Source organism: Lissotriton vulgaris, chromosome 5, assembly GCF_964263255.1.
Source record: "Lissotriton vulgaris chromosome 5, aLisVul1.2, whole genome shotgun sequence".
Taxonomy (NCBI): domain Eukaryota; kingdom Metazoa; phylum Chordata; class Amphibia; order Caudata; family Salamandridae; genus Lissotriton; species Lissotriton vulgaris.
The window spans coordinates 547,525,816-548,102,531 of NC_141693.1; the positions used below are offsets into that span (position 1 = coordinate 547,525,816).

At 46.5% G+C, this 576,716-nt stretch overlaps 1 protein-coding gene across 3 annotated transcripts; it reads right to left on the reverse strand.

Annotated features, from left to right (window-relative positions):
• Positions 1-111,104: 111,104 nt before the first annotated feature.
• PRXL2A (peroxiredoxin like 2A) lies at positions 111,105-415,429 on the reverse strand. 3 transcript variants are annotated; one of them, XM_086921994.1, is made up of 6 exons: positions 415,176-415,429; positions 205,381-205,560; positions 193,202-193,299; positions 147,588-147,728; positions 145,179-145,343; positions 111,105-111,551 (listed from the first exon to the last, which is right to left on the reverse strand). In XM_086921994.1, exons 2-6 carry the CDS (start codon positions 205,550-205,552, stop codon positions 111,441-111,443), a joined length of 687 nt encoding a protein of 228 aa, XP_086778120.1. In that variant the 5' UTR covers positions 205,553-205,560; positions 415,176-415,429; the 3' UTR covers positions 111,105-111,440. The 3 variants fall into 3 exon arrangements, with proteins under 3 accessions (XP_086778120.1, XP_086778121.1, XP_086778119.1); XM_086921995.1 differs by lacking the exon at positions 415,176-415,429 and adding an exon at positions 412,031-412,133; XM_086921993.1 differs by lacking the exon at positions 415,176-415,429 and adding an exon at positions 234,529-234,655.
• Positions 415,430-576,716: the final 161,287 nt, after the last annotated feature.

The window sequence follows — 576,716 nt, forward strand, 5'->3', positions numbered from 1 at the left end:
TGGGATGCTTTTAAAGCTGCAGCAAGGGATTTCATAATTGGATATGTGGCGAAAAAACGAAGGGCCGCCCGCACATTTACGGCAGATCTCCTCCAAGATATCAAGAGATTGGAACACGCCTATTTTACATCTCACTCACAAGATAGTCTGACATCTCTTGTAAACGCCAAAATGAAATTTAACAAAAAGTCTACAGGGGATGCTTCTTTGTATTCATTGAAATCTAGTGCAAAGTTTTATGGGGGCAGAAATAAAGCGGGGAAAATTCTAGCTAACTATTTAAAAGTTAAGCATAATAAGTTGAATATTGAGTCTATCTATGACACCAATTTGAATCTCAAACATAAAGACGCTGATATTCTCATTGAATTCTCCCTTTTCTACAAAATCCTTTACTCCTCTGAAACTCAACCCTCCCCACAATCCTTAGATCATTTCTTCTATACCATACGCCGGCCTGATCATTTTCTCCTTGATTTTTCACACCTAGAATCTAACATCTCCCAACAAGAGCTGCTTACGGCACTCCAACACCTCAAAAAAGACAAGGCCCCTGGACCGGATGGTTTTACTGTTGAATTTTTCCTCCACTTTTCAAAGCTGCTCATTCCGAAACTGCACTCTCTCATAGACACATTTGTTCATCTAGGGGCTTACTCTGGCTCTTTTTCTGACGCCCACATTTGCCTCATACCTAAAGAAGAGAAAGATGCTCAACACTGCAAAAATTACAGACCCATCTCCTTGGTTAACATTGATTATAAAATATTTGCTAAGTCACTTGCAGCACGTCTGGACCTTCTACTTCCTGAACTCTTAGGTGAGGAACAGTCTGGCTTCGTCAAGGGTCGAGTTATCACAGACAACACAAGACTTTTGTTTAATGTCCTATCGAAATCCCCCAGCTCCCTCATTCCCTTGCAGCGATCGCATTAGATGCCGAGAAAGCGTTTGATAGGGTTGAATAGACCTATCTCTTTCACACCCTTAAATGGTTTGGTTTTGGTCCTAGATTCATTTCCTTAATCTCCTTATTATATTCCAGCCCACGTGCGGCAGTTTGCGCCAATGGCTTGGTTTCCTAATTTTTTTATCTCGGCAGAGGTGTTCGTCAGGGAGGTCCCCTATCCCCTTTCCTTTTTAACCTAGCTTTGGTACCTTTCCTGTCCAAGCTCCATCAAAATCCTCACATTCATGGTTTTAAGACCGCACACTCCCAAGTCAAGCTCGCAGCTTACGCTGACTATGTATTACTTTTCATATCTAATCCAACCGAATCAATCCCTGCTTTCCTCGAGGAGGTAGGAAACTATTCCTTGATATCTGGCTATAAATTGAATAATGACAAATGTGAGATTCTACCCTTGACGAAGTTTACTTTCAAACCTGATTTTAGTGCTTCCAATTTTACAAGGAGCTCCACACACATCAGGCACCTTGGCCTACATATTACCCCCTCTATTTCTGACACAGTCTCGTTATGCTTGAACAAATGCACCCAAAAAATATCGGACTTAACAACTAAATGCATCCCCTTTATTTATATTGGTGGGGCCGTCTCGACACCATTAAGATGATATTATCCCCTATTGTCCTTTACATGATCTCCAATATCCCAGTACCCGTTCCTTCCAAATTTTTTAAGAAAATCAACTCTGTTTTATCATCCTTCCTTTGGAACAACAAAAAACCTAGGATGTCCCTTGCCCGACGCATACGAAGGTGGAGTCAACTTCCCAGATTTCCTGGCCTATCATAAGGCGGTCCTCTTACGACAGGCTTCCTTTTGGTTGCAGGATCCTACCTCTCCCTGCCCTTTGTGGGCTACCGTTGAGCGCCTCTTTCTCACTTCTTTCTCTCTTGCTGAATATCTTTCTTTTTCTCGCAAACCCTCTTCTACTCCCACTCCTATTCACAAATTCACCACCAAATTGCTCCTCTCGTCGACACCCACCCCACCCACTACCGTTGCTGATTTTCTCACCTCCACTATTTGGCACAACAAGTCCTTATTGATTCATAACAAACCTTTTTACTGGAGAACCTGGAGGCAAAAAGGATTAATCTGGATTTCACAGTTCTTCTCATTTTCCACTTTCATTCCCTTTTCCACCCTATGCTCCACCTATGATCTACCTCCTTCATTTGCTCACAAATATCTCTTACTTAAAGAGGCTGCGATAGCGGCCTATACTCGTCTTTTGCAACTACACACTCCTCCCATGGCCCCCACCTCCATTTCGCGTCTTCATTCCTTCCTGCGCACCACCCCAAAGCCTCTTCTATTTACAATTACCTTTATGCTACAGCCTCTATCAGAATTAAATCTAAAATAGAGGAACAATGGGAACATGCTGCCAGATTCATGAAGGTACCATTCTGCGATTAGCAAATTGTGAAAAATTGCGAATCGCAGTTTGAGAATCGCAGAATGGCATTCATGTAGAAATGCGATGAAAAAAAGCGATTCGCAATCTATTGCAATTGCTGATTGCGATCTTGCCGCAATCGCATATCAATCGCAGAATCGGCAATTTTCAATGTAGAAATTGCGACCTCGCGAATAGCGAAATCGCTATTTGCGATCTCGCTAACTGCGAGATCGCAAAAACGGGAAGTCGCATTTCGAGCCCACTGATGACATCACAACCAGGAAGTAGGCTCACCACACCCACAAACAGAACACAGAGCCAGGGAGTGGCAGCAGGATACTGAGGAGCAGCAAAGCTTACACTGTGCAGCACCCCAGCTTGCAAAAACTTTTCCAAGATGTCCCAGGATGCAGCAGGGAGCAGTGGCAGGAGGGAAAGCAGAAAATTAAGTTTTCTGAACTTGAGCTGGAGCATCTAATTGAGGGGGTCTGCAAGGATTATGCCCGGCTCTTCGGAAAAGACTCCCAGAGGGTGCCAGAGGCAGATAAGCGCAGGATCTGGCAGCGCATCTGCACTAAGGTCAATTCGGTTGGTGTGACCCAGCGGTCAATTGATGACCTAAAAAAGCGCTGGTACGACCTGAGCGTATTGCGGAGAGGCTTGGGGAGCGACTGGCCACCGGTGGAGGGGAACCTGTAGCTACACCGAACACCCCATTGGAGGACCTGATAGAGGACACCATTGAAGCCTGCGTGGGGGTCATTCAGCTGGACTCGTCTCGACCCAGCCATCAATCTGAAGGTAAGTGCCATGCGACTGCGAACCTGTCCCCCAACAATGCCCTTAACTCCTGAGCTAGCAATATGACATCCCCAACAATGCAGTCCATGCACACCAAAAAAGCCCCATTGCATTGTGGTAGTTGTAGTGTAATCATGTACCCCCAGTTAGCCCAACACTGACAGAGCAGGTAATGCAAAGTAAATCCAAAAGCCAGTCAGGGAAAGCAAGGCTGCATGCATGTATCAACATTGCTTGTGCAAGATACATAACATTAATCATGCACCCTTTCACATTACAGGTGCAGGTGAGCAAGCCAGCACAGACAGCGAGGCCCTGCACATCGCCGAGAGCCAGGAGGACACTGAGGGTGAGGGCCAGTCCTCCCAACAACCCAGCCCATCACAGCCACCAGCAGTGCTCCCACCACCACCACCCCGTGCGGACAGGGCCACCCCTGCAGCCACAGCCGTGCAGCCAACACCCCAGCAAACAGCCACACCAGTGGTACAGGCTCCACCACCAGCGCCTAGGAGGCAGACGAGGCGTACAGCTGGTGCCAGATCACACACCAGCGCACTGAGGCGCCAGCAGCGTCAGGGCCCAGCAGGCACCGGTAGGGCACTTCAAATACCGGATCCAGGCCTGGCCATCGAACGCCGCATGCTGGCGGTGCATCGAACACAGGCGCGTCACATGGCAGCAATGCTCACCGAGATGCAGGCGGCAGGCCAAAACATAGCCCAGATGACCGCTGCAGTCCGGGAGAACAACCAGCTGCTGGTAGCCCAGCAGGACATAACCCGCCGACGTCACCGCCAACTACTGGCCCGCCTATCGGCCTACGCAAGATCCAATCATGTAGTTGGGAATGCTACATCAGAGCTGGCACGCAGGTCACTCGCCATGCAGGGCCAGATGGTGCAGTGTTGCCAGGATGTGGCCAGGTCACTAGATCTACTTACCGCAGCAGTGCTCGGCAGCCAGGCCACTGGCCATGGAGAAGCAGAGGGGGCTGACGACGCAAGTGGGGCTGCATCAACCAACAGCAGTGCATCCTTGCCACCGATGCCTGCACGTCGCCGCAGCAGCAGCAGAACAGCAGCAACTAGGGCCAACACCGTCCCTCAGGACACAGAGAGACGACTTGGGGCGTCACGTCGTAACCGACAGTGAGGACTCAGACACTCTGAGGGAGGCCATCCAGTAAACCCCTGCAAACGCACTACCCCAGCATGGGGAGGTATGGAGCAATACACTCTTCATGAGACAGTAGAACAAGTTAAGGCCAATTTATTGTGCATAAACAATAAAGATTAATGGTCAAACTTGAATCACACTCATGTCATTATTACATTTGTCATGCATGGGTGCAGTGTTTTGAGAGGGGAATGGGTGCACTAGAAACAGTTAATAGTGATGCGGTTGCGGCGCCTGTGTCCTTCAGCAGGATTTTCTCCGCGTGCATGACGTACATGTGGAGGCGGCCGGCTGTCACCTTCAGACTCACTGCCAGATATCTCCACTGGTATCCTGCGCTTGGTAGCAATGTTGTGGAGTATTGCACACATGGCCACGATGCAGCAGCAGACGTCAGGTGTGTATTTGATGGCCCCACCAGTCTTGCGCAGTATGCGGAAACGGCTCTTCAATAGCCCAAATGTCCTCTCAATGCAATTTCTTGTTCGTATGTGTGCAGCATTGTAACGGCGTTGCTGTGGTGTGGCAGGGTTCAGGTATAGGGTGAGGGGGTACTCACGTAGGCCGTAGGCGCTGTCACCTGAGGGTAATAAGCACAGGGTGAGTGCCTATTCTGCGCAGATACATGCTCAAAGTGTAGTATTTGGGGACATGTGTACTTACCTAGTAGGTGTCCTTCGCCAAAGTCTCCCCTTGCCATTCGTGTGTGAATGCCGCTGTGCCGGAAGATGAAGGAGTCATGTGTGCTGCCCGGATATTGTGCCACTATGTCCGTGATGTAATTCTTTGCGTTGCACACCATCTGGATATTGAGGGAGTGGTAGGACTTGCGGTTGCGGTACATGTATTCCGTTTGTGCTGGTGGGCAGATGTGGATATGGGTACAGTCAATGCATCCAATTACATGCGGAAAATGTGCAATGTTGTAGAATTTCAGCTTGGTGTCATTTATGTCCTGTTGGGTGGTGGGGAATGAAATGTAGCGGTGTAGCCGGGTCAGCATTGCATCCAGGAAACTCCTTAGGCAGCGGGACATGGTGGGCTGGGATATCCCCCCTGCGACGGCAACTATCCCCTGGAAGCTTCCGGAGGCCAGTAGGTGCAGGCTGCACAATACCTGCACATGGGTGGGAACGGCATTGGTTCTCCTTGTTGGATGCTGCAGCAGGGGGTCTAGATCCTGGATCAGCTTAATGATCATTGGGCCATTTAGGCGGTACTTAGCATAGATTTTCTCCCTGGTTTGGCCCAGAAGGGTGACCCGCTGACGGAATATCCGCTCCTGGATCCTATACCTGTTCTGTGCTGCTCGCTGTAGCCTACGCCGCCTGACCACCATGTAGAGTCCACAGCATCCTCCTGCATCGGCTTGAGGAGACTGGCATTGGCGGTCAGGTGTTGCAATGGTTCCGCTCCTTTCTAGATGACCGCTCCTTCTGTGTTGCCATCCCTCCCTTCAAGTCCAATTTCCAACCGCTGGCCATGGGGGTTCCGCAAGGGTCCTCGCTGAGTCCCACGTTGTTCAACCTTTACGTGAGACCGCTGGCTGATGTCACTAGGCAGTGGGGCCTAACTTTGGTCTCATATGCCGACGACACACAGCTGGCGGTTACTCTCAGTGGGGACGCGGAGATTGAGGCCCCTAGGTTTCAGTCTGGACTGAAGGCGGTGGCTAGCTGGTTGACAGGCAACTGTCTCCAGCTAAATGCCACAAAAACGGAGGTGATGGTTGTCGGTAAGGGAGTGGAGTTGTGGGGTGACCAATGGTGGCCCTCAGAGCTGGGACCCACTCCGACCCCGGTATCGGAGGTGAAAAATCTTGGGGGTTTGGCTGGATGCGGGCCTTTCCTTTGTAGGGCACACTAAAAAAACTGCGGCCTGCTGTTTTGGACTGCTAAGGGGCCTGAGACCTGTTCTCAAGTTCTTTGACGCCCCGACCAGGCAGCTAGTGATCCAGGCAACTATCATCTCTCGCCTGGATTATGCTAGCTCCCTTCTGGCCGGGGCCAACCAGGCCGAGTTGACCCGTCTGCAGCGGGTTCAGAATGCTGCGGCGAGGGCGATTGTTGGCTTGCCCAGATTCAGCTCGGTGGCAAATGTCCTTCGCTCCCTACATTGGCTCCCTGTAAGGAAGCGCATCCTTTTTAAGGTTCTGTGTCTTGCCTTTAAGATTCTGAGAGGTATAGGCCCGGAAATCTTATCTAGCTGTCTCTCCTTTTACGTTCCCACCCGTACCCTCCGTTCCCAGGGCTTGGCCCTTGCTGTGGTCCCCAGATTCAGACTCAGTCGCATGGGAGGCCGCTCGTTTAGTGTTAAAGCCGCGTCAGCATGGAACTCCCTTCCTGTTGAAATCCGCTTGCTGGAGGACCTCTTGACTTTCCGGAGGGCTATAAAAACATTCCTGTTTTAGCTGCTTTTATGTTTTTCCTTTGTCCTGTTGTGTTATGTTCTACCTTGTCTCTGCGCCGGGACGCTCCTTGGCTGGAGTATCTGTGCGCATAATAAATTAATATAACATAACATAACATAACATTGTGAGAGTCCTCAGTCTCCAGCTGCATGTCCTTTAGTGTGTTTATTCAGGCCTGCACCTGTTTGCAGTTAACTTTAATCAACTTTTTTTCTTTTCTTTGCTGGTTACCACCTGGTTTGGGTTCTCCTTAAATAGTGCCTCGCAAATAGCGATTTTCGTGTTTTTCGCAATCTGTGATTTTTCATGAATGGCTATTGCGATTATTTAGCGATTTCGCAATTGATTTTGCAGAATCCATGGTTTCTCGCTATTTCTAATTCGCACATGGGCTGGTTTCAGGATTCTGCGATTTTCTTAGCGAAATCGCTATTTTTATTTTGCGATTTCGCAATTTTTCTACTTTCACTGTCATGAATTGCTTTTACTACATTTGCGATCGCAATTGCTATTTCGCAGCAATTGCGATCGCAATTTGGCTTCATGAATCTGGCTGGTGATCTTGCTACATCTTGGCCGATACCTTTATGGGACAAAATCTGGACTAAGACTCGCAAATCATCTAGAGCGGCGACATTAACTCAATCTTTGTTCTTCATATATAATAGACTCCTTTTTACACCATTTGATCTTAATAAGCGGTTTCCAGCTTCTCCAGATGTTTGCTGGTCCTGCTACTCCTCGCAAGCAACTTTATTCCACATGCTGTTCCTCCGTATATCTGTTCATGACTTGTTGCATTTCAGCAGATTACAAGTAATTGAAAAAACTTCTCTAATATTTCCTTCAAAGCATGGTGGTACAATGTCTGCCACAATCACAGGCTGGATTCTGCTTTCGTCTTTCCTATTCATTTGGCAACGAAACGTATGGCCTTATGGCTTCCAGTCACACTTTACCTCAACGCATCTGCCACGTTTCATCCATCACTTATCCAACAGGGAGTTCCCAAGCCCTCTTAATTGCCCTTCACATTTCACATTTCTTTCATTATCAATTGTGCACATTTATTTTTGCATAGCCATATATTGGAATCACTACTTTCCCCTTGTTTGGTTCTATTGCCCATGATTAACTCTTATTATCGATATTGCTGTATTGTTTTCATTGATTACTATTGCCACACTTTTATGCTATTTTGTACTATGTATTGACACCTTGTTTTCTCTACCTTTACCCAATAAAATTCTTCTTTGAACTCAAAAAAACCAAGTTAAAATAAGTAAAGTAGTCACTATTGTTCCGATCAATGGTTATTTGTTGAATGGCTGCCAGTTCCAATAGTTCTTTCAGTTCCTTCCTTCTCCGTGATACACTTGTGTCAATTCTTGTTTCTTCACTTTTTTTTTAATAAACTTGCAAAGATGCACGCTCAAGCCTATTGTCACTTCCCGTTTGTTGACTAAATCAGCAGTAGCCGTAGTTAGCGCAGACACTTTGTCAAATGCTGTGTCCACGTAGCCTGGTACCGCAATGACGAGACATCATAGTTGTGTCATCACACTGTTTGTTCCTTGCGCACACGCTCACAACGTCTTTGCGGTGCATGTCACACTGGCATCGAATGGAAAGGCAGAGAACACGCCAGTCTCCGATCTAAAGTGTCCAGTAAGCCTTTGTTTTGTTTTTAACATTAACAACCTGCTAGTTGTTGATCGCACCTCAAGTTCCTTCGAGTTAAATGTACAGCGTACTTCGTTTACACCGATCACACACCAAGTCCGATGCACTTCAGACACACAGTCGCTTTCAATAAACGTGCACGGCTACCTCCTTAGTAAAATGCTCTACCCCAACAAAACTACCAGGTCCCTTAGTAAAATGAAATTCACACACTTACACCGTCTCAGTCAACACATGACTGGTTACAATCACCAGACGGTCGCTTGCACTAGTGCACCAAGGTTTCCAGTCTCAGTCGAGAACACTTACCGGACGGTCGCTTCGCATTAGTGCACACCAAGGCTTCCAGGCTCCATCGTGGTAATTCAGTCCATTTGCATCCATGTAGCTAATTCAGCTGGACTTGACCACCGTTATTGTTCTCCACCCAATGCAGCCGGTAGTTTGTTTTTTTTTCAAGCAATTAAAACACAAGGTAGTTCAGGGGTTGTAATGTTAACGCAAATTCCAGATCAGGATTCTCTTATTCAGTCTGCCCTCTTGGGAATAACATCCCATCCTCGTTGCCACTTTTAAGAGGCGCAGACAAAGGTATGGAACAAGTGTCTTTATTAAGTTGATAGGAACAACCCCTGGACAAGTGCACTCATCAGCAATCCCCTCCAACTCAGCCCAGCTTCAGAAACTCTGGAAGCTGGTTCCCAAGATTGGAATGTACAGACAGTCACTAGGATACAACACAGCACACTGATGAAATCAGAATGTTACAACCTCTTTAGATTTTTTCAAATCGACATTTCAACTATCTTACAACAGTAGCTGTAGTCAATTCCTTGAATGGCTTCACAAAAGAAATCATTAATTGATTCACTCTATCCGAACGATACTTCTCCATTCTAGAATCATACTCTTTCATACAATCTCTCACACACAGCTTCTTACATGCTTCAAACTTCGGAAAATAAATAGTCTCTGACATTGTTTTAGTACTTTTTGTAATATCAAATGTCACCCCAAAGGCGTCCTAAACTCTCTTACTTACTTCCAAAGCTTTAACATCTGAAACTCTGTGACAAGAAACGAAACAGAACAAAGATGCCAACATCATAGTTAACTCTTCAACTCCAAATACCTATTACTTGGCCATGAGGTTAAAAGGCTAAAAACATATTCACATCCCACAAGACCTCATATCTCTCCCTAGGGGGTTTCTGCAATATGATACTTTTTAAGACCCTACAAAGCACCACATTCTTACCCACACTTCTACCATCAACCTGACTGTGTCTGGCAGCCACTGCTGATCTGTAGCAATTTATTGTTCTATAGCTAAGGCCTTTTTCAAATTGTTCGACCAGAAAGTTAACCACCTCTTCTATAGGTGCCTTCACAGGATCCAAACTCCTTAACAAGCACCAACGTACCCATAATTTCCAAATTCCTTTGTATCTACGAAGAGTACCTAGTGCCCAAGATTCCTAAAGTAATTCCTCTGCCTTTCCCAGAAGTCCTGACAACCCTGAAGATCTCCTGATCTTTCCAGACAAGAAGGTTCAAAGACCCTGTCTGAACCAAAGGATGTTCCTCTCCATCTATGTCTCTCTACAGACCCTCCATCGCAGGAAGATAAAATGGTATTTCGCTAGTGAGTTCCAAAAGATTTGGAAACCACGCCTGCAACAACCAAAATAGAGCTACCAGCACTAGAACACATTCCTCTCTCCTCACTTTCTGGCGGACCCTTTGAATCATAGTGAAGGAGGGAAATGCATAAGCATATGTCCCTCCCCCCCCCAAACTCTGTAGAAAGGCATCCACTGCTAGGTCCACTGGATCTGGCATCCAGCTGTAATAATTCTTTACCTGAAATGGCAACCTGCTCGCAAAAAGATCTATCCCCAGAGGACCCCATAATCAATCTATCTTTTTAAAGCACTCCTGATTCAGCTTCCGAATTGCTGTAATCCATCGAAAACCTTGAATTCCAAAATACAGTTATATTTTCCTTCCCAGGCAATAATATTCTACCCTCTAACTGATCTTGTGCTCTAAACAAAATAACCAAAGCTCTTTTGCCAACTCTGACAGTTCATGGGACCTTGTGCCCATTAATTGATTTATAAAGGACACTGCAGAAACATTGTCCATTTTCAACAATACTGTACTACCTGGCAACGTTTGTCTGAAACTCATGGGAGCGTGGAGCCCTGCTGTTAACTATAAACAGTTTATGTATTGCTCTCTCTCCATGTCTGACCACAATCCACCAGTCTCTTGTACATCCAAACGTGCACTCCAACCAGTCAGACTCGCATCTGACTCCAATACGTCTACATTTTATAGCCACTAACCCAATATCACCATTACTTCCTGATCTAGGTATGTTTTGTCTCTAAACCATAAGCCTGCCCAAGAGGCTCTCGCTTTCACTCTTTGCAGTGCCCGATAGTGTAACGGACTAGGAAAAACAGCCTGAATTTAAGAGGATAACAGACCTATTAGCCTTGCTAATTCCCTTAGAGTCAAAAACTCTATTCTCAACAAACAGCAAATCTTTCATTATCTTGGTCACCTTCTTAACTGGTAGTAAGAAAACCACATTGATCAGGTCTATTATGAATCCTAAAATTTACAGGGTGTGAGTTGGAGTCAAAACTGACTTCGCCTTATTCACAATAAAGCCTAGACCTTCCAGTAAAATCTTGACCATATCCAATTCCTTCAGAAGTTGATTCCAACATTGAGACATTACCAAAATGTCGTCTAGACAAATGATCATTCGAATACCCTTCTCTCTCAGGTTAGCTACCACTGCCCTCATTACCTTGGTGAAACCCTATTGAACTGAAAAGGAACAAAAATGATAAATTTGATCCTGCCAAATGAACTGAAGGTAAGGCTGGCTGCTCTTTGCAATAGGGAATCGTAAAATAAGCATCCTTCAGATCCAACTTTACCAACCAATCATTCTTCAAAAGTATGCACCTTAATGATAGATACCTTCCTTAGTGAAGTGCCTGTAAACTACAGTAAGTCTCTCACGTTTATTACAGGTCTCCAACCCTTGTCCTTTTTTCTCTACCAGTAAGAGAGTACTCCCCAAAATGTTGTTCTCTTTGCTCACCTCTACAATTGCACCCTCTCTAACATAGTCCTTATCTCTTCCTCTACTACACTCTGTTGGTACAAGTTCAAAAGCAATTTTCTTGGAGGGTTGTACTGACTGGATATTCCTGTAAAGTCTATTTTAAAACCCTGAATTGTTTCCAAAACCCATGGGTCCAGTGTTATAACTTCCCAAACCTTGGCAAAATATTTTAGTTGACCACCTACTCTTCTTTGGAAAGAAGTCACTGTACTCACCCTGGAATCCAGCCGACCCCTGACCATGGAACTTATTTTCTCTTGCATGCAAGGATAGAACCTTCCAGGTGTGTGAAGGGAATGTGCACTCCAAGCCTTTCCCCCTCCAGTGTGGGGTACCTCAGGGCTCTTCATTGAGCCCTACCTTATTTAACATTTATATGCCCCCCCTGGAGGATGTTGTCACCCCCTTTGAGATTAAAGTTGTCACATACGCTGACGACACCCAAATGGTCATCTCACTCTCCCTCGAAAAGGACAACTTTAAAAAGTTGCATAACTGCCTTTCAGGAATCTATAATTGGATGTGTGACTTGCGACTTAAACTAAATGGCACAAAAACAGAGCTCATGCTGCTGGGCCAGCGAATGACATCCCTTCCCACCTCCATATGGCCCCTGTGTCTAAGGGATCTCCTGCAACCAAAGAAAGAACTTAAAAGCCTAGGGTTCTGGCTAGAGCAAGACCTCTCCCTGAAAACACAGGCTAAAAAGACGGCTGGCACCTGTGTGGGCCTACTTCGCTCAGCCCGGAAGATTCACTCCCTACTTCCGACACAATCCCAAAAGCTGCTCATTCAGGGTCTTATCTTATCTAGATTAGACTACAGTAATGCCCTTTTTATGGCCGCGCCAGAATCCACCATTAATATCCTTCAGCGCATCCAGAATGCAGCAGGTAGGCTGCTGACAGGCACCTCCCTGAGAACATCGACTAAACCAGCACTTAGAGCTCTTCATTGGTTGCCTATCCGGGAAAGGATACAATTTAAGGCCCTGTGTATCACCCACAGATCTCTTCAGGGCAAAGGGCCCCCTATGCTTGCGAAAATGCTCTACCCTAACAAAACTACCAGGTCCCTGCGCTCATCCCAAGGTAACCTGGCCACTGTTCACAGAGTTAGGAAGGCCCGCACTGGAGGTCGACGTTTTTCGGTCACCGCAGCATCCTCATGGAATTCTTTGCCAATCTGTCTTCGATCCGAACCGACCTACATGAAGTTTCGTAAACTCCTGAAGACACATCTCTTCCCACAAAAGCCATAAGTTCACCCGTCATCCCCCTTGAGCTTCCCTTCAGACTTCCACTGCATCCTCAGCACTGGGACGCTCCCGGGCAGCCATGCACTTTATAAATCTTTTTTCATTTCATTCATTCATTTCATTCATGCTGAAAGTGGCTCTCTGAGAGTAGAAGGATGCACCTCCACCAGCTTGGTATCCTCTAGCGTAGACTCTTTGCCTGTAAGTGTTGTATTTGGACTTTTAGAAACCCCCCAGCCAATAGAAAGTCACCTTCTGCCTGCCAAAAACACCTCCACTAAATACACTGCATATGTTATTTTGAGTCTTGTCCAGGGCCCTGAAGGTGGCAATTTATTTTTCTAGGCTCTTTTTCATGTCTTCATCAAACAATAGTCCATTTGGATTTTTACTAGCTTCCTTTCCCGCTAAGTCACCTAATTTAGGGTTTATTTTCATTAAGATGGCCTTCCTTTTGTCAGTGATAAGGCCTGCATTAGCATTGCCCAAAAATACAAGTCTTTAGCACCAACCTCTCAAAAGGTTGTGATCTAACGGAAGGCCTTTAATGTATGCCTTCTCAATCATACCATTTATTCACGCTAGAGGATCAACCACATCCAGGAGCATATCATGGCTCTGTTTTAAGGATCTTTCAAGTCCTTTTCGGGGGTCTCTGCCATTATGAAATAGAAAGGTAATCAGCTCAGGGTCGACGTTAGGGGTGAGACAGACCTTATCATGGATAACATGTCTTGAACACTCTGTTATCAACACATTCCTCACCACCTGCTCAAGTGGGTTTCTAATCCACGTTTTGATAAACTTGCCCACATACTCCAAGGGCCACCATTCTGCACTCCTCTGGTACTTTATATCATTGGGTAAAAACATTTCTGCCCCTAAGGGATTTTTAATACTATCCTTCAATGTGGAAGGAATTACATCCTCAGGAAAGAGGTCATCACCCCCATCATCCACTTGCTGGAGATCTTAAACATATTCATCAATAAATTTATCATCTTTCAGATATTCACTCTTCAAAAACTCATCATCCTGAGTCTCAATCTCTAGCATGCCTCTTAGGACACTCTTTCCTTGTGCAGTACACCTTTCTGTTTAGACTACATGCCACTTAGGGCACCTCTCTCTTTTAAGGTGCTAAGATCTACCACTCTTTTAAAGGGCAGGTGCCTTTTTTCAATGTGCTTAGTCTTCCTTTTCTTTTGATCTTTCATATCATCATTATCAGAGTCTCCCTCTGATAAGGTCCAATATTTATTATCTGACCCCTTTTATTTTATATTTTCTCCATTACCTTATTAATGGTCGCTTGAACACAACTTCTGATTTTGAATTAAATTCATCTCTTTATAATTTCTTCATTAATCTTCCCCTCAGGAATTTCAGGTAAATGTTTTGAGTTCTCTGCCATACTAGCACAATCACCTTACTATCAGTGATATAAAAGTAATAATATTTGTATACATTATCTTAATCTCCTTTTTTTCCTACCCAAACTATAACTCACCTGACCTACAGAGCCCTCCTACAGTTGTTTCTCCTCAAATGCTGATACAGTTATTGTCAATTGACAGATAACAAAGTACAACATACTTCCAAAAAAAAGGACAGCGTATTTGATATGTTCATCACCGAGCCAAGCTCAAAGCAAGATGTCCCTCAAATCACACAATTGCATTTCTCTAATTAATGGAGACTTGCTGCTGTGCCAGGACAGCTGACTAGTGTGGGGGTAGGCTTCAGAAATAAGGCATCATAATCATGTGAGGCTGGTGTGCAGGACTCTATTTTTGGGCTACTATGTGATCCCAATTTTATTTGTTCTATGTTGTATTTTATTAGGCTGTATTTATATGTTTATTCACTGCCCTGAAGAAGTCTTGTTTGTTAGGATGGAATGCATTGGCTGGGCTGAGAAGCTTGATTTAAAGAATAAAACTGGACTGAACACCACTGGCTCCAGTGTATTAATGGACTGAATGAAGAAATAACACATAAATGGATAATTACACTACCCAGATAGAAATTGTTAAAACATTTAGGGGGTTTTAAGATAGTTGGAACACTCCCCTTGTTATTTTGTATATTTTCTAAATTCGAGTGAGGGTTCATGAGTGGCAGGACCCTGAGGGTTGAAGTGAAACTATTGCATACTGTTTTTGTGATTAGCACTTGTGCTGTCTTGTTGTGCTATTACTGCTCTTCTTTCTGTTGTTCTTTTCAAGTGGCCTTACATGCACAGGTTTGTGAGAATATTAATAGAACATGTCCTGTACTGAGGATAATCGAGAAAAATTGACATAGGATCTGTTTAAACAGAGTATAGATAAACAATCAATACAAACCTGAACACCAGTAAAAGATAGTTTGAAAATGAAATTGATAAAATTGGAGAAATTAAAAAAGACACAACTGTCCAAACGCTGGGAAGGGGTAACCTTAAAGAGTTTTATTGATAATAAGCATATTCCTGGGGGCTTACAGATCTTAATATATCCCACTTTTGATGATCTTGAAGAGGACCTTCTCACGAATGGGAGGAGAATCTCTATACAGCTTCTTTTAATATGGTGCACATTTTAATTAAGAGCCTGCTGCAAGTGGCATTCTTCACGGAGGACGGGCCGGGGACGGACTGCAACTCCCATACTCTCCGATCCCCTGCAGTGCCATCTTCAGGAAAAGGAAGGTTGTAGCCCCCCCCCCCCGAGTATCATATAGCCCCTGTAAGACCCAATGGGGTAAGTATTAAGTGGGATAGAGACGACCCTGTTAATATCATACAAAAAATTGTCTTAACGTGTGGGGAAGAGATCTCTCATTATCTTAATGAAGATGCCAGTCCTAATCAATTATTAACTAATTTTTATCAAGATAAATGATGTAATTAATGGAATACTGACCCATCCCTACCAGGCGAGACATGGGCTACGCAGAGGCCTGTTCGATTATACATGTACCACACTTTCCAACCAATTGAAACAGGTCCTGCACTGCCAACCTAGAGATAATGATTTGATCAAGACCCTTTGGTTTAATTATAAAAAGCCCTTAGTGTCAGGAAAAAGGAGCTACAAGAGGCAGCATGGGACAAGTTGTCTGTGGCAGTGGACATTGCTGACAATAAACTGTTCTGGGAAACAGTTAATTCACTGTTCATATAGCCTATTTCTCAAAATTTTTAATACATCGGTTGAGGAAGCGGGGCGTACACAGAGGGAAACACAAAGTGATTCCCCCCACCATTATACATCACAATTGAAGAGGTACAGATGGGTTTGAAGGGAAGTGCAGGGGGAAAGCACCAGGCCCAGAATGGTTTCCAGTTGACATTTATAAAGCTGCTATTGATTTGTGGGGACCAATTTTAACTAGGATTTTTAAGATTGCTGCGATAGAAGGGATACCCCTTCCGTGGGTATTATTTGTGATTGTTTGTTCTAAGCTATATATTGGTAATACCAAAAGAAGTTTGAAGCTCAGGATTCAGGAACATTGTAGAGCTATCAAGAACCAGGATGTACACTCTCCTCTGGCCCAGCATATGAAAGAGTATCATTCTGATAGGCGTGACTTCAGATTCCATGGATTAGAAGGAATTAACCCATCCACGGAGTGGTGATATGGAGTTGATTCTTCACCAAATGGAGGTGAGGTGGATTAGTAGGTTGAACGACTTGGAGAAAGGCTTGAACATTAAGAGAGAATTGCATTCTTTTTTGTAAATGTGTGGAGAAATGCTCCTAGGTATGGTTGCCCAGATAGTGACTGAACTGGTTGGATCTGCTCAAGGCTCGCAATGGCTATGGTGTTTGTGAGTCTCTTCAATATAAAGAGAGGAATCTGTTTGTGACTCACAATGAATAAGAAGTTTGTGAGTCTTGTAGTATAAAAGAGATGTTTTGTGACAGAGATTTTTATATTTTGGTGCTTGAATAAGGCTTGTTGCCTGGTAAGCTTTTTATTAATCTTATGCGAAATTAGGCATTTTAAGGTGGCGACAACTTAAATAAGGATGCTGGCTCAGACATGGAAGTTTTCAGTGTGGGTGCCTTTGTTAATGCGTATACCTGCACAGACTCTGAAGGCAATGACAGAGATTAGTCTTTCATGCAAGCACTATTTAATTGAGATCACCCTGATTGTTTGATATACTAATTATCCTTGGTTTTGAGCAAAGTTTTGAAATGCACCGCTCCAACAGTCAAATTTACACCATATATCGGTGATCAAGTCTTTTTTCAAAATGAATATTCCAAATGAGTTGACGCTGAGTCCGCAGTTGCAAACAGTGTTCAGATTCTTTAATGTTCCAATTGAAAAAAGAAAACCAGCCAACGCGTTTCGTTCCATCAGGCGGAACTTCTTCAGGGCTGTAGATCATAGATAAAACATACAAGAAATCCACGTGTGAATACCTTCAAAGGCATAGATTTACAACATACATAAAGGACAAACAATATTAGCTTAACCATGTCAAGCTAAAGTTAAAAACATGCCACCATTAAAAATGCAGCAAATACATCCTACCACAAAAGGGAAATTATCCTGTCTTTTTCATTCAGTTTTTCTGCTACATGAAAAGTTTTTTTTAAAAGTGAAAGAGAAACGGTGCTTAAGTTTCACATTCCGGAATGGCCTCCGGTTTAAATCATCATCAACAATCCAAATTGTATAATGTAAGTCAATATTATCTGTCAGGAAAAAACATTTTGTTGATTTTGTAGTATTCTTCGCACCCATTCCATTTGCATATAATGATGCTAAAGTTTGCAATTGACAGAAACAGCGTCCTCATTGTTTGATCTTTATATCAGAATATATGACTGCAACACATTTCTACGTAAAGCACTTAAATAATCCATCAGATTAGGTTTACTGTTCCTCAAAGCTGTTTGTTTGTGGACTCAAGAAGACACACACAGCACTATTACAATGAAGAGAAAATACCCCTACACCTGTAATCAAACATACCGGTCCAAAAAAACGCGATCAGCGATATTGCAATATCTCAATAGAAAACTCCAAATCCAATTCAATTTAATTAAATTAAATAGCCAGTCTATATAGTATTGACCCTTTGTGTATAACCTATTTATGCAGATATGAAAAAATCTCTCCTACCGTAATGGTAGTTGGTGAGTATAAGTGTTTCGTGAGCCGAGATCCCGAGGAAAGGTTGATGTCTGTATCCTTTTTCTGGATTTTGGTAACCAAAGTCAATCACAAGATGCAAGTTACGGATATGGTAGTCACCTGAAGTAAATATATATAAGAAACATAGACATGTATGTCCAGACAAAGCAAACTTTCAACGGTTCTTCAATTTTAAATACATTAAATAACCAAAAACCATGTCATGACCCTATCTGCAGAGTCAATGAATACCTTATATCTCCAAAGAGAAGTGCTCCTTGAGGAGGCTCTCCTGCTTTCTCATCCACAGTCACGGTACGCTGTGTTGTTTATTGCAGGCTGTTATCCTGAAATAATATTCACTGAGTAACTAATTCGGTTACAGAAATGCATACGAACGGCTTAACTCATACTTTATTTTTGAAAACATCTAAGTTTCATGTGAGGTATGGGAAATTGCTATCACATACCTTAAAAACGCATGGTGTGCATGTTGTTTAATGTCGCTTGCTTAGGCTTGTGGATCTCTAGTCAGCTCCATAGACACAGTCTCATTAAGGTAGTTACCTAAAAGATCAATGCAATTATAACCATTCCTGCACTTGGTGGTTCTTTGCATTACTACAGGCATAGTGCTCACAAAGATAAAAACCACAGTTCAATGATAAACCCCTATATAATCATACCGTAACGAAATTGGACAAGGACTTAGTTGTAAAAGCTTATCGCGTGCTCTCGGGTGTAATCGAGAGTAACCATGTGTGGGCCCATATTATAGACGGATGTGCGCTAATTACGTGCCAATCGGTATCGCAAGCGAGGCACAGGACATTTAAGGAACTGAAAAGATGCCCCCACAGTGAAAGCCGGGACCACCATTCCACTTCCAAAATGTAATGGGAGATAAACACACTCGACCCTCAAAGTCCATGCCACCATTAAACAAGACCAGGGCCTACCAAGCGACAGCTGCAGTATGCAAGGAAAGGCCGTATGTATCAAAAATTATAATCGCCATCATAAGTAGGAATGCACCATAACATTTTCGCCATAGTTGTAAAAAGGCGTGCGTGCCAAGAACAAAGCCAAGGGGTCGGGTAAGTGTCCTACCTGTCAGGGTCCCATTCAGTGCCCTCAGTCGGCGTCTCGGTGTTTCACGCGCCCTGTCCGTGGGATAGGTTTAAAAGGTCACTCCTACTCCACGTGTCTGTGGTGCATAGATCCACCAGCCCAAACCACTACTTCTGAGTCGAAAACGGCCGCCATATTAAGCTAGTCAGAGAGACAGCTTCAAAGATAGTAATTATATGAGTAGACCGACACGAGAGTCGTGGTCACAACAAATATAGTGCGACAAGATATTTGATCTGGATAGATTATATATATAAACAGAATATATATTAGCAAATGGTTCGAAAGGGTCCGTTTGAAATGATAAATATTTAGATATGGAGATAAGCAGTAACAAAGGTGAGATTATCGCTAGCGTTCCACACGAGCCCGGACCGGCACCTTGACAACAGGGAAAGTACAATTCTAGTCAGAGATTACAAACCATTATAGGAGGCACTCTGGAAAGAAATGAAGAAACACAATATATATATTAGGTCTAATTAGTACTACATCGGTTCTGTATGGTCCATATCGAAATTATTAGAAACCTTGATTAAAGACGGACAAAGTGATAAGACAAGTGGAGTAATAGAAGGATTTGAAAAGGGGGTTATATAAGAGAGATGCGGATAGGCACAGGGACAGATAAAGCAAATGACAAAAAAACATACTCCATAGTTTGTTAATTTTCATCTCTGCAATACTGGTCAGTAAGTTTCAGTCATAATAGAAATAAGCAATATCTAATTTAAATAATAATGCATTTCGTCCTCTGTATTATGTCCCATCTCCACACCCCGTAAGCGACATATCCAAGACGCTTCCCTTTTCCTGAGGGTCAGTTCGCGATTTCCCCCTCTTGGATGCGGTGGTATATAGTCAATGCCCTGGAACCATAGTACCTTGCTATCTTTATGATGTTCTTGCATATGATAGGTCAAGGGGTACTTAAGATCATAGTTTTTTATGGCACGGGTATGTTCCTGTATCCTTAGTTTCAAAGGTCGTATGGTGCTTCCAACATATATTATTTCGCAACTACAACCAATCACATAAATCACGTGGCTAGTGTTGCAGTTGATATAATGCCTTATTTCATATTCTCTGTCAGTGTTATATCTGAATTTTTTGGTTTTATTCTTACCAAACGGGCAGACATTGCACCCTCCACAAGTATAAAAACCCTTAGGTTTTGTCTGCAACCAGGTGCCTGTCTTTTTCTTGATGGGATAACTCGGACACAAAAAGTTCCGTAAGGTTTTTCCTCGCCTGAAGGTGACACTGGGTTTTTCAGTGATATCTTCCTTTAGGTTAGGAACTTCACATAAAAGTTTCCAATGCTTTCCAAGCACTTTGAATACCTCTGTGCTATTCTGAGTATATTGGGTGGTGAAAGCTATCTTTGGTTTGTTCTTTCTTTTGTTGTTCTTAGCTTTTTTGATAAGAGTATTGCTGCGTGTGACAGTCAATATTCTCTTTTCCGCCTTGTCCAAGGTTTTCTTATTGTACCCCCTATTGATGAATCTATTTTTACAATCCTGTATGGCATCTCTGAAGTTTTCTTCTTTGCTACAATTTCGCCGAATGCGCACCATTTCGCCATATGGTATATTGCGAATGGTGGAACTAGGGTGCGCACTCGAGGCGTGCAATAAGCTATTACAAGAAGTGCTTTTGCAAAATAAATTGCTTTGAATGGAGTCGTTCTCAATGAAAAACAATATATCCAAAAATTCTATCTGTTTGTAATCAGATTTGATTGTAAGCTGTATGTTGTAGGGATTGTCATTTAGAAAGTTGAAATACTCATGTAATTGCATCTCGCTCCCTTTCCAAAGCATGATGATATCATCGATATACCTCCCCCAGAATATGATCATATCAATCCAGGGGGAGGCATATTTGCCCCAGGCATGTTCACGCTCCCACCACCCCATAAACAGCCCCGCGTACGAAGGAGCAAATTTGCTCCCCATCGCGGTGCCCCTTATTTGGTGGTACCAGTGATCTTTATGTAGGAAGAAATTTCTTGACAAAATAAGTTCCGTCATTTCAATCAGCATGTCATTATGCTCAATATGATCTGCCGTCCTCATGGAAAGAAATGACGAGAGCTCTCTGATGCCAAAGTGTTGCGGTATACACGTATAAAGTCCCGGCACATCTAGTGTAACAAACATAAGGTCAGCTGACCATTCCAGGCCATCCAATTTCCTCAAGATGTCACCTGAATCCTGTATATGAGATGGTAAGTTTACAACCAAAGGTTGCAAGAATCCATCGACATATTGTGAGATGCGTTCTGTTGGGGAATCGATCCCCGATATAATCGGGCGCCCCGGTGGAAAATGGCCTCCCTTGTGTATTTTGGGCAATATGTAAATGCAGGGTGCCATTGGGTGGGTTACCTTCAGATAACGGCATTCCTCTTCTGAAAGGAGGCCAATCTCACCCCAGTCATGTATTCGGTTATTAATGTGGTTTACAAGGGAAGGCATGGGATCGTCCAGAAGTCTCTTATAACAGGTAGTGTCACTTAGCTGTCTATTGATCTCACTTTCATAATCTGCAGTATTCATCACAACTACATTGCCACCCTTGTCGGCCTCCTTTATTGTGATGTTGTTGTCTTGAGCTAAGCTTTCAAGGGCCAGTCTTTCTGTCTTGGTGAGGTTATTTTGTTTCATTGAGTATTTATTGGGTGAATCAATCATTTTATAAAAGTCTTGTGAGACTCTTTCCTTGAACACATCAATGTTCACATGTGTATTATTAGGAGTGTATTTGGAACGAGACTTTAAGCCACTATTAATGGTGGTGTCTTCCTCAATGTTTAGATCAGAACGGATTTCTTGTAATGAAGGATTATCACCAGTCTCGATAGATAGCAAAAGATGTGCATTCTGGAGATCAGTAATAGTGGTGGTACAAACAGATTTCATACTTGAATCACAGACAACGGATCTTGGATGGTTGTGAAAATGATCTTTTAATTTCAGAAGACGTATGAATTTGAACAGATCTACCATCAGTAAGGTTGGATCCCCGACCTGTGATGGACAAAAACTTAGGCCTCTCTTTAAGATGTTATTCTCCACATCTGTGAGGTTGCGGTCTGACAAGTTGACTATAGACAGGGCGTTTTCAGTGCGCAGTTGAAGTTCTTTTTCTACATCAGTTTCGAAAGGGGGAGTCAAAATATCTAGGTTCTCTTTGACCTGGTGTCCATTGGGTGTGCAGTTACCCCCTTTGGTTGTGCTGTTTTTCCACCTTTTCCCTCCCCTTATGGTTTTGGGTCTGGGTTGGTATTGGGTTTCTTTGCCCCTTGGCGGATGCGTTCCATCTCCAATAAAAAATTACGTCTTGGAGAGACGGCCTGGCATGCCCCACCATCTTTGGAGGACGAGCTTCCCATAGAGGAGATAGAGCTGCTGCTCGCGCTCATTGATTCCTCTCTACGTCGTTTACCTTCTCCTCCCTGTTTTAAATTGTCAAATTTATGGGCAAACGTGTAGATACGCCCTGTCTACGCCCTGGGTACAATAAGAAAACCTTGGACAAGGCGGAAAAGAGAATATTGACTGTCACATGCAGCAATACTCTTATCAAAAAAGCTAAGAACAACAAAAGAAAGAACAAACCAAAGATAGCTTTCACCACCCAATATACTCAGAATAGCACAGAGGTTTTCAAAGTGCTTAGAAAGCATTGGAAACTTTTGTGTGAAGTTCCTAACCTAAAGGAAGATATCACTGAAAAACCCAGTGTCACCTTCAGGCGAGGAAAAACCTTACGGAACTTTTTGTGTCCGAGTTATCCCATCAAGAAAAAGACAGGCACCTGGTTGCAGACAAAACCTAAGGGTTTTTATACTTGTGGAGGGTGCAATGTCTGCCCGTTTGGTAAGAATAAAACCAAAAAATTCAGATATAACACTGACAGAGAATATGAAATAAGGCATTATATCAACTGCAACACTAGCCACGTGATTTATGTGATTGGTTGTAGTTGCGAAATAATATATGTTGGAAGCACCATACGACCTTTGAAACTAAGGATACAGGAACATACCCGTGCCATAAAAAACTATGATCTTAAGTACCCCTTGACCTATCATATGCAAGAACATCATAAAGATAGCAAGGTACTATGGTTCCAGGGCATTGACTATATACCACCGCATCCAAGAGGGGGAAATCGTGAACTGACCCTCAGGAAAAGGGAAGCGTCTTGGATATGTCGCTTACGGGGTGTGGAGATGGGACATAATACAGAGGACAAAATGCATTATTATTTAAATTAGATATTGCTTATTTCTATTATGACTGAAACTTACTGACCAGTATTGCAGAGATGAAAATTAACAAACTATGGAGTATGTTTTTTTGTCATTTGCTTTATCTGTCCCTGTGCCTATCCGCATCTCTCTTATATAACCCCCTTTTCAAATCCTTCTATTACTCCACTTGTCTTATCACTTTGTCCGTCTTTAATCAAGGTTTCTAATAATTTCGATATGGACCATACAGAACCGATGTAGTACTAATTAGACCTAATATATATATTGTGTTTCTTCATTTCTTTCCAGAGTGCCTCCTATAATGGTTTGTAATCTCTGACTAGAATTGTACTTTCCCTGTTGTCAAGGTGCCGGTCCGGGCTCGTGTGGAACGCTAGCGATAATCTCACCTTTGTTACTGCTTATCTCCATATCTAAATATTTATCATTTCAAACGGACCCTTTCGAACCATTTGCTAATATATATTCTGTTTATATATATAATCTATCCAGATCAAATATCTTGTCGCACTATATTTGTTGTGACCACGACTCTCGTGTCGGTCTACTCATATAATTACTATCTTTGAAGCTGTCTCTCTGACTAGCTTAATATGGCGGCCGTTTTCGACTCAGAAGTAGTGGTTTGGGCTGGTGGATCTATGCACCACAGACACGTGGAGTAGGAGTGACCTTTTAAACCTATCCCACGGACAGGGCGCCGGTATAACGTTCGGAGAGGCTTTGGCGCGTGAAACACCGAGACGCCGACTGAGGGCACTGAATGGGACCCTGACAGGTAGGACACTTACCCGACCCCTTGGCTTTGTTCTTGGCACGCACGCCTTTTTACAACTATGGCGAAAATGTTATGGTGCATTCCTACTTATGATGGCGATTATAATTTTTGATACATACGGCCTTTCCTTGCATACTGCAGCTGTCGCTTGGCAGGCCCGGGTCTTGTTTAATGGTGGCATGGACTTAGAGGGTCGAGTGTGTTTATCTCCCATTACATTTTGGACGTGGAATGGTGGTCCCGGCTTTCACTGTGGGGGCATCTTTTCAGTTCCTTAAATGTCCTGTGCCTCGCTTGCGATACCGATTGACACGTAATTAGCGCACATCCGTCTATAATATGGGCCCACACATGGTTACTCTCGATTACACCCGAGAGCACGCGATAAGCTTTTACAACTAAGTCCTTGTCCAATTTCGTTACGGTATGATTATATAGGGGTTTATCATTGAACTGTGGTTTTTATCTTTGTGAGCACTATGCCTGTAGTAATGCAAAGAACCACCAAGTGCAGGAATGGTTATAATTGCATTGATCTTTTAGGTAACTACCTTAATGAGACTGTGTCTATGGAGCTGACTAGAGATCCACGAGCCTAAGCAAGCGACATTAAACAACATGCACACCATGCGTTTTTAAGGTATGTGATAGCAATTTCCCATACCTCACATGAAACTTAGATGTTTTCAAAAATAAAGTATGAGTTAAGCCGTTCGTATGCATTTCTGTAACCGAATTAGTTACTCAGTGAATATTATTTCAGGATAACAGCCTGCAATAAACAACACAGCGTACCGTGACTGTGGATGAGAAAGCAGGAGAGCCTCCTCAAGGAGCACTTCTCTTTGGAGATATAAGGTATTCATTGACTCTGCAGATAGGGTCATGACATGGTTTTTGGTTATTTAATGTATTTAAAATTGAAGAACCGTTGAAAGTTTGCTTTGTCTGGACATACATGTCTATGTTTCTTATATATATTTACTTCAGGTGACTACCATATCCGTAACTTGCATCTTGTGATTGACTTTGGTTACCAAAATCCAGAAAAAGGATACAGACATCAACCTTTCCTCGGGATCTCGGCTCACGAAACACTTATACTCACCAACTACCATTACGGTAGGAGAGATTTTTTCATATCTGCATAAATAGGTTATACACAAAGGGTCAATACTATATAGACTGGCTATTTAATTTAATTAAATTGAATTGGATTTGGAGTTTTCTATTGAGATATTGCAATATCGCTGATCGCGTTTTTTTGGACCGGTATGTTTGATTACAGGGGTAGGGGTATTTTCTCTTCATTGTAATAGTGCTGTGTGTGTCTTCTTGAGTCCACAAACAAACAGCTTTGAGGAACACTAAACCTAATCTGATGGATTATTTAAGTGCTTTACGTAGAAATGTGTTGCAGTCATATATTCTGATATAAAGATCAAACAATGAGGACGCTGTTTCTGTCAATTGCAAACTTTAGCATCATTATATGCAAATGGAATGGGTGCGAAGAATACTACAAAATCAACAAAATGTTTTTTCCTGACAGATAATATTGACTTACATTATACAATTTGGATTGTTGATGATGATTTAAACCGGAGGCCATTCCGCAATGTGAAACTTAAGAACCGTTTCTCTTTCACTTTTTAAAAAAACTTTTCATGTAGCAGAAAAACTGAATGAAAAAGACAGGATAATTTCCCTTTTGTGGTAGGATGTACTTGCTGCATTTTTAATGGTGGCATGTTTTTAACTTTAGCTTGACATGGTTAAGCTAATATTGTTTGTCCTTTATGTATGTTGTAAATCTATGCCTTTGAAGGTATTCACACGTGGATTTCTTGTATGTTTTATCTATGATCTACAGCCCTGAAGAAGTTCCGCCTGACGGAACGAAACGCGTTGGCTGGTTTTCTTTTTTCAATTGGAACATTAAAGAATCTGAACACTGTTTGCAACTGCGGACTCAGCGTCAACTCATTTGGAATATTCATTTTGAAAACAGACTTGATCACCGATATATGGTGTAAATTTGACTGTTGGAGCGGTGCATTTCAAAACTTTGCTCAATATTGACCTTTCCCAAAAGTTGTTGGGATATACTCTTCGGACAGGGAGTATTTTGAAAACTGCACGCCATCTGAAAGATAACTGTAATATATACATTGGTGACAGCTGGATTGGTGCTTATAGGTTGTCAAAAGTGGTCCACTGTCCATACTTTGCTTTAGGAAATTTCTAATTATCCTTGGCTTTGGTGTTTGAACATACATTGTTTTCTTGATAATTTGATGTTGTTCTTATGTGGTATTAGTCGTTCTAAGATGGCGACTGCTAAACCAGGAAAGTTGATTCAGATATGTGCGATCATGGTGTGTGTGTCTTGGTGGATTTATGTTGTAAATAGAGATTTGTGATTGGTGAATTTGAGGCAGTGGTCCGTTGTGATGCAATCAATGTAAGTAGGAAAGTTATATCAGACATGGGAGATTTTGGTGCACATGCTTTCGTCTTTTAGTGTTTTTTGATAGACACTGTGTGATTTGTGTTGGTTAGCCAAGGATATGTTGTGGTTGGTTAATGTTTTGTTTTAAATATGGTCAAATTTGTGTTATTGATAGTCATTGTGTGATTGGTGTTGTTAAGACACTGATTGGTTTATGTTTTTTTAAATACAGCAGAATTTATGATGGCCGCATTCACGCACATGCCAAGGCTTTGAAGAACATCTTGGTGCAGGAAAAGTAAGGTGAGTTGGTAATTGACATTCATTCCTATGGGCCTCGAGGCCCATAGGAATGAATGGCAATTACCGAATCGGTAAATACCGATTTGGTAATTACCCAAACTTACCGATTCGGTAATTGTTTCGGAAAAATTCCCTACATCCCATTTGCCTGTTCTTAAATACCGAATCGGTATGATTCGCTATTTAAGAATCGGTAATCTGGGATTACCTACATCTGGCCCTTAGTGTTTTGGCAAAGATGGATACATTTAATATTTATGATGTTTCTGTTCATATCTGATATGTTAGTGGTGTGAATTTGTCTATCTGTAATAGTGGAATCTATTAGTTGAATATGTGTTATATGTATGCTTTCAAGATATCTTGCATATCGAATAAAAGCTTTCAACCAATATGTGTTATGAAGATCTTGCTGTGACTGGTAGGAGTGGTAAAAATTGGATTGTTTGGAATGGGGAGTGTAACAAGAACATAGAGTTCAGTGATTCTATAAGTTTATTTGCAGGATTGGGTAATGTATGACACATGGATTGTGCGATACTTCTGAGATTGATATTTTGATTGGTTGCCAGTTATTATAATGTAAGAAGTTTTGGAAAATTATGTTGATTTTAGGATGCAGTTTATAGTTGCATCAGTGACTGCATACAATAATAATTCGAAGAAATATTTTATTTGAATTTTGCATATTTTGAGTTTGTAGATGCACTACATATATCAATTTGTTTTTCTCAGAATTACTTTTTGTTCTGTTATAACAATGTAATTCATAAGTGAGAAATTGTATATTTCTTATTTTGAGAATATACATTTAGAATGTGAGGTCCTTTATCAAATATATGGCATATTTGTATAGTCTGACTCGTGTTGATTATGAAAATATGAAGTTTAGATTTTATGACATAGGTAGTGTATTAGATATGATTTTTATATGCAAGGATTTGGTGACTAAGATATATTTGCATTTATGATATAGTCTCAGTGGGAGTTCAGTCCATTTATTGCTTTGATATAAAGAGATAAAAAACTTTAGGCTGTTTTAAGATGTTTAGAGCACTCCCCTTGTCATTTTGTATTTTTACATAAATGATTGTACATAGAGTAGTATTTATGTTGCCATGTTGCATTTTTTGATAAAGAAAATAACTTATATGAATAAATAACAGTAAAATGCTGTACCTTCCTTGCGTTCATTGAATGATAGATCACTGCTGTGACAAATCAAGAATTTATGAAAACTATTTAAGTAATTCCTACGGGGACAATTTGTAATTTTGTTATTAATCATACCCAGTCCTCACAGGATTATTGGGTGGCTCTGTGTTAGAAATGGGATCCTGGCTGGCCAAGACTCGCGTCGAGGTCAGTCAGGGTTCACCATTCCTAAGGTCAGGGCAAGGGAGTTACACGCCAAGATAACCCCTACTCGCCCTCTAGGTAACGTGGCGCGAGCAGTCAAGGCTAAACTTGGATCCGATATGAGTTAAGTATTTGCGCACGCACCCCAGCAACAACACCCAAGGCCCACCACAAAGGAAACTCCACACAAGGTTATATATAAAAATAGCCTTTGTATTACACCAAAACACATTAGATAAAACACACACTTTACATTGTGCCAGGGGCACGGGCAGAATTTACAGGGGATATTTACAAGACAGGGCCACCTGGACCACTGTCAGGAATCAGAAGTAACACTTTCAGAAATAGCACTTTTTAGATCATAGAATTATTACTGTAGCGCAAAAATAACATACAACCAGTCACTACTGGTACCAGGTGAGCACCACCTATGCAACCCTCACTATCTTAGGAGATTACACTAGGGAACCTGGGCTCTGCTAGCACCTCCTGTGCTAGCAAGAAGGAAACAACCACCTACATATCACACTACCTGTAGGGGTGTAAGAACATAACACATGATGCAATGCATAACATTCATTCAGAGGTGTAAGGAGGGAAAACACATGATGCATCAACAATACATTCAGAGGTGTAGCAATCACAATTGCGCCAAATCCACATTAGCCACCACCTGTGGCAGTCCCTGTGTCCCAAGGTCAGGGCCTAAACGTGGCAGTTGCCCACAAAGTGCTGGGCAACTGGTGCAACATCAAAAATGGGCCAACGCTGGAGCCTCGCAGGCTCTGCCCAACTGACTGTCTCTCAAGAGCCTCACTGGGCTCTGAATACAACTGTGGCCCCTTTTTGTGGCTCGAGAACAATGGGCGCCCAGAGCCTCTCAGGGCTCTAAATAGAGATATGCCCCTTGGGCCCTTCGTGGGCTCTTTGCAACAAAGAATACCCCTTCGTTGGAGCCTCCGTGGGCTCAGGATCAACACTACCCCCGGAGCCTCTCGGGGCTCTTGAAGCAAGTGATGCCCCAGGTAGTCGGGGCGGCCCTCTGCCAACCGGGGCCGCCCAAAGTGTTCTAACTCCGTTGGAGTCCCTCTCGGGGGACTCTGAACACCAAGCGCTGCCCTGCTGGGGCAGCAGAAAGGGAGGACATGGCCCAGGTCACGGGGGCGGCACCGAAAGCGTGCCCGACACACACCCCCAACCGCCTCGATCAGAGCCCCACTCACCGGTCTCTTTCCTCTGGTGGGGGCTCCTCCGGACAGCAGCATCTTTTTCACCGGCGGCTGGCAGAGGTCCGGGGCTCTCCTCTCACTCGGTAGCCTCGGCAGGACGTGCAGGCTGCTTCCTGCTTCTCCGCCTGGCCCCGTCACGCTGCAGCTTGCCTGGCTTCCTGCCTCGGGTGTCCGCCAATGACAGCGCGGCCCCGAGCAGGGAGGCGGGCACTTCCGGGTCGCACTTGGCAGCGGCCCGGCAACGTTTTCAAAACACTCCGGGCTGTGGCGGTGAACCTTCTATTTTAAATATAAGGCGAGGTGGGCTCTCTCTATGGCCATGACAATAGCGGCACGGTCCCTGGCGAGGTGGGCACTCGCCAGGGGCTTCGAAATCGGCAGATCAGACGGGCAAATGCCGGGTGGGCACCGGCTGTGCAAAAAGTGCTCCCAAGCGCTACCATGGCAAATACAGCGCTCCCAGCACTAGAGGGGCAACAAAGCGCTCCCAAGCGCTACAGGGGAAATCCAAAGCGCTCCCAGGTGCCCTCAGCAGGACAGAGTTCCAGCAAGTCCTTGTGGGGTCCATCAGCAAGCCTGGGGCTGGGCAGGACCCAGGGAGGGGCAAGCCTTCCCCTGGGCCCAAGCAGCAGCATGCCCCTGGTAGATCCAAGTCAGAAACAAGAACCTTTTCATGGGGTCACAGCCCCTCTTTTATACACCTTTTCCTTTGTCTGTAGGTGCAGGGTGGGGGGCAGAACCAGTCGCAGCTGGTCTGTGAGCACTGTTGATGACTCAACCACCCATTCATCAGGCAGGCTAGGGTCATCAGTCGCACCACAGGGGGCGGAGCCAGCATTGTGTGGGGGAAACCCAGCCTCATTCAGGACACAGGCGCAGCCCCTCCCTCACATCAGCATGCTAATCTCTCCATTCACCACCAGGGCAGACCCACACAGACTTCCTGGAGCCTGGCATCCCAGCCAGCTCCAGCCAATCACACGCCAGCACCTTCACAGCACATACACAGTCATGTCTAGAAGTAGCACTTCCGCACAAGACACAACCATGTCACATACATCGTTGCGAAGCATTTAATCACACGAGTGTGCACATACCAAACTTGACCATGCACGCCTCACACATCAGGAACTACCAGGGACACAGACATTCCCCATGCATTCCTATGGGAGAGCAGGCCAATCTCACACACGCACTCAGGGAGAGCACGCACTTTACACTGCGCCACCGTGTCAAAGTGCGCAAAGACCAGAAATCACAAGGCAAAAAGTTCAGGGGGGAACCTGCCAGAAGGGCCAAGTCCAACACAACCCCCTTCCAGCCAAAACGCAGGGGAGAACAATCACCACCGTGATGGACTTCCCTGCTTGGGGCGATAGAACACGGACGCGGGCCCGCACTGCAGGGACACCCTCCGGTTCTACGCCACGTTGATCCATAAGACAAGCACATACTTAAAATAAAAACAGGCCCAACTAGGCTACCCCACTGGTACTCCTTAGTTGTCCACGGCTAGGACCAGGCCCTAGGCCACCCAGATACCACTGGTCCTTGCCAATCCACAGAGTGGGGGGTAGTAACCCCTGGCCTACACTAGCCATTCTCCACTCCCTTTCTCAGTGTAGTTCCAAACTACCACTGATCTTCAACCTAGGGTCCACACCCTCAGGCTGACCAGAGGTCACGGGCAAGAATGCCCCACCCTACCTCTACTTCTGAAGCACCCTCCAGAACACACTCTCCCACCTGGGATTCAAATTCACCGGATGCACAGGGGTCAGACTTCCTCTGACCCCCTTCCAGAGTTCAGCACCCTCCCACTGTAGAACAGGGTCCCTCCACTTAAGGTAGGCCCCACCTGCTCTCAGGGTAGTACCACAACACTCAGCCAAGAACCCTAAGAATCCCTGCTAGGCCTGTACCACCCCTTCTGGGAAACACAGGGTCTCTTCACTTAAGATGAGCCCCACCTGTGTTCACAGGGGTACCCCTAGAAGACAAACCGGCCAGGACACTGGCTACAGTCGCCCTGCCGTCCAGGACAGGCAACCACCTGAACCTGGCTCCCCAACCTAGGGACGCTACCCTTTGGTTAGATGCCTGGCGCACCAGGACTCCTACAAGTTGAAAACAAAAATCTAAGACTTTCTCTCCTCCTTCAGCAGCAAGGCAACCACTGCAGGTCAATCCCCCATACAGCTTACCCGGTTCCTTCTCTTCAGGCAGGAGTTCCTTCTTGTAACTCCAGGACACTACGTACAGTTGCCCTTACGTCCAGATCCGGACACACCGGCTACTGGCTCCCCAACTGATGGACGTACCCCTTTGGTCAGATGCCTGGCGCACCAGAACTTCCTTGAGGGTGACACATAACTAATGTGTCATGTACAAGTCTGCCTGACACTCAGGACAGAAGTGGCATCACCCTGGTCACTCCTTGGCGACACAACCCTTCTGGTTGGCCCCTGACCCACTGGTTACTCCACTGGGGAACCTATCCCCCTCGCACCCCTACATCTGGACTTCTGCACCCTCCCAACTGGAGCGGTACTGCCAGATAACAGAACTACTAGAGCCCTGCTTACAGGCGCTCCACGTTCTCTCCACACTGGGAGATCTCCCTAGAAGGACGCTCCATACGGACATGCTAGGCTCCCTCAACTGGTGTTCCTAAGAAAAAAAACACCCAGACTACGAAGACCAGGCTTGTGCTCCTCTGAGCCACTTCCACCACACTGGGCTGGAAGACCAGAACCTTTCCTTAGGGTCGCTCCCCAACAATTAACACAATGGCACAGGGGCAGGGGAAACTCCCATGAGCTTCAGGCCCACCCATGAAATCCTGTTCACTGATGTTCTACATTCTTCAAATACTATGGGAGATCTTCCTCAAATGACCTATTGGTACAGCCTAGGCCCCCGACCTGATGTTCCCTTCAGAAACATTCTAGGCCCTGACACTGGGTTTCGGGCACCTGGAGACATGCAGTCCCACCCACTCCTTCTCCTCTTGAGACAGGACGTGAGCCCCTACACCGAGACCTAGCTGGGCTACACTTAACCTCTTCCACCACACTGGGCTGGAAGGCACCTCAGCCACTCCTTTTGGAATCACTCCATCCCCTATGCCTCTCTCCTCCCAGAACATTACCAACTCCAAACATCTGTCTCTAAATAGACCACAGAAAATCAAAAGCAGGCTCCACTGTCTGCAGACGTTCTTGGGAAAAGTTTAACACACGGAACTTTGGTATCTGAGCAAAACAAGAGTACACAAGCATTCAGCAAGCTCCCCATCCAGAGAACTCACACACATGTCCAGTGCCACAAACCATTCATCCACACACACCCCTCCCCAGACTGGTAAGGCAATTTCCACCACCCCTGATTTCTCAACCTGACCACACGTGACACAGGTACCATAACTCCAGGGCAGGGACGGGGGACACATGCACTGAACACACTTATGCTGCCACCACTGGATCCCACCCTCATGGTGAATCCAGAAAACACACTGCACTTAGGGGGATGATCTACCCTCCCGAGCTAGGGGCACCTAACTCAAAGTGCACAAGAAACACATTTCCACAGAAATGACATTCTTAGCAAACTCCATACAATAATCCCCAAAATGTGATTTATCTAAAATGCAGAGTTTTGTAGTGTGGCCTGTCGCCACTGTGGTACAGCGCAAACACAAATCTTTATCCTCACCGCTGCGTCCAATGTTAGAAATGGGATCCTGGCTGGCCAAGACTCGCGTCGAGGTCAGTCAGGGATCACCATTCCTAAGGTCAGGGCAAGGGAGTTACACGCCAAGATAACCCCTACTCGCCCTCTAGGTAACGTGGCGCGAGCAGTCAAGGCTAAACTTGGAGGCGATATGAGTTAAGTATTTGCGCACGCACCCCAGCAACAACACCCAAGGCCCACCACAAAGGAAACTCCACACAAGGTTATATATAAAAATAGCCTTTGTATTACACCAAAACACATTAGATAAAACACACACTTTACATTGTGCCAGGGGCACGGGCAGAATTTACAGGGGATATTTACAAGACAGGGCCACCTGGACCACTGTCAGGAATCAGAAGTAACACTTTCAGAAATAGCACTTTTTAGATCATAGAATTATTACTGTAGCACAAAAATAACATACAACCAGTCACTACTGGTACCAGGTGAGCACCACCTATGCAACCCTCACTATTTTAGGAGATTACACTAGGAAACCTGGGCTCTGCTAGCACCACCTGTACTAGCAAGAAGGAAACAACCACCTACATATCACACTACCTGTAGGGGTGTAAGAACATAACACATGATGCAATGCATAACATTCATTCAGAGGTGTAAGGAGGGAAAACACATGATGCATCAACAATACATTCAGAGGTGTAGCAATCACAATTGCGCCAAATCCACATTAGCCACCACCTGTGGCAGTCCCTGTGTCCCAAGGTCAGGGCCTAAACGTGGCAGTTGCCCACAAAGTGCTGGGCAACTGGTGCAACATCAAAAATGGGCCAACGCTGGAGCCTCGCAGGCTCTGCCCAACTGACTGTCTCTCAAGAGCCTCACTGGGCTCTGAATACAACTGTGGCCCCTTTTTGTGGCTCGAGAACAATGGGCGCCCAGAGCCTCTCAGGGCTCTAAATAGAGATATGCCCCTTGGGCCCTTCGTGGGCTCTTTGCAACAAAGAATGCCCCTTCGTTGGAGCCTCCGTGGGCTCAGGATCAACACTACCCCCGGAGCCTCTCGGGGCTCTTGAAGCAAGTAATGCCCCAGGTAGTCGGGGCGGCCCTCTGCCAACCGGGGCCGCCCAAAGTGTTCTAACTCCGTTGGAGTCCCTCTCGGGGGACTCTGAACACCAAGCGCTGCCCTGCTGGGGCAGCAGAAAGGGAGGACATGGACCAGGTCACGGGGGCGGCACCGAAAGCGTGCCCGACACACACCCCCAACCGCCTCAATCAGAGCCCCACTCACCGGTCTCTTTCCTCTGGTGGGGGCTCCTCCGGACAGCAGCATCTTTTTCACCGGCGGCTGGCAGAGGTCCGGGACTCTCCTCTCACTCGGTAGCCTCGGCAGGACGTGCAGGCTGCTTCCTGCTTCTCCGCCTGGCCCCGTCACGCTGCAGCTTGCCTGGCTTCCTGCCTCGGGTGTCCGCCAATGACAGCGCGGCCCCGAGCAGGGAGGCGGGCACTTCCGGGTCGCACTTGGCAGCGGCCCGGCAACGTTTTCAAAACACTCCGGGCTGCGGCGGTGAACCTTCTATTTTAAATATAAGGCGAGGTGGGCTCTCGCTATGGCCATGACAATAGCGGCACGGTCTCTGGCGAGGTGGGCACTCGCCAGGGGCTTCGAAATCGGCAGATCAGACGGGCAAATGCCGGGTGGGCACCGGCTGTGCAAAAAGCGCTCCCAAGCGCTACCATGGCAAATACAGCGCTCCCAGCGCTAGAGGGGCAACAAAGCGCTCCCAAGCGCTACAGGGGAAATCCAAAGCGCTCCCAGGTGCCCTCAGCAGGACAGAGTTCCAGCAAGTCCTTGTGGGGTCCATCAGCAAGCCAGGGGCTGGGCAGGACCCAGGGGGGGGCAAGCCTTCCCCTGGGCCCAAGCAGCAGCATGCCCCTGGTAGATCCAAGTCAGAAACAAGAACCTTTTCATGGGGTCACAGCCCCTCTTTTATACACCTTTTCCTTTGTCTGTAGGTGCAGGGTGGGGGGCAGAACCAGTCGCAGCTGGTCTGTGAGCACTGTTGATGACTCAACCACCCCTTTCATTCATCAGGCAGGCTAGGGTCATCAGTCGCACCACAGGGGGCGGAGCCAGCATTGTGTGGGGGAAACCCAGCCTCATTCAGGACACAGGCAAGCCCCTCCCTCACATCAGCATGCTAATCTCTCCATTCACCACCAGGGCAGACCCACACAGACTTCCTGGAGCCTGGCATCCCAGCCAGCTCCAGCCAATCACACGCCAGCACCTTCACAGCACATACACAGTCATGTCTAGAAGTAGCACTTCCGCACAAGACACAACCATGTCACATACATCGTTGCGAAGCATTTAATCACACGAGTGTGCACATACCAAACCTGACCATGCACGCCTCACATATCAGGAACTACCAGGGATACAGACATTCCCCATGCATTCCTATGGGAGAGCAGGCCAATCTCACACACGCACTCAGGGAGAGCACGCACTTTACACTGCGCCACAGTGTCAAAGTGCGCAAAGACCAGAAATCACAAGGCAAAAAGTTCAGGGGGGAACCTGCCAGAAGGGCCAAGTCCAACACAACCCCCTTCCAGCCAAAACGCAGGGGAGAACAATCACCACCGTGATGGACTTCCCTGCTTGGGGCGATAGAACACGGACGCGGGCCCGCACTGCAGGGACACCCTCCGGTTCTACGCCACGTTGATCCATAAGACAAGCACATACTTAAAATAAAAACAGGCCCAACTAGGCTACCCCACTGGTACTCCTTAGTTGTCCACGGCTAGGACCAGGCCCTAGGCCACCCAGATACCACTGGTCCTTGCCAATCCACAGAGTGGGGGGTAGTAACCCCTGGCCTACACTAGCCATTCTCCACTCCCTTTCTCAGTGTAGTTCCAAACTACCACTGATCTTCAACCTAGGGTCCACACCCTCAGGCTGACCAGAGGTCACGGGCAAGAATGCCCCACCCTACCTCTACTTCTGAAGCACCCTCCAGAACACACTCTCCCACCTGGGATTCAAATTCACCGGATGCACAGGGGTCAGACTTCCTCTGACCCCCTTCCAGAGTTCAGCACCCTCCCACTGTAGAACAGGGTCCCTCCACCTAAGGTAGGCCCCACCTGCTCTCAGGGTAGTACCACAACACTCAGCCAAGAACCCTAAGAATCCCTGCTAGGCCTGTACCACCCCTTCTGGGAAACACAGGGTCTCTTCACTTAAGATGAGCCCCACCTGTGTTCACAGGGGTACCCCTAGAAGACAAACCGGCCAGGACACTGGCTACAGTCGCCCTGCCGTCCAGGACAGGCAACCACCTGAACCTGGCTCCCCAACCTAGGGACGCTACCCTTTGGTTAGATGCCTGGCGCACCAGGACTTCTACAAGTTGAAAACAAAAATCTAAGACTTTCTCTCCTCCTTCAGCAGCAAGGCAACCACTGCAGGTCAATCCCCCATACAGCTTACCCGGTTCCTTCTCTTCAGGCAGGAGTTCCTTCTTGTAACTCCAGGACACTACGTACAGTTGCCCTTACGTCCAGATCCGGACACACCGGCTACTGGCTCCCCAACTGAGGGACGTACCCCTTTGGTCAGATGCCTGGCGCACCAGAACTTCCTTGAGGGTGACACATAACTAATGTGTCATGTACAAGTCTGCCTGACACTCAGGACAGAAGTGGCATCACCCTGGTCACTCCTTGGCGACACAACCCTTCTGGTTGGCCCCTGACCCACTGGTTACTCCACTGGGGAACCTATCCCCCTCGCACCCCTACATCTGGACTTCTGCACCCTCCCAACTGGAGCGGTACTGCCAGATAACAGAACTACTAGAGCCCTGCTTACAGGCGCTCCACGTTCTCTCCACACTGAGAGATCTCCCTAGAAGGACGCTCCATACGGACATGCTAGGCTCCCTCAACTGGTGTTCCTAAGAAAAAAAACACCCAGACTACGAAGACCAGGCTTGTGCTCCTCTGAGCCACTTCCACCACACTGGGCTGGAAGACCAGAACCTTTCCTTAGGGTCGCTCCCCAACAATTAACACAATGGCACAGGGGCAGGGGAAACTCCCATGAGCTTCAGGCCCACCCATGAAATCCTGTTCACTGATGTTCTACATTCTTCAAATACTATGGGAGATCTTCCTCAAATGACCTATTGGTACAGCCTAGGCCCCCGACCTGATGTTTCCTTCAGAAACATTCTAGGCCCTGACACTGGGTTTCGGGCACCTGGAGACATGCAGTCCCACCCACTCCTTCTCCTCTTGAGACAGGACGTGAGCCCCTACACCGAGACCTAGCTGGGCTACACTTAACCTCTTCCACCACACTGGGCTGGAAGACACCTCAGCCACTCCTTTTGGAATCACTCCATCCCCTATGCCTCTCTCCTCCCAGAACATTACCAACTCCAAACATCTGTCTCTAAATAGACCACAGAAAATCAAAAGCAGGCTCCACTGTCTGCAGACGTTCTTGGGAAAAGTTTAACACACGGAACTTTGGTATCTGAGCAAAACAAGAGTACACAAGCATTCAGCAAGCTCCCCATCCAGAGAACTCACACACATGTCCAGTGCCACAAACCATTCATCCACACACACCCCTCCCCAGACTGGTAAGGCAATTTCCACCACCCCTGATTTCTCAACCTGACCACACGTGACACAGGTACCATAACTCCAGGGCAGGGACGGGGGACACATGCACTGAACACACTTATGCTGCCACCACTGGATCCCACCCTCATGGTGAATCCAGAAAACACACTGCACTTAGGGGGATGATCTACCCTCCCGAGCTAGGGGCACCTAACTCAAAGTGCACAAGAAACACATTTCCACAGAAATGACATTCTTAGCAAACTCCATACAATAATCCCCAAAATGTGTTTATCTAAAATGCAGAGTTTTGTAGTGTGGCCTGTCGCCACTGTGGTACAGCGCAAACACAAATCCTTATCCTCACCGCTGCGTCCAATGTTAGAAATGGGATCCTGGCTGGCCAAGACTCGCGTCGAGGTCAGTCAGGGATCACCATTCCTAAGGTCAGGGCAAGGGAGTTACACGCCAAGATAACCCCTACTCGCCCTCTAGGTAACGTGGCGCGAGCAGTCAAGGCTAAACTTGGAGGCGATATGAGTTAAGTATTTGCGCACGCACCCCAGCAACAACACCCAAGGCCCACCACAAAGGAAACTCCACACAAGGTTATATATAAAAATAGCCTTTGTATTACACCAAAACACATTAGATAAAACACACACTTTACATTGTGCCAGGGGCACGGGCAGAATTTACAGGGGATATTTACAAGACAGGGCCACCTGGACCACTGTCAGGAATCAGAAGTAACACTTTCAGAAATAGCACTTTTTAGATCATAGAATTATTACTGTAGCGCAAAAATAACATACAACCAGTCACTACTGGTACCAGGTGAGCACCACCTATGCAACCCTCACTATCTTAGGAGATTACACTAGGGAACCTGGGCTCTGCTAGCACCACCTGTGCTAGCAAGAAGGAAACAACCACCTACATATCACACTACCTGTAGGGGTGTAAGAACATAACACATGATGCAATGCATAACATTCATTCAGAGGTGTAAGGAGGGAAAACACATGATGCATCAACAATACATTCAGAGGTGTAGCAATCACAATTGCGCCAAATCCACATTAGCCACCACCTGTGGCAGTCCCTGTGTCCCAAGGTCAGGGCCTAAACGTGGCAGTTGCCCACAAAGTGCTGGGCAACTGGTGCAACATCAAAAATGGGCCAACGCTGGAGCCTCACACGCTCTGCCCAACTGACTGTCTCTCAAGAGCCTCACTGGGCTCTGAATACAACTGTGGCCCCTTTTTGTGGCTTGAGAACAATGGGCGCCCAGAGCCTCTCAGGGCTCTAAATAGAGATATGCCCCTTGGGCCCTTCGTGGGCTCTTTGCAACAAAGAATGCCCCTTCGTTGGAGCCTCCGTGGGCTCAGGATCAACACTACCCCCGGAGCCTCTCGGGGCTCTTGAAGCAAGTAATGCCCCAGGTAGTCGGGGCGGCCCTCTGCCAACCGGGGCCGCCCAAAGTGTTCTAACTCCGTTGGAGTCCCTCTCGGGGGACTCTGAACACCAAGCGCTGCCCTGCTGGGGCAGCAGAAAGGGAGGACATGGCCCAGGTCACGGGGGCGGCACCGAAAGCGTGCCCGACACACACCCCCAACCGCCTCGATCAGAGCCCCACTCACCGGTCTCTTTCCTCTGGTGGGGGCTCCTCCGGACAGCAGCATCTTTTTCACCGGCGGCTGGCAGAGGTCCGGGGCTCTCCTCTCACTCGGGAGCCTCGGCAGGACGTGCAGGCTGCTTCCTGCTTCTCCGCCTGGCCCCGTCACGCTGCAGCTTGCCTGGCTTCCTGCCTCGGGTGTCCGCCAATGACAGCGCGGCCCCGAACAGGGAGGCGGGCACTTCCGGGTCGCACTTGGCAGCGGCCCGGCAACGTTTTCAAAACACTCCGGGCTGCGGCGGTGAACCTTCTATTTTAAATATAAGGCGAGGTGGGCTCTCGCTATGGCCATGACAATAGCGGCACGGTCCCTGGCGAGGTGGGCACTCGCCAGGGGCTTCGAAATCGGCAGATCAGACGGGCAAATGCCGGGTGGGCACCGGCTGTGCAAAAAGCGCTCCCAAGCGCTACCATGGCAAATACAGCGCTCCCAGCGCTAGAGGGGCAACAAAGTGCTCCCAAGCGCTACAGGGGAAATCCAAAGCGCTCCCAGGTTCCCTCAGCAGGACAGAGTTCCAGCAAGTCCTTGTGGGGTCCATCAGCAAGCCAGGGGCTGGGCAGGACCCAGGGGGGGGGGGCAAGCCTTCCCCTGGGCCCAAGCAGCAGCATGCCCCTGGTAGATCCAAGTCAGAAACGAGAACCTTTTCATGGGGTCACAGCCCCTCTTTTATACACCTTTTCCTTTGTCTGTAGGTGCAGGGTGGGGGGCAGAACCAGTCGCAGCTTGTCTGTGAGCACTGTTGATGACTCAACCACCCCTTTCATTCATCAGGCAGGCTAGGGTCATCAGTCGCACCACAGGGGGCGGAGCCAGCATTGTGTGGGGGAAACCCAGCCTCATACAGGACACAGGCGCAGCCCCTCCCTCACATCAGCATGCTAATCTCTCCATTCACCACCAGGGCAGACCCACACAGACTTCCTGGAGCCTGGCATCCCAGCCAGCTCCAGCCAATCACACGCCAGCACCTTCACAGCACATACACAGTCATGTCTAGAAGTAGCACTTCCGCACAAGACACAACCATGTCACATACATCGTTGCGAAGCATTTAATCACACGAGTGTGCACATACCAAACTTGACCATGCACGCCTCACGCATCAGGAACTACCAGGAACACAGACATTCCCCATGCATTCCTATGGGAGAGCAGGCCAATCTCACACACGCACTCAGGGAGAGCACGCACTTTACACTGCGCCACAGTGTCAAAGTGCGCAAAGACCAGAAATCACTAGGCAAAAAGTTCAGGGGGGAACCTGCCAGAAGGGCCAATTCCAACACTCTGTCTAGTTCAACAATATTGTAAATGTGGCGCATCCATGGTGTCGTAAGGATGGTGCTATGAAAAGTGACGCATCACTGTTTTTGCCCAGTGATGCAACACTTTTAATAAATGAGGCACTGTACCGTTATGGTTCAGTTGGTTTTGCCCTGAGATTACAGTTGACCCTTGAGCTGGTTGCTGGTTGCGTGGAGTGATTGCAGTTGCCAAGGGGTTCCTGAAGCAGTTTTGAGTATAAATAGGGAAAGCCATTGCACATGTGCTACGGTGTAAGTGAACATAAACCAAAGTGATGCCTTTTGGGACTTGGAGTTCAAAAGAGAGCGAGGTGTGTCATGAATTGGCCTAAATTCGAGGCATGACAAAGAAGGTTTGCATTGTGTGATTTTGTTCATGCTTGCTTCTTTTAATGTAATTGTGATATCAAGTTGTAGTTTAAGTTGTTGAATCCATCGAAGTCTTTAATCTCAAGATCTAGTTAAAGAGCGAGATTGTTTGCTAAAAGGGCAGTGTGTACTATGAAGTGCTACAGACACATCAGGATAGGGACGTATTTATTTATTTTGAAAGTTTTATATAGCGAGTATCAGAGCGCCTTACAATAGTTTAGAGACAAATAGAATCAATCATATCAAAGTCGATAACAAACAAGCATTTGCAATGCAATAGGTCTCGAATTTACGCAAGTTTGAGCTATTGGCATTGTAAATGGCAAAGCCTTTGATTTATGTTTTGGTTTTTAAAACATAAATAAAAGGCATTGTCATTTACAATGCTAATAGCTTAAATGCAAGACCTATTGCATTGCAAATGCTTGTTTTGTATGTAAGAAGGTGCACATCTGAATTCGTGATGTGCTGGGCTTCAGACAAACTACTATTATAAACGAAGGCCTTTCACTTATGCATGCACGGCAAGCTTCTCTTTTACACCCTCTCTGCCATTTTGAAGTGTATGAATGGTAAGTGCATACCAGGATTTTGACACATAATAATCCGATGTCACTTCACAAACACCAAAAAGAGGGTGCGGTAAGGATGCACAGTCCCCATTGCAGACGTCTGCAAACAGCTAAAGGCCCACAAAACTACATATGTACACTTGTTTAACATGTAGCTATATAGCATAGCTCAGTCAACTAAATGGATGTCAAATGCATTCTGCCTAAGTTATAGGCTAAAACCATAGATGAAGGCCTGTAAGAAGTGAGAATGCTTAAAGGACAAGTAAAACCTAGGTCTGCAAGGTTACAAGAACACGTCACCCACTGTGAGCACAAGGTTTTAAATTGAAAAGAGAAAGAATACAACAGCTTCTGCCTACAGTGAGTCACCCTCTCCCAAACCAAGGTCTTCAAAGAAGCTCCCTGCGTTCCAATGTGCTAATATAAATTACCATTTACGGGGATGTGAGGGGGGCAATAACAGAAGCTGTTTACATATATAAGAGTGCAGTCCATTGGAGCAAAACTTGCAACAACCACAGAGAATCAACCAAACATTAAGAGACTGGTGTAACCGAATGTAGCAATCAAAACACTCAGCCTTATTAATTGTACATATGGGAACTATTTAGGAAAAAAAATGCAGACGCCAACCTGCAGCAACCCAGCTCGGGTCACAAAGAAATATGCCAGGCTAATGAGTGCATATTACGGTGTAGAAAGCGGGTACTTGTGCCCACCCAATATGGAATGGCAGCTATCAGTGAACGTGTAGTGCTGTTAGTGCCCATTATTAATGCAGCTTGCAGTGTGTTATCACTGTGGTAGACACAGCTGTGCGGTTACAGTAGCACGCTGCTCCTAGTTAGTGCTGTGCTGGTAGTGTTCACTGTTTATGTATTATTGGCAGCTGTTGACCCCTTAAATAGCATGTAGAGCAGATAGGTAGGAGGCAGCACGGCCAAGTGAGGTAGGTAAAAGTAGCTGCTGGCACCATTAGTTCCCTGGCTGTCCTGCTCTATGAATCGATCTGCACTGGATCCCAGACTTGGAGCGCGAACTGGAGAGCTGCAGGAGGCCAGGCACCTCCTGGATTAGCAGTTGGAGTAGGACATTACTGGCTGGGATATTTCGAACCGGGCGTGGAGCGACAGAAAGTGGGAGGGATGGGAGAGGAAAACAAAATTGAAAAAGGCCTATGGAAACGCAGTGAAATGAAAGGGGGAAGCCACCTAGGAAGAGCCTAGGTAAGCGGAGTAGGAAAGCCTGTATTTTTGCTGGTGCTTTGCTATTTATTTTCGTATTATGTTTCACTCTGGATTTTTATATCTGTTCACAACGAAATGTCCTTTTGGGTGTGTAATCAGTTGATTCATTTCCTGCAGCGCAGCATTTTGTTCTTTATGTAAGGGAGTGAGGGTTTTTTCACAAAATGGGTGTAGTGGCAAAATTACGAACAATCCTACTGATAAATAACTAGCCGTAAGGGGCGGTAGGTGTTGTTTGGGGAAGATATACGGGAGAGTAACTTAACTGCAAGCAGTGCCGTGTGTCAGTGAGTCGCTGTAAAGCCTTGAATACATAAACAGCTAGACTAACCTTCTAAACACTTTTAGTTTGCTAAAACTGAATTTATTTTCACATAAAAAAGGAATTTTTGTTCTAAACAGGAACATAAAGCAGATAATAATTTGCGAAAGCTATATTTTGCATATTTACAATACCATCACACATTTACATGGACGCGCAGGAACACACACTTAAAGCGCCTGTTGGTTTTAGAAACAATAGCAACTTTTGTTTTGCAGGAATGTGGGATATGCGCCTGGGGGAGAGGGAAGGAGGCACGAAAAGCGAACACTGCTCACTGCATTTGCATTAATGCAGCGCATTATTTCCGGATCGTGGCGTTGAAGCAGATTAACGCCAGAATTACTCGGACTTGCCCAATGTGCATCCATGTGACACTGCCTTCTAGTCTCAGCAACGCACAGGGATTGTGGGACATGTAGTTTCAGGTTTTACATTAATCAGGACCTACAAGTCAGGCCAGTCTAGAATATAAATGACAGTTTGAAACAAATATAGTTAAGGTGGGCTGAAGCGGTTATATACGAAGCGGGTCATCTGTCTGTGACTGGTTGAACTACGATGCTTAATCCGCCCAGCTTTCTCTCGTTATTCAGTTACCCCCGGGAAGTGAAGTCAGCTTAATAACTACTAAGTGGAGCCCTGCAACGTGCTATTGTTACTTAGTACGTAACTGTGCAATGGTACAATCACCATGCTTTAAGAACAGAAGATTGCCTAACGAGATGTATATGGCCTTATTTGTAATGGTAAAACCTGAAACTACTAGTCCTAGACTGGAAAGCGTCCTCTCCTAAAACGTTAGAATCATTTAAAGGGGGAGAACAAAACTGCATGGTCCAGTAGGTGACTGTATTCACATTAGTTCCCCGGACTTGTCACGGCTTTCCCCAACATGCAACATCTTTATTCCCACAGGGTCAGGGGAATCATACAGTATGTGAATGTACTCCACCAAAACGCTCACCTGAATTTCCTCGCGCAATTGTTCAGTTGGAGGCGAGCAATACCTCCGCCTACAGTGTAGCCAGGTGTGCAAAGTAAAAGCCCCACTTTTGCGCCCAGCAGCAATATCGCGTGGCCTGGGATTAGCGCCCCCACACACACGCATCAGTGTAGCCCACACTCACCATGGTTGAAGCTCTGCAGCAGCAGCCTCTCTGCCCACCTGACCACTGCCTCCATGCGCTCCCTGGAGGCCTGGCAAATGCGGGCTGTGGGTCAGCCGGACCACAGTAACTTGCAGCGCTTTGTTCAACCGATGCGCCGGGAGCTTACTCTAAGAAATGTGGCATCCCTAGGCAAGGAAAGGAAAGTGCAGGAAGGAAATGAGAGGCTGTAGCGAAACCAGGAAGAGAGCACGTCATCGCGTGCACGATATCGGAGGGCTAGAAAAATGTACCAAAGCTGACGAAACAAGCCGTGAGCGTGCACTCTCCCGAACTTCCGGTTTCGGGATGTGCACGCTCACGGCTGTCGTGGGGCGGGACTTCCGTCTTTGCGCCCGCGCCCATGGAGTGGATGGCCAGAGGACCGGTGGCGTCAGGAGTGGCGGCTGAAGCCACTGATGCGGTAAGTGGGGCTTGGTGTGTGTGTGTGTGTGCGTGTGCGTGTGCGTGTGCGTGTGCGTGTGCGTGCGTGTGTGTGTGTGTGTGTGTGTGTGTGTGTGTGTTTCGTGAGTGTGAAAGTGGAGCAAGAGATGTGCGTATGCCTGTACGTGCGCATTCACGTTCCTGAATCGCCGCGCGTGCACCCCTCTGCGTCCCTTGAGGAGGAACTCAATCACAATAGGTCGAGATTCTCGACCTAAAAAGGATAAGGCAGCACCCCTGATAAGGGAGGGTACAACACAATATCAGGATCAATAGATCAAACACAATAACATAAAAGGAGAGCAATGGTCATGATTGTAATTGATGTGTCATGAATGAACCGAAGAGAGGAGAACCTAGGATCTAGGAAAGAAATGTGTTCATAAGAAGTACTTTAACTTATTTCTTGAAAGCTATTGTAGAAGGATTTAGTTTGATTTCAGGGAGCAAGGTGTTCCAACTTCTCCGGGCGATACCCAAGAAAGCTTGGTTGTAGGTTTTCTTTTTTAGGAATCTCTGTGGTTTCATCAGTAAGGTGCTCAAGCTGCTGCAGCCACCAGACAGCTCCAGCTTCTGAGTGAGGTATCTCAGGGTATTGTAGTGTGGGGCTTTATGGGTCATGCAGAATTTGTTTTGCTGAATTCTTGCTTCGTAAGGTAGCCAGTTGAGGGATTTCAAATCGGGGGTGATGTGGTTGTTTCTTTTTGATCCAGTGATGCGCTTTGCAGCAGATTTAAGAGAAACCCTTAGAGGATCTGTTTTAGATCTCAGGAAGCCGCACAGGGTTGCGCTTCCATAGTCCAACCTGGGAATCACTAGGGCCTACACAGCAGACTTGAAATCATTGGGTGGGAGGAATGTTTTTAATTTTCTTAAGATATTCACTCCTTTGGTGGTCGCAGTGATGTGTTTCTGCATATTAAGGAACTTGCTAAGAGTTATTCCCAGTTGACAGGTGACTGATTGGGTTGGGCAATTAGGAGGAATTCGGTTTTTAGAGTGTTTAGCTTGAGGTGGTTGCATGTCAGCCAATGTTTGGTTTTCTGAAGAGTTAAGTTGAGGGATCTGATGTCTTCGGGGAGGAGACTTTCATGTATAACTGGGTTTTGCTGGCGTACATGTGGTAGTGAATGTTGGATGAACTCAGGATTTCCGTTAGAGGTGCCATGACCAAGTTAAAGAGAGTGGGTGGGAGGGAGGAACCCTCTGGGGTCCCTAATGTGACTGGAGTGGTCCGAGATAAGGAATGATTGACCTTGAATATTTGAGCTATAAACTATTGTGCATGTATTCACCTTGATAGTTTTTCATTCATTCTAACATGCTCAGGAGATCATCTATTGGTTTGACTTAAGCTCCCGCAGGTCGAGAGTTTACTGCGGAGTGATTGTGGGTGCCATAAGAAGCACAATCTGCATCTTTTAATTGTGATTTCCTGATCACTTAAGTGAAGCAGACAATAATTCTTTACATACGTTTTGTTATTGAAAACCTGCTGTACACACTGCAGTTTCCTAATCAGGTGTGATTCTGGGATAGATCTGTTGACGTCAAGAGCCACATTGCGATTGGTTGACTTTTGCACTAGTTGCGCTGTGATTGTCAGGAAGGTTGTAGAGGCGGCATTGCTATTGCGTCACTGTTGGAGAAGTTTGCATGTGTATTGGTTGACTATAGTGTTTACGCTAGAAGATAGAAAACATGGGGAATCTTTCTATGAAACCCAGGAAGGTTATATGCAAGAAAGAGAAGCGGTCTCCAGAGACACGGCTGCACAGAAAGGGATTTATATGCGTTCATGTGGCTCAAACAAGTGCATAAATACACTGTAAAGGAGAAGAATATGCAATTCCCTTTACAAAACTCTTTTCATATACAGAGGCTTGAGAATTTGATGAAAAGAGTGTATGAGATGATACCCCAACCTAGACCCACACTATTTGAGACTCTAAATATATCTAGAACCAGGTTGCAATAATGAAGGAGTGTGAGAGATAGAAGTCAGACAAGAAATAAAATTAACAATTGGTTATAAACACAATGTAATGAGAGGCAAATTATCTAGTGTGAAGATGTGATAAATGCCAAGGGTGCTTACCTTGCAGTGGTGAGTGAAAATTCAGAACAGGAGAAATCTATTATTAAGGAAAAGCAGGAGAATAAGGCAGGGACTGAAACAGATGAGGATGATGAGTTTATGGATGAGTTGCTGAGGTCAAGTCCGTCCCCTCACAATTAAGTTCACCTCACATGGCAACCCCAACATGTGCATGCCAGTGCTCCGCAAACATCAGTAGTGCAAAGCATTACCCAGACACCAGCACTTCAAAGCACTCCCCAATGGCACACCTCAGATTTTAGCAAGCACAAGCATTCCACTGATGCAAATAGTTATGAACACTCCCCAGGTACTAGAAATTGCTATCTAAGTGATCAACCCACACTAGGGATCACAGAGAGAGAGTCCACTGATGCACTCGGCACAGAAGGGCCCACTTCAGAATGCAGAAACAGAGATACCTTAGACCAAATGTGTCCCAAATCCCTATAGTACAATCCCAGATGCAAAATATGGGGGTTAACTTCCAGCCCCACACCAGGGTTCAGCAGAATCCGTTCATGACTGACGACCATGATTCCCAGGTCCCTATGATGATAGAGAGTCCTATTGGACTCTATCAGTCGCAATAACAGTGCCTGATGGCCGATGAGGATTGTGTGCTAGGTGCAATTCTAGAGGTAGGCCAGAGTTCCCCATCGGTAGAAGGTGAGGTCACCAAAGGATTTTTGACCAAACAGTGAATTACGAGCACCTATTCTCAATGCCTCCTTCATCTCATTCACATTTCCGGGCACCTGGAAACATGCCACCATCACGCACCTGCTCAAGAACCCATCCGCTGACCCAGCCATGCTTTCCAACTAGAGACTCATCTCCCTTCTACCATACCTGGCAAGGTACTTAAAAAACCTAATCAGTTGATGCCAAACCAACCAGATCAGCAACCACCAGCTCCTCAACACCACGCAGTCCGGTTTCAGGCCCAACCAGAGTACAGAAGTAGCACTCATCGCTGACACAAACAACATCCAAATCAACCTTCACATAGGAGGTGTGGCAGCATTCAATCTACTATGACCCCTTGGCAGCAATTGATATGATCTCACACTACATTGTCACCAGGTACCTGCACAAGATTGGCATCCAAAGACCTGCTCTCTGCTGGGTCTGCTCCTTCTTAACGGATAGTACAGAAGCTGTCAGTGAAGCACATTACTCTTCCCACAAAACACATCTGCCGAGTGCCTCAAGGATCATCGCTCAGCTCCACATACATGATCCCTTTGGACACCATCATCCGTGGACACAACATCAAGATTCTCTCCTATGCTGATGACACACAACTCATACTTGCCCTCTTGGACCAGAACCCTAACACAGCATACAAGTTCACCACCGGAATGACCAAAGTCGCTATCTGAATAAAAGGCAACTATCCCAAGCTCTACACCGACAAGACAGAAGTATTGCTCTTCAACAAGACTGCAGAACTCAACGCCATCACTCTATCGTTCTTCGAGACTGAGGAAAATCTTCAAATGGCTACCAAGCAGCACTAGAAAAACTGTCACTCACACTCTGTCACCAGCAAGTTGGACTAAGGAAACACCCTCTATGACAGAATCACTAAGCAACTCACTAGCAGACTACAAACCATCCAGAACTAGGCAGCCAAAAAACATCCTCAACCTCCCACACAGAACTCACATCACACCACATCTCAGGGAGCTCCACTTGCTCCCTATACACATTCGAGCTCATTGCAAACTTCTCACACACACATTCAAGGCTCTTCACATATTAGGGCTCATCCATCTGAACAGTTGCATCTCCTTCCGCCAAACGCCCAGACACCTCCGCTTCGCGGGATTCCTTCTTGTACACATCCTACGCCTACACAGAACCAGATCAGGAGGACAGGCATTCTGTTACATTTCTCCTAAAGTGTGGAATGGCCTCCCACTCTACATGCGAGCCTCCTCTTTCCTTTTTAAATTAACCTTCCATTGGCAGAGCTAGGCACACACATCTGCTCCCTGCCAGTATACCCTTGTGGGTGACAGAGCAATTTATAAATACACATAACGTAATAACATGACAATGGCAATCCAATATAATTCTTGAATTATACAGGAGCTGCCCACTCGAACTATTAGAAAGGTTATCACCCCAAAACTACCCCTCTGCGGAAAAGAGATTCAAGTTGTAGGCATCATGAATAGGCAGAGCAAAAACCAAGTCTCAGCCCCAGTTCTGGTAATATAAAGTTTGATTAGAGATAATCATCAATTTTAGTTTTGCTATTCAAGTCCCATGAACATACTGGGAAGGGACTTACTTTGTAAATTAAATTCCATGATTTACTGCACCCTGAAAGGTGTGGGTGAAGATTTGGCCAGTTGATGCAGAATTCAAAATAAAGTCCACGAGTCTGTAGTTAGACTGTACCCCATCATCATGAAGGAGGATTGACCCCTTGATTTAAAAGAGTGTGAAGGAAGAAGTGTGGGAATTTACAGGAAAATACATTGGGCTGATCAAAAATGCAAAACCCTTCAAAATCACATTGAGGCAAGATAGTATTTCCACAGTCACCCGAATACAAACTCTCGTCAGAAGCAATAGCTGGTATCTTGGCTATCATTGACAGCATATTAGAATAGGGCATTCTAAAGAAAGTCATTGAAAGTCGATGTAAGTCTCCAATAATGGCCCTTCAGAAAGTAAATAAAAAATGGAGGAGTGCTCAGGATCTCCAAAGAATTGATCAAATTGGCATTCCTGAGACCAAAGAGGCAGGTAGATAGAACACAATTGCCCTGATCAATCGTCATGCTGAGAATAGGCACAGAGTTTTGTAGTAAAATTATACTCCTCGCAATATGGTCGTCTTTGGTAATTAGACCTTTCTCTATGTTCACACCTCTTAAGCCTCCCAGTATACCTATGTGCATTCTACTTTGTGCTGAAGGTTCCACACTTGTAAGTTGATGGTCTGGTCAGCTGGCGAGGTACTTCTCTGCTGTGTCTTAATAAACCTATCCTGTAACTTAATCAGAAGTATCCTGTGATCCATCTACACTTATTTACATCATTTTGTCGATGATTTAGCTGACCAGACCAGAGAAGCCGGCCAAGAAGAACAGCACAACTCAGAGCAACACCTCGCACTAAGAACCGAAGAAGGCTTCTCACCCAACTGCGGCAAGAAGTAAGGAGTAAAGAAACCAGAAACCTGTGAAACGCCAGATAAGAAGAAACAAGCCACAAGTAACAGAATAAAACAAACATGACAACGTGTCACCCAACTGCATCAAGAAGCAAGTAGAAAAGAAACTGTTAACCTTAGTAACTGAGGAAAAGAACCTGTCAACCCCAGCTGCTGCCAGAAACTAATTTAACGAGAGAAGCTTGAGGAAAACTAAACCAATTGACAGGAAACGTGTCACAACTTTCCCATCGTCTATCAACCGTGACTCAAGACGATCTGCTAAGTATGAAGCACAGCTGCGGTTGAAGGCACACCCTAAGGTGACAGGTTAGAGAAGTGGTTCGCATGAGTGAAATGTGTACATATGATTGAAACAGACTCAACTTGAAGCAAGCGTATGTCTGTACTGTGAAAGTCATCGCATAGGTTTGCGCATCGATAATAACTTGTGAGAGCGATCGTGAATAGATCGTGTGACAACCTGAAATGTGCAGTAAATAATTAAAGCAATCGTTAGGCGTAGTGCTTGTTTGCTTTAAATTAATTAACTGGCCTCCCTTACCAGCCGAGTGACTCTTCTGCAGCGTTGTCATCCTCACACTGATGACGTAGTGGAATCTCCGTTGGTGCTAGGGGAGAGTCAGTGTGTCCTATGTCATATTTTTATTTTATTTTATTTTATTTTATTTTATTTAATGCGATTTTATATAGCGCACACTTTACCCGAAGGTGTCAGAGCGCTTTACATAGGAACCAGTTGCAAAACATAAGGACTTAGGATTACATGCGTTACATAAAAGATACAAACAGAAAAAATTGCAAATGTACAAGATGTAAAGTCACACATGGAAGAGATACAAATGGATATACTCTAAGAGTCACATAGGAATGGTAGAGAGTACAAAGGTCTACTGCATATACTAGTGATTAGAGTTATCTCTATATACATATATATACAAATAGTAGAATTGGGTGGGAGTAGGGAGGGTGGGAGGGATACTGGGGCATGGAAAAAGGCAAATCAGAAACATTTGGGGATCGTCAATGGGGAAACAAGGGAGAAGGGTAAAGGCCGAGGAACGGACAAGATGGTGGGCCAGGGTCAGGAGAAAGAAGCGGCTGGGAGCAGCAGTGTTAGAAATGGCGATTTCTGGTTGGCTATGGCTTGCGCCAAAGCCAGGCAGAAACCACCACTCTAGTCAGGGCAAGGAAGTCACCCACCAAAGATAACCCCTGCTCACCCCCTTGGTAGCTTGGCACGAGCAGTCAGGCTTATCCTGGAGGCGATGTGTAAAGCATTTGCGCACGCACCCACCAGCAACAACATCCAAGGCCCCCCGCAAAAGGAACTCCACACAAGGTTAAATATAAAAATAGCCTTTGTATTATACCAAACACATTAGAATAGTAATCACATTATGTACGCTGTGCCAACTGGCACTGGGCAATATTTACAAGGGATTATGTACACCTGACAGGGCCACCTGGACCACTGTCAGGAATAGGCACTTTTAGAACTAGCACTTTTAGAACATATAATACTTGTAGCACCAAATAGCAAATGTAGCACACACCAGTTACCACTGGTAAAAGGTAAGTACCTCCTATGCAATCCTAACCACCTTAGGCATATAACACGCACGGAACCATGAACTCACTAGTATAACCCATACTAGATAAAACAACCTCCTAAGCCTAAACATATGTCTAGAGGTATCAGAACTCAGGGTGCGCAAAACATATTACACACAGTACATTTCATAACACTCAAAAAGCAATAGCACATGAATCATAACAGCACATAAATCACATTAAGGGTCCAGGTTGCGCCACTGCGCCAAAACCTAAACGTAGCAGCTGCCCACTACTTGCTGGGCAGCTGAGGACAAGAACAGGGCCTAAACGCTGCAGCTGGCACTAAGTGCTGCGCAGCTGGGGAAGGCCAAAGTAGGGGCGAAGGAGTGCGTCCCACTCCTGAGTCCATAGAGCAAGTCCCTAGGAAGCAAAACCAAAACGGTGCAGCTGCCCACTAATTGCTGGGCAGCTGGGATAAAACTGCGACATGGGCTCTCCCTGGAACTAGGACAAAGACTGCGCCAAATGTTGGAGCCATGTAGGCTCTGGAACAATACTGCGGCATAGGCTGGAGCCATCTAGGCTATGGACACAGCTGTGCCCCAAATTACGTGGGAGCCTCGCAGGCTTTGATTACCACAAATACTGCTACCACTGGGGGGAACAGGCCGCTGCCAACCGGGGCCACTCTACCATCTGAAATGCCCCCAAAACGACGTTGGAGCAACGGGCTCGAACAAACAATGCCCCCAATATCGTAACAGTCCCTCTCTGGGGACTCGAAAGACAATGGCCACGGACGTTGGAGCCTCGGGGCTCTCACTTGCAAAGAAATGCCCCTGCACGTTGGAGCAGCCCACTGGGCAAACAGGGCCACTCTGACTCGGTGCCTGCACTGGCACCACCACCATTTGCTTCCTTGGGGGAGTGGGAAGGTCCCCATTGCCCCCCCCTGCTCAGCCCTACTCACCGGGCTGCTCCGGACTCAGCTTCCTTGGGCGGCGGTAGCGCTTGGCGGGGCTCTCTCTCCTCATGGGTGCCCCACCTTCACCATGCGCCCGCTTCGCCCGCTCTTCACTCGGTCCCCCATCTCGGGACCAGACTTGATGTGGAGCTTTCGTGGCTCCGGGGCAGCAGTCCCCTCTTCCGGCCGGGCGCCGGCCTATCACAGCGCGGCGGTGGGCGGGAATTCCTTCGCAAACCGGAAGTCCCGCCCCTCGTCAGGGACTAAGGTGCCTGACTTCCTGTTTGCGGCGCGAGGGCAGCGCCGGTGACTTCTCAGGGACAATATGAGGGATGGGCACCTTCGAGGCAAGAAATAAAAGTAGAAACGGGATGAGCACCCTTAACCCCTTGCATGCTGATGACGGCCCCCATCCGTCATGCACTACGGCGCTCGTGTGCTGATGACGGCTGGGGGCCGTCATGAACGCGCCCACTTGCGATTTTGCCGCACAGGCGCAGAATCGCGGCAGCATGCAAGGGGTTAATAAGGGTGCCCACCAAAAGGGGTGGCACCCTTAATTATTCTCCACACGAAAACGAAGACGCAGGGTGGGCACCTGCGCACTCGGGGGCATCAAAACAAGCGGGGTGGCACCCGCGCTGCCAGTAAGAATTGCAGCCATCCCTAAATGATAGGGCACCTTAAAACAAAGCGCCTCCCAGGCGCCAGGGGTGAAAGAGCTCCAGCTCAACAGAGCAACTGGGGATAAACAAGGGAAAGTCCTGGGCACAAAGACATGGAGCAACCAGCTCCTCACCACAGGGAAGTCCTCCAGTCCCCCAGACAAGGCAGAGGGGCCCCAGCACAAGGTCCATAGGGCATCCAGGGGCAGGGCAGGGCCCAGGGAGGCAAGCCTTCCCCTGGGCCCTAGCAGCAGCACGTCCCTGGTAGATATTAAATTAGGAACACAAGAACATTTAACATGAGGTCACAACCTCTTTTTATACACCAAATCCCTTTGTCTCTAGGGTGCAGGGTGGGGGAAAACCAGACGCAGCTGGTTCTGGAGCACTTTGTTTTGCTCAGCCCCTCTCCCTATTCACAGGACAGGCTAGGGTCATCAGTCGCACCACAGGGGGCGGAGCCAGCATTCTGGAGGGAAAGCCCAGCCCTATTCAGGTCCCAGGTGCAGCCCCTCCCTGCCATCAACAGCCAGATCTCCCCATTCACCACCGGGGCAGACCCATCCTGACATCTGGAGCCAGGCACACCAGCCAGCTCCAGCCAATCACAAGCCAGACAGTCAATTCACATTTACTTCACAGGCAGGCCAACTTCTAGAAGTGGCACTTTCACGCTAGACACATTAAAGCCGCACACATCATCGCGCAGCATTCAATCTCACGAGTTCGCACATACCAAACTCAACCTTGCACCCCCCATGCATCAGGAATTACCATGAACTCACATATTCCCCATGCATTCCTTTGGGAGGGGAGGCCACTCTCACACACGCACTCAGAGAGCGCACGCACTTCACACTGCGCCACAGTGCTAAAGTGCGCAAAGACCAGAAATCACTATACTTATGTAACATTACAAAGCCAAAAAGTTCAGGGGTGAACCTGCCAGAAGGGCCAAGTCCAACACAACCCCCTTCCAGCAAAAACGCAGGGCGATAGAACATGGACGCGGTCCCGCACTGCAGTGACACCCTCCGGTTCTACGCCCCGTTGTTCCACAAAACATGCATACATAAAAATAAAAAAAATTCAGGCCAAACCAGGCTACCCCACCGGTACTCCTTAGTTGTCCATGGCTAGGACCAGGCCCTAGGCCACCCAGATACCACTGGTCCTTGCCAATCCACAGAGTGGGGGGTAGTAACCTCTGGCATACAATAGCCATTCTCCACCCTCCTTCTCAGTGTAGTTCCAAACTACCACTGATCCTTCAACCTAGGGTCCGCACCCTCAGGCTGACCAGAGGTCACAGGCAAGAATGCCCCACCCTACCTCGACTTCTGGGGTTGCGCACTCTCCCAGGAGAAGCACCCTCCAGAACACAACTCTCCCACCAGTTCGGGACCTTACTCCCTCAGCAGCAGTGACCGCGGTCAGACCAGCACAAGATGGTGTAGCGAGGCGTTGCACGTCGCGGTGCCCTGCCAGTCGCGGCGCAGGCTACGGCTCGCGGACAGCGTTGAGTCATAGTCGGCAAGTGGCAGAGGCTGTGCGGCTCGAGGCTAACGTTGCTCAGTGCAGTGCCTACAGGACACCAGGCTGGTCATGACGGATAGGTCACCGCTCCCTTAACTGGTCTATCACCTGGGATCCAAATTCACCGGATGCACAGGGGTCAGACTCCCTCTGACCCCCTTCCAGAGTTCTGCACCCTCCCAACTGGAGTGGTACCCTTAGAAGACAAACCGGCCAGGACACTGGCTACAGTCGCCCTGCCGTCCAGGACAGGCAAACACCTGAACCTGGCTCTCCAACCTAGGGACGCTACCCTTTGGTTAGATGCCTGGCGCACCAGGACTTCTACAAGTTGAAAACAGAGTCTAAGGCTTTCCCTTCTCCTTCAGCAGCAAGGCAACCACTGCAGGCCAATCCCCTAGGTCAGGGACAGTACTCCTCCATACAGCTTACCTGGTTCCTTCTCTTCAGGAAAGAGTTTCTTCTTGTATCTTCAGGACACTACAAGCGGGGTGGCACCCGCGCTGCCAGTAAGAATTGCAGCCATCCCTAAATGACAGGGCACCTAAAAAAAAGCGCCTCCTAGGCGCCAAGGGACAAAGAGCTCCAGCTCAACAGAGCACCTGGGGAAAAACAAGGGAAAGTCCTGGGCACAAAGACATGGAGCAATCAGCTCCTCAGCACAGGGAAGTCCTCCAGTCCCCCAGGCAAGGCAGAGGGCCTCCAGCGGCTGGGCAGGGCCCAGGGAGGCAAGCCTTCCCCTGGGCCCCATCAGCAGCACGCCCCTGGTAGATTCAAGTGGGAACACAAGAACATTTAACATGAGGTCACAGCCTCTTTTTATACACCAAATCCCTTTGTCTCTAGGGTGCAGGGTGGGGGAAAACCAGACGCAGCTGGTTCTGGAGCACTTTGTTTTGCTCAGCCCCTCTCCCTATTCACAGGACAGGCTAGGGTCATCAGTCGCACCATAGGGGGCGGAGCCAGCATAGTGGAGGGAAAGCCCAGCCCTATTCAGGTCCCAGGTGCAGCCCCTCCCTGCCATCAACATGCAGATCTCCCCATTCACCACAGGGGCAGACCCATCCTGACATCTGGAGCCAGGCACACCAGCCAGCTCCAGCCAATCACAAGCCAGACAGTCAATTCACATTTACTGCACAGGCAGGCCAACTTCTAGAAGTGGCACTTCCACGCTAGACACATTAAAGCCGCACACATCATCGCGCAGCATTCAATCTCACGAGTTCGCACATACCAAACTCAACCTTGCACTCCCCACGCATCAGGAATTACCATGGACACACATATTCCCCATGGATTCCAATGGGAGGGCAGGCCACTCTCACACACGCACTCAGAGAGCGGACGCACTTTACACTGCCCCACAGTGCTAAAGTGCGCAAAGACCAGAAATCGCAATACTTATGTAACATTAAATAGGCAAAAAGTTTAGGGGTGAACCTGCCAGAAGGGCCAAGTCCAACAAGCAGCAAAATGGCTGCCATAGAGGAGCAGAGCAGAGGGGGCAGCCACAGGAGCAAGGAGGGAAAGGGATTGGGGGACCACCGAAGCCAAAACAAGTCAATTAGATGGGCAAACGCTCAGGGGCCACTGGGCAGCAGAGTCGTCGAGGATGTTCAAAGGCACAGTCTCTGGGTCGCAAGGGCAGCAGTGCCCCTCAGGCTGCACGCAGCACGCCAAATGTCTATGGAAGTCTGCAAGGGTGCCAGAGACGCAGTCCAGGAAGGCGCGCACCCCTAGGTTAAGACAGCAAAGAAAAGGCCTGGGGCGTCACACTGTAGTGTCGAGATTCTCCCCGAAACTGCACCCCTGTACCTGGCAATACAGAAAGGCAACAGCAGCAGAGTGGCTGTAAGATGAAGCGTCCTCATATCACCTCTTGGTTATTTGGCATCCCTATGCTTAGGGCGAGACGGCTGGAAGTAAAAGTAGTAGAAGGGTGAATGCTGCAATACAGAGCCCTCCAGTTGATGCAAAGGTTCAGCAGTGCGCAGATTGATCTGGCAGAGTCAGTGGTACCGGTGGTCTGTAGTCGCCGCCATCTTGGAACCAGGCAGGCAACCATGTTTCTTGGTTACCAGCGCACACTCTTAGAATATCTTTCAGCGCGTCATCGCACAACGTCACGTAAGGTCAAGCATCCATCTTGTGCCTTCGTGGCTATGGTTATGGGAACAAGCATCGGAGCGCAATTAAGTGAAAATAAGTATTTATATGTTTTGTTCCCCTGGTTAAGGGCGTGTGTTTTAGATAAAAGAATACAGGTGCGCTAGTGGCCACACACACAGTATCAACAGTTTCCGTCATGCTGCTTTTTGAAATGCCCTTCGAGAATAAGTTTAAGCGTCACATTGAAGCATAAACGAGTTGATGTTAATGCTATACATTCTTTTACGTGACTGCCATCTAGTGGATTTTTGTAACAACAACAAGCCAATGCTGTTCTTGAGTATAAATATGCCTGCCACCGATCCAAAATCCTCAAAGCAGATCGTTTAGCACTTTTAGGACGGTTTCTAGTCAATAGACACTGCCATTGTGCGTTTGGATGCCACTTTTTGTCAACGCTTTGAGTATGGCACCAGATTAACTAAAGCAAAGAAGTAAGAGGGAAACACAGCACTTATAGAAAGAAATTAGATCTTTTGAAGTTTGAAAAAGCACATAAAGCAATTGAAGACTGTACTAATGTCATAAATTTGGACTCTACTTACCTAAATCATATTTAACGAGGGCTCAAAGTTACACTGACATAGTGGATGAAATAGCCCAGTACCAAGGACGGAGAGTCCAGAACCAGAAAAGTCAAGAACTGGAACAGTGATGGTTTTGATGGTAATGTTCAAAAGCACATAAATAGTAAAGTCACTGAAGAAGCGCAAAAAGGAGTATCTTGTTTCTGTATTGCAAAAAGAAATCGGAAAAGACTGTTAGGCAGCAACCATTATCTTCTGGAGAGAGTATTTCATCTGGTTCCAGCGTTTGACTGAGAGCAGTTCGGAAGCAAGTGAGGCAGATGAAAAAAAAATCTGACAAAGTCATAAGAAGAGATGCCACTGTTCAAAAGTATAGAAAGACTGTGTATCTCATCAGAAGAAATGCAACTTGAAAATTGGAAAGTGGTAATTAGTATTTCAATATTGACCTGGAGAAAACTATTGTGACTCTAACTCCAAATCAGGGAAAACAAAGGACTGAGGGAGTGAGCCCTGAACAGGGACCTGGAGAGGACAAAGCAAGTCCCAGGACCGGCAGAACCAGATCCGGGAGAGGACTAAGGAAGTCCCAGGACTGGCAGAATCAGTACCAGGAGACGACAAAGGAGGTCCCTGGACCGAAAAGGGATAAAGGCCCCAGAATAAGTACTGGGAGAGGACAAACGAGGTCCCAGGACTGGGAGGGGACGAAGGCCCCAGAACCAGAAGGGGACACAACAGAGATTTGTGACAGAGCGGTTCCAAGAACCAGGACATAAGTTCCAGTACCACAACAGAAAATCGTGACAGGGATGTTTCCAGAACCTGGACTAATGTTCCACGACTAGAACTGGGTCTTATAGCCCACAATACTGAGACAGATAGTCCACAAAAAAGTATAAGAAGATTTTTTTTTTAACTTAGAGGCCTGAACCAGAGCAAGAGGCCCATAACCCGAGAAAGAGAACCAGAACGGAGATACCTGGTCCTGAACTTCAACTTGGACTGTATGAGTACTGGCTTCAACTTTTTCTTCGGGAACATCCTTCTAGAACTTTTTGAGCATTGGAGGTACTTGTTGAACTGTTCAATATTCAACTATGAGCGAGAAGCCACGTCGGACAAGGACTGTTTGGAGAAAATACACTGTCTCTCTTTCTGTTTTTGCTGGTCAACGACGGATTGCAGAGAGAAGACTGTCTCTTCCTGTTTTGTCAATCGAAGGGGAGTAGGTGGTCATGATAATCCCGTTTCTTTCTTCACCCTTGACCCGAAACTAAATGCTTCTTCGCCTTCACCATCTGGAAGTCCATGAGGTCGCTGACCTCCTATTTTGTCTTGATGTTAATTGTTGTTGTCTTCCATGGTTTATGCTTTCTTTTTATGTTTTGTGTGTTTATTTTCTTTTCCATGTAAAGGAGGAAGTTGTGTAGTAAATTTATACTCACAATATGGCTGCCTTTGGTCATTAGACCTCTCTCTATGTTCACACCTCTTAAGCCTCCCAGTATACCTATGTGCATTCTACTTTGTACTTGAAGTTTCCACACTTGTCAGTTGATGGCCTGATCAGCTGGGGCTGTGTACTGCTCTGCTGTGTCTTAATACACCTATCCTGTAACTTAATCGGAGGTATCCTGTAAATATCTACATTTATTTACATAATTTTTCTACTTTAAAATTGCAGTACAGACATTACCTAGGACACCAAATTGAGAAATGAGCAGGGAGAGTGTTGCATGAGTGCATTTCCACAGTCTTGAAGATGAAGTGCCCTTCCACTCAGAAGTAAGTGAGGATGTTTTTGGAAATCATGGGCTGGTGTAGTAAACTTTTCCCTAGTGATATAGGCCCTACATAGGCTCATGTACAATAACTTCAGTGATTGCGAACCATATAAAGAGTAATGCATAGAAGCCTTCCTAGAGCTCAGAAAATTACTTTGCCCCACACGCACTCTAGGAATGCCAGGTTATATGATTTTTTTTTTACTTTGTACTACCATGAACGTGATGAGCGTGCACCGTCTTTGTTGGCATAGACCCATAGGGAGGCTAAGCAGCCATTGCCATACTTTTCAGCTACGCCTGATCCAGTGGCTGCGGCACTTCCTGTTAGAAATCTCACCTGGATTTTCCATGGGAGTGTATAGAGTTCACGCTGTAAGGTTTCAGCTTCCCTATCGAACAGAAGTGCCCAACAAAGTCAAAGCCAATCCCGACCGACGGGGAAAAGGGGAAGGGAAGATAAAAAAAAATATATGACGTCCACAAAAGACTGCGCTACAGGAGATGCGACTATCTAAGCCCGTCTGTAAGCAAATTGATACTTAGAATTATACTCCATAGCTTCTTTCTAAAGGCGTGTGGCCGATAATTTCTATTGGTACCTGTTAATTCCCCTTTTCTGTTTAATGTGGTATAGGAGGATAAATGGCACTGCAGCATATCTATTGCTGAAGAGAGAACAATTGCCGGATTGTGAATAAGCACGGTGATTAGTAATTACTAACACATATAGGTACAAATCCCGGTGGCCTACCTTGCAGTGTCTCTGTTTCTTTTGGGCCAAGTTCTTACTGGATTGCAGCATAAAACACAATCAAACAAGAGAACAATACAATATATACAGATTGAATGCAGTACATCATGCGTATACATTTAAGCAATCCTTATTCATGACCTCAGTAATGCCCTCCAATGCAAAAGCCTAATGTGGTTAGGCATTTACTGTATTGTGTGATATAAGGCTAAAAGCTCAATTATGCAACTTAGAAAATGTTAACATGTAGAATTATGTCCCCACAGAATAAACAGACTACGGTTTGATCCGACACACACAGGAGAGGAGCAGCAGAAGCCTACAATTCAGAAAAGTAGTTAGGTACTTTAGTCCCCAATGTGAACAGAAGCACGCCAAGTACGTTACCCAACAAGGTATATATCCAACTTAAAAGGTCTTCCTTTGTCTTGGTGTGCAGGTTGCCGATGAAGGAATCTCCCCCAATACCATTGAGCGAGCGGAGAAACCGGACCAAATGTTTGACAGTCAAGGAATCCAGACAGCGTCCCATCCAACAAAAAACATTGCCAGGAGGTCGCGAAGACGCCGGGGAACCAGGTGAGTGAGTGATAGGATGACAGGAAGCTGTGGGGGAAAAAGACTAGACCAGCAAGCAGCTTCCTGTGGGGCAGCGCTCAACTTATAGACTGCGCGCTCTGTACCTGCACACGCGGAGTTCAAAGTCAAGCTTGAGCAAGCCTGACGCTTCCTGGTCGTTTGAAACCAGTTGTTGCTGTTAATCTCAGCAAGAACAGATTGAGGGTATTGTGATGGGTTACCAACTCATTGTGAAGACTCTGCATTCAACTGAAATATTCTTAACCCACACTCAAACTCAACACAAGACAAGCACTCGCCTTACTAGATACAAACTGGTGATTTTGGCTGCCGAGAACGTATCTATAAGGTGTTGCACCATGCTCAATCCTGATACCCTCTTGCACAATCCTGATAGTGATTCTGAAGAGGATGTGTTGGACCATAGTTGAGTCAATGTGGAGTAAGCCAAGTAAGTATGGGCGGAAAATCCGTTCCGCTCGCGGATTTTGCGGATTTTCGGGAAATTCGCAATCCGCGAGATTCGCGAATCTCCCGCAAAATCCGCAAATCCGCGAGCAGCGGATTTTGCTCGCACTGCTCGCACTGTTCGCGTGAGTTCGCGCCCCGCGAATAAGTGCAAAATTGCAGAAATACGATCTTAGCAAAACTGAAAGTAACTACTTACCAGGTTCAAAAGTTCAGGCTCATCATTAGTAGCCATTTCCTGTAGTGCTTCCTGAGGGGCCCCTCCAGAGTTCAGTTGCCAGTTGAAACTATTATGTGACCCTGCTCTGAACCTCAGAATAGTTACACATATGCCACAAAGGTCCTGAATTACAGCTAAGGGAGACAAGCAGGAGCCAGGCTGGAAGTTAAAATCCATTAATCAGCCCCTAATTCATTATTGTCAGTTGGGGCAGGGCAGGTGTTGCAACTAATTTTGCAACAATGAAAGCACTTAGCAAGTGCAAAAGATCACTAATCAGGGCGCACTAAGGAAGCAGGTGCCAGCTAAAAAAATATTCTGTGACACATTAATCAGCCCCAAATTAATTCAGGTCACTTGAGGCAGGGAAGGTGTGCTTTGCTTTGCCGAAAATAATGTACACTGGACAACCAGAGGGTGTGGTGATGAAACAGAGGGTGGCATGGGTGGGCCAGAGGGTGGCATGAGTAGTCAGAGAGTGGCAGTGGTGACAGAGAGTGGCAGTGATGAAGAAGAGTGTCCCAAACAGGCTGGACACGTAGAAACAACAAGTTCGCAAAACTTGCGACCCGACAGGTAAGTTCGCAAATTGCGAAATTGTAAAAACCCTCGCGAACTGGCAGAAACACGGGCGAACACAAAAAAAAAAAATCCGCAAATTCGCGGGAATTCGCGGATTTTGCGGATTGCGAATCCGCAAATCCGCAAAATTTGCGAACGCGAGATCCGCAAAATTCGCCCATGGCTAAAGCCAAGGCCAGACATTCTGGATGTACCATTTGAAGAGTCAGAGCCCATACTACTTGTAGATGGCTCTTATGTGAGAGACAGACACAGTATTTTGAGAGTAGCATATGCTGTTTGCAGTATGAATGGTGCTGTGGAACGGTTGGACTAGGCCCTCTTTGCAGGGTCATGCCCAATCTTTTTTCCTTCACAACTCCTGTTTTCTGAATCCGTTTTAGTAGGCTTTTAACTACTAACCAGCGCTAAAGGTCTTGTGCTCTCTCCCTAAAACATTATCCGATTGGCTTACACCTGAGTGGTACATTTAAATGTCCTCTAGGTCCTTCATATATGGTACCAAGGGTACCCAGGGCCAGTAAATGGAAAGCTAGTAGAGGACAGAAGCGCGCGCTCATAGTGCCACTGTGAAAGGGCTGGGGACCGCAGCACTCACTTACCTGATAAGCCACAGGAGTTCAGGCTGATGGAACGGTCTGACATTATGTACTCTGGGCCTCCTGTAAGTGAGACAGAAAGCAGAGACAACAGCCTGAATCAGAGCAGTGGGCAGTACGAAAAGAGATGGAGGAGGAGGTCACCTGGTCAGAGGATTGGTGGTTGACATCTATAGAGGCTGACTCACCCGCCACAGCTCAGGATAGCTGTGGCTGCCCAGGTGCGTAAAAAGGGACCAATTTGGAGGAAATGCAAAGACGGGTGTAATAACCAATGTGCCTAATGTTTCTCTGCTTTCCTTTTACAGTATTCCAGCTTTCAGATGGGCATTACACTGATAAATTGGGTGAAGTTGTATCTGACCTCTCCACATGATAGGTTTCACTTTTACCAGGTGGTCGATGACTCGTTCTGGCTCTCCCACGGCACACCCACATTACTCCTTACCTCAAAGATCTCCACTTCCTGAAAATACACAAATACTGCCAATTCAAACTCCTCACACACATATACAAGGCACTGACAACTTTGCACCAGCCTACCACAACTGTGCTTTCACTTCCACCAGCCCACCGGAAACATACGCTCTGCTTCATGCTCTCTCGTACACACTCCTCGCATACGCAAAAGCAGAACAGAAGGCCTAACCTTATCCTACCTCACACACAAAACTTTTAACGACCTCCCTCTACACATAAGGACCCCCTTCTTGCTTCTGAAAGAAGCTGAACACCTGGCTCTTTAACTAAACACCCAGTAGACGACCTACGTACCTAATCCAGTGCCTGGATGGCACACAGTTGATAATTTGTGCTTTAAAAATCCAGATAGTATAACGCTTTTGTTGTGCATTTGTTATTTTTCCACATACTTACTTGGGCATTAATTTCTTTCTTTTTTAAGGTTGTCGATGGCACAGTCCCGCCAGACCAAGAAAGAAGAAAAGGGGAATGGTGAAGAGTTTGCTACTAAAAAGACTCTTCTTTGCGCTCTTACCACCAGATGATGTCATACATGGTGAAAGGTCTTACGTTGGTCTATTCCTCGCTGTCTACACTGTAGAACTTTTAGTTGTGAAGCACTACCCTTCTATGTTTAATGTCAATGTACCAAATAAACGTCACAATTGGCAAACACGATCCGCCTCCTATTCCTGATTTCTGTCTATCCCTCTACAGCCAGGCTAAAAGAAGCCTTTTTAAAACATGTCGGCCTGTAGGGTAGTTTTAAATTGCTAATTCGACCTAGAGAAAAACCTTTTGCTAGGCCAAAACCTTCCTTTTTAATACATACATATAAGCCACCCCAAAAGTAGGCTCTAAACAGCCCACAGCAGATTGTATTAAAAAAGTAGGACATGTGTTTTTAAGTTTTACATGTCCTGGTAGTGAGAAACTCCTGAATTCATTATTCAGTACTTAGTGTTGCCTTAAACTGAACAGGTTTGCCCAAACATGGGTACTATGCACAGTGTATCACTGAAACCAAGCTGTACAAAGCTCATAACTTGGGCAACACAACTCCTGGGTTCCTTGTGTTCTGATTCAGGGAGGATCTGCCTTGGACTGGACTTTTCCAATTGGTGCTGAGTCAAGAATTATTTGCGTATAGCTGGGTCCAAACTGAGGTGAGATGGTGCGCATATCGACGGATTGGGATACGGCCCAAATATTTACCAGTGGTTGAGATTAATTCAAGCATTCCATCCATCACTTTTTGTGACCACTGTTTTACCTTCTATGTGGTTAGTGATGGCAGCAGGGGACCACTTTTGTGTAAAAGCGTACAATCAAAGATACTTTGAAATCGGTTTTGTGAGAGGTGACACAGGCTCGTTTGGGGGAAGACGTGGAATGACCAGGAGAGTTTCTCTTTTACTTTAATAAAATCATTTAGGCTGTAAGAGTTCATAAAAAATTAATATGTTAAAAGGATCATTCTATAAATACTTGAAAACTGTCAAACTTGGTGTAAATAAAAGACAATATTTGTTTCATGAGCTGCCAAATGGATTCACATTTCCATAAAAACCTCTGAACTAAAAAAAAAACAAGACATCTTAATGTACATGTACTAAGGGAGACAACCTATCAATCAAGTATGAGTACCCATGCACCAAACTCTAATGCATGCCTACAGTCTTTCAAAAGGTGAATTCATGATGCTTATAAATGACATATTAAGTTTATCACCTCACCTCCATGTGATCTACAGATTGCTCCCTCTTATTAAGACCCATGCTCATTATGCTTCGAGTGTCCCCAAAAAACCATTGTAGGCGGACACATGTCCCTACGACATGTGATAGGGTTGTGATGTTCCTTGAAACAGTGCTTAATTCTGCATAAGTGGAGAGGGCTGCTCCAATAATGAAGGGTGTTCCATGAAAACCTATTGTTTGTTACCCATGAGAATAAGCTCCCCAACTCTGAATTACACTAACCCCTTTTAGTATTTAGGTAGAGCCTAGAAGCGCACTTGCGCTATCTACGAGACATGCAGTATTCACTCTATAGGCTTTCAACACACCCAGCACTTTTCATTGGATGTTTCCTCTGGCTTTCAAAATTCCTTTGCGGTCGCAGGTAAATCTTTACATTTGTCCCACCTGTTGGCTGTTTTGTTCCCGCCCTGGAGGTTGCCCCTGCAACATGAATCCTTTCACTATCGCCCATATGTTTAGTTTCTGCATTTTTTTCTTTTATTTAGCCATGGTTGCAACTTTGGCTGTCGTCCATCTGAAGTCTTCGAGTTTCCCATGATTAACGGGCACGCCACGTTTTATCTTTAACATGAATCCTTTCACTATCGGCCATATGTTTAGTTTTGGCAATTCTTTTTTATTTAGCCATGGTTGCAACTTTGGCTGTCGTCCATCTGAAGTCTTCGTGTTTCCCATGATTAATGCGGCACGCCACGTTTTATCTTTAAGTATGGCGGCCACATCTTTCTTTTGTTGTGCGCAGCTCGCCCACCTCTATTTTTAATTTTGAAGAACCTTTAACATATTTTCATACCAGGCTTTTTGCACGATTTACAAGGCTACATATTTTCTCGGCTCTCCTTGTGCACCACAGGTTCTTAAAGCCAGAGATAAGCTCTGGCTCGTTTAGCAAACCATCTGTATGATTACACTTAAAATTCTTGAATAGAACTAGTAGTTTGTTCTTTGTTAATAATAGATTCTGGTTGCCACCTGCACCCTGCTTTCGCGCTTCCCCGTCATTACGACTGAGATGTACATGACGCATTGTCAATGGCTGCTTCGGATGTCTCTGCTGGTGGTTATTAGGTGCTAAGGGACAGTTTAGCACGGATGGTTTGAAATCTGCTCATTTGGCAGCATGTACAGTGTGGAAGGAAGCTATGTTTTTCAGGTAATACTAATGTATATCTTTCAGCATGTGTGATAAAGGCGGACTGTAAAGTGCTTCAGAGCTGCCAGTGCAGGGTACAGGTAGTGGGCCTTTTGCAAAGGTTAGGGAATGCTGGATGCACCCACTCTGCCTCCTCAAAGAGCCAGTTGTGGGCGGCCTCTAAATGTGGTGGTGTCTGCCCTTTACATACACTGTGTTCCATGGCCTAGATGAAGGTGCTGCTGCTTTGCGATCAGACTAGTCTCTAAAGATGTTTTCTCGCTGTAATTTTCTTGCATTATAAAAAATAATGTTGCCCCATCCATATTAAGTCCATTGTAATATAGAACATTGTTCACACCGGTTAACTGAAGTCAACTTACAATTACACTTTCCATAATGCAATTGGTTGCCAAGATTCGTGTATGGTGTCCCTGATAACCTCAAGTTACGTGGGACATTATTTGAGCATGTCACTAGTTTCTAATAGTCGCTGCTTCGTGCACATGCTCGGTTTGCTGTTTGTCGCATTAGACTCTTGTTTATTGATGCAATGACTATACCTTAAGGGCAGCTTTCCATGCAACTGTCCATGCCATAAATGTGATTAATATAAGCGTGCACTGTGCTGTATTCATTGTGTACGGGGGAAATTATCATGTTTCTGAATGAATTATCAAAAAATAAATCGTATATTTTATTGTCGCGTTGGGCTGGTCCGTTTTAGATATCTTATTAGTTATGTATTTTAAATACAACAGGCGTATGATTACTGTGCAAATATGTACATCTCAGATAGCTGTTTTTTGTACAATATGAATAGTGTTTTTGTTCTATAAATGCTGGCTAGCAAAATAACTGAATTTTAACTTAATAAAAGGATAGTATATTTATTTTTTTACTGCCAGGCATCTCGTTAATGTCATGGGAAAACAGTTTTGTTGTACTGAGAGGAGCATTTGTAAAAATGTGTACATGTTAGAATCTGTGTGAGCCTGAGAGAAAGCCTAGAGATACAAAAGGGGGTGGTGATGGACGGAGCAACTGAATCAATCAAACACTCACACCCAGTCAAAAGATCTGGGTTTAATCCATCACCGTTCATTAGCCCACTCTGCCACCCCAGTTCAGACATGGCTATATGCAAATCCTGACCCTGTGCCTCATGGGAACAGTCTAGCCCGAACTGCCAAGCCATGTCTTCCCTGGACCGGAAACAAGCTTCCGAGGACCGGTTTCTGGCATTCCAGCCGTCTTCAGCCCGGCTTGCTTGAATCCAGTGGCAAAGTGAGCAAGGGACTCACGTCTGAGCATACCCTGCCACACTTATGGCGGCCAAAAGAGGTAAAAAAGGGTGTGGTGATGGACGGAGCATCTGAATCAATCAAACACTCACACCCAGTCAAAAGATCTGAGTTTAATCCATCACCGTTCTTTAGCCCACTCTGCCACCCCAGTTCAGACATGGCTATATGCAAATCAGTCTGACCCTGTGCGTTATGGGAACAGTCCAGCCCGAACTGCCAAGCCATGTCTTCCCTGGACCGGAAACAAGCTTCCGAGGACCGGTTTCTGGCATTCCAGCCGTCTTCAGCCCGGCTTGCTTGAATCCAGTGGCAAAGTGGGCAAGGGACTCACGTCTGAGCATACCCTGCCACACTTATGGCGGCCAAAAGAGGTAGAAAAGGGGGTGGTGATGGATGGAGCATCTGAATCAATCAAACACTCACAGAGAAAGCCTAGTCATGATTTAAACATCAACAACCTCCATGTTGTGCCATTACAGACGCTTGCGCTGTCAAATTAAGAAGAGCAGAGCAGGATGTACTGGCAGAGATGATTTGTAAACCCTATGGGAACTTATCAAGGAAGTCTTGCTGCGAGGTGTGGTGGCCCATGATGAAAACAGCTACATATTATGAACTCCAAACACATAGAAGCACTGATAACAACAGGGTTCAGCGGATCAAAGTATACATCTTATTCTTAAACGAGGTAACAAACGACAACTTTGATCAAGTTGGGGTGCATGGAAAGCATCAAAGGTCTTGCTACGAAAACATCAGTTAATATCAGACTACGAAAGGCAAGCAGATTAGCACTGCCCTGACAACCTCTGCCCGTGTTGCTATATAACATGTTAAAGCAAAAAAGAATGGGCTATGGAGGGAGCAGCAGTCAAGGGTTTTTCTAACAACCTAAAGCACTGTGGGAGTTGTGGTCTTGGTTTTGAGAGCCAATAGGAGAGGCCAGTATTAGAACACATTGCCCTGTCCCTCAATCCCATGCTCTTCTCTTTTTGGGGTGTCTTCTCGGCACACAAGCGCTCCCTCTTTATGCATCTGTTGCCTGCTCACCCCTTCTTTCATTCTTCATCACACACTCTTTCTGCTCCTCTTACTGGAGTTCATTCACCACTTTGTGCACAAACTACCTATCCCTCTCTGTCTTCCTATCTATTCTGTGCAGCTCTAGCCCCTATTTATTCACCATGCCAAATAATTCCACTACACAAATTCTCTACATACCACACAACTAACAATTCCAATTCAACACACATAATTCCACTGCACATCACATACATCCACTCCACTCCAAACCAATACACATGGATAAAAGACATTGTCATTTACAACACTAATAGCTATAACTTTCACAAATGCGAGACCTATTGGCATTGCCAATACTTGTTATTCTCGGACGCCCAGTACAAATTCAGTTACAATGGGATCCAGTAATTTGTCTTTTTAGTTCAAAGCCTACCAGACAGCTCAACTATCTGTATTTCTAACTACTTCTGTGGGCTTTCCTAAAGCTTACCTGGGGAATGCATTCTGCCTATTACTGACCCTTGGCTTTGTTGTTTGTCACTCACATTTGTGTGATTTATAGTTGCTTGCTTTATTTTTTAGGCCAAGCCTAGAGGCATGCTGAATTGGAGTATGCACTGGAAGCCCTGCCCACTCTCCGCCCATATTTGTCATTGGCTTGTGTCATTATCCTAAATAAATGCTGGCTTCTGATTTGTAAATTGGCTTGTTAGTCCCTCCTTGGTACCACCTTGTCTGCAGTTGTTACCTCCCATAACGATTGGACCTTTTACTTGGCTTGATACACAGTCTGTGTTATAATTCGGTGAGCACTATTTTGTTTATTGACTAATGGGGACAATGGCGGCTGCTTTTTGTATTTTCAGCACGCCCACACAGGACAATAACGGCTGCTCTTCGTATGGAGCACTATGCCACGCTAACTTTAAAAATGGCTAGATCCAACATCATGCGACTCGCATCGCCCATTTCCCCTAATAAACATAGATAATAAAATATTCACCAAGCTACTAGCTAATAGGCTGCAGCTACTACTCCCCTCATTGTGAGACCGGACCAGTCCGGCTTTGTACCAGGCCTCTCCACTTCGCACAACCTCAGGACACTATTCACACTGCTACATTATCTTGCTCCCCAAGTCTCGGCAATCGCTGCAATGCTTGATGCTACAAAAGCGTTCAACTCGCTGGAGTGGAAATGTATTTTTGCGCTGATCACAAGGCTGGACCTCAGCACTATTTATGCAGCTGATTAGTCTTTTATACACTGAAACCACAGCCAGACTACAAGTGAATGGGCTCATATCAGAGCCAATTCTGATCTCTTGTGGCACCCGACAGGGCTGCCCGCTGTCTCCTTTACTATTTGCTATTGCCACTGAACCCCTAGCAGCGAGGCTATGGCAAAACCATGCACAAAGGGGCCTTGGATTTACAACTAGAGGCTTGATACTATCCATGTACACAAGTGACCTAACTCTATACATAATAGACCCAGAGACTAACTATAACCCACTAACTAGAGAACTAGTCCGATATGAGGGACTAGCTTGTATCCAAATTAATTGGGCAAAATCTACTATTCTCCCACTAATGGACACCACGCCACCATTTGACACAGAATACCAAGTGGATTGTGCTGAGGGCCCGGTGCAATGCCTGGTAATATGGATAAGTAGGAATCTGAAGGAGCCCTGGACAGCAAACTACGGCCAGATGATGACCTGGATAGAGAGAATCCCAAGGTGGAAACGCCTGCCACTATCACTCACAGATCGCATAGCAATAACGAAAATGATATTCCTCCCTAAATTATTATATTTGTTTGTGAACCTGCTGATACCCCTCACTATACTGTTAAGGGTAGTGAGGGGTATCACTTTTAATCTTAAATCCATTATGAATGAATTAGTATGGGCAGGCAAACAAAAGCCAGAGCGTCTTGGAACCTACTCACACTGCCCCTAATGCAGGGAGGGCTAGCAGCTCCTGATTTCGTATTGTATGCATACTACACCCAGGTGCAATACCTCCACTTCGGGCAGCATCCTACGTCATTCCAACCACACGTAGCTATAGAAACAGATAGAGTGGCTCCACTACCCCCGTCAACCGCTTTGTACCAGGAGTACAAACACCCTCAACAGGAGATTGACGAAACAGAAACAATAAGATGAGCATGAGCGGGTATTCGCAAGAGGGCTAAAAAAGAAGTACTATATGCACCAACTATGCCATTAGCAAACAACCCTCTGATTCCTCCTCTAATGGAGTAACATATGGAATGGGCTCAGCAGAAAAGATTAACTACATTTAATGACCTCTACTTTAACGGTCAGTTCATTACAATGCAACAGATATGCGCAGCGACACGGCATTCGCCACTAGACACGCTATTATACTTCCAACTCAGAGCCGCATGCCACATATGTTTTGTCTCATTTCCTGATGCCCCATCATTGCTGGCAGGACTAGAGCATGTGCTAAAAGAACCCTCGGCATGGAAGCTAGCCACACGAAATTACACTACCACACAACGGGAATCACCTATCATCACACTGTAACCTTGTGGGTATACAAGGAGGGAAGGAGCCACTGTTAAGGTCTTCGTAAACCGGTTTATTTAGGGTTTCTACGCAAGACAGCTCATTAAAGTCAATATACAGTTCCAGGGGACTTGGGGTAATTACCTGCTTTATCTTCGGGTGGAGTCTCCACAGCTCGGTCTTTGCGGCTTGCCCGGTGTACACAGGAAAACAAAAGAAAGGTGGCAATTACTTCATTGCCTGGCTTCAAGTACTTAAAGGGGAAGGGAGTGAGGACAACTAACGTCGGAAGATAAGAGACCGAACCACCGTCACCGACAACGACCTCACAAGTATAGAACCCGAAGTGCTGTGAAGTGCACAAAGCAACTGGTGTGTCCTGGTCCCTCCCGCTCCCTCCGTTACCCGGTTCCCCCTTTCTTAAAATGTACAAGGTTGCAGAAACGACCCAGTACCTGACTGAGCCACGCGTCATCCTGCGCGTGGCTGGGCAGTGCGTGGGACCGGTGGCCTCCTGGCTTCTCCCTCGGCGGGGACTCTGACTCCCTCTCTTGCTCCGACGTTCCGTTGTCGGCTTGCTTCGTCCCAGGTCCTCTGCTTCTCCCGTCCGACTCGGCGTCCTCCGTTACTCGTTCTCCACGTCTGCTTCTTCTCCGGGTCTCGATTTCTCCTCGGCACAGCAGCAAGTCCACGTCTTCCGGGTCCTCCTTTTCTTCGACATCTTCTCCTGGTGATAGGCTGATCTCCGCTGACGTCAGAGGGGCGGATTCACGGCCAAGGGAATCCAGGCTTCCCTTAAAGGGCCCGGACCAATCCTGCAGGGAGACGGAAAGTCAGTCACGGGGAACGATCCTGTTGCTTTCGTGACCCGGTGACACACACCAAGCGCAGCTTTGGAAATTGACATAGAAGAAGATATATCTGACGAAACATGGGCATTCTGTTGCGGCCAACTAGAAAATCTGTCAGCAAACTACCGCCTTCGACTAATACATTTCAAGTATTTACTCCATCTATATTGCACCCCCACGCAATTGCACCGCATGGGTCTACGATCTGACACATGATGCTGGAGATGCGGAATGCCACAGGCCACTTTTATCCACTTGGCTTGGGAATGTCACACTATAGCTACCTACTGGGTAGAGATCTTTAGACACATAACAGACTATAGCCTGCCACATACTCCTCTGGTTTTCTTTATACAAACAAGGGGACCCAATGGATATACTAGGACCATGGGAAGTCAATTATTATAAATAAACAAAGGTCCTAGTTGTGGTTTGGATAAACATGCAATTCATTTATAGACTAGAATCCGTACTATAAATTCAACTCCTATGACCAGCCGGGTAAGGAAAATGTATTAGATCAGGAATATAGTGACCCTAGAGGGGTCATACACACACATTAGATGGGGCACAATCCTGTACCTATCCAAGGAGGAGGAAACATAAATTGAGGAAAGAATGGGAATTAGAGAAAAGAATATCAGGCAAGAACGTTGGAGCCAATTACTGCTTGCAGAAGGTTACATAATATGGCAAGCTTTCACACACAGTATCTACAATTAAGTGAACACAATGGTACTATTGCAGAACTGTTTAACGGTCGACGTTTCGATCCCCTGGCTCCTAATAAACCGGGATCATCATTAGGACTATTAGATTAATTGCCTGCTTGTGAAATTAAGCCTGTTGGATTTAAAAGGAAAAGAAAAATAAAGTAAGGCAAGTGCCCAAGGAATCACAAGACATTAAAATAGCCCGCATGTGAAGGACAATTGCAACCACTCTTGCTCAGACTCTGGAAGCAGCCAATAATTTACCATGATCATGTAACAGGTGATTACAATGAAGACGTGGTGACACTCTAATCTTTCTTAATTGTCGTGCATACAGTCCATTCCTTTGCTGTGTTTTCTACGGCGCAGTGATAGATGAAATTGTAGATCTAAAACCGAGTATGAAAACCGGGGCGGCACTTAACCCCTATGTTGTTTTCCTGGTCAGGTGTGTAGGTTTTTAAAATATTTTTCCCAGAGTGAGCCTGATAATTATGTGTGGCCTAAAGGGCTCAGCCTGTTGCATGAAGTGAGACCCCAAAGCCTAGATCGGTGATCGAAGGGACAAAGTGGACCCCTTGGTTTTACTATTAAGGAGGTGGGGAAATAACAGGAATAATGAATTTTTGAGGAATAACATGTGGAAAGCAGAATTACTCTGCTCATGTCCACATATGTTTCGGAAGTATTCCACATCAAGACTTCGCCTGCTTGAAGGAGGTGAAAGTTCAGGATGGAATACCACTTAGAAGAGGTGTCCCCAAGGAACGCATAATTCTGATGGGCCTGTAATCTGCGTTGCAGCCTCATCAGAATCAATGGGCCGTTTGTAATGAGAATCACAGCACCACTGCTGTCCTCTCTGCTCACGATTTGTGGGACTGTCAGTGGTGGCAACCTGGATTACAGTGAAGAACCGTTTTTACATGTGTACTTCAGGAAGATAAAGCAGTTGGCTTACTGAGTCTAAATGGTCTGACAGTTTTTCTTTACCCCAATTTTTTGTTTTCCTTTGGACCCCCAGTAACGTTACACAAGGACACATTCATTTTTTTTGTTTGGCACAGGCAGGGACGTAGCTAGAGCTTGTGGCTATCGCTCAGATTGCCGCCCCTAGGGGGTGCTGGGGAAAAAGGACGGTGAACACTTGAAAGATGTCCGAGAGACACGTAGTATTGCTGCTAATAGTTATCTCGATCATGCAAGTTACATGCACATACATGACACGGTCAAAGGCTACACAGTTGAATACACCTGTGACTGGCAGTACAAAAGAGAACACACAGACTGCATGATCTATCTCGTACCTCTTCAGTGAATAACAAGGGTGCACGCAGGCCATCCATGTATCTCATACATCTTCATGGAATAACAAGGATGCCGACAGGCCATATGTGTATATTGTACCTCTTCATTGAATAACAAGGGCGCAAACAGGCCATCTGTGTATCTCGTCATACATCTTCATTGAATAACAAGGGAGCAGACAACCCATCCGTGTATCTCATAACTCTTCATCGAATAACAAGGGTGCAGACAGGTCATAGGTGTATCTCATACCTCTTTATTCAATAACACCGGTGCAGACAGGCTATCCATGTATCTCATACCTCTTCATTGATTAACAAGGGTGCAGACAAGCCACCCACATATCTCATACCTCTTCATTGAATAACAAACACGCTCACAGGCCACCCATGTCCCTCATAACTCTTCAATGAATAACAAGGGCGCAGACAGGCCACCAGTGTCTCTCATACCTCTTCTTTGAATAAAAAGGGCGTACATAGGCACCCATGTATCTCATACCTCTTAATTGAATAACATGGGCACACACCAAGGCCACCCATGTATCTCACTCATCTTCATTGAACAACAAGGGTGCCATCAGGCCCCCCAAGTGCCTCATACCCACTCAGTCCATCCAACTATCTCATATCTCTTTACTGAATATCAAGGGTGCAGACAGGCAATCCATGTATTTCATACCTTTTCATGGAATAAGAAGGAAGCATACAAGCCAGCCATGTATCTCTTATCTTTTCATTGAATAACAAGGGCACGGACAGGCCATCTATCTATCTCATACATCTTCACTGAATAGCAAGGGTGCAGACAGGATGATGGATTGTCTGATGGGTGTAAAAGCCCCTGCTAGATAGTTACTTGTCTAGTAGCAGTTTTGACTCTCCATAAAATTGTGCATATAGGGTTAAAATGCGTACTGCAAAGATCAGCTGCTTTGCACCCGTTTCAAAAAGTTAAGAGTTTCCCCATAATCAAATGGGTGTAATTTCTGGTATTCATATGTTTCCTTCATCTTTATTGAGGGATTTAAATGTTTCCCCCCGAGAAAGTGTGACTTCTAGACGTTGAAATATCACTCATAATTACAATGAAATTCTGACAGTGCCACACATAGCAATCTGAAACCTTGGCAGCTATCATGGATGAGCCACAGACTCAGCCACCCACCCCTCTGAATCTGTTGCTGCTCTCCTCTTACCTCACTCGCTCCAGGCAGGGTCTATGGCAGGCAGGGGTGGTTCGGTTTCAACTTTGCTCTTCTGTTAGTACTGAGTCTTCAGTGCAGCATACTCACAGTCCAGAGAGCCAGCCAGGCCAGCAAAATGCCCAAAGCTGCCTGCAAGTATAATCACTGCCCCAGGCCAGAATTGACTCCTCACGACGAGAGCGTAGCGGTGAAGCGCGTAACGCGCCACTGCTACGTTCTGATCGCGAGGCGAGGGCTGGCCAAAAATGTAATTACAGGGCCGCCATTGGTAGCGCTCGCGGGCGCCGTGCACGCTACAACTGATTGACGGCCCTGGACTCTGAGGCTGGGACGGGGGGGGGGCCAAAAACGGTCGAGGAGTCCGAGCCTAGGACACACTAACTTGCCAAACGCAGGACTTCGTTAAGCCGGACTGCAGCCTGCACTCCTTTTGACCTGCTTTCGGTAACTGCTGCACAGTGCAAATGCGGGACTTAGTTTTTGGCAATTTAATTGAAAGCACTGTTGTTGCAGGCGGCCACGATGCTTTCAATTAAATTGCCAAAAAGTTAGTCCCGCGTTTGTGTGCACTGTGCAGCAGTTACCGAAAGCGAAAGCAGGTCAGAAGGAGTGCAGGCTGCAGCACGGCTTTGCCGCTTTGCACTTTTAAACTGCTAAGCTGCGTGCCACGGGCACCACAAGCTCTAGCTACGCCCCTGATTTGCCCATAATCTCAGGATGTTGAGCGCCATTGCCGAGACTCGAACCCGGTTCCCCAGATTAGAGATCGCCCAGCCCTAGGCCTAGTGCAGCTTATGTGCAGAAGTGCATGTAGGTGCAGAAGGTGCATGTCAGGTGAATGTATGGGCTGTGTGAGTGCATGTACTAAAGCAGGGTGGAACTGATAGTACTAAAGCAGGGTGGATTTGATTTTGAGACTCCATATTTACGTTGCAACTTGTGAGGCTGGAAGGCTCTGTACATTCCATTGCTGGCCTAGCTCCTACTGTCAGAATGGACAGTAATACTGTGGCTCCGAGGGCCTATTGCCCTTTTAAGGCTGCCACTCTGTCTTTAGTAGAGCATTATAACAAAACACAAAGGGAGAAATGGTATGATGGAACTACTACTGGTCCCCTTTTAGATTAACACAGTCAACAAAGAATTCCCGAAAAAGGTTACTGCTTACTGTGGTGAAAAAAAGGAAGCATTTCCTTAAAAAAAAAAAAACTCTCACCCATCAACCTAGTTGGTGGCATGGTTCCCCATAGTGTTCCCACCAGAGGGGCCGAATGCCTCCCGGGTGTGCTTCGACCCCTGAGTTACAGCGGAGCGTTTTTTTTTTGGACAGTGCAAAATGAGCGACAAGTCAAAGTGGTTAAAAATGCCTCTATGACACCTTGAAATGTATTAGTGGAGTCATAGGATTTGATTTAAAACAAAGTAGAGGGATGTTCATTGTGATGTAATTGGTCATAAACATCCGTGGTAAGGTTGTGATTATGTCTACATGTTTCAGCCTTTCAATACTTAATAGCAAGGCTTTCTTCAGGACCAGTGAAACGATGTGTGCACTCTCTAAGGTGCACACACTCAGTGAAAGGTGAACCGCAAACTTACGGTTCTGCTATTAACTATTTGTTTGGAAGACAAAATAACACATGAGGTTAAAATTCTACATTAGGCAAATCATGCCTCCAACAGCAGTAATATGCTTATTAGGTTCATTTGGGGTGAAAAAACAAGCTCCACATACCTGGATCTGCACTCATTTATTCCACCTGTGTCGCCTGATGTGTGTTGTGGACAACCAATCAATCAATCCTACATTTGTAGAGCACGCCCGTGAGGGTCTCAAGGCGTGTGGGGAGCAGCTACTGATCAAACAGCCAGTTCTTGAGGAGTCTCCGGAAGGTCAGCAGGTCCTGGGTCCGACGCAGGTGGATGGGGAGGGTGTTACAAGTCTTGGCGGTGAGGTTGGAGAAGGATCTGCCATGTTTAAAGGTGGCAATCACTGGTTATACAACATGCGCATGCTTCCAACCACACTTGTGACACTAGATGTGTAGTCTATTCGGAGGGAAAATACCTGCGATTTGCCGAAATTCCCCTTTCAAGCGAGAGAGGCCGAATAATATGGACTCTCCACCTTGCCGGATTTAAGAAGACAAAGTGATCATTAACTTGAGATTGTAGGTACAAAAACAAATTAAAAGACTCAATCTTTTGTCGCAGTGATAATCAGGCCAAAACGGCAGAGAAAAGGAACTATCTTCATATCTTACATAAATCGCAAGTGTGCGATACCCCTTGGATTCTGGCTGGGGGCGTTGCCTATAGTCAAACCCTAGGAATGAGTAAGTGAAGAATATTGAGAAGGAGTAGTTTCTGTCCTGTAACTCCAGTTCTGTAGTAGGGGTATCTCTGTTATAGTCATAATCTAGTGAATAGTCCCGCCCATGTGCGTGGACCCCGGCAATCAAAAATAATCTTTTAAGTTGTCAAAATCATGCAGAAACTGCAAAGACACTTAAGAGAGAATTTAAAGACAAATAATGCAGCCTATATCCACAGGCTACACTGTCCAGTACTTCAACTAGAAATTCCACCAAAAATCACCACACACAGCCCAGCCTGCCAGTTTCTACCATAGAGAAACCTGCCTCCCCCAGTCCAAGACTCAGGAATGATAGAGAGGAAGGTAGGGACAGACAAGCCCCATAGGCTGCCATTATGTGGCTTAAATAGGATACTGTGCCTTTAAGAGAACTTTCCAGACTTCTCCCAGTATCCCAGAATGCATAGCAGGTCCAACTTACTTTCAGTTCTTTTTGAAGGCGTATAAAACGCCAGACCTGCAGCATTGTTCACATGAAGAATTCTCCACCGGGGAGGAGGGAGGGCGCTTATGACTATAACAGAGATACCCCTACTACAGAACTGGAGTTACAGGACAGAAACTACTCCTTCTGTAGTAGGGGATCTCTGTGTATAGTCATAATCTAGTGAATAGAATGGCAAGCCCATCCCCACAACTAAGCGGCGGTGGAGAATAAATACATAATGCCACTATTGTGCGAACAAATTCCGCAGCGAAGCCTGTCCAACCTGAGCGTCTGCCCTGGCGTCAGTGTCCAGGCAGTAATGCTTAGCAAAGGTATGAACCGACTTCCAAGTGGCTGACTTGCAGATCTCAGCAATCGGCACGTTACGGAGCAGAGCCGTCGTGGCAGCTTTGCCCCTGGTGGAATGAGCCTTAGGCTTACCCCCTAAGGTCTTATTAGCTTTCTGATAACACAATTGTATGCAGGACACAATCCACCTAGAGATGGACTGCTTAGAGGTCGCAAGACCTGTCCTGACCGATCCATAATTGATAAACAACTGGTCAGACCTACGGATATCTTTGGTTTTATCCAGATAAAATTTCAACACCCTCCTAACATCCAGAGAATGGAGAGACCTCTCCGCTGGGGATGAAGGGTTCTGAAAGAACGCAGGTAAAGTTATAGTCTGGTTGACATGAAAGTCAGAAATAACCTTGGGAAGAAATTTAGGGTGAGTACGCATAACAACCTTAGCAGCATGAAATACAGTATAAGGTTCATTACAACACAACGCCTGAATTTCACTCACCCTGCGGGCCGATGTAATGGCCACGAGGAACGCCGCCTTCCAGGACAGGTGCTGCAACGAAGCCTTATGAATAGGTTCAAAAGGTTCCTTCATCAATCTGGACAGCACCACATTCAATTCCCATGAAGGCGAGGGAAGCCTGACAGGAGGGAATACTTTCTTCAATCCTTCCAGAAAATCTTTGATCACGGGGATCTGGAAAAAGGAAGTCTGTGAAGGGCATTTCCTGTAGGCAGTCAATGCAGCCAGATGAACCTTAATGGAATGCACATTAAGGCCAGACTGCGCCAAATATAAAAGGTAGGGAAGGATGACATCTTCCTTACAGGTCGTAGGATCATGGTTCTTAGACTGGCACCAGATACAAAACCTCTTCCACTTGTAAGCGTATGAAGTCCGAGTGGAAGGTCTCTTGGACTCCTTCAGTATGTCCATGCAATCGTCGGGCAGATTCAGATGGCCATATTGCACTATCTCAGGAGCCATGCCGCCAAACTCAAAGACGAGAGGTTGGGGTGTAACATCCGTCCCCCGAACTTCGTGAGAAGGTCCGGCCTGCACGGCAACCGGATGTGAGGAAGGAGAGACCGGTGAAGTAGGTCCGTGAACCACCACTGCCTGGGCCACTCCGGGGCGATGAGTATCATCCGAGCCCTGGACCGGGCCAGCTTGATGAGCACCGCCGGAATCAGGGGAAGGGGAGGAAAGGCGTACAGAAAGCTGTTTGTCCAGTCGATCCATAACGCATTCCCCAGCGTCCCTTGCTGGAAGTACCTGGAGGCGAAGTCTCTGCATTTGCTGTTTTCGGCGGTGGCGAACAAATCTACGTCTGGAGTTCCCCACCTTGCGAAGACTTCTCCTAGTACTTCGTCGTTTATGACCCATTCGTGGTTTTCCTGAAGCAGTCTGCTCAGTGCGTCTGCCTGAACATTCTGCACACCTGGTAGATGGGTGGCCGTTATCGTCAGTCCTCTGGCTAGGAGCCAGTGCCAGATCGCTTGCGCCTCCTGCGACAGAGTGCGCGATCTCGAGCCCCCCTGCTTGTTGAGGTAATACATCGTGGTGGTATTGTCCGTCTGTACAAGCAGAGAGTTGGTCTGGAAGGACGGAAGAAAGGCCTTCAGCGCCAAGTGAACAGCCCTGAGTTCCAGGAAATTGATGTGATACGTGGCCTCCATCGGTGACCACGTGCCTTGAATCTGTAGAGTCCCGGAGTGCGCTCCCCATCCCAGAAGAGACGCATCCGTCACGACAGTCTGCGTGGGAATGTCCTTGTGAAAGGGAACCCCTCTGAGGAGATTCTCCGCCGAACACCACCACTTCAGGGACTGAAGAGCATGCAGCGACAGGCGAATCTTGTCGTCCCAAGATCCTTTCCTCTGATCCCACTGATCCTCCAAGCACTCCTGCAACGGTCTCATGTGCAGCCGTGCGTGCGGCGTCAGGAAGATACAAGAGGCCATCGATCCCAGTAGAGAAGACACCGTCCTCACTGTTGTAGATGGAGTCGTCATAAGAGCCTGAGCCTTCCGAAGGAGTGATAATCGTCGCTCTTCCGAAGGAGACACGCTTGCTGACAGCGTATTGATGGAGGCTCCCAAGTACTGTATGCATTGGACCGGAGTCGGGACAGACTTGGCCATGTTGATGTGCAACCCCAGCTTGTTCAAGAGAACGCACGTCTTCTGGAAGTGTGCTCGCGCTTCCGAGAAGGAGGATGCCTTGATCAGCCAATCGTCCAAGTACGGGTAGACGAACACCTTGTTCTTCCTCAGGTGTGCCGCTACCACCGCCATGCACTTCGAGAATGTCCTTGGCGCAGACTTCAGTCCGAATGGGAGTACTGTGTATTGATAGTGATTGGTGCCGACTTGGAACCGCAGGAACTTCCTGTGTTTGTGTGCAATGGGCACATGGAAGTAAGCATCCTGTAGGTCTATAGCGCAAAGCCAGTCTCCCTGTTGCAACTGAGGGTAGATCTGGTGCAACGACAGCATGCGGAACTTTTCTCTGCGAATCCACTTGTTTGCCTGTCGCAAATCCAGAATGGGCCTGAACTCGTTCCTGTCCTTCTTGCGAACCAGAAAGAACCGGGAGTACAGACCTCTTCCTCTCTGAGACAGAGGTACGTCCTCTATCGCCCTTTTCCTCAACAGGATATCCGCCTCCGCCTGAAGCTCGCGCAGCTGAAACTGCGAGCTGACCGGGGGAATCGCTGGAGGAGGGCTGGTGAACCGAAGACTGTATCCATTGCAAACAATATTCAGCACCCACTTGTCCTGAGTAATTTTTCTCCACTCTGCCAGAAAAAGTTGGATGCTTCCCCCTACCGGAGTGGGTAACGGATCCGGGGGAAGTAAGTTCCTAGGGCCTAGGCCCCGCCTGGCCCTTGGGCGCCGAAGCCGACTGCTGGCCTCCTCTGCCCTTCTGCCGCTTCTGGAACGGCTTACGGAACGGCTGCTGCTGTTGTGAGTGCCCCGAAGCCTGTCCCCGGCCTCGGCCTTGCCCTCCGAACCGCCGTTGGAAAGGGCGGTACTGCTTCTTGGTTTCCTTGGGCTTTTCCAGGCCCACCGCCTTCAGTGTTTCGGCCTCCGCCTTCATGCGGGCCATTTCATCATCTGCGTGCTTCCCGAAGAGGGTCTCCCCGGAAAACGGCAGATTGGCCACCCTCTGCTGCGCGTCCGGTTTCAGGGACGTCAGTCGGAGCCAGGCGTGGCGCCGTTGGTTGATCCCGTGGCAGAACCCGTGAGCAGCCAACAGGGAAGAGTCCGCAGCCGCGCTGATTATCTGGTTGGCCACCAGCATCCCCTCACTCAGGACCTCCATGAAGTCTTCACGCTGCTCCCGAGGTAGATGCTCCGCAAAGCGCTCGAGGGAGTCCCAGAGGGCGCGGTCGTAACGCCCCAACAGAGCCGTGGCACTTGCCGCTTTCATGGATGTCGCGGAAGTCCCACAGATTTTTCGCCCCGCCGAGTCCATCCACCTAGACTCCTTGTCCGGGGGAACCGTGGAGGTCGGGGTGGTGGAGTGCTGCTTGCGGGCCGCCGTGACGATGACGGAGTCAGGCGGAGGCTCCGCTCTCAAGAAGGCCGGATCCGAGTCGGGAGCCCAGTATTTCTTTAGTAGCCTGGACGGGGCCGCTCTCGTCACAGCCGGGGTGAGAAACAGCGCCATAGCCGGTTCTTCCAAGCCCGGCACCAAGGGCAGGAGGGGACGAGACATGTGCCTCTGATGTAGAGTCTCGAAGATGACGGACGTCTTCGGAGTAGGCACTGTCAGTGTAATGCCTAGCTTCGCCGCGCCCCTCAACAGGACGTCTTGAAAGGCAACCAGGTCATCTATCGGGGACACTCTGGTGTCCGGTGACCCCGACAGCGTAGGTGAATAGTCCCTGGTCCCAGACGATCTCGTGCGAGAGCGAGATTCGCGCCTCCTATGGCGGTGTCTCGACCTCATGGAAGATCTACGCCTAGAGCGAGAACGAGACCTGCCAGCTCTAGGGCGCTCCTTCGGTTTGCGAGGAGGGGTCTTCCGTGGCTTCTCACGGGGACTCTTCGGATCCTCCCGGGGCTTCGGTTTCGGGGTCCCCTTGGGAGGAACAGGCAGTGACGGCAGTGAAGTGGACCTCGGCGGAGGAACCACCGGCTGCGGGGTGGGCCCATGCGGTGGGACCGGAGGTGGAGCAGGATCCCCCGTGGGAAGTGGTGGCACGGGCGGAGGGTCCTCTTTCGGTACGGGTGGAGGAGCAGGAGTCCCGGGTCGAGATGGAGTGTATATGAAACAACAAGAGAGTAAGGGTATGTCAAAGAACACTCTTTTACCCCTTCTGAAATATATAATAATCAACAGAAGAGTGTCAAAGTAAGTTATATAACACGGAACAAGACTCAAAACTCATTGATGTCAGATAGGCAGAAAAAGAAGATACCACCGTCTAAAGAAACAAAAATTAAGTCAAGAAATCAGGAATTAGGTGCATGTGCTCAGTGAAGAAAAAGAACCCTCAGGCACTGCCTGTGAAGGTCAGTAGCCAATTGTCTTCATTGGGTTCAAAAAAGTAGGAAAAACGAAATAGTGAAAAGGTAGTGCTTTAAAAAGAGCGTGGGCTACTCATCACACATTAAATTTTATTAAGAGGGTAGCTCTAACTCTAGTAAAAACAGTGCAAATTAAAGGACTGGTAGATGGTTGGGTTAGTTTGAACCAACAAGTCCTTACTAAAGTGACAGAAAAACAAAAATGGTCAACATGTTTCTGCTTTGAAGCCAAGGATCGGCTCAGCATTCGTCAGGACCAAGGAACTCTATCTTGTACCTAGATGGGCACTCACTAGGGTGTCCAAAACTAAGGTGTAGAGAAAGTAATATAAAAGACTAATACAACCTGATATGAGATGGAGTGTACACTTCCGAGTACACCGAGCCCGGTGACCCTTTAGGGGACGGGTGCGGAGATCCATCCCCATCCGCAGGTGACCTCTTCCTCTTGCGTCCACTGGAAGCGGCGTGACTCCCGGGGCTAGAGCCCCCTCTGCGTCGTTTGGGAGAGGGAGACCTACTCCTCGACGCTGACCGCTGTCTGCTGGACGCAGAACGACGCTTTTCCGGCGTTGAACGGCGCTTCCTGGACTCCGGCGTCGAACGTCGTCCCCTCGACGTCGACCCTCTCATCCTCGGCGTCGAACGTCGACCCCCCTCTTGCGCGACCTCTCACGTCGCCCTCTCGACGTCGGGCGGTCCGCCCTCGACGTCGGTCGTCGTCTTGATGTCCCCGACGTCGAGGAGCCCCTCGACGTCGATCGGCGGTGTCGCCTCGACGACGATCGGCGGTGTCGCCTCGACGACGACCGACGGTGTCGCCTCGACGGCGAGCGTCGGTGCCGCTTCGACGTCGAGCGCCGATGCACGTCCCTGCGCCTTCGGCGTCGGTATGAAGACCTCGACGTCGACGAAGACGATGACGTCGACGGCGGCTTCGACGTCGGCTTCTCCTTCGCCGTCGAGCCGTCACGCCGTCTCGACCCGGAGCCCCGGGGAGACGGGGAGCACGCCGTCGTCATCCCTCTCGACGCCGTCGTCGAAGCCCTCGACGTCGACGGAGAATGGGATCGTTGGCTGGACTTCCTGCCCCCGGGGAGCCCCCCAGGGGCCTCAGCAGAGGCAGAGGGATCCCTCCCAGGCTGCCCAGACCCACCTGCAGCACGTTGGCGCCTATCCTCCAGGCCAGCCAGCCTGATCTTCAATCTGTCCCTGAGTGTCCTAGCAGAAAGTTGCTGGCAGATCACACACTCCTCAGGGCCATGATCTTCTGGAAGGCACACGATGCAGACATCATGGGGGTCGCTTTTGGCCTTCTTCCTCTCACATGCTGGGCACTTAACAAAAAGGCCAGGCATTTCGGAGCCCCAAAACGCCCAAAAAACAGCACAAAAGTGAGAAGAGAACACCAAGCAGTAATTACAGCACTTTTAAAAGTCAAAAAGTGCAAAAACGAATTCAATAACCCCTTGAAAAAGGGAGAGCTCAATGCCAGGGTCCTGTAAGCAGGAGCCGGAAAAAAGAACTGAAAGTAAGTTGGACCTGCTATGCATTCTGGGATACTGGGAGAAGTCTGGAAAGTTCTCTTAAAGGCACAGTATCCTATTTAAGCCACATAATGGCAGCCTATGGGGCTTGTCTGTCCCTACCTTCCTCTCTATCATTCCTGAGTCTTGGACTGGGGGAGGCAGGTTTCTCTATGGTAGAAACTGGCAGGCTGGGCTGTGTGTGGTGATTTTTGGTGGAATTTCTAGTTGAAGTACTGGACAGTGTAGCCTGTGGATATAGGCTGCATTATTTGTCTTTAAATTCTCTCTTAAGTGTCTTTGCAGTTTCTGCATGATTTTGACAACTTAAGAGATTATTTTTGATTGCCGGGGTCCACGCACATGGGCGGGACTATTCACTAGATTATGACTATACACAGAGATCCCCTACTACAGAACCGTCCATGTCTATCAGTGGGCTGGCATCTGTTAGGCTAGTGCCCTATTTACTTCTTCAAGGCCAGCGCTTGCATCTGGCACCTACTTTAGTCCTGAGGATGGTTTGTCTCCCAGGCCGGCCGTGTTATATCTGCTGATCTCTGAGGCTGCTTCCGTGTGCGTCATCATGCCAAGCATGGTGACGTCAGCAAGCTAGCCTCATTCCTGGCAGGGTTAACTCTTACTTGCCTGACCTTGCTCTTGTCAAGCTTTATTGAGGAAATGTCTTTTAGCAAATTCTGGTTTACCAAACTCAACCAGGCCAATCTTTTTCATGTATTTTTACAATTCCATGTTTGTCAAACTCGAGTGGGCCAATAAATTTCATGTTTGTTGAGCTCAACTGGTCCAAACGTTTATAAATATGTTCTTGAGGAATAATGAGTACCTGCATTACATTGAAAAATAAGTTACCCACACTTAAGTATTAACTGGGCGGGTTTCCCCTGGTATTCAAGCATATCATAATTCCCTGGGACATAAGGGAAATCAGGCATCATGCACCCCATTGTGCATGATGTGCATTGGTCCTCCTGCCCCATAGAAATGAATGGGAAATTATTCCTTATTTGCGAATTCGCAAACAAGGAATAATTGGAAATCGCTAAAAAATACCGATTTTGTACATACATACCATTTAGCGATTTCTAAATAGCGATTCCTTAAAATTCGCTATTTAGAAATCGCAAATGGTGATGATGAAACATATGGCCCATTATCTTTTGGGAGCACATCATGTGATCGAGATCTACACAGACCACAGAAACTTGTTCTTGAAGACAGCAAAAGCCTTGACTCCTCGACAATTGAGATGGACTCTTTTCTTTTCAGACTATGATTTTGTTGTAAAATACAGACCAGGACCACAGAAAGGAAAGGCCGATGCGTTGTCCCGCATCTATGATCCCGAAGTCCTGTCATCGCCAGAGGAACTAGAACCCCCTTCTATCCTCCCCGAAACTTGTTTTCCTACCACAACAGTAGCTTTGATTACATCACCAGAGTTTTTGGAGGATTTGAAGGTGTCTCTAGCACATACAGATATTCAGGCCTGGATACAAGAGCAACCAGAAGACCGAACCTCAAAAGACAATTTGCTCTATCATCGCCAAGCATTGTATCTCCCCAGTGAAGATCTACGGCAGCTGGCCTTAGCATGGGCACACAACTCCACTTTAGGTGGACACATGGGAAGGTATAAAACCATTGCCAATGTTGAGCGGTCTTTTTGTTGGCCCACCTTCAGGAAGGATGTCACTACGTATCTCCAGACGTGCACTGTATGTGCACAAGGTAAATCCCACCAAAGCAGACCTACAGGCCTTCTCCAACCGTTACCGATACCTCCTAAACCGTGGCATACGCTGTCAATGGATTTCATCGTAGAAATGCTGCCCTGCGAAGGATATACATCCGTGCTAGTGGTCATCGATCACTTATCAAAGATGGGCCACTTTATACCCCTCAAACGGTTACCAACATCATCCGAACTGGCCCTAGTGTTCCTGTAAAATGTGATTAGATTACATGGTATTCCTAACGTTCTTATCACTGACTGAGGGTCACAATTCATTTCTCGGTTTTGGAAGGCTTTGTGTAAAACCATGCGTATCGATGCTAGACTATCAAGTAGTTACCACCCCCTAACCAACGGAAAAACAGAACACCTGAATCAGACTCTGGAGCAGTACCTACGTTGTTTCACTCTCCAAAACTCTACCGATTGGTATAATTTGTTATGTTCAGCGGAATTCACGTACAATAACGCTGAACACTTAACACTAGGATGCTCCCCTTTCTTTTGTTTACATGGATTTCATCCCAACATGCTTCCGTTTGAATGGCCAGTCCAAACCCAACTCCCGAGTATACATGAACATCATGCTCACCTCAAGGCTGTATTATTGGATGCCAAAAGACATCTCAGAGCAGCACAACAAACACAGAAACAGTACGCTTATAAAAGAAGGGCTCCTGAACCTGAATACCAAGTAGGGGACAAGGTGTGGTTGGCCACAAAAAATATACATCTAAAGGGAGTGAATAAACTGAAACCTAGATACACCGGTCCCTATGGAATAGAGGAGGTAATTAACCCTGTGGCCATGAGGTTATCCTTGCCTCCATCATGGCGCATCCATCCTGTTTTCATATCTCTTTACTACAGCCTTGCCTCCCCAATGTAAGAGTCCCTGAACGTCCCCTTCCTATAGAGATTGAGGGCCAGGAAGAATATGAAGTGCAAGCTATCCTAGATTCCCGAATAGTCAGAGGTACTGTGCAATATCCCATTGAGTGGAAAGGGTATGGGGTCGAGGAAAGGACATAGGAACCTGTGCATAACCTTAACTGTCCTGATTTAGTGGAGCAATTCCACGCTCTTCACCCAGGGAAGCCTGGACGACCACCGAGTTGGCGGTCCTTGAGAGGGGGTTCTGTCGCGATCACAGGCTTACGAGGGCAGAAAAGGATTAAGACAGGGAAAATACACACAACACACTTCCCTGTTTTGAATGTGCCCTTTACATCTCATACCAATAATCACTGTACTACAACTCCCAGAAGGCCTAGGGGCGCTGTGTCAGGGAAGCGAGTCATGTGATTCCCATGCCATTCACTATTTAGCACCACCCCTGGAAGAAAATGGTGCTTGACAACTGACCCTGAAAGACGTGAGCAAAGGGAGCTCACCGCTGAAGGATTTTGCTGTAACTTCGTCGCCGATCTTCACCGTTACCGGAGAGAGATTCAAGAAAGGAGTGTTTGGGCCGCATAATTTCCAGGTATTCTGTGAAGCGTCTTTGAGAGTGGAAGACAGCTCTCGGAGGAGCTCTCCTCTCGAAGCGCGCAGAGTGCTTCTCCTGTTTTATGCCGGCCGTCACTCTTAAGACTCATCCTGCCTTCAGAGCCTGGCCACATTGTTCCCAGGTAATACGGAGGCGCGTCTTCGAGAGTGGAAGACGGCTCCCGGAGGAGCTCTCCTCTCGAAGTGCGCCGAGTACTTCCGATTGTTTAGCCTGCCATAGGTCTTGGAAATCAGCGTTCGCAGAGTAACAGCTGCGCTCTGGACACTTCAGTTTTTTGTTTTCCTTATTGGCAATTCCCGCTGTGGTGATAATAATTGCTGCAGATTATGTGCTATGCTTTTGGATAACGTAATTTTTTCCCAGATTCTTGTTGTCTTTTATCCCAGACTTTACCTCGTGATAGGAGGCAGGTATTATTTTGGAACCCGTTTTATGTTGGAATTATCAACAAGTGTTTCTTAGGGGTTCGAAGGATTATGAATTACCTATGCTGGAATAGGGGTTCTTTATTTCATTCTGAATACTGACATTGCCTACCTACTTGAATTGCTCCTTTGGTGCTTCTCTAGATATTCTCATAGTGCAGAAGGTCATGTGCTGATAACAGAACCTAGAAATCTCCCAATAATATTACCTGATTATTTGCCTGATCATGTTAGTGTGACATATGAAGAATTACTTGTGGTTGAATGCATGTTCTCTGTGTATTTGACTGTCTTCTTACTTGTCTATCTATACAGAATACCCAACAGAGGAAGGCGCTCCAGACCAGACCTGTGAGGCAACAGGATCTTTGTTTATTATTTTATCCCTTTCCCTTTTCCCTTGGGTACTCCCATTCCCTACATTGTAGTCATAGCAGTGTGGAGGTGGTAGTGTTCGGGGTAGGAGGGAGGCTACTCTCCACGACATCGTTCCTGCTGGCTGAAACAGAAAGGTTAGTGGCACACCTCTTACCTGGAGCTGCTGAATTCCTTGACACAGACACCCGACCGGTTAATACTTAAGTGTGGGTAACGCATTGTTCAATGTAAAGCAGGTACTAATTCCTTAAGAACACATTTATAAACGTTTGGCCCAGTCAAGCTCGACAAACATGAAATTGATTGGCCCACTAGGGTTTGACAAACATGGAATTGTAAAAAGACTTTAAAAAGATTGGTCCATTCGAGTTCAGTAAACCTGAATTTGTTAAAAGACATTGCCTCAATAAAGTTTGAAAAGAGCCAGATCAGGCCGGTAAGAGTTAACCCTACTGGGAATGAGGCTAGCGTGCTGACGTCGCCACGCTTGGCGCGATGACGCACACGGAAGCAGCCTCAGATATCGGCCGATCTAACACGCCCGACCCGGGAGACAACCATCCTTGGGATCCTGGGCGGGGAGTAAAGTTGGTGCCAGATGTGGGCGCTGACCTTGAAGAAGAAAGTAGGGCACTTGCCTAACAGCACGCCAGCCCACTGATAGACGTGGGCTTTTCTCATTATTCTTAAATTACTCGTTCCTTTGCTTTGACTATAGGCAACGCCTCGGCCAGGATCCATGGGGTATCGCACACTTCCTTTTCTCTGCTGTGTTTGGCCCAATTATCACTGCGACAAAAGATTGAGTTTTTTTATTCGGTTTTTACCCACAATCCCAAGTTAATAATCACTTTGACTCCTTAAATTTGGCAAGCTGGAGAGCCCGCATTATTCGGCCTCTCTCCCTTGATAGGGGAATTTCAGCAAATCGCACGTATTTTCCCTCAGAATAGACCACACATCTAAACCCACAAGTGTGGTTGGAAGCATGCGCATGTTGGATAACCAGTGATGGTCACCTTTAAACAGGATAGTCCGCAACGCACATCAGGGGGCACAGGTGGAATAAATGAGTGCAGATCCAGGCATGTAGATCTTGTTCTATCACACCTGATCAACGTAATAATCATATTATTGCTGTTGGATACATGAATTGCCTGAATGTAGGATTTTTAACCTCATGTGTTATTTTGTCTTTCAGAACAAATCGTTGATAGCGAAACCGTAAATGGGCGCACCTTAGTGAGTGCACACATCGTTCCACTGGTTCTGAAGAAAGCCTGGCTATTAGGCATTGAAAGGCTGAAACATGTAGACCTAATCACAACCTTACCACATATGTTTATGACCAATTAAGTCACAGAGAACATCCCTCTACTTGGTTTTAAATCATGTCCTATGACCACACTAATACAATTCAAGTTGTCATAGAGGCAATTTTAACCACTTTCACTTGGCACTCAATTTGCACTGTTAAAAAAAACCCTGCTCCGCTGTAACTAAGGCTTCGAAGCACACCCAGGAGACATTTGGCCACTTGGGTGGAAACCCTATGATGAAGCATGCCACAAACTAGGTTGGTGGGTGAGGGTTCTTTTAAAAAAAGGAATTGCTTCCTTTTTCCACCACATTAAGCAGTAATCCTTTTCGGGAATTACTCCTTTGTTGGCTGGGTTTAGTAGAGCATTCACAGCTCAATCTCCTCTTACCGTCACATATGCCTGCACAAAGGATTTGGCCAACTGCTTTGACCCAAATAACACCTAATCCTGAGCTATTTGGCGCTAAGGCGGTGGACAATAGAAGTCTCCTGTGATTAACAGACATAAAGTAAACAAGTCGAGCCCATGCAGCCTATAGCTGGACGAGCTTGCGTGGTTGTCTTAGGTGCTCTTGGGCTGATTGGTAAGCTTGAAATACAAGTACTGACACACAAGACTATTAAAATGTTCCATGTCACTTCATAAACACAAGGTTGTCCAGATACTTCCTAGGAGGAAGTCTTCATCTGTTTTCATCACTCAGGAGTCCTGGGGAAGAGCCATCAACCTCAGGGACCACTGGTGAGCATACTTTGTCCCTGACACACCCATGCTGAAGGGTAGGTTGTGTACACTCTTAATTTGTCTCTGTGTTACACTGATTGGCACCTTGGCTCTCTCTTTTTGTTTGGAAATTAAGAGAGGTAGCTATAGCTGAAGGCACCATTAATATCAGAGTCAGACATAAGGATTTGAACCCCTGGTCTCTACACCAAAGAATGATCATTATCTAGCCATACCAAAAGTTGACCATGGCAAAAGGTTGTAAACTGCACCAGCCACAAAGATTCCAATTAACCGCATCAGAACCACCTGGTCCTGAGATGTGGTGGACGCCTTGGACTGTTTCATGACCTGACCAATGCTTACTTCCTCTCCTGGGTGACTGTTTTGCTGCCAAAGCTATGAGTAGGCGCCTTTTGGCATTTCTGGAAGTTGTGACCAAGGCTTTGTGTAATGTCTCTTTGAGCTGAAAAAGAAATCTCAACATCAGCAGGTATATATTTTCTTCTAAGTACAGCAGTTGACTACTGGCCACGCAAAAATTATGCAGCAAGGGATACTTTTGTGCTTTGTAGTTCAGCTCGCCTACTCAAACTGTATCCTTAAATAAATCCTAAAAGAACTGTGTCCTGTCTGTTGAGTATTGCCTGTGTAGGTCCAGAATTGCCACCCCAGCTTACCATCAACATAGTTTATGTAGACTTTGTCCAGAACTCACTTTTAAACATTAATGCTATAATTAAACCCTGGACTCAAATCTCAGACAGGAAAGGGGCTAGATTTTCTGTTCATTAACAAGCTTATTTTTCTGGGCAATATTTAATTTTGTTTGTAATAAAGTATTTTTCTGTTTTTAAAGTAAGTAATGGCATGACATTTAGCTGTAAGGACTGATTAGTCTTACTTCTGGACATCAAAGCTTCTGGGAATTTGTAAACAGACTCTTTTTTTACTGACTACGCAGCTTAACGGACGGAGTTCTATATTCCTGTTGATTCATGGATATACTGTTTTGCAGGGGGTTTTGACAGAGATAGCAAAACAGGTGACCCAGCTGACGAAGCAGGTGAGTTAATTGATTTTGAAGCCACCCACGCTTTAAAACATCAAGGAAGTGATATCTACTACTATGAATAACTCATCGGGAAAACGCCAGACCCTGGACGGTGTCGCTATGGAGATATTTAGTACTAACCTACCACTTGGGCACCAATCATTACGAACATTCTGCGTGCTGCCATTGAGGGCACTTTGTTAGAGTCATGGAGGGAGGCAATTATAGTTCCCATCTTTAAGAAAGGCAACAGAAATGTCTGGACCGGTTCTTCTCTCTAGATTAGAGGAATGAGCGGAAAGAAACAGTTTATCAGATGTCCGATTTGAGTTTAGACCTAACATTCGGTCAGTGGAGCAGTCTCTAAATGTGTCCCCATTAGTAGGGAAGCATGTCAAAGCCAAGAGAGGTTCCCTGCATATGACCTTTATTGCATTGTAATTGCATTTATATAGCGCCTACTACCCCTGACGAGGCGTCAAAGCGCTTTTCCAGCGAGTAGCACGCTACTCCGAAACCCATAAAGGTTTAGTGGTGAATTAGTACAGTGAAATATTAGAGTAATTTAAGTGGTGGATATGTTAGTTAGTTATTTGGATTCAGAAGGATTGAGGAGGGATAAAAGAGGGAAAAGGTTTGCATTTATATAATGCTAGCTACCCTTTATGGACCTCTCTTGTGCTTTTCACAATGTTAATTGCTCCAAATTTGGGGTTATGCTGGAAAACACGAAAGCGGAAGAGGCACTAGTACCTTTACTTAAATTACATACTGACACATCAGTCAGGATATGGTACGGACCAAATGGAGTGTGTAAAGCCTCTATGCGTTCTAAACAAGGCGTGGGGCAGGGATGTTATGTAGCCCCATTTTTGGCTGGAGTTACCTCGTCAAACGAGGTGTCTCAAGCTGGAAAACATCTTATACCAACTTTGCTCTATGCTGATGATACAGTTCTCCTTGCGAGAATTGTGAACGGTCTCCAAACCCTGTCAGATGCATTCTCTGCCTTTACGAGCAGCCTAGATTTAAAAGGTAACCTTTAGAAATAATGTATTATGATTAGCAGCTCAAAAAATGTTAAAACTAAATCACAGTTTTTTGGGAGGGGCTGGCAGTGAGTAAGGCCAAAACCTTCAATCACTTGGGTTTTACTTTAGACACATCTTTAAACTGGGGTAATTTCTTAAATGGTAGATCAAAGCAATTCTCCGGAACGATTGAGGACATTTTCCGCTTTGCAGCAAGGTTAGACCACAGACCGGTGAAGGGGTTGTTGCAGCTGTACATGAGTAAATGATTACCCGTGAGACTGTATGGCATTGGTGTCCGGTGATATACAAACTCAGAAGCACTCCAAAGAGAAGAGAATGGCATCATCCAAGGTAGACTCCTTTCCGTACCAAAGGGTGTCACCACGTACATTTACCACATAGAATTAGGGATGGACTATATGTTGGATACCATAGGAATAGCCCCTTTTTAGGTTTCGCCTGGCGTCCGCTGCGCAGTAGCGTGTGCGCAGGCGAAAACTTTTGTTAAACCAGTACGGGGGCTTTGTCCCGCCTGGTCTTCCATTGGCTAGCTCCATAAATGGAGGCTAGCCATTGGAAGAGAGATCTGTCCGTCATTGCCGGAGCAGATTCGTGGGCGTTCCGGCGATTTTTTCGCTCTCCGCCCCTTTGTAAACGTCGTTCTGGCGGTGGGCGGATTTTTTTTTTTTTGGGACGGCATGATTTGGTCGTTTTCAATGTGTGTTTTGCAGGGGTGGGTTGCAGTCACCGGATCGCAATTCAACACCACGTTTTTGAACGTTTTCTCAGAATCCGCTTTTGCCCCGTATGCTGCATACACTGTGGAAGATTATTCTGGTGGGAGCCGCTGCATCCACGGAGTAAAACGGATTGATAAAAGGCGCCCTTCTATATGAGGTAAGCGGACCGTGTGTGCGAGCGGAGCCCAGGGATTGCGCTGCCGGTCTGCCCGCGGACTGCTGCGGGGAACTTGTGCAGGACGGTGCTGGCCGGGGCGCTTGAGTACTCCTGGACAGAGGGGCTTTCGTCCTTGCACGGTCGGCGCTTGACCTGGCTTGGACCCGCGCCGGGCAGCAGAGGTGGAAGTTGCAGTCAGAGTTTTGGCACCGATCCTACTGCATCAGTGTTTGCAGAGGGGAAGGGGGGCTGGGTGGAGAGGTCCTGTAAGATGACATTTGTGGGGTGTGTTGGGGTTTTTAGGGTAGGAGGAAATTAATTAATGGTCGACGGTAGAATGAGGGCAAAGTAATTAGGTGGGGAAGGAGGGTGGATGGAATTGGGTGTTTGGGGAGCATGTGACTAAGAGAACAGCAGAGACTGGTGTGTAAGCGGGCAGTGTTTGGTCAGTTTCTTAAAGAGAAAGGGGGCGAGTATGGGCTGTGTGTTCAGAAGGGGCGCGCGAGTAAAATTCGGGGCTTGAGTTGTTCATTCATGTAAATTAGGGTCGGGTGAGTGGGGTTAGACGTGCTCTGTGTTTATTACTTGGTAGGATGAGTAGGTGAGTGAAGGGACTGTGGAGGAGGGGTTGGATGGGCGAAGGTAGGACCTTGTGTTAGGAGGAGCTGGGGCTGTAGGGGTCGGAGGAGGGGGGTGCGTGTTGTGTCTCCTCCTGTCTCGGGGCTTTGCCATTTGATCGCGCCGGAGGCTTTGAAGATCTCAAAGCTGATTGCAGCTGGGCCCCTCAGGACAGAGCTTGTGTCTGTGCTGGGCTCGGACCCCTCTCCCTGGACTGCTGTTGTGATCAGACTCTCGGATGAAAGCTGTGCGCCCCCGGCCGCCCATGACTGCCCGAGGAGGGGACGCTGGACTTTCAAGTTAACAAAGACTGCGCGGAGGGGCTGGCCAGGCGCCTCCGCCTGTGAACGGTGATAGCCACAGAGCCCAGTTGGGCCGCTGCACTCCCATGCCTTGCCCCCAGCGCATACGAGGTCAGACGGGTGACGCACCCCCTGGCTCAGTGGTGTGCGGGCACCAAGCGTGTGCGTGCAGCAGTGCCCCGGGCACAACTGAGCCTAGACGGGCCACGGCGGAGCCTAGACGGGCAACCGTGCCCCGGGCACAACTGAGCCTAGATGGGTGACTGCGCCCCGGGCACAACTGAGCCTAGACGGGCGACCGTGCCCCCGGCACAACTGAGCCTAGACGGGCGACCGTGCCCCCAGCACAACTGAGCCTAGACGGGCGACCGTGCCCCGGGCACAACTGAGCCTAGACGGGTGACTGCGCCCCAGGCACAACTGAGCCTAGACGGGCGACCGTGCCCTGGGCACAACTGAGCCTAGACGGGTGACTGCGCCCCAGGCACAACTGAGCCTAGACGGGCAACTGCGCCCGGGGCACACAGCTGCCAAGACACTGATCCTATTGGGCGACTGGGCTACAGCGGCACTAGCCAGGGAACCAGGACAGTGGCCAGCCCAGAGTAGCCAGCGCTATACCAGCTCTTTGTTTAGAGCAGCTTAGAGTGAGAAACACGAATCATGAACTGTAGCTTCATTCAGACCCCCCCTAATGATGGGCGAGCTGCCCCCCCTCACCCCTTTTAATGTGTGGTAATGGGTAGAGCGGCATATTGCTCCCCGTAACAGCCTAGATATGGAATATTCCCCCCATGCCTCATTGCCCGGTGGCAGGGCTGCACTCTGTACATAAATCATGTGATAAAGATAAATATCCTGACGCAGCATTGCTGTGTTTTCTTTATAAGATTTGCCACTTTTACATGTTAAGACACGGATTGTCTGCTGCTAGATCAGTAGGCTGGTATCCTTCTAGTAGTGATTGTATTTTCGACCCATGAGCTAGGCTGTCGTCTTCCCACAGTCGATATTGCAGCCCATTTTCTGTGTTACATCTTAAACCCATCGGCCGGGCTGCCGACAGCCAACAGGCTGCGTTGTGGGTTCTTGGTCTCAGTTTGGGTGCAGGACTCAAAGGCTGGGCGGGCATCTTACAAACGCCTTCTGTTGCACTTTAAAGGTACAGACAGGTCGGATTTTGTCCTTCCATTTACCTGTTAGATATTGACCCAAAGTGTATGACCGAAAAATTGCCGCTCTCTGCGATATGTTAACCGCCCCGATTTCCCACACCCTGTGTTACACATTATTGGCTTCGCTCTTTTCCACAGCCTGTGTTGCATGTTAGACCCATATATTGGCAGGTGTCTTTCCCACAACCTGTGTTACACATTGTTGGCTGGGCTCTTTCCTACAGCTTGTGTTGCATTTTAGACCCAAATTATTGGCCAGTGTCTTTCCCAAATCCTGTGCTATACATTATTGGCTACGCGCATACCCACAGCCTGTGTTGCATTATAGACCCACAGGTTGTCCAATTTCTATCCTACACCCTGTGTTGCACATTATTGGCTGCACTCTTTCCCACAGCTTGTGTTGCATTTTAGACCCACAGGTTGGTCGATGTCTTTCTCACACCCTGTGTTATACATCATTGGATGTGCACATACCTACAGCCTGTGTTGCAGTTTAGACCCACAGGTTGGCCGATATCTTTCCCACACCCTGCGTTATACATTACTGGCTGCGCGCATACCCAGAGTCTGTGTTGCATTTTAGACCCACAGGTTGGCCAATGTCTTTTCCACACCCTGTGTTATACATTTTTGGCTGTGCTCTTTCCCACACCCTGTGTTATACATTGTTGGTTTGCGTTTAAGAACTCTGCACTTTCTATAAGCCTTCCCAGTAAAGACTGGATGGTTTGCAAATCTGCCAAATTGCCCTTTTGATAACGTGTCTCACAATGCATCATGCACCTTATGTTATTTTGCTTTTTATATAGTGCACAACGTAAACAGTTTTTAATTCCAATTTTGCATGCTTCTGCTATTAGAAACCATAAATCAACCATGTTATATTTACGGTGCCCTGAGTCTTCGCAAATTTGTTTTGTTGTTATCAATTTCATACATGGTACATTAACAAGTAGGAAAAGATAGGAATTTGTGTGATTTTAATTTACTATTGTATTTTATTTATTACTTTAGACCCAAGGATATTCAGAACAAATAAATTAAGCAAGCCTTTTGGATGTTAAGTATAATGTGATTGGAGAAAACGGCAATTGTATGTGTCTGAAACTGGTTTAGATACGCACATTAGAGTGTATTGTTTTGACTTTGCAAAATGTATGATCTTACTGTGCTTTTAAGGCACTTTTGACAAATAAAGTTATAATGAGGATGATGACTTTTGGACGTTTGTCACAGAGCCCCAATACAGCAGCAATGGTCCTTGATCTTTTGTTTTCTAGACAGAACGCCTCTGATAATGCAGGAGGCATTGCGGCTTGAGGGAAGCAACTTCCAGTGCCTGATGGGCGCAATCTAAGCCTGGGAGAAATGGGACTGGTCTAGTGAGTATTGGGACTGGCAGTGTCATCTGGCTGTGGCGCATCAGGGCAGCCGACACCGTCATGAGAGCTGTGGCTCCGAGGCTGGGGTAAGGGTGTGGCCATGGCAGGGAGGTCCTGGTGAAAGCAAGGTGGCCTTCAAACGCCCATGACCGAATGGATAATGGAAACTTTGGGAGCAAGAATGGGGTGTGGAATTGCTCCTGGGAGAAAAGGCTTTACATCCTTGTTTCTATTATTCCAGGTAAGTAAATTCCTAGGGGTTTAGACTAGGGTGAAGTAGAAAATCTAATTCAATCAAAGTGAGGAGAAATGGGGTGGAAGATCCACTGGCAGAAGGAAGCTTGAAGCCCTGTTAGTAATTTCAAGTTATTCCAAAGTAGGATACTTCACGCACTACGAATACCTGAGTGCATAGGTGCGATCCGGAGGGGGGGCTAGCGGTGTGCGATCCATCGTTGTTTTCTACTTAAGGGCTCCCATGAGCCTACAAGCTGACGAGCATTTGGAGACGCACCTGCGTACCGGAAAAGGCAACAAGGCCCGTGATGGTTACTTGGCGACCTTCTCATCCACCCCAAATACTTTCTCGATTGATGAGGGAAACTATCCCGAAACCCGGGCCATGCCTCGGGTCTAGAGATCTTGGGAACAATAAGTACTTACTTACACCAACCTTGGTGTACCACTTATGAACTTTGTGTCAACTCTTTATACTTCACGCACTACGAATACCAGAGTGCATAGGGGCGATCCGGAGGAGGGGCTAGCAGTGTGCGATCCATCGTTGTTTTCTACTTAAGGGCTCCCATGAGCCTCCAAGCGGACGAGCTTTTGGAGACGCACCTGCGCGCCGGAAAAGGCAACGAGGCCTGTGACGGTTACTTGGCGGCTTTCTCATCCACCCCAAATACTTTCTCTACTGATGCCAAGATACTCTCCTTGAGACTGCAGCTGCGTTCTTCATTACACTGGTTTTAATTCACTACACACTAGTCACGCACATAGTGTGTAAGAGTGTTCACTATACACTGCACCCGACAACAACACTGGCATGTTTTTGGGTCGTGTGATATTCCACACACTACCGCTAATTCACTGCACCTTGTTGTTGTATTGGCTGTTACCGTTGATACATTTGCTAGAGAACGTGACATCTGTTTAACCATGTTCCTTTTCTTTATTATTCAGGCATAGGATTATCCCCTGAGGTAAACCACACGAGACACATGACACTAGCATGGTTTCTTTTAATTCTCCTTTTTTAAATTTCACCTTCACTAGGTCCTGACGAATCGCGGGAACTTCCCATGCGAGAAACATGTTGACCAACCCTCACTTTAGTCTCGTTTTGGGTTACGCTACCTAACCTGCCGTCACCCAACGAGCTAATTTCACCTTTTAACTGCAGTAGGGGGACCCCCAGAATAAAGTGGTTTTCCGGCACCCCCTGCTACATTTTAAATCACTCCTTCTCTTCAGGATACTGATTGCCCTGACCCGCATACCCGCACTTCACCAATAGGCAGTTGGACAAAAAGATCTCCGCCAAAGAGCCCCTCTCTGAGGTGAGCCCGTCGGGGATTGCACCGCCTCCCCGGCGAGGAGCAACGCCTATGATGAAGCATGACATCCCTCGGGGTGTGTGAGGCAAACACGTCCAACAAAATGGATGCCCAACGGTGTAACATACACACCTCCGGTCAAGCCAATCTGTCTAATCTCCTTTAATGCTCTTTAGGAACAGTTCAGCAACCCCCTCTTTTTGTAACGTGTATTCTACACGAGCACATGCTGGTACTGGACCTTCCACCCTCCCCCTGGGTGGTAATTGGTGCCCGTCTGATCAACTGATCTTCCTCCCTCCTTCTTGACGACTGCTTATGCACGGTGCGAACCGTGGGAGCTCAATACTGGCGGGTTAGATTGTTCATATCCCCTACCTAGTGACTGGTAAACCACATTGGTGAGTCACGCACCTTACCCCTAGTGGGTAACTTACCTTCTTCTCATTCTTCTCTACCACCCTTCAATTTTGAAGGATTCCTCTTCAACCAGGAACGCGTCCCGTGACTCCACCATAATGGAAGGTCAGGGACTGAGTTTCGGGGAAGAGGACGCAGCTGCTATTATGAGAACTCCGTCACTCTTTGGTATAGACGTAGAAACAGCCTCAGTGAGCAACACTACTGAGTGGCAATCTTTGGCAGATCTTAAACGGGAATGGATAAGGATTACAATACATGGAACGATGATGGCGCAATATTTCAAAGCCAAAATTGCTCCCAATGGCCTAATAGTAAAGAACTTCCCCAGGATCTTCTGGGAAGATGGACAGTTTAAAATTGAGTGGTCTCAAGTAGCATGGAAATGCACCCATGACCTTTTGATCCTCATCGTGAATACTGCAAAACGACTAGCAGATGCCCTCTTAGTCCGCATTCAGGAGGCCGAGGCAGCCCTCAAAACTACGGCCCAAAACACGGGTTTCAAAACCAAATTAGCCGAACTAAACAAGGAAATGGCAGAGCATAAGGAATACCTCATGAACCAGAAAGTGGCCAAACTCCAAAAGGACATCAAAAGGTTCTCAAAGGAAAAAGTCTATCCTTACCTCAAAGAAGATTATGTCCCCCCAGGAACCAACTATAACTCAGACTCTAGCACAACATCATCCAGAAGAGGTTCTAATAGTGGATCTGAGAACAGCGATGAAAATGAAATGCCAAGCATACCTCCTAGGGCCAAAAGGGGCAGGGGTCGAGGACAACAGAACTTCAATAACTACCCTAACTTTCCCCAACAAGGGCAACCCATGGGTCCCCCGTTTTGGCAGTACCCTCAATTTCCGCAGTTCCAACCACCCTTCGCTCCACAATACCCACCATTTTTCGCACCCCAAGGGTCTGCGCGCCCCCCTTTTTTAGGCAGAGGTTGGGGCAGAGGGCGCGGGCGAAAGCGAGGCAACGCCACAGAGAAGAGAGTGCAATGGGAGGACACACGCCCCCACGGGATGGACACACGGAGCACGAACAGGTCAGGACCAAAATGAGCCTTGTAGTCAACCTTTCGGATCGTCCCCTGACTGAGAGTGAGGAGAAAGTCCTCCAAAAGGGACTTGGCTTTGTTCCAACGCCCAGAATTGATCTGTTCAACCAGACCAGAGAAATTCAATCATTCTTTAGAAAGGTCAGACTAAAGGCCTTCTTTGATGGTAAGCCCTGTGAACCAACAGAAGACTCAGGTTTACATAACCCATCTACTTTCACACCCCACAATGGGATGGTTCCTAATGAGGTTCTAACCTTTGAGCAAGCAGTACTCAAAGACATTAATGCTCTTGACCTACAAACCAGACACTCCAATATTTCCCGCAATGAGATGGAGGTGTTAAAATCACTGGCAGACGACCCCCTTGTCACCATAAAACAAGCTGACAAAGGAGGCGCCACGGTTCTGATGAACACCAGAGACTATGAACTTGAATGTTCTAGGCAACTGAATGACCAACGGTACTACACTCCCATTCCCAGTGATCCTACCCCACGCCTACAAACTGCCATTACAGGCCTAGTGGAAACTGCAGAATGCGAACAATGGATAAGCAAGAAGGAGGCAGAATTTCTGAATAAAAAAGATCCAAGGGTTCCATATTTTTACATACTGCCCAAAATTCATTAGGGAACGAGACCAGTCCCTGGGAGACCCATAGTCTCAGGTATTGACTCGGTACTGGAACCACTCTCGCAGTTCTGCGATCACTTTTTGCAACCTCTAGTAAAACGCATTCCCTCCTACATTCAGGACACCAGCGATGTCTTACGACTTCTTAACTCACTCCAAGATGTGGGGCACATTGATCTCCTGATTACTTTAGATGTTGAGGCCCTCTATACCAACATCCCCCAGAGGGCCACACTAGAGGTAATTGAGTCACGTCTGAGATTGGAGGAATGGAACTCAAACACCCCACCTTCATTCATCATGGAATGTGCCACCCTAGCGCTCACCGAAAATTTCTTCGAGTTCAAGGGCAAATATTTTCACCAGACCCAAGGGACTTCGATGGGCAGCACCTTTGCCCCGTCGGTGGCATGAATGTACATGGCCGATTTCGAAGATAAACACATTCACCATCAATCTAACCCTTTCTCAGACAATATCAGAATGTGGAAACGCTTCATTGACTACATTCTCATCTTATGGACAGGCCCTCCCAGCTCGCATGAGGCTTTCTTTGAATGGGTCAACACACTCAACCCATACCTGCACTTTACCATGTCTTCCTCACCAAATGAGATTGCCTTCCTTGACTTGACGATTAAATAGCTGGAGGGCAGACTCCATACCACTATGTTCAGGAAGCCCACAGATCGTAACAGCTTGCTACACTACGATAGCCACCACCCTAAAGCTTTACGTTCAAATTTACCCTTCGGGCAATTCCTCCGAATCAGGCGTAACTGCAGTGACATCGCAGATTACAAAAAAGAATCCACCATCCTATCTAGGAATTTACTCGACAGAGGCTACCCAAAAAGAGAGGTCGCTAAAGCTAACAAACGGGCCAGAAATAATAACAGAGAAGCCCTACTGGAGAGACGGGAAAAAACACCCACTGAGAACCAGCCAATCACCTGCGTCACAACTTTCACCCCCGTATCTAACAGAATTAAGAACACAATCAAACGTCATTGGGGGATCCTCAACACAGGTGACATAAACTTCGAACAACCAAGGTTCGCGTTTAAAAGGTCACAAAACGTGAAAGACATTCTTATCAACACCAGACCCAAAACAACCAAGAAGTGCTCCCAACAGACCCTATGGAATTTACCCCCGGTCACCGGCCATTACCCATGTGGCAACTGCGGGGTTTGTAAATACACTACCCCCCAAAAAACAATACAACTTACTGATACCTGTAAATTGGGAAATCCGGGGCCACACTAATTGTAATACCACCAACTGCATCTATATGCTCACATTTCCATGTGGTCTCAAATACATTGGGATGACAACCCGACCCATCAAGACACGGATCACTGAACACCGCAGCAATTTTCGGTGTAAGAAAACACACACCAAAATGTGTAAACATTATCTGGAAAACCAACACAGCGCTGACTCTATCCGGTGGGTGGTCCTTGAATCCAGTCCCAATTGTCCAAAGAATGCACTGTTCCGTAAAGAACAAAGATGGGTCCACCGCCTCTCCACAGACAAACAAGGGCTGAATGAAGATATTCCCTGGCACTCGTTATAAACTAGCTATTGTCTATCACATTCACTAGCTGGCTTGTAATAACCCAGTACTAACCAGACTGTACACTATAATACCCTTTTCCAGTTCCTATGAGTTTTGCCAATATGAACCACCTCGATACTACTGCCCTCCCCTTTTTTAACAGGAGCACATAGTTCAACTCTGTTTACACCACTCAACTATGGCTGCCCCTGCCTCACCAGTTAACACGTGATCCACGCAGTGGGCGTCTACTGACGCAACCCTATGACGAGGTCGCCTATAATTCTTCCACTGGTTTGGGAGCTGGGAGTTTGGGAGGTGCTGGCCAGTCGACCCCTGCAGGGGGTTTCTCACCCCTGTTTGGAAGCTCCGGCCTCATCTGCCAGTCGACCCCGACCAGAGGATCAGGCCCTCAGCCTGGGAGCTCCGGCGATTGAGGCCAGTCGACCCCAGCTGAGTAGCTTTCCCCTCTCCCCCGTGGACCAGGCCCTCAGTTTGGGAGCTCCGGCGATGGAGGCCAGTCGACCCCAGCTGAGTAGCCTCTCCCTGCCCCTTTCGGACCAGGTCCTCAGTCTGGGAGCTCCGGCAAGTGTGGCCAGTCGACCTCAGCTGAGTAGCTCTCCCCCGCCCCCCTTGGTCCGGGCCCTCAGTTTGGGAGCTCCGGCGATTGAGGCCAGTCGACCCCTGCTGAGTAGCCTCCCCCTCTCTCCCGTGGACCAGGCCCTCAGTCTGGGAGCTCCGGCGATTGAGGCCAGTCGACCCCAGCTGAGTAGCCTTACCCTCTCCCCCGTGGACCAGGCCCTCAGTATGGGAGCTCCGGCGATAGAGGCCAGTCGACCCCAACTGAGTAGTTTTCCTCTGCCTTCCTTGGAGGAGTTTGGCAACCTAGCCCTTACGATCTCCTCTGGCTCGCCTCTTGACCCTCTGCCGCCAAAACTCTGGAGGTTGTTTCAGGAGGAACTTTTCCAGCCTTTACATTCCATCTGCTGTCAGTCGTTTGAAACAGGGACTGTGCCGGGTTGTTGGAAGAAGGCAGTGGTATCTCCGCTTCTAAAAAAACCCACGCTTGACCCTGCCTGTCTCTCCAATTACCGGCCAATTTCGCTGCTTCCTTTTCCAGTCAAGATCATGGAAAAGTTGGTCACCCGCACTCTATCCGGCTTTTTAGAAGGGAACACCTGGCTGGATGAGACGCAATTTGGCTTTCGCCCAGCTCATGGGACGGAATCCGCGTTAGTGACCGTGCTGGACAATCTGCGGGCGCGAGTCGACAGTGGTCGGGCAGCCTTTTTGGTGCTGCTCGACATGTTGGCCGCGTTCGACACGGTCAGCCATCCGACTTTGATAGCGAGGCTGGAAGAGTGTGGCGTCAAAGACAAGGCCAGGGATTGGTTAATTTCCTATCTGGACAATCGTCAACAACAGGTGTCGCTCCCTCCTTTCAGCTCAGAGGAGCGGAGAGTGGGACAAGGAGTACCTCAGGGCTCAGCCATCAGCCCTATACTCTTTAATATTAACCTCCGCCCTCTAGTCCAGCTTATTAAATCATTTGGGATCTCTGCATTTAATTATGCAGACGATACCCAGCTGGTCTTTTCACTGGAAGGACAGGATTCGGTCCCACTGGAGACTTTCCACCGGTGCATGCAGGCCACATCGGATTGGCTCCACCTGAACTCGTTACAGTTCAATGGTACTAAAACAGAGGTGCTACACTGCTCCAGTGACCGAGTCCCCAGGGACCTCCCAACTGACTTTTGGCCCCCGTCCTTCTCTGAGACGGTGTCAGCCACACATACGGCGCGTAATCTGGGGGTCATCTTTGGGCCTAACCTGCAGCTGGATCTGCACGTAAATAAGACCACCTCAACGTGCATGATGCTTATCCGTATGCTGCGTAAGGTCCTACCCCTCCTCCCTGAGCAAGCCAGATCCGAAGTAGTGCGGAGTACCATCCTAAGTCGACTCGACTACTGTAACGCACTACTGTTGGATGCCCCTGCAACACTACTGGGCAAGCTTCAAAGGGTACAAAATCTGGCGGCCAAGCTCGCCCTTTCCCGCCCCTACTACAGTTCTTCCACAGCAGCGCTAAAGGAACTCCACTGGCTGCCGGTCCACCTTCGCGTTCGTTACAAAGCAGCATGTATTGTGTTTAGAGCTATTCACGGCTTGGGACCGGTCCCGCTGCGGAGAATGTTTGCTTGGTATCTTCCATCTCGAGCCTTACGTTCCTCGTCTTCCAAGCTGTTAATAGTCCCGCGCTTCCAGAGAGTGAGGATGGGTGGCCGATCGTTCAGAGTAGCGGCGGCCAAACTCTGGAACTCCCTGCCACTGTCTCTTAGGAGTCTGGAGGCTCTTTCAGCCTTTAGAAAGGCGTTGAAAACCTACCTCTTTCCGAGGACAGGCTAGCCGCTGAAATGCTTGATCAGGGTTCAAAGCGCCAGGATGCCCTTGGTGGTGACAGGTTGCGCTATACAAGAATACCACAATACAATACAATATAAATAGTCCACGCCCCCGAGCTCCTTTACCTATTCGAGCTCGGCGGTGATGGGTAGGTGACTCCGCACGGACACGGGTAACTTGAGGCAATCCCCTCCCATCCTACACCTGGTAACACTGTGTACCGTATTCACCAACTCCTCAACCTCCACCAGAGGTTTCACTCACCTATACCTCCCATAGCTAACAGTTCCTTTCCCTCCCCCAGCCAGAACTATAGGCAAACCCTGTTGTACCGACCCGCCGACTACTCAGGTGGCCAATAGTCCAAGACCTTTAGGTGAGTTCACATCAAACCATCAACACTGTTGACGTTTACTACTCTATGGCCAAGATACTCTCCTTGAGACTGCAGCTGCGTTCTTCATTACACTGGTTTTAATTCACTACACACTAGTCACGCACATAGTGTGTAAGAGTGTTCACTATACACTGCACCCAACAACAACACTGGCATGTTTTTGGGTCGTGTGATATTCCACACACTACCGCTAATTCACTGCACCTTGTTGTTGTATTGGCTGTTACCGTTGATACATTTGCTAGAGAACGTGACATCTGTTTAACCATGTTCCTTTTCTTTATTATTCAGGCATAAGATTATCCCCTGAGGTAAACCACACGAGACACATGACACTAGCATGGTTTCTTTTAATTCTCCTTTTTTAAATTTCACCTTCACTAGGTCCTGACGAATCGCGGGAACTTCCCATGTGAGAAACATGTTGACCAACCCTCACTGTAGTCTCGTTTTGGGTTACGCTACCTAACCTGCCGTCACCCAACGAGCTAATTTCACCTTTTAACTGCAGTAGGGGGACCCCCAGAATAAAGTGGTTTTCCGGCACCCCCTGCTACATTTTAAATCACTCCTTCTCGTCAGGATACTGATTGCCCTGACCCGCATACCGCACTTCAGCAATAGGCAGTTGGACAAAAAGATCTCCGCCAAAGAGCCCCTCTCTGAGGTGAGCCCGTCGGGGATTGCACCGCCTCCCCGACGAGGAGCAACGCCTATGATGAAGCATGACATCCCTCGGGGTGTGTGAGGCAAACACGTCCAACAAAATGGATGCCCAACGGTGTAACATACACACCTCCGGTCAAGCCAATCTGTCTAATCTCCTTTAATGCTCTTTAGGAACAATTCAGCAACCCCCTCTTGTTGTAACGTGTATTCTACACGGGCACACGCTGGTACTGGACCTTCCACCCTCCCCATGGGTGGTAATTGGTGCCCGTCTGATCAACTGATCTTCCTCCCTCCTTCTTGACGACTACTTGGCGGCCTTCTCATCCACCCCAAATACTTTCTCTACTGATGAGGGAAACTATGCCGAAACCCGGGCCATGCCTCAGGTCTAGAGATCTTGGGAACAATAAGTACTTACTTACACCAACCTTGGTGTACCACTTACGAACTTTGAGTCAACTCTTCATACTTCACGCACTACGAATACCAGAGTGCATAGGGGCGATCCGGAGGAGGGGCTAGCGGTGTGCGATCCATCGTTGTTTTCTACTTAAGGGCTCCCATGAGCCTCCAAGCTGGCGAGCTTTTGGAGACGCACCTGCGAGCCGGAAAAGGCAATGAGGCCTGTGACGGTTACTTGGCGGCCTTCTCATCCACCCCAAATACTTTCTCGATTGATGAGGGAAACTATCCCGAAACCCGGGCCATGCCTCGGGTCTAGAGATCTTGGGAACAATAAGTACTTACTTACACCAACCTTGGTGTACCACTTACGAACTTTGTGTCAACTCTTTATACTTCACGCACTACGAATACCAGAGTGCATAGGGGCGATCCGGAGGAGGGGCTAGCAGTGTGCGATCCATCGTTGTTTTCTACTTAAGGGCTCCCATGAGCCTCCAAGCGGACGAGCTTTTGGAGACGCACCTGCGCGCCGGAAAAGGCAACGAGGCCTGTGACGGTTACTTGGCGGCCTTCTCATCCACCCCAAATACTTTCTCTACTGATGAGGGAAACTATCCCGAAACCCGGGCCATGCCTCGGGTCTAGAGATCTTGGGAACAATAAGTACTTACTTACACCAACCTTGGTGTACCACTTACGAACTTTGTGTCAACTCTTCATACTTCACGCACTACGAATACCAGAGTGCATAGGGGCGATCCGGAGGAGGGGCTAGCTGTGTGCGATCCATCGTGGTTTTCGACTTAAGGGCTCCCATGAGCCTCCAAGCTGACGAGCTTTTGGAGACGCACCTGCGCGCCGGAAAAGGCAACGAGGCCTGTGACGGTTACTTGGTGGCCTTCTCATCCACCCCAAATACTTTCTCTACTGATGAGGGAAACTATCCCGAAACCTGGGCCATGCCTCGGGTCTAGAGATCTTGGGAACAATAAGCACTTACTTACACCAACCTTGGTGTACCATTAACGAACTTTGTGGCAACTCTTCATACTTCACGCACTACGAATACCAGAGTGCATGGTGGCGATCCGGAGGAGGGGCTAGCGGTGTCCGATCCATAGTTGTTTTCTGACTGCAAGGTTGTCGGGGGTCTTCAAGAAATGTTCCTCATCATTACCTGACTGCTACCTATAAGAATGAACCTTAGAACGGGAACATGCCGTAATGATTCCCAGTATTTTACCCTACAACAAACCATTCTTCAGCAAAAAGAACCATGTGTCCGGAAGTGCTTATTACAGGCTTCGAACCCTCAACACTTGCCCTCTTGCCTTCTGTGACACTCGTTTTTCCTGTATGTCTGTGCCCTTTTTGCCTTCTGTGCCACTCGTTTTTTTCCATTTATTTCTGTACCCTCTTGCCTTCTGTGACACTCTTTTCCCTCGTTTTTGTGCCCTTTTGCCTTCTGTTCCCTTCATCGTCCCTTCCCACCCCCGCCGCTGCGTCCCCGCCCCGACTGCTCACTCGCTGCCCCCGCCCGACTGCTCACTCGCTGCCCCCGCCCCCTCCTCCCAGCTGCTCCTCCATCCCACCTCCCCATGTATGCGCGGCGCTGGCACGCCTAAGACAAGCCCGACTGCCCCTGTCCGCGCCTGGACCGCACCCAGCGCCAAAACCCCTGGCCCCTGCACCAACCACAACGACCGCCGCCACTACGACACCAGCACTCTGCACGCTCTCAACTCCGGACAGACCCACACCTGCTTCAAGGCCGCCCCGAAACGCACACACGTTCCTTCACATGCCGGAACTGCAGCTACACCAGCCTCAGAGCCGACGAACCACCTGCGAAGAAAGGCCCAAACCACCTCCGATGCATACTTCTGAACACCCGCTCCGCACGCAAACACGCCGTTGAGCTCTGGGACCTGCTCGACACAACATCCCCGGACGTCGCCTTCCTGACAGAGACCTGGTTGAACAACTCCTTCGCACCCAACATCGCCATAACCATCCCAGAAGACAAGATCACCCGCAGAGACCGCACCAACGGAGTCGGAGGAGGAATCGCCATTGTCCACAAGAACAGCATCAGGCTCTCGACTAGAACCGACGAAGCGCGCAGCACTGCCGAACACATGCACTTCCAGATCCACACAGATCCTAACTCCATCCTCAGAGGCACCCTCGTCTACCGACCCCCCGGACCCCGTCCCCAGTTCAGTGACTCCATCGCCGACTTCATCAACACGCACCCCCTGACCTCCACCGACTACATCCTCATCGGAGACCTGAACTTTCACCTTGAGAACAACAATGACAACAACTCCACAATCCTGAACGATAACCTCGCCAACCTCGGACAGAAGCAACTTATCACAACACCCACCCACTCCGCCGGCCACACGCTTGACCCAGTCTTCACAGACTACGCTGCCCACAGCCTCAGATGCTGGATTGAAGACTGTGCCAAAACCCTCCCCCCGCTGAAGAAATACCCCCACAGAGCCACCAGCAAGAGGGCCAGCTGGTTCAACCTAGAACTCCTTGCCTGCAAGCAAGCGTGCCGGAAACTAGAGAAGGAATGGCACAGTGAACAAACTCCGGACAGCCAAGAAGTACACAAAGAGGCCATCCGCAACCACCACCACCTCATCAGGGAGGCCAAGAGGACCTCCTTCAAAGACCGCCTCGACAACAATGCACACAATAGCAAGGAGCTCTTCAACACTGTGAAGGAACTCTCCAACCCCGGTTCCAACACCAACGACATCCTGCCGTTGCAAGCCCTGTGCGACTCCCTCGCCACTTTCTTCCACCGCAAGATAGCCGACATCCACGACAGCTTCAACACCCATACAGCCCCAACAGACAGCAACACAACAGACCCTCTGCGCACCATCAACCACGACCCCCCGCTTGCCTGGGCCAACGTGAGCGTCAATAACACCATCAAGACCATGAGAACAATCCAATCCGGCTCTCCATCAGACCCACTCCCGCACCACATCTTCAATAAACCAAGCAGCTCCATCGCACCCCACCTGCACAACGTCACCAATCTCTCCATCGAGACCACAACCTTCCAAGAGAGCTGGAAACACGTTGAGATCCACGCCCTACTCAAAAAACCTAAGGCAGACCCAAGAGACATCAAGAACTTCCGGCCCATATCTCTGCTCCCCTTCCCGGCCAAGGTCATTGAGAAAATCGTCAACAGACAGCTAACCTGATACCTAGAAGAAAACAAAATCCTGGACCCTTCCCAGTCAGGGTTCCGCAGCAACCACAGCACCGAGACTGCCCTCATCGCCACCACCGACGACATCAAGACCCTGCTGGACAACGGTGAGACCGCAGCACTCATCCTCCTAGACCTCTCCGCTGCCTTCAACACCGTCTGCCACTGCACTCTAAGCGCACGCCTCCACGCCGCAGGGATCCAAGACAAGGCTCTGGAATGGACCACCTCCTTCCTCTCCAACAGAACACAGAGCGTCCACCTCCATTCATTCCGTGCCAAAGCCTCCGAGATCATCTGCGGTGTCCCCCAGGCATCCTCCCTCAGCCTGACACTGTTCAACATTTACATGGCCCCGCTCGCACACGTCGCCCGACAGCACAACCTCAACATAATCTCCTACGCCGACGACACAACTGATCCTCTCCCTCACCTAAGACCCCATCACCGCCAAAGCCAAACTCCACGAAGGAATGAAGGCAGTCACCGACTGGATGAAGATCAGCCATCTGAAGCTGAACTCAGACAAGACGGAGGTTCTCATCCTCGGCTCCAACCCTTCAGCCTGGGACAACTCCTGGTGGCCGACGGCACTGGGGGCGGCCCGACACCCACCAACCACGCACGCAACTTAGGAATCATCCTCAACTCAATGCTCTCAATGACCAAGCAAGTCAACACCGTCTACTCCTCCGACTTCAACACCCTCTGCATGCTCCGCAATATCTACAGATGGATCCCAACAGATACAAGAAAGACAGTCACCCAGTCCCTTGTCAGCAGCAGACTCGACTACGGAAACTACCTCTACGCGGCCAACCACGCCCCGACCAAGTTCAAACGACTACAACGCATCCAAAACGCCTTGGCACGATTGATCCGCGATGTACCACGACACGGCCACATCACCCCCCACTTGAGAAACCTGCACTGGCTCCCCGTCAACAATAGGATATCCTTCAAGCTCCTCATCCACGCACACAAAGCACTCCACAAGACCGGCCCAGCCTACCTCAATAGACAACTCTCCTTCTACATCCCCAACCGCCAGCAACGCTCCGCCGACCTCTCACTCACCACCGTCCAGCACATCTGAAGACCAACTACCGGCGGGAGATCCTTCTCCCACCTCACAGCCAAGACATGGAACACCCTCCCACTGAGCCTACGATAGACCCAAGACCTGCTGACCTTCAGGAGGATACTCAAGACCCCCTCCCCCCCTCCCCAGCGCCTTGAGACCCTCACAGGTATGTAGTGCGCTTTACAAATGATTGATTGAACTTCCTTGAGTATGCCTTGGCTTGCACGTTCTAATGTTACAGTTAGGAACAAGCATGGTAAGTACTAAATATTCGGTTTGGGATTCAACTGTAAAGTGGCACAGGACACTAGCATTACACCACTTTAAGTGTCATAACTGGAGCCCAGTACCATCTGTATTCTCTAGGACACCTGAACCTGTTCTCCCAGGAGGCCTAATTCCCATTCATTGACACCACCCCAATTTGAATGTCTCCTCAAAATTAGCTCCTCCCCAGAAAAGACCCACTTGTACAGTAATTCACTGAAATTATAGCAAAGATTGGGGTATATAAAGACCTATTCTGTTCGCACTTGGGGTATTTGCATATCACAAACATCGCCAAAGGCCCAGCAGATATGAGGGCTACTGCATCCAGTACAGGTAAAGCAGATTTTTTAGGGTATAGAAAATGTAGTGTTATTTGATGAGGGAAGTCTTTAGCTCTTGTCAGAATCAGAGTAGGGTTTGGAGGATTCTGGCGGTAATGGTGATGTCCATTTCCTAGGTGCGGAGATGGAGGTCAGATAATGTCAAAAGAGACCACTAGAAACAGAGCTAACTGTAAAAGTTGGGAAAATTCCAAGCCTTGAACAATGTAGGATTCTAGTTTTACTGCAATATTTCAACTGGGGAAAGATGACCTTTAATTGGTTTTATTACATTTCCATAAAAGGACAACAAATTATTAGAACGATATTTAAAAGTACAATCTTTATTTGCATTCATTGATTTCCGAAGCCTTGCATTGAGTCGACCATGCACCAGCATCCCTTTCAACCTTTCTCGTTCACTCTGTGATCATCCAGCCGAAGTCCTCAAGCTTTTAGACTTCGGCTTTCATTAGTACAGTGGGAAGAGAACCGGCATCTAGGGAAAGAAGTACCTGGAAGACCCTCAGCACCAACATACTTCTCCATAAACAAGTTACTTCTCCAGCCTACTGCGATTTATCATTAACTGCTAAACTATACAGGATTTGATTAGAAGAGCAGTACTGCACAGACTGAGTTTCCTAATGTTAGACATAAGGATTTACAATTTGGGAGTTCCCGGCTGTTGTTGTATCTTGCCAGCAGCTTCAAGGACGGCGGTGACGTTGACTTTGTCTCCGGCTTCCATTTCACGATGCTCCAACAGGATGCCCTGGAGAGAGTGGGAAAAGTTGAGATTAAGCAGCAACCAAAGGGGCCAGGTTCAGTGTGATTACATTTGTGACGGCTGTAGGTAGAAAAGTGATTATGCAATTAACATTTAAATTCCATTTTGCCTAGTCAAAAACTTTTATCCGGTCTCTTTAGTAAAACCCCAACCCCACCTTTACTCTCAGGCTTGCTGCAACACTCCTATGTCTTCCTACCTATAAGTATTAAAAGTAAAGTCAATTCCTGTGACTGAGTTTCAGACCAGCGGCCTTTGGGTGAAACAGAGTAGATTCATTACCCTCCTTAGGGATGTTACAGAGATGTAGAACTACGTCCCAAAAAAAACAACCTCTTTCAAAGCCAACTTCATTGCTTAAACAGTGGTCGATGGATGGTATCTGTAGAATGAACAACAAGCATTGGTAAAGTCCTTCCGTGAGGCTTCACCTACAGATGAGACTAGTACCTCACGGAAGGGGCAGTGCCAGTTCTTAATTTGTCAAAAAATTTGTGCCAGGGCCCTCACCAGAAGGACACTGCAGCTTGCATTAGCCGTTGCCCCTGTCAGTGCTGCCAATGTCAGAGCGAACACATAAACTAAGGTGGAGCTCCAATTAGGGAATCAACTAAACCCAGTCTAGGACTAAGGCAGTCCTTAGAAATGACATGACCCAGATAATCTACCTCATTGCAGAGAAATTAAAATGTTTCCTTTCTCAATACCACAACTTGATTCTCACTCGTCGTCAGGTTAGATTTGGTCAAACAGTATTATGAACTCTATTTCAGTCATCCGCATCATCCACTGACCAACCACAGGTTAGGGAAGTACAGCTTTATAGCCGAAGCATGTGTATCTATAGCCACACATGCTATGAACTGGATATGTTACTTACCCTGTGAGCATCTGGTTATGTATTGTATGTATTGGCATTTATATAGCACACTACTTACCCGTAGGGTCCCAAGGCGCTTCGACCGCTGCGAAACCCTTCCTGGCTTCCCTGAGAGATGGTCCCTTAATGGGTATCTCCAGGGTGAGACCAGGCATCCCCGGCGGTCTGGTGGGGCCGTTAGTGAAGATGAGGCAAGCTAATGCCCAGAGTTGCCGAGTGTGATCGCTGATCAGAGTGGGCACCGAGGCGAGAGAATTATCGAGTCCGCTGACCCTGGTACATGCCCCCACTCTTTTACACACAAGTCAATGTCTAGTTTGCACATCTCCATAATATTAAGTAAACATTTCACCTTAAAAATATTGCATGGTAACCACTTTCTTGTTATCACCTGTGTGACAATTCATACTTTTTTCAGGTCCCCATAGCTATAAGATTGGCTTGGGAGGGAGGTATTAGTAAATGTAACTTGAATGAATAAACAACTGATGTTTTGCTCCTCCCTAAATTAGGCAGACAGCACCACTATGCAGCAGACTGTCATAAGCGAAGGTGCTGGCCATTAAGTGCCAGTGCTGAGCACCGGCTCAAATTAAGCACTGCGTAGTGCAGTCTTCACTAATAGAAAGTAAAGGCAATTTGTATAGGCAAAAACGTCAGCGCTGAAAAGTACCCACTATCAACAGGCACAACACAAGCAGCAGCAGTATACAATTCTTCACACATACCAGACCGGTAGTCTGTGCAGCTTTAATACAACCTTCCTTCACAAATAAGAAGGAATATGCTACTTACCAGTATGCATCTGTTCTTGGCATGTAGGGCTGCTGACATTCATATCTGTGCATAGATCGCCGCCTAGTGTTGGGTCCGGATGATTGCACATTGTTGTCCTGGAAGAGTCTTCGAAGTATCACGAGATAGGTGGCTCCTCCCCCGGACTACAGTGCGCATGGGCATCCTTTCCATCCTCAGATTGTTTTTCGCCATTGTGGCAGGGATGGAGTATGATACAGTAAGATATGTCCATGCTATAGAATAATGTTACAGCTGTGACAGGCACCGGGGAGGAGGGAGAGCGGTATGAATGTCAGCAGCCCTACATGCCAAGAACAGATGCATACTGGTAAGTAGCATATTCCGTTCGAGGCATGTGGGCGGCTGAATTCATATCTGTGCATAGAATGTATAGCAGTCTCCCCCTTAGCGGTGGTTGCCCGTGCCAGCTGCAGCAGCCTGAAAAAGAGCATGTCCTACAGCTGCTTGCTGTTTGGAGTGTACATCTACGCAGTAGTGTTTGGCAAATGTATGTATGGTAGTCCATGTGGCTGCTCTACATATGTCTTCTAGAGGAATGTTTCCCAGGAAAGCCATGGATGCCCCTAACTTGCATGTGGAATGCGCTCTTGGGGGAACTGTTAATGTGCGTTTAGCTTTCTGATAACAAATTTGTATGCACTTAACAATCCATCTGGCTATACCTGATTTTGAAATGGGGTTGCCTTTGTGCTGTGGTGAAAAGGCAACAAACAGTTGCTTAGTTTTCCTGAAAGGTTTTGTTCTGTCTATATAGTACAGGAGAGCTCTTTTAACATCCAGGGTATGTAGAGCTCTTTCTGTCACTGAATCTGGATTTGGGAAGAACACTGGCAGTTCGATAGTCTGATTGATGTGAAACTGGGATACCACCTTTGGCATAAATTTAGGGTTTGTACGTAGCACTACCCTATTTGCATGAATTTGTATGAATGGCTCCTGAATAGTTAGGGCTTGTAGCTCACTAACTCTCCTAAGTGATGTAATCGCCACTAAGAAAGCCACTTTCCACGTTAGGAATTGAATCTCACATGAGTGTAGAGGTTCAAAAGGTGGTCCCATCAGTCTGGTTAGAACCACGTTGAGGTTCCAGACAGGTGAAGGTGGGTGTCTTGGAGGAATAACTCGTTTGAGTCCCTCCATAAAAGCTTTAATAGCAGGTACTCTGAAGAGTGAAAGGTGTTGCCTGCTCTGAAGATAAGCTGCCACCGCAGCTAAATGTATACGTATGGAACTGTAGGCTAGATTGCATCTATGTAAATGTAACAGGTAACATATGATGTTTTGAGTAGATGCATCTAGCGGATTTATGTCATTATTGGTACAATTGATGAAAAATCGTTTCCACTTCGCCGCATAGCATGCTCTGGTTGTAGGTCTTCTTGCCTCTTTGATAATATTCATACAGTCAGGAGGCAAGTTCAGGTAACCAAACTCAATGACTTCAGGAGCCAGATCGCAAGGTTCAACTGTTGCGGATCTGGGTGCTGAATGTCTGCATGGCTCTGCGTTAAAAGACTGGGTGTTAATCGCAGCCTTTGATGAGGCACCACGGAAAGTTCTAGAAATGTGGTGTACCATGGTTGCCTCGCCCACGTTGGAGCAACTAGGATGAGTGTCATGGAGTGTTGTCGCAGTTTGCGTGCCACTAGTGGTATGAGCAGGGCTGGGGGAAAAGCGTACGCAAACCTGCCTGACCAGTTCATCCATATCGCATTGCCCTGAGACTGCGGATGTGGAAACCTGGCGGCGAAGCTTTGTCATTTTGCGTTTTCCCTTGTGGCGAACAGGTCTATCTCTGGGTGACCCCACTGCTGGAAGTACGGTTGTATCACTGAGGGATGTATCTCCCACTCGTGCATCTGGTGGCTGTGTCTGCTGAGCAGATCCGCCATCTGGTTGTCCCTGCCTGGGAGGTGTTCCGCCATGAGGAATATGTTCCTCTGAATGGCCCACTTCCACATGCTTTGCGCTAGATGTGACAACTGTGGAGAGTGTGTCCCTCCCTGCTTCTGTATGTAGTACATGGCAGTCATGTTGTCCGTCCGGATCAACACGACTTTGTTGCACAAATGTACCTTGAACGCCTTCATTGCCATGAAGATTGCCATCAGTTCCAGCAGGTTGATGTGCATCTTCTTTTGCTGTGTCGTCCATAGTCCCTGTACTGTGTAATGGAGGACATGCGCTCCCCAGCCCAGGAGAGATGCGTCCGTCGTCAGCACTATTTGTGGTACAGGCTCTTGGAATAGTCTGCCCCTGCAAAGGTTTTGTGGGTTCCACCAATGCAGAGAGTGGTATGCGCGACCGGTCACCAACACTAGGTCTTTTAATTGTCCTTGAGCCTGGTTCCACTACCGTGCTAAGCACTCCTGAAGCGGACGCATGTGTCTTGCGTGAGGGACTATGAAGATGCAGGAGACCATCATGCCTATCAACTGCATAAACACCCGTGCTGGGAGCGAGTGTTGGGGTCTGAATTTCTGAATCAGTAATTGAATACTGTTGATTCTTGCCGAGTTTGGCTGTGCCTTTGCTACCAGAGTGTCTATCGTAGCTCCTAGGTACCGTTGCACGTGAGCGGGTTGGAGATGAGACTGCGTAGTTTAATGAGAATCCGAGGCTGTGCAGGAGGTGAATAGTGCGAGACATGTGGCAGGCACATTGCTGGACTGACTTTGCTTGGATGAGCCAGTCGTCCAGATAGGGGTAGACGTGGACATGGTTTCTCCTCAGGTGCGCCGCTACCGTCGCTAGGCACTTGGTAAACACCCTGGGGGCTGTTGTCACCCCGAAAGGTAGTACCTTGAACTGGTAGTGCTGATTTTGTATGGTAAACCTGATTCTACATCGACTCCGATGGGTTCGAGCTTTTCAATCCGAAGACTGTTTTCAGCAGTTTCGGTTTCGCTTTCGACTCAATGGCTTTCGGTTTTGTTTTAAGTAGTTGGACCGATGGCTCATGTGATATCTTCTTAGCCGGGCCTAGACGCGGGGCTATAGAATGTTCTTCATGATCTTGGCTAAGGCCTTCTGGCGATGCCTCGACTTGAGCCCTTGGAAGTCTTTGAGTGTCTGTTTCGGGCCTGGTACCCACTGTTGGGCCTGGTTCATCGCTTGAGTGGTCATCAACGGCTCCGATGGGGGATACGTCGTCCCTTACCTCGATGACGTTTTCATCTTCAACGTTCTCTTCGTCGTCTTCATAATAGTTGGAGTCATGCTCCGAACCAGGATCCGACCGCTGTTCTGGATCCTCAGTCTCGACGACCTCATTGTCCTCTTCGTCGAAGATATTCACCGGGTCGGCGCTGGCTTTGACATAGTTTGCCTCGCTGCACGTCGGAGTCTAGGCGTCTTCTTCGACCTGAATCGAGCACAAGCTAGACAGTTGTCCTCATTGTGCTCTGGTGATAAGCACTTGTTGCACACCGGGTGTACATCGATGTGCGGGTACTTAGAGTTACAAAGGGGGCATCATTTGAACGGGCTCCGTTCCATCGACGATCGGCCTCCGGTGTCGAAAAGGCCACGCGGCTCTCTTCGACATCCTGCTTAAGAATAACTGGAACAAGAACTCGGCACCGATCGAAACAATACCGACGACCCCGAAGGCCTTTTGGCCTTTAGAAAAGTTTCCGAACTTGAGTAAAGAAAAGTACATCCGAACCCAATGGCGGTAAAAAACAATCTGAGGATGGAGAGGATGCCCATGCGCACTGTAGTCCGGGGGAGGAGCCACCTATCTCGTGATACTTCGAAGACTCTTCCAGGACAACAATGTGCAATCATCCGGACCCAACACTAGGCGGCGATTTATGAACAGATATGAATTCAGCAGCCCACATGCCTCGAACATTGGTTACTTGCCTGTAACAATAGTCTTGCAGCTTGACGTTCTTTGACAGTCACATGCAGTACATTACTCAGCCATTCAGTATGGAATTGTTATCCTGTAATTTAAATCTTTTTTACTTTGGGGATCGACCATAGGTGGAATCATCATGATCAACTCCTCCCCCTTGCCTGGGAGGGTCACAGGCAAAACAAGAGGAACACTAAGCAGCACTATTGTTACATGTGATAAATCCATTTCTTTTGCAGTATTATTCCTCTCTGGAGAAGAGTTTGAAGAATGAGTAGTGCCAACTAGATGCTTTAATATGGTCTGACCAAGTTGAGCTTGTTTGTGTGACTTTATATCCACATATCAATGTTTTGTAAAAGGGCAATTAGGAGTCTAAAAATGGTGTTAATGAAACATTGCTCATGAACACTAGTGTGGCCAATTTTGTCAACATGAAGGAACTTGCTTACTAAATCATCATATAGTTGGATGGTTTGCACAATCCACCTTGCTACAGTCACTTCTGCTACTGGTGAACCTGTGGAGCATGTGCTACAATACATTGCTTTGACTTGAGTATATCTTTTGGTTCTTGTAAGTAACACGTTATTGTTCTTCTTACATCTAATGTGTGCAGAGACCTTTCTCTTTATTTGGAAGGGTTTTGGAAAAAGTCTAATAGCTGAATTATATTTGATTAATATGAAACTGCGAATCTACTTTAAGCATGAAACTTGGGTTCATTATCATTCCAGTCTTCTTTGTATATAATTAAATAGGCTTTCTCAGCTTTATGGGAGAAATTCTAACCACAGATTCCTCACCTTGTGATTTTCCCTAGGCGCCAGACTGGATCCAGAAATGTTTCATAGCAACTCCCTCACATGTCGTACGACTCTGCATCAGTTCTGTCCTGCCCTAGCTGTGACACAGAGGCACTATGGCTGCGCCACCACCAAGCACGACATCAGTTTTCTTCGCATCTCTCTCAGCGCCGTCTGAGCCCATAGAAATTTGAATATGTTGGTGCATGGATCTCTAGATTGTTGTTTTTTGCATTTGTCACCCCGAGTGGTACGGGTATGCTCAGACGTGAGTCCCGTGCTCTCCACACCACTGGAGTCAAGCTATACTGGCTGATGACGGCTGATAGCCAGAAACCGGTCCTAGGATGCTTGATTCCGGTCCAGGGAAGACATGGCTTGGCAGTTCGGGCTGGACTGTTCCCATGAGGCACAGGGTCAAGGCTCATTTGCACATGGCCATGTCTGAACTGGGGTGGTGTGGAGTGCAAAAAAACGATGGATTCAGGCCCAGATCTCTGTACTAGGGTGAATGTATGACATTGTTCTGCATTCTGTCCATTAACGGTTGTTTTTGCATTTGTCACCCCGAGTGGGACGGGTATGCTGAGACGTGAGTCCCGTGCTCTCCACATCACTGGAGTCAAGCTATCCTGGCTGATGACGGCTGAGAGCCAGAAACCGGTCCTAGGATGCTTGATTCCGGTCCAGGGAAGACATGGCTTGGCAGTTCGGGCTGGACTGTTCCCATGAGGCACAGGGTCAAGGCTGATTTGCATATGGCCATGTCTGAACTCGGATGGTGTGGAGTGCAAAAAAAACGATGGATTTAGGCCAAGATCTCTGTACTGGGGTGAATGTATGACATTGTTCTGCATTCTGTCCATCTACTGTTGTTTTTGCATGGATCTCTAGATTGGCATCTAGTTAATGGACTGTAAAAGTCCAATCCACAGAACATGGAGCTGAGTGGGTTGGTGAGGAGTCTGCGGTTAGACAGACTCTCTACCAAAAAAGGTACTGATACCAAAGCAGTGTCTATCCAGGTAGAGAGTCTGTGGATTGGCTCAAACCAGTAATCCTGCAGGACAGATCAGGTAAAGTTACCATCCCACAGGACATGGCTGTCCAGGCAGTAGGGCTTTGAAAAGGTGTGGAGGGACTCCCACATGGCAGCTTGCAGATGTACAGCACTAGCACACATGTTGCATCAGCACACTAACAGCACCTTCTGCTCTGGTGGAATATGTTTGCAAGCCTTTCGGGATGCTTTTTGGCTTTCAGGAGATGGTTCTCTTGTGCAACGCTATCTCCTTTTTTGCTTCAAAGAAGGTCACAAAGAGTTGCTAGCATCCAATCAATGGTCTTTGGTCCAAACAATGTAAAAACTGAGGGCACTCTTAGACGTCAAATCAGTTCCTCCTCCTTAGAGCGGTAAGTTGGAGTATAAAAAGCCGGCAAGGTGATGAATTGCACTGTGTGGAATGGCTTGACTACCTTTGGCAGGAATTCTGCTTTGGTCTGGAGGACCAGCTTGTCCAGGAGGAAGGAAATCCATTACTGCTGGATGGAAAATGCTGAAGTTCACTCACTCGCTGGGTAGAAGTAATGGCAATGAGGAATACAGTAGATAGAAGCTGTGCATGGGTTCATTATTGGTATTGTCTTGCTTGGGTGACATATTGTCCTGCAATCTCCCGTATGACCCCATATTGTTCTGATTACATAGCACTGATGGGATCAGAGGGCAAATCAGGAATTGCGTATTTCTAGGCTCGTGGTTGTACCCTGAAACACAGGAAAATATGGTCCCAATGGGCTACATATCGGGGCATCGATCTTCCTGCTTCTCAGGCCCCCTGATGTGGGAACCCACCCTTTTGTTCTTAATCATGGCATGTCAGACTAACTATCCCATCACTTCCGAGGTGGGCACTCGTATATACACACACTCACATACATGGATTAGGGGATTGTCGGTGCAAAGTTGTTGTTGCTATATATGCGTATTGTTATTAATTCTGTATACAAAGGCGGGACTTTTGCTTTATCCTTAATTTTAAATGTATATTCACCGCTGTAGCCAAGATGGTACCATATAAAGCCAATAAAATGTGTTTTCAAAAAAAAGAAAAGGGACAGGTCATTAGTCAACCGTAGAAAGGCTGAAAGATAGCTCTTAACTGCAAGGCCTTACTGGGCTTGACAGAGATACAACAATAAAAGTTCAGACAACTGTGCCTGTTACTGCTCAATGTTATGGGAGGAACACTCGACTACGAACTTCCTAGGGCCCTGAGTATACAGTTTTGGTTGTGGGACTCCTGGCTGCTAGGATGACACTAACCATTTCTGGAAGACGATCGAAAGCGGTTGCTGCTTAATCACCATGCATGAAGGAGTAGATTGAACAGACTTGGGTGGTGAACTCAGGCCTACTGCTGCGACAGGAGGTCCTCCTTAACGGGTAGCCAAATCAGACGACATTTGTACAAATGTTCTGGGTACCACACTCTCCTCACCCGGTCCAGAGCCATCACGAGGATTTGTGCCCGGTCTTTTTTGATCTTTTTCAAAACACTGGGATGGAGAAGTAGGGCCTGAAAGGTGTACAGGAGTTCCAAGCCCCAATCCAGGGGAAAGGAGTTTCCAAGGCAGAACAGATTTGGGCACTCCAGTGTGCAAAAGCTTTAACTCTGTATGTTCTGTGGTAGTGAATAGGTTGAGCCAGGGTTCTCAGCATTGGTGTATGATGCCCTGTGCCACACCAGAGTGTAAATGCCATTCTTGATTCATCAGGCAACGTCAACTGACATTTAAAATCCTCCAAGTGCTGAGCAGTCAGAAAGATACCCTTAAAGTTCAGTCACTACCGAAGATGTAGAGTCACCTGGCACAAGACCCATGACCCCACGCTACTCAATATTTTGTTGTACCACATGGCAGTCATGGTATTGGTTAGAATGTGTACCCGTTCCGCTTTGATGGTCAGGAGAAACAATTTCAGTTCCAAGTGACTCCCCTTTATCTCACAACAAGTTGATGTGGAGGCTGGTATCCATCTTAGACCAGAGACCTCTGATCTCCTCCTTTCTCAGAGGACCTACCCAACCCGGACACCAAGCATTCATTACAACCATTAGTTCTATGTGGGGTAGAGACAGAGGTCTGTCGCTGATCCAATTGTGGTCACAGCCACCACTGCAGATCTTTTTCAATCTCCTCTGATACCTGGATGGAATCCGAAAGTACCCTTGGTGCTGAGCCCACTGAGACTTCAGATCCCCTGAGGCGCCCACATGTGCCACCTAGGATGTATGACGTTACAACGCATACTTTTACTCCGCATACCATTACAACGCGGTATTTACAACGCATACCGTTACAACGCATAGCGCTTTGAGGTGCTGGATAGTGGTAAGTATAATTTACTATTCTAACTCCAGTCCCCGTGGACCCTAGGGAAGGTGTTGGATAGTAAATTATACTTATTCCCTATCCTAGAGCGCCCCCCAGCGCAATGCGTTGTAATGGTATGCGTTGTAATGCCTGCGTTGTAGTGGTAGTGCGTTGTAAAAAATGCGTTGTAACAGGTGAATACCGCCACCTAGTGTGGTCCACTAGCAGGATGCAGGAGGCCAAGAAGCCTCAGAGCCTCTCTCTCTCGGACCCAGGTCAAAGGTTAAAACATCTGGATCATAGCTCAAATGTCCCGGACTCATTCAGGCGGAATGAAGGCTCGAAAGAGAACTGTATTCACGATGACTCTGATGAAGTGGAGCTGTTGTGAACACGTAAGGTGTGACTTTGGCAAGTTGATAATAAAGCCCAACAATCTCAACAGGCCTGCCTTGTCTGGAGGTGCGTTAAGACTTTTAGAGGCTAGCCTGCCTTCAACAGCAACCAGTCCATTGAGTTATGGGACAACTGGTATGCCCAACAACTGCAGATGAACTGCGAACATATGTTTGTCAACGCCTGACGTGCACTGGGTAAGGCTGAAAGTGAGAGGGCTCTAGGCCTACCTGAAACCATAGGTTACATCTGTGAGACTGCAGAATGAGGATATGGACACAGGTGTCCTGCAAATCCATCCCCACCATCCAGACTCCTGGATTAAAGGCGAACAGAACTTTAAACAGGGTGAGCATTTTGAAATTGTCCTTCGTGAAGAAGTAGTACAGGGGTGCAGATCTAGGGTGGGATAAAGCTCTATCATTTTTCAGCACCAGGAAACAAAAGAGGCAACGCAAGAAAATGCTGCTTCTGAGTCCGCAAGGATTATTGCCTCTCTCTCTGGAGTCAACAAAAAATGCTTGGGGCTGAGGTGTGGAAAGTGGTACCGTAGAAGGAATTGGCATCAAACCGGAATTGGTCCGCAACAAGGTAGAGTGGTACAATTGGCACAGAGGGCAGACTAATCTGTGGTAACCAGAATGGACGCAACCTAGGGTTCTTGCGGCCTGCAGGCATGCCAGAGCAATAAGAGGGATACCAAAAAATATGGTCCAAACTCTATCTGAATATCTCAATCTGTTCAAGCGTGATCCAGGACCTGGGAAATCTGATCAAATACGGAGGTGGTTTGGAACCTATTTTGGAGACTGTGTTTTCAACATTGAGATACTAAGACATCAAGCGACTGAGTGGTGGTAGCGTTGAAACAAATGGGAGCTGTGTCTGGACCTCCTATGATTTGTTTTGCTTGCCTCTGATTTACCTGAATGAGCCGGACTAGGATGATAAACAGCACCGGGAGTAGTGGGAGGTCTGTGCTCTAGTCTCCAACCGGGAACAGGCCTTCTTGGACTTCCGACGATGCACCGCATGTAGAGTTTAGCTTTGTGGGCACGGATGGCCTTAGGGGCAATCTTGGCACACTTGTCGTAGAACACAGAGTCGTGTTTGGAGCCCAGACACTGGGAATCCGTCACCAACATCTGTGTGTGGCAATCTTTACACTGCTTGAATCCTGTGGCCTTCGGACATTGCACCCAGGATAAATTGTAACAGAAAATTCTGTCAATTTCCGTCCAGTTTGATAAACTCAAGGGAGCGTGCTCTGGGTCAGTCAGACAGAAAGCGCATAAAGAAAAGAACCAACGTCAGTGATTGGATGTGGAAGATATAGTGGCCCTCGACATCACACCTGGGGCGGAAGAGAACCAACCGATGTGCAAGGGAGTTGCTATGAAAATTTTCTTTATCCAGTATGAAGCTTAGGAAAATTCACAAGGTGCGGAATATGTGGTTAGAAGTCTCTATTAGGAATGTGTTTATGCATAGCTTGAAAAGGCAGTTTGGTGAAACCTTCTAGAACTAGGTTTAAATTCCACTTTGGTGCTGGCACCCCATGTGGTGGATAATATTTTTAGCTCCTGTCGGAAATCGTGTAAAAACTGGTAAAGAGAAGCAATGTTTTTGGCTCATCACCTCATTGTTTGCAACTTTAGCTGGCAAATGCATTTTTTAATGAAGCACAGTTTAGTCTGCACATACATAAATCCATTATTTATTATAATATGACGGTCTATTATTAACCTTGAAATTATTGCACCAGTTAATAAATGTTGCCCATTTCGCATCATAACGCTTTCTAGTTGAAGGCTTTTTGGTACCCCTTTAAACACTCATACATGTTTTGGGTACCTGTAAGTGAAGACATTTTAACAACCCAGGAGCCACTCTGCTAACGTCAAATATTTTGGATGTGCGTGTCAATATCAGCATGTCTTTGGAAAGTGATCGCTTCTGCCATCTAGTGTTGGGCTTCGACATTGTAAATTGTTTTTCTTCGAAAACGTTCTTTCGAGTGACCAGGTATGCCGAGACTCCTCCCTTACAAGAATGGCAACACACTCCATTGTTGGATTGTTTTCTGAACAGCAGGTGAGTGTAAGTATAGAATAGGTGATAACAAGAAAGTTGTTACCATGCAATATTTTTTAAAGATGAAATATATACTTTATATTAGAGAGATGTGCAAACAAGACATTGACCCGGGTACAAGGGTGGGCACATGTGAATCTACAGAACTACAAGCTATGAACAGATGCTCACAGAGTAAGTAACTTATTCTGTTCATAGCAGGTGTGGATGTAGATACGCATGCTCTACATAGACTATGAAGCACTACTTCCCTAACCTGTGGTGGGTCAGTGGATGATATAGCTGCCTGAAACAGAGTTCATAATACTGTTTGACCAAATCTAGCCTGCTGACGAGTGAGAATTAAGGCGTGGCATTGAAGAAGGAAAAATGCAACTTTCTATGCAATGAGGTGGAGTATCTGGGTCAGGTCATTTCTAAGGACTGCCAGGGTTCTAGACCGGGTTTAGTTAATTCCATATTTGGAGTTCCACCTCCCTCTAACAGGGCAGGGGTAAAATCTTTTTTGGGCGTGTGCGAGTTTTATTCATGTTTAATTTCTAATGTTGCTTCCAATGTAAGAACCATAGGTGATCTTCTAAAAAGGCACCAAATGTGTGTGGTTTAAGAAGTGTGATCTGGCGTTTCAACAGATTATGATTTTATTGAGACAAAGTGAAGCTCTCAAACCCTATAAACCGAGTTTTCTTGTTGCATAACGGTTGATGCCAGTCAAGTTGGGCTTGGGGCTACGCTTACACAGATTTAATGGAAACAAGGAATTCACTATCGCTTTTGCTTCTAGGGCTCTTAGGAAGAACACAAGTTACTTACCTGTAACTTTGGTTCCCCAGTATTGGTAACTTTTATAGATTACCATAGCTTGTATCATTCCCCGTCGTCAGAATGGGAGCCTCTGTAAATAGAAAATACCATAGCAGTAGGTACAAAAGAGAAATAAAGGCCTAGGCCTCATCTCATTTTGTAATGAACAACAAAGTGCCAATGCCGTCACAATTTTCCTCCCTAAATCATATACCCATACAAATTATTCACTATGGTAGAATGCCATACTGGTGTCAAGAATCAATCTTTTTATTTTTCTTTTGAATTTTTCTTTTTCAAGGATTATTGGTTATTATTTCACCAATTTGTCAAAACATCACAAGACCTCAACATATACATATATATACAATATTCACAAAACTCTTTTATACAATATCAATAATGTACCAATTAGCATAAATTATTCATAAACACTCATACCCTCATTCATTCACATCCATACATGTCATCATATATTTACACAATAACCTGGAATCAAAAATATTCACAGTAAGCCATATACAAAAATTGTTATAAATGATAAGACTTTTTCAAAAGTTTTTAACTACTCCTCCTTTTTTAATGGCAAAAAGTTGTCTACACATTTCGAACTCACACCATTCGCGGAGTTCTCATCAGGACAAATAACTCTAAGTTTTTGGAGTTAACTGGGGTTAGAAAAAATCACCCATCGAAGACACTTAATCCAATATAACCATCAATTTTTATCTATAGTGGAGGTCAAGTGTTAGATGTACCCCGGATACGCAGTTCCCTTGGGGTGTTTCACAGGATGTGGGTTTTCTCTGGTAGCAACGTGTTTGCAGAAATCACCCGCTTGGTTGGTCGGTGCTGTGTTAAATGCCAGCGCTGGTTCCGTGATCTCTACGGACGCCGGAGGGGACCACCGGTCTCCGTGTTAATCGGAGCGTGTTGCTGTTGTCCGTTTCAGCGTCGGGAATCAATTTCCGCCATACTTCCGGTTCCGCCAAGGTTCCTGGGAGTGACTCAGAGTTATTTGTCCTGATGAGAACTCCGCGAATGGTGTGAGTTCGAAACGTGTAGACAACTTTTTGCCATCAAAAAAGGAGGAGTAGTTAAAAACTTTTGAAAAAGTCTCATCATTTATAACAATTTTTGTATATGGCTTACTGTGAATATTTTTGATTCCAGGTTTTTGTGTAAATATATGATGACATGTATGGATGTGAATGAATGAGGGTATGAGTGTTTATGAATAATTTATGCTAATTGGTACATTATTGATATTGTATAAAAGAGTTTTGTGAATATTGTATATATATGTATATGTTGAGGTCTTGTGATGTTTTGACAAATTGGTGAAATAATAACCAATAATCCTTGAAAAAGAAAAATTCAAAAGAAAATAAAAAGATTGATTCTTGACACCAGTATGGCATTCTACCATAGTGAATAATTCGTATGGGTATATGATTTAGGAAGGAAAATTGTGACGGCATTGGCACTTTGTTGTTCATTGGTATTTCGTGGCTCAGCCTTGCTGTTGGGGGCCCAGACCCAGTGGTGGTTTTTGATCATCTCATTTTGTAGCATATCCACCTCTTTTTGTAAAAGAGACCAAAAACTTGCAACAACCAATCAGATTAGCATCACCCCATAGAACCCTCCTCAGAGAACCTCAGAGCCTCAGATTTTCATAGCCGCTGTGTAACAGTAACCACCTCTGCTGAAGGCTGAGCTTTCCCAGGGGAGGAGGGTGGGCGCATGGGAATCTATGAAAGTTACCAATAGTGGGGAACCAAAGTTACAGGTAAGTAACTTGTTTTCTTGCCCCAGTATTGGAACTTTTATAGATTCCCAGAGCTTGTATCAGAATAGCTAGCAGTAAGCAATAAAAGCACATTTTGTGACATAAGCATCGAAATACCTTTAGTATCTGTACTGTTATAAGAAGCAAATAGCCATTGAAACAGTAGTCAGTAAACATTATCAGATATGTCTTTCTAGCGGCTTACCCGCCGCCTGGTGGCATTAATGAATTGCACTGGAAATCCAACGTGAGATCCCTCGTTTTGAAAGAGGAAAACCTTTCCACTGAGCACTATAAGCAACAAACAGTTGTGAAGATCCCCTGAAATCCTTTGTGCGTTCAAGATAAAATTTCAGACATCTTTGGACATCCAAGTAATGCAGAGACCTTTCTGCTGGAGATGTAGGTCGAGGGAAAAAAGACTTCAGAACTACAGGCTCGTTAAAATGGAAATCCAAAGGGACCTGTGGAATGAATTTCGGATTTGTTCGTCGGATTAGAGTGTCTTTTTTGAACTGTAAAAAGGGTTCCATAATGATAAGAGCTTGCAGCTCCCCAACTCTTCTAGCCGACGTCAGGGCTAAAAGGAGAGCCACCTTCCATGATAGAAACTTTAGATCCGCTCTGAATAGACTCAATGGAGGTCTCATGAGATGAGCCAGAACCAAATTGAGTTGCCACATTGGAGGAGGAGGCCGAACTGGAGGGAAAACCCTGAAAAGACCTTTCAGGAATTGTTTGACGATCCTAGCGGACCAGAGAGAAGGACCTGAGGCTGTCCGCCGGAATCTAGAGATAGCCGCCAGGTGTACCTTGCTGGAGGAATGTGCCAGGCCTGACTTGGCTAGAGAAAGAATGTAAGGCAATATCTGGTGAGGAGCAGAAGAGAACGGATGGAGGTTCTGTTGGTGGCACCATAAGCAGAAATGTTTCCATTTCGCGCAATAGGTCTTATTTGTACTTGGTGTGCAGGCATGAGATAATATCTCTTTACACCCCTGAGGGATATTTAAATTCTGGAATTTCCAGTGCTCAGGAGCCACGCTGTCAACTTGAGAGCTCGGGTCTGGATGCAACACTTGGCCCTGGGACATTGTCAATAGAGATGGAATGGGCGGTAGGTGAATTGGCTGATCTTGAGAGAGCAGGAGAAGCTCTGTGAACCAGAATTGATGGGGCCACGCTGGTGCGATCAAAATCATTCTGCAGGGTTCCGTCTTGAGTTTCCGGAGTAGCCTCGGAATCAGGGGAATTGGAGGAAAGGCGTAAACAAATGCGCCTGACCAGGGTATCGAAAGAGCATTCCCCAAAGAGCTGCAATGGTGATCCCTGCTTGCATAGAACCAGCATTTCCTGTTGTCTGGGGTTGCGAATAGGTCTATGGACGGAGTGACCCAACATGCGAAGACCCCGTAGAGAGTGTCCTGATCTAGTTCCCACTTGTTTCCTATCGGCGTTATCTCAGCTCCATCGGATGTCTGCCACATCAAGTACGGAGCTGCGAATACCTTTTTAGTTCATCGGAATTGTATCCTATTTTAACTTGAAGGACTTGCAGCGCGTACGCCCCGTCTTGGATACTTGCTATCCAGCAGAGCCTTCTTCTTTGAGGAATCGGTTACCATATTAATCATTTCGTTCTGTGAAATGTCACCTTTACACAAGCTTTAGAAACAAATAGAAACCGTCTGGGTGACTAATATAAATCCTTGACGATTTAAGATCTTCCTTGGACCTGTATTATTGAAAACAGCACACTGATCTGCGCATATATATGCTGGACAGATTTGAATATTCATTCTGGAGATCACTTTTTATCCATCTTCTATTCAGGGACATTAACTGTCCTTTCTATGAGCACCACATTCTGAGGTGGAACTCCTGATGAAGACAGTGTTTCTGTCAAAACGTGCATAGTCAGTTTTGAAACCACCTAAAAGAGCTCATCATTCATCAAGATGCTGCTACTGTTTTTTCATTACATCCTAAACAAATTCCATCAAATCTGATACAAAGACCATATATACATATCAATATGAGTATGTGTATGTAGTATGTGTGTGGTTGAGAATGAATGTGATCAGAATGTTGTGTACAATGTTTAGTCTCTGTATGAATTTTTTCTGTTTCTAATATATTTTTTCATAATGAACCAAAAAAAGACAAAAAGCTAACTAATAAATAAATCTTGTTATATTTTTCTAACTCTTTAGTGTCACTATTGTTTTTTTCTTTTCCTCATAATGGTTTGAGGGATTTAATGATCTGAAGTAGCCCTAGAGTATTTACATTATTACACCAGTTCCCACTCGTGACAGAATGATTTCAGATGACTCAAAGTATCCGCTATTGTGTTAAGGGTACCTGGGAGATGTTCTGCTGAGAGAAAAACCCGGTGCAGAATTGCCCATTCCCATATCTCTTGGGACTCCTTTGAAAGAACGAGATCTGGTTCTGCCTTGTTTGTTCACGTAGTGCATGGCCATTGTGTCCACCAAATGGCTGCTTTCCTCATGAGAGGTGTGACCACTATTTTGTCGTCGAACGCGCCCTCCGCCTGGCGCAATTGCCTGTCTAGTTGCTCCTGTAACGGGCGCATACGCAGTCTGCAATGTGGAATTAAGGGTATGCAGGATGAAATCGATCCTAGGAGCGACATGTATAGACGGACCGATAGAGATAGTCTTCTTTGCAATTGACGAGCAGAGAGAATGAGCCTTTTTTGTCTTTCTTCCGATGGGGAAGCCTTGCAGCATCTTGTATCCAGAATGGACCCTTGGAATTTGGCCGATCTGGATGGGAGAAGGACCGATTTGTCCTTGTTGAGTTGACTACTCAGATGAAAGTCGAATGCAACTTTTGACTGCTCTTGAAGTTGCTTGAGAAGATGGAGCCTTTATCAACCAATCGTCTAGGTATGGAAAAACCTGTAGAGACTGCTTTCTGAAAAACGCTGCCATAGGGGCCAAAACCTTTGTGAATATCTGCGGAGCAGATCTGAGCCCGAAAAGCAGGACTTTGAATTGAAAATGGCTCTTGGCTACTGTGAAGCATAAAAATAGTCTGAGCTGGGTGGATCGGGACGTGAAAGTATGCGTCTTCGAGATCCAGAGTTGCAATGTAATCTCCTGGATTGAGAAGGTGCGAAATATCGTGAAGAGATATCATCCAGAACGATAATTTCATGAGATAAGTGTTGAGCTCCCTCAGGTCTAAAATTGGGCGCCATTTCTCTTCTGTCTTGCGAACCAGGAAAAACCTGGAATAGAACCCTTCTCCTCGTTGAGATAGAGGTACAGGCACTATCGCTCCCTTGATGAGCAGTTGATGAGCTTCAAGACGTAGAAGATGTAGATGTTTTGATTCAGTGGCGTGATGGGCTCTGGAAGGTGGGAGGTGTGGAAACTCCAATGTGTGGCCAAACTGAATGATATTGAGGACCCACTGATCTGATCTTATGATCTTCCAGCTGCATAGACAGTGTGGAATCCTGCCCCCCACTGATGTTACCGGGGGTGGAGGACAGTAGGCAGAGCCGAGAAGCTGCTATTGGTGTTTAGAAGAATCTCTCCCCTGACGCCCCTGTAGACCTCTTGTAGGTTGGCGAGAGAAAGACGGCGACTGGCCTTGGCGCTGAGAGTATTGAGGTTTGTAAGACTGCCAGGATTGTGAGTAGGAAGAGTAACGTTGTTGGTATCCTCCTCTGTAGGTAGAAAAACCTTTACCTTTTGCTCCTCAGAAAGGCACCTTGCGATACTGTAACGTGCCCAAGGACCTTGCCGTTTCTGTGTCCTTCTTGATGTCTCGTGAAGCGTCATCTATATGCTTACCAAAAAGTATGTCTCCATCAAACGGTAAATCCAAAATGTAAATGTAAATGTAAATGTATAGGCATTTATATAGCGCACTACTTACCCGGAGGGTCCCAAGACGCTTCGACCGCTGCGAAACCCTTCCTGGCTTCCCTGAGAGATGGTCCCTTAATGGGTATCTCCAGGGTGAGACCAGGCATCCCCGGCAGTCTGGTGGGGCCGTTAGTGAAGATGAGGCAAGCTAATGCCCGGAGTTGCCGAGTGTGAACGCTGATCAGAGTGGGCACGAGGCGAGAGAATTATCGAGTCCGCTGACCCTGGTCCAGAAACCTGCCGCACCGGGAATCGAGCCCTGGTCCCGGGCCGTCCTCTGCTCTCGGGTCTGCCGCCTCTAACCAGTGAGCCAGGGCGAAACCAGGTAGCCCGAAGCCAGCCTTGTCTCCGACGGACAGCCGAACCTGCCAAGGCACAAAAAGCAGTTGTGGCAATGTCCATGGCACAATCAATAATCTCTGAGGAGGATCGCTCCCCCTCCTCAAGGATCTTCTTAGCATTAGCTTTGGAACTGTCCGGCAGCTGAGCCACAAAAGGAGACAAATCCGACCACATTTGGCGATCATATCGTCCCAAAATTGCAAGTGCATCGGAGGCTCGAACCAGGAGGCTGGACATAGAGGAGAATCTCTTGCCCACTTTGTCCAGGCGTCTGCCCTCTCTATCTGGCGGTGTTGTAAGAGGGGCCGATGGGTTCTTTGATTTTCTTAGAGCCGCCTGGGAGATGACGGAGTCCGGCCTCGGTTGGCCAACCAGGCAAGTGGGACTACCATCAGGAGCCTTATATTTCTTCTCCAGTCGCGGTAGAACAGGGATAACAGTTGCTGAAGACTGCATTACATTCATTCCTTCACTCCATAGGTGCTCTATAATGGGAATAGAGCAGATGGATTTTCTGTAAGGCTCTTTGAAATCCTAGAGAAAACAGTCCGATTGAACTACCGGAAAGGGAAGACCAAATCTCCTTGAAGCTCTCTCCATAGGATTATGGAAACCTCCAATGTCTGCTGGAGGAGAATCCACAGGATCCGGTAAAGGCGAAGAGGGATATGGTATGATATAGTCGTCCCATTCTCTATCCGGATTTGGGGCATTTCTCACATTCCGTTCATCATCTGAGGAATCATCATTCTCCTTCCCTGTGAAGACATTCTGTCGTTCCTCCAAAGGTTCTGGTTCTGGTGGTTGAACCGTAGAAGTTGACGGAGGAGGCAGTGGCAGTGGTGGTGGAGGTGGTTGCATGGTTTCAGAGGGTTGCAATGGAAATCTCCTCCTACAATCCATCAACATGATCTGAAAGTCACTTATCAGGAAGGAAGGCACAGAAACCATGCCCTGATGTGATTGTTCCTGAGGTCTCTCCCGAGGGGGGAGTTCCTGCTGTTCTTCATAATAGTCATCAGAATCTGAGTCCTGGTACGTCACCTGGAGCTGAGAAGGGCTGTATGCATCTCCATAAGGACTATCATCCTCATCTGAGTATTCCTGGTCTAAAAGTAATGCAGGAGGTATGGTGTTTACCCTCCGCTGTGATGTCATCTCCAGTGTTATTTGGCGACTTAATAGAGATTTTGACTTTTTGCACCGTCCACGGAGTCCTCGTCGTCGAAGGAATTATCATTGTAGAATGCGTCGTCATCGGTGGAAGGATCATCGTCGACAGTCGAGTGTTCGTTGATGGAACCGTCGACGAACTAGACGTCAGCACCATCATCGCCATCACCTTCGGCGTCGTCGAGGTTAGCATCGTCAACGCCACTGTCGACGCCGAAGCTCTCGACGATGGAACCGTCGACGGAGCCGAAGTCGACGTCTGGTGGCTTTAAGTTGTCGTCGTCCAGGTACCTGGAATGATCGTCGTTGACGAACGGGTTTTCTTCTCCGATTTACCCTCCTGAGGTACAGATGCAGGTTTCTTGAAAAGTTTAGCCTTTTCAGTTGGTGGAGAGGCAATAGAAGGTCCAAGAATCACCTTCTGAGATGGAAGTACCTCAGGAACAAGTCCCTCCCTCTCCTTTACACCTCGGTGAGGAGATTTCTTGGGACTGGGCATGCTAGACCTATCAGAGGTCTTTTGAGAGGCTTTAGCAGGAGGTTCAGTTGAAGTGGACGGGGAAGACCTACCCCTCTTCTTAGACCTACTTGAAGATGTTGCGGAGGAGGAATCTTCACTGTCACTTGATATTACTTCTTTCCTTGACTTCATCTTCTGTAACCAGGTCAAAAGTCGTCCTTCCCTGTCTCTCAGGATCTTAGTAGAAAAGGTCCTGCAAATCTTACAATCCGTGGCCTTGTGATCCGGGTACAAGCAATAAATACAATCCTTATGCTTGTCTTCAACATAAAGTTTTTTTTTAGAGCAAGTAGCACAGGCCTTAAATAAAACTTTCTTTTCTTTATCAGACATTCTGAAGAGAATATAGTAGAAACCCAAGGGTTGTTGAGAAATCTGACAGGAAACTCAGTGGAGACTCCCTAAGCACAACGTGCGGTAGAAAATCTGAGGCTCTGAGGTTCTCTCAGGAGAGTTCTATGGGGTGAGGCTAATCTGATTGGTTGTTGCAAGTTTTTGGTCTCTTTCACAAAAAGAGGTGGATAAGCTACAAAATGAGATGAGGGAGGCCTAGGCCTTTCTTTCTCTTTTGTACCTACTGCTATGGTATTTTCTATTTACGGAGGCTCCCATTCCGACGACGGGGAAGGATACAAGCTATGGGAATCTATGAAAGTTCCAATACTGGGGTAAGAAGGAATTGCAATATTCTATGATTAAGAGAGAACTGTTGGCCTGTTGCTGTGCAATTGCGAAGTTTTGCACCTACATGTGGCGAAGACACTTTAAGTTCCAAACAGATCATAAGCGTTTAGTAAACATTGTGGTGGTGGTAGCAAGTGTTGCTCTCCACATTTTTTAAGGTTGTCTTCTAAATTGATGCAATACTATTTTTTTTGCCCATATTCCTGGGGGGAAGGAACAGAAGAGCAGATTTTCTTTCTCATTTTCCTTGTAAATGTGAAGAGGATACTGATGTAGATGTGAAACTGTCCAATTTTTTAGATGAAGATTTTGAGGGTTGTCTAGTAGCTTCACTTGAAATTCCAGAGTAGATGATTCTGCTTCGAGGAAGCCTGGAAGGAAGTCATGCCAGGAAACAAAGTTTGCAACAAATCATAGACCTAGTCAAGGAAGGTTGGCCTAGGGAGAAAGTTCTCTCACCATTGTTACAGCCATATTGCAACGTGAGTGATGAAATATATGTTGAGGATGGTCTTGTATTAAGGTCAGACAAGTTGATTCCTCCACACACCATGAGAGGTAGTATTATTGCAAATGCTCACATGGGTCATCTGGTTTCTTTACTTATCAAAAGACGGATTTGTCAATCATGCTCAAGAATGGGCACTGAGGTGGATGAAGTTGAGATAAGATATGCAAGTCTGCTGACAAAAGCCTGATGGTCTCTAACCCTCCACGTATGCCTACTGATTTTCCAGATAGACCATGGATTAAGCTGGGCATAAATATTACGGCAGCATATGCTTTTTTACCTAAAGGGTCCATATTTAAAGGGGTTTTGGTTGACTACTGTTCAAAGTGGCCAGAGTTAAAAATGGTCAGAGATCCAAATACTAGTTTCATTGTTGATTTTCTTAGAGAAAATATTTGTAATGGAGGGATTTCCTGAGTACATTGCATCTGATAATGGTACACAATTTGGGTGTAAAGAAATGGAGAGTTTTCTATGGGACTGTGGAGTCAAATATCTCAAAAGTTCATTTGATCACCCTCAAACCAATCAGCTTATAGTGAGGATGAACACGTTCGTGGGGGAGTGCATCAGGTGGGCCAAAAGCTCAAAACATGATGTGGTAAAAGCTGTGCATAGTATGTTATGGTGTTATAGGACCACACCACACTCCACCACCAAAATGTTTCTATTTGAACTTCTGAGGGGCAGGAAAACTAATACTAGTTTCCAACCTGTGTGGATGTCGAGTTGGAGCAAATGTGAATCTGATAGAGTTGGTAAAGAGAAATGTGGAGCTCACTCAAGAGAAGCAGAAAACATGGCAGGACAATAGGACGAATGCCAAATTGGTTCAAGTCAAGATTAGGGACTAGGTCCGGATAATATCTCCTGTTCATGTCCAGAAGGAAAGCGTAAATTCAGCAATCCTGTCAGTGTGGAGAAACTTTGTGGCAATGCCATTACAGTTAGCGGCAAACACTGGTGGAATCTGGCAAAGGTGGTTAAAGCTGGAAAGGAGCCAGAAGACTGTGATGGGGATGGAAATAATTATATGAATAGGTACAAAAAGAAATGCATCAACCACTCGATAGTGATAAAAATGTTGTTGATCCCGGTTTGATTCCCAGTAAGAAAAATGGAGTTCAACATGTTGATGATCTGTCTCAAGATAGTAATAGACAAAAAAGTGTTAGAACAATTTTAAAGCCAAGCAGTTTTCGCACCTGTTAAATGAGTTAATGTATTTATTTACTAAGGCTTAATTGTCTGTGGTCGTGCATTCTTGGGTTTCTAGGGTTTTGTGTTTTCATTTGTGTTAATCTAGGAGAAAGAAATATGTGTAATACCTGCTATGTATAGTATGCTTGTACCTATCTTCTGGAACAAGCTTTAGTAAGTATTCTTGTTTAGAATCTTGTAATGTAAGTGGTCATAGAATGTTGGAGTATTGGTTTTGACAGTTGAATGGTGGTTGGCAATGGAGGAGCTCCTGCAGGGTGGAAGGGAGAGACCAACTTTAGGAGAAATTCTGGATGAGTTCCGAGGACAACCCTGTCCTGATGTACCTAGATCAAGGGTTCCTACAAAGTGAGGGCTTGCAGCTCACATATACACATTAAGGAAGTGACAGCTATAATGAAAGTGACTTTCTGAGAAAGGAACTGCAAGGAACATAAATGAAATGTCAAGAATGGGAGACCCATAAGCCTAGTGAGTACTATGTTGAGTTTCCACAGCTGGACAGGTGTCACTCTAGGTAGAATTACTCTTTAAAGGCCTTCCATAGAAGCCTTAATGATGAGAATTTTGAACAGAGAAGAATGTTCTCTAATTTTCTTAAATGGAGAAACGGCTGTGAGATGCAGGTGTATGGAACTGTATACTTATTCTGATATTTGAAGGTGGTGTAAATAACAATGCCATGGACCGCAAGTTTAAGAGGTTTAAACTCTAGGAATTAAAAAAAGTTGTCAAGAAAAGTTAAAGAGTCGAGCGACGGCGTCAATTTAGCACCGACGCTGTTGCACGACTAACTTTACTCGGCAGATCCCACTAGGGAGTGACCGGTCGCTTTTAAACTGACAAGGACTAACCTTTCTGGACCACTACATGCACAAGTACAAAATTGCTTTAGAGAGTGACGGATTGCTATCAAATATACAAGAACTAGTCAATTCTGGATTACTCTATGCTCAACTGCAAACCCTGATGAAACACATTGGGTGGGCTGACTGGAAGTGTACAGTATTGGTGAAAATTAATTAAAGATGTTCTTTTTGAAAAATCAAATACTGGCTCCCTCCTCATACATAGATCAGAAGAGGAAAATTATGTTTTGAATTTGTACAAAAGGACAATTACTAATCCTGGGTGTTCTCTCTACAACTAAGCTTTAAACATTTGTGGAAAACCTCACCTCAGAAAATAAAGGAGTAGGACTGGAGAGTGGAGTTCCAACCCTTTGACTTGTTGGTGCATCCTGCTGAGCAGGTCGCAAAGTCATTGTCCGCTCCGGGATGCATTCAGCTAAAAGGTCTATGTAATGGTGAATGACCCAAAGCCAAGTGATGACAGCTGTGGTGAGTGCCCCCCTGTTTCTGATGTAATACATGGTGTTCATGTTGTTAGTCCTCATCAATACTACTTACCTTGAATGTTCCTTTGAGAACAAAGTAGATAGAAAGGTGCTCGAGGTAGTTAACGTGAAACTCCTGTTGCTGGGGTGACCATCGGAACTGTCGGGTCGAGTAGATGCACCCCTCCCAGAGAGAGAGGTGTCCTCTGTGACTGTAATTTCTGGAATGGAGCCCATAAAAGGCCTCCATTGCAGCAGATGATGCTGTTCCATCACTGCAGAGTGATGAGTACTCGCCTTCACCAACACATGATCCTGTAGATGACCGTCTGTCTGTAACCAGTGTGTCTGGAGACGCTGCTGTAGCGGACGCATTTGTAACCTGGAATGAGGGACTATGCAGGATGCCATCTACCCTAGAAGATGCTGACTATTCTCCTGAAAAAGAGCCTGTCGCTGGAAGGCTACCACTCTTTGTAGATTGGGGTAAACTTTGCTGGTGACTGCATTTAGAATTGACCCGAAGAAAGGTTGGAGTTGTAGAGTCTGGAGATGGGATTTGGTGTCATGTATGATGAATCCCAATTTCAGAAGACGGGAGATAGGTGCTTCAGTGTGTGGCAAGCATTACAGTCCGCCCGCTTGCAATTGATCAGCCAATCGTCTAAGCAGACAAAGGCATATAAGTCTCCCCTTCTGAGATGGCCCACTACTGTGGCTAAACATTTTGTGAATACCACTGGATCTGTAGTGTCCCTGAAGGCTAACACCTTGAACTAGTAGGGTTCTCCACTTACTAGGTAGGGCGATGAGCAGGATGTATGGGTATATAGAGGAAGGTCTCCTTCAGATCAAGGCTGATCATAAAATCACCTTGCCGTAGTAGTGGAATAACATCCTGGAGAGTGGTCATATGGAAATGTTAAGACAGGAAGTATTTGTTGGTCTTAGTGAGCAATCCTGTACAGGCAAAACACCACTTGCGCTGGTGTATGGCTCTGTAGCCCTCTTGCAAAAGAGCACTTGAATCTCTCCATAATAAATATGGAGATGTTTCTTGCCCAGATTGTGTGAGCTGGATGGAATGTTTGGTGGGGTTGAAACAAGTTCTAAATAACAGTCATGCTGTATTATGATTTGAGTCAAAGGTCTAACATGATCACTGCCTGTGAGAAAGATGCCACTGAAGCCTTCCTATGGGAAAGGTGGGGATGCAAGGCAAGTTAGTGTTTTGCGGCAGAGACTCCTTTATTGAAAGTAACTTTGCCTTTACCTCGGGTGGTATTGCCCCTGTATTAGTCCAGTGAGCACCGCTTGTCTACTTGCTGTTAGAAAGACTGCAGGTGTTGGTATGACTGGGAGTGTTCTGAGGAAATTTTGCTGCAGTCCTGTACTGATGCCTCTTAAAGAAGTCCCTGATGGATGGTGTTTGGAGGCCAGCCATGCTCTTGGCAGTCTCTGTATTGGTCTTTCATTTTTTCTAACATTTGGTCCACTTGTGGATCAAAGTTGTTCCCCATCAAATGGGAGACCAACCAATTATTGCTGTGCTACTGGCTTGACAAAGTATACAAAGAGCCAGGAGTGTCTGCATAAATTGACCAAATTGTTAACTTCTCTGGCTTTGTATATTCCGCGTCCCACGCGCACCTCATTGTTGTACTGGAAATGAATAGACGTTCCTATTTTTGGTTTCTATTTGTTGTGAATTAAGGAGAAGTTTTCTCCCTGTGTTCGGATGCTTTCAAAAACTAAAAATCTGTGGTTAACAGTTTACTCTTTTCTTTTTGCTCCCTTAAAAAAATCACAATCAAACAGGGATGGTCTTTTTCCAAAGCTTATAAAGTGTTTGGATTTAGTTTTCTTACTTTCCTAATTTATTCCTATTACTTTTTCCCTCCTTCTTTCCTGCTCCTAATTCTCTCATCTCGACCTTTTCTTTTATTTGCTCTCCAAGTAATGTTTCATTATTTCCTAAACCTTCCTGCCTGTATAATTCCCCAGAACTCAAACTCCTCTTTTCAGCAGTCCAGACCTACATTAAGTCCAGGATGCACATGGATGGGGATATCTTTGCACCCATTAATATTTGAATTCAGCAGATAAAATGTTAAAGATGACAATTCAACACTACTCTATCCTGCGCTATTCTTCAGATAAATGACACAGACTAAACTGAATGAAGATTTTTTATTTGAGACATAGAATATATATATTGTGGGGTGCTCCGTGCTCCATCACTGCTAACTAGTGTGGCACTGCTCTGTTCTTTGTCTCAAGATGGAAAATAAGGAGATGATGGACGGAGTGCTGAAACTTTTCAGAAACTCACCTCGAGTCACAGATCTGGGTTGAATCCATCACTGTTCTTTTGCTCACTTCGCCATCCCAGTTCAGACCCAGCTATATGCAAATCAGTCATGACCCTGTGCCTCATGGGAACAGTCCAGCCAGAACTGCCAAGCCAGGTCTTCCCTGGACCAGAAACAAGCATCCTGGGACTGGTTTGAGGTAACACCCCATATCTGGCAGGCTATCTTGAATACAGTGGCAAAGTGATCAAGGGACCCACGTCTGGGCATTCCCTGCCAACTTAGGGCAAACAAAGCAAAAACAAGGAGATGATGGACGGAGCGCTGAGACTTTTCAGATACTCACCCCAAGTCACAGATCTTGTCTTGTGCTCGCTACACCACCGGTTTCAAGCTTGCCTGGCTGATTTGGGGTGATGCCCCGAAACCGGCCCCAGGACAATTCTTTTTCCAGTCCAGGGAGGACCTGGCCTTGTAGTTCGGGCTGGACTGTTCCCATGGGGCACAGGGTCGAGGCTAATTTGCATATGGCTGGGTCCAAACTGAAATGGCATGACGAGCAAAATAATGTTGTAATAAACCCAGATCTGTGAATGGGGGTGAATGTTTGACTATGTTCAACATTCTGTCCATCATCTTTTTGTGTTGCTTTGTCTCAAAATAGCAGGAAAGTTAATGAATGTCATAATACTGTATATTCTCTGCACAATTGTGCTCTACCTGGTCATAGGGGGGTTATCCACTAAGAAATTGATATCAAGACTTAGCTATACAGTCTTCGGTGATAGCAAACTCTGCTGATGTGTGAAAGTTGTTTATAGCGCTGGCGAGGCCCGGAGGTATCAGAGCGCTTTACACGAGAACAGTTTCAACATAGTTAACATTAGTTCTGGAGCATCATATAATAAAGAAGACAAAAAGTCCCCAGAGGGGATAGAAGGTAATGGGTGAGGGGGGCAGAGTCAAGGGGCTTGGAACGTCAGGTCTGGCGGACAATGGAAGAAAGTACATCATGGAAAAAAAAAAACTGCAAAAAGTCCAACACATTGGGAAAGTGCAACAGAACCAGGGAAAACACATGTACACGTAGATAAGAGACGATGGGGATGGGGATAATGCAGATGGTATATAAAAGAAAATAAGTGAGTCCGGAAAAACTGCACCAGCTAGGGTAGTCTCCAGGGTCAGTTCTTCCCTACGGGACCAAACAAAGGCAGACCAAATTGCGTTGGGTGAAAAAAACCACAGGAGGATTGATGTGGCACAGCAACGTAGCGGGACAGCTTCACTCACGATTAGTAGGCCACAGAGAAAGGCCATTGGATGGGGGTAAAATGACCCCTCGCCCCACCATCACTACCCACCATAAGTGGACGAAGGAGCGATGGGGGAGCAAGAGAGGATCTCTACGGTCAATCCCTAGACTACGACCAAGCAGCTGAAACAATATCCATGAACGATACAAGCCACAAGCGGAGCACCCGTCGAAGACCTCCCACCTCCAAGAAGGAGGACTCAGTCTGTGGTTGCCCGTTTAGTGGAGGAAGGCTAACCCGACTCCTGGAACTCCAGAGGGGCCGTCAGGGGGATGAGAGGACCGGAGACAGGAACACTGTGCTCTCTCCCCGCTCAGACTGGTGGTAATCATCTCACTGGGATTGCGGCAGACACAGCGGAAAAACGTGCAGGGCCACCGTCACAAAGAGACTCCAAGTGCGCAGCAGCTGCAGCGGGATGCAGAGTCGTAATGGTCGAGACCGGAAGGTAGGTGATAGCCCAGGAATGAGACCCAAAAGGTGATCCCGAGCCAGACTCCTCAACAGCTGCAAAGACTAGCTCAGCCGTGCAGTCGGCCATTATCCTAGGATTCCGCTGGATGAGTTGTTTCGGAAAAGGCTTCCTCCATATTGACGATCAGATCGTCCTGGGGGCATGAAGAAAAGTTATAGCTTGAAAATCCCCAGGGTGGAGGGAGTTCACGGGGGGCAATTTCCAGGATAATCGCCAAAAAGGCGATCCCTCACCCGTGAGCTCCCGACCGGAGCTACTACCCATCGGCCATCGATGCAGCTTCTATAGGAAGGTATTTCAGACTATTACCATGTAAATCTCAGAATAGAAGTGGTAGGTACAGCACCTTGTGTGAGGACATTAATTCCAGAGGTTTCACAGTGATCTTTGTTGCCACAATCTTGATAGCTGAGCTTTAAGAAAGCAAAGTTCAGTTCCACTCTCAGTGAAGGAGGATGACATCATGGTGGTGCATCTTCCCCAGCACTGATACCCTGCTCTTAAGTGCAGCTGTCAGCATGCTGGCTTTTACACAGCGATGTTCAGTTAACAGTGAGCTGAATCCATAGCAGTTGAACCATGCTCCCAACATAAATGTGCAATAGTTCCAGGGAGTCCTGGGACCGTGCTGGTGGCCAATAGCATACCGATTGGCTTACGATGGTCCAAGTGGGTCATAGCAGGAGCCTCTATCGCATAAAAGGGCTTAGAGACTGCAGCAAACCAGTAAAAATGCTGCAAAATCTGGTGTTTTCTAGTTCAAACTGAAAACCAACCATTATCTTTATTAGTGTTTTATATCGGTGTTCGCTGAAAACAGAAAACCTGAGAAAAGATTTTAACCCAGGAGACAAACTTCTAACCCATCTTTCTGTACTGTTCGCAAATATATGTTGTAAGAGGCAATCCACCACCTCCCATTGTGCCCTATCATACCTAGAGAACAGACCCACAGAGTTGGCAATTCGCAAATGAGAGCCAGCCCCTACCACCACTCTTTTTCCTGCAGGATCAATCCCCTGATTCTCCTTATCCAGTGGAGGATCCCCCCTGTTGATTGAGAAGAGGTCTATTTATAGTCAGGGTACACCACAATGGAGCCTGGAAAGACAAGAGCTTTAATGTAAATGAGATCTGAGGCAGAAGCTATGTAATTCTTTGCCATTCTAGTAGTAACCACGAGTGTCCTGAATGGATCTTTAGGAATTGTTCTGTTTATTAAGCATGTCTAATGTGGTACACAGCTGTTCCCTACAACCAGGGGCCAGCAGGGGAATGAAATATATAATCCAATGAAAACAGCCCTGGGTAGGGCAGCTTAAGTCAGGCAGAAAATCACCTAAAAACTGTGAAGAAATAAAACAACCCCTGGCCACCTCCTACCCAGCCCCGCTCGTCCATACTAAGTATTTATAGACTATATTTCATAAGATGCGAAATGATTATTTTTGTAAATGAAGGGGATAACCATCCAAGCATCAACAGTATTTAGGCAATATCGGGAGACTCCTGAGGAATCAGACGGAGTAGCTGCTTGTAAGAGGGACATGTCAGTTCTTTAAATTCAGAGGAAATAATTTGAAGGGGCCCACATGTCGAAGAAGGAGCTAGTTTTGGGGTCCAACACTAAGGAGAGTTTCTCCATCCCTAGATAAACCACATTTTGTGTAACAAAGAGGTGTTGTCAGGTATTCTGTCAATTCCCTATAGGGACAAGATGACTTGGTGAGCAGCTTCTATTTGTCTAACCCGGTTGGAAAGTAGGAGATGGGTCAGAGGGTTTGAGAACCCTAAGAACGTGGCATGCCCAAAACCTAGGGATGAAAGTGTGAAAAGCAGTGTCGATGTCAGAGAGGATTTGGTCCCAGTATGTGCTAAGTTTTGGACAGTGCCATTGGAGATGCAGTAGTGTTCCCGTATTTTCTCATCCTCACCAGCAATTCTGGAGTCCCCTGAATTCCATTTGTGGATTCGCGCCAGCATCAGGTACCAAAGAGACAATTAATAAGCAGTTTCGGTACTAGGCATATTATGCGCTGTGTGGTGAGCTCTATATAAAATAACTTCCTATTCTTTAGTGGTTAGTGCCTGCTCAATCTCTGCCTCCCAGCAAATCTTTCCATTGTTTTTTGCAGGTGAATCTTCCCTGGCTAGCAAGGTGTACAGTTGAGATACAAGATGTTCATTATCTGTTTTAAGAAGCAGCCATTTCTAAAATGGGGTCTTAGGATACCCCGCTCCCGCCCTGTATCCCGGGGAGGCCACCCAGTGCCGGAGCTACAGATATTGAATATACTCAACCACAGACAAAGAATAGTCAGCTTTTAATTGGTCAAAGGAAATGAGTCCATTCTGGTCAAAGAAAGATCCTATTCTCTTGCAGCCCCCTTCCTGACACCGTTAAAACATCCCCAGTGGCTGCCCCGGAGGGAAATCAGGTTTGGCTAAGATGGGAGTCATTGGAGAAGGGAATATAGTAAGGCCAGATTGAACAGCCACAGTACCCCACACTTTAAGCGTTCAGCTGATCACTGGTGAGGAGTATAAGCCTAAAGCTCTATGTTTACGCGGTACCTAGATCTCTTCCCAAATGCTGGAGCCCGCAGCAGCTTGGTCCATAAAGGGCCAATGCTTTTCCGAAAGTCGGTGGTTCCAACAAATACTGATCAATTCAAAATGGCAAGAGACCATGCATCCACTTGTACTTGTTCTTTATCATAGAATAAGTAACATGTTGCGAGCAAACTGCTCACATTATTGTGCTCAATCTCGCCGTAACAACAACCTCACTCAAAAATGTAAACCTGAAGGATATTATTACCAGATTATATATGGAAATCAATGAATAATTAGGAGCTAGGAGTTAATTGAAGGCCGTTTTGAGAGAGGAGTTGCTTTATGCACATTGGAGGTAGTGCTGTGACCACACACAGGCAGTTTCACTGAATAGTAAACACTGACTCCAACATTTCAAACTTATACTGCACATATACTGCACACCAGCTTACCTGCACAATTTTGGTCTGTAGCTGAGGAAGGTCCATGGATTCTAGGACGGATTTTTAACACTTGGCATGGCATTGGTTCAGAATAGCAACCTATCGGCATACCATATTTGCCAAACTTAATGCAGAGACGAGTTGCACACTAACGCCGTCCCCATTAATTGCATTACTGGGTTATGCTGAGAGACGTCATAGCCATGCTCAGATTTTTTACCAACAGCGCATTTCTGATGGCGAAATGCGCGGTGGCCTTGTGCTGTGAGAAGGCCCTGTTGCACTTTGTCAAAATATAGTTTAAGATATGATCTTTCTGTAATGAAAAAACGAAACTTTCCCCGACTAATATGGACTCTATAAAGACAAGTTTCCAAGCAAGGAAAAATGCAATCAGAAAAGATACACTAGCAGATATGAACGAGACTGTTCAGGCACCAGGCAACAAAACTGCAAAGCATTAAGGTGGATTATGTAGCATGTAGAACACTGCGAAACTGATGCCTCAAACACGAGCTAGAAAAGTTATTACGGAATGTAATTAATAAATGACCATTTTGGGAATACCAGTAAGCATGCCACTTGAAGATCAGACGTGTATTCCATAAATGGCAAGCTCCTGGGGAATAACTTGTAATTAGATTGTGACTGAAGAAATGCAATTATCAAACTGTTCCCTATTATTTATAATATGAAAACAAAAATAAACTTTGGTACAAATGCTGAGACAAGAATATGCACACAAAAAAGGGTAGGTAGTCAGAACACTACAAAGCTCAATGACTACAAAAGGGAAGCTTGTTTAAAAGGCGTAAGCCTCTGTTTACCATATGTTCTATATAAAGAACCCTGTTATTTATTTGGTTCAGCTGTGCTATAAAAATTGTCAAACAAAAATAAAACCATGTAATTGCCCACTTTGGCAGTGCAGAAGTTCGTTTAGCTTAGGCTGGTTATGGGCACTGGGGCACCGTAAAGCACTGGAACAAAGCCAAAGATGGTAGACGACACACAGGACAGATGTCAGTCAACCACTGCTGCAAAAATGGTGATTGTCAGCTCCAAGATGGAGTCTTGACAAGAGGCAGGACCTTTCTGGGAGGGAGAGTAGCTAGTAGCTGCTAGCGTATCTCCTCCCAATGCATGTCAATATATTTACAGTTGTTTGCTAACACAGGAATGATAAGAAGAAGGCTTCTGGTAGTCAACTGGTAGTACTTGAGGGTAGGGCTTTCTTTGAACATTTGTTGGAACCATCAACTTCCACTGTGAGGAGCACAAACTGAATGCAAATAAAACACAGATGGTTTGAACTCTATACCGGTGCAGTGTGTTCAACGGTGTACACAGAGAGCCTTCAGCCTCGACAAAGGAAAGCTTGGTCAGATATAACACTTCCCGGTACGAGTTTCAGACTCAGATTCAGGGACCACATGGAATCAATTTTGGGTACATAATGGCCTTGATGTTAGACCACAGGTACATGCAGGTTCACCATTCGGTTGTTAAAATGGGCCTGCATCTCTTGGTTGCTCTGGCGGAGTGATGAAAGAACAGATCACTAGGCCATGACGCTGTACAAAAGGCACTTTAGCTTCCTACTTCTTGTTTCCTCACAACGAAACACAGTCTCTCCAAGGAAGTGCAAACTTCAAAGTAAGCTACTCACTGGCACAAATATTTTCTCAAAGTTCTGGGCATGGGAACTATTCAGTGGGTCTTTACTTCTCATAGGGGGTAAAGCCACGGCAACCCAACACTGACAGAAATACACAAAAATATTGATGTCTTATGCAGAGAAAACCTGCCAGGATACATTCCCCAAAGAAGACAACTTATTAATAATGTAGAGGAAGGGGTTTTCTGGACATCGGTGTACCCTAATATAGAACTATTTACTATAGCAAACTGCTAGACTTTGCAGACCGTTCTTCAGTATATGATATAACATTTTAATTAGAGAAGGAAGAAAATTATGAACCAGTACCTGCTTTTCGTTGCCAATGACAAAGACTCCACCAAGGATAAAGCCTTCTCCATCCAAATTGCCTGTGAATCCATTCTTCCACGCCCGACGGAAGTTTTTCAACACACTCAGGCGAACAAAGCCTGAAAAGGCCATTTTCCGCATGAAAGGGCCATAGAAACATCTCTAAAGGGGAAACAAAGAATTTTGCATTAGATGTAAAAAAAAAAAAAAAATTAATTATGAACTGATACATTTGTTTGTTATATTACTTCATTAGCTTTATAATTCATCACCATGCATCAGAATAATAGAGGAACAGACCACTGTTGGAATCAAACCTATCTTGCAATGCTATATTTGACTTATAATTAGTGCTCTTGTCTTGTAGCATTTTTATTAATCCATATTTACGGTGTGCTCTTGTTATTCACTTTGATTCATATTTGTTGTACTGTATTAAAAAATCTAGTCCCTACAAGTTTTTTAACGTTTTTTTTAACCGATAAATATGAACACATACTTGGATGCTTGTGGGGTTTTTCCACTAGAAGCACCCGAATATAACAATACAAAACTACACTAATATGAACATGTTAGCAATACACTGCAAACACCAGCCCATCTGCAGCTCTTTCTTGAAAGCTCATCTTTCTATAGAATTCACCATGCTGTCTGTCTGCGTAGATAGCGTCCTGCATGGAGACAGTTGAACACAATACTTGTTCAAGTATGAATGTGTAAAAACGTACAATGAAAAGCCATGTGACAAGTAGCCAGGAACATAGCATGAAATGGCTTTATGTTTGAACACCCCTGGATATTGCATCACTGGATTTAACTACAGCCGATGCAGTAAAGGAGTTTTACTGAGGGCAAGCAATATGCACCTGCACAGTAAGCACATTAAAGACAACCCCAGCCAGAATTGTTTTGGGATTTTAAGTCTGAGCACTCTGCGCCCTCTCACCTCCAATCTGCTCTCACCACCCGTTTAGGGCCAATCATTATATTTTGAGTCTCAGAACTCACCTGCGGGTATCTGCCATTTTTTTGGGTGGTGGGGGGTTTCCTGGTGTCACAGTTCACCGGCAGTGTCTGAAGAATACCAGGCTACAGCCAAAGAATACCAGGCTACAGCCATACCTCAATGGAAGCGATATACTGTATGTCGTCATGTAACGTGTCCCGGGTTGGCAACAGGAAAACCCAGTTAAAGTAGAAGCTAACATTCACAATTACTTTTGAAATTTATCTTATGGAAAATAGCTGCTAAAGGGGTGCAGAACTCACGCAAAAAAAGCTTTGCCGATTTGCATTTGATTGCAAAGTTAAAGACGTAAAGCAGTAGCTTTAGGCCAGTGTCCTGGTTTGGATTAGGTTAAAGCCAACCATAAACTCTATGAAGGATGGATGCCATGGCGCCCAACAACATATTCAATTTCCTTCACCCGCCAACTTGATTTGCAAGCAAACAGGACCTCGACAAGATGGGCACTTAAAATTCTGCGCAACTTCACAAGTGATCACGATTAATGCAAAGTGATGTTTTCAAGGGAAGTAGAATGAACAGGTCCTCAATTTGCACCACTTCTAACCAACAGGCACAGGTTTATCTCGTGATCAGCTCTGTGTACGCATTCTCTGGTTGACAGAAATCTCGTCCACACATGGCAATTCCTAAGAATCCTTTTGAGCAAAGTGGATTTTATACTCCAGGTTGGTAAAGAATGTCATTTTTTAGAGACGAAAAATGATGTATATTCCAAATAGCGAGATTTCACACATGTTCACGAGCTACATACTATGTAGTTCCGGGTTTACCATAGGATTTGATCCAGTGGCCATTTGGTGCTTCCATTCAAGCTTCTTGGCATCATACAGAATAACCTAAATCTTCTCTTTGAAAAGATACTCGAGACTCCAACTGCGACATGGTTTCTCTTGAACCTTTCTGTGTGACTCAGTTGTAACGCTGGTTAGAGGGCTTGGAAAATCTATTTATTATAGGCTGGTTGTAGAAGATTTGGCTTTCATTAGTGCAGAAATCGCAGGAGCATTGAGGCTCATGTTAGGCCTGGGCGGAGTCCAACTTAACATTGGCGAGAGTACTACGCGGAGCGAGGCGCAGGGAAAACTGTGCCAACTCCGCGAGCGGAGCAGAATCTCACACCCAGGCCTACTCATGGTGAGGGAGACCCACAGCTTTTTTGCCACTCTGACAGAATGACTATTACCAACACTGAAGAAGGACTTGTGAACTAGAGTCTTCTGAAGCTACCAAATGCTCTCAACCCCTGTGCCAAGCGTTTGCCAAGCCTTTATCCATCAGAGAAAGGTATCGTAGCATCTATAGGTGGGACGCCGAGTCTAATTGTTACATAAGCACGCACACAGAAAAATAAATTAGAGTGTGAGAGAGGAACACACTTTTTCATCGAGGTAGACTTCCCCCTTGAAATACTTCTTAAAGTCCGTGACTTCGGTCCCAATATTCTCCTTCACAACAGCATAGAGAGGGACGCCCAGCCGGTCCAGCTGGGGCTTGACAGAGGACAGCTCAGAGGCCTCCTGCAAAGCAAAGAACATTTATTATTCATCGTATTTAAAAGTCCCTTAAACATTGGGAGATTCTTAGGAACGGTCGAACAGACTTGTTATGTGCATGTGGCATTTTATTTACAAAAATCCAAATTAAATAATTTAGGTGGACAATTTTCTCCATGGCCAGTGCAACCATTTTTAAGAAAGCAGAGTTTAATCTGTGCCAGTGCCTGCAGGTGGTGGACACTGGCTCTTATTTTTTACGAACTAAGGCTTATTTTTCCACACTTGACCCAAAGCAACAGAGAGCAAGTCAGCACATGGAGAAATCAGGATAAAAACACACATGGTAAAACACAACAAAAGGAAACAAACATTGGCATAGCTAATAAGTCTCCACCTTAGGGCCGTATAATTGTTTAGCCATTTTGTAGAGCATACTGTGCAGTATGCTGAAACATTACATTGTTTGTTATAGGGGCTATAAACAACGGCAGGGTGGAGGATAGGAAATAGTACCTGAATATCAAGATGAGCAGTGGACAGACACTAGGGGAGAATCAACAGACGCCATGGTGTAGAGGTGATGCAGAGTGATACTGAGGTGATGCTAAGTGAGTGATGCTTTGGTGGTACTGAGGTGGTGTTATGCTGGTGCTCAGGTGGCTCTGAGTGATGCAAAGCTGGTGCTGCACTGGTGCTGCACTAATGCTGAAGTTGTGCTTTGTTGCTGCTGAGGTTGTGCTGCGCTTGTGCAGAGGAGGTGCCTTGACGGGGCTGCACTGGTGGTGGTACACTGATGCAGAAGTGGTACTGTGCTCATGCTGAGGTGGCGCTGTTGTGGTGAGTGATGCTGGAGATGCTGAGTTGGTGTTTGATGTACTGTGTCATGCTGAGTTGGTGCTGTGCTGAAGTGATGCTGCGCTGATCCTGAGGTGGTGCTGTGCTGAAGTGGTGCCGCATTGGTGCCAAGTTGCTGCTGAGGTAGGGCTGAGCTGGTGCTGGTGGTGCACTGATGAGGAGGTGGTGCTGAGTGATGCTGAGGTGGTGCTGAATATGTTGAAGTGGTTCTGAGCCATGCTGAAGTGGTGGTGCTGTGCTGGTGCTCAGGTGGTGCTGAGCTGGTGCTCAGTTCGCGCTCAGGTGGTGCCGCGCTGATGCTGAAGTGGTGCTGAATTGTCACAACTGCTGCTGAGGTGGGGTTGTGCTGGTGCTGAGGTGGAGTTGTGCTGGTGCTGAGGTAGTGCTGTGCTGAAGCGGAGGTAGTGCTGTGCTGAAGCTGAGATGCTGCTGTGCTGATGTTGAGGTGGTGCTGAGTAGGTGGTGCAGTGGTGTTGTGGGTCAGTGGTGGTGCAGTGCTGATGCTGAGGTGGGTCTGCAGTTATGCTGTGTTGGTGCTGCACTGGTGCTGACTGGTACTGAGTTGGAGCTAAGGAGGTGGAATGCTTCTGCGGAGGTGTTGCTGAGTGATACTGAGGTGGTGCTGAATGGTGCTCCGGTGGTGCTAAGTGCTGCTCTGGTGGTGCTGAGTTGGTGATTAGGTGATACTGCAATGATTCTGAGGTAGTGCTGCGCTAATGTTGAAGTGGCGCTGCGTTGCTGCTGCGCTGATGCTGTGGTGGGATTACGCTAGTGCTAAGTTGGTGCTGCGCTAGTGGTGGTGTACTGATTCAGAGGTATTGCTTTGGTGGTGCTGAGTGATTCTGGTGCTGAGGTGGTGGCGCTGAGTAATGCTGTGCAGGTGCTGAGTCTAGCGTGGTGGTGCTGAGTCATGTAAACGTGGTGGTGCTCAGGTGGTGCTAAGTGATGCTGAGTTAGTGCTGTGCTGAGGTGATGCTACGCTGAGGTGGTGCTGATGCGGAGCTGGTGCTGAGGTGAGGCTGCTCTGGAGGTGGTGCACTGATGCACAGGTGGTGCTGTGCTGATGCAGAGATGGTACTATGCTGATGCAGAGATGGTGCTGCGCTGATGCTGAGTTGGTGGTGGAGAACTGCAGAGGAAGTGGTCCTTTGCTGATGTTGAGCTGATGCTGAGGTGGTGGTGTGGTGGTACTGTGGTGGTGCTCAGGTGGTGCTGCGCTGAAGCTGAAGTGGTGCTGAGTGATGCTGTGGTCTGCCTGAGATGGTGGTGTTCAGGTGGTGCTGAGTGATACTGAGTTGGTGCTAGGCTGTTGCTGAGATGGTGCTGCGTTGGTGCTGAATTGCTGCTACGGTGTGGTTGCACTGGTGCTGAGATGGACTTGCGCTGATGGTGGTGGTGCACAGATGCGGAGGTGGTGCTGATGCTGAGATGGTTCTGTGCTGAAGTTGAGGTGGTACTGTGCTGATGTTGAGGTGGTGCTGTGCTGGTGCCAAGGTGGTGCTGCGCAGGTGCTGAGGTGGTGCTGCGCAGGTGCTGAGGTGGTGCTGCGCAGAGTTGGTGCCGTACTGGTGGTGGTGAACTGATAAGGAGGTGGTGGTATGCTGATGCCGAGATGATGCTGTGAAGAGGTGGTGCTGTGGTGGTGGTGCTCAGGTGATGATGTGCTGGGGTGCTGGTGCTCTGGTGGCACTGCACTGGTGGAGTTGCACTGATGCGGAGGTGGTGTGCTGATGCTGAGATGTTCTTGAGTGATGCGGAGTAAATGCGGAGGTGGTGCTGAGTGATGCTGGGGTGGCGCGGCGCCGATGAGGAGGTGTTGGTAGTGCTGCACTGATGCTCAGTTAGTACTACCCTGGTAGTGAGGTTGTGCTTAACTGGTTTAGAAGTAGTACTTCACTGGTGCTGGGGTGGTGCTGAGGTGATGCTGTGCTGGTGTTTTGGTAGTGCTCAGGTGCTGCGGAGTGACGCTCAGGGGGGGTGCTGCTGAAGTGGTTCCGAGTGACGCTGACTGGTTCTGAAGTGGTGCTGCGGTGGTGCTAAGGTGCTGGTGCACTGTCTACTTGCTTGACACATTGTTAAGTAATATCACATAACATGCTGTGTTTGGAGAGCACAAGGAAACACCCCTTGAAATTGGTTTTATTTCATCATCAATCGAAACCTAAAAAAAACATTAAAAAGTGTGCAACTTAAGCTGCCTCCATTTTCATAAAATGGCGCAATAACAGCATGTTTACCTCTTTAATTGTATCCGAATAATCATGCTGTCAAAAGCACAATGTAAATTACACTTTCATTAAATAAGTATATTATTTAAGGTTTGGACATTTGAGCTTAAGAAAGGTTAAAATTTTCTAGGATGAAAAACAACAGAGCCTCTGGCTGAAAAAGCGTTTGTGAAACCAAAGACAGTGGAAAACAAGATAAGGACATGATTTGCAGCCCTTGGCTCAGCGTGTTCGGACAGCCAACCAAGCCGAGGGAAAAGAAAAAGTAGTGCGCAGAAACTAACCTATATGGCCCAGATTAAAAGGATCCATGTAACAGTGTCAGTCTCCAGGGCGTGACCAAAACCAAGAAAGGAAGGACTATTCACAAACGAAAACAAAGGACTTTCGAAAGGCATATGAAGGAACGAATGAAAATGGATGAGCGTGCTGAAAACCCATACAGTAGATACAGCACGTCTTGAGTTTTTTATTCTGCATGCGGCTACGCGACAAGGGGAAGGAAGGCTGGATATCATCAGACTTTCCGTGGTTAAAGTGGGCTGTGTGTAGCCAACGTCGCGCATTTGGGAAGTAATGACTTGGCCTAGCTAGGGTGAGAAGACGTATTTGAACTTATTCTCTATGACATATGTTTGCTTGCAAGTAACTTACCGTAGGCTCATAATAGAAAGGTCCAACATGGTCCTGAGATTGAATTGGAGAGGTGATAAATCAGTCAGGACCCTCAACGAGTATGCAAAAAACGTTAAACAGGAAAGTTGGTAGGTTGTGGAACACAGCTATTTTATCATTTATATCTCACGGATGCATTGAGGAGGAGCGTTTTTTATTACAGGATGTGGGGCACTCACCAAAAGAAGTTAACACACTGATTCTGGAGAACTTGCTGCCCTGGCTACGCCAACACACACAGTACAGTGGGGGGTTGGGATGGCAGAGAACAGGGGAATAATGCTGGCCAGTGGGGGGTGAGGTCTTGATTGGTATGGACAGTTTGGGTCCCTTTACAGCATCCTTTTATACCAAAATAACACCTGCATCACTGGATCCTCAAAGGGGTGCTGGTAGCAAGTCAAAAGGAGGTTGTAGTAGGCAGGAGGTGGTTGCTGACATGCGGTCATTACCTGTCAAGCACCCGCGCAGGCGGCGCAAGCTAGCACAGACTCTTGGAGGACGTGGAACATGGGTTTAGGAGGGTGCCCAAGGGAGTTATCCTTAGGGCAGCCTTGCCCTCTGCACAAGATTTCCCGGTACATGAGAGGGAAGGTTTGGTCTTCCTATAAGGAGGAACCCAACCCATCTTCTGGAAAAGAGGGGATTTAGAGGAAGGGCCACGGAACCAGTCATGATCTCACTCTGAATGGCTAGGTTTTTGTTGGTTGCACAGGAACAAAAACTATAGTTATGGTTAGATGACTTTCATGTACTAGAGTATCTGTTAAAGCTAGGCATTGTAAACACACTTAAACAATGATGTCTAAAATGTTTTGTATGTGTGTGAGATAAATACGGCTAGGGTCTTACGGCTCCTAACCCAAATATCTGGTCTTAGACCTTGTAACTGACATTGATGGTGGGGAGGGGTAGCTACCCATGGCTCATTGGCGACTCCTGGCCATACCATGAAATGTTTTATTACAGTAATCAGCCAGTACCAGTTTGAAGCAAGAGACTTTGCAGACCCATTCAAAAACGACATTGTTTTTATTTAATGGAGTAAAATCAGAATGTAAACTTCCGCAGCAGTTAAAAAATCTGAGTCCACAGTATTAGGTACAAAAATGCTTTGTGCTAATCGATTTGTTTATGCGCTATGCGCACATGTGAAAATTCTTAACAAGAAGCAATGACAAAAAAAATGTAATTACTTTTTCATGCACCTCCTGCCGTTATTTTGAAATTTCATGCCGCTTTAAAGAACAAGCATTTGCAATGCAATAGGTCTCGCATTATTTAAGTTTGAGCTATTAGCATTGTAAATGGCAATTGTTTTTTGCTTTATGCTATAGTTTTTTTTTACATAAAAAGCTACATTTAAAATATGTTTTATTAAAGTTATTTATGCAGTATCTAAATTTTGTTTGCATAAAACAGTATAATAATATCTTAGTAAAAAAGTCAAATATTTTAATGGAAATTCACCAAATCTTCATTTATGTGTTGGTTTTGAAAATAGCTAAATTAATAGCTTTGTCATTTACAATGCCAATAGTTATAACTTTCGCAAATGTGACACCTATAGCATTTGTAATGCAACATTTGTATTTACGTGACTTAGATGTATTGATATTACAAATAACAATGGCTTTTAATTTTTTTTAATACTTAATAAAAGTGATTGTAATTTATAATGGCAATAGCTTAAACTTTTGTAAATAACTTTTGTGAAGATTATGTTCAGTGTATTTTATTGTAACAAAATCCAAGAACAGAAGTGAAATATTAACATCTTTTTGTGACATTTGTAATAAAGCTTGAAACATTGAGAGAACATATTTGTGCTGTGGTGGTGCTGAGTGATGCTGTGGTGGTGCTGAATGGGGCTGTGGTGATGCTGTGGTGGTGCTGAGTGGTGCTATGGTGGTGTTGTGGTGGTGCTGAGTGATGCTGTGGTGGTGCTGAGTGGTGCTGTGGTGGTTCTGAGTGATGCTGTGGTGGTTCTGAGTGATAATGTGGTGGTGCTGAGTGACTGTACTCACTGTCACTCTGCACTCACTGTCACTCTGCACTCACTGTCACTCTGCACGCACTCTGCACTCACTGTCACTCTGCACTCACTCTGCACTCACTGTCACTCTGCACTCACTCTGCACTCACTGTCACTCTGCACTCACTGTCACTCTGCACTCACTGTCACTCTGCACTCACTGTCACTCTGCACGCACTCTACACTCACTGTCACTCTGCACTCACTGTCACTCTGCACTCACTGTCACTCTGCACTCACTGTCACTCTGCACTCACTGTCACTCCGCACTCACTGTCACTCTGCACTCACTCTGCACTCACTGTCACTCCGCACTCACTGTCACTCTGCACTCACTGTTTCTGCACGCACTCTGCACTCACTGTCACTCTGCACTCACTGTCACTCTGCACTCACTCTGCACTCACTCTGCACTCACTGTCACTCTGCACGCACTCTGCACTCACTGTCACTCTGCACGCACTCTGCACTCACTGTCACTCTGCACTCACTGTCACTCTGCACTCACTGTCACTCTGCACGCACTCTGCACTCACTGTCACTCTGCACTCACTGTCACTCTGCACTCACTGTCACTCTGCACTCACTGTCACTCTGCACTCACTGTCACTCTGCACTCACTGTCACTCTGCACTCACTCTGCACTCACTCTGCACTCACTGTCACTCTGCACGCACTCTGCACTCACTGTCACTCTGCACGCACTCTGCACTCACTGTCACTCTGCACTCACTGTCACTCTGCACTCACTGTCACTCTGCACTCACTGTCACTCTGCACTCACTGTCACTCTGCACTCACTGTCACTCCGCACTCACTGTCACTCCGCACTCACTGTCACTCCGCACTCACTGTCACTCTGCACTCACTCTGCACTCACTGTCACTCCGCACTCACTGTCACTCCGCACTCACTGTCACTCCGCACTCACTGTCACTCAGCACTCACTGTCACTCCGCACTCACTGTCACTCTGCACTCACTGTCACTCCGCACTCACTGTCACTCCGCACTCACTGTCACTCCGCACTCACTGTCACTCCGCACTCACTGTCACTCTGCACTCACTCTGCATGCACTCTGCACTCACTGTTTCTGCACGCACTCTGCACTCACTGTTAGTCTAAAGGCGAAACTCAGACTGTTGAATTGTCGATAAGGCAGCTTCTTCACACTGCATGCAATCTCCTGGCCTGGAGAAGCCGGAATGCCGGCGGGACCGCTTGCCGGCTCTGCCACTACCCAAAGATAGATATTTGCCATATCTGCACTTGCCCCGTCCGAGAAGAGAGTGTTCTTGAAACAGCCGGAACCCGCACATGTACGAAGGTATTATAGCCTCACTTCAAGAAGATCTTATGCTTTGGGAAATTCCCAAAATGTATGACCTTTGCTGAATCAAAATTGACCTTGCTGGCATCACAGAATAGGGGTACCTGATAACTGTGCCCTGACCGCGCTGGCACCGCAGAGCACGCACGCCAAGTCACTGTCCACGTTTGCCGTATTCCGAGTGCATAACGGTTCTGGGCCTTTTATGACGGTGGTTCAGTTTTCTCTTCATTATTCATGCCTTTCCTCGCCAACAAGCAACTTCATTATTCTACAAACCACGGCCACGGTCCAACAGCTCTCATGTGTTTAACTTCTGATGTTATAACATGCACTTTTCGTCGTCTCTGAGCCCTATTTAATGATCAGTCCTGTTCCTGCCCCAGCCCTATTTCTGCTCATTTTAAAACATGCACCACACACTTTTTCCGCACTCTACTTCATGTTCTTATTGGCATGGAACAATGCACCTAGCACGCTCCTCTTGACTGAGCACGGATTCAGCAATAATGCTATCGAATTAGCATTGTGTTTAAACAGGGAACGATGTCTGCTATGTGATCTTAACACGAGACTAAATAGCTCTTTTACTGTGTTTTTTATTGTAACGAGCATTATTTTATTGTAAGTTTTAATAAACTGTAGTTACAATCAATATGCATTCACTTTCGGTCCTTGCGGCTCAAGCATGTCGATGGGTCTCATATTCTGAAGATATGGACCCACAATCTCTGCTTATACCTTGGTTAAGAGCCGAAATCTCTCGGATTTGCGATCAGTAGGGTATGATGGAAAGGATTTTCCAAGGGCAGTTGGACTTGTTTACAAAAATGGTATGTGTGCGCATAATACTGTTGAAAAGTACAGACCCACTCAGGTATTCGGCCCCAACAAAAAAGAAAGAGGAGCGACTTTGGTTGGGGGGTGGGGGGTTAATACCAAACGCTGTGTACATGGAAACGAGTGGCGGGAGAGGAAAATAAATTCCAGGAAGCAATCCGCTCTTCAGCTTTCCTGTCGGGTTTTGTAAACGGACGCTTAAATTGTGGAGCGTGAGCAACCGGTTTGCGTGATCAAGATGAAAAAAAAAACCACAATCCTAATTCCTGGCCCCCGGTGCCTATAGCAACGGACATCCGTCTCCTTGGAAACTAATCTCGTGGTATTCGAACAATGCACCGGGGGCCTTTAATCTGCCGAACACTGGAAATCTGTATTCGAGGCTGCTTCTGCTTCTCCCTCACCGTCAGGAACTCGAACCGACCTAAAAAACACGCAGTTTCCCAGAACACGGGGGCGGGGGCTTATTCTAAATCCAAACAAGCACTCTTCAGCGTTTTGCGCCGGCCTGCGACCAGGAAGTCAGGCAGGCCGGGCGGGACAACCGGAAGTAGGAGGGCGGGAGCCTACCCCGCCTCCCACGGAAGAGCCGCGATTGTTTGGAGCACCGGAGCAGGCAGGAGCCTACCCTGCGCCCCGGTGCCGAAGAAGAGTCTTGCTGCCGGTGGGAGCCGCTGCACTGAGGAAGCCGGTGAGTGGGGCTTCGCCTTGTGTGGGGGGGGGGGGCATCTGTGTGCGCGCGCGCACGCGGCGGCGGGCTGTGTATGTGTGTGAGCGTGCATGTGTGTGTGTATGTGTCCTGGAGTCTGTGTGTATGCGTGTGTGTGAGGGGGGGGGGGGGGTTGCCTGTCTGGGTGCCTGCGTGTCTGTGTAAGTGTAAATGCGTGTGCGTGTGTGTGGAGCCGAGAGGAGAGGGGCTGGTGTGTGTGGAGGGGTCTCTGTGTATGCGTGTAGGTGACGGGGGTGTGCCTGTGTATGCGTGTGTATGTGCGCATGCGTGAGTGCTGTGTATGCGTGTGGCTGTGATGTGCGCATGCGTGAATGTTGACGCGCGTGCACGCAGCTCAATCCACCCGCTCGTCACAGTTTTGTGTCCCTCATTCCCCCGTGTCAGACGACTATAAGTCTCCGACCCTGGACGCATCCTTCGGATGCGAATTCCAGGGCGAGACCTAAAAAGGGCATGGAAGAATCAGTGCACTGCAACTCATTAACACTCCTGCCATACGCATACAGCTTGTGATGTTCTTATGTATGTATCTGTGTTGGTTATCTAAGTTGCTATGGGTTGAGATAGGCCTTTAGAATGTAAGTGTTGCCAGGTTGGAATGTTTAAGATTGAAGAGTGGCAGTTTGTTGGAGCCACTTGGTGGATGAGGTCTCTTCCAAGGATTGTACAATAAAACCTTTTCCAGCCACCTATCCTGAGAGTTGAATCCTGATTCAAGGAAGGAACAATACCTCATTATGTGACGAGCGGAAACTGAAGATAGTACATCAGTACTAAAGACACCTCAACACCAGTCAGCAACATTCTTGGTGAAATTCATGACAGCTCACACACCTCAAGAACAAGAAACTGGTGTATCATCCTGCTCTCTTGCTGAGACTTACCGGAGCATTTTTCTCTACCACCACGAACATAGAGGGTAATTACAAGGTCTATTGCGGTAGGGGTAAGCGGAGGACATTTCCTTTCTGGTGAGGAGTGTTCCTAGTCATCCATCCAAACTGCGGACCCCAGTTTAGCCTCGAGCTGCACCTGTGGACGCACAAGCAGGAAATGCTTGCGCTGAGCCAGGTATTTAAATTTTGTCTCGAGCTGTACCAGAGGAGACTCACGCGTAGGAGAGTCTTCCATAAGAGCTACAGGTGTGGATCTTCTCGCGCTGGAATTGCCTGATCTCTATGCATGGTTTGCACTATGCGATGCGCACCTCAGGAGCGCGTGTACTACACATTGCGTGACATACATGGCGGCCATACTGGATAAAGCCAGTTTCTTATTTTGCTGCTTCTTTTAAACGCTGATGCGCACTGCTGATGCTTCTCCCCATTGGAAGAAGCAATCTCTTCTACTGCTTCATTTTTGGAGCAACCTTAGCGGAAAGACTTGGGGATCAACTTATGTCGGCTGTATTATTGAAAAAGCTAAGATAGTATATGGCAAAAGGACAATCCGTCACTACAAGAGGTTATCACAATACTAAAAACGCAGAGCATTCAAAAACCTGTGTAGACACTATTCGCAGAGAAAGTTCTTTGGGGAAAAGTGAGGGGGGATGTAGTAAAGGAAGTGAGCGACAAGTCTCCTGACAAGTCTACCAAAAGTAAATCTGATAAAACCATTGTTGTGACTAAAATGTCCAACTTCAAAACCTTTCAAGGTAAATGTTAAAGATGTGGGCACTCTGGTCATATGGCAAATTTCAAAGAGTGTCCAGGGTGGAAGGCCACGTGTATATGCTGTGGGAAGAAGGGTCACGTCTAGGGTGTTGCAGATCAAGCAAGGAGCAAAAGAAAGTCAGGGAAGTGGACATTTATGAGCAATCTGTTGAAGATGTCAATATTCTTCAGGTTAAGGAACATGTGAATGAAGGCCCGTTTGAAAGTGTGTTAATCAATGATGAGCCGGTAAACATGCTTTTTGACTAAGGGTCTAAGATCACGCTCATTCCAAAGGAATTTTATGAGCCAGACATCAAGCCAAAGGGTTATGGGGGAGAGACCATTGAACTTTTGGGTAATTTTTGGGGTACGATTGATTTCAAGCCTTGGAAGATCTGGAGAGAGTTAGTGCCCTAAAAGACTCTAAAAGCTTTAGGGACATAATTAACCTCTGTTGCTTTGTGGGCGAGGTTAGGAACACAGATTCTCTGATTCTTCGGGATGCCTGGGAATCAATTTCTCAGCCATATTTAACCCAAATTGCATCCAGTTAGAGAAGAAAAGTGAGGATTTGCCATTAGACTCAACCTCGCCCCTTAAATTAAGGGTATCTCTCTCAGTAGCCAAGGTTGAGGAGGCTTTAGCAAAGGGTATCTGTATGAAAGCCCCAATGGTGTTCCATTAGATTTATTTAAAAGGAACCCCAATCTTTGGGCACCTTTGCTGACCAATGTTTTCAAAGCAGTGTAGATTGGTCCAATCCTGGGAACCTGGAAAGAGGCCATTGTGGTTTCTATGTTTAAAACGGGCAATAAGAGTGACCCTGCCTGTTATAGGCTAATCTCCCTTATCAACGCGACGGCTAAGGATTTAGGGAGGGTCGTCCTCGCAAAACTTGAGACCTGGGCGACTATTGCAGGGATCCTGTTGAAAACTCAATATGGCTTCAGGAAGGGGATGGGCACCATGGAGCAGTGCCTCAATCTGTCCCTGATCATGGGCAAGTACATGAAGGCCAGGAGGTGTTCTATCCACCTGTCCTCTATTGACTTGTCCAGTGCCATCGATACAGTTAATCGGGCGAAGTTGTGGGCTCTAATGGGGAGAATGGGTGTTGAAAAAGCTCTGATTTCCTTCTTGTGTAGGCTTTATGCTTCCACCACTGTTGCCATAAGGTATGGCCCCCAACAAGGAAAAGACTGGCCCTCTTGACTCCATAGAAGGTGTACAGCAGTTGTGCATTTTAGGTCCTTTCCCTTTTTAATTTAGAAGAATGCCTCGAGGCCATTAGTATTAGAGAAAGAAATCGATTTTCCCTGAATTGGAGGTAATTCAGTCCCGCTACTATCGTACGCAGATGACACAGTGCGAACGGCTATGACAGCAAACAGTCTCCAAAAATCACTTAATGCTTTTACAAATTTGGTGGTGGTGCTGAGTGATGCTGGGGTGGCGTTGAGTGATGCTGGTGCTGAGTGGTGCTGCTGAGTGATGCTGTAGTGGTGCTGAGTGGTGCTGTGGTGGTGCTGAGTGATGCTGTTGTGGTGCTGAGTGGTGCTGTGGTGGTGCTGAGTGGTGCTGAGTGATGCTGTGGTGGTGCTGAGTGGGGCTGAGTGATGCTGTGGTGGTGCTGAGTGGGGCTGAGTGATGCTGTGGTGGTGCTGAGTGGTGCTGTGGTGGTGCTGAGTGATAATGTGGTGGTGCTGAGTGATGCTGTGGTGGTGCTGAGTGATACTGTGGTGGTGCTGAGTGATGCTGGGGTGGTGCTGAGTGGTGCTGTGGTGGTGCTGAGTGGTGCTGTGGTCGTGCTGAGTGATGCTGTGGTGGTGCTGAGTGATAATGTGGTGGTGCTGAGCGATAATGTGGTGGTTCTGAGTGATGCTGTGGTGGCGCTGAGTGATGCTGGGGTGGCGCTGAGTGATGCTGTGGTGGTGCTGAGTGGTGCTGTGGTGGTGCTGAGTGATGCTGTGGTGGTACTGCTGTCAGCGAAGAGGAATTAGTGGGCACTGGTTAGTAACGCAAATTCCCCAGTTGACTAAATTGCACAATTTACACACAGCTCACAAATTGAAAATGGCAGCCGACGTGCTACGAGAAAGGGAACAGGCGGCGGCTATGTTTAACGATGAGATACACGTCTCCAAAAATGGACAGAAGTATTCAAATCACACAATAATAGAAATAATTATTCATAATTGCGTGAAGTTGATAAAAGTCAAACTGCAATGACACTTACAGATGATGTAGGCCCCAATTTAAAACCACCATTGGGCACTGGTTAGTAACGCAAATTCCCCAGTTGACTAAATTGCACAATTTACACACAGCTCACAAATTGAAAATGGCAGCCGACGTGCTACGAGAAAGGGAACAGGCGGCGGCTATGTTTAACGATGAGATACACGTCTCCAAAAATGGACAGAAGTATTCAAATCACACAATAATAGAAATAATTATTCATAATTGTGTGAAGTTGATAAAAGTCAAACTGCAATGACACTTACAGATGATGTAGGCCCCAATTTAAAACCACCATTGGAAAATCCTATAGGTCTCTTCTCTCACCTGTTGGTTTTGCCAGTGCTTTTTTGCCAGTGTTAATTAGCATCGGAAAAAAGGCAAAATCCTGTGAACGTGCTTCCTTGCCTAATCAGATACATGCCCACATACATCATAACACTACAACTGCTGCAACTTCACATGCACCCATTTGCATCGCAATGTGGTACCATTTTGTTGTTTGCTTTTATTTATCATTCTCTGCGTGGAAAAGTAAATAAAACAAACATAAAAAGTGTTACAAAATAACGAATATCAGCTTTTATAGCGCACACCACACGGAGAGTTCTCTCCAGGCGCTTGAAGGATCGGTGCCACGTGGTGTTCAAGGCTGAAGTTTACTTCAGTGTTTGACATGCTGTGCCCCGTGAACACATCCTGTACCTGTGAGCGAGGCAGAAATGTGAATGGGCTGGGTAGGGTTTGCTCTTCCCCCCCAGTGTGCTAGTCTGATTTTGGAAATACAGGAACTGCCATTAATCTTATCAAGGAAGATGCGCATGACAGCGCAGGTCACTGTGGATCCCGATACAACGGGTGAAAGCGCTATAAAGCACAGTGAAAGGGTGTGACGTGCCATTGTAATGACACCTATTGCACGAACCAAAATCAGCTCACTAGTATCAATAAACTAGCGTGGAAAGGGGTGTTCACTGCCTACCATCAATAATGTGTACAGCGAGAATAAAAATGTGCAAGAACTACATAGCACAGTGATACATTGTATCGACTGGGGAATGGGCTCCCAGGACAGCGATAAATATTATTAACTTGAGGAAATGGGACAAAACTGAGGGATTGGAGAAAATAAGAAACAAAATGAAAAAAAAAAAGATTAAACCGCGGCCGCGAAATGAAATGAAAAGCGGCAGCGAAATGAAATTAAAAGCGGACGGGAAATGCTCTCGGCATTGCGGGGGGCGCATTCCTTTGAAGTGTGAAGCAGGGGGCGGGGGAGCGTATCCCTCTGAAGTGAAGTTCTCGGCATAATGAGCTAGAGCACGGCCTCGCGGCCGTGAAAGTGAAACAGCAGGGGTGAATTAGGGGGGAGGAGAAGTGAGGCCGAGCACGTGCTGGGGTGAATGCCTGAGGCCGAGCGCTAGCTGGGGAAGCTTCAGATGCCTGTGGGAGCGAGGCTGATGGGTTTGATGTGGACGCGCGTTTCACACGAGTGTACCACATGAACTGTACTAAATCCGCAATGGTTTCAGAGCTTGTTTTGCCTACTATACTCTCGTCTATTTATCCCTGCGGGATAGAATAGTCGAGACCTAAGAAGGGAGTGAATTTGAGTTGAGTCAGATGTGCAATGAAGATTTTGAAATGTTTAAGAAACATTTGAATGAGGCACCAAATCTGGTAAGATTTGATCCCTCCAGTGGCTTGCATGTGATGACCGATGCGAGCTCAAATGGGTTGGTGCTGTCTTGTTACAGAAACTGGAAGGGATAGAGAAAACAATCTTGTTCATATCCAGACCTTTGAGAGGAGCTGAATGCAATTACTACATTGTAGAGAAAGAAGCCCTTGGTGTCTACTGGGCGGTACGCAAACTAAAAATAATTCGGCGTGGTAAGAGTTTTAATGTATTATCTGATCACAAGCCTTCTAGAGAAGTTTTCACCAAGAAAGGCACCTACTTTGTATCTCATCACATAAGAAAGTGGGCGGTAGCCTTACAGGAATTTGAGTTTAAAGTTTCTTATTTACCTGTTTCTAAGAACGTTTTGGCTGATTGTCTTTCCAGACTATGTGGGGACGAGAAGAAAATAGCTGAGGATCCTGGTGTGTCTGGGGACTGTGATTTCTTTACTGATGAGAAGTTTGAAGAGGAGGTCAATGTCTGAGTGATTACTGAAGGTTTGGTTTCAGAGACTGAATGGAGAGAAAGTTTAGATAATGATCAGACATTACAGCAGGTAATGACTAAAGTACAGGGTGAGAAATGTACTTGTGAACAGAAGCTTAGAGGGTTTTGACAGGTCAGGGATGAATTGGCAGTGATTGATGATCTACTCATGCGGGGCAGCAAGCTGGTTGTCCCCGATTCTTTGAGAAACAGATTAGTGGGTAACGCTCATGCTAGTCACATGGGTATTGCTAAAACCAAGGAAAAAGTAAGAGAGGCATACTGGTGGCCAGCTATGGATATGCACATAGAGAGGTTAGTTCTTGATTGCTCACAATGTGTGTGTAGTGATAGGATCCGGAAGTGTAGGACCCAGACGATGGTAATCAGAGACCAAGATAGTGGTTCGTGGGTGGACATTACAGTGGATAGTTTAGGACTACTCAAATTGAAGTCTCAGGACCTATCTCTATTAGTTTGCCTTGATATGTTTTCAAGATGGCCTGAGATAAAGGTAGTGAACTCAGTTGAATCTGGAGTAGTAATTGGCTTGCTGGGTGAACTTTTGAACGAGAGGGATTTCCTATATCAATTTTATCAGATAATGGGGTCCAATTTACCTCCCAGGTCGAAGAGACATTTTTGAGAGAGAGAGGGTTCAAGCATAAGAAGGCAGCATTGTATCATCCCGAAAGCAATAGTGCAGTGGAAAGATTTGTAAAGGTGCTTAAATAGACTGGCTGTGGTCTCTGGAGATGACTAGGAAGGTGCCGTAAAAAAAGAGGTACGAGAGTACTGGTTTACACCGCACTCTTCTACGGGCCTGGCTTCCTTTCGGTTGTTCAAAGGCACGGTAGCCAACACAGAGGTAATTCCCTTGTGGGTCGCTACCAAGAAAGGGGAGAGAAAGTCAAAGTTTGGTCAACCAGTGAAGATTATTAATTTGTTTAGGAATGCAGTGAAACTGATGATCATAAGATATGGAATCTTAATAGAACTGCTAAATGTCAACCAAATGAAACTGGTCGTGCAAACATACCCATTGTGCAAGAGAAAGAGAGAAGGCCTCTTTGTGCAAGAAAGATAACTTCTTGCTTACAAGATGGTGTTTGCTAACTGGTTTCTGATATTGTGGTTTCTTTTGTGTTGCTAGCACTTACTTTTCTTTTATTGTATTAATAAGGGAGAGGGGAAGTGGTATTCTTATGTATATATCTGTGTTGGGTATCTAAATTGCTAAGGGATGATGTAGGCATTTTGAATAAAAATGTTGCCAGGATGGAGTGTTTAGGATAGAAGAGTGGCAGTTTGTTGGAGCCACTTGGTGTATGAGGTCTCTTCTACAGATTGTACAATAAAACCTTTTCCAGCCACCTATCCAGATAGTTGAATCCTGGGTTAAGGAAGGAACAATACCTCACAACTCCACTCTATTCAGCCAACTAACACTTCCTCCACAAGTAAGTATTTTCACTATTAAACTACCCAAAAAAGTATAACGTATGAAAAGTAATGAAACAAGCGTTCACTATTTAGCAAACATTCAGAACTTATAAAAAACGACCACATTAAGTTTAAACAATTTAATCCCCAATTAAAATAAAAAAGGCAGGCTAATTTAGTTTAAATTCAAAACAGTTTCAGTTATTTGCGTTTTCTAAACCACTGTATATATTTGATGTGTCAAAAGTGCGGAAGGGAAATGGTGGGGGGGTGCATGGTAATTGAGCTATTAAGATATTTCAGTTGCTATCATGTTGCCCTCAAAAGTGTGCACCCCAACTCCACATCTTACAGGACATGTGTGAGAAAAGTTGTATATTAGCGTTCTCACAACAGCACTCACCACTAGGAAACAACAATCAAGAGAAAATTAAACACAACCCATTAGTCAGGACATGTAAACACATTAAACACAGATGTACCATTTACACTGTTTTCAACCTGATCACAGCTGCGCAAACCACTTAGAAAAGCAACACAGAAAACATTCAACATATTAGACAGACGGCATGACAGACATGCAACATGTCCATGATACACCATGCTGTTGGGTACTACTATGTTCACAACATATAACCTACCCAATAATCCACACACTGAGCAACACGACAAGACATTAACAAGACATTAACCAGAACATCATTCACCATACTCAACACATCCTAAGAAAGCAAGTAGATGGTCATCGTGTCTCCATATCAGTACTTTATTTGTATGGCACTGCAGCCTGCACCACCCATTGTCCTTCCCAACGCTGTCAATGACAGTATCAACACAACTAATAACCATCACAATCCTCCAAGTTTGACAATCCAGACTTTTAATACACATTAAAGAGTACTTATACCTTTGACCAAGCTATTCTTATAGCTTTGGGTGGCAGATATTAGTTGTTTGTGTTTATATTGAATTTTAAAAAGAACTGCTGTGCTCATCACAAAATTCGTCAAACAGCACCACTATGTGTCGGCTGGCATAAGTGCCAGTGCTGACAAAGTGCCGGTGCTGAGCCCAGCGAAAGCAAAAGCTCAAATTAAGCACTGTTTAACATCACAAATAACTCCAGTTAACACACCCACTTGACAACATGCCGTGTAATGAACAAGTCACATAACCAACAGAGCACCTGGCATTGCCACCATCATCAAACGTCATAATTCATCAATTAATAAGACAAACTTATCATAAACAACGACAGAACCACAAATACACTACTGCTATTACAGCTTATAACACTCAGAAAGATCAAGTCTTTGTCAGAATCCTCAAAATTAGGGTGAGAAAGGACTGGACACAAACAGCACTCTGAGGCCATACAATTGACGCTATACATTTACGTCAAAGTAACATAGGGAATCGCAGGACAACCAGTCATTTAGAATACCACTTCTGCTTTATTCTATGACACCAAAAGGATGAAATCACACTGGTCTATTCATATCCACAAATACTTCTAGACCCTCCACCACTGTCAACAAAGGCCATTCCTCTATCGGAGAGGCCCACCACATCAACCCAAAGCCCTACTTGTACACCCATCTACAGTATATGGTTTCCCTGCAGTGTGTCTGGAAAAATCTCTTGCAAACAGCACACAGTAAGTAGTTACGTATAATATGCTCTACAAGTGTTTTCATTAAATTCAATTTGGAGCGTGAGGTGCCTGTGTAATGTCATGATTGCTTTTCTCCCAGAAACTTCTCAAGCTCGTTTTAAACAAGTGTGTCCTTGCCCTTGACTAGACTATCAGGGACAGATAGACGACAAGGACTGGATAAGTGTACTGATAAAGCACTGATAAAGAACAATCTATGCGGGGCAATTAGAAGAGCTTAAACTCTGACGCGCCAAGTGGCGAAGATGGACAGCCAACCCACGGCCCAAGCCCCACGGACGTACTCGATGGTACTGATGAGCCTTGAGGGACCAACACCACCCATATGTCCTGCAGCGCAGGCAAGACCCTGATGACGGCGGTCCGTGAAAGGGACCATCTGTTGACAGAGGAGATCAGTGCCGGGCAAATGAGAGGGGCCGCTGTCCTGCCCTTACCACAGTGCCAGGCTACACTTTGGAACCCCATGAGAACTTGTGGCACCCCCTGCACAGATGAGACAAACCACTTCCACGAGGGAGACCCCTGGCTCTGGAGTGTGGGGCTGGATACAAAGGAGATCAGGGCTTTGCCCTGCCTGATTGCCTATAGTTGAGAGACTGTACAGTGCGTCAGCGCCACTGGCCTGTGGGAGACCTTGCAGGTATTGATGGCGGTGGAGCGGTGGGTGCCTATGGGGAGACCCGGCAGACCTGACGAGCATCTAGTCCGGTTGGGGACACTATCTGCAGAGGTGCCTGGGCATGGAGGACTTGACACCAGGGCCCTCCACACCCCCGCCTTCTGTGATCCTTTTGCACTACTGGCCTGTGGCCACGGTGAAGTCTCCAAGCGGAGGTGGCTGTGTGGCACCACTACGGCTCCTACCTAGGCAGCTGGACCACATACAGACCTGGGACTGTAGCGCAGCCACAGAATGGGCTGCACCAGATCTACCAGAAGTGGGGTGGGAATTCTTAGTCCGTTCCTGGCACTACACCACCTTATGTGGGGGAGATGCAGATGGACGATAAGGGGCCCATGCACTTGTAGGTCCCCGACAAACTGGATCACATACTAGAGACTTTCACTGCCACAAGGCCTACCCTGGAGTTCAAGATAGACAGAGTGGCGATAGATATGACCATCCTTAGAGACGATCACCGCAAACTTGTAGACAAAGTGAAATCCAAAGAAAACACTTTCCTAACTTAACTATGCATCCCAAAGTAGATAAGCTACAGAAGCAGGTAGTAGCTCTCACTGTAAAGGTTGCAGTGTTGGATCAACCGGTGGAGGATGTGGATGGGTGCAACAGACATAACAACGTTCAGGTGGGGGGGGGGGACTCCTTGAGGAGACAGAGGACCAGACATGGTGATATACCTCGAGAAGTGGTTTCGCACTGAGGTGGCCCCCAGAGGATTGTCTCAATTTATAGTCCTGATAAGGGTGCACCCTGTGCTGGTGAGACCCCATCATCTGGTGTGCAACCCTTTCCAGTGGTGGCGCGGCTTCAAAACTACAGAGACTGGGAAACTTTGTTGCATGCAGCCTGCTTGACTACCCTCTAGAGAGTTGGTAACAACAAAATTGCTATCTTTCAGGACTATACACTGGCGGTCCAGGGCCAGAAGACTTCGTATTTAGAGGTGAAGCATGCACTTCAGGAGATGGACCTCCAGTACATGCTGTTGTTCCTTGCCTATCCTAAAATCGTGGTTGATGGTCAACAGGAACGTCTGACACAATGAAGAGGACGTGTGGTGAGTGGATCACATGCTGCTCCTAGAGAAGCGGGAGCAGAATGCCAACACACTGCATTGACTGGGATTCTTCTCCCACATGGAGCATGCAACCAAGTTACATACGGCGGGGGGTAAAGAGGGGAGGCTGTTGGCGTGGCATGTCTCCTCTGAAAGTAAGGCTCTCATGATCCACACACTTCAGGTGCCGACGGCATACTCATTCACACATGGTCTGACATTCAAGATGGGTTTGTGCATTACTGCAAAACCCAATTTGGTGGCTCCCACCTAGCTGATTAAGTCACCATCGACAGGCTGTAACCCTTCCCAGTCTCCCTGTTTTTGATTATGCTCATTGATGCTTTTTAACGCCATGTATAAGTAAGCATTCGCTACACCATTTTCTTCTTTAGGCGCCATTTCATGTACTATTCAAAACTAATCCTGCTCGATTCTGAGAAATGCTGCTTGCTAAGTTTTGTTTCTGCAACGAAGATCTGTTTGTGCCAGAGCATAGCTTTCTCTCGGCAAAGGCCCTCTCCCACCTGTCTGGCAGTTTGATCGCAACCCAGGGTGTAACAGCATTGAAAGTGTTCTGAGCTATGCAAGATACAAGAGTAGAAACCTTTTTTTTTGTCTGTTCACTGTTCGCCCACATCTGTTCTGTGTCAAATGGGGAAATTCTACTGTGGGTGTGTTATTCATGTAACATGTCTTTATGCTTCCTGTTCCTCAGTTCTCTCTGTAGTACTCTCGAGACTGTGCAGACGGAGCACCACTCAAAGCGTGTACAATAAAGGATTATTGGTGTATATTCTCCACTGTTTCTCTTACACTTTATTTAGCATGGAAGGCTGTTAGGTGGTTTGTTGTGACCCGGGTGCCCCTACGGGATCGCTTCCTGGAATTGGCGCCCGAACAGGTACTCCATCAGGGCATGACCCATCCAATTCCCACAGATGGAAGGGAGGAAGAGGACATCATCAGGTCTGCCTCTGTCCCACCAGAGGGTGCCTCGCCCAGCGGTCATCCCAACTTGAGTCCTAAACAGTCAACCAGTGATCTGACTGTTTGGTCCAAAGAGTCAGCAGTGGAGAAGGGATCTATCTGGGTGCCTGACACCAGGTGAGTGTTTCAGTTTATGTGGTACCACCGTAAATAGGTTTTTGTTTCGTGAAAAGTGTTTGTAAATACTTTGCCAGGTAAAATAAGGACTTTGTGTTTTTTTTCTTTGCAATGCCTGGTTTCAGTAAAATTCTGAGTTTGCGCTGTTTTTGTTGTTCTAAAGACGCACGGTTGGAAGAATCCCAGCCTGCACCTCCTGAAGGTAGTCCGGATTTTGATATGTATGTAAAACATGTTCTTGGCCCTATTATGTTTGGTATGTTATGGCACAAATATACGAGGGACAATGCAGTGTTAAAGTGAACCTTGACAGGCTCCTGTGATGTACAAAAGATAGGATTTCTTCAGGAACAGCTGTTTAAAAGATGCAGTAGACAGTCCATGTTTGACTCCCTTCGTTCTTGGCAGAAGGAGGCCAAACGGAGGCCATTAAAAATGGATAAAGATGCCAGAAAACGAAACATGCAGACCATCACACAAAAGGCTGTTGCTTACGATGAGGACAAGCAGGAAAAAGGAATAGAACGCGAAGATAGGAGATTTCGGTGCAAATGTATAAGTCCTATATGGCTCAGAAAGATGGGGATCCTTTTATGGAGCCTTTATTAGATACCCAACCCCGCCACCATATGCCCCAGAACGAATGTACCCTGTTCTTCCCCATCAGCAACAACCACTCACACAAGGTGCATCAGTCACTAAAACTGTTGCAACTACTGCTCCAGTCAATTTATCCCCTACTCCTCCCCTTCCATCAAAATCTATGACTGCAGCAATTCCTGTTACTTCCGTTACAGTCACTCATCCTGCATTAACACTGATTACGGACACACCAGCGCGTGGGCCGGAAGATAGAGATTTGACTGGATTCAGGGAAAGGATCGGTTCTTTAGTGAGATCTGACATGGGGGAAAAGTAATAGAGGGACAGGCAATAAAGTGGGCTCGCAACCTAGTTTACAGTCTTGGGGATATATGGCAATGAATGCAAGATTTCGCATTTTATACAGCAACATGCCCTTAAACATTTGTCTGCCACCCTAACGGACCTCTGGCACACACATATCGAAACTGAAGTACCCCAAATACTATTTGATATTAATGAAGGCGCTTAAATAATTAACATTTAGCCAGTGCAAGTGTTCTAGAATCTTTCAACTCTAATGACTTATAGAGGTAGACTACATGATAAGAATCCCAATCAAATAAGTCAGTTCCCAATGCGAGAAGTTCACCCCTTATATCACCAGAAAATTCCTGCAGTGTTGGATCAACATGACCATTACCAGACCGGCTGTGGCTGCCCGCTTTCAGGATCAATGGGTTTATACTCCATGGAAAAGAAGTGAAGTTCTGGCCCTGAAGGCTACGTTGCCCAATCATAGAAAAAATCCTACTGCTTACTATAAAGAATTGACAGAAGCTGCCTCTTCTAATGTGATGACCCTTGCGGATATTGAAATGTTTTCCGTCTACTAGTCCCGGTTGATATTTGGCGACGGGTACATACCCAAGACCTTATTGCAGAGTTGAGCGGAACGTGGGTCGCGATTAAGGGTTGGGACCAAGACAGAAAGCCAGGAGACAAACCAGGTGCTGAGTTGCTTGCCTTGCCCGGTCGCATAATAACATACATGCAAACACTCATTCCTCCCAAGAAAGTTAGTTGGGACAGACAGTCTGCCTCCCAGCAGAAAAATGACAAAAGTGTTTCTGATTTCTTCACCAGGTTTGAAGAGTCGTTCATGGATTACAGTGGGCAGAATATGTCTACAGAGGGAGGAATCCACATATTCGTTGACAGGTTTGTCACAAATCGTCTTCCCGAAATAATGTCTAAAGTTCAAGCAGCTGAAAGTACTTGATCCACGGCTTTCCCCGCCATGATTCTAAATATGGCCCAATATTACGAGCATGGGGATAATGAAGAGAAAGACAAAACTGATAAAAGAAACAATGATCTGAAGACGAAGGTACTATTGCAAAAGGCATATCAAGGTAACACTAGAGGACGGGGACCCAAACAACAACTCTTACGCAAAAGACAGCGACCCATGACACCTTTGGGACAGACTCCGTGCGCTTCCTGCAAGGAAGAAGATCACTGGCATAGCCAGTGTCCTCTACTTTTGTGCAATGCTTCATCCACTAGAAGAAGGTCCTGGAAACAGGTGCCGTTGGACCAATAGACAGCAACACACTACTGCCTCTGTAGGCCGTCCCAACAATTATTTCGACGACACCAGGGATGGACAGTACTACAACAACGATTATGACATTGGTGATGTGATAGGGATGTCTTTCAACTAGGACGGACAGGGTAAGGGACCAGTTCACATACCTGTAGGCCAGCGAGACCCTTATGTCAAAGTGGATCTAAAAGGATCTACTAAGGAATTCTTGGTTGATACAGAAACCACAAAAAGCTCTATTTCCGGAAACCTGGTCCCTGGGGCACCCCGGTCTCGCCATAATAATGTTTCAGTGGGTTCTTCAGAAGTACCGGTTGTAAGCCCCATCTTGCGGCCTCTTGCCCTTATTGTTGGCCCTTTTACCGTGGATTCCCCATTGCTTCTAACATGAAATTGTGGTGAAAATGTAATGGGATTGGACTAACTTAAGAAGTTGCACGCTACCATATATTGTATGCCAGAGGGTGTTTATATTACCATGGGTCCTGACGTGGATACTAGACACTGCCTATCTAAAGATGTTCCCCTTCCACCTGAATTTGATCAAGTACCACCCACATTACGGGCTGCCGGTGACACTGATGTAGGCTTATTGCACATACCCCCAGTTTCTATACAAGTGAAGGACAATGCCATATTACCCTGCATTCTCCAGGATAGAATTCCAAAGGAAGTAGAACAAGCTCTCCTTAATATTATTCAGGACCTTATATACAAGGGAGTTGTCAAAGAGACCGCCGGTAACATATGCAATGGCCCTATTCTCCCGGTCCTAAAAAGGGCACCTCCAGGCTCTCCTAACAGTGTATATTGTTTTGTGATTGATTTGCGCGAGGTCAATAAAATAGTAGTCTCGCAATTCCCAGTGGTTCCTGATATCATCACACTTTTAACTATGATTCCATCTACTGCTAAGTTCTTCTCTGTCGTTGATTTAAAAAATGCATTCTTTAAGCATTCTCATACACCCAGACAGCAGGTATTTGTTCAGATTTCCGCTAGCTGGCAAACGTTTACAATTCTGTAGAGCTCCTCAAAGCTATAGTGAAAATCCTAACATTTATAGTCCAGCATTGAAAGGTCAGTTGGATTCACTCTCACTTTCTCCAGGCAATGCATTGGTATACTATGTTGACGATTTGCTAATTGCTTCTGATACCGAACAAGGTTGCAAAGATAGTACCGTCAAATTATTGTTATACCTGGCACACCATGGTCATAAAGTTTCCCTTACGAAGTTTCAGTACTGTTGACAGGAGGTCACCTCCTGTCGAAGGAGGGTAGAAGGTGAATGCCAGAACGCATCAGTACCATTAATAAAATGCCCTGTCCACAAACTCAAAAGGACGTGCGTGCTTTTATAGGTAACACTTTCTACTGTCGACAGTGGATCCCTAACTATTCCTTACTGAAACAACCCCTGCTTGCATTAACAACAAAAGAAGTCCATGAGCCTTTACCTTGGATGCCAGATTGTCAGGAATCTTTTGAAGAAATAATAATTGTGCTTTGCTCTGCTCCAGTATTATGCCCGCCTGAGTATACCAAGCCTTTTGTGTTAAATGTCCACGAGATGGCTGGTTGTGCTCTCTCTGTCTTGACACAAAAATGTGGCGATAGAGACCTTGTGCTTATTTCTCTGCTTTGTTCGATCCTGTTGCAAGGGCCCTCCGAAGTGGTCTGCGAACGGTGGCAGCCGCGGCCATTTCTATCAGACACTCGGCTGGACTCATACTCGATATTGACATCACACTCATGGTGCCACCTGCCGAGGACACACTTTTGAATAAAACAATGACACAGCACCTCATCAGTGCACGCCTTACTGGCTACGAATTGACATTGTTTGCCAAGCATATTACAATTAAAAGATGTGCCACTCTGAATCCAGCCACATTACTACCCCTCCCTTCCGAGAATGATGCAGTTGACAAACATGACTGTATTTTCTGAACAGAGGAAGAGACGAAAGGACGGTAGACCTGACGGATGTTACCTTATCTGATCCCCAAAGAGAACTATATTTCGATGGCTCTTGTTTCAAATTACCAGATGGCACCACGACGCAACTTATGCTATCACTACATTACGCACAGTGGTAGAGACATCACAGGTCCCCTATCAATCTGCCCAGGCAGCAGACCTTGTTGCCCTTAAACGAGATTGTGAATTGAACAAAGGGTTAGTTGTCAATATTTACATGAACAGTCAGTATGCATGGGGGCGTGGCCACGGAGGCGACCAAGATGGCTGCCTCCGCTTGAAGCTCCGCCGGTCGAGCTTCCCAATATCCACTTTTTCATGCATTAAAGCTATCCGGCACCCAGCGAACTTTCACCATCCTGATGCGGTCCCCAGATGCAGCCTTCCGGTGTCCTGAGGATCTTCTGTGAGAACGTGAGGCTCGAGAACGGCGGAGGGGATTGAGGGGTCCCCTGCCCTCTCCCTGTGAGATCCAGACTGCGCCCGGCTCCGTGGTGAGTGCCGCGACTGCGGGGTCTGCGCCACCTGCTGCGGCTGCATCGTGGTCCCCGGGGCTTCTCCCCCCTCCCCTCCCGTCTTTTGTGTAGCTGGGCCTTCCTGGATTCCGGTCTCCTGGACGCGCTTTCGGGCCTGCTGCGCGGCCCGAGCCGGGGCCTGGAGTTGTGGTCCGCTCCGTTTGGTGGGAGGGGCTGGGGGTGGGGGCCCTGCGCGCCGAGGTAGGACGCGTCGGCGGGCCCTGCGGGGGTGTGCGCTCTCCCTTGCCCTGTGGCGGCCCGACAGGTTATCAATGCCCTTACCTCTGCTGCATTACAGCCTAATGCCTCTGGCCTGATACCTACACACTGGCTGCCTCCGCCCTGCTCACCTGTGATAATCGGCATCCAGTGCTGCCTCCCTGATCTCCTGTGCCCCCTGCCTCAGATCTTGGCGCCTACACTTGCCAACTGCCATGCGCTAAGAGGGGCATCATAGTTGGACTGATTGGCGTTCTGGGGAGGACCTGCAATCATCGACTTCGGCGCCAACTAGGGGCACGCCACGTTCGCCTTATATGTAGGCGAGGCCAGCTGCCATCACTCCTAAGTTATTGGCGACACAGTTGGGTGTCCTCGACATCACTTTGCTGGACTTGGCCATCCACACTCACCTTGTTATCGGTGTCCACCTGCCACACCACGAGCACTCCTGCTGCACCAGTCTGGCTGCTTGCCGTTGTTGCGCTCACTCTGCCTGTCATTCGTTCGTGTCCTTGAGTGCTCCTTCGCTGGGCCTGGGCACTTGCCCCGCGTGGGTGGACTCTTGGCATTGCCATTTTACCTCTCTTGTCACCGCCTGTCGCCTTCTGATTTGCACTATGGGGAAGAGGGACCCGAACCAACGCAAGCTCAGTTTCGACAAAGCTTCCCTCCCCTCCCCTGATGCCCCCCACCCCCAGCTCATCCAAAGGCGCTGTTGATCCTACTTACAGAGACGACGCAAGTTCTTTGGTCACTGCCATGATGAGCGAGATGAGAGCCGGCCAGGTTCAAGTCGCTTGACAGCTGCTTCGCCAGCCTTGACAAAAAGCTGGCTGAGATAGGGTCTAGGGTGCAAGCTCATGACAGGCGTTTAGATGTGGTAGAGTCCAGAATCTCGGATATTGAAGATGGCGCCTCTAGTTCATTGAAACCTCTCGAGAGAGTGGAGAAAATCCTCAAAGATGTGGCCATCAAGAATGAGGACCTTGAGGCCCGGAGCCGACTTAATAACATCCGAATCCTTGGCGTGGCGGAGACAACCTCCACTGGGCGCATGGACGTCTTTGTGGAAAAGCTTTTCATCGATCTGTTTGGAAGAGAGGTGTTCACGCAGGCGTTTGTTGTTGAACAAGCCCACAGATCTCTGGGACCCCGTCCTTGCCCTGGCCTGCTTTTTCGCCCCATCATTGCAAGACTCCTGAATTTCAGTGATCGCGATGCGGCTCTGCGTGCAGCTCGCGAGAAGGGTGAGGTCCAATGGCAAGGCAGCAACCTGTCTTTTTTTCCTGATTTCACCTTCATGGTCCAGGAGGCGCGGAGTAAGTACAATGGCGTCAAGGCTACCTTGAGAAACCTGGGCCTCAAGTATGGAATGCTCTATCCAGCAAGACTGAAGGTGGACGTCGCCGGCCGGTTTCGCATTTTTGACTCCCCCACAGAGGCACAGGAGTTGTGCCAGAATTATAGGAAAAATGGCTCAGGCACTGGTGTTGATCCTGGTTCGATTTCTCCAGTTCAGGATGACTCTCAGAACAGCGTCGACCTCTTCACGAACTCTGGGCCTGGCTGATTATTCGTTACTTCATGTTATCTTCGTTCTGCTGTGTTGCTTATTATTGTGCATTTACACCGCTCATCCATGATTTGTAATATGGGTCTGCTTGACCGTCGTGGCGTTGCTGCCCCCCATGGCGGATGCCTTTGCTTTCCTGATTCTTATGGGTTTTTTGGGAATTGTTTATTCTTGTCCCATTTGGTTGTTACATTGGTGCGTTAATTTGGTTCAGTGGGTTTACCTCTTGAGGGTTGGCAAGAGGTTGGGTGGCGGGTTTTTATTTGCTTTTTTTGACTATGATCGTTGCATTGTTTGTCATGCTATTTGGGTTGAATGGAGAAGCGTGCATTTCAGATTGCTTTTGATATTGATTCTCCTACGGCCAAGCTAGGCTTTCAGCCCGGACCTTCCGGGCTTTCACTGATGTCTTGGAACGTTCGGGGGCTGAATAACATTAAAAAATGCAAACAGGTTTTAAATTACATCGCTAGACACAGCATCAATATCACCTTTCTGCAAGAGACACACTTGTCCCCTTCTTACTCCTCCCACGTCACTAGAAGCTGGGGTTCTCACCGTTTCTTTTCTAACTATAGTCGGTATTCCAGAGGAGTAGCCATATTGATACACAAGCGAGTACCATTTGTGCTGTCCAACCTCATGACTGATGGGGAGGGCTGCTACCTGATTGTCACTGGGACCCTTATGGGACATAAAATCACGCTGGTTGGGATCTATGGCCCCAACGTTGACTCCCCTTCCTTTTTCCAAGATCTACAGGTGCAGCTTCTCACACTTGAGCCTGGGTTGTTGATTGTCGGGGGTAACTTTAATTTATTAATGAACCCCAATAGAGACAGTACATCCTCTTTCCCTAATGCTAAAGCTAGATCGCATTCGGTTCTTCTTGACCTGTGCACTCACTTTTCATTAATTGACATTGAGGAGAGGTTACACCCACATCTTCCTGCCTTTACCCATCACTCAGGGTGCCACAATACTTGGACCAGACTAGACTATTGTCTCCTTTCTCCTAGGGTCACCAGTTGGGTGGTGGGCATCCTCACACTCCCGCGCACACTATCAGACTATTCTCCAATTGTTCTTAAATTAAATATCCCCAGATTGGGTAGGTATGAAAGGCAATGACGGTTTCCCGGTAAGGCGCTTCTTGATCCTGTGTTTACTGATGAGGTCCGGCAGGCAATCGAGGACTATTTCGACCTCAACACCGGGTCGGTGGATTCCTGGGCGGTTCTGTGGGAGGGGTTTAAGGCGTATATCCATGGAGTCTGCATAGCCAAGCATGCTGGAGTGTTGAGGGACATCCATTCCACACTGGCCCGTGTCGAAAGGGACATAGATGATTTAGATAGAGAATTATTGCTGATTCCCTCCAGTGAGAAGGAAGCCAGACGCTTGGCTCTACTTGTGGAATTTCGTGATGAAGCAGACAGGGAACTGAGATTCCTTAATAAACAATTTGTGGAGCGTCAATGTGGCGAGGGCGACAGACCCGGCAGACTACTGGCTCAACTGCTTCGCCCCCCCTTATAACTCGTCATTCATCACCGAAATTGTGGAACCACAAGGGGTTCCGCTCCATACTACTCCAGAAATTTGCAACACCTTCCTGTCCTATTACAAAAATCTATATACGTCCAAGCTGACGGGCGACCTGCTGGATCAGGGTGACTACCTCAAGCAGATAGCCATGGTCTATCTGGAAAAACACATGCAAGAATTTCTAGTTCTACCCATTACTCAAGACAGCATAGTTGAAGCTATTGACGCGTTGCGGGGTTCTTCGGTGCACGGATTATACGGTTTCTCTGCCGAGTTTTATAAGGCCTACAAAGAGATCTTAGTTCCACGACTAGTAGAAGTATATGCCGAGGCACTTGAGGTGGGCCGTTTGCCCCCCACATTTAGAGAAGCGGTCATTATTCTACTTCCTAAACCGGTCAGAGACTCTAAATTATGCGGCTCGTACAGACCTCTCTCTTTATTGAATTTCGACTACAAGATTCTGGCTAAAGTTATCGCTATCCGCCTCTCATTATTGATGGAGGCTATCATCTCCCCGGCACAGTCTGGTTTTGTGCTGCATCACTCCACTTCTCTGAACTTGAGGACCCTGTTTGCGGTTATACATAGAATCGACCCCTCCACTCCGGCTGCTGCGGTCCTACTCGAAGCTGAGAAGGCATTTGACTCTCGAGTGTCCCTGCTTCTTATCCATCATGAGACGCATGGGCATGCCGGAATGTTTTGTCTCCACAGTGGCTCTATTATATACTGCGCCTACGGCTAGGCTACGTCTTAATGGCACCATTGTCTCGCGGCACACGCCAGGGGTGCCTTTTATCCCCACTACTTTTCATTCTGGCGCTGGATCCTCTGGTCCGTCATTTCCAAGAGAAGCATCTACACTGAGGGCTCCAGTTCCGTGTTGGCACTCTCCTGATCTCATTATATGTGGACAATACGATTTTATATGTCAGGTTGCCCCAAATTAATCTTGAGCCTCTTATCTTGGAAATAACCCGCTTTGGCAAATTCTCTTGCCTTCACATCAATTGGCATAAATCTGTGATTTTTCCGCTTACCCCTTGCACATCTGCTTAGAATTGCCCCTTCCCCGTTGAGTGGAGTCAGGAATCGGTCAAATATTTGGGTGTTCATATTTATCCTGATACCGCCACCATGTTCAGATTGAATTATGGCAGCGCAGTCAGTTTGCTGGAGGGCCAGATTGAGAGGTGGATTCGCCTCACATTATCTATGGCAGGGCGTATTGCTATAATTAAAATGGTTGTCCTTCCTCGATTTTTATATCTTTTCAATAATATTCCGATCCCTCTCACCAAAGTCTTTTTTTCTCAGAGGTGCTCTTTGTTGTTGCGCCTAGTTTGGGGAGACAAATCTCCACGTGTCAGCTGGTGTGTAATGACTCTTCCATATGAAAGGGGCGGATTTGGTGTCCCTGATTTTTATCTCTATTTTTTAATTGCACAATGTTCCTACGCAAACCCCTGGTTCCTCCCAGACGCTCGCATCTTGTATCGGAAACTTGAAGCGGATTTGGTTCTTCCTGGACTTCTTTCTACTGTGCTCCCCAAGGGCTTCCCACGCGATCCTCGGGACATACAGACTGTCTCGACTACCTGCTGGGCCTGGGACAGACTGCGCAGACTACTGGGCCTGGCCAAGTTGTATTCACCGGCCCTTCCACTGCCCAATGCTACTTGGTTCCTGATTACCAGGGAATTAGTTGTCAGGAACACATTGGAGAAATTCCGCATTCATAACATTGGTGACCTCTTCACTGAGGGGCACGCTTTTTCAATTTCTGACGATTCACGATTCATTGAACGCTCGTTCATGGACTCCTTTGTTTTGACTCGGTTGCGATCCATGTTGCGCGCCTCGTTTACCCACATTTCCTCTGGCTCCTGACCCAGCACCTCCGCTTACGCTGCTCATCCAGCATCCTTCGGGAGCACACTTGGTTTCTAAATTATACAAAACGGGTAGTGTCGCACTCCCCGCTTTTGACTCCAAAGTTCATATCGCGTGGGAGGAGGATCTGGGGAACCCATCTCGGACGATCAATGGGAACAATGCTGTAAAGCTCCGAAAGAAGTTTCCCTAAACAGTAGGCATAAGCTCGTCCATTTCAAATTACTCCGCAGGTTGTATCACACACCAACACGTTCACACAGAATAGACCCTAGTCGTCCCCACTATTGCCCTAAGTGCAAGGCCCCCTTTGAATATTTCGCCCACCTCTTTTGGACTTGCCCCCTTCTTCATGACTATTCCCAGGTACACAAGACTCTCGGTGACATTTTAGGCATGGACCTGATTCCTACTCCAGAAATTGCGTTGCTGGGCTATGTATCCAACTTTCCTCGCACTGTCAGAAAGCTTGCTGCACTGGGGTTTTTGTTAGCCAAAAGGGAAATCGCATTGTTATGGGGGGATAGGCGCCCTCCGAAATTGAAGTCATGGCTTGGGAGCATGGCCTTTTGTAACGCTAATTGTGTGGAATACTCTGTACAGGTCCCTAATATGTCCAGACCAGTGGATATCTGGGGGCCTTATCGTTCCTACATTTCCAAGATCAAAGCTGAATGCCAATCCCAGCCAGCGAGTGGCATAGTTCCTGAGGGAATTGGCTGAGGTGTCTTTATATCCCTAATGACTTGCATCTGTTTTTATTTGATTGATGTCTTGACCTCTGATGTCTTCTTTGCAAAATTGATTGTTATGCCATCACATATATATTGAAGTGTCGGCAATGTTTTTTTTCTTCCTTTTCTTTCTCCATTTCCTATTTTGTGTAGGATATTGCATGCATTCCTCCATATGTGCAGCTTCCTGCATCATTGTGGCCCCAACGGTGAACCATGTATTTATTTGTATCTGTATGCACGCTCTCTATTTTGACATCATTTATTCGCTCCATTATGTAGCAAATGACACAGCACTGGATTCATATATGGAAAAAGGAAAATAAAGTTTTTTTTAAAAAACAGTCAGTATGCATTTGGGGTTGCGCACAACATTTGGCGTCTTTGGGCCTTACCTAGCATGGTACTAAGATACAATATGGACACTTGATATCAAGATTGCCATCTAAGAAAATGGCTATTATAAAGTGTAGTGCCCACAAGAAAGTGGCAGATGATGTAAGTAGAGGGAATGCGTTTGCTGATCAGACAGCCAAGGAGATGGCTCAGAGCAAGATGAAAAGAATGTTTGTTGCAGGCCCAGCAAAATGGGTTCCCGAGAACGCTATGTTTGAAAACACAGTTGAGAGTGTGAAAGAGATACAAAGCGAGGTCACGATTAGCTGTGTGGCAAGAAAGTACAGCACGTTTAGATGAAGAAGGATGTTGGATTGATTTGTCCGGAAAATAGATATGGATGTTACCTGATGCATATGTACTCCCTGTGGTTACCATGGCTCAAGGCCCACTGCTCATATCAGTGCAAAAGGCAATTGTAAACTATTGGCCCAAGTTTGGTGTAATGACAATATTTCTAAAACAGCTGCACACTTGAACAATTGTATGATTTGTTTGATGCAGAATCCAGGAAAAGGTACCCCACACCATCCAGTAGTTTTGCATCACCTACATTCCCCTTCAAAGTCCTTCAAATTGATTTCATTGAGCTAGAACGTCGTAACAATCTCGAGTATGCCTTAGTGGTCATATGTGCGTTTAGTAAATGGGCTGAGGCTTACCCCACTAAAGACAATAAGGCTACCACAACTGCGAAGGTGCTCTTCAAAGAGCTCTTTCCACGTTTTGGAATACCTAGAGTTATTTGGAATGGCAATGGCTCTCATTTTAATGGGAAAGTGATTAGGCTTATATGTGAAGGTCTACACATTAAACAGAAATTCCATGCAGCCAATCACCCACAGTCAGCAGGGTTGGTTGAGAAATAGAACAGCATACTGAAATTGAAATTCTAATACATACAGGAGATGACAGATTATAATGGCCAGATACTCTTCCTTTAGCTCTTTTGCCCACTAGGACTACAGCACATTCTATTACAGGCTTGTCCCCTTATAAGATTGTCTTCGGCCGCTCAGCAAATATCTGGGAGGTCCCAAGAGCAAAGAAGTTTTCAGATATTGAATATCCTGTATTGCTTGATTACCTTAGGCAGTTAATGGAAAGTTTGCATTCTATTCACCAACAGGCGCAAGACTCGTTACTTCCTTAGCCAGAGGGTCCAGGCCACAGTATTCAGCTTGGTGACTTTGACCTAATCCATAACTTCCAGAGGAAGAAAAATCTGGAACCCAGTTGGAAAGGTTCTGAGCAAGTCCTTCTGGCCACACAGACAGCTGTAAAGGTTGCTGGTCGAAAAAACTGGGTCCATGCGACCCACTGCTAAAGAATACCTTTGCATTTGAGTTACGACCTGTGGGTCAAGGAGGGAATAGGAGACGTTGAATTTGAGCAGGTGTCTAGATTCATGCCTTTCAGTGAGGCAAAGTTGGTGTGGACCCAAAAGACTAAGAGAAGTTTTGAATGAGGCTGTCCCACCAGAAATACGAGCTATCCAGACAGTGCCTGGAGCTGCCAGGTACACTTACGTCCTTGGCTGAGGATCACCGAGTCCAGGAAAAAGAAAGACTAGGGATGGACTGCACAAGGTAGGAAAGTACTGAGTAGCACTACCAACGAGGGAGTGAAATAAACAAAAACGCTGCATCTGCTTTGCTCTTGTTGCTTGAACATTAGTCAGGAAAGTATACTTTCAAAAGTATACCACCATTATCGACATGGGATAGAGTAGTAAAGAGCTTAGGACAGAGCAAGCTCCACCACCGGTGCCCCACAGCGCCAAATGATGGACGATAGGAGCCTGTACCAGTGAGGCTCAGACGGACACTGGGAACACTTACATTTCTTATCATTTTTGCATTTCTTCTCTTGTTTCACTATGCATCCTTTTGGTAGACAAATTAATTAGGAAGATCAGCCAATTGTCCCTAGACAACGCAATGCGATTTGGTCTACAGAAAGTAATATTGCGTGTGTCATTGTTCTGGTAACGGTGGTAATAATAGTATGTGGGGTATCATGGTTCTTGGAAGATTCTTTGGGACAGGATCAGCCTACTATCCTTTCCAATCTGTCCCTAGCCTTTGGACTGCATACCCATTGTCACTTTTTAACTACACATACATTCGGCCACCACAGTTTGCGGAGGTAAAGGGAATGTTCGGATTTGGTTACCCTGGATCAATTCTTTACCACCGAAAACCGCAGGGTGAGGGTTACCCTGGCTGTGATAACAGCACATACTGTGATAATCGTTATATGGAAGAACAGAAAATAGCACTCGTGGGTTGGCATTACAACAATTGCCAGTACCCAGAGGCTGGTTACTACGCTGCTTTTTGCCTCATAGTGAACGTTACAGATACTTCTTTATACAGCAATTGTTCAGGGATAATACTGTATAAAAGCACCCTTTCCCTAGTAAATGAAACAGATCCAAGTACTTCTGGAATTAATTTCAGATATGCTGCAGTGAATTATAAGGGGCCTATATATCTATATACCAACTCAAGGTTTTTCATGGTCCAATGGGACTTATTCAAATGTCTACAATGGTTCTGGTGACGTGGCACTCGGAATGGTGCTGCCTTTAGGGGTTCCATATAAACATGTCAGACCTAGAACAAGATGGGTAAAAAGGACGCTAACAAAATAAATAATTTTGTGAAGGGGTAGCACAGTTGGAAGTGAACAGCCATAGCAACAGTATACCATTTGGATACATCCTATCCTCCATATTTACCTTGGGTGGCACTGCCATGGCCATGGGTGAGAAATCTAGAGATTATTTTGGATGTAAATTGCAGAGTCTATCCAACACTACACCTTACAGAAGCGGTATATGCAGGGTTTGATGCACCACCTGAATCCAGGCCCTGACTGTACTAAATTTGACAGTGCTACTTTACAGCAGGGTGCAGGCTCGAGTGAAGCCTGGTCAAAACATCTCAGAGCCCTTGAGATACGCAGGGGCATGAGCCAGGGGTGTCCACTATCCCCCCTGCTGTTCGCTAGGCTATTGATCCTTTGCTGGTGTTATTCAACAGAAGGAATGGGGTAAGGGCATACTGCTACACAACAGGGAACACAATATCTCCCTCTACACAGATGACATACTTTTATTTTTATGAGATGCTGAGACTGGCATAACCTGGGGGGTCCTGAAGCTGCTTCAGCAGGGCAAAGCGACAGGCTTGTGTACTAACTGGGAGAAGTCTTGTGTCTTCGTTGTGTGTGGGGCCCATGAGGTTCTGCGAGTGTTTTGGGACTATGGTATCCCCTGGAACCCTAAGATGTTCCATTACCTCAGGGTAAATATTTTTGACAGGGATAGTGTGGCTTTTTGGCATGTGAGGCAGCTCCCTTTGATGGCACGGGTAGCACTTTCAAAAATGAACATCTTGCCAAGATTGCTCTATTATTTTGTGTACCTTCCTCTTCGGATCCCCAGGTCCTGTTCCTGGTCGTTAAACACATTGATGCAAGAACCCATTTGGGATAGCAGGGGGATATGTAGGGTGTCTCTGTGTACCTTTTAGGGTCCGATCAGGCAGAGGGGCCTGGGAGCCTGACCTTCGAGTTGTACCACATCGTAGCGCAGATGCGGTGGCTGCCCCATTTGCTCGCAGGCTGCCATTGTGAGGAGCTGGGGTAATATGGCGCTAAGCCAGATGGTGGATAGTTGAAGCCCTCCTGCAGGACGAGTGACCCACCCAGGTGCCACGTCCGCAGCGGATGCAGATCACACTATGGTGTTGGGAAAAATACAACAAGTTATCAGGTCCCAAGAGACCCTATTCCCCGGCATTGACACTGGTTGGCATCCCATGTCTAGACGAGGCACTCACACAGCCCACAGACTGTGTGCCTGCTCTGCCGCAGAAATTCTCATGGTGGGGGACTGTCATGCAGAGGGCAAACTGAGAAACCTGGACAAACTCACGGCAGACACTGGCTTGCCTACCTCACAGTTCCTTAAGTATGCAGCTGTTACCCAGGTAGTCCAGGTTTTGTGACAACGGGGCTAATCGAAGCTGCCGTTGAATGAGGTTCTGCAGATTGTCCTTACTTTTGGGGATGATCATAGGATAGTCTCCTGGTATTATAAATCTGCGCTACTCCAGACACGATTACATTTTAACAACGTTGTTAGAAGGCAGCCCTTGACCGAGGGCTGCGAGTCTGGGTGTGGTGGCAGGCCTTGGAACATATTCACACTGCATTTCACAATACCCAATTCTCTTACACTCAGTTCATCTTCATACACATGACGTACCTTACGCCCCACCACCTTAACATACTGCAGGGTACACCAAACCAGATATGCCCCAATGTAGTGAAACAGATGTCGAGTTCTTACATATGACATGGTCATGCCCATTGGCTACCCCGTTCTGGCAGAAGGTGGTGTCAGACTTGGAGACTATACTGGGTAGGACAGACCTGTGGTGGATGCGGGATATATATCTTGGCATTGTCCCCAACTCCAAGACTGTCGAAGGGGAGAACCAGATTTTGGAACTTGGCTCTGGTGCTGGCCCGACGAGCACTAGCCATGCACTGGAAATCCCCTGGTGGACCCTCCCACTGTAGATGGAAGACAGAGGTTGAACAATGGGCATATGCGGAGGATTACACTCTGCAGGAGGAAGGTGGTAGAGGGCAACAATGCAGTCCAATTGCAAACGGCTGGGCATCTCTGCTGGCGGTTTTTGAGGGGATGGAGTGGGAGGACCGGGGTTGTGCATCGATGGATAGGTCTGGGCTGGAATAGACAGTCTGGAGAAACATTGCGCCTACACCCATGGGCACCAAAGGAGGGAGAGAGTGTCTCCATATGTGGATTGGACCAACTGATGTTTTATTGGGCTCACAATGGCTCCTACTGCCTAGGATTAAGTTGCAGGGGGGGTGAGGGGTGGCGGGTGGATGGGAGTTTTAAAAATGGCTGTGAGCTAGCATGATGGCGAGGCCAGCAGGGCTTCAGGATGGGTTGGAGACTGGAGGGATTTTACAGAATGTTACCATGTCTCTCAGGCTACTGATCTAATACTGTACAGCGCAGTAATGTTGTTGTACAAAATGTCTGTATTATTATGTATATATAAGTTTGAAGTTGCTGATACGCAAAGTCTACATCCACTAATAAATAAAGTTTTTTTCTTTTTAAAGTCAGTGAAGCTAGATGTGGAGGGAGCATAGGAGCAATATGCGAGTTGCTTGGCCTTTAGTAGCTCACACTACAGAAAAGGTTGGAGACCTCTGCTTTAGGGTACTTGCCCGCCAATTGCAGACTGTATCTCATGATGGAAGCTGATATTTCCTCATAAAGGACACGCTTGCCTCTGAAGTCAAGGGCCTGCTGAATTGTGTTCATGTCTGAACCCCACTAAACCCCTTGTAGAAACAAAGTTAATTTGTTTGGAATATCAGAACAAAATGCAATCGAACCCCATACCAATCATAATAGTGATTTAAGAGTGATTGGTGAGCTAGTATAACTCGTTTGGTCTCCACTCCAAATTAATGCCTTGGAACTGAGAATGCAAAGTATTATTTTTACCTATTTATCTGAGGTTGTGTATAGTATGGAACACATGATTGCCACCATGAGAGCTGTTCATACAGTGGCAAACTTATTAACAAACATCACTATATATACATAAATAAAATATGTCACAGTAACATCTGAATAGAAGGCTTCATCAGAATGTTTCTTAATATCAAGAGGAGTAAAGATGTTGTTCTTAGCTGTGACTATTGTTATCCTGGCTGAGGTTATTTTGAGTCAGCCAGTGCTAGAGATGTGTTACTTCATTGGTAAATAAGACTGTTTAACAGAACTTGGCTCTTACCATTCTTGAAGGCAATGTGTGAAGTTATTGATCTGAGTGCCAGGAAAATGTTATTTTAGATTTTTTGTGCTGCACTTCAGATTGAGAGTAAGTTATTTTTTCTGATTCTTGCATTTTGGCATCTCTAAAGCACACACCTCTTTATTACCCGATTTTCTATTTTATCAAAGACATTTAATAAGGGTACTAGATATGAGGGAGTGCTATGCTATATTTAAGCTTTGCGGGTGATGCATGCTGTTCTTAGTTAGGCTTTTCTATCCACTGATATTCAGTTTAGGGGCTTCAGAAAAGGAGAGGTTTGATCGGTCAGTTTAGTGTTTGAGGATAGCTCGTCAAAGTGTTCAGGGTGGCCCTTTAGTGGCATAAGACTAATTGCAAGCATGCCTGTGAGCAGTGAAGTTCTGTAGTCAGCCTAGATAGAACAGAAGCTTGGACTAGGGACTGAAGCTCTTGGACTGAGACCAAGTGCTTGGTACATATAGCTGCCATTGAGCATTCGTGGCTATGTAGTTTATAAATCAGTGAAGTGAGAGATTGTAGTCCAGTATGAAACCCACAGAAAGTGCTTTATTAACAATTACAGGGTTGTTTCCGAGTAGATCTGTCAAAGATCAGATGGTGAGCAATGGTGCTTTCGTTCTGTGGTGTGATGAGTAGGAAACCTGTCTTGCGTGGATTTCGTTTTAGGAAGCAGCTAGAAAGCCGTAGCCGAGTCCTCCCAAGGCCTTTCTTTTAGTGTTTATGCTTCTTTTTCAGATCTTATTTTTAGATACAGTTTAGTGCATAGCTGCGTATTATATCCAGATCCCACAAATCTACACGGACTAGTTCTCTGTATAGATTGAAAAGTGTTGGGCCTGTAAGGGAGCATGTGGGAAGCACTGAGAATAGAGGGAAGGGGAGGAGTGGTCACCCATCATTACTGTAATGCACTTGTCTATCAGGTAAAAATTGAACCATTTTAAGACACTGTTGTTTAAGAGGAGCGTTGATGAGGAATTTGTGGCCCACCACATCAAAGCCTGCTGCAAGATTGAAAACGACTAGAATGCAAGCTTCTCTCTTCTTCACCTTCTTATGAACATTATTAATCAATGCTAGTTTTGCTATTGCAGAGTTGCATTCCTCTCTCTATCTTATACTATGAACTTAAACTTACCTCAATTCTAACACAAACAATGGCGTCAGGATCCATAATATTTCATTGCTTCCCACAGGGGCATTCAATCCTGCAGTGCTGGCCACACTTAACACACATCATGAGTCAAGGGGGGCAGAATTTCTTATTGGCCACTGACTAAAGCTGGAGCCTGTTCTCAAGGTTTTTCAGATGTTTGATCGGTAAACCTTGTATCCATGACAATACAGTCTAAAAGAAGCTACAAATCCATAGCCGTGAACCAAGAATAGGGTCCTAAGAGAATCTGGTCCAACAGCTAACTCACCAAACAAGAAAAGAGATTTACACAAAGGTGCCCTAGCTAAGAAATCTGGAAAGCTGCATGGGCATTCACCCGGACTCTAACTCCATCCAAACATTTTTACTAAGGGGCTGTTGTATGAATATGCAAAATTACTTCCTGTAGAGGTTCCCTCTGGAATCCTGTACTACAGTGCCTCCCTCTGGGCTATTCACACCGAGTCTGGATATATAGGTCTGAACACTAGTCTTTAAGATAAATCTTAGGCGGTGATGCCAGGGAACAAATCTCCAGAGTAATTTTACCTAGGTCTCTGATAATGTAACTGAGTCTAAAATGCACTGCCATTGATATAGGCTATCACAAAATAAACAAGTGATTGGCTAAATGCAAGTCACATGAAATACGCAAGTCAATTCTCCTCGTCCTCTTAAGAAATGTCACACAGAACGTAAGCTGATTCAGCCCAGACACTTTTTCAGGGGCCGTGTGATTTGGCTAGGGCGCTGCGTATTATCCTAAACATCCGTCAACTCAGACCAGTCAATAATAGAGCTGTGCAACTTTTCCTGTCAAGCAATTCAAATGATATTTTAGACACTGGCCACCCACACACTCATTAAGTCACATCCAAAACGGGCTTGCACTCATGTTTAAACTGCTGCTTTAATACATCCACAATGTTTTTGCTGGGATACAATCGTATCTGTATGTGAACTAATATCTTCTTTTTTTTGGCGATACAAATTTTACTTGTAGAATCTCATTATTTCCACAGAAGAGGAGTCAGTGGCTGTATATTTATACTAATGCACTTAATCATTTTATTAGATGTTTAGCTATTGTTTTCACACAAATCCAAGTGACTTTAATACGCAGATGTCACTGTAAATGTAATTCTCGTAAAATGTTTTTCATGAAGTATGGTAGTTTCATTATTTGTGTAAAATATGGTCTACAGGGTGACAAGACGTTTAGTTCCTCAATCCGATTTCCTTTTCATCAATGACATGGGGTCTAAAAATAATGTATAGAATAATCAAAACACAGGTCATCTTAACCTTTGGTCTGTTTAGTCGATATTCTCTTCACTAAACGCAATTAAAATCGAAATGCCTTATGCAAACTCTCACACGTCTGCAGACAAATGTGCTTGAACATTTTTTACTACAAATTGCAGTATTTAAATTACTGCTTTTAATGAACATTTTGTTTGTAAAAACATTTTTTTTATTCTGGTTAAATAAAACTACCTCTAATATAAATACAAAATCACAATGAGTGTCATATGACAGCCAAATAAAGTAATCTTGTTCTGCTGGCTGTTTTTACATAGAGCTTCGCACCACAGTGTCTGCAGTTTTCGTCCATTTGAGTGGAGGAGTGTCACCCCACATGCCCCAGAGCAGAAAAATAAAACGGTAATAAAGTTGATTTATTACCGTTTTATTTTTCAGCACCCCGTCCCGAACAAAGGGGCAATTATGATGTTGGGCGGATAGCCACCACCTGACTGGCGGTGGCGATCCGCCCGACATCTTTCCCCAACCACCAGCCATTTACCCCCGCCCTAATAGAATGGCGGGGGTCACAGCGGCAGACGGAAACACCGTCCGCCGCTTTACCGCAGGTAGGCAATTGTTACGATTGCCTGCCATGCGGCCCTGGAACATAATATGGTGGTGGTGCCTAGCAGGCAGCGCCCGCCATATTATGATATGTGCGGCTATGTGCCTTTCCATGGCGGAAAGGCATGTAGTCTTTATTAATGGGGGCCCGTTGTGGGCCCCCAGGGCGTTGGTGTTGGGGGGCTGCACATGGGGGGGACCCATTTGCATGCACAAGGTGGCAGGCACCGCACAGTGCCTGTCACGTTGTGCATGCAAATGCACAACATGCATTTTTAGGGCTCTGGCCTGCCGTACACTGCGCAGCAGTGTCGCGCAGCGAGTCCTTTTCCGAGGGGAATTGAAAATGGACCTGGAAATTCCACGCATTTCTGCGTGTTATTTCCAAGGTCCATTCTCATTGGCCTTGGCGTGCGTGCTGTTTTTAAAGAGAACACGCAATAGACCATGGGCGGTCGCGTAGCTCCGCCTATGGCCTATTGGTGATTGTTACGCGCAAGCCCATATGTCTTCAATTATCCCGCCCAGACAAGGGATGGATAATTAAAGACATATGCTGGCGCGCGTGTGCACCATTCACGGCCGTTTTTCTTTTCACAGGACCTTTCCCCAGCGCCTGCCCTCCTCCCCTCCGTCCTATCCTTCGGTCCACGGGCAAAACAGCCGACAGGGCACTCCGGCGCTCCAGCCCGGAACCCAGGAGCCGAGGAGGCGGCCCCTTCCTTTTCTGCCTCTGAGAGCCACGCAGTATAATTAGAGTGGCCATAGGTCAGACGTGCAGCTTTCGGATTTTGTCACCGATGACGTGCAGCCATTGAGCACTACTTTCAAGGGCAGGCTGCTTGAGCGGACGGTATGCACTGGTTCAGCTCACTGCAACTTGGAATGAACTACCTATCATGCTCTTTGGTATAGACATAACACTCACTGCTCTCTCCTATTGTGTTGCTGTTTTATATAGCGCGGACTCGCCGCAAAGGTATTGGAGCGCTATATATGAGCACCAATTACATTACAGAAGGGCGCGTTCGTTTTTTAGGCACAATGAGATTATGGGATTTGCTCAGAATCACAGCATGGTGAGCGGGCGCAGAGACTTGAACCCGGTTCCCCAGCTTCAAAGTCGGCAGCTCTGGTCGTTAGGCCACGTCCCCAGCACAGACTGCAAGCAGACTACTCTCCGGCGCTCCAGCCCGGAGCCCAGGAGCTGAGGAGGCGGCCCCTTCCTTTTCTGCATCTGAGAGCCACGCAGTATAATTAGAGTGGCCATAGGTCAGACGTGCAGCTTTCGGATTTTGTCACCGATGACGTGCAGCCATTGAGCACTACTTTCAAGGGCAGGCTGCTTGAGCGGACGGTATGCACTGGTTCAGCTCACTGCTTCTTGGAATGAGCTACCTATCATGCTCTTTGGTATAGACCTAGCACCCACTGTTCTCTCCTATTGCGTTGCTGTTTTATATAGCGCGGACTCGACGCAAAGGTATCGGAGCGCTATATATGAGCACCAATTACATTACAGAAGGGCGTGTTCCTTTTTCAGGCACAATGAGATTATGGGATTTGCTCAGAATTACAGGATGGTGAGCGGGCGCAGAGACTTGAACCCAGTTCCCCAGCTTCAAAGTCGGCAGCTCTGGCCGTTAGGCCTCATCCCCAGTACAGACTGCAAGCAGACTGCTCTCAGGACCTAACACTTGCACGGTTGTCTTTCTGCACTGCTCTCTAGAAGACTGCTGGCAGCTCCCCCAGACAGCTGGGAACACTGCTCCCAAGGCAGACTGCTCCCCAGTACAGTCTCCTCGCACTGCTCCCCAGTACAGACTGCTCACACTGCTCCCAGTACAGACAGTTCCCCGGAAGAGACTGCTAGTGCTCTGGTGATGTAAGAGCCCACCTCCCCCAGCTGCCCCCATTGTACCTGGCCTCACCCGCTTCCCCCTTCCTTCCAGTGTTACCCCTCCCTCATGCTCTGGTGACGTCAGAGCCCCCCTTCTGCCGCGACGGCAGGGCCTAGCCCGCTCCCTAGGCTCACACCTCTGCCTCCACGCCAGTTCATGTCCTCCGTCGCCTTCTGTTTATGACTATTGCCTCCTGGACTTTGAACCCACCACAGTGACTGTGAATATGCGCAAGTGCCCGGGAGAGGTGCTCAAAAACCTTTGAGAGTATCTATGGTCTAAACGGTCAGAGACAGACAGACAGACACACACACACACACACACACACCCCCCACCCACCCACCCACCCCACCTCCACCCCATAAAAATATTTCTGGTGAGACAGTGATTAGACACAGGGCAAACTGTATACAGTTCATCTCTATGCGTGTATATGAGAACTGCAATAGTTAATTCGTCACTCATGCATGTACTTATCCACCGATCCGTATGCTTCAAGGCGTAGAATGTGCCTCCGAAGGGTTAATGCTTAAAGTATATATGTACACAAGCCCTTGGAGGCACCGCGTGCCTAGAAGTGTGTGTGGGCTGCTGGGTTTACCCATGTGCTGTGAGCACACATCGGAGTGGCAGGGGCGTACCTATGCAGAGTGAGAGTGACAGCAGAGTGAGAGTGACAGCAGAGCGAGAGTGACAGCAGAGTGAGAGAGACTCAGCAGTGTGAGTGTTCCAGGGAGAGCAGGGTATGCTTGTGCGCTTACACGGTGCACTGACACATAGGAGCTAAAACAAAGAACAGCTGAACACGTGCCTTGGGAGCTTCATGGAGGCAGCCGGACCTCTGTGAGGGAAGCAGCAAGGAGGGGACGCCCCAACCACTCAAATGCAACTACTCACAACATACTGTACGATTACAACACAGGCCAAAGGGCAGAGTTAGGTCTTTTCGCATTACGTAGGGTGAGCAGTGTGTGTGTGTGTGCAGGGTGAGCAGTGTGTGAGCGTGCAGGGTGAGCAGTGTGTGAGCATGCAGGGTGAGCTGTGTGTGAGTATGCAGGGTTAACAGTGTGTGAGCGTGCAGGGTGAACATGGTGTGAGTGTGTAGGGTGAGCAGTGTGAGTGTGCAGGGTGAACATTGTGTGAGTAGTGTAAGAGTGTGTAGGGTGAGCAGTGTGTGTGTAGGGTGTGCAGGGTCAACATTGTGTGAGTGTGTAGGGTGAGCAGTGTGTGAGTGTGTAGGGTGAGCAGTGTGTCAGGGTGAGCAGTGTGTGAGTGTGCAGGGTGAACATTGTGTGAGTGTGTAGGGGCAGTGTGTGAGTGTGCAGGGTACGAAAACTCAAACTAAGTCCACCACACACATAACACCACACACATAACACCATACACATAAGACCACACACACACCACACACATACCACCACACACACACACAACACCACACACTCACTACCACACACGCAACCACACACACACAACCACACCGCCAGTGCACGCTTTCACCGGGCACAAACATCACCAGCCGTCAGTTCATGCTTTCACAGGGCACAAACACCACTAGCCGTCAGTGCAGGTTTCCACCAGGCACACACTACCAGACGTCAGTGCACACTTTCACCAAACACACACACACACACACCACCAGCCATCAGTGCACACTATCACCAGGCACACACAACACCAGCCGTCAGTGCACGGTTTCACCAGGCACACACACCACCAGCCGTCAGTGCACGCTTTCACCAGGCACACACACCACCAGCCGTCTGTGCACGCTTTTACCAGGCACACACACCACAAGCTGTCAGTGCACAATTTCTACAGGCACACACACCACCAGCCATCAGTGCACACATCAATTGTTAACGCATCCACAATTAACTATTGTAGCAATCGCAGTATGGTGCACTTTACTTTTAAACATATTAATCTAAAGCCCAGCATGGCACCATTGCTACAATTCCAATTCAACCCACACAATTCCACTACATACCACATGCATACACTCCATAACACATGGCTAAAAGACATTGCCTTTTACAAAGCCATTAGCTTTAACTCAAATAAATCCGAGACCTATTGCATTTCCAATGCTTGTTTACATTGTGGCGGGTGCTGCTTTAAGCACCGCCCGCCGCAATGTAAAAAATACGGGATGCGACCGCCATGGTTGCGGTCGCATCCTGATTGGCAAGGTGGGACCACCGCACCTATGGCGGGCAGTCCAGTTTGCTGTTGCGGTGGCGGGCGGACTTTAATTGTCCCCTAAGTGTCAAGACGGAGTGGGGTCAGCGCTGCAGAGTGGCGGCAGCAGCAGGGTACTACTGTGTGCTTTAAAATGCTCATGTCTGTTTGGCTGGCTATCTTAGGACGGACAGCCAAAGATGCGCATTTTAAGGTTTTCTAACCTAGCTGTCTTAGACAGCTGAGTTCGAGAAAGCGCAGGCCTCCAGGGCTCCTAGGAGAGCTAAGAGAGCCTACTGTATCCAATCCTGGAGCTTCTTTCATGCTGGGAAAGCAGCGCCAGGATTAATAGTACAGTTTGCTGAATCGGGAGCTACCAGGAAGACACCCGAGGGAGGAGGCCATCACGCTGCGGAGGTAGTGCATTTATATATTTATTTTTGTGCCCCCAACCCACCACCCACGGTACAAGCTTGCCACCACTGATTATTACCCAATAACATGATACTAACTTGTTTTTATATATCTGAAGGATAAAAGGCTTACTTGAGGTTCCCGAGTTTCAAATTCGAGACCTGCTGGTCACTAAGTCAGTAACGAGTGTCAACATATTTATTTTGAATTAAAATGATATATTTCATGTTGTTGATTATGCAATACATTAGCATTGTCAGTGTGGATTGCTTGAACGATTTCCAAAAGATAACCACACTTTACCTCTCTGCACAAGAATCATCCGGGCCTCCGTACAGCCATGATGACAGCACCCGTTTTCTGCCACAGTTCCCCGGCTCTGAAGGACCGTGGATTCATTTCTAGAAGGAAACCGACAATAAAAGTCACATGAAGCATGCATATACGCTATGTGGAAGATGTGCTTCAATGGCTGTGGAACCATAAGACCTGGGTTTTATTTTGCCCTTTCCAATCTTGCCAGGGCACAAGTCCTCCCAAAAATTGGGGGGACTAACCAAGTTAGACAGTATGCAAATGACATCATGACACACAACATCATAGTGCGTGACATCCCATGTGTCATCGCAGGAAGTGGCATCGCAACCTATTACCTCACAAGCCGTGACACCAGATATCAAGACTTCACATGTATGTTTACCATATCTATCATGCGTACATTTGAGCACATTACAATATTTAACAAATGAGATTTTGTGTCAGGGATGTGCCAAAAAAGTGATGCAACACAGACACAGAATCTGTGCCTCAACTTATACATGTATTTTTTTAAAAACATCCACAAAGAAATTGGCAACAAGGAGAAACTTGTCAGTACATCTGTTTTTCTTAATTGGTTGAAAAGTCTGCGTTTTAAAATATCTTATGGGGTTAAGGCACCTGCGGCACAGATCTTTGTGTGCCCAGTAAATCTCAGAAAAATAATAATGGTGAGATAACTATTGCTGGAAAGGTCTGTGTTTGTCTAGTGCCAGTTTTTAATCAAAGGAGCAAGGAGGGTTATTAGTTCTCCTGCAAAGCACATTATGTGATACGCAGATGACAGATTTTAATTTTATGTACAAGGGTAAGTGGGTTACTGCTTTGAACACAGAGAAACTTTAATTACTTGCAGTTCATAAACTGTAACCCTTCTAATATAGCACAATAGGCTATCAAGGACATGTGGCTCCTACACCTTGTAACCCTCACTATCTTATGTAACACACCCTGTACATTGAGTTACACACACACATGGTGTATTGCCGGTGTGACGTAAAGTGCTCTGACACCCTGCAATGGGATGATGAGTAGCATAATAGCGCTATGAAAGAAATAAAACAAAACAGTGGTATTTATATTGTTATTTATGTAAATACTGGGACAGACCAACACACCTGACATTTTAACACTGCATACATATCTCATATAAAGGAACTGAACAACGTTAAAAACGTGCCTCTCTTAAAGTACCTGTGAACGATAAACTGTGAGCCTTTGCTTCCCTGTCATTGCATTTAGGTATGAGGCTACAGATAGCTAACCAGCAAGGATTTTCCAACATAATGAAGCTTGATTGCCACTTAACTTCGGCCTTTGTTATGTGCCCAGCTGGAATTTGATAAGTCCCCCTGACTGCCTGCAGGCTGCTGCTCTGAAGGAAAGCAGACAACATGCTGCAGGCGCTGTTGAATGCGTCTGAAAATTACACCAGGACAAGTTTAGCATATTTCGGGGGGGGGGGGGGGGGGGGTGAGGGGGGGATGCAACCTCTTGACAGGGTAAATGGACGTGTCTACCCTCGTGTACCCTCGACTGGGTGAAAGTGCTCTGGGACATGGGTGCTGTGTTGCTACCAGCAGTTGTCACTGCAGAGTCTGGAATCTCGGGGATGGGAATAACCAACCTGTACATCAGCCTCCTGTCACACAGCACCAACACTGGGTCGGTCCCAATAGATAAGGTTTTTTCAGCAACTAAAGTCCACTCCAAGTGGACAACTAGTGCTCTTCTGATATCCAAGGCTGCATCCAACAAGAACATTGGTACCTTTAGTGATACCAACTGAACCACAGTCATTAGCCCAGCAGAAGTGCGCACTACAGGAGTTACCCTCAGTAAATCACTTGCAGGATCTCGGTAAATGTAGTACAACGTGTGGTAACAGTGCTAATGCACATTATTTCACATTTACGGGTGGAAAAACAACAACATATGGGTTATCCTGGAACTCATGACCACAGTAAAGTCATCGGCCTGGTAACCTGGATGTTAGTGACTTTCTGCATATATAGTTGCTTTCTACATAAGGAACAGACAAGGTGAGCTGCTGGACATTGCTTCTATTTTTCTAACACAAGAAAAAGAACACCCTGTTTGGGTCTGCTTACCACAAACTTTTGACAATAAAAGATTTCATCCAGTGCCAGAAACCCCACCCCATACATTTTTTGCATGAGGTGCTAAGAAGAAGAGCAAATTGCTGCTACCAGCAAGGAAGAGCAACATTATTAGACTTAGGGCTGGATCGGCAACATTAGAAAAGCACAATTTTTCAAATACATTGTCTAAGTGCTTTCCAGGCTTGATAACAGAAACCCACCTTGACCTAAAAACAATCCCCCGACTTGTTCTCCCCTGGTGAATGTCAATACCCGTGAACTAGCAGTCATGTATTTGACCACCTAGTTTTGCATAATTGTACATAAACATTTTACACTGCTTTTTTATGTATTCCTTTTTTACTTACACTATCAGTATTTCTTCGCATTCACTTTTTAAAAAAATGTTTAAGCACCAATCAGTTTTTATCCACAAATTCATTTTTGTATTTGTTTAGAAAAATGTGAACTAAGACCAACCGGGTTACCCACACTTGTGTGTAATTTACATGTGTACGTTTGAGTGAATTTACACCTCAGATTTTGTGACTAGCCAAAAGTGGTAAAGTAACTTAAAAGCAAAAGGCTTACACTTTTCCACAACCTGAAAAAGGCAGTGGAGGCAGATTTACTAGTGTAATTTACTAATGCTAAAAATAAACCGTTTTCCGTCCAGCACCACACACGGCCAACCACTGATACTACAACATCATCCCCCAGAAAATAATGGCGTCACAGACTTAAGACTCACCCATAGAAAATAATGTATCTTTAAATTGTTTAAAATAGTTTAAAATGTAAATACATATAATTTAATGTTAAAAAATAGTAACAATTTTTGCTTTGAATTGATAAATTAATGTGACATTCATTTTTATTACAATAGTTCAAGTTCAAAAGACCTTTATTCGAATTTCATAAAATTCATAAAAGTACCACATTAAAAACAATTCAATTACATAACAAATACAGGTTTACAAAGTTCATAATTATTAAAAAACCTAATACAGTTCTCATAAGACTATATTCAGGGGTTTTCCATCATTTTACGTACACGTGTTAGAAGTCTCAAAAAAGTGCCAGTGCGATAAATTAGTTCATCTGTGTCCAGGGAAAGTAACACTGAATAAGACTCCCCTAACGAAAGGGGTCTTTGTTTTCTAAAATAAGGAGTTAAAAACCAGTTAATATATTTTAAGTAAAATTTACAGAAAAATAGAAAGTGATTTGAGGGTTTCCCTTTCCATTCGTTCGGAGTTATAAAGTGCATACAGTGCTTGTTTGACCTCAATTTTATCTTTAGGTTCAATCCTACTTGGGTCGGAGAAGAGATCTTCCCTGTTCACGGTACTCAGTGTTTTTAGGACTCCCGCAAGCCAGGGGATCGACATGCTATGGTCACATTTAAGACAGTCTTTTAGGATGTTTTGCGTTAAAGTGGCTGAGTTATTCCTCCGGATCCAAATCCAGAAAAGAACTGGTGTAGATCTAATAAAATCACATACATAAGGTAGGTTTAGTTCCTCGTGGCAAATGAATTCGGAGGATGAAATTGGGGCACCCAGTATTTTCCTGCAAAATCGACCACCATCTCGCTGGGTACTAGGGTTTTTCCTCAATCCCCAAACCTCCGCCCGTATGTGGCTACTGGTAGGCAATGTAACCTAAACATTTTTAAAATGGCTCTAGTGGCACCTATTTTCTTTGGGCGGGAAACACTCAAAATAGAATTGGTGGCTTTCGAGAACTTGCCCATGGCGTGGGCTGTATGCCCACTCCATGAGCCGTTCGCAGCGAAAACCAAACCTAAATACGGGAATGTAGTTACAGATTCTAATTTATCGGTCCCTATATGTATAGTGTTGAGCTTTCGTTTCCCGGGTCCACATGGCATAATAAAAGATTTTTTTAAATTGACGCGCAGGTCTAAGCCCTCCATGTGTTGGACAAAACCTTTAACAAGTAAGCGAAGGGCATTTGGTGTTCGTCCCATAAGGACCGCATCGTCTGCGTATAATAAAACTGGCAATGGTTGCCCCTGGATTATTGGTACATCACTAGTCACTTGTTTTAGGGTTTTGGCCAAACCATTAATGTAAATAATAAACAACAGGGGTGCTAAAACGCACCCCTGTCTTACCCCTCTACCGATGTTGATGGGTCCAGAAACTTCTCTACCCATGCCAATCCTAACTTGTGCTTTGAGATCGGTATGGAGGTACGCCAGGAAATTAACAAGAGCCTCGTCCAGTCCATAATTCAAAACAATTGCCCATAGTTTAGATCTATTCACTAGATCGAAGGCGGATGAAAGATCCATGAACGCAAGGTAGATAGGGGACGATCGAGCAACGCTATACTTCTCAATAATCAGTTTCAGGTTCAAGCATTGCTCAACCGTCCCCACCTTGCTCCTGAATCCCATCTGACACGGATCCAATAGACCCGTATCTTCAGTCCACTCTACAACCCTATTATAGATTATTCGCCCCAAACTTTTTAAGGTGTTATCCAAAAGAGAAATCGGACGGTAATTCACTGGACCCGACCTCTCGCCCTTTTTAAAAATTGGAACTATGGTGCTGGTAGCCCAAGTAGTGGGCATGGGTACTGTTGGGAGGCTATTAAAAACATTGAGGAGGATTGGTGCCCATAGATCCGGACTGTGTTTAATTATATCTATGGGCAGTCCATCGGGACCTGGAGCCTTGTTTCCAAGGCTCTCTTTGATGGCTATCTCCACCTCATAGAGATTTATCTCTAAGCCGCGGAGCTGACCAGGGGAAAAGCTAGTTAATTCCTCAAGTGGAGCAGCATAGATTTTGGAAAAATGGGCCCCCCAAGAGTTGCTGGTTATGTTGCAGCTAATTAGGGTTAGTTGTTTGCCCATTTCTCGCATTTTTCTAACGGCTGACCAAAAGGGGTCGCTGCTTTTCAAATTGGCGCTCCCAACCAGTTCTGTTAATAATGCAGCCTTCCTTTCAGCTATTTTAAGTTTATAAAATTTCCTGGCTGCCTTTACCTCCATTAAGCGCCTTTGTTTAGTAGTTAATGCCCTGCGCAATTCCCTGTTTGCTAATGAGCAGGCAGAATCGAACCACCTTGGTTCTTTCCCTTCTTTTGGATGTGGAACTGACAAAGAAGTTTTCACTGCTAAGCACAGTTTACCGAAACCATCAATTATCCTATGACAGTTCCCATCCATTGTTAGGCAAGAACTAATTAACTGGGGATATTCCCTATTTATACTTTCCAGTATTGCCCCGCTGTCAACTCCCCTCCATTTTAGACACAAGCCGTCACCCGTGGGTGTGATATCTCTTGCGCCATTTAAGTTGGCGTTTACCTGGCTAGGGCCTAATTTTAAGGTCATAATGAGGGGGTTGTGATCACCAAACGATGTTACTACCACTGTAGATTTTATCACACGGTCTAATAAGTGGGGAGACATAAAGATAAAATCAATTGTGGAGGAGCAATCCCGGCCTCTGAACGTAGGGGCGTGAAGTATACTAGGAGTGTGGCTTGTGTCCATAGCGTTGCTGAGAGTATACTCCGTTAGTATATTAGCTAATTCAATGCCCCTTCGTTCAGCTTGATCTAAGTGATTTCTATCCTCAGTCCTGCAATTCTTAAGGGATTTTCGCATTAAAGTCCCCCCCAATTAGAATCCCTGTTTCCTCCCCAGTTTCTGAACTGGTTTCAAGATTCCGTAAAGTCTTAGAGAGTGCTTCAAAGTTTTTGTTAGGTACAGAATAAAAATCATTGTTATAAAAATTGATTAGATAGATCCGGGTCTTTCGCTTGAACTCTAAAATTTGTATATTCGGGTTTCCTCTTGAGAGGTCTCTGATTGTACCACCGGCCAGTATCCTGATGCCAATGAACAGGTGTCCCACTGCGCGTCCTGAGTCAGGCTTGGGTGCTGTCACGCTAAAGCAATGGTAACCCTCAATATATAAATTCTCAACAGCCCATGTCTCCTGGAACATAATAATGTCTTTACCATCCAGTAACTGAACCCATTGTGGGTTTGACAATCTTGGTTCTAGCCCTGCTACATTCCAGCTAAGAATGGACAAGTCACAGTGATTGGTATGTCTAATTGACTTGCTTCTGACATTCATAACTGTACTCCGCTTAGGGTTAGTTGGTATAGGTGATACAACCTCTTGTATAGTTACAGGTGTGGTAGTATGATGTTGTGTTGCTGTTTCCTGAGTTGTGTTGGTTAGTATTGGGGGAAAGTGTTCCTCATTATCATTGCTTTCATCTTGACATCCGATGTTACTTCCCCTTATCCCCGGTCAGTCCTGATCTTCTAAATTTGAGAAGGCATGTTCAAACCGGTTGTAGGTTGGGATGTTATATAGGGGCCTCAACTCATTCTGACGTAAATTCAAGTTTGAATTCGAAATTAAGTATGGCCTCTCACTATGGTTGAGCGGAGGCATAGTGGGAAAGTATGGGTGTGGCATCGGGTGTCCCAGGAATGAAGCCTGATAGCGCTGAGGTGGGCCATTCATTAAACCAAAATCTTGATTCAGTTGGTGAAATGGGAATAAATCCATGATTCCAAGATTTGGATCCTGATGACGCACAGCGTCATGGGGTTGGAGTTTGGGGCTAGATGTCTATAAAAGTAACCCAGGGGAAGCAAGGTTGTATTAAATTCCCACGGTGAGGGTAGTGGCGGATTAGCAAGGGGTTTTTGAGCCCATTGAGGGGACCTAAAGTTTATAACTATACAGTCCCCATCAAACTTTTTTCTCAGTGGGCCCACCCACCCAACTCTTTGTGTTTGAATAATCTCCCTTGCTCTTTCCATTGGGAAATTACAATTTATAGATAACCAATGGAGAATCCTGTTTTTAAGAGTGGTATGGTTTTACTCTTGGTCATTCTTTAATTTGGGCACATTGACTAAAACAAGCACGTATGCCCCGCATTCAGGCGGCAGGCTGATGCGGGTGGGGATCCTCCTCGTGTTGGTTGCCATGTTAAGTTCGGATTGAACTGTGGGGCGGTTTTGGACATCATTCTTAGATTGATGGGTTAGGACCCTTTTGCTTTTATCAGCGTTAAGATCCGTCCCTTCCAAACTAGCTGCCTTAGTCGTATTTGGATTAGGGGCATGTTTAGCTAGGGGTTGGCTTTTACTTGTGCTAGGTACGGGCATCGTTGGAGTTGATTTATTATGGCCAACTGTATTTGTGTTAGTGTTAGCACCGCTATTTTGGGCCTTGGTTCCACCTAGTGTCCCCATGTTGGGTTTGTTTATTAAAGTCTGCCCTATGCCCAATTTTGTTACATGGTCGTCCAACACTCTCAGCCTCTTATCCATATTTAGGATTTGTTGATTAATTGGACCTAAAAGGGTGGACAATAATGTCTCCATCCTCCCCCAGAATCCTTCGTTCCCCGATGCTACACTGGCTTCTATGGCAAGGGTATGAGTTCCGATAAGTTGGTCTTCCCCCTTATCCCTTTTCCGCTGTACAGGGGCAGGAATCCTCCGGCTTCGCTTGCGCCCACCCTTGTTTCTATGTGTTTTTGACGATAACTCAGTGTCTAGGTGCTTCAATTTTCTTTTAGCTTTTTGGCCCCGGGTTCGCACAGGGATGCTATCACTTTTGTCCCCCTCAGCGTTTGATGTGTCATGATCCGCGCATAGATCATTACCATCTAAATGTACCTGATCGTTTACCAGTGGTGCGCAGGAGTCTTGACTAATGTTCATATCAGGCCTGAGAATAGTGGGGGTTGATGATAACCTACTACCTGGGGTAAATTGTGCCGGTGGGGCCGTGTCCACAATTATGCAGTTCTCATTAGAGTCTGTGCCTGGGAGCCCTGCATAGGATGCGGCAAGTAAGGAGTCCACTGAGTGAATCTTGATTCAGAAGAAGAGGGGGCAGGCTTGATGGGAGCGAAAAAGCGCCTTTCAGGGTTCTGAATGGCAGTAGCAACAACATCGATGGTCTTCTGGAGCATTTTGTCAATGGCGGTCAAACTTGGCCGCTGGGTGTTGGTGATTGGCAGGGCCAATTTGTGCACGTCTTTTGGCCTGGGTACTGCCGGTGTCCTTTTCCCCATGATTGCGTTTAGTCTAAAGCTGTTATGTGACAAATATTTAAGCAGTAAAGTGTGCTTTTATCACTGACCTGGTAGAAATCCCAGGAGGCAATGGGAAAGATGGAGAGGCCTGCCAAGGGGGGTGGCCCAGCCCAGCCTCTTCTGGCCACAGAGGGCCCGCCCTTAGCCCGGGCGCTCCCGCGCGCGACTCGCGGGGCGAGAGGCACTCCGCTGTTCAATCGCGCCTCCGGGCGCTGGCGATGACGCTCCAGGTGGGCCGCTTGCCTCCGGGGCACCTGGGATGTGTAGTCCCTCACCGCAAGTGGGAGAGCCTCACTAGCCCGGCCGTTGCCCTCACGGCGCTTGAAGGGTAGAAATGGTGCCACGAACTGCCGTTTCCCTCACGGCGTGTGTCTCTGACAAGAGATGAGCCCCCACTGAGCGCTCGGCGCTCCGCTGTTAAATCGCGCCTCCGGGCGCTGGCGATGACGCTCCAGGTGGGCCGCTTGCCTCGGGGGCACCTGGGATGTGTAGTCCCTCACCGCAAGGGGGAGTGCCTCTCTGGCCCGGCCGTTGCCCTCACGGCGCTTGAAGGGTGGAAATGGCGCCACGAACTGCCGTTTCCCTCACGGCTTGTGTCTCTGACAAGAGCTGAGCCCCCACTGAGCGCTCGGCCCTCCGCTGTTAAATCGCGCCTCCGGGCGTTGTCGATGACGCTCCAGGTGCGCCGCTTGCCTCCGGGGCACATGGGATGTGTAGTCCCTCACCGCAAGTGGGAGAGCCTCGCTAGCCCGGCCGTTGCCCTCACGGCGCTTGAAGGGTGGAAATGGCGCCACGAACTGCCGTTTCCCTCACGGCATGTGTCTCTGACAAGAGATGAGCCCCCACTGAGCGCTCGGCGCTCCGCTATTAAATCGTGCCTCCGGGCGCTGGCAATGACGCTCCAGGTGCGCTGCTTGCCTCCGGGGCACCTGGGATGTGTAGTCCCTCACCGCAAGTGGGAGAGCCTCGCTAGCCTGGCCGTTGCCCTCACGGCGCTTGAAGGGTGGAAATGGCGCCACAAACTGCCGTTTCCCTCACGGCGTGTGTCTCTGACAAGAGATGAGCCCCCACTGAGCGCTCGGCGCTCCGCTGTTAAATCGCGCCTCCGGGCGCTGGCGATGACACTCCAGGTGTGCCGCTTGCCTCCGGGGCACCTGGGATGTGTAGTCCCTCACCGCAAGTGGGAGAGCCTCGCTAGCCCGGCCGTTGCCCTCACGGCGCTTGAAGGGTGGAAATGGCGCCACAAACTGCCGTTTCCCTCACGGCGTGTGTCTCTGACAAGAGATGAGCCCCTACTGAGCGCTCGGCGCTCCACTTTTAAATCGCGCCTCCGGGCGCTGGCGATGACGCTCCAGGTGCGCCGCTTGCCTCCGGGGCACCTGGGATGTGTAGTCCCTCACCGCAAGTGGGAGAGCCTCGCTAGCCCGGCCGTTGCCCTCACGGCGCTTGAAGGGTGGAAATGGCGCCACAAACTGACGTTTCCCTCACGGCGTGTGTCTCTGACAAGAGACGAGCCCCCACTGAGCGCTCGGCGCTCCGCTGTTAAATCGCGCCTCCGGGCGCTGGCGATGACACTCCAGGTGTGCCGCTTGCCTCCGGGGCACCTGGGATGTGTAGTCCCTCACCGCAAGTGGGAGAGCCTCGCTAGCCCGGCCGTTGCCCTCACGGCGCTTGAAGGGTGGAAATGGCGCCACGAACTGGCGTTTCCCTCACGGCGTGTGTCTCTGACAAGAGATGAGCCCCCACTGAGCGCTCGGCGCTCCACTTTTAAATCGCGCCTCCGGGCGCTGGCGATGACGCTCCAGGTGCGCCGCTTGCCTCCGGGGCACCTGGGATGTGTAGTCCCTCACCGCAAGTGGGAGAGCCTCGCTAGCCCGGCCGTTGCCCTCACGGCGCTTGAAGGGTGGAAATGGCGCCACGAACTGCCGTTTCCCTCACGGCGTGTGTCTCTGACAAGAGATGAGCCCCCACTGAGCGCTCGGCGCTCCGCTATTAAATCGCGCCTCCGGGCGCTGGCAATGACACTCCAGGTGCGCCACTTGCCTCCGGGGCACCTGGGATGTGTAGTCCCTCACCGCAAGTGGGAGAGCCTCGCTAGCCCGGCCGTTGCCCTCATGGCGCTTGAAGGGTGGAAATGGCACCACGAACTGCTGTTTCCCTCACGGCGTGTGTCTCTGACAAGAGATGAGCCACAATCAATACAGCTACAATATAATTAAACTAATTTCAAATATTTCCTTTACACCACTTTTAAAAAATATTAATGTATAATATTTTGTTTACTTAATGGGGAATTTCTTTTTTAATTTAGTAATTCAGAAAAATAACTAATTTAACGTATTTGAATTCATTAAAGAAAAGATGTAATTCAAAATTAAGTTAATGGAGCTGTTGCTTTTTTTTCTTTTGCTCTACATATAAAATAATTATATGCCGTTACTTTACAATAATATTGAACCTACAAATAGTTTTACTAATTTATAATAACGTTTAATAAACTTTTTTGTTTTTTTATATTTTTCCTTATTTTTATCACAGGGAGATCTCCACCCCCACTGTGGAGTTTCCCTACAGTAAAGTATAGGGAAAAGTAAAAAAACAATAATAATAATTACCAAGTAGTAAGATGACAGGGATGTAGACCTTCTCTCAAAAGAGTGAAAAACCTAGCGGTATAATTGGACTGTTAGTCAATCCTAATTTGATATTTCAACATTTATCATGCTCTATCAGTTATTTAGCCAATTATATCCAAAAAGTAATTTTGAAATCAACTACGTGCCAAACAGTTATTTTTCCAATAAATTATTTAATTAATAAGCAAGCCACAATCTAAGGCATCCACTATATATACATTTTTACATAATTCATCTAGTTTGAGAGAAAAAACTAAAGTAGAAACATTATGGGAAAGAGATTTGTAATCTTCCTGGTCTGTTGACTTTTGGGATAGCATATGGCTCAAAATCAGGAAGTCCTCTAGGGCTGCTAATACCACACAGACACTCTTCTTTATTCATAATAGGCTCTTACTTTCTCCATTAATTCTTAATGCACGACACTCATCTTCCGGATACTTGTTGGTCCTGCTCGTCACAACGCGCTGACCTTTGTCACTTGCATTTCCAATGCAAACTTGTTAAAAAAAAATTGGGAAAAGGTATGGTCTCAAATTAATTCTATTGTTCACTCCAATCACCCTCTTTCTTTATCACATATCTTTTTGGGAAGCTTGTCCCCTATTTGGGAAGGCAGTAACTCTAATGTCAAGATAATAGATGTATTATTAGCAGTGGCCTTTCAACAAGTGACCATAAATTGGAAAGACTTCACTAAATTATCTTATCAAACATGGTAGTATGCTGTTTGTTACTATCACAGACTAGATACGACATTTGTATACCCATTACACATGGCAACAAAACGTATAGATTTATGGTCACCTGTCACGACATTCATTGACATGAGTGCCAGACGTTCTCTGTCTCATACTCCTCGCCAACAAAAAGTACCTAAACCTCCATGACTTACTTCATGTTAATATTTTGTAGTTTATCGTAGACTATATTTTGTACTGCAAATTTTTGTATATCATATAAGTTTCCTTTCTATACCGAAGTTCCATATAATACTGTTCTTTTATTTGTACATGCTATAGCTGACTGTATTTCATTCAAGTTTCTCTTCTTTATTCATTCTAAAAGTAATATGTTGTATGTAACTCTTTTCTTTTCGCTGTTATCATATCTTTTGAGTTAATGTAATCCTTTCCCTCAATAAAATCATTTTTTGAACTTAAAAAATAAGCAAGCCACAACAGTGACAATGTTTGCTAAGCTCAACACAACTGATGATCCATCTAAAGTTGTGCGTATGTGTCCAATGAGAGTTAAAACTGTGATCTTAAGCAAATTTAGACATGAACTATTTGTGGCTGATTCCTACCTCCATCAATATATTTCAGCTCTGCGTTCTGCAGATACTCCAGTGTAGCCTTCTCTGGTTTGGACAGGAACCAGTCGGTGTTAGCAACCATTATACCAGCTGCAGCAGCTCCCAGGGCCCCTAAGCCGATCGTCCAGAGGACCATGGTGATTAATTCCAGGTCCAAGAACATACATGCGTCTATGAAAAATGAAAAGAGGTAGAAGGTGATGAATGCAACTGCAAGGCAGCTTAAAGACTTACCAGATAAATGGTACACACTGGCAAACAGTATGCAAATCAATTTTACATGATTTTTTTCATCCCAACTGAATTTTCATTCTAACTTAGAATTTACATTACTTGAATTTAAAATGAAAATGATTACAGAATGATTATAGATAGTAGAAGGTTATCAATTTCAGAGATACTTGGAAAATGTTCTTCATTCAAGGGCCAAGGGCCAAATCACAAACAAATCTAATATATAGTGAATCAGAGGGGTATGCAAATGACCTGCGCAGATTTATGCATTTCTAACAATTCACAAATTACGATATTCACCATGACTGAATTAATATCTACTCGTGCTGTGATTTACGGCGATAAATCTTTTTAACAAGCGTTTTTTAAAATTTCTTAAAGTACAATTCAGTTGTGTAATTTCAAACGCTGTAGGTTTCGGATATTTCTTAAATGTCACAAAAATCCTTTTCTGTTGGTCCTCCCATACAAACAAATTCATGTTAAGACTTGTGTTAGCCCTGGCATCCTTGGTGTGTTCCCCCCGCCCCCCCCCCCCCCCCCCAATTTTTGGCCTTCAACCCTCCTGTTTTGTTCACTTTGTTTTTGCTTGCATTAGGACTCTGTGCACCCTACCACTGCTAACCAATGCTAAAGTACTTTTGCTCTTTCACTAAAACGTGGTAGTAATGGCTTACAACCAATTGGCATATTTAATTTACTTATAAGTCCCTAGTAACGATGTACTACATGTGCCAGGGCCTGAAAATTAAATGCTACTAGTGGGCTTGCAGCACTGATTTGCCCCCCACTTAAGTAGCCCTTTAAACTGCCATGTCGACCTGCCACAATAAATCTTTTACCAGGCCCAAACCTCCCTTCATGATAGTAGGCCCTGAACAGCCAACAGAGCAGGGTCCGGTGTATTTAAAAAGTAGGACGTGTACTTTTAAGTTTTGAGCTGTCATGAAGAGCTTTTCATCTAGGATGATACCTTGATTTTTTGCGTGGTCTATAGGCGTTGGTTCTAGCTCTGACGGCCACCAGGTGGAGTCCCATGGGAAGGTCTTGTTGCTGAAGACCAGTACTTATGTCTTGTCAAAGGTGAGCTGCAGGCAGTTGGTTCGTATCCAGTCTGCTACTGTGGTCATGCAGTTGGTGAAGTTGGTTCTGGCGGTGGTTGTTTTGTTCATCGGGGAGAGGGTGAGTTGGGTGTCATTGGCGTAGGAGATAACAGTGATATCTTGTGATTGGATGATGGGGGCGAGCTGTATCATGTATAAGTTGAAAAGGGTGGGGCTGAGGGACGATCCCTGTGAGACTCCGCATATCAATGTCTTGGTCTCTGATGTGAAGGGTGGCGGCCTGACGCTTTACATTCTTCCAGTGAGGAAGGAACAGATGCATTTGAGAGCAGGCCCTTGTATGGCAATCTCGTGGAGTATTCTGACGAGGGTGTTATAGCAGACAGTTTTGAAGGCTGCAGAGAAATCAAGCAGGAGGAGGGACACTGTTTCTCCTCGGTCCAGGATGAGTCGAATGTCTTCAGTGGCCACAATGAGTGATGTTTTGACGCTGTGGTCCTTTCTGAATCCTGTTTGAGTGTTGTCTAGAAGATGCTGAAGTTCGAGGTTGAAACCCAATGAGTAACTTGGTGGCCATCAACTCCATTTTGTGTGCACAACTTCATTTTGTGCTTTCGTGCAGCTACAGGATGGGAATGCTTTCATTCTCCACAGCACAGAGTAAAACAGTTTCTGAAACATGTAGTGTAGGATGTGCAGTTGATATCATTCACTAGCATGAGAGTGGAATGGACTGTCCAGCCTCAGAGCAAACACTGAAGCCTGGCCAGCTCCTGTGGGTGAGCTCGACGCAGACTGGTGCGGCCAGCTTCGATTCCTAAACCAAAGAAAAGGGGGAGAGGTTTCTAGAAATCTTTCCTGGACTTGAGTAAAGGTATTAAAGACAGTCGTGCTGGCCAGAATGTTGAGGACAGAAGTAAATATATTTTGTCTTTCACTTAAAGGTGCTGCATTAATAAAGGCATTTGATTCATTTGATGGTGCATTGATAAATCCATTTGCATCATTTAGAGAGTGCATTGACAAATTCATTTGACTCATTTTGAGAGTGCTAAGTTTTTTTTCTAAGTGTGTCCTATTGTTTCAAGTCTGAAGGAACACAGCAGTGGGTTGGGAGTTGCTTGTTGATTGCTTTCTCAATTACTTTGGCTGAATAGGGGAGCACGGAGATGGGTCGGAAGTGACACAGTTGATTTGGATCAGCTGCAGACTGCTTAAGAATAGCATTGATTTCTACAATTTCCCATTCATCCGGGAGAGGGAGGTGTTGATGATGTGGGTTAGGGTGGGGCAGATTGGTGATGTTTCCAGGTTGTAGATGCGGTCAGAGCATGGGTCAGTTGGGGCCACTGAGTGGATGGTCTGCATGATTGCAGCTGTGTTGATTCTGGTGAGGGTTGTCCAATCAGTAAGTTTGTCATCTTGGTTGGTGGTAGGTAGGTTAGCAAGGAGTCCTCAGGGGTTGGGTTGGTGTGCGAAGCTGCTGTTGATGTATGCGATTTTATGGGGGAAGAAGTTGGATAGGTTAACGCAGACTAGCTGGGAGGCAGCAATGTTAGGGACAGTGGTTGAGAGCTAGGTAAAATCCTTAACAATCAAGAAGATCTTCTTGCACCTGTTGGAGCTTCCTTCGGTGCAGTCCACTACAGCTTTTTAGGTCGAGCCTAGAGAAGCGCATGCACTGCTTGCTCGACTTTTAGTAAGGGGTTTTTCAAAGTGCTGCCCACAAGCTTTTGCTGGCCTCAAGCTCGCCTGCACGCTCGTGTGCAAGCGCGCAGCCGCCATCTGCCTTTCTTATCCTTTTCTCCGCATCGCTGGCCATTACTTTCACTTTCGCGGCCGCATCTGCCTTTCTTATCTCTGCTTGTTCCTTTTGCAATATCGACGTGTTTGATTAAATCTTTTTATTGCTTATATTTAAATAGCCCCTTACGCACACACTGACATAAACTGTTCCGCCCGCTGTGCCTGATCATCACTTCTTCGGTTGGCGCTTGCCACAATGACAAGCAGCCTTGACCAAAAAATAAGAATGTCATAGATGTATCTACCACATACCCGGTCAACAATGACATTCTTGTTCTTGTTATAGGGGACTACAGCCCCTGACTGAACTTGTGTATTTTCCTGCCACTATGTAGAGCGCTTCGGAGTCTGTGGCCATTAAATTCTGCGGGTTAACGTAGGTTATCGGGTTTCTGTGACTGCTTTTCTGACCTCAGTTACGAGTGTACCTCTAAATTATGCTAACAGATTGCTGTGCGTTCTTCTTTACATGCCATAATGCCGATGTGACCTGGCAGGCCACGCCGTGAAACCAAATGAAGAATTCTTTTTTTTAAATGAAAAAGTGGAAGTGTAATGTTTGAGCGCCAAGTCGCAAGATACAAGAACTGAATTAGGCGCATCGTTTTGGATCATGGCAACAAATTGCAGTTAGAACGGTTTGAAAACTACTGGAAGAGCGAGCTATATAAAATATATGGCTATGCCACCAAACAGACGGGCATCCGTGAGCAGCCTCGTCCGGGTTTTTGTAATGCCAGACCCCCTCCTCGCCCGATCTGTTAAATGACAGAGGCCGGCCAGCTTTTGTGCTCAGCATAGCTTAGGAGAGTGTGCCCCTGCTGTGGGCTAATGGACGTCGCCTTTGATAAGAAAGCAGCCTACGCCAGACCACTTATTTTTTGGAGCCAAAGCAACAGGAGTGCTTTCAGTGTTTTGCTATGCACATAAGAAGAGCCTGTGTCCCCCCAGAGTACAGAAGATGTTCGCTAGTCTTCAAATCGAAGATATAGACCAACTAGCAAGGCTTTCCCATCAAGTAAGTATAAACCAGCATATTTTTTTAATCACTTTCCATTTTAATCATTTCAGCCTACTTGTGTTCACATGTACTTTGATTTATTTTCTCTGTCAGAAGAGTTAGGAAAGAGAATGTAAAGTCTTGCGGGGGACCGAGATGGCCATCAGACATCCACAATGTAGAAGGGGCTTCATTCGGGTTCCAGGGAAGTGGACCTCAAAAGTGGGTGTAGGTGGCCAGGGACTCAGATACCTACCACCAGTACACCACATGCACTTTGATATATTTTCTCTGTCAGAAGAGTTTGGAACCAGAACAGGTAACTAGAAGTATTGCCTGGATCTGAGATGGGCATATGTGAAAGGGGCCTCATTCGGGCTCAGGGGAAGGGTCTGAACCTACATATCCTTTGTCTATTTTAAGCAATTCTTCAGGTGGAGGACATAGGGACCTCTTAAAATGCATGTAGGTGGCCTGGGACTCAGACTACTCACCACCATTGCAGATACGTAAAGAGCAGAAGGTCATTTGAACTGCCCATTGCTACCCAACCTGCAAAAAAGTGTAGAACAGGAGGCCTGCTTAACTGACCTCCCACTTTCAAATGTGAAAATCGACAGAGGAGTAGGAAGCTGCTTTTGCTATCAGACTGCAGACTGCAAGCACTGGCAAAGCAAATAGGTTTGATGTTTCAGCTGCATGGTATTGGCTTTGCTAATGCTGGTTTGTATATTGGCAAGTCAGTGAACACAGATCATCTAAAAACAATCATTGGCATAGCCAACAGGTCTCACCTTTGGGACCTTATACGTTTTTAGCCATGCAACAGTTGATTTTATAGCACCAAGAATATTGTGCTGCAAAATTAAATACTTATAAGGTCCCAAAAGCGAGACCTATTGGCTATGCCAATGCTTGTTTCTTAGTGTCTCTTATTTATTGAGGAGTCTGAGTGCAGCCTAGTGGGTAAATGTGTCTGTGTTGCTGCAGCTGTCTCTCCCTTTCCTTTCAGCTGTTTACAGTGTCGTTTGGTGTCTCGGAGGTTTGTATACCATTTGGCCTGCTTGTATGATCTACTATGCTTGTTGGGTTTGATGGGTGTGAGAGATATCCGCACAGTTCTTGATCCGGTGGTTGATGTTCTTGTCGAGGCTACCTGTGGTGCTAGGTTGATGCATGCTGAGGGGGCTGAGCCCGTCTGTTTCTGAGACTTTGCCCCAGCTATGGCTTGAAAAGCTGAACCTGGTAGGAGTGTTGAAATTGGGGCTTGTTGATTTTGAAGTGGATGATGGAGCTGTCGGTCCACATGAGCAGTGTGGTGGAGTTGTACTTGATGATGTTTCTTGTGGTGAAGATGGGGTCCAGTGTGTGTTGGTTCAGGGACGAGCTGGGTGAGTCCAGTGTTGCTCAAGTTTTCGAGGAGTGCTGTGGAGCAGGGGTCATTTTGGTCTTCCTGGTGAAAGTTGAGGTCAATGAGGAGAATGTAGGCGCTGGAGTGGATGATGATCGGAGCAATGAGGTTGGTGAAGGTGGCTCATGGCTTGGGTGATTGGTAAGCAAGGGCAGCGTTCAGGGTGAGGTTTTCTGAGATTTGTGCCTTGAAGTGCAGATGTTCCATGAATGGGGTAGCATTCTCTGTGGGTGTTGTGTATTTGATGGAATCCTTGTAGATGATATTGAGCCCTTCTACCGGCTTGTGAAGGCAGTCCTGTCGAGCAATCTTGTAGTATGCTGGGATTGTCGTGGGAATGTCGAGAGTCAATAAAGCGTTGAACCACGTCTCTGTGTTAAAGAGGAGTCAGGTGCATCCATACTCAGCAGATCCCATATTTTGGTTGTATGTTTGCTGAGTGATTGTGTGCTGAGAAGCATGCATGCGGGTAGGTGCTGATTTGTTGATTTTGCTGTGGTGTGTTTTGTAGGGTGAGAGTGTAAGCACTGCTGGCACTTGTGTTGTGTGTATTTGGAGGGGTGTTGAGGGCATTATTAGTTTTTGAGTGGGGGGTGGGAATGTTGCTGCTTGAGAACCAGCAGTGGGTGCAGGTAAAAGCTCCTATGTAAATGTAATGTAAATGTATGTGTATGTAAATGTATTTGAGCTTATATAGCGCACAGCTACCCACAAAGGGTTTCCCGGCGCTTGCTTAGGGAACCCGTCCTGGTATTCCCCTGTGAGATAACCCCGGCAGGGTATCCACAAGGTGAAAGCCAGGCATCCCGCCGCGAGGGGCCGTTGTGGAGATTAAGCAAGCTATTGCCCAGAGTCGCAGAGTGTGAACCCGTGAGTTGAGAAGGCACCGGAGTGAGAATTATCGAGTCCGTGGAATATTTTGAGCCCAAGTCCCGCCGAGGCGGGGAATTGAACCCTGGTCCAGGGCCGATCTCAGCTTCCGGGTCTGCCGCCTCTAACCCCTGAGCCACACTTCTCCACCTTGGTGTGAGGCGCAACCTGGCCGCAGTTGGGGGGACAATATCCAGGGTCTAGCGAACAAAGGAGTGCTGAGGAGTATCGTTGGGTGGTGATAGGACAAGGGTTCCTGGCGCTGGGCATGGTCCAGGTGCAGACGGGCACAGGTGGGCTGCAAGCATTCAATGGGCATCCGTGTTGCAGTTGCCATTTAGTGGGTTCTGGGAGGGGTAGGAGTGCAGGGTGATGTGTCATTTCCTGTGCTGATAGGTGATAGGAAAATCTAAAGAATTCTAATTACAAGCCCTTTTTAATGGCAAATTCACATTTTAATTACAATTCTGAAAATGGCACTTTTTGAATGTTATGTTCTTGTCCTAACCATTTGGTGCCTGCAGCCTTATCCTGAGTCACATGACTAGGTGCCAGTGAGACAAAGGGAAGATAGGTGATAGCAATGACGGGCCACTCTGAGGTAATGAGGGAGAGGAGCGGTCACCTACCACACTTGCAGAACACTCTGCCTGAGCACTCTCACAAAAGGTTTGACACTGGTCTTCTGTGACCCAGACAAGCTGGGGCCTGGACAGGGAGGAACGGTATGTCTGACATCTGTAGGTCGGTGTGTACTCTAAAAGACACCTCTACATCAAAGTGGGCAAGATGTATAAATATTGGACCCTTAGACCCACCTCCTCAGTACACTTCTAGACCTGTGGAAGACTCTGCCAGGAATACGAATGGCTGTGCTGCTGAAAGGACTGCCTCTCTGCTGGACTGTTGCCCTGCTGCCCATTTGCTTGGGTGAGACTGGCCCTGCAACCCTAAACCCAGGCCCCTAGAGTGTCTCCCAAGGACAGAACAGGCTTCCACTACTCATATATAGCACGTGGGTTCTGCCACCTGTAAGTCCTGCCTTCCCAAATGGTGCCATTCCAGTCCAGGACCCTTGGAAGTGGGCCTGAAGGTGCTCTTCCAGCCAATCTGTGGATGTAGCGGAACCAATGCATCTCCTCAGCAGATCATCTCCTGAAGAACGGGTGCATCACCTTTGCCGCTCGACACATTGCTCTCAGAACTGCCGCTGTTGTGCGGACGCCTCCGAAGCAAGGACTTCAGATCGTTCATTGCAGCCAATGCATCACCACGCGAGGACATCACCTCACATTTCGCAGCTTCCCGGAACAGCTGATGCACAACACATCTTCTCGTCCGGACCCCACACTAGACTCCACATTTCTGTACGTACAGGATTTAAGGTGCTCTTGTTCAGCGGGACTAACTGGGCCCCTGTAACTGGCCCAGGCTCAATCACAGTCTGCCTGAACCTGTGACTTTGTCCCCGTCTGGCGCGATCTGATAACCAAAGCTATGCCTTTTGGTGCTATTTTCAAGTAAATCTTTGCAATTGCACATCTCCAGTTCTACCAATTGGATTTTTTGGGGGGGTCTTGATTATTTATTGAAATGTAATATTGTTTGCTAAATTGGTGTGGAATTTCTCGTGTAATATTTTCACTTTGTTTCCATTTGAAGTGCTGCATAAATACTTTACATAAATACTTTACACATTGCGTATAAATTAAGCCTGACTGCTCTGTGCCAGGTTACCAGCGGGTTGAGCACTTAATTTGGGGTTGCTTGACACTTCACCCTGACAAGGACAGTGGTTTCTGGTTGTTTAGCCTTTCAACCCCCCTCAACCTGTAACCCAATTTCTTACATTGGTGATCAAGATTTGGACTTGTGTTGTGCAGTGCCATGCAGTGGTTATGTGTTACATTGAAAACGCCAGATAAATAATCTAAAAACGATTGGAGTTTAAAATTCTCTTAGATTGGCCTTTCTGCTATTTTTTCCCAAACCACCCTTGCTCTACCTGACAGTTTGTGTTGTGGCTTCACCTGGAAAAATAGAAATGGAGAACTACAGTGTGACTTTCCCCCAAAAATAACACCAGGCAGGCAGAGCTCTAAAAGGCTCTTAGGGCATGGGCGAAGGCCCACCAGTTGACACTCACGACAGATGACCAAGATGAAGAGTAATAGTGGAGCAGGGCCTGGATGGGGATCCTGAGATGCAGCTTTCAGGTGAGGGGGAGATGGTCCAGAGCTGGAGCTTCCCGCCACAGCGGACAGCAGTGTGATTTCTCAAGTCCAGTCCGTAGAGGACCTCGCGACAGAAGGCTGACAGTGATTTTAGGCTGCAAATAGCACGTTTAAATATGGAGGAAAAGAAACTGGCCATGGAGGCAAAGCAAACGAAGGCTAGAGGGTCTTAGCAAGAGAAATACTGGCAGACAAAGCCTTGTAAGAGAGAAAAATGAAGTTGGCTCAAGAACTGCGTCTTAACAAGCTGGACATCAAGGCCAGACAGGCAGAGTCCAGCAGTGAAGGGGACAGTGTCCGGTGGATAAAAGAGGATCCACATTCCTAAATGTCAGACTTAGTTGTTGTGGGGGACGGTACTGACAAATGGTTTGAAGAACCATAGGATCCCTGAGGATTGGGAGGATAGTCTCTGGAAGCACCCTACAGGCCCTGGAAATGGAGGACAGGATGAGGTAACCCCCCCCCCCCCCACCCCCCCATGAAGGAATGAAGGAAAACCTTGTCAGGAAATATGTCACCCCTAAAAACCATAGGAAGAAATTTAGGGACATCCAAAAAAAACTGGCCTATCAGCCCTGAGTGGATTGTGTAAATTCCCTCTGCAAGGCACTGAATGACTGGGTGAAGAGCAGTGATGTGAAGACGAGGGGCTGTATAACTTGGTTACAAGAGAGTGCAAGTTCAGTCTTGATCACTGACCCCAGGGAGCTTGCTAAGGAGACAGACCACTTGCTCAGCACCAGGGTCCATAAGAAGGTATCTGGAGGGGTGGGCGGTCTCCGGAATGGAGGGCCGGGTCCCCACCAGAAGAATGAAGGGGGGTGGGCAACCATAAAAATAAGAAGTTCTCTAAACGTACGCAAAATAGTTCCATGGTGCAGGACTACCAATCGTCACCTCAGCAGAAGAAATGGCTCTCGGACAAGGATTCCTCAGGGAAGGCACCCCCAAAGTTAAGTGAGTGCCAAAGGGTTGGGCACTACAAGAGGGGTGCCAAGTGTCTCAAGTGGGCACAGCCCCCCACGGGTGGGCAGACACTGAGACTGGCTAGTGTACAGCTTGTGGAGGAGGTTGCCTCATATAGTGGGGGGTAGCCCAGAGATTACACTAGTGTCTCTGGGTGGCGGGGAGATGGTGCCATGGAGTCACATGCCTAGTAATACAAAGAAATACGAGCATTAGGTTATCAATAACTGTCGTGGGGTGGAAACTCTGAGACACTGGAGCCAGTAGGACAACTGTCAGATGTCATCTTGTGTACTCTGAGTAGGTAGTCCAACAGGTTATTGTAGAAGACAACCACGAGTGTCACTAGTCAGTGGCTCTGGTTCCATTTGAGAAGGGGGGGAGGGGAGAGAGTCTCATGTTCCGTAAGGGTAGCTGTGAGTCCATCCATGCCTATGGATTGTCTGTTTGGCAATGACCAAGAGCACACCATCTGGAAGGAGGTGGAGCTCAGGCCCCACCTGGAGTTGTTACGATTGCCTGAGACTAATAGACTAAACTTTTACTCCATGTAAAATAAAACTCTAGTCCACATAAAGGATAAACATGACCCCCCCCCACTTGCCTCTTGGTTCATCAATAGCATTGTCATCAGGACGGAAGCAGGAATGTTTCTAAGTTTATGTTTAAAAACTCACTATTAATAGATATACTAATGAAGCACGACGTGGTAGTGCATTGTCATTTACAATACATTAAATTTCCATTGAAATATGTACAATATTTTAATCTTGACCCAGACAGGCAATAATAAAGCATACACACAGTCCGTCTTGTAGCCAGTTTTAATGGTGCCGTTTTTTTTGCACTGCAGCACCTACCACACTCTGCAACTCTCACTATGACTGACTCCATGCGGTTATAATACAATACCGTAACAACTCCAGGTGTGGCCTGAGCTCCAACTCTTTCCAGATGGTGTGCTCCCGGAATCTACGGATTTATACAGGTATTTTTTTTACATAAACGGAAAAATGCAGAAAATAACAAGTAGGTTTTATTTCTCAGTGCTGGTGTGATAAGAGAGGTGAAGGGTTTTGGGAGGTTCGTACAAGTAGAAGGGAGGATGAGATTTTGATAGCTAAACAGCGTTCTTTGAGCCAGTAATATTTGTCCATGCTAAAGGTATATGTTGCGAAAGAAAACAGCTTGAGAAATGTATCTGTGCAGTGAAAAACATCCTATAGAAACTCAACTGCGGGTTACAGGCTTCTCAAAACAATAGCTCAGGGAGTTGAGTTTTTTTCTGCAGTGACCTGTATGTAACCTACATATAAATGGTTACAAATGCAGTAAAATCGCTATGCTGAATAATGCAGCTGCTGCCAAGATGTGTCTGTTTTTGTATAAGGTCAAAATTGTTTTTGACTTTATGTTAAATATCTGGTGTAACATGAATTTAACTAGCAAACATAGTGACATTGTATCCCTGCGCTCCTCGGAGTCTCCAAATATCCCTTTAAAAAATAAACAGGTGAAAACGTCCTCACTTGTGGACGTATTGCTGTGAAGCACCATTTTTTAAAGTGAAAGGTTTCTCTTCATGAGCGGTATCAGCTCTTCACGAGTCTATCACCTTGGTATTCCACTGTCCTTCAAAGACTATGGTGAACTCAGATCTTTAATGTTATTGGATACGTCCTTGAGACACTGAGACCTGATGTTTCACATGCACAGAAGCTTTTTGCATTAAAACATTGTTTCACATCCTTCCTGCCACTAGTGAAAAATGTGCACTTATCTATTTTTAGATGGGCTGTTTGAACACCTAGACTCACCGAGACACAATGCTACTATATATATATATATATATATATATATATATATACACACACACACACAAAACCAAAGTGTGCCTACTCCCGATATTCCATCTACCCCAGTGGGTCTCGATGCCTCTGTAGCACAACAGCAGTCCCAGTGGTCGTGTACTTGTTTAAAATAAATCTAAGTGGGTAAAAGTTGTGAAATCGCCTTTGGATTTACAAAGTGTGCCGCCAGCTTTGTTTCACAACTTTTACCCACTTGGATTTATTTTAAACAAGTACACCACCACTGGGACTGCTGTTGTGCTACAGAGGCATCGAGACCCACTGGGGTAGATGGAATATCGGGAGCAGGCTCACGGACTGCAACATCCATAATGCCGAGCCTGCGCACGCCCACAGGGGCGGGACTGAACAAGCAAATAGAGCATTCCAAAACGCTTTGATGCCTCTGTTTCCTTACTTGCATGCCATTGAAAAAGAGCTACGGCTTGAAACGCGACTGGTTTCCTGTGCAAGTTGAAAGCTGTGTACCTTGCTGACTGCCATGACAATTGGTGTGAGTGCGGCCAAACCCCTCCAGGTGTGACTTCCTAGTGGGGACACTTTGGTTTTGTATATATATAAATGCTGTCATGTGTGGTGGTGGTCATACATGTACTCTGTAAGGTGAGACACATTGTTAGAATGTGGAAGATTTGTTAGCATGAAAGCCATCCATCCTCCATGCTTAAATTAAACTGAGTACATGTACATTTTTCTTGAATAAATGTGAAAAAACACCAATTGAAGCTTCTTTTTTTCCCAATATGAAAAAAGAAATGTGGAAAAATACTGATAAAACGAATAAAAAACTTTGGTAAATGTATTGGATTTCGCCTATGTGATTAATAAGCAGTTTTTTTGTTGTATGTTGGAGCTTGCAGAGTAGTTCCACAATATAAGTTACAGAAAGTCTGTTAAAGTGTTACGGCTTGTTTATTCACAAAAATGCAACGTATTGTGCTGTTACTAGTGGTAAAGTACAGGTAAGTAATAGCAGTATTTTGAAAAATGAGATGAAAGAAGGAAATAATAGAATGAATTGATGTAATAGCAATAATTTGGGGGTGGGTCTTTATACACTATCTTCGTAGACCTACGTGCAGCATTCGATCTGGTCCCACGCCAGAAGTTATGGACCATACTCCGGGAGCTAGGTATTCCTTCCCCACTTCTGAATATGTTAATACGACTCCATGCCCAGAATTATGCACAGGTCAGGTGTGGCAGCAACGGTTCATTGACAGCTCGATTCCCCGTTGGCAGGGGGGTAAGGCAGGGGTGTGTCCTGGCACCCACCCTGTTCTGCCTCTACGTCAACGGGGTAATTGCACATCTGGATGCTGTACATGATAGTGATGCCCCAAAGCTTGCTGGGTCCCAGATTGCAGCGATCATGTTTGCAGATGATACGCTGCTCCTTTCTAAAACTCCCATGGGCATTCAACGTGTTTTGGATGGGTTTGTTTCCTTTTGCAAAGACCGGGGTTTGGAAATTAATACCTTAAAAACCAAATACATGATTTTTAACCCCCCTACAATAACACGTTCTAATCCCATGATAGATGGTGTTAGATTAGAGAGGGTCCACACCTTTGACTATCTCGGACTCACCCTCAATGAATCGTTTACCTGGGCCCAACATCAACTGAAACAGCACCTTAAAATGACTCAGATAGCTGGGGGCATACTGAAACTTTTGAGCAGATCATACTACAAACCGATTGGTCCCCCACTAGAAATTTATAAACTGCAGGCGCGTGGGGCAGTGTCCTATGGGGCTGAGTTGTGGGGTCACAAGACCAGTTCAGTAATTACTGTTGCAGAGAATAGATTCCGGAGCCAAGTGACAGCTCTGCCCGCGAGTACTCACTAGTGCCGCTAAGATTGGACTTTGGCATTAGACCTATCAAAGAGGAACTGGCTCTCAGACCTCTAACTTTTTGGAGAAGACTCTGGGTCACTCCAGAGCTGATTAATTATAGGCAGGAGCTTATGGAAGTACTGCGCTTGCCCAATGCGGGCAGGCTTCCCTGGCTAAAATATATTAGGAAGGAACTCGAGAGGCTTGGACTTGCTTCAATGTGGTCAGACCCGGAGCACACATGTGCTGGTATTTCACGAAAACAACTGGTCCAGTTGTTCCGGGAAAACAGCATGGCGCATTTACTGTCAAACTCCCAGCTGGGTTTTCTCTCAGCTAGGTTCCTATCGATCAAGGACTATAACTCTTTGGCGCAAGTCCTGGACGATATTAGCCCGGCTGTCTCGAGGAAGCTCTTTCTCCAATGGCGGCATGGTTTGTTACCCATCAGATCGCTCACGTCTGATTGGTGCGCACTTTCGCCGAAGAATTGTCCAGGGTGCACTGCAGCTTTAGAAAATGAGGTCCATATTGTTTTCTTCTGTCCTGCTTACCTAAACCCAAGACGGAGGTGGATTATCCCAATATGTAAAAACCTGGGTATAAGTCACTGCCTTCAGGTGCTTAGAATCCTAAAGACGGATCTCTCTCCGGTTGTGTTATTCGCTGTTACTAAGTTTTTAGCAGCAATGTGGAACATCAGAAGGGCACTTGTGGCAAAATAAAATGTAGAAGGTACATAACAGAATTTCACCGGGGCTGGCATTAGAATTAATAGGGGCGGCGGGTCATCTGTTTTACTGGAAATATACACTGTTATGAAATGGTTTTATTATTGCTTGTTTCTTAAACATTTTATTGTACCATTTTATTGTTTTACTGCTGTGCTCTTTTATGACAACATTTTGTCGAAATAAAGATTGAATTGATTGAATAGAGGAGTTCTGACAACTTTTTGGCCCGGTGCCACTGCCCTTGCTGCACCATTCAAATCACGACCCTGTTGTCTGCAAGGTAACTGCACTTGCTGTTGCCTGTTTCGTAGTCAAATATAGCATAGCTCTTGTATATTAACTTTTTTTAACGAGCATTGTTAATTACCACATTTACAATTTGATCATAATAACCAAATATATTATGGTAAAAAAATTATAATAATGCCTACAAAGTGTGAGAAAAGGTTCTGGGGCATGAATAGGAAAAGCCAGAAACGTTCTAAGGCTAAAGCATCTGCTTTACACAGCTACGTAATACAAAACAAGCATTCCAAATACTGCTAGAAGCTGTCTGCCTTTTTGTGGGAAGAGTCTTATCTTGACAAAAGAGATCTTAACTTGATAAGAAATAGGGCTTAAACAGTAGGAATAGCTTCAAAAGAAGTATTGTAAATGTGCGCAACCAGAGGAAGTTAACAAAAAAAGTTCCACACAAAAGCAAATGAACACAGTAATTCGGTATACGGATAAGGCCCTCCTTTTACGATATATTAAATACAAGTGATTTAAGAAGCACCGCGCTTGCAAAACCCCAAAAATAAATATGGATAAAATACAAACAGAAATGTTAAACAAAAAAATACCATAAAACCAGGAGCCTTAATTATAACATACTAAAACACCTGAAGAGCTCCTCCCAAATAGTATGGGAGTAGTCGTCCACACTGAGACTTGCAGTTGCGTTGTGAGGTTAAACCCTGTGATGAAGTATGCCACTTCTGGTGGTGAGGGTTTTTGTCCTATAAAAGGAATACTTCTTGACATCTTAGGTTTGGAGCAATATTTTTTCTTTTTCTTAGACCCGGTCATTTTACCGTGTAGAGAAAATAAAAATTTTGCCAGGCCCAAACATCGCCTCCCACATTGCAGCTCCCTGGAACCACCACTGCAAGACTTATCTCCTCGCGTCGCCTCTGCTGTGCGTGGCATCCTCGTCGCAGGACTCGGCATCTCTTCGAAACCAGGATTTAAGGTACAGTTGTTCAGGGGCCTAACTAGGTCCCTTTAGCAGGCCCATGCTCCACTGCAGTTGGCCTAAACTTGTGACTTTGTCTAGGCCCAACGCAATCAAATAACTACAGTTGATGATTTGTGCTGTTTGGTGCTATTTCCACTTAAATATTTAAAATTGCTTATCTCCGGTTCTACGGATTGGAATTTAGAAGTTTTGGTCTTGACTTATTTATTAAAATGTACTCTATTTTCTTAAATTGGTGTGGGATTTTTCTTGTGTGGAGTTTTCATTTTATTACTGTTTGAAGTGTTGCATACTTACTTTATACATTGCCTCTAAGTTAAGCCTGACTGCACTGTGCAAAGCTAGAAAAGGATTGAGCACAGGTTAATTTGGGGTCTCCGTGTGACTTCACCCTGACCAGGATTGTGTTTTCTTCCTGTGCAGGGTTTCACCCCACACAACCAGTAACCTAATTTCTTACAACTTGCATTTTCCTCCACACCCAATGCATACTGAACTGGTGTTGTGCACTATGACACACTTTCCTGTACTGAATGTGTGCACCTAAATGAAGTTGGTGCAAACTGTGCAGAAAGTGTGGAAAAGTGAAAAAAGTATTTTCATAAGATTTTTGTCTTTGAAGATTGTCAGGGAGAAATCATTTTCAAGCAAAAGAAAAAAACAGTATTATCATACCTCTTTTTATCATACCATTTTTCTAATTTGTAGGTTAAGAATCAAATCATGAAAACAAATTGTTGTTGCCTTTCACTGTTCGTGAAAATGATTTTTCATGAAAAGGTTTTCCTTCCCACATGTTCCCTGTGCAAGCATGAAGTATGGGTGACTGTCCCTCACTTACTGCACTACTGTTCACTTAGGTAAAGACACCAGGAATACTTGCAAATGCACAAAGTTACGACTTTGTGAGTGTTCACCATAGTTACAAGAAGCAGTCCCTTGGCACTGCCTTAGGAATATTTACTAGGAGCCAATCACAACAGCAGAATTTCAGCACACCAGGGGCAGCATTGCACATGCGGCGCACTTTCCTTCATTGAGCCGGGACCACCTTTAGGAAGGTGTGCTGATGCAATGAAGGAAAGTGTGCTGCATTATGGGGACTGCGCTGTCCGCATGGCAGTCGTAAACTTGGGCTGCATGTGAAATACGGGGCAGCTGCTCTAAAGCCGCTCCACGTTTCACTGTGCAGGTGGGAACTCGTTTGCACTTTAAAAAGTGGAATAGAGATCCCCATGAAGGAGGGTTATAGTCACCCTTGCACCCGCTTGCAAGGAGATGTCTGGGGGGGGGGTCCATAGGAACCTCCCTTCCCCCCGACAGACAGATGCCTTCGAGGGGGCAATGACAGTGCGCCACCTTGCCTCTGTGCGGGCATCTGCAATATGCCAGAGGCACAGAAGCAAAGGGATTCCCTCATTTGCAAGGGCATACCCCCATTCAAATGAGGGAATGCCCCCTGCAAATAGCGCTGGTGCTAGTACGCCAGCGCTATCCATATTACAGAAGGGGCACCACAAGTGTCTGCAGCCACTTCTATAATACCAAAGTGACCCAGGGGCACGCAATGCGGGCGCAAAAGGCCGCTAGTGGAAGTTCGACAGTGCTAACTGGCGTGTTTTTAACTTACATTTTTGCAGGTTCTGATTGTGAGAATCATGACCCTGTAATCTAGATGGAGAGATTTCCACCTTATACGTTTATTATTAGGGCTCCGGCACTTTGCCACTCAATGTACAAACAATGTAGCAGACTGAAGTGATAAAAATGCAGGCCTTTGTACTCCACAAAACACTGATGCATTTTTTAGAAGACACTAACTATCTCATTGCTTATCAGAGGTTTATCTTAGTTTCTTCATGCAATTTCACATACTGCAATTACAAAGTTTCAGAGGTACATAAAAAAACTCCACGTTTTTAATATTCCTTTATACTGTCTTTTGACAGCACCCAGACACCAAAGTGTTTCCTGATAATTTTGGTACGAACGATTACAGGACTACAAGATTTCAAGTAGCTACAAAATCAGTAGGTTTTAAGATTATTCCGAAAAGAAAGCAAGTTTAATTTAAGATAAAGTAAGTTGGGTCCACATAAGGGGAACTTGCATAAAGAAGGTTCTATCTTATGACCCCTACTTAGTATAAGTGACGGGCGTTCAAGAGAATTGAGACTACGAGCAAAAAACCTTCAGGTATGCAAAACCATCAATTTTTGCTTGAAGAAAGAGCGAAGGCAATAGATCGCTCGAGAGACCAGACATAAAGCTTACATCGTCGGGTTCTGATTTTTTTAGATGCAATAAATAATATCTATTCCACGTTTTTGGGGAATAACATGGATTTTGGTGATTTACGCACCAAAATGTGCATGTTACAGTAAATACTTTATTGTTTTTCCCTTTCTAAATTCCAGCAGGTTTGACCTGCAAAATTGAATAACGGGTGAGTGATTTAACAGACCTGATAATTACCAGCTGCAGTAAATGCCACCCAACTCAAAATTCCGACCCCTGTACAAACAAGGGTTTACACAGCGGGGTCACTAAATACTGACTCGTTGTGAATCAAGGCCATAATCTCTTAGTTAGGCAACGACAAAGAACATACATTCTCTCCCAAATAACAGTATGCAACGGTTGCTGTATCTGATTAAAATCCAGCTATTTAGTCATATAGCCATTCTAATTTTGACAAATTTAACAACCATTCACTCATTTCTCATTTGTATATTTCAGATGTGATTGCGGGTGTGAAAGTTAATTACTGCTTGAGTAGAAGATTAGACTATGGTATTAGCTTAACTTTTGAATTTCATGTCTTTTTAGGTTTTGCGGCATCGCCACTATTAATGTATTACCCAACCATAACTTGAAATGGTCTTAATAGTTTTTAGGAAATTTCAGACTCTTCTGGTGTAGGAGTCTACCTAAAGAGACACAGACAAAGTCAAACTTTACAGACAATTTAAATACGTGGTCACAGAGAAAGAGAGCTGGGAAACAGTCTTGATTACGTAGCCTGGGCCACGAGTGGCGTTTCCCATCATGCTAAATCACGCTTGAATGGGATACTGAGAGCACGCTTCGGGAGAGGAAGCAGACAGGAATGGGGACAGGTAAGTGGGTCGGGGCTGGGTCTGTTTTAAAGGGTTGTGGGTAGGTTTTAGGGCACAGGGTGGGAGGGGGTTAGAGTAATTTTGCTACGGGCAGAGATTTCAGTTGTAGGGCTGAGGACGGGGGGAAGGTGTGGGAGTAGTTTTAAGGGCTGCATTTGGGGGGGTTGGGGTGAGGGTACGTTTTTGGGCTCAGGGTGAGGGCGGTCTGGTAGTTTTAAGGGCTGGGCTGGTTTGGGGTTTTAGGGGTTTTAGGGGTGAGGGTTTGTTTTAAGGCTCATGGCGGGGGTGTCAGGGGAAGGGTTTTAGGCCTCAGGGTGTGTACTGCGTTTGCCATTTTACACGTGCATATTAATTGTTGACCTCGATTCCATGCAATGCTCTGATCTTCCATTTTGTTGCATCGCACTTCCATTTTGTGCTGCCTTGCCCTGTAGTTACACTTCAGCAGTAACAAACATGTTTTTCACGTAAACCAGTACAAACTGGTGTGAGGCATTTCTTGAGGATGCCTTGTGAGGTTATGTTGTACCTTCAGATGTTTTTGTGCAGTCTATGCTTATCTCTAGGACAGAGGGAGGATGCCCGTGCAAAGCTCCAAGGCCGAAGATAGGGAAAGGAATGTCTTTTGCCTCGGCACAGCCCAAACAGAATCTGGCCAGGTGTGTCTGGGGTCTAGCAGGGTGCAGGCAGTGTGAGAACCAGCTAGAACTGGTTATATGGAATTCCTTTCACTGGCCAGGCTAGGGACATCAGACGCACCCCAGGGGGTGGAGTCAGCATTGTGGGGGAAAACCCAGCCTCATTCAGGGCCCTCAAACCAGACGGTCAATCCACAAGCAGGCCCAGGCTCACTCCTCCCCTCACATCAGCATGCTAAACACTCCATCCACCACCGGGGCAGACCCTCACAGACTCTTGGAGCCAGGCTCACCAGCCAGCCTCAGCCAATCACACGCCAGATACAAATTACACAAATATGCCAACTTCTAGAAGTGGCACTTCTACACTAGACACAATCATGCAGCATATACCATTGCGCAGCATTCAATCTCACGAGTTCGAACATACCAAACTCGACCCTGCACTCCCCACACATCAGGAACTACCATGGGCATATATATTCCCCATTCATTCCTATGGGAGGGCAGGTCACTCACCACACATACACAGAGAGCTCACGCACTTTACACTGCACCACAGTGAAAAAGTGCGCAGAGGCCTAAAATCACCAACACCAGGTCACAGAAACAGGCTAGGAAAAAGCAAAAAGTTTTGGGGTCAACCTGCCAAAAGGGATGGGTCCAACACGGTTTATATACCTGTATTCACAGTTTCATATTTATAGATATATAGCGTGGTGTATTCATTGTCTATTGCCTTTCACTCGGTGCCTAATAATTTATTAGCTTCAGTGATTTATTGCCTTTGCCTACAATTCAAATAAAGTTCATTTTTACCTCTAGAGGAGTGCTGGAGTTTCTGTGTGAGTAAGTGGTGTGCGTAAGTTCAGATTACGCAAGTGGGCAAAGCAATACAGGATGGGGAAGGGGTAGGGGTAGGTTTATAGGCAGCAGGTGGGTAGGTTTTAGGCCTTATAGTGGAGGCGGGGTCTTGGTAGTATTAAGGGCAGGACGGGGTAGGTTTTAGGCCTCAGGGCAGGGTGGCAAGTTAAGGGGGACAGAATTATAGGGCTTAGGGTGGGGCTGGGTCGGGGTAGTGGCAAACTTAACCATGCAACCCCCTTACCAAACATGCCTTTACAACGAATTTGACTGGTAAAGGAATGTGTGGTTCGTGCTACGTTGTAGAGGCACAAGTGGTTTAGCCATGCATGCCTTCGTCATACAACTAAAGGGCTAACATGAAAAGCACAAAGGTGTGTTTAATACATAGTCAATGAAAATGTAGTAAAACACAATTTCTTCACCATTATAAAGAAATATATGGTACGTGACTGATCAGAAGATACAAGAATTACACAATCATTGAGCATAGGACGAATCTGAGCAGAGTAACAACTGGTGCCATAGCCGTGGAAGCCTGATTGTAGGTGTGTTGGAATAAAATGGTGGGTTTGTTGGAATATGATGGTGGGTGCGTTGGAATGTGAATGTAGATGTGCTGGCATGAAACGGTGGTTATGTTGACATACAATGATGGAAATGGAGTTAACACCTTGGCTGCTAATGGTTTTCCCCTCCTGTGCTGCTATTCTTTGAATACCATTGTTTCATGACGAGCTGAGCTCGTCATAAGCACAGCTCAACCGTGCCTCATGACGAGCTGAGCTCGTCATGAGCAGCGAAGGGGTTAAAGATGACGGATGGTGGTTGTAATGAAGATGCTTGTGAACTGACCCACCTCTCCATAGCGCATACAATATTGCAACCACAAAGGAGAGTGTCAGTACTGGCTCTGCAGCCTGTTCTCAATAGCAAACAAGGAGCATGGCGGGTGCCATCCGACTCACTCGTCAAAAGCTCACAGCACTGTAGGCCCACTGATGTGCGAGGCACATGCCAGGTGCTCATTGTTTTGCCCTCTCTCCCATGGGCAGGGCAAACGGGGTGAATGAAAGGCCCCCACGGGCTGAAGAGAAAGCCCCAACGCACTTGGGCAATGTGCGAGGGATGGGAGTGGGGCTTAATTTTCCCTCCTCCTACTTACGGAAGGCGAGGAGTGGTAATTTCCCCCTCTCGCCTTTGAGCAAGGTCGGGCTGTTTGTAACCTCCTTCACCTCACCCGGTAGGCCAGTTTCACCCCCCCCCCCCCCATTTCTCTCCCTGGACAGTCAGCCAGGCCGAGGAGAGATATTCAATATCACCTGGGAAAGGTCTGCCAAATGAATTATATAGGACCACCTTTCGTGCTGTGCAGCTTTTTTGTTGTTAGCGCCAGTAAATGTCCACTGTGCACTCACAAAGCTACAATAGTTTCAGTTGTTTGTGATCAGTTATCCATAGATTACAAGGAAAAAGAACAATATTTATACTTAGGTAGGTGCATTCAATACTCCTATTTTGGCTTTTATCTGAGGAATGCCGAACGGATTTTCACCATACCTAGGCCAACGTGACATACAAATCTGGTTAACATTAGTTTTGCGATTTTGGATGTGCCAAATCCATTTTACTTGTGCCAAAATAACCAATTTGTATCACTGTTATAAGTTTTGAAATATTACAGCAGTCTGCACCAAGTAGGCATGCTCTCAGGTGTCCTAAAAAACTCCACACCCGCCCACCCAATCCCCTCCACCACCCAAGTTGGACAACATTGGTCAAAGGTGCGCATTTATTAAGATTGCAACATAGGAGGTCCTAATAAATAAGGTATATACATTAAATATAGAGACTGTGCCTCTGTGATAGATCGATATCAACATAACATCTAAAAACATCTTACATTCACTAAGTATGGTAAGCAAAGCAAGCCGAACTACTGCCCACACTTCGCTCATCACCTCACACATGGTCAAGGACTGCGGAGGCCAGTGCCACCTTTGATGGTATCCTATGTGCTAGGAGTTTAACAGGCCAAACCTAGGACGTGAACTTGCTTGGTCAACATTTGTGCCTGGTGTCCTGTTTGTCAACCTCATGGCCCTCCAATTCTAAGTGCTCCAGCTCCCTTTCGGTGAACACCTTTTGGTCTGCCATAGCACTCGACACATCTACCCCTAGAGATGAAAAGGCCCTGATTTTGGTCAAGTTGAGTGTGATGAGGATGGGGAGCGTGGCCTCGAGTCTAGCCTGGCATTTCACCCTGCAGGGCACCATACCAGCTCTTTTGATGTCATGTCATTTTTAGTTCATATCTACAAATATGTTTAGCTTTTTGTATCCTCCCTCTGATTATGTTTAGAAAACTACTTTTTCTTCTGATTTCAGCACTCTAGTCGAGGACAATATTTACTTGCACTCGCTTCCTTATGCTGCTTCCCCCCACGCATCCCCACCCCAATACTTTCCATGCTACTTTCCTCAGCTTGTCTGTTACCTCACCTCACCCCTCCTTGTACCTCTGTGCTACTTTTTCATATCCTCCTGCGCTATGCTCCCACTCCACTGTTTAACAGGTGTTCGGTCTCTCCCACCCAGCCCTCGTCTGTTACTCCCACACCCTTCCCTGTCCAAATTGTTTTTTTTCCCAATTTACCACTCAAAGATGGGCATACGCCATTTGGGAAGGGTAATTTAGAAGTAAAGAATAATAAAGTCCATCATTTTGCGCATGTGAGCATCGACAGTGACACATGCACATATATGTTGCAGCCAATGCTTGGGGGTACCAAACAGTACAATCTTTGGCAAAGCAATAGGTCTCGCATTTGAGACCTATTGGTTCTGTCAGAGCTTTTTGCTGATAAACTGTGCAGCGTAAAAACGAAAACAAAAAAAGCACAATGAAGCAGCCGTGACAGCAGCGTATTTTTAAGGGAGCACATGAGTCATGACGCATGTAAGTGACATTGGTGCCTTTTTTTAATCCACTGATCTGGGATTCACTTTTATTTCTAAAGCAGAAAAGCCCGCAGCAATTTGCTGCCTGTCCCTCCAAAAAATAAATTATATTAAAAAACAATATAACCACGGAAAAGAAGAGGGTGGGGGTGGCCACTGGAGGAGTGGATCAGGGTAGTGGGTGCAGGGAGTTGGGAGGTAAAGGATAAAGAAGCTTACAAGGGAAGCAGCAACAAGGAAGGAGGGGGGAGAAGCACACAGGGCGGTAATTAAATTAAAAATAATCTTTCTGCTTCATTTTTTGTGTCTCTCTACCTCATCTTGAACCTACCATGCTCTCCCTCCTTCACCTGTGTCTACCTAACCTGGCTGATCCACTTTCTGGATCTTACCGCCTTCTACCACTCTGTGCCTATCTTGCCATCTCTAGCTCATCTCGCCATGTTAACTCTCTCACTAAAACACTCCTCTCTCAGCTTCTCGCTGCTCTTATCTCAACTAACCTCCCTATATCGCTCCTTCATCTACCTCACCTCTCTTAGCCTCTTTACTCTCTTGACCTCAAATCCCTATTTATCTCTTCTGTCCATATCCCAAGTTCTCTCAAAATCACCACTCTCCCTCACCGCTACCTTGCTTGTCTCTGAATCTCAAACTCCCTTCACTCTTCTACACCACCTATCACTCGACTTAACCTCTCAATTATCACACCATCCATTTGCCACTTCCCTTCTCCAGTTTCTCTCTTATCACGTTATTTGTAACTTACACCTCACACTGCTTTACTAGATGCTACCCCTCTTTAGTGCCTTCTACCTTTTCCTCTATTGGTCTTTAACTTGAGCTCTGTCTCACTTCCCTATATCTCTGTCCACCACTCACTTGTCTCCATCTTCTCCATCTCACAACTCTCTCTGAAACACATTGTCTTTCTACATCATTCTTCCTACTTCCGTATTAAGTTCACCCCTGTATGAATACCTCACCTATGTCTCTCTAGTTCATTTCTTTTCTCTCTGCATCTGAACTCTTTCCTTCTGCCTCGCTACTCTCTTTACCGGACCGCTCTTTCTAAAACTCTTCTCATTTGCCTCTCTTTCTACCTAACAGTTCCAAAACTAATATCTTTCTATATTCCCTCACAACCTCTACTCTAAACCTATATACCTTGATCTACCTCCACCACTTCTGTGCCACAAAATATACAAAGAGGCAGATTTTCGCCAGTGCCATTGTCATTCATATTTCAAACGCATTAATCTTTTATCAGGTCTGACATATTAGGTCAAACACAATCATTTGTGAGACATTAAAAACGTGACCCAACACATTGATTTTGTGATCAGGTTGTTACCATATAAGGAGCACGTACAAATGGATAACATAGTTTTGATAAATAAAAACAGTATTAGCACTCTAAATGTGCTTCCTGACTTCATCGGCTTTATAGAAAAGTTACAAAGGATTGAAAGAGAATATAAAAACGTGGAAAAAACATTTTAGATTTAATTTATTTTTGTAAATTACTGGTATGCCACCAATATACAAAATTGCACTTACAAAATTTTCAAAGTGCATACATTGAGTGACTGGGGGGTGAGGGGGGAATCCGTTTAAAAACTGCCTTTTATCGGAGTACATACAATGTGTTGCAATTATTTAAAGAGCCAATGGTTTGGCTTAAATCTTTTTAGTCCCGACTTCACGTCCTTATTTATTAGATGAAAGAGTAAATGACAGTCAATTCGCTCTTTAAAGAGCTGTAATCACGAACCACTTCTGGGGTTCATGCGGAGGGGGAAGTAAGCACTGTATCAGGGCTTTAAATGGAAATATAGAAGTGTAGGTACTCACTATTTTAGAGTACCTGCTTGCTCCTGAGAAGTGCCAGTACTCTCCCATGAAAAGTATTGCAGTAGTACTAAGAAGTGCAGGTACTCTCCTTTTTAAACTAAAGAAGTGCAGGTACTCAGTACATACATGCCAATAGACCCTATTCAGGGGGGAGTAGACTCCCGATTTTAGAAGTACAAAAAGGCTTTATTTTGGCTGTTCCTCGCCTGAAATTCTCTCACTCAACAGAAGACAATTGGAGCGGGGGGAAGAGAGGGGGTATATAATCTCCCTATAATTTTTAGGTCTCGTCTACAGCATTACTTTAGCAATGCTTGTTTGGCAAGATTATAGTAAGGCTTTCAAAAGTCTACCCAAACTGCGGATTAGGTACAGTTCATGCGAGCCGGGCGTGTGCACATCGCCAGCCACATCATGCACCATTTGTCTGGGCCTCAGCATCAGACTTCAAAGGAAGCCGCTCCCCCGCCCCCCCCCCATGACTCCCCGCCACGCAATGCCGCTACCCTGCCCCCACCACGCTATGCCGGGAGCTTGTTCTCTTTCGGGCTCCTTCACTCCCTCTTTCTTTCTTTCTTTCTCATTTCCTGTGCGTCCTATCTGACTCCTGCTTGTAGCTCCCTTTAGTGCAGTTTCAGTGCGTTCTTATTTTTTTTCTTTTCTTGCCGATGCTATTCAGCATTGGCAAAGTCAACAGGTTAATAAGGCGAGATCTATTGGCTTTGTCAGTGCCTCTTTTGATCTAAAGCGATATAGGCATAGAGGTTCCCTATCTGCTTAAAATGTCTTGCCAAGTTTTGTATTTTATGCTTACTAAATATTAAACGTGCAAATTCGATCACTTAAAAGTTGAAAAGAAAACTATTTTCTAGAGAAAGTGCAATAAATAGGTAAGCTACATATTTGCACGTACAACCTTTTATTTTATCTTAGTAGCGTAGGAGTATTTACAGAACAAACGTGAATTCTGTGTTTTGGTCGCTCTTTATACAACACTTCTGTCGCCATATTTAAAAGTGGCTCAACACGTCCCTGTTATAAGACATCACAGGAAGGGCTCGATAATATATCTGACCCGCCTAAAGGCGGCGAAGCCAAGCCGTCCGCGCCAGGACGGGGCAAAGGGCTTGCAAACGTGATCAAATAATTATCCAGCAGTATGAAGGGACAAAACTGGTGCTTGCATCTACAATCACATACCAACCTTCACGGGTACTGTGAGACAGCTAATGTGCTCAGGTGAAAATGAGCAAAATGCCATCTACTTTACCGCAGTGGGATTTCAGCCAAGTTTCTTAACAAATTCCATAAAGCTTTTAAAATATAATTCTCTGCACCAGAAAGAGGACTCTGCAACGTCTGCAAAACTTTCAAATGATGGAAGGCTAAGATAGATATTTAAGATTCAGTTTTTCTGCAGAAGCGCCAACAATTTCGCGTTTCAGATGGGAACGTATGGATTCTGCAGTACTTGATTAAAGTGCTGTAATCTCTATCTTTTGGCGCAAAGGGAAGTTCGTACCAAATGTAAATTCAGCTAATGGTCTCTTCTGATCAACAGTCTGGTGGGTCAGTGACTGGGAGTGCTTCATAAATGACCCTTGTGCCTGGAGCTGAGCTCACAATGCTACCTACAGATGGCACATGCATAGATGCACCCAGAAGGGTGGCCATAAAAAACAATAATGCCATCTAGTCTGCGCATTTCTCAAAATGCAGCAGCACCTTTTTCCAGATTCCAAATCCTTTTAAAGCGCAGGATGTTTGCAATGCCCCTACTCTTTCGCTCCAAACTCACAGGCTGTAAAGTTTGCTTGAGCAGGGGGTACTCGCCCCGGCCATTGTCATGCCTCTCCTTCAGCCCAGAGGAGCTGTTCCCGAGTTTCAGGCACACTTTGCTGCTTTGCACACTGACATGTAAGGGTGAGGCTAGTGGCATAAACCATGCCCAGTAACGTCAGATTTACCCAAAGCATGACCAAGCCAAGGCCTTGCACCCATCTCTCGTGGTCAACACAGAAGTCCCAAATAGTCACTTGCAGAAACCCTTGCAAGTCTCGTAGGGACATTAATAAGCTTTCTGTCGATCCTTGAAAGCATGGCTTGCAGTCAGCCGAGCAGTCCATATGAACAGAAATCATCCCGTTTTGCCAGGATCCTATTAGGCACTTCGAGTCGGGCGGTGTATATGGCGGGGTGTGATCTCCCGGCAGGGTTCGCGGGCAATGACTAACACGGAAACAGCCAACATACACTCCAAACAATACCACTCAGTGCCACATAATTACTCGCCACACAATTACACTCTACTGAATACAACATACACTCCACACAATACCCCTCAGTGCCACATAATTATATGCTACATAATTACACTGTGCTCAACGCAACATGCACTCCAAATACCACCCAGTGCCACATAATTATACGCCACATAATTAGTGCACTCAATGCAACATACACTCCAAATACCACTGAGTGCCACACAATTACACACCACATAATTACACTGCACTCAATGCAACATACACTCCAAATCCCACTCAGTGTCACATAAATACACGCCACATAATTACAGAGCTCGCAATGCAACATACACTCAAAATACCACTCAGTGCCACATAATTACACACCACATTATTACACTCGACTGAATGCAACACACACTCCACACAATACCACTCAGTGCCACATAATTACACATCACATAATTACACTCTACTGAATACAACATACACTCCTCATAATACCACCCAGTGCCACATAATGATATGCTACATAAATACACTGCGCTCAACGCAACATACACTCCAAATAACACTCAGTGCCACATATTTACACTGCACTTAATGCAACATACACTCCAAATACCACTCAGTGCCACATAATTATATGCTACATATTTACACTGCGCTCAACGCAACATACACTCCAAATACCACTCAGTGCCACATATTTACACTGCACTTAATGCAACACACACTCCAAATACCACTCAGTGACACATAATTATATGCTACATATTTACACTGCGCTCAACGCAACATACACTCCAAATACCACTCAGTGCCACATAATTACACTATCTATCGCCTCACTCTATCTATCGCCCCTCACTCTATCAATCTATCTATCTAGCTATCTATCTATCACCCTCACTCTATCGATCACCCCTCACTCGATCAATCTAACTATCTATAGCCCTCACTCTATTGCACTCACTCTATCTATCACCCTCACTCTATCGCCCTCACTCTATCGCCCTCACTCTATCGCCCTCACTCTATCGCCCTCACTCTTATCTATTGCCCTCACTCTATCTATCGCCCTCACTCTATCTATCGCCCTCATTCTGTCTATCACCCTCACTCTATCTATCTATCGCCCTCACTCTATCTATCGCCCTCACTCTATCTATCTGTCTATCTATCTTTCACCCTCACTCTATCTATCTATCGCACTCACTCTTTCTGTCCATCTATCGCACTCACTCTATCTGTCTATCTATCGCACTCACTCTATCGCCATCACTCTATCTGTCTATCTATCTATTTATCGCCCTCACTCTATCTTTCGCCCTCCTTCTATTTATCTATCGCCCTCTCTCTTTCTATCTATCGCATCACCACAGCATCCCTCAGCACCACCACAGCATAACTCAGGGGCACCACAACATCACTATGCGCTACCACAGCATCACTGAAAGCCACAGCATCACTCAACACCACCACAGCATTAATCTGTGCAACCATTCAACAACAATTGGTTCAAATATGTTCTCTCAATGTTTCAAGCTTTATTACAAATGTCACAAAAAGATGTTAATATTTCACTTCTGTTCTTGGATTTTCGTCACAATAAAATACACTGAACATATTCTTCACAAAAGTTATTTACAAAAGTTTAAGTTATGCCATTATAAATTGCAATCACTTTTATTTAAGTATTAATTATTTAAAAAATTAAAAGCAATTGTTATTTGTAATATCAATACATCTAAGTCACGTAAATACAACACATATTGCATTACAAATACTATAGGTGTCACTTTTGCAAAAGTGAAAAGTATTGGCATTGTAAATGATAAAGCTATTAATTTTGCAATTTTCAAAACCAACACATAAATAAAAAATGTGTCATTTACAATACCAATAGCTCAAACTTTCCTAATGCGAGACCTATTGCATTGCAAATGCTTGTTTTAAATAATCTCCCACTTTCCTCTCCTACAATGTTGTCACCTATGTCAGAACTAACTTCCTATTGAAATCCACTGGTTAAAACTAAATTTGGTGGTCTCTGTATGGAGTTTCCCACAAGGCAGCTTCGTCTCCTAAAAAGAATCAGTTTATAAAACGCGACTGATGCGAATTAAAAAATACACAAACGCTGCTTAATAAACAGAGTAAACACAAATAACAAGGACTGACCTTCTGTGGGGCCTTCGAGCGGCGTCCAGTCAAGCGCGAGCACGAGCTCTGTATGAGGCGGAGCGCGAGCTGCGCCGAGTCCTGTCCCTTCCCTTCCACCTACGCAGACAGTGTAGGCAGGCGCGAGCTGTCATCCCTGGGCCAGCCTCGCCCCTCGCAGCTTCTGACGCGGACTTTCTTTATCTCCGCTCCTCAAACCTCCCGACGAACTCACTTATGAAGCTCCGAAGTTACAAACTAAAAGTACTTGGTAGCCGGCGAAAGAATAATCTTAACAACATTCCGATTTTTTTTTTTTTTTTTGCTGTAACATTAACTTCATTAATATGGGAAGGTAGGGAGTACCTGCACTTCTTAAATATGAAACGGAGCGTTCCGGCACTCCTGGGCTGGTGCGATACTTTCCAAAGGAGAAAGTACCGACGCTCGTCAGGCAGACAAATCCTCTCGGAGACCGACTATCAGCACTGCTGTATTTCCATTCAGAAAGCTGACGCAATGTGTTTGTCTTGGGTATAAAATATTAAACTCGTTCTTTTAAAATCTATTTTCTATAGGGAAGATAGCGGTAGCATAATTTTAAGTTTGTTATTCAGCCAAGTGATGAAGCAGCGGAACCGCGGTTTTTCATTCAGACCCTGGAACATGACTTTTCGACTACACCAGTCTCCACTTCTTAAGGTTAAACCCCACACAACATGGCAGGGGGCTTACTCAGAATGTATTGCATACCAGCACGTTTCTGCCTGCTCCTTGCAGGTTCAGCTTTTGATCGCTGATTCGCTGATGGTGGTTAACTAACTGATGCACACCTTGCCGTGGGTGTTTGTCCTCATGAGGGCACTCTCGTTAATCTTGACTACGTGCCACTTCAACCGTTCGCCTCCAGCCAATAATAGTCTGAAAAGGAAAGGCCCTCGCATAAAATTACTAATTGACTGCCCCTTAACAGCCTTGTGAACAGGGTCTACATCTAGTAATGGACCGGAACACTGACCGACACATCATAGAAGGGCAGGAAGAATACTTAGTCCGAGACTGCATAGGCAATGCACGTGTGGGATATCGGTGGTTTCACAACTTGACGCACCGTGGGATCTTCATCAAGTGATGCTACACCTCTCAAATGGCACACGTACGGTAAATCTCACACTCATTGTGCCTTGTTACTTTAACAAATACTGAGCACCGGCACTTGTAACCCCCCCCCCCCCCCCAACAACAGTGAAGCATGGGCTAGAGAGCATGTTATGTTATGTGGATTTATAAAGCGCTATCCCAACAACGTGGCATCCCAGCGCTAGCAGACAAGGGAGGTCAGAGCAGAATGAGCTAATTGGAAGAGAAGGGCCAGGCTTTAATCAATTTCCTGAAAGCCCAATGACCTTGTGTGCTCCGCACAGCAAGAGGGGCGGCATTCCAAAGGGCGGGGCCAATGCCTTAAAGGAACGTCCGCCCGCTCTCTGCCTGCGCACTCTAGGACTACTAGCCAGGCGTAAATTGGCAAAGCACAGAGCCCACCTGGAACGCATAAAGAACAGAGCCCTTGCAGGATTTGAGGGGCTTGGCCATGAAGGATCTTATGCGTGGTGCAAAGAGTCTTTAACTTTACTCTCTGTTCAATCGGCAGTCAGTGGAGACGGCGAAGGAGATGGGAAGCATGATAGTGCTTCAGAAGGGCAAAAGGATATGTGCTGCCGCATTCTGTGCCCGTTAGAGTCTTTTGAGGACCGCTTTATTGACCCCAAGTAGGAGCCCATTACAATAGTCCAGGCGGGACAGCACAATTGATTAGACAATCGTTTGGCGGATAGATCATCAAAGAATCCCAGGATGGGTTCCAGACCACGTAGAAGGCCAAAACAAGTCCCCACCACTTTTTTCTTGTGGTTCTTAAATGAAAGGGCATTGTCCATCAGGACCCCCAAGTTCTTAACTGAAATTAAATGGTAGTAGAGGAGTGATTAGGGCCTTCGGCCACCATTGGTTGTCCCGTTGATGGATATCCCGACCTACCAAGAGCACTTCAGACTTGGTGGAGTTCAATTGTAGGCAGGTGTCTGCCATCCAATCTGAGATGGCCTGAAGGTCCTCTTGGTATTTCACTTGATCCTGTTTAACATTGTTAGAAAAGGTAAACACCAGTTGGGTATCATCAGCGTATGTTACCATCTTGAAGTTACATGCTTTTGACAAGAGGACCAATGGGCGGACATATACGTTAAACAGCGTGGGGCTCAGGGCAGAGCTGCGGGACACCACAGCTGAGGGGACAGATGCTGGATCAATATGGAGGGGTGTGGATTTGAAAAATGCGCTTGGTCAAAAAGGATGCAAATCAGGTAAGAGCCTTGCCTTTAACTCCAATCTCTCCCAGCCGTTGAAGTAAGATCTTGTGAAAGACAGTATCGAAGGCAGCACTGCGGTCAAGCAAAACCAACGCCAAGGTGTTACCTTCATCCATCACAGCCCGTAACTGCTCTGTAACTGCCAGTAGGGCAGATTCCGTGCTGTGTCCGGACTGGAAACCATTTTGTGATCCATCCAGAATCTCATTTACTTTCAGGTATTGAGTCAGGACGATGTTTACATGAGACTCCATCATTTTTAACCAAATGCGGTAGTAAGGAGATTGGGCGGAAGTTCTCCGGCAGAGACGCATCTAGTGTGGGCTTCTTCAGCAAGGGAATCACCTTAGCGTGCTTCCATGATTTTGGAATCTCCGCAGTTTTAAGTGAACTTTAATCAATTCCCGACCCTCAATCAAGAGGCACACATGACATTTCCTAAAAAGGTCAGGTTTTAGAGGGTCGATTGGGGAGCCACATTTGATCTTGGCTGTAGGCACATCAAATCTTTAAGGGACATGGGAGGCAGATCTTATAAGGAATAGGATATGACTGTCATAGAGGAGTTTGCTAGAGGTTTGGAGCCTCTTACCCTAGTTTCCAGGGCACTGTAGATGCCTTCCACCTTATTGATGAAATGTTTGGCCAGTGTGTATTGTCAGATATGATATTATTAGCCATTGCTGGGAGTTTCACCATCTCTTTCAGAAGGGTTGGGGCTTGACGAGATCAGATTGGAATTTATTTATTTATTTTATGTATTTGTATGGCGCTCAGCTACCCAACAAGGGTTTCCCGGCGCCTATGACATATGGATGGTCAAGGAAAATGCTGGATTAATTGTTTAACACAATTGTTTCTGAAACAGCCAGGTTTTTACGTGTTTCCGGAATTTTATGTAGCTGTCCTCTTTTCGAATATTAAGGGGGAGTGAGTTCCATAACATGTGTCCTCTAACAGAAAAGGATTTCCCACCAGATCTTTGTAATTTGAATCTGGGGACGGCAAAATTCGAGGCAGTTTGAGAGCGAAGATTTCTTTTTGGCAGGTAGGGAGAGGCTAAGGCTTGTAGGTAGGAGGGTGCCGTTTTGTTTTTAATCTTAAACATATAGCTCAATGTTTTAAAGTTTATCCGATGTTCGACCCTGAGCCAGTGCAATTCGTTCAGGTGTTTTGAAACGCTTTCGGACTTTTTAATCCTACACAGGAGTCTTGCAGCAGCGTTTTGAATTAGTTGGAGTCGCTTAATTACTGCTAAGTTGGAACCAAGGTAGAGGACATTTCCGTAGTCTATACGTGAAGTTATTAAAGCGTTGACCACGGTTTTTTGCGTGTCTAGGGGCAGCATCCAGATGATTTTTTTTAGCCACTTGATTATGGTGAAACGGAGTCCCGCAACTTTATTTGCCTGCTGTTTCATAGAAAGGGTATTGTCCAGGATGACCCCTAGGTTTCTTACCTGGGAGGCTGGCGGGGGAATGTTACCCAGCTCAGGCGGCCAGTGGAAAGGGGTCCACAGCTCCTTGTTTCTTCCCAAGAATAGAATAGAACAAAGCTTTGGTCTTTTGGGCTAGTTTGTGATGGGCTTTAATTGCTTTCCTATAAGTGAATTTTTCAGTAACTATATAGTCAGATCTCCAGGCCCGTTCTAAAATTTAGCATTTTTTCTTTTCCTTGATCAAGGTCTCGTTGTACCAAGCGTGGGTTTGGGTACGCTTGGCGCTACTCGTTTTCCTTGGGATGCATTGATCAAGTGAGTTGTTGATCCAGCCCCTGAAAGCACTGTCAGCTGCCTCTAGATCACTGGGCCATTCTGGGCGGGACTGAATTAATGTAGACAACAAAGGTAGGCACGCTCAATTTGTGCCAAGGGCGCTTCCAGGAAGACTGATATGGGGTGCGCATAAGAGTGCCTGCAGTGCACAGGCGCAGGGAAATGAGAGAATGGTCCGTCCAGGTCAGAGGGAGAGGTGTATCGACTTCCAGCGACAAGAGATTAGAAAATACCGGATCAAGTAGGTGACCTGCAGCATGCATAGGACCCTCCACTAACTGAGTTAGTTTGCACGCTCCCATATCGCTCTGGAAGTTGGTGATCTCCTGGGGTTTGAGGCATTCCAAATGTAAATTAAGGTCTCCTAGAATGCTCCGATTGGCAGTTTTCAGGACAAGAGTAGATACAGTGTGTACTAAGGCTTCTTAAAAGGCTTTTGAAGGGCCGGGTGGACGATAAATAAGAAGCCCCGTAAAAGTAAACTGATGCGACAAAGTGATTTTGAACAAGGCACTTTCGCCCTCTGGAATGGACTGAGGAGTGGGAGTGAACAAGAATGCATATTTAACTATAACCGCTATGCCTCCGTTGCCCCCCCCCCCCACTAGTCCTATTCTGGATGTGCATCATGTAGTCGGCAGGAAGGGCCAAGGCAGGAATTTCGACGGAGTCGGCCGTTAGCCAAGTCTCCATCAAGTAAAATATATCAGGTGCGGAATCCTGTAGTAGATCAAATATTTCTGCCCGATGTTGTACAAGTGATCTGCAGTTAAGGCTGTAGATGGTCAAATGTGTTGTGCCAGAGGTCTGCCGGAGTGAATTGGATCCCATCTACTCACTGCGCCTTTCAGTAGGCCGGGTCACCCCCTTGTTCCTGCCGCTACCTGACGATCCTGCTGAGGACTCCCGCCCGCCTGCTCCTGCCGCCGCTGCCCTCCCTGCACCCGAGCGACCCAGCCACAGCTGAGCCGCCCGGCCGCCAGTTTTTCCCGCCACTGACCCCCTGCGGCCCCGCCCACCACCAGCCCATTGGCCGCCCCGCTCCCGCCAACCCAGCTAACCCGCCCTCCCGTCCCCCTACTTATGACGCCCCCAGAGCGACCGCGCAGCGGGAGCGCCGACTGAGCGCCGAAGGTGCGCCAAAGGTAAGCCCGTCCGCGCCTGGACCGCGCCCAGTGCCAGGACCCCTGGCTCCCACAGACACCAGCCCACCCGCCGGACCTACGACGCCACCGAACTCTACGCACTCAACGCCGGTCGAATCCCGGGCTGCTATCGAGCCACCCCGAGACGCACCCACGGACCCTTCTGCTGCCACTCCTGCAAGTTCACCTGCACCCGGACCTGCACTACACCAGCACCGACCAAGCCGAGCACCAGCAGCAACCACCTCAAGTGCATCCTGCTCAACACCCGCTCCCTCCACAGACACGCCGTCGAGCTCTGGAACCTGCTCGACACCACAGCCCCAGACGTCGCCTTCCTCACGGAAACCTGGATGAACGCCTCCTCAGCGCCCGACATCGCCATCGCCATCCCGGACGGCTACAAGATCATCCGGAGGGACCGCGTCAACCACACAGGAGGAGGCATCGCCATCATCCACAGGAACACCATCCACATCACGACCAACACCGACGACACCCTCGCACCCGCCGAACACCTGCCCTTCCAGATCCACATCAACCCCAAGACCACCCTCAGAGGCACCCTCATCTACAGACCCCCGGGACCACGCACACAATTCAGCGAAGACATCGCCGACTTCATCCGCCCGCACGCCCTCCTCTCCACTGACTACATCCTCCTCGGGGACCTCAACTTCCACCTGGAGAACAACAACGACCGCAACACCACCACCCTGCTGGACAACCTCGCCAACCTCGGTCTCAAGCAGCTGGTGACCACACCCACCCACTACGCCAGACACACACTCGACCCCGTGTTCTCATCCAGCAAGGACATCACCTTCAGCCACGCCACCGGACTCCACTGGACGGACCACAGCTGCGTCCACTTCAGCTTCAGAAGGACCACGATCCACCACCACCAGCAACAGGTTGCACGCAGAAGCTGGAACAAGATCACAGCCGACCAGCTTGCGACTTCCCTGAGCATGAACCCTCCCACCAGCGCAACGAACCCAAGCCAGGCGTCCACCAACCTCGCAAAGTGGATCAGCAACTGCGCAGACGACCTCGCCCCTCTGAAGACCCCGCCTAGCAGACCCGGCAGCAAGAAAGCCCCATGGTTCACCGACGAACTCAAGAACTCCAAGAAGAACTGCAGAGCACTCGAGAAAGCCTGGCGCAGAGACCCAACACCGAACAACATGACTGCCCTCAAGCTCGCCACCCGAAAACACCACCAACTGATCCACGCCACCAAGAAAACTGCATTCAAGGAACGACTGGACAACAACGCACACAACAGCAAGGAACTCTTCAACATCGTTAAAGAGCTCTCCAACCCCAACGCCGGAAACAACGACATCACCCCTTCGCAAGACCGCTGCAACTCCCTCGCCTCCTACTTCCACAACAAGATCGCGAACATACACAACAGCTTCAGCACTCAACCGACGCACGCCACGACTGAACCACCGCCCCCCACCACCACCCTCCGTGCCTGGACCCCGATCAGCACCGAAGACACCATCCGCACGATGAACTCCATCCACTCCGGATCTCCGACCGACCCCTGCCCTCACCACATCTTCAACAAGGCCGACGCTGTCATCGCACCCCACCTGCGGGACATCATCAACACCTCCTTCGATGCCGCTACCTTCCCGGAGAGCTGGAAGCACGCCGAACTAGGCGCTCTACTAAAGAAGCCATCAGCCGACCCCACCGACCTCAAGAACTACCGCCCCATCTCGCTGCTCCTGTTTCCTGCAAAAGTCATCGAGAAGACCGTCAACAAGCAGCTGGCCGCCTTCCTCGAGACGAACGGATCCCTCGACCTCTCGCAGTCTGGCTTCCGGGCCAACCACAGCACCGAGACCGCCCTGATCGCAGCCACCGATGACATCCGAGCCCTGCTCGACAACGGAGAAACAGCGGCCCTCATCCTCCTAAACCTCTCCGCGGCCTTCGACACTGTCTGCCACCGTACCCTAGTGCGGCGCCTCAGCAACGTCGGAATCCAGGAGAAGGCACTGGAATGGATCATCTCGTTCCTCGCCGGAAGGACACAGAGAGTCCGCCTCCCCCGTTCAGATCAGAAGCCACCGAAATCATCTGCGGCGTTCCTCAAGGCTCCTCGCTCAGCCCAACCCTCTTCAACGTCTACATGAGCCCCCTCGCAGCCATCGCACAACAACACAACCTCAACATCATCTCCTACGCCGACGACACTTAGCTGATCCTCTCCCTCACCAACGACCCCGCCACCGCCAGAGCCAACCTACACGAAGGGATGACAGACGTAGCCAAGTGGATGACGAACAGCCGCCTGAAACTGAACTCGGACAAGACGGAAGTCCTCATCCTGGGATCTTCACCCTCCGCCTGGGACGACTCCTGGTGGCCCCCCGCCCTGGGCAGCGCACCCAAACCAACAGACCACGCACGCAACCTGGGCTTCATCCTGGACTCCTCCCTCTCCATGACCAGACAAGTCAACGCCGTCTCCTCGTCGTGCTTCAACATCCTGCGCATGCTACGTAAGATCTTCCGGTGGATCCCCACCGAGACCAGGAAGACGGTCACCCAGGCCCTCGTCACCAGCCGTCTGGACTACGGCAACTCCCTCTACGCCGGAACCACCGCCAAACTCCAGAAGAGACTCCAGCGGATTCAGAACGCCTCAGCACGACTCATCCTGGACATCCTCCGTCGCAGCCACATCTCCGGACAGCTGAGAGATCTGCACTGGCTCCCGGTCAACAAGAGCATCACCTTCCGTCTCCTCACCCACGCACACAAAGCCCTACACAACCAAGGCCCAGGATACCTCAACAGCCGCCTCAACTTCTACGCTCCCACACGCCAGTTTCGATCGACCGGCCACGCCCTCGTCGCCGTCCCCCACATCCGAAGAGCCACCACAGGAGGAAGGTCCTTCTCCTACCTGGCCGCCAAGACTTGGAACTCCCTCCCGACCCACCTCCGCCTGACCCAGGACCACCTTGCCTTCAGGAAGCAGCTCAAGACCTGGCTGTTCGAACAGTAGCGGACCCCCCCTCCCCTAGCGCCTTGAGACCCTCCGGGTGAGTAGTGCGCTATATAAATACCTTGACTGATTGATGGATTGACTCTAAACCCACATTTGTTACACTGTCCATGTGGAATATCATGGTGCCATTTATAGAGTACACAGGGCACTTTGGAATGAAGTGTGAGTAAGAATTCACAAGTGTAAATTCCCCTATGGGGGTCCCAGGACCAGGGGCCGTGGTGCCTGGCGACAACCAGGCGCAGATGGGCTTGCCTTATGCGCGTCTTCGGCGCGTCAAAGGTGCGTCCGCTGTAGCATCCCTGTTAAATATTGGAGAGCGGCAGATTAAGCCCACCCCCTCCAACCCCGGAAATGCGTCAGCAAGAAGAGGCAGGGCAGGAAAGTCGAGTGTATGCCCTCCACTCAAACGGCACGAAGCCGGGGTGGACCGGGGCAACACTCGGAAGTGCAAGGTGCAGGGTAAATTAAAATACGCCCAACAAAGTGCAAGTAAGATTAAAAATAGTAAAACCACTTGCACAGCGATAGCAAAATTAAAATGAGCCTAGCAAAACCTCACCGAGTCTGCCGTCATCTTTACATCCTAGGTCCTCTTAACTGGACCATCTACGAGTTCATTTAGGGGCTATTACGTATAATTTGTCTATTTCAACCAGCTGTTTGTAGCTCAAATTGATAACACAAAATAAGGAGCAAGACGTGGTGCTGTGCACTGACAGACCCTTTGCTAAAGTTATCTGGTCACCTTAGACGTGACAAAATCTGTACTTCAGGTTTTATTAGGTACTTATGTGGTTACACTTCTGCCCACGATTTTGGTAAAAAAGGCACAAAAATACTTTCACATAATGTGCCTGTTTATTTATGTTTTCTTGATACATAATTGCTACATAATTTTGCTTAGTTCTGCCACATAATTTGGTCCTCATTGAAACATAATTCCAGTGGACCGGGGCATAGATAGTCCTTGCAAATGATACATAACATCAGAAATCATAAAATAGAGCGATATTGGCCAAGGTTACACTTCACCATCTTCTAATTACAGACCAGAAAGCAAAATGCTTTGAAGCTAACGCTGTAAAATAAGCAGTTTATCAGGGATTCGGGTTTTTCCGGATTGTCTTGCTGTCTATGTGAAATGGTACAACAAAACGTCACCGTGTCCTGCCTAGAGGGCCTACACACTGGAGCCTTGTTTGAATTGCTTTTATGGCTTTTTATTGGAAAGGCCATTTAAAAAGTCAACACCACAAACAGAATTTACTTTTGGTGCTTAAACAATGTCTTGTTATAAATCCTCAGAGTAGTACTATTTATTGACCTTGAAAACACAAAATATGTTCCTTAAAATATGCTGGAGATAGTGGATTAAGATATTTATTGTAACATGAAAAACGACATGTAAAGGCAGTGGTAGCTTAGACTCATGGAAAAACAAGAAGCCAGAACTAGAAACCGTGAGCTCCTCCAACATTCACCGCAAGCACTCTCTAACAACCTACAATCATATTCCACCGTCTATGTTCAAAAACACACACAGCACTGTGCACACACCTTTGCCCTTAAAACCTTAAAGCACAATTAATGAATATAACTTATAAAAGCCTAATAAACACATCTAAACTGTAAAGCTATGAGACAGAAACATTGGTAAGTACTCAAATTTAGTAAAAAGGCAAATATTACTTGCAAATCAAGGAATACAATCGACTTCATACGTCAAACTTCTTAGCCAACACCTCTCTGAGACCTACTCTATTGTTTCTTACCTCTACTATTTTAGTACGCACTCATTCACTCACCTCAGAGCACTGTTGCTCAGAGAAATTAGCAGGTACCTCCACATCCAAAAATACATTACTCCTGTCATCCACTTATTCTGATACACAATCTCGTGATCATTTGAAAATGGACATCGGTCCAAGATTCCACTCTTTTCTTCCACTTACTCTTCTCTTACAGTAGATGAAGAAATATTGGAGTAAGGCTCTGGGCAACAACAAGCTCCCTGGTTTGTCTGGGCCTGGAATTATTGGATCTGTAAAGGCTGGAAATAATAATTCGAGGCACAAAACATCAGGCCCGGAACCGCAAATTGCCAAGAGAAGAGGGATCCCACTTATTTACCACATGGTGCTAGTAGATGCCAAATGTATGCAGTGTTGGTGCCAGATATCACCCCCACCCCCAAACGGGGAAAAATATAGGTTTGGATTGGGTATTGCTAGGTCTGCGTGCTATTCCTCATTCCATAGGGAATAACCGTAATACTAATTTATCCCAGCCCTATTATCTCCCTGCAGAATGTACAGAGACCTTGAAAAGCAGGCCTTAGATTAAAAATACTTTAGCACAATACCATAAACATCCTTCAGTAGCACTACTATTAGATGTCCAACTATAGCAATACTGCGTTGTCACCATGGTCCCTGGGGAACTTCCACTGGCCTGGCATCACTCCTGCACAGATTTACAGATTTGTCATTGTTCACACACAATGTACACTCCCTACCTAACCTAAGATCGCGTATGAGTGTCCAGAACTGGTCACCAATACATCTCCCCAAAGCACCTTTTGATAGTGGACATAGCAATGTAATATTCATGACACTTATAAAAAAAAATCGGAATCATAGCCTGAATATCCTGGACTCGCTGCTCGGGAGGATAAACCCGAAACTGCGTCAAATCCAGAACCGTTCCGATGAAGAGGAGCTTCTGAGATGCACTCAGGTGTGACTTTGGCACATTGATGTAGAACCCCAGCAAATGCAGGAGGTCGGCCGTAGTCTGAAGGTGGGTGACGACTGCCTGGGGCGAGCCCGCCTTCAACAACCAGTCATAGAGGTAGGGGTAGACTGACACCCCTGACCTGCGCAGATGAGCTGCGACCACCGCCATCACTTTCTTGAACACCCGAGAGGCGCTGTTAAGGCCGAAGGGGAGCACGGTAAACTGAAAATGCTCCTGGCCTACTGTGAACCGCAGGTAACACCATTGGGCCGGCAGGACGGGGATGTGAAAATATGCATCCTGCAAGTCCAACGCCACCAACCAATCTCCAGGGTCAAGGCAGCCAAGACCTGAGCCAGAGTGAACATCTTGAACTTCTCCTTCCGGAGGAAGCGATTGACGTTCCTGAGGACCAAGATGGGGCGCAGGACCCCTTTGTCCTTCTTTGGGACCAGAAAGTAGTGGGAATAACAACAACGTCCTACTTCTGGCCCAGGAACTCGCTCGATGGCCCCCTTGGCCAGGAGGGCAATAACTTCCTGTTGGAGAAGCGCCAAGTGATCCTCCGACGTGCCGTGGAACTGAGGTGGCATGACTGGAGGGGCAGACTCGAAGGGGAGGGAGTAACCACTTCAGAAAATTTGCAGAACCCACCTGTCCGAAGTGACAGAACGCCAATGGGAGAGATGATGTCGAATCCTGCCAGGAGCGAAGGTGGAATGACCTGCACGCTGCCCTGTGCCGCCACAGCAACATCCTTGCCCGCGGCTGCGCTGAGGTTGGTTCTGCGCAGGCTTTTGGCTGAACGAACGTGGCCAAGAAAGGAACGAAAGGTAGACGTGGCCGGGCGTGTGGTGAAGAGACCCAAGGACTTGGCCGTAGCCCGAGAGTCCTTGAAACGCTCCAGGCCACGGTCTGCCTTATCGCCAAAAGGGAGCGTACAATCAAAAGACAGGTACTCGGGACATCCCCCGAAAACCCAGTGGACCGCAGCCAGGCATGGCGATGCAAGGCCACCATTGTGGAGATGGCTCTCCCCCATGAGTCCGCGGTGTCCAGCCCACACCGAATGGCAAACTTCGCGGCATCCTTCCCCTCCGCAAAAGCTTGGGAAAGTACAGCCCAAACCTCCTCCAGGCACTGGGGCAGAGTTTGTGCCACTGTGTCCCACACAGCATGAGAATAGAGGCCCAAGAGGCATGCAGTCTTGACTTACCGCAGCCCCAAGCTGACAGAGGAAAGCAACTTCTTGCCAAACTGCTCCAGCTTTTTCGATTCCTTATCTGGTGGAGCGGTAGGGAACGCACTTTGGGAAATGGAGGCCTGAATGACCAGGCTCTCCGGGGTCGGATGATTGGTTAAAAAGGCAGTGCCGTGAGATAACGCCTGGCCACGTTTTTATCCACAGGAACCCCTGTGGCTGGTCTAGACCAGGTGCCCATCAAAACATCCGTCAAAGGCTTCATTAAATGGAAGCAGAGGTTCCAATGTACTTGCCGGCGGTTGAAGCACTTCAGTAAGGAGGTTCGTTTTGAGGGTAACTGTAGGCAGATCAAGGTCATGAGTCTCAGCCGCCCTACGGAGCACCACAGTGTATGTGGCACCTTCCTCCATGACAGTGGGAGGAGACACAAACCCAGGCTCAGAGGAGAGGTCAAGCCACCTGCATCCTCCGAGCCTTCCGCCCACTCATGTTCAGACTCGCACTGCCGTGCAAGAGGGTCCTCTGACCCCTCCCAGTCATACCCCTCCTCCCCGAGGCACAGGCGGCAGCGGCGGGGAGGAGGGGGATACCAAATGCTCCAACGGCCCGGGAACCGCGCCAGTCGGCGCCGATCCAGCTCCATGTCCCAATTAGGGTCTCTAGCCGGAACAAAGTTGCCCGGAAAATCGGGCAAGGGCGGGACTAACGGAACCTATTGCGGAGCTGTATGGGGTGCCGGGGCCGGAGCCGCCGGCGGAGGACCCTGTGGCGCCGGAGTCGCCGGTGGAGGACCTTGCAGCACCGGGGCCGGAGCCCCCGACGGCGGAGCCGGTGGCAAACAAGGGCCTTCAATAGGGACCGCGGGGCCCGAAGGCGCGCCGGCGCGAGACCTAGGCCTGAAGAGGCGGTCCATGGCAGCAAGAAACTCTTGCACCTCGGCTGGTGTCACCGACTGACCAGGATATGGTGGGTAGGCCGTGGGATTCCAAGGCTCCAACGGAACCACAGGGGAAGGACCCCTGGCCCCCTTGTCCGTGGACCGACGGGGGGATGTAGGAGAGCAAACACGCTTCTTCGACTTCTTCTTGTGACGTCTCTTACCGGATTCCGAGGGTGAAGACTTCGACCCCGAGGAGCGATAATGATGGCTCCACGGACGGTCCCTTGAGCGACCCCTGGACCTTGAATGGCATGGAGAGGACTGCCGGGCCTCCAGCAGCTTTCGGGACCGCTCCCGCAAAGTCTTCTGAGCCGTGGCCAGACAGTCGGAATATGACATGGAGTCATAGTCGCGCTCCGACAGTAGAGACAGACGTCCTGGGGGTCGGCCACCGACATCATACAGGCCCCGCAGGATTTAAATCCAGGCATCCCTACGTGGCACCAGGAGTCAAGACTCAAAAGAAGTAGAGCCAAAAGTCTCAAAAAAGTTAGTCAAAAAGTGACTAGGGTACATGCTCTAGCCGAATGTGCGCTTGCTGGCGCGGAAAAAGAAAGAACTGACATCAGCGCACATGGTTGGCGCCTAAGTAGTCTCCGTGATGTCATCTTGACGCTTACGACGCCAGTGACGGACGCGGAGCCGCACAATGCCACCTACCAACGTGCAGTTTAGTTAAGCGTCACCGTTTTGGCAACAGAGCGGGCCAGTTTGAAACAGAGGTGAGGTATATACTCTCCCACCCCTTCAAAAGGGAATGTGGAGCGGAGTTGTACTTCATGGGGTGGACCAGGGACAGAGTTAGTATTTGTGACTTTTGTATATTAACCTTAAACCCAGACACCTCGCCGAAGGAGAAGAGCTCTGTCACCAGGGCAGGGAGGGACTCCGTCAGGTCAGAGAGGGCAATAATGATATCATCAACATAGACGCTAATAAGGTGACAGTCGCCTCCAAACAAGACTCCCACAATGTATGAACCCGTTCTCACCTGCTGGGCTAGGTACTCCATGAATAAAGCAAAACGAAGGAGAAGGGGGGGGGGGCGCCCTGTTGTATGCCTCTTTGGATGGGAAAGGTTAGGGACAACACCCGTTAACTCTCATAGAAGCTAGAGGAGAGCTATAGATGCTCTGGACCTAGCCTTAGAATCTCTCTCCAAAGTGTTTCAAAGTCGCAAAAAGATAGGGCCAATGGGCCCTATCAAATGCCTTTTCTGAGTCAATGAAGATGATGAGTGCCACCTTCTGAGACAGGTGGGTCTCATCCATAAGGTACAGGATATGTTTGGTGTTATCCTTTAATTGGCAATTGGGGATGAACCCTGCCTGGAGCCATGTCCTTTCAGGTCACAGACACGGCCAGAGAGTCAGACCACAGGCTCTAAGACAGGCCAAAAATACCAAGGGGCTGAGTGCTTGACAGAAGACATGTAGCTGGGGCCCTGCGGGGCCACATCCCTCTGAGGCAGCCACGGCTGCCGCAGGGCTTTAGTTGGACCCCAGTGACCCTCCTGGGTCCCTCCATGATATCAGGGGTGTCAGTTATTGTTGTATTGTCCAGCATTCATCACAGAGGAACCCGGGTGTCAATAGTTTCTCCCGGACTGCCACCGGGGCATGCACCAGTTCTCCATGGTCATGGGAGGCCCCCGGTGACTGCTGCAAACAGGAAGGTAGGCGGCAACGTTGTTAGTGCAAGCCCCATGGCCAGCAAAATGCGAACAATGGCTGCTGCCATTGTGCGCGAAGCAGCGTCATCAGCATGGTTCGCTAAACCACAGCCTGTGGGTGTCCGAGGTCAGGGTGTGGCCCAAAAGGTGTACCCCCATAGTCACGGAAGTGTCCAGAGCGTTGTGAGCAGTTGTAGTGCACTCTGGGGCTACGATATTCAAAGCTTACGGTGGTTCGGGCGATGGAGGAGGATCGAGCAGCACATCCTACTTTGTTGGCATTTTAGCAACGCCAATGTTCTCCATTGTTAATCGTTTTTCCACCTTGAACAAATACTCCCGTAATTGGAGGAGTTGCTTTAAGATTCTTGGAAAGTTTAAGGCCCAAGTATGAAAAATAGCAGCATCGGCAGGTTAGAAAAGATTCCAATATAAATAAAGATGGAAATTGCAATTTCGTCAGAGTTTGCAATTGTCTCAGTTTCAGTCTGCCAGTTAACTGCTCTGTAGGTGCTGGAGCGGGACTGTCTTATGTGATGTGCTCAGACGATCCCACTTTGTCCTACTGTCACAACACCACGACCAGTGGACAGGCAGTGCCATGAGCAAAAAGTTCAGTTTTACACGTGGGTTGAAAAATGCCATAAGGAGTGAAGCTGGGTTAACATTATTCACTACTTGTAGGGCTTCTTTATTTCTTTCAGCACACAGCCACTCAAGATTTGTGGCACAGAGGTTTCCACAAGGGCTCGGTTACAGTGGCCAATAGTACATGTCCACTTGCAGAATACGACAATGAAAGTTTAGAGCCTCAGATAAACAAGCATTTGCAATGCAATAGGTCTCGCATTTGTGAGAGTTTAAGCTATTGGCATTGTAAATAACAATGCATTTTATTTATGTTTTAAAAATCAACAAATAAATAAAAGGAATTGCAATTTACAATGCCAATAGCTCAAACTCTAGTAAATGCGAGACCTATTGCATTGAAAATGCTTGTTCTCCTTGAGGTCTTTTTTGTGTCAGGTGGTATTGTGTGGACTAGCAGGTCCCGGATATTACTGGTTCTTTTGTTGGCAAACCTTGGTTTCTGCCAGTTAAATGTTCCTGATAAGATACACCAGTGTTTATTGACTGCTTTTTTCACTAGGTTAGTGACTGAATTGTAGGTTGTGACACACGTCAGGACATCTGGGTTATTTTCTTTGATATTCGTTTCTAGGAGATTGTCCCTGAGTTTGTGTCGTGCTCTTTTCTGGCCTTTTCGAAATCCTAACGCTGAATTGAAATAAACTTCAGGAAAGAAAAATATCTTCCTTTTCTGCGTGACAGTGCAGTGGAAATACAATTAAAACACTGATAAACTGTCTGTAAATGACCTCACTGGACCCTTCTCCTCGCTTTGCACCTGCAGACCTTGGTGAGCAAAGGAGAGAGGAGGAGAAACAGGTATTTCCACAGATGTTGTGCATTAGACTCTGGTTGTGCCACTGGCAAGGTTGCAGCCTAACACAGGAAGTTTTCCGCCTTCTCTTTCTCTGGCGCTGTGGATGGGCGTGACGTGCTATTACCTGGCACTCCTAATGATTCTGATGGGTACCCTCTGAGCGTAATTTCTTTGCCGAGACGCCTGCATGGCATTCATGGGCCTATCTTGAGGTGCAGCTTGTCACATTAAGTGGAGTCAACAACAGACAATTGATGAACAGAGCATGAGCTGTCGTAGAGTAGCAGCCCATGCTCGTCCTTGTGCTTTGTGAAAAATCTGTTTTGTAATTGTAAATTGGCAGTCTGCTCTTAGACATTTGGGTGTGTCTGTCGCCATAGTTTGAAACCTTTGTGCTATATACACACATTTGACCTGTACACCAGGCAATCCACAGTGATTAAGTCTCATTGTTTAGGAAGTGCTTTCACCTTGCGGGGTATTTGCACAACTAAACCTGTTGATACTAGGTCACACCAGTTGTTAGAGAGCTGGACTAGCCCCAGGAGTAGGTTCCTTCTATTTGCAGTACTTTTCTTTATGTAGCCCCATCGTTCCACATTCCCACCCGTAGAGCGCTTTATCACCCGCAAGGGTATCCTGTCGCTTGGGTACCCGTCCGGGTTGCCATACAGGAGTGGGCTGAGGCTCGTGTCATTTGTGCAAATTACTGAAGGTCTGGGTGTTAAGTCCTTAGTATCCGAGACCAGTACAAAATGTTAATAGGATGATTAATACCATTGCACATGTTTTCACTTCATGTATGGGCACCTTTTCCTACTGCCTCGGATCCCACTTGCTGGACCCAGCCCCCTGTGGTCTCACTGCTTAAACAACCCATCACAAACACCAACATTCTTGGCAGTTCATGACCTTTTCTGGATTGCCTTTTATGGCAAAAATAGTGAAAAAGAAGTTAATAAATAACTTTCATACTTCGGAGAAACATGGGCTATCCTAGCTGCAGCTCGGACCCTAGTGGACTTGGAAGACGCATTGGAAAGCAAGTTTCATTCAGTCATTATTTCTAGACTTCAGGATGCCTGTGTCTGGATCAAGTCTAAACTGTTGTGCACCGAGCACACCTATTTTAATCAAAAAGGTTAATTTAAGTGAACCTAAACTTAATATTATGATCTGTGTGCTGCGACTAATGGAGTATACCCAAATACTCTACAAAATAACATGAAAATCTGGCTGGTCAACAAACTGTTAACACAGGCTTAGCTGCGCACAACACTGGTAAATTCTAATGATCAAACTTTGTTTTTGAACATGAAACACATATTTTTATTCATATGTATTTTGACAATCAGTCAAACTTTTTTCAACACGACAATCTGTACATTGTGAATTTACACATAATTATCCATTTGCAAAACAAAATACAAGCGTTTATATACATAGAAAAATATTAAATTCTCTTGTGTGCATCGTAGTTCGCCCAATGCATTTCGGGACAAAAGTAGGGTCCCTTCGTCAGGGGCAATGATTTACACACGAGTAAATGTTTCTTATAAGCTGCTCTTCTTCTAGGTCCAAACCAACTCTGCATTAACTTCAAGTACATGCGATGCGTAGACCCTCTCTTGCTCAAATGCGCAATCGTTTTCCAATGCCGTTTTGTCAAAAAGAGCGTATCTCATCAACAATCCACAAGGTATTTCTCCAACATACGAAATCACAAGGCCATAGGTTGGATCAAATCCGTCTTATCTGGAAGGGCCTGTAGAGAGCCACCCATCATCTTTTGAACTAGGTTTAACCCCATACATCCCTTGCGAACAGGCTCAGTCGAGGGTATAAATAAAGGAGCCAAGGTTGCACGCGACCACTGGCTGAATAGAGAATAACGTGTCTTGCGTGAGCTTCTTTTGTGCTTCGTAGCACAGGCCTTCACTGCTGGTCCTTGCCTGCTACACTGGCGATGAATGGTGACAAACCTCCCCAAGCCTGCCACTCACACTGCAAGACTGGTGTGGTGATGTATGTGGAGACGTCATAGCGGGTATTGTTTTTGCTGCCTAAAAAAATAATCACTTCCGTTCACTGCCTTGTGTTCCACTGTGGCAGTGCAGACTGAGCATAGCGAAGTCAACCCAGCCTGCAGCGGTGATTAAAAGAGTGTGGAGCTCAGACTCATTCCGACGTCTACGAGAGGGCTAATCCAGTCTGGGAGGCCAGCGAAGAAAAAAAACATGCAGGATGGCTCAGGGCACTCCCTGTACCCTCCAGGAAAGTGGCAGGCGTCGCGGTCCAGTCTTACTTCCCAGGCAGGTCGTGCATTCTGGCAGGTCTAAGCTCGCGAGAGGATCCATGCAGTGCCTGCCAGACCCCGCTTTACTCCTACGGGCTCTCTTCCACCTGTTCCCTCGCAGCAGGACCCCAAGGGAAGCATCACACGGGTCGTGGGGAGTGAGGAGAGTTCAGTCCACAACTTAAAAAGTGTTCAGCAGTCGCGCTCCGAGTGACACGGCGGGGACAATGGAAAGTGAAGCGACAATAGATCTCGCTGGCGACAGCACTTTCGCGCTGAGTCGCCAGGCGATACCTAAAAAATTACACAATAGATTGAATCGAGAGGAACTGCAATGCCATTATAAGATTAACAAGACATTTATTCAACATTTCATCACTTTAAAATTCAATAGTGCGGTAAAATTAAATAGCCTTGTAGTAAAGTACTTGTCAACATAAATACTCTCTGGCGTGGACAACCCAACTCCTTTCAGGTTACAGAGCCCAAATTACCCTCACCTGTTGCACAAGGAACAATGTTCAGTGACTTTAGCACACAGCCTCAGAGTGAAGTCTCACTTGAGATTTGTGTTCAGTTCTTTTAGTCTTCCAAGAAGAGAAAGTGTGTAAAAAAAACACATGAATGTAACATTTTTATAATATAAGATTTCGAGAAACACACAGCGTTGTCAAGCTGACGCTGTAAACAAACACTGCTAACATCCTCAAATATTAGGGGTGCTAAGAAATTATTGCAACTCTTTTACAGCAACTCTCTAAAATCTTGACGAACTTCTCTTATTGTTCTTACCCTGAAAGTATAATGCACCTTCCGCTGTCACGGTTTGGGAACCAGCCTAATTAAAAATGAAACACAAAAACTCTGGCCTGGGACAAAGTGACTCAAGTAACCAAGTAAAATACTCTATTGTCTCAGCGGACTGTCAGTATAAACGTAATAATAAATATTTCCTTGCAAAATCATACCTTGCCCTCTAATTATCGATAGGTGTGTACATCAATCGAAAGCTGTGATAATCAACTTTCACCTTTGCTAGGAACTAAGGTTGTCCATTGGTTTTATATAACAGATAAGGTGGTTTATGTCGGAATAGCATTAGCAATAATATGTCAGAAAAGCTGCATCCCAAACATATTCAAACAAGCATTTGCAATGCAATAGGTCTCCCAGTAATTAAGTTTGAGCTTTTGGCATTGCTAAATAATGCAACACTAATTGCAACAAAAGTCATTAAATTGTAGGCCAATAAAAAGTGTATTTATTTTTGTAGCAATGGTGGCATGCTGCACTTTAGATGAATATGTTTAAAAGTAAAGTGTGCCATACTGCGATTACTGCAATAGTTAATTGTGGATGCGTTAACAATTGATGTGTGCAGTGATGGCTAGTGGTGTGTGTGCCTGTAGAAATTGTGCACTGATGGCTGGTGGTGTGTGCACTGCTGGCTGGTGGTGTGTGTGCCTGTTGCAAGCGTGCACTGACAGCTGGTGGTGTGTGGATGACTAGTGAAAGTGTGCACTGACGTCTGGTGGTGTGTGCCTGGTGGAAGCATGCACTGGTGGTGTTTGTGTCCGGTGAAAGCGTATACTGATGACTGATGGTGTTTGTGTCTGGTGAAAGTGTGCACTGATGGTGTGGTGGTGTGTGGTTGTGTGTGTGTGTGTGGTTGTGTGTGTTGTGTGTGTGGTTGTATGTGTGTGGTTGTATGTGTGTGGTTGTGTGTCTGTGGTTGTGTGTGTGTGGTTGTGTTTGTTGTGGTGTGGTTGTGTTTTATGGTGGTTGTGTGTGTGGTTGTGTGTTGTGCGTGTCGTGTGTGTGTGTGTAGTGTGTTACTCCATTGAACCTAAGCATTTCTACACAGTAACAATGATGCATGCTGGCATAAAACTACAAATATGTATAAGATGACAGTTGGTAGTTGACACACCGGACATTAGTCTTGCTGTGGGCTTATGCACTAGTACTTCCCCCCGAAATTCCTTGCCTAACCATCTCATACTGGAAATGCATCACTCCAAATTCAGAAGAGTCCTAGAGTCCCAACTTCTGGCCATGCCACTCGGATAATTCTGTGCTTCTTTTGACTGCGCAAACATCAGTGCTTTAAATGGGCCGGTACTCAGTACCTGCACTTCTTAATTTGAAAGGGAGAGTACCTGCACTTCTCAGCACTCCTCAGTACATTTAATGGGAGAGTACTGGCACTTCTCAGGAGCAAACATGTACTCTACAAAGTAATACCTGCATTTTTGTATTTCCATTTAAAGCACTGACAAACTTCCTGTCCTTATTCAGTCAGTCAGATGCCTAACCAGTACTTCCTAGCACCTGGGCGTGACTACCTCCCCGCCATGCTTTATTCTCTTTGTCGACCTAGTTTTAACTTGGTTTGGCCCACCCTACCCCACCTCGGACCTTTCTTGGTTTTATACTGCTTCACGTGGTATGCACGCCGTTACTTCCATTCGGAGTGTTTCTTGCAATACATCTTGGAATAAATAAATAGGTTCTCATAGAAACGAATCCTTTAGTGTGTGGGTGCAGCGTTCGAACTACACCGGGCTCCATTCTTTCTGAAGAGGCAGTGGACCTGGGCTGAAGGAGGGAACTTCGGACATAGTTTGGGAAAAGCATCCCGTTCTTCAGTCCTGCACATAACCCCTGGTTGCTGCTGTGAGTGCTTTCCGTGTTATCTTTGAATGCTCCCGAAGGCGCTGATGCGGCTCTTTCGCACAGGCACAGCTATTCAGAGCCGCTGCTTTTTCCCATTTCAAGGAAACACATCTTTGACCCTTCACATGACCCGAGCCTCGGCGTCACCACGAGCCAGGAAAGCCCCCGCAGGCCCGGCGGAGCCTGTCCCCACGGCCTGGCCGCCTCTGGATGTGCATAAATCCAGCACTACCCATGCAGCTGTACGTGGGCTCTTGTTCCGAGGCTACACAGCGAGGCCGTTACAGAGACTGCTTTGACAAGGAGATCTGCTCAGCACCACTAGCTTGTTAATTGTTCCTGGGTCCTGTTCTGTGGTGGGGGGGGGGGGTGGAGCATTGAAGCGCCGCGAACGATGCACAGCCTCACCGGAAGTCAGGCAAGGTCGCCTGTTACGAGGGCGGGGCCGCGTCCGGACCGGAAAAGGAGGCAGGCGGAGTGAAAGCGTCTCGCGGCCCGGGGCTCCTGTGAGCGGTGGAGAGCCCCGTGGCCACCAGAAAGAGGTTGCACAAGTTTTGCCGGTGCCCGGTGCCTGCCGCCTGCTGCCTGCGGAGAGCGGAGTCCCCCGAGATTGGCCCGGTAAGTTGAAAAAGGCTGGGGGGGGGTCTAGGTGCACTCGTGTGTGTGTCCGAGGGGAGGGGGGCTCGGTGCACTTGTGTGTGTGTGCCGCGTGTGTGTATGCGTGGGGGGGGGGGGTGTCTCTGTATGTATGTGCGTGCGTGCATGGGCGCTTGTGTGTGTCTCTCTGTGTGTGCGCATGCGTGGGTCTTGGAGCTTTCCAGGAGAGGAGACAGGAGCTGGCCACAGCGAGCGCGTTCGCGTGCGTGTGGCCCGCTCAATTCCCTGCGTGTGGCCAGCCCCTGTCCCCTCTCCTGGGAAGCAGAGTCGGTCACAATAGGTCACTGGGGAGACCGCGCTTCGCGCGGTTAACGCCGGAGACCTATAAATGCTCCATTGGGTATACATTTTCTATTAACTCTAATCGTAAGAAATTTCTGTAGCAGATTTTTGTCAGGCTATATTTTAGTTACATATTGTGGTACCACACTGAGAACGTCAATACTTTTCATTCTGGAGCAGATCTTTTTCAAAGGACTATTCTTTAAGTGCATTTTCTTTTTAAAACTAAAAATCATCCTGATCATTACAATTGTATATATTTTTTTTAGAGAGAGTAATGATAAAACATGTTTAAATTAGGCCATTTTTCATGAATGTGTGCGATCGAGTCTTATTCTATGTATAACAAGGTCTAAAGATCTGGTTGGCACAGAACATAAAATTCACAAAATAACTTTAATCACAGAGTTTGGTAATCTTAGGCGTAGAATCATGTTAATTCAACAGTGACGTAAGTTTATTAATTACAAACACACTTTATACATGAAGTCTATCTAAATTTTCATCCATGTGTCTGCAAACCATACCTGCCTAAAAATAGAGCTAAAAGGCCATTACATTAATGCAAATAATGAATTTCCTACTGCTCAACATGTTAATGTAAACAATACATTTCCCACTGCTCATCCACAGTAACAAACATTAAAGCGCATTAATGCAGCAAATACTTCAAAACCCAGGCACGGTTGGTGTGTAAGATGTTCGGACGATTTCAGCCAACTGTCAGTCCAACATAAAAAATAGATAAGGATACTGTCTGTCTTGTTTAATCTCGGTATAACATGCTGACCAGGCACGTTTTTCTTTTGTCCTTGAATAAACCTATCAACTTTATTTATAATGAATTAATTGGTAGATAATTCGTCAATTGACCTTGTAGATTATTTCTAAGCCTTTGTAGACCAATAGGACTAGTTGGCATAAATAACAAGCTGTAGCATAGGTGAAGGTACAAATAAAATTTTGTTAACGACTTGGCAACACACAATCGTAAGGGGTTCATTTTGGGGAAAAAGAAAGGCGCTTTTATGATCCTATGTGGAAGTACCCGGTCAAATGGCATATATCAATCCTCAAGTCTCTTGCTGTAGCCAATGTGTAAAATAATTTGTAGATGAGCCGTGGTCGTGTGGTGCACTTTTTTTTAATTCATGTTTTTGAACAAATACTTTCTTGGTTTTTATAGGTGCATCATTACATTGTTCAATAGTACTTCATAAATGTCTCACATTATATATGCATCATGTCTCAAACTTGTTACACAGGATATTCAACTGTCAGTCTGCAGAGTTACGCTATTCCATCAGGAACAAATTCCCATCTAGTCTCGTTATAACAATACAGCATAGATTGCATGAGTATGGTATGCAATGACTAAAACCAAAGGCCCAATGCAACCCAACTACCCTATCCCACCTGCGTAAACCCATGGCATAACAAAAAGAAACAAACCAAGTGCCGCTGTGTAGCGGGTCGTGTGGTGCACTTACTTGGGAGGGAGGAGGCAAATGGCAGCAGTATTCTTAATCAGACAACCTATACCGATTCTTATGGAAACAATCCCAATCAATGCTACCTCACTCTCTAATACAAAACTATTAGGAGATTTCAACATGCATTGGAACAACGACAAAGACCCCACAGTGGATGCACTCAGTAACCTACTTCAGGACCGCAATATGATTCAAGCATGCAATGGAGCAACCCACAACAAAAGTGCCACACTTGACCTCATAATCGCCAAACAGGGATCAATAAACTTGTTAGACATCACCCCAACAGACCGGTCTGACCACCATCAAATTATTTTCCAAATACACACACAAGAGACTAAAATCAAGGTTCAAATGAAAAGGTAGAAAACATGGATGAGGGACTAAAGCCACGTAAACAGAACGTAACTGCTGGAACTAGGCCAAACCGCTTTGGAACCTAAGACGGACCAAACATTGGTTGGTGACCGATGCACCTCTACAACAGCAGTACGCCCGACATAGTTCAAGGCACCAAAAAAAACGTCAGTACCATGGTTCAACCAAAACAGACAATAAAAGAAGAAAATGAAGACATCAGGAACAACTTAGGAGGAAGACCTCTAACATCACCCATCTCGAACAGTTAAGAAGGCACAGAAATGCATATATAAAAAGCCATCTTCAATGCCAAAACATCAGCAATCAGATCTCAACTAGACAAAGCGAAGAACAGACCCAAAAAACTATTTGACAAAATAAAATAACAATCAGGAAATGTGAAGAACATACAACTGCAAACAACTCAAAGGAAATCTGGAATGCCTTCTCCACCGTCTTTAAAGAAAAAAATGCAACAAGAAGAAACTATCTTCAGCCAAGCTAGTACCCAACCTTGAGAATCCATCAACCCCACTCACAGCACACTGCAAGAAGTCTGACCAATACTATCCAACCGCCCCAGGTAAAAACGGAGCCTTCTGGAGCAGCCTCAGAACTCTATCTGAAGAGGAAATCCAGAAAACAATTATGTCAATTAAATCTACCACACATTTCGCTAACCCCATTCCCTCCCACCGACTGAAAGTGTGATTCATCAAGCCGTCACTACCCTATGCACTACATTGTAAATGCATCTCTACAACCAGGATCCCTCCCAGAATGCCTCAAGACGGGCCAAGTATTTCCCCCACTAAAAAAACTAGACTCTAACCAGAATGACTTAAACAAGTTCTGATCAGTTTCCAATCTTCCCTCCCTTGTCAAATTGGTAGAAAAATGCACCTACAATCAGCTATGCGAACACATCAAGAATTTTAACCTATTGGACGAACACCAATCAGGTTTCAGGCCTGGTCAAAATACAGAGGTCGCCATTCTTAACATCCCGACCTAGATGATATACTAACAGCACTAGACAAAAGCGAATCCTGTCTCCTAATACTTCTCGATTTATCAGCGGCATTCAACACATTTAGCCACGAAAGCATAACCTCATGAGTCTCCTCTACCTCCCGCCAACCAGAACACACACGACCCAGTCACCAGTATTTACCTTTCACAACTTCTTACACAGCACTGGAAGACTTTCTGTACAAGGAAAGACTGGCAGAAGGTGTCGCACATAAAATGGGCCATATTGTCATCTGTGAGCAACAGTGCTAACCTCAGGTTTCAAAAACGCATAATGCCTTTAAAAATCAAAAGAACGCATGAATAAATCAAAAGCTGCTATTTCTAAGATCGAAAAAAATTGAGTCATCAATTTCTCCAATTTGAACAAACCTATAGAGGAGACTGAAGTGCAGCTGGCACTTACATTTTTCTTTTGTTTGTCTTTTTGGCAACCACATAGCCGGCCCTTCTTTTTGATTGGTACGATCACTCTTTTGACATGCTAATGTTATTTTAGCTAACAGGACTTCGTGCTTAACTACGTCACAGCACACATCACCTTAATATCATAATCCTTACTGGAAGCAAGTAAAACCCTGATCAGCCTGCTCAATGAGTGCAGGCCTGGTTCACAGACATCTCAGGTTGCTTCGTTCACTGGTGACAGAGCCACAATGCACTGGCAGTTAATCTGGGTCACACGATTTTTCTTAATTAGGGTCATATTGCTGCCAGTCAAAATTATTCACATTGCAAGCCAGTAAACCTGATTTTCTGATCAAAGTCTTACGTTTCCGGCCATTGGGCACTTCCTCGCCGCATATTACTGCAGGTAAATTCTAAGTGGAAGCAGTATATTTCTCAAAGTGAAAACAGCTGGAATATTCCTAAACAATGAATGCCACCGTGTATTATATGTGACCGTTTCTGTGGCAAACATAAGTAGTGTAAGTAGACTATTTCCTAGAATCTCAAACAGTAGATTATTCCTTTCCCACAAATGACAGACACACTTCCCCCAAGTTCACTCCTCATTCCATCCCCACAAAATTAATTTTAGAGTACTTGAGATTCAGAATCCTGTGGCTATATTATCTATATGGCAAAATGTCCGGTTTCCAGCATGGCGCAGCCTTAACTGTGTGCGCCTAGCCAAGACCAGGAATGTTTGTGGCTGATAGAGTACAAAAATGGAATCTCCCAAGCGTAAAGAAGAACTCCAAAAGTTCGCCCCTTCCTATGGATACCGCAATAGTGAAAGAAAAAGTGGCAGCTTGAAACTTGGGCTACGTTTTTCAATTCCAGTAGACCTGGCCTCGGTTTTTAGATTCTGCCTGAACAGCACGCATGCCCTGCTGGTGAAATCTATTGTTAACAACAACAAAAAATCTTAAATGGGCTTAACGCCCACTTATTACTTACGATTACTTATAACTGCCTAGCTTTTACATCACTCTCTTTCACTGCTTCAAGTTCAGAGTTTATTATGTTTTGGCTCTCGTCGAGGGCCACATAAAAAGACATACAACAAATTCAAAACAACTACAAATTCTATCATGATATTCCATGTACATTTTTTATTCAAGTCCATGAATCGTTCATTAACGAGAGTACAACAAAAGCTGGCACAAATTAATTAAATGACGTATTAATAAATATCTAAAAATCCTTTAAAAAATTAAAAAATGTAGAAGCAGAACATTTCATTTGGAGGCCAATATAAAGATTGTACAAAGATATTTACATTAGATATACCTAAGCGGAGGCAAATTGGTTTTAGCCATTTAAGGCGCAAAGTGCGAAGTGCAGGGCAAATCAGCAGAACGTGCATGCGATCCTGTATACTTGAATTACAAAAATTGCACATGTTAGATGATCCATACCTGCTTCTTATTGCTCAGCGCCTCCTCCCATACCTTCCAACTTCAAGAACGATCACACTGTGTGAGCAGGGGGACCTCTTTCCGAGAAGTCCCTTTGAGGCACTTTACTTCACACCCCACAATGAACGTCTGCAGTTCAAAGCCTCGGAAAATGAGCAGGACAATCACTATTTACAGGGGTTTTCAGCTCGTTTTCCCTGTCACTGTATATCGGCTCCTCACCAGGAGACCGTGTGAAGAGAGCGAATATCATGTGTCACACGGGGGCACCGTAGGAGTTGGCAGGTATGTCCTCCAGCTTTCTCCTGGAGTTTTGGCGTTTGTCCCTGCTGTGGAGCACACTGGTCATTTGCTTTTTCAGGTGCTTTTTTTTAATGTATCTTTTTTGCAAGCACTCTTATAAAGTGCATGGGTCTGCAGTCCCTTGCCCTCCCCCATATTGCTTGGCCAGACCTCCTCGAACTGTTGCTTCTCCTTCCCCCGCACCTCCTACATGTTGCTTTCTTTCAGTCTTCCTCAGTACTCAGCCCACTGTCCGCTGTTTCTACCCCTGTCATTCTCCAGCAGTCAGTTATTGCTTCCCCTGCCCTCCTCCTGCTGTCCATTATTGTTTCCTCCACCCTCTTTCAGCTGTACCTCCTTACTTTCCCCCGCCGTCCTCACACGGTCTGTTGCTTCTTTCTCTTTTCCCTCTTCCTGCTGTCTACTGTTGCTGTCCCTCACTCTCCTCTGCACCTCTCTTGTGCTGCTTGGCCCACTGCATGTTGTTTTCACACATACTGTACAGCAATGTGGGCCTCTGTGCAACTTGGCTTAAAGAAATAATAAGTACTATGACATTCAATGCTGGTCGCTTCAAGAGCTTTTTTTTTTTTTTTTACTTTAAGCCATGTTGCACAGCAGCCTGCGCTGCTGTGCAACAAGAAGTAAAAAAAATAAAAAATAAAAAAAAAAAATTCTGGTATATATCACAGTCATAGCTGGCTGTGTCATAGCACTTCTTTTTTGACTTTAAGACATACTGCACAGCTGCTTGCGCTGCTGTGCAACATGACTAAAACAACATTGACAAAGCCAATGGATCGCGAGTAGGCAAAACCCATTGACTTTGTCAATACTGGTTTAAGATGGAGTAGGGATCCTCCCGCTCTGATTGCACCCACCTGCGAGGAGTAAGCCTGGAGGGCCCGTGAGACACCTGTGGCTTACAAAGAATGTCTTTAGAGACATGGAACACTGAATTTGCGCTTCCAGACAGAATCTTTACCCTTGCAGCCACATGTGTAATACAGCGAGGGTGCACCTCATTTTGAAGGGGCTGACCCCTTCTCCCCCATGCCAATGTGGGATCAACTCCTTGGTTAGCGCCAATTCACATATTATGCATGCGCCATCAATACCACTGAAGGGGCCGTGCAAATGCCTGAGATCCTTTCTCGTGTGCCCAAAAAAACCAAGTGCAAATGTCCAATGTGCTTCTGTTGTAGGTTTTCAATATGGCCTGTGGAACTGAATTACAGATTTGGCACATTATCCATTTGTGCAATATCTCATTGCCTGGTAATATGGTGCACTCTCAACTTTGTGAGCCCCTGGCATAAACTGGGATAGTGCACCCACTTATGGAAAAAATGCGCTCTCCACCAAAGACACAAACCTTAATAGTTTGTGGCTGTGCTGTGGCGAGCACATCAGTGAAAAGCAGAGCTGCGATTCAAACCACAGCTGCTTCCTTCCCTACTAGCCTCATTTACAGCATTGATCCCTGCATAAGCAGGTACTTGGTGTGACCACACTTTCCTGAGAAAGGTGCTTCTATGGTCCCTGGGACTTTTGTGTTCCCCGTCCCAAGGTGCGATCTGACTGTGTGCCTCCTGATATATGTCACAAATACTCCGTGTGAGCACCGTTTTGTACGGTACAATCCATATTACCGAAGGGGCCATACAACCATCTTCAGCACTACTGGTCCTACCAAACAGCCCCAGAGGTGCAACAAGTATGTACAAACACTCATGATGCTCCTGTGGCTCTTAACCCCTTCGATGCTGATGACGAGCTCAGCTCGTCATCAGCCATGGGTGGCGTGTGCGGATGACGAGCTGAGCTCGTTTTGTAACGCGGTTTTGAGAAAAAAGCCGCACAGCGCAAAAATGACCGCAGCAGCGATGCGTTTAAGCAATGCAGGCCCTGCTACCCTGTATGGAACTTTGTCAGCTCAAGGACAGGTACCAAAAATAACAAGCATTGGCATAGCCAATAGGTCTCGCTTTTGGGACCTTATGAGTATTTAGTTATGCAGCACAATATCCTTGGTGCAACCACATCAACTGTTGCGTGGCTAAACACTTATAAGGTCCCAAAGGCGAGACCTATTGGCTATGCCAATGCTTGGTGGGGTTGTGTGTGTGTGGCTGTGTGTGAGGTTGTGGGTGTGGGTGGGGTTGTGTAGTTGTATGTTGGGTGTGTGTGTGGGTGCAGTTGTGGGTGTGGTTGTGTTTGTGTGTGAGTGTGGTTGTGTGTGTGTGGTTGTGTGTTTGTGGTTTTGTGTGTGTGGTTGTAGTTTTGTGTGTGTGGTTATGGTTGTGTGTGTGTGGTTATGGTTGTGTGTATGTGGTTGTGTGTGTGGTTGTGTTTGTGTGTGTGGTTGTGTGCGTGGTTGTGTTTGTGGTTGTGTGTGTGGTTGTGTGTGTTGTTGAGTGTGTAGTTGTGTGTGTTGTTGAGTGTGTAGTTGAGTGTGTAGTTGAGTGTGTAGTTGAGTGTGTAGTTGAGTGTGTAGTTGAGTGTGTAGTTGAGTGTGTGGTTGTGTGCATGTGTGTGTGCGGTTGAGGGTGTGGTTGTGTGTGTGTGGTTGCCTGTGTGGTTGTCTGTGTGGTTGTGTGTGTGGTTGGGTGTGTGGTTGTGTGTGTGGTTGTGTGTGTGGTTGTGTGTGTGTGTGTGGTTGTGTGTGTGTGGTTGTGTGTGTGTGTGTGTGTGGTTGTGTGTGTGTGGGGGGGGGTTGTGTGTGTGGGGTTGAGTGTGTGGTTGTGTGTGTGTGGTTGTCTGTGTGGTTGTGTGTGGTTCTGTGTGGTTGTATGTGTGTGGTTGTGAGTGGGGTGTGTGGTTGTGTGTGTGGCTGTATGTGTGGCTGTATGTGTGGCTGTATGTGTGGCTGTATGTGTGGTGTGTGTGTGTGGTGTGTGTGTGTGTGGTTGTGTGTGTGTGTGGTTGTGTGTATGTTGTGTGTGTGGTTGTGTGTGTTTGTGGGTGTTGTGTGTGTGGTTGGGTGTGGTTGTGTGTGTGTGGGTGTGTGTGTTTGTGTGTGGTTGTGGGTGTGGGTGGGTGTGTGGTCTGTGTGGTTGCGTGTGGTTGTGGTTGGGTGTGTGGTTGTGTGTGTGTGGTTGTAATTGTGTATGTGTGGTTGTGTGTGGTTTTGTGTGTGTGTGGTTTGTGTGGGTGGGTTGTGTGTGTGGTTATGTGTGTGGTTGTGTGTGTGGTTGTGTGTGGTTGTGTGTGTGGTTGTATGTGTGGTTGTGTGTGTGGTTGTGTGTGGTTGTGGCTGTGTGTGGTTGTGAGTGTGGTTGTATGTGTGGTTATATGTGTGGTTGTGTGTGGTTGTGGCTGTGCGTGTATGGTTGTTTGTGTGTGGTTGTGGGTGTGTGGTTATGTGTGGTGGTGTGAGTGGTGTGTGTGTGTGGTGTGTGTGTGTGGTGTGTGTGTGTGTGGTTGTGTGTGTGTGTGTGGTTGTGTGTGTATGTTGTGTGTGTGGTTGTTGTGTGTGTGTGGTTGGGTGTGGTTGAGTGTGTGTGGTTGTGTGGGTGTGTGTGTGTGTGTGTGGTTGTGTGGTTGTGTGCATGTGTGTGTTTGGTTGAGGATGTGGTTGTGTGTGTGTGGTTGCCTGTGTCGTTGTCTGTGTGGTTGTCTGTGTGGTTGTCTGTGTGGTTGGGTGTGTGGTTGGGTGTGTGGTTTTGTGTGTGGTTGTGTGTGTGGTTGTGGTTGTGTGAGGATGTGGTTGTGGGTGATATTACACATAACAATGGCTTTTAACTTTTTTAAATAATTAATACTTAAATAAAAGTGATTGTAATTTATAATGGCAATAGCTTAAACTTTTGTAAATAACTTTAGTAAAGAATATGTTGTGTATTTTATTGTGACGAAAATCCAAGAACAGAAGTGAAATATTAACATCTTTTTTGACATTTGTAATAAAGCTTGAAACATTGAGAGAACATATTTGAACCAGTGATGCTGTGGTGATGCTGAGTGATGCTGTGGTTGCGCTGAGTGATGCAGTGGTTGAGCTGAGTGATGCTGTGGTTGAGCTGAGTGATGCTGTGGTTGCGCTGACTGATGCTGTGGTTGCGCTGAGTGATGCTGAGGTTGCGCTGAGTGATGCTGAGGTTGCGCTGAGTGATGCTGCGGTTGTGTTGAGTGATGCTGTGGTTGCTCTGAGTGATGCTGTGGTTGCGCTGAGTGGTGCTGTGGTTGCGCTGAGTGGTGCTGTGGTTGCGCTGAGTGGTGCTGTGGTTGTGCTGAGTGGTGCTGTAGTGGCGCTGAGTGATGCTGTGGTGGTGCTGAGTGGTGCTGTGGTGGTGCTGAGTGGTGCTGTGATGGTGCTGGGTGGTGCTGTGTGGTGGTGCTGAGTGATGCTGTGGTGGTGCCGAGTGGTGCTGTGGTAGTGCCGAGTGATGCTGTGGTGGTACTGAGTGGTGCTGTGGTGGTGCTGTGGTGGTGCTGATTGATAATGTGGTGGTGTCGAGTGATAATCTGGTGGTGCTGAGTGGTGCTGTGGCGGTGCTGAGTGGTGCTGTGGCGGTACTGTGGTGGTGCTGTGGAGGTGTCGAGTGGTGCTGTGGTGGTGCTGGGTGGTGCTGTGGTGGTGCTGTAGTGGTGCTGAGTGGTGCTGTGGTGGTGCTGAATGATGCTGTGGTGGGGCAGAGTGGCACGTGGAATCTGGGAGTACAACTGACCTTCTAAAGGGACGTTTTAGTTGATTCAAGTGCTCCTCAATGCTTGTTACTTATGACTTGCGGTATCTGTTGATTACAATAGGTAATTAATAGCAAAGTATCAAACTTTTTTATTTTAACTATGAGGAACGTACATGAGCCAGCATCCAAAGCCAGTATGCCACAACTGGATGTCAGAGACCCTTTGTAACTGGCGAACTGGGCATGTACTTACTTGGGTTAGCGTCATAAGCCTGGTGTGTTTTGGAGCTAACAGCCTGGTGCCTCGAACTCCCCCTAAGTGGTGTTAATTAACTCCCACCATTAAAAGTGTGAGGTGCTGCTCGATTTTTTTTTTTAAAAGACCCGACTGGAAACGAATTCTGAAGTGTTGGGGAGGGATGTCGACTTTGAAACAGATGAACAAGCCTGGAGTTTAGGCGCCGGCTCACCATTCGGCGATTCTGGGGAAACTACGTAATCTCCAGTGCCTAAATATGAATGTGACTTGTGTAATGTAACTGATGCTCATGTAAAGGCTCCAATACCTCCGGGTCAAGTTTGCGCTATCTAAAACTGGGAAAGAAAGTTACTTTGTAATTTCAGTCTAAATGTGCACACAGTTGCAGTAACTCTCATTATGTCAACCCAACATCCTACATTTACTATTCGCGACATTTAAGAATAAAAATATATTAACACTTTGGTTCTTTATCATTCAAAGGACCATCTGTACTCGTTATGCAGTTTTCAAAATCTGTGATAATGAAACGTATTTACCCCACACCGAGCCAACCTATACTTTATTAACACATTTGCAGTATTGTTTATTAAGAAAAAACTAAGAAACAAATGCAAAATACACGATGATATTATTACCTAAAACCCAGAAATAAAAGATAAACGCATTTCATAAACACAGAGCTGTTCATTCCGAGTCTACTCAAACCCATTACACCGTTTATAGGTTGTATTACATGTATAAACAAAGTGAACTTTCCGAGGTTACTCCAAACAATGTCATTAAACTGTACCGGAAGCCATCATTCTTGGCAGCCCACAGTGCACAGAGCATTAATCCACCGCGGCTAGAAGTTACTGCTGCAGCTTAAAGGGGGTCTCTGTGATATAAAGGGCTGTTTTACATCAAAGTTCTCTGAAACGCATTAGGTCAACCCGGCCAGCTAGTGCCTCTAATATCTAATGTGGACCCCGTACTATCGAAATGAATACCACATGCCGTGTGCGTGCTTACATAAAATACATTAAACCGCCCACATATATCGGCATTATTTCCAGAGCAATGACAAACTGGTGTAAACTAAAAGGCACGCAAAATGCGGCTGGAACTGGATGCTGTACAGAAACAGGCTATCACGGTTCAAGCTCTAAGTGTGTTTTTCACACCCGTTGATAGTAACAAAGCCGTCGAATGTGTGTTTAGATTGCCCAAACTCCGCTGGGCAGAGTGCCTAAGTGCATTTTTTAGGTTACAAAATATGATGACATGTTGCATCTGTCAGCTGTATAAGTTATGTGCACTTGTGCGGGACACGTTTTTTATACCAAAAGGCGCATTTAAAGCGTGCTGTTTAACAACGCCTCCGAGGCCTTTCCTACCGAGCTTGTACTAACTAGAAGCTTCACATGGCACATGAAAAGTGTCACACGGTACATGAAAGGAGAGCGAGCTGTGATCTGTGTGTTTCTTGGAAGAACTGAGTTTCAGTAAATTGAAGGGAAATAAACATGGAAATATAGGATAGAAAACATACATGTAGTCTTATTAGCAGCGTCTTCGAGAGATGGTGCGGCCTCGTTTACTGTCTTCCTGGCTCGATGCTGTTTGAGAGGTGGGAGGGGGGAGTGATAGGGATGTAAGCGCTAGGGGCACGTGGGAGGAGAAGTAGGAGAGTGGTGCAGGCGGGGGTGGTAGGAGAAGTAGGAGAGTGGTGCAGGCGGGGGACGAGGAGCGGAGCCTTTGAAGAGATAAATGGTGGTTTGTGACGTAGGAGGCTAAGCTGGGGAACAGATGGCTGGCGATTTGATGCTGTGCACGTGCATTTTAGCTCAATGCGCTTGCGCATTGACCTAAAAGCGCACAGGCACAGCATCAAATCGCCAGTTTGGTTAAACTCTGGATAAGCCCCTATATCTCTCGCCAGCTCGAATGCGCAAGCGCATCGGCACGCGAGACCTAAAAAGAAGTGGGGGGACTAACTAGGGTAGGCTGTATGCAAGGGAAATCATGACGTGTGCCATCAGTGCATGATGTCACGACATAGGACATTGCACGTGACATCACATGAAGTGAAGTCACTGGAAGTGACATTGTTAGAAATGACACCAGATATTAAGACCTCACACATATGCTTGTCAGGTAAATCATGAGTACATTTCAGAGCATTATGAGATTTAACAAATGAGATTTGGTGTCGGGGTTGTGCCAAAAAAGTGGCGCAATACTGATGCAAAATCTGCGCCTCAACTAATACATACATTTTTTGGTCGAGCCTAGAGGCAGCGCGCATGCACTGCTCGTTCTGGGAGGCATGCAGTAGTAGAGTATAAGTAAGCCTCGCCCACTCTTTTCATTAGCTGATGTGATTGTCCTTGGTAAATGCTGGCTTCCGATTCATTATGAGGCTTGTTAATCCCTCTGGTTCCGCCCTGCCTCCATTTATTACCGCCCATGAGGACTCGATCTTTTACGGTGTCCTAACCAGGGAGCTTTCATTACCAGGTCCTAGAACTATTTAATTCATCATGTGACACAGCATGCACGAGGTGGCAGCTTCGGCAATCGCGACCACTTCCTAACGTAATTTGCATTTTGTTTTCTTTTTTTTAAATCTCAAACTTTGATATGGAGCACAGCGCCCGCTTCAGGTACAGCACGCTCAGTTAATTTTATTATTTTTGTTAAAGGTAATACTGATGTCGGTGTCCACTTCGGGGACACCACGCTCTGTTTATTTTATTATTTTTATTAAATGTAATACCGACTGTGGCGCCCACTTCGGGGACACCGCGCTCTGTTTATTTTATTATTTTTAAAAATGTAATACAAAGTGCTGCGCATGCTTCGGAGACCCCGCTCTCGGGTTCATTTAAAAAAAAATTACTTTAATGATCGCTGCGCTCGCTTCACGGACACGGCGCTCTGCAATGCAATAGGTGTTGCTTTTGGTATTGTAAATGACAATGCCTTTTAATTTTTTATAAATGGCATTGAAGTTTGTTGTTGTCCGGAAAAGGTCTTTGGAAGTCACGAGACAGGTGACTCCTCCTTTGGACCACATGGGCATCGGCTCCATCCCCAGATTGTTTTTCACTATTAGGGAAATGATGGACTTTGCAAGAAAAGGAAGGATGCCTATGTAATTTGCATCGAATTAAGATAATACTGGAACAGACAAGGGTAGCCGGGGAGGCAGGTGGGCGTGTGCAACTCTGCAGCTCTACATGCCAAGAACAGATGCATACTGGTAAGTAGCATTTTCCGTTTGAGGCATATGAGCTGCAGATTGCACACTGTGCATAGATTGTATAGCAGTACCCATCCCTAGCGGCGACCCCCCCCCTATCTGTTGCAGTAGTTTGGAATAATGTTTTGAGAGCGGCCTGGCCCACATTAGCTTGTTGCTTGGTTTGCACATCTACACAATAGTGTTTAGTGAATGTGTGCGGTGTAGACCATGTAGCTGCTCTGCAGATGTCATCTAGGGGAATGTTACCTAATAATTCAATTGAAGCCCAAATTTTTCTTGTAGAGTGGGCTTTAGGAGGAACAGATAATGTACGTTTAGCTTTGTGGTAACAAATCTGTATGCATTTGACAATCCATCTAGCTGTCCCAGATTTTGAAATGGGATTACCTTTGTGTGGTGGTGAGAAAGACACAAAAAGTTGTTTTGTCTTACGAAAGGGTTGTGTCCTCTCTATGTAGTATAGCAATGCTATTTTGACATCTAATGTGTGAAGAGCTCTTTCTGGTACTGTCTGTGGCTGCGAGAAGAAAACGGGCAGTTCCACAGATTGATTGAGATGGAAGGGAGAAATGACTTTGGGTAAGAATTTTGGATTAGTACGTAAAACTACCTTATTGTGATGCATTTGCAAGAAGGGTTCTTGAATGGTTAGTGCTTGTAGTTCACTAACTCTCCACAGAGAGGTAATAGCTATTAGGAACGCAACTTTCCTTGTTAAAAATTGTAGTTCACATTTGTGTAAGGGTTCAAAGGGAGGTCCCATTAACCGTGTGAGAACAACATTTAAATTCCACACAGGTGAAGGTGGTACTCTGGGAGGAATTATTCTTTTAAGGCCTTCCATAAAGGCTTTAATGGCAGGCACTCTGAATAGAGATAGATGTTGTCTGTTTTGCAGATATGCTGCTATTGCAGCAAGATGTAGTCTAATAGACGTATTGGCTAAGTGCATCTTTGGCGATGCAGTAAGTATCCTATGATGTGTTGAATAGACACATCTTGAGGATTAATATTGTTGTTGTGACAATATATTACAAATTGTTTCCACTTGGCTGCATAACATGCCCTAGTGGTTGGACGTCTAGCTTCTTTTTTGACATTCATGCAGTCTGGAGGAAGGTTCAAATATCCAAATTCTGGGATTTCAGGAGCCAGATCGCAAGTTTGAGCTGAGCTGGGTCCGGGTGTCTGACCTCTCCACGGTTCTGTGTTAAGAGGTGTGGAGACAGGTGTAGTTTTTGTTGCGGTACTACCAAAAGTTGTAGCAGTGTGGTGTACCACGGCTGTCTGGCCCACGTTGCTGCAACTAGGATGAGGGTCAGAGAATGCTGCTGTAGTTTGCGTGCTACTAGTGGCATGAGTGGTAGAGGTGGAAAAGCGTACGCAAATCTGTTTGACCAGTTCATCCATATCGCATTGCCTTTGGACAGTGGCATTTTCGTAGGTGGCAAATAGGTCTATCGGAGGTTGTCCCCATATCTGAAAGAATGGCTGAAAAACTTGCATATTAAGTACCCACTCGTGGGTCTGTTGTGTTTGACGACTTAACAGATCCGCTATGGTATTTTGTACTCCTGGAACATGCTGGGCTAGAAGGAATATGTTTTGAGGTATAGCCCACCACCATATGTCCTGTGCTAGTTGAGATAGCTGCAGGGAGTGTGTGCCTCCCTGCTTCTGTATGTAATACATGTTGTCTGTGCGGACTATCACAGCTTTGTTTGATACTTGCTTTTGGAACGCTTTTAGTGCTAGGAATATTGCAAGTAACTCCAATGATTGATGTGGAGTAAATTATGTTGTGGTGTCCACCTGCCTTTCATGGTGTGTTGCAGTAGGTGGGCTCCCGGCGCCGGAGAGCGATGCGTCCGCAGTTAAGATTATCTGAGGAACTGGCTCTAGGAACGGTCGTCCTTTGGAACGGTTTTTGGTGTTCCACCACTGCAGAGAGCGATGAGTCCGACCGTCTACCAACACTAGGTCTGTCAATTGACCTTGAGCCTGGTTCCACTGACGTGATAAGCATTCTTGTAGTGGACGCATTTGAAGTCTTGCATGGGGCACTATGTAAATGCAAGAGGCCATCATCCCTATGAGCTGCATGAACACTGTTGCTGGAAGGGAGTATTGTAGCTGAAACCTTGTTAGAAGAGTTTGCATGCTGGCTATCCTTGCTTGAGTGGGATAAGCTAGCGCTTTTGAGGTGTTTATTGTGGCACCAAGGTACTGTTGTACATTGGATGGTTGTAGATGGGACTTGGCGTGGTTTATTGTGAAACCCAAGTCGTGAAGCAGTTGTACATTTACATTTTATTGTGGCATGAGTGTGTTCTATGCATTGGTTGTATGAGCTGGCTTTTATGAGCCTGTCGTCGAGGTACGGGAAGACATGGATGAGTTGTCTTCGTAAATGCGCTGTCACTACTGCTAAGCACTTGGTACTTTGAATTGATAGTGCTGTCCGTCTATTACAAATCTGATATACTTCCTGTGAGCCTTGTGAATGGGAATGTGGAAGTATGCGTCCTTGAGATCTAAAGTAGCAAGGAAGTCGTTTTGCGACAGAAGCGGAAGGACTTGTTGGAGTGTGACCATGTGAAAATGGTCTGACTGTATGTATATGTTTAGCGGTCTGCGGTCTAGAATAGGCCTTAGAGAGCTGTCCTTTTTTGGAATCAGAAAATATAGAGAGTAAACCTCTTTGTTTTGTTGGTGCAGAGGAACTCGTTCTATTACACTTTTTTGTAGCAGGGATTCTACTTCTTGCTTTAACAGTGCTAGATGTTCTTGTAACATTGGACGCTGTTTGGGTGGTATGTTTGGGGGGGTAGATGTTAGTTCTAGACAGTAACCTGATTGAATAATTTGTCACACCCACCTGTCTGGTGTGAGGTTGGTCCAGGCAGGATGAAACTGTTGCAGTCTTCCCCCCACAGGAGTGGAATGTTGGGGGGGGGGGGAGGAAAGTTATTGGGTAGGGGTAGAGGCAGAGCCGGAGTTGTTGGTTTTGCCTCTGCCTTTTGTTGTTGTTACCCCTGTAACCCCCTTTGGTAGCCATTAGTGAATGTGGATTGGCTAGGAGTTTTGTAAGAGGTGGAGGGACTTTCGGAGGAGTAGCCTCTAGTGTTGCCTCTGTATGATGAGCGACGAAAAGAACGTCTGGGAGTTTTGTACTTCAGGTTTAAAACCTGACATACGTAGCCAAGCATGTCTACGTAGGAGGGTGCTGGTATTAATTGCCCTTGAGGCGGTATCTGCAGCATCTAGGGCACAGCGAATGGAAGTGTTGGTAATATTTTTACCTTCCTGTATAAGTTCATTCGCCCTATTTTTGTATTTGTCAGGTAAATGCTGCATTATGGACTCTAGTTCATCATAATGAGCTCTGGCCAGCAACGCTTGGGTGTTGGCGATGCGCCAGATATTAGCTGCTTGTGACGCTGTTCTTTTGCCTGAGGCGTCAAGTAGCTTGGATTCCTTGTCTGGTGGTGAGGCCTGACCTGATGTCTGAGAATTAGCACGTTTACATGCATTAGACACTACTAAAGAGTCTAATGGTGCTGGACCTTTAATATAGACTGGATCTGTAGAGGCAGCTTTATATTTTTTCTCAATTCGAGGATTGAGGACCCTAGCCCTGATGGGGTCTTTAAAAACCTCAGTTGCATGGTTGATTACACCTTTGAGCATTGGTAAAATGGCAGTAGACCTTTGTGTGTTATCAAAAATGGCTAGTAGGAAATCTTCCTCCACCGGATCTGTGTGTAAGTCCATCCCATTATATTGGGCAGCTCTTTGGACTAGTAGGTTAAAACCTATAGTGTCCTCTGTTGGGGAGGGTTTAGAAAGGTATATGTCGTCTTGTGGGACATAAGGCATATCAGGGGTGTTGTAATCATCCCATGCATTAGGTGACTGAGGAGGACTATTGGTCCCTGCTGGGTCATGTGCACCTCCATCTGTGTCATCAGACTCTGTTTCTACATCATCTTGTGGATTAGGGGATGGTGTAGGTGTAGGAGGAGAAACAGTATGGGGAGGTGGAGGAGAAGGCCCCCTTAATGGAGAGGTTGCAATGTCTCTCTTCTTTGGAGGAGGAGGAGGTGCTGGTGCATCAAGTGGTCTTTTTTTGGAACTGAGAGTCAATTGACCAGTCTTAGGAACCTCAACAAGAGATTTTTGGTTAGGATCAGGTGTGAAAAGATACTCTGAACAGGGCAGATCCTTCGGTGTTGAGGTTTTTGGCTCTGTAGGTTTTTTCGGCACTGAGTCGGTAGCTGATTACGGTTTAGAAGTGTGCCCTTTTGAAGTGTCCTTTACCGGAACCCGTTTCTTCGGTTCGGGGTGTTTTTTCGGTTCCGAAGCGTGTGAATCTGGAGCTTTAGGCGGTTTTTTAGTCGGCTCCGAATGCGGTTTCGGCATCGATGAGCCGCTGCCAGTCTTTGGCGCCGTGTGCTTAGGTATCGGAGCAACGGTCGGCGTGGTAAGATGGCTTTTTCTTCGGTGTCGGTGTAGGATCGGCACCGTGGACAGGTTGGCTCGAGCCCGAGCTGCCTGAAGGCTTAAAGGGCTTCTTTGCCGGGCCTAAAGGCGGGGCGTTGGAAGCAGTCTCTCGGTGTGCACCCGGGCCCAAAGGTGAGGGTGTGCCTGAAGCCTTTTTAGAGGGTGTTGAGGAAAGGTTGGGGTCGACGATCTTACTTATGACCCGTTGAGCTGGAGTGACTTCCTCGATGTCGGAGTCTTCAGCGTCTGAGGAGCTGGTACTCTCTTCAACGTGCTGGTGTTCTGGCACGTCGACGCCCTCTTCGAAGATGTCATCGGGGATCAAAGCTGACGAGCGAGCTATTGTTCTTCGAGCTCGTCGGTCCCGGATCGTATTCTTGGAGTGGAAGGAGGCACAAGCGGAACAGTCTTTGGCCTCGTGCTCCGGTGAGAGGCAAAGGTTGCACACCTCATGTAGCTCGCTGTGGGGAAACTTCGACCCACATCGAGGACACTTCTTGAATGGCGTCCTTTCCATGAGTCAGAAAGTAAGGCCTAGGTAGGACCGAAGGCCTTCGTCGACGACCAGAATCGAAGGCTTCGAAGTGGTGAAGAATCGGGTCGATGTAGAGCGCGATAGAAACAATATCGTCGAACTGGGTGAGGATTGCGTGCCGAAGGAAAATCGGTTTCTAACCTGAGCGCAGGAAACAAATCTGAGCCCGATGGCGGAAAAAAATAATCTGGGGATGGAGCTTAAGCCCATGCGCAATGTGGTCCAAAGGAGGAGTCACCTATCTCGTGACTTCCAAAGAACTTTTCAGGACAACAACAAACTGCAAACATCCGGGCCCAACACTAGGTTGCGATCTATGCACAGTGTGCAATCTGCAGCTCATATGCCTCGAACACATTTTTATGGGAGCTACCTGCATTTCTTTATTTTCTGCATATGAGTGCATATTGCAGCCAAATACAGGTGTTCAAAACAGGGGGATGCACAAGTGAGCTTCAGTAATCTGCCTCAGTGGGAAGAGTTTAGGGGGCAATCACCCCTAGGTGGCTGCAGTTCTGATGGTTTGTTCAAAGACTGCCTCGACAACAACGCACACAACAGCAAGGAGCTTATTAAGATCTTGAAGGAATTCTCAAACCCCAGCTCCTGCACAAACCACATCCCGCCGTCACAAGCCCTGTGCGACGCCCTCGCTGCCTTCTTCCACCCCAAGATCACCGACATACTCAACAGCTTCAACCCTCGGATAAACCCTGCTGACCCCACCACACTGGACCCACCGATCCTCGCTGACCACGACCTCCTCACTAGTTGGACCAACGTGAACACCGAGGACACTATCAAAACCACGAGCACCATCCACTCAGGCGCCCCATCCGACCCTCTTCCCCACCACATCATCCACAAAACCGACGGCTCCGAGACCGCGACCTTCCCTGAGAGCTGGAAACACGCCGAGATCAACGCCCTACTAAAGAATCCCAAGGTGGACCCGAGCGACCTCAAGACCTTCCGGCCCATCTCCCTGCTTCCGTTCCCAGCAAAAGTCATAGAGAAGATCATCAACACCAAACTCACCCGCTACCTAGAAGACAACAGCATCCTCGACCCCTCCCAGTCAGGCTTCCGCAGGAACCACAGCACCGAGACCGCCCTCATCGCCGCCACAGACGACATCAGAATCCTACTCGACAACGGCGAGACAGCACCCCTCATCCTACTGGACCTCTCCGCCGCCTTCAACATCGTCTGCCATCACACTCTACGCACGTGCCTCCATGACGCAGGGATCCGAGGCAAGGCCCTGGACTGGACCACCTCCTTCCTCTCCGATAGAACCCAAAGAGTCCGCCTCCCCCCGTTCCACTCCGGAATCACAAAGACCGTCTGCGGTGTCCCGCAAGGATCATCCCTTAGCCCGACGCTATTCAACATCTACATAGCACCACTTGCACGCATCACCAGACAACACGACCTCAACATAATCTCCTACGCCAACGACACCCAACTGATCCTCTCCCTCACCAAGGACCCCCTCACCGCCAAATCCAACCTCCATCGTGGTATGAAGGACGTTGCCGACTGGATGGAAGAAAGCCGGCTCAAACTGAATACGGACAAGACGGAGATCCTCATCCTCAGGCCCAACCCCTCAGCCTGGGACGACTCCTGATAGCCCGCATCACTGGGCAGCCCCCCGGCACCAACAAACCACGCACGCTACCTAGGATTCATCCTCGACTCAAAACTCAGCATAACCAACTAAGTCAACGCAGTCTCCTCCACCTGCTTCTACACCCTCCACATGCTCCGCAAGATCTACAGATGGATCCCGACAGACACACGGAAAACCGTCACCCACGCCCTTGTCAGCAGCAGACTTGACTACGAAAATGCCCTCTACGCCGGAGCCCCGTCCAAGCTCATCAACAGACTTCAAAGAATCCAGAACGCCTCTGCACACCTGATCCTCGACATCCCGCGCCAAGACCACATCACCCCCACCTGAGAAACCTGCACTGCCTCCCTGTCGACAGAAGAATCTCCTTCAAACTCCTGACCCTCGCACACAGGGCACTCCACAACACCGGCCCACCCTACCTCAACAACCGACTCTCATTCTACGTACCCAACAGGAAACTCCGCTCCGCCGACCTCTCACTGGCCGCCATCCCACGCATCCTCAGAACCACTTCCGGGGGCAGGTCCTTCTCCCACCGCGCCGCCAAGACTTGGAACACCCTCCCTCTCTTCCTACGACAAACTGAGGACCCGCAGACTTTCAGGAGTCTACTCAAGACCTGGCTCTTCGAAAACTAGCAGCGGCTCCCCGCCCCCCAGCGCCTTGAGACCCTCGCGGGTAAGTAGTGAACTTTACAAATCCTCTGATTGATTGATTGATTTGTCACAAATAAACTTTCAGAGTCTGGCCTGCTTAAATGGCTACATTGTGTAATACGGAGAGATTGTCAGGGTTTTCTGAGGGTTTTGGCATTTGAGTTTTTAGCAGAGCATGGCCCTCTCTATAAGAGAGGGGGCAACCTTATCAGTAGGTGAGAGGCTGAGTCATCCAGTCGGGTAAACCGTTGCTGCGGCATTCCTCGAGGCTCAGGTCATCCCGACTGGGCTGTAATTGGGTCGGCTTTGGTCTTAGGCTACTTGATGGAACAGTGTTCCCTTCCCTCGTGGTGGGAGGTCGTTGTTCCATTTTAAAGGTTCGTCGTGAGCCGTAATTAGGTCTTTGGGTCGGCTGTCCTTTTCGCTTCCTATCATTTGAGAGCTCGTTTGTTTAGGCTTTTTAGTGCTGTTAAGGTACCTCCAAACGTTGCTGCAGCATGTAATGAGCATTGATTAACGCTTTATAGATTAAGTATAGGATATGACATTGCTTGAGGTTTCGTTCAAATGCATTCAGCTATGTTTAAAGGTAGCTGTGTATTAAAGTATTGCAGGATCCGTTTTGACTGGGTGAGTGGGACGCCTTTGTTTAGTTTCCTACGCTGTTTTTCTTCCTTCAAAGTTTTAGTTCAAATTGAAATGTACTACCTTTCCAAATAAAATGTTTCCGTTGCTTTTAGTTAGAGTTGTAGGAGCCTCATTAGGTCGAACCTGGGCAGCGCATGCACTGCACTGAGAGGCATGCTGTATTTGAGTAATTCTCCACCCATATTTGGCATTGGATTATGTCATTGTCCTTCGTAAATGCTGGCTTCTGATTACTTCATAGGCTTGTTAGTACTTCATTAGTACCACCTGGTCTTTATTTGTAACCTCCCATGAGGATTTTTTTTTTACTTTGGTTATCACAGGGTAAGTCTTATTTAGTCTTGAGCACTATTTTCTTTACGGAGTTTCAACTACAGCAGGCATGACATGCTTTCCTGCAACATTCAGCATTGCCATGCACGCTTTCACTTTCCAAGCAGCCCAGGACAATGGCGGCAGCTTCTATGAAATGAAATAGGTCTCACATTTACAAGAGTTTGATCTATTGACATTGTAAATGACAAAGCATTTTACTTATGTGGTAATTATCAAAACAGATACATAAAAGGCATTGTCATTTACCATCAACAACACTTTCAAAATAGGCACCTTCCGAGATGACTGGAAGTGCACTGAAGTCAGACCTCTGCTCAAGAATCCCACAGCTGATCCCACCGACCTCAAGACCTATTGGCCCATCTCTCTCCTCCCCTCCACAACCAAAGTTGCTGAGAAAACAGTCAACAGGAAACTGACTCGATTCATTGAAGAGAACGCCATCCTCGACCCGTCCCAATCCGGATTCCGAAGCAACCACAGCACAGATACTTCCCTACTCGCCCCCACAGACGACATCCGCACCCTCCTGGACCGAGGCCACTCCTAGCCCTCATCCTACTCGACCTATCAGCGGCCTTCAACACCGTCTCCCATGGCACACTAGAGACTACACGACGCAAGCATACAAGGAACAGCCCTGGACTGCATCCTATCATTCCTCACTGGAAGAAGCCAAAAGATCAGACTCCTACCCTTCCTCTCCGACCCCACGAAAATCACCTGCGGAGTTCCACAGGGTTCATCCCTGAGCCCCACCCTCTTCAACATCTACATGGCCCCCCTCACAGCTATCTTCCGACAACACAGCCTCAACATCGTATCCTACCCCGACAATACCAAGCTCATCCTCTCCCTCACCAAAGACCCCACCACTGCCAAACTCAACTTCCAGAAAGGAATGCAGGATGTCGCAGACTGGATGACCAACAGCTGCCTGAAGCTCAACACCGAGAAGACAGTAGTCCTCGTCCTCAGTACCACCCCTTCTGCATGGGACAGCACCTGGTGGCCGACCGCCCTCGGAAGCCCACCTACCCCCTCAGACCACATCAAGAACATCCACATCATACTCGACCCTTCACTCACCATGAACCAACAAGTCAACACCGTCACCTCCAGCTGCTTCAACACCCTCTGCATCCTCCGCAAGACCTTCGAGTGGATCCCCTAGAGTCAAAGAAGACTGCCACCCACGCACTCATCACCATGCATGCAGACTGGACTATGGAAAAAGCACTCTATGCCACCATCAACAAATCCCTACTCCGCAAACTCCAGACAATACAGAACACCGCCGCCAGACTCGTCCTCTGCATCCCCTGACATGAACACATCGTCAATACCTACAAAGTCTCCACTGGGTTCCCGTGGAGAAAAGAGCCACTTTCAAAATCCTCACTCACGCCTACAAATGCCTACACAACAACGAACCCAAATACCTCAATGACCGAATCAACTTCCATGTACCCAAAAGAAACCTCTGATCTTCCAACCTAGCACTGGCCGAAACCCCACACATCTACATTGCAGCCAAGACCTGGAACGAGCTACCAGCAGATATCAGACGGGCCCCCTCCCTGAACACCCTGACCTGGCTCTTCGGCTAAACAGATCTGCAGACCCCCCTCAGTGCCTTGAGACTCTCATGGGTGAGTAGCGCGCTTACAATTCCCGGATTGATTGACTGGTTTGATTGATTGATTTACAATGCCAATAGCTTAAACTCTCGCAAAGGCGAGGCCTATTGCATTGCAATTGCTTGTTTTAAACCCTGCCACAAAGAAACTGGAAACAAGGAGAAGCATGGCAATAGATGTGTTATGCTTAATTGGTTGCAAATTCTACATTTTAAAATATTTTATTGGGTTTAGGCATCTGCTGTAAAAGTGCCGAGTAAATCTCGGGAAATAGTAATAATGGTGAGATAACTCTGGAGTTTAACGCATTTGTTAGAGAGATCTGTATTTTGTGAAGTTCCAGATTTGAATCAAAGTAGTATAAGGTTAATGTGTCTCCTGCAAAGCACATCACGTAACATGCAGATGACAGATTTGTATTTTATGTAGATAGTAAAGTGGGATACTGTTTTGAACAGAGAGATCCTTTTGTTACTTCAGTTCATAAATTGTAATCCTTGTAATCTAGCACAGTGAGCGATGAAGAACATCTGACTCCTACACCTTGCAACCCTGTGTCATATAACTCATCTTGTACATTGATTTATTATCAATGTTTGTATAATGTGTATGTTACGTAAAGAGCTCTGACAAACTACATTGGGTTGCAGAGCACTATAAAAGAAATAAAATAGTGCCATTGAAATTGTTATTGGTGTAAATACTGGGACAGACCAACACACCTGACATTCTTACAGTGCATGCATCTCTTATATATAGGGACTGAACAAAGGCAAAAGCATACCTCTCAAGTGCCTGTGAATAGATAACAAGCTGTGTGCCTTTGTTTCCCCCCTGTGGCATTTACACTGAAGTGTGAGGTTCCAGGCCACTTTCAGTTAGAATATTCAAACGTTTCGTTTCATAAACTTTTATTCGATTGCCATTTGTTTTTGCAACCATAAAAAGTACAAAAGCAGATAAAACATTTTATACATTTTAAAATGATAATTACTCATGATTGCGTCGATATATAATACAGGTTTTTAAAAAGTTAGCTATGATCTTTGCAATAAAGCTTGACTCCAGAGATTGCAAGGACAGGTATGCGGGTTTACATGATCTGAGACCGAGTAATTTAAGAACAGGCAAAATCCAAGCCTTTCTGGGAAAACAATAAAATTTACAAAAAAAATAAAATATGCATTGTCGATTGGGGTGAAGAGTCGTCACAGGGACAGGGGATAAGTGTATGAGACCAGTCTTGAATGTTGGGGAAAGTAACTAACCTGAAAAAGAAATTAAAACGAAACCTAGTAAGGAGATACTTTTCATAATTGTTTAAATAAAAAGTCAACCCAGGTGGGTCTGGACAGCAATAATTTGAGAATTTGTAGGTTTTGCCAGTTCTATTACGCTTCGGAGGGCTCTAAGGTGACTCAAGCACAGTTTTTTCTTGACTTATATTCAAACAAAAGGAGGCCTAATGGCCCTTTAACTTCGATCCAGCTGGAGGTGAAAAAAAAGCTTTCTCGCTGCCTGCAGGTTGCTGCTGGGAATGGAAAGCAGACAAGTTGCAGGGAATGTCTGCTGAACGTGTCCCAGTGTCTTAAAATTACACTACAAGCTCAGCATATTTCTGTGGGGCCCAACTTCTTGGCAGAGGGTATGGCGTCCACCAAGTGAAAATAGTGGGTGGACGCCATGTACCTGCATGCCCCCCAAGACTTGTGCTCTGAATGGGACCCATACACCCAGTAAACACACTATTTAGTGCTCCTACACAAAAATGGAGGAACATATTTTATTGTGGCATTATTATCAAGGGAGTGGCCAACATATTAAAATGTCCCTACTCGGATACCTTTGATGGCATCCAGCAAAGGATGCAAAGGGGCCCAACCCTCCTTAGAAGAGTTTCTACTATCCATCCTTCTTCCACCCATTCTTGTCTCTATCCATCCGTCCTTCCTTTTGCGTTTCCATCCATCAATCAATGCAAACCAGTTACTCATCCATCCATCATGTATCCAGCCATACACTTTACTCCATTTCTCACTTTTTTTTCTCGGTGTCACTTTTTCTGTTCGCTCTGTCCTTGGGGGCATTTTACCCGAGTTTATTAATTCTCTTCTCCTTCACTGCGTTCAGCTAATTTGGCAGCGAAGAAGATAGCCCTCACCACAGTCGTTGTATTATCCTACAGTCTTATTGAAGAAAATTGTGTCTGCAGCCCTACAGGCAGAAGAGGCAAATAAATCATCATATTTAAGAGGGATCAAGTATAACACTCCAGCGGGCCCAGTGCCCCCACCCCTTCAGCCCCCTTTTAGATCTTGGAGTGGGGGCTCTTGTTGCCACTGAATAATATAGCCCTTCCCTTCCTTCTGCAGAGTCCGTAAAGTACCCTTATGGCCGGGAAATACACGTCCAGCTCAGGAGGCAGTTTATAACATAGTGCAAGTACTTCTAGAGGCTTCTAGAAGGCAGCTGATCTCATACAACCAAACGAAAAACTGACGTTTTATTCAAAGAGAGGCATGCTGCTTGGCCTCGTCTAAAACACTATGCACAGTAAATATGTGAAGGTCTGTAATGTCTTTACAAAGGCGATAACAAGCATTTACAATGCAACGGTTTCGCCTTCAGAAAAGTTTGAGCTATTGGCATTGTAAATGACAAACTTTTTATTTATGTGTTGGTTTTGAAAACAGATAAATAAATGGCATTCTCATTTACAATGCTTATAGCTTACTCTGTCGCAAATGCAAGACGTATTGCATTTGCACACACACACCCACACAAGAGCCCCCCACACACACACACACAAGAGCCCCCCACACACACCACACAAGAGCCCCCCTCACACACCAGAGCCCCCCCACACACACACGCAAGAGCCCCCCACACAAACACACACCCGCAAGAGCCCCCCACACAAACACACACACGCAAGAGCCCCCCACACACATACGCAAGAGCCCCCACACACACGCAAGAGCCCCCCCCCCCCACACACACACACGCAAAGAGCCCCACACACACGCAAAGAGCCCCACACACAAACGCAAAGAGCCCCACACACACGCAAAGAGCCCCACACACACGCAAAGAGCCCCACACACACGCAAAGAGCCCCACACACATGCAAAGAGCCCCACGCAGAGGTCAGGGGTGGCACAGAAGCAGAGTTTCACCAGCTGAGGCTCGCATGAAGCCTCTAGCATGAAATAGAGGGAGGGTAAGGAAGAAGTGATGAAAGAGAGGAGGTAAACAATGAAGGGAGAGCTCCATACGTGGGGCGGGGGGTCGAACTTGGCCAGAGGTGGAGGAGGTGGAGGAAATAGAGGGAGGGTAAGGGAGAAGTGATGAAAGAGAGGAGGTAAACAATGAAGGGAGAGCTCCATACGTGGGGTCGAACTTGGCCAGAGGTGGAGGAGGTGTACCCCAGATTCGAGGGACTGCCCCTTCCAGCAATCTAGGAAGCTCTTTTCAGGAGAATTTGTTTGTTCCGTTTAACGTCCTCTGTGCATGAAAAGCATAGGACAAAATAATTCCAATGGGTTAATGTCTCTATGGTTACCAGGTCACAAGCTCAAGCTCGAATGCCATCCCAGGATCCCTGGCTGACATCAAAGGGGCTGATTTACTGTAGCTGCTACTTCCTCCAGAGGCAGGCAGATGGCGTGGCCGCCTCCACGGAAGTGTGTTCTTAATCTGGGGCCCTGAGTTTTAGCTGCGATAGTAGTTTGTGCAGGGGTCCTCAACGAAAACATACACCTTAGCGATGCCTATGCAATGCATGCATGAGGAAACATTATGCAGTACGTTGTATCGAAAATATTGGCGTTTCTGAAACCTTTAATGTTGCTGTGAGGAAAATATATATATAGAATACACAGTATCGTTCCGAAAAAGGCCACGTCGACCAAAGTGCTTTACTGCCGGTGGGAAGTCTGCGTTCTTAACTTAAACATAGAAACCTGCCACATATCACCACGGAATGCTTGTAACGTCAAATAAATATACAACAATAAGCTCCACTGCGGTGCCGAATATAAAAGCGATCATACTAAGAGTGCGTGCTGCACTTGAATGGGCGCCGTTTCTGATTGGAGAACCTGTTACTGAGTATCATCCCTGGGGTACAGGGGGAAATGCATTGTGTATGAACGTCCAATTGAAGAGTTGCTGGTGAACCCCTGTATTCTAAAGGCACAGTTGAATACAATCAGGAAGCAGTTGGCCCTCCCCTTAATCGGTAGGTAGATTACACACATCCAGAGTTGAAGGCATAGGATTCCTTCCATATCTCTGACAGCGGTGTGTGTGCAACACTACCACTGCCTACGCACACAACTTAACCATAAAGTAAACTATCCAGATGAATAGGATGAAAGACCACGAGCAATTAAGCAGATTAACGTGCAGTGTACGAATAGGGCCGACTGTGGGCGGACACCTTAGACCACAACAACGATTCCAAAAAACACACTTAGATGCGAACTAGTTCCCAAGAAGGCACTCGTCTGCTGTACAACCGATAGTAATATTGGAGAGCACGAATGGATGAAACGAACTTCTACATAAATGCACTGACTAGAAACAAACAGCCCAGCAAAACACAGTGCTTAAAACACCTGCTACCCGCCCTTCAATAAAATGTGTTAAACCCCATGGTAATGAGTCGCCTTAAACGACCGCACACACGAGTTTATAGTCTACATATTTATTTCGTGCAGGGATGGAATTGCACGACAACGTTTATAAGGGGTCAGACACATCACAATGAGAAATAAACTAACCCTCAATTCTAAGCCAAATGAGCATCTTAAACAGGGAAGCATGAATAACTATAAAAACCTATCCCAGGGCGGCGTGAACACCCGAGCAACACAGCACTCACCGTGGGCGGAGGCGCGGGGCTGCAGCTGTCCTACTCGGCAACACCTGCCCGGCAACGTCCTCCTTCATTTGTAGAAGCAGCGCTCCTGCCTCAGCTGGTTTCTCCCCTCAAATCAGGGAGATCGGGTATTGGGCTGTTATCCCCGGGTCCCACGCGCAATGCGGGGCACTCGGGAGGCGAGGCGCACGTCCGTGATGGATGGCGAGCGAGCGCACAGCCCCCCAGCGCTTCCTCTCTTCAGCCGGTGTCAATACCGGGTGCGGGGTGGAAGGCGATCTCCCCCAGCTTCTGGGCCGAAGCCTCGCCCTCGCAGGCACGGCCCCCGTCGCAGCTCCCACTGGCCTCCGCTGACGTCGAGGGTTCCCCCGGAGTCAGCCACTCACAGCGCGGCTCCCGGGGCAGATCCTGATGACGCGGCGAGGCTCCAACCAACGGCGGCGCAGCTCACGGGGACAGGCCCACTGCAGCGGCCAATCAGAGCGCGCCTCTGCCGACGAGCCTCCGAAAAGCCACCAATGCGGTCGCAGCCCCTTCGTGCCTCGGCCAAGGTGCCCGAGCAGCTGCCGGTTGACCCCCGGGCGGGACGGGATACCACAATTTGTGAGGACACGGGGGGGGGGCGGGAGAGGACGAGGGGGGCGGGCGGGAGAGGACGAGGGGGGCGGGAAAGGACACGGACGTCGGGAGGGAGGCGGGAAACGTGGGGACGGCGGGAGGAGGGACACAAGGCAGGACAGCAGCAAGCACGGCCCGGCCGGAGGAGACTCGGGGGCGTTCCCGGCGTCGCGTGACGTCGGCAAAAGCCAAAGAATCTCGGGAACGCCCCCGTGTCTGGTCCGGCATTGATGGACAGGCCCCTCGTCCAATGGCTAGGCTCCATTTATGGAGCTAGCCAATGGGACGGGGGGGCGTGTTCCAGAGTGCTTACTGTACTCAATAGATTTCTCTGGAGGCGGAGCCTAACGGCTCCGTCCCCCAGCGAAACCTAAAATAGAGTCAGGTTATCTTGCTAACGAGGGATGTTTTTTGGGCGCCTAGAAATCCTTGCAGTGAAGGACACAGAATGGCCTTCTCACTAGACAGTAAAGAGGCGAGGCGGGAAAAAGAGCGCGACGATGAGAGGGCAGCCAAGAGATGGGAGGGGGAAATGTGAGGCGTCGGGCGAAGCGTTGAGACATGCGGCGGGAAAAATGAGAGAGGGTAGAGATAGAAATTTAGAAAGTGAGAGAAGGAGAAGCCAGAGGGGAAGTGCTATCAGCAGTGGAGAAATTAAAAGAGGGGGAGAATAGGACACAGAGAAATTCAAAGAGCTGGCTAGAGGCCAGGGGGAAGAAAGAGGTAGACAGGTTGCAGAAGATAGAGACGGAAGTAATGAGTTAGAAAGAGAGGAAAACGAGTATAGCGAGAGAGTGAAAATGAGAAACAGGTAGAGAGTGAAAATGAGAAACAGGAAGATCGAGAAGGGGAGTGAAAGGAAGATTGTGTGAAAAGAACAAGCATTTGCAATGCAATAGGTCTCGCATTTGCGAGAGTTTAAGCTATTGGAATTGTAAATGACAATGCCTTTTATTCGTCTGTTTTGGTAAATAACACATCAATAAAAGGCATTGTCATTTACAATGCCAATAGCTCAAACTCTTGTAAATACGAGACCTATTTCCTAGCAAAGAAGCGGCCGCCACTTTGTTCTGAAAAAAAAGAAGCGGCCGCCATGGTCCCGGGCTGCTTGGAAAGTGTAAACGTGAATGGTACCGAATATGATACTTACCAGTATGCATCTGTTCTTGGCATGTAGGGCTGCTGACATTCATATCTGTGCATAGATCGCCGCCTAGTGTTGGGTCCGGATGATCGCACATTGTTGTCCTAGAAGAGTCTTCGAAGTATCACAAGATAGGTGGCTCCTCCCCTGGACTACAGTGTGCATGGGCATCGACTCCATTCTCAGATTGTTTTTAGCCATTGTGGCCAAGATGGAGTGAAACTAAGTGAATGATGACCAACCTGAAGTATGTGTGAATGCCGCAGCTGCTAAGGGGGCCGGGGAGGAGGGCGGGCGATATGAATGTCAGCAGCCCTACATGCCAAGAACAGATGCATACTGGTAAGTAGCATATTCGGTTCGAGGCATGTGGGCTGCTGAATTCATATCTGTGCATAGAATACATAGCAGTCCCTCCATTAACGGCGGCCGCCCGTGCCAGCTGCAGCAGATTGGAAAAGAGTTTTTAGAACAGCCTGCCCTACAGCTGCCTGCTGTTTGGAGTGCACATCAACACAGTAATGTTTTGTAAATGTGTGTGTGTGGTAGACCATGTGGCTGCTCTACATATGTCTTCCAAAGGAATATTTCCAAGGAAAGCCATGGAGGCCCCCAACTTTCGGGTGGAGTGGGCCCGTGGTGGAATAGTGAGAGTGCGTTTGGCTTTCAGATAGCAGATCTGAATGCATTTAACGATCCACCTGGCTATACCAGCCTTGGAAGTGGGGTTACCTTTGTGTTGTGGCGCAAAGGCAACAAAGAGTTGCTTAGTCTTCCGAAAATCCTTGGTCCTATCAATGTAATACATTAGGGCCCTTTGATGTCAAGTGTGTGGAGCATTCTCTCCGCCAGTGACTCTGGATTTTGGAAGAACACAGGTAGTTCTATAGTCTGGTTGATATGGAACTGAGACACTACCTTAGGAAGGAATTTAGGGTTAGTGCAAAGCACCACCCTGTTAGAATGAATTTGAATAAAAGGCTCTTGGAAAGTTAGTGCCTGGAGTTCACTAACTCGTATTAGCGACGTAATCGCTATTAGGAAAGCCACTTTCCATGTCAAGAATTGAAGCTCGCAGGAATGCAGTAGTTCAAAGGGGGGACCCATCAGCCTGGTGAGGACCACATTGAGGTTCCACTCCGGAGCTGGTGGCGTCCGCGGAGGAATGACTCGTTTGAGTCCTTTCAGAAAGGCTTTAATGGCAGGCACCCTGAAAAATGAGAGGTGCTGTCTGTTTTGGAGATGAGCAGCCATTGCGGATAAATGTATGCAAATGGAAGCATAGGCCAGATTACATTTGTACAGATGTAAGAGATAACAAATGATGTTCTGAATAGATGCATCCAGCGGGTTAATGTTGTGGCCTGCACAATAAATGACAAACCGCTTCCACTTCGCCGCATAGCATGCTCTGGTGGTGGGCTTCCGTGCCTCCCGGATGATATCCATACAGTCAGGCGGTAAGTTGAGGTAGCCAAACTCTAAGACCTCAGGAGCCAGATCGCCAGGTTGAGCTGTTGCGGATATGGATGCTGAATGTCGCCATGGCTCTGCGTCAAAAGCCTGGGTGTGAGGCGCAGCCTTTGATGCGGTACCACGGACAGTTCCAGAAACGTGGTGTACCATGGTTGGCGAGCCCACGTCGGAGCAACCAGGATGAGAGTCATCGAGTGCTGCTTCAGCTTGCGTGCCACCAGCGGTATTAGAGGTGTTGGGGGAAAAGCGTACGCAAATTTGCCTGACCAGTTCATCCATATTGCATTGCCTTGCGACTGTGGGTGTGGAAACCTGGCGGCAAAGCTTCTGCATTTTGCGTTCTCCTTTGTGGCGAACAGGTCTATCTCTGGATGACCCCACCTTTGGAAGTACGGGTGGAGTACCGATGGATGTATCTCCCACTCGTGCATTTGGTGGCTGTACCTGCTGAGCAGGTCCGCCATCTCATTGTCTTTGCCCGGGAGGTGTTCTGCCAAGAGGAAGATGTTTCTCTGAATGGCCCACTTCCACATGCTCTGAGCCAGATGAGACAACTGTGGAGAGTGTGTTCCTCCCTGCTTCTGAATGTAGTACATGGCCGTCATGTTGTCCGTCCGGATCAACACGACCTTGTTACACAGATGTACTTTGAAGGCTTTTAGTGCCATGAAGATCACCATCAGTTCTAGAACATTGATGTGCATCTTCCTTTGCTGTGGTGTCCATAGTCCCTGCATAGTATAATGGAGTACATGACCTCCCCATCCCTGGAGAGAAGCGTCCGTCGTCAGGATGATCTGTGGCACAGGCTCTTGGAATGGTCGTCCCTTGCAAAGGTTTTGTGGATTCCACCAATGCAGAGAGTTGTATGCCCGACCGCTCACCAACACTAGGTCTTTCAACTGCCCGTGAGCCTGAGTCCACTGACGTGCTAAGCACTCCTGAAGCGGACGCATATGTAGTCTCGCGTGTGGGACTATGGAGATGCAGGAGGCCATCATGCCTATCAACTGCATGAACACTCGCGCTGGAAGCGAGTGTTGAGGTCTGAATCTTTGTATCAGCGATTGAATGCTGTTGACCCTCACTGAATTTGGCTGTGCTGTGGCTGCCAGAGTGTTTATCGTCGCACCCAGATACTGCCGTATGTGGGCGGGTTGTAGGTGGGACTTTGGGTAATTCAGTGAGAATCCCAGATCGTGAAGAAGGTGAATGGTGTGGGACATTTGGGCGGCACACTGCTGGGCTGACTTTGCCTGGATGAGCCAGTCGTCCAGATAAGGGTAGACGTGAATGTTTTGTCTCCTTAGGTGCGCTGCCCCCGTCGCCAGGCACTTCATAAACACCCTGGGTGCCGTGGTGACCCCGAAAGGCAAAACCTTGAACTGGTAATGTCGGTTTTGGATGGTGAACCGGAGGTATTTTTTGTGTGACAGGTGCAGCGGAATGTGAAAATACACATCCTTTAGGTCTAAAGTTGCGAGGAAATCCCCCTGACTGAGCAACGGGAGTACTTGCTGCAGGGTCAGCATATGAAAGTGCTCCGATAGAATGTACAGATTGAGGGGTCTGAGGTCCAGTATGGGTCTGAGGGACCCGTCCTTTTTTGGTATCAAGAAGTACAGTGAGTAAACTCCTGTGCCTCTTTCTTCCACAGGCACGAGTTCGATTGCCCCTTTTTGCAGCATGACGATGACCTCCTGCTGCAATAAGTGCAAGTGCTCGTCGGACATAGGACGGTGTCTTGGGGGCATATTGGGTGGAGTGGATGTTAACTCCAGACAATAACCGTACTGTATGAGCTGTGTGACCCACCTATCTGTGGTCATGGATTTCCAGACTGGCAGGAACTGCTGAAGTCTCCCCCCGACCGGTGTTGCATGGTCGGGGGGCAGTGACAAGGCGTCACTGTTTGTTGGTGGCAGAGGATCTGGAGTTGTTGTTTCCACGACCCCTGCCTTTGGCGCTGTTACCACGATATCCACCTCGACTTTGTTTGGTGTATGTGGACTGCGTGTTGCCTTTGTAGTACTGTGTAGTTTGGGAGAGCTGGCCTCTGGAAACGCCTCTAGTGCTTGAGCGACGAAAAGACCCACCCCTGAATTGCTGGGACTGCAAGGCCCCCATGGACTTAGCAGCTTCAGTGTCCTTCTTTATCTTTTCCAAGGTGGTGTCCACCTCTGGGCCAAACAGATGGTCAGGGTTTACTGTCTGATTAAGAATGGTGGTCTGTATCTCTGGCTTAAATCCCGAGATTCTAAGCCAGGCATGTCGTCTCAGCATGACGCTAGTGTTGACAGCTCTGGCCGCGGTGTCAGCCGCGTCCAGTGCGCATTTAATAGAAGCATTGGATGTCAGCTTCCCCTCTTGGATGAGCATCTCAGCTGCCTCCTTGTATTCGTCTGACAGGTGCTGCAACAGGGTCTCCAGTGTGTCGTAGTGTGCCCGGTCATACCTCGCTAGAAGTGCTTGTGTATTTGAAATGCGCCAGATATTGGCCGCTTGGGCTGCCACCCTTTTCCCTGATGCCTCAAACACCTTAGATTCTTTGTCTGGGGAGGAGCATCACCCGTTGTTTGAGAATTAGCCCTCTTCCGGGCATTTGAAAGAACAAGAGAGTCCAGAGGCAACTGTCCCTTGATGTAAGTAGGATCAGTAGGCGCTGGTTTATACTTCTTCTCAATCCTAGGTTTTATCACCCTGGCTCTGGTAGGCTCTTTAAAGATCTCCCAAGCATGTTTTAAGACACCCTTCAACATAGGCAGAGTCTTGACAGTTCTCTCTGAGACGGAAAAGTTGTCAAAAAGAAAGTCCGCTTCAATGGGGTCAGCATGGAGCTGGACGTCATGATTTTTAGCCGCCCGTTCAATCAGGGCATTAAACGCTTCTGAATCCTCTGTAGGCGACGTTTTCACAGCATAGAGTTGAGTGTCTGGGGCAGAGTGAGGATCACCTGGGTCAGCACCAGCTGCCCAGGGTTCATTGGTATCTTCAGGGTCTGTGTAGACAGGATAGCTGTACTCATCCTCATCAACGCCTTCCCCAGCGTCCACGTCAGAGTAAGTGGGTGAGACATCATGGGCATGCGGAGAAAGTGGTTCCACAAGAACAGGAGTTGAAGTGGAATACTTCTTTTTCTTTAAAGGAATTTGTAGGACTCCATTGGCTGTTCCGGGGCAATTTTCCGTTTATGGAGGGAAAGTCTGCCCGTTTCGGCATCGATTAAGTGTTCTTGTTGTTCTTCCAATGAAGATTGTCGATGCTTCAAGGTTGGGACCACAGTCTTCGACTTCGGCACCGAGGGCACCTTCTCTGGCATCCTAGGGGTGAAAGCCTTCGGCGCCACTTTCGGCGGCAACGTGACGTGAATGGGCGTCGACGTTTTGTGAGGTTTCTCGACCGGCTTCGAAGGTGTAGGATCTTTCGGGCCGACAGTGGAGGTCTTCTCCTTGATGCGCTGCAGGGAGTCCGCCACTTGCTTGGAGAAAGCGGCGGACGGGCGCGCCGAGTCGACGGGATCCTTCGAGGCACCACTAGATGTGGACTCGTGGGTCTTGCCGCTCTTGGCCTTGACTTGTTGACGCAGAGTCTCGAGAACTTTCGGATCACCGAGTCCTTTGTTGGTGTCGACCGTCTTCGGCGCCGATTTACTCGGCTCGACCACCTTGACCTTTGTCTTTGGCATGGCAGACTTCGTCTCGACGCCCTTGACCTGTGTCTTCGGATCGACAACACCCTTCTGCTTTGTCGGCGCCGACGGCTCCGAGGCCTTCGATCCGACCAAAGTAATGCGCACTTTTGGTTTCGAGGGGGGCACCAGTGCTTTCGCTTGCGTCGAGACCGTTGGTTTTACTTTCGGTTTCGATTTTGCAGGGTGCGGCTCAATAGTAATGTCCGTAGCCGAGCCCGAAGGCGGGGCCGTAGAACTCATTGTAAGATCTTGGGTAAGGCCTAGTGGCGATCCCTCGACCTGAGCCTTCTGAAGCGTTACGGCCCCAATGTCAGTTTGAGTTAGCTCTTCGCTCGAGCTATCTTCCATGGCCCCAAAGGTCCCGTCGTCGTCTCCTACCTCGTCGACGACTTCTTCAGCTTCGAACATTTCAGCGTCCGCGTCGTAGTTATAGTCGACCTCCAACGCGGGATTCAACAGGTTTTCACCAACTTCCCGGTCAGCTTCCTCCTCATCATCCCCGGCATCGAAGATGTCCGCAGGCGCCGGTGTAGTTTGCTGGGCCTCCTGGCGCGCAGCGCGTCGATGCTTAAGCGTCTTCTTGGACCTGAAGCGGGAACAAGCCATGCAACTGGCTTCATCATGATCCGGCGACAGACACTTATTGCACACCGGGTGGACGTCGATGTGGGGATCCTTGGAGTTGCAGACGGGACATCTCTTGAACGGGCTCCGTTCCGTGATGATCAGTCGATCGAGCCTGTGGCGTCGACTGGGCCCTCCGCGCCGAAAGCACGCGGTTCTCTTGAATCCGGCTCGGAACCGAGCAGGAAGAATTAGGCACCGAACGCAAGACTATACCGACAAAGAAAACTAAAGACCTTTTGGCCTTCAGAAAGTTTTTTATCGATTCCGAATAGAGGGAACCAATATACATCCGAACCCAATGGCGGAAATAAACAATCTGAGGATGGAGTCGATGCCCATGCGCACTGTAGTCCAGGGGAGGAGCCACCTATCTCGTGATACTTCGAAGACTTTTCCAGGACAACAATGTGCGATCATCCGGACCCAACACTAGGCGGCGATCTATGCACAGATATGAATTCAGCAGCCCACATGCCTCGAACGCTGAATGTTGCAGGAAACCATATCGTGCCAGCAGTACGAGAAACTCATTAAGGAAAATAGTGCTTACAGACTAAATACATTTGTAAATAACAAGGGCACCCAATTAAGTCAGCAAGGGACCTTGGGAATTGATTCTTTAAGACAACAACGGTCCCTTACAATCATAAGAATAGAATCAAATAAATATAGACAAAATCGTTTCTATATTGGTTTGACATGTCCAGCCGGACAGAGGTCTAGTATTTACTTATTAAGCAATGTAGGACAAGAATTTCTCACAATATACAAGAAGGGGCACAAGCCTGTACCCAACTTAACGTACATATAGCATAGACGGATAAAACAAACAAAGGGCTTTTAGGCAAAAGCTTAGCGTTCTGTTATACTGTTGTTGTCAAGACATACGGTATAACAACAGAAATTAAAGGGCCAGTCCTCATGGGAGGTTACAAATGAAGACAAGGTGGTACTAAGTTGGGACTAACAAGCCTATTAACGAATCAGAAGCCTGCATTTACAAAGGGCAATGACACAAGCCAATGAAAAATATGGGCGGAGTGTGGGCGGAGCTTCAAGTCAATACTCTAATACAGCATGCCTCACAGAGCCGTGCATAAGCTGCCCGGGCTCGACCTAAAAAGTGTATATTAGAAAAAGCGAAAGGGTCAAGGATAGACGAAATAAAGAGTTGCGGTTAGATAAAGATAAAGACAGCTGTGAAAGACTAACAGTGGAAACGTAAGAGGGTGTGGTTTAGGGATCATATCCAAGGCATCGGATCTGGAAGAAAGAAAGCCCTCACGCAGCACCGTGTGCAGAAGGAAAAGGTGTGATTAGACTTTGCAGTGAAAGAGATTCCCCTAAGAGGTCCAAAAACGGCTGGCCTATCTTGGGACCAGAGTGAAGTATGTTAGAAGGCTTCAGCCAGGACAAAAGAGGGCATACGTCAAACACAGATGTAAATAAACAATGTGAATTCCAGGCCAAAGAAGTATACGAAAAATCACCCTTTACTAAAATCAAGTAGCTGTCATAAGGAAGGAAAGAGGGCATGAATTGAAAGGATTACCAGCAAACGAGAGAAAACTTGGGAGGAAAAACTTGTGGAGAAAACTAAAGTACTGGTAAAACTAGGGCTAACTTCATACATCAACTCTGCAAAGTCAAAGTTAGAAGTCCACCAAGATGTATTCTCTGAGCTCTAACAGGCTGCTTTTGTGGTTGAGCTGAAAACAGAACCACACTCCAATATAAAATCACTTAAAGGAAAGTTACTAAATGATCACCCAGTGATCTACAACGAACCTGGTGAAACAGGACAGGTCAGCTTTCATTAGGATCAAAGTGATTCGCGGTTTGGTGCACCGTTGAAAATGACAATCACTTGTGCGGTATGCCCCAGATTTTTGCTTTGACTGTTTATGTTGGCCATAGACCTCTATCTGCTAACCAGTGGTAAAGTGCTGGTTCTCCCCCTTTACACATTATGAAATGGGGATACTCCTGATTGGCACATAAAATGTGCCTATAAATTCCTAGTATATGGTGCAAAGCATACCCAGGACTTGTCAGTTAAATCTCAACAATAGGCCCAGCACGCATTGTGCCAGAACAAACCAGACTCAAGGCCTATCACTGTGCCCTGTCAGAGCAGTTTTTAAACAGCTAATTAAACCTGTCAAGATACACCCTGTTGATAGGCTTAAAATCTTCTGTTTAAATACTATTAAGTCACTACTAGGTAGGACACATTGGTATTTATAAGTAGGACATGTAAAAGTTTATTGTTCTATTACAGCAACTGACCCCTCATAGCTATATTCAGTGTAATAGGGTTGACTGTTCCAGAGGAAAGCTTCGGGATGCAAAATTAAATACTAATACTGTAGCTTGGGAATGGGACAAGCTAGACAAATAATTAAGCAACTGCCTAAAACCAGATTTTAGTTTTAGATGTGGGAAGACACCTGGATTATCACCGTACACTCCATACACACATCCCCAGCCCTCAGAACACAAGTATAATGAAGCCAAAGACTACAGCCATCTTGAAAATGCCCAGAGGGGGCAAGATTAGCCCCAGGAACCTTTCCTCCATTGGTTAAGGCATTCCTAGGGGTCATTCACACCCACTAGCTCATGCAAGGAATAAATGTGGCATCTCGAGGCACCCACTAGAGAAAACTCCTGGCCCTGAGGAAGATCAGAACAGAATTGAACTTGCAGTCTGCAGCCAGAAAAGATCCCTGGAGTATTGGAACTTCTCTGTCACTCTAGTACCCAAGACAAGGAAGTAGAATCCAAGGGTCATAAGGCTGCACCCATGTTCAAGCTACAGGGATAAAACAAGCTACAAGAGTCCTTTCCTGCAACTGCCCAGCTGATCAGTGGCCATTGGCCCTAGACTGGGCTCTCCCTGCTACCCCGTGAGTCTCTAAGACCTCGACTGAGGTCCTGGGTGCTTTAGAAGTGTTCTCCTGTGGTGGATTGGGATTTAAAGGCCTAAATTCAGAAGCTAAAATCTTCTACCAGAAATAACTTGGTTAGTGTATTCAACTCGCATTCCTTCGCAGTTAGCGTTAAATTGCACCTAGGTCTTTTTCTACCATGACCATAGAACATTATTGCCATTTTGTGCTTCTTGGCACTATTTTCACTTAAAACTTTAAATAAATCATACCTTCTCTTCTCCATATTTAATTTTTCTAATTAGTTTGAGGATTTGAATTGTTTTGCATTTATACTTTATTACTGTTCTAGTACTGCATAAATACTTTACAATGTGTCTTTAAATTAAGCCTGTGGGCTTTAGGCCATAGCTACCAGGGAACGGAGATCATGCTTATTTAGTGATTTTAGAGGCTCACCTAGACAAGGACTGTGGTTATCACTTGAGGCAGGTACTTGCCCCCTCAACTAATAATTCAATTTCTTACACGCTCTTGCAGCCAAATGACTAGCTCCTTCGTTTTTCCACACAATCAGTGGGAAATTATAGGTGTTCCATTTATCCACAAGCTTCTGCTGTCGCTGGTGTGGCTATGGACCATCATCTGGCTGGTTATCTGGGTCACAAGAACAAGGCCTGCAACTTGTCCTCACTGCCCTGGTGGACACAAAAGATTACTGGCTGATGCACCCAATTGACGATCGTGGTGTTTCTAAAACAGAAATGTCTTCTACAGATAAGATTTGGAATCGTTTTCCCAAGGAGAAACAGGACTACCATTGAAAAACTCAGCACTTCAACACTACATACAGCTAGTTGTCTTATTGCCAACACATCCCTAGTTTCAAATATTCATCTGCAACCCAATGCAAGGACCACAAGTGTGTGCCTAAGACAGCTTGTCTTACCAAAACCAAACAGAACCTGGTGCATACCTGTAAAATAATTAACAAACTCCATAGGAGGCTGGAGCTTGTCCCTTTTGTGAAGCTGGCCAAGAGTCACTTGAGGAATTGTTGATCTAAAGTGGTCTCAAATTGTTTACTCAGTTCAAGACGAGTTAATTTTGTGCAGTGTTTAATCGGAGCTGGTGGTTTCGGGGGCTGAAATCATCAACCACTGGCGGTTAGGGACACATTAAGTGATTTGCCCAGCATCACAGGATGTTGAGTGAAGCGGAGAGACTCGAACCTGGCTCCCCAGCTGTGAAGTCGGTAGCTCTGGCATTATACCACATATCCTCTTCCCACTTTCATGGTTAGCAATTGGTTCTCTTTGGTGGCACTAGCAGGAGGTGGAAGCTGCTTCCAGAGAAAAGCCCATGACCTTTTCTTTTTTTTTTAAAATTAACCACTGATTTTGTGCCAAATCTGGCTCATTTGTAGGATTTTGGGGCCATATGCCCACTACCTGCCATTAATAGAATAGTGTAGGATTTCAAAGGAATCCTTTATGAGGAAGGTGTCTCGACATTCAAGCTTTGGAGATCAAAGAAATGCGTTATACTTAAGAGAAGGGAGCCAGACACTAATCTATATACTCTGACCAACAAACTTGGCAAATACAAAGTTACTGAATGAAGGCGAACATATCATCTTGTTAAATTACTATTATTTTTATTTACAAATGGCTAATTTCTTTTTTTTTTAAACCCAATAATTTGGGGTTCTTCATATTCTATTAAAAAATAATTAATGAAAAGTAAAACGTACTAGCTAATAAACTATAAACGAAAAGCAAAACAGAATGTTTATTTTTTCCTTAAAAAGGAAGAGGGTTAAAATTTGAATATGAAACTAGAAGTCCTTCCCAAGACCGGACCACACTTCTGAAAAGCTGGGGAACAACAGAACAGCAGTGCAAGTTAAAAGTTCAAAAGTTCAGAAAGAATTGGAGTTGGTAAGAAACAAAAAAGGATGAGGCATGTAAGTCACAAAGAGAGAACAAACAGTAACTCAGCCAATTGGTTTGATACCTGCACTCAAGCACCGACCAATGTAATAAAACGCCTGTTTCAGGGCAAAACAATGTAAACAATCAGTGGCAAAGTCAATAGGCGTGGCATCGGCGAATAGTCTTTTGGCTTTGACAGCCCAACGCAGGTTTTGTTTCACCCCGGTTTTTGAAAAACTTTATTAATGGAGGAACTGTTGGACCATCGCTATGATGAGAAAAAGGCCTAAAAGTAAAAATATTTTTAAGGTTTAAAAAAAGCGCATTGCCATAAAAGAGTACTTCGTGTATTCTAATGGAGTCAAGATGCCACACACAAGCATGGAAAAAATGGGGAACGCGGCAGGGAAAAGACGGACGGGGTGCAAGAGAGGGAGAATGTAAAAGGAAAGCAAATCGGAGGCCGAGAGTATGAGATACATAAGTGACACATGCAATGTTTCAGCAGGTAGACCATGGAACAAGGTGTTGATTTGCTGTAAGGTAGGTCAGAGAGGTGTGCACCATGCGCGCAGTGACAAACACACCCTTAAATGAACAGGGCGTTCACATTGCAGGCGTGCTACTCATGCCCAGAAACACCTTTCAAAAACACAGGCGTGGGCAAAACTGGCATTAGTGGATCACGTAATAATAATTTGCTTCCGAAATGCACCTGCTGCCAAGTCCAGGACTTCATGAAGCAGCAACGTTATTATCACCTCGTCCCGACTCAAGAATGGAGGCTGAGCAAGGGCCACCGTGACTCTAACCGGTGCCCTGCAGACTATTCAATGTTTTCAGCAGCGCGTGCACTACCTCACATGGCTACCGCACAACACTGTTTATGTGACAGGCAGTGCTGCAAGTGCAACCCGATATAACCCGATACCTCACACATCTGTGTTACCAGGGAAGCTTTGGAGGGAGAGGTCTAATCGCCGAAGCAACGTTAACACCTGGCTATATATCACATTACCAAACTACCGGAGCCAGTCTGCCCAGCAACAATCCGGCGATACTTTGTCATTTCCAACCGGAACAAAAACGAAAGTTTCTGCAACCTCACTAGGTGAGATTCCTGGCTTGAACCACAACACCAATGAAAAACATCTCAACTCCTGTGGTCAAGTCGGGCCTTCATACAACTGCGCCATTGAATGTACTCTTCCCAGGTAGAACAAGCATATGCAAAGCCAGTAAATCTAGCATAGGCTGCCAGTCTTTTGGATTACCAATGCATGTGATATTTTGCCATGGCTTTTGCAAAACTTTACTGTTGGGGAAGCTGTGAAGTCTTTTCCAATATAAAAACAAGTTGACTAAAATCTAAACAGTTTTTTTGATCTCAAAAAGCTCACCTTGCCATAGTAGCCCCTGGCACTGAAACAAACTACTTTGTGTGTGGACGTGCTCCTTGTGAAACGGTTAAATGCCCTCACTCACAATTATATGGGCCAATGGCTGAAGTGGGCTGTAAGCTGTATTGGCTGGTAGAAATACAAGAACAGACCAAAGGAGGAAGACCGATGGCTGATCGCTCCTATACAGGAGTATATATTTTACTAAAATCAAAAGCTGTTTGGGGTGGGTTGACTCGTGGAGGACGGTACAACCCAACACACGTGCATACACCTATTTTTCTGGAGCCAATGCATCCTTCTCTCGTTTAGATTACGTCTTCCTCTCAGGTGTGGATACACATAGGTTGACCGAGGCGAAGATCCTTCCCCGAGGGTTGTCTGACTATTCACCGGTGTCCATTTACTTCACTTAATTTACTTAATGTGGAAGCTAAGCTTCTAGGTAAGGAGATTGTAAACTGCATATTGCCATATATTACAGAGCTGATCCATCCGGATCAGGCAGGATTTATGCCGAACCGTGCTACATCAACTAATCAAAAGCGGAAGGATCACATGTCCTGCATTGGAGGATCACTTGTCCTGCATAACATTGGGTATGCGGTCTCGGTTCTAGTCCCAATAAAAAAACCCTCATTAACGTGTTGTTTTTATGGTTGTCTGTGAGCGGTATATTTACGTTCTCCGCTTCTTACACACGTTATTGCAAAATCATGGGGTTTAGTGGTTTTGCAACCTCCACCAGGAGGTAATACCCTTTGTTATAACAGTAGTGACCAGAAATGGGGCTCGTGAATGGGTGAAGTGAATTTAAAAGTCTCTCGGTTCCGGATATAACTTTTTATTCGTTCCGGAGTTTTTTTGAGACAATAAAACTAATGTAGGTGATTGAGGAGCTTGTTATGGCTCTATCACGCATTGATTGTGAAAAAGGTCGACATGTTTCAGCCCTCGTTCGCCAACAGGTCGGGTGGGCTTTCTTCAGGACCAGGGTGAGGTGAAAAGGTGAAGGATACTCCTAAGAATTACTTGGTGTATCTCGTTTCAGAACGTCATTCATTATTGTTCTGATAAGGTCCTTTATTGGTACCTTTTTTTTGGTCTATTTTGACCTCATCGGAATCTGTGTGGGTCAGCGGGGGCCTTCGGCCACCTCGTCACTCGTCTTGTGCTGACTCTACCACTGCAGTCCCGGAAACTCAGTTTACCCAGCTGGACGTATCTTTTTGCCTTGCTCGATCATCTGAATATCGGTCCCTGATTGCTGAGCCTTATCTGCCAGCTCTACACTGACATCACTGCCTCAGTCTGAGTGGCCGACTTGGTTTCCAGGAGTTGCCCCATCGGGCGAGGGACACCCCAGGGCTGCCCGCTCTTCCAATATCTTTTCGCTCTTGCTATGGAGCCGCTTGGATACATATAGACACACAGTCGCGCGGTTTCGAATGGGCGCCGTGCATTTTCCGACCGCATAGCGCTCTACGCGGATGATGTCTTGTTTTTCTTCACGGACCTTGATCGATCTGGTCCACGCCTTCTCCGCATTATGCAGATCTTTGGCGAAACATCTGGCCTCTAAATGATCCGTGGGAAGCCCTTTTTGTGGCCACTACACGGCGGAGATCGCCTAGGTGACTGTTCTCGGGTAGTGGTGGTGGTTCCAGATGGCTTTAAGTATCTGTGAGTATATCTCTCATCGTCTCAGACATTGGTCTGGAGTAAAAACCTAGTCCCCCTATGGACACAAGTAGGCGACCAGACACGAGTATGGTCTCATTTACCCTTATCTCTCTTCGGTAAGTCCGCTATTTTTAATATGATTTCCCTGCCTCGTCTCATCTATCAATTGCAGAACCATCGCTATTCGATAAAACCAACATGGTTCTGCCAATTGCATGCTATTCTGGCCCGTTTCCTTTGGGGGGTGCATCACGAGTAGGCCTGAGGACCTGCTTCCAATCTACCTACTCCGGCGGCGTGGCCACTCCGGACGTTCAGGCATACTACATGGCTTCTCACCTATTCATCCTCAATGATTGGTGGTATGGCAGCTGCAAGGATCCGGTCTATGCTGTAGAACGTTGGCTGCTAGGAGATAATGCTCTCCACATGGTTCTCTATTCAGTGGCGCTGCTTCGAGAGTTACCACCCACCACAGTCACGGTCTTCAGGATTTGGAAGTTGGCGCTCAGTCAGATGGGATGGTGGGGTAGACTCACTAGGGAAACTCCACTGTGGAGCAACGGACAATTACCACGGCTGACGCAATTGTAAGGCTTTCGGGGCTGGGAGGCCATTGGGATAGATACAGTGGGAGCTGTTGTACGCGGATGCACTCTCAAGTCCTTTCTTGATCTATAAACGGAATACGACACGCCTCACACACAATTCAACTGCTATCTCCAGTTGCGGCATTCCTTTACCCCATACATATCTCACCTAACAGAGTTTCCAGAATTCAACCCATTGAGGCTAAGGTATTTGTGGGTGACTTTAGGGACCATAAAATAACTAAAATATATTGCACAATTAACAATACCCCTACTACCCTGCACAAAACTAGAGAGACATAGCAACAGGACCTAGGCCCATTAGAAGAAGATAACTGGGTGGAGGCTCTAGAATCCCCACGCAGCGCAGCAATCGCAGCCCGTCAGCGTCTATTTCAGTTGAAATATTTACACAGAGCTTTTTTTTAAAAGACACAGGTTGTGGCGTGCTGGGCTCATCGCGTCCCCACATTGCTTATGCTGTAAATCCATGGAGGGCACCTGCCTACATATCTCATCTCTGGTGTGGAGGGGGATGTTCATATGCCTGTCTGAGGTGGGACATTGCACCCTCACCGCGGTTAGCCATAGTACATATTACGGAGGATATCAGGGGGAGTAGATACAAGCGCCACCTCCTATTTCTGGGTCTCAAGCTGGCAAAGCATATCACCCTGGTCTGGAAAGAGGAGTCTCCACCGTCGCTAGGGGTGTGGAAAAGGGGTCTGGACTTCTGTATGGACCTGGAACACCCGGTCTTTGAAGCGAGGGGATGCCCCCGTAAACACTACAAAATTTGGAAAATGTGGGCTGACTACAGGGGACTGTATCTGGAGCCTCCTCCCCCCCATCTCACACTGACAAACAGTTGCTATGACGCTAGTCATTTGGCATTTGTGTAGTGCTCTTATTCAATGTGACTGTGAGTGGCAAAAACGCTCTCTATATTCAGGATTGTTCTATTTCTTAACTAACGGCAATGTGACACCGTTGTTTTCCATTTTTTTTTTCTTTGTTTATAATTTTCCTTGCATTTTATTTCTCTGTGTAATGAATCCTATATTATTGCTGAAAATGTTGACTCTCGTATATGTCACCCTATTTACGTACCTTGGGTGCTCTGTACGATCCTTGTACTGTGTTGGCCGTCAACAATAAAAATATGTTATGAAAAAGAAAAAAAACAAAAGCTGTTGGCTATACCAGATCTTTAAATGCTCCAAACCTAACTCCCAAGCACCAATGGTGCGACAGTGGGTAAACTGTTGGTAAGACATGAGGAATTAACCCACCCCTTCGCTGCTACTCCACAAACACTAACCTAGTGTTTACTCTCATGTACAAGCTGACTACTGCAACAGACACTTGCCAACATTCCTCAGAGGGAGACCAGGCTGCCCTCTCTTCCTCTAGACACCAACCTGTTTGGCACAGACGCAAGTAAAGTGTCTTAAAGATTACTTCAATATGAAAGGTATGAGCTCAAACATTGCTCTGGAACCCACGCCTGGCTACAGTCCCCTCCAAAACTACTCTTATTGGAAAACTAGTATATCAAAAACAACCATTTGCAAAGCATTGGATCTCGCCTTTGAGACCTGTTGGCTTTGCCAATGGTTTTTAACGACACTGTACAAGAGTCCCAGATGCTGTGCAGCACGGCTAACGACAAATAAAAGACTATGACGCAGTTGCCAACGTTATTTTGTATGTGTATGCCCCTCACATGCATGTGCCTAGAAAATACACAAGCACGTCACTTTTTTTTTCTATTTAATCTGAGTTTGGTCGGTGTCGTAACCCAGGGACCCTTCCCAGAGGCAGATTGGCCAAAACCAAGGAAATTGGCAAGAGAGTGAGTTAGCTCAATGTTATTTATTCCGAAATTAGGGTAAAAAAAAATAAACCTAGGTCTGTTGGTTTGTCAGGGGTCCGAACTCCTGGTTAGATAAATGTCCTGTTTTCCCCAAGCTCGTCCCTTGGACTTTGGATGGTCACCTCCCCAGCGTTGATGGGATAGTGAAGGTAGATGGGGGCTGAAGCAACAAAAGAAAAAATAGACTGGGGTGAATTGCAGAGAAAAACTGACGTTTCTCTTTCAGGGAAAAGGAGTGAGGGGGAGATGTCACCTTCAACTGGCACAGAGTGAGCCCTCTTGTGACCTCCCTCCTCCCTCTACACAGTCTCCTTCCCCCTCCCGTGACCCGCAAGCCCCTGTAGAGTCACCCGTACCTTGGTGAGCCACCCTTCTCCAGGGAGGTGGCTGGGTGAAGCGTGGTACTGTTGGCCTCCTGGCTTGTCGTCTCTGCACACCGCTATAGTCCTGAATTCGGTGTCTTCTCCAGCTCCGCGTCTTGCCGCTTCGATTTCGCCTCCACTGCTCCACGCCACGACCTCTCCGGCTTCAGGGAAATCCACTTCCGAGTATCGAAGGGAGGACGGCCCTCTTGTTTGTGCCTGCTGTTCTTGTCATAGGCCAAGCCCCCAGAGATCCCGTCTGAGGGATTCCCTTAAAGGGGTCGTCTCCTTCCTGTGCAGAGGGTGAAATAACGGTGTCAGACCCGAAGGGCAACAAAGTCCGCAGTCTAGGATCGGACTCGTGACACATGCCCCTCCCCCTCGGATTCCCCGATCGGGGAAAAGAGGAAACCAGGACAGGTAGTCCGCACTGCCTTGGTCCTTGCCCTTGCGGTGTAACTCTTCAAAGCGAAAAGGTTGTAGAGCCAGAAACCACCGTAGGACTCTGTCGTTATTCCCTTTGTTTCTTTGGAGCCAGGTAAGAGGGGCATGATCGGTATAAAGCAAAAAAGAGCGTCCTTCCAAATAATAACGAAGTTTCTCTACACTCCATTTCAGTGCCAAACACTCCCTTTCTATTGTGGGATAGGCCATTTCCCTGGTGAAAAAGTTTCCTGCTGATGTACAGAAGGGGACATTCTAGACCCTCACTGTCTAGTTGTGAAAGAACCGCCCCAATCCCCACCCCAGAAGTGTCTGTTTTGAGTATGAAGGGTTTATGAAAGTCTGGAGTGAGAAGCACAGGAGGAGTGGTCAATGCTGTTTTTAGGGCCCGAAAAGCCTGGAGTTCCTGTTCTGTAGGGGCTTTAATATGAGCAGCTGTTGAGGATTTTTTTAACAAGTCAGTGAGCGGGGCTGCTGTTTGTGAAAAGTGAGGTATGAATCATCTATAATAGCACACTAAATCTAAAAAAACCCTTATCTCTTTTCCGGTGCTGGGAAAGGGAGTGTCTTGGATGACCCTTACTTTTTCCGACTGGGGTTCAATCATCAAAGTGAGCAATGGAAGTACACAAGTAAATTGGCAATGCTTTCAGACCTTTACTTTTCAATACAGACATAAGATGGACAAGACCAGCCATTGAATAAGAAGCAGACAAATGATAGAGACTCAAGGTAAGCAATGGGGTGTATGCAATCCCCATGTTTTTGGTAAATCCACAACATATCTTGCACAACCAAACCCGCAGGGTCTCCAACCAGTAGCTCGTGAGCTACTGTAGCTCTCTGGCTACCTCAGAGTAGCTCACCTGTGTGCAGCCCAACTTATTAAATTAGAAAGCTTTTGCTTGGTTGAATTATTACACATATAAGAAAATGAAATTATATAACACTAATAATATTAGTAGCTTTCAAAGCATTTCATTGAACATAAGTAGCCCTCAGGACAGAAAAAGTTGGAGACCCTGTGAACAAAATCCCCCAAGCTCATCTAAATTACTTACTCTCGCCTCAAAAGCCAACAATTCTCTGAGACTCAAAAGTCCTTCTGGCCGTTAACTATAAGCCTTTGTCTATCCCACTAATGTAACGGTCCTGTGCCTCAGGGCATACTGATCCGCCTGCCATATCTGGTACCCAATTGTGCTTTGTTCCATAGCCTTCTAAACTGAATCATCAGCCCAAACTAACACATTCTCAAAATATCCCTACGTAACTTTCCGGCACAAAGTAGCCCTTCCCTTATGGAGATCTGCAGCCTTTTTTGTATTTCTATTATCACTTGCTCAATTCCATAACGATTACCCCATGAAAGAGGACTGTGCACAGTCCCGGTAAAACAATGTGATTGGATCGTATTTTAGCTCCTTGTCCCTTAGCCTTTGTGTCCCCGAACATCTCAGAACTCTAGTAAAGTCCAGGTCATTTTCCTTCTACTCTGACTACAGCTTCCAAGCTACCCTCAAAAACAGTTTAGTCCGTGCTGTTCATGTCCATATCACATCACACTTTTTTCTTTCAGATCTAGTTTTACACTTGAGACCCCAACACCTGTGTCACTAGGGTTTTCTACCACAAATCTACTAAAAGCCAAAATATCAAGTACTTAGGTCTGTATGTGCTAGTATTTGTTGAGCATGCACCCAATCTTACACAGGGGTTAAAGCCCCTGGAAAGATAAAACAGGTGGGGTAATGCTCCTTAAACATATGTCTCTTCAGCTATTCCTGAATTGGAGCAGAGTTTGTGCTGATCGAATGTTGATAGGGAGGCTGTGCCAGATCCTGGGACCATGAACGGAGAAGGTCTGCCTTAGTTATGGCTACTGTACGTTCAGCTGACACAGTTTTATCCAATCACACACTGTGAAGTAAGGAAGTGTAGATCGCTTTTTAAGAGAGATAAAAAATGGCAAAGTGCAATGCTTTGAAAAAACTGCCCTCATCCACAATAGTCCCCCATAACTTATATGATCGCACTCTGGGCACAAATCAATACTGTAAGATATTTTCTCTTTATTTATTCCAACCAAAGCAGGCATCAGCTTCCACGAAATGAATCCCCGCCTATCTTGTGCTCTCCCCTATGGTCTTTTCTCCACCGGCCCCCTGAACAGCTTAACAAAGGAACAACTACTACCGAAATTAATGTCCGCTATTGTTCTTTGAATCAATCAATCAATCAATATATATATATATATATATATATATATATATATATATATATATATATATATATACACGATTTGGCGCCACGGCCAGGGCGACTGATGCTGGAATCTGGGGATCACGGTTCGATCTCGGGCGGCAGATTGTACCAGCATCATGTGACTCTGGGCAACAGTTTGCCTAATCTTCCCGACGGCCCCCAGCGCCTGGAGACCCTTACGGGTGTGATAGTTCATGCTTTACAAATGTGGATTATCAACCAGGTGGTACAGCTAACAGCACCGCTAGAGACTTGTTTAAGGAATTAGAAAAACTGAAAAGAAATGAACAGTCCAAATGGTGGGAAGCCCGCTCCCTTAAAAGATATCTGGATGTGGGAAGAGTCCCCAGAGGACTACGCATCATGCTGGCCCCCAGCTATGAGACACCCATACCCTAATGATGGAAGAATGGGGTCAGTGCAACCTAGAATCCTCGCGGAAATTAATGCAAATTTTGGTTAAGTTTGCCGAAATTGATGGTGAAGAACTCCAAAAAAAGATAGACACGCTTGAGGAAAAAATAAAAACACTTCTAGGTGATAAGGAAACCCCACAAGCCACCAAAATGAGGGATGAAATGATAATAAGATTATCTAAGGAGGAGGAAAAAATCAAGACTAGGAAAATATACAAATTCAAAAGAGACCGAGACGACTATGCTAATGGCCAAATATTTACCTTTGCACGTCGCTACGACAATTTAAGAGCAGCAACAGCCAGTAAAAGAGTAGCAGCCAGTACAGGAGTAGTCCCACCAGAGACTGAAGATATATCTGTATACAGCTCTGCCGCAGAGAGTGGCTCTGACAATGAGGGTGCCAGAGGCAAAAGTAATGTTGTTCTAACAATGGGGGAAGAGTTGGCGGTCTTAAAAGACAGCAGAAAGGCAACCCTAAGATCGCACTTCCAGGGAAGATTGTCACAACCAAATCCCAACGCAGGAGGGGCAGGAGAAAAGCTGCCAAACAAAGGAGAAACAACCAAGCGGGGACGAGGCAAAGGAAGGGGGAGGAACAAGAAACCCCAGGCCTAGTCAGAGACAACATAATGGATTTTCCAAGCAGTGAGAGCTGGGATAGACAACAAACCAGTAAGGAACAACAAGCTAAATCTATAGTAAACCTGAGCACGGTACAACTATCTGCTGCAGAACAGCAACTTTTAAGCTTAGGTTTAAGCTTCTGCCCTGAATCAAATTTTTCGTACATCACAACGAGGGCTGATATTTACAGATACATAAGGAAACTAAAACTTAAAAAACAATTCATGCACAAAACATCCAGCACAGGAACTGCTCCAATTGAATAAATGGCAAGCACCTCTGAACTGGCAGTCAGTGATTTAAATCAATACCATGATATGTGCCAGTTGGGGAATGATGAAAACATGGCGACACAGGAGATAGTGGTCTCCAGTGGACAGATGAAGCCAATTACCCCATTTAAGCCAAAATCTAAATATATACCATTGGCGGCACGGGATGGACTTGATTCTTTTAGTGACGCAATTGTGCAACAAGTTAAAAAGATGGCCCTAAACACCAATACTAATAAACGACAATATACGAGCCAAGAGAGAAAACTAAACTTATTATCAACCAAGTTAAAAAATGCTGAAGTCATAGTTCGCAATTCGGACAAAGGCGGAAATATTGTTTTGTGGCCCACCACGGATTATCTTGAGGAGGCACATAGACAATTGGACGATATACAATGTTATACCAAGAGCAACCCTCAGAAATATAGGGCTATGCTAGAGACCCTGTGTAGGAACCTGGTGGCATGGAAGGGGCTTGGTATGCTAAGTGGAGATGAGTTTAAATATATAAAGAAAGATCATCCACTTACTCCATACATATACTTTATACCAAAGGTCCACAAGAGCATCATCAAGCCACCTGGCAGACCAATAATTGCAGCTTGTGGTGGTCCGCTGGAAAACCTCTCAAGGCACATTGACTATTTTCTGCAGCCACATATGAAATCCTTAAAATCGTATGTACAAGATTCCAGTGACTTTCTGCGAAAATTAGAGGAGGTGATATGGACTCCAGATCTGCTGTTGGTAACATTGGATGTCAGCTCTTTATATACTTATATAAAGCATAGGGATGGCCTACGTGCGTGTGAGTACTATCTGAGCCGCAGGCCAATGGAATTGGCCCACCATACCAAAATGCTTTTGGAAATGCTGACATTCTGCCTCAATAATAACTTCTTCATGTTTAATGGACAAATGTACCAACAAGTTCAGGGTGTAGCGATGGGGGCCAGTTTCTCCCCCAGTTACGTGTGCCTGTTTATGGGGTGGTGGGAGGAACTGGTCCTTAAGCGTAAATTTGAGAAATACTGCACCTCCAATATAACTTGTTGGTTTCGTTTTATTGATGATTTATTTATTGTATGGCATGGTTCAGAGGAGAGTATTTTAAATTTTATACATGACATCAATGAAAATGATCTTAATTTGCATTTTACCTCTAATGTAAGCAGGGAATCGGTGACATTTTTAGATGTACAGGTTTTTATATCTAATAATATTCTTACCAGTACCCTTTTTAGGAAACCGACAGCAGGGAATACTCTTTTACATGCAACGAGTGCCCATCCGCAACATCTAATCAAATCAATACCCTACGGTGAGATGCTACGCATCCGCCGTATTTGTAGCAATAACGATGACATGATTGCTAAGCAACAAGAAAGCTTTTTGAGATTTGTGGATAGGGGTTACAGTGCTAAGATACTGAATATTGCTATGAGGAAATCCAGGCTTAAAAATAGAGGTGACTTGTTAATTTACAAAGAGAAACCTAAGACACTGCAAGGTAACAATGCCAATGAAGTCAGACTAATATTGACATACTCCAAGCAGGAAAAAGAAATCAGGAGTATAGTCAGAAGAAACTGGCACTTTGTCAAAGATGATCCCACAATTGGAGATGTGATGCCCCCAAACCCTTTAATAACTTATCGTAAAGGTTTGAGCATGGGCTCTATCCTCTCAAAAAATAGTGAGGAACATCTTATAAAAGAACCGTGGCGGCCTACTAGTAAGGGCTTCTACAAATGCCTGGTATGTAAGGCTTGTCAACATGGTGTCAATACCAAAAAATACACCACAGTAATTCCCAGAATCACCAGGGAGATAAAACAGCATTTAACTTGCAGAACAGAATATTGTGTGTATATATTGGAATGTGATTGCAAACTCTAATATATTGGTAGCAGCAAACTACAAATCCACAAGCGTATTTTACAGCACCTCCGCGCCATTGTTAACAAAGATCAAAGTTACCCGGTGGCTAGACACTTTGAGGCATGTCACAACAGCAGACCTCAGTGTCTTAAATACTTTGCCATAGAATCAATTCCGTTAACAAAAAGAGGGGGCGACAGAGAGGCATGTATGCGCAGGCTGGAAACCAAATATATTCTTGAGTTTAATTCCAAGTGGCCAGGGGGTCTTAACACCACGGAGGACCTCCACACATATCTATGATCTGCTTGAACATCTGCTGGACTGTAGCCATATGCCAAATAGCACCTTAACCATAGTATATGAGGAGTCGGATTATGCATTGCACTTTTTTGCACATTATGTATTTATACTTTGATATATTGTGTAATATCTATAAATTAGTGTGATGTATATATATGAGTTGATTGATTTTAGCCGTCTTTTAAATATTGGGGTAGTTTTTATCCTAGTGTTTTTTATGATAGCTGATTTTAGTCATGTCACCGATTCCCTTTTTTATAGATTGGTTTTATGGTGCTGATATTTATGTTTGCTTCATTGGTACTGTATGATCTTTTCTAGTCTTGAATCAAATGACTATAATTCTTGCTGAAAAATGTGAAATCTTCCCCTCCCTACATCAATTCATTCCTTCGTAATCCCTAAGCACCAGTCACTTTAACTTTATTGCACTAATTGACACGAAGTCACTTTAAGTTGGTGCCACAAAACTTGTGTGGCAAATAGTTTGTGCAATAATGTAGTTAAAGCGGTGAATATATTAATATAAGCTAAATAATACCAAGTAGAATTACACCTTCTATTCCAATATTTAGTGGCTGGAAACATTTTCAATATGGAATCATCTCTTTTGCATGGTCCTTTTAGATAAATTTGATTATAATTTTTCTTTTTGGATCTTTTTTTCTCTATTATTATGTAATAACAGAGAATATTATTATTTGTATTATGATTCAATACACGTTGGTGAGCACCAATTTATGCACTATAGTTATCTAATAATTGATGGACAAGGTTGAAACAATCATATATGCACTTCTTTGTGGGAGGAATCAGCATTTATGCTGTTATTTAAATGTTTAAAATGTCAAACTTATCTCCAAAAGTGTATAGAGAATTGTCAATATTTCTCTAAAAGAATAATGCAGGATTGTTTTATGTATTTATAGTCAGTAACTACCATTAGTAATGTGGAAAAAAAATATATATGTATTTATACATGTAGTATTTCGTTTATGTCCATCATTGGAACATGTGACTGCACGATATCACTTTAAAAAGGGCTAAAGCAATCTGTAATGCCATGTGACCAAGGCCGCTGGGACGGCCGAAACGCGTTATGACAACCAGTCTAATGGCTGAATAAAAGAATGCTGAAAAAAGATGGTCCTTGCCTCGTGTTTCGCTGGGGAAGCGTCGCTGCTGCGAGGTATTTGCAGATATATATATATATATATATATATATACACACACTAAAAAAACAAAGGTTACAGGGACGTTTTAGTTGGGTTCAGATTTTACACACATCCTGTCTTATCTTGCACCCCTTCGCCTCTGGAAGGCCAAGACACATTCGTCACCGAAATGTCTTCAGTGCCTGGAGCCCGAATGGGATTTCTATCACACAGTGTCGACCTGCCCGGTCATTAGCCGGTATGGTCGCAAATAGTCACCACTATTTTCAGAATAGTGGATTTACATATTGAAGGCTACCCCAAAATAGCGATCCTGGAGATTCTAAAGGACATGGGAGGCCCCTAGGGTGACAGGACACCGGTGTGGCTTGGCATTCTTACGGCTAAACATGACTTTAACAAATACTGGTGATCTCTCAACGCGACACCCCTCACAATTTGGAGGAGGGGCATGGATTGGTGACAGGGCTTTAGGTGGAATGAAAAAACTGAAGGGGCTCTCAAAGGGGCGTGGGCGATTTAATTAGGGCGTGGCTTTAAAAGTAGGCTAAAAATCTGTGCTTAGCATAGCGGGTTGCCTGACTGGTATTTTGCTGCTTCTGTCATTGTATACGGATATATATATAATACAATAAGTAAAATGACACATACAACAAGCCAGGACTATTGGGTTAGCCAATGGTGGTTAGTTGCATAAGATAAATAAGCAACAACTATGGCGTTGTTGTATAGAATATTGAAAATGCTTCAGTTGTGAAATGATGAGTGTTGGAAAGTGGATTATTAGTAGGGGCAAATGCATATCTGCCACAGGCAACACGGCTACTAACACAGTATAGGGCTCAGAATAGGTCTTAGAAAATTATTCCTATGTTCAATCCTTGGTAGCTTGGCTCCGAGCAGGCAGGCTTAACTTCAAAGACAGGTATGTAAAGCATTTAAAAACACCAATTCAGTAGATAATTAAGACACAAAGCACAATGAAAATCCAACACCAATTTATAAAAATAGGAAATATTTGTATCTTTAAAATGAAACCAAAACGTCAAAAATCCAATGTACTGAACCGGAGATATGAATTTACAAAGATTTAGCAATTTCTAGCACATAGAAACCTATAGCACCCTATCAGGACATCTGGTTGCGATAGACTGGGTCAAAGTCAAAGTTTCAGGCTGACCGCGATGGAGCCCTCCTTGGCTACCACTCACCGTAGGTCCCAGTCACAGTTTTTACCTTCAGACTTAGAAACGTTTCTGGAACTTTTTCTCGTGGGGTCCCTCGATGCTCTTCACAAGGCCGGATTCGGTGAGGATTCTCCGGCCTCGGATTTTGCATACTCCCGGTCAAACTCTGGAGGTAGGCCCTACTGAGCTTTTCAGCTGGACAAACCTGGATGGCAGGCCGGCTCGCAGTTGAAGGTGGCTTGGCTTGGCTGGCTAGGTTGAGCCGGTCCCCTTATGAAGCTTTGCTCCAAAGTTCTCCAAACTCCTGGAACTTCTTCCAGAAGTTTTCCAAAGGGTCTCAAACTCACTCCAAGGGTCTGGAATCTCCAAGATAGTCCTTGAAAGTTGAGGACTTCAGTTCCCCCAATCCACTTGGACAAAACCCTTACAAATCCACTGGTAGTTCTCCAGGTTGAGGAACCTTGGTGGCGATGTTCCAGGTGAACTCTTGTTAACCTGCAGCTTGCAGGGAGTCCACTCTTTAGTCCTTTTACAGCAAAGTAATCCACAGGCTGTAGTTTCAGATGGTGCAGAAGGTGCAATCTTCATAGTGCACATCAAACTTCTCAGCATGGAAGGTCTTGCTTTCTTAGGTTTCAAGCAGCAGATCTGAGGGGCTCTGTCCTTCTCAGACACTTATTCCATCTTCTCTGGGTCAAGCAGGAGGTCAATCTTGTCCAATGGACTGCAGGGTACCACCCAAAGGTCTTACAATCTTCCTGCAGAGTGTGGCACTATTTTGTCCCAGAGTGCACCAATTCCTCCAAATTCACAATGGCTGATTTTCCAGCAGGGAGAGAAGAGCTGGCTAAACACACCCTTAGTATGGTTAATCTCCATAGTCTCTCCCCCTTGCATCTGCTCATTCCTTCCTTAATCTGGCTGGGGTTCACAAGGGTAACATTGTAAATGACACTGGGGTCCTACCCTTCCCTTGAAGTCCATTGTTTATGACTACTCCCCCTGCTCTGGCATTCCTATGCAACAGGACAATGCCCTCCCAGCAGAGCTGGTCTACCCCAGGGGCTCTTTATCACCTCTTCAAAGAAGCCTGGCTAATCCACTTAACTCTGACCAATCAGGACAGACCACTGGAAGGCTGAATTTGGACTTCCAAACAAGAAAGTCTTATAACTTCTTGTAGGTACCTTTTAGGAGAAATTCAACCATATCATATTGTTGGATTTATTAATACTGTCTGGGAAGTCTTTGAATGGTACTTTTAGTCTTTTCCTATCAAGAGTTATTAGTTAATAACTTTCTTGCCTGTTAACCAATGTTGCAGGGGATTTGCAATGGGAAAAATGACTCTGCCATTTTCCCAGCACCAGGGTTTATAAAAACATATTTTATAAGTACTCTGCCTATATCTACAGGACCCCCACCCTTGGTACACCTAGGAGAGACTTTAGGGGTTCTGAATATGCAGAAATATTGCAGATCCTCCCTCCAAGGTGCTCCTACCACCAAAGTCGATTTTGGACAGCACTTTATCACAATGTGGGGAGAGACATGTGCAATTGCACTTAACCCAGTAGAGAAGTAGTTTACACCCCCCTGCCCTATTATGTACTAGTGCAAAAATAACAATTGATGGACAGAATGCAGTACAAATGTCTTACATTCACCCCAGTACATAGATCTGGGCTTAAATCTATAGTTTTTTTGTGCTCCCCATGCCATTTCAGTTTGAACCCATCCATATGCAAATCAGTCCTGACCCAGTACCCAATGGGAACAGTCCAGCCCGAATTGCCAGGCCCTCCCTGGCCTGGAAACAAGCATCCTTGGACCGGTTTTGGGTTTCACCCCTCATCAGCCAGGATAGCTTCACTCCAGTGGCATAGAGAGCACGAGACCCACGTCTGGGCATACCCGTCCCTCTCGGGGTGACAAACTACCCCGAGAGGATCACACCAACCGACTAGAAGGAGACATTGCCATTGTAAACAAAAACATCCTCCACCTCACAACTAGCTCCAACGACCACTCACCTGACATGGAGCAGCCCCACCTCCACTTCGGAGGGCCAGACAAACCCTAATGCTACCCTTTGCAGCAGCTTTGTCTACAGACCTCGAGGACCCCGTCCCCCATTAAGGGAATCCATAGCAGACTTCTTTGCACACCACGTTCTTGCCTCAATGGACTACATCCTCCTCGGTGACCTCAATTTCCACCTGGACAACTTTAGTGCCCACAGCACCTTATACCTACTGGAGAACCTCGCTACCATTGGACTAAAAAAACTGGTCACCTCCCCATCCACTCCGCAGGTCACACACTTGACCCCATCTTCTTCGCAAACAACAACATCTGTCAGCCACACCTCTGAACTACATTGGACTGATCACCATTGCATCTACTTTTTCACCAAACCCACCAAACACCACCACTCCCACCGCTACCCGTGCAGAAGCTGGAACAAGGTCTCCGAAAACCAACCCACCACTTCCCTCCGCGAAACCCCACCAGCAACCTCCACAGAAGCCCATGTTTAAGCATGCAACCCCACCGGGGGGGCGTGGCCAGCAACATGGCCGACTAGACGTGCCTGAACAGAGCTCCGGCCGAGCCCGCTAATTATCCGACATTCACTATCCCCCAAGACCCAGAAACGCCATCAAAAGTAGGGAACTGACACCCGATCACCTGCTACGGGCTGCTGTAGTCCTGAAACGGAGTCAACCCCGCCTGGCCATCGTGTATGACGGTGACTCCTCTGTAGCCCAGAGATTGTGCTGGCGGCCTAGGCACCTGGGGAGTAAGGCGCGCGCCGAGAGCCGGCGGTCACGCAAATTGCTGTCGCAGGCTGGTGGAGGCTTGACCAGGTGCTCGGCCGCCGGGCGGACGGTCACACACCGTCTCCGCCGGACAACGGGAGCGGGACAGCGACGACCGCCGAACACCTACCCAAGATGGCGACCGACATGGTGGTGGTGAAATGACAACGGCGAGATCCCCCCATTGATCCCGCCGCCGTGCAGAAGCTGTTACCAGAACCAGCGACGGAGCGTCGGTGAGCCTTCCACAGAGGTGAGGGGATCTGCACCTGTCCGGCACCCGACCCGGGTGCCGACCTCGGTAGCGGCGCCCGCCTTTACCAATATGGCGGCCGCGCTCTGAAGGAACACGGCGAGGCGGCTCTCGAGCCGCGGAAGATCACTGAGGCCGGCCCGGAGGGGGAAGGCTTGCTCCTACTGCCCCGGAAACCCTGTGGCCCATCCCGGATCGGGAGCGACTGGATGTCACCGCGAGCCCCCCGCCGCCAGCACAGACCCGCGTGTGCCTAAATCTGGTGATCCAGCACCGAGGCGGTGAGAATCCGGGGGGGGGACACGCACGAGGCGCGGGCTGAGGAATACCCCTTGGCTCCCCAAGATTGGAGAGTGGCGGCGACAGGGCCCCCTCCTGTAATCACCGCCAGGGTGACTCTGCGACCAGGGCCCAGTCCCAGTGAGGAGCGACGGTGGGCCCCACATCACGAGGGCGAGCCCCGATCTGCCTGTCGCCGGGGGAGAGGGTACACATCAGAGGTGCCACACGCCTTCACCAGCATGGAGGCCGCACAGTAGGACACTCCGATCAAACCACGCAGGATCACGGAGGCCCACCGGGAGTAAGTGGACCAGGCCCTGCAGTCCTAGAAACCGGCACCCCATACGGGAAAGGGAGCGGCTGGCCGATACCTCGACACCTCCGACCACGGCGCTACGTTGCCGGTGCCTACGCCCTGAGACCCGGGCTCGGGGGGGTACCCCCTGGGGAAGGCCCCTCACGAGACACGAATAGAGGAATACCGCCCGGCTACCCGCACCCAGGACGGGATGGGTGCACGGACCCAGAGACTCTAGAGACCACGAATAGAGGCTGCCCAAGGGAACTGACCAGTCGGGGCACCCTATAGCTCTGCCTCTGCCTCAGACACACGACCGAGTACAGCGGTTGCGCAGGGGAACGGGGATCTATCCCAGATGCGCCCGGCCTCCAGACGACGCAGGTATGGGCAAGAAGGAGACAATACCCAAGACGGCGAGCAAGGGCCCAATGGACAATTTCGCTGCTCCGCGACCTACGGTGGACCCACAACCCATGCACTCTGGAGCACGCAATGATACGAACATGCTACTGGAGGCCATACAGGCGTCTAGAACGGACATCCAAGCTTCACGAGCGGCCCTGGAAACCAAAATAGGGGAGGTAGGGTCCGAGGTGACACTGTTGCGCCAGGACTTTCGAAACTTGACAGACAGGGTCACGGTGGCCGAGTCGAGGTTGACGGACAATGAGAAGTCGGTTTCTGAACTTAAGAAGGACATGGCAGAGCTCCAGGCCTAACTAGTAGCACACCTATGAGTCCATAGGTGCGTCTCCCATGGCACCAGTGTATTGTGCTGTATTCATACAGCGGAATTTTATCATCAAAAAATGACTTCAAACGAAAATTTGTCAAATTGTTCTCTTTAGTTCAAGACGTGTGGTAACAATCCTGTTAGTTCCAATGCATTTCGGTGAATATAATCACCTTCATCAGGGAACGTCTTAAGTCCCCTGGAAGCGTCTGGAATTCCAATACTTTACGCTCTTTGAAGTTACCGGTTCAAAGAGCGTAAAGTATAGGTGTGCTACTAGTTAGTTCTAATACTTACACTCCAGGAGGGGAGTGGTTCCCATGTTTGCACGGTAAAAATCGATTCAAATAAGGCGGTGCACATCTCTTATCCACAGAGCTCCAGGCCTCCCACCGCCAACTCCTGTGGAAGGTGGACGACGCCGAAAATAGGTCAAGGCGGAACAACCTACGCTTTGTGGGCTTTAGAGAAGGGATTGAAGAAAGGAGCATGACCGCCTTCCTCCTCGACTGGCTCAAAAAGACCTTCCCGACGGCACGATTCTCCCCGTGCTTTATCATAGAGAGGGCGCACAGGGCACTTCTGGCCAAGCCACCGGAGGGCGCGAGACCACGACCGGTCATAGCGCGATTTCTGAACTTCGCAGATCGAGATCTGATCCTACGAGAAGCCAGGGGTATGGGCGGATCCGTTTTGAAAATACCACCATAATGATTTTCCTGGACTACAGTCAGGAGGTCTCGAAACAGCGCCGCTCCTTCGACGCTGTAAAAGCAAAACTGAGATCCCTCAACATCCAGTATATGCTCCTCTTCCCGGCCAAGCTCAAGGTCATCTATCAGGGCAAAGCCATCTTCTTTCCACACCCGGACGACGCATGGCAGTGGCTCGAGGAGCGTCCTATCCTGAATAGTAGAGAGGCGGCGGGCCGGGCAGCGCTCGACCGGTCACTGCGAGAACGACCGACATGGGAGAGGCCGAAGCCACAGCGTCGAAGACTGAGGAGGACACAGAACAAGACGCCGGTGACTCCATACAGGACGAGGAACTTGCAGGACAGGAGATGAGGCAGATCGGCGTCACCGGGTACCAACGCGGTGGCGGGCCCTAGAATTGGTAGCCTGAGAAATGGAATCCGCTCCGAAGAAGAAGATGTGGAGGAATCGGAAGGCCGCACATCCGGGGAGGAGGAGGAAGATACAAGGAGTGATTTGTTGCACCCTCTGGCTAAAGAAATCCAGCAACTGGAACAAGACTCTACAGGCCATGAGGGACATGTGGACACACAAGACTCACACTCGTGAACTGTGGTATACTGGGAGCGGGAAAAGATGGCGGCTCGGCGATGCGGAGCAAGCAAGTTGGCACACCCCCCACTACTGTTTTCTGTGTTCTTAACACTGGTTACTGTTTATTGAGGGTGGGATGTGTGGGAGGGCGACAGGCCTTCTCCCACGGATAGTTGAGACCCGGATTGGGATGCAACTGGAAGGGGAGGGAGGTGGGGAGGGGGGTACGGGATGGGGTTTGGTTACAGTTTACCTCATGTTGGGGTGTTGGGACGTTGGGGGGGGAGGGAGACAGATGTGCATGAAGCAGCGAGTTCGAGAAAGTTTACCCTTGCTACCATCCCGGCCCTGGGGTCCGGTACTCGATAGTCCTCGTGAAATACAATGGCGAGTACACTAGCTGCACCAAACGGTGAAGGCGCCGGGGTTAAGGCCCTAACCTGGAATGTGAACGGGCTGGGTTCCAAAATTAAGAGGGGCCTGCTTACTGCATATATTAAGCGAGTAGCACCAGACATCATCTTCCTTCAGGAAACACATTTGAGGGGGAACCGCTGTGCTTTTCTAGCGCACGGGCACTACATAGTCCTGGCGCACGCTGGATACACCATGGACTCACGGGGCACGGCAATACTCATTAGGAAAACGACACCTTTCACAGTAACACGCACATGGTTAGACCCACAGGGCTCATTTGCCGGGGTGCAGGGGACATGGAGGAGGCGCAGGTACACGCTGCTGTCGGTCTATGCGCCACCCAAATTACAAACACGAACAATGCAGGAGATCACGACCATACTACTAGACACGGCTGACACGGTACACATTGTGGGGGGGGATTTCAATGACGTGATGTGCACGACGCGCGATCGATCTGGGAACCCCCACACAGTGGCTGCAGAGACTGCTTTGGCACGTAGAATGGACACGATCGGTCTCACCGATGTTTGGCGGTGGCTCCATCCTACGCAGGAAGCTTACTTCTTTTACTCTGGGGCCCACAAGGTCTTCTCTAGACTAGATTACATATTCACTTCGAGACAGGAACTCTCGGCGGGGGACTCGGCAGACTACAGGGCGAGGGGTATCTCGGACCATTCCCCGCTGTTCGTACACATAGGACGGGGAAGGGGGAGAGGTCAGGCACAGTGGCATATGTCGCCATGGGATATACAGACTCCTGAAATTCTAGGGGGCAGAAGGGCGGATATCAGAGTCTTTGTGGCGGAAAACGAGGGATCGGTACAGTCCGGGGTTACACTGTGGGAAGCCATGAAAACTGTGTTGAGGGACCGCTTCCAATCCAGGGTAGGGGAGGCCAGAAGGAAACGCATTGAAGCCATAGCGAAGGAGGAGGCAAACATCTTGACCCAAGAGGCCGAATATCACAGAACGAAGGAGGAGGTAGATCTTAGAAGACTGTTAGACACTCAAAGGCTCTATAGAGAACTAATCACGGACGAGGCGCGTACACAGGCGCTGGCCACCCTACATCGCCTGTACGATGTCGGCGACAAATCCGGGAAACTCATGACATGGCTGAGCAGGCGGGAGCGAGCTGCCAGGTGGGTGGATTGGGTTGAGCTCCCTGGTAAGGCGCGGGCGTCCACGGACGACACTATAGCAGAGGCCTTTGCGACCTATTTCGAAGACTTTTACAGGGCTAGAGACCTGGGGGACCGCGAGGTGGTGCAGTCGTTCCTGGATAACATGGAAGTTCCGCAGTTGACCCCCGAAGATAGTGAGGCTTTGGAAGCCGACCTGTCCCTAGATGAAATTGCAGAGGCGTTGGCTGCCCTGAAACCGGGGAAAGCTCCGGGACCAAATGGTTTCCCGGCGGAGTTCTTCAAACGAACGGGGGACCTCCTTTCACGTCACTTGAAGTCGTTATTTGCGGGTGCGTTCGACTCCGGAAGCCTCCCGCCGGACCTGGCCCTAGCTACCATAATCCCGATCCACAAGGAAGGCAAGCCCCGAGGAGACTGTTCCTCCTACCGCCCAATCTCCCTTCTAAATATTGAGACTAAAATCCTGGCCACTATTCTGGCAAGGCGCCTACGACAGGTCATAACGGGCCTGGTCCACCCAGACCAGTCCGAGTTCCTGCCGGACAGAGCCACCAAACTCAACTGAAGTGAGCCACATTGGTTCCTCTCCTTGGACGCAGAGAAAGCATTCGATGCGGTCCACTGGCCTTTCCTAATGGGGACCCTTGAACGGTTTGGGTTTGGGCCCAAGTTCCAGCATTGGGTGCGACTTCTATACTCGAAACCTAGGGCTAGAGTGCGAATAAATAGGCGAATGTCGAGAGAGTTCGCGATAGAGCGGGGGACACGACAGGGGTGTCCGTTATCCCCACTCCTCTTTACCCTCACGATTGAGATCCTTGCGATCCGTATCCGGCTTAATCGAGATGTGACTGGCTTCCACCGGGGGGGAATCGGCCACTGGCCAGGAGAAGATCTCCCTATATGCCGATGACGTACTGTTGTACGTGACAGACCCGGATAGGACAATACCAGCCCTATTCAAGGAACTAGGCGACTTTGGGGCAGTGGCCGGACATACTATAAACTGGCATAAGTCGATCCTCTACGACCCACAAGGTGCACCGCGAGGGGAGGGACTGCCTGAGCTGCTCATCCACACCACGGTAGGCTTCCGGTACTTGGGGGTCTTTATCACCCGAGATAAGCGGCGCTCATACATAGACAATGTCGACAGAGTTTTGGTGGCAGCAAAGGCGGAGATGGATAGGTGGAGGCCGCTCCCGCTCACCATTTTGGGCAGGGCCGCCCTGTATAAAATGATCCTGCTACTGAAGTTTTTATACGCCCTCCAAAATGAGTACTATCCCTTACCTGCTCTGACAGTGCGGAAAATCCATACTGATCTCCGCTCTTTTTTGTGGCTGGGGAAGCAGTCCCGGGTGGCACTCACGACTCTGCAGCACCACCAATATAGTGGGGGAATCTCATTGCCTAATCTGGAGGCCTATTACTGGGCGGAACACCTTACTCCGATCAATGATTGGATACACGCCCCGGGGGATCACCCCACCTATGCACTAGAGAGATCTAATTGGGACAATAGGACGGTGCTACACTTCTTATATGGGGGGAGAGGGGGCCGCCAGCTCCTCCCTGCGACTAAGATTACCCTGTTGGTGTGGCGCAGAGCGACGGTTAGAATGGGCTGGCATGAAAGGCCCACCCGCCAAACACCCCTATGGTCATGTAGGTGGCTGACTGAACTGAACAAACTACGAGGGTTTCAAAGATGGGACGACATTGGCATCTCCACAGTTGGGGATGTCATAGCAAGGGGGGAACTTAAAACCTTCCGGGCGCTGCAACAGGAATTTGGACTCCAGAGAACCCAATACTATAAATACATACAGCTGAGACATGCATGGGGAGCACAAAACATATCTCTCACAGACATACCCCAGTTTGCACCACTTGAGGGCCGCCTACTGCAAGAACAGATACAGAGGGGGGCGGTATCCATGACCTACAAAACACTGACAAATAACATGTTGGGTGATTTACAGGCTCTCAGGGAGAGGTGGGAGGCAGATGTGGGCACGCTGGAGATCCTGGATTGGGAACTCATACTCATGCACCCTCGAGAAGTGGCCATAAAATCGAGGCTTCACCTCATACAGTTTAAGGTCCTTCATCGGGCCTACTTTGACAGAGTGAGGCTCTTCCGGATGGGGAGGGTTACCGACACCACTTGTCTACGATGCCAGCACCAAACAGGCGATTTCTTCCACATCATTTGGGGGTGTACTGTGATACAGGAATATTGGGACGAGGTTTTCAATGAATTGAGTGCGATACTGGAGGTAGAGATACCTAAGGACCCCAAACTGGCGCTTTTGGGAATGTCCACGGAGGTGGATATCACGCGATACTTACTCATTTTTCTGTTGCTGGCCCTGGTAGTCGCAAAAAGAGATATTGCAAGATTGTGGGGGGCGCCTGGGAAACCCAATCTGGAGGACTGGAGAAGAGGTCTAGATATGTATATGGCAGCTGAACGAGTTACCTATAAAGCTAGAGGGTGCCCACGAAAATTTCGAAAAATATGGGCTAAGTGGAGGCACTACCATGGATTGGAGTAGGAGGGTGAGACCGATCGGGGAAGAGGGCGGGTGGTAGGGTGGATCACCGGGGTGGGGCGTATGTCGCTGATTCCAGCATTTGTACCCCCGAAGGTTTCGGGCCATGGGCTTGCTTATACGCAATGTCACACAACATAGAGGGCCGAGGGAGTCCCGAGGGTCGGGGGGGGGGGTGGTAGAGAAGGGTGTCACGCTGCTTGGGGGGGGGGGGGAAGTGGAGGGCGGGAAGGGGGGCTTCGAGGAGAGGTCTCTCAGTTAATGCCTTTACTTGTAGTTGATGGGGGGGGGGGGAGTTCGGGGTGAAAATGAAAAATAAGTTTGTCAAGATGAATGCTATGTAACTGACTATTTCAAAAGTTGCGTAATGGCGGGTAGAGCGGAATGTTGAAGCTCCCCCGCGGTGTCTTGTTTCTTGTACTTATGATTCGCCTGATGCAACAATAAAAATAATTTATAAAAAAAAAAAAAAGCATGCAACCCCACCTATGGATCTCTAACTGCACCAACACACTGGCTTCCCTCAGGAAAGCCTCTGGCAAGCAGCCCTCTGAGAAGGTCAGCTGGTTCTCCCCCACCCTCCAAGAGTTCAGGTGCACCTGCAGACGGCTCGAGAGAAGATGGAGGAGCAGCAATACTTCAGCAGATCATGGAGCCTTCAAAACCGCCGTCACCACACACCGCCACCTCATCAGAAACACAAAGAAAACTGCCATGTAGGAATGTATCAACGCCAACGTATACAACAGCAAAGAACTATTCACTATGATCAAAGAACTTGCCAAACCCAGCACGGATGCCACAGACAAGCCCCCTCCCAAGACCTCTGCGACAAGATCATAGATATCTATGACAGTTTCGCAACCCAAATCCACCCATCCCGCCCATAACCACTGCACCCAAATGCTCCAGATCTCAGCAGACCCTGCTCAACTGGGCCACCCTTACCACTAACAACACTCTAAGGACCATGAAAACAATCCACTCTGGAGCCCCCTCAGACCCCTGCCCCCACAATATTTTCAGCTGAGTCGGCGCAACCATCGCCCACAAACTCTGCCGCACCATCAACTGCTTCATTGAGACCACCAACTTCCCTGAAGACTGGAAACATGCAGAGATCAACCTCCTGCTGAAAAACCCTCTACCGGCCCAACAGACCTCAAGAATTACAGACCCATCTATCTGCTGCCTTTCCTGAGCAAAGTCATTGAAAAGGCCATCAATGCCCAACTCACCAAATTCTTCCAAACAAACCACACCCTGGACCTCTCCCAATCAGGCTTCAGAAGCAACCATAGCACAGAGACTGCACTTCTCGCTGCAACAGACATCCGCACTCTCCTCAACCGAGGCAAAACTGCAGCTCTCATCCTTCTGGACCTCTCTGCCGCCTTCAACACTGTCTCCCACCCTTGCACAAAACTTCACGATGCCAGCATCCAGGGCAAAGCCTTGGAGTAGATCCTTTCCTTCCTCACCGGGCGAACCCAGAGAGTCAAGCTCCCATTATTATTATTATTATTATTATTATTATTAATGCTGCTTATAGAGCGCTCGGCTACCTCCAGCAGAGGTGTCCCGGCACTAGTAGTGCAGAGGACCAAAGCTTAGGAAGAGGAGCATTAAGGGAGAACAAATGTCCATGTTTTTAAGGCTTTCTTAAACCTGAATTCTGAATCAATCCTTCTCAGATGTTCTGGCATGGAGTTCCAGAGTCTTGTAGTTTTGACCGCAAAGGCCTGGCCACCAATCCTGGCCTTTGCAAACCATGGAATGACAAGAAGTTTCTGGTCATTTGATCTGAGAACTCTCTTCTTGCTATACTTTTGAAGTCTGTGCCTCAGATACTGTGGGCCAATGTCATTCATTGCTCTATGGGCCAGAGTAAGCCTTTTATATTCAATTCTTCTTTTTACAGGTAGCCAGTGCAGACTGAGCAAATGAGGGGTTATGTGGTGACACATTGGCACATTCCTGACCAGACTAGCTGCCGCATTTTGGATAATCGATAGCCTTCTGAGTAGATACTCCGGAAGCCCAAGGTAAAGGCTATTCGCATAGTCAAGTTGGGACGTAACCAATGCGTGCACCACTGTCTTCCTGCAGTCCATGGCAGGGTAAAGGAGAAAGTTCCTTAAAGCCTTCAACTTCCAAAAGCATTTCACGGAGACATGGGCTATTTGTGCTTTGCCAGTCGACTGTGCATCAAACTTGAAGCCCAAATTCCTGACCGCAGCAACAGGAGCTGCGCTCTATCATTGTCCTCAAAACCTATAGAGATCAGCTAGCTGCGGAGTTCCTCAGGGCTCCTCTCTGAGCACTAACCTCTTCAACATCTACATGGCACGCTTACAGCCATCATCAGAAAACACGGACTCAACATAGTCTCCTACGCCGACGACACTGAGCGGATTCTCTCCCTCACCGACGAACCTAAAGCAGCTAAAAGCAACTTTCACAACGGGATGAAGGCATTTGCCGCATGGATGAAGGACAGCTGCCTCAAACTCAATTCAGACAAAACCGAATTCCTCATCCTGGGCACCACTCCATCTGTCTGGGACGACTCCTGGTGGCCTGTAGTTCTCGGAACCCCCACACCCACCGACCACGCAAGTAACCTCAACATCATCCAAGACTCCTCGCTCTCAATGAACCACCAAATCAATGCCGTGCCATCCTCCAACTCCCAAACGCTCCGCCTGCTTCGGAAGATCTTCAAGTGGATCCCCACAGAGTCCAGGAGAACGGTCATCATGGTGCTCGTCGACTACTGCAACACACTCTATGCCGGCGCCATCCAAATACTCCCAAAAACATTGCAGAGCATCCAGAACGCCTCCGGCAGACTTATCCTGGACATCATCTGCCACAGCCACATTTTCAATCACCTGAGAGACCTTCATTGGTATGCGATCAAAAAAAGATTTGCCTTCAAGCTCCTCATGCATGCCTACAAAGCCCTCCACAACACCACACCTGCAGACCTCAAAAACTGCCTCTCCTTCTACAGACCCACCAGATATCTCCACTCCGCCCAACTGGCCCTGGCCACTACCTCACGGATCCGTAAGAACTTAGTCAGAAGAAAATCCTTCTCTTACCTCGCTACGAAGACCTGGAACTCTCTACCTCTCAGGCAATCAATCAAATATCTTTATTCGGTTTTTCAGACAGAAAGAACCATAAAAGCACATTAATCAATAATAATAAAAACTACACAGTAAAAACATGATATACAAACATAAAATACCCAGTTAATAAAAAATGTATTAGTAACAACAATCATAGATAGGCAGGTATAAAAATTACAGCGGTACTTAAAACAGATTAACATTCCCTGCTGTTTCTAAGTCTTAGGGCGGATTTTAAAAAAACAGTTCCAAATAAAGTGCTATCAGGGTTTAGCAGTTACAAGTAGTATAGGGCAGGTCTAACCTGGGTAAAAATCCGTTTTTTTAAGGCAATCACCTTCACTGCCTCAATTCTGGAAGGACCTCAGGACCCGGCTCTTCGACTGAACTGAAGAACGCCCCAGTGCCCTGAGACTCTGACGGGTGATTAACCGCGCTCCATAAGAACCCTGATTGATTGATTGGATCCCCTTACTGTGAGTGACTGCATTTTCTTGTGCACAATGGGGCACATGGGCATGAAAAGCAGTCTACTTTAGTGCCAGGTACTTGTGACTCCAATAGGCAAAAGAGTCTGTTGTCTTCCCTCGCCCACCTCACCCATACCAATCCGAACAGTGGCTTTGAGAGACATGTTCCCGTTTCTAGGAGTCTAGCTTACTTTGTAAACTCTAGTTTAAAATTAATTCCTGTGAAAGCGTAAGACTTGTTCTTCCTAAATATAGAATTTGATATGCTATGCCATTTTGCTTCACTCGATTGAGACACTTGATGTTTTGAAGAAAGGAGGTCTGTTTATCAGGGTTATTTATAGTTAAGCCAGGAGCAGGCAACACATCTCAGAGATGGTCATGCAGGAAACAATGCACAGAAGGCTACAATATTTGCGAACTCTACTAAAAAAACACGAAGGGCCACAGATACGAATATTATGAATAGAGATTTCCGAATAGTGTGGTTTCTTCCCCGATTTGCTATTGGTAATCGCTATTCTTAACACATGAAACGTTGATTTTTTAAGTAGCAATTCCTAGTGGGTCGACACAGTGAGAATGAGAGCTATCACAAAGGCGGTGACTTGCGGAGGCCAGCAGACCACAATGTCTGTGACTGCTTTAAAATAAAGCAATCTTTTTCTTTTTTTTCTAAATGCAGACCGTTTTACCTAAAGGAAAATAGGATACTTTTAAAAAAAAGTGTAACTTTCTGTTTTTTTAAGAGCAGGCAGTGGTCTGTGAGACTACTGCCTAGTCTTAAAAATATATTTTTTAACATTCTCAAAGGGAGAAGGGGTCTCTTGGGAGGTGGTAAAGTATTAATGTTCTGCGACCAGAATTCAGTTGCAAAACATTAATACATACCATAAGGAATCGTTGTTTGGAAGGGATACCCTGAACATACCGCCCCCAAATAGCGATTCCTTATGATTTTCTAAACCCATTTAACAATTCGGTAGCATGCCACTAAATCTATACTACTATTATAAAGAGAGAACTTGCACCTTTAGGCAAGGTAAACTCGGGAACCACAGCGCCAATCTACACACCCGATACACCGTTGAAATCGGCAGGGTGTGTAGATGGTCATAGGCTTTAAAAAATTTTTAAATAAACGTTATATAAAAAGTTACATTTTTATAAAAAGTAGTTCCCCCAAAGTAGCGCCGGCCGCGACTGTGCGTCGTCACGTCAGGAGCAGGGGAGGAGCAGCGTCCCAGGAGCGGCGGACATGGCACGCAGGGGAGGAGCAGTGAAGTGAGGCCAGCGGCGGAGCGGAGAGGCGGATATGGCGCGGGGAGGAGCGGCGGCGGACAGGTGGTGAGTGGCAGAGCGGCGGAGCGGAGAAATATGGACCGGCAGTGTGAGCAGCAGAGGCAAGGTAAGAATCCGGGGCAGCCAGGGTCGGGGCGGGCGGGCGGGGCACGGGCTGCTGGGGAATGGCAGGGCAGGCGGGGGTAGGGGAAGCCAGCATTTCAGGTTTGCGTGCTCTCCCGCCCCGGCCCCCGCCCGCCACAACATTGTCCGGGACACAGACAATGTTGTGGCGGGCGGGGGCCTGGGCGGGAGAGCACGCAAACCTGAAATGCAGCCCCCAGCCCCCTTCTACACCAGGCAACGCTGAAGCGGGCTGCTAGTAACTAACTAAATAGGTAGAGTACATTTTTACAAGCCATTTAGCAGTTTGTAAATGCTGCAATTTAACTAATCGAAGGCTTAGCGACCATTAAATAGCTTCGCAAATTTTGCCATATAACCTTTACTTTTTTTTTTTTCAATCTGTTTATTATTTTCAACCACAATCAACTTACATAATGATTAAATATACCAATACATGCTCTTCGATCTCTCTTAGGCAGTGGTAAAAGCATAATACATGTGATAACACAATCAGCATATTAGGTAGGATGAGTAATGTCCAATCGCTAGGTAACAACCAAGTAGTTCCAATATTCTTGTGTTATCACCAGAATACACAACTGCATTGTCGGTATGTATGTGCTGCAGAGCCATATATTAATAAATCAAACTATCCCTCCCTCCCACATCCCACCCTCAACTCACCCGCTCCCACCGGTGTGCCATTTACTACAGTGTAACATATTGCGATACTATACTGGATCGGTACTAGTTAAACGGGGCTCCATGTGTATGTCGGTGTACAAGGACATGACTGCAGTAAGGGGGGGGGGAACACACTCACACGCTCCTATATCTGTCTATTGACTTAATCATTTACGAGACTCCATCTCCTACATGTTCGCTTGCCTCCGAACCAGACTGCATCTGCAACCTTCAAGTCCGTGACCAGGCCTTCCCATGCCCTCGCTGCTTCTAGCGCCCTATCATTATGGGATCTCTTGGCCTGCTGCAGGCGAACTATGCTCTCACTTCCTGCCCATTTGAGGCAATGCAGCCTTCCATCTAGCGAACCAGAGCCCTCCTGCAGCTTTCCAGTGGGTTGTGTTTTCCCTTTTAGCGAGCAAAAATCCCAAATCCAGGAATTTACTAGTTACTTTTGTCTTGCTAGTGTGGGGGAACCAATGCAGTAGGCAGGTACCCTTGTCCGGAGCAATCTGCCGCTCCGAAATTTTACAAAGTAGCGCCACTACATCCTCCCAGTATGTACCCAATTGCTGACAGTTCCATAGCATATGTAACAGGCTCGCATCCACTAACGTACAGTGGGGGCACTGTGCCGTATCTACATGAAAATATTGATTTATCTTCGCCGGGGTGAGATTTGCCCTATGCAGTATGAAGAAATTAACTAGTTGGAATCTGGCATTTCTAGTGCTCTTCCATGCCCTCCTAACTATCTGTGACCAGGCCGAGTCTGGTATTTCTTTATCAATATCTGTCGTCCATGGATCATGTATCTTCTGCAGCGGTGGTAAGCCCTCCCCAAGCATGCGTCGATATAAGCAGGTGACGGCTTTATTGGTGCCCGAGGCCATTACCACAAATTGGCATGCTGAGCTCACCGGTGGCTCCGACAGGCCTCTCCCCCAGTACCTTTGGACGGCAGCTATCAGGGCTGTGTGAATTAAATAGTGCCCCCGCAGGAGCCCGAATCTCTCCTGCAGTTCACTATAAGGTAGTAAAGCACCATCTTCGTATAGGTCTCTTACTACATGTATTCCCAGTGAGTCCCACTCCGCAAGTGCCAACCAGTCCCCACCATGTGGGAGAGCGGTACACATATCCAAGGGTATCTTAAGGGCGCTGGATCTTAACTCTACAGTGGTATCGCCTCCAAGTTTCAGAGTCCGTTCTTCAATGGATAGTGAGGCCATATGTAGTTTTTGCTGGAGTACGAAAAACGACAACACGTGCCGAGGTATATCCGGTTCAATTTCTCGCTCGGGACCTCTGAATTTCAGCGCTACTGCCTGGGTGAGCCCCTGGAACTGTGCAGCCAAATAATACAGCTCGAAATCAGGTACTGCAAGTCCCCCCTCTGTTCTCGGGCGTATCAGTGTATCTAACGCCACCCTCCGTCTCCCATTCCCCCAGATAAAGCCACCAACCATAGATCGGAGCAGCCGAAAAAAGGCGGCGGGTATCCACACTGGTAAGGTTCGGAAATAATAAATCAGACGGGTAAGTGCCACCATTTTCAGTAGGGCCACACAACCTGCCACTGAGAGAGGCAAGGTTCCCCAAAACTGCATGCTACTCTTAAGTCCTCGCAGCGCCCTGCCAATGTTGCCATCCAGTAAGTCTTCCTGGGTATGATAAATATGTGTTCCAAGATAAGGAAGACAGCGGGGTTCCCACTTGATGTCCTGCACGGGTGCTGGCGAGTCGCATGACAGATCAACCGGGAAACCACAAGTCTTTGCCCAATTTACTCTGAGTCCGGAAATGTCTCCGAACTTGTGAAGCAGCGCTCGTGCCCCCTCCAAGGCATCTTCTGCGTCCCTTAAAAACATCAAGAGATCATCTGCGTATAACGATATAAAGTGCATATGACCTCGGAGTCGCAGGCCCTGGTATGCTCTCCCCAGCCTGGAACGAATAGCCAATAGCTCTATGGCCAGGGCAAATAACAACGGAAATAGCGGGCATCCCTGTCGTGTACCACGCCCCACTGGGTATGAGGAAGAGATGACCGTTCCGACCTTCACTCTGGCGCTTGCCGAAGAATATAGTATTTCCGTCCAGTGCACGTAACCCTCTCCGAGTCCAAAGGCTCTTATAATAAAAAACAAGTAGGGCCACTCCAAACTATCGAATGCTTTTGCAATATCCACGGAGAGGATTACCACCAGTTTGTCCCCACCATGGTCCTCACCAAGAATACGTAGCAACCGGAGTACATTACCTGCGGTGTTGCGAGTAGTAATAAAACCGGCCTGATCAGGATGAATTAAATGCACCATGTGCGGGAGGAGTCGAGTGGCCAGAATACGGCTCAAGATTTTATAATCCGTGGTGAGCATGGACAGGTGGAGATACGCAGAAAGGTCAGTGGGGGCCTTCCCTGGTTTAAGTAGGGGGATGATGACCGCCTCCCTAGCTGATGTCGGTAGAACCCCCAACTCCCTGGCCTCTTTAAAGACCAACAGTAATCTAGGGGCAAGGATATCTATATAGGTCAAGTAAAACTCAATGGGCAGACCGTCGATTCCCGGAGTCTTGTTACGATCCATCTGCTTGATAGCGCACCTAATTTCAGACAGTGTAATATCTTGGCCAAGGGAAATCAGCCTGTTCCGCATCTACGATGGGTAGCTCTAAATCTACCAGAAATTCTCGCATGTCAGTTTCATTGCCCTGCAGTCGACTATCATACAAATCTGCATAGTAGTTACGAAATCGGACATTTATCTGATGCTGGGTGTATTCCATTTGTCCCGTCAGGGAGGCCAGCGCCAGGACAGGAGTGCTTCTAGGGAGGGGGTTAGCCAACCACGCCAGCAAAGTACCCAACTTGTCCCTCTCGGCATGTGCTCGGGCCAGATAAGCCCTATGGTCAAAGCACTTCAATTGTTCTACCACCGTAGCCACGGCCTCCTTAGAACTCAACACCAGGTCTCATGCCTCAGAGTTAGCTGAGTGGGCTCGCTCGGCCTCCCTAAGCTTTCTCTCCGCTAAGTCGATTTCTTGTAACAACATCTTCCGCACTCCCACCAAATTCGTCCCACTCTATTGCAGTTGTCGTGGCTGTACCCTCTTTGTCACTAAAATATCGTTCTATTCCCGTCTCTAACTCAGCACGGAAGGTTGGGTCGTCTAGCATCTCCGGACGTAACCGCCAGGACGGTATAGCTGGGCGCTTAAGGGCCCAGCAAAAGCTCACTAGCAGCGGGTTATGATCCGAAATGATGCACAATAAATATTCACTGTGAGCTACCATAGTAGCGAGGCCAGCACTACATAAAATCGGGTCCAGTCTCGCATGCAAATCATGCAAGGCCGAGAAGTACGAATAATCTAGTTCTCCAGGGTGTTTTTTTTTTGTTTAAATCTTTTTATTTGGGTTTTACATTTCAAATTCCCTTGAACTACCAAGCCAATTCTTATACTGGGAAGGAAACAAGCTTCCGGGGACCGGTTTCTGGCATTTCAGCCGTCTTCAGCCCGGCTTGCTTGAATCCTGATGGTGCAATGAGCAAGGGACTCACATCTGAGTATACCCTTCCACGCTTAAGGTGGACAAGAGGCAGAGAGACAGCCTACTGGGAGACCAGAGCAATGACCCAAAGGAAAAAGGGGGAAGAACAGAGGCATTTCTATAACGTCTGTTATTTGCAGTGCCTAGAAACTGCAAGCTGCCTGTGGCGCTGTATAGAACATAACTATGAAGGGGCTGTAGGGCCTCTGCAGGGAGCTTCAGAGTGGTGACCAAAGGGAGTTGGTGAAGTCCAGAGGCACAACTGTTTATATGTAGGGGCACCATACATTTTTATATTTCATTGTCATTTTTCGTTTATGGAAAATATAACGATATTGAATGTTTTGGTCAACTTTTCTTTTACATTGATGCATTTGAGCTAATATAACTGCCACGTCTAGGGCGGGTTATGTACCAAATAAAAGGTAATCCTGAAATAATTTAGTAAGCCCAAGTCTCGGCTCATCCCTTTTGGACCACAAAGCTTAGGAGGGGGCCTGACTTGAACATTTTCAAGAGCTTAGGACTGTTTGCTCTCAAGAGGGGTTGAAGACTACATCTAAAAGGTGCCGACATCCTCAAACTCTAGCCACAAACTAATGAATGAGGGCAAATAGTCCTGTCGTTGTCATACACAGAAATGCCCATACAAGGCCAAAAGCCCAGCGGTCATTTCGTTTTTAGGTCTCGCTGAGTCAGCGCATGCTCTGCAAGACATTTAGAAAGCGGGTTTTAAAAGTGCTGCTACCAAAAGCGCCCACCAGCTTGCGATTACGCGCACAAGCGGGCGCGCCTTGCTCCGCCTCTCCCCTTCACGCTATCCTCTGTACTCTCTCTCCTCACCGCCCTTGCCACCGCAGCGATTCTCCTTCACCCCCCTCACTCGTGTGCAAAATGAGAAGGCACAAGGAAGAAGGAAGGAACGTCGTAGTTTTTCAAGCTAGATGTAATGCTCAAGTTCAGGGTACCAGAATGCCTTTATTGTGGAAAAACACGTCCATTGCCCCTTTGCTAAGCTCTGGTGCCATCTAGAGGCACTATAATTCCTAGTTAAGTCCCGGCTTTGCAACCCGTGTTTGTTGATGATTTGTGCTGCAAAACAAAACAAAAACAAGCATTGGCATAGCCAATAGGTCTTGCTTTTGGGAACTTATAAGTATTTAGTTATGCAGCATAATATCCTTGGTGCAACAACAACTGTTGCATAGCTAACCACTTATAAGGTCCCAAAGGCGAGACATATTGGCTATGCCAATGCTTGTTATTTCTGATTGCGTTCCTGGTGCACCCTCTTTCTGACAAGTACTGTGCCATCAGAATATACTGAATCAGATCCCTAGGGCCAGGGCCACCTCGATGCCCTATAGCAAAAAGCAAACATTGTCCCTGTATTCAGTAAACAAAATGATTTAGGTAATAAATAGACAATGTTGCATTGAAACAAGGTAATATTTAAAGAACAGACAGAATGCATGGAACGCTGAAAAGTGTGCGAGTATTATAATTTTGTAATCATTAAAGAACCAAAGGAACAGTAGAAATCTTTAAAACAGCTGGTAAAAATGCCCTGTGCTCAAAATGTGGTACACACAGTGAATAATATATATACAGTGCACATAAAGAACAGACGCTCCTAGATGGCGATAAATTACAAATACTACAGAGTTAGTGTATGTCCCTATGCTCATGAATGTAGCTCTTCAAAAAGGTGGTTCAATGGATACAAGTCGATAACGTTTCGGTCCTTTACAAATGGATGGTCATTCTCTGGACACAAAGATTATAAGCAATTCCTGAGAAAACAGGCTACGGAAAGTTGAAAAACGAAAAGGGGAGATAACCATCTGGTCCTAAAATAATTGGACAGCCAACTAGTATACCATCATGCCACTTACATGCGAAGCAAGAAGGTCCTATACACTGGACAAAATGAGAAAATATGGGATTAGGGTCATGTGAGAGTCAAACTTGAGGAAGTCGCGCTGAAGTTGAGCACTCAGAAAATACTTAGAAGTAGGTGTGAATGGCCCTAATCCCGCTGTATCACTTTTGTTCTCCTATTTCCAGAGGTCCTCCTCTCACTCTGCTCTTCACTGCCTTGGACATCTGTGTGCCTCTAAATACCTCATGTCTAATCTAATGGGCAGGAAGTTGTTGTATCTATTGTCTTGTTTGTTATGCTAGGTTATAAATGCCTATAGAGCGCAAGAAATACCCGTGGGTGTCAAGGCGCTAAACTCATGGTGAACTGATTGGTGCCTGATGGATTCCTCATGCTTGACAAATAGCCAGGTTTTAAGAGCCTTCCTAAACGAGAGCAGATTTGACATGGTTCTGATTTGGAGAGGAAAAAGGTTCCACTCTTTAGCTGTTGATGTGGCAAAGCTTCTTCCCCCCAGTTTGAGAGTCTAAATCGGTTGACCTCTAATTTACGGACGGCCATGGATCGGAGAGTTCTTCTTGGTCTATACCATTTAAAGGAGTTCTGCAGAAAAAACGGACAGATGCCATGTAGGGTCTTATGGGCCAGGCATAGGGCCTTAAATTTCACACGTTGCCTAACGGGCAACCAGTGAAGTTTGATGATAGCCTGCGAGATAAAAATGTGTTATGGGGTCTGTGTCAATATTCTCACTGCAGCATTCTGTACTACCTGAAGCCTATTTTGATGCTGCATATTCAGGAATAGGGCATTGCATTAATCCAGTTTGGCAAGCACCAGAGCTGACATTACAGTTTCCCAAGAGTTTCAGGGGATGAAATGAAAGATATTTTCGAGCATCTGAAGTATAAAGAATGCAGAGGATGTGACTGCATTTACCTGTGATCTGAAGTGGAGCTTATTGTCCAATACTACTCCTCGATGTTTAGCTTTTTTTCAGAGGAGTTGGGAGTGGGCCCATTTCCTCAGGCCACCAGGAAGGAGACCCTAGGGATAGGTTATTCCCAAACAGATTCACAACAGTTTTCCCTGATTTAAGTTGCAGACAGTTTTGGTCCATCGATTTTCCAGTTTCTCTCGTGTGGTCATAGAAATTACCACCCACACCCCAAGTTATGGAGGGAGAACATTGCTGTCACTATCTGAGTATCATCTGCATAGGAGGTGAGGTCCTAACCTTTGTGGAACTGGGAGGCCTCTGTCCGGCAGGGCACTAGTTTTCTTACGACATGACACAAGTTGAGTGCTCGAATAAAGTCTTAACCCGGTTATAGAGGGGGTATAACGGTTTCAGTAAAGCTCCACAGGGAACAATGCATTTGCATGTGCACCACAACAACTACCCACAAGAGCCTGGTTGGGTAACATGTAGAGTCCTTACCAGTCTATTGGCCACTGTAGATCTCTCCTGTTGGGCAGTTTTCCTCAGGGTGCTACATGGATTGGACTAGGCTAGAGTTCACCCACTCATTCTGTGATCTCTGGACGGTGTTCTCTCCATCTTGTGGAGCCATCAGTATAAGAAGGATGCACAACCAATCCTGAGAGCCACTAGCACAACCACTGCTTCAAGAAACCTCGACGAGTACACCAAAATCTGGGTAAACTATGCATTGCCTCAGTAGGAGTTAGGAACTGGTCGTAGCCTGTGTGAGTACAAGGCAGCCCCAACCCCTTGCAGGTGGCTACGACTGGGCAGGATGGGCTACATCAGCTTTTATGGCCCTGATGCTGGAACAGGGGGTCAGCCAACTGACCCTTGGAGTTCCCCTTTTCGGTCTGGGGCTCTGGAGCGACTTTTCCAAAAGCCAGGCAGCACAGGCACAGTCCTCTCTTCACTAGCCCAGGGAGCAACAGGTGCAGTCCAGCAGTTAGCACAGCCTCTCTTACCAGGTCCAGGGGCGAGCAGGGCAGACCTTTTTCGGTCGTTTCTCCAGTCCAGATGTGATCGGGCATTCAGGGGCCAGATTTATGCCCAGAAAATGCCCGGGGGAATGATGGAGCCACTAGTCAATGGACTACCAGGATCACTTCCACTTTATGATGACTTCTCGCTATGTGTGCTTCTGGCATCTAGCAATCCCAACGTGCACTATTCTGCCCACTCTCAATATATCTGAACCCTTCCTTGGCTGTTAGGAGCTTGGTAGCCCATCATAGAGGTATGGCTACCAGTAGGCTACATGCCCAATGAAAAACTGATTTGGTAAGTGGTTTACCATCTCTGTTCCTGCTGCCAGCCCAACTACCTGAACAAAGGAGCAAGCCTCCTTGAGTGTGAACTCTAATTGCCCACCAAAAGCTGCTTCTCATTTAAACTCTCCTTTTGGGCCAACACCCTGTGTGGCGTCCTGCAAGGGAGAGGTAACATCTCTTTATGGGGCAGCTCAATTGCTCCTAAGCCTGGAAGTAATTCACACAATTCCCCAGGAGGGCAGAAGGCGGTCTGCTGGCCAGCATCTGCAAATGGCCACCTGATACACTGGGTAACAGAGGGGTAATGTCTAAAAGTTGAAGTTCCTTAAAAGTAAAATTTAATTCGACTTGGGTGCAAAGGCCGTGTGGCTGGCCGCAAAGCGCCATATCTACCACTGGGGTGACAAAACGAATAGGGCACCACACCGACTTTGTGCCAACACTTCCCTCCAAACACTGATCACCCACATCACAGACAAACCAGGGTAAAGTACACAGGGGTTTGTCTGCTATATCTCGGCAGTTTGCCTCTTATTACACAGTGTTGTACGCCCCACACCCAAAAGCGATCCGGCCACCCTCCAAGAATTCACAGAAGATCTTACCAAATGTCGCGACCCCCTCATGCGCTCTCTGTGTAGTTGGCCTAGTTCGCAGGGCTCATGTCGTATTACCCTTGTTGCGCTACATGGCGCGCAATGATAACTTACCCAAGTTTCAACTAGAACACTGATTCCATTAACCTTGAGTCTGTGTAGTCTTATTCCCTAAACCACAAAGGTCCTTAATCTATGACTCTGTGTAGTATAATCTCTGTGGTGACTTAAGGCGCGCTATGATTCCATGCCCAAGTTTACCCTCCTAGCGATTCCATTACACCTGAGCTTGCAAGCATTCCAAGAACATGCAAACCAATGGCTTGCCTTGCTCCTTCTGTTGCTGGGGTCTTGGAATTCTTGGTGAGACTTCAGGAGTGGGTAGGTGATGTGAGTCTTTAGCATACATGCTGCCATACTGAAAAGAATTGGTCTACGGCAACCGGCGAAAGCACGGGGACATTGCAAGTCGAACATAAAGTACTGCATTTGTTAGCCGCTTGCTAATCCATTAAGACTTTTTGACTGATGAGGTCTGCCATTGTTCAGTTAAGTTAAAGTGGGCTTCACATGGGTGGGTAGGGAGCCGCACAATATTAGTATAGTAACCCATAGTACTCTGTATTTTCTGGGTGTATATTTGAAGTTTTGATGGCATCCCTAAATCTCTACGAGGTAGAGAAAGTAGGCGGCGCTGTGGTAACATCCGCCCCTGTGTGTCACTAACTCTATGGCACTAGGTCAGTTAAGGTTTGTAAGGGTAGGGAGGGGGTTCTTCTTATAAATAAATAAATAAATCGATCAAAAGTTGGGGAAAGCATGGCAGGGGAGAACGGAAGGGGATTTTGGGAGTTATTGTTTTGGACATGAAGTGCGTTGTAAACATTTACTACATCCAAAATGTTTACTGACTGATATATCCAACGTAGCGTAAAGCAGTCATGGCAAGGGTGTTTACAGCAATGTTATTCAATTGCACCGCTGGACCGGGGTAACAAGGTGCGATTTCTAACATGGAACGTTAGGGGACTTAATGATTTTAGAAAGCTACTTAAGGAGCTAGCGTATCTCACCAGGCATAGCATAGATGTAGCCCTATTACAGGAGACACATCTGCGCCGAGACAGCAAACTACTCACTCCCAGACGATTACATGATCCCTTCCATGCTGCTGGATTTTCCACACAGGCAAGGAGAGTCCTGACATGAGTTAACCCAAAAGCGGGTATCACATTGGAGGCCACTGATACGGGGGTAGGTATGCCATCTCCAGGTGTAAGGGGCGAGGGCTGGATGTATTGATTGCTGATATTTATGGTCCCAACATTGGCAATACACAATTCTACAAAGAGCTACTAGGACGTGTCCAGGGAGAACTTCGCTCCTTGCAACTATGGGGAGGAGACTTCAATTGTATACTAGACCCGACGTTGGATCGCTCTGGCAGTCCCACTAGAAGGCCATCAGCAGCTGTCGAATCTATAATTGGCGGTATTACACAACTAGACATGGTGGATATATGGCGCACACGCTCTCCAGGGGTGGAGGGCTTCACTCACTACTCAGCTACTCATGCACACAAAAATAGATTATTGGTTCTCCACTAGAACCTTGCTCACACATGAACGGAATTGTGTAGTTCACCCTCGCTCATATTCCGATCATGCTCCAATACAGTTCGGCATAGAATGTCCACCGAAAAGACCAGCCCCATTCACCTGGCGATTTCTACCACATTCACTATTAGATAATGTTTTTTAAACAGAAATCTCGGAAGCCATAGTCATTCTTTGATACTAACATAGGAACGGTCAGCCGATTTGTTACAGTCTGGGAGACCTTTAAAGTTTATATTCGTGGGATTGCCATCTCTAAACACGAATGGGCCTTCATGTCCACTGTGTTGAGAAGAATGGGTGTTGGGGAAGTCTTCTTACAACTTGTCGGAGTGCTATATAATTCCCCATCTGCCGGGATAAGGGTGGGGGACTTGGTGACTGCGCCGATTAATCGCCTCGCCGCTGCGTGAATTCCGCCGGGGTGCAGCCGAATCTGAAGCATGCACCGACGCACACGCCCACTGTGACGCCAGAAAGCCGGGGACCATCCGACGCATAGAAAAGGTTAAGATTACTAGAAGTACCCGGTAGGGATGCCCACTGTCACAGCTTTTATATGCCATAGTGGCAGAACCGCGGGCGTGTGCACTTAGGGAATACCACAGGCATAGAGGGATGCGTTTCCCGGGATACAACTTAATTGTTTCCATATATGCAGATAACACCCTCTTATATGTTAGAGACCCTGAAGTCAACTTATCCCCAGTGCTGAGAAAAGTGAAGCGTTACAGGGAATTTTGGGGCCTTAAGATAAATTGGAATGAGTCCACAATAATCCTGCTGATGCCAGCCATGGAGCCTACAGAGCTAGAATCCCCCCTTTCATGGTCCACTGACTCAGTTCGTTACCTAGGTATTAAGGTCCACATGAATCCTGAGCTGGTTTTCCGACAGATTTATGGCAAGGCAATTACTAAGCTGGAGGAGGAGATAAAGCACTGGATTTGCTTGCCCCTGTCGCCATTAGGCCGAATCTGTCTGATGAAGATGGTGGTATTACCTAGATTCCTTTTCCTGTTCCTCAATATTCCGATGGTCCTTCCCACACATTTTTTTAAGCAAGTTAGAAATGCCGGCCTGGGTAGGTAAGCCATCCCGAGCAGGATAGAATATTCTCACGCTCCCTTACTCCATGGAGGGATTGGGAGCTCCAGATCTATAACTATTACAGAGTTACGCAGTGGTCACACGCATACTATTGGATTCACCAAAACACAGTTCTCCCGCATGTACAAACAGAAAGAGTGGCTACTGCCTCGGACCCCCTCCCGGTATCATTATTTCGAAATCCCATCGAGAAGCGCGTAGATGTTAGATTCAACCAACTCTATGGCGCATGCATGGCATAATCTACTAAAAAGACAGACGGGAGTTATCTTGTATTCCCTCTCGACACCACAGGAATGGTGTCAATGGTTGCCAACCTGCAGGGAAAGAGAGGTGGGGAGGGCAATGGGTAAAACCAATATCACCAAAATTGGGGGATCTATTTGAGGCTGGCACAGCTCGCAATTGGGCGGAAGTAGAAACCGAGGGTCATACTATTTCCTCGCTGACTAGGTTTCACTTCTTTAGAGTACGACACGCCTTTCGCAGGTTCGCTCGATGAAGACACAATAGAGCCACCAGAGTTTGCCCCCGATCTCACAAACTACTTGTAGATTCCCCTAATAACACAGTATCTATCATTTATAGTTTAGTGCAGGATGAATACAAAAACACCTACACTAAGGCCAGACTGGAGTGGCAAAGTGACCTAGATATGATTATTGATGATACTACAAGCCGGTACTGCTGCGAGTCCACTAGGCGCATTTCGGTCAATGGTAGACACAGACTTATACCCTTTAAATTCCTAAATAGGACTTATTACACACCAGCCAGACTGCATAGATACGGACTTAGAGACTCCGCTGTGTGTGAAAGATGCAACACTGACTCAGCGGGATTCATGCACCTAGCCTGGTCATGCCCAGTCATAGCTAATTTCTGGAGGATGATTTTCCTGAAGTTAGGCGACATCATAAGCAGGCCCCTCCCTATTGACCCATAGCTGGCACTCCTTGGACATTCTAGACCGTTGAAGAAAGATTTGTGCAAATTAGTCGATATGGGTTTGCTTATGGCAAAGCGTAGAGTGGCTATGATATGGGCGCGGGGCCTGGTCCGCACACTTGCCCAGTGGTCTAAGGACATGTTACACTGCAATACGCAGTCAGAACTATATAGCGAACTGCTCTCCCAACAGAATCGCCCCAAGATCCTTTACCAGAGCTAACTAGTCACAATGGAGTCAAGTGCGTCAGGATGAAAGGGACCGGATGGTGACACTGGTACATGCTGCTGATGCCCTGGTGGAGCCCTTGCTGTGGTGTAGCTACAGGTGGAAATTGGCTAACTTTAGCCATGAAAGTAAGACTCCCACTACTGTATATTGTTTAAGTGCCAGCTGGGACCCTTGCAGGGCCTTGCCCCGTTCAAATTGCTCATGATATAAATGCTTGTAATGTAAACTACGCTAGTCTCTGTAAACGTGCCCAAAGTCATATGCCGTAACAACAAGGGATGTCCATTATGGGGGGGGGGAGGTGGGGGTTTCTTCTCTTTTTCTTTCTACTCCTTTGTTATGTTTTGTGTTCTGCACCTTGTGTACAATTCCTGATAAACCTATAAAACTACGAATGGCACATTGGGAGTTAAGGGATGTAGCGGAGGGTACGGCAAGAGCCTACACTTTATCAGTCCAGAGGAGGCTTTATGAGGTGGGAGACAAAGCCATAAAGCTTATCGCCCGGCTTGAAAAAAGCGAGAGAAGCTGGGTGACGGAAACCCTAGACCGTAAAGAGGTGGCACACACAGGAGACGAGAAAATAGCCAAGGTATTTTCAGACTTTTACAAGTATGTATATGCCCCCAAGTCTAGTAGATCTAACGCAGACTGCACAAAATTCCTAGCAACAAAGAAATTAAGCACTCTAACGAAGAACGATAGGGAGACGCTGGAAAGCAATGTGATGACAGAGGAAATAGTGGGGGCCCTTTGGGGACTCCAGTCTGGGAAAGCCCCGGCCTGAATAGCTTGCCCCTTGAGTTGCTCAAGAAAACAGCTAAAAAGCTGGCCCTCACCCCCTGAGCATGTTCCTAGAGGCCAAGGAGAGAGGGAATCTTCCTGATGACCAAAGAACCGCCACCATAGTGGTAATTCACAAAAAAGCAAAGCTGCCCGCAGAGTGTGCATAGTATCGGCCAATTTCCCTGCTTAACTTGGAACCCAAAGTCCTGGCCAAAATCCTGGCAAACAGACTAGCTGGTGTAATATCATTGGTGATACACACTGATCAATCCAGCTTCATTCCAAAGTACAGTACGTGTTTAAACTTAAGACGGCTATACTATGTGCTCCACCTGACAGAGGCGTGTGGAGCGGAGGATGTGGTGGTTCTCTCCCTCGATGCCCGAATGACCTTCAACAGTGTGGAGTGGAATTACATATTTGCATTGTTGTCTCAACTGGGCTTCGGCCCCAAATTTTGCGCCTGGGTCCTGCTACTCTACGGGGCACCATCGGGCCAAGGTGCGGGTAAACGGCTGCGTGTCCCGTGGGATAGAACTATGGAGGGGCACGCAACAGGGCTGTCTGCTTTCTCCCAAGATCTTTGCTCTAGTGTTGGAGCCATTAGTGACCTGAGTCTGCGGAGACCCGCTCATCCAGGGAATTGCATTTGAAGATAATTGGAAAGAAAACTGCTTAGTAAAACGATTTTTTTTAAAATTATATATTTGTTTCCATCACACATCAGAATTAAAACAAGCATTGGCAAAGTCAATAAGTTTCCCCTATGCAAGAGATATTGGCTTTGCCAATATTTTAGCCATGTTGTACACCAGCGTGGCTTCTGTTTAGCATAGTTAAATGTTAGTGAAGTAGAGGAGAGTGGCATGGAATGTCTTAGAGTGGAACGTTAAAGAGTGGAGTAGAGTGCTGTGGAGTGGCAGAGAGGGTCATATACTGGAGTGGCTCAGTGGAGTTGCGTAGAGTGTTTTTCAGTGGGGTGGCATACAGTATAGTGGACTGGTTTAGAATGTATTTGGCGTAGAGTGTTGCAGAGTATAGTGGCATGGAGAGCAGCAGCATAGCATTCAGTGGTGTACAATGCAATGGTGTATATCAGAATGTTGCAGAGTACAGTAGAGTGGCATAGAGTACAGTGGTGCAGAGTAGAGTAGAGTGGTGCAGAGTAGAATGTAGTGTTACACAGTGCAGTAGAGTAGAGTGATGAAGAGAAGGTTGGCATAGGGTGCAGTGTCAGAGTGTATTGGCATAGAATGCAGTGGGGCAGAGTACAGTGGCATGGAGAACACTCCTGCAGAGTAGTGTTGTACAATGGTGTGGAGTGCAGTGGTGCAGAGTGGTGTAGAGTTGAGTAGAGTGGCGTAGAGTACAGTGGTGTAGAGTGGCAGAGAGTGCAGTGGCATTGAGAGGTGCAGAGTAGAGTGGTGCAGAGTAGAATATAGCGCCGTAGAGTGCAGTGGCATAGAGAGTAGTGGCGTAGAGTTGAGTGCTGCAGAGTGCAGTGGAGTAGAGTGGAGTGATGCAGAGCAGAATGGTACAAAGTACAATGGTGAAGGGTACACCGGCATAGGATGCAGTAGCACAGGTTAAAGTGGCATACAGTTCAGTGACGTAGAGTGCAATGTTGTAGAGTAAAGTGCCGTATAGTGGTGCAGTGTGGAGAGTGACGTGGAGTGCAATGGCGCTGAGTACAGTGGTGCAGAGTACAGTGCAGTGTTGTAGAGTCGAGTGCAGTGGTGTAGAGTATCAGAGTGGACTGGCGTAAAGTGCACTGGCGTAGAGTGTTTCAGAGTATAGTAGTGTAGACTGCAGCCACATAGAATTCAGCGACATACAATGCAGCGTCGTAGAATGCAGTGCCATAGATTAGAGTTGAGCTTAGTAGAGTACAGTGATGTAGAGTAGAGTAGCGTAGAGAGCAGTAATGTAGAGTGGAGTGACAGAGTTCAGTAGTGTAGAGTGGAGTGATGCAAAGTGCAGTGGAGAAGAGTAAAGTGATGTAGAGTGGAGTGGCGTAGAGTAGAATGGCGAAGAGTAAAGCGGTGTAAAGTGCAGTGCCATAGAGTGAGGTGGTGCAAAGTAGATTACAGTAGCGTACCATGGACTGGTGTTGAGTGCAGGGGCAAGAGTTGAGTGTTACAGAGAACAGTGAATTGGCTCGAAGTGTATTTGCATAGAGTGCAGTGGCGTCACATGCAGTGTTGCAGAGTGGTGTACAGTAAAGTGGAGTTGTGCAGAGTAGATTGGAGTGGCCTAGATTGGAGTGGCATACAGTGCAGTGCCAAAGAGTGCAGTGGTGTAGAGTGGCGTAGAGTGCATTGACATGAAGTAGATTCGTACAGAATAGAGAGGCGTTGAGTGCAGCAATGTAGAAAGGAATGGTGCTGAAAGGAGTAGAGTGCAGTGTTGCAAAGCACAGTCTCTTGGAGTGGTGTTAAGTGGAGTGGGGCAGAGTAGAGTAGAGTGGCGTGGAGGGGTGTAGAGTGGAATATGCTTGGCGTAGTAGCACACTGTTATTACAGAGCACACATTTTCAATTGAAAAGATCATTACATTTGCACAGACATACAATTTTACTAATAAAGCTATACAGCGTACAAACGATAATGTGTGAAAATAACATCACCAAGTGTAATGATTTGTTTTGATCATATTAAAGTATTTGTTTTCAACACACTTGAGAGTTAACAAAACAAATGTGCTTTATTTGAGTTCTTAATTTTGATATATTCTGAAATGCATGCACAGTTCATTTAAATGTTGCTGTATGCTAGAAAAACAAGCATTGAAAATGCAATAGGTCTCGCCTCTTATTAAGTTAAGCGGTACAAAAGTGGGTGGTGATGGACAGGGCATCTGAACCAATCAAACACTCACAGCCAGTCAAAAGATCTGTGTTAACTCCATCACCGTTCTTTAGCCCCCTCTGCCACCCCAGTTCAGATATGGCCATATGCAAATCAGTCTGACCCTGTGCCTCAGGGGAACAGTCCAGCCCGAACTGCCAAGCCATGCCTTCCCTGAACAGGAAACAAGCTTCCTAGGACCGGTTTCTGGCATTACAGCAGCATTCAGCCAGGCTTGCTTGAATCCAGTGGCAAAGTGAACAAGGGACTCACGTCTGAGCATACCCTGCCAACTTATGGCCAACAAAGCGGTACAAAAAGGGGTGGTGATGGACGGAGCATCTGAACCAATCAAACACTCACATCCAGTCAAAAGATCTGGGTTTAATCCATCACCGTTCTTTAGCCCACTCTGCCACCCCAGTTCAGACATGGCCATATGCAAATCAGTCTGACCCTGAGCCTCATGGGAACAGTCCAGCCCGAACTGCAAAGCCATGCCTTCCCTGGACCGGAAACAAGCTTCCTAGGACCGGTTTCTGGCATTACAGCCGTCTTCAGCCAGGCTTCCTTGAATCCAGTGGCAAAGTGAGCAAGGGACTCATGTCTGAGCATACCCTGCCAACTTATGGCGAACAAAGTGGTACAAAAGGGGGTGGTGATGGACGGAGCGTCTGAAGCAATCAAACACTCACACCCAGTCAACAGATCTGGGTTTAATCCATCACCGCTCTTTAGCCCACTCTGCCACCCCAGTTCAGACATGGCCATATGCAAATCAGTCTGACCCTGTGCCTCATGGGAACAGTCCAGCCCGAACTGCCAAGCCATGCCTTCCCTGGACTGGAAACAAGCTTCCTAGGACTGGTTTCTGGCATTCCAGCCGTCTTCAGCCAGGCTTGCTTGAATCCAGTGGCAAAGTGAGCAAGGGACTCATGTCTGAGCATACCCTGCCAACTACCCGATGGATAATCTGCAAGAGTCTGAAACCTTAAAGAATAACATTTGTGTAAACTGAGCGATTGGTTAGGTTTCCACAGCTTGAACCTAACGGATCACTAGCCTGAGGCACGTGAGGCCGGGGACAGACCTGAAAACAGACTCACTCCGAGCAACTGATCCTCTGCATGGCGCGGTGAGTCAAACCCTCCGACCTGTTGTGCTGTGGTGGCACTGGCGACAGAAGCAAGCTGCAGCATGTCGCGCTTTGCTCGGTTTACATTTCTGGGGGTGGTTGGTGAGTTACCCGGTCCTTGCACTCGGGAGAGTGCAGAGGCCCCGGGTGTCATTTAAAAGTGGAAGTCCTTGGGAACAGAAGGCGGCGACAAGCATCGGTTCCCCCGCATCTTAGGAAACGAGGACTGATTCATTTGATATAAATATAAAAGAAGGACAACTGGGAAGGTCCACTATCTGGCAACACAATAATCTGGCGGTCATCTTGGACTCTATATCAAGAACTTTAAAGTGCAGTAAACACTAATTAGAGACTACTGAGTAACTACTCCTACAGTTAAACTGACAAGTTTGATAACAAGAGCTCGCCAGGCAGCCGCGGCACCCGAGCTTTACTTTTAACATTAAAAGTAAAGCGCGGTGCCTCGATTATACCAAAAGTAAAGAAATAGACAAAAAGCATCTATTTCTTTACTTTTGGTATCATCAGGGCATCTGCGCTTTACTTTTAATGTTAAAAGTAAAGCGCGGGTGCCGCAATTAGAAAGAAAAGCGCTCGCCATGACACACGAAATTCTGTTTTTCTGCTGTCCCACTTGGACCGCCTTAGCCTGCTTTCCTTCAGCTGCAAAAGGTTTTTATTGTCTTTATGGGCCATGTGTCTGGCCCCCCATAAAGATAACAAACCTTTTGCAGCAGAAGGAAGTCAGGGCAGTCTGTCCAAGAGGGACGGACAAAAAAGAGAAAACTGTATGTCACCGCAAGCTCTTTCCCAATGGCTGGCCACTGTTTAGCATAAACTGTGACGCCGGCCAATGGGAAAGGTTGCGGGGCTTAAAGCCAGCTAGTGAAAGCTCCTCAAAGTCATAAGATCTCGCCAGCGAGACTACTCATGCGCAGCCTACGCAGGCGAAACCTAAAAACCTTTTCCTACCCCCAGTATCCAGCAAGATTGTCACATTAAGCTTTTCACTTTGAAGTCAGAGAAAAAAAAGTAAACACCACGCTCCCTCTGAAGTTATGGCCTGACATTAGACTTGTTTACAGAAAGGAGTACTTGTGGAAGAATACAAAGGAAGTTGGTGTGAAAAAGCTTTTCTCCTTGGCAGGGGTGAACCCACCCTGGACAGTCTAAAATAAATAAAGACAGAAAATAGAAAGACAGAGCATGAGAGTTACAAACACAAAGCCAATGGTAAACAACAAGCAGAATGCATTCCCAGCTAAGCTTTCTAAATGTCCTCAAGATGTCTTTAACAAGCCAGACAGCTGTATTGTCTTGTAAACTACGACCTAAAAAGTAGTTTCTCAATTACTGAAATATATTTTGAAATATTTGTACAGTTCATTTACAAGCTACTTAAATATGTGTTAGAAAAACACAGACATCCGATAGCCTTTCATTGCAATAGCATTCACTTTCTTTTTTTTTCTCTAACTGCCAAGTTAGAGGATTTTGTAAATACGATCTCCAGTATAAAATAAGGAACAATGTGTAAGAAAACATAAGCTGACATTTGACAATGTAACATGATTTAGAGAATCCTTATTGCTCTTTAAGGATGAAAAGAAAACCTGTTTTTGCTCAGCAAGAGTCTCTCCAGACTAGGCTAGTAGTCTTTAAAAATAGCTTACCATGATCACATCTGACTAGCCATAGCTTATGGGTGAGTACATTTCAGGAGGCCTGATGCTCTACTCCATGTGGACTTTCACAAGGCCTTCGACTAAGACTACTGGGACTATCTGTTCTGCCTGTTGCAAGCACTGAAATTCGGACCCCAGTTTTTCTCTGGATCCAACTGCTCTACAGACACTTGAGGAACAAGACAGGGCTGTCCACAGTTCCGACTAACCTTCGCCATTATGATTGAACCCCTGATCGGGTGGATGCAGGTAGACACACTGGTCAGAGGCCTGGATTGGCTCCATGGCATACGAGACAGGATAACACCTTATGCTAACAATGTTCTGATTTTTCTAGATGACCCCCCAAGTCAGATCCCCAAGTACTCCAGATGCTCTGCAGTTTGGGCACCTTCTCAGGGCTAAATTCTGGATACATTCCATGGCCTGCCCTTCTGCTCCTCTAGGTTCACGGCCAAACTGCGGGTCCTGGATGAGGGGTTTCCATACCTGGGGGTGTATATTACAGGAGATCCCCATCAGGCCTAGACACGCAATATCCAATTCCAATTAGACCACTTACACAGGGAACTGGGATTTAGGGTAACACTACCCACTCTCTATATTAGGATTCTCTGCCATTTATAAAATAGTAGCCCTCCCCAAGCTCCTTTACCAGCTACCAACCTACCCATCTCCCATACCTCAGGCTTCACTCACATGGTCTAATTTGCTCCTGCATGGCTTCATGTGGGGCCACAGTACCCCAAGAGTCACCCTATCCGAATACTGTAAATCCATATATGATGGCGGCATTGTGACACCAGACATAACCTCATACTACAGGGCAAAGCATCTCATTATAGGAAATGAGTGGTGGATCGGCACAGGTACCAAAGCAGCATTTGAAACTGAAAAAATGGGCAATGTACAAAGTCTCTAGTTTTTTGCGTATTGGGTGGTAAGTCCCCTACTGACTTACCCCCAGCAACATCCGAGACATTACAAATATGAAGATATAACAACAGGCTCTAGGTTTTGGGGGAGGGGTATGACAGCAGAAACACCACTGTGGTGCAGTGTTAGGATGCCACAAGTCTCCAATATCCAAGGATTACTCCTACACACCCTCCTGCCCTATGTAGCGGAGCTTAATGAGATAACAGACTATAGCCCATTAAAAGGTCAAAATCCTTTTAGGCGCCCCAACCGAACACAATCTCTCAGGTGTACCGATCATTAGTGATCAATACATCGGACACTTTCAGCCAGCTGCGGGATACCTGGGCGAAAGATCTGGGGCAACTCTCTAACAATGACTGGAGGAAAGCACAGGCCTCTCCCCGCAAACATGCCATTGCCTCCCAGTTCAGACTCATATAATGTAAATATCTTCACAGGTTATACACTGCAGACAAGAGAGGTCACGGCGAAGGGTGTTATTGCTTGCCACATTGCTTATGTTGTAATACTAAAAGGGGGGACCTTCTTCTCAAGGTCTGGGCAGGTTCATTCTGGGAAGGTGTGATGGCAACCAAGGGACATGTGTTGGGCTGAACTTTATCCAGAGACCCGAAGTTTAAACTCCTCAATTTAAATGCGGAGGTAGATACTGATAGATACAAGGCCGCATTGTTGTGGCTAAGTCTACTGGTGGCAAATAGGGACATGCCTGGAAGAGTGAGGAACATCCACCACTATGGAAATGGAAGTCAATGTTGGACAGATGCATGCCACTGGAAATTCCAATTTATAAAGCTAGGGGATTGCCGCAGAAACAATATAAAACATAGGCCATGTGGTGCTGCAACAGGGATTATACCCTCCAAAGACAGGCATATCCAACAAGCATTTGCAATGCAATAGGTCTCGCATTTGCGAGAGTTTGAGCTATTGGCATTGTAAATAACAATGCCTTTTATTTATGTCTTTTGAAAACCTGCAAGTGGTGCGTAAACACGCATTTTGTACCTATAGTTGTTGCTTACGTGAAGCAAGGCTGGCAGTAAAAGAGGTGCAGTTAATTACTACCAGCCGTGTTTCTCATAAGCAGCTATGAGTACAAAGTGTGTGTTTCCACACCACTTGCAGGTTTTCAAAAGACATAAATAAAAGGCTTTGTCATTTCCGGGGGCGTGGCTTGGACGCCGAGGAAGATGGCGGCTTAAAGCGTCTCTCCTCCCGTCACGAGCGTCTTCAATCAAAATTGGAGCACCCTTTTATGCTTGCAGGTGGGACGTGACCGTAGGATCTAGCGTCGGATCACTCCCTGACTGCAATGAGCCGATCCTCGTGCTCGTGGCTGTAGCGGATCGGGTGCTGCGCCGAGTGAGGCGTCCATGGCGGCAGCGCGATCGGAAGAAAGGAAACGGAGCGTGAAGTGAGCTCCTGCGAAGTGCAGCGGTAAATCCGAAGTCGCGAGAGGGGCGGATGTAGGTGGACACGTCTACGGAGGAAAAGTGCAAACCGGGACAGTCAGCTACATTACCGATCGTGTAAGTACAACCTGATCGGCCATGTCGAGGCTTCCTCTGCCTTTACAAAGATGGCGGCCGCCACTCGGCAATGCATGAAAAAACGAGGCAAACTGTCTCTCCGCGCTAATTCGGCCCATTCAGCCGGTTTTTGATGCCATTTGGACACTGCCAATTGAACACTGTGGAGAACTACCCTGTTATGGGGGGAAGAAAATAGACACACATTCCTGCACTGGTCAGAGGAGTTGGTTGCTGCTATGCTGTGTGCCTGGAGTGCTTGCCTTTAGCCCACAATGCCCACAATGCATTCTCTACAGTCACAATACATGGCGGATTTACAGTATCTGACAATACACTCATGAGGACTTAAATCTGCTGAAATGAGCGCCTGGATTGCCTAACATCAACTCACAGTGGGCTCCCTAATGTTCCGGTCTCAGTTAGCGCCGCGTACACACAGTGAATGAATGAATGGGACGCCCTGCTCCTCAAATGCCCTTTGCAAAGTGTTATCAACAGTGAGCTGAGTTCTGGCTGACCAATCTCCTAGGTAGGCTGGTGCTGGTGCTGGCTATTTTGCCCCGCGTGAGTGCCGAGGAGAGCTTTCAGGTCACTATCTACAATTCTAAGCAGCCCAGAGAAGGAGCCAGTGACCGCAATGGATACCAAGGACCAGGGAACCCTTAAGAGACTTAAATCTGATCACTCGAACCCGGGATCGCCAAACAAGCCAAAGAAAGTTACCCCGGACGCACTTGACATGATATTGAACAGGCTGGATGAGGTGAAGGACCTAGCCAAGGTCACTAAGGAGGAAGTGGTGGCAATCCGTCAAGATATCCGAGATACTAATGCGCGCCTGACAGAAACAGAATCCCGGATCAGTCGCCTGGAGGACATAGAGGTTAAAACCTCAAAGGCCTTGAAACACCTCCACATCTCCTCTGACCAGACAACCAGACGACTAGCCGAGTTGGAGGACAGGAACAGGAGAGGGAACCTACGCATCTTTGGAATTCCGGAAGGATCAGAAGATTCGGATGGTTCATGCATCAAGTTCTTGGAATCCTGGTTCACTAAAGCCACGAACATGACTTTCGCAAATCCTCTGGAATTTGATAGGGCACATAGAGTCCCAGGAAGGATCACTAAAACACAGAGAGGACCACGACCCATCGTATGTAAGCCCTTACGCTACCAACATGTGGAGCAAATCCTAGCCTTCGTGAGGAAACACAATCATATTCTATGGAAGGACACCAAAGTCTACATCTCTCAAGACTACAGTAAGGAGACCGTCGAAACAAGGAAGGCTTTCCTCGCCCTTCGTCCGCATCTGTCAGTGAAGGGATACCAATTTGGCTTTGCGGGCCCAGCGAAATACCGGGTGACGATACGTGGATCGGCTCACTACTTTACGGATCCAATGAAGCTCAAACGCCTGCTTGAGGAAGCGGAAGAACGAGACATGGAGCGCGACATGGAAACTAATAACCCGGATGGTCTATCGGCCTCGGCTTCTGCTTCAGGATACAAGTGACCACACTAGGTCTTATCATAAAATTTTCTGTGCTCTGTTGTTATTGAAAGCCTGATGGGCTTATATGTTGCTGGGTTCCTACCGGATAGACCTCAAGTCTGCGGATGTACTGGAAGTTTCTTTAATTTACCTCTCTGGTTCAGGCTGGAGTGGCCCAGCTGTTTTGATCGGATCCTCTTGTTTAAAGTTGGCTCGCCTGGTTGGCTCCAATGAGACGATGGCCGGTAATGTATACATTGTAAAGTGTTGTCTAACTCCAGACTTTGGTACACTGTCAGGCTACCCGGAGTAGACCGGATTCGTTCTGTCAAACTATGTCTATTTGACTATTGATTACTGATGTTCTACTGTTCTCTGTTCAGGTTCTTCACCACTGATGCGATGTCTTAAATTCTACTAGCCACTAGCCACTTGGTGCCTTGATGTGGGACATGATGTCATAATATCTTCTAATAGGTCATGTTGATATCTTCTCAAATTTCTGCTCGATAATCATAGTTTAGTGTGCACTCAGAAATTATTCTGCCTTACCAGGAAGATATAATGAGTGGGTGTGCTGTTGAACACATGTCGGTTTTGCTGCATTAATTCAACGTTCCACTGCTTGCATAGCCTTTTATATGCATTTCCTGTTATGTGTTGCTGTTCCAATGTCTTTAAATGACTAAGTTTAGACGGGGGGCTGCTGCAGTTTTCCTCACGTCGCCATGCTTCTGTATTACAATTGGGGTGGGTGGGGTGGGGGGTTGCGTGGGGTTGGGAGGGGTGGGTGCTGTGTTCTGTGTTTTGTATTATTTTTCCTTATTTCTCCTCCATTCTCCTTCTCTCTTTTTCCTCTCCTTCCCGTATCATCTCTTTCCTCTCTTACCTGTCTCTTTGCTCTTGACTGGACAAGTTGTATCATGCATATGATGTGTTTATATATCTATACTCAGACTAAGCGTGCTATATCATCAGGTATCCAGTTATCTGGTGGTGGTTTCAGACTGTATCTCATCTTGAGTGGCAGAACAATGTGTCCTTTACATGATGCGCCGAATACCATGTGTTCCCTTGGGTCTCTTGTTACAACCATGACACATATACCATTATAAATGTCACGTAGAACGCTGTCCACTCCACTTGGTACAACCTCTCTTGATCGATTGAAAGTTTTATCCATAAATGTTAAGGGTCTGAATCAACCCGTTAAAAAACAAAAGATATTAGATTATTTACGGAGACAAAAGGGGGACATTGTTTTGCTACAAGAAACCAAATTGGATGCTAAACAATTCTATACTCTGCGCAACAAGTTTTATACAGAGGTTGTAGGATCAGGTGCACTCGGTAAAAAGAATGGGGTTCTGGTATTATTGTCAAAGAAGTCCAAGGTAGAGCTACTATCCTCCTCATCAGATGAAAAAGGTCGCTGGGTTACGGTGAAACTCACTAAGGATAACACGGAATTCTTTGTCACTAATGTCTACGCACCTAACACTAATGATTTAGAATTCTGGCAGGATTTAGTCAAACAGATTGCGACGGTTCCTGACACGGCGATACACATAATTGGGGGTGACTTTAATCTTCCGTTTGACCCGGCCTTAGATAGGGACTCTAAGTGTACATTCAAGCCAAACAAATCACATAATGCCTTCATCAAACTATGCCAACAATTCCACTTAATTGATGCGTGGAGGATACAAAACCCCACTGATAGAGACTACACATTCTACTCTTCCCCTCACGACTCGTTCTCCCGTATTGACTACATTTTCATTACACAAAATGGCGTAGCAAGGATAGAGGATACTTCAATTGAGCCAAGGGTACTGTCGGACCACTCATGTATATCTCTATCCATCAGTAACACTAAACCATCCCCTAAACAAACGGCCTGGAGACTTAATGAGGAAATCCTACACAAAGAACAGAATAGGACTAAAATCTTGGAGGCTATTAGATCTTATCTGGAGACTAATGTGAGGGGGGACACCTCGGAACTAGTGCGATGGGAGGCCCTAAAAAGCACAATAAGGGGAGTGTGCATCAAAATCCGTTCAGCAATGAACAGGGATTGTAATGCGAAGTTAGAAGGGTTGGAAGCTGAGATAGCTACTTTAGAGAACAAACACCAAATGACAAGGGACCAGGAAACGTTCAATATCATGACCCATAGAAAATACGAATATAACAAGCTAGTGAGCGAAAGGGCGGGAGTGTGGCTGGATAGGAAGCGAAGGTTTAAGCTATGTGAATCTAACAAAGCCGGTAAGAGCCTGGCAGCATACTTCAAATTTAAAGTACAAAGGAATGCTATTAATGTTATCAGGGACTCGGCGGGAATTGCTAATTCGGACCCTCAAAAGATATCCGAGGTCTTTAAAGACTTTTATGAGGACCTATACGCTAAAAACGAGTTGGTGATGGGGGACAAAATTCAAGAATATCTACAAGAATGTGCTCTACCAAAGTTAAAACCTGAGGAACAACTCAGTCTGAATGGGCCGATCCTGGCTAATGAGGTAGAGAAAGCGATCAAGGGGTTAAAATGTGGGAAAGCACCAGGTCCGGACGGCTTCACGGCCAAATTTTATAAAAGTTTTGCATCGGACTTGGTTGATCCTCTTCTAAACCTCTTTCACGAATTTACGGAGTCAGGGGAAGTCAAAGGCACGTTGGCAGAGGCAACTATTGCAGTCCTGCCAAAGGACGGCAAAGACCCATCACTTCCAAAGAACTACAGGCCGATTTCCCTGATTAACCTTGATTGTAAATTACTAGCCATGATCCTGTCAGCCCGTCTGCAAAAAGTCCTCCCCACCCTAGTACATCCGTCTCAAGCGGGTTTCTTAAAACATAGACTATCTAGTGATAACACCAGAGTACTGGCCCATGCTCTAGAAAAAGCGAAGCTTTTGACGACCCCCACGGTGGCAGTCACACTGGATGCAGAAAAAGCCTTCGACAAGGTAGATTGGTCCTACCTTGAGGCAGTTTTACGCAACTTCAACCTAGGAGAGACGTTTACTAAACTCGTAATGGCTTTGTATGCAGGCCCCACTGCTAAGGTCAGAGCGGGCGGCTCCTTCTCTTCCTCTTTCTGCCTAAAACAAGGGACGAGACAAGGCTGCCCACTATCACCTTCTCTGTTCTTATTGGCAATAGAACCCTTTCTGTGGCATATCAGACACAATGAAGCCATTGCTGGGGTTCCATTTGGTGATTGCACTGTAAAATTGACTGCATACGCCGACGATGTCCTGATCTTGTCGGAAAAAGCTGATGAGGCTATCCCGGCCTTGATGGACACAATTGAGGGGTTCTCTAGAGTCTCAGGATATAAATTAAACAAGGATAAAACAGAGGTTAAGTTACTAAACAACATCGGGGATAAAGGATTACTGGGAACATCTGGCCTTACCTGGCAACCGAAAGCTTTTAAATATTTGGGCCTAGACTTTGAGAAGGACTTGATTACGACTCTGAAATTAAATGAAGACTCAACATTAAAAAAGATATCCACTTTGCTAGACAGTTGGTCACCAAAATTCTTGTCCTGGTGGGGCAGGGCTGAGACTCTAAAAATGATGTGCACGCCTCTAGTTAACTACCTGGCTAGCATGCTCCCCATGACTTTCTCAGACGAATTTATTAAGAAGGTGGACAAGCTGTTCGGAGAGTTCCTATGGCGAGGGAAAAAAGCCAGGATATCACTTAAAAAGCTGCAGCTAGCAAAAGATAAGGGCGGCCTGGGCCTGCCCTCGTTTAGGAACTACCAAACGGCTTTCCTCTGTAAGCAAGGGGCCCTTTGGTTGGTTGAGGATACATCCTACACTCCAGTATGGCTAACTATTGAACGGTCGTTAATAGCAGATGCACCCCTCTCGTCTCTCCTCACCATGGATCTGGCCCATATACCTCACTCCAAATACATCCTTCTAAATACCAGAAGAGCACTTCTCCGACTTGACCAGTATCATAAGACTGCTCTGGTGATTAAGAGATCCACCCTACTCTCATTATGGCATAACCCTAAGATCAGGATAGAAGGGAAAACCCTTTACTGGGAAGTGTGGGCCGAAAAAGGTATACACATAGTGAATGACCTCTATGATAATGGCAGACCCCTGCCCTTCTCGACATTGCAAGAAAAGTTTAGCTTACCACCCATAGAATTTTACCAGTTCCTAAAACTGAAGGCCGCTATCTCCAAATGCCCCCTCAACACAGACTTACCCTGGCTTGTGTCCCGGCTACGAATACTATACCATGCTGACCATTTTGTATCAAGAATATATAAATTGCTCCTCCCCCTACCCAAGACGCCACATAGGCTGACCGAAATTAAGTGGGAAGCGGAACCTAATTCCACAGGCATTGCATTAGACTGGGAGGTGATACACAACACCGCACTGACTAACAAGATATCCCCAATCCTATGTCAAACGAAATATATGCTGTTAAATAGAGTGTTCTGGACCCCCCAGAGACTGTTTAAATGTAAATTGAGGGATACGCCTACCTGTTGGAACTGCCATGAAGCTCCTGGTGACTTGGCACACATGTTTTTTCATTGTTCCCTATTGCGAACATTTTGGAATAAAATATTTACATACATTCAACAAGTGCTTGGAATCACGCCTGTCCAAGATTTCATATATGTCGTTTTAGGTCCTCTGGAAACACAATTGCCGGACATTCATGACAGGCAACTGCTTGATATTATGCTGACATTGGCGTGCAAGGTCATTCTTTACAAATGGAAAAATTTTGACGAAATCAACTTCAAAATGTGGCTGGAATGGCTCTCATTTTTAAGAGGGGCAGATAATCCTGCACTGCAGTCAGCCACTTGGAAGCCCTCGAACAAAAAACTCTGGACATCCCTGGATGCGTCATCCTCCCACTTTGAACCACCATGATATGCATCTCAACAATTGAGTTTTCCAAACAGTATCTAGGCGGAATTTGAGGTGTTTGCTTGTGGTTTTGTATACTTACTGCATATTCTCTGCTACGCACACAGTGTACCGAGTCTGGGTAAACCAACTACTATTGCCCTATGGATACACCTGTCCTCTCTCTTCTCACCTCTCTCTTCTCTTCTTCTCTATCTTTTCCCTTCTCTACCTCTCTTTCTCTCTCTTCCTTTTCTTATCTTCTTCCCTTGATTTGCTTTTTGATTATTGTAAGTGTCATGATACCAAGAATTTGTTCATTTGTACCTTTAAAGATTTATTGTATTGTCTTTATTTTTATCCTTATTCTTCAATAAAAAAGATTTGAAATAAAAAAAAAAAGGCTTTGTCATTTCCAATGCAAATAGCTCAAACTCTTGCAAATGCGAGACCAATTGCATGTTTAAATACTAATCGTATAATAGACACCAATATTGTTCCTCAGTGGATTATTTTTCTTTGATTAGTTTTAGGTTTCTTAATAATATACTTTTTAAACTTCCCATAATTTGCCTATCCCTTTCCCAAATCCCAATTGGACATAAGGCGCGAGTCATGGCCTTTGGCCAGGATTATGTCCCAATACTGCAGGAAGTTCTCCCTAGCCTCTGCATGTGGCCAGGCCCAGCAGTAATGAGCTTAGGGTATAGCTCTCAGCCATTTCCTATATCCAGTATGCATTATTAAGTACTTACTGGGCATGTCTCTGGGGATGTATGACATCACAACGCATGCTTTTACCACGCATGCTTTTACATCGCAAGTTTTACAACGCATGCCTTTACAACGCATAGGGTTGAGGGGTGCTGGATAGTGAATAGTTTGATTTACTATTCCAACTCCAGTCCCGGTGGATAGTAGGGAAGGTGTTGGATAGTAAATTAAATCTATTCCCTATCCTAGAGCGCCCCCCAGCGCAATGCGTTGTAATGGTTTGCGTTGTAAAAGTTGCGATGTAAAAGCACTGCGTGGTAAAAGTTGCGTTGAAAAGGATGTTTCCCGTCTCTGGACACAGAGCAAAGACCATAGACTCTGCCCCTATTGCTCAGTGATTATTATGCACAACCTGCAGCCATCGCCACTGATAATGCAACCATGACGTTGGCTCAGTATAAGAGACCTTAGTTTATGCTGTGCATGACAGAAGTCTACAGCACGCCCAGTGAGGACTGTGCATAGTGCTTGCCCTTGGGCTCTATAACATGCCCAGTACGGATTCCTTCACTAACTGATCGACGTGGTCTAAGATCATGCCTAGCATGTAGTTTTAGGGCCTCACCACATCTTTTTTACCTATGACCAATCCCTGCAAGCCTTCCTAGCTCAGATTTATGTACCTGTGTAATTTTGTTTATTGTCTATCAAATGGGACTTAAGTTATTAGAGGTGTTTACTTTGTGCCGATGGTTGCAGGTGTGGGCCGTGACACTTATTTTTGGGTACTTGTGTTTCATCACAAAGCTAGAGAGAGAGAGAGACAGAAAATGTAAAAAGGATGGAAAGAAAAATAGGAAAGCCTTGGCAATGGAGAAAGCTGTGATTAAAAAGAACCTGCAAGAGTGAAATAAGGATATGGAACACAATGGAATAAAAACTAGGCTCCCTCAATATTCATGAGATATAAAAATGGTATTTAATATAAAGTGTGATTTAACCATAACTACAGAGATTATGTTGCTGCCTCTGAAACACACAGAGGTCGAACATATTTTAAGGCCTCGGCATATTCAGTATATATAAAACATTTGGGGAATGCAGGCTCAGAATAAAGCTGTGGCATTCCGTGATCAGCGAGAGGCTGCTGCTTGCTTCACATAAGCCCTCTGGCCTCACTAAACAATATCCCAGACTTGTGTGGCTCATCGCTGGGACTCATTATGTCACGTGCCTTCCTTTAAAGTCACTGGAGTACAGTCAGAGGGCTGCGCAGCACAGGTCACTGCAAGCCACTGAAAAGCATTGCTTACATTGGTGTGCTTACAAATAGTGCCTGATACCCCTTACTGCTTAGTAGCGCTTTGGAAAACAATTATTGCGCTCACCCATGTTCATATTTTGACATGAAATGAAAGTGCCTCCTGTTGTTTTAAAAGAAAACAGGCATTATAATCTATGTCATACTCCTGTTATCTAGCTCCAAAGGATGAAAAGTTGAGATGTATTAAACCTCTGAGCTTTCTACAGCCCTTGGTCTGAGGAATCAAAGGAGTATTCCATGCTTGAAATAATTAGGGTGAGGGAAAAAAGTGGAAATGGTACATGATATTGTTTGGAAAACTACTCGAAGACGGCAGAATTAGTAGGGATGTGTAAGTAATCTTACAAAGCATTATCCTATGTCCCTGCCGCTTCGTTGCGCCATCTCCTGATTTTATCGTGTTGTGCTTGAGAGGGACTGTACTATCAGACAATTAAAGTGAAATTTAACAACCAACAATGTAATAATATCCCTTATTTCTAGAGCCTCTTATCAGAAATGGTCGCTTCATGCACTTGCACACAAGTTTCGAAATATGATCCCAAACGAAACAAGGTCTGAAGAAGGCACCTAAATATTACATGATGGAAGTCCATATTTTGAAAATCGCTGTGTAGTAAGTCATATCTCGTATAAGTAAGAGTGGGAAAATGCATGCTCATTGGTAGGGGTGCTCAATGTGCCCTAGGGCCCCCACCTCCCAAGCCCCAGGCAGCATGTTTAGGTACTGTTATGATTTTCACTTCACAAGCAACTCCTCCAACCCTCTGAACATATGTTAATGAAGTGGTGCTGGAGCAATTGTGTGGGGCTGCCAGCAGTGTTACAATTCTGAACAGAGGGATTGTGAACAATCCAATCGTCACACAAAACAAAGTGTTACAAATGAGCCATGCCCATTCAGCAGAGGGGTGAGCGTGTAGTAGGAGGTAGTTGGTGATGCATTTTGGAACACACTTATGCAAGTAAAGTACTACAGAATGGTGTGGGAGTGCCCTGTCATTTACAGACAGCACATGTTTCTAAACTTGCACATACATGCCGTTTTACCGGTAAAACTGTACAGCGCACAATGGTAAGTAGAAATCGACTTTCAGCAAATATTTTATTTTCATTTGCGTATCACCAACATAATTCACTTTACAAAATCCTCTTTAAATCATCAGTCTCTCAGAAGACATATCTATTGATACTTGACCTCTATCCGACTGTTAACAAGGATGGTTATTGTGGGGGTGCTTCGGTAGCCCTGCAACCCTACTTCCACCGTGGGTTCCACGTTTGTACACATGCATATGAACCCTAATCCCGTCCCGTATTTCAGTCCTCAAGCACAGCCGTACAGTTAGTTCCTCTGCACACCGCACTTTAGCGGGTTCGGACAACTGAGCGGTCTTTTGCAGGACCGTGAAATACAGTGCTGCGCGCGGTGCCTGGACTTCGGGATACTGCCGTAAACCATCGATCAGTGCTGCCGCAAAGACCCCAAACAGGGTTTCCTTCAGAACAAATCGGTGAAAGAAAAGACAAGAACAAAACAGAGCTGCTCCAGCAACAGGAAGGAGAGGGCCGCTCAAGGTTAGGGTGACCAGAAACAAAGAGCACGTCAGCGAAGCTTTTATCAGCGCCGCGCGCCTCTCTGCAGCCTCCCCCTGCATTCCATGAGGCGCGCGACGCGATCCGGTCCTTTCTGCCATGCTGTGGAGAAAAGACCTGGCTGCGCACAACGTTATCCTATGGGGAAACGCTGCGTGCGGCCAGGTCTTGTCGAAACACTGTTTTTTGAGCTGAGAAGCGGACTATAGTTCTCGTTGCGAGAACGCGCTTAGCGCGCGCTCGTCGTAGCGAGACCTAAAAAGGGCCATAGATGAGGAACTCCGGACCTACATCGCTGGCCGGTGAACCATGAGGCAGGTCGGGGATGGGGTGGGGACACACAATTACCAGAAATGTTTTGATGGATACAGCAAGATGTGGTGGTAGGTTCTCTTGGATATGGCTTGTTTTCTTTCAGTACTTTATGTTACTATGGTGGCTGAGTGCTTTTTGTAAGTACGTAAAGTAAGAAACTTAATAAAATGTTTTGTAAATAAGAAAAATATTCCACTAGGGCATCAAATCAGGTTTAATTCCACTATTAATTTGATACCACGAAGTACCCATTTCAGCAGACCAATGCAGACTTTAGAAGGGCGGAGATGTTAGCCTGTAACTCTGTGTTAACCAATATCGCTGCTAGCTTTTTTCACAGTGAAAACAACAATTTGGAAGACTTACTGGTAGGACATTTTAACCCCTTCGGCGCTGGTGACGGAACCGCTCCGTCACCAGCCTCAGTCGCGCTGAGCTGGTGACGGAGCGGTTCCGTCACGGCCCGCTCGGCGCGCCTGCACGGCGCGTTCTATTGAGCGGACAGGGCTGTGACGGAACCACTCCGTCACAAGCACAGCGCGCCCAAGGCTCAAGACGGAGTGGTTCTGTCATGAGTACGGGAGCGCCACGCGGCCCCCGCTCCCCACTAGCGCGGCGGCGGAATAGCCGCTGCAGCAAAGGAGTTAATATACATGTCCGACTTAATAATATAAGTCGCTGCCTTAGCACTTGATAGGCCTACCTTAGGGGAGACTTAAATATATTGTTAAAGGAAGTGGGGGCTTTGACATTGGTATAAATGGCAAAGTCGAACTAGCAATTTCAACCTGCTCTTCCAAGCTGCAGTAGCAGGCTTGGAGCCATGTTGTGCTTTGTCACACTCAACACGGCACAATCAGTGCTGCTGCCCTGGGTGGGCACTCTAACTTACATGCCCTGGGTACCCTTAGTAACATATACTAGGGATTTATAAGTAGGTTAGCTTATGCCTATAAGCGGTAGCCAATTCCACATAAATTTTGTAAGGGGTTAGAACACTGAGATCTGGTTAGCAGGCCACAGAGCAGTCTGAGTCGACAAATCAGCCACATCAGTCCAAAGGTTTGTGGATGATCAAGCAAAAAGAGGCATCTCATGATGGTGCTACAAAAACCACTTGGACTAACTCTGCTAGTAGACTACTACTGTGGGGGCTGGCCATGCATCAAGCATTGTGCAATAAAGCTAAAAAGGATTTCTATACTGTTTAAGGACACAGTACTGCTAGGAAGCAAGCACACTATTCTATAGGAATTATATGTGATGGTTAATTTTTTTTAATTTAACATACTTATTGCAGACATATGGCTGGCAGTTTTAGCAGGTTTCATTTTGTTTGTGTCAAATGCTTGTAAGAAAAATGAGCGATGACTAAGTCTACAGTTATCTCAGCTCTAAACTGCTGAGGTATAGACTTTTCAAATGCTTTATTCCCCCAATCACATTCGTGCACATGCGGTCAGACTTAAGAACATGCATGACGAGCAATCTTGGATTGGATTTTCTATTTTTGAACAAAAAACCACGAGATGCAGTAGCACTTTGCAGGTGCCCTGCCCATGTAAAATACAAAAAAATGTAATACATTAATCATAGGAAACTGAAAAGGGTGTGTAGCATTGGGGTGCTGGTAAAGAGGGAATGAAAAGACCGCAGGGGGGAAGAAAAATTCAGTGAGAAAAAGCAGGGAAACACATACTCCCATGGAGTGATGATAATATATAAAATATAAAAAGAACTCTTTCAAGAATGCAGTGGCAGGATACAACCCATCGAGTCAGAACACTGAAAGACAAACTCTCCTGAGTGGGACAAAGACAAGAACAGAGAGGGAAGAATGTCATGAAATAAAGAGCAGACAACTGAAATAGACATCAAGGGTCTCTAATCATGATGAAGGGGCTTACTTAAAGACACTCTAACATGTTAGGTTTTGGAAACAATACATCTGCCTATAGATATCAAAAGCTGTCTGAAGCAGGAACTGAAAACGTTTAAACAAATTGTAACCGTCACCCCAGGTCAGGTCTACTGGCTTTGCTAATGCCTGCTGTAATAAGGAGCCTAAAACAGAAGCAAATAGTAATACATCATTTTCAAGATAATCTTAAAAAAATAGAGAGCTGAATAGTAAATCAGCAAATACCACGACCGCCGAACAACACGTTACCTTTGCAACGCGGGTGGAACAACTAATGGTTCTGACCCATGCATTCCACTTACAACCAGATGCTTTAGGTAAAGCGGGGTTGGACTTTACAGTCCAACGCTTTACCTACAGTAGTGGGGACTGGAGTTGAAATAGTAATTTAGACTATTCCAAAGTCCAATGCTCCCCTAAGCCAAGTTACTGTAACGACTTGAGTAGTAAATGGAACGAGTGGTTCCGACGCATTTGTTGTTCCGCCCATGTTGTTAAGGAACGCATAGGAAAGGAAAGCGTGGTTGTGTCATACAACCATCTGTCTTTAACATGTGTACACACAGATACTCCAAAATGGAGATTACATGTGTTGCATGCACAAATTCTGTTTATCACATTAAAACCTGCCTTACTGACTGACCAGTGGTTGGAAAGAAGTAGAAACAAGCATTTGCAATGCAATAGGTCACGCAGTTACGCAAGTTTAAGCTATTGGCATTGTATATGACAATGCCTTTCATTTATGTTTTTAAAACAAAAACAAAACTAAAAGGTATTGTTATTTGCAATGTCAATAGCTCAAACTCACGTAAATGCAAAACCTATTGCATTGCAAATGCTTGTTTAACGCTATCTGCTGGCTGGTTCTAGGTGCGCTCATCTTCTGCATAGAGCCATCGTCCCTGTGCTCCTTACTGGAAGACAACTGGGGCATTCGACTCCTGTAAATGCCACACATGGCCTATCAGATAACCTCACAGCTGTCCAAGTGCAGGTGTAAAGATCCGTCTTTACAACGGGCACCTGGAGGACTTTGGCTCGGAAGCGTCTACAGCTCGGTAACTGTCGCTCGACAGATGGCATCCACGCACGTGGATGCACACGCGCAAACAAGCACACACAGTGCGCCAGCTGATATAATATACGGTCTGTTCCATAAGGGAGCGAGAGGCGGTGTCAATTAGCACTGTCCTCTGGTGCCCCGTGCTTAAAAAATGAGTTCCATAATCCTGATCTTGTGGAAAGCGCTGTGAAGTTCGAATCTAGAGCCATTTTCGCTCTATATAAGACTGCAAAAAAGCTGCTACATTAGATATGTATGTTAGCTCTCTGACAAAACCAGGATTGTTTTTTCTGGAAAACATTATCTTAGTTTGCAGTTTCCACTACTGAATTGTGAAAGTGCCGGAGCTGAACATGAACACGCACTGATTTAAGAAGATATGATCAGTTAGAGACTGGTCATGGGAGTCAATCTTTGGCAGGCCGACTATCCTCTTCTGCAGTTTCCAGCATTTTGAAAGTCTGCAGTGTAGTCTTTTATGTTTGGGGATTTTAACAAACATATGTACTGAGAGATGATAGTATTCACTGGACTACTCATCGTGATTTCCTTTTTCGAGTAGCGCCTCTTGCTGCAGCCTGCGCTTTCAGACTCTACTATAAAACACAAAAACGTGCTCATTAAATGTAATTTTATATAGTCAATAAATAAACCATGATAATAATGTACCATCAAAAACCAAGCGGTGCACTGGAGACAAGCTTTGTTGTTTCAATCCAATACTATTTGGGACGCCCGTCTCTGAATTAAACATGTGTCTTTGCAGTGGATTACGGTAAAAGAGAAATGCTGCAGGTTCCACAGAGGAGGACACCCTCGCATGCATAGGAAGCAGGGGTCAATGGTCGGAAATATTCTCTCATCTAGAACAAGCGCTGAATCAGTGGCACTGTGATGCTCACAAGACGGGGCTGACGAAAATCAAGACACGCAGAAGAAACAATGAATAATTAAAAGGTTCAGCTATGACTCACAGCCGGGGCAGCAAGGCACAATGGGGAACTAAATAACAGGACGGAGTCCCCTGAAATCGGAGCAGTGTGCACACCACAACCGCTGATGTGCGCAAAGACATAAGCTCCCAGGCCACCTGCCCACGGTAAGGTTAAGAGGCACTGAGCAGTCCAGTGTGGTGTGGGGATACACAGAGTCTGTGAGATCGGATATCAGGCAAGTCGCGAGATCACGCACACTATCCAAAGTCTTATGTTATGTTCAGCAAATGATATCGCAAGACATGTGGAGATGTAGGAGGCAGAGCTCGCGGTACCGAATGGCCGAGGGTATGTGAGGAAGAGGAGCTTTCGCGCCAACCATCCGTGTGCTGTACATGTGCGCCTGGGGTCTCCTGGTCATGTGACTGTCAGCACAGAGCTCATGCTGGCAGGCCAAAGTAGATGGTAGGTGTCAGAAGAGCGTAAACCTGCTGCGCTCCCGTGCACTGCAGCTTGTTTGTCCACTGCCCACTGTGTGCATCTACTGACGGAGTACAGGGCCAGTCATTCTCTGGTGTATATGTATGTACACCCAAGCCCCCACCATGCACACTAAAGCCCCTCGACAGCCCAAGCGGCATCCAGTGGGGCTTGTGTGCGAAGAGCGCCGCCACACAAATACGCCTATGCGTGAAGCCACCGCAAGGGTGCACTGTCAACTTCTAGGCCATAGGAATATAGAGTCCAGCGCTCCTGTCCCAAACATACACATATAACCAGCGCTCGCCATTGCGGGAAGGCATGGGGCCATCTATTTTCACTCAGCCGCATGTTTATATTTGCATCGCGCTTTCACTTTAAGTGAAAGCGCGATGCACAAAAAAATAAACATGCGACTGAGTGAAAACAGATGGCCCCCATAAACATTAGAAATTGCTTTGTGACAGCAGCAAAGCATACGACCAGGTCTGGATCGGCCGGACGAAAAGGCGAAAGGGCGTCAACAAAAACACTTTATGCCACCGTTTAGCATAAACGGTGACGCCAGCAAATGGAAATGAGAGGCGGGGCTTCAAGCCCCCTTCTGAAAATCCTCATCCACAATATCTCTTGCCAGCGAGCAGCGGATGCGCTGCAACGCTAGGCAAGACTTCAAAAGGGACTGCTCTCTGTGTAGATGTAGGCCACAGCTTTCCAAACTGTGTGGCGCGACACATTACTATGTCGCGCCCCATATGTAGGTGTGTCGCGCGATGCGATGATCTGACGTCTGCCGGCAATCGGCCGAGCCGGGCTGCAGGGGCTCTTAGAAGGGGTGAAACAACAACAAAGCCCTATTAACATGCACAAGGTCTTTAAAGACCTGTGAAGTGCTCGGGTGCGGCTGTGAGCGGTCCTGGGATGCCACACACGACGGGGTGGCTGAATCAACATCGAACAGTGACAAAAAAGAGCAGCAAAAAGCTTTCTCCACTGCAGCGACGCTAGGCTTAGCATATTTTACCTGCTATTTTCTTAGCCTCCTGGATTACTAATGTAAAATCTGGTTACATGGAGATGTTCAGATCTTGAGGCGTCAGTGCTCCATTTTTTCTGGTCATATGCAGGGTGACATCTTTTTCTCTTTAAATCAGGCGGCAGTCCGCAAGTATTGGTTGTTGCCTTACCTTGGCACAGGAGTTTGGCTAACATTCTGTGGACTTTTTCAGTAATGAAAATAACGGAGACACTCCTTCCAAACAAGTCCAATAGGAGAATTTCAACAAGTTTCAACCTCCCACATATTGGTAGACTCTGGTAGCCCTAAAAGTTGAATATATTTCACCTGGAGCATAACGACCATAGGGAATATAGTAATACGAGTGCTAGGGTGTGGGGGTGTGTGTGGGGGTTGTGGGGTGTGTGTGTGTGTGGGGGGGGGTGGGGGGGTGTGTGGAGGTGTGTGTGGGGGGTGTGTGGGGTTGTGTGTGTGGTGGGGTTGTGTGTGTGGGAGGGTTGTGTGTGCGTGTGGGGGGGGTGTTTGGGTGGTGTGTCTGTGGGGTGGTGTGTCTGTGTGGTGGTGTGAAGGGCCCAAACCCACCATAGGTGGTTAGGGCTCGCTCGCTGCGCTTCCTCGCGTTACCGTGTCCCTGACATGTTTTTCACAAAAGGTGTGTCACCAACATGAAAAGTTTGGAAAGCTGTGATGTAGGCTATAAAGAACTGAAATTGACAAACAGCTGCATGAATGAGTGTGCTTTTCAGATGTAAGGAAGTCCCTCATGCATTCCAGTGTAAGCACACTCTGGAAAGCGGAACGATTCACCAAATAGCCAATGGCTTGAGGCGAAGAATAATCCTGCTGTAAGTGGAGCCAAAGTTAATTTAAGGTATATTTTAGAATTGGTAACAATATATCTTGAGACAGCAGCTCTTTTAAGCCAAAACTAAAGCACAAATACACAAGACAAATGACTGTAAATGCTGTTCCACGTGGGTGCACACATGCAAATTTATAATCAGATTAAGCTCTCAGGCGCCCTCCCGGGCTTTCTTCCGACTTGCTTAGCAGAGAAAGTGGTACAGTTGGCAGCAGAATCCAGGTCAACCTGGGTTTATCGAATTAACCTACCTGCAAACAATTCCTTCTGGTATGGCATCTTGCTTGGTGTGTTTCACTGTCCATGCAGGATTTTGTGCTTAACCCCACGGTCACAAGTTCGAATCATGGGTGGACTGAAAATCCAAGGGAACCCTCAGGGAGTGAATATGCACTCTACAAATATGTCTCTTAGTTTTAAATTACTATTACACCATTAACAATCACACAGAAAGCACGAGTAATCCTTTGAAAGGTTCACATATCTGTGTTCCCGCATTTTTGATTTTTGATTGAGAACCTGGACAATCTTAGTCTTGACCTGCTTTATGGTAGTTGGAAGGAGTGGTCGTTGAGGTGAAAATTCGGCACTGAAACTTGTTCATCAGGTCTCCAGTGCAAACCCCTATAAGACGCCTCAAGTTTATATTAAGCAAAGGTTGGAAAATTGAGTTCTATTAATCTGGTGATAGCAACACGTTATGTACAGTCAGACTTGGTTTGAGGACTAAAGACAAAGTAACTATTCAAAAAGGGAGCAAAATGTATTGCTGTGTGTTCAATTTTTGTTTATCTTTATTGTGGACAAAAAACTGGCCAACATGTGTTTCAAGACATCAAGTTTGCTTCTTCAGGGCCAAACATTAACCATTTTTGCGCAACAATGGAATCGCTAGGTTAAATCACTTTCTTAATGATAAAGAATGCTCACAATATTTCTTAGTCACAATAAATCATAATAGTTGCAGTTCAAACAGTTAAAATTTTCATCAGCAGATACTATCAGTCAAATCTGTCTTTCTCTTTTGACTACGCAGCTGCATGACAACCGGACAAGTGGTGTAGCGATACTACTATTTACATAAAGTGCTAAGAAATGGCAGAAGTGTAGTGTGAAGCGCTAAACTGTAACTTTGGCTGCCCAAGTCTCAGGGAGCCCAGTCGCCAATCAATCCTTCAAATATCAGCCCAAGCGAACCCTGCTTACTAAGGTGTCAGTCGGAACTTACGTCTCAAATTGATCCAGAGATTCAAAGATAAGGAATTCTATTGTAAAGATATTATTATATAGACTGAACGATGTAGCGCTACTGCGTGTGACACAAACTCCTCTCCTACTCCTGAAGCAGTAGTACCCAGCAACACCTCTAACCTTGCTGACTGCGAAACTACACCCAATATTCATGGATTGCACAGAGCATGCACTTTTGTACATCATGTGTTTCCTATCAGGGTACCCCCCCCCACACTAACAAACTCATTGTCTCCATCAATTTTGAACATAGTATCTTTTAGAGCTAAACAACTATGGCATCTGCTCCATACAGCAACTAAGAAAGGGGCCCAAAAAACACATCCTTAACACGCACAAGCTGAGCAAGCTGTGCGAGTTCCTCCAACGCTCTATCTGGGGCCTTAAGAACATCTTCAGCCACCAGATCACCCTTATCAACTGGCAGGCACCATAAGCCACTGCACACTATAATGTTGGCAACATACCATAGTGAGACTGTGACATGTCTGTATTGTCCACATTAAGCATTTGTTTGTGTTTGAGAATTACAAACAGATTTTAAGATTCTCTAGCTCCATAACTGGGTTTCTAAAAGAAACTGAACCTTCACAGCATCACTCTAGACTTCCAGTGCACAGTCCACATATGCAGGCATATGTGTACTGCACCCTATGCTGTTACCACTGCAATATCACATCAATATTTTTCAGCGAAGAACTTCAGTGGCAAAGATCAAAGGTTGCTGGTGCCTGTGCAGACACATTTCTGTCTTAAAACTATGAAGTTCTCTGGGTAGTCTATCCCAGAATATTCCATTCCATTATTTAGTGCTCGATTCGAAAAATGGAGTGGTTAAACAAAGCAAGTTCAATAAAGTATATATACTGAGAACTTGCAATCGATTGTCAGATTGTAAATATCCACTACAAGATGGCGCTCAAACTGATGTCTAGGTAAAAAAATCACGAGTTGTGAACCCGTCATTTATTTCCTTAAAAGCCGCCAGATTCCAATGGCGCCCAGCATGAATCCTGCAATACACTGCCTAAGTGGGTATACTTCTTTTGGGAGGTAAGATCCCGTTTTTAGACGTTTGACGAGCGACATGACTTTTTTCTGAGACACCGACGTAGCGATATATTAACTTCTTGCACTCTACCTTTAAGAAAGAAGATAAAACTACAATGTTAAAAGACATTTTCAATATTTTTCAACTAAAATTACTCTTTTTAAGATAAGCTATGATCTTAATTAAACACGGACTGAATTTATGACATCTGGTTTAAAGGTATGCAAAATTTCTATGAAAAAGGTGAAATAAGCAGCAGATTGTTAACAATACCGGGGATATTCAAGATTAAGCATCCAATTAATCAGGTCAATGCTGATGACATCAGCATAAAACTTAAACAAGTCTAAACTTTTTTTTCAGAGCATGGTAAAAGTATCCAACCTTTAGAAAAGACAGCACGACATATTAAGACATATATTCATAATGGTGATCTTGGGGGAAAAGGCTATCCTGCAATGTGGTTTGGTGGCTACAGAAATATATTCACCAAATCTAGCAACAATGTAAGATTGTTGAAAAGTCAACAAGAGAAGGTTGATCTCTAACAATGATGTTTCGAGCAGGTTATAACAATGGAGCCATGTACCTACATGCAGATAAAGCATTTGGTGGTACTAACTTTCCATTACCATTGTAGAAAGGGATTTAGCATGGCTTTGTGGGTGTACTCTAGACCCAAAATAACTAATCTACGGCAAAGGCAGACATGAACAGCCAGACTTCTACACAGTTACAAAGGGGAATAATCCCTCATACCCTTGTGCTCGCTTAATCTTCATTATTGTAGTGACACTGCTAGAAATCCTCATTAGACACCAGAAAGCTATCAGTGAAATCAAATTTGAGAACTATAAACAGCTATCTAGATATAGACATCTAACATCCTCTTAGCCGAATAAAAAAACCTCTTTGACACTATATAGAATTATGGAAGTAATTTTCGAGAATTTCTGGATGCTGAATTAATGGGACTGACAGTCTCAATCATGTTGTAAAGATAAATGAAGAGGCTTGTACCCAAGTTGCCAATATAGCCTCCTGCACTTCTCAAAATATGTATAAAGCTTGTCACTGCTCTGGATGCCAAGCTTTTCGAGCCCATTAACATGCAGATTAATATGCCCTTGAGTACAGCTTTATCACCACCTTCTTAAGTCAATGATAGATGGGGAAAGCAGTACTCCTGAGGCTAACAGATGCTAGGCTTGACAAAACACAATGTTCTTGCACCTAGAAAAGGGCTGCAAAGATGAATACACATCAGTGTTTTACATTACACATAGTGAAAGATCTGGCTGTGATACAATTATATGCAATGAATAATTGTTTCTTAAATCTGAATGTTTGTATTTCCTTTACTGCTTGCTACGAGCAGTGTCACCATTGTGGAAACTGAGTTCATTGGTTTGTAATACATTAAAAGTTTGATAAAACAATAAAAATTAGTTTCACAAAAAAAGCACAATTTGGTGCATGATCATTAGAGAGCATTCAACATTCTCAATTTGCTTCAATCCAAACGTGGTCATTGTTGCTCTTCATGCTAGTTTCTCACCCTCCGAGACCCAAAGCTTTTCCTGCATTCTCAGTTTTCCTACATACGGTATCCTAAGATTGGGCTTCTTAGCAGTGATTCCTGGTTTACGGAGCTAGAATCAATTAGCCACACATCCTTATTTCCTGGGCCAGCACGGAATCCTTGGCTTCTGGGCTTGCACAGTTCACCAATAATTCATTGCTCCTTGACCTAGCACAGTTTAGCAATCGGTCCTGGTTTCTGAAGTAGCACTGCTTAGCCGCGATTCTAGTTTCTTGAGCAAGCGCTAAACAAGTCTTTCCAGGCCTAACAATTAATCCTGGATTCCTCCGCTTGTGCAGTTTAGCAAGATCCCACACATTACGAGAGAGCACTGATTGGAAGTGAATCTTTGTCATGAGCTGGAAATCTTAAGCAGTGAATTGTAATTTGCGCACCTATGTGCAACACATTGTTTGTTAAAATGCACATCTCTCGAACAACTAATATGACCAAACTGAAGGAAGAAGGCAGTTGAAAAAGGTTGACCGGGTGAAGATTACTCCTTCACTTTGCTCTTTTTTCAGGGTTCAGTCAAAAGGGGAGCAGACTGCTCCTTCTTCTCTTGCCCCTTTCATCCCCTTTTGCATGCCTGACTCAGAGCCCAGCAGTTGTCTTAACAAAATGGATGCCACTGTTGCAAATAAACGGAACTCAGGGAGCAAAGATACACTCAGCTCCATTAACAAATTTCTTGTTTTAGATAAAGGAGACAATTTTGAACATGATCAGGGGGACCTCTGTCCTTACCCCGTGAATCTGGTGGGCCGCAGCTAGGAGGTGAAAAACAGGTTGATATGGAGAAGCTCCTTTTCACTCTATTGACAGAAGTTAAGAGAAAAATTTGCTGTGTCTGAATCAAATCAACAAAAAATTCAGGGTACATGTGAGGGTTTAGAAGTTAAGATCAATACCCTAATGGACAAAGTGGGGGTGATTTAGACGTCCCTGGATGAACTTTTTAAAAAGATCGATATTACCCAAAGTGAGATTCAGATGTTGAAAAATGGGGACAAAGAGCGCCGGGATAAGTTAGAAACCCTTGAAAATGGCGCAAGAAGAAACAACATTAGGATTTTGAATATACCAGAAGGACTCAAGGGCGAGATCATTAAGAGTTTCACGATCAGTCTCTTGAAGACATTTAATGGGTACATCGTGATCTGTTTTCCAGAAGGTCAGCAAGCAAAACCCCGAGAAAAATCTTTGTTAATTTTAAGTCATACTCCCTTAAAGAGAAAATCCTTGTGGAGGCCCTCAAAGCAGGGAGCTATAAGAAGGGGGACTGGTCCTTTCATAAAAGATCAGATATCTTGCGAGCTACACAAGATATTAGACAGTGGGAGTTAGGGACGTTTATCCAAGAACTTACAGAACTGGGTGCTACTGCTCATTCATTTCCCCGTCTCCCTGAGAGTTATGTGAAATAACAAAATGCATAATTTTAAGTCCCTTAGGAAGTTAGGGCCATATGTACCAACACATTTCCCATAGACACAGAATGGGTAAAACCCTTTGATACATCTGGCCCTTAGTTCCTTAACTGAGAGATCAAAGTGCAGCAGAAATGATGGAAACTCTAATGCTGTGGTGTAGGGGGCGACCTCGAATAGGTATTCTTTTTAGAATACATTTTGTTAACAGGGAGAGTTCTCAAGGGTGCGAAGGGTGGTACACTAGCAAAAAAACTAAAATAAACAGGTTTTTTTTCACTGGGTGAGGGAGCATGTGGGTTCAAATAAAAAAAAAATAAGTCCTCATTATTTGAAATAGATCAGATAGATGTGCTGTGCACACAACTACATTTAGTCAAGCTTGGCTATCAAAGTTTAACGCATGGCGAGCCTCTGGAAACCTGGACCTTTAAGAGTTTTAACCTTTGAAGTGCTAGAGGTACCCCTATGGTTTGAAACCATGTGATGACCTTTGACCATCATGATTTTTAATTGACTTTTGGTGTTTTACTTTACCCTAGTCTGAATGTACGACATTTTCCCCTGCATGTGCCTTGTTTCCCTTGAAGATTTATTTTGTATCTCTAAAGCTTTAAAGTGGGAGCTTTCATATAGTAGAACAGCTTGCCAAGAACAGAACGTGTGGGATGTGCATTTGAAACTATGAGAGAGAGAGAGGTGTGGAATGTACTTTTTGGACTCGAAGTGCAGTGCTAGAGGCAGTGGTGCACAAATGTCCATTGTGTTGTACATTGGGAAGTATTATGAAGTTATTACCATTGGCTTTGATATGCCGTCGTGTTATTATGAATTCTATGGCAGGACCCGGAGGCGAGGATTAGGCTGTATTTTCCCCACTTTTAATCTCACATCAGCCTTTAACAAGGAACAACATTAGAACAAAACGACATTTTCCATGGTACAGTGGGGAAACTAGAGAGAAAACAGTCCAACCAATCAGGGCTCCTTAGTCTATATAACGGTCCCCGCAGATGCTCCTTCCTCCTCTTTCTTAGCTGCTCACAGCAGCATACAGATAAGTCCTCTTTGTTTATCCTTATCATACATGGGTTTGTGCAGCATTATCAACATTTGGTTAGAGAATTTTGCCATCGGGGCTTAATTTTACGAGGTGTAACATATGCGGATTGCTTGATTGTACCGCTAATGTGTTTTTCCTTTCAGGGGTTGTGGGATTCTCTAAGCTCGTATGCGGTTATTTTTGCTCTGTGTATGCGCTCGCATGCAGTGAGGTCAGGGGGCCCACGCTATTTCAACAACGGGACCAGCGCGTCTCTACACCTCGTTCTGCAGGGAGCATCTCATTTACTGCAGTCAGTGAAGCGCGGCCGGCGAAGGATATTGACACGGGGAAGACTTCTGTTTCGGAGGTTATTAACCTTGATTAAACTCTTTGTTCGCGTCTCTGTCACCCGCTCGGTAGAGTTGTTTGAAGGCTACAGGCAGCATGCTTGACGTGCAGTAAGAGAGTACCTGCCTGGAGACAGACACCCGTGTTTGGGTAAGATTATGGTCATTTGGAGGGGGACAGTCCCAGGCAGAATATTATTTTTTCTTCCCTGGAAAATAAAGGGAGATGGTCCCACAGTAAAGCATTAATAAATCCTATTACAGGGATATACTTAGGTTCTACCTAACCAACTTGCTCCTCAGCCTCAAGCTAGATCAATGGACGGCTTTGAGGAGAACGAATACATGGAAGAGGAGGAAGTTACTTACCTCCCGATCGATGATCATTTATGTGAGGTAATGGATGCCCCCATTTTGGTTTTTCTCCATTATCAAGGCAGTATCACAGGTGGTGGCTCCCCTGGAGAAGAGAATCACGGCATTACAGGCCCAATGCTGGACAGCCCTCAAACAGAGGGAAGACGCAGCGGGGACTAGCGCCCCTTTACCTCCAAGGCACCCCACCAAGAACCAAGGTAGACAAACGTAAGCGCACGGAAAGGTCCGGGGTAGACCTGGACGCTTTTGACTGTCCGAAGAAGGCGTTTATTGACGCCCATCCCATGCTAGAACCCTCAGGTCAGCGCACACCAGGGGAACCCCCGGTATCACTCCCACAAGGTATTCTAAGGGACAGGGATGACTCGCCTAACACTTCGGATGGCAACAGAGAACAGTTCAGGCCTGGTACCCCTACCCATCCCCCCTACTGAGTCAGTACCAACAGACCCAAATCCGGTTGTGACAGCGGAACTTTTAGACCCGGATGACCTACTGCATCTGCGATTCGCTGAATGGTTCCTGGCCCCCAAGGATTCACCTACATGGACAGCAGAAATAGGAATTCTCTGGATAACGAGGTGAGGAACAAACTCAAGACAGAGTGCCTGCGACCGTCTTTGGAGGGGAAGGTGACCGTAACACCGGAGATGGATGCAAAAATGGCCACCTTCCTCGCCAATTTCGTTCACGACCTCAAGAATGGAATTGAGATGTCCTGGCGGTCCTGTCAAGACAAATAACTGGACATGGCAGGACCCTTGGCCAAAATTATGGACATGGCGGAGGACGCAAAGGCCTCCGGTATGCTGATCTGCCCGGAAACCTTGTCTAGGTGGGCTCAGCGGGCAATAACATTGTTGAGAAATGCCAACTGCGCGATCTCTACCAAGCAGCGCAGATCCTTGCTCATCAAGATCGACCCCAAACTGGGGAATCTTTCCTCCTCAGAGCCAGGGCAATCTTTTTGAAGATCCGTTTATCCGGGAGCTGGGGAAGTTTGTTAACACATTCAATTCCCTAGATAAGGCCCAGATCTCCATTAAAAGAATATTTAACCCCCGTGTTTTTGTCTCCGCCACCCGAGGAAGGGGGCGCTCGACCGGCCGCTACACGCAGCACGCCTCCAGGGGAGGGGAATCTGACAGGGGACAATATCCAGACTCCAGTAAGTTGGGAATTTCTACTAGACAGAACACCCGTCGCAGAGCTGTAAACAGGGGCAATAACTACAACACCTACAATAATTCACAAGGTAAGAACCCTCCAGCTTGGGGGTTGTTTGGGTCTATTCTTGCGGAATTAGGAATCCCTCTCATCGGACTCATGGGTCCTTCAAACAGTTCAAGGGTTTCACATCGAGTTCTATGGAACCCCCGGCCAAACCTACACTCCCAGTCCCATGATCTTCCCAAGGGATCAGCAGGACCTGATCGACTTAGAGATAGCAGATCTGTTGGAGAAGGAAGCTATCGTCCCCACTTCCAGACAGCCTAACTGGTTCCTGAGCAATATCTTTCTAGTGGGGAAGAGGGACGGAGGCCAGCTTCCGGTGATCAATCTGAAGGAGTTCAATGGGTGGCTCCTATGTTGTCATTTGAAAATGGAGTGCATTCACCTCCTCCGAGACCTTCTGCGACATGCGAACTGTGTGGTCCGTTTAGAATTAAAGGATGCATACCCAACTGTGCCAATCTTTCCACCCCACAAGCGTTTCCTGCAATTTCAATGGGGATCCCAAGTGTTCGAACTCACCTCCCTTCCTTTCGGACTCTCATCCGCCCCTTGGTGCTTTACCAAGCTCAAAGGACCCTTGGCGGAGTTCCTATGGGACTGCAAAAATAGGAGTCTAGAGGGAAAGACAAACCGAACTAGGACGCCCTCCACTCTGAAAGCTAATAAACAACAACAGTCCTAGTTCTCATGGCAATATTCATTTGCTGCATTGTAAACATCTATGGTCAACATTCGTAATCCAAGGGATCTCTCTATTCTTAAGAGAATCCTAAGATGATTCAATCTATTGCCTCTTTAAAACAACAACCTCTCTGATTGAAACAAACAGGACAGCACAAACAAAAAATGTGTGAAAAGCGAGATGGCACCTCACGGGCGCACCACCAATGGGACCCCTGGTTGGTACTCACCAGGATGGCCCTGTTCTCATCATCGGTGCCATCAAGCTAAAACCAAAAACGTGTCTCGAACCTCAAAAATAAAAAGACAGTGAATGGTGCAGTGGACACAACTTATATGTGACAAAACTGACAACATTTAACATATAAGTCACTGAGCAACTGGGACCATAAACTTTACTATCATTCCCTTCTCTGTTGCAAAACAGTGAACACACATATACTAAAAAAGAAGAGAGTAAATACTACCTATCGATTCACTCTCTACTTACAGCCGACATGTTTCATTGCCTTGGTTTCTATCAGGCAATTTCTTCAGGGCAATACACTTTAAATGCCACTGCAAGAGACACTGAAGCTTGGGTGCTGTAACATAAACAAACAAGAGTGTGGTCACCTGGTGTCCCTCTCTGTGTTCTGCATCTCAGACTATCAAAACACCATGCTATATTAGTAAATAAAAGAAAGAATTCTGTTTACCCTGCATGCAGTATTGGCTCTCATACCAGTGATGAAATTATGCTAAAAACGGAATCCAGCTCCCTTAGGTGAGCATGGTCCTTACTCCCCGTTCGAGAAAGGTACTGCAATGTAAAAACACAGAGCATTTAATTCCTTCAGTATAGGAGCCTGCTCCTAGCTAGCGCGTTACACACAGCCTAAATGCAGCTAAGTTAGATGTTACCGGAGATAGAGTAGCGGTCGGCGTCCTCTCAACCCTCGAGCGCCGACCGAATGAATCTCTGTTTATTTACCGGCTGTGGAGTTGCGCGTTTGCGCGCTAGGATTGGTCCGCGATGCCGGTTTTCCGGATCTCGGATTGGTTCTTGAGATCGCGTACCGCGCGTTTCCATTGGTCAGATAACACGGGTGCCGATTTACAGAGACTGTGACAGGACTCAGACTATCCTCATATTGAATGCCGGTCTTCAGCAGAAGGCCGCGGCCATTTTTAAACGGGCACCTAAACCTGTATCAGAATGGAAAATGGAAGTTAAACCAATGTGTTTAATGTTTAGTGTACACCAATGTTTATAGCTACACTGCACTATTAAAATAAACAGGTTTAGTAGAACGTGTCCCGTATTTATCTAGTGTAAATTCTACACTAGATAAATACGGGACACGTTCTACTAAACCTGTTTATTTTAATAGTGCAGTGTAGCTATAAACATTGGTGTACACTAAACATTAAACACATTGGTTTAACTTCCATTTTCCATTCTGATACAGGTTTAGGTGCCCGTTTAAAAATGGCCGCGGCCTTCTGCTGAAGACCGGCATTCAATATGAGGATAGTCTGAGTCCTGTCACAGTCTCTGTAAATCGGCACCCGTGTTATCTGACCAATGGAAACGCGCGGTACGCGATCTCAAGAACCAATCCGAGATCCGGAAAACCGGCATCGCGGACCAATCCTAGCGCGCAAACGCGCAACTCCACAGCCGGTAAATAAACAGAGATTCATTCGGTCGGCGCTCGAGGGTTGAGAGGACGCCGACCGCTACTCTATCTCCGGTAACATCTAACTTAGCTGCATTTAGGCTGTGTGTAACGCGCTAGCTAGGAGCAGGCTCCTATACTGAAGGAATTAAATGCTCTGTGTTTTTACATTGCAGTACCTTTCTCGAACGGGGAGTAAGGACCATGCTCACCTAAGGGAGCTGGATTCCGTTTTTAGCATAATTTCATCACTGGTATGAGAGCCAATACTGCATGCAGGGTAAACAGAATTCTTTCTTTTATTTACTAATATAGCATGGTGTTTTGATAGTCTGAGATGCAGAACACAGAGAGGGACACCAGGTGACCACACTCTTGTTTGTTTATGTTATAGCACCCAAGCTTCAGTGTCTCTTGCAGTGGCATTTAAAGTGTATTGCCCTGAAGAAATTGCCTGATAGAAACCAAGGCAATGAAACATGTCGGCTGTAAGTAGAGAGTGAATCGATAGGTAGTATTTACTCTCTTCTTTTTTAGTATATGTGTGTTCACTGTTTTGCAACAGAGAAGGGAATGATAGTAAAGTTTATGGTCCCAGTTGCTCAGTGACTTATATGTTAAATGTTGTCAGTTTTGTCACATATAAGTTGTGTCCACTGCACCATTCACTGTCTTTTTATTTTTGAGGTTCGAGACACGTTTTTGGTTTTAGCTTGATGGCACCGATGATGAGAACAGGGCCATCCTGGTGAGTACCAACCAGGGGTCCCATTGGTGGTGCGCCCGTGAGGTGCCATCTCGCTTTTCACACATTTTTTGTTTGTGCTGTCCTGTTTGTTTCAATCAGAGAGGTTGTTGTTTTAAAGAGGCAATAGATTGAATCATCTTAGGATTCTCTTAAGAATAGAGAGATCCCTTGGATTACGAATGTTGACCATAGATGTTTACAATGCAGCAAATGAATATTGCCATGAGAACTAGGACTGTTGTTGTTTATTGGAGTTCCTATGGGCACAGGGGTACGACTGATCATCTATCACAAGAATATTCTTCTTATGCATCAATGCCCTTATGCTCTAACCCTCCAGTTGCAGATGACCATAGACCTATTGGAGTCCCTGGGCTTCGTGATTAACATGCAAAAATCCACTTTGATCCCGGCTCAATCCATTCAGTTTCTAGTATTCCGTAGCAACTCCATAGAGGCGACCATCTCTCCCTTCCCAGAAATTGTCCAAAATCAGACACAATCTGCGGAGAACCTGGACCAAACCTCAGATCACTCTGAGACAATTTGCCCCATAGTGGGGCTGCTCGGGGCATCCATCCAGGCAATATTTCCAGGTCCCCTTCACTACATGGCCCTCCAACGCCTGAAGATAATGCACCTCCGGAAGGGTTTATCCTACGCTCATCGGATCCCACTCTCGGCGGAAGCGAAGGAGGAAATCAAGTGGTGGCTCTACAATATGTAGGTTTGGAACGGCAGGGCAATTTTCGGCTCCCAACCAGACCTGGTGATCGAATCCGACGCCAGTGGATCACGTTGGGGCACCCTCTGCGGCGAGTTAACTACCGGAGGAAAATGGTCTCAGGACGAACAAGTCCTTTATATAAACTGCCTGGAACGGATGGCAGGTTCATTCGCACTCAGGTGCTGGACGAAAGACATGGTGCAATGCACAGTCTTCCTGAAGATGGACAATGTGGCAGCGGTCTATTATGTCAATCACCTCGGAGGAACCCACTCAAAGGCCCTGTCAAATCTGGCCAGGACTCTGTGGGAGTACTGTCTGTCCAATCACATATCCTTGACGGCCGAACACCTCCCGGGCCAGGCCAACCAGATAGCGGATTGGCACACCAGTCATTGGAGGGACGTCAGCCTGTGTAAACTGGATCTCCTAATCTTCCAATGACTTCAGGAACGTTGGGGCCCGTTTTCAATGGATCTCTTTGCCTTCTGCCTAGACTTTCAGATGGAGAGGTTCTGCAGCTGGAGACCAGACCCCTTGGCAGTAGCGACAGATGCTTTTCTCCAGGATTGGACCCTGGAACGGGCCTATGCTTTCCTTCAGTTTGCGATGATACCATGATTGCCGGCCCAAGTGCGCAGGCAAGGGGCAGATCTGGTTGTGATCACTCCAGTCTGGAGGTCGTAAACCTGGTATCCAGTGATGATGGAACTTTACTGGGATTTTCCAATGCCTCTACCCCTAGATCGAGATCTCCTGAAGGAGCCTAGGGCAATCCCCATCGCCTGAAGCCCTTCGACTCATCGCATGGAGGATTACCGGGAACAATGGAAAGTACAGGGAATTTCAGCAGAGGCTGCCGCACTCCTCGCCAGGGCATGGACAGATAATATCCCCAGATGATACAAATCGGCATGGTCTAGACATGTATGCTGGTGTCTCGAAAGCCAGATGCATCCTGTGTAGACAGAGGTTGTAAATATCCTGAATTTCTTGGCACACATGGCCTCCCGGTGCTTAGCATACAGGTCCATTAACACCTTTCAATTGGCAATCTCGGCGGGACATCGTCCCCTAGATGGCCACCAGGTGGGGGAACACCTGTGGCAATGTAAACTCCTAAGGGGTATTAGGCTATATCTTCCTCCAGAACCTAGATATTCTGTGCTATGGGACACAAATAAAGTCCTTAACTTGTTCACCTCCTCGCCGTCCAATAGGTAACTGTCCAGGAAACAGTTGTCGGCGAAATTGGCAAAGCTGCTTTGCCTTATCTCCTGTCGCAGGGTGTATGACGTGCCGGCTTTGGGCATTAAAGGTAGGTTTCTCACTCCAGATGGAGTAACTTTTCACCATTCTCGAAGAACGAAATGCAATTCTGGAGTGGTGCCTTAGCCGGAATTTCAAAGAGTGCCAAAATGATGTGTGGTCCAGACCTTCAAAATGTATGAGGTGGTCACGGACGAGCTTCGTCCCCATGGGGAAAGACAACTATCGATTGCTCTGACCAAGCCTCATAAAGCTGTTCCCCCCCCCCTCCCCCGATTGCCAGATGGATTAGATGGGTAATGCAGGAAGAGGGGATTAATATCTCCCAGTTTGGCACCCACTCAGTCAGAGGAGCTATGGCTTCTAAGGCCTTCTCCCTGGGGGCTCGCTTAGAGGATATGCTCAATGCAGCGGAGAAGTCTTCCGACTCCACCTTTAAACAGTTTTACTTCAAACCGGTTGCATCCCTGGCAACCGTTGTGGTGAACCAGCTTTAAACAAGCTTAATCCTTGCCTCCGGGTCCTGCCATAGAATGAAACATTTTCTAGCTATCGTAACAGAAAGTTTAAATTCTATTAAGGACACGGAGGCAAGGATTAGCCCACCCTTTTAGATAGGGACTGGCTCCCACCCTCAGTAAGAGTCATCTTCTAAGGTTTGCAATGATGCTGTAAATGTTTACGGGTAACTTGAATTCTCGTGTGGATTGTCAATGTTTATGAAAATGTTCAAACAATGGTTATGCTTGTGATTACGGTGTACTGTAATTGAAATGTCAAACAGGAACGCGTAGAAAAGAGTATCTCAATTTCTTCTTGTGCATCTTTCCAGGTTCGGAGTCAACTAAACAGGAGTAGTGCTTAAGCGGGGTAGCTGTGTTCACAGGAAGAAAGAGGAGGAAGGAGCATATGCGGGGACCGTTATACAGCCTAAGAAGCCCTGATTGGAAGGACTGATTTCTCTCTGGTTTCCCCACTGTACCATGGGAAATGTAGTTTTGTTCTAATGTTGTTCCTAGTCATCGGCAGCTGTGAGATTAAAAGCAGAGAAAGTACAGCCTAATCCTCGCCTCCGTGTCCTTAATAGAATTGAAACTTTCCGATACGATAGATAGGACATTTTTCATTCCGACTGTCTTGCTTGAGCTTTTTACATGCATTACCTTTTTAACTCAGCGTTTCTGCATGAACAGGATCTCCCGCCCTCTTGGGACGAAGCAACTATAAATATAATTCTCAACCAAAACAAAACCCCAAGGCGTGTGAGTCCTACAGACCTATCTCCCTCCTAAACTGTGACTATAAAATTTACACACAGAATTTAACCAAGCAGCTCGAAAAGGTGGTGGGTACTTTGATTAACACTGATCAGAAAGCCTTGATTAAAGGAAGACAACTATGTGAATTAACCCATGATTTAATAGGGGGAATAGATCTTGCTGGCGAACATAGTAGGCCTTCAACAGTATTGACTTTCGATCCTGCCAAGGCCTTTGATAGGGTCAGTTGGTGCTTTCTGTATAGGGTGATTAAGCAGTTCAATCTAGGTGAGGCTTTTTTAGGGGCAGTTAGTTCTCTTTACAAAAAACCCTTCGCTAGTATTTGGTTAGTGGAATGCTCATTAAACCAATACATATTGAAAAAGGGACTAGGCAGGGGTGCCCTCTTTCACCTCTCCTTTTTAATCTCTATATAGAGCCATTGGCAAAGAAATTAAGGGCATGTAAGAACATTATTCCCTTTGTTTGCAATGGATGGGAGGAGAAAATTGGTTTGTACGCTGATGATCTGATGGTCTATACAGGGGATTTGGTTAAGTCACTCCTAGCAATTTGGGAAGGTTTTAGGCAGGTGTACGGTTATTGCATTAACCAGCAAAAAACTGAGATAATGCAATGGAATACGCAATACACCAGTGACTTAATAAGACGGGAAATAAGGCAATTCAAAATTTAAGTAGTACATGCGCTAGAGAAAGTAGCCGAGCTTAATTTCTACAAGATAACCCCTAGGGCCAGAAAGTTACTTAAGGCGTGGGGTGGTCTCCCACTTTCATTTATAGGAAGAGTCAACTTCCTAAAATTGTCAATTCTTTCTATATTCACCTTTATGTTTAATGCAATTCCGCTAGAATTAAAACCAGAGTTGTTTCTGAAGGTACAAGGGGATTTTAGTAGTGTTATTTGGAGTGCTAAATGGGTCAGAATTGCTTGGAGGAAGCTCCACAGGAAAAACGGCGGCACTGCAAGAACGGACCTCTATCAATATTATTGTGCCTTTCATCTATTGAATGTATGACAGTTGTTGATGGACAGCTCTTTTTTCCATCGATATTAAGGGCTCTTACTGCTGACCTTCCTGTGCATGGGGACTTTTTTCTCTTTAAATTGGGTCACCCAAATTTATTTAAAAAAGTAAGACTTAAGATCCTTGGGGGTGCATGCAAGCTGTGGTACCGAGTAAGACTCTGACTAGAAATACCCTATTACAGAAGCTTTCCTCCGATATGGGACTCACCAGCACCCCAGTCTGCCTCCTTGGCACACTTGTAATACCCTTGCATGAGGGCGGTACACATAGATGGGGCAAATTATAGATAATAATCAGTTAGTATTCTGGGAGTGTTTGGTAGATATTACTGAGGGCACCGTGTCGAAATTCAAAGATTATCAACTAGCTCGGTGGGCAAAGAGCCTAGGAAAGGATGGCAAGGGGAACCATTATTGGGAGGACAGGTTACAGCAACGACCGCTTTTGTGGAAAGAAGTTTCAAAATGGCACTGGATGTTATTAAATTTGAAAGCACAGGTGCACCACATGTAGGAATTGTACAAACTAGGTCACAAGTTTGTCACAAAAGATACTGAGAACAATGTCCGATTATTTTTCAAAAACATTTTTTCTTTATTGGTCCATTTGTAAGAAAGAACAGCCGACGTGTTTCGTCCCAAAATGGGACTTCTTCAGGGCGAGAAAAGTTAGAAAGTCAGAGGCAATTCAGCATGTCATATAAAGATGGACAATAGTGACGATGATTGCTATGTTATATGCAATCTAGATGTATGTTCAGAAAAAGCACTTTATCTTTGAAGGAGACGATGTTACTAATCAGGATACGGAGGATAGGGAGCTGCGGTTTATACCTTTATGTATCAAGGCAACCCAGAAACTTATATGGTATCCAGGCGGGCACCATCTATCAAGTGTGCCCTAAGGGCCTGGTTTCCAATATTAAGCCTAAGATCGATATTCCAATGTATCAAATAATAGCCTTCCTCTATTTCTGAACGATTCTGGTCCCCAATTTTGCAGCTCTGGTCGGCAATCCCCAGTATGGAACCAAAACTTCAAATGTCTGTGGCCGACTATATAGCAGGTGCTATACGTACTGGAGGAGTCAAGACGCACATTGAAGGAGACCTTTTGAGTCTCATTTTACCATCCCTCCGCGAGTCGGAAGGGATGGTAAAATGCAAGAAAAAACGATTTTTTTAAAATAATCGGACATTGTTCTCAGTATCTTTTGTGACAAACTGTGACCTAGTTTGTACAATTCCTACATGTGGTGGACCTGTGCTTTCAAATTTAATTACGTTAAAGTTCTGTATGGAACTATCACTGTGATGGTGGGTGACTATCGGTGTGCACACAGATCCCTTACTTAAATATAAAGGGAAAATTATGATTGTGGTTATTTTGGTTAGGTGCATTTGTAAAGAAGGTTCCACCATCCATTTTGCTCGAATGGCACTGGATGTTAGTCCAGGCCGGGGAAGAGGCGCAAATCCTGCTCACAGAGATATGGAAGAGTGAACTGCTAAACCAAGACCTCGAGTCACTCTGGCAAGTATCTATGTCTTACTTGTGGCTATCTATAAAGTCTGCACCGCTTAAGAGAAATCATCTGTTTACTGTCAACAAGGTCTACTGGATGCCAAGGAAATTGTCGAAGCTGGGATACAGGGTGTTAAGAAAGTACCCCAAGTGTGGTATAGATAATGCCGACAACGTTCATATGTTCAGGCAGTACCCTTCAATCCAGATCTTCTGGCATAAAGTTGGTAAAACTCTCTCAGAGATTACAGGTCAAGAAATTAAGGCAAGCCTGGCTTTGGTAAATTTTGGGGTGGGGGGGGACAAATTCGCAACTTTTTAAGGCACAAAAATCTCTTACTTTTGTTTTAATTCTGCTTACACGAAGAGCGTTATGTATTGAGTGGATTCTCCCTTGCCCCCTCCCCCGGTGTCGGAATGGTTATGTTCAGTACAAAGAAAATCTAAAACTTGACTAGGGTACCTTTCATTCTAAGAGAATACATTTTCGGGAGATCTGATTGGTACAATGATTAGTTGTATGCTATATTGGTCGTACAGGAGCTGGGTGACCATTTTAAGGATGTAATCTGCGCCTCCATCGACCATATTTGCGTAGATGTCTCAGGTCTTTTCACTTGGCTGATCATACCTCCCTGGTGGAAAGATCAGGCCTCCCTGGCCATAGTCTTAGAATCTCCTGTCCCTTTAGCATACAGCACTAATGAGGTCTTTGAGAAAAAAATGTGGTAAAAAAAGAAAAATGTTCAGCGTGTGAATCCTGCATTATCCTGAGGGAGAACAGCCTCAAGTGCAAAAGCATCTTATATTGGAAGTGAACAAGTTATGATTTGCTCTGGTCAATGAAACAAAAGGAATGGAACACAAATAATGCTCTGTGTCATACAAGGAGAGGAGCTGTGGTTTGAATATCCAGCATCTCAAGGACCTATGCCATGAGCCTTAATCTTACATGGTCCATTGTGTGACCTTGTAATTGCTTGGTTTATGTCGATTCAACATACGTGTTGAAAAGTAGGCAGGCAAGTATGTATCTTAGAGAAGTATGAACACCTGCTGGGAATGGACTAGTAAAGATGCACCATCTGTAAATGAATGGCTCACGAACATGGATAGATGCATGTTACTAGAGCTTCCATGGATTAGGCCAGTGGCTACCTTAAGGAACAAGATGGACTATGCCACCCTTGGAAATACCATTATTGTGTAACTCTGCCATAAACTCACCTTGAGCATGTGATGAAGAAAGAATTCACATATAATACCGACAGGTGTCACTCGATGGCGTAGCTTTGTACCACGCTGCTTTTCTCATACAGTTGTACAATTTAACTCACTGTCATGCTTTTACTGTCACGATCCTTTGACTTGCTTTATGCTTTTCAAAATACCAATATTTTGCAGTATAATGGATGGATCTTTGCGGTATTCCCAAAAGACCTGAAGTGTTGGTCGAGAGGGAGTTTTCATTTTTTACACACAGGGTTCGGTTTCCAAGGTAAGACGTGAACCGCTTTGTGCAAACGACATTCAGACCAGTGGGTTCCAAACTTTTTAGAACAATGACCCACTTTTTAGAACAACTAACTTTCAAGAACTCCCTATCTTTAATGGACATGTGGTGGGGCGATTTTTTCATGTAACTAAAGCATCAGGTGGTAGTGCATTGTTATTTACAGACACCAAATTTTCCATTGAAATGTCCACTACATTTGAACATACATACACTTTTATTGATAAAAAAATGTTGCACACGTATGATAATGAGTGAATATCGGGTTTCTATGAATATTTATCATTTGTGCTTTGTCAACTGTCTTGATTTGTTTTGACCCTATTAAAATCTCTATTTCCAGAATACTTCAGAACTGGAAAGAAGGGCTTCATTTTTGCTTATCGAACTGCTACATGCATACAGTACATTTACAGGTATTTACATGCTATTGTGTATTGCAAAAAAACAACTTCCTACACTGTCACAAAATTCACTTTAAAAACTCCTCTTACTTTGCAGTCAGAGGAAAAAAGTAAACATCAATCCTAATGCTAAAAGAATAAAGCAGCTTTAAGTTTGACCTCTGTCTTTGAATCACAGGCAATTTTGACAAGTTAAACACAGAATTTAAAGACATCTTTATTTATTATTCTAACTTTCGGGACCTACCAAAAATCACCAATGAGTCAATGCCCAAAGCTTGGGAAACACTTATTTGGAACCTTTATTTCTTTCATTATATGCAGAAGAATTAAATTATCAACGATGCAGGAGTTTCCCTGGTCAAAACAGTCATAGTTTATCACTAGTAATCCTAAAAAGGTGGATTTGAAGCTTTATCTTGTAGTTGCTCTAAAACACATCTTACAAATAGCTTGCATAAAGAGGATTGTTATTCGGTGGCTGTCAGGAAGTTCCGGGTTGGCGTCACGCTGTTTAAGGAGGGTTAGGACATGACCTGCGTTGAGAACATAAGGCACTGGTCTGAGTAATAAGGAGGACTTTATAAGCTGGAGCCAGACTGATATAAAGACTTCTAAATGTTTCTATGTCAGATGAGGTAACCTGGGAACAGAAGAGAAGTGAGATGATTGGATTTCCTTAATCTCTTTCCTGAGGTCATCTGTAGTAACAGACGGGAAGACACTCCAAATAATTTCAATGGTACTGCATTTAGACTCCTGACGAGTAGAATTTGTATGATTCAGAGCACTGAGTGTACTTCGAATATTATGAGCTTTTGAGGTCAATTGCTGGACTCTTCCAGTTTGCATTTCAGATCGGTTGTTTTTACACTATCTGCCCAGGGAGTTTTAACAATATACGAAATGAAGGATCTTCTCAAGCTCTGCAACTCGTAGTATTTCACATTCGTTTTCACTTTTGCAAATTGATGTCAGGGATGCTCAGTTGTCAAGGATGCAGGTGAGGTCTTCATTGCAGGGTTTAAGGACCTGGGTTGCAGCAATAAGGTCAAGAGGCATTACTTCAATATTCGAGATGTGGGAGGTCAATAATTCGCTGGTGTTTGAGGTTTCTTCACAATTTCAAAGTCTTATATGGAAGGGCAGTGACTGTTCTGAATGAAGTTGATCAGGAAAAGAACAAGGCATGGATTGGATTGGATTGGAATAATGAATACAAATTTCAAAACCTGAATGATATCTTTATCAGGAATAATATATTCTATAATGCAGCTCTATTGTGGGTAGGCAGTGTGCAGAGTTGTTGCAGTTTAGTTGGATATTCGAACTGCTCAGGAGATGTGTCACAAGCTTATGTTTACCCCCCATGAAGACTAAAATCGCTCCAAAATATTTCAATCAGAGAGGGTTGATTTGGGATATTAACTGGATCTCATTGGTGTAGGCACTCTTTCTGATAGTTGTAAATTACACTGATATTGAGAGGTCTTCACAAAGTAGAAGCAACTTCATTAGCACAAATTTTGAATGAATTTATTAGGTTTGCCTCTTTTACAAGTCTGCTGATATTTGAAAAGAGGGGCTACCACGTTTCCGCCTTGTCTAGTCTGTCTTTGCAAATGATATTGTATAGGCAAGGTGGGAGGAGGCCCTTTATGCGTTGGCATGACTAGATGAACCAAGTTTCTGTAAGGGCAAGATTGTTAAAATGTTTATCTTAGGTCAAAGGAGATGGCAAGCAGATTTCCTACTGCCAATTGATCTGCATCTTAATAACACATTCATTTTAACTTTTAGTTTGGTTTCAGTTGTGGTTTTTTAACGGATTTGAAGCATCTTTGTTGTGCATAATGTGCTTTGATTGTGTGTGGAGATCCTATATCTTTCACTAGAAAGAGCAGCTGTCGCGTTTCTAACTTCAGTGCTAAGCAGAGGCTTTACTTTGGGGTATTCAGCACTGATTTAGTGCTACTAAATGAATGAAGTAGTTATGATGATATTCTTGTAACCTGGAGTTGATGACTGGATATCATTTTTTTTGGGGGGGTGGCGAGGCATTGATTTGAAAATGTACATATATTGCCTGGGTAATGCACTTGATGAAGTTGTACTTAGTATCAATTTAGATCTCGTTAAAGAGTGAGGTCCTCTCAGGGTTGAGGAAGTGACTTATTAGCATGAGATGTTAATTTTAAGTCATTCCTGGAAAGAGGTTTCTCATGAATTGTGTCCTACAAAAATTATTGCATCCTGGAGTATAGATAATTGCTCAGCGAGAGAATTATTGACGAGAGTGCAACAGGTGTGTTGTAGGTGGAAGACTGATACTGGTTTTCTTGCAGAAAAGTAGGTCAGCTGCAATTAGAGTCAGAAATTACTTGGGCGGGAACTGGGTCATTACCATATTTATTGTATGAGTATGCAAAGGAATGTATATATTCAGGGATGTGGCTGGTGGAGACTGGCAGTGAGTGGTAAAAGGATGTAGAAAACTTTGCAATACTTGAGGTAGAGAGGTGCGCATTAACAGACATCTCTGATGACGCAAGAGCAAACTGTGGAATAGCAATGCATCTTCATCAGAATTAGATGTGGTCTCTTTTGTGGAAGGTAATGGAGTCACTAGTATTCCTGCTGTGGTCACAGGTGGTACCACATTGCCCACGTAAAGCAACACTCAGAAACAGGACTCTCAGGAGCAGTACAGGAGACAGATGTACCACTCTGGAGCACAGGTCAAGGACAGCAGGATGATGTACAATGGGGGCACATGGAAATGTATATGAGACAGAACACACGGATAAGCTCCTGTCAAGTTTTACACCTTCAGCTAGTCTAGAGGAGTTTGGTCAGCATCATGTTAGGAGCTGAGATTTTTTTTGTGTAAAACTTAAAATCTCTGGGGTATGGCTTGCCGAGCCAAGATGGTGGACGCACTCTGAAAGTGCTCCTGGACTCCTCTGCCATCCGCCCGCAATCCTCACCTTAAATGGGCCATCAAGACCCGATATTTGCTGCTCAGCCGACACAGTACTCCGGGCGGAGCAGCCGGGAGTGCAGAGCTTCGTAACAGGTCTTCCTGCTGCAGCGGGACAGACAGACAAGAAATGCGGCTCCCCTCCATTAAATGCGACGCCAGCAAATTCACGGAGTGCTCCGCTGCAGGTGGTGAGCCTGAAGTGGGGCGATCCGGCGGCCTCCCTGGGCGGTGAGGAACTGTTCGTGCCCCGGCCCTCCAGTGGCGTGGCTGCGTCGCTGGTTGCGGTGTCGGGCGGCGGGGGGACTGGGGACGGAGACGGAGACTGCCACCCTCCGCCCCCCAATGTGAACCGCCGGAAGCCCCGGAGCCGTGCAGTGGAGAGCGGCGGTGTGAGCGAATTCCAGTGGCGGTAAGCCCGCCCGTGCCTCGCCCCCCTCCGATGGAGCAGCCGTGAGTTTGGCTGCCATATCGGGCGGCAGGGATCGCAGAGTGAGGCTGTGGGTCCCGATGCACTTGAGAGAAGCCGCTGACAACCAGAGGAGGGAGGTGTGGCGATTGGGGGTCCCCGCCTTGCCCCCGAGTTCACCACGTTGGGCTGGGGCTCTGGAGCGGCGACCCCACCTCCCGTGCCGCGGCACTCAGGAATTGCGGCCCCCGGGGGTAGGGCTGCCTGTCTCCTCTCCTACTGCCGCCTGGGTTGAGTGTTTTGTAGCCTTGGCTGGCGGGGACCTGCCTGCGGCCTGGGCCTGGACTTTCTCCTTCCCTCTCCCCCTGCCCTCCCTGAAGAGCCGTCTTGTCTGGGGCGGCAGACACGGCCGCACACATCAGGCGTTGGCGGATTGGCCCAGGCCGCACCTCAGCGCTGGTTGCTCCTCCTGCCTGATATCGGGCCACCCACAGGGGGGGTCCGCTGGTACCCCACTGTGAGATCCACCTGTAGGGTATCCGGGCGCTGCGGCTCCTCGGCCTGCAACCATGGGCAGAACAGACAGATCGGCAAAGGCTCCTGCCACTCAAACTAAAATGGACCGTTTCACCACCTTGTAAGTGGGCACGACCAGGGGAGCCGCAGAGCAGTAGCCTCCGCCATCTGCAGACTTGTCTACTATCTTGCAAGCCATCCATGCCTCGCAGACCTCGGTGGAGGGCAAGATCGCGGAGGTGCGTGTGGACATGACTCAGAACGCAGAAAACAGGTCCCGGCGCAGCAATCTCCGCCTGGTGGGCTTCCCGGAGGGGGCAGAGCAGGGCCGCAGAGTGGACTTTTTGGAAAAATGGCTACGATCATGGGTCCCTGAGGGCTCCTTTTCTCTGTTGTTCGCGATTGAGCAGGCCCACCAGTCCCTGGCCCCTAAGCCGTCGCCGGGTGCAGCCCCCCGACAAGTCATAATGCGGGTTCTTAATTTCAAGGACCAGGACTCCATCCTGTCTGAAGCATGTAAACAGCAGCGGCTCGGCTATGAAAATCGCGCCATCATGATTTTCCCGGACTACACCCGCGAGGTCCAGAGTCAGCGCCGCTCCTTCGGCGAAGTTAAACAAAAATTAAGGGCGCTCAACATCCAGTATCGGCTCCTTTTCCCGGCGCGCCTGCGATTGGTGTTCGCCAACAAGACTTTGTTCTTTGATACCCCAACAAAGGCCTGGACATGGGCGACGGAGGAACGCCCTTTACGCACTGATGATCAAACTCCATTCCTGGGGGGGATGGACCCGTTCGCCTCACGCCTCCCGCTTCCCGGCCTCAACGTAAATGCTCCCGCAGTCGCAGTGGACAGAGACAGACCCAATCGGACTCCCCACCGGGCTGCTCTCGACAGCCAATACTGCTCTCGGACGAATCTTCAACCGGGAGGCGCTCAGGCTCATCCAATCACTTGGACCATGAAGGTGCTTTTCTCCGACCCTCCTTGCATGATCTCCCAGACACAGACCTCTAATTTTTTTTTAAAATATCTTTATTAGTATTTTTATCATATTTCTCGGTACCAACAAATCAAGCATAATTATATATTGCATTTACATACAAGATCTGCATCGCTGTGCCATTACATACATAAGTCCAAATACCACTACTTGGTAAGTACAGCGTAATTTGCCTCTTCTGTCGCAAAGGGTGGCATGCATTGGCAGTCTGGTATGTGTGCATGACGCTCAAGTGCACGGTCTCCTCTAATCTAGGGGCAGGACATGTCTATCATACATCTCTTCATCTTACAGTAATTAGTCAAATGCAACATGTCTACTAACACAATTATGTTTAACCTGTGTGCAATACAATTGTAAAAAAAAACTATAGACAACGAAGCATGGGTTTCGGGAAATGAGCAATATCACTGATTATAAGGCATCTTTATTTTTTAAATATTTAAATCATAACTAATAAAAGTCATATCGGGGATCGTACACATTTTAGCAGACTTAGGTTGCCGTTGCTGGTCATTATGTGTCCGTGCAGATGTCAAAGTATCGTGCATCTGAGGCGGTGTCTATGTAGTTTCATGAAGGAATGTGGGGCCATTGCTCAGCCTAGCAGTCATGTCCAAGGGTGCCTTGTGTATACGGCCTATTCGCTCCACCCAGGCAGCGTTTCAGTCATCATCTCCCACTTGCTGGAACGGGGGGCACACAATGCTGCACTAGCTCGTGTAAGAGCTGTCAGAATGTCATCCTAGGCCTGTGCGATGGGAAACTTACGCAGCCCAGCCGTTTCTTCCCTGTGATGAATGGTGCTCTCTCCGCCTGTGCCCAATTTTCTAGGGATTTTAGCCAATGGGGCGTCTCAGGCGGGTCTTTGTGTTTCTATCTCTTGGTTATCAATTGTTTCGCAGTGATCAGGCCTAAGTCACAGAATCTAAAGCTTACTTTGTTAGCTTTTGTGCGTTTGTAGAACCCCAGAATGCAAACCTCCCATGTGTGTGGCACTTCGGTGTTGATGCTGCTGGTGAGAGTTGCTGTTACTGTGAGCCAATAGGAGTGAAGTAGGGGGCAGGACCATATCATGTGCAGTAAGTCAGCATCTAGTAGTTGGCATCTTGGGCAAGTGGAGGTGGTGATGTTAAAGTACTTATTAATCTTGTCCGGCGATTGATACGCTCTGTGTAATATATATGTTTGTATGCGCTTGAAACGTGAATTACGTGGTATGTGCGTATCACTAGCCAAGGCACGTTCCCAGTCTTTATCTGTCCATGGTTGACCCCTGTCATAGTGTGTGAGGGGTATTTAAAAAACACCTAGTGCTTTTCCTTATCAATCACAAGGATCAGATATACCCACTATTTTCATAACACATATAAAATTAAAAATAAAACAAACTTTTTTAAAGGATCATATTGTTTGTAAACCGTGTGCAGCAGAGTAATAAGAATACACCCTGGCATGGGGGTTGCAATGACTCCAGATGTCCCTGAGCCGACACTGCTCTGCCCAGTTGATCAGCGACTTCATAGCATTATGTGTAGTTGTGCCCGGAAGGGGTGGAAAGGAGCGGTCCAGTGTGGCGTCAAGTACACTGTTGTAGTCTCCCGCCAAAAGCATAGTTATGTCATGCCATGGTGCTAGGACGCGCGATATATTGTTAAAAAAGGTTGCCTGATCAGTATTGGGAGCATACAATGATGCAATCACAATCTGTCTACCATACAGCGTGCCTCATCACCACGTATCTGCCTTCTGCGTCCGTCAAATGAATGTATAATTTTAAGTGGGACCCCTGGACGCACTACGGTGCAATTTGAGTAGGCAATGGCGGTGGACAGGCGAGTCTGGGGTTTTATGTCTATGTCACATGTCACCAGATACCTAGTTGCTGGTCACGCCGTACACGTTCCCGGTTCACCCGCAGACCAGGATGCAGAACCTGATCTAATGATACGAATCATATGCAATGTAAGGGCAGGCAGTCGACAGATAAGACAGAAATGAGGTATAAAGTCATGAGGCATTACCAAGTACGTTGATAATTGTGTGTTCAGTAAGTGCTGTGGGGGGGGGGGGGGAGAGTTTATGAGCGTTCTTTGGAAGAAAAGGAGACAGAAGGAAAACAGAAAATTGCACTGCTTTATTGTTTCAGCTCTACAACTTAAAAAGATAACATTATAACTGTTAGAACCGGCTGTCTCTAGTTGGCAGAGGTATACCCTTCTGACAAATAGGGACACACCTTTTCCAGTCAGGGCAAGGGGATCACACCCTTCGATAACCCCTGCTCACCCCCTTGGTAGCTTGGCAGAGCAGACAGCCTTATCTCAGAGGCTGTGTGTTAAGCATTTATGACCACATACAGTAATAAAGTGAATACACTACAAATGGACACGACACAGTAGTATTATAAAAATAAGTAGTTTTATATAAGGCTTAGCACAAGACCAATTAACGACAAAAATGTACACAATCTTAATAAATACTCTGGGAAGGGAAAAAGGATAGTTCAAAGGTAGTTTCTTCTTTAGCACAAAAGTCTTTAGTATCAAAGCAAATCTTCTTCTTGGCAACACAGTTCTTAGCAACAGGGTAACCCACACGGGGGCTACACGACGTCGAGGCAAAGTTAATCCAAAGGTTCGGCGTCGACCGCGAGGAGCGCTACGTCGAGCCCGGAGTCACACGGACCCCCAACACACAGTACCTTTAGGAAAATGAAGCACACGATGATCAGCGGCGTCGAGCAATCCGGCGTCGCGTCTTCGGTGTCGATCAGGCCTCAGCAGGCGTCGTCGCTGATGATGCGGTTGCACAGAGTGAGCAGCGCTCACGGCGTCGAGAGGGCACGAGGGCGATGCGATCAGCAGCGGTGCGGACACGAGGTCCCTTGGAGCTGGAGCCGTACTCCCACTCACTGGCGTTGCTGCTGGCGTCGGTCGGGCCCGGTGGCCGGTCGTCGAGGAAGCGGGACACTGGGGCCGTTACCCACTACGTCGAGCTGGATTCGGCGACGTCCGTCGGCGTCGAGATTGCTGGTTCTTTCAGAGGTGCTGGATTCACGATTCCAGCAAATAGCACTTTAAGCAGATGAAGTCTTTTAGCCCTGTGACTTCAGCAGGAGACTGGCACTCTTCCAGTCCTTGGAGATTTTCTTAGCAAGCGTGAGAGTACACACACAGTTCCTCTCTCCTGGTTCCTTGGCAAAAATAAAGAAGCACTGCAGGATTCCCCCCAGCAAACAGCACACTGGCAGAAGGGGTAGGCAAGTCCTCAGATCAGCAGGCCACTTGTCCTTGGTTACAGGGTTCCTTGTCAGAAGTGATCTAAATTCTTGGTTCAGGGGTCCTTCTCTTATACCCCTTTTCGGCTTTGATCCCTTTGTCCATGCAGGGGAATTTCCCAACATCCTGGGTCTGTCGTGGGTGGAGCCAGGCAGAAGCACCTGGCCTATTCACTGAGCAGGGCTGGGTCCTCAGACGCCCAGCAGGAGGTGGAGCCAGCATTGACACTGGCAGGAGCATAGCTATCGGCCTCCTGGCAGGAGGTGGGGCTAGGATCGTCCATGGCAGGCACAGAGCCATCAGCCGCTTGGCAGGAGGTGGAGCCAGCATTGTACCAGGTAGGGCAGGCTATCAACAACTACTCTCCCCCTACTCTCAACGCAAATGTCCCACTCATCCCACACTGACTCATCCAGACCTCTTGGAGCCACCCAGCTCCTGTCACACACACGCAAGACCAGCAGAAACCCGAAATGGTTAGACACGAAAATAGACACTTTCTAAAAGTGCTATTTTCTAACCCAGAGTCCAAAAACCATCCATACCAACGGATGCGTAATTAAACCCAGAGTTCAGGGATACCAAACTCGACATTGCACCATGCTCCCCGAGCCAGCTAGGATCATAGCATTAATAATCCCGGCGGCCCATTCTACCCAACGGAGAGCAGGCTACCTCGCAATAGTGAAGAACGAAGATGGCGGTAATTCACTATTAGGACACGCCAACTTGGTCAGGCGTGTCCTACCTTATACTTACAATGCACCCTGCCCGCGGGCCTACTGTAGGGGTGACTAACATGAAGTCAAGGGAAGGTTTGAGGGGCTGGCAAGTAGGTATACTTGCGCAGCCTGCGTGACAGCACTAGGCTGCACGCGGGTCTCGCAATGACCGACCCGTAGACATTCTTTTACGAGGCCGCTCCTGTGGGTGGCACAACACGTGCTGCAAGCCCACGAGCGGCATTTGTATTTACAAGCCCCGGCACTCCTGGTGCAGTAGACTAGGGACTGACAGTAAACCAAATAAGCCAAACATGGATACAATCGATACATCAATTTAACATAGGGAGCACTTGCGCTATGGCACTGATCAGCAGTGGCACGGCGCCCAAAGCATATACCAGCAAAACATCGTAAAATAGTGGAGGCAAACAGAAAAAATGGAGGAGAGACTCAAGCCAATGATGTCAGGTCTAACAATAACGTAATTGGAAACTGGTTGTATGTATATGTTTGGAATATTGATGCAACAATAAAAACATTTTTAAAAAAAAGTGAGACCCCTGGTTGCACCCAGATTAGCGCGCCTCGTGCATACGCGGAATACCCCGTGGCGTATAATTGGCCTCGCCAGCGGCGGTGTAAATGCTGAACCTCTGGTTTGGTCAAATATGTCTCTTGCAAAAGAGCTATTTGTATGCGATGTCTCTTGAGGTATGAGTATATTTGATACCTGCGTGACGGTGTGTGCATGCCTCGCACATTCCATGTACCAACTTTAACTGCAGACATATTTTCTATAGTACACAAACCCACCATGTGTCCCCAATAACCCCCCAGACCCACACAGCACACCCAACCCCGCAGTGCACAGCTTCCCCCATATGACCACTCGTGGCTTGTTGTGTTAGGTGAGAAAGGTGTACAATAAAGAATATCTCATAACAAACCAATACAGTGACATACACATAAAAAAATTCTAAAAGGGCGATGGTGCAACAAGCAATTGTCCAAACCCTCATCAGAGGCAACAGTCAAACGACCTGGGGGTGTGTGCTGCATGTTACGCACAGGTGATTAACAATATATATGTCCCATGCTCCAGAGGCTCCCCGTCTAAAGGTATAGTGCAATATAATGTGAGCGAACAATGCATCCTATCTCGGGGATCCCCGCTTGGCCAACAGTGCACACCAGTGTCCGCGTAGTTGTGAAACAGCATGAGAGCAAACCCCTCCCACCACTCCCATAACCTGAAAGCACTCAGTGCTCCATACGCGACTCGGTGGCCAAACTGTGGCCCCTATTTTCAACAACAAGGGGACCCCAATAAGTATCAGCGAGGGACCTCGGGGAGCTTAATCATATAAACACAACAATGGTCCCTGGCAAGGAGACGAATAAATGAAAATGAATATAGACTCAGTCAGTTCTATATTAGCGAAGACATTAGGTACTGTGTACCATATACTTGTGAGATTTCTATACAGAACTATGTAATGGTACCTATGAGTAATTCTCTGTCGATAATTTGGAATCTTACAGAGACTGTTGATTTTGCCTTACAAGCCCTTTTGTGTATGTTCTTGTCTGTGTATTGTTGTGGTTGGGCACAGGCTTGTTTCCTACACACGTGAATTGTTGAAGGTGTTATTGTGTTTTGCAAACCTTTACTTAAATATAAACGTTGAAGACCTCTGCCCGGCTGGGCATGTCTTCGCTAATATAGAACTGACTGAGTCTATATTCATTTTCATTTATTCGTCTCCTTGCCAGGGACAAACTGTGGCCCCCACACATGAACACATCCTCAACGACTAGATACTTCTACATATACATCACAATACCGCAGTTTGTAGTTCCATCAAGGATAAAGTCACTCAGCCTTCATATGATGAGGTCAGCAGTCTGTGGAGTGATATCTGGCTGCTCTGCCGAGTCCTACGAGTTTTGGAGGCCATACACTTCTTCATCATCACTGGACAAGTCTCGGCTCGAGTTTGACGCGTCCTCTGCTCCCAAGGAACCGCTGATCTCCGCTACTGCCTGCAGGGCATCTCGTTGACTACTAAGAATCGAGTGCGTGTGTGGTCCCACCAGCGGCGAGGGTGACGTCCGGGCTCACGTCGACCTTCTCTCTCTCCGATGGCAGCGGAAGGGGCCCCTCAGTTTTGGCAAGGTAACCGACACAGAGGCGTCTCGAGGCCCCGCTGCGGTGAAGTTGTCCAGCCAATCCTCCGCTTCCTCCTGTGTAGCGAAGAAATGCGTTTTGTCACTCGCCACTACCCGCAATTGCGCCGGGAAGAACAGCGAATATTTCAGGCTGTGTTGCCGGAGACGCCTCTTTACTGCCATAAAGGAGTGCCCTTGCCCCTGCACGGTATAGTCCGGAAAGAACATTATTTTAAGATTGTCAATCTGGATGTCTTGGAGTTTCCTGGTTTCTTGTAGGATGGAATCGCGATCTCTGTAATTGAGTAGTCGGAGGAGCATGGGCCACGGATTCGACCCCGTGGGGGGGGGGGGTTCTTGATGGGACTCTGTGCGCACGTTCTATGACAATGTGAGGCGAGAGGGTTCCCTCCGGTAGGAGATCTTTTAGCCAATTCTCCATGTGTATCGTGGTTTCCCTTCCTTCCAGCGTTCCGGCACTCCCACTATGCGTACGTTGATTCTACGCGCCCGCCCTTCAGCGTCCTCAGCCCTGTCTTCCAGGAACTCCACAAGGTTAAGCAAATCCTGTACATGCTTGTCCGTCTGGACCACTTGTGGTTTGAGGTAATTAAGTGCGGTTTCCAGAACGGTAGTGCGGTCTGTTAGCTTCTGGTGGTCCGCATGCAGATGAGTGAGGTAGATTGCCACCTTATCGATCTTGGATTCCAGAGAGGTGCAGGTTTGATTGATATTTTCTTCCAGCCGTTCCATCGCAGCCAGTACTGCATCTAGTTTAGTCGCCGTCTGATCTGCGTTTGCGTGCTTCGCCATTTTGTCTGTTTTGAGCTTAGGTGGTAGCTGTGGGGTCTGTGCTCCTCCCGTTCCGGTACGTGCCCGGGTGCCACCCAACATGTGTTCACTGTGTCGCACTCCTGTGCCGATTTTGTATATAGCAGGGTTTGAAAGATGTCCCCTGGGCGTACGTTTCACAGCAGGGCTCACTCCGATGGTAGGAGGCTGTGAGCGTTAAAAGCGACTGTCTCACAGCCCAGGACCACAGCGACAGGGCAGCACCACTCCTTCCAGATACACTCGCCGCAGCCCAGTCCCCAACCTCGGGTCGCGGTCTCTCGGCTTTTTTCTAGTAGTGGCGTGGGTGCATATCTAAGGGTGGTGAAGACACAGAATGCGCCTGTGGCATCATTTTCCTCAAGTGTCTACTAATCTCCCCCTCGGTCACAAACCGGGCGCTCCGCATGAAGACATGTGGATGCGGTTCAGTAGTGTGGAGTCGTTTCTGCGCCGGAAGTCCATCAGCCACTAGGGCCGCAAAGGGTGCCTCCACATCGGCGCAGATTTCAGAACGCTGTGCGCCAAAGCCTCCCTCACTGACCTGTTCAGCAGCAGCCAGTAGGCCCACAAGCGCCGCCGTCTTCAGACCTTGGGTAGGGCAGGTGCAAGTCGCCGTCATTGACCAGTACATGGTGCCCACATTAGGCTTGGCATGTCTCTTACTGTTCACAGCCCAATATTTGGTCCTATACACCAGCGCTGTGTTCCAAAGTTCCTAAGGTTGAGTCCTCGAGGGCACAACCAGTCCCAAAGCAGCTCCACCCACGGCAGCAGGCTGTCTCACTGTGGGGGCACATTTCCGATAGGCAGGGTATGGGGGCTAGTGTGTGTACGACAGACCAGGCGGTTCTAGCACCCACCACCGTCTTCCTCTCCCAATGGCACCAATCTGCCCCAGGGAACTCCGCAGTGACCATCCATCGGCAAGGTTGCGGGGGTCCCATCCACTGCGTAGCATACCACAATAGGGAGCACCCCGTAGCAAATCGGGCACCAAGGCACTGTCAACAAAGCAAGCGCAGCCTCGGCAGTTACACCACCTTAGCCGCGGCAGTTACCAGATGGGTTGTGCTTCAGAAAGCACAGGCGGCTCACGCAGCTCGCCAGTAGTCCCATCTTCCCCTGCGGGGCAAACAGACTCCGGTGCCCCTCTTCAGCGGGGACACACTAAGCACCACCGCGCCATGAGGGCAACGGCCGTGCAGGCAATCCGGGCTCCGCCTACACACGCGGCACTCTTTCGCCCGGTGCAGCGGCCAGCAGGTGTTCTGGGATCCACGATGGCTGAAGGTAGGCGAGATATGCGGGGGGATCCCGACACACCGTGCCCCACAGTCGCGAACACTCCATCCGACGGCAGCAACACAATCGCTCTCAGGTCGTTAACATCCGCTCACTGCGCCAGCGCCATTTCCTGCGGCCTTGTGGGAGGAGCTAATCTCCGGGCTCGCCTGATTCCTTCCTGCCCAGGGGATCGCATCTCAGCCGGTTTGCCAGGTCGACGTCCACGGAACAGAGCTCAATCTGTCAAACTCAGCAGCGAGGGTCCGGGCCGCGCTACCACTGTTTTTGCGCCCGACAGGGGCCCCCAAGGGAATCTGCATGCGGAGTACAGGGCCTGTTTGGGGGAGCCTCCGGTGGAGCTCTACCCTGGCACGTCCTTCTCCATCTAGATCGTAGCCACGCCTGCCAGACACAGACCTCTCATGCAGCGCGAGGCTCCTGAAAGACCCTGCTTGAACTAATCTCTGCCTGACGGGCATGCCTCGCAGCCGGAGTGTGTGCCTAGTCTCAAAACATTCCTTTTCTTCCTGATGGACTTGTGTATGCACATCCTGGTATGAGGAGGAGTCCTCCACGCTTCCCCATTCCCAAGCATTGTAATTTGGTTGTTTACTCCCTGGTTTATTGTTAAGGGCGACAGATGCTTCCGTTCCTGAAGTGTAGGGTGGGGGGTGGGACCGTTGTCCCGAGTTCTTTCTTCAGTTTTGTTTTCTTTGGCATTTAGTTCTGCCGCACCAGCACTCACGAAACACCCTAACTTGTACCCGGTAAGACACGCAGATCGGACTTCCCCTTTCGGACTTGTAGTCCCACTGCCACACCAGTTACCATGTCTGATACACCTTTAATAAGCACCTTCCTGCGCATCATGTCCTGGAACGTTAATGGCCTCTTGGATCGCTTTAAACGCATGGCTGTTCTAAGATATGCACAGCGCCTAGGGGGGCGGATAATTTACTCTTACAAGAAACTCACCTGCTGGGTAATCACTGCCCCTTCCTAGAACGTTATGGCTATGACAGAGCCTGGCATTCGGGGTTTACTCGGGGTTCCCCTGGTGAAACGCTCCCTCCCCCTTGTGACCGTCCAGACGACTCAATGCCCAGGGCACTTTCGTAGCAATTAGTGGCACACTAAATGGTAACCCACTTAATTTGGTGTCCCTATATTCTCCTCTTTCGATGCCGACGGCGACCCTAGCCAAATCTGTTGACCTCCTGGCATCTCTACCCCTGGGTCCCACATTCCTTGGGGGAAGACTTTAACGCGGTTTCATCACCCGACCTCGACACGACCGTCCCCCCGTCACCTGGTAGAATCGGACGGGCAAAACAGCTGAGGACTTTGTCCGAATCATTCTGTCTATGTGACGCCTGGCGAGAATGGCACCCACATTCTAAACAATTCACACATACCTCAGCGGCGCACCACACACAAGCACGCATTGACGCCATCTTCGTCCCATCGACGGACTGTCTTCTGATTCAGGACGTCTCGCTCCTTCCGAGAGGTATCTCTGACCACTCCCTGGTGATGATTCGCATGGGTCCACCCCCTGCCTCTCTCTGGCAAACATGGAGGCTAAATGCTTGGTTCCTTCAGGACAAGGGTTTTCGGGGGTGGTGGGGCAGAAACTTAAACAATACTTTCTCTCTAACAAAGGGTCCGTTTCCTCCCCGGGTATCCTGTGGGAGGCGGGCAAGGCCACAATTAGGGGGGAGTCGCCAAGGGCCAACTCAAGCTCCAGCGACAGACCCAAGTGGAACAAATTACTTTGCGGGAGGCGCAGGCCCTGCGCCTTGAACGTGCCTCGGCCCGATCCCCAGATGCTTCCGATACGAGACTTCTAGCTCGGCTCCGGTCAGAGATCAAGAAACTGTCACTGGATGCGGCCAAACTTCTTTGGCGCTTCTCCGTGGCCAGGGTATACGGGTGGGGCGATAAGAATGGCTCACTCCTTCACCGCCTTGCTACGTACCCAAGGGTGAACCGTATAATTCCTGAGATAGTGGCACCAGATGGTTCAATGTGCCGTGCCCCAGTGGAGATGACACAGGCCTTTGCCACCTACTATCCCCAATTATATGAGGCGCGAGCTCCAACTCTGTCCCTCATTGACCTGATGGAAGTGGGGGGTGGCTGCCTTTCGAGTGTAGACCTCACTACTCAAGCCGATCTAGACGGCCCCATTACGCTTGAGGAGAGTGGGGAAGCGATCGCATTGTTTCCTCCGGTAAGACACCGGGCCCAGATGGCCTTCCTCAAGAATATTATGCTCTCTATCGGGACGTTCTCATCCCTCACCTTGCTAAATTGTTTTGGGAAGCTGTGGAGAAAGGCTCCTTCCTTCAGGAGACGGACGTGGCCATTATTGTGGTTCTTCCTAAATCCCAGCCCCCCTCGCCACGGTGCGCCGATCATTGCCCCATCTCCCTCATTAATACGGAGGTCAAATTGTTCACCACATTTCTTGCCCAGAGACTCAAACCCCACCTGTCTACGCTGGTCCACCCACCAATGTGGGTTTATGCCCCTATGCGGCACCGGGCACTGTCTTCGCAGACTGCATTCCACCTTGGCCCATCGCCACCTCCTTACCCCGTATTTGGCGATTCACCTGGTGGACTTCGAGAAGGCCCCCGATTCAGTGGATTGGGGGTTCTTTCAGGATGTTCTTGACATGATGGGACTCGGTCCACGCTTTCGGGCCATGATCAAGGATCTTTACGCCCTCCCGAGGGCTCGTGTCCTGGTAAACTGAGTCTTGTCGGAGCCCTTCTCGATTTGCAGAGGGACGAGGCAGGGTTGCCCCCTTTTCCCCCTGCTCTTTGCTTTGGTGATGGAGCCCTTGGCCTCCCTGATGCGGGCATGCGACCAGGTGCGGGGAAGGGAACGGCCCAACACCGAACCAGATAAAATCGCCCTTTACGTGGACGACGTCCTCATCTATTTAGCAGACCCCGCCCGGTCCGGCCCTGACAGTCTCGGTATCTTGCAATCCTTCGAACGGGCCTCGGGCCTCCACTTGAATCCTGACAAATCGGTCCTGGTTCCCCTCCATCTCTACCTTGAATGCTTCGACTGGCAATCAGATATACCTTTTGGCCGTCAATCCTTCAAATACCTGGGGATCTGGATGACCTTATTACTCAAGCTCAGCTGGGCCCTCAATGTAACTCCACTGGTGAAACAGGAAAAGGCAGACCTCAAGAAGTGGCAGTCCCTGCCCCTTAACCCCATGGAGAGGGTGGCCCTTTTTAAGATGAGGGTGCTTCCCGCTTCCTTTACATGCTTTAGAACACCCCCATGTGCTTTCCTAAGACCTGGTTCCATGAGCTCGATGGCATGGCCAACAAGTTCCTGTGGGGGAGAGGTAGGTCCAGACTGGCGCCAAGTACTTGCAGGATCCCCATTTCGATGGGGGCTGGAAATGACTCACATTTATTTATATTATCTAGCCACGCGACTTCTCTCCATACACGATTGGTTCAACGGAGGATGGTCTGATCCGGCTTATAGGCTCGAACTGGGGTAGCTGGGCCTCACCAAGATTCAGTCCTTTTTGTATGGGACCCCGATTTCTTCCCGTCTACCGGAGGTGATTAGCTCGGTATTATTGGCATGGCGGGCGGCATTGCGGCACACCAAATGGACCCAATGTACACCCCTGTGGCACGTGACCTGGCTCAAAGAGGTGAACAAGCTTCGGGGCTTTGGGGCTTGGGACCTCATAGGTATTACGGAATTGGGTGACATATGGGGGGGGATCACATGCGCTCCTCTGACGATCTCAAACCAGATACTTGCTGCACCAATCACAATTCTTTAGGAACCTACAACTATGGCATGCCCTACTCTCACACCTCACAACAGGTACGTGGCTTCCGGCTCACAGCCCGCCTGCAGCCCAGATTATGTTTGGGGATCTGGGGAAAGGTGGCATTTCCCACATTTACCATGCACTGATCAACAATATCCCGACTTCCCTGGACCGACTGCGGGCACAACGGGAGGACTGGGTGGGCCCCTTGGAGGAGGAGGTCTGGCGTTACGCTCTTATGGCCCCCAGAACGGTAACTGCATCCGCCAGCCTGCGCTTGGTGCAGCTCTACTATTTACATACTGCTTACCTCACCCTGGTACACCTTCATCGGGCAGGGTTTAGTCTGTCCTCAGCCTGTACTAGGTGTGGCGATGACCCTGCTGACTTTCTTCATATGGTTTGGGCCTGCCCCCACCTGGCGGGATTCAGGAGGGACATTGAGGAAGAACTCACCAAGGTCCTAGGGTGGGAGGTTCCCCATGACCCAAAGCACACGATCCTGGGCACCACTGATGGGTTGGACGGGACTCATAACGAGAAATCATTTTTTACTACAGCTATGGTGGTAGCCAATAGAGACATTGCGGCCTCCTGGAGATGCCCTGAACCCCCAAGTGTGAAGCGATGGCGGACTGGGGTGGACCGGTGCGCCACACAGGAGAAAGTCATGTATGCGACACATGGGTGCCCAAGAAATATCGCAGTCTCGGGAAAATGGTTGGGGGGTGGGGGTGGGGGGGGGGGGAGGTCTAGTCATAAAGGGATTGTCCGATTCCATCCTATTTTGTTTATATTACTGTCTGTACAATGGGTAGCGCGAACTTGTGTATGTAATCCTAGAATATTAAGGTGTGGTGCTGATTGGCTGGTGCATTCCTGTCATAAACCAATAAAAATGTGTTTATCAAAAAAACTTAAAACATAAACTAAAAAAAGAGTGAAAAAGAATTCAACAAGCCCCAGAATGTAACGTTCTGTTGGCTTAAAATCTATAACAGTTTGTAGGAAGACACTTTGATGCAAAGGGCATGAAGCAATGGGCAAGCAAAATTAAAAAAATTAAAAACGCATGCTTTTAATGGAAATTTACCATTTTTGTCTTGCTTTTGATATAAAAAATTAAGAAAAAAATGTCTTAAGTAATAGTTCTACATACAATTCATTTACTGTGTCCACTGAAACAATTCCTAGCCAGTACGTATTTCATTTCAGATACAAAGGGACCAAAGTAAAAAATTCACTGTGCTAGGTAAAAACGAAGAAAAAAAATGATACATTTTGGGCCCAATGTAGGTAAATGTAATTTACCACTTCTAAAATACTGAATCATACCGATTCGGTATATAAGAAGTGGTAAATTAGAGGGGGGAAATGTAGGTAATTCTGATTCGCTAAATACCGAATCTGTAAGATTCGGTATTTACCGATTCTGTAAATACCGAATCGGTATCCCCCATTGAATCCTATGGGCCTTGAAGCCCATAGGAATCAATGTGGAATACCGAATCGGTATTTACCGATACGGTAATTACCTAATCTTGCAAGGGTGCAGGGGGTGTCACTTTGACACCCTCTAGCACCCCAATTACAGGCGTGTGTGCCATGTGGCACACATACATGCCCTATGGGCATGTCTGTGTGTCACATGGCACAGGTGTGCATGCACACCTGGATTCTGTATTTTACCACCCAATTGGATTGGGTGGTAAAATACCGATTCTTAAAGCCCTGTGGCACTCTGACATGTGCCAGCTACATCTGCATTTACAGAATCGGTATTTTACCGAGTCTGTATTTACCGATTCGGTAAATACAGAATCGGTAAAATACCGATTCTGTAAATGCATGCCCTATATCTGAAAACCCTAATACCGGTCGGAAACGGCCAAAATCGGCCGTTTCCGACCGGTATTAGGGCTCCTACATCTGGCCCTTTGCTTTTTAGGTCAAGCACACTAGATAATGCATCTATGGTATATTGCCTCTTCGTAAAGCCTCTGATTGGCAGAGAATGCTGCATCCTTTTGAGGCGCTGTTTCTTTTTCTTTTATGTGTTTTTGAGCCATCTCTCTCATGTGGTGCGTTGTTCTCTGTTGGCTTACTGCTTCTCCCTACCCTGTTCCCTCTTGTGTTTGCCCATGTCCTTTCTCCCTGCGTTGCTCTCTGTTGCACAACTGCCTCTACCTGCCCTCTTCCATTTGCCCATGTCCTTCTCCTCATCGATTTGCCCCATCAATCCCTCTATGTTGCTTTCACCAACCGACGTTTTGCTTTTAGTCCCACCCTCCCCCCTGCTGCTTACGTGTACCCTCAAGCCATCCCCACCAGTTGCTTTCTCATCCCCTCTAGTCCTGCCCTACCTGTCGGTTTTGCATCCAATTCTGTGTTTCTTCGACATTCCCCCGAACCAATACATGTTGCTTTTGCATTACCCCCACCAAACTTCTTCTGTTTTTCTCCACCATTCCCTCCACCCGCCTCAATGTTGCTTCCACTCTACCTGTCTGTCCACTTATATAATAATAAAAATGCTTGTTTGTAAAAGTGCCCATGTGGTGCTTCCACTTTAATATCAGCCGCGCCCCTTTCTTTAGAGGAGCCACATCTAAAGAAAGGGTAGCAGCCACCATTAAATTGAAAGCGTGGTATGGGGAGCTTTTACAAACATAAGCTTTTGTGAAGTTGACTTCCTAATTTCTTTTTTTGTAAAGGCGCCCCATGTTGCGGTTTCACTTCAGTGGGGGTTGCGCCCATTTCCTTAGATGTGGTTCATCTAAGGAAAATGGCGCGGCAGCCATCAAAGTAAAAGTGCGGCATCGGGCAGTTAAAAAAAAAATTCATAAATAGTAAAATAAAACATTCGGCGCCGTAAGTAAACCAAAGGCACGCCCGCCACTGCATGAGCGTGGTGTGCCGCAGGGCCGGCGCTAGGCATGGGCAGCGTGGGCAGCTGACGAAGGCCTCACACTCAGCCCACCAGCATGGGGCCCGAACCGATCATGTGCCCTGTTGTTTCCCTGTCTCCTTGCAATTAGGGTTTATGGGAGGTGTCCCCTCCCTGGGCCTCTCAGGGATGGTGTCTGGAGGCCTAGGGGAGGGAGACGCTTCCCCTTGTCCCAATTGAAAGGAGACCTATTCAGAGACACTGCGGGGGGCTCATTGTACAGGATTTTAGCGCCCCCACAGTGTTAACTCAATCAATCAATCAATCAATCAATCAATCAGAGCATTTATAGAGCGTGCTACTCACCCATTAGGGTCTCAAGGTGCTGAAAAGGGGGGGGGGGGCTAATACTGTTCGAGAGCCAGGACTTGCTGCTGCTCGAAGAGCCAGGTCTTGAGGTGTTTCCTGAAGGTGAGATGGTCCTGGGTCGTTCGCAGGTGTGTGGAGAGGGAGTTCCATGTTTTGGCTGCTAGGTAGGAGAATGATCTTCCTCCGGTGGTGGTTCTGCGAATCCGTGGGATGGTGGCGAGGGCGAGGCTGGAGGAGCGGAGTTGGCATGTGGGAGTGTAGAACGAGAGGCGGTTGTTGAGGTATTCGGGTCCTGTGTCGTGGAATGCTTTGTGTGCGTGGGTGAGGAGCCTGAACGTGATCCTCTTGTTGACGGGGAGCCAGTGTAGGTTTCTCAGGTGGGCGGATATGTGGCTTTAACGGGGGATGTCGAGGATGAGTCGTGCGGAGGCGTTTTGTATGCGTTGTAGTAGTTTCTGAAGTTTGGCGGAGGTTCCTGCATATAGGGCGTTCCCGTAGTCCAGTCGGCTGGTGACGAGGGCCTGGGTGACGGTCTTTCTGGTTTAGGTGGGGATCCATCTCAAGATTTTTCGGAGCATGCACAGGGTGTTGAAGCAGGAGGACGAGACGGCGTTGACTTGCTTTGTCATCGTGAGGGATGTGTCCAGGATGAATCCCAGATTGCGTGCATTGTCCGCTGGTGCTGGGGCGGAGCCCAGTGCTGTGGGCCACCAGGAGTCGTCGCAGGCAGAGGGGGATTGTCCGAGGATGAGGACCTCCGTTTTGTCTGAGATCAGCTTCAGGCGACTGAGTCTCATCCATTCTGCGACGTCTTTCATTACTTCCTGGAGGTTGGTTTTGGCGGTCGTTGGGTCTTTGGTGAGGGAGATTATCAGCTGGGTGTCGTCGGCGTAGGAGATGATTTTGATGTTGTGTTTGCGTGCGATGTTGGCGAGGGGGCTCATGTATATGTTGAAGAGGGTTGGGCTTAGCGAGGAGCCCTGGGGTACGCCACAGATGATCCTGGTGGCCTATGATTGGAAGAGGGGGGGCGAACTCTGTGGGTTCTGTCGGAGAGGAACGAGGTGATCCAGTCCAGGGCCTTTCCTTGGATCCCGGTGTAGGAGAGGCGAGTTATTAGGGTGCGGTGGCAGACTGTGTCAAAGGCTGCCGAGAGGTCCAGGAGGATGAGGGCGGTTGTTTCTCCGTTGTCCATCATGGTCCTGATGTCGTCGGTGGCTGCGATGAGGGCAGTCTCGGTGCTGTGGTTGGCTCAAAATCCGGACTGGGACGGGTCGAGCAGGTTGTTAGCCTCGAGGAAAGCAGTCAGTTGTTTGTTTACGGTCTTCTAAATGACTTTGGCCAGGAAGGGTAGTAGAGAGATGGGGCGGAAGTTCTTGAGGTCTTTGGGGTCCGCCGTTAGTGTCTTCAGAAGGGCGTTGATTTCTGCATGTTTCCAGCTCTCGAGGAAGGCGGCTGACGTGAACGAGCTGTTTATGACTTTCCAGAGATGGGGTGCGATGATGGTGTCGGCTTTGTTGAAGATATGATGGGGGCACGGGTCGGAGGGGGAGCCGGAGTGGATGGAGTTCATGACGCTGGTGGTGTCTTCAGTGCTGGTAGGGGTCCAGTCGCTGAGGGTGGAGGTGGGGGCCGCTGGTTTGGTGGCTGTGAGTGGAGTCTGGGGCCCAAAGCTGTTGTGTACATCTGCGATCTTGCTGTGGAAGAACCTGGCGAGGGAGTTGCAGAGTTCTTGTGATGGTGTGACGTCGTTGTTGCTGGCGCTGGGGTTGGAGAGCTCTTTGACGATGCTGAAGAGCTACTTGCTGTTGCAGATGTTATTGTCTAGTCGCTCTTTGAATGATGACCTTTTGGTGGTTCGGATAAGCTGGTGGTGCTCGCGGGTGGCGTTCTTGAGGGCTGTCATGTTCTCTGTGGTTCGTTCGTGGTGCCAGTTTTTTTCAAGGGTTCAACAGGATTTCTTGGATTCTTTAAGTGCATCTGTGAACCATGGGGTTTTCCTGTTGCCGGTCAGGCCTAGGGGGTTCTTCATTGGTGCGAGGTCGTCGGCGCAGTTGGTGATCCACTGTGCGAGGTTGCGGGCTGCGTCGTTGGCGTTGGTGGTGTTGGCTGGCGGGTTCTGGCTTAGTGATGAGAGCATTTGGTCTGTGGTAATTTTGCTCCAGCATCTGCAGGGGATCTGTCGTGTGCGATGGTGGGATGTGTTCTTTTTGAAGGTGAAGTGGATACATCTGTGGTCGGTCCAGTGTAGTTCTGTGGAGTGGCTGAAGGAGACGTGGTTGCTGGCGGAGAAGATGGGGTCGAGCGTGTGGCCGGCGAGGTGGGTGGGTGTGTCAACCAGCTGTTTGAGTCCGAGGTTGGCCAGGATGTCGAGCAGGGTGGTGGTGTTGTTGTCGCTGTTTTTCTCGAGGTGGAAGTGCAGGTCCCCTAGGAGAATGTATTCTGGTGAGGCTAGGGCGTGCGGGCTGATGAAGTCGGCGATGGTTTCGCTGAATTGTGTGCGTGGTCCCGGGGGTCTGTAGATGAGCGTTCCTCTAAGGGTGGTCTTGGGGTCGGTGTGAATCTGGAAGTGTAGGTGTTCGGCGGCGAGGAGCGTGTCTTCGGTGGCGGTTGTGATGTCGATGGTGTTCTTGTGGACCTCAAGCAATTCTTACACCTGTCAGGCTGGAGGTGTGGGAATTGCTTGTGGGCTGAAAGTTAAAACTGTGGGGGCAGTAAAATCCTGTACATTGGGCCTCCCGCGGTGTCTCTGAATAGTTTCCTTGCAAGGGGTAACTTAAGTAAATTAGAGGGGCCTCGCGCATTCCCTTAAGTAAATTAGAGGGGCCTCGTGCATTTACTTTTGGCCAAGCGCCTTGCAAATCATAGAACCGGCCCTGGTGTGCTGTGCTATGAAAAAAGAAATCAAGCTTAGCTTGAGAGTGTGTCCTGTCTGCAACCCATTTCAGCAACTAGTGCTCGGAGGCTGTAATCATCCCTACTGAGTATCAACACATTTAACGGGGGCGTCCTCATGGGAGGTCACAAAATGACACAAGGTGGTAATTAGGAGGGACTACTAAGCCTATTGACCAATGGATAATGACACAGGCCAATAAAAATATGGTTGGACAGTGGGTGGTGCTTCAAGTTCATACCTTTATACAGCATGCCTCCCAGAGTAGCGCATGTGCAGCCCAGGCTCGACTTAAATAAATGGCACACACGCTTACCCACATTTTGTTTTATTTTTACCAATCCAACTCGAATCGGTTACTAAAAAGAAAAAAATGCATCCGAGTAATTTTGCAGTTGCGCGCATGTGCCTACAGAAGGGCACCAATGACATCATCACAGATTTTTCCGTTTTAAACGTTAGTCAAGCTGCAAAGTCAATAGTTCACATGTGTGAGGCCTACTGGCTTTGCCAAAGCTTGTTCTTATTGTCAGCAGGTAATGCACTGAATGGCTAAAATGATTTCTGTGAAAGGCAGATTTCATACATGCAAACACTAACCAAATGAAACATCATATGCCAAAGCATTAGCATTAATTTCCATCAGAAGCAAACCGCCATTCAAGAATCATGGCAATGGAGGTTGAATCAACTGCTGTGCTACAATTCCACTTCTCATATCACAGACCGTTTTATCACCATTAGATTTTTAAATATAGCCATTCAAATTGCAGAATTCATAGTCACAAATGTGACAAATATTAGCAAAGGCAATAGGTCTGGCTTGAATTCGGAATATAAACTAAAATAATACAAATGCCTATTGCAGGGAAAACAAAAACATTATTGCTTTCTGTATACAAAACAGCCATGAGTGAGTCATGATTCAATAGACTTCTGAAATGTAAAGAATCACTTGTGAATTACAATGCAAACAAAGCATATGAAGTCGAAGGACTCACTAACACATCAATAACATAAGGTAAGACACCAATACAGCCAGATGGAGTCTGCGCCCTCTATGCGCCATTTAAAGAATTGCAGATGTCTCTACGGCAAAGCCAAACGAAAAAACTAAAGATTGTAAACTGAACGTAAATTAATTACCTCTCCATAAAGAATCATAGAATGGGTCAACCAAACATCTACATAACTAGGGAGTCCTGTGACAAAAAAACATAAGCAAAGCATAACAGGTGGATGTTGCTACTAAAACACTTCATAGTCTTTAATGTTTTAACAAGAAGTGGCAACTTATATTTGAATCATGAACATTTTGAAAATGGCATTGCAACATTTTTAAATGCAAAACGTAATAATCCTGCACCTTTCATGCCAGCAATTATAAGCATAACTGAAGATTTATTGAAACATATTAAGATTTTCATATCAAGAATTCCTAACACAGTTTCCAATGACAAGAACAATTTGCTTGAGTTAACTTAGCCCGGTAGTTCACAGCTTAACCTACTAAACACTGGACGTCATACCCAAACCTTCAGCCAACTGGTATGCACAGAAGTGCCACTGCTGAAAAAGAGGAATCCACTAATAAGAACAAACATTGGCAAAGCCAATAGGTCGCGCATATACAAAAGCTATTGGTTTTGCCAATATAGTTTAGCAATGTTGTACACCAAGAGTGGCTGCTGTTCAGCAGGGCTAAAAGTTTGTCGGGTAAAGAAAAGTGGTGTGGAGTGGAGTGTTGTAAAGTGGAGTAGCGTTGAAAGTTATGGAGTAGAGCAGAGTGATGTATCGTATTGTTGAGTGGCTTGCGAGGAGTGAAGCGGAGGGCCATGGAGTAGCATACAGTGTTGTTGAGTGTCGTGGATGGAGTAAAGTGTTGTAGAGTGGCAGGGTGTAGAATTGAGTACAGTGTTGTAGAGTGGAATGGCATAGAGCAGAGTAGAGTGTCATATAGTGGGAGTGGCGTAGAGTGGAGAAGTGTGTCAGAGTGGAGTAAAGTGGCATGGAGTGGCATAGAGGGAGTTGCGAAGAGCGTCAGAGTGGAGTAGTGTTGTGGAATGGCACAGAGTGGAGTAGAGTGCTAATGAGTGGAGTAGAGCATCAGTAGAGCAGAGTTTAATGGAGTAGAGCATCATAGAGTGGCATAAAGTATAGTGGGGCAGAGTAGATTGGCGTCCAGTGTAGTGACATAGAGCGCATTAGTTTTGAGTAAAGTGGTGTAGAGTGTATTGGCGTAGAGTGCAGTGACGTAGAGTGTATTGAAGTAGAGTGCAGTGACAGAGTAGAGCGATGCAGAGTAGATTTCAGTGGGGTAGAGTGGAGTGTTGCAGGGTTGAGTGGAGAGGTGGAGAGTGCAGTGGTTGAGAGTGCAGTGGCAGAGAGTGTAGTGGTGAGGCATAGAGTTGAGTGGTGCAGTGGCACAGAGTGCAGTCATGCAGAGTAGAGTGTCAGAGTGCACAGCCGTAGAGTGCTGCAGAGAGCAGTGACGTAGAGTACAGTGGTGCAGTTGAATAGAGTAGCATAGAGTGCAGAGATGTAGAGTGCAGGCACTAGAGTTAAATGGTGTAGACTGAGTGAAATAGCATTTAGTGGCATAGAGTGCAGTAGTATAGAGTAGAATGTAAAGCATAGTGGCATAAACTGCAGTGGTACAAACTAGTTGGCATAGGTGCAGTGGTGTAGCGTGCACTGGTTACGAGTAAAGTGGCGTAGAGTGCATTGGCATAGAGTGCAGTGGCGTTGAGTGCAGGTGCACAGAGTAGACTGTTTTAAAGTAGAGTGGAGTGGTGCAGGGTAGAGCACAGTGGCGTAGAGCAGAGTGGCGCTGTATTGGTTGCAGTGGAGTGGAATGGTGCAGAGGGGAGTAGAGTGGCATAGAGTACAGTGGCATAGAGTAGGTTGTTTCATAGTAGAGTGAAGTGGTGTCGAATGGAGTGGTGCAGGGTGGAGTGGAGCGGGATAGAGTAGTGGTGTAGAGTACACTGGCGCAGAGGGTGTAGTATTGAGTGGTGCAGAGTGGATTGGCCTAGACTGAAGTGGTGTAGAGTGCAGTGGGGAAGGGTCCAAAAGTGCATAGTAGTGTGGAGCAGAGTGCACTGGCATAGAGTAGAGCGGTGCAGAGTAGAGAGGGGAAGAGTGAAGTGGTGTACAGTGCAGTAGAGTGGTGCAGTGGATCAGAGTTGAGTTCAGTGGCAGAGTGCGCAGTATTGCAGAGTAGAGTGTCAGAGTGAAGTGGTGTACAGTTTAGTGGCGTACAGTGCAGTGGTGCAGAGTAGATTAGCACTGAGTGGGTTGTCTGTGGGGCTGCGACCTAAAAATCTTTCGGCATCCGACATTCACACCCAGACTTCAAATCCCTAAAATAAACCCAAATCAACATGTATGGGGTATCACACAAACCAAAGGTCAACCTCCATCTCCACTCCTGCCCTTTTTAACAATGAACGTGCACACGCCCTACTCAATGGTATGCCTGAAATCACGTTAATCTCTATGGAAAAGCCAGCATACTTGCTTGAAAATAAACAATTTGGGAACAAAAGGATTTTCTAGGTGGACCCAACGTGCATACACAAAATAACATACATATACCAATTGTTTCAAAAATATATGATTATTTGTTTATTGTTGATTTATATACTAGTCATGATAAAAATACTTAGAAAAGGGGAAGGGAGGACAATAGTACATTCCGAATAACAATTTCCTCTGTCCACAATAATACACAATTGTTTTTACATGAAAATATATTTTAGAGGATAGTGTGATGTATGGTCTTGGTTTATCTTTACAGTGTAACAATTGGTACATGTAGTTATTTTGTGTATGCACGTTAGGTCCACCTAGAAAATACTTTTGTTCCTAAATTGTTTATTTTCAAGCGATTGATTTGCCTTGATTTAGGAACTACCGTCAGGGGCACCCCCTTTTCCTTACAAATAAAGCCAGCATACTTGACAAAAACTCAACTCGAAATCCAGAAATATCACAATGAGAAAATATACATTAACAAGCCCTCGGAGTGTGCAAATTCGGATTCTAGAACAATCTACTCCTGGATCTTAGACAGTCTGTCCTTTCTGCAAACCAAGGACATGAAATCGAACTATTAGGATAATTCTTCCTGTGCAGCATTGAAACAGATCCACAATAATGTACCATGGAACTTAAACTATCAGCAGACGATGCAATTGCACTATAATGTAAATGTACAGTTATCAATCCCATTTATAGTTTCAACAGTTCTCCACTTTCTCTATCCATGCTATGTACTCACTCCCTGGTGAAACGTAGAGTGCTCGGTTCCCAGGGGTGTTTATAAGACCCTTGAATTAAAAATAAACTAAGATTTTTTTTCAAAATACTGAATAAATATCGATTATGCACATATATACTTTATGTAACCGTACCACACAAGCACCCAATGCCCCTTCTAACTTTGCTTTCTATGCCACCTTTGCTCACAGATCCGGTCGCATCACTTTAACAACTTCGCACAAATATTCCCTTACATGTTTTGTTAAGGCTAGCGCCGTGCCCCCTGGCTTTGCCTACATAGCGTTCGATAACACCAGACTCAAGAAGGTAAATGTATTCATGGCCGAAATGCCTGTGCCAAGCACCACACGCGCATTTTGTGGCCTTCTGCCGATCTGACTGTACCACTCTGTACGACTCAAACGCCACCTCGAAATGTTCTCTGTGCCAGTTGTACTACTTGTCGCAGAAGCCATGCACATGCAATAACATAACCTAACCTGCACGAACCCTTTGCCAATCACATTATACCAAAGATTGTATTTACCCTTTCTACTTCTATAACGTATTCACAATTGCACTGCTGACTCCACAGTGCCCAGATCCGTTTCTGCTGACCCTTGCCCTGCTAAATGCACAAGTATCCAACCTTTGCCTCATTAAATGTGTCATGCCTGCGCCCTCCCATAGCCAAACTTGCCAACCGTGGAATAATACCAACAGTGTGGACGCGTATCAGATTTACAGGGGTGGGACAGAGCAAAGATCACAGCGAGTCAACTGAAAACCTCAGAGGATGGGGGATGGGGATCTTCAGACGGACTGAAACAGTGAATTTTACGCCCTGCAGTTCTTCACACTTGGACACAGTACCCCGGGGCATTATTTCACCACAACAGCACACCATGCAATTACAAATCAGAAAGAATAGAACCCAAAATAAACATGGGGCTGCAGTTTTATATGATTTAAAACACTCTTCCAACCACCAGTAAAATGCCTTCTTCTACTTATGCTACAATTTGATAAAAAGTTAACATTTTATAACTGCAGGGGTCTGAGAGATTGTGCGAAACAGAAATCAGGCAAGATCTACGTTTAAAGCACTCAAATGTTGAATACTGTTCTATTGTTTCTTTAGTTTTAGACAGTTTTAATAGTAAATGAAAGCATACTTATTATAGTAGTTTCACCATGTAATTTACTGCTGCTTGCCAATTAACGGCCCGTACACCTTAGGAATGGAGGAAAGTCAAGCAAGTGCCCATCTGACTCTCACCTGGAGCACATCTAGGACAAAAGACTTTCTTCCATGTTCAAGACAAGGCCTGCAGTTCCCCCACAACACAAATACCTCACCTAGAGGTCTATTAGTATGTCGGGCGAATCGCCACGACCGCATGGCGGTGATGATCCGCCCGCCATTTACCTCCGCCTGCATCCCATTTCCCCCCGCCATATTATGATGGCGGAGGGGACAGACCGTCCACCAGTTTTCTGCCCGTCGACGAGTCAACCGGGCAAAAAAGGGGCTTGATATGGTGGCGGTCTCTGCAAGACACCGCCATCCATATTAAGATGCAGGCGGAAATATGCCTTTCCGCCATGAAAAGGCATGTGGTGCCTGAATGTGGAGGCCAGTTGCGGGCCCCCAGGGTGTTGGGCGGGGGTGCACACCGCGCTGTGCCTGCCACGTTGTGCATGCAAGTGCACAAGGTGCATCCATGGCATTGTGGCAGGCGGTGCTGTGAGCACCGCCCGCCACAATGTTGTGGATGGGGTATGCCACCCCCACTGTGGAGGTGGCATCCTGATTGCCAGTGCGGGACCACCGCACCACTGGCGGCCGGTCCCAGCACCGCTAGGGTCGTGGGTAGACGAAAGTCCGCCCACCATCCTAATAGACGCCCTAGTCTTCATGGTGAGAACCAGTGTTTTCATTTAATCCCTTGTGAAAAATATAGATTCAGTGTGACATGGTGACATGGCGACATAATCTGATAGCAGGTCTGCAGTAGTCTGGCCAAATGTGCCATGTAGGAACAATATGCTCTGCTGCTTTTTTACATGCAGGTCTCTTTTTCCATTCTTAAGAGAATTAGACAACAAAATGAGATGCGTGGATTGCTTGACTTAATCTCAGGCACCGGTAATTACTTTGGGTCACAATCCAAGCATCAGTTTTTTTTACCAACCATGCCACCTCGGACAGGAACCAGCCAAGGATCAACCAGCCTTAATCCTGCTCAAACAGTCAAGCCTCCCTCAACAACTAGGCCCTATCTGAATGGGGACATAAGGAACTCCAGACTGGTTTCTGCCTTTTGGTCTACCTCAGTGTTGTGCAACTTGAGCAAAACGGCAAAGTGAACATGGGACCCATGTCTCAACATACTCATTGTGCCCACTGCGGAAAACAAAAATATGATTGGTAGATTACTTGAATTAATCTCAGCCACTGGTAATTATTTAGGCCCCTTTTTGTCCACCATACCACTTCAGACAGGAACCAGACATAGGCAATTCAGTCTTGGGCTGGCTCAAATAGGCGCAGTCCAATCGGAAGAGCTAGGCAAAGTCACCTTTGAATGGGAACACACGCAAACACAGACCGGTTTCGTTCAATTTTGGCATTGTAAGTAGGGTGCAACTTGAGTCCTAGAGAGCACAAGATGCACGTCTGAATACACCTATGCCCTATGCAACGGATATGTCCAGATGTGTGTCCAGTGCTCATGTTCACTTTATCACAAGACCTTGTTGTTCGTCAGAGTATTAGACATGCACACCTTTTCTCTGCTGTCCATGCCATGGAAGCACCAATAAAATAGATTTATGGACTCGCTCTGTCCTGCACTTTTACTCTACTGACCATCCTGATATTTGCAACAATACCATGCTCGGTTGTCCTTTCCTTGCGGATTGTTCTTGTATGCGGGTTTGAGCAAAGTAAAGCCTGGGAATATGTATGTGGGTTAAGTGAAAAATATCATCTCATGTAAGCTTTTACATCAATGTCGGCAATTTCAGTCATACTGCTGTTTGCAAGGCCGGACTGGCTGTACCGGGCATCGGGCGGTTCCCCGGGAGGCTGGAAGGGTGAGGGAGTGGGTTGTTAATAGAGTCCAGTTTTGTGACAGTGCATCAGTTTGAAAAGCAGCGTAGAGCAAATATCGTGAAAGGGAGTTGGCAGGATCAAGATGGTATGCATGAGACTACAAGTATAACTGACTTTCATGGATCAGTGAGTAGAGTACATATATGTAACGCTCATAACTGCCGCCATGGGTACGATGTCACATGGGGCATCTTCAATCAGTCCTTGCTTTCTAATGACTCGAACTTTACATATTAGTTTTATCCCCGTGCTTACAATGTATTATGAATCTACAAGTTCTAAAATGCAATGTACTTGTAAATAAAAAGTCTGACCTTTCAAATGACCTCACGGATGATGTGGGATGCTTTGCTCTAGATCAGATTGAGTGTTCTCATATATATTTGTCAGATAACCCCCTTCCTTTAAATCGCGCCTCATTCACTCAAAAATACTAAACGTAAAGCGCCATAGAACATGCCAGGGGGATATCCCGACATACTTATTTTTTTTACGTAAAGGTACCTAATCTTTCTGGTTCATCTGTTAAATACAAGTCTAGTGTCGTGCCAAGCGCTCAATGCTCAGTACTCACAGCAAAACTTTTTAACGACTCCTCTTACGGCGACTGCTTGGTCTTCAGGTAGGTCATCACCTCGAAGCAAACCGCTAACACTCTGTTCCCCAGTACTCCTTCAGATCACACTGTGCACAATCGTATTCAGCCGCAATAATCCTCACAGACACTGGGCTGCCAGCCATAAAGGCAAACAGTGAACGAGAAAAAAACAGGTCCCTTCTACATGCCCGAATAACGCGGCCATCTTGAAATGTCCTCGTTTTCTGAATGTTATGAATGTTTTCGGAAACCTTTTAGATTATTAAACCAGCATGGATTTCTAACTGGAAGATCTGATATTTTCCTTCAAACAAAAATAAAAACGTCAGTACAATATCAAAAATAATGATACATTTACAATTTTAAATCAAATACGAATTACTTTCTGATGCGTATAAAGTCTAAAAAAGCAAACTCCATGCTACTGAATTTTTTAAAGAAAGAACAGGAATAATAAAAGTTTGGATAGCATTGCCAAATGGCGTGCTTGTCATTCAAAGATAGTGCCTTCACACTGTAAATTTATAACAAGGGCAGGACTTTACTCCTTAATCTAATTCTCTAGTCTCTTACAATAAAAATCATGCGTTCGACTGGCGAAACTGCTGGGCATAGGGCAAGGCTGTGAGTGCTTTTAGTGTTATGGAATACAAATACGACTTTCTGTCTGAGAAACGCTGCGGTGGTTGCACAACCAAACCACATTCGTCATTTTTAGCGTCTGATGTGATATTTTTTCATTGTGGTATAATAGAAGTTGCAGGTGCTTGTTTTGTTTGTTTGTAGGTCGGTAATTTCTTGAGCATTGTAACTTCACGCAGAAGCTGCTTGAAAGCTAGCTAGTGCATTTCTAGTCATGTTACTCCAAGTAGCATGTTACAAATACAACTCTGCCAAATTTACTAGTTTCGTGCGTGACTAGCTTCTGCTGTCCATATTTTTTGTTTGAATTCTGTAGTTTGGTTTATTCCATTGAAGTCCCAGAATTCAAATATTTTTCATAGCAAGATATATAAGGAAAGGCCCAAAGTTTTATTACAAATTGGTAGGTGTAGTGTTGCCGTAGGTGGGCGCAACCACGGTAGCCCCAGACCAGAAATGCCTTAATGCTCCGCCCCCCCCCCGCCCCCCCCCCCCCACGCGTGCGTTTGGTGGTTTGGCCCGACGTTGAGACGGAGGGCACGCTCTATAATCAATAAATAGCCCAGAGCCCTGGGCGTGGCAGGCAGTGTACTGACCACCAGCAGCAGTAACGTGTGGTCTCCAGTTATTTATAATTAGGCCCAAACCAGTACACCACATTGGCGACGACGGTGGTCTCGCCACCCCAGCGCGTGCCAAGCTCTCCGCCGCGCTGCCGCTCGCGAGCCCGCACCTGCAGCCCTGCGGTGTGTCTCGCTCAGCGTGCTCGGCACACCCCGCCGCCGGAGTGCTCCCAGACACCCAGCGGACAACCTTGTCGGGCGGCAGTCCGGCCGCGCTGCACCAGCACCCCGGCCGTTGGACTCACCGCTGCTTCCCCTGCACTCCTCCGGACCGGAGCCTCCAGAGACGTGGGCCCGCTTGCCAGTGGCCCCGCCGCTCCGCCCAGCCGACTCGGCCCTACGGCCTCAGGTGTGTGCCAGCAGCCCAGCGCCTCAGCCGCATTCCTACAGACGTCTGCCCCAGCTTCCGACCACGCACCAGCCCGCTGAGCCTGCCACGTGCCTCTGCCGGACGCCTCCCCACGCCTCCCGCGTGCAACACAGCATCCTCCCTGCAGTTTCCCACGCATCTCGCGTGTGGAGACCCTACAGTTCCCCACGCATCTCGCGTGCAACGTTGCTGGGACCTTGCAAGGCTGCCGGTTCTCACCCCAACTTTGCTCCCGAGCTCTCGGCCCTCGGGTGACAGTGTACCCTCAGCCAACAAGCCCTCCCGCCTTCCCCAATAGCCATGGCCGCCGTACCCCTGCTGGAGCCCTTTGCAGTCACGGGCACGCCTCCATCTCAAGCAGCCAGATGGAGGAATTGGGTGGAACGCCTGGAAAACTACATTGTGGCGGCGGACATCGCTGTCGAGCGACGGTGAGCGATGATTCTGCACCTAGGAGGAGAGGCAATACACAACATCTCAAAAGACATGGTGGAAGGAGGCCCGCCCCGAACTACACCACGCTACGTGACGCCATAACAGTATATTTCGAACCATTCGCCAGTGCGGATTGTGAGAGGTTCCTGCTCCGCCAGGCCCGCCAGCTCCCAGAAGAATCGGTAGACGTCTTCTATGGAAGGCTTAAAAAGTTAGCCAGCACGTGCACCCTCCCAGACGCTGACGACGAGATCCGCGCTCAATTCATACAAGGGTGCGCTTCCTCGAAACTACAAGAAAGAGTCCTGGAAACAGACAACATGCCCATGCGTGACATCCTGGCGTTAGGGCGATCCAAGGAGCTGTCGAAAGCCAGAGCTGCGCATATGGAACCAAAACCCACAGTCGCAGTCAAAGTTGAACCAGTGTGCGCCATCAAAGCCAGCACCACCGACACACGCACGAAACAACCCCGACGAGGACGACCAGGCCGAGCTCATTCATCTCACGACCGCGCCTGCGTATGGTGCGGAGGAGCAACGCCCCACAATGGAGCATGCCCTGCACAAGGGAAGATCTGCAGTGCCTGTGGAAAAGCCAACCATTTCGCTAGCGTATGTCTGTCAACACAGAGGAAAAAGCTCAATGGCCCGCCCCGAAGAGTGAGACAGATAGAGCCACTGCCAAACGCCTCCACCAACAGCGACATGGACGACGACGATGCGGACGCAGCCTCTGTCCACGTCGTACGAATGCTCAACACTTTGGCCGCTACACCATCCGCAGAACCTATGTGCACCGTAAACGTGCAAGATCAAGCTGTGGCAGTCCTGATTGACACCGGAGCAACGATCAACCTGATGGCGGCCAGCGTATACCGGATATTAGATGCTCCACCAGTGCTCCATCCCACAAGAGTACAAGTGTACGCCTACGGCACCAGTCGACCCCTGCGCCTGTGCGGAGTCTTCCGGACAGCGGTATCACATGACTCCCACCAACTACACACCAAAATCTACGTGTCGCAAGAGGGATCCGGATTCCTGCTTGGCTGCAGAACCGCCCAAGATCTAGGGCTGATCCATTTCGCCCTCACAGTCCAAGCCCACAGCCTCGACCATCTCGTGCTACAACACACATCTCTGTTCGAAGGGATTGGCTGCTTGAGAGGACCCGCCATTCGCCTTCACATAGATCACTCAGTCGCCCCAGTGGCCCTCCGGCACCGACGCATCGCGTTCCACCTGCGACCCAAAGTAGAAGCTGAACTGCGAGTGCTCGAAAGGGCCGGAATCATCAAAAGGGTAAGCGGGCCCACTCCATGGGTATCGCCCATCGTAGTAGCCAAAAAACCGAAACAACCAGATGCTGTGCGGATCTGCGTGGACATGCGCATCCCCAACCTCGCGATCAAGAGGGAGCGCCATCTGACGCCAACCATAGACGACATCATCGGCGAGTTATCAGGATCAAAGTGGTTTTCGAAGATGGACCTGAGGTCGGGATGCCACCAAATCCCACTACACCCGGACTCCCGCCCGATAACGACCTTCTCCACCCACGCAGGCCTGTGGAGATATACCAGACTCAATTTTGGGAAAATCAAGCGCAGCAGAGGTGTTTCAGAACATTATTCAGAATGTCCTGCAAGGGTTGGACGGTGTGCTAAATGTGAGTGACGATATTTTGTTCCATGCGGCGACTCTGGACGAACACATCCGACGTCTCCATCCATGAAGCTCCCGCCCGACATCAGTGACCGCCGTCCGCAGCTTTCTGGTGATGGTCACATACTGCGGACGTTTCATTAAAGACCTATCAGACCTCACCGGCCCTCTCCGTGACCTCACGAAATCCACAGCTACCTGCGAGTGGGGGCCCGAACAGCAAGAAGCCTTCCAGAAAACCAAAGCGGCACTCTCAGCAGACACGACTCTGGCCTACTTCGACCCTCGCTACGAATCACAGCTCGTGGTGGACGCCAGCCCGACCGGCCTAGGCGCCGTCCTGACTCAACAACAACCGTGCGGGGAATGGGCCCCCGTCGCGTATGCGAGTAGGACCCTCACTGTGACAGAACAAAGATATTCGCAGATCGAAAGGGAGGCCATTGCCATCTTGTGGGGGTGCCGGCATTTCCACATCTACTTATACGGACACCCATTTGTGGTAATCACAGACCACAAACCACTTCTCCCACTTTTCCAAGGAGCATCTTCACGACCCCCCCCCCTCGCATCGAGAAGTGGGTGCTCTAGCTCCAAGAATACCAATTCACGGTGGAGTATCGGCCAGGTACCAGAAACCCTGCCGACTACCTGTAGAGGCATGCTCGCCCGGTCACTGAAGCAGAAGCCGCGGAAGCCGACGCCACAGAAGAATACGTCAGAATGATCGTGGAGCGATCGAGACCCCTGCCAATCTCCCTAGGAGACGTAACACAAGCCACCAAAGACGACGACTGCCTACAGATCGCCATTCAGGCCATCCAGTCAGGGAACTGGAAACCACTCCAGAGCCCAGCATCATTCCGCACCCTGGAGGCCCAGGCGACGCTAAGAGCACTCCACCAAGTCCGAAGCGAGTTGTCCGTCTCGCCGGAAGGATGTCTCCTGAGAGGCCCTCGCCTGGTACTGCCTGACAGTCTCACACAGCAAGCGGTCCTTTTAGCCCATGGTGCACACCAGGGCATTGTGAAATCAAAGAATCGCATCCAGAACAAACTCTGGTTCCCGGGGCTCGACAAGAAAGTCGAAGAAGTCATCCAACAATGTCCTGTGTGTCTGGCGACCGGCCTGCCCAACCCCCCAGTGCCTGTGATCACAGAGGAAGGACCGACAGCCCCGTGGGTGTGCGTGCCAGCGCAGACTTTGGTAGCCTTCCCGGCGGGAAATACATGTTTATGGTGGTAGACGATTTCTCAACATAGCCCGAATTCGAGATCCTGCCCTCCACCGCAGCTTCCGAGGTGATCCCAAAGCTAGAAAAGATCATCGCGACCCATGGCCTGATGGAAGAGTTACGCACTGACAACGGACCCCCATTCAACAGCTGTGAGCTAACAGAGTACCTGCAGTCACACCGCATCAAACACTGGAAAATAACACCTAGATGGCCTCAAGGCAATGGAGAAGTTGAGAGACTAATGAGGACCCTAAACAAGACTATTCAGATTGAGATAACAGACGGCCAGAACATAGAGCTGGCCCTCTTCCAGTTCTTACGAGAATACAGGCTGACACCCCACTGCACCACTGGGATTCCTCCAAGCCGCCTATGCTTCAATAGAGCAGTTATGGACACTCTCCCACACCATCCCATGTGGGCATCAGCTCCGATTCCCTGTAACCGATCCATGGAACAACGAACAAAGTCTAACAAAGAGGCATCCCGGAGAAGAAGAGCGGCAGACAGCCCCATCAAAGTAGGCCACTGTGTGCTTGTGAAAGACCGCCATCCCGGGGGGAAATTCCGCCTCCCTTTCGAGTTAGAACCATGGACTGTCACCTACGTCAATGGCACCATGATCACGGCGGTAAGGGGGAGAGAGAAAGTCACCAGAAATGTGTCGTTCTTCAAAAGGATCATGAGCGGAGAGGAGGATGGTTTCCCTGACCCGGCAGAGACCTACACGAGACCGACCCAAGGCCCAAGAGAAGCAGAAGAAGAGGACACTCCCAGCGAGAAGAAAGCCCCAGACACGGAATCAGCCGCACCAGCCCCGAGCAGACATGAGTCGCAAGTGACCCAGAGCCGCCCAGGAACTGCCGAGGCCAAAGACTCTGAAGAACCAGCTCAAACCCTGTCAGGCGAGCGCAGCCAAAGCCAGTACAATCTGCGCCCCTGCCCGAAGCCGTCCCAAAGGTACAGAGACTTCGTGGCCCGCTGCTGACTTTGAAAGTGTTCGAGCTGTGCATCTTCCTGCATAAAAGTAAGACTGTTCCTTTCTTTCATCTCTGCTGTTCCCAGAGACTGTGGTTGAAAGTTGTGATAATTTATGTTATGTTTATCTTTGTTTCATTTTGGGGTAAAGGAGAAATGTAGTGTTGACGTAGGTGGGCGCAACCACGGTAGCCCAAGACCAGAAATGCCTTAATGCTCCGCCCCCCCCCCTCAAGCGTGCGTTTGGTGGTTTGGCCCGACGTTGAGACGGAGGGCACGCTCTATAATCAATAAATAGCCCAGAGCCCTGGGCGTGGCAGGCAGTGTACTGACCACCAGCAGCAGTAATGTGTGGTCTCCAGTTATTTATAATTAGGCCCAAACCAGTACACCACAGAAGGTACAGATAAACTCGAGGTGTGGTATTGTTTCTAGGGTATTGGCGCTTCTCGGTGGAATTCACACATAGATATTAGGTAAAGAAAGATCCCTATTTGGGACGGTGCTGAAAGGTATAGAGAACCACCAAACTCCTGGGCAGTAACTGCCTGTATGGCACTAATCCGCTTTTGGCAGCGCCTAGGGTCTGGAGAGCACTTAAAAATTTCACAGTGGTGTAAAAGGGAAATTGTCGCTAGCGAACTGACCTGGGCGAAAGAAACAAGAGCCACACTAAGTGAAGCCTATGGTGTGTTGGGTTTAAAACTATGCCCGGAACTGAGTCATCCACATATAGCTAGGAAGGAACTGAGGTCACTGGGAGCCGAGACGTCCCGCACATATGATAGAGAGTATCTCTCGCAGAAAGTTTCGGTGTCATATATGACCCTGGCCTGGGAACTTAACCAACAGTACCCCTATTTAGACAGATTGCCCAGCTACCGCCTAAGACGTGAGGTCCTAAAAGTGCGAATGGGGATAAACCCCTGCTATGGGAACAAGGAAGCCAAAAATTTTATGTTGAATAATAATGGAACCTGTACTTGCGGGTTGGGTACCCACTGCGATATTGTACACATTTTACTAGATTGTATGATGTTTTTAGATTTACGAAAAGACATTTTATGTCCGATTTAAAAAAAATACAGGATCAGAAATAGGATGCAAGCTGCTAGCTTTATAGCTGAAATGAGGTATCTAGATATTGCTTGTGCTATGGGGAAATTTTTGTGTAAAGTCAAGTTGTTTCTAAAGTGCTCAGAGTAAATATCTTAGGCGGCGCTCATGGGGGGAGGATGAGCCTGTACATGTAAAGGTTAACGTTGTGATTTGGAACCTTTGGAATTGATTTGATGCTGATGGAAATTACCTGACTTAATTACCCCTAGGGGTATTTTTGTATTTAGTACGAAGGAATGTACTATTTTACGGGAAGTACAAATGCCATGTTTTTAATATGATCTTGTTCAAGTTTTAACAGTAATTTTATGTATAGGGTATACTTTTAAGGTTGTAATTAACCAAATAAAGTTTTCTTACTGACTGACTGACTGACACCAAACTCTATAAAACCTGAGCCTCTGCTCAAAACTATAAATTAATACACGCATCTATGCTGCAAATGGCTATGTGTGATCACTTTTTACATTCTCTCCTGCCAGGTACCTACCAAATTAATACACTCCCCAGCACACGTCAAATTTACATCAAGGTTTCCCTATTATGGTTGTAGACAGTTCAAATAATAATGTTCAAGCAGGTAAATAAATATTTGCAATAAATTGCACCTAAACTCGTAACCAGGACCTATGAGGCCCAGCATGCAAAGAAAAACAATTGAAACAAAGTTTGTTTGTTGGAGGCCACAAAAATGTAATCACTGATGCTTTCAATTGCTGTAAAGTCGACGAATTCAGGTGATTGGTGCCAGATGCAGAGGAAATTACACCTTTTCTACATTCGAAATGTGACCTTGGCACTGCGCACCGTCACAAAGCAGTCTTTGAATAGGGTTTAAACACTTATAGGGGACCACAGGGCTTGGCTTTAAGTACATGGACCACAAGGCAGTGGCTTACAGAGGCTACAACAGAATTTATTACATAGGTCAGAGAAAATGGTAAGACCAAATCGTGGGTGTGTCTAAAGTTAGCAGGTCAGAGCTTCATGGCTAAGACTAGGCATAGGGGTCATGTAGTGCTTTTTCCTCAACCTTCAATTTAAAGTGCTACAGACTGTTGAAACGGGGGCTGTGTTAATCCCCTTTGGGATTTTATTGCTCCACAAATGTAAATTCAATATAAAATAACATTTCAGAATTAAATGTAAAGCACATTAATTAGGCTTCACTATACCGACTGACCAGTCTTAAAAATTAAAACCATGAAGGTTCGTTAAAAGTTTAAAGGTGTTACAGAAAGCAAAATCAATGGCAAAGAGTCAGTTAATCATCTGACATATAAAACATATAACATGAAGCTGGGAATGAAAAGCTACTCATGAAACAGCAAAACAGATTATAAATCAGATAAGGATATAGGTTACAATTCAGAGATGACTTCCAACAGTCCAACAGAGTGTTGCCTGCTAAAACCAGGGGAAAGAAATTAACTCAGAAATCAATCCAACAGAGTGTTGTCTTCTAAAGATCAGGAGAGTTTGAACCCAACATCCTCTGGGCAACTCATTAAATAGCAGGAACATAGTATAATGCAGCTCAGTAAATAGGTCACAAATCAGATCAATCAACAAGAGTGTCATCTGCTAAAGGTCAGGTAAACGAGAATGCCTCAGAAATCAAACTGACAGAGTGTCGTCTTCTAGAGATCAGGGTAAAATGAAACCAACTACCTCTATGTGAAGTCCATTTTATAGGTTAAAATGAAGTCAGCCTAATACATTTTGGTGTGAATGAGCATAGGCACAACAATCGCAACGAATAGTAATACAGAAAGAACAATACATTTTAAAATCAAATTTGTCAGAACTGTACCACAGGCTTTTACAGTTCCGTTCCCATCCCTGGTGCACCTGTGACACCTTATAGATAGTACAAATTCTATTACAGGTACAACAAGGAATGTCGTCTTGCCAAAACTGCACTGATTGATGCTGTCAAAGGGAAAGGTCCAACAGAAATTAGAGATAAAAGGAAGGCTTACAATAAAATAATATTAAGAGCGAAATCCTCTTGGGATGAGGAAATATGGCTCAGCATGTTAACAGCCGCGAAAAACAAGGACCAGAAACAATTTTGGGAACTTGCAGCTAAGGAGAATAAACGTGAGAAAGGCTCCAGGAAGGTCTATCTAGACGAGGATACTTGGGTCAAGCACTTTACATCGCTGTATGCAGCCAAAACTTCAATTGATGTTGCAACAGACGTATCCACTGTCACAATACCAGCTAACACCCACCCGGTAGTCTTTGACATACAAGAAACAGAGACAGCAATTGCCATGATAAAGAAAGGGAAGGCGCCTGGGCTTGATAAAATCCCGGGCGATCTTTGTCTGTATAACGTTGACGTCTGGGCACCCTATTTGAATCATTTATTTAATATAGTTGCAGCTAGCGGCCATATTCCGGACACATGGAATGGCGCAGAAATCATTACTATTTTTGAAAAAGGGGACCGTGGCGATCCAGCCAATTATCGCCCCATTAGCCTTTTAGATATAATATGCCAGGCATATTTTAAATCAAATAAATTCATGGTTGGAGGATGAGTCAGTTTTATCTAAATATCAGGCGGGATTTAGGAATAAAACGGGAACCATTGACCAGGTATTTAGGCTATGCTGCTTGTATTGGAAATACGTTATTATCCGCAAAGGTCACTTGTATGTGACCTTCGTAGACCTACGAGCAGCATTCGACCTAATTCCTCGTGATTTACTTTGGAAAACTCTGAATAGGCAAGGACTGCCAGGCGAATTGCTAAAACGTGTGATGGGCTTGCATCAGGAGAATTACGCTAAGGTTAGGTGGGGCCCAAATGGGGAACTTACAGACCCAATCCCCATAAAAAGGGGAGTACGCCAGGGATGCGTACTGGCCCCCACACTTTTCTCCCTTTACGTAAATGATATAGCAGCCTACATGGAAAATTGCGACAATTACTCGCCCCGATTGGGGGGGGAACGCGTTGCGTCCCTCCTCTTCGCTGATGATACAATTTTAATTTCGCAAACGCCACGCGGCCTACAGACCCTACTAGATAGGTTCCAACAGTATTGCATTTTAAAAGGATTAGAAATCAATATAAAAAAAACAAAATACATGGCACTAAACCCGCATAAAACTTTTAAAAGGAATTTAATGTTAAACGGTCAAAAACTAGATTACGAGCACAGTTTTACATACCTGGGGGTCCTGCTAGACTCGTTAATGGGATGGGGCCCACAACTAGAGAAATCAAAATTGGTGTTTAAACAAAACTGTTTTCCAATATTACAGAGATACAATAAAAGTTTAATAAGGCAGTCACCCCAGCATTAGAGCTCTTTAGATACAAGGCTCAATCTGCCGCACTGTATGGGGCGGAAATCTGGGGGCCAGTATGCAAGAAAACCTTTGAAATACTGGAGAATAAATTTATCAGGGGGCTTTTAAAAGTTCCAATCATTACCCCTTTGATACCCTTATTCCTTGATCTAAACATCAAACATACAGATCATCATGCAATATTGAGACCAGTACTGTTGTGGGTCAGATTATGGACAACCTTTGAACTATCTGACTATAAAAATGGCTTGAAAGAAGTCCTTGAGCTTGATAGTGACAGTAAAATTTTTTGGTTCAAGCATGTAAAAATCTTGTTAATTAAGCTCGGATTAACACACTTTTGGAATGAGCCAGAATCTCTAAATTCAGCCTCCAAGAAAATAGTCAAACTGTCTTTTTGGTCATATGTGAGCCATGATTCTGTGTACATAAGAACACACAGTCCTCTTACAGAAAAATTCCTTATGGTAAAAAATGAGGCATCCTTTGAACAATTTTTTGATGAAATCCAGCCACCATTGGCCAAATCTTCGTATATAAAATTCAGATATGGAACGCTGAGGACAAAGGTAACCGAGAAAAGATGGGGGAAGACAGATAATGACTATTGCACCTTGTGCACCAACAACCAAAGGGAGGATATTTTTCATATATTGTTTTTCTGCCCTAGCTATGGTAAGGCAAGGAAAAGATGGATAGTCCCTTTGTTATTGGCTCTACCTCCCATAGGGAAGCTGGCAGGATCTTAAGTACGGACACTAGCCAAGTAATTGTGTTCGGAATCAGCAAGTTTTTATTGGCCGTACATTTTATTAGACGGAAACTAATTCTTTCATTTTAATTAAGAAAAAACTGCTTATCCTGGACTTGTTTAAATCATGAATCATGTTTAGCTAGTTGTATCATCTTAAATTCCTGGCTGTTATAAACCAATTTAATGTTTTTTTAACTTGATTTTTAAACATTTTAAATATTTATTCAACTTCTGTGATAAATTCAAACTATAATTTTGTGTGTCCAAATATGATGAAATGTAGATTTTATAATAGGCTGCTCAATTATAATGAATTTTAAGTTCGATTATTGTTGTGAGTTTTATCATGTTATGTTTATATTTTATTGTTATCTTTTATGTTGCAATGCAACGAAATAAAGATTGAACTTGAAACTTGAAACTATTACAAGTCAAGGTTATGTTCTCCTGAGAATTTACATTGCGGTCCCAACAGGTGAGGCTTTGAGAAATCAGTCACTTTGTTAACACAGCATTGAAGCTTGAGAATGAAGCATCATGTTGTACATGAAAGAATGACATTCTATTTCATAAAAGATTTTCTACTGTGTGCTTAGTGTATGGTCAGGTAAGACAGAAAGATGACAGCGTGTGTGAATAAGATGCAACAGGCAGTAACAAGCCTTTCAAAATTGAAGCCTACATTATTTATGTTAAAATAAACACAGGTTCTCTGTAAATATCTCAAATTCATTATGTTAATTACACCATGTTTATACAATTATGCTTTTCATTCAAAACCGTGTCATCACTCACTCGGTTCTTGACCAAGAAAATGATGATAGGTTGAGGCAGGTGGAAAAAGGCTATCCCGGACAGATGGGAAGGGAATGTGCTGATAACCTTGGAAGCAACAATGCAGTTATTGCTGGGACTGTAAACACCCCACTATTTGGCTTCCCTATTTCAGTGTTTTTTATCACATTTTCTGGGGCGCTGAGGTTTAGTGAAGTCACAGTGCCCAGGAGTTATGAGAGAGAGAGGGCAGGGTTGTTCAGAAGGATCTATGTTGGGGGAAGAAGATAGTACAAAAGGGGGTGGTGATGGATGGAGCATCTGAATCAATCAAACACTCTTACCCAGTCAAAAGATCTGGGTTTAATCCATCACCGTTCTTTAGCCCAATCTGCCACCCCAGTTCAGACATGGCTATATGCAAATCAGTCTGACCCTGTGCCTCATGGGAACAGTCCAGTCCGAACTGCCAAGCCATGTCTTCCCTGGACCGGAAACAAGCTTCGGAGGACCGGTTTCTGGCATTCCAGCCGTCTTCAGCCCGGCTTGCTTGAATCCAGTGGCAAAGTGAGCAAGGGACTCACGTCTGAGCATACCCGCGGCCAAAAGCAGTACAAAAGGGGGTGGTGATGGATGGAGCATCTGAATCAATCAAACACTCTTACCCAGTCAAAAGATCTGGGTTTAATCCGTCACCGTTCTTTAGCCCACTCTGCCACCCCAGTTCAGACATGGCTATATGCAAATCAGTCTGACCCTGTGCCTCATGGGAACAGTCCAGTCCGAACTGCCAAGCCATGTCTTCCCTGGACCGGAAACAAGCTTCCGAGGACCGGTTTCTGGCATTCCAGCCGCCTTCAGCCCGGCTTTCTGAATCCAGTGGCAATGTGAGCAAGGGACTCATGTCTGAGCATACCCTGCCACACTTATGGCGGCCAAAAGCAAGATTTTGCTCCCTAAAACGGATCAGTGAGGTAGATGTGAATGGGAGATTCTTCAGCTCGGGCAAAGGTCAATAATATGACCAGTTAGGGTCAAAGCAGATTGCATTGTAATATAGCCAGGAGAAGGGGAAGCACTACTGGATAATGTAAATGGGCCTCATGTTTTAGAACATACCAGTTCATTGCCATATTGGCAGGAGCTCCTAAGGGATGTGGGTTAGATCGCAGGGAGTATATTATTGATGCATTGTGGGAAGCGACAGCATCTGGAGCGGACAAGGGCAGTATCATGAAGATGGACTTTTGGAGGTCATGATATGCTGCAGCAGGTTCTCTCTCTGCTTTTGTTCCTTTCAAGGGCTGCCATCATGGACAAAACAGGTTTCTTATAGGGGGCATACAGGGAATTTCTTCACTTCATTGTTTTCCCTAAGTGTTTTTTTCTGGTGGTGATGTTTTTCGTCCTTACTGGAATGGCACCATTACATAGACCTGTTTGATGGATTGTGGTCTTGTTGAACCAGGAGGGCCAAACCGCTATCTTCATAGAGGTGGATGGGTACATACTTGGCCAGGATATAATCAGCGCAATTGCAGGGGTGACAGCATAGTGTGTAGTGATCATTAGGAGTGCAAAAGTAATTTTTAAACTATGTCACTGGAGTGAGGACTACAGGCTCGCTCACTTTTAAAAGTTCAGCTACTGTGTGCTTAACTCATCCTTGGTTACACCAGAATAGTGTGAAGTGCTGGGCAGCGCAGAAGTGGTGTGTCTGCGCTCGGTGTATGTGTGCCTGGGGAGGGTGCAGTACTGGGATAATACAGTACATGATATATGCATCTGCTTGAGGTGCATGTGCCTGTTACTGGTACAGTACGTGAAGGATGTAGAGCTGTGCACTGGGTGCAGGATAAGTGCATGAGCTGGGTGTATGTGTACCTGTAACTGATACGATGCATGAAGGATGCAGTGCTTGCCGGATAGGTGTATGTACTGAGTTTATGTGTACCTGTGAGTTGTACAATGCATGAAGGATGCAGTGCGTGCTTGATCAGTGCAAGTGTCAGGTGTATGTGTGCCTATGAGTGATACAGTTAAGGAAGGCTAGTTTTGGGCAGTGCATGCTTGTTAACAAGCAAGGGCTGGAAGTATGTGTGCCTGTGAGTGGTACAGTTCATGAAGAATACAGTACTATGCAGTGCATCTGTGCTATATACATACACTGGGCGTATGTGTACCAGTGAGTGGGAGAATACATGAAGCATGCAATGCATGCAGTATAGTGCATGTACTGGGTGTATTTGTACCTGTTAGTTGTACAATACATGAAGGATGAAGTGCATGCAGGATAGGTGCATGTACTGAGTGTATGTGTACCTGTGAGTTGTACCATGCATGAAGGATGCAGTGTGTGCTTGATAAGTGCAAGGCTGGGTGTATGTGTGCCTTTGAGTGATATAGTACATGCAGGGTACAGTGCTGGGCAGTGCATGCTTATTAAGCAAGTGCTGGAAGTATGTGTGCCTGTGAGTGGTACAGTACATGAAAGATAGACTACTGTGCAGTGCACGTATGCTGTACACATGTATGCATGTCTTTGAATGGTACAATACATGGAGGGCCTTGGGTTCCATTCAGGGGCACTCAGGCCTGCACAGTGAAACATGAAAATGAGGTAGAAAGATCCCCCAGACAGATTTGTGGATTGCTGCATTTCTATGGACTGGGAGAGACCCCAACTGCAGAATGAAGACCCAACTCTCCCCTGTACACTTCAAAGAGTGTTCTTTGATTCAGTGAGAGGTCACAAGGAAGGGGACTTGACACATCTCTTGAAGGAGATGGGGCTGTAAGAGAAAAACAAAGAGTAGGGCTGAGAGCCCTAGGCTAGCCTTTTGATACACATATCATTGTGGCTGACATCAGGTGTGAACTTTAGTCAATCCCATGGCCTGTGTTGTGGGACTATCATCTTCTGAGACATCCCTGCATGGACAGGCTGCTTTTAAAGAGGACGAGGGAGCATAGAAGTATGTATTTCAAAAGAAGCAGAACCCAACATAAAACTTTAAAGACTCAGAGGCTAAATCACATTTGGTTTCTGAAAACAGACTATTAGAAGGGGAGGTTGAGAACCCACAAACTGTCCTCTGACAAGCAGCCATGCAGGCTGTGCGAGGAAGGAAAGGTCTGCAAGACTTCTGCCTGTGACCAGGTCAAGGCCTGCTAGTTTCCTGCTGGGTGAGGGGACATCACCAAGGTAATCCAAGACCACCTGCTTTGGAGCATTTAGCACCAGCTCCTGCCTGTTTGCCAAAACCAGTATTCCCTGTGTGGAATAGAGGAGCATTGGAGTGAGCGAAGTCCAGAAAGGAGCCCTGTCAACTAGTCTCTCTGTTCGATGTGTGAGGAAATGTCTGCTGCTCGAATCGGGTCATTGACAGTGTGCAGAAGTGAGCCAGTGACCCACGAATGCCAGGAGAGGGCCACAGAGGAGATAGCCCTGTAAAATACTGCTGTGCGGTAAGGGCCAAAGTCTTGTGTGGTATTGGTGCAGCGACCCTGTATGCCAGGAGAAGCCACCGTCGATAAATTCACCATGTTGACCGAGCCAGTGGACAGTGAGCGGTAGTGACTCTTTGTGTTGGAGGAGGACACCATGAGTACCAAGGACTGTAACTTGTTATACTTTATTGAAGAACAGAGGACACTGTGGGAGCATCATCGCCCAAGCATGTGACCCAGAACAGGATGATTGTAGTTACCTCCCATCAGGAGCGAACAAACGCTACCCTGCAGGAGAAGCCACAGGACACCTATCGCTGCACGGGCACAACTGCGACGTTGAGAGCCTGAGCCCGTCGAGTTCAGCCGCTGAGTCTGCGTGCAGCTGTTTCACCTGGCTTGAGCTGGATCACTGTGAGCTGGGGCGAACTCCAGAACGCTGACCGCTTCCCTCCTGCAGGTGCGGGTAAGATTTGTTTCGGCCTATCGGCCTGGGGAAAACTTGCTGCTAGTTGATGCGGGATATTGCAGGAACACTATGGACTTTAAGTTAGAGTTGTAGTGGACTCTTCAGACTTGGACTTTTAGTGGGGCATACCTTGGCCGTTACTAATAATGAATGTGGAATAACCATGATCACTAACACGAGGATTGAGTGGGAGGATTGAGCGGGATATAGGAATTCCCAAAGAGACATTATCACTCCGATCTCAGGGGAGGACTGTGTAATTGTTTGTGAATGTCATTTGCTTCCTTTGTGTGGTAAGCAGTAGATGTTAAGTACTTCTCTTGTGTTATAAAAGTAAGTACTTGGCTAAACAATGATTTATTGCTGCTGCGAGCCAGTGTGTACTAGTATCGATACTAATATAATAAAGAGAGAGCCCAAACCTTTGAGGCGGGCAATCTCAGGAACCACAGCACCAATCACAACACCCAATACAGCGTTGGAAAGGGCAGTTGAAGCAGAAGGACATAGGCTATGCAGACGCCCACCATATAAATTTAAAAGGTAAAAGAACCGTGCCAGCAAAGTCGTCCCTTGTGGGCATGTCTGCGTTGTGCTGTGGGCGTGTGCTGGGGGCTTGACAAATGCTGGGGGCGTGTGGTACGTTCCGCCCATCATGCCATGTCTCATATCGTGTGCTAATCCCACCCTGCTCCCTTTAAATACCCCTGCAGCCCATAATCATAACCCACCCTTACTCCTTAAAATACCCCAACACCCTTAAACACTAACCCATCTTAACCCTATAAATATACCCTGTACCCCAAAACCCCAAACTATCCCTAAACCCTAAAAATACCCCTGTACCCCAAAACCCAAACCTAGCCCTGAACCCTATAAATACCCCTGTACCTCAAAACCCAAACCTACCCCTGAACCCTAAAAATACCCCTGTACCCCAAAACCCAAACCTAGCCCTGAACCCTAAAAATACCACTGTACCCCAAAACCCAAACCTACCCCTGAACCCTAAAATACCCCTGTACCCCAAAACCCAAACCTAGCCCTGAACCCTTAAAATACTCCTGTACCCAAATTCCCAAACCTACCCCTGAACCCTAAAAATAACCCTGTACCCCAAAACCCAAACCTATCCCTGAACCCTAAAATACCCATGTACCCCAAAACCCAAACCTAGCCCTGAACCCTAAAAATACCCCTGTACCCCAAACCCTAAAACTACCCCTGAACCCTAAAAATACCCCTATACCCCAAAACCCTAACCTAGCTCTGAACCCTACAAATACAGCTGTACCCCAAAACCCATACCTATCCCTAAACCCTAAAGCTACCCCTGTACCCCATAACCCAAAACTATATCTGAACCCTTAAAATACCCAAACACCCCAAAACATATACCTCAGTACCCCAAAACATATACCCCATACCCATACTTACCTTATCCAAACATTTTTTTAAAAAACATGCTTTTACCATTCATGTATTTACAACGAATTTCGTTGTAAATGTATGCCTGGTAAAAGCATATAAAATGTAATGCCATGCGTTATAATGGCATTGCGGAGTCATGGTACTATTGTAATGAAAGTATGCAGAGTGATGGTATGCGGAAAGAAAGTTGCGGAATAATGGGTGTTTACCCTCCCCCGGTAAGTAAATTGGAGGCACGGCGGCCCACATCTCCAACGACATACTCATATTTTTTCACTACCCATTTGAAAAATGCACAGGTCTCTCTCATTGATGGCCAGCACCGACATACACTTTTAGACACACCTCCCGCCACAAGTTTTAGAATTGCGAACTTTAGAGCTCGGGAGCTACGTTCGAATCTCGGCATCAGCTCAACATCCTGTGATTCTAGGCAAATTGCTTTGTCTTCCCGTGCCTACCACAAATGAATGTGTTCTTCTGTAATGTAAATTGTGCTCATGCCATGTTGTCGAGTTCGTGCTATATAATATTGCAAGGAAAAATAAACTAGGGAAACTTGAGTTCACATACTACTGAACGCGCACTCTTAGGTGCATCAGCAGTGCACTGTGAATCGGAGCGTTTCACAGGCCTGTCACAGATAAGAAATGCTATCAAAACGAAATCCTACAAAACAATATACTACTGGCCAGCAGCAATTCATACCCGGACAACGTCGGGCCAAGCTGCTAGTATGTATATATATGTATATATATATATATATATATATATATATATATATATATATATATATATATATATATATATATATATATATATATGTATATTACCTACTGGCGGTCGCCAGTAGGTAGTTACAGTTAGGATTGTTTTCCATAGGAAATCCTCAACATTCTATTTGGAATAACTTTGGCCCTGGTTGAAGAATCTTAGCGAATTTCTCATAGAAGATGGCTCGGTCCGCTGCGTTCCTTCCCTGAAAGTTTGGGGGGGATTGGTCAAGTGGGGGCTGAGATATAAGGGGGGTCCCAAAACGTGTTTTCTACATGTTATTTTCCATAGGACCTTTAGACTCGGCTACAGGTCGAACGGCTGAATGGATTTATAAGAAATTTGGCAAAACTGTAGAGTCCGGTTCGCAGATTACGCTTTTTTCGGAATGGTGTAAATCCGTTCAGTAGTTGTTGAGAAAATTAAAGTTAAAGTCAATTATATATCTATAGGCGCGCACAAGTGCGCGCACTCGAGCGGCTGCGCGTGAGCGGAATTTTTTTTTGCTGCGTGACGTCTGTTAACGTTCGATTCGAAGGAAATCAGGAAGTTTTGTCCGCCATTTTGTCACTGCGAGTAAATATATTGTTCATTTCAAAGCGTTGAAACATGGAAAGGGGAGAAGGTAGAGATTGTTTTGCTGCGTAGCTTTTCTCGGGGTGTGCAGTAAGGGCGTTAAACGCAAAAAGATATAATTTTTACCCGAAAAAAAATACGGGGTGCGCGCACCCGGTCGCGCACACCTATTCACAAGAGTGTGAAAATGGAGATAAATCAGAAGTTTGAGTGCTTAGATATAAGGTGGCTCTGAAAAGAGCCCTTGTGTTAATTGAGTGTTTTCTGCATTTATAAGTAAGTACCGATGCAGAGCCTGATGTTGCAGAGGAAGATTCTGTTTCCCTCATTCGTGAAATGAACACCGTCTCTCCTATAGACGTCTTGCATGTGGTAACGCAAGTTGTTGTGGTAAATAGAACCCATGCTATAATCTCTGAGGAAAGCAGAAACAGATTTATTTACATGTCTCCTTGCTTTCTCAATTTGTGCACAATGTTGATTGGACCAATTCCATTTCTGTCTTTGGCATATATTGGAATATACCAAGGCAGTTCGAGGAAAAAGTGTCATCAATTGTTGAAAGGTGTCTTTTAGAAGCATTTCCAGACCTACCCCAGTGATTGTGCCTAGATCGTTCCCACCACAGTGCACAATTATAAGGTCTGGTTCTGGGAGATGCATAAAAGTTTTCACCAATGGGATCAATTGGTGACATTTCAATCCTCTTTTGCCAATCCACGTTATGTGTACATTTGGTAAACCAAGGTTGCAAATTCGTCTGCTTACTGCATATTTTTCACTCCAGTGAATATAACTGTGTCCTATTAGCCAGACCTTCATTTTCAAGGGATTTGTAGTCGTCCTCCGATCGGTTCTGGAAGTGGAATGGTAGTTAGAAGCTGAAAGTCAGGATAAAAAAAAAGGATGAGGCTGGGTGTGGTTAAAAAAATAAAAATGATTGGTTGATTGTAATAAGTGGAGATTGAAGAGTACGTTGCATGTTAATGTTTATGTTAAACGAAAAGTACTATTGGGTGTGAAAAAAAAAAGACATGTAACAGAGCTGTGGATTGGCAGGTGTTTCTGGAGGGAAAACAGTCTTCTTAGTTTGCTGTAGAACGTTGAGACAGGAACATTTGACCTGTGCCTTCAGCCAGGTGCAGAATGAGGTGTTACCATGGAAACAGCCGGAGATGGCAGTTGGTGATGGGTGACTCTCACGTGAGATTGAAAATATTGTGAAGGACAACCAATTGAAATGTAAATTTGATTTTACAATTTTGCGTGAGGAAATGTGATTGGCTGAAGAGAGTTATATGAGTGTGTATTGACTGGATATCTGTGCCATTGAATTTTGGTTGCAGTGATAGAAGCTTAATAGACAGTTCCGTCAAACGAATATCTGTTTTGTGTCTGTCACTGTTGTACATCGTACAAAGCATTGGTAAAGGTAAGTCTGTAACAGTTTGTTTTGTCATGTACCGTAAAATATAGTTTAATCACAAACAATGATTGATTTTCCTCGTAATAACTAATTTTTGGCTGTCATAATGTGTTGTATTTCTAAAAGTAATTTCTTCCATTTAAATGTTGAATACGCAGTAAAAAATATTTTTAATATAGAGAGTAATTATTTTTGAAATTTTGAAGCGTTTATATATAATGAGAGAAGTTGTTCAGGAAGTGAAGAAATGATATTAGCAGACAGACAGATAATGCAGAAAGAGAGAGAAATGGTAAATTACTAGTGATACCGTTGTCAAAAAATGCTAATGGTTAATGAATTCGTAAACTTTTTGTCAGTCGACAAAATTTCAGGCTGGTTGGTGGCTGTGGCCTGCACTGGTGGGGGTGGGCGAGAGGGAGGGGGAAGGGGGCTAAAGTGGTTATGATTAAGGTATTCACAAAGTTTCTGTTAGACGACAAAATTATAGTGCGGTTTCTGGTCGCGGTTTGCACTGGTGGGGTGAGGGAGGTGGTCGAGTGAAATAAAATGAAAAGTTTTGACCATGAGGTTGTACAGAGATTTGTGCAGTAAATGTGTTCGTACATTGAGGTAGGAAACAGAGTATATAAATAACTCTCTCAGTCCTGCTGTTTGACTGCATCTTCATGTCCCTTCTGTTTTCCATCTCCGTTGCCCTGTGTTATCTTATTGTCTGTGTGTCTGTCTGTGTCTGCCTTCAGTCCGGGCTGAGGAAGTTTGCTGTGGAGGTACACACAGATAGTCCTATCAAAGTAATTGGAACGTTTTCAAAATAATAATTATATAATTGCATTGGTATTTTTAAAGCGCTACTGAATGTTTTCTTTCACAATTACCGCTTGGTTGCTTTCTCAGAGCAGAGGGTATGTCGTATTTCACTTGTTGGTGCCTCTGCATCTGACTCTGTTCTCTGGTGGCTGGCGGAGAACTGTTTCTTATTGTGGAGATGAAAGGGTGATAAGGAGAGAAATACGACATAGCGTCTGGCCTGTAGAAGCGTGGGAGCAGTGATTAACTCTGAGTGAAGCGGAACTGTGGCAGTGCTTGGTAACAGTAATACATTTTTTTTAACAGAGGTACAACTGTCTGTACGGTGCGCGACCTACTAAGAAAGAGTTCACGGGCCATAATTGGCTTGCAGGTTCTAGTATCAGTAAGTGAGGTCGAGAAAAGAAAACATTCAGGACTTTATTTATGAATGCCTTGCGCCACCGGTGCGTCACTTTTTCCCATTTTAAAAAATGACGCACCGGCGGCGCAAGGTCTTCATAAATAAGGTCCTCAGTTAGTACAGTTGAGGTTACGTGGAACACATGAATAGTTTTTCAATATATAATCATTTCAGTTGAGATTATGGATTAAAAGAGAAAACGTGAATATTTGAAATGTTTATTCAGAAATGCACTGTTTTGAAGGCAAATCATTATGTAATATGAGTACAGAAATTGCAAAAAACACAGTAATTGGTATTGTCAGTAGTACATGGAATACAAACGCTATAGTTGAAGAAAAATGAATATAGTTTGGAAAAAAAATTGTACACTCTTATAAGGAAGTATATTATATTTTAATAAATGGAAGAAGGTCTCTGGCCTTTCAGTTTAGGAACTATATATGAAAATGCTAGTGGTTATACATCATCAGTTTATCAATCAGCTGTGTACATGCGAAGCACTATTAAGTTTTTGTTATGTTACTGTGTGAGGGGAAAAAAAGGCGCCAAAAGCGACAAAATGGTGAGAGGTGCATGTATGTAATCTGTTGGATGGTGCGCAAATCACTATTGAGAAGAACTACTGTATTGAGATATCTTTTGAAGGTTGCAGTATTGCATTTGAAATACAGCACAAGTAACAATGGAAATATTGTTGAAAGAACATATTTTTCTGTAAAGTATTAAAAAAAATAATTTTATAGAAAATTAAAGGAGCAGAGGCGTGTGAGGCGGAAATAAGCAGTTGAGAGGCGAAATGGCGTTTACAGTTATAAAAAACTCGTTTAAAATTTACACATTAATTAGGGCACCTGTAGCATATATTAGCGAGTTTTGCATCGAGTACGTTTGAAATAACCTTAGATAAGATATGCAATAGAATTGTTGAGATTAGAGTGTAAAAAAATAAAGTTGAAAATCGAGTAGCTGAAGAAAAAAATGTAGTCCACATAAAAGACCAAAATTTAACCAGCACGAAATCATAATGTCCACTGTTAGTAAAGCCAATAGGTCTGTTCTTCATAAGAAAATATGGAAAAGAACGTGAAGAATATAGGGAAGCAAAAGGAAATGAGAACGTCAATGGCTTGCATAAGAGTTATCGAAGCATTGTTTAGGCAAAGTAGGTAGCTTCTGCTTGTAACAGGAAATCATTGTTATCATTTGAAAGTATGTCAGCTATCCAATGGAAAAGAGTAAAGCAGTATTCATGATCTGTTATTATCGGAGCTTCTTTTACCATCAGAGGACAGCTCGGTGGGTTTTTGATGTAGCTCTCTGTTAGGAAAGAGTTAACCGTCCATTGTGTAGGCAAAGTAGGCAGCAAGTGCTTCTAACAGGAAATCACTGTTATTATCTGAAAACATGTCAGCCATCCAATTGAGAAGAGGAAAGGAGCATTCATGATCTGTCATTATCGGAGCGTCTTTTACCATCAGAGGACAGCTCGGTGGGTTTTCGATGTAGCTCTCTGTTAGGAAATCTTGCGCCGCTGCGAATATATTCCAATGACCCAGAACTCCTTGTATCGCTGCAAAGGCCATAAACCCTCCGTTGTAACATAGCTGTTCATGATCAATTAACGGATTCATGAGGTGATTGTAATTCGCTTCAGGAGGTACCAAATTGCAGAGACATAAATCCAGGGCCCACGGGAAATCACAGCTCAGGCAATGAAATACAGGCTGCACACAGGTGAAATACGAATATCGAAATGATAATCGATATGAAGTATTCAAAGTTGAGAGTGCTAAGGTGCCGTAGTAGAGAAGCATTCTCTGTCGAAATAGTTCTAAGTGGTCCGGCTCGTTTGCGAAGGCAGGAGGGACATCCATTTTGAATTTACCAAGATGGTAAAGGAAACGGCGCAGCACTGCCGGTTCTATAGCAACTCCACAGAAATAGGTCGCCGGCTATGGAGTGGAGAGGAGCAGAATGACTTGATAAATTTTCTAGCAGTCTAGTCACTTAAATATTGCTCAGTAGTTATCAAAAAAAATAGCCTGTCTTGAAGTGGAGGATGCGTTAAAAAATAAGGGAGTCATTTGAGCAAATTGTAAAGGAAGGTCAATTTTTTTACACCAATGCTGTTTTCTGTGAATGTTAGCTAAGTGAAAGATATGTGTGTGAGCAGATGCTACGTTCAGTTTTAAATGTGACAATGGAGCTCTTGTTCATGTCTTCCGATTCAAGGTCGGTATTCGCTGCCAAATGCAAAAATCAAGGAACGCATGCGTGGGGTACATAATCTACATTCTTAAAGGAAAGCAAATGAAGAGTTATTTTTACCGCGTTAGCATTGTTGTTTGAAACGTTACAGTGATTTTCATTATTTGTTAAGAAAGTATCACTGATGAAGAATGAAAATAAATCCTTATAAATAACAGGGACTGGTGTATTTTAGAAAAGGTGTGTAACATTACATGAATTGTAAATAAATAAATAATGTAATTGAAAGTGTATGGTTTAAAAATGAAATGTAAAGGTTTATAGTTGACGTTTTGAAAGCGGTTCTAGAGGGCCAGTTGCATGATAGATTAAAAAAAAATACTACATGTTTTTCAAAAGTATTATGTAAAAAATATGTGTCTTTATGTACTATTTAGTTTATCTGCCTGTTGCCTATTCTTTGAGTTTTAGTAATGCTGTGTCTTATAACTTTACCAGGGGCGGTTTGAGGCTCATGGTGGCCTTGGGCAGGGAGGGTAGGTAGGGGGTTTGTAATAGGGGGTCTGGGTGGGGTGGAGTGCGGAGTTTAGTGAAGAGGGAGGGGGGGGGGGGGTTAGGGTGTTTAGTAGTGGATCAGAGTCAGAGGACGCCAAATTTCTGTTATGGGCTGCCACGCAAATATGTATCCATTCTCAGAGGTTTATTATATTAAGGATATATATTAACAAGGTGGCCCTTGGGGTTTTGTGGTTCTGTGCAAGTGTACTGCTTGCATGTGTATAATGCTGGCCCTGTAGTTTTTGTCTATGGACATGGGGCCTTATTTATGACGGCCTTGCGCCACCCGTGCGTCACTTTTCCCATGCTGAAAGTGACGCACTGGCGGCACAAGGTTTTCATAAATAAGGCTTTTGTTTTTTTGAGACTTGGCCTTTTAGTTATGAAAGCCTACTGTGTAGGTGCATGAATTTTAACATGGGGAAAAGTGACATATCTGTGGCACAATGCTTTTATAAATGAGAAATTTTGTATTTATTTTTGATGGAGAGGATTTTGGGGAACTTATTAGTTATGCTTGTTCAATGCTATAATGATTGTATATTGTGTCGGAAATAAGTTTGTAATAAGTTAATAAAATTTTATTATTTCCATTTTTAGAGTGTTTGGTGGCTGAAAGGAACAACCTGCTATTTGAATTGATAAATTGAGAGTATATATTCTTTTTTCAGGTGAGTTCCTTTTTTTGCTTTGGCAATTTCTGAGGGTGGTGATGAAAATAATAAAGAATACTTTTTAAATGTTTAGAACATGATTTTATCTTAAATTTTTCACATGTGGTTCTATCTGCTTATACTACATATGTTTTTTGAGATGTTCTCCATTGACAGTTCAAATTATGTTTTAATGAGCTTGGTACATGTGTTCTTTTGCAAGGAGTTCAGATTTAGAAATCATTGGAGTATAATTCTTTCAGGTTTCTTTTAATTAATACTTGTGAAGTGCTCATTATTTTTGAAATCTTGTTGTATTATGTTTGGCAGTGTTCCACCTTTATTTACAGAGAGGTATTATGATATGGATCTAAATGTAATGCTCATGTTTCCTGCATATCTGTGAATATACTATGTATAGGCACTTTTTTACATATTAATGTAGAGCTTTATTATGAGGTGGTTGTTCATGGTATATGCTGTTGTAACATAAATGGAACTGTCTCTGTGGGAAGTAGTAATCTGTTTTCTTCAGAGTGCATACATTTATATTGCACTTTGTAGTGATAAAAAAAATGGGTCTCTAAAAATTATTGTACATGTAATAAATATTTCAAATATCTACAAAATCTAAAAATAAATTTTACAGTGAAATGTCTTTTATCAACAGTAATTATTTAATTGAAAAAAAAGCTCAGTGTCAATGTTTAGAGTTATATTGCCAATTTCTTTTTCAAAACAAGAGGAATGTGGTATCTTACAATATATAGAGTTAATAAGTTAGAGATTATAAAATTATATGTAGTTTAAAAATTAGTGAAGGTAGTTTTCAGTTATACACTTATGGAGAAAGATATAATTTAGTCTCTATATTTTTTTAAAAGGATAAAGAAGAATTTAATCAAAATAACTATGGAGAATTGTTCAGAAGATAATGAAGTTCATTTTGATATCATAAATGAACTGATGGAGGAAATTTTAGACGCGGTTGTTGAAGAGGAAGCTGATGAAAATTATTATTTTATGGACATATCCTTAGATTCAGCCTATTTAGAGCTGATAGAAGAAGATGAGGACAATGGACTTGAAGAAGTCCCTGATGAACTAATGTTGGAAGTTCTTTTAAATTATGAACTTTTGAATAAATAAAAAAAATGATAGCAAAGCATTCGTGATGATAGTTTTCTTGATATATTCGTCGATGAAGTGCTTCATGAGAGTGATAAGATATGTTCTCATGAAGTGTAAACGAGATCGTAGAAAAAAAGATTAAAACACTTATGATGACCGATAGTTCTTGAAAAAAGTGTACTGTTTGTATGCTTTAAAAATTTTTTTTAAAAATTGTCTATAAAGTTAAAAGAAATATAGAGTGTGATAAATTTACAAGGAACATTCACTACAGGATTTACTACTTTGTTCAGAGATTTTCTGATATTATCTGTATTTCATTAGAAAATGAATGTGTGGTTTTAATTTGTACGGTATATGCTAGTAGTGAACTATAATATTTGTTATTTTTGTGTTTTACAGATTCACAATTTCATCAAAATTTGAAATTAAGATGCCGACCAGAATTGAAAAAAAGAAACTCTACAAACGGACTTACAGTTTGAAGAAGAAAAGTATAGAAATATTTTCAAAGAAGGAGAGGACGGATACAAAGAAGAGTGCTCCTGGTAAGCAAACTACAAAGTTTTTTAAAAGAATTTTGGTAAGGAAAAATGTAAATATTGAAGTTCAGAAGGAGAAAACGATATCACTATCTAAAAGGAGATCTGGAGTCAAAGATAATAATGTTTCTGGAATTAGGAAAGATGAAAGTCTGTACAGTAAAACCCGGAGTAATCAATTCAGCCAAATCAGGAAGCGTATGTCTTACAACAGAGTTGTTTCGAATTTATTACAAAAGGAGAAAGTTTCTAAAAGAAGATCTGCTTTTCTTAAAAAGAAACAATATATAGAGGGTATCGTTGAGCGCGCATTTGAGGCAAAAAGAAAATTATTTATTTTAATACTTAATAGAATAAATATTTTAAATAAGGCGATTCGAGTTTTCAAAGGTAAAAGTAAATGGAAGAGACACATAAATAGGAGTAATTTTTGTAAAGTGTTTTCTGGGAAGTGGATGCATACTTCAACTTCTGAGCCATTTTTTAATGAAGAGAGTTACTTTCAAAGTAACGATCTGTTGCATGCAGTTGACACCAGTGGTCAAGCGTATGAGGTGAAGGATGGTTGTGTTATTGAGAAAGAGAAAATTGTGGTTAGAAATGCAGAAGATGTTATGGCTAGAGAAGCTTTAGAGGGACGTCCTAATGCTCCTGTTTACAGTTGGAATTGTAGTAGCATTTATAGTGTACGACAGGATTCAATTGATTTCTTTCGCAATTTCTTACGTAAGTACACTAAAGAAAGTCTAAAAAAAAATTAAAATGTTGCAAGAATTAGATCAATGCAGAGTGCGCGAGAAAATAGGTCTGCAAGGCCATTCTCTGGCTTGTCTCTCTAAAAAAATATGCCAGAGTGTCTTTCATCACTTCCGGATGTTAGCAGTGCATCATACTAAAATGAGAAAATTAGTGAGAAAGTTGTACTATGCAAAAAGTCCAGCACTTAAACTTAAACAGTTAAATAGTGCTCTTTTGTATGGATGTGAATTAGATGTTAAGAAGATTTGTGCAGAAATTGAGGTAAGTTATTTTGGTCCAGAGGAAGATAATGCAGAAACTGATATAATTATAGAAGGAAATGTGTTAGAAAATGTTGGAAATGTAAATATTGAAAATTTTGAACAGGAAATAATAAAGTTTAAGGTAATTGCAGGTTAGAAACCAAATTTTTCTTGTGTCTGTTGTCGACGCATTCATTACAAAAGTCAAACGAGGTTAGTTGATTTATATTTAAAAAGTGAAGATGAAATTAATGGTCAATGGAAAGATTTTGCAACTTATTTGTTGGTGGAAAACTATTTTGATTTGGGTTTTGAGCAACGTGTTTGTAAATATTGTTATAATAAATTAAATGAAAATAAAATGCCTGCTAGAGTTGTTCATAATAATTTAGAGTTGGTAAATATTCCATCAGAATTGATGGATTTAAATACTTATGAGACGATTCTGATTCAATGTGTACATCCTTTTCAGGCTATTGTTCGAATGGAGCCTAAGACTGGTAAATTAAATCCTTCAGACTTACTAAGAGGATTAAAGGGTAGAGTTGTGTATTTGCCTCTTGATCTAAAAAAAATGGAAACAATTGGTGTTGAAAATGTAGAAGAGGAACCTCTAGTTATTCTAGTTAATGGTGTACCTACAAAGAGTAAGAAAATCTGGCAAGATTTAGTGGATGTTAGGAAAGTGAAAAAGGCAACGTTGTATTTAGTGCAAAATAATAAGTATTACAAAGATGTATACGTAGAACAAGAAGATGTAAGTGAAGAAGAGGATAGTGATTTGTCTAGTGGACAAATTGAAAAAGTTGATGTATCCAGATCTGAAGAAATTTATGAACATTACAGTGTTCATCCACTGCATTCCAAAGAAGCAATAGGGAATGCTATTGAATTATTTCAGATGAAAAAGGCGAAAGGAAATCCTATTAGTGTCTGGGAAGAAAGTTTGGAAGGTCGTTGTTTTCCACAGTTATTTCCTACAAGTGAAGGTACACGATATGATGATCGACCTATGCAGATTCCTGCATCTGAGTACCGGACAACAAGATTATATGCAGAAGATCCAAGGTTTCGCCAATTCATTCCATATTTGTTTCATCTTCTGTTTGAGAGTGACTTATCTGGTCTGTCTTATGCAGTAAACCATATCTTAAAAAGTGGTGTACATCTGCAAAATATTTCAGCAAAGGAATTTATGGATAAAGTGCAACAGAAAGATAGTGTTTTGGATTCACATCTAATTAATTTAATGGCTTGTCAGCGAGGTACTAATGAGTATTGGTACCGTCGTCATGGAGATTTGAAGTGCATGCTTAGAAACTTAGGAGCACCAACATGGTTTTTAACTCTAAGCTGTGCAGAGTATGCTTGGGAACATTTAATTGAATTTCTTCGGGAGGCAAATGCAAACATAGAAAACATAAACTACAAGACACCTGGAGAACTGTGTTCATTAGATCCAGTTAATGTTTGCAGATATTTTAATCATAGATTTGAAGCTATGATGTCTTTCATTACAAACAAGAAAAATCCGCCTCTTGGTGAAGTACTGGATTTCTTTTGGAGAAAAGAATATCAAGCAAGAGGTGCTCCTCATATTCATATGCTGCTATGGATCAAGGATGCTCCTAAATTTGGAATAGACTCGGATGAGACTGTACTGTCTTTTATTGAACAGTATGCCACTTGTGGCATACCTAATAGTACAACTGATAAGGACTTAAGAGGAAAAGTGTTACGTTTTCAAAGTCATCGCTGTAGAAAAATATTGTCGGCGAAAATTCAAATCAAAGAGCAAATTTTACACCAAATGTCGCTTTGGATTTGCACGACCGGTACTTTCAAAAGGAAGAGTCAATAATTTGATGTCATGTTTGCGACATAATATCAGAAGGAGGTCACCTAAAAATACGTACAATTTAAGAAGAGGTGAAGAATCAAAATATATTAATGACTATAACCCAATCATTTTGTCCATGTGGAATGCTAACATGGACATACAATATGTTGCAGACAACTCTATTGCTGTGGCTCGATATGTAACGTCTTACATCACGAAATCTGAAAAGACGGAACTGAAGGAGATGTGGGAAGACATTTCTCATGAAAAGAGCCTGAGCAAGAAATTGTATACGTACAGTTTGAAGATGCTGTCTCATCGAGAAATTGGAGCATATGAATGTTGTGACAGATTATCATCAGCAAGTCTTTATGCGAAATCAAGGACTATTCTCTGGGTGAGTTTGGGCCTGTGCAAGAAATTGAGTATTTAGCCCAGAAAGAACCAAACAGTACAGACATTTTGAAAACAAATATGTTGGATACATACTATCCAAATAGAAGTACTCTGCTTGAAAACATTTGTCTGTATGAAATACTTCAAAATTATACTTTTAAAAGAAATGTTACGGGGGGGCGTGGCCGAGACAGCGATGTGAGCGGACGTGTCTCGCCTGAGCTCCGTCGCCCCGCTGCTTTCATTGGCCTGTTTCTGCGTAGTCTCGGGGGAACATCCACTTCTGGGGTCCCCCCGTGCGCCAACGACCCTGCTGGTGTCTTTTCTGGGCGGCGAACGGCGGCTGTGGAGCATCCAGCGGTTGCAGCACCGGCCTCCGGGACCCCCCCGCGGCCGGCCGCTGGCCGACATCTTGTCGTGGTCCCTCTGCTGCACGCTTCGACTGGCTCCCGGGGAGAGGCCCGACACAGCGCCCCGGGTGAGGCTCCGGAGCACCCCTGCTCCCTCCTGTGGACTCCCTGCACCAGCGGAATCAGCCTGTCGCCGGCGGAGTCGCGCCGGAGCTGTCGGAGCCGAGCTGCCACGAGCGGAGCACACAGCGGCGGCCTGGACGCCGAGCCTACGCGAGCCCCCGGCTTCGACGGGGGAAGCAGGCCCAGACACGAGGACTTGCCGGTGGCCCCTGCCCACGAGCCTCTGCTCCATCGCCCGTCGCTGGACCCACCCGGTGAGCTGCAGCGCGCTGACCTCCTTCCCCCCCCCCGGCTGCCTTCCCGGGGGGTCCGGCGATTGCGGGGCTTGGCGGTTGATCTTCCCGCCATCTTCTCCCCTCGACGGAGGGCTGACCCCGCTCACGGAGGATCCTTGCCGGAGTGCCCTCGACTGCCCTGAACTTACTGGCAGCGGCCTGGGGAGCAGCCCGGTCGCTGCGTGCAAGCGGGCCCTGAGCCTTGGTGGACCCCACATCCTCTAGTCAAGTCCTCTGGCCGCCCCCCTGCTAAGGCCCGGCCCTGCCAAGCCTGGTGGGCCGCAGATCGGGCGCACCTGCCGCGACCACACGGGGACCCCAGGAGCCTTTACCTTCAGCTTTTCCCGGCGCTGGGCCTCCCGCAGTTGGGGAGCTGGGACGCCTGGGGGGCCCCCCTGGACACTCTCTGGCTGCTGTGAAGGGGCTGGCTGGACGCTGCACTGGGAATAGGCCCTGACCCTGGTGGGACAAGGGGACTGCGCCTTGCCAGGAGTCTTCGGCGGCCCCCGCCTGTGGGCCCCGGGCCCGGTCTGCCGTGGGACACCTGTGTCATCACCCACCACACGTCTCTCCTGCCTTATCGCTACCTGGCCTCCCCGGTTCCGCTATCTGCTCCCGCTCCGGCGGCCCCACCACATTCTGGACTCCTTCATCTTGAGTGCACCCCACGCCCTGCCAGCGGACGGACCCGACTACGGACCTGCGAGGGCAGCGATACGCATTGCCATCTCCCGCATCGTGGCCTTGCGCCCTAGATCGTGGAACCCGGGCAGCTACACCACAGGGCACCAGTGTGAACTCGCTCGGCACACCTCCCACCTTGGCCCGGCGATTGTGCGTGGAAGCCGAACCTGCCCCCCTCTGCCCTGCGACGCCTCGAGTGGACCATGACTCGCGGCAAGGGGAACAAGCCGGACCCTCCGCCCACGACGACCAGAGGGGCGTCAGTAGCTTCTATGTGGGGCAAGGCGGGCTCCCCACCATCCTCTGGGGGCCCCTCATCGGCATCAGGGGGAAAGCCCCCGCCGCCAGCCGACTCTCCACCGGTGACACAGGCCTTCATGACCTCCTTCATGGCTGATCTGAAGACAGAGATCGGATCCCTCAGAACGGAGGTCCACACCTGCGTCAAGGAAATGCGCAGGGAAGTCACTGACCTCGGCGATCGAGTCGACGGCCTGGAGAAAACGGTCGACTCCCGCACCGACGACCTGGAGCAGATCTGGCAGAGAGTGGCGACCCTTGAGGAACAACACATCCAGCTCCAGATCAAGCAGGAGGATTTGGAAAACAGGGGGCGACGCAACAACCTCCGCATACGGGGTGTGCCACTTGGAGAAGAAGGGACTAATACCATGGCCTACGTGGCCCTGCTCTTGCAAGCGGTGTGGGGCGAGGAGGATGCCCCCCCGCCGCGCCTCGACCGTGCACACCGGGTCTTTGGAGCGGGAGGAAAAGCGGGCCTCCTGCCCGACATCGTCACTAGACTCCACTACTTTACTGAGAAGGAGGCCATTTTGAAGGCAGCTAGGGACAATCCGGACTTGCAGTACGAAGGCCACAGGATCCAGATCTTTCAGGACTTGGCCCCCACAACGCTCCATAGAAGGAAGGTCTTCCGCCCGATCACCGAGAGGCTCCGGACCCTCAACGTCTCCTACCAGTGGGGCCATCCTTTTGCTCTCATCTTCAAGTGGGAGGGCAAGCGTAGGGCTCTCCGGTCCTACCGAGAGGCGGCACACCTGCTAGGCATGCCGGAGTCCCCGGACCACAGCCCGACTCGCCCCCCCGCTCGGAGAGGGCCCCCCCGCGCCCAGATTGGTCCACTGTGCGCCCCCGCCGGAGGTCCCCCCCGGTGGACGCGCTCTCTACTTCTCAGACCAAACAGGACATCATAGCACACATCCGCTCCCTCGAGGGCGATCGCGAGGAGCAGGCCTCCCAACTCCTCGCTTCTGGCTCGGAGGGTGGGGATCGCCCCTCAACGCCGGACGGCCGCTGATCACTGCTGTTGTATCTCAAGCTACCCTGGGCGTGCGCTTGCCAACTGGGCGCCTGGCCTTGCCCTCACCTACCACGGTGGCCTGCCCCCACTGTTCTAGACATGGCTGACACCCTCCGCCTCTTCCAGGCCGAGCACCACATCGCCGAGCCCCAGCGCTCTGTGGGCGCCTGACCGGGCTGAATGGACCCCATGGCCCGGTGCACCCCCCGAACTACCGTGAGGCAGCGGGGTAGACGGGCTCTGAGACGACTTGTTTACACACTACTTTTCCAGATCTCCGCTCCCTCCCTTTGTCCCGTAGGAAGTGACATTCCTGAGTTCGTCCAAACCCTCGGGTAGAGGATGTCCGGTACCTGGGACACTGTACTTTGGGCCCGTTGGCCTGTTTTGGTTCTGTTTCCATTCTGCGCCTTATCTTCTTTCTTCCTCTCCTCTCTTCCTACTTCCCCCTTACACGTCCCTCTCTTCCTGTTCCTTCCCCGCGCTTGCGGAGGGGTGGCATGGTGGGTCCTGCGGGGGTTGCTGCGCGGGCGACGAGTTGACGCTTCTGCTGCCCCGCTTGCGGGAAGGTTTGCTAGGCCGGGACTTGCGCGACTTTCACCCACCTTAGCGCTATGACAGCAAACATCCCTACACCCTTGAAGGTCCTCTCCCTCAACGTCAAGGGGCTCAACTCTCCCAACAAGCGAAGGCAGATATGGCGCTACCTCCTGCACCACTCCCCAGACATTGTACTCCTCCAGGAGACACACCTCCTCAGAGGGGACACCAAACGCATGGCGCACCCTAGATACCCCACACAGTTCTGGGCATCCTCTGACACCAAGACGGCAGGGGTGGCAATCCTCTGTAGGGCTGGCATTAGGCGGGGACCCGTGAAACCCTTCAAAAGCACTGACGGACGCTTCCTCCGAACCACAGTACAGATAGGCTGTGCACAGTTCACTCTGGGATGTGTGTATGCACCCAACCAGTCGCAGGACAAATACCTCCAGGCACTATTGCGGGAACATTTCCCAACGGGCGACGCTAATACAATCCTGGGCGGAGACTTCAATCTTGTCTGGGACCCCGAGCTGGACTGCGCGGGCGCCCCCCTCAACGGCGCGGGAGCGATGTCTTCTACCCTCAGGACGCAGCTTACAGACCTGGGTCTTGTGGACGTGTGGCGCTATCACAACCCGGGGTCCCGAGACTACTCCTTCTACTCACATTCCCACCGGACGTACTCCCGTATCGACTATCTGTTTACCTCCCTTGAACTGGCCCGAGACTCCTTAGCTGCCGCTATATCCGACATTTCCCTGTCGGATCACGCCCACGTGGAGCTGTTATTGCAGGACCCTCAGGCTCGTGCCCCTCGCGAACGTAGGTGGGTGCTCCCGCCGAGAGTCCTTCGAGACCCGGATGACGTCGCCAGCATCCGTGACGCCATAGACTCGTATTTCACCGTTAATGACACCCCTGACCTGCCCTTTCACACGGTGTGGGATGCCTTTAAGGCCACCATTCGGGGCCACATCACCTCCTTGGCGGCGGCGCGGAGGAAGGAGGTGTTCAAGTTGGAAACTGACCTGGCCAGTGAGATCAAGCTGGCGGAGGCCCGAGATCGGGACGCTCCCACTCGGATGACAAAGAGAGCCCTTGCCAATCTCAGGGGGCAACTCCGCGCCCTGCGCACTAACAAGGCGGAATTCTCCCTGCTGGCGCTCAAGCAACGGTATTATGAGGGAGGGGACAAGGTAGGTCGCCTACTAGCAGGCAGACTGCGGGCACGCGCCGCTAGGGCCCACATCGCTAATGTCAAGCGGCAGGATGGCACCCGTGTCACTTCTGAGAGGGCCAAACAGGCTGCATTCGTTGATTACTACTCCTCTCTTTACGCTGAGGAGCCCACCTCTGCGGAGGCATGGGAGGCCGTACTCGCGAACTTTGAGGGATCCCCGCTGTCCCCGGCGTGTGCAGCCACGTTGGAGGAACCCCTGCGGGAAGAGGAAGTGACAGAGGCTGTCGGGGACCTCCCCGTGGGGAAAACCCCGGGGCCGGATGGCCTGCCGCTGGCCTTCTATCGCCTGTTCCTGACCCAGCTCCGCCCGCATCTGCTGCGCCTCTACAGCTCCTTTTCTGACGCCATCGGCCCGTCCCCTGATATGGGCATGGCGGAAATAGCCTTGATCCCCAAACCTGGGAAGGACCCTGACCTGTGTGCTTCCTACCGCCCCATCACCCTCCTTAACACCGATCTTAAGATATACACCAAGATCCTGGCCAAACGGCTGGATCCGCACATGCCGGGTCTGGTGAACCCGGACCAAGTGGGTTTTATACGAGACCGCCAGGGGGCCGACAATGTTCGCAGGTTGGCGCACTTAGTGGGAAAGGTACACCATTGGAAGATCCCGGCCTGCCTCCTCTCGCTGGACGCGGAAAAGGCCTTCGACCGGGTCGACTGGACCTTCCTGAGGGCGGTCCTTGAGAAACTAGGTCTTGGCCCCACCATGATCTCCAGGTGCATGGCCCCTTACATTGGGCCACAGGCTAGAATCCGGGTCAACGGCCAACTGACGCCGCCGCTCTCGATCCACAGGGGCACGAGGCAGGGATGCCCGCTCTCGCCGCTCCTGTTCGCCCTGGCGGTCGAGCCACTGGCGGAGCTGATTAGGCGTGCTCCTGACATCCATGGCATCCCCCACGGGGGCGTGCTAACAAGGTAGCGCTGTTCGCAGACGACCTGATCCTTACTCTCACGAACCGATCTTAACGCGCTCTAACAGCCCTTCGTGACCACCCTGACACAGCGACTCCAGCGCTGCACAGGGAAACGCCCAAAGGCGGTAGCCACGCCCACCGCGAGGCCACGCCCCCTCCAACGAGTACAAATACGCTGACTGAAAGCCGATTTGACACTCCTGCATTGTGATCCTCTGAGGCGGAAGCCGGAGGACTGTTTTTCACAACCTGTACTTTTAAAATTTGCACTATTTTGTCACGTTTACCTCTTTTAAAATCGCCGATCTCACCTGTTGTTAAGCGCCGATCTTAACGCGCTCTAACAGCCCTTCGTGACCACCCTGACACAGCGACTCCAGCGCTGCACAGGGAAACGCCCAAAGGCGGTAGCCACGCCCACCGCGAGGCCACGCCCCCTCCAACGAGTACAAATACGCTGACTGAAAGCCGATTTGACACTCCTGCATTGTGATCCTCTGAGGCGGAAGCCGGAGGACTGTTTTTCACAACCTGTACTTTTAAAATTTGCACTATTTTGTCACGTTTACCTCTTTTAAAATCGCCGATCTCACCTGTTGTTAAGCGCCGATCTTAACGCGCTCTAACAGCCCTTCGTGACCACCCTGACACAGCGACTCCAGCGCTGCACAGGGAAACGCCCAAAGGCGGTAGCCACGCCCACCGCGAGGCCACGCCCCCTCCAACGAGTACAAATACGCTGACTGAAAGCCGATTTGACACTCCTGCATTGTGATCCTCTGAGGCGGAAGCCGGAGGACTGTTTTTCACAACCTGTACTTTTAAAATTTGCACTATTTTGTCACGTTTACCTCTTTTAAAATCGCCGATCTCACCTGTTGTTAAGCGCCGATCTTAACGCGCTCTAACAGCCCTTCGTGACCACCCTGACACAGCGACTCCAGCGCTGCACAGGGAAACGCCCAAAGGCGGTAGCCACGCCCACCGCGAGGCCACGCCCCCTCCAACGAGTACAAATACGCTGACTGAAAGCCGATTTGACACTCCTGCATTGTGATCCTCTGAGGCGGAAGCCGGAGGACTGTTTTTCACAACCTGTACTTTTAAAATTTGCACTATTTTGTCACGTTTACCTCTTTTAAAATCGCCGATCTCACCTGTTGTTAAGCGCCGATCTTAACGCGCTCTAACAGCCCTTCGTGACCACCCTGACACAGCGACTCCAGCGCTGCACAGGGAAACGCCCAAAGGCGGTAGCCACGCCCACCGCGAGGCCACGCCCCCTCCAACGAGTACAAATGTGCAGGCCATACCAGCGCAGCGGACGAGCGCAGCGGGAGCGCCGTTTGCGCGCCGAAGGCGCGCCTAAGGTAAGCCCGTCTGCGCCCGTCCGCGCACGACCGGGCCTAGGGCCAGCCCCCACGCCGGATCCGACCGCCATCAGGAAACGTTACTCTCGGCGTGATCTCCTTAGCCTCAGACCCTCGAAAAATAACAACTGTCATGACACACTTGACCCAAATGTCCCCTTCGTCGGCTGTAACATCTGCAAACCGGGAAACCTTGTCCTTCCCAGGTTGGCCGCCCCTCCTCCGGGCCTCAAACTAGCGACACTGAACTGTAGATCCCTCCCCAAGCACGCCCTACTCATTAATCACTTAGTCATCGACCACGACCTGGATGTACTATTCCTTACTGAAACCTGGATCACTAGCCATTCTAACGCTGACATAGTCGCGGCCCTTCCCCCGGGCTTTCTCATCATGTCCCAACCCCGCCCTGTAGGTCGAGGTGGCGGGATAGCTATCATCTACCGAGACCACTTCACCTGTCGCTCCACCGAGATCCAGAGTAAGGAGTCGGAGAGCTGTTTGTTCACGCTAACGCTCTCGCCTACCTACTCCCTATCAGGCCTCCTGATCTACAGACCCCCTGGCCACTTCGGCCCTTTCTCCGCCGATTTACTGGAATCCGTCTCCTCCCTGGCCTACCAAACTTCCAACTTCCTGATCACAGGCGACCTAAATATTCACTTCGATGACCCAACCGACTCCGGGTCGTCCGATCTAATCAGCGAACTCGGTGCCCTTGGCTTCTCCCTGACTAACGCAGGAGCCACGCATGCGAAAGGTCACCTACTCGACCCGATACTCTCCAACATCCCTTCCCTCCAGTTCACTAATTCCATCCCCCTCCCGTGGACTGACCACTTCCTGGTCCTGACTCATCTCCCGGGGCCCTTTAAGAAACCACACAAGCCTCCAACCTTTACCAAGGATAGAGCCTGGTCCAGACTTTCGACCGACAATTGGGCCCTGGCGCTTGACGCCTCCACCCCCACTCTTGCAGTCGACCCGACCAAGGCTGATACCCAGTTCAGAGACTGGATCTCCTTCTCCCTTGACAGCCTCATCCCCATCAAAAACCGTGAGGTGATAATCAAAACCAAGGGCCATGCCCCCTGGTACAACGCCGATCTTAGAGCTCTACGCAAAGTGTGTAAAAAGGCTGAGAGATCTTGGAGGAAAGATTGGCTCCACAGCAACAAGGACACTTATCGCAACGCGGTTAGACAATACAAGACTGCCTTGAAAGCAGCTAAATCACTATTCTACGACGACAGAATAAAAGCCTCGACTAACTCAGCCAAAGAATCCTACCAGATTGTCAGAGAATTATTAAACATCCCTACTGTACCTCCTCCGCATTCCCCCGTCACAGACAGAAGCAAGGATCTCGCCGATTACTTTGACTCCAAAATCCTACAGATACTTGACTCCCTTCCTACTATCAGCCCTCCCATCCTGGCCACAGCAGACGAAAATTGCGGACCACAGCTGAAAACCTTCAGAACAGTCTCCCTCCCTGAGGTGACGGCCACGCTTGATAAAATGAAAAGTGGCTCCCCCCTGGACCCAGCCCCAGTAAGATTCCTTAAAAAGGTGTCCTCCACCACAGCCCCTATCATCAGGGACCTGATCAACTCCTCCCTAGCGAGTGGTACGGTGCCTTCTAACTGGAAGAATGCAGTCGTAAAGGCTTTGCTCAAAAAGCCCCAACTAAACCCGGACGACATGTCCAATTACAGGCCGATCTCGCTGCTCCCCTGCATCAGTAAGATGGCTGAAAAACTAGTCAACGCTCAGCTATCCCAATTCCTCGAAACCCATAACATCTTGCGCCAATCCCAAACCGGGTTTCGACCTGGCCATGGCACGGACACCGCACTCCTCGCTGTCATCGAGGAGGCAAGGTGTATCTTAGACTCAGGGGGTTCAGTGGCAGTGATCCTCCTGGATCTTAGCGCCGCCTTTGATACGGTGGATCACCGGGTCCTATTACACCGCCTGGCCAAGGCAGGAATTGTGGGTACGGCGCGAGCATGGATCGAATCCTTCCTTTCCCACCGATCCTTTCAGGTGTGGGACGGCAACTCCCGGTCAGAGCCTCGTCCACTGAAGAACGGAGTTCCCCAGGGGTCGTCGCTCAGCCCAACCCTTTTTAATGTCTATATGGCGCCCCTGGAAGACGTAGTGACCCCCTACGGGATAAAAATAATTAACTACGCTGACGACACCCAACTTGTCGTATCCCTGTCCCACCTGGATATCCATCCGGACAGTTTGCTCCACTGTCTCCAGGACATTCACACATGGATGTGTGACTCGGCTTTGAAACTCAATGGCGCAAAGACCGAGATTATGCTCTTAGGCAATAAACGGATAACCCTGCCGCCCACGTCCTGGCCCGACACCTTCGGTGAAATTCCATCTCCCAAAACTGAAATTAAGACCCTAGGGGTTTGGTTAGAACCGGCCCTCACTATGAAAACGCAGGCAACCAAGACAGCGGGCACCTGCTTTGGCCTGCTTCGGTCCGTTCGCAAGATCCTGCCTCTTCTCCCCCTCCCATCCAGGAAACTACTTGTACAGGGCCTTGTCTTGGCACGGCTCGACTATAGCAATGCCATTTATCTAGGCGCCCCTGAGTACTCTTTGGCCAAACTCCAACGTACTCAGAACGCGGCGGCCAGGCTCATCATGAACCTTTCCCCTAGAGTGTCGGCTAAACCCGCCCTCAAAGCCCTACACTGGCTCCCCGTCCGCCAGAGAATAGAATTCAAGGCCCTATGTACCACCCACAAGCTCATGAATGGAGCCGGCCCTGACGCGCTTAAACATATGGTTACCCCATATAAAGCCTCAAGATCACTTCGCTCCGACGCCGAGCATCTTGCTAAGGTGCCCAAATTCAGGAAGGCTCGTTCCGGCGGACGCCGCTTCTCGGTCAAAGCCTCTTCAGCCTGGAACCTACTCCCCCTCAACCTTCGTCTGGAACCCTCCCACATAGTGTTTCGTAGGAAACTCAAAACATTCCTGTTTCCCAATTAAACACACTCCCTCTCCCCTCTCTGGATAGCGACAGGTTAATAGCGCGGGGATGCCTACGGGTCACCAGGCGCTTTAGAAATCGCGAAAGAAATAAATAAATAAATAAACCCTCGAGTCTCCCTCCCGGCGGTGCACGACGCCCTCACACTGTTCGAGCGGGCGTCCGGCCTTAAAATTAACCACACCAAATCTTGGGCGCTTAACCTCACCATCCCCGAGGAGGAGGTCTCCTTCCTGAAGGGGGTCACGCCCTACCGTTGGGCGGATGACCACATCAAATACCTGGGTCTAGACCTCACTCCTCACCTCGACTCGTGGTCCTCGAGGAACTGGGCTATTTGCCGAAAGGAAGTCCTGGCGGACCTGCGGAAATGGAAGCCCCTGATGATTTCCTGGCTGGGGTGGCTCAATGCGGTCAAGATGTCGGTCCTCCCCCGCATTCTGTATGTCTTCCAGTGCCTCCCCACCCCGATACCAGTTCACTACATTAAGCACCTCCAACGCGACCTCACGTCTTTCATATGGGGAGGCAAACGGCCCCGGTTCTCACAAAAAGTCCTCATGGAGCCGAGAGACAGGGGCGGCCTCGCCTGCCCGAATCTCCTCCACTACTATTGGGCGGCGCATCTCCGGTTCGTGATAGAATGGGGTGCACGCGAAAGCGACAAACACTGGTTCCACATGGACCGAGTGGTTACGGGGCGCACCATATGGGACCTGCCCTGGCTACCGCGGGTGGCGCGCTCCAGAAGTGCATACATGGCGGTCCCCACGAGGACGGTTCTTGAGGTATGGGACAAAGTGGCAGTGTCCAAAGGTCTGACCACGTTCCCCTCTCCGCACACCCCCATTGCAGGCAACCCGCACTTTCCCCCTGCTGCTCAGACCCGGGCGTTCGAGAGCTGGACCCAAGGTGACTGCAGGGTTGCAGGAGATCTTTTTCTTGGTGGATCGCCTAAATCGTGGCTGGACTGCAGGGAAGAATTCAACCTCCCTTTAACTGCCAGCTTACAGTACGCGCAGCTGCGCCACTGGACCTCGGGAGACGACATGTACCAGGCTGCTTCCAGGGAGCACACTCCATTTGAGAAGTTGGCACGTTCCCTTGGGGGACTGAAACGACTCATCTCCCAAATTTACAATATCTTGCAGCATCCCACCGCTCCGCCTGCACATCCCTACCAGAGACAGTGGCAGACGGCAACTGGCACTGACATCACGCCGTCTCAATGGTCTAGGCTCTGGAACGACATCCCCAAATCCTACCGCAGCATCCCGCAGAGGGAAAACGCTTACAAGATGTTAACACAATGGTACTACACCCCCCTGCGACTCAGCAAAATGTTCCCTGCCTCCTCACCGCTGTGCTGGAGGTGTGGCGCTGCGACTGGCGACTTCATACACATCTGGTGGTCGTGCCCTGCCCTGGCTATCTTTTGGAAGGAGGTCCTCAGTCACATTAAGGAGGTGTTGGGTTTTCCCCTCCCTGAGGAGGTTTGCACACTACTGCTGGGCATACGACCCCCCACACTTAAAGCACTCACGCGCAGCGACTGGGTCCTCACCCTCCACATGCTAGGCGCTGCCAAACAACTCATTGCTCTGTACTGGAAGCGGGCTGAGCCACCGCCGATAGCTTCCTGGTTCGTGCGCCTCTGGCAGGTCCTGACCATGGAGCTGCTCACGGCACGGATACAATCAAGGGGGGTGCGATTCAAGGCAGTGTGGGAACCTCTCGTGCGTCACCTGTGCTCCATCAGCTATGCCCGCCACATGCCTCCCAGACTCCGCGCTTTGCAATTGTTTGAGGACGCCCTCATCCCTGCCGACCCAAGCAGGCTAGGCTCATAGTCGCTCCCCCCAGTGCTGATTTGCGTCTTAGGCCTCTTGTAGGCAACCGCAGGTACACCTCCCTGGCCCCTCTCCACCCCACCCCTGCTCTCCCTTTTCCGACTTTTGCTTTCTTCTTGCCTTGCCACTCTGGCTTCCGCCCCCCTTTGGGGCAGTTTGGTCCCTGTTGGGCCTTTGAAAATGTGACACCACTGCTCTCCTTCTCATAAGCGCCTCCCCCGTACTATGACACATTGCCAGCACACGGCTACCTCTTGCTTTCTGCTCCCTTAAGCCACGCGGCCGGCCCCCCGGGGGTTGTAGGCAGGGCGCTGTGTTAAAGACTCCACCTCCCCTGGTTACCTACTCCTCTTACTGATTTTTCTCTGCGCGGCCGGCCCCGATGAGGGGTTGTAGGCTTATCGCTGTGTTCACAATAAAAACAGATTTGAACAAAAAGAAATGTTACGGAGAATATTGATAAAGGTGTACATGCTGTAATTGGACATGAAGGATGTCTGGTAAAACAAAGAAAAGGACACTTGATAAATCATCGGAAACTGAGTTGCGAAACACCTGATAAAAGAGAATTTTACTATTTTGCTCTTTTGCAACTCTTTAAACCATGGCGTAGAGAAGAGGAACTACTTGGAGACTTTAATAGTTATGAAGATTCATTCAACGCATCTAAAAGTAATATTGAATGTCCTGTTTTTAGTAACTATCTCCAAATGTTGAATGATGAAATAGAGCAAGAAGCAACAATTGCAGCGGAGATTGCTAGAGATAGTTCACAAGGTAGTCAAAGTTCGGCTTCATTAAGTCAAGATCCACTGGGACAACCAATTATCCAAAATGAAGCAGCCACCGCCATGGATGAGGTGGAAAGAGCAATGCAGCAAGGTCAAGAGGAAGTAATCAACTTAGAAGAATTAAAGAAGCAGTTTAATGTTGAGCAAAGACAGATATATGATGAAGTGACAGAGCACATTGAGCATGGCTTTCGTCATGAGAGAAAAAATTGCTCATGTATGTCATTTGAACCTATTCGATTATATGTAAGTGGAGAAGCTGGGACTGGTAAAAGTTTCCTAATTAAAGGAATTACTACATATTTAAAGCAAACAACTCAGTCAACACTGTCGTGTGTTGTTACTGCTCCAACTGGATTGGCAGCACATGATATTAAAGGTGTTACTTTACATCGTTTACTGATGCTGCCAGTTGAACATGAAAATAAATTACAATATCAGAAGTTATCTGGAGAAGCTTGTTTTGAAGTTTCTAGAGTCCTTAAAAAAATGAAACTTCTTATTATTGATGAAGTAAGCATGGTCTCCAATTTAATGCTTGCTTTTGTGCATTTAAGAATGCAACAGACACTTAAGACAGAGTATGATGTGTTATTTGGAGGTAAACATGTCATAGTTTTTGGAGATCTACGGCAGCTAACTCCTGTGAAAGGACAACCTGTATTTGAAACTGTTACACATGAGGAGACCAGAAAGTGCCTGGGCAGTATTGGAAATGTAAATATATGGTCACATTTCAAATATACTGAACTGATTCAAAATATGCGACAGGCAAAGGATACTAAATATGGAAGTATTCTTCAAGATATTAGGATTGGAAAATTAACTGAAGATGCGAAACACACTATACGAACCCGATTACTTTCCAAGCTGTTTCCTAATGAAGATAATGTACCTGAGAAAATATATAGTAAAGAGGTAGCAGATAAGTCAGTGATATGCTTGATGCCAACTCTGAAAGAATGTTCAGTTTTTAATGAGAAAATGTTGAATTTAGAAAATCAAGAAATTAAGAAACTGGAAGCTACAGATAGAATAGAGCATGAAGGTAGTACTATTGTTTTGTCTGAAAAGTTGAAATTAAAATTGGATTCTCTTCAAAAAACGATATCTAAAACTGCGGGTTTAGAGAAAAATCTGTATGTATGTTTAAATTGTCGGATAATTTTAAGGAGAAATTTACATGTAGAAAGAGGATTGGTAAATGGAGCAATGGGTAATGTTGTTGGTTTTGTCAATTATACAAATAGAGATGAGATTGAATTTTTGAGGATAAAATTTGATGGGATTGAGGAAGTTCAACAAATTAGTCGATGTTCAACTCGTTTTTTGCTTGTGAAAGATTTATATGTCCGTCGTAAGCAATTTCCAATTTGTTTGGCATTATGCAGTGACTATACATAAATCTCAAGGTTTAAGTGTAGATTGTGCTTTGGTAAATATTGGAAGCACTGTATTCAAAGAGGGTATGGCGTATGTTGCTCTATCGCGAGTTAGAACTTTATGTGGACTTTATCTAATTGATTATGATGAGACAAAGATTAGTGCAGATTTAAATTGTGTGAAGGAGTATAATAGGTTAAGAAGAGAATATGCTCCAAGTTTACCTCAATATCCTTTAATTGAAAGGCGTATAGTTGGTCAGAAAAGGAAAAATGAGGACAAATGTGCTGAAGTAGTCGAGAAACGACGAAAAAAAGATGTAGCTGTTGTTAGAAGCCGTAGCAAAACTGTTAGTATTGAAGAGATTGTTGGATTTAAGTTTGAAAATAGGTCTGGTGTCAACTGCTATGCAAATGTAGTAGTTAATGTTGTTTTCTTTCTGAAAAATGTTAAGGAACAGATTATAGAAAATCAGGAGCATACATTTTGCTATTCTTTAAATTCTATATTTGAAATGTGTAGTAGTGGTGATAGTGAAGTAGCAAGTGTTTCAGAACTAAGGAATGTTTTAGACATATGTGCAGGAGTAAATCAATTTTCTCAGAATATTCAGCAAGATTGTCAGGAATTTATCATGTATATGTTTACAGTTTTGGAAGATGAAGGTGTAGATATTGATAGTCTTTTTGGCCTTTCTTATAAATGGGAACATAAGTGTGTTAATTGTTCATTTTTAAGTACTACTGAGATACCCAGTGAACGATTTTTATATTTGACATTACCAGACTGCAAAGAAGTGCCTTTTAATAAACTAGTTAAAGATGCGCATCAGAACATGGTCTGTTCTCAATGCAAGTCTGAAATGTTATCAACTTTATTTATCCATAGATACGGACAATATGTAATTTTAATGTTTCAACGATGCAGAGCTGATGGGAGTAAATTGTCAACTTTAATTAAAAATGTTGTGGCTTCTCAAGTTTCTATTTCTAGAAGAACATTTGTAACTGTAGCCATTATTTTTCATGAAGGGCCTTCTACATCATCAGGACATTATACAGCTTATTTGAAGTGTGCTAGTGGCTGGACGCTTTGCAATGATAGCAAATTGACTTTTAAAAAACGTTTGCCTTTTACCTTAACTAACTCTTATTTGTTATTTTTGGAACCCAAATTTCAGTAGAATGACTTGCTGTAGGAAGATGTATACTGTAAAGATCTGAAACTTACTAGTTTACAAATATCATGTAAATGAGGGTGTACAAATCTATAAATGAAATTTGTGTTTGGCATAGTGATAACATCAGGTACAAATTTACTTAATGTTTGATGGTATAAAACATGTTACAAATTTTAATTGTGAAGGTTCAGAAAACAATAGATGAGACTAAGATTAAATAATTTCAGAAAAAAACGACTTAACTCATAGTATTTGGCCACGTGGAAAAATATGAGAGAAGAAAATGAGTACTTTTGAAAATTATTTTAAAACTTATATGGACGCAAGTTTTTGAGAGAGGTATTTAAAAGATAATGAGTTAGCTTATACAATTTGGCCACGCGGAAATGTATGAGAGAAGAAACTGTGTCTTTCAAATACATTTTTTATAGGAGATACCTGCACGGGGCTTTGTTGAGATATCTTGAAAAATAAGTGGTATACTTTAATTAGTTTGTAACTGTGGAAGATGTAGTGTGCTTACTCAAGAAATTGCGAATTTGAGGAAAACATTTAAGACATGTTTTTTTCAGGTATTTATAATATGTATGCAGATTTTGTATGGGTTTTTTAAACACAATCATTGTGATTGTGTTTTTTTTTCCCCGCTGTTATATGATGATTAATATTGAAATCACTCTTGATAGTGAAAATCAATGTATTCTGAGGACAGCAAAAATAAATCATTTAATATGTTGTTTCACTTATTTTGTTACATTGCATTCAGAAATATGTATTATAACAGATTTTTTTTTACTCTCCTCCACAGATATTATATGTATAAGGTAAGTTTAATTATTAATATCTGAGAGTTTTCTCTGTATCTCTCTTATTGTCTCCTATTGTTTTTTCTTTAATAAATATACTTTATAATCTTATTTTTAATTTTCTTCCACAGGTGCTACGTTTTAATAAGAAATTTTCTTTTTTTTTCTTTTTTTTAGGTAAGTATATATAATAAAGAAATTTTTACATCATTGTGTTATTTATTTGTCTATCTTTGTTAAAGCAATGTCATCTTTTATATTAAACACTTCCAAATAGGATCGGGTGCATTGTTAGAAGGCATGCTTTAAAAGTGATTTAATAAAATGAGCGACATTTCACTGAGTGAGTTTAGCAATAATGATATATGAAAACAATGGTGGGTATGATATTAAATGTTACATGGTGTTCTTTGCAGGACTTTAAATCCTGTGTTGCAGTGCTAATTCTGCCTCAAGATTAGGGGGCTTAGTGGTACTTGTATGGTCATGATAGAGCTACTCCTTTCTGAGCCATGGTTGAGGTGTGTTCATGATAGAGTGGTTCCGTCATGGTTCTGCTTAGTGAATAGAACGTGTCAAGGAAGCGCAATGTTAGTGTTGCGCAAGCACAGCGGCATGTTCATCACAAATGTTGTCCGTCCTGAGGACAGCTGAGGCAATGCTCGTGATGGAGCGGCTTTGTGATGAGTATGGAAGGATTTAACAGCTGTTAAAAAAACCTGAGGGGTCTCTATAAAGAGGAGATATGTGTCATTCTAAAGCCCTGTATCATAAAGAAGTGTTCCTCTGAAGTAATGCGCCTTGAAAGTGGCTGACTGTAATTTATGAGATTTTACTCAGTGACTTTCAGGCCCATGCTGTTTCAAAACTGTGCATGTGATTGAAGCAGGCGTAGGTCTTGACGCAGCAATTTGAATATAGGGGTATATTATCAAGGGGGTTTATTTGTGTTTTTTGGCTTTAAAAGCCAAGAAAGCAGAGATAAAATTATCTCTCTATTACCTAGCTGCCGCTAACACCAGTTAGCGACAGCTAGTAGGAGATAGCGACCATTTTGGGCCCCACTTTGCATGTCAGTTATATTTATATCTAATGAGATGCAAAGTGGGCGTGCCAAGATGTTAGCGACTGAAAATAGTCTCTAACATCGCTATCTCCTATTACTAGCTTTTGGACATATTTGCGCTAAGCGGGAATATCTCTAAAAGCTAACACCTGCCCTGAGCAGTTCTTTACCATGTTATCCAATGGGAGGTGGATAACATGGCTAATAGCATTAGGTCGCTATGCATGAATAATGCTGACTTTTCTGTGATATTCATGCTTTGCAACGATTTTTACCGCGTTTGCGTTAAACCTTATTAATACCAAGGTTTATTTGCGGTAGAAATCGCCGCAGCGCTGCGGTAAATTTTTTGTCTCTAACCAAGCAGGAGGACTACTACATACTTGAATATTGTTTTGTGCTTATTTTCATTGAGACCGTCACAGAAGTTCAATGGATCCGAGACGCTGTTCTTGTGGATCTTGGCGACTGCCAAGCCGTTGTAGCAGTGGGAGTGAGGCCTCTCCGAGGGGCGCAGCGTAGCTCCTTTTGATGTTTACAATTGCAGATAGCAGGGTAGAGATGTCCGTGGAATTTATGGATGCTTAGTCACAGTAGAGTGTGCGTGGTGCTCTTAGCACCTCATTACGACACACAGGGGAGTCGCGTTGCACAGTTTGAGATCAGAGACTTAGGAAATAAAACTTTATGATAGCAAGGGCTATAAGTGATACAAATCGCCCGTTCTCGGTGTAAAAAATATCACCCCTATTGGTGGTATTTTCTACGGTGTTACTGCTTGAAGGAGAATGGTAACATATATGTGAAAGAAAATTCTGTAACAGGCTCAGTATTTCACATTATCGCGTGAAAACAAAAGTTGTTTTCACATAGCAATATGTCCCTTGTAATTAAGGGACGGAGTGCATCTAGTGTTATTTACTACACTGCTATGTGAACGATGTCGAATGTTTGATAAGAGGAGGGTTTAAAAGTTTTTCGATCAACTTTTTCTCCAGGGAAGTGGGTGGAGTGTTCCGTGTAAATTGGAGAATAGAAACTACTAAGAACCAATTGGAAGTGTTGTTTTGAAGTCACATGACTTCACATGCGTGTCTCCATGCCTGTACGCGATAGGTGGGTGCGCGCACCCAGTCGCGCACTAAAAGAAAGCGGCGAAAAAACATCTCATAATATGCTCTTGGAGCTCGTTTTGGTACAAGGAGTTCTGAAAAAATTTTTTTTTTTTTTTTTTTTGGGAAACAAGTGTTATGATGCTTTTGATTTCTTGAAGTTGCTACGACATTTTTCAGTATGTACACAAAATAAAGTGAAGAAATTTAACTTTTCTCTGAGCATTTATGACTCTCAATTTTGAGTTTAATTAGAATAAGGCTTTGCTCTCCGTATAGAAGAAGTTTTCCACAGTCCTTGCATTTCATGTGCACGTTCGCAAGATATGGTCTCAAGTCCATCTCAGCACTCGATGGAGATACAGGTCGTCCTGCAGAAGATGTGCTGGTCACTTCTGATGGTAATAGCGTGGCCTCCTTTTTTCTTCTCAAAGGTGGTCGCTCATTTCCTTCAGATTCGGAAGATGAATGCGGAACGGCAGCCATTTCAGCAAAGTCTTCGGGAAGATGTTCGACGTTGTTCTCTCTTGAGAGTAGAAAAGAAAGTGATGGAAGTGGGTGGAGTGCTGCGTGTAAATTCCAGAATAGAAACTACCAAGAACCAATTGGAAGTGTTGTTTTGAGGTCACATGACTTCACATGCGAGTTTCAGGTCCTGTACGCGATAGGTGGGTGCGCGCACCTGGTCGCGCACTAAAAGAAAGCGGCGAAAAACATCTCATAATATGCTCTTGGAGTTTGTTTTGGTAGAAAGAGTTAGTTCTGAAAAGAACTTTTTTTTTTTTTTTTGGAAACAAGTGTTATGATGCTTTCGATTTCTTAAAGTTGCTACGACATTTTTCAGTATGTAATACTATGAAAATGAACTGAAGAAATTTATCTTTTCTTGGGGCATTTATGACTTTCAATTTTGAGTTTAATAAGAATGAGGCTCTGCTCTCCGTACAAAAGAATTTCTCCACACTCGTTGCATTTCATGTGCACCTTCGCAAGATATGGTCTCAAGTCCATCTCAGCATTCGATGGAGATACAGGTCATCCACCAGAAGTTGTGCTGGCCACCTCTGATGGTAATAGCGTGGCCAGGGCTCTTGTCGATGCTTTTGCATAATGCTCAGGGTGCCTTTGTTTAACATGCCGCTGCATGGTATGTATAGAAAAGGAATATTTTCTATTTGGATTTCCCCTTGAGAGCTCCGAATTGCATATCGTGCAGGTTACTTTTGGCGCATTCACTTTCTTTTGATCTTCAGGATAAGTGAAAAATTGCCAAATGAATGATTCCTTTTTTCTTCTTAAAGGTGGTCGCTCATTTCCTTCAGATTCGGAAGATGAATGCGGAACGCCAGCCATTTCAGCAAAGTCTTCCGGAAGATGTTCAACGTTGTTGTCTCTTGAGAGTAGAAAAGATACTGAGGAAAGTGGGTGGAGTGCTGCGTGTAAATTCCAGAATAGAAACTACTAAGAACCAATTGGAAGTGTTGTTTTCAAGTCACATGACTTTACATGCGCTTCTCAGGACGTGTAGGCGGTGACACTATCTAGTTACGAACGTGATTTGGAAGTAGCGATGTTCTTCAGCGAAGTTTAAAAACGTGAAAAGAAGTGAATTCAAACACATACGGATTTCACATATTTTTAGAGCTCGATTTAAGTATACAATTGTTAAATTATAAAACCTTTTATATTTTTTAAAAAAAATATTAAGGTGTGTACAACCAGTCACGCACGAACAATTAAAAAGAAATTCGGCTCCATTTAATTAAAAGGTTTATATGACAAAAAAAAAGCCTAGGTTCAGTGTCTTTAACGTACTATAAGTTCTTTCATTGGTCTATGAAGAAATTCATTAGGTTTAAATTGCAAAGCTTTCATGAAATAAATAGGTGGGTGCGTGCACTCGGTTGTGCACGTAAGATTGGTATGTCGATATTTATTTCAGGTATATCCTTCATACTTAGGAACTAGCATTCAAAAAACCTATGAAATTCACTGAAAAAACCATAGGTTTTACACACGTTATAGTTAGGAAGTAGCATTTGAAAAACCTATGAAATTCACTGAAAAAACCATAGGTTTTACACACGTTATAGTTAGGAAGAAGCATTTGAAAAACCTATGAAATTCACTGAAAAAACCATAGGTTTGACACATGTTATAGTTAGCTGGACATTTCACTCATATAAAACCAATGAAATTCCCTGTTATAGTTACTTCAGCTAACTATAACTCGCGCGCCCGCAATGCACTGCTGATGATGTTACATATTACATCACTCATCACATGGTTAGTGACATTACCCTTGATATCACTGATAATATCTAGTATCTCACATATGCTGCCTACAACATATAGGAATAGTATGTCACTGACTCTTGCATGAATGGAATATGTAAAATCTCCTAATGTAGCATATTAACACTTAGACACTGAGATACTTTTGGTAATAATAAAGAAACAATAACCTATATAGATATAATGTATCAGTGATAAAGCTACTTATCAACACATTTAGCCACTAAAAAAGAAACTGATAGACAGACATAGATAGCTATATATTTAAATATTACTCAGTAACACATGTACTTATTAAGATATTTTTAATCAGTCAGTTATAGATCTATTTTTCACCCAGATAGCAACCGATTATACACTTATATACTACAATTTTTTTCAACCAACTTTCAGATCTCCATATATAAAATATATGTAATTTTCAAAACTAACCCATTTAATAGATGATGTAATGAGTGATGTGATGTGTGACATCATCAGCAGTGCATTGCGGGCGCGCGAGTTATAGTTATAGTTTCATTGGTTTTATATGAGTGAAATGTCCAGCTAACTATAACATGTGCCAAACCTATGGTTTTTTCAGTGAATATTACCTACTGGCAATAGCCAGTAGGTATATATAGTTAGGATTAATTCCCTATGGGATTTCTGAAAATTCTATGTCTAATAACTTTGGCGTTTGAGGACGGAATCGGCTGAAATTTTCAGGAAAATGGCACATTTTGTTTCTGAGCAGCCCCTGAAAATTTGGTAGAGTTTCGTCAAGGGGGGGCTGAGAAAAAAGGGGGGTCCCAAAACGCGTTTTTCCCATTCATTTTTCCATAGGGCGGTTGGACTCACTTTTAGCTCGAACGGCTGAATGGATTTGCACGAAACTTGGCAAAATTGTAGGGACTGTTAGCCCGATGTGCCTTTGCTAGGTCTCAATATATGTGCTCCAGTAGTTTTTGAGAAATTAACGTTCAAACCAAGATATATATCTGTAACAGCGCTCTGGGCAGCGATCCGGTCCGCTTACTTTTCGCGAAACGGAACTTTGCGCGCAGAAAGCTGATTGGCTCTCCGGTGTCTGTCAACATTCTAAACAGTCCGGAGCGGCCGCCATCTTATCTCTCGGTAGGATCGAGAGAGAAGAGGTGAAAAACGAAGGGGGAATTTATTGAAAGGGTGCAAGGTATACCCCTCTTGACCCCCTAGGATTGTTGTTGGGGTTATTAAAGGGTCCCGTGGGGAAAATAAAAAAAAAAAGATTTTTCACGGTAGAAGCGTTTCCCGGGCCGCGAACTGGGCCGCAAACTGGTAGCGAAACGGGAATTCGCCATTTTGTGCTTCGTTTTAATTGTTTAGAGACAAAAATTATCGCCGCACATCGGCCACAATGCATGAATATCGTTGAAAAGTCAGCGATATTCATGCATTATCCAGCAAATGCTCTTAGCCATGTTATCCACCTTCCATTGGATAACAGAAAGCTGATTGGCTCTCCGGTGTCTGTCAACATTCTAAATAGTCCGGAGCGGCCGCCATCTTATCTCTCGGTAGGATCGAGAGAGAAGAAGAGGTGAAAAACGAAGGGGGAATTTATTGAAAGGGGGCAAGGTATACCCCTCTTGACCCCCTAGGAATGTTGTTGGGGTTATTAAAGGGTCCCGTGGGGAAAATAAAAAAAAAAATATTTTTCACGGTAGAAGCGCTTCACGGGCCGCGAACTGGGCCGCAAACTGGTAGCGAAACGGGAATTCGCCATTTTGTGCTTCGTTTTAATTGTTTAGAGACAAAAATTATCGCCGCACATCGGCCACAATGCATGAATATCGCTGAAAAGTCAGCGATATTCATGCATTATCCAGCAAATGCTCTTAGCCATGTTATCCACCTTCCATTGGATAACAGAAAGCTGATTGGCTCTCCGGTGTCTGTCAACATTCTAAATAGTCCGGAGCGGCCGCCATCTTATCTCTCGGTAGGATCGAGAGAGAAGAAGAGGTGAAAAACGAAGGGGGAATTTATTGAAAGGGGGCAAGGTATACCCCTCTTGACCCCTAGGAATGTTGTTGGGGTTATTAAAGGGTCCCGTGGGGAAAATAAAAAAAAAATTATTTTTCACGGAAGAAGCGCTTCACGGGCCGCGAACTGGGCCGCAAACTGGTAGCGAAACGGGAATTCGCCATTTTGTGCTTCGTTTTAATTGTTTAGAGACAAAAATTATCGCCGCACATCGGCCACAATGCATGAATATCGCTGAAAAGTCAGCGATATTCATGCCTTATCCAGCAAATGCTCTTAGCCATGTTATCCACCTTCCATTGGATAACATGGCTAAAAACCGCTCTGTGCGTGAGCTTTTTTTTTTTTTGCTGCGTGACGTTTGTTAACGTTCGATTAGATGGAAATCAGGAAGTGTTGAACACCATTTTGTCACTGCGAGTAAATATTTTGTTATAAATGAATCCTTATTGATAAACATTGTCTGCGCCATCTTGCGTTTTTGTCCAATGCCACAATTTTGTCGTGCACAGCAGCCATTTTAGATGCCTTGACCAGGGCCACTCTCTGCACGCCGTCGATTCTCAGCATGGCTCCCCACCCTCGCACGCATCTCCCCCACGCAATGGTCACCCCCGCTCTCTCTCTCATGCATGGGCCATATACTTCCCCCATCTGCGCTGCTCTTCTCTGAGAATCACACCCTGTGCCCGTTCGACACCTCCCTTTCACCCTATTCACTACCGCACCCTCTGACACTTCTCTTCCTCTGTGTCCGATTGTCCAGGCCGGACCTAGGCTATCACCTAGCCCTGCGGATGTAGTGTATGGCTCCAGCTGTAGAGTATCCAGACATGCCAACCCTCCCGATTCAGGTGTGAGACTACTGATTTCAGTGCTAGTCTTTCGTTTCCCGATTCCTGCAAGGAAAAACCCGGGGGCATATTTCCAACAACTAGCGGTAATTTTTGTCTCTAACTTGTTTAGAGACAATAATTATCGCCGCACTTCGGCGAATTTTATCGCACATAAACCTTGCTATTAGCAAGGTTTATCGCAAATGCGATAAAAAACGGCCGCAATGCATGAATATCGCTGAAAAGTCAGCGATATTCATGCATTAGTCAGCAAATGCTCTTAGCCATGTTATCCACTTCCCATTGAACAAGCGCATGGTCTTTTAAAGATTTGTGAAGTACTCGGGGCGGCGGTGTGTGTGTGTCCTCTTTCAGGAGCGGGCGGGGGGGCACTGGCAGCAATTTGCAGGCCAGGCAGTGTTCAACACGTGCATCACCCTTTCTCTGCCTGCTATTGCGCTCCATGCTTCGGAAAGGTAAGAAAAAGAACGTGCATTTGAGTTTGAAATGTCCGATCTTGTAGCAGTACACTTGCAAAGCCCACACATGACAATAACCCGATTCAAGGCCCCATTCACCCGATTTTTTAAAAAAATATAGTACTCCAAGACAGTTACATTTTAAAACTTTATTAATATTTAAATATAACGAACGCAACAAAAACTGTAAATATATTTAACCATTTTTTGAAATTAACCAGAACTATAACGATAACAACAACAACAACAATAATATAACTTTTATGCCTAAATTACGCAAACATTTAGCTAATCTGCTAAAGGGGGGAGTCGCCATTTCTTTACAATAATCAATAATGAAAAATCCACATCAATAGGGTTGCCCGTTTTGTCGATGCAGCACTATAGTGCAATATACACAGCACCTGGGGTGTCAAGAGTGAACAGGTCTTTCTTTGTTCCTTAAGATGTTATCTCCGAGAATGCTGATGCATTGGTGTCTGTACACTTCTTTGTCAATTCTGTCAAGATGATAACTGCTTTATAAACAGACGATATCTTTGTTTCATCATTAGTGTTAAGTGTGTCTGAAACTACAGTGCCCTTCTGTTTTTTTTTCTTCAGGCTCTACAGAGTTTTGTGTGTTGTTCTTTTGAGCGACAATTATTCCAGAGGTTTCAGGTTCACTTGTTTTGTTCTGCAGTGAGTTAACAGCTTTAGAGAGTTCATGTTTATTTGCTATGTCCTGCTGTTCGTGAACTGCTTCAGAGACGTCAGCCTCATTTTTTATGTTTCAGTAGATCCTGGGCCTGCCCGGCCGCGCCCAAAATGGCGCCGGTGTAAATGGGACTCGTAACTGCTTGTTCTGTACTGGTTGCCCAACCTTGATATCACGAGATACATATGCAGTTTTGAAGCACATGGCGGAGGCTTGTCTGCTGTAGTGGGGCGCCCCTTTATCGTTTCAGTCGCCATTCCGCCCGCTTTTGCTACACTGTGCCTCATCCGCCATTCAGCTGTTTACCGCCCGCTCTTACGGCTACAGCGTCTCGCTCACCATGTAGTTGAGTTGCTCCCACTCTTGCGGTGCAGCGGTAGGCGGCTTCCACAGGACTCTTAAAATGGCGGCCGGCTCTTCGGATTTGGGCCTGGTCCAGTAAAATGGCCCTGGGACACCTTGGAACTCGGACGCTTGTCTGCCAGGGCTTGGGTTCCATTCTCGAAAGCGTCCCCTCAGCCTTGAAGATTGTACAAAAGTCTTGGGCGCCCTCGACTCCCGCAGGCTTCCGGTGGGGAGCGGCTGCCATGATTGCTTGCGGAATGGCCACGACGGAGCTACGAGATGGTGGTGCTCTCATGGTGACGCCAGCTTCAGTCTGAAACATCCAGAAACAAGGTGGGGCTTTCATCGTTTGGGAAAAAAAAAGTTTTAATCCAATGAAAAGTGTTATTTTTAGGTCACATGACCTAGTCTTACATAATTAGGAAAAGAAAAGTAAAATGAACCAATGAAAAGTTTTATTAACAAGTCACATGACCTGTTATGCTTACGTTACGCGCTGCGCGGCGCGCTCTGGATCGTTTCCGGGAAGCTGCGCCTTGCGCACCGGAGCACATCCGGGTGCGCTAACGCGTCGCGTCATATGACGCATTACGCGACAATGCAGGTGCAGAATATAGTCAAAATGTCTCCACCAACCAGCGGTCGGAATTCCACCGCTTTCAGCAGTCCAAAAAGTTCGGTCAAATCTTAAGAGCGGGAGCAACTCAACTACATGGTGAGCGAGACGTTGTAGTCGCAAGAGCGAGCGGTAAACAGCTGAATGGCGGAAGAGGCACAGAGTACCAAAAGCGGGCGGAATGGCAACTAAAACGGTAAAGGGGCGCCCTACGACAGCGTGTCTTCAGGTGAAACGGATTGTGGGACAAGGTCCAGAATGAAAGATTCTTCAAAAGGGAAAAAATTCCGCCGGACCCCGGGAGCCGGCCACCTATGCCGGGGGCGATCTCAGGCCTCACCAGGGCAACACGACTTGGGGAGGGGGCAGGAGCCAAGCGCCCCCTCTCAGTCCGCGCCATCTCACCGCCCCTCGGGAGCCTCCGTCAAGCGGTTTAGGGAGGCACCGTATCACATTGTTTTCCAATGCAGTCAGGTCCACAAATGGACCCCACTACTTTGAATAGTGAAGCTGCAGCAGGTGCAAATAAGGTTTAAACAGTGTTACAAGAACTGCTTAGAACTCTGAAGTATGGCACTCAATAACCAGGACTTATGCCATTTATGTAAGGCAGTGACATGGAAGCAACTCAGGGACAAAAAGCATGAACGAACATTCACGTATGAAAATCTTATTTGGAGAAGGGGTAGAATCCAAACGCCCCCTGCCAGTTCGCGCCACTACACTGTATGTGGAAAATCTGAAGCCATCATTCTACAAACTCTCAACGCTTGTTATCAGTGCATGACTTTCATGCTCGATCGATTGAGCTAGCCGGATCGGGCAATAAAAAGTATAAAATAGTTATGTAAATAGTTATTTAATAAAATGTTTTATTCTGTTTCTTTGGTGGTGTGTTGTGTATATTTATAATATTTGCATAGGGTTTGCCGTTATTTTGGGCGGTGTGGGTGGCGGAGTCGAGCTGTTTTGCAGCCCTCATGGTGTGGAGCTCAGTTCATCTCACTATTTTCGTATTTCTCAAGAAGGGTTGTTCCTAATATTTCTATTTTAGCGAGGTCAAAAAGAGATCCAATTAGTGGCCTACTGATTTTGCTCGATTACTTTTATTTTTTTACACGATTTTTCACTATCTGCAAAGACTAAACAGAGTATTGCGACTTTGTGCTTGTTTGTAAATAGAGAATGATCCAAAGAGAACCAATTCTAAAACAGTAAATGCTTGGACAACAATCAATCAAATGGAGAGACAAGGAGGCACGACGGATTACAACGGGGGTAAAGGCCTGCGTTAACTACCCTTCAGTATCTGCAAAGAGAGAGTACTACTAAGGCAAAAGAGGGGAGGGGGGGGGGGGGGTGCAGCGTTCAAAGCACATCAGCGTGCATAAATACGAAAATGTTTTTATCTATCACGTACTTGACATTTTAAAGCTTTTCATATTTGCTATTAAAAAACCAATGAAATTCACAGAAAAAACCATAGGTTATAGTGGATATATAGTTAGGAATTTGCATTTACAAAACCTTGAAAATTCAATGAAAAAACCATAGGTTATAGGCCATATATAGTTAGGAATTAGCATTTACAAAACCTTATTTTACTCGCATAAAACCATTGAAATTCCATATATAGTTAGAAGCGCTAACTATATATCGCGCACCCGCAATCCACTGCTGATGATGTCACATATTACATCATTCATGACATGGTCAGTGACATCACTGATGACATCACTGATGACATCTCAAATGACATCACTGATGACAACTCAAATGATATCAATGATGACATCTCAAATGACATCACTGATGACATCACTGATGACAACTCAAATGACATCACTGATGACATCTCATTTGTCATCACTGATCACATCACTCATGTGATAATACAATGAACCTCTTCAGACTCTAATATAACCTTACATACACTCAGTATAAACAGACACTCACAGACTGTCAGTCATCCATGGAGTTACTCACACACCTAGTCAGTCATGCAAAGAATCAATCACACCTCCATTTCCTCAACTATACAGTTATACACATCTTACTTATTCAAACATATAATAACACATATTTACTCTCTTATATAATCCCTGATACAAGCTCACAGTGATCGATACAGCCACTCACACATTCACTGGCTCTTATGTTCAGTTATTTATATATCTCAACTCTCACATGTATTGTGTTTTACATACGTACTTACTTGCTCATGTAGCAATGAGAAATCCATTCACTCACCAAAACACCCATGCATAGTCAACCGCCCATATAGCTGTTTCCACATGCACTCTTGAACTCATACTCCTAGTGAATCAACTGCTTACACATCTATGTACAGAGTCACGCACCTCCCAGCCACCCACACACACACTCAGCCTCCCATTCAAATACTTGGGCAACCAATCAATAACCCATATGGCCACTCTTATAGCTACTGATCAACACATGCAGCAGCTTACACAACAACAAACATACTGATGCACAAATTAAGACAGTTTAGTCACTAACCCATGCACTCAGTGAGACACATTTAATCACTCACTCATACAGTCAGTCATGCACCTACTAAATTCTTCATCCAGACACTTATACATCCACTCATTCTTCAATATGTGAAACATATTTAAACTTTACAGACACATACAATCATTTGAGTTGTCATCAGTGATGTCATTTGAGATGTCATCAGTGATGTCATCAGTGATGTCACTGACCATGTCATGAATGATGTAATATGTGACATCATCAGCAGTGGATTGCGGGTGCGCGATATATAGTTAGCGCTTCTAACTATATATGGAATTTCAATGGTTTTATGCGAGTAAAATAAGGTTTTGTAAATGCTAATTCCTAACTATATATGGCCTATAACCTATGGTTTTTTCATTGAATATATATATAGATAGATACATATAATATATATGTATATATATTTTTTTTTATAGAGCTAATGAGTGTATACGTAGTGTCAATTCAAGAATAACTTCTATTCTGTGGGCAACAAACTTTGTCCTATGTTTGTTTCTATGGCAGAGAAGATGAACCCCTCAATTCTGATTGGCTGTAGAAAATCAGCCGATTGAGGAAGTCAAAGAAAAAGGTTCAACTGTACAAAAAAACATGTTCTGCGGAAGACGCTGCGTGGCGCTGACAGAGTCTGCAGCTAAGATAACCTCACCAGGCGTGGAAGCACCTGAACACTGTGCTCAAAGTAGCAAAGCTTGGCTGACAGTGAGCACAAGAAGAAATTCGGAGGGCCACGTGCAGACAACAGTGCACGTCTGCTTGCTCTGCAACAGATCAGGTGAGTGACGCATAGGCTCTACGATGTGCTCCCACAGTGATCGTATCGGCTTCACTGTGTGCGACAACCTATTTAACAGAATTCACCTGCAGGTAGACTTCTTCCTAGACCAGCTGCCGCAAAGTACGCCCCTGATGGAGCAAGGACTCGTGAATAAGAGACTTGTTCGGACGCAATCCTCTCACATAATCAAGTAACGAAGTATTAAAAAAGTCTGTAATACTAATTTTGCAGATGAATATTCAGTGATAAATGTCTGCAGGTTGGTAGCCCGCTGGATAAGTTTGCTGGTAGCAGAGGTAGGGTTTTTATTGATTAGTTTGGTGATTATTGGTTATAGATTTATCTTTTAACAAAACTGTCTGTATATTGTTTTATGTTGTCTGGAAATTCCCGGGAAATGTTTAGCGGGTGGTGAATGGAAGCCATCACTGCAGTAAGGTTACTCGTCTGTTTAGTAATTGAGTTCTGCAAAAAAGTGAGAGCGATTGTTGGCAAAGAGTTCGCTGGTGAAACTTTGGAGTTATATCACCTAGAAAGGGTAACACTAAAGGAGTAGCAGGTTCTTCTGAGCTTAAGTGAAGAGTAAATGGAAGGTTTTACTCGCAGTGTATAAAGAGTAAACAGAAGGTTTTACTCGTAGTACAAGAAATCAACTATTCTTTTAGCTTTGTGAAACAGACAGAGTAGTGAATGTTTTATGTTGTTATTAATGAAAATTCAGGTGAAAAGGTAAAAGAAAACACGTTTTCGTATTACCTTGTGAAGTGAGGGTTAGCTGCCGGAGTTGCACTGCCGTCACAAAGTGTCACGCTAGGATTGGTTGAGTCAGCGGGTGTGTGTGACAAGACAGGGAATTTTAAAGGAGGGGTCAGTTGTCACACTGACATCACAGAGTACCGCGCTGGCATTGGTCGAAACAGTGAGGGTGTGAATTTCAGAGGTTTTTGTAAAGGAGGGGTCAGTAGTGAGGAGTGATACTGATGTCAAGATAGAGTCACGCTAGTATTGGTTAAACAAATTTTGTAAATTTGAGCGTGATTGGATAAAAGAATAAAAGCTGCAATTGGATTGGAGAAACCTGAGTGTAAACAAAAAGACTCATTAGTTAACAAAATAGAAGCGGTAATAGTAATAGACAGTGAAGTTTGTATGTGGAAATACTATCCAACATTAATAGGGAATCACCCAGACAGAAGATATTTAGGTTTTGCAAGACAAGAATATATAAGAGGACCTACTCCAAAAATGTACGGAGAGAAAAGAAAAATGTCACTTATGCAGAAAAGAAAAAATTATTTCAAGAAAGATAAACCCTTTAAGATTAGAGAAGGAATTCTTATCCCACCGCCAAAGACGCCTGCCTCATTTATGATGATGGAAAATGGTTATCATACCTGTGTATGGTTAGATAATTGGATTGAGTATACAAAAAGTGACAAAATACTAGGTTTCCCAGGAAATTGTACATTTATGGGAGAATTCTTCAGAATTAAAGGACAAGAATGAATTTATTAGAGTCCAGACCTAGTTTAACCCAGTATGAAGCTTTGGAAGAATGGGAAATGGAGGCATTATATCGTGCCAGATCTAGAAGTACTAGGGGTTATAAAGGATGTTATCCTAAAAAGATGCAGGTATCATGTGAAGCTCAGATGAAACAATGGAGACAAGCAATGGTCACAGTGGACTGTATCCTGTATTAATGTTATAGGAACAGTCGGGAGGCAAATGTACAAGAAAAAAAAGCATTTAACAATAACAGTTTGTGGAGAATCAGAAGATGAGTTTATGTAAGATATCCTAACGATAAATCCTCCACCATATCAGGAGGGACTCAGTAGAATTACTCCAAGTACTCCAGCTTTAGAAACACCATTAGTTCCTCAGATTATGCATGTCTCATTAAATGAAAGAATACTTCAGGAAAAAGAAAGAGAATCAATCAATAAAAATAGAGAAGAATTAATACAGAATATAACACAATTGAGTGCACACCCTGAAGCTTTGACTATACCAGTGACTATAGGTTTTTGTTGTCCCATTGTAAGAGAAATTGTCCAAAACCACCAGTCATGGCCACTCCTATAATAGAACCTAGAACAGAGAACATAATAATTGAAGATCAAGCTAGAGAATGTGAATTAGTAATATCACTAATGGATTTGCCAATAAGAGAACAGATAAATAAAACCCCAAGAGGAGTTACACCTAGTTGTTCAAAATAAATACGATTAGAAACCTCCACAGGAACTTAAACTGCCACTATAGTATTGCCAGAAGAAATAGAAAGGTGGGTACAGGGAATAGACAAACGGAATCCACAGCCAAAGATTGTGGCTATATATAAATTAAAGGTAGAATTGGAACAAATGATAGCTGGAAATGTGGGAATAGACAGGCTGAATACGTAAAGTGAAGAAGAATTGTTGTTTATATGTAGGAGCATAACCAGAAATGTAAAAATATTGACAGAGCTTGCTTCCATAATGGGAATTAAAATAAGGAGATCAAAAGTATTGCAGAAACCCTACAGAGCAGATTTTACTGATAAAGATTTAGAAAATATGAATGTGTCAGGAAGAAAATGACAGATTAAAGAATTAATGACAATTTTACAGAAATGGGGAGAATTAGACAGGTGGAAAACAAGGTGGACAAAGAAAAAGGAGGAAGCACAGGCAAACAGGACTGCATCAGAATATTTATTAAGAGAACCTAAAAAGTCAGAAAGATTGTATCCCATGAGAGAGGTACCAGGAGGAGGGTATGAACATGTTCCATGGACCCGGCAAAATATTTTATCATTTACTAATGATTTCCCAAAATTGCAAGAGAAGCCAGTTGAATGGTATAGACAGGTTGAAAGGTTTGTGAAAGTTTCTAAAGTTTTGTTGAAGGATTTGGATGGTATGTTTGACATAGCAGTACCTGCATGTTGGACCCGGGGTCACCAGTCCACCTAGGGTAGCTTGGCACCAAGTGGAAAGGCCTAACTCCATAGCTTTGGTGTTGTACTTGTTGTACTTGCGACACACTTAACCCACTTAACACAGTAACTCAGCGCACCCCCACCTCAAAAATGACACCACACCGTCTTTAGAATAGTAGAAAAGCGTTATCTTTCCTTTAAATGTGACTTTAGTTGCAACAGCAATAACATATCATCATTTTAAAAGTTTCACCATTAGAAGTCCTGACTCCTAAAATACAGGTTATTGCATTAGTTCCTGTCACACTAGAGAAACTTACTTACTTACATCACTAACAGCAGATTAAAATGTATATTAATTTCAGTGATCATCAATAAAGAACATAGAGTACGACGATTCTTCCCTTGTTATTCAGGTATTAATTTAGTTATTGATCTTTAGATAAACAAGCTACAACTTTCTCCAACTGCTAAAAAATCTATATAATATTCAGCTAATTGGAAATTATATCGACTTTTCCCCTTATAGACTGACTGTATATTTAAACACATTCTGCAGATGAAGTCTATATGTCATCTTCCCAATAAGAACACATGATACGTTCTGGAGGGTTTTTGATAAGGTACCTTCATTTACCTCATGTATGATATATTATCTAAAGATGGAAATGAATATATAGTTTAACTACACTATTTCTTCAAATAGAAATAAAAGTACCACCACTGTACACTTGGAGTAATGAACTGCGGCCATATGGGCTTTTTGAAACATTAGGTAAATAATAATTACTAATTTCACCTTTAATCAGGGTTGTAACACGTAACACCTGGATTATAATAAAAGAATTGTGGCGTTTTGTTTCAGCTTTTTACTTAGATCTCCTCTTCGTTAAACAAAAGACACGACTTCATTGGTGATTACTCTGCTTCTTGGTACTTTTGTAAATTGTGTAAGTATAGTTCAGATATTGTTTTATCCCTTTGGTGCTTTCACTAGATGCGTAAATACAGCTTAGAAAAAACAAAGTGTGCTCAAATAGTCATCCATGAGAGAAAGTGATGTAAAATAGGAAAATTACTGAGAGTTACTCTCCCTGTTAGATCTCTCAAATGGGCCAGGATATCCTGACTTATTTGAAAGTATGAATTAGAATACCACATCTTCCTGTTCTAGCCCTATTGCACATCATGTGTATCTCTTCATCATTTTTTGGATTTCCCATATAAGTCAGGATATACTTATGAACTGATGGTACTAATATGCATGAAGCAGAATACCATATCTTCTTGTTCTAGCCCTATTGCACATTAGGTGTACCTCTTTAACGATCTACAAAATATTGGGTTGTTAAGTTATCACATCCATCATTTCTCCATGCCTTCCCCATCCTTGCCTTCGAGTCCTGCCTGCTCTGTTGAAATACACAAAGAAATGAAAGCCCGTATTCAGGGCAAAAATGAAAATGTAACCTTGATTGACATAAAGAAAGTGATGTGAAGTTGTTGGTCAAATATGTTAATAATTTTTTCCTTTTATGTGCATTTTTTTATGAATTGATGTAAATTTGATATTCTGTTCAAATTTGGTTTTTCTTTTATTATTTAGGACACACGTGGCTACTCCAGAAGAAGGGGCTGGTCGCCGAAACGCGCGTAGAGAATTAATTTGTTGATGCCACTTTTTAAATATGATTCTATTAAAAATATTTTTTTTAATTGTGTATTGAATGTCCCTTGTTGAATTTTTTTATTATGCTATGGGAAACATCTCCTTTTTAAATTTAATGATTTGAATTTTGCATTTTTTCTGTGATTTTTTTACTTAGTAAATAATAAAAATCGAATTTAGACCCACTCACATACTTTCTTTCCCTATGTTTATTCTATTGAAACAGAAATAGTCTGTGGTTTGAGTGCCTGGGTGGTTATTTTTCACGCTATTCATTTCAGTCCAACACTCATTTAATTACTAGGAGCGAATAGAGGAAGGCCTAGACGCAAATCAGCGGGAGGCCTCTTAGTTTGAGTCAATCATTTGGTTATATCAATTGTCAAGCAGATCAGTTCCTAGAAATGAACAATGCAAAAGATTACATTAAACCATTTGTGCATAGTATCCATACGAAAGGGTTTCATTTAACACAGTCAGAGCATACTTTAGCTTTAGTAGAGCAATAGAATTCCTGCATTAAATCCAGCACGAGTGCACGTTAATTGTGGAAAGTAACCTTGCCACCTGGAGATTACTTGGCAACACTCTGTTTCTTGGACAGCCTCAAGTACACCTCTCATGTGGGTCAGCAATTGCCTCTGGAGTCGTGCTTCCCCCCCTCCCTTTTCCCTCGGCTTAACTCCCTGCTCCCTCCAGCCGGGCAAGTCCTGGCGCACAGCCTGATCAATGGCCAAAGGGAGGGGTTAAGTTCCTCAGTTGGGCCTCCACCCCAGTCACTGAAAGCAATCCCCCGGTGGCAGAATCTTCACCTGAGACAGGGCGCTCCCACACAGCGATTCCTGCTCCTAACTCTGTTCAACTCGCTCCGTGCCCACACAGAAGCGGATCGTCTTGCCGGAAACCCAAGCGCACCTTTGCCATAGCTCCTCCCTCAAGGCAGGGCGCACCTCCTCCTGGCCCACCCCGCTCCTCCCGATTACGTCAGGGCAGGACGCCACTCCGGCCTCCGCTACCTGGCAACGGCATCAAGAACGCCACGCACACCCTGTCAGTGCCGGACCTCCCCCACAGTTTCTTCAGCGGGGTAGATAACATTCCACGAAGCCCCGGTCTCTCCTTTGACCCCTCCGCTGAACTATGTGGATCCAGTCACCAGAGTCGCCGCGGATGCTAATCCGCAGGATTTGTGCTCCCACCACAGGAGATCAGCCAGTACAGCGGCAGTGAAATCACAATAGCGCGGGGAATACAGGTCAGTCCAGATGCACCAAATGACAGGCTCAGGCGGGTCACAGCAGGGTAGCGAGGTAACGGGTCATGCTGGGCGCTGGGAGATGATTAACCCAAGGGACTTTTTACCAAGGCTACAGCCCCTTTCAGAAGGCAGCCCCACTCACCCTTACCAGTCTGGTCAAGCTCCTTCAGCCCGCAACCTGGTCTTCCCCTTGGGGTACTGGTGGTATTTGTTGTATCGTGGCCTGAAATGTCAATTTCCTCGCAGGGTCAGATCAATGGGCTAGGGGTAGCATCACATGAAGGAGTAGCAGCCTCTGAAGGCAGTCAACCGCCCCACAGTGCCAACCTCCTCACTCCACAGACTGGACTCCAGCTTGACCTCTCTCTTCTTCTACCAACTCCTCACTTTACAAAATGGCCGCCCAACATTCCATCATATATAGCCTGGGCCAGAGTGTCCAGAATGGGCCAGAAGGTTCGGGAACCCGTAATGTCCCCCTATGGCCCGAGGTTGTGAGGTAAATCTTGACAGGCCACCATTTTGTGAGAGTGCCTACTCTCCCTCCATTTTAAAAGAGCACCTGCACCTCATTACTAATTAGTCATAATGGGCGCCCAAAGACCTTAGGCCAACACCCAAAAATCACAGTGGACACAAAAATAGAGGGCAAAAAGGGAGAAAAAAATAAATAAAATAAGGAGGGACCACCCAAAGGGCTGACAGGTCTAATACTGCAGACTTATGGACAGAATGTAAAATCACAGTTGATTGGCCTAGTGATGAGTACCCAAGAGATGAGAAAACGGGAGCCCCCTCAGAGGAAGTAATGAAGAAATATCATAAAGTGATCACTTTCTTGAAAGGGAAAATTCCCCCAAAAGAGACAGATTGGATAAAAATAGATAGAACAACACAAGAAATAAATGAGACTGTACATGCTTATTATGAACGTCTGCTACAGGTGTTAAAGCAGTATAGTGGATTTGAGAATATTGGTGACAAAGGTATGGGACATTTTGTGTATCGGTTTGTATCTGGTCTGAGACTTGAGATTTGTCAGAAGATTCAAAATCATATGTTGTGTTGGCAAGGAGAACCAATAAATGAAGTTTTAAAGTATCCAAAATACTGTGAAGATGAGATCGAAAATAGACGTAAAAAGTTTGAAGAAAAAGTAATGTGGGCACATGTAAAATTGGCAGAACAGCTTAAATTAAATAATCAGAATAATGATCAAAATAGAGGATCTGGTCGAAATGAAAATAGTGGGGGAAAACCAAAAGGGAAAATGAGCAGAGAGGAAGCGAAGAAGAAATTTCCTTGTCATGGATGCGGAAAATTGGGGCATTGGAAAAACAAGCGCAAAAATATTAAAAATAATAATGACCCAAATCAAAATGTAAATCCACAGACGCAGAATGAGGTGATATTGAGCCAACGGCAACCGGTTGTTAATCCACATAGTCAGTTACCACCTGCCCCTATGACAAATTTTGTGAACAGAGCAAAATACAGTGTGGACGCCGGATTTCCAGGAGAAAGTGGTAAGCTAAATTCAGTAACTTCAGAATTTCTTTTGCAGAACAGTTGTTCTTCTGAAGATGAACAATGACGGTGCCTGAGGGGGGAGGAAGAGGAGTGTGTACTTGGCGCATCCTTACCGGTAGATCAGTCAGGTCCATATATTGATGGAAAGGTAGTAGGAAAATACATTTACTTTTTATTGGATACTGGTGCTACCCGTTCTACTGTGAGAACAGCAGACATCCCAAACCTACCCCTCTTGGGTGAAGCAATCCAAGTAATTGGAATGTCAAATAAATAGACCAGAACTCCAGTTGCAAAACCCAAGGAGGTATGCATAGGCAATTTGAGAGAAATGCACAAATTTCCAGTCCCGTAAATTTGTTAGGAAGGGATTTACTATGCAAAATGTACTGTACAATTTATTGTACACCGGATGGTGTTGCAATTCAGACCCCTGATGAAGATGGTATTTACAAAATAATGTTAGCAAAGCAAGGTACTGAGGTAGATGAGATGTATTCAATGATGACAAAGGATGACTTATCCGATGTATTAAAATTGACAGTAAATCCAGAAGTGTGGGATTTCACTGCAAAAGAAGTAGGATTAATGTAGATCCAGTAAAGGTGACTGTGAAAGAAGGTACTGTCTACCCAAACACGAGACAATATAGAATGAGTCCAGAAATCAAAGCAGGTGTCATAGCAAAAATAGAACGAATGATTCAACAAGGCATTTTTAAAGAAATAATGAGCAGTCCTTGTAACTCACCTATAATTGGAGTTAAGAAACCTAACAGGAAATATCGGATAGTACAGGATCTACAAAAAATAAATAAAATAGTGGTGCCTTGTTGTCGTATAGTGCCGAACCCAGCAGTAATCACTTATCAAATACCATGGAATGCAGGATGGTTTACAGTAATTGATTTGTGTCATGCATTTTTCTCCATCCCATTACACCCATATAGCCAGTATCTATGTTCGTTCAAATTTGAAAATCGTATCTATGTGTGGAATCGAATTCCTCAAGGGTACACAGAAAGCCCTTCAATTTTTTTATCAGATTCTGAAGAAGTGTTTAGAAACACTAGTGATGCCCAAGAATTCAGTTTTGGTCCAATATATTGATGACTTGCTTGTTGCATCAAAGTCACAAGATGATTGTGTCCTTGATTCTATTGCTTTGTTAAATCATTTGGCTGACGGAGGACACAAGGTGTCACCAGAGAAATTGCAATTCTGTCAAACAAGGGTTGAATATTTGGGACATCAATTAGAAAGAGGAGGGAGGAGAGTGACACCTGAAAGAATAAAAATCATAAAACAGACGCAGTTACCACAGATCCAGAAAGAAATCAGGTTTCTTGGTATATTAGGGTATTGTAGGCAATGAATTGTACGTGTTTCCTTACTGACCAAACCACTAATACAAATGACAAGAAAACTAGCCAAAGACACTATAGAATGGGATGATGAAAGCATGGAGGCTTATGTGAGATTAAGAAATTGTCTGTTCGAAGCCCCTGCCCTTGCAATGCCAGATTATACAAAAGAATTTCCATTATTTTGTTGTGAACACGATAATAGTGCTTTATCAGTATTAACTCAGCGACATGGATTAATGCGACTTCCGGTAGCATATTTTTTCTGCTACTTTGGACCCAGTAGCTTCAGCGTTACCTGGTTGTTTGAAAGCAGTGGCTGCTGCTTGCACAAGTCTTGAACAGAGTGAATCTATTGTGATGGGACACCCAGTAAAGGTTTATGTACCTCATTCAGTGGAAATTCTTTTAACTAGAACACAAACTCAATACCTTACTCCAAGTCGAATGACCAAATATGAAAGGATTATTTTAGGAGCAGAAAATGTAACAGTAATCATGTGTACTATCCTAAACCCAGCTTCTCTATTACCTAATGTGCATGGAGAAGAAGTGAGGGATGATGTTGAACATGAGTGCCTAGATGTTACTGAATATTGTAATAATCCTCACTGAGACAAACAAGAAGAGCCCCTGAAAGAATGTAAAAATGAGCTATTTGTAGACGGCTCGTGCATGAGGCACGAGGAAGAAGGGTTAAGTGCTGCTTATGCTGTCTGTACATTGGCTTGAATAGTCGAAGCATCCTATTTACCAGGAGTCAAGTCTTCACAAATAGCTGAATTGATTGCTTTAATTAAAGCGTGCAAAATTGGCAAGAATTGGAGAGTAACCATTTACACTGATAGCCAGTATGGTTACGGGGTTGTGCATGACTTTGGCCAACTTTGGATGCAGAGGGATTTCACGACTTCTTCAGGAACTCCTATTAAAAATGGAAAATATGTAAAAGAGCTTTTAGAAGCAATACAATTGCCAAAAGAAGTAGCTGTGGACGAATGTGCTGCACATCAGTCAGGAAATTACTATGTGACTGCTAGTAATTGCTATGCTGACCAAGTTGCTCAGTACTGTGCAAAAACCAAAATGGCAGTAAACAAGAAAATTGAAACAACTGGAATCAGATGCCAACTTATGCTTATCTCAGCCATAGAAACATGGGATGAAGTAAGACATTTACAGTATGAGGTGGAAGTAAGTGAAAAGGAAGGGTGGTTAAAAACAGGATGTCAAAGGAGAGAAGAAGATGGTGTCTGGATTTATCCAGATGGTAGACAGGTCATGCCAGACTGCTTACACTCACAATTAGCCAGAATGTACCACGGAGATACACACATAAGTAGAGATGCCATGATCAGACTCTTTAGACAAGACTGATACAATCCAAAGTTTAGGTCTGTTGCTGAGAGCTTTGTCAGAGATGTTTAATGTATCAACAGAATAACCCAGGTAGCGGAAGAATTGGAAAGGCAGAAAGATAATTTGTGAGGTTACAGGTTGATTTCATTAAGTTACCACCATGTAGAGAATTGAAGTACATCCATGTCATAGTATGTTTGTTTTCACGATGGGTGGTGGCCTATCCTACCAGAAGAAATGACAGTATAACAGTTGCCAAATTATTGTTGAGGGAACTGATACCTCGTTTTAGTTTTCCAGTAGCTGTGGAATAAGACAGAGGATTTCACTTTAATAATGAAATAATTTGATTGTTCTGTGAGGCATTCAAAATATAACAAAAATTACACTGTGCATACCGTCCAGAGCCTTCTGGGGTGGTAGAACAATTGAATGGCACAATAAAATCAAGATTGGCAAAGGTGTGCGCATCCACATCACTGTGGTGGCCAGATGCATTACCTATTGTTCTGATGGGACTCACAAACAATCCTGACCGAAACACAGGGTTGAGTCCCCATTAAATACTCATGGGAAGAACAATGAGATTAGCCTTTATACCAGGACACAGACTGCTAAGTATTACTGATGATCGGGTATTAGACTATTGTAAAAAATTGACTGACCTAGCGTGTTCTGTCTCTCACCAGGTTGGAGAATACGCAGTTGCCAGGCAGCCGGACCAAGCACATGATCTAAATCCTGGAGACTGGGTGGTGGCGAAGAATCACACCCGAGAGACGTGTCTAGCACCCAGTTAGAGTACTCCAAAACAGGTCATACTGGTTACAACAACAGCAGTGAAATGTGTAGGTATGCCTAACTGGTTTCACGCTAGTCATAGCAAGAGAGTACCAGCTCCGGATGAGGAAAATCCTCAACAGATACCTGCAGTTGAATGTGCAGAAGGATGTGCAGCTGAAGAGTCTAGAATAACAGACTCTGAAGTAGCTGATTAAGAACAACCTAGCACTAGTCAGGAGGATCGGATACCAGAGGTTGACATACCTGATGTAAATATAAGAACAAGAAGTAAAACGAAATCAGAAAAGCAAGAAAATAGTGAGGAGCAGACATGTATAGAAGAACAAGCTCAGGAAATTGAATTTGAAATTGTCAGAGTCTCTGAGCAGGAACAGATAAGGAAAGAAAAATACACTCAGACAGAGGTGAACCAAGATATTCACAGATCTGAGAAGGGACAGGTAGGTGTGGAAGAACACCTTCAGGCTGCAAATCAGTCTAGTGCAATAAGACCTAAGCAGGACCAGTTAGGAAAAGAAGAACCTGTTCAGGAAGAAGAAAAGCTGTCATAGGGGCTCTGTCTGTCACGGGCAGGGCGAGGACTTTATTGACTGTTCCTTTCCGCCCCGTGAACAGGACGCCTACGGCCCCTTTACTGCTGCTTGGGCTTTCCCGGGGTTGGAAACCTCCCCCATGACGCCGTCATCGTTCCACCAATCAGGGACAGAGGAGGCGGTCAAAACACTGCATCCGGAAGAAGACAGGGCAAAAGCTGGAGGAGGTGTAGGAGAGGAGAAACTGGAGCCGAACAGCGTTCTCATCGAGGCACCCAGGAAGACGGAGAGCGAGGAAGCCGAAGCCCGCGAAACCAGGAGGACAAACACGCCAGGAGGCCACCGTCACCACGAGCCTCCCCGCCATACTTCTGGAGAAGTGTGGCTGGACAAGGTACGGGACAGCATACTGCGACTCGCTTTTTCACGGGGAGGGACCGGGTAGGGGTGGTTGAGGGAGGTCACAGGGCTACGTATGTTATTGCTTCTTTTTCCCTAGTTCTGTTTTTTTTTCACACACTACTCACCTACGTCTTGCATGGCTATTTCAAGAACTGGTGTTAGTCCCTTGTGATCCCTCACACCCCGCCCCCTCTTCCATACGTATAAAACAAAACCCCAGTAGTAACCCGAGTTATTTCTTTCCATTTATGCCATTGACGGAGAGACGTTGTGGATCCCGTGGGTGAAGCACCGAAGGCAGGGAAAGGAACAAGACCCGACTACAGACCTTCCGAAACTCACAGAGCCACACGTTGTTCATTCTATACATCGGACCAATGCTTCTCAGTTGTTTGTGAAAAATAAAATAAAACTCAACTTAGAAGACTACCGTGGTCGGACCTTCATTCCTCCTTGACCCCCCCAGCTTATGTCCCGATCACAAAAGCAAAATAGAATACAACCGGAACAGAACCAGATAGATGAAGCAGAACACGTTCAGGCAAATTGTGTCACAATAAGAAGCCCTGAACAAGGACAGTCAGAGAAGGATTCGGAAGACGAAGAAAAATCAAATCAAATAGTGTCACAACATAATGTAAATAAAAGAACACTCGAGAGGGACGAGGCAAGTGAAAGTACAGTGCAACCCAAAAGGGTTAGGAAAGGTGATAATTGGCCTAGATATGTCAAAATATTAAGATATAATCTAAAGACAATAAATGAAGAACCTGACCAGGTGAATGCAGTTACTAGTCAGTCAGGACAGGTAAATGAGAGCCCCAGACAAAGGAGTCAAAGATTAAAAATACTGGATAACAAATTAAAAGGCCCTGAGTGGACCTATGTGATTCTTGAAGAACTTGAGAACCTAGATTTAAACAAAGAAAGTGACGAGGAAATAATTGCAGATCAGATTAAAGAAGGAGAAGTGAGACCTCCTTGAAATAATACAAGAAATTTCGGAAAGTAAAGTAAGAAAAAAAATCTTCTTAAAATGGCTAAGGATAGAGTTGCTGAAAGACCAAAACAAAATTGGTTAAAGAAATGCTGTAGAATATGTATATGTAGTATTTTAACCTGTTCCATGAGTAGGATGGACCCCGGCCATCCGACGTCACAGTGGGCCATCCGATCCCCGCCCATGGATTAAATCGCCCGCACCGCAGCGGAATTTGCGCCGCGGTCAACGGGTTAATAGTGATTGTGGTATGGTTAGTCTTAACTATAGCTATATCATATTTAATGAGCATAGAAAGAGAAATAGTACAGATACAAAAGGAAAATTAGCTAACTTAAAGTGAAATAGAGTAGAACTAGAAGCATCAGATGAGTCAGAAATACATCACACGGTAACAGATAATAACACAGATTTAAATGTTTTCACCAAGTTATTGTTTCAATACGTAGACACTATGGAAATTAGTGATTGTTATGTATGTATGTAATTACCAGTTTCAGTAGCAGGTGTCACATATCACCATTTACCGTTAACATACGGCATTTCATGTAGTGTATTAACAAGTCTGCTCTATAAAACAGGCAAATTGCAGTATGATTATTCAAACTTAGATGTAATATTTTCAGAGGTTCCTGTGCAAAAGAATATGAATCCAGTACTTAGTAGCGTAGCAGCACAGTTTATGGGTGAATTTATCTTAGCACAAAATGCAATAGATATAGCAGAAGCTCACAAGCACAACTTAACATGTTTACTAAAAAAAGAAGAAGAAACAATATTTTAGAATTTAGTAGAAGAAAGGAGACGGGATTTCCAGAAGAAGGCCAGCGAACAGAAAAGTCATATTCCACCATGGGCAGAGAAGGAAAGAATTTATACATCCAGCACGACTCAGGCTCCGATTGCCCTAGATTTAGAAAAGAAAGGGGAAATCTGTCTCCATAGGTTAAAGACTGATTAATACACCGTATTTATTGGTTCGATTGAATGTGAACATAACTTCTGGGTTATTGGAGGATGGGGTTAAAAGGGGGAACAGATCCAGTATTTCCTGGAATTTATTACATATGTGGGAACAAGGCTTTTTTCAAGCTACCTGCAAGATGGTATAGGAGTTTCTATTTTGGAATAGTATTCCCTAAAGTCTATCATGTGAAAAGCTTCACTGGAAGCAATAAGAACGAATCCTTAATAAGAGAGCTAGTTTTGCAGAAATAGTAGGGGACATATTTAGTACATTGATAACTCCAGTGGGAGTAATTCTGAATTCACAAAGAATTTGTCAATTTTCCACAGTAGTTGATCGTTTATCGACTGATACTGCTAGAGGCTTCCTGATGATCAATACCGAAATGGTTGCGATCATATCGATGGTTTTGCAGAATCGACTTGCCCTTGATATTTTATTGGCAAAAGAGGGTGGTCTGTAAAATGCTGAAAGCGCAACATTGTTGCACTTACATACCCGACAAAAGTGTAGACATTGGAAAATACATTAAAGATATTACAAAGTTGGAAGAGGACTTGAAACCACTAAAAGTTGACAGTGTATGGAAGAAATTAACAAATAGTCCAACATCAATAGGATCATGGTTTGCTAATTTTGGTAAAGGAGTTGTAGCTCAAGTAATACTACCTATACTCGGAATAACTATGATAGGTTTGATAATAATGATTTGGTGCAAATGTTCAAGAAAGAGAAGAAGGTATGAGGTAAATATACAGGGAAAGAAAAGAAAATACGAAGAGATTAAGCTTGAAGAATTAAAAGGAGAATTATACAAGACTTTGAAAAACTTGAAAGAGAAAGATGAAGTTGAAATTAAAAAGACAGAGAAGGGAATTGAGATGTGCTAAAGTTGGCATTTGATTTGGGTATGGGTAGTTATTGATGGCATAAATGCCATCAGAGAGGGTATTGATGGAGCAAGGATTCGTGAAAAAGAGACTTGCTTGGACACAATCCTCTCATATAACCTCGTAACGAAGTATTAATTAAGCCTGTACCAGCCCACATCATGCCGCGGCCATGACAGCGGATCCCCCCTGCCGCTAGCTTTGCTGCAGTTTGTGGGGCACCGCTGCTCAGAGGTGTGAGAGCTGAGGCTAACAGGACCGGGAGGGTCAAGGAGGGTCGTCGGATCAGTGGAGGCTGGAGGTGACAGCGATATCTGAGGGCTGAAAGAGGCCCCCATCCAGACCTATACACGCTTTGATTAAGGTCTACAACTGCAAAGCTTTGCTGGCACACTCAACATGCTCACAGTGCAGCTTGCACAAAAGGTATTTATTTCACCCCACCCGCCTGCTCACATTTTCTAAGCTATCTCCTTTGTTCAAAATGGCTGGGGCCATAAAACTGTAGCAATAAATCCCCCTCATGCCTCTGATGTCCACGAGGCTCCCAGCTCAACTCCCCACACAAGACTACCAGAAGTAGAGATAAGCCTCCTTCCCATCATGCTATGAACAGCTCTAATGGAAAGTGAAACTGCCCTTCCCTGTGTCCAAAGCAATAGCAGCAGACAGAGGACTAATTCCCCTATCTCCCATATTGGTTCGGCCATCTTAGACTGTCTATCCGGAGCGACCATCATGGACTTGTCATTCCTCAGGACTGAGTATCTGCCTCTCTACAGTGGTATAATATGTTACTATACAATATGTTATTATATTACATGTTTACAGTGGTATTTTATTTACGACCATCATGGTCTAGTCATTCCTCATGACTGAGTGTCTGCCTTTCTGCAGTGGTTTGATATGTTACTATACTATATGCTATTATATTATATGTTTACAGGGGTATTTTATTTACAGGGGCATTATATTCCTAGTTGGATCTTGCACATCTCACTCTTTCCTCACCTATAATGCACCGATGTTACCTCATATATTTTCATCATATATTTACACGCCAGACGAAGATTGGGTGTCTGCATTTTACAGCGGTATTTTTATATGTATATATTCCTAATTGTATCCTGCACATTCCACTTTTTCTTGACCTGTATGCACCGATTGCTACCCGATATATTTACACGCCAGACGAAGATAGGGTGTCTGCATTTTACAGTGGTATTATTATATGTATATATTCCTAATTGTATCACTATTGATGTATCTGTCTGATCTGACTAAGCTGTTGAGTCTAACTATGCTCCCACATGTACCTAACCCACCCCAATTGTTATGTACTCACATGCTATAACCTTCGTCTGTAAAGCGCTCTGATATCTGCAAAGATCTTGTTCGCGCTATATAAAACTTTCAAAATAAATAAAATAAAATAAATCATGGCCGCTCGGAACTGTTGCTCCGTAATGAAATTTCTTTCCAACCTCCTAAACAGCGCTCCAACGCTTTGTTTCTCATCTTAAAGCAATGATTCCGCCACCGGATGACAAGCGTATTCCTGGTAATTAATTTGACCCATAACCGATCGAGCTTTGCGGAGATATCCGTGCATATAGCAAAATAGGCACCGCCAGGCTCGTCTGTCCTGAGAAAGCGGAGCAGGTGAAGAAATGCACCTTCTCTCACCATGAGCGCAGCGATCATTAAGAGTTTCACGGCTGAGGCGCTGTGTGAAACCTGCCAGTTCAGACGGGGCAAGCCTTACGCTGGGAGGAGACAACACCGATCCCAGGAAGTTCCTGCCCGGCATTGCTGACTCTCGCCGTGAGCCGGGGCATTGTTTAAACAGCACCAGGAGCACCGGGAGCACCAGGAGTCCCAATGGTAAGCCTGGGAGGCTCGGATCTCCCAACACTGTCCCCCTTAGACTTTTATGGCATTTAAATCAATATTATCCAAGAGCCTTTTTTTTTTAAAAGCACCTGACCCCAACATGGCGCCTGCTGAAGATCATCATCAGGGGTCAAAAGCAATCACCTCAAGGGAGGACCCCTTTAGTATCCTCAGTGTTGAGGTGGTGGGAGTTCTGAGAGTTCATGTGGGCCCAAACTGGGCCCACATGGAAAACTTTGATATAATTTTCGAAAGGGATATGCCTGGCCTGACCACAAAATAGCACCCGCCAAGGACATATCACCACAGAGAGAGGATGACTCTGCTTTCCGGTCCTGCCGTACCATCTGAAAAGAGGCTTAACAGAGAATCAGTACTCACAGTGGCAAATCCAACCTCAGAGTCACCGGAATCTACAGATTCCTATAATCAGCTCATCTCTTTCCCCCTTCTACAGTAAGTGCCTTTCTCTACCAGCCTCACTCCCTAAAATGAGCCCCTTAGGTATGCCCTTGTTGGGGATGGATCCAGCATTTTTGCCCTGGAGTCTCAGAGACCCTTCTGAGATAGTCCACAGTGAGAAGGGAGTCACACATAGTGGAGGACTGGGATTGATCCTTTTACCACTGGGAACCATCTCCTACCAAGCCGGACGTCGGACACTGTGTTCACGCTGGCTTTCTACCCCTTCCCCCACCTCTTCCCTCCTTCATTCTTCTGAGTGTGCCTGTGACCAAAGCACTCCTCTCCCTTTGTCGGGGAGGGATCCAGCATCTATGCCCTGGAGTCTCAGTGACCCCGCTGAGAGAGGCCACTGCAACAAGGGATTCACAGTTAATGGAGGTCTGGGAATGATCCCTTTACCACGGGGGACCGTCTCCCACCCAGCGAGACATCAGACACAGTTACTTCCTCGTCTCCACACTGTCTCCCTACTCCCTTTTCCACCTCTTCCCTCCTTCATTCTTTGCCTATCTTCCCTATTACTTCCCTCTCTCCCCTCAATTTCTCTCCCCCTCCTGCTTTGTTTATCCTTATGCCTATGCTCCATTTAATCTCCCTCTCCGTTACCTCTTTACAATACCCCCTTACCCTTCTTCACGCCATGAACCAACAGATCAAACTTGTAATTGATGTACCTTCTGTAACAACGTGTAACTTGTAACCTATGTAACTCTCCTCATGTAAGGCGTTCTGATTTCTCCGGGTTTAGCCAGCGCTATATAAAACTCAAGTAAATAAATAAATAAATAAAATAAAATAAAATCACCTCAGCTTGTCCAATCAGAATTAGGAGTTTCAAAAGGTTGAAACATTTAGGGGTGATTTAGTTAGAACAGTCGCAGCCAGAACGCTGAGAGACAGAGATGCTGTCCGAATGCTTATCGAATACCTGAAGAAGCAGACTTAGAATTTTCAAGGAAAATAGAATTAGAAGAAGATCGTGAAGAATCGAGGAGGTAATAGAATTTGAAGAAGATCGCAAAAGAATCGAGGAGGAAGTTAGCATCGGAGAGGGGTGAGATGCAGGCGTTGAATCCAGAAGAGGTCATCTGTCCTGTCCTATCCTGTCCTGAAGTACCTATCACCTGAACTTTCTAAGGGGCCCATAACTCTTGACCAGAGGGGTCTGGTTTTCGCCCCATCTTAGGTAAATATAATTCGGTGTATTGTGTCAATGTGCTTTTCTCTCTCTATCCTCTCTTTCCTGAGGTACTTGTTATTGTGAAATCTTATTAAATTGAATAGATTGAATAGATTGATCTTACCATCTCCAAAAGACGGATTAACACTGTAAATTGTTTTGCTCTTATGATTGATTTAGATAAACCTTTAAAAACGTACCCAAATCTGTGGTTATTCAATGAGGAAATCAGGTAAATGAGACCTATGTCATAGTCATCAAACCAAATCAACTAAAATAGATCCATTAGTCATAGAAAGGGCTTCGTATTATTAATAGATTTAAGAACTGATAAGCAACGAATATACAATTTAAGCCCTAAATTGATCCCCAGCGGTGTTCACCGGCCTATAATGAGTGAGTGTGTTTATGGGCCCAGATGAATATTTAGTGATAAATGTCCGCAGGTTGGTAGCCCGCTGGATCAGTTTGCCCCAAGTCTGATGAGCAGCTGCAAATAGCCAAGGCCACAGATCGATCAACATTATTGCAGCTCGGGCGGAGGAGCTACACCAGCGTTGAAAATGGCCATGTAGGCTAGTAGCTCCGTGGGACCTCCTCAAATGATCCTGGCAATTATCCTGAGGCGCTGTATCGGGCATTGTCTGGCTGAAGGGGAGCGTTGTGCGTGGACGCTGCTCCGGTCCCGCTGTGAAGTCTGGGACCGAGGCGGCGCACTCTGGCAATTTAGGCCCAGTGGACCACTGGAGCCGGGATCCCGAGTAGTGGCAGTGACCAGCCGCGAGTTAAACAACAGCCGGGGCGGTGACCGGAAGTCACTGGTCGCGCCCCGGAGCGGAAGACATCCGTTCGCGACTGGGTTTGGCTTTGTGGTGCGTGGCGGAGGTGGTGTGCGGGCCTTCCCTCGACCCCCCCCCCCTTCCAACCCCCCTATCTCTGTGGTGTTGGCGGTGCCGGGGGGGAAGCCCGGCCCGTGGAGTGGTGCAGTGAAAGGGCTGGCACATCAGGCGGAATTACAAGCATCGGGCAGAAAGCATCTGTGGCTGCGTGATGCGTTCCCGCGGACCCCGGTGAGTGCCGAGGGTGGTGCGGCGAGCTGAACTGAGGTGCTCTGCCCTATAGACTGAACTTGGTGGCTTGACGTGGGGGCATCGCTTTTGTGCTTTGCGGGGGTTGCTTGCCGGCGGCCCCCCCCCCAACCCGGTTCTCCCCCCCCCCCCCCCGCCCTCTCGAGGACAGAAGATAGCCAGTGAAGGGCAAATAAAGAGAAATACTGCAATCCTGAAAGAGAGACAAGTGCATACTGAGAGCAGAGGAACTGCCCCAGGTGCACACTCGTCCACGCAGGAGATAGCCTGGTAGACGGGGTGTGGAGTGGGGGGAAGCGGAGACGACACTCTGTATACTGCGAGATGGGGACAGACGCGAGGTGGACACGATGAGGTTCTGAAGCAGACTGATTCCAGGTGAGTGGTCCCCATAGGAGCGCTTATGTCACGCATAGGATAATCAGTGCAGGGGCCAAGGGTGCAACGGAGGACAGACTTGGACGCATACTGATGTGAACTGGAGACCAGTCAAAGTACTGACGTGTGGCGCAAGTATAAGTTCTGGACACAGTTGGCTGAGAGGTCTAGGACTGCAGCGGAGGAGGAGTCCCCCTGAGGTGGAGATACTTGTTAGCGCCTGTGGCCGGTGCAGGTGACCTGCATTACCTGTGGGGGTGAGACTCGACCGCTCGGGCCAGTGGAGGTTTGGACGCGCTAGTTGCCTGGTGTGTTCTTTGACGTAGCTACAGTGGTGATAGGCCAAGTGCTGTCCGTTTGAAACTTAAAACGGCAACTAAACCGGAGGGTGAGGGACAACAGTCCAGGACAGCTAAGGGATCTTGGTACGTCCAGGCCAATAAGTTGGACCGATACACGCTGCCCAGGGGCTTACCTCCCGGGTCGGGGAGAGTACAAGATGGGATTAGAGAGTCTGCGGACCTTGCATCGGAACTCATGCTGCTAGATGTGATGGCAGCTATTGACGGGGTTAAAACTACTCTTGGGCAGCAGATGGAGTCATTGGACCACAAGTTAGACTCCGTGACTATTGAGGTCAACCTTATCCGAGCCGTTCTCACCAAAACAAGTGAGAAAGTGAAGTCTCTGGATATTAAAACTGCGAGCTGTATCGCAGCTGCAGCAGGAGGTGCGGAATCTCAAAGCCTCTTGTGATCTAGTGAACCGAAAGCTGGACGAATACCAAGGAAGGGCCCAGCGAAATAATGTGCGCATCATTGGTGTTCCGGAGAAGGCCGAAGGACCGACCCCTGACCTCTTTGTGGAAGACATTATCCTCAACTATCTGAAGCCAAAAGGGTTGGGGAATTTCTTCACTGTAGAGCGGGCCCACAGAGTTCTGGGGGAAGGCCGAGACCAGGGGCCCCACCTCGTCCAATGATTGCGAGGGTGCTTAATTTTAGGGACAAGAACGCTATCCTGCAGGCTTCCAGATCGGGGGGCACACTGCAATATGAGAATTCCACGCTCACATTCTTTCCGGATTTCACTCAGACGGTCCAGAGGCAGCGTCAGAGATTCCTAGGAGTTAAGAGAAGGCTCAGGGACAGAGGCTTGAAGTATGCCATGATATTACCGGCTAAGTTGCGGGTTGAGGTCGAGGGAAAGGTCTGGTTCATCGACAATCCAGAAATTGCTTCGGGCTGGCTGGAGAGACTTCCCTCCCGGGGGGAGCCCCGGGGGCGGGGTGGTGAAGGTGTGGAGATGGTTCGCTGGTTTGGGGTTGTGGGGTTTTGCGTTGGCGGGCTGCACTCTGGATTTTTTTAGGGGTTTGCTCCCTGAGAATGTGTATTATGATCAGCGCAAGACATAACATCCTAGGGGTGGGGGGGTGTTACGGGGTTCTGACATCTTCCTCAGACCTATCTTTTAGACAGCTGGTTAGTTAGAGTATGGGGCCACGGGCACACTGCAAGTTGGGGTTAGGCGAAAGCCGTGAGCAGGGGTGCAGGGTGGGGGGAGGGAGGTTGGAAATGTTGTTATCGTTATGTTGTTCTTTTTCCTTTTTCTTTATGTTTCAGGTGGTTTTACCAGTTGTGGGGATTGTTGATGGCATCAGTATATGGTATTTGATTTGCATGCAGCAAACAGAGGATTGTTACTTCCTTTTCATACATGATGATGGGGGTAGGGAACTGAAGGTTTTGAGTTGGAATGTGAATGGGTTGGGGGACAAAATTAAACGAAGTGTAGTTCTTCGGTATCTTAAACGTCAGGCGCCGGATATTGTTTTGCTTCAAGAAACACATTTAGTTGGTAATTCATGTAAGGCGATGCATAGAATGGGATACAAGTTGGTGGCTCATGCGGGATTCACATCTGGTTCTAGAGGGGTGAGCATCCTAACTCGGAAGGCGCTCCCATTGGTGATAGATTCCACTTGGGAAGATGATAGGGGCAGATATGTTGGCATTACAGGTCGTTGGGAAGGGTGTGTTCTTACCCTCTTGTCTTCTATGTTCCCCCGGGTATGCAGTCCACTTCATTCGTTGATTTAAGAAGGCTTCTTCTTGTTGCTGTCGGTTAGGCTCTTGATCTTGGGGGGTGACTTCAACGCAGTGGTTTCAGGAACTATGGATAGACATCCCCCACGGGATATGGGGCATGCCCAGCGGTGGCTACCCGACTTTATTGATGCTATGGGTCTGGTGGATTGATGGAGATTGCTCCATCCTGATCAGAAGCAATACACGTTTCATTCTGGTGCCCACAGCAGCCTCTCCCACCTGGATTATTGTCTGGTTCCGGCAGCTCAGGCGTCTTATATCACTGAAGCTGTTCAGCTTGCCAGGGGTATCTCTGATCAATCCCCGCTTTGGTTTCGGCTTTGTATCGCTTCAGGATCGGCAGGTAGAGTGGCCCCCATTAACCCCTGGTATCAACGTAACCTCAAACTTCGCAAGGACCTGTAAGGATCCAGTAGTCGTTTCCGCAGGAGTACCAGGAACCGGAGCTAGACCCAACCCTTCCCCCCTACACCTCTTGTATCTATCAAACTCCAGAACACAAGGGTGATATGGAGGGAAAGGAGGGAACAAAACAAGGGAAGTAAGGGGAGAACACAGGACTCCAAGGACTGGTATCCCTCAAGGCGAAAGCAGGTGCTAGAAGGAATGATTTAGATTAATACAAAGCATCAATACACCCCTATCAAGAATGAGTTATCTAAACATCATATCTCACCTAGAAGAAGGCAAGCAGATCCTATGATCCATCAGTTGGCTTGAAACCACGAGGGAGATTGGAAACACGCTATCCTCAAGTAAAAACCTGACGTAGCCTATAGAAAACAAGAAGACAAATAACTCCCCAATTCATATGGACACTTATCTAAAGGGAGAAGGCTCCAATTGTCTTACCATGCTAAGCACTGGGGCGAGTTATATACAGGTCTTGTCTACAAAAACTGGGTCTTCTAATAGTCTTGTCTGAAAACAGAACAATACAAATATTAGAAATGAGGGACTTACATATTGGGACAAGAGAGAACTAATGAGACCCCCCCAGGTGTGTCTTACCAGATCTTCTTGCCCCTGCACTGTGACGAATGCCAGCGTCCAATGGTGATACCAGAGGGTCAAAAATAAGGAAAATAAGGGAGAATCCTCCTGCGGACCACAACTCCCACAATGCCACTGGAGAGTTCCAATACCCACGCCCCGCAAGTCCGGCCGATCGGCGGAACAGAGGTCCGGCCGATAGGCGGAACCGCGGAACACAGGCAAGGAGACCCCCGCAGGGAAGGAGAGGAGACAGCCGGCACAGGAGGTAAGAACAGAGGGGAATTAATTGGGTCCGTCAATGGCTGCGGAGACAAGGGAAGTCTATGCAGCACTTAAAACGGAGGCTATATTAGAGGCACTGGGCGGGCTCTGCACAGAACGAGTGGCTCCAAATGCTCTCAACAACAGCAACAGGTACGGAGGGGATCCAGCAGAGGAACGGCAACGAGGAAACAAAGTGAAACGCACGGAGAGGCTCTACGCAAGTGACGCGCCACAGCAAGCACACGTGAACACTAGAACGCGAAGCACAGTGTAACGGGGAAGTCAGGCTTTAACCTCTAGCCCTACCCCTTCGCGCAAGCACATTTCTTGGCAACCATCTTTGTTAGGCTGCTCCAACTGTCCGGAAGACTGGCAGGAGTGACAGGACCTCATTAAGGCTCTAGATGGTTATTTTACGTATAATGACGGATCGGTGCCCTCCTCCATGTCTCTCTGGGAAGCTTTTAAAACGGTCATTAGGGGTCAGGCTCTGTCACTGATAGCTGGAACAAAAAAGGACAGGAATAGAGAGGTTGTTGAGGCAGAGACTGAGATTGGTCTTCTGGAAGGGGAATTGGAACAGGAGGCAACACAGGCTAAGTTACATCTATGAGCCTTAAGCAGTCTGAATATAGATCACTGGTTACTGATAGTGCTAGGGTTCTTGATAGGGAGCAGCAGGGCAGGCTTTACGACCTCGGGGATAAGGCGGCAGAGGAGGGAGAGTTGCTTACGGATCCACAGAGTATTGTCGATAGCTTTGCGACTTATTTTTAAACTGTTAAAACCTCGGTCTCAGATCGTCCTGAGGAGGACTCCCAATTATTGTTTCTTGATATACAACTCCCTCATCTGTCTACTTAGGACCACGATTTTATGGATCGTGCCTTAACAACTGACGAAATAGCCCAGGCTATTCCCTCTTTGAACTCGGATAAGGCGCTGGGACCCAATGGGCTCCCAATTGAACTCTTTAAGCTCAGACCCAATAAGCTGGCTCCCTACCTTAAAGGTATGTTCGACGAGTCCCGGGAAAAAGGGATGTTGCCCAGGGATCAGAGAGTTGCGTCGGTGATGGGGATCCATAAGGAGGGTAAACCCAAGACTAACTGTGCCTCCTACAGGCCTATTTCTTTATTGAATGCTGAGCCCAAAATTCTGGCCAAGCTTCTCGCTAATAGGCTTGTGAAAGTGGTCAGCGGACTGATCCACCAAGACCAATCAGGTTTTATCCCCTACGGAAACACCGCCCTGAATTTACGCAGGTTGCATGATAGCAAGTGCCCACACCCTGCGGGAACCAGCCGTAATTGCTTCACTGGATACAACCATGGCTTTTGATACTGTAGAATGGTCCTATTTGTGGGTGGTTCTGACTAAATTTGGATTTGATCAAAGCAGTAAGGGGAGGACCTGCACAGCGGGGTAGTTCGATAATGTAAATCCAAATGATAATTTTGTAGCGTGCCAACGGGGTCTAACGCTGCCTGTACCTCACAGCGGAAATCAATGAACTAGTACAAAGCTCCCCCCATTTGGAAGGAGACACCCTATTGCACAGCTTGAAACATAGACAGGATTGTCTATAAACAGTTCATCCAAATTAATTCCACCTCATGTTAGGGTTCCAAGAGTATTTAATACTTCATCAAAAGTTCAACATAAATCAAAGTTCATGAATTTTCTCCAACGTCAACATAATCCAGTCATATATCTTCCCCAATGCATTTCGGGCTGATGAAAAAGCCCTTCCTCAGGGGACAACTCTACAAAAAGGAACAAATCATAATATCACTATGTATGCCAAAAATCGTATCTATACAGTCACTAAATTGTGTCATTGACCTCTTAAAGAAAAGTTCATGTGAAACGGTGAATACCAGACTGTGGAATCAAGGATGTCACTCAAGTATCGTAAGCACACTGTGTGTTCTTATCATGCTCATTAATCAACCCTTATACACAACCACATCGAGGCATTTGTATATACGCGTGAATCATCAAAGTGCCCAAAAGATCAACCTACGTGGCATGCAGAAACCTGCGTAGCATGCATAACCGGTCACCCAAATGTGAACCGACATCAAAACAAGTGCCCATAAAATAAAGCTCACGTGAGACCAATACTCACGGACTGTTTTTAAAGGTTTGCCATGCGTCACGGTGTCTAAAAAAATAGTAAAAAAGCGGATCAAAATTTGCAACGGGCACGTGTGCCGTGAGCGTATCGTGGTCCCCAGTGTGGAGTACTTACATGGTGAAACAGCTGTTCCCGACACGCAGAAGGTTACGCGTCTTGACAGCTGTTTCACCATGTAGGTACTCCACACTGGGGACCACGATACGCTCACGGCACACGTGCCCGTTGCAAATTTTGATCCGCTTTTTTACTATTTTTTTAGACACCGTGACGCATGGCAAACCTTTAAAAACAGTCCGTGAGTATTGGTCTCACGTGAGCTTTATTTTATGGGCACTTGTTTTGATGTCGGTTCACATTTGGGTGACCGGTTATGCATGCTACGCAGGTTTCTGCATGCCACGTAGGTTGATCTTTTGGGCACTTTGATGATTCACGCGTATATACAAATGCCTCGATGTGGTTGTGTATAAGGGTTGAATAATGAGCATGATAAGAACACACAGTGTGCTTACGATACTTGAGTGACATCCTTGATTCCACAGTCTGGTATTCACCGTTTCACATGAACTTTTCTTTAAGAGGTCAATGACACAATTTAGTGACTGTATAGATACGATTTTTGGCATACATAGTGATATTATGATTTGTTCCTTTTTGTAGAGTTGTCCCCTGAGGAAGGGCTTTTTCGTCAGCCCGAAATGCATTGGGGAAGATATATGACTGGATTATGTTGACGTTGGAGAAAATTCATGAACTTTGATTTATGTTGAACTTTTGATGAAGTATTAAATACTCTTGGAACCCTAACATGAGGTGGAATTAATTTGGATGAACTGTTTATAGACAATCCTGTCTATGTTTCAAGCTGTGCAATAGGGTGTCTCCTTCCAAATGGGGGGAGCTTTGTACTAGTAAATTTGGATTTGGCCCTGAGTTTATTGGCTGGGTGCGCTTACTGTATACTGAGCCGCTCGCCCAAATAGTTGTTAATAACCGGGTCTCGGAATCCTTCCGTCTTGCTCGGGGCACTCGGCAGGGCTGCCCCCTCTCTCGCCTCCTTTTTTTGCTGGCCCTGGATTCTCTGTCGGCTTGGGTGCGCTGGGAGCCTTCCATCCGGGGCTTTCGTGGTCCCCTGACTGGGAGGACTGAATCTCCTTGTATGCGGGCGATATTCTGCTTTATTTGACCTCTCCTCGGAAGTCCCTCATTGTCGTGTGCGACGTCCTGGCCTCTTTTGGTAAGAACTTCAGGCACTCTATTATTTGGGGCAAATCACTGTTGTTTGTTCTTAGTGGAGAGCCCCCGGTCCCTCCGCAAAACTGTCCCATTCAAATTAATACGGGCGGGTTCAAGTATTTAGGGATTTTCATTTCTCTTGACCCAGCAGTCAGGTATGCCAAGAATCTCCTTCCACCTTTTGCAGAGGCTTAAGAGTGACATCGCTAATTGGAGGAAATTTCCGCTCTCTTTGTTGGGGCGAGCGGCTCTTTTTAAAATGATGTCTCTGCCTCGTTTCCTTTATGCACTTCAGAATGCCCTAGATGTGGTGCCGGACAGTTATTTCCATGAGGTGGAAGGGTTGCAGCATAGTCTTTTATGGAATGGCAGACCCCGTATCGCCTTAGCTAAGTTGACGCTCCCCTGGTATGATGGAGGCATTGAACTCCCAGATATTAAACAATACTATTGGGCTTCCCAGCTAGCCGCGATCAATCATAGAACATATGGCCCAGTTGCCGATCCCGGCTACGCTATGGATAAATGGCTCCTCCCTGGAGGTAGCTACAATAGGGCACTGTATTCTAAGCCAACAAAGTTGGACTTGACAGGTCCAACTAAGCATGCTATGCGGATCTGGCACGATGCCACGAGTTCCTTGGGATGGAGGGATAAATCGACGCTGGCTACCCCACTTTTGGATTCGAAGTGGCTAGGTAAGCTTTGGAAGACGAAAGGGTTCGATAAGTGGGATCTGATAGGGATCTCCACCATTAAAGACATCTGGGGCAAGGGGGGTATTAAGTCATTTGAGGAAATTCAGGCTGAATTTGAGTTGACGAGATCTGAGTACTTTCGCTATGCGCAAATTCGGCACTCATTACAGGCGGTCCTGCCCGTGGACGTGGACCTACCGGAAGCCTCGCCTCTTGAGGATAGAGTTTTATATGGTCGCCTCCCCGAAAAAACGATCTCCCTGATCTATAAGAAGCTAATTAATCACAGGGCGGATTTACTTAGGGTGTTGAGGGATAAGTGGGTGCGAGACGGAATAGAACTGGATGATGAGGACTGGCAATCGGCTGTGTCCTCACCAAAAGTGGTTGCCATTCCTGCACAGCTGCGGTTTGTTCAATTAAAAATACTACACAGGGTCTATGTCACGGAGCCCCGCCTTTTACGGATGGGGTTGTTGGATACTGGATTGAGTAGTGTGGTCTTGTGGGAGCATTCCTCCATATAATCTGGGAGTGTCGATATATTACTGACTACTGGAGTAAGATTCACGACACAATACACGAGGTTTTGGTAGTCTCCTTACTACCAAAGGCGAGGAGATGCCTCCTTAACATATGTGAACCTACTGACCTTAACTCTGCTCAGACACAGTGGGCCACATTAGGTTTCATGATAGCGAAAGGGATATTGTCCAGCAGTGGGGATCCGAACAGCCTCCCACCCTTGAGAGCTGGAAGAATAACCTAGATTGGAGTATGTTCCGGGAGAAGACGGTTTCCATCACAAGCGACCGCCACTCCATCACTGAACACCTCAACTTCCAGATCCAGCCCAGCCCCAGGACCACGCTACGCAGCACCCACATCTACAATCCACCGGGACCTCGCACCCAGTCCGCAACCAACATCGCTGAACTCGTCGCCCCATAGGCAATCACCTCCATGGACTACATTTTACTTGGGGACCTGAACTTCCACCTCGACAACCTCAATGGCCTGACTCATCACCCTACTTGACCGCCTCGCCAACCTCGGACTGAGGCAGCTGGTAAACACGCCCACACACAGAGGGGGATATACCCTCAACCCCCCCCCATCTTCACAGGAGGAACAAACATCAGTTTCAGCCACACCACCCAGCCCCTCTGGACGGACCACCACTGCATCCATTTCACCTTCAACACCACCATCGCACCCAAGCCCGAACCACGACCATCATGAAGGAACTGGAACTAGGTCACAGAGGAACTCCTCATCGCCACCCTCCTCCAAGACCCACACAGCGGGTCCGACACTGACTCCGCAGCAACAGAACTTCACAGCTGGATCTCCTGCAGCACCGACAAACTCGCACCCCTCTGCCACCCCACCAAACAATGCCCTCTGAAGGCTGCCTGATTCACCACTGAACTACATGAAGCCAGATGCTCCTGCAGACGCCTAGAAAAAACCTGGCGAAACCTGAAAACAACGGAAGCGCGGAACAACCTCAGGAGCACTCTGAAAGAATACCACAAGCTCATAAGAGACACCAAATGGTCCTTTATCAGAGACAAAGTCCAGACCAACTCAACCAACACCAAGGAACTGCTGAACATCATTCAGCAATTAACCAAACCCCCCAGCGAAGCCACAGACATCACACCCTCCCAGGAACTCTGCGACAAACTCAAGTCATACTTCCATCTGAAGATCAAGGCCCTCTATGACAACTTCAGTGAACAGACACAGGACACCACATCCCCACCCTACGCTGCCGATAAGGCAACAATCATGACCTGGAATCCCGCCACCGTCGAACACATCACCGCTACCATGAAGAAATACCACTCAGGTGCCTCAACGGACCCCTGCCCACCGCACAGATTCCACAGGGCCGCCGCCGCCTTCGCACCCAAACTAAAACTGACCATCAACGTGTCCTTCAAGTCTGGCATCTTCCCAGAGGACTGGAAGCGGGTAGAGGTTAAACCACTCCTCAAGAAACCCATGGCCGACCCTACTGACCCAAAAAACTACCGGCCCATCTCTCTCCTCCCTTTTGCGGCCAAGGTCACAGGCTCGATAACGCCCAGCTGACCAGCTTCATCGAAGAGCACACCATCCTTGACACCTCCCAGGCTGGATTCCACAGCAACCACAGCACCGAGACTGCCCTCCTCGCCGCCACTGACGACATCCGCATGTTACTCAACCAGAGTCACACCGCGGCTGTCATCCTTCTAGACCTCTCCGCAACCTTCAACACTGTTTCCCACCGCACACTCGCAACCAGACTCCGCGACGCAGGGATACAAGGAGCCGTCCTCGACTGGATTAAATCCTTTCTTGTCAGCAGAACCCAGAGGATAAGACTCTCTCCCTTCATCTCCAAACCCACATATATCGACTGCGGAGTAGCCCCGGGTTCTTAACTCAGCCCCACACTCTTCAAGATCTACATGGCCCCCTCGCTGCCATCGTAAGACAGCATGGGCTGTGACGTAAATAAATAATTTACTCTCTTAATTTCTATGCAGGTAAGTACTTAATCAATAATAACTCAATCGAAAAGAAAAAACCAGAGTCCGTGGTGTTAGAGTTCTTAGGGGTTTTATTCCTCAGAAAGGAATGGTCAGGACCATAATATCTTGTTCTGACCACCACAGGGGTGTCAGAAGGGATAGAGTGAGCGCGCTGCTGTTTATTGACAATACATAGCTTATATACTTAATTCAGTTCATAAGAAACAGTCATAGTAGGCGTAACAGCTGAGAGAAGACAAGATAACAGTATGCACGTGTTGCTAGTACGTAGTCAGAAGGCGTGGACTAGGCGTGAACTGGAGGTGTGTGCTAGAAACGTCACAGGTAGGTGTCACAAAAGGGGTGGCACTAACAGAAATGTTGCAATGTCAGCAGAAAATCGGAAGCTTGGATGCGCGCGCAGCTGCATGACGTGTGAGTAACATGGAGTCGGGAGGTGCAGGGGGCTTGACATTTACACTGACGGAAAGAGACAGAAGTCTGGCATGTCAGATCAACTTGTGCTTCTATCATATCTGATATCTGGTGTTTAGGAACTAAGCTATCCGGGCGGAAAGGTCTCTAGGGCAGAAGCTATTCTATACTGACTGTGAGTGCGTGTATAAGCGCCTGAATGTCTGAATGAGAAGCGTGGGGGCACGGGGCCTTCCATGGAAGCATGGCAACAGAAGCTATGAATTACTTGCACAGAGACAGGTCGGCCCTTTGGCCCTGCAGCTGAAAAGGGATGTTTACTGAAGCTAGCAGGCAGGAATGTATTTTCGAGGAGCGGAACAGATAACTCGAAGGTTATAGTCAATCTTGGCAGGCAGCAGGCTGAGCTGAGCGCGAGGGGCCGCGCTGAAAGTAAGTCAGAGTTCACGGGTACAGAGGCAGCCTGGGCAGAGGCCCTTAGAGTCAGAAGCCAGAAAAGAGGCTCGGTGGCAGAAATTCAGGCCTACTCAGCTAGAGCTGAAAAACAGAGAAGTACACCACAAAAAGACGTTGGCATGGCATACTTAGGAACGGACCATTCAACCCATTCATGGTGGGTCTGAAAGAGGATATGTTAACGTTGGACGCAAATGTATTTGCGTCTTCATAGCTGGTACAGGAGGAAAGTTACATGCACTTTAACTCGTACATGGAGACGGTGGGGTACACGCTAGGGAACACAATCTTGACCATAAAATTTATTTTCCTCATTCCCTCCTTGTTCCCTACGGACCCTTCATGATATATCAATCATCATAAATTGATCAGTTTGTTCTTGTAACATAATTTGTTCATCTCTCTTCCGTCGTCTATTTGAGAGAAAACTGGAATGTTCAATGCATGATGTGGCACACAGTCCACATATCGCCGGCCCACACTGTAGGCACAGGCAGCAGCTGAATACTATGACAAGGCCAATGCCTAGGAAGGATAGGATCTTCCATCCCCAAGCGGACAACGTTGTCCAGAACCAACCGGACCAAGTCCAGGTGCCTGGATTCTGATGTATCTGATTTGCAATTTTATGCAGACGGGTAATAGCTTGATAGACTGATGGCGCGTTTTGTGGGATGAAAACACAGCAACTTGACCCGATGACCTTACAGGCTCCACCTCTATCTGCCAAGATGACGTCAATTACAAGACGATTTTGAAGGACAACAACCCGTATAGCAGATTGCTCCTCTGTTAGGTTACCTAGGGCGGAGGCAGTTTCCTGTACCACTGCTTCAAGTGTTCTAGTTAATCTACGTATTAATTTACTGTTTTGGACAGGTCCTAAAAAGAAAAAGAATCCTTTATTAAAATCAGTGTACTGTTCCCATGCCGTTTCTGTGTAGTCGACAAGTGGGATATCTCTTCTGGGTCTATTCTTTACTAGATTTGTATTTCTATGGTAATCAGGGGGAGCTAGGAAAACAGGTGGCAGAAGGAATGCAATGTAACAGGTACCATCCCAATCTGGAGGTAGACGTATGTATGCGGTATGACCACAAACAAAATAGGAATGACTGATAGCTTTAAAGGACGATTTACCATGATCACTAAATTCGACCACAGTAGTGCATTTACTATGACCTAAGTGTACTGAACCTTTCTTTCGGACACATAATTCACCAGTGACTGGTAATACTAGCATATGGGGCAGACCTGGTGCAGCCCCGGATTCTACAGTAAGGATCATAAGGCTAATTGTGTAGTTACCTAATCCATATACTTCATTTTCTAGATCAGTTCCTATTCGAGTGGGAAGTCCCTCCTTATCAGGGTAACAGACGTCGAGCAGGACTAAATTCAGGTTTCCCCAAACCCAGCCCCCATCGAAAACAGCAATATCGGGATCTAAGGAATTAATTATTTTAAACCATGCCCCACAGGAGCCATTGTGAGTGAACGGATACGGAAAGAGGGGCAGAGCTCCCTTGTAATTCTGGTAGGGAGGGAGTCGGCCACATATCCAGCAGTCTGTAGCATTGTTAGTCTGATGGGAATGGTGTAACATACTAATGAATGTGTTGTTGCGCAGCGCAAGTCTGTAAGAGAGTTCGTGTAGAGGTAACTTGCTGAAAGTGTGTTCAGCAGAGACATTATAAACAGATTGTTCACGCCTGAAAATAGGCCAGTAGATAGGTAGCAGAATGCTAACAACAATAATTAAGATACTCAGAATAAACATGATTAATAGTGTCACTATACAGTGACTACGAAGTGATTTACAATAAGCACGCTTCTTAATTCGTCTCTCTCTCTCTCTATCTCGATCTAGGGGATACATGTCAGAAACTATTTAACCGATTCACCTAGGGGAGGACTTAAACAATTAAACTGTCTGACTTGCTAGATCGGAGTTTCGACCGGTATTCTTCTTGGGGAGTTTTTTCTCGTTCGGTAACGGTAAAGTCTTTTGGCTCAACACAGTCTTTGGTGGGGGTGGACGAGTCTCGGTCTGGCTTTAGTTCATGAAACTTCTTCACATGACTCGTGTGGACCCACCCCTTTCTTCCTTCGATCTTGACGGCAGTCCTCGTGGTGAGAAGGACGGTCTTCGGTGCTTTCCAGCGGGGCTCCAGCGGACTCTTCCTATCGAAATTTCGGACCAGGACTATATCCCCAGGACGGACATCGTGTGGCTTTACATCAGTGTTGTCAGGGAAGGCTGCGGCAACCTGTGAACGACATGATTGGAGTGCAGACATCAAGGAGGCAAGGTAATCTGTCAACATGTTACAATCAACATCAGTGATCTTTTTCGGAATGGGCGTCCCCCACATATTCGGTGGTCTGCCAAAAACCACTTCGTACGGGGATAGCCCTGATCTCGAATGGGCAACCATTCTCATGTAGAATAGTGCCACGGGCAGGGCGACTATCCAGTCGACCCCTTTTTCCTGACATATTTTTGCAAGTCGGATCTTTAGTGTCTGGTTATGCCTTTCTACAAGGCCTCCTGCTTCAGGATGTCGGACACAATGAAATTTCCACTGGTATCCTAACAGTAAAGAAACCTGCTTCATTAACTCGGACGAGAACGGCTGTCCGTTATCTGAGTACACAACACGAGGCAAACCGTATCGTGGGAAGAATTCACGAACCAACTGCCGGGCAGTGGTCGGAGCAGTATAATCTGGGACTGGGTATGCTTCGGTCCAACGGGACAGAGCACAAACAACTACAAGGACATACTTGAATCCTCGACAACGGTCCATCTGGATATAATCCATCTGGAGGACTTCAAAAGGGTGATCGGGAGGATGAAATCCACCTTGCTCTACAGGGACGCTTTTACCTGGATTGAACTGACAACAGATCATGCAAGTACGCACTTTCTGTTTTGCTGCTGCTCGTAAGTGTTTATTGCTCCAGAGATTTTGTAAGCTGTCTAACATTGCTTTCTCTCCTAGATGTGCTGGGCTATGTGCTGTGTTAATCATGACTTGAACCATAGAGTCGGGGAGAAACCATGTAGATTTTCCCTTCGTCATCCAACCTTGATCTGTCTGGATCCCTCCTAGTTCAATCCATCTCTTTATTTCATCTGGGGTAGCATGTGCCTGAATATCAATTACGTCTAGGGCGGGATCTTTGACTGCCATACACTTTGTCGGTACTAATTTCTTTGTCATGTCAGCTATCTGAGTGTGAGTTAATGCTGTATGTTTCGCTGTCTGATCTGCCAGGTCGTTACCCTGGGAAACAGAATCTGTGACTTTAGTATGTGCTTTACACTTCATGACTGATATGCCCGAGGGCAAATGTATTGCTTCTAACAGTGCTTGAATGAGGGGACCGTGTTGGATCTTGGCACCATGAGAGGTCAGGAAACCTCGTTCCTGCCATAACATGCCGAAGTCGTGTACGACTCCGAAAGCATAACGGGAATCGGTGTATATGTTAACATTTCTGTTCTTGGCTAGTATACAAGCTCGGGTCAGAGCGATGAGCTCTGCTGCTTGAGCAGACAGTGTGTCAATACGATGTGTTTCTTTAACTTCAGTTTCAGTGGTCACTGCATACGCGGCCACTAATTCTCCTGTATTTGTTCTCTGGCATGAACCGTCCACATAAAGTGTCAGGTCTGGATTTGTCAGTGGAACATCTGTTAAATCTCGTCGTGGCTTGGTTACTGTATTAATGATTTCTATACAATCATGCGGGGCTGGATCTGTCATAATTGTAGGTAACAGTGTTGCGGGGTTCAGTATACTGCAGCGTCTAATTTCTATGTGTGGCTGGAATAACGTTAATTCATAACCTGTCAATCGTGCTATAGTCAAGTGCTGAGTCTGGGTTCTGTTTAACAGAACTTCTACAGAGTGTGGAACTTGTACTGTTAATTGATGGCCTAAAACAATTGAATCGCTCTGTCTGATGGCTAACGCTGTTGCTGCTACTGACTTTAAGCACGCAGGGAGTGCCTGGGCTACTGAATCCAATGTACTTGAGAAATAAGCGCAAGGCTTATGTGAACCTGCTTGATCTTGGGTGAGGACAGACAATGCTGTACCATCACGCTCTGTAACAAAAAGTGTAAACGGTTTGCTGTAACATGGTGTCGCTAAAACTGGTGCTTGGCATAATGCTTTCTTTAATTCTTCAAAAGCTTGCGTGTGTTCCTGAGTCCAAGGGAGGACAGTCGATGTTGCTGCCTCCTGCGTCGTTAACTGAATGAGTGGTTTGGCTAGAAATGCATATTGAGGAATCCATTGTCTGCAATATGAGGTGAGGCCTATGAAGGCCCGCACTTCCTTTTGTGTCTGGGGTTGTGGCATATTTGTAATTAACTGAATGCGATCGGGAGTGAGCTGTCTCCCCACTTTGGACAGCAAGTGACCCAAGTACACAACTTGCTGAACACAGAATTGTAGCTTCGAAGGAGACACCTTGTGTCCCTTGTCGGCCAGAAAATGTAAGACTGTCAGTGATGCTTGTTCACATTCGGGCTCACTTCGTGCGGTGATCAGTAGATCATCGACGTATTGCAGTAAAGCGGTGTTAACTGGCATTTGAATACAATCTAGTTGTCTTTTCAGTGCTTGACTGTAGATGCTGGGGCTTTCTGTGAATCCTTGAGGTGCGCGGGAAAATTTGAAACTGCGTCCATTTAAACTGAATCCGAAGAGATATTGGCTCTCTGGATCAATAGGCACGCTGAAGAAGGCGTTCTTGAGGTCAATTACAGTGAAGAACGTTGCTTCTGAATCAATAGCAGTCAATAGGGATGAGATATCGGGGACCACAGGGTACTGTGGTATAATGCATTTATTCAGTTCTCGAAGATCAATCACCAGCCGATATACTGGCGGTGCATTGGGATCAGTACGTTTAAGAATCGGAATGATGGGTGAATTACAGACATTGGAGTCGGTCTCTACGACCACTCCTTGGGCAATGAGCTCTTCAATGATTTTCAGTAAAGCCACTACAGCATCGGGTGGTAACTTGTATTGTCTGATTCTGGGTAGAACAACACCTGTCTTGAGTGTAACACGATATGGTGTGATATGCATGCAACCTACATCAGTTGGGCCTTTCGCCCACAAGTAATCTGGTACATTTCTCAATCTGACATCGAATTCTCGCAAAACATAATGACCCTTGAAATCCCGTAGAAAGAGTCTAACTCCCTCCGGGGAACAGCAGATTATGGCTCCTAAAGCCTTCAATGTTTTAATTCCTAACAGATTTTCTGGACATGATTTTGTAAGTAGCAAGTCTGTAACACGTGATAACGGACCCACAGCCAGGGGGACTGGTTCCGATACTTCATTTACAATGGGCTGTCCTGAAAAACCAAGGGAAACATTCTGTGAGCCTGAGAGGGGTGCCCCTGGAACTTCATTATGACTTATTGTGGTGCGGCTTGCCCCTGTGTCAATTAAAAACTTTCTGTCTTTTCCCAATACTTGACTGTGTACATAAGGACCTTCTTGATCTACAGGAATTTCAATAAGAGGCAAGCCAAATTCCCTCTCTAGGCTGTTTCATGTATATCGTTGATAATCGGGATAAGCGGACTGGGCATACTGGTACATCTGTTGTGAAACTTGCTGGGATGCGGCAATGGGCTGTGGCTGTGATACCGCTACTGTCTGTGTTGGAGGTGAAGAAGCATGCATAGGCTGTGTATTCTGTGCATTCTGTGAAGACTGATGCTGGTTATGGTCTTGTCTAGGCGGATGCGGTCTTTCTTTAGTTTTACCTGTTGCTATGTTATGTTTCAGGACTGGGCATTCGTGAACGTAATGGCCTGGCTGCTTACAGTAGTTACATGTCCCTTTAACGGGAGCTGTAGTGTGACTTATCTGGGTCCCACCCTTTCTCTGACCGTCGGCTGGGACCGTCTGAGCTACTAACATTTTCATCTTCGTGTCTTTCATGCGTTTTTGTTCCTGATCTTGTTCTTCTCTAATTCTATTCTGATGATATTGGAGCATCTGTAACATCTGGGATGGCGTATTTGCTTGCCATGTACTTTCAACCTTGTACACTCGGTTTTTAACTGCTAACAGGGAATTCTCAACTAACTTTGATACAAAAAGATGCGGATATGACTCGCTACTTGGTTTAAGACCACTATTTATAATGAAACATTTCTCGAATCTTGAATAGAAGTCACTAGTATCTTCATCATGTTTCTGTTTACAGGACGAGATTGCGTCCCAATCTTCCTTTCTAGTTGTCAATAATCTTGGCAGAACCTGTACTATCAAACCTGGTAGTGCTTTAGTTTTGTCCCCAAGGCCTAACCCCGGGACCCGTTTCTTTTCTTCATCTTCTATTTCTGCCCATGCAATCTTTGTGTCTCCCACCTCCCAGTCCTTTTCCTTTAATTTCTCGTAGATGCCCGTGGGCAACAGTACCTTCAACATTTTCATGATATCTTCATATGTGTAATCCCCCATTAGTAACATGTCTTTAAGCTCTCTGTGAAAACCTGCAGGATCTTTATCATGACATGGGACTAGTTTCTTCATTTCTAACAGCTCTAATTTAGTCAGAGGCGTGTGAACATACACGCGTTTCAAGATATGGTCCTCACCCATAACTGGGTGTACTTCTCGTAAGGGGTTCTGACTCTCAATGCCATTACCGCATAGCATGTGGTACATTTTCCTTTCTGGAGGTGGGGCGGGAACATATTCAAAGCTTACGAAAGTGTTATATTTATGTCGTTGTTCTAGAATTATTTGTATTAACTTGGTGCTGAAACCTCTCCATCTGTCCATGAGAAGTGCTTCTAATGTTTCGTGTAAGGGACCTGGATCAGAATGTTGATTTCTGTATTTCGTGAGGAGGTGCTGAATCATGTATACACCTGCTAATTTCTGCTCGTCTGGGGAGAGGTTCAGAAATGTCTGTGCTAAGGTATCATCATTATATATGTCTGGATTTTCGGCCCATAATATGGCTGACCGGGCTAGTTCTTGTTCATCCATAGAGTTTAGTACATGGTACCCTACTCGATCTCAAAGCCTTTTATCAGTCTCCTGAAACTGATGTTCAGAAGAATTCGGGTTTGTTAAAGCAGAGAGAAAAACTCTCTTATTTTCCGGACGCATACCCTTCCTAAGGTAAGTTCCCTTACCTACATATGCTATAGTATCTGTAGGTCTTTCTGGTTCTTCATGTTCTTCTTCCTCCTCGGAGGAAGCTTTATCTTTCTCTTTTTGGTGTACTGCTATCACTGCTTTTCTTATTTTCTTGTACATACTGGCTATGCAATTCTGTCTATCATGCTTTCCTTCAGCTATATTTTGACCCCACTTATTTAGTGCATCTAATTCACTCTGGTCTGTTCCAGGCCTGTCTCGTTCTCTTATTAGGCAATTTACAAAAAAACGTAGTATCTGTGCTTGAATGTCAACTTTCTGTTTCTCCATGGCCTCCTTAATACTGTCAGGGTCTTTCCCTGTCTGGACAAACTCATATATTCTATCTAGGCGCTCTTTCATTCCTGCATAGCACAGCAAGATATCAGTAGCAGATCTTAACCGTAGTGATGCCAATATCATTAGATCGTCTTTTCCGGGTACTGGATCATATCTGCAAACTGAAATGTTTTCTTTTAATGCGTCAAGACGGGGTGACCTGTACGTGAGAGGACTCTGTATATCCCTGAAATTGAATCTGGCTGTCAATGGCGGGGTCCGAAGACCCGCGGTCGCACCTCCTGAAGCGGAGGCTTGTGCATTATCTCCCTGTGGAGTCGGTATCTGAACTTGAGTTTGTCGTTTAGTTGCATCAGGTAAACGTGGTTTCGGTAGGTCTATTTTGGGTGCGGGAAGTGGCGGTGCTGGCGGAACGGGGGAGATCTGTCGTGGTACCGGCGGAACATGATCTGGGGGCGGGGTGCCACCCCCATCCCTGTCAGTAGGCAGGGCTCGAACAGGCAGATTGGTATAAGCTGGCGCTACATCCTCTAGATAAGAATTTAGGAATATATCTTTAGTAGTCTTATGCATTACTTTAGTTGGGATCAATGGTGGCGGTAAGTTTTTCGGTATTTCTGATAGGGCCTCAGGTGTACCCTCGGCCACGAGATACATACCGTTTACGAGATTGTTTCGTGCACGGTCTATTTGTTCTGTTTTTACTCGGATCCCTTCGGTAACTAGTTCGTTTTCTTGGGCTTTTTCTGATTCTTTAAGTCTATTTTCTCTACGTAGTTCTCTTTCAGCACGCTTATGTGCTTCCTTACGCCAAAATTCTATGGCGTCTTTCTGAGATTGTCTAGCTTTCTTTTTCCATAATGCTTCTTCTACCTTCATGATGCACTCGGCATCCTATGTTCCGTTAACGGGCCATCTGTGTCTCTCGTCAAGATGCTTGGTATAGTCAGCCCATAAATCTAGATACAATATGGCATCTATGCCATGCTTGTTGTACATAAAGTTACCTGGAGTGTCCCTAGGGGGGATAGGAATCTCTTCCTCCAGTATCCCTTTCCTAGTTCCTATCTGCTTTAACTTGTTAAAGAACGGCATCTTGTCTACTTGATACTGAACACTCGATCCCTGCTACTTAATACTGAATATAACTAGTTATACACAGAAAACATAAATGCACATTTAAGACAGTCACATTCATACCACGACATTAATCACATAAAAAGACATTTGAACATAAATGACTACCCCCTATACTGGATATACTGCTAAACAGTACAGATACACTGTAGTAACAGTGCAGAAGTTCAGAAATTCGGAATACTAGATATACTGCTAAACAGTACAGATACACTGCCTAAAAACAGTGCAGACCGGACTTGTGTACCCAAACCCGTCTAGATACATCCCAGTAATGGTACTCACCGGGAAGCACGGAAACAGAAGGCCTCGGAAACTCGACTGGACTCGACTCGACACTTCGGAAAACTTCGGGAAACTTCGGAAAAACTTCGGAAACCTGGGTGGGCCTCTTGACACCTCGGACCTTGCTTCTTTCGGCTAGGCTCTGGTCGGGATCCTCCGCACTCCTCACCGCCTCGTCTGGGTACTGATCGCAGTCTTCGTCACCTCCGTGGGTCAGAGGGAGATGCAGGAAATCCTGCCGGTACGCGTAGTTCCATCTAACTGACGGCAGGGGGCACAGCTTGCAATGCACCAACCGGCGCGTGAGGTGGGGGAGGGGTCCCTGTTCGGGCGCCAAAATGACGTAAATAAATAATTTACTCTCTTAATTTCTATGCAGGTAAGTACTTAATCAATAATAACTCAATCGAAAAGAAAAAACCAGAGTCCGTGGTGTTAGAGTTCTTAGGGGTTTTATTCCTCAGAAAGGAATGGTCAGGACCATAATATCTTGTTCTGACCACCACAGGGGTGTCAGAAGGGATAGAGTGAGCGCGCTGCTGTTTATTGACAATACATAGCTTATATACTTAATTCAGTTCATAAGAAACAGTCATAGTAGGCGTAACAGCTGAGAGAAGACAAGATAACAGTATGCACGTGTTGCTAGTACGTAGTCAGAAGGCGTGGACTAGGCGTGAACTGGAGGTGTGTGCTAGAAACGTCACAGGTAGGTGTCACAAAAGGGGTGGCACTAACAGAAATGTTGCAATGTCAGCAGAAAATCGGAAGCTTGGATGCGCGCGCAGCTGCATGACGTGTGAGTAACATGGAGTCGGGAGGTGCAGGGGGCTTGACATTTACACTGACGGAAAGAGACAGAAGTCTGGCATGTCAGATCAACTTGTGCTTCTATCATATCTGATATCTGGTGTTTAGGAACTAAGCTATCCGGGCGGAAAGGTCTCTAGGGCAGAAGCTATTCCATACTGACTGTGAGTGCGTGTATAAGCGCCTGAATGTCTGAATGAGAAGCGTGGGGGCACGGGGCCTTCCATGGAAGCATGGCAACAGAAGCTATGAATTACTTGCACAGAGACAGGTCGGCCCTTTGGCCCTGCAGCTGAAAAGGGATGTTTACTGAAGCTAGCAGGCAGGAATGTATTTTCGAGGAGCGGAACAGATAACTCGAAGGTTATAGTCAATCTTGGCAGGCAGCAGGCTGAGCTGAGCGCGAGGGGCCGCGCTGAAAGTAAGTCAGAGTTCACGGGTACAGAGGCAGCCTGGGCAGAGGCCCTTAGAGTCAGAAGCCAGAAAAGAGGCTCGGTGGCAGAAATTCAGGCCTACTCAGCTAGAGCTGAAAAACAGAGAAGTACACCACAAAAAGACGTTGGCATGGCATACTTAGGAACGGACCATTCAACCCATTCATGGTGGGTCTGAAAGAGGATATGTTAACGTTGGACGCAAATGTATTTGCGTCTTCATAGCTGGTACAGGAGGAAAGTTACATGCACTTTAACTCGTACATGGAGACGGTGGGGTACACGCTAGGGAACACAATCTTGACCATAAAATTTATTTTCCTCAGCTGTTACATTGTATCCTACGTCAATGACACCCAGCTCATCCTCTTACTCACGAAGAAGCCCTAAGACACCAGACTCCGCTTCAAAGAAGGAATGTAGAATGTGGCAGCCTGGATGAAAGACAGCTGTCTGAAGCTCAATTAGAGAAGACCGAGGTCCTCATCCTCCACCTGGGACACCACCTGTTGGCCCCACGCCCTCAGAAATCCACTGATCCCTACAGACCACGTACGTAACCTCAGCATCATCCTTGACTCCTCCCTCTCCATGAATCGCCAGATCAACGCCGTCACTTCCACCAGTTTCAACTGCCTGAGCATCCTCCACTAGATCCTCAAATGGATCCCCCCGACTGCAGAAAGACCATCACCCATGCACTCATAACCAGCATTTTGGACTACGGCAGCGCCTTATACACCTGAATCAACAGAGCTCTACTGCACAGACTCCAGATGATCCAGAACGCCGCCGCCAGACTCATCTGCAGGACTCCGCGCCATGAACACATGGCCCAACCCCTTGCAGACCTCCACTGGCTCCCCGTCGAGAAGAGGTTCACTTTCAAACACCTCACCCACGCCTACAAATCCCTCAACAACATCAGACCCAAATACCTCAACGAGAGAGTTTCTTTCTACGTACCAAAAAGGAACCTCCGCTCTGCCGACCTCGCCCTGGCAGAGGTCCTGTGCATCCACAGAACAAGAACAGGCGGGAGAGCCTTCTTCTACATCACAGCCAAGACTTGGAACGAGCTCCCTGTGCACATCAGACGCTCCTCAACCCTGCGAACCTTCAGGAAAGACCTCAAGACCTGGCTTTTCGACTGATCTGATGCTGCGACTGTTCCAGAGTCCCCCCTCCCCAGCGCCTTGAGACCCTCACGGGTGAGTAGTGCTCTTTACAAACCCCTGATTGATTGATTGATTTCTGTCTTGTGTTGAAGATACACATGCCTCTACATCAGGTGCAATTCAATCTACTTCTCCGCGTAGCTGGTAAACATTTAATAAGATGTATAGTCAATTCCCTGTACATAATGGTGGTGCATTAGTAGGACTTATCTCAATGTACAGTGTTGGCCCAGTTCACCTATATAGAAAGTGGTAGGTAAGATCACTCAACGTTGTGACAGTATCACACTAATTAGGCCAGGTATCACAAAGTGCATAAAATTACACAGCTCTTGTCCAGTATATTGCAATGGCATAAATTCACATACTGTGCTATCAATAATCAATATACCACAGTGGTCGGATCACATAACACTGGCTTACAACACTTTCCAAGTCTAATATCACACACAATGATGGCAGTGTGTATCATGCAAAATGTATCAAATTCGTTCCAAGGATCCTTTGACAGGGCTGGTGTGGTCAGTCCATATAAATACAACTGGGCTCATAAATATGCCCCTTTCGTGCTAGGGGAAATTAGAATATGCCCTTAAAATGGGAACAACTTGAAAACTGTGGGGCTGAAGGGAGTGCATGGTTAAACAGAAAAAGTTGAGAACCCAGTGATGGGTGAGTGTGTGAATTGAAACTGCTCTCCAGCAGCTCCACCCTCAATCTCTTTCTGGTAGGGGAAGATATGTAGAAGGACCAGGACCACTACATTACACATCCTACTCTATACCTGACAACATATTGGGAATTCCTAATAGTTTTAGAGACATACATTGCAAAAACAGTATTTTCTTCTTAGCTTTCATCAGAATGAAGACAGCGTGGTAAAGTTGAAATATAATTTGAACGTCCCTGCATGAGGCTTTGGGAAATAAATGGTGCTCTTCTTGAGCTCACCCTGATCTTTTCATTATGTCTTCTGTGCAAAACAAAGCACTGGACAAAGATCTAAAATGACTGAGCCAAGATCAGAAAGTGCTGAGCTAAGACCTCATGTCACTGGTACAAAATAGTAAATCTATGGTTCAGTATTATTGCTGGCCTAAATCACAGCAGTGGCTCAGGATCAGATAAGGATGGCTTAAAAACAAGCTGGTGAACCATGTCAACTGATTACTAGTCTAGGACAACGCGTCATGGGTCAAGATCATACAGTACTGACCCAATTTCACACACTTGGGCCAAAATCAACCACTCGCTGGCCCCAGATATTACACTACTGGACCACATAACACAGAGCGAACCCAAGTTCACACACTAGGGGATAGAAATCATCATTAAGATTCTGCTGATCATTATGTGCAGTTCTAAACCTGGCAAACTGGCAATGAATCGCGTGAGGCAGCAAGATGATTACGCAGTCTAATCCTTCCCTTCCAATGGACTGAATACATATTTCTGAAGGTCATGACATCATACCAATGGTTAATTACTATATATGTATTGTGCCACGTGTGCAGATGGAATCTGCACATATGAGGAATTAAAGACTACTATCAAGGGCAATATGAATACTCCACAGTAGTAGAGTCTTATGTGTCTTGTCCTTAGCCCCGCCCACTTGCCACGCTCATAGCTCATTTTAATGAGCACCTGCACTTATTTTTTCCCATTTAAAGCACTGAGGTTAATGAAATGTGTGATATGTGCTCCAAGAGACGTAACCTTCCGTTTTTGACTGATTGGAAAAGGATATTACCCTGTGACCGTCCTTGGGAATTTGCTGAGAATGTCCCTGCTTCTTGTTTAGTTAGATTTTTTTTTCTCGAAGAAATCCTCGTAAACCTGGAACATCTGTAGGGGGACTAACTAAGTGTTACATAAAGGACTTAGCTCCGTGCACCAGTGGTTAGGACAGGGTGCCATGCATTGCCGGTGGCTCTTCGTCTGCATTCTTCCCTGTATCTACCTTTTGTTTGGCCCAGCTCGCCAGGCATTCTGAAGCATGTTGTGCTTTCGATTCAGCTTCCCTTTTCTTCATCTTTTGTTTTAGTTGCAAGCTGCATCTCTGTATACCACATGCACTTGCACTTAGAGAAAAGTAAAGTCCAGAATTCTGTTATTGGCTGAAGCCATGGTTTCTGTCTCTTTTGCTTTACTTAACTCAAAGCAAGATGGCAAAAATCAAATTTTGATTGGTGATTGTCCAGTTCCAGTTATTTCATTGGTAATGGTCACTCATCCCTGTCTATTGGCCTGAGCATTGGAATGTCTTTTTGCTGGCAGCTTTTTTTCCCTTCCACAGAATTGTAGAGGGGTAACGCTCAGCGCACAGATGAATTCTGGAGCCTGAAATTGCCACTATTATTATTTATTATGTTTCTTATATAGCGCCTGAATCGACCCCCAAAGGGGTATCTCCGCGCTTGCCTTGGGAACCCGTCCTGGCTTTTCCCTGTGAGATAGCCCCTACAGGGCATCCCCAAGGTGAAAGCCAGGCAGGGCATCCCCAAGGTGAAAGCCAGGCATCCCGCCGGGGGAGGGGGGGGGGAGGGCGTTGTGGAGATTAAGCAAGCTTAATGCCCAGAGTTGCAGAGTGTGAACCCATGATTAGGTCAGGCACCGAAGCGAGAATTATCGAGTCCATGGACATTTGAGCTCAAGACCCTGCTGCGTCGGGAATTGAACCCTGGTCCCGGGTCTGACCTCTGCTTCAGGGTCTGCCTGCTCTAACCAGTGAGCCACACTTCTCCACTAGATGCGGAAGGTCATACCTGCGCACCAAGAAGACCATCAAGTCCTCGCCAAGAAAACCTGCTTTTGACAGGTTTTCTATGTGTGTACAAAGGAAGCAATAGACTTTGTTGATGCCACAGGTAATAACGTTTTGACGGAGACATGGAATATTGACTCTGCGGTCAGTCTTCTAGTAGTACAGACAAGAGCTTTCATTTACTGAGTTTCATATTTCAGGTTGAGATATATTTCTCCAAATGTATACTGATGAGGTGGGTTGGATATTTTGCTTGTATTTTGAGTTGTTCAATTCCTTCATGAAATGGTCATTAGACTAAAAAGCATCGAGATGGTGGTAAACTGCATCCCTTCAATCTTTTCCTCTTTGTGGGTCAATTCAAAACTGGCAAATGTACAGAGAATTTGCCAGCACTCCAGTCATTGTAATCCCCTTAGGTATCTCTTTAGCAGAATTAAGAAAACTGTGGATCCTTAAACTACACTTACAATGTTGGAACTCATGATAGATTCAGTACTGAGGGTGTATAGGCTTCCACAGCAGAAGAGTGGGGGGGGAGGTTCAGCTACGCACTGCCATTAGTGAAACAGGCTCTGGTCTATGATGTAAAGCTCAGAATCATTTAGGAGGCCTGCCTCAGACTATCAAATGCGTTGCAATGTCATACCAATGATAGGTTGTGTGATGTACAAATACCAGTCAACCAGAAAACTGGAAGGGCATGTGAATGTGACCTTGGAAGAAACTCAGGTACTTTTGAAAGAAAGAACCACATTTTGCATTATACAACATGATTGAGACATAATTTGATGGTCCTTCCTTAGTATTTGGTGAATGTGCACATGCTCCCCAGGGGCAGGGTAGAGTTGTGGAGCTGCGGAAGTGGTGTGCTTGTTACTTTTCGCCGTCCCTTCCTTTCCCCCATGGATTTAGGAGCCTCGACAGAGGGGGTTGGGAGACTTGGCACAGCTTGGCTTTAGCCTTATTAGCTCACATGACACAGCCCAGTTCGGCATGGCTGGCCACACGTCTGGACAAGGGCGGAAACAAGATTTTCCTGCGCGGCCAGGACAGCAGACAACATATACCTTGGATACTTTACGTATCGGGGAGTGCAGTGAGTGGATAGGCAGCAGGCGCCCAGCAAAGCACAGAGGCGATCGGTTATGCTGGTGCAATTTGTGCTAGCTGGAGGGTCCTGCACACCTGCATGCGCATCCACTTACGCATGTTTCCTGACTTCCTGCCAGCTTGTGGCCTTGCTTGTTGCCTGCTCATTCTCGACCGCCTCTGGTGGCCCTCCCCCTCGCAATTTGGAATGGTCATACATCTGACCCTGTGTTTGACCTGACATCATTGGCTTGAGTCTCTCCTCCATTTTTTCTGTTTGCCTCCTCTGGTTACGATGTTTTTGCTGGTATATCGCTCTGGGCACTGTGCCACTGCTGATCAGTGCCGCGGTGCAAGTGCTCCCTATGTTTAATTACTGTATTGATTGAATTCCATGTTTGGCTTATTTGGTTTACTGTCAGTCCCTAGTCTAGTGCACGCGGAGTGCCGGGGCTTGTAAATACAAATGCCACTAGTGGGCTTGCAGCACGTGTTGTGCCACCCACACGAGCGGCCTAGTAAAAGTATGTCTACAGGTCTGTCATTGCGAGACCTACGTGCAGTCTCTTACTGTCACGCGGGATGCACAAGTACACCTACTTGCCAGTCCTCCAAACCTTCCCTTAACTTCATATTAGTCACCCCTATGGTAGGCCCGAGGGCAGGGTGCATTGTAAGTATAAGGTAGGACAAGCTGACGAGGTTGGCATGTCCTAATAGTGAACTACCGCCATGTTCGTACTTCACTATCGTAAGGTCGCCTGCTCTCCGTTAGTTAGAATGTGCCGCCGGGATTATTATTGGTATGATCCTAGTTGGCTCGGGGAGCATGGTGCAATGTCGAGTTTGGTATCCCTGAACTCGGAGTTTGATAACGCATCCGTTTGGGTGGATGGTTTTTGGACTCTGGGTTTGAAAATAGCACTTTAAGAAAGTGACTATTTTCTTGTCTAACTATTTCTGGTTTCTGCTGGTTTGGTGTGTGTGTGACAGGGGCTGGGTGGCTCCAGAGTTCTGAATGAGTCAGTGTGGGGTGAGTGGCGCATTCGCCTTGAGAGTAGGGGAAGAGTAGCTCTTGATAGCCGGCCCTGCCCGATACAATGCTGGCTCCACCTCCTGCCGAGCGACGGATAGCTCTGCTCCTGCCAGTGACAATACTGGCTCCACCTCCTGCTGGGCGTCTGAGGACCTAGCTCTGCACCGTGAATCGGCCAGGTGTCACCACCTGGCTACACCCACCACAGACCCGGAATGAGGGGGAGTTCCCCTGCATGGACAAAGGGATCAAAGCCGAAAAGGGGTATAAGAGAAGGACCCCTGAACCAAGACTTTAGATCAATTCTGACAAGGAACCCTGAACCAAGGTTAAGAAGCCTGCTGATCCAAGGACTTGCCTACCCCTTCTGCCAGAGTGCTGTTTGCTGGGGGGAATCCTGCAGTTGCTTCTTTATTTTTGCCAAGGAACCAGGAGAGAGGAACTGAGTGTGTACTCAAACTTTGCTAAAGGAAATCACCAAGGGCTGGAAGAGTGCCAGCCTCCTGTTGAAGTCACAGGGCTAAAGGACTTCACTGGTTGCTAAAAGTGCTTGTTGCTGGAACCTGAAAGTCCAGCACCTCTGAAAGAATCCAGCAATCTCGACGCCGACGGACATCGACGAATCCAGCTCGACATCGTGAGTAACGGCTCCAGAGTCCCGCTTCCACGACGCCGGCCGCCGGGCCCGATCAACGCCAGTAGCGACGCCAGTGAGTAGTGAGTTCGGCTCCAGCTCCAAGTGACCCCGTGTCTGCATCGCCGCTGATCGCATCGACTTCGAGCCCTCTCAACGCCGTGAGCACTGCTCACTCTTGCAACATCATCATCGACGACTACTGAGGCCTGATCGACACCAAAGACGCGACGCCGGATTGCTCGATGCCGCTGATCATCGTGTGCTTCACTTTCCTAAGGTACTGTGTTGTTGGGGGTCCGTGTGACTCCGGGCTCGACGTAGCGCTCCTCGCAGTCGACGCCGAACCTTTGGATTAACTTTGCCTCGACGTCGTGTGACTCCCGTGTGGGTTACATTGTTGCCAAGAACTGTGATCTAAAGAAGAAGAGTTGCTTTTGTTGCTAAAGACTTTTTGTGCTTAGAAGAAACTACCCTTGAACTATTATTTTTCCTTCCAAGAGTATTTATTAAGATTGTGGTATATTTTTGTTGTTATTTGGTCTTGTGCTAAGCCTTATATAAACATTCGTATTTTTATAATACTACTGTGTCGTGTCCATTTGTAGTGTCCTCACTTCATTACTGTATATGGTCGTAAATGCTTAACGTACTGCCTCTGAGATAAGCCTATCTGCTTTGCCAAGCTACCGAGGGGGTGAGCAGGGGTTATCTAAGCGTGTGATCCCCTTGCCCTGACTAGAGGAGGTGAGTCCCTATTTGTCAGAAGTGTATACCTCTGCCAACTAGAGACCGCCGAGTCTAACATTGGTGGGTCAGCGGTGAGGATTTGAACTTTGCGTTTACGACCCATGTGCAGTGATTAGTGTACGCTACATAGTGAAAGCAGACCATAGCGCAGCCACAATCTATTTTGGTAGGATTCTATTTTGTTCTCCGCTTTTCTGAAGCTTAATTTTTTGAACACTGCCAGTTTTGACCATGAGTGATGCGGGAGTCACTACCCCTGTTGTTGTGGAGGAGTTTGATAGGGAGAAGATTAAGAAATACGGGAAGAAGCAGCTGCAATACTTTTGCAAGCAGTTTAAAGTTCTTACCACAGGCCTCTCAAGAAAGGAGGAATATCTCAATGCATTGGAAGCCTGGTTAGAGGCCAGAAATCCCTCTGATACGGTGGTGGTACCGCCAGTGGAAGGGGAGGAGGAGGTGCCAGTGAATGGGCCCGTGTCTCCTCCCGGGAGCAGTGTTTCCTCCAAAGCTCTTTCTCCCGAAGAAAGAGAAGAAAGGGTGAAGGAACGAGCCTACAACATGGAAATGGCAAAACTTAAGATAAATGGGCAGTTGGAGTTAGAAAATGCAAGAGGTAGGAGAGAAGCCGATCTGGAGATCAAAAGGTTGGAGTTTGAAAGAGAAAAGTTAGCTTTGGAGCATGACACTAGGTTGAGGGAGATAGAGCTCCAAGCTAAGAGTTTAGAAGCGAATCCCTCTGGTGGCAGCATCCCATCTGTGCCTGCAGAAAGTAGGTTTTATTTTCCCAAAGATGTGATCAAAGATTATCATAAGAATGAAGATATTGGCCAATGGTTTAAAGCGTATGAGTTAGCATTGCTTGCCCACCGGGTCCCTGAGAAGGATTGGGGAGCGGGGTTGTGGGGTCGCTTTGTGAATGAGGGGAGAGATACCCTGTTAGATATTCCTATGGAGGATAGGATGTCGTATACTCATATGAAAGATGCTTTAATGTTGAGTTATGGCCTGACCCCCGAGAAGTACAGACAAGCTTTTAGAGAATGTAAGAAATTGCCTGGTACGACGTGGGTTGAGTATGTGTCATATTTTTGCAGAGCCATGGATGGTTGGGTAAAGGGCAGCAAAGTGGAAAGTTACTAAGCTCTTTATGATTTGTTTGCTTGGGAGCACTTGTCGAATAACTGTTTTTCAGAGCTGCGCCAGCACCTTATTGATAGCAAGATATCTAACCCTAGAAAACTTGCTGAGGAGGCGGACCGCTGGGTCAGTACCAGGGTCCACAAGGGTCCAGTGGGAGACTCAGCCAAAGGTGGGCAGGGTCCCCAGCAGAAGAGTGGGGGGGACAAGGGTAAACAGAAGGAGTCCCAGAAAGGGCCCCAAAGTAATCCCCAAGGGAACCAAGGGAAGGGTTCCCAGCCTCCCCCTGTGAAGAAACACGGAGCCAAGACAGGTAAACCTGTTCATAGGGGCCCCATGACCTGCTATGTTTGTAAGCAGGTGGGACATCGTTTTTATGATCCCCAGTGTCCCATGAGGGACTCGAATGCACCACCACGTGCAACTCCCGTCAGTTGGCGAGTGTAGCCCTGGGAGGGGAGGAGATAGTTGCCCATAGTGGGAGGGGTCCCGCAGAGATGTCCCTGGTCTCGCTAGGAGATATGGAAATGGTCCCGCCACCCCCTCTACCTAGTAACACTAATAAATATAGGCAATGGGTGACCATTAATGGCCATAGAGTGGAGGCTCTCCGAGACACCGGACGAGTGTGACAGCTGTCAAGTGTCACTTGGTGTCCAGAGAGCAGGTGGTTCCCTACGCATTCTACCCCGTGATAGCTGCCGACAACTCCCAGAAAGGGTGTGAGGTAGCTCAGGTTTCCTTTGAATGGGGAGGAGTTTCAGGTACTCTTCAGGTTACTGTGAGGCCCGCCATGCCTGTTGATTGTCTCCTGGGCAATGATTTGGAAGACTCCCCTTGGGCTAAGGTGGAGCGAGCATCGCATTTGAAAATGTTGGGTGTGCCAGAGTGGGTGTGTGCGACCACTCAATCGATGACAGCGAGTAAGGGTGTTGATGGGGTCCCGGAGCCTGGAACGACGGCCCAGGACCAGCTGTAAAGAGAAGAGGCAGGAGGCGCGGGAAACCGTCCCCCTCTGTTCCCATGTTCCATGAGGAGGTAGACCCCGAGGGGGATGCCCTGGAGCCCACAGGGGAACAAGTTGCTGAACTGGGAGACCTGCCCGAGCTGACCCATTGGCAGCAGGATGGTGGTCCCTCCAGGGCAGAATTTTGTGCAGAACAGAGAGTGTGCCCTTCTCTTGTGGGTATGAGGCAGCAGGCCTCAGCCCAGACCACAGGTGATCAGTCAGGATCGCATTTTGTCTACTGAGAGAACGACCTCCTGTATAGTGAGCCTAAGGCTGCTGAGCCTGGGTCAGCCCGTGTGCTGGTGGTACCCCAGCGCTTCAGAGCCTTCCTACTGGGTTTGGCTCATGATGTTCCATTAGCTGGACATCTGGGGCAGGACAAGACCTATGACAGGCTTGTCACCCATTTTTATTGTCCTCAGATGAGAAGGGATGTAGACATCCATTGTAAAACCTGTCACACTTGCCAGGCAAGTGGGAAAAGGGGAAGGAAGCAGAAGGCTCCCCTCCAACCTTTTCCAGTCGTCAGTACCCCCTTTGACCGGGTGGGGATTGACATTGTTGGGCCCCTGGACCCCAAGACAGCCCTGGGCAACAGGTTCATCCTGGTCTGGGTGGACCATGCCACACGGTACCCGGAAGCCATCCCTCTCCGAATAGTGACGGCCCCCGTGGTGGGACGGGCGCTGATGGGTGTTTTCTCCCGCATGGGGTTCCCCAGAGAGGTGGTGTCAGACCGGGGCACCAACTTTATTTCCAATTATATGAAGTCTCTGTGGAAGGAGTGTGGGGTAACCTACAAGTTCACCACTCCTTACCACCCTCAAGCTAATGGGCTGGTTGAGAGATTCAACCGGACCCTTAAAGGCATGATCATGGGTCTTGAAGAACCAATCCAATGATGCGTAAATTGGACGTCCTCTTGCCATGCCTGCTGTTTGCTTACCGAGAGGTGCCGCAGAAGTCTCTAGGGTTCAGCCCCTTTGAGCTTTTGTACGGGCACCCGGTAAGGGGACCTTTGAGTCTGGTCAAAGAAGGCTGGGAGCAATCTCCCATGAAACCTCCCCAGGATGTATACAGTTACATGCTGGCCTTTAGGAACCAGACTCGGTGCTTCAGAGATCTTGCTCAGGCAAATCTGGAGGCCAGCCAGGAAGAGATGAAGCGGTGGTACGACAGGAATGCCACTCTGGTCGAACTTCAGCCTGGTCAAGAAGTTTGGGTCATGTCCCCTGTGGAACCTTGTGCGCACAAGGACAGGTGGACTGGACCGTTTAAGGTTGTGGAGAAGAAGAGCGATGTCACCTACTTGGTGGACTTGAAATCTCCCAGTAACCCCTTGAGGGTCCTGCATGTCAACCGGTTAAAGCCCCACTTAGAGAGGTCCGAAGTGGGCATGCTCCTCGATACAGATACCGGAATGGAAGAGGAGAGCGAGCCTCTTCCTGACCTCCTGTACGCAAAGGTCAACTTGGTGCTTTAGACCTATTTAAGTGTCCACACCGCTCGGGGGCGTGGCCAAGCCTGTCACCTAGATAACCAATTGGCAGTGAAGCACCGGCTGCGATGGCCCGCTAATTACCAGGTTTTTCAATATCCACACTATCCGAATAGAGGGATCAGATAGTTTGAGGGGTGCAGCATCTTTTTCTGCTCTTGATGAAGCTGCAGTGCACCTGCAGATGACATACCTGCCGAAAACGCTAAGATTCCACCTAATTTATACAGAGTTTTGGGGGGAACTGGTTTAAAATTGGGGGATGGCATCACTGTGTTTGATTGTGAATACAAATCTTTTTGCTGCAAACTGAGTGTTTTTAAATATATTGTAACCACTGCCATCTCTGTTTTTTGCAAAACCACTTGACGGCTGCTATTTCCGGCACAGAAAGTAAATTGTTTTGTGGGAGGCAAGAAGGACTATTTAAGCAGCAGCCTGGGGTGACCACGCAAGACCTGCTGACAACACTAGAATTCCGTCTAATTTGCATAGAGTTTGTAGAGGAAACTATTTTAAAATTGAGGGATTGTTTTTTGGTGTGTTTGCTAGTGAATACAAATCTTTTTGCTGCTCACAGAGTTTTTTTTAATAATTTTGTAACCACTGCCATCTGTTTCTTGCGAAACTGCTTGATGGCTGCAATTTCCGGCACAGAAAGTAAGGGGGTCTAGTTGTTATAGGGGCAAGGAGGGCTATTTCAGAAGCCACCTGCTGCAACCATGCAGTATTCACTCTAAAGGCAAGCCCATCTGTGCCCGGAAGCGGCCAGCCATGCTGCCACTTTTCACTCAGAAAGGCAGCAGCAAAAACTCCAGAGTAACCTATTCTGGTAAGGAACTTTTGAAGCTCAGACCATATTTAGCCAAGTTAAATGATAGGACCGACTACCAGGAGGGACACATAGTGTTGTGTCAAATCCCGACTAAGGGGGCGTATAAGGAGGGTAAGACAGAAGCAGAAGTTCTCAAGTGCTGACTAATTAACGTGAGCTCACTGGTAAAACTTGCACCAGAACTAAACCTCCGGCTGGATTCCAAAGAATGGGATATTCTTTTCATAACAAAAACCCGGAACCCCCGGACTCAGGTGTGGACTTGGGCTTCTCATGCCTGCTGGGGTATAAAGCAATACACCAACCCAGAACAGGTAAAAGAGGAGGATGGGTGGTAATTATTTTCAAGGAAACGTGGGGACTTGTGACTCTCAAGTGATAAACTTCACGGAGCAGTGGGACGGCCCGATCGGGAACTTTATGCTATAGGCTTACAGGATTTTACTCAACCATTTTTAAAAATGGTCTAAATTCTGGCCCTACCAACTCTAATTTTCTGTTGTTAGGAGATTTCAATATCTGTATTGAGGACAGTACTCATAACCAAAGCAGATACTTTTTAAGCTCATGTGAGATCTTAAGATTGCAGCAAAAGGATAAGGGTCCTGCACATCAAGGAGGTCAGCCCCCTAATATAATATGTGCGCCACCAGAGATAATTGCAATGAGAGACCTGAGTCCAGTAAGCTGGTCTGATCACCTACTAGGGACTTTTGAACTAATCAGGCACAACTTAAAAGAAGAGGGTAAAGCGTTCAAGAAAACAGTACAAGGAAGAGCCTGGGCTAAACTATAAAAGTTGAAAGGGACACAAATATTTGACACCTCAATATGCTATCATGAGAACAATATAGTGGACGTAAACTATGCATATTTACAGAAGTCAACTTTAGACACAATAGATAACCTACTACCGGTAAAATCTTTGAAGCTAAAATTAAGACCTTCAGCACCTTGGTTTACAGAAAAAATGAAGGAGAGAAAAACCGACTGTAGGAAGCTAGAAAGGCAATGCTGTGGATCTATTCAGAAAAAGATAAATTACAATTAAAAACTGCACTAAATAATTAGAAAAAAAAATTAGAAAAGGTAAAGAAGGCTACTATAGTAGGACCATAACTAAAGCTGCTAATAGATTTAAAAAAAATTGAGATAGTGAAAGAGATGGCAAACCCAGATTGTGTAAACCAAAAGGTAGAACCGTCCGAAGAATTGAGCAATAATCTATCTGATTTTTTTAAATCATAAAATTCATTTCATCATAAATGACATAAAAAAGGACAGTAATCCTCAGCTGGAAAATGAACCTCGAAGCGATGGTAAACCAATGGGTGTCACTTCATCACCTAGTAGAAGTGCAGAATTGGAGGGGACCAGCTGCAAACTAGATACAATGAAAACTCTAAAAATAGAAGAGTTCAAAACCTTAGCTATGTCAATCTCATCAGGCTCATTGTTAGATCCAATGCCTCTCAGGCTTTGGAAAGAGAGAGCTTACAAATTCTACACAGACTATTAATGGGCTGCAACCATTCCCTGTCTACGGACAAAGTACCGTCTGCTTGGAAGAAAGCATTATTCACCCCTTTATTGAAAAAGACATTGGCCGATGCTAACGATCTTAGTAACTACCCCACCCGGATCTTCAGCTCCCTTACCCGGTTAAGATTGTTGAGAAACATGGCCGTAAAATATTAGATGGCTATTTAAAACACCATGCACTGCTAGAACCAGAGCAACTATGGCCTTAGACCAGCTCATGGTATGGAAACAGCGTTAATTCTGGCAATGGATGAGCTGAGGATGATGGTTGACAGAGGACAGGTTGCAGTTCCGATTTTATTAGGTCTATCTGCAGCATTTGGTACTGTCAACAATCAAATACTACTTAGAAGACTAAAAGAGATGGGGTGTAAGGCACTATTCTGACCATAGGTAATAGGGCCATTTTGATAGCGTGATTGACCAAGAGAGGGCCCCCGTGCCAAGACTGAATTAGGGAGCGTGCCGTAACCAGCGTAGTTATGTGACACCGATTTTTCTATGGTGGAGAATAGTTGAATTCCCAGATAAGAGATTCCCTGCTAGGCATATGAAAATGGGAATGCTGTTGCCCGGTATGTCTGCTCATCCTTCAGAATGGTGAGAAAAGGGCCTGAGATTTGGTGGGATTCACCTTGAATCCTGATGCCCCCCCAGCAGTGAAAGTTTCTCTAACAAGGGGTGCAATGATTGGCGAGGCTTAGTGATAGTTAGCACATCGTCTGCATAAAGTGCTATCTTATGGAGTTGGCCACCCATCCAGACCCCCTCAATCAGGGGGTGTCCCCAGATATGCTCCACCAGCAGCTCCAAGTAGAGCGCGAACAGAAGCATGGAGAGGGGGCACCCCTGGCATGTTTCCCTAGAGATAGGAAAGAGGTGAGATAGCAAGCCATTGTCGCGTGCGAGCGCCACTGAATCAGCATAGCTTGCCCAAATCCACTGACGGAAGCAAGGCCCCCCAAGCCAATATCCTCCAAAACCAGCCGCAAGTAGGGCCAATGCACCCGGTCAAACGCTTTTCCAGCATCTATTGAAAGGAACAGCGTGGAAGTTTGGGAACAGATGGTTTTATCAATTAAGTGGAATAGGTGCTTTGTATTACCACCACAAGAGCGCCCGGGGATAAAGCCTGATTGATTGGGGTCCACCACCCCAGGAATTTGCCCCCCCCCCAGTCTGTTAGCTAAGATCCTGGTGAATAGCTTTGCATCCACGTTAAATAAAGATATGGGGCGGTAGGAGGAGCAATACTGGGGGTCCTTTCCCAGCTTAGACCGTTATAATAGACAATCTCATAGTCTCTGTGAGGGCTCCCTGAGTGCTGAAGAAGTTGTATAACTGGGCCAGTACATGGAACAACTGTGCAGCACATGTTTTGTAGAATGCAGTTGTAAACCCATCCTGGCCTGGAGCCTTATAAAGCTGGAGCTTCCATATGGCTTAGAGGACCTCCTGTACAATGATGTCTGTCTCTAAGAGCACTGCCGTGGGTCCCGGTAGTTTTGTTAAGGGGGCCCGCTCCAAATATGCAGAGCAATCCATATAGAGTAATGGCTTGGCACTGTCGAGCTTGCCATAAAGTCGGAAATAGACCAGTCTGAGTGTACTGATAACTATTCCAATCCCTTATAATTTATAAGGGAATACTTCACTGCGCTGCGTCCCAATTTTAATGTTAAAAGAGCCCAACTTCCTTGACAGAGACACAGAACAAAAAATGCAGATTGTCTGACCCTCCACGGTCAGTAACAATTATCCACACCAGCAATGTTGGACAAATATCTATATAGAAAAAATGTGTGAGAAAACAAATGACACCTCACGGAAACACCGCCAACGGGGTAACTGGTATGTAATTTCCAGATAAGCCCCTGTCTCATCATCGGTAGTCACTTGTTTTTTAAAGAAAAGTCAAAAAAGGAGTGTCCAAAACAAACAACCAAAGAAGTGTGACAAACAGTGGAAAGCAGAAGCGTCTTCTAGTGACAAACACAAAACATAAAGTAGTGCACACAACACAGCAACCAAAGGTGTGCTGTACCAATAAAAAGGCTGGTAGCTATTCCTGCATACCATTACCTATTTAAAATGCCGACATGTTTCACTGCCACCACAGTTTTGGCAGTTTCATCAGGGCTGCACTATATGCTGCCACTCCACTCTTGGACACTTGTTCTGTGTTAACTGCCAAGGAAAAGGCACATATAAACTATTAAAAGCATGTAAACAAACTCAGTGATAACCGTATATGTTGTGCCATATGAAGCCAATAGTTACCCAGAGTCAGCCTGGTTGATCATACCGGCCGCCCAGGGGTAGAAACGAATGCTAGGGTACTCCTAATGTGAGCCCTCACCTTCACCTGGCTTCTAAGCTCTCTGTTGGCATAAAACAAACCAGGATACCTATATTTAGTAAAATATAAGCTTATTTTGTTCTAGGGAACAATTTCCCACCAACATGGCCAGCACACCCACACACCTGGTCTTTCTTCATTGGGGAACATGACGTTGAACATCACGCAGATCCCTCCCGGGTATATTCAGACAGCTGTTATTTCAATTCTCACCCAGGGCTTTTAGCGTTAGACATTCACTCTTCAAAAGGACACTACATGGTTGAAATTGTGTCTAATGTAAAGACGGCTTGTGTAACTAGCCTGCAAACCTAATGTGTCTTTACTCATAAGTGCCGCGCTGCGTTCTGAGTACTACTAGCACATAGAGCTTATCAAAACCTCGGAAACACATGCCGGAAAGTTTACACATGCCCCGACCCTCTCACTGCCGAGACGGCACAAACGGGGTCATAACGCAACTCAGTGCCCACTCGCAACTTCAAACCCCACTGGTACATCTCACCGTGGTGTAGCATAAAAACCGCCTCGTCTCGTCCACGGCGTTTCTTACGCAGACGCGGTGAAATAACCAGCACTCCCCGTAACCGCCCACTACGAACGGTCACATGACCGGAGACAACAAGCGGCGGACATCTTTGAATGGTGCGCGATGATACAGCTACCACTACATAACCCAGTCCTTTGCGGTGCAACCCACTGTTCTAGTGCCACTTGCAGAGGTATTATAACCAACAAAATGGATACGGTATAATGGATACATACCCATCTAACGTCCTGCTCGCGAACATTTATGTGAATGCGCCTATTTAGGAAATTGCAGTGTTGTAAATTATCATAGTGCACAGACTAACTTCCACAACATGGGCACGCACCAGAAACAACGGCAGCCATCTTAAGCTAGTCAGAATGTAAGTGTCGCCTAGTGGTGCACAGCTATATCCAAAGACAGCCACACTTTCACCAGGGTTAGAGGCAGGCACTGCTGTCTCAACCCCCCGAGGGGACCAAAGTTGAAGCGTAATCTGAATGATTCCATACAAATATGACATAGAAGCAAAGGACAGTGTTTGTTAAAGGTGCCAACTATCAATAGGGCACGAGACTAGGTACTACACAGGGATTACTTGCCATATAGTGAGTGTTTTAGGAAACCCTGTAGTCATAGACACTCATATGGAGTGTACTCCCTATTAGGGATGGAAAAAGTTGTACAGAGGTGCTCATATGGAATGTGATCCCCAATATAGATACAGAAGATTATGTGTCGCTACACTATTGAGGTCAATAACCATTTCTGGGGCAAGAAAAACAGCTGGTATCTACCCCCCTTGCCCAAGTAGGAAACAACTATCATTAAATGCAGGGCAAGTACAGGAGAAAAAGTACAAGTACTGCCTCTGGTCTCATAATTTGATCCTGTTCCACTCAATAATTTCTTTGAGGCCTCGTTGGTCTGTTTTTTCGCTGTAAATCCAACGCGCCTCTTTTGACATCAATACATTCTCTACGTTCTGTGGGGTCCCTTTTACCTTTTCTAGCACTGTCCATGTAAAGGTATGTTTCTCAGTGAAGCAGTGTTGTACCACACTGCTTCACTGTCACACTTCTTTGGTTGTTTGTTTTGGACACTCCTTTTTCGACTTTTCTTTGAGAAACAAGTGCCTACCGATGATGAGACAGGGGCTTGTCTGGAAATTACATACCAGTTACCCCGTTGGTGGTGTTTCCGTGCGGTGTCATTTGTTTTCTCACACATTTTTTCTATATAGATATTTGTCCAACATTGCTGGTGTGGATAATTGTTAATGACCGTGGAGGGTCAGACAATCTGCATTTTTTGTTTTGTGTCTCTGTCAAGGAAGTTGGGCTCTTTTAACATTAAAATTGGGACGCAGCGCAGTGAAGTATTCCCTTACATATTATAAGGGATTGGAATAGTTATCAGTACACTCAGACTGGTCTATTTCCGAGTAACTGACACATGTGGACGTCCGTTCGACAGGGTCTTTTGTTGTGTATCTAGTTTAGAGTGGAGGGCGACCCTGTTTGATTCCCTCTGTGCTCCTATTGATAGTTGGAGCTTGCCATAAAACCAACCGAATTCCACTGCAATGTCTGCATCTTGCTTCAGGGAATGCTAAGCATTGGCCACTAAAATGGGAACTGTGTCCGCAACCTATGGGCCAAATGCCTTTTGGCTTTATTGCCCCCTGCATACTCGTTTGTTTTGTGCAAAGCAGGGCATATTCCGCTGCATCCATATCTAGGGCCATAAGCTGTTTTCTGGCTATAGTGAGTTGGCGCCGTACCCTGTGGGCGCCTGCCTACCTATGCAACTCCTCCAACTCCCTCACTCGGATCCCTAGCTCTGTGTGTTTGGCCCTTCTTTCCCCATTAAGATGTGCCGCTATATCTATATAGGTTCCCCTGACCACTGCCTTGAGAGTGTTCCAGAGGATTGCTACTGAGGTATGAGGTGTATAATTGATTTCCAAATATACCTTAATCACTTCCTCCACTTCTTTAGTCATAGGGGAAAAGGATAATAATTTAGGGTTGAGACGCCACATCCTAAATCTCGGGCAGCGTTTGGGAAGGTGTAGTGTAATCGAGATGGGTGAGTGGTCCAATATGGAGGCCACCTTAATGTTCGCACGGGTCACCTCCCGTAAAAAAAGAGGTGCATACCAAAAGGTAGTCGAGACTGGTGCCCTGCCTAGACAAAGGAGTAGGAACTTGTGGCGGGGAGCCATTGAAGTCCATGCAAGGTAAATGCCCATGTTGGACCTGCTCTTTGAGGGGACCGATCTAAATGAGCGTGGGACATCAAGTTAAAATCCACACCTATCAGGACTGAAATCCAGGGTGGTAAGGATATTCTCAACTGCTTGACAAATGAAGGACTGCTGGAAGTCTTTGGGAATGTATAGACATGCAAGTGTGAAAATGTTCTGGTGCAGGGAGATCTGCACAGACAGCATGCGACTTGTAATTTTAGAGTGTGTCTGGAGAACTTGCCCCTGGCTGGAAGTGTGTAGACACTAGAATCGCCACCCCAGCTTTCTCTCCTGGTCCAGCAGATCAGAGTTGATGGTCAAACCACTTCCACCGCATACGGCCCCAGCCTTTTTTAAGCAAATGTGCCTCTTGTAGATGACATATGTCGCATTGGGCAGTATTCAGTTGGGACAGCAATGCTGTTTGTTGGGGCATTCAGGCCTCTAACGTTGAGGCTAACTATCTTCACCATAGTGGAAAGAAGACAATGTCAGCCATAGGGACCCTACCATGGTAGGGAGAATGCCCAACTAGCCAATGAAATTGGTGAGGTGTGACAGTGTCGCATATTGATAGAGCATGGAAACATTTGTAGAACAAAGCAAAAAAACATGAATAACAGAGGCACCAACTAGTGCGGAACAGTAAATTACGTAGTACGGATCCATGTCGTTGGCCTTGCTTGGCCAGCAGCAAAAAGGTGGAGGATTGCAGGGGTCCTCCACCGCAGCTTTGCAGACACACTTAGCACTGGTGTCTTCATGGGCAGCTGAGAGGCCAACGCAGGCAGGAGCTGGAAGTCTGTTGTTAACCAAGCTGAGTGTGTGGCTGCAGGGTTCCCATCCCCAACTGGATCACCCATTTGCCTGCTCCAGTGAGTTGGCCCACCTGGTAAGATGCTGCAGGAGGGCCAATTTCTCCCTGGGGCTCTCTGTTATGGTCAGTTTGCTCAGCGTCTTATGAGTGCATGGTCTAGATCGCTTCCGGGGATCAAGCTCCTAAGAGGGCATTGGGGAACCCTGAGATCACATGGTTTCACAGTCCCAGGATCGCTGCTGCTTCTGGGGGTGAACAAACCATGTGTGTCTCTCCATTCCCGACAAAGACAAGGTGAAAAGGGTGGCCCCACCTATAACGAACCATTTTATCTCTCAAGAATTCGGTCACCAGTTTCATGGTTCAGCGTTGCTGCAATGTGATGAGGGAGAGGTATTGGTACAAGCGTACTTTTATTCCCTCGAAGGAGACATGGGGCTGGTCTTGCACCGCATTCATTATGAGTTCCTTCTGGCAATAAATATGGAGACACTTGTGGATGTCCTGTGGAGTTACGGGTTCCCGAGCGGGGCACCCTGCTCTGTATGTGCGGTCAAGGAGGAGCTGCATCTCTGCCAGCTCTGGAACAATGTGGCGGAAGAGTCTGAGTGCATAGTTTTCCAGTCGACCCGCATCTGCCTACAGTGGAACTCCCTTAATTCTGATGTTGGATCTACGAGATCTGTTCTCCAAGTCCTACAGATAGTAGTTGAGGTCAGTGGTGCGATCTTTAAGTTCGAGTATCTTGTTAGAGCACGTCTTGAACTCCTCTCTGGCATCACCACTCTTTTCCACTGTGTCCACTCGCTGCTCCAGATCGCCCATTTTCTGCCAAAGGTCCTTAACTTCCTTAGAAATCTCCATCTTCAGGGTTGCTATGTCCTCTCTCAGGGTGCTAAAGAGGGATTCTGTAAAGCCACGCTTGACTGGGGCCTCTTCATCGGCATTCGGGTCCCTGGTTGACTCGATCCACCTGGGCGAGTTCTTGGTGAAGAGGTCCTTTATGGTAGGATACTGTTTTGCTCTGGTAGATGCCATCTTACCTGTTCCCGGCGTTGCCGACCAAGTATATTGAGAGGTGCGGGCCCCATGTCCCTCTCGTTGGTGGGCAATTTGCTCCACTCTGTAGGATCAAGAGGGCGAGGGCAGGCTTAGTCAAGCACCCACTCTAATCCCGGGGCCGCCTGGAGGCACCAGAAGCACTCCGCCGGCGAGCTGTACCCTGTTTAGAACTATGGAGCACCCGGTAACTAGAGGGTGCTCCGCAAGTCTTGAGTGAGACTTCAAGGATCCCGGGTTGGGGGACCAGAGGACTCAGTACACAAAAGGCTTTCCAGAGTACCTCTGCTCTTCCTGGGGCCGCCAAGGGCCTGGCCGGTGCAAAAACCACAGTTTATGGACAGAATGCAGAACAATGTCATACATTCACCCCAGTACAGAGATCTGGGCCTAAATCCATCGTTTTTTGCACTCCACACCACCCCAGTTCAGACAAGGCCATATGCAAATCAGTCTGACCCTGTGCCTCATGGGAACAGTTCAGCCCGAACTGCCAAGCCATGCCTTCCCTGGACCGGAAACAAGCTTCCGAGGACCGGTTTCTGGCCTGGCCGGGGCCGCTGCCTGTGCACCTCCAGGTAGGCCCCCGGTACCGGGATACTCAGGAGGCAATCACGCCCCATTCACACTGATGGACCCATCTGTCTGGGCCTCCAGCCTTAGTGGGCCGCTCTCTTACCGGGGGCCGTCCCAGCCCCCGTCTCTCAGCATTTACAGGGGCACGGGTGGTCTGACCAAGGGGGTAAGCACTCACTGTTGGGGCACCGTACTGTCAATGGGCCTGTCTCCACCACACCGCCCTCGCTGTTGGAGAGGGCCACAGGCCCCAGCGGTTCAGCCGTGAGGTATGCTCTCCAGCAATCTCCACTGCCCAGCTCTCTCCCCTCTACTGGTTGCACCTTGTGTGACCTCCTGGGTCTTGCTCCCTGCTCAGGTTACACCACCCCCAGATGGGGCCCTACCACCAGATCCCTGGGGGCAGGGGTGCGCCCCCAGGTGGGATGCGAGGTCGCTGCCTCCGGCCTACACCTCTCTGGCCAGCGTAGTCGTCATCATGGCACCTCAGCGCCACTTCTGATCGAGCTGGTAAGGCCCCGTGTTCAGTTCCTCTGTGGCGACAAAGGCGACCAGCCAATGCCCCCATCACCTCCACACAGCACTAGAGATTTCGGACCGGCCAAGCTCCCCAGGCCGTCGACTAGAAAGCAGGTAATGTGGAGCTCCGCGAGGCTGCTCCTACACAGGTGCTATCTAGGACACCCCACCCCCACACAGAAGTGTTTATAATTGCAAATAGGAATCCCATTGTATAATGCACTAAGGCTAAGCAAACTGGTCTTTTATTTATTTTTCTGATAACCAATTTTATTGGCATTTTTAGAAAAAACACTAACATAGACGTAGCACCATTCTGACATGACAAATATTGCAATACAGTTACAAGAGATTTCCCCAATCTGCTCGCATGGAATCTGCCTCCAATCGAACCGTGGACAATCAAACCAATGGTCCCAGCCATTCGCCCCATATACTTTCATGCTTAGTTGGGCACCCTCTTGATTCGTAAATGGCTTTTGGGTGGTTCACCAATCTACACCTCTGCGCCATTTAGCTAAAGAGGGAGGCGCCGAGTTCTTCCAGTCAGCTGCTATATCCCTCTTGGCTACGAGAACGGTGATCGCTAGGAATAGCTTGTCAGTCCAGGAGCCATCCAGTCCCTCCATCACGCCCAGGAGAAGGGCATGGGGATTGAGGGGAACCTCCCACCCCAGCACCTCACTCAACTCAGATACATTGGAAGCCCGTTATTTGGTGAGGATGTCGCAGGACCAAACCATGTGATAAAAGTTAGCTGTGTCTGCTTTGCAGCATGGGCAATATGGGGTCGGGAGGAAGCCTGCCCTATGGAGTCATTCCCGGGTAAGATAAGCATAGTGGAGATAGTAGATCTGAATGAGTCCAGGTTTACCGGAGATTGTGAGTGTCCTAGGGGCCATCAGGGCGTCCCGCCAGCCCCCCTCCTCAAGAGGGCCAAGCCACCGATCCCACAGGGCCCTGAGAGGCTCTATTGTTCATGGGGTGTTGTTAACCAAGGAGCAATACATTTGGGATAACCCCCCTCTTCCTAAGCTCCCCATAAGGAGCTTGGCCTCTAAGGGGCTGAATTCAGGGATGGTTGTGTGGTCAGGGACATTAAAGGTCAGGGCATGTTGCAACTGGAGGTACTGAAAGAATTGGGTGAAGTGCAAGGAGTATGTCTTTTCGAGGTCTTGGAAGGAGAACAGATGCTCCCTCTCCCATACGTCTCCCAAGCAAGTCACGCCAATTAGGTCTCATTTCTGGAACCCTGGTAGTGTTGCAACCTCCTGTAACCATGTGCCATGCCACAGTGGTGTTTGTAGTGCGAGTTTGGTGTCCCATTGGATGTGACACAGCGTGGAGCGCCATGCCAGGGGGACTGTGCGGGTAACTGTTGGTAGGGTACGTGGGATTGGGGCCCCATAGAGCATGGCCTGAACACGAGAGAATACGAGGCTCACTAGCTCCAGTCGATAGGTGGGGTCTGACCATCCTCCATTAAACCAGTCGTGGATCACTAAAAGGCGAGTGGCCCAGTAGTACAGGAAATGGGTTTATCATTCCCCTCCCCGTGTCGTATGTGGATCATTGACAGTTTGTGAGGGCCAGCCACGATCTCGCCCCTCCCCAGAGGAAGGTCGTGATTAGACCATCTACGTCGCGGAACCAGCCGCAAGGGAGATGGAGCAGAAGGTTTTGAATGATGTATAATGGACAGGGGAGAATCATCATCTTAAAAAGTGCGACTCTGCCTAGGGGATTCAACGTGATGGTCTGCTAATAACGGTGGCCCTCTTTCACGCACTTGAGGGGTGGGGTGAGATTAAGGGACCAGGTCAGTTCCGGAAGGAGTGTCACCCAGATCCCGAGATATTTGAATTTGAGCCTACCGAAGGCAATGGTCGTTTCCCAGTCCACGCATTCCCTCGAAATATGGAGAGGACCCACCATAGATTTGGCTGGGTTGAGACGCACCCCAATGCCTTCTCGAACAAGTGGAGGATGTGGAGAGATCTTGGTCCAGATGGGACCGGGTCTGCCAGATAGAGGAGGATGTCGTCAGCATAAAGGGCGATCCGGTCCTCCTGAGATTCCTGCCAGTGCCAGCCCTGGATTGGATTGGTCTTTTATTTTACAGGTATTTATTTGCACCCTCCTATCACTCACAGAAAATAGTGGGAGATCATTTCACTATATCATATTGTTTCTTCTGCAGGTGTCCTTCCCGGCTGTTCACTTCTCACTCCTATTGCTCACTTGATCGCCCCAATATTCTGCGCTCTAATATAATAGCATTACCGAATTGGAGCTATCGAGAGGTGGACCTATTTTGAGCATCAAACCGATCATGAGGGATTGTCTGTCTGACAGCTGGTGGATGAAGTGCAAAAACCTTGCACATGCAGCCCTTTAATAGGAACGCTTGCAAGCCTTCCAGAAAACAATGACATCTTTATTGAAGACCTGAAAAGAGAGTCAACAAACTCAAGGACTGTATGTGGTTCTAGTCAATGCTAAGGCCAAAATTAGGAGGCTCCTCAAGCACTGGGAATGTTGGGAGCCCCTGCATCACCGGTTGCTCACAATCAAGAGTATGTGAACCCAGAGAGAAGAGTGCTGTCAGCCCACTAAAAAAATATAAGCTCACTAGGCTGGTTTTATATGACACATCATGTCACCAAGCTCAGACCCATGGACATTTCACCTGACTGTTCACCAAAAAGAGCCACAAAAGGGGGCCACTGCCACTCCAGACGCAGCAGGGGCACCTATATGAGAAAAAACAAAAAAGTTTGAGGAAATTGAAAAAAGTAGAAGAATAAATCCCTTCTCCTGGCTGCAGCAAGAAAGGCAAGAGTTCAGATCAACTGGAATAGCCCGGCTATCCAACTCTGACTTCAATGCGCATGTAAGCCATGGAGAACAAATACCAGAGGCAGCTCTCCTTGAAGATAGAATACTGACAGACCCAATATCGAATAAAGCAACATCCCTAATATATACAAAAATTATGAACAATGCGCCAGACCCATTATTGGCCCTTAGGGAAAAATGGGAAACAGATGTTAGGATACTAGAGGACGATGATTGGATGGAAGTTACACAGAGCCCCAGGGCGGTAGCTATTAGGGCACGCCTCAGACTGATACAGATCAGAATAATACACAGATCTTACACCACTAGATCACTACTCTATGCAATGGGTAAATGTGACTGACAAATGTGTGAGGGGTTGCGGGGTGATAGGCACCTTTTTCCACACAATATGGACTTGTCTAAGATTGCAGAGATTCTGGGGGACAGTAGTAGCTGTGATGTCTAGAGTGATGGGGCAGGAGGTTCTAATGGAGGCCCGATGGCACCTTTTTTGTGCTACAAGAGAAACTGTTTGGCCAATACATACCAGACTTTGGTTGATGCTAGCAGACATAGGGCCAGATGTAGGTAGTGAATTAGCGATCACAAATGCCGAAATTCTCAGAATTTCCACGTTTGCGATTGTTAAAACACCATGTGAAATGTAGAGGCAGAAACACCGAATCGCAAAATAAAGAATCGCTAAAACTAATGGAAAAACATAGCGATTCCTAATTTAGCGAATATGCCACACCGACTCACTTTCAAAAATCACTAAATAAGAGTAGCAAATTACCACTAACTCACAGCAGGTGTTAACCAGGTGCACAACATATAAACAGCCCCTGAATGCATCTGCATGAACACAATGACGGCCCTCTAAGACATTGCAAGTCGGATACGGATACAAGCTGCAGCTCAAAGGATCTGGAAACGACAGGAACGAGTATACATACTGCGCATCTCACTATTCCAACTCACAGAGACAGAAATCCATGAGAGGTACAGGCTTCACCCAACCACCATCCTGGACCTGATAACTGACCTGCACCCACTCCTGGAGCACCTGACACCAACGGCGTACGCAATACCTCCACATGTACAGGTCCTCTGTTGCCTGCACCTACTAGCATCCGGCAGGTACCAGAGGGTAATAGCTGTGGCTGGTAGTGTCTCACAGAGTTGCCTGTCGCGCTTTTTCAACAAATTCCTGGATGCCATGATGCAAAGGATGCACCACTATAACCGGTTCCCCAGCACACAGGCGGAACTGCACAAGACAAAGAAGGACTTTTATTAGAAGGCCCAGTTCCCACATGTAATAGGGTGCATTGACGGGACACATATTCCAATTTCCCCCCCTTCTGCTACTGAGTACATCTAACGTAACCGCAAATCAACACATTCCATCAACGTACAGGTAATATGTGATGGGTCTCACATCATTACCGACATCGTTGCAAAATTTCCAGGGAACACACTTGATTCATACATCTTCAGGAACAGTGGGATCTATACCCGTCTTGCTGGGGGTGAATTTGGAGAAGGATAGCTGCTAGGTAAATCAATGAGACGCACCCTGAGGTATACCTTTGATGTATCTATTGCTGACTGTGAATAATCTTTCTTCCTTTAACACCTAGGTGCTAGCGCATATGCGGTGCGAGCATTTATCCTGACTCCATACCGCAACCCATCTACCCCAAGTGAAAGGAGATTTAATGTTGCACATAAATATACGCGGAATGTGGTGGAGAGTAAATTCTGAAAAGCAGGTTCCGCTGCCTCCACAAAAGTGGAGGTGCACGGCAGTACAGGCCTCTGACCTGCTGCAAAATAATAGCAACATGTGCTATGCTGCACAACCTGGCTAAAAAGAAAGGAACACCAGTGGAACTCACTGAATCAGAGGTTGAGGGAGAGGATTGTCCACAGCTACAGCACAGCGCTGCAGGTGTCGCAGCAGCAGCAGAAGGGAGACACAGACGGGCTGAGATCACATACAACTATTTCTGAGTAAGTAATGAGACAAATCGAGTAACTGCAATAGTGTAATGGTGTTCTATTGACCTTAAGTCAGGAAATAGGACAGCACACCGCCACACCATGTTGGCCTCACAGTCAGGGCCGGACTGGGACCCACAGCCAGCCCTGGCAAAGTGCTAGGCCGGCCCCCTTTCCCCAATCAGGGGGGGTTGGAGGTGCCACCGAGCTCTTTGCCAGGGCCGCTTTTCGGCCGATTTTGGTACATGCCGCAACAACGGCTCTGTAACAAAAACGGCCCCTAGGTATCCAAAACTGGCCCGCACTCGTGCGGTACACCGGGGGATTGCCCGGTGCCCGCTATGGCCAGTCCGGGCCTGCTCACAGTGCCTCAACAACCCCAGCATGGCATAGATACTTCCCATGCAATATTCCATATCCCATCATTATGTCAAATGGGTTACTTCAACCATCTCCCAATGTCTGGGGATGCCTGGTTTTATTTTCTGCACCCATGTGCAGCACTGCTACGTTCAGTAGGCACACTTTCCTCCCTAGAAGTCTGTCCTGCGGCTGGTCCGTGCCTTCCACTGCGCCTCCTGGGCTCCTGTAATGGGGGAGTGATACTGCTGTGGCTTGTTGCCTCCTCACTTTCACCCCCATACCCCGAGACTGTGACCAATCCCCTTGTGACGTCATACCTGCACTTGGCCATCTCTAACTGCATGGCCACCGAGCACCTGCTAAGGACATGGGTTACATTGCATAGCCGGTTCACTGTCTTCCATTCTCTTCCTGTCCCTGCGCCTTGCCCCACGTTTGTTTTCCATCTTGCTTCATAACAGTCTAACAGCCTCTGACATATCCCGCATGCCCTCAGCCACCGTGTTGTTGAGGCAGTATATGGCCTCCTTCATGTCACACATGTTTTTGTTGTTGGCCACCATCTGGCGTTGCATTGCCCTCATTGTTTTGCCTTGCAGATGCTGCACCTTCAGCATCTTCCCCTCCAGACCACCAAAGACACTGGACTTCTCTACCTGTGCATCAGGACTGTGTGCCCTCGGTTGGCGTCCTCGGGCACCTGTGTTGCCAAGCTCCATGGGGGACTGTGTTCCTGCTGTGTGTTCATCCTCTTCCTGCAGGGTCTGTTGGGCTCCCATGCTCTCCTCCTCTGAGCCCTCCATCTCCTGGAGGCTACCCACAGTATACCTCCTGGCTCTCGTTGGTGGTGATTGTGGTGATGGTAGTGATGCTGGTCTGAACTCAGCAGGTGACAGGACATCCTCATCCAGTGTGTTGGGCTCCCTGGGTGCCTCTTCTGTCTCCCCTTCTGCAGCCTTGCGCCATGGCTCGCCTGTGGATACAGAATGTCCATTTACTCACTTGTCTAGCAGCATTTGCCTTCAAATAAATGTAATGACTGCCAATCTAACTGTCTGTCCCCCGCTTGCTTATTTACTGATGTGTGTGACATGCATTTGGGTTCATTGGTCTGACTGATATGCTATTAGTTGATTGGGACTACATCTTCCATGATGCATTGCTGAATATTGGCAAAGTATGGACTGGAGTGGGATTCTTGCTGGGTAATTGGGGATTGGGCTTGGGAGGGAGCACAGCATGCTGTGCATGCATCTTACCTGGCCTGTTGGCTCCTGTGGCTGAGCTGTCCACGTCTCCAATGACACTCACACTCTCCGGCTGGAGGGTGGACTCCACCATTTGTTCCAAGGGAGTTGGTGCAGGCGCAGTTGATGTCCCCCACCTGTCTTTCTGGCTTGCTTGAACCTGTCAGCCACCCTCTCCTTGGCACGTTTGCAAAGGTCGTACTAGCGCTTCTTAAGATCCTCGATTGATCGCTGGAGGACGCCAATGGAATTTATTTTCTTCTGGATCACAATCCATATTTTTCTTTTTAGCAATTCTGGAACGTGCAGTGATTTTCTTTACAAACAGCTGGTCGTGATCCTTCACCACCTCCTCAATCAGTACCTCCAACTCCCTCTCACCAAACTTGTGTTTTCTCTTCCTCTCTCCGCCATCATCCTTTCCCTTCTCCTGTGTGTCCATGGTATTTTTGGTGTGTATGCAAGCTGGTTGCTGTGCAGCTCCTGGGGTTTGGCATCTGGTCCCTGCCTCTTGCACAGCTTCAGGATCAGTGTATCTGCATGGGTGTGGCTACTTCCTGGTTGTGAGGTCATCAGGAAGCACAGGATAGGCAGTTTCACAGATTTGGGATTTTTTGAAATACCGGATTCGCTAAATTCTGATTTGCTAATGTGTATTCGCTAATGCCGATTCGGTGATAAGGATTCAGTTTTCATTTTAGCGGATATTACCGAATCGCTATCCTTTAGCGATTTTCTTTCCTACATCGGGAAGTGCGAGTTCTTAATAGCGATAAGGTAAAAATCGCTATTCAGAAATCGCAATTTGGGGTTTACCTACATATGGCCCACAGTTGCCAAAAGAAATATTGCCAGAGCATGGGGGAAGCCACAACCACCAACAGTAATGGAATGGGAGCAACATCTTGATTGGTGTTGTACAGCGGAGAAAATAATTTATCAGAGGTGGGGCTGACTTAGAAAATGGGACAACATATGGGGAGCATGGAATAAATATAAGATGAAGACGAATTGTAAATTAAGAAAGGGAGAACAACGACTTGGTCAATGCATTGTAAGAATTGCTGTTGATAACTATAAATGGAGACGTGCAAATGAGGGGGGTAGTTGGGAAGGCCTCCATCAGGAGGAATGCATGGCAAGGAATTCTGACCAGTATTTGTGTCAATGTACTATGCATGATTGTTTTTTTCCTTACAATAAAAAAAATGAAAAAAAACAAAAAACTCTGACTTCAATGGGTTTTCAGCCAAACCTTCAGGAAACTCCCAGGGAAGGCAAACATGATTTTGCTAATGGAGTTCAACATAAAGGCACTGAAACAGAACTCAAATTGCCCCCACAAAAAGAATCATCACTATCTATGGAACACGCAAGAGAAATTACCAATAAAAAAACAACATTAATATGTAAACTCACAGTTGGGTCTCAAGCAGTGCCCATGTCCCCCAGAATTTGAACAGCCTCCCAAGAGTCTATCAATCATCTGCCACATTTGAGCTCAACACCAGCAAATCGTGACTCCAGCGGGGATTTTAAACTCCCTCCAAACCACATCGCTAAACCTGGATTTCAAAAGGAAACAGCCTGTAGCTCCTGTGAACAAAATGAGCAGGGACCAAACTGATGTTGGGATAGAGTTAACATCTATTACACCTCAAGTATGGTGGAACCTGTGCAAATTACAAATGAGCCCAAGTTGAGAAGACTCCGCAGTCCTGACACAGGCAGAAGCAATATTGAAAATAAGAGGCAGGCTAAAAAGGCAGGCACAGATAATAAAATTGTGCTCCACCCTGAATTGGTCTCCAGACGCAAGTGTGATGCCTTAAACAGAGGGAATATCTTGAAACTGTGCCATCTTACCCGGTCTTGAATCAGCTTTGGACATGACTCTGTAGCCGTAGCATAGGGTAGGAGTGAATGCACCAAAATTACCTTCACAAGTCATGTCCTGGTGAATACCTTGAAGGACAATTAGGGCCTGCTTGAACAAGTAGAGCAGTGATCAAATATCTGGTGAGGTTCTTACCTAAGGAGCCATGACCAAGTGAGAAACCAGGCCAAGCATAGGAAGGGGCAAACAGACAAAAGAACAGTCAGGGGCATATTCTCAAGGAACTATCGATGAGTTATCGGCACTTTATCGCAGCCAAAGTCGCGATAAATGTATCTCACCATTCACAAGCTGCTGCTAACAGCCCATATCACCAGTTTACCCACGATAGCAGTTGCAAAAAAAAATCACCACAGACAACCCCTGCAACTATCGCTAATGAGATGCAGGGTAGGCGTTCCCGTGTCAAAAGCCACAACAACACCAGTCCGCAACATTCTCAATGACCAGCCAGATTGGCAATAAGAGCACAAAACATGTGATAAGGCGAGTTAGCAGCAGGAAAGTAACACCTGCTCTGACCTGATGCAAAGTCGGACGCCAGCCTGCACCACAAAAGGGAGTCCAGGCCAGAGGCGCACTTGAAGGGCAACAGATGCATTGGAGTCACTGATCATGCAGGCCGAACACCCAAGAAAGCCACAACACCCACCGCCTCCACCCCAGGACCACCCCCACCGGCCCTACCCCGGGCCCTTCCTTTGCCACGGACCAAGATACTGCACATCAACGGCACAAAATCATGAACAAAAGTACCCGCTTGATGTCGCACAGTTACAATAATCAACATACTTGTGAGTACAGAAATCCTGATTCATTCTTTCACCATTGAAAGTCCAAACAAAATATCACATTCCAATTTATGTCCTAACAACTATTTTGAAGAGTCACAGCAGGGCATCCCTGGACAATCTGTGAGTCACAGCCTGCAAGGCACTATCTAAGATAAGAAGGTGTGTCAGGCACTCATCAAAGTACAAAGAGAGAGAGAAAAAGAGAGAGAAAAAAAGAGAGAGAAAGACTCAACAAGGAGCGCAAGGCCAATCGGGCACTTGGCTGTAAATGTAAATGTATTGCGACTTATATAGCGCACATATCACCCGAAGGCATCAAGGCGCTTGCCTTGGGAACCCGTCCTGGCTTTTTCCCTGTGAGATAACCCCTACTGGGCATCCCCAAGGTGAAAGCCAGGCATCCCGCAGCGGGTGGGCCGCCGTAGTGGAGATTAAGCAAGCTATTGCCCAGAGTTGCAGCGTGGGACCCCATGATTAGAGTAGGCACCGAGGCGAGAATTATCGAGTCTGTGGACATTTTTGGGCTCAGGTCCCTGCCGCGTCAGGAATTGAACCCTGGTCCCGGGCCAGACCTCTGCATCAGGGTCTGCCGCTCTAATCAGTGAGCCACACTCCTCCACATTCAAACATGCCAACTGTTGCGTGTGTTTCGTAATTGGTGTACCCCAAATCACAGGTCTGGCTTCAAAGTCAGCGCGAAGGCCACATCACATTTCAGAAATGCAAGCAGTAGTCAGACAAAAATTAGTTATGAAAGCTCCTTTGTCTCAATACACAAGGCAGAAGGACAACCGAACCCCCGACCTTGGTCCAGAATGCGGCTGGCACACCCTTCTTGAGATACCATACCAGCCTCCGACCACTCCCACATCATGAACTGCGCTAATGAAAGACCAACGTGCCCACACCCCACACACACTTGTCCCTGGACGAGCTACACCTGCAAGGGAGGTCCTTGCCACATTTGTTAAAAACAACGCATACGTCCAAAGTTGCACACACATACAACTTATTGCCCAGAGCTGTGGCATATCGTCCACCAAACTGCCGCCGGTGTGAGGCGTGCCGGTGCTACAAGACCAACAAATGCAGTGGCAGGCATTCTTGGGCACATGCACAAACCCTGTCACGTGGAACGGTACAGTGCACGAATGCTGCATCGGTTGGGATCTGTGCCAAGGACAGTGTTGCAAATCAGTTACTGTCTGAGTTTCCGTTTTGCCCATGTCACCTACACAACGGTAGCTGAATTGGATTATGACCTCACAGTGCGCCCCCTGTTTGAACACGAACAGGAGTGTCACCGGGATATCCATGCATGGGATGCACTGATCTTTGGCTTATGTGCTGGCAGTTGAGCATGGGAGATTGCACAACTCCTTGTGTGCAGTGACCAAATCGAGGCGCTCCCCTGTTGGGCTTTGTTGCGGATTGGTGAAACGGCATGGACTGAGCCCATCCGCTCAGACCAGTTAATGGATTGGCTCACCCTGGTGTTCCTTGAACCCAACAACGACGTACTATTGGAACAGAAAGCCCATGAAGCTGCCCTTGCATTCATGGACGAGTAACTACGTTCCTGCAGCCACATCGGATTGTCACCCACAGCACAGGTCCCAACATCTTGTTGCATCGTGGGGAATGCTCACATATCCCAACACAACAGTTGACATGTCTGCCTTCGTCTGGACTCAGAATGCATGTGCGTAGAACTACACGTGTGTACCCACACCTGTGCAAGGTGATGCAGTTCCATGGTCGGAGCAGCACAGTGCGTTTGGCAACGTTCCCAATTTGGACATACTGCTGGGGGGAGAGTACAAACATGGCAATGTAGCACAACATGTGATGTTGTAGAACCCTTTCACCTGATCACTGTCAGCAGAGCAGACAGTCGGCGCAGTCTCCGGTGGTACAGCACTATGCAGATCCTGTGGGCTGCGAGTCGTGACCCCTCACACGGGGCAATGAGCAGACGCAAAACATCACATGACTCGTCCAGCAAGGCAAGGTGGGCTGAGAACGTTGCTATCCATACGGACTTTGTGTAAATTTTTGCCTCCCCATTTCTTGCTCCTCGACATGTTCTTATGCTGCGTGTAAGTGTCTTAAGCATTTCCCTGTATGTTGTGGCCGTTGCCTTGTCCATACTGACACGCACATGCCAATAAAGTATACGCAACTTCACTGGTGTCTAACTGTGATGATTATGAAGTAATTCGGGGTTCCCAAGGTCTACACACTCCAGAGATAACCCACTTACACTCAAGAACTGTTGGCACGGAAACTGTAAAAGGCAAAGAACAAATTTATTAAGACCCCATGGGGTGGTGGTACACTCAAACAGCACCCTTCGGTAATGCAAGAGGTATCACACCGAACACCGGTGTGACCCCGTTTATATACAGTTTTGGGGCAATAAAAGATAGGCGGCACGAGTTAAGACACATTTAAGGACATATATGGTCATGTTTTGGAATACTGCCAGCTCATTGGAGGGGGCACAACTCCGCTGGTCAGTTTGGTGCACATTCCAAAAGGTTTACGGGTCAGTGGGAACTGCGCATGTGCGGCTTGACCAATACTAAAAATAGCCTGTTGCTGGGCAGATAGAAGTGGTCAGCGGAACGGACAACGGACTAAAGGGCACGCCAGCCACGAGGCCGCTCATGATCTAAGATGGCCGCTGCAACATTCAAAATGGCGTTTTCATATATAGCCAAGTTAAGGAGGACAACGTGTAGGTTCAGCTAATCGCTAATGCGGCCGGGCCAATTACAACAGACGACCCTTTTAGCGGTTAGCTGAATCTACCTCATAGTGAACATAGTCAGGATGTTCGTCCTCGATGTCTATTAACATTATTTGTGTTACCTCCTTGTGAAGCATCATTTTGTCATGGGCAAGAGCTCGTCTTGATGGTATACAAGCTGATAAACACATTGAACATAAAGCTGGGCCACATTAAATACATAGGCATATAAAAAACATGGCTCCTACAAATATACAGAGAATTGTCAACAGTTTCCAGCCCCAAGTTGTAATCATAGACCAAAACCATCCCGAAAGTGTCCAAGTTCCATTGTCCGGGTGAATCTCAGCTGCTATTTTATGAAGCTTGGAAATAGCATCATACACAGATGGAGAATTATCCGGGACGTATACGCAACAGCTGCTTCCGATAATCCTACATGCCCCCCCACGATCAGCCAAAACAACGTCCAATACCATTAGATTTTGGAGGGTGACAATTCTGGAGATCTGTAGTTCCTCGGTAATATTCCCCAGAGCAATGGCAGTGTCATTCGCAACAGCCTCGACAACACGTGTCAGTCGTCTGATTTTCCGGCTGTTCAGTGCAGCCCCCACAAAGGAGAATAGTCCCAGATTAAAGTCCACATATTGTTGTAATGCAGTGTCCGTTTGGTCAATGTCCTCCAGGACAACAGTTCGTTTAACCCTATTCAGAACGAAATCATGGTACAAAGTATAATCAAGGTGATACATCGGAGGGGCAATGAATACGGGAGGTAACACAAACGATACATAACACGTGCCCAACCACCCCATTGGAAGCTGATGGTAGCCCTTCGTTCCACAGATAAAATATGTATTTCGTGATGCAACAAATGAAATACCATTCGGGCTATCAAACGTGAGAGTAGTATTACATTCGCTTTTCCCCACTGCAATCGAACCCTTGTTCCTGATACATAAATCGGCTTTTGTAGCAATGGCATTTATAACATGGGCATTAGAGACATTAATGTTCCTCTGGTTGCTGTATACACGTGGAGCAGACACATTGTCAGGCCTGTACTCTTCCCATTCGAAACGAGTGCCCTCAGCCCGGGGAAACCCATCCTTGTCATGGAAACATACTTTATTCAAACGGAAAAGCACCCCCCCTTTGGTTGGCCATCTCATAGTAAAGAGGAGGGTGTACCAAGCGTTGCATGACCCATTATGCGAAAATGGGAGTGGAATAAGTGGAGTGCCCCCTCTCTTCTGGTGCCCTGGCAACATCCCACATACCCAGCAATTTGAAGTATTGGTCATGTTATGTGTGTGGTGAAGAATCTGAATGAAGCTGTTATTTAAGTACGTTTGGCGATGTCGCTCTTCATGAAAGGGCAGTGTAAAATGAAAATGTTCAGACGGAGCAGGGGTGGTTGGCAGCAAATGTTCACGTACAGGCACCACAAGCTCAACTACCCAGGCTATAACAGCTATCACCACAATGGTCAAAACAAAGAAAAAGGCACCCAATATTTTCTTATCCCGGGATGCCGTTGATGCCATAGTTCAAGAATGTTCGTGAAAAGTCTCAAATAGCACAAATTGTTCACAAATTGTTCACCAAAGTCTCAGATACACGTACGTGTATACCTAAAAAAAAAGGAAAAATACGGTGCTGAACTCCGAGGTAGCCGTTGTTTTCTTCTCCGGGCCAAGACGGGTGTCGCTACTCTGGCAGAACTGATCCCCCCCCCTTGGAATTCCCGGTTTCCGTTTCACAAACCTGGAGCGGTAACCAACCAGTCATTAAAAAAGACAAAACAAAAATCTTCTTATTGTGGGCGCAAGTTGTAACGCTCTCTTCCGGTAGCAGATTGGTCCGGGAAGGCTCCCTCAACTTCGGGCGACGTCACAGCTGGGCTTTTTTCTTTTTCCAAAATCTCCTTATAATCAGTCAACACAGCAGGAGTCACCAGGTCCGGAGAGACACGGCGACAATGTGTCGAATGCACCCACCGCTTTCTGTTGGTCACTCGTACTGCGGTGCGGGTCGCAAGGAGGACCTGCTCGGGGCCCTTCCACCTGGGCTCCAAACTGCTTGCTCTCTCAAACGAGCGAACCATTACATGGTCACCAGGACGAAGATCATGGCCCTCTCCAGTAGAGTTGTCAGGGAGCGCTTCTCGAACCTGTTGATGAATAGAGAGCAAATCATTTGTTAATCGTGCCAAATAATCATTCATCATAACACAAGGCACATCATGTATTAATCGCGGCTTGGGCACCCCCCAGATATTCATCGGGCGGCCAAACACCACCTCATAAGGCGTAAGGCCGGTTCGTGAGTGGGGTACTGATCTAAGAGAAAGCAGTGCCAGCGGCAAAGCATCTGGCCACTTCAACGATGTAGGCGCTACAATTTTGGCTAGCTTGAGCTTCAACGTAGCATTGTACCGCTCGACCAAACCTGCTGACTGAGGGTGGAATACAGCGTGGAACTTCTGCTGAATCCCTAACCCCTTCAGTACATATTCCACAATCTTTCCAACAAAATGGGGCCCATTATCGCTCCACAAAAATTTGCAAACTCCAAAGCGGGGAAAGAATTCCTTAAGCAACACCTTAGCTGTCGTCAAAGCCGTATTGTCTTTCGTGGGGTAGGCCTCAACCCATTTGCTAAAAGCACACACCACCACTAGGACGTACTTCAGGTTATTGCAGCGCTCGAGTTGGATGTAGTCCATTTGAAGCACTTCAAATGGTGCCGAAGGTGGAACGAAACCTCCTTTCGGAGTATGGGTCCCCTTTCCAGGATTGTGTTGCAAACACACCAGGCAGGTCTGCACTACTCTTGTTGCAGTATTAGCAATCTTGGGATGTTCCCAAACTCGTGTTAAAAGCCGAGTGATTGCCAGAGCCCCGACATGAGCTAGTCCATGCGTCATCTGGACCATCGCCTGCAAGTAAGCCGCAGGCAATTTCCACTTCTCCATGTCTTTACTTCTCCAACAACCCTCATCATCTAGTACCCCGTCTGCTGCCCAAGCCGCAAGTTCAGATTCAGTAGCTGATTTTTGAATATCCAATATTTCTGCTCTAGCATCATTCCATCGCTCAGCCTGTGATTGTACCACATACATAGGGGAGCTAGTTCGGGACATAGCCGTTTGTCTGGCTATGCTGTCTGCAAAGGCATTCCCTTGACCCACTTTATCCGTAATCTTTTTATGGGCACTGCACTTCACTATCGCTACTTTCTTAGGGCCAAGCAATGCATTTAGGAGATCACGCACTAGCTCTCCATGCATAATATGCTCTCCATGTGATGTCAGAAACCCACGTTCCCTCCAAAGTAGCCCGAAGTCATGGGCCACTCCAAAGGCATACCGGCTGTCCGTGTATATGTTCACACATAATCCAGCACTTAATTCGCAGGCTCTTGTTAAAGCTATCAGCTCTGCTGCCTGAGCCGACTTTTGTGGTATCCTAGCTGTTTCTACCACTGTCTTAAGTGTCGTGATTGCATATGCTGCGGAAGTCGTGCCGTCTGGCAGCCTCAAACACGATCCATCAACCCACAGTTCCCCATCCACATCTGGAAGTGGCACATCCTGTAAGTCAACACGACCCTTTGTCTGTTCCTCGGTCAGGAAAACACAGTCATGATGTTTTTCTTCCTGACCCTCCTCGGCCGGATAGGGCAATAAAGTGGCAGGGTTCAAAGTAGCGCATCTTTTCAATGTAATATGTGGCGCAAAGAGTGTCAGCTCATATCCTGTTAGCCGTGCACTCGTGAGATATTGGGTCTTGGTTTGGTTTAACAGGGCATCTACTGCGTGAGGAACTAACACCAACAATTTGTGTGATAACACTATTTCCTCACTCTGTCGTATGGCTACTGCAGTTGCTGCTACCGCTCGAAAACACCCGGGCAACCCTCGTGCTACAGGGTCCAAAATTGCAGAGAAGTATGCACATGGTCTCTGCTTATCCCCGTGTAATTGCACTAACACTGACAACGCGCACCCATCATTCTCATGCACGTATAATGTGAAAAGTTTCGTATAGTCTGGTGTACCTAACACGGGTGCGGAACAAAGGGCCTGCCTCAACTGTTCAAAAGCTTTCTGACATTCATCTGTCCACTCAAGAGGCATTGGTGTGGCTTTGGACAGTAATGCTAGCAAAGGTTTTATGATATGCGAAAAACCCATGATCCATTGCCTACAAAAAGACGTCAACCCTATAAAGGCACGTACATCTCTCTGCGTGCGGGGGACTGGTGTGTCTAAAATTGCTTGAATTCGATCAGATGTTAATGCACGCCCCTCCTTAGACAACAGATGACCGAGGTAGGTCACCTGGGGTCTACAGTATTGAAGCTTTTTCTTAGAAACCTTGTGATTGTTTTGTGCCAAAAAGGAAAGCAACGCAAGTGTGCTCTGTTCACATTGTGCATAAGAGTCAGCGGCAAGCAGAAGGTCATCCACGTACTGGATGAGCGCAACGCCAGACTGCAATTTAAACGAATCTAGCTGCCTTTTCAAAGCCTGGCTATAGATGCTAGGACTTTCAGTATATCCTTGGGGAACACGACAAAATCTATACGATTTATTATTGAGCGTAAAACCAAACAGATATCTGCTATCAGGATGAACAGGGATGGAAAAGAACGCATTCTTTAAGTCAATAACACTAAAGGTGGTGGCTGTCGGTGGAACCAAGGTAAGCAAGGTCGTAATATCAGACACCACCGAATATTGGGGAATGACAATTTTGTTGATCTCTCGCAAATCGATAATAAATCGATAGATTTTGCCATCAGTGTCTCTCTTAAGAATCGGAAGAATAGGACTGTTACAAACATTATAAGGGACCTCCTCCACAACCCCTGCAGAAATCAAATCCTGAACAATGTGTGTCAATGCAATTTCACCTTCTCTCGAAATCTTATACTGGGGTACTCGTGGTAGAGGGGCCCCCTCCTTAACAGTAATGTGTATTGGTGGAATACGCATCTCTCCCACATCCGTATCTGAGGTCGCCCCCAACGTATGCGGTAGAGAGGCCAAGGCTGGACTGTCTAAAATAGCATAAAATCTGTCAGGGTCAGGGTAATTGTCATTCAGGATAACCCGCACTCCCTCTGGAGCGCAACGTATTGTCGCTCGAAAATATTTAAGCAAATCAATGCCCAGGATATTATCTGGGGTATGGGGTGATAACAAAAATTGGCCAAAACTAAAGTATTTGTCTATGCATAATGCAAGGGGCTTGGACAATGGGCTGGGGGAGGGTGTGCCATCAAACCCTACACACGTGATCATTTCGCCGGACAGGGGAGCCCTCGGAACCAAGTTTTTCGACAAAGCGCTACGAGTAGCTCCTGTGTCGACTAAAAACTGATCAGTAGAACCCAGAATGCCCGCTGTTACATATGGACCTTGCTGATCTACCGGCACTTCAACTGATTCCTTACCCCATCCTACGCAATCCTATGCATGCACATAATCCTGATGTTCCACATTCTCTCCTTCCGAAATCTGATATTGATTCCGTCTATCAAACGTATTTCGTTCGTCCTGGCCACGGCCCCTCTCCTCAACCTGTCTACGATCACCTCCGCCACTCCTCGCTCCAGTATAACCTCCTCTCGACCTTCCACTTCCTCGACCACGCTGACTACGCTGTTCACGAAGTACCGGACAATCTTCGGCCCAATGCCCAAACTCCTTACAATAAGCACACTGATCCTCCGCAATATCCGTACGACCATACGATGCGTTTCCTCCACCTCGTCTACCTCTATCATTCCCTCTACCCTGTGTTCCCCGAACTTGCGCCAACATCACCTTCGTTTTCAATTCCTTCGCCTTTTTCTCTACACTTTCTTTAGCCTCCACTTCCTGTCGCTCATAATACTGAGCCATAGTTAACAAGGACGCAGGGGTCGCCGTGGCCCAGGAACTTTCACTCGACTTCAATCGTTTTGCAATCTCTGGTAGGAGATTAGCTACATACTTATCTACAAACAAATGCCGGCCCGTATCATCTGTCAAAGATTGACCACTGTAATCATGAAATGCTTCCTCGAAGCGTGTAAAGAAATCTGAAACCGTTTCATCGGGTTTCTGCTTGCACGATGTTAGCATAGTCCAATCGATCTTTTTGGATGGAACAAGCGTTTTTAATTTATTCAAGATAGCTGCCGGCAGATCTAGAATTAACTGGCAAGGCTTACAGGCTGGTTCTCTAACTAAATCTGCAGCATTTATTTCCTTCCATGTTCCCCCCAATATCGTTTCGTCATTATTTTTACGAATCTGCCTCCACATATCAGGTGGTAATATTAGCCCAAAAAACAAATCTATATCCACAAGAGTCATCACACAAGATGATATAGCCCCCTCCACCCCCTCATAAAATGCCGCCGGATTCTTCCGAAGATCAGGTAGAGAATTTTTCAATGCCATGACATCCGCTCTATTCCACGCCGTATATACCCAATTATACAAAAAATACCCTTTCGCATCCTTCGACAATTTATCATCATCCGTACCTTCCCCTTTTGGTGGAACATACAAAGGTGCGGCTTCACGCATAGGCATAACATGCAATGCAAAACTCTTATCTGAACCACGGAGAGAACACTCTTTGGCCTGCCCATTTGTCTCCAATTCGGCCTCCTTTTGGCTCTTTTTCCGTTCCTCCCTCAATCGGATTGTCTCATCCCGCAGCTTGATCAATTGCGCAAACAGGTCATCAACATCTGAAAGATCAAAATCACCTTTAGTCAAATTTTCACGATACACTGACAATGCTTTGGGCTCAAACGTATCAGAAAGGTCACGATATGCGCCTACAACTTCATCCGCCAGACTAGACAAAAAGTACATCAATTCAAGATCCGACCACCCCTTCTTTTCTGTTAACAATTGCTCCTGAGTAATACTACGCTTATTCACTTTACGAGCCCAACTGCGTAGGTGAGCGGACCTCTCCGCAGTGAACCTGAGAGCGGATATACCCTTCTTGTCCGACTTATCCCGTCCGTCGTCCCCTGAATCCTCATCCGGAGCCGTCGGCGAAACATACGGAGGCGGTGACCGTTCTAACAAAGAAAAATCATCAATTTCATTATTAAGGACAGGATAGAGTGGTCGACGAATAGGAAATTGACCAGTCGTTTGCAATTTACGTTCCCGTTCCTCCCTTTCTTTCTTCTCCTGAGCCTCCTTTTCCTCAAGCTGTAAAGCCTTATCCCGAGCAGCCTTACGCTGCTCTTTGTCCGCCAAGGCAACTTCACGCTTCATTCGCTCACGCGCCGCTTTCTCCCACATTCGCACACAATCAAACATATTTTGTCTAGACCTACGTTGAAACAAACATTGCTCTACAAATTGTATTTTACTTAAATCAAACGACCCGTGTAGAGGCCATTGCAATTCAGGATCGGCCTTGGTGTACTTATGCCATAATTTACTGTACATAATAGGGGGAAGGCCAAATTTTATATACATGTCCCTATTTGGTGTTCCCTCTGGGGGAGCCGGCTGTGCTTCTGCTAATCTAATTGAGGTACCTTCTCCAAGACAACACATTCCTCGGAGTGTGCTGAAAACAGGCATGTTCAAAAAGTATCACGAAAACGTGACACCACACAAAATGGCACCTACAGTTCTTCACACAAGTGTGCCGCTCAGGGGAAAAAAACAAAGTTAGAGAAACATCTCTACATGCCTGCCTATGTGAAGTGCACTACACATATAAGTTCAAAGATCACAAATTCACAATGTTAGCTAACTCAAATCAAAGACGTAGATCGTAGGACTTCGGCAAGCGTCCAAGGACTGCCTTACCGATCACAAATCACAGAATTTCAGTAAGCGTCCGAAAACTACCTTACCGAACACAAATCATAGGACCTCAGTAAGCGTCCGAAGACTACCTTACCGATCACAAAGCTTACCCAAATTCCCAAATGTCCAGATTCCAACTGCCAAGGTCTTGTAAGCCAAATCAGCCAAACGGCACTTTCTCAGCGATGCAGACACTTCGGAAACTCAGTCGGAGACCGGCGCCACCTGGAAGGTCAGATCGGAAGGAAAGGAAAAAACACCGTGGCAGCCAAGACTCGGGTCACTCGTGGCAGCGCGCGTCCATGGCGAGTTTCCAAGCCTTCGTCACGACCTTTCCTTCGGGCATCCGAGTCGCCGATGAGTCCCTTCGTGGTCGCCAATTGAAGTAATTCGGGGTTCCCAAGGTCTACACACTCCAGAGATAACCCACTTACACTCAAGAACTGTTGGCACGGAAACTGTAAAAGGCAAAGAACAAATTTATTAAGACCCCATGGGGTGGTGGTACACTCAAACAGCACCCTTCGGTAATGCAAGAGGTATCACACCGAACACCGGTGTGACCCCGTTTATATACAGTTTTGGGGCAATAAAAGATAGGCGGCACGAGTTAAGACACATTTAAGGACATATATGGTCATGTTTTGGAATACTGCCAGCTCATTGGAGGGGGCACAACTCCGCTGGTCAGTTTGGTGCACATTCCAAAAGGTTTACGGGTCAGTGGGAACTGCGCATGTGCGGCTTGACCAATACTAAAAATAGCCTGTTGCTGGGCAGATAGAAGTGGTCAGCGGAACGGACAACGGACTAAAGGGCACGCCAGCCACGAGGCCGCTCATGATCTAAGATGGCCGCTGCAACATTCAAAATGGCGTTTTCATATATAGCCAAGTTAAGGAGGACAACGTGTAGGTTCAGCTAATCGCTAATGCGGCCGGGCCAATTACAACAATTAGATTGACAAATCGTGTGCCACAATGAGCATCGTCCTTACACAGGGAGTGACTGACTGACGCATGTACAATGGGAGTGGGTCCCTTTTGACAACTCCACCTCTGTGAGCCAGACATTGTGTTTGGGATAGTTGCTGGCAGACCTGTGCACTTATATGTCTTCAGCAATGTAAGTATGGTGTCCAACCTCTGGCCATGTGGAGCAATATTGTACATAAAAACAGAATGTGTCCACACAGATGTGTGTGAGTAGGTATGCAAAGTGATGTTCTGTTGTCACATGTGATGTAGGACACCACTTCTGACCTGCTACCGATTTGGCCATTTCTACACACAGCCCTATTCAATACATGGACATGTGCCTACGTTGGGGGGTTGTGGGATTGTTGTTCATGGGCAATGAGGCCACAGCTAGTTCACACCTTCACAGTCATCTAATTGGCCATGTGGGTCAGGGTCAAACATGTGCATATATGTCATTTACCAGGGTGTACCGTCTTGTGCAATCAATGTCCCTACATCCATCTATACTTTCATACTTGAGCGAACTTGAGAGACATAGACATGACACATCTGTGTGATTTCTAATGTTTTATTCATATTCTGATGAATGCCGGAGCTGGAGCTGTAGATGTTCATGCCAAGCCCACATTGAATTGTAGCCCAGTGGTGGGCCAACCAGAGTCCTTTGGGGATTGAAAAGTGAATTGGAAGAGGGAGCGCGCAGTCCACAGCAGGATTGCTGTGTAATTGTCAACCAGTGAAGATATGGCAGGCCATGGTGGGGTATAGGCGAATGTCGCAGAGTGTTCCCGGGGTCAGTGGGAGGTTCCGTCCCAGGGCATGATGCATAGGGCTGAACAAGGCAGGGGCAGGCCATATGCCGGGGATGGATGCTACTACCTCCTTCTTCACACAGTAATTACCATCCACATCTTACTCCTCTGATACTTCTGTGTCCGGTGTGTATGGTGGTATGATGGCTGCATCACTGTGTGCCACTGACACATCAGGGTGCGAAGGTAATATGTAAATGCAATTGTAAATGTAATTTGTACTTGTAAAGCGCACTAATACCCCAACTGGGATGTCCTGGCGCTGTAACGGATACCACTGTGGAACCCTTCCTGGCTTTTCCCTGTGAAATGTCCACTCCTGGGTACCCCCAAGGTGAAGTCAGGCATCGCAGCGCTGTTGGGGCCGTTGTGGAGATTAAGCAAGTTATTGCCCAGAGTTGCAGAGTGGGACCCATGATTAGAATAGGCACTGAGGCGAGAATTATCAGGTCCGAGGAAATTGAGCCCAAGACCCGCCGAGGCAGGAATGGAACCCTGGTCCCGGGCCAGAGCTCTGCATCAGGGTCTGCTGCTCTAACCATTGAGCCACACTTCCCCACATAGGGCTGCATCACTGTGTGCCACTGACACATCAGGGTGCGAAGGTGATAGGGCTGCATCACTATGTGCCACTGTCATATCAGGGGGCGAAGGTGATAGGGCTGAATCACTGTGTGCCACTGACACATCTGGGTGTGAATGTGATAGGGCTGCATCACTGTGTGCTAGTGTCAAAGTTCACGCAGCAGTTACCTGGGACAGGCTCAGTGGTAGCAATGGCAAGATGAGGAACTGCAAGGCATGGAAGATCCCAGCTACATCTCGCTGGTGTTCAGTTGAGGCAGCCATTCTTCCAGCCTGCATCTGCTCCATGGTCTCCATTGTCCTGCGCATCTGTGCCAACTCTGTGCTGTCATCACTGGTGCCTGTCTGACGAGACAGTTCTTGTATCTGAGTAATGGCCCCAGCAATGTCAGCTAAGGATTGTCGGAGAGCATGGTGCAGACAGTGGGTGTCCGTTAGGGACTGTAAGTGGTCCCTAATGGGACTCAGACACCCACGTATGGCATCGAGTTTGGCTGCCACAAGCTCGAAACCCACCCGCAGCTGTTCAGCCATCTCCACCTGGCAACCCAACACACAGCGTTGAAATTCCAAGTGTTGTTCGGGGGGGTCCTGTGAGACAGCTGTGGTGGTGTGTGTTTCCTGCTTTATGGTCTGTGCAGGGGGTGGGGTCACCTCGAGGCAGCTGGGCTGTCCTGCTCCTGGGGGTGGTGTGAGGAGGCTGTCCATTAGCCGCTGGAGGGTGTATGAACATATGTGCAGGTTGTCCTCTTCATCATCACTGAGGAGATTTGTGGTCTGCTCTGCAGTAGGTGTTGATTGTCCCTCTGCAATGTAAAGGGGAGATGCAGGTTAACAGAGTATCCTATGGATGTTTACGCTTTGCAGATGTTTACATACAGACTGCATGACAATGTACATTGTGACTGTTTTGGTGGAGCTGGCTATTTGATGGCAGACCGTTGGAATTTCGACTACATGACCGATGTGTGGTTGTACTCATACATTATCATCACACAGTGTCAGGCAATGCCAGATGTGAGTCGCTAGTTACTACGCACAAGGTGAACATGTTGTGTCCTCTGTCCTGTGGTGTAGGTGTTGCACTTTGTACCACATTGCCGTCAATTTTGATGTGTTGTGATTGCTATGTGTGTGCTGGATTGAGAGAGAGTCGCCCCTGCAGCTCTGATTTCGCAGACCCTTATCCATTTGAGGCGGTGTGCCTTTGAATTGTGTGCTTTTTTGGGGGCTGAAATGTTTGCAACTTGTGTCATTTGTGCTCTTAGGCCGATTTTGTGGTCTTGTGCATTGCTTGTCTGCTGATGTGTAATGGACGTCATGGGTTGTAGGTGCACGTGGATGTGTCAGTTTGACCTGCTCCTTTACGGATGTGATCTATGCTGGGCCACCTCCATGTCAAATCATTCACCATGTCATGTATTTTGACTGCAGCCATGCTATCGGTCCTTCAGTGTCACTTGCATTGTTAGTGTGGCTCACACAGCCACTGCTTTTCTGGATTCTGCACATGTGCATGGGTAGGTTGTGTCGTTGGTGAAATGGAGGGGGCCCATAGGTGCACATGGTGGACGGGGGCCTACTTGGTGTTTCTATGTGTGCTGCAGTGTGCCAGGGGTCCCCCACTCCCACAGCGCCTTGAGACCCCTCCGGGTGAGTAGCGCGCTATACAAATGTTGTGATTGATTGATTGAGGGGTTTCATTGGCATGTTCCACTATCATTATGTGTGTACAGGGTGCTACACATGATTGTGCATGTGTGCCATTGTGCCCATCTCCCCCATCCCCCCAGTCCCTGGTCGTTACTCACCCTGTTGCTGTTGGCTCAGGTCATATAGAGCTGTGTCCAGACCCCCAACTCCTGCCACCGTCTCCACACTGGTGACGGTGGCCACCATTTCCTCCGGCTCATCCTGTTCCTCCTGTGGTGCAGGACTCCCACCTCCTGTCACCGTTGCTGCCTTCCTGTTGGTGCAGAGTTTCTGTTTGGTTCGACTTTGCACATCATGCCAGCGCCTCTTCACCTCCTCCATTGACCTCCTCTACACTTCGACTGCATTGACGTTGTTAACGATGGTCTGCCATATTTCCGTTTGGGTTGCCAGTGCCGCAGTGGAGGTGATGAACAGTTATTGGTAGTGTTCCGTCACCTCAGTGACAATGATCCGATCTTCCTGCGGACTAAACCCCATCTTCCTCTTCCTCTTCCCTGACCACGGGGTTCCTGGTTGGTCCTCCGTGGGGCTTGTGGGTTCGGGTTGTCTTCTGCACTCGGTCAAAAGGTAAAATCTCTGGTGGAACAGGTCACCCACCCTACCCGCATTGAGGAACGAAAATCCTTAGTCACTTGGCAGAACTTTGCCGCCATCTCGGAGGAGGATCTCCTCAAATGCATCCGCGAAACCAAACCCTCCAACCATTCTTCTGACCCCATACCCAGTGGCATCGCCATTGATTTCTATACTAACACTCTCTCCTACTGGACCAGGCTAGTCAATCTCTTCCTCAGTCAAGGATCCCTCCCAGTTGTCCTCAAAACAGGACAGATACCCCCCTTCTAAAAAAAACCTCTGCAGATGCAAATGACCTCAATAACTTCCGCCCCATCACCAATCTCCCTTTTCTTTCAAAGATCACAGAAAAATGCATTGCAAAACAACTTTCCCAACACATTATGGACAGTAATCTCCTCAACATGTTCCAGTCGGGCTTTATTCAAAATTGCAGCACTGAAACAACCCTGCTGCAAGTGATCAATGATGCGCTGCATATTCTCGATTCGGGGGAATCGTGCCTTCTGATTCTTCTTGACCTCTCTGCAGCTTTTGACACTGTTAATCACAACACCCTCCTTAACATTCTTCAACAGAGAATGGGCGTGGAAGCCACAGTACTCAAATGGTTTGCCTCTTTCCTCTCGGACAGATCCCAAATGATCAAGATTGCGAACAATCTCTCATCTCCACTGGTGGTTGGTCAAGGCGTCCCTCAAGGTTCTATCCTTGCTCCCACTCTGTTTAATCTCTATCTGGAACCATTAGGGAACCTACTAAGCAAATTTTGAATCCTCTACCATCTCTATGCAGATGACACCCAAATCTACCTCAAGGTGTCTTCCCCTCATGATCTCTCACTACTCAGCTCTGCCCTCAACGCTATTCACAACTGGATGTTAGTTCACCAACTCATTCTCAATCCCTCCAAAATGGAATTCCTCCTCTTTCCTAGCTCTCTCTCCCCACCTCCTGTTCATTCCTGGATGGATCAGTTGAATCTACTCAACAGTAAACCCATCATTGTGGACTGCGCTAAATCCTTAGGTGCCATACTTGACAAAAGACTCAACCTAATCTCACACATCAATTTAATGGCCAAGAGCGGACGTTATCAGCAGCGCCTTTTATGAGGGATTCGTCGGTTCTTCCCGGAGAATGACCTAAAAACCTTGGTCCAATCACTAGTTCTCTCTAGACTGGATTATTGTAATTCTCTTCTGACTGGCCTTCCCAAATCTCACCTCTCCCCCCTCAAATCCGGCCTCCATTCAGCAGCTCGCTTCATTTCAGGGTCCAAACGAACTGACCACATCACTCCTATCCTGTTTACTCTCCGATGGCTTCCCATCGAGGCTAGAGCTATCTACAAAACGGCATGCATCACCCACAAAGCTTTGTACTCTTCCTCCCCTCGCTATCTGGCGAATAAACTGAAATTGTCTGGAGGCTCAAGAATGCTCCGTGCCATCACCTCCATCCAGATCTTCAAAACGGACCTCAAATCTCTTTTATTCCAAAGACACTTGCAGAACTAATTCCCTCCTTCTCAGACCCCGCCAGGAAGTTCTTTAGTCATTGTAAATGTGTCATATATATTTATATATCTATTTATATTTTTGTTTGTAAATTCTGTGCTTGCTGCGTTTGATATTATGTTCCTTTTGCCTGTGTTGTTTTGATTCTATGGCCTGCTATTTTTCACCAGGGAGTTCTTTAGTCATTGTAAAATTTGTCATATATATATTCATATTTTTGCTTGTACAGTCTGTGCTTGCTGTGCTTGAGATTGTGTGCCTTTTGCCTGCGTCGCTTTGATTCTATGGCATGCTATTTTTATTTGTTCCATTCCTGTAACAGTTCTCTCACGTAACGTAACTGGTTCTATTGTACAGTGCACTGACACCTTCGGGTAAAGTCTGCGCTTTATAAAAATGCATTAAATAAATAAATAAAATAAATATATCCATGGTGCTACGCAGTTTGATTTGGTTTTGGTGTGTTTTTTTGGTAGCTTTTATAGTGCCTTTTCCAGATTTTGGTATCGCGATTTGGGGCATCGCAACTTTTTGGGCGTTCGTGTTTTGCATTTTTTGTGCGTCGCATTGATTTTTAAGCTGTCATTTGGCGCGTTATCCTGCTACTATCGCATGGTGCCGCCGGGTTAGGAATTGGATGTTAAGACAGTGTTACTTTCCTGCGATAGACTTCGATATGCAAAGTTACGTTAAGCTAAATTTGCGATGGTTTTCACACGTTCTTGAGAATATGCCCCTCAGGATTCAGTACTCAAGGGCACCAAAAATGCAAGCAGATTTCTGGAAATTTCAGAAAGCGAGTTAATAATAAAGACTAGCCATACAGGGGAAGGGCGATCCTGCGTTGCACAGCAAACAAACATCACAAATTGGGCATGGCTACAAGGAGCATTAAGTACCTGGCCCTAGAACACGAAATCATACAAGGCTGACCACATTGAGAATAAGCTCAGTGAACATTAGAGGTCTAACTGACTCTGAAATTATGAAAAAAGTAATGGTACAACTCAGGAATGCTGACATCTACTTGCTCCAAGAACCATGGTCCTTACACTCATCCCCCTGGCATGACTTTACTGTGTATGCAGCCCCGGCAATGGAATCCCAGGCAGGGGGTCATGCCTTAAGAGGTGTCTCAATCTAGAAGAACAATTAGCTAATGGTAAAAACAACTGTACTCAGCATGGGGAAGGGTGACTTCATTAACTTTTTGGTAACTCAAGTCAATAAATTAAGCCAGAGTACCATACCTTCATTCATCATAGGAAGCATTTACCTCCATCCAGCCAAGGCCAAAGTGGAGTCAACATTAGCAACCCTTCAATCAATACTGACAAGGCTAAAACTATCCCATCCAGAAGAAATGTGGGTGATTACGAAAGACTTCATTGCCAATCTATTGTGCGTAGGGCTGAATGACACGCTCCAGGATTTTGAAGATTGAATCTGGGCTATACCGCCGAGCCAGAAGCAATACCAAAGGTCTGATAAACAGGGCAAAGCACTAGGTGATCTTCCAAATCAACTACGACTATGCATACTAAATGGCAGGTTTAAATCAAATGCACCAGCTGCCTGCACCCATTTCTTGTGTTTCAGGATGGCCAAACTGGAATATATTTGGGTGTCATTAGCCCACTTCCAGTATACAAGCAAGTTTGAAGTTGTTCCAACCTTGGCAAGCGACTGTGAAGTCCTGGTCCTAAGAACTCGCAGATGAAAAGTAAGCCACATTTGAAGGCAAGAGGAGCTAGAACCTGGTATAAGAATCAAATGGAACACAGATGTCCAATCAGTGAGGGAGCTTGAGTGGAACAGTTCTTAGAAGAGACATTGAGAAGGATTATTGACTGAATCTTTAACCAAACTCTTTGGGAGCCTCTTGCCTCCTTCGTAAGGGAGAGTGACGGAGTTAGGTTGAATCAGGCAATCACTGATGGCCTTGGTCAGCGCAAGACCATGGTCAATAGAAGCAACCTTAAGGGGCATATAGCTGCTCTGAAGAAAGAATTAAACAAAGCCCTTGAAGCCCAGAGCGGAGACAAGGATGGAAACATATGGATGTGGTGTGGGGTTTCAATGATGAAGACAAGATATATGAAAGTACTATACTCCCGAAAAAAGAAGGAAGAATCCAACTAGTAGGTACAAATTTATGAGATAATGAAGTCAAAACATCAGAGGAAATTCTGGATATGGATAAACAACATATCAGTTCTAAAATGCCAGGCGGATGCGGCAACCATCTCCCTTGGTGAATGGGAGCGCTACATTGAAAGTTTAAATGTACACTATGTTGCAGCTGGCCCTGCAGTTGTAGATTCTCAGCCCAGAAATGATGTGGGCACAATACAACTAAGACAGGACCAGGTGGAAAAAGTTATCAACGCAATGCGCTCAAATGGAGAGCTAGGACCAAGTGGCATTCCAGGTGTGATATTTAAATGGGCCCCCAAAAGATGGGCTACTATAATGAGTCCCCTGTATTTCAAGCATACCTGCTAGGGCCATCCATACTGGATTTATGGGGAAGCTCACTTTTGGTACCTCTACACATGGTAGGGCCCTGTTCCTGCCCAGGGAATTATAGGCTGATTGCACTCCTGGACACAGAGGGGAAATGTTATGCAAGCATCCTCAATAAGGAAGTGCAAGCATGGGCAACAGAGAAAAAATGAAGGGGCATATTTACAAGCCCCTATCGCCACCACAACGTAGTGACATAGGGATGGCGATAGGAGCTTCGCTTTATTTATAAAGCAGCGTTAAGCCACTTATTGTGGCTTAATGCAGCCTTGTAAATAAGGCCCCCTTATATAATACACTTAGCGTGAAAGGGGCTGGCAATGGGTGTTGTGGTGGGTGTTCCACCACAACATCCATTGAATTTGGTGCTGCCTCCTATTTACAAGAGCAGCGTAAATAGGAGGCACTTTAGGATAAAGTTTGTACTTTAGGATAAAATCGTTTTTTATTAGCAAGACATATAATAAAACATTACACTGCATCATGGCCTACAACCCAATGAGCCGGCTGCGTTAAGGGTCACCATGTTAAAAAAACTAAAAGCAGTAAATATGGAATTTCCTTTGTAAATTAAATACCCTGCAAGTCTCTTACAACCCATCCTGGGCCAGCCGCGTCAACAAAGAGAAAAGAAGGTCAACATGGTGTCAGGTCCATATAAACTTCAATACTTGAGCGACCAACAGCGGCCAGTGTAAAAAGCCCCAAAAGTAAGACCTGAAACAGAAGCAGCAGGTGCTGAATCGAAAAATCTGCTTTTCCGTAAACAAATAACAAAAACACAACATAAGGAACACTTTTGGGTCCACACTAGAGGGACCCACAGACCCCACCAACCCTCCCAACCCCTCTCTCAGTGAGCCTTAGTTCAATAACAGGAGCATGGTTACAGCAATACCAGGGTGCCACAGGCCAACCTTCCCCAATGGATCCTACCCAGACACCACGATCCCATTCTCTCCCTGCTGGTCCAGTATCAATTTCCAAATACACAGATAAATGGGACAAGTTAGTTCTCGAAACTCTGAAGAGAGTATAGTTATAAAAGGGGCCCAGATCTTCGCATAATCAGATTTATCCCCCAGGGTGGCCGTTGACAATCTTTCCATACCTAAGAGAGACCACAATTGGTGGAGCGACTGTGTATGCTCCGGGATTCTATCAGTCTTCGAACAAGCTAAGAGCACTCAGTGGGCGGTGTTAAATGCGAGAGCCATCTGTCTACCTTTAAGTGAGCATAGGGGAAAGGTCAGAGTGTTAAGCAGGCCCAGAATTGTATAAGCAGGGAACCTGGGGATAGAAGTGTTGAAGGCTCTGTCTATATCATCCAGAATTTGATCCCAATATCTGGTAAGTTTTGGGTATTTCCACAGCAAATGAAGGAGAGTGCCAGGGCTCCCACAACCCCGTCAGCATAGACCATCAAATTGGGAGTTGCATTTCGTTAATCGGGATGGAGTAAAATAACAATATGAGATAATCTGGTATGATGTTTCAGTATGCCCCTTGGAGTGTGCAGTGTGATGAGCCCTATAATTAATGTCCTTCCACTCCTTGTCTGATAGTGTCCGGCCAATTTTCGTCTCCCACCGCCTCTGTCCAGCAGTTCTAACCTTGCGGGTGCCCTGAGAAAGAAGTGAATATATTTCAGAAATGAGTTTTTGGTCATCTTTCTTAAGAAATAACCATTTTTCAAACTGAAGCATTGTTCTGCCTGCCAGAGGACGGATGGAGGCACTCAGAACCCAGAGTAACATTTTATGTGTTGAAGAAAGTGGTTCGACGGAGATAGGTCACAGTCAACCGTGAGTTGTGTAAAAGGGATAAAGCCATTATGGTCAAAAAGGCAGCCTAGTCGCTTGCATCCTCCCGTCACCCAGAGTGTGTCTACCCCCTTGGCCATACCAGGCGGGAAGTCTGGATTTGAGATTATTGGGGACATTGGCGAAGGGAACCTTGTGAGATTCACTGACAGGTAGACCGTATCCCAGGCCTGCAATGTTGGCTGCGCAATCGGAGAAGAGTACAGTCCGGAGGCACAAGAAGCTCTAGCCAACCCGCCTCCTTCCAAATATGCCATCCAGCTACTATCTGATCCATCAATACCTAGTGTTTCTCCGTCATAGGGCGGTTCCATTCAACCAGGTATCGTAGTACTGACGCCTGAAAGAAGCGGTTTATATTCAGCAAAGCAAGGCCCCCGTCCTTTTTGGGGCACTGTAACAGAGTTTTCTACAGCCATGGGGACATCGGGCCCCATATGAAACGCTCAATCTCTCCTTGCATGTTAGGAATCACACCCGACTGTGGGAGAAGGGAAAGAGTCTGAAAAATGTATAGAGCCCTTGGTAGGACATTCATCTTAACTGCAGCGGGCCTGCCTAACCACGACAGCGGCAGACGCTGCCACTGTGCTAAGTCTTTTCGTATGCGTGCGAGCAGATTAGAATAGTTTGCATCGGACGTCTTTGCTAGATTTTTGTTGAGACCAACCCCAGGTAGGTTATTTCCTCAGATACCCAGTCAAAGTCGAACTGGGCCCTTAGAGTGTCTACAATAGACTGTTTGGAAGTTAAGTTCAATATTTGTGACTTCTTCAGTTTGATTTTAAAACCTGATGCCTGACCAAAGGCTTGCAAGTCTGCGACTATAGCTGGAAGAGAAGTCGGGGATGAGCGATGGAAAATATAACGTAGTTGGCATAGAGGCTGATCAAAAGTCGGTCAGCTCCAAATGGAATGCCCTGCGTGTTGGGGTTGTCTCGAAGTCTATGTGCGAAGGGCTCCATATTAAGCATGGGCGAATTTTGCGAATCTCGCGTTCGCGAATTTTGCGGATTTGCGAACTCGCAATCCGCAAAATCCGCGAATTCTTGCGAATTTGCGGATTTTTTTTTTTTGTGTTCGCAAGGATTTCTGCCAGTTCGCGAGGGTTTCGTACCAGTTCGCAATTGCGAACTTACATTTCGTCGCGCAACGGTTGCGAATTATGTTGTTTCTACGTCTGGTTCATCATCACAGGTTCCCAGCACCCTCTGTTTCACCACTGCAACCCTCTGTTACATCAATGCCACCCTCTGGTTCATCATTACTGTAGATTATGGGGGGGAAAAGCAAGCACACCAGCCCTGCTTCAACTGAGATGAATTAATTTGGGGTTAGTTTATTAATGTGTCACTGTTTTAAAATTCCAGTCTGGCACCTGCTTCCTTATCTGTAATTTTGCTTTCTGTTGCAGTGCATTTTTTTTCCCCAGGACCTTCTTTGTGGCCTACTTGTAGCTATTGTATGAGCCTGCAGTGAGGGTCAGAGCAGGGTCATACAATTGTTGCAACTAGCAACTGAATTCTGGAGGGGCCCCAGTCAGGAAGCACTACCGGGAATTGTTACTAATGATGAGTTTGAACTCTTGCCCCTGCCGAGTGCTTTCACTTTTGAAAAACTCGTTTTTCTGCAATTTCGCGGGGTTCGCGGGGTGCGAACACGCGCAAGATCGGATTCAGAAGCCGCAAATTCGTGCGAATATGCTATTTGTTTTTTTTGCGGCGTGTTAGTTGGCAAGGTTTTGTGCGTTTTTGCGAGCCGCTCGTAGCGCAAGACGCGAAGTTACCCTCGCGGTCGTTCAAGGGCGCAGCCATCTTGTTTGCCTGACGTATTTCCGTTTCCGGGCGCGAAGTGTAATCTCGCAAAGTCCGCGGCTTGCCAGTACAGTCTCGCGCGTGTTCGCAAGGAAAATCTCGCGCGAACTTACCCGCGCGGTCGTGAACGGGCGCGGCCATCTTGTTTCTCATTCATTGCTATGGTTCTGGGCATGGTCTTTGTATCCTCTGTCAATCTCTGCCATCCTTTGCTTGTTTGAAGTTTTTTTTTATCTATTTTACTTATTATCTATCCCTCTATTTTTCTAGCCCTATATTTTTGTGTTTACTGCTACTTTTGGTTAATTTTAAACTACTTTTGTAAACTCTTTTCTTTTCTTCTCTTCCCTATTCTATTTTCTTTATTCCTTTCCGCCCAGACCATGGTGAAGGGAGCCGGGAAGCATCCCGAGAAGGGGAAGGGTCCCGCACCCCGTGTCCGGCTCCCGTGCGGGCGTTTGAGGGGGGAGCTAGTGATGCCACGGGAGATCTTTACCCCGGAGGAGGTGGCCCAACTCATTTTTTATGTTCAGCGCCGCCTCCCCAGGACCATCATGGGAGGCGGCAAGATCAGTGCCGGGTACGGGGCCCGGGAGCGCCGGAAGCGGTGGGAGAAGGTGTGCCAGGCCATTTACCACCACTCTCGGGTCTGGCGCACCTACAACCAGGCCACCCACCGCTGGACGGATGTCCTGACCCGTGAGCGAGATCTGCTCGACCTCCTTGGCCTTGAGATCCCCAGGCTTGGTGAGTAGTAGTAGCTATGTCTTTACTACTATGTTTTCTCCTGCTGTGTTATTATATTGCAAATTTTTGTTTTTTACCAAGAGCAATAATGCTGCTCATTACATTGTAGGTACATTTTATTTCAAAATCTTCTGTGCATTTCAGGTACACTGCTCTCCTTCTCAGTAGTGTTGCTACTATGCTTATTTGTTTTAGATTTTGTGTTCATTTCATTGGCCTGTGAAATTATGTATGAGTGTAGTTGAAAGAACTGCGCAATGCTACACACTAAGGTTCAGATTTTTAATTACCGGCGCATCCCTGCAAAGTTGCAGGGATGCGCCAGTAATTGTGCGTCACGCCACCATCACCCATGGTGCGCCGTATTTACAATGCGGCGCGCCATGGGCCCAAAACGTCACCAAAGCGTTACGCATCTGTGCCGTAAAGGTGGCGCATTGCTGGAGTTGCGTCGCAACGATGGTGCAGCTCCATCAATTCTCTGGGGTGCCCTATCTCCCCAATGCTGCGTCAAGCCGTACGTCTGCTTCAAGCAGGCGCAGGGTTTGAGTCACGCATCATTGTCCTCAAAGTGACTGATTGAAATCTTGTAGATTTCCCTCAGCCACTTTTAGGATGCGTTCCTGCGCAGGAACGCCCTCCCTTGCGCCGGAACACCCCTATTGGCGCAGGGCTTTACAACGTGATGCATCTCCCAGATGCGTCACGTTGTTAATATACGCCGCACCATTGCGCCTCTTTTGTGCTGTCGCTGCGTCACAAAAGTCACGCAACAATGGAGCAAAAGAGCCGCAAGGGCCTTATAAATCAGCCCCTACAGACTCAAGTCCAGTCCTTCCTTTGTACACATGGCGATAAGAAGAAATAGTGGTGGTGGATTAATAGTTTGAGTATTTTAATGACTGGTGAATGTAGTAGGAAACTTTAGTGTTGTCGCTGATCTTCAATCACGATGGACTTTGGCTGTCACTTTGCGTGCTGCGGACTGCTGCCTGCCAATCCTAGGCAAACCTTTTTAGTACTTTGTTTAGTGAGTTACATAGGGTAGTTTCCAATTCGACGGTCCGCAAATCAAGCAATACTAAAGTAATGACGTAGTCGACCACATGAGATTGGTCAATAATATATCCCGTGGAGTCGTTCCCTATTTGCTATTTCGCAAAAATATTTTGTTACTTTGTTAGTTCTTTTTTAAATGTTTGATTTGGTTGAGAAATATCATCCATGTTTTCTGTTTTTCTTTCTTTCATGTTGTACATCAGCTTCCCCCAGGGGCAAGAGGAGGACACAGGAGGAGGAGGAGGAGGGTGCTGTTGTCGATGCAGGCCAGGACCGGGCAGTCGAGGGCTCCTTTGCTGGCCCCAGTAAGTTTTAATTTTAATATAGAGTACTTATTTTTTCCTAGCGTTCCTCATTCGATTTTTTCGAAATCGTCTTTGATCTTCTTGTAGACAGGATCTAAATTCTTATCCTGCCTCGACTATGACTCCGTGTGGTATTACTAGATTATTCTTATTAGTCTGTCTGTGTAGCTAACTAAGATTGCACATTTGGCATTTCCATTGGACTCCCATTCTAGTCACCAATAGCTGTATGCACTGAGTGTAGTCCTCTGGGATTGTACATAATGTCTTTTCAAGTATTCTAAATGTTTATGCTTTGACCATTGCCAACAATAAAAAGGTGAATGACCACCACCAAGAAATAATAAGATACTACTTTACTTTTGGTTTGGATAGGAGGACAATCCATTCTACTACTGTTGCAGGGACAAATCTGCACAAACAGAACTATGGACACTAAATAATGCATCGCTTAGCTTATCAATTATAATAGATGCTGTAACTGTTAGACTTTCCACATACCTCAGTGATAACAGACTTTGTAGTTGAACCCCCAATCTCCTTACTGACTAGATAGTGTGGCAGAGTCATTTAGCTCCCAAAGTCACCGATGGCAGAGGCACGGACTCATGCTTGCAAAAATTCGAAAACCTTTAGCTCATCCACTCTAGTCTGGAGGACCAAAAACCACAGAGTCTACTTAAGTTTAAAAGCTTTATTAAAAGTAAACACATTTATTAAATTCAAGTTTGTCATAAAAGTGTTCAAGTTTGTCATAAAAGTGAACGTGTAACTGAAAATGGAAAAGTGCTTAGTGCTGACGATTAATTGGACACATTTCTTGTGGTCGAGCCGAGCTCTCACCTGGTTTGAACTTGATCCTGCTCGTGTTCTTAGAAGTCAAGGTTCTGTCTGTTAGGAGAAAAAGTGGTGCGTGTTAAAAAGTAAAAAGCAAACATTCATCAGTTGTGCCAAAAAGTGCAGCAAGACAACAGCCTTCCCTGGAAAAAGGGACATTTTTACTCTAGAGTACACAGTCAAAAATCATTAAATTGTACACTTTTTTTCACATTTCTTTCTTCCTCCTAGACCAAATATTATATAGTAGTTAGTGGTGTATTCTAACATTATTAAATGTACTTTGTAGGTGGAACATCTGGAGACGGGGCCAGCGCGGAGGTGGTGGTGGCATTGGACGAGGAGGACAACTCTGGGGAGGAGGCGGTGCAAGTGCCGGACAAGGGCATGCCTGTGAGGGTTCACACGGTGGTGGCGGGCAGAGGTAAGCTATACATTCCTTAGTCATTGAGATTGAAGACTGCAGAGTGTGCTTTCTGCACGGGTGTATTATAAAAAAAGCAGGTAGTAGCCTCCTCTAAATGTACTTCGACTTAGCTGTGAAGTTTTTGGCGAGAAGAACCCCAATCAGATCTGAGGTGAACTTGATGGATGGGATGAACGAAAAGCGAAAGAAGGGTGTAAGTAAGTGTGGAAGCACGAGAAATGTAATGATGACTGGCAAAGAAGAATGATATGTGTTTGCTTGGTCCCCGAGGTGGCTGGGAAGGTAAGAAAATGGTATGGTGCATGGCTGGGTGAATGATGAAGCAAGGATGGGTGGAAGGAGAACAGCCTGGGTGGGTGAGACAGAAACTGTATGTGTGCAATATACTTTGAATGGATGGATGCCTGGATCATTCATGGTACTATCTGACTCTTAGATAGCATATGTGAATCTAGAGAGAGTAGACGGTCACTGGATGAACTAAGTGTTACTTTGAAGAGCATGTAACACCGCACCCGCACGTCCGTTCCAGTGTAGGAAAGGCAAGGAAAAGAAGTTGTAACGTTGTCCAAAGACTACCATGAATAGTAGCAGTAGTTTGTATAGCAACTGCAAGCACAGCATATATCCAGTTATTACGGTGGACACTCCCTACCTCCCTTAATAACTTTAGTTTAGTAGTAGTACGTCATTCATGTGTGGGGGTATCACTGTTCACTCAATAATAAGCAAAGCACCTAAAGTCATCCCATATGTCATCAAATACATCCCATGTGAAGTGATAGATAATCAGATAATTTAGCTTCTTCATTTTCCTTTTCTAATACTCATTTGCACTGTAGGGTGAAAGCTAAATTAATTAAGCAGTAGCCCTTTTAACAGAGTATTCTCAGTGCCACCCGTAATAGAAAAGTAAGAGCTTCACCACCTGCATGTACTGGACCGGTACAGTAACGCAAGTCTGTCTCACTCACCATGGTGTGCGTCTGTTTTTCTCGGGTGCAAGTTCACTGCGCTGGCATTATGGCGGCTTGCATAAGATAACGTACCAATTTTCCTAAACAAGAGAGAAGAAGAAGAATAAGAGTGGTGTACTGTCATAGTCGACTGTAATAGAAGTCCATAGTGCTCGTAGAATTTGTTCCTTAAACTCCCACTAATGTTAGAGCAAGGATGAAGAAGTCGGAGGTTACATAGATACTGTCCTCAATAGTTATGCACTGTGCTTTCAATTTGCTACTTGTACTGTGACAACTTTCTGCTCAATCATTTTGTGTTAATCTTAAGGAGCATTGGTTACAGACTATGTCTTTCTTTTTTCATGTAGTTGCTCCTTCCAAATCCAAGACACCATCAAGGAGGAAGGAGCTGGCTCGAATGGCCCGGCAACGGAGGCTGGATGCCACTGTTGCTGAATATCGGCGGCTGGTGGCCCTGGAGGAGGAGGAGACGCAGTCTGGAACAACAACAACGTCCACTGGGACAGCTGCATCCTCCTCCGTGCGGGCTGCCAGCCAGCGCAGTGCTCCAGCGGTACGGAGCCGGGCTACCAAAGCCAAACACCACCGCCCAGCAGCAAAGAAAGCAGCTGCCCCTCACAGGATTTGCAAGGCACACCGGCGCCGCTTATCCCTCAGACTGTCCTACCTGGAGCAGGAGGTCCATAATTATAAGAACGTGGTGGAGGGCCTCCGCTTCGAACTTGCCACCCTCCGCAAGGAGCATGATGCCCTGGCTGCTAATTCCAACAGCACCCTGCCATAGTGTCCCTTGCCCCTTTTTTAGAGACTTTTGGGGGGTGGGAATTGGGAGTTGTGATTTTTGGGGACTTTTGAAGGACAATCGTTGGGGTTAGGGAGGGTCTTGCGGGAGATTCTTTTGTTAGGGCTATAAAAATATACTTTTTGAAACTTTATCTGACCATACCTGTTTTTTACTGCTTTTGAGTCTGGTGGGTGGGGGTTTAACATAACAGTAAGTTTGTTTTCCTGAATAGTCCTAGGACTTTAGTAGTACTACCGTCAATCAAATCTCTCGTCTCTCCTAATACTCCATTATACTACCTCCAACCAAACGCCTATCTTACCTGTAATTTCTGTTTGCAAGTAGGGCTAGGCCCAGGGCTGGCTCCACTCAATGGGGTTGGTCTGGAAGGTGTCAGGTTTACTCCCCGTGATCCAGTCGATGCAAATATGGTTCCACCTCCAAATGTCACCAACACCCAGAAGTGTAAACACAGGGTGTTCGAGGCATTAGGCGGGGGAGAAAAATAACAAACTAAAATAAAAAATGTGGGATGGGTAAAGGTAGGGTCAGCAGGGAAAGGATACCTGTAACAGAAGACAAGACAGGCATCAGTGAAGTGCTGTCCTAACATACAAGGGTACTCTCATATAGTCTCACTAAATAGTCTGCAAGTCTCCCGCCTACTCATGGGAAATGTAGTTTCATAGTACGGTAGGCGCTTAGGGGCTGCGTAACCTGACAGAAGGTATAGTAGATAGAAAAGGAGAAATTGCTTTTTTTCTAGGTGTCCCCTCACTCACCAGGGTTGCCCCTTGGTGACATGCTTCATCATTGGGGCCATCCCAGTCCTCTACGGCCTGGGGCGTGCTGCGACTTGCGAATTACGTAGGAGCACTTACAAATGACTATGTGTGGTGCAGATGTGATAGTGGAGTGGACTAAGTGATGTGTTAAGGGATCAATGTAGAAGCCGAGAGAGAGCCAAGAAATGCAGTCACAGTCAGAGAAAAAGGCAAGGGATACTGTATCTATGTGGTTGTAGTGGTCCTGTTGGAAGTGGTAAGTAAGTTGCCCGCAGAAAAAAAATCCTCCTATTAGCGGCACTCCTCCATTGCAGCCGACGCTTCGTCCATCGATGTTGGTCACCAGAAGACACCCTGTCCACTGCCTGCCTGATGCTGAATTGTGGCTCGCTACTGTGAAGCCTGACTCCATCCTTTTTTCCCCATTGCAGAGAATGATACCCGGCCTGTAATTATTCAACGAAAAACAGGAAGTGATATAATATTACAACACCACTGATAAATAAATATAAGGTATGTAGGCTGTGGAGTGCAAAAAGTCACAATTTGTTTTTCCTAGTAGACAGTACAATGTTTTTGAAAGTGCGTACTCTGAGTCACCTTTTGAAGGATAATGAAGTATGGGCAAATTAATGTAGCGGATCTTGCCCCTCAAGCTAGGTGTACTGTAAACTGTGTTTTAGAACAAAATTAGATCTTCCTAGCAGTGCTCCCACCCAGACCCTTACTAAAGCCAGTCGCAAAAATGTAGAAGACCCCCAATCAAATCTCAAAAAACGAGGCCTAGCAGAAAACTGGTGACAAAACTTACTTTGAAAGTAAAAGTAGGCCGAAGTACCCTAATTACCCATTACCCACCGTGGATTGCATTCAAACCACTTGCAAGCAACCAAGCAAAAGTAGCCATAGCCAGCATCGCTCCAAGACTCGAAATCCCCCCCACTCAAACACATGCAATAGAAATACTGCTAACCCTAACGAACCCTAAGTTAAGAATAGTGGCAAAGGCTTTCTTTAACTATGCCAAATCCCCCCTTTCCCACCATGGATTTTCTTAAAATGACTTGCAACCAAAATTACACATTCTCACGAGTGCTCTAAGACCCCAGAACTCAGTTTGAAAAATCTAGAACACCCCGAAACACATGCAATCCTGCTGCTAGGGCTAACCCTAACGAACCCTAAGTAACAAAAAGTGCCAAAACTAAAGGCTTTTCCGCGCGGATTTTGTCCCAACCACTTCTACCCGGTATTAGACCTTCCCAGGAATGCCCCAAGACCCGTCAACCCACCCGCCAAGAAGCATAACACCCCCAAACAGGCCAAAAGCAAAATCTCATACTTGCAATATTTCTGGGCCTTCGGTCCAAACGCGCTGCGTAGCTAGGCCATAAGTCGGGGTTGGCACGACGGATTTCCTGAAAAGCAAATGCAATCAATATTAGAGTGTCCCAGCAGTGCTCCCAGACCACGAAACTCACCCGCAAACAGACGGAACCCCCCCTAAGAGCACCTCAAAGGCAAGCAAGTCATCAAAAACACAAAAAAAACTTCCGCCTGGGATTTGGTCCAAAACACTTTTATCCGGTATTAGAGCTTCCCAGCAATGGCCCCAGAGCCGTCAACCCAGGAGAAAACGAGTAGAAGACCCCCAAACAGCCAAAGAGCAAAAGTACAAAAATGGGGACTTAGTCAATTTTTCACAAATTTCCCAAATCACTCCGCGCGCGCTCTGCAGCTAGGCCCTAAGTCCCCTCTGCCACCATGGATTTGCTTAAAACCTCTTGCAAAGTAAAGTATATATAGCCAGCAGTGCTCCCAGACCACGAAACTCACCCACAAACACCAGGAAGCCCCCCAAACAGGCCCCCGAAAACGCTACATAGAGCAAAATGTCAGAAATAGCCAAAAAAAAATCGGCCTGGATTTTGTCCCAACCACTTCTACCCGGTATTAGACCTTCCCAGGAATGCCCCAAGACCCGTCAACCCACCCGCCAAGAAGCGTAACACCCCCAAACAGGCCAAAAGCAAAATCTCATACTTGCAATATTTCTGGGCCTTCGGTCCAAACGCGCTGCGTAGCTAGGCCATAAGTCGGGGTTGGCACGACGGATTTCCTGAAAAGCAAATGCAATCAAGATTAGAGTGTCCCAGCAGTGCTCCCAGACCACGAAACTCACCCGCAAACACCAGGAAGCCCCCCCAAACAGGCCCCCGAAAACGCTACATAGAGCAAAATGTCAGAAATAGCCAAAAAAAAATCGGCCTGGATTTTGTCCCAACCACTTCTACCCGGTATTAGACCTTCCCAGGAATGCCCCAAGACCCGTCAACCCACCCGCCAAGAAGCATAACACCCCCAAACAGGCCAAAAGCAAAATCTCATACTTGCAATATTTCTGGGCCTTCGGTCCAAACGCGCTGCGTAGCTAGGCCATAAGTCGGGGTTGGCACGACGGATTTCCTGAAAAGCAAATGCAATCAAGATTAGAGTGTCCCAGCAGTGCTCCCAGACCACGAAACTCACCCGCAAACACCAGGAAGCCCCCCAAACAGGCCCCCGAAAACGCTACATAGAGCAAAATGTCAGAAATAGCCACAAAAAAAATCGGTCTGGATTTTGTCCCAACCACTTCTACCCGGTATTAGACCTTCCCAGGAATGCCCCAAGACCCGTCAACCCACCCGCCAAGAAGCATAACACCCCCAAACAGGCCAAAAGCAAAATCTCATACTTGCAATATTTCTGGGCCTTCGGTCCAAACGCGCTGCGTAGCTAGGCCATAAGTCGGGGTTGGCACGACGGATTTCCTGAAAAGCAAATGCAATCAAGATTAGAGTGTCCCAGCAGTGCTCCCAGACCACGAAACTCACCCGCAAACACCAGGAAGCCCCCCAAACAGGCCCCCGAAAACGCTACATAGAGCAAAATGTCAGAAATAGCCA